We start from the raw sequence: 576,716 nt of genomic DNA on the forward strand, positions 1-576,716 counted from the left end.
GTGGACTGGAGAAAACAATAGGCTTGATTACCTATTTCCTACCAAGGTAAGGGGAAGTGACATAGCTAAGCATAGCAGAGCAGCGTACTATGGTATTAACTCCTTCATGCATCAATTAGACTTAAGCATGTTGGTTATATGAGACTGGTTTTCCCACAGTTTGTACAAGCTGTCCTTAGCGACCAGGGCAAATCTGATTTTCTGATAGCGATACCTGTTAAAACAGTGTCTCTGTTTTGCCTTTTTGGAAGATTTGTGGGGATAGTGGGGATTCTGGGGATAGGAAACTCAGTTATTATGAGTTGCTAGCATTGCTGTTCTTCAGGTTTCAACAGCATTCTATAGGCCTATCATTAAGTTATTAATGCGCTGTGCACGCACACCCAAAAATGTACAGGCACAAACCAAAAACAAGAGAATCAATGTTCCATTGCCATAATTACCTTATTAACAATTGGAGATAATACTGTCACATAGTAAAAGATGCAAGCAAAAGAGAGTTCAAATCAGTGTAGCAGGTTACTGAAGTAATTTTTTCCCCATTTTGTAATAGCAAGAGTAGAGCCAAACAACTTAAGTCAGAGAGCTACAATTGATGAAGTCAACAGACATCAGTGCCATCTTGTGGTTGTTAGTATTGGACTGGATATGGAGAAATCCAGAAAGCAAAAAAGAGGTTGTTGGGTTTTTTACAATATAAAATTGTTGACTTAAACGTGGAGACTGGAAAATTGCTAATTCATCCTAAACTGTTGCCCTATGATCTGTTATGTAATAGGAATGTGATAAGTGATAGATTTTTTTCAGCCTATCCACCCCATCCCACAGACTAAGAGATCTTCAACCCTGTACTGAAAGTGATCCTATTCCAGTTATTCGAATGGTTTCATAAATCAAATAGAAAACCTGCCTCAATACATCCAGTGTTTCAGCATGTCAGTTCTTCTCTGTTCATACATACATACATATATTTCTCATGCTTCGTGGCTATTGTTTTAGTGGATCATTTCAGCTGGGGAAAGTGGATATGAAGCTAGTGAGAGTAGTTGGGTGAGGGAAACAAGAACCCAGATCTTCCAGAAGACTCTGAGCAGCTCCCTGGCTGGAAAGGTCTGAGGAGCACATCTAGGAGCACATTGATCAAGGACTGGAATGATGAGGGAAACCAACTACAATTTGGGTGCATGTATGTGCATGCTGGAGAGCCAGTGTGGTGTAGTGGTCAAGAGCGGTAGACTTGTAATCTGGTGAACCAGGTTCGCATCTCTGCTCCTCCACAGAGTGTTTGTTGTGGGGGAGGAAGGGAAAGGAGATTGTTAGCCGCTTTGAGACTCCTTCGGGTAGTGATAAAGCGGGATATCGAATCCAAATCCAAACTCTTCTACTTCTGCAGCCCCCTCTTACCTACTGCTGAACCATTTGTTTCCCCATCAGGTGTGTGTGGTGTGTGTGTGTGTGAGAGAGAGAGAGGGGGGAGAGAGAAGGGTGCTCATGCCCACTTTTACTTTGGCCACACCCAGTAGTGGTATGGAGCCTTCAGAAAGTTGGCCAACAGGGAATGCTGCCCCCCCAAAAGGATAAACCCACCAATATTTCAAAACCTTCATACTTTGGGTATATTTCAGAGGGTGACTTTTTGATGTTGTCACTCATTTCATTATACATGTTGCTTTCTACAACTGAAACAAATTTGCTCCCCAAAAGTCTCTGAAAACTTTGCTGTCTAATATTCTCCAGATTGCTAGAATACTTGATACCCCATGCTATTTGAGTCTGGTACTGGAAATTTAGCAGCTGATCATTTTAATTTTGTTACTCATTATTCATCAGAATCTGAGAGTTTGCATGCAATGTCCTTTAATATCTGATTGAATTTGATCAACGTGCAACTGCATTTACTCTTTGACCACACACAAAATTTCACATGTGGTTTCACATACTGTCAAGCCCTACTTCAGCACTTGGCGTGTCGTGGGAAAGCTTTACATTCAAAATGCAAAGTCAGCATTTCAAATTCAGAACTTCAAATGCAAAACTGGATGTCTTGGTGAATTTCAGATGGTTGTGAATATTTTGTTCATGTTTGATTATAGTTCTCACACTACAACTGTTACACTCAAGGGAGGGCATTCTGAAACAGCCCTCCTTGTGGACAAAATCCAACATTTTTTATTGTTAGAGTTCTATCCTGCCTTCCAGAATTTGGTGTGCAAGACATCCTGTCTTGTGCCTATAAAGAAAACTTCAGCAGGGAATGGAAATTTTAAAAAAGGAATAGAAAGTTTACTATGTTGCCATTTTAAAGAGGCAGCTAAGAGATGAGGGCATGGAACTCAAATTACACAGATCACAACATTCTGATTTCACAAGCCAGGAAGAGGCAGTCCCACGAGTTTTAATTTGCAGTGTCTCTCGGGAATTTCCCCATTGTTGGGAGAAAATTGGGGGGGGGGGTGAGTTGTTCTACCTTTGCTACAGAAAACCTGCTTTCAACTCCTGGATCCACAAATATGCATCACACCATTCAACTGTCATTCTGTTGACTTAAATGGATTCCTGTCTCTCTAGGAACGTAATGACGGTAGAAGGAATACATGGGCAGGATGCATCTCGGCGTCAATTGTTTTTACAGTTCTCCCAACTACTGCCCAAAGGTGGTTGTCCCACCACCTGGAAGACAAGGCAATGCAATTTAATATGGCCTGAGGTTATTTATCTTGTACTGTTCTCCCCTGAAAGCAAAATAGGTTTGTGCGGAGATGCACCGGGGTGCATGTGACAAAATTTAAGCACATAAAACAGCATATTCCCCGTGGCTTCCCAGAAACTTCTCTCCTTTGCAAAAGCAGGAAAGTAGCTAGAACACCGAAGGTCTTGCTGAGTACATCTCTGATCATAACAATTGCTGTCTATGAATATAAATAATGAAAGATACTGCAAAGGAAAATTGCCAGCTTCCATTTCCCCCCCTGGAACTATATAAAAACCTTGGCAGGAATTAATGCACAGCCAGGTTATAAAATTGCTTGTACATGGAGAGACCGAAATGGAATGGAAAATTACAAGCAAAGCTTCTCAATGCAGCCGTGATTTTCCAATCACATTAACACAAAGCTCTACAAGTGAATAATGGTGATGACGGTGGGTGTTGGGGGTTGGGGAATGAAAATAAACACATGGCAAAGGCACTGTATCATTTCAAGATTGGCGCTGCTGCCCGTAAGTGTCTGCAATGGAATGCTGAGATCCACCAACTGGATATGGGAGCAAAAGACTTGCACTTGGAATTCAAACCATCAGGAATTTGTTTTCAGTACAGGCAACACCCAATTTGTGTGGGGGTTACATTATGGGTCATCGTGTGCAATGGCAGAGCATGCGTAAGCCTACCTCACCCCTAGGAGTTGGCTCCTATGCTGGGCACTAACATGGCAAATGCAGTTCACTGTGTTTACAAAACAACCCCACTTTCACATCTAATGGGGGTGGGTCTGAACAGGCAATGGCTGACCAGGAACGAGACTTTGTGGTCATAATGGACAGCTCCTTAACAATGTTGACTCTGCGTGTGGCAGATGCAGAAAAGGCAAATTACATGTTAGGGATTATTGGGAAGCGGGTTGAAAATAAAACTGCCAGTATAATAATGCCATTATACAAATCTATAGTGAGGCCACAGTTGGAATACTGTGTCCACTTTTGGTCACCCCACCTCCCAAAGGGTTTGGTAGAGCTGGAAGAGGTCCAGTTGCACAGGTGGGAGCGCTGGAATGTGGCTGGTGGTCCTGTTGGTCCACCTGTGCAATCCTGACCTTGCAGCTGCCCATCCCCACCCAGGTAAGCCACAGTGATGGCAGTGCCAGGAGGGTAGCTCTGTGGAGGAGTGAGGGTCCAGAGTGGTTATTCCGTGTTTAGAAATTGCTGGAAATTCAGAATGAAGTTTTCCCAATTTGTCATTAAGTGGATGTGATAAACACAACGATTCTCCATAAATACATGCCTCATTCTAATTGAAAGTTCATTATAATGCTTAATCCATTCTCCTAGAATGCTTTTCATTGCGCACTGGCAAATGTGTAAATTAAAAACCCAGAGGTAATTTTTGTGCTTTATCTGGATGCCAGGAAGATTGCAAAATTATCATCTCTTTCATAGTTAAATAACTTTAACCTGCGCACCGACCTTTTAATATGCAAATGGCTCCGCTTTGTGGGAGGAAATGCATTTGGCTAATTGTTAAAATGGTAAGTGGAGGAAATCTGAAGGAACCAGGAATTTATTTGAAGTAACCCCAGCTGAAAGTTGATGTGATAAGAAACAAGGATACATGCACACAAGCACACAGACACACACACGCATATGGAGGCTCTGCAGAGCAATTGTCTACTGCTGTTCAAATCGGAGGCTATGCAGCTGTAATGAAAACCAGCAGGAGAGTTTCAAACTTACAACACCGGCAGCAAATTTGGAGAATGCATAATGCATGCCCAGAGAGTTGAGGAATTTCAATAGGTCCTTTGGGGATCATTTTTATTCCTTGCTTTTAAGAAGTGTTGAAAGGACTAAATGCTGTGACACACGGAAGACTCTAACTGAATATTCTCTTAAAGTCCAAAACGTAGTTTTCTTTGGAGCAAATAGGACTGTGAATGTAATACATACACAGGAAAAATCAGCTTGCATTCAGAATAGTTCCAGCAAGCATAGCCTACTCATATTGTTGCACGCCACGCCAATCTCCGAGCGGTGCAAGAAGCCAGGGGCTCCAGGCACTTACCCAGGTTTCAGCTATACTTTGAAATGAGGCACATTGGAGACTGTGGTGTCTTTAAGATATATGGTTTATCTGCACATATATAAAGCCTGAGCCTACAATGGAGGGTTTCACAGCATTAACCCCCCAAGAGGACTTTGCTTCTCCTAACTGCAGCCTTGGCTTCAAACAGATCAATCATGCCTCTCTCTGTCTGCTTCCCAGCCCTCAGCTTTTCTTCCAGCTTCTAACTCACATCACTCCCAACTCTCTCCTCTAAACTCTGCCTTTGTCCTTCTAACTGAGGGAAGGTCCCCACCCATTTGCCAACTTGCTCAGAGCCACTTCCTTTGTTCCCCTTAATGGCCAATCACCTCACCAGGAAGCTAACTTGGCTATTCAAGGAATTAGAAGGGGGTTCAGGCTTCATATAGCTATAGCAATATAGCAAGTGTGTGTGTGTGTGTGTGTTTGTGTGTCATATTCAACTGTTCTGGGACATCCCTTTTTCACGTGAGAGCAGAGCACACCAAAACACACGTTTTGGGGCACTGGGATCTCCTGGGATCCTGCTTTTGGGGGAGGCCATGGTCTCACATGGTCAGGGGCCCCAGAAAACATGCATCTCGGTTCTTCACCTCAGCATGTTGGAGGGTATGGTTTGTATCCTGGGCGCTCTCTCTCTCTCTCTCTCATTCTCTCTCGCCCTTGGAACTCTATCCAGACCACCCCTCTCCTTCCTAGGCCACATACCCTACTGAGTCAGTGCTTTTGCCTGACTGGAATATAGATCTGGATAATTCAATAAAAGTTCTGTTCTAAGAAGTGCAAATGTGACCTATGCAAGCTTTGCTGAATCACATCATCCTGTTCTTACATAAGTCGACAAGTTACATAGCTTTAAAGAGATCCATTGGGAATTAATTCCACAATGTAGCCAAACTCCCCGAGCCACTGAAATGTCCCTTATTTGGCTTTTCCATGGTTACATCTTAGATTATTGGCTGCATCAGAAAAGAGAGAGTGTGTGTGCATTACCTCGGTTGTCTCCACCACTCCCTCTGTAAGAGGCACAGTTATGCCCATGCCACAGTTTACATTTCAGTGCTTGAGAGAAAGGGTACATAACTATTTCATGCATTCGGGAGAACATGACCTAAGAGAGCCACATCCACCAATAACATTTGTACTGTGCTCCAGCATTCATGAGGTGAAATTCAGCTTGAACAAAAAACAAACACCAGTTGTGTGGAAACATAAAATATTCATCGGCAAGACTGATTGCAAAATGGTTTTGTTTCGGCTCAATCTTGGAAGGCCAAATCTAGATGGCACCTTTTATTCTGGACAATTATGTGCAGTCATTCACTGAATAAGTCATAGGAAAACATAACAATATTGCAAATGTAGCCACATCATACACCTGTATGTTAAGTTGGATCAAGACTAGAATAGTTGCACTTAGCTTCCGTTGATTAATTATTATTAACCTAAGTGACTGATTTTAATGGGACCTAAGTTCAAATACAGCCCATGTATTATTCCAGCCTACATTCATACAGATTTTTAAGTTTATTTGTACTGCTTCTTTTATATATTGGAATTTATTTTGGGGTGTATGTGGTGTTAGGGGAGGGGTAGTGACTCTGGTGGGGGAGACAGCTTGCTCCCTCTTGGGTAGTTTGTCCACCTTTGGTCCCTGCCCCCTGCACTCAGCTCTCACCTGTGACTCCTAGAAGTTGCCAGGTGAGAGTAGCTGATGGGTCTCAAACCCTTGGTGAGTTAGGGACTTCCCTTGCATGAGAAGACAGGTTCCAGTAAACTGAGCGGACAAGACCAATAGCGGCTCCAACAGTGAAGAAGGCGGTTTCTGAACATGCTGTAGAGGGAAGTGAGGGGCAGGTTGGACTTGTCAACTTGGGAAGGTAGCCTCTCTAGGAGAAGGTAAACTCTGATCCTAAACCTCTGGTGCCTTGTGGGATATCTTCAGGAAAAGAAAAGGCTAAGGAGTAAACTCTACACAGATCCAGAGTGGAGTCCCTTGAGGACTGTCCACCCAACCACTCTTATGCATTCAAGAAGAAGAAGAAGAAGAAGAAGAAGAAGAAGAAGAAGAAGAAGAAGAAGAAGAGTTTGGATTTAATATCCCGCTTTTCACTACCCGAAGGAGTCTCAAAGCGGCTAAAATTCTCCTTTCCCTTCCTCCCCCACAACAAACACTCTGTGAGGTGAGTGGGGCTGAGAGACTTCAGAGAAGTGTGACTAGCCGAAGGTCACCCAGCAGCTGCATGTGGAGGAGCGGAGGCGCAAACCCGGTTCACCAGATTATGAGTCTACCGCTCTTAACCACTACACCACACTGGCTCTGAAGAATTGAGGGGCAGCAGGATCATGCCTGCTAGCTATGCCTCATGCATGCCAGCAACACACCATGGAGTCTTCACATGTGGCATCAGTATGAAGGCGCCTATATACGTGCGCATGCTATAGGGGCTCCTCCAAATGACAGGGAAAGCCTGACATGCACTTCAGTGTTTGGGGTGAATCTACTGCAGCGTGCAATACTGGGGAGTCATGTGGAAGGTGCAACCATAAAAATGCATTGCATTGGGATTTATTCAAGAAGGTTCAGAATTTGAAAAAGGGATTGGGGGGGTCCAATAAAAAAAGCTATTGAATTTACAAAGGAAGCAATGATTAAGTGGGCCATCAACACTGGGTATGACATCTAAAATAAGAAATGTAGACGGTAAACAGACAAGGAGTGAGTGGGAGTATTTGTTGTTGTTCAGTTGTTTAGTCATGTCCGACTCTTCGTGACCCCATGGACCAGAGCACGCCAGGCACTCCTGTCTTCCACTGCCTCCCGCAGTTTGATCAGACTCATGTTGGTAGCTTCGAGAACACTGTCCAACCATCTCGTCCTCTGTGGTCCCCTTCTCCTTGTGCCCTCAATCTTTCCCAACATCAGGGTCTTTTCCAGGGAATCTTCTCTTCTCATGAGGTAGCCAAAGTATTGGAGCCTCAACTTCAGGATCTGTCCTTCCAGTGAGCTGGTTCCTTCAGAATGGATAGGTTTGATCTTCTTGCAGTCCAAGGGACTCTCAAGAGTCTCCTCCAGCACCATAATTCAAAAGCATCAATTCTTCGGTGATCAGCCTTCTTTATGGTCCAGCTCTCACTTCCATACATCACTACTGGAAAAACCATAGCTTTAACTATACAGACCTTTGTCGACAAGGTGATGTCTCTGCTTTTTAAGATGCTGTCTAGGTTTGTCATTGCTTTTCTCTCAAGAAGCAAGCATCTTTTAATTTCGTGACTGCTGTCACCATCTGCAGTGATCATGGATCCCAAGAAAGTAAAATCTCTCACTGCCTCCATTTCTTCCCCTTCTATTTGCCAGGAGGTGATGGGACCAGTGGCCATGATCTTAGTTTTTTTGATGTTGAGCTTCAGACCATATTTTGCGCTCTCCTCTTTCACCTTCATTAAAAGGTTCTTTAATTCCTCCTCACTTTCTGCCATCAAGGTGTCATCTGCATATCTGAGGTTGTTGATATTTCTTCCGGCAATCTTAATTCTGGTTTGGGATTCATCCAGTCCAGCCTTTCGCATGATGAATTCTGCATATAAGTTAAATAAGCAGGGAGACAATATACAGCCATGTCGTACTCCTTTCCCAATTTTGAACCAATCAGTTGTTCCATATCCAGTTCTAACTGTAGCTTCTTGTCCCAAAAAATAATGATGATCTTAAATATAAATTCCAGGTAGGGATTACTTCTTGGCCAGCAGTTGACAATACAAACGATATTGGAAGGTGGAAAATAAGGTGAAGTTATTATTGTATACTGTATGCGGCTAATTAAGATATACAAAGAACTGTCATGGAATGCTAGATGGGAAGTCCAAAAGAACTTAGATCTGCAAATTGCACTATATGCATGTTTTAATTGTTCCTGTTATCATTATAAAATTGAGATAGATGACACTGCAAACATTATGAACTTCAGCAGTGCTTTTAGATTTAAAAAGTGTGTTAATCAAGCAGATGTTAAGTATTGTACATGTGAATATTATTCTCAGCCAAATTTAGTTTTTTTATGTAAAAAAAATATAACACAGCATGTTGAGTGGGCCCTTCTGCTCTGTGCTGGATTTATGTATAGGCTAAGTAGGCTGAAGCCTAGGGCCTCTAAATCTAGGGGGCCTCGCCAGCCTGCCCGCTCCCCTGCAGGCAACCTCCTCTCTCCCAGCTCAGTGTAGGCCTGGGATCAGGCCTGCAGAGGTCAGGGTGGCCAAGGTGGTTTGGGGCACAGAAAATCCAGTTGATGGATGTGGGTACTTCTAATGGCTCCCCACCCACCCCCTCTTCTCAGGGGTGCTTTCGTAGGGCCATTCCCAGGCAAGGGGAGCCGACCACCTGGAAAAGAACATTAGCAGCCCATATGTAATTTGTCATGAAACTGAAGCCTTGTTCAGCCATGGAATTTTTGGTCAATATTTGTTAAAGTTTATTACTTGATAAAGAGGAGAGGTGTTGAGGAGGAGATGGCCATCTGCCATTGTTATAGGATATCATCGCAGGAAAGCACCCGGTTTTATATCATAAACATATGGTGCTGACAGCATTTCTGTTTCTGCGTTATATTTCTCTGGAACTCTCTTCCCGGTTTTTAATAGACTCCCTGCTGGATTAGACTAATACACTTTCTTACCATTCTGTCACATGAGCTGTTGCACATATCTGTCAGTTGGCTTAACAACGGCAAAACTTTGCTTAAACCATAAACGGAGAGCCTCACGAAGCAGCCACAGGAATGCAGTTTCTGCAGTTTATTTGTGTCCTGGTTGGTTTTTTTTTTAATCTCCACAGGCTTTATCTATATTTTCAGTGCAGAAAATAAGTACGGCATCCAAATGTGATATGACTGGAAAGTCGAAATATCAAATAAAGCAAAAATGAATTTGTTCAGTGGTTCAGTATGTCCGTCACTTCCAGATGCCAGCATCAAATGGTGACTTGCAGGTTATGAGATATCATGTTCATATGACCTTACATCCCTTCAAACACAGTAGTCACAAAATTCAGCTGCAAGTCATCATAAGAGCGTTCAGTTGAGCCCCCATCTCATGCAATGCATTTTAATAATAATAATAATAATAATAATAATAATAATAATAATAATAATAATATTTACATGTACAGTACTTAACATCTGGTTGATTAACAAACCTTCTAAAATCTAAAAGCACTGCTGAAGTTCATAATGCTTTGCAGTGTCATCTATCTCAATTTTATAATGATAACAGGAACAATTAAAACATGCATATACCGGTAGTACAATTTGCAAATCTAATGCTGCCGTCCCATTTGCAGTACAGCTTTTGATCTAGCGAAGGCCTCTGCTAATGTAAGAAATGGGGAGACTTTCTATGCCATTCTGAAGGCCCCCCCCCCGCCAACCCTGAAACACATTTGAGGGATGTACATGAGTGGCTGCCGCTGAACTGGTGACTCACCAAATCTCTCTCTCACACACCCTCTCTTACATTAATGGACACCCCCGCTCTTTCAAAAGCTGTTTCAGAAGTCAGTGGAACCATAACATCAGGCTTCACCTGCTGTCCGGACATCTGCTCCCATCAGAAACCAGAAACCTCCTCCATCTGAAGACTCTGAAGACAGGAAGACCCGCTGACAGAAGATGTCTCAGCTCATCACCATGTTATGCTACCCTTCAACAGACCCTTCAACATTTCTCCAATGAAAAGGAGGATGTTCTGGGATTGAATCAGAAACCGGGACGGCTTCTGTAAATCCGGAACTATCCCTTGAAAATAGGGGCACTTGGAGGGTCTGGAAGGGAGCTCCAGTGACCGGGAGGAGAGTGAGAGAAGATGAGTGGATGTTTGTGTGATCAATTGGAGGAGTAGAGCAGGAGCAAACTATCACATGACGTGGGCAGAGGGTGGGGTGGGTCCAGGAGGAGGCATTTGAGAGACAGTTTTTGTGGGGGCACAGGGTGGGTCATGGGGAGTGAGAGCAGGAATCTGCACAGGCCAGCTCCTGTGGAGAGCAGTAGTGGGAGAGTTTGCACAGGCACAGCCTCAGGGTGGGTCGGAGTTTGGCTCTTCTCCCCCCCCCCCCAATAAATTGTTTAAACTTAATTACTTTTCATAAGAAAAGGGCCTTTAAAATTACACATTTGTTCAGTAAGCTTCTTCATATTACATTAAGCAAACAAAACCTTTAAAAGGGCCTCACATACCCTCCAACATTTTTCCAATAATAATAATAATAATAATAATAATAATAATAATAATAATAATAATAATAATACTGTAATAATAATAATATCCCGCCCATCTGACTGAGTTTTCCCCAGCCACTCTGGGCAGCTTCCAATATATATAAAAGCATAATAAGACATTAAGCATTAAAAAAACCTTCCCTATACAGGGATGCCTTCTACAGGTTGTATACTTATCTCCTTGCCTCAGGTGTTGCATAACTCCATACCCTCCGACATTTCTTCGATAAAAATAGGGATGTCCTAAGGAAAAGTGGGACATTCTGGGATCAAATCAGAAACCAGCGTGGCTTCTGTAAATCCAGGACTGTCCCTGGAAAACGGGGACACTTGGAGGGTCTGCTTCAAATAAGCAAGGTTTAATGCATCCCATGGGCATGCCATGTGCTTGATGACCTCTCTGGTTTGTGAAGATAAATCTATAGGTTTATCAGTGCCTTGCATGGCTCTGTGCTCAGTTTACTGGGCCACCATTCTGCAAGCCTAGATTAGGTGCAACTCGTGGACTAAATATTGGAGTTGCAGAATCTTACGCGGATACAAAAAGTACCTCTGTTGCCCAGATATTGCTGTTGGTTACAAAATCCCATAAGGATGGCCATTCAGGTGTAATGTCAGCCTCCCCCTTTAAATAAAATTTTGTTAAACGGTTTCAGAAAATTATTTTTCAGCACATATAAGCTGTGCTCTGACAAGAAACTCATCAAAATTAAGGGGGGCAGATTCAAGCAGCGCAGTTTGATTAATACATTCGTTCCAGAAAGTTTGCCATTTTCCTACCTCCATTTCCATGTTTTGAACTTGTATCTAAGTGTGTGCAACAAGCATGACTTTTTCTTACAAGTACAAAAATATCCAAGGCTTGCACTGGCCACTGTTCCACTGTCAGGTAGCTATGGCAACATCCACAGGTTCTGAGCTGTAGAGTGCAGAGAGCAAAAGAGGCCCACTCTCTAATAGAACTGTAAATATAAAAATTCAGAGTCCCAACAGGGCTGGCACAATGCTCTATGAGGTTCAGCATAATAGTTAATCTGGCCCTGGTTAGATTCCTTAATTGACATTTGTACCTGCTGTACTCTTTCATCATTTAACACAATGTGATCCAAAATAAAATAATATCTGAGAAGAATATACTAAACTCTGTAGGATTCCACCCCCTCCTTGCTATGTCGCAAAGTAAAATGAATTCTATCACAATGAAGTAAATGGAGTCACACTAGCTATTAATTCATATTCCCAGTGTCCAGAAATGTCTTTTTCAGGAGAGTAAAATACTGTTCTGTTAAATAGCATGACGTGATGTTTTGTTTTGTTTGTTTTGTTTTTTGAGGTTTCCTGCATCTTTCTTTGTTCTGTTTTCTTTGTGGAAATGTCTATGCTCAGATAAGATGGTATCAGTGACAGAGGTGAAATAACTTTGCCACTTAAAAACAACAATAGCTCTGAGATTCTCTGAAGAAAGTCTGTGTACATGAATTGATTAAATAGAGCTACAATACTACTAATGGGGACTAGATGACTCAAGTTAAACATGCATGACTCCCTCATGCAGAAATTCCACCTAATATCCCATCTTGAGTTGGTATTTCCAATCAATCCAAGTGTATAATTAAGTACCATATCTTTAAGAATTATGGCGCTTCCAGGTCTTGGTTTCCTGGAACAAACTGTTTTGGCTTTGGTGGGTGACTATCTGGAACATTTATAAGCCAGACATCAGCTGGGTGAGTCCCCATCATGACCACTACTAGGTGAAAGCCTTACAGGCAGGGTCAGTCTATGTGTATGAATGGAGGTGGAATGGGGACACCAGCCGTTTTACAAAACCACCTGCAACTGTTGTTTCAGCCCCCTGTGATGTGGTGTGAACACCCTGGCATGAGCACCAGTTTGGCTGCACCGATGTGTTTGCACTGTGCCAACCTTACTCAACCCTGCCAGCACCAGCCATGTCACTAGTGGGAGGTCATGTAAGTGCCAGGACATTACCCTGCCGACAGTGCTAGCTGCACCACAACATGGAAACCCTATGCATAACCCCACAATATCCCACCTCCTCAGCTAGGTGTGTTAACTATTACTCCAAGGGTGGACTGGAGTGGGGAGGTAGAGGACATCCATACCACACTCATCGATGAGGTGTTTCCTGTATCACTTCTGGGTTTGTAGCTACCATCTCCGAATGAGCTGCAAGTATTCTTGGACTAAGCGTGGGTGACAATGATGGAAGATCAGCTGAGTTGGAGAATCACTCATATTTCAGTACTATGGCTATAGTGACTTGCAAGAAACAGTCTACTGTTAATTAATAAATAACATACTATGGCTAGAGTGGCCTCATTCACATGTAATGCTAGGCCAAACTGTGGCTTAAGTATGAACGAGCCGAGTGTGCTGCTGCACAGTGAGAAAGTCATCCCAAGTTAACATCACTCCTTAATTCAGGTAATTTAGACTAGCATTGCTGGTGTTTTTTGAAGTGAAAAAAGTATGACTCCAAAACCTGGTTGCAATCCACAGTGGTCCATTATGAAATGGAGAGTCCCTCCATTAATATCCATCCAGTCAGTACCCGGGCTGCTGTTTCCCTAGAGCCACAGAGGTCAGAAAAGCTACTTGCAATATCTATTTTTCTTGATTCTTCAGCCCACTGTGAAGATGATTTTTAAAATCCAAAGGAAGACAAAATGTTTTCCAAGCTATTGGCAGTGATGACGATGCTTGGCAAGGAGCCTGAAGGCTCTACGCAGACGGACAATTCATCCAAACTCCACAATGAGAGGTTGATGTTCGAAAGCATAGCTTAATAAAAAGGACTTATATAAGACACAGGGATCATTTTAGGCTATTGCGTCTAAATTGAGGAGGCACTATGGATGGAAGAATGATTGACAGCCAGCTGTGTATTCCCCCACCCCTACCCCCGGTGTAAAGCAATTTTTGGTACAGCAAACCATATTTTTCATTTCAAAAGTACAGGTAATAGGCTCAGATTACTATGTGCATGGCATGGTAAATGTATTGCCTTTGGTGATGGATTATTGCCTTTCATCTGTTAAATAATTTTGTTTTATTATTAATTTATTGCATATTCATTGTAAAGCTGCAAGCCTGTGCACAATAACCTGGGAGTAAACACTGTTGAACAAAGTAGGCCCCACTTCTGAGTAAAAATGCATAGAATTGCACCACAGCAATGTAACTCTACACTTGTCCACTCAGAAATAAGTCCTATTCAGTTTAATGACACATACTTCTAGGTCAGTACTTAGAGGATTGTAGCCAAATGTTGCTTCCAAATGACCTGTTTATTGAGCACTCGCCCTGACTTTTTTTTTTTTTTTTTGCAGGGAGACTAGACAATGCCATCTATTGAGCAATCTATCTGATTTGTTAGTGGAGTGGTTAGATGCAGTTGTGTGAAAAGTTGCACTTACACTTTCCCCATCACTTCTACAAAAAGCTATTCTTCAAATAGTCCACTCTTAGGGGGAAGTTTGTTTGTTGATCAAGACTTGAACGTCAGCTTTAATTATGCAACCTGAATAATATCTTCCTATATTCCAAAAAACTTAAGACCATCATCATGCTGTAGTTCATGTGGCTGCCAATGAACACTGTACCAACTACAGTGTGATGATAGAAATGCAGGCAAGCAAGCAAACAATGTGGGGGTAAGGTGGCCCAAGCAAGCTGCTTAATGGGGGGGACTTCAGAGAACAGTTTGCCGAACTGCTCTCTGACATGTATCTCCCTCCTTTAAACGCAGGTGGGGCTTCAGTTGAGCTGTAAGGGGAGGTGTCTGGGGTAAGCTGTGAGGGGAGGCAGCAGGTTTGGGTGAGCTGTGAGGGAATCTGTGAGGGAATGGGTGAAGTGTAAAAGCAGAAGGGGATGGCCAGTGAAGAAAGGGAGGTTGGCAAAGGGGTTGGTGGGTTGGTGGAGTTGATTGGTGGCAGTATATTTATATATAAATGATAGGTGTTTTGTACAATTTTTAAAAATGGTATAATGTATTTGTGTTTTTAAAAGTGTTGTAAGTAATTTGAAAACCTTTGGGTAACAGGCGACTAACAAGAGCACTAAATAAAGTAATTTTAATTATTTCTATTTGGGTCAAATTAGCTAAGAGATTCAAGAGGGACCTGTGGGCCTCCCAACCAGCGCAGCAGGTGGTCAGGAAGTGGTTGTCCACAATATTGGGAGGGCCACAGGCTCCCCATCTCTTGTGTCTTCTGCTTACTTAGTATGTGGATAGTGTCATTATATAGATTACTCACTAGATGGCAGTGGGCTTAGTTGTACCTGGGCAGAGTCAGGAGTTTCATGAGCATCTTCTGTTCTTACTTAAGAGAACTAAAGTTATGGGCTAGTTCCCTGGCAGCAGGGGTGTAGCAAAGGGGGGGGCGTAGGGGGCAGAAGGCCCCAAGTTCCATAATGGAGGGGGTGACAAATTATCAAGGAACAATTACTGCCCTACTAGGGTGGTTCATAAAAAACTTTAAAAAAAAAAATGCCTGCTCCAAAGGTCTTATCTTACTATACTAGGGATTATATAGCTATATATGAAATTTCATGCATATCGGTTAATATCTTGACCCTCCTCCACCAAAATAGCTGTTCACTTGGCTGTTTTCCTATGTCGCGAAGGCTGACATTTCAGTTCAGTGGAGCACTTACTGTTCCCAACCCTAACCCTGTAGAAAGCCATCTAATTAGACTTTAATTTGATTTTGAGATGTTTTTAGGAGGGTTTAATTATTGTTTGATTTTATACCAATGTTATGTATCTGATGTTAGCTACCCTGAACCCGACTTCGGCCAGGGAGGGTGGGATATAAATAAAAGTTTTTTATTATTATTACTTGTTATTATTCCTTTGTAAGAAAATATGAAATAACATAAAACCATTTTTGCAAGGGGGGGAATCAATGGGGGGGTGACAATAAATTTTCCGCACTGGGTACCACCTGACCTTCCTACGCCTCTGCCTGGCAGGTGCATCCTCTACATTTTTCATGACTGCAAGCCCTTGAACAAGGACTTCTGTAGAAAGTGCTTCGTTGTTCCTGGTGGTGGTGATATCCCCGTTTGGCTCAAAGGCCCCCCAAGTGGTGAACACCATATTAAAGCTAAAATATACACTAAACTACAATAAAAATGACTTCCCCCAGTCTAGCACATCAAAGATGGAAAGGACTAAAACTGCTAAATTAATTTATGAAACATTTTTTTAAAAAAATAAAATAAAATCTCAGGTATAAATTCTCACAGTTTGAGTTCCCAGAATTCCCTGATCATTCAAAAACTCTTTCTTTATAGCTGTTTTGTTAACTTAGTACGGTATGTCAGTAACCTTTGTCAATGTAACTGCATGCTTTTCAAATCCTTGCTTTCCACAGCTTTAGATGTTGCATGTTTAGTTATTGTATGCTTGTTCTTTTTAACCAAGCTGCACAATTACTGCTTTATTTCCCAGTCCACCAAAATATTTGACTACATCAGTTTCCTTTTGATACCCATTTCTACCCTTTTTAACCTCTAGTTCTGTGAGTATTTCAAAGCCATTTGGTCTATTTCAAAGAATCCTTTTGAACTTGAGCGTAGTTATTTTCTTTGTTATCATTTCAAAGGATCCACCTTCCCCCTGAGTTTTTGGAAATATAATTTTATTACTGTCTGGACTTGCTACCTCACAGAGCTTTCCTCTCCGAAAAAACATTTTCTTCACAGCATGTTTTTAGGAAGAATATATATCACAGATAACCAGGATTGCCAACTGACCAGAAAAAAAACCAGGTGAGCCTGCTCTTGTGCCTTTAACTGCAGCTTGATCTACACAAATCAGAAGGTCAAGCTTTTTACAGCATAGAGGCAAAAATTACTACCTTCAAATGAAGATGCTACTGCCACAGCATCTGGTTGAAAGTGGCAAGCCTACAGATAACACACACACCAACATTTAACAAAGAAAGAAATGGCCTCTTCTGTCAAAACGTAATTTGATTTAGTTACTGAAAGTGTTTATTTCAGGGATGAGGAACCTGTGGCCTTCAAATGTTGTTGGATTCCAGCTCCTATTAGCCCCAGCCAGTATGGCCAATGGTCAGTGACAATGGGAGTTGTAATCTAATCAGTAACTATTGGAAAGCAATATATTCTGCACCTGCAGTTTATCTACTTGATGAAATTATTTGGTTTCATATGGAAGCTCATTTGCCTTCAGGCCTCCTCTGAAAGAATCATGGTCTGGCAAAGGTAACAGAGAATTCTCATAATGGAACTACAATTCCTAGAGTTCCCTAAAAAGAGGAAATACTGTTGAGCCAGTTGATATGTATAGTATAGATACCACAGTAGCCACGCAATGTTGTGAGATCTAGGGCTGGTGTCAAGTTGCAACTTGCTTATTGATTCATCAAAAACAATCCCAATTAAAGTGACTTGAACCCAGCTACTCTGGTTTGACTGGATAGTGAGAAAATGTGAAATGGGGTTAATTCTGTGGCGGTATCCACCTCATATCAAATACTGGGGAAATTGCAATAGCTGAAGGGGCCTGTCTGGCGCAACTGGCGAAATGTAAAGATGCTTTCAAAAATCACAAGTTGGCATATTAACAGTATGACATTGAAACAGCTCTTTGATTAAATTGTGACCTCTGGTAGCCCCAGCCTGCCTTTATGACCGCACAAATTCCTATACCAATACCTTGCTTTTTTCTAAGACCACATATTAAACCCGTAACACCTTAGCTGCAGAGAATAACTTGACAGGACTGGGAGCGTAGCTTTCTTTTATGGATGTACTGCACTGTAACACAACCACCTTATAATGTCAAAAATTGCCATAGTAACGGCTCATTTCATGTTGACTAGGGGGATAAAAATTCACACAACATACATACACAGTAACTTTCTGGCATATAGCTACAGGCGAGCCCATGGCACCTTTTACTCATGGCAGCCTCCCCCTCTCCCTCTTCCAATATGTGTGTGGGCTTGTCAAGTGTATTGCCTCCTAATTTTACAATTGAATGGCTGATGAAACAGAAGTCTTCAAGCTGCTTGGTGTATTTATTAATAAATCTTGCCTTTCTGCCCATTGAGTGCTGCTTACTAGGAGGGGCAAGGTGGTGGGGAGGCAGGTGTGGTGCAAATGCACTAACAGGAGTGCGGGATTGGGTCCACTGGGGCATTTGCACCACACCAACCTCCCTACCACCTTGCCCCTTCCAGTAACTTTTCTCAATTAAATATGAGGTGTTTAGGATTTTCCATTGAGTCACAGCATATTTACTTGCACCTGTGGTTCTGTCTATCCATTCTGATGCTGCAGCTTGCAGCATGCATTGTGCCTTCTTTTGTACAAACTATGCTGTAAAAACACAAGTTATCTCTGAACAGATCTGCAGAGACACAGCAGCTAATCTTACAGCAGTGTCAGAAAAAGGCAGCTTGGAAGACAATCACCCCCTTAACTGCAACCTTTCATACATGCTTCCTCCATCAAGACTATTTTTAAGTGAGGCAAAACCAAAGGCTTTATTGATTCTTGTGCTTTCCATTGAAATATTACTTTAAAGCACTCGGCAGAGTGTTATGAAATAGTCCCAAAGGAAAGGTCATGCTGGGTGTGTGCATGCAGGAATACCAAGTATGCATGTTCAAGGAAAATGACAGCTTAATCCCACCTCAATCCCCCCAGTTTTCAAAGTGTTACTTTTAGCAGAAGTTGGTTGTGTAAGGAGTAAAGCACATGCCTCTCAAAGGTTTTAGGATGCCAGTGTGTACAACCAAAGCTGGATATACATACCGAGACATCAGACAAAAATATCCACAACCAAAATTCAATCTTTGATACCCCAACGTTAAAATACTAGAAGCTCCACCCTAAACCAGCCAGCAGGATGCATTCCTTTGTTGACAAAGGCAAAATAACAGGCTCCAAAGATTAATATGGGGCCTTATCAATACAGAGACTCTGTACCACCTGTGAAATGCAGGAGCCTAGCATTACTACTCACATGTGGTGCTTTATGTGACTATAGAGGGCTCTGAGACGTCAGGACACTCCCATATCCTCCAACATTTCTCCAATGAAAATAGGGACATACTATTCTATTATTGTTGTTGTTCCCCACCCATCTCAATGGGTGGCCCCAGCTACACTGGGCGGCTTTTAACATAGATAAAAATATAATAAAACACTGAACATTTTAAAACTTCACTGTACAGGGCTGCCTTCAGATGTCTTCTAAAGGCTGTATAATTACTTAACTTCTTGGCTTAGGGGGTCACATAATTCCATACCCTCCAACATTTATCCGATGAAAATAGGGACATCCTACCAATTGGCCTAATGGACATGGGTGGTGCTGTGGTCTAAACCACAGAGCCTAGGGCTTGCCAATCAGAAGTTCGTGGTTTGAATCCCCATGATGGGGTGATCTCCCGTTGTTTGGTCCCAGCTCCTGCCCATCACCTAGCCGTTCGAGAGCATGTCAAGTGCAAGTAGATAAATAGGTACCGCTCTGGTGGGAAGGTAAATGGCATTTTCGTGTGCTGTTCTGGTTCACCAGAAGCGGCTTAGTCATGCTGGCCACATGACCCGGAAGCTGTCTGCGGACAAACGCCGGCTCCCTCGGCCTATAGAGCAAGATGAGCACGCAACCCCAGAGTTGTCCGTGACTGGACCTAATGGTCAGCGGTACCTTTACCTTACCAGTTGGCCTAGGCCAGTTGGCCCCAGGTCCCAGAGTTCATTTTTGCATTCCAGACCATTTTATGCAGTTTCTCTTGAGTCCTCAGTATTTGATGAACATGAAATCTTTCCATATTCATTTCTGTAGAGCAAATTTACAGTCCAAATTTGTCCTGTGTTTAAACAAACACATTGACTTAAAGGCAATTATTTTATATTTGCACTAGAATGCCCCAAGTCCAGATCTGGCCATGTGTTACTTATTGTGTGGACCTGTCCATGAAATGGGTTAATAATTTGGTTTGTAGGGTAGTAAACAGAAGTATCTGTGCTTTATTCGCAAAAGATCTGTGGGAAAGTGTTAAAAATAATTGCTAAATCTCTTCTGCATACTAGCTCTATGGAATTCTTAACAAACAAACAAAAAAGAGGTAAAAAGCAGACATTATACCATAGTCAAAAAAATTTAAAGGCTTAAGAGCTCTGTCTTTTTTGAGCCAGAAGATAAAATATCAGAAGCAGCCACTTCATTGTGTTCATTCTAGCCCTTTAAAGCCACCTGGGTTCCCCTTGACTCCAAAGTACCAGTATATTGAAAACGAGAATGCCCAAGCATTAACCATCTCATAACCATTGCCTTCATGACTGGGAAGAAACAGCAGCATGGTTTTTCCTGTGTATGTAGGAATCTTAGCAGCATACCTGCATTGTATATACTTAGTCCCTACAGAGTTTAAAACACCTGGTCAAAACTTATTTATTTCAGGAGACCATTGTACCCCGAATGCTTCTTAGATGTTTCACTTTTTTAAAAAAATTAAAAGTCTTGAGGTTTTAAATTATGGGGGTTTAATTTATGTTTTAATTATTGCATATTGTCTACGTTATTGTTGTAAGCCACTGATACCAACATGGTGTTTCAATACACCTTTTCTATTTGAATGTTCAAAGCGTTTTAAACGATCATCTCAGCAAACCTTTGCAATAGTGTTGCTCTTTATTTTTCTAACTTAACATGGAAGCTGGTCTGCTCTTAAACCCCCAATGATTTACTTTTAGGCCCCAAGAAGCACTCAGTGGCTGATCCCCCCCTCCTGGATTTTTTGTAAATGTAAAAATCCAGCAATTACTCTGTATCCAGTCTTTTCTTAAGTGAAAAACATAGGTTCCATGTTAGGTAAAGAGCAGAAGGAATGACAAACACTGCAGCTTTTATATGAGCAAAGCTGGAGATTAATTTTAGGTCGTGTACTAGGTAAAGAAGTCAATACAAGCCAAGTAGGATAGCATTATCTAGTGACTTGTGGAAATGCAACCCTCAAAAGTGCTGTTGTTAATAATTTCAGATACACCACAGAGCTACCTTCCCTCTGAGGTGGCTGACTGGAAGGAAGCAATTCCAGAATCTCACTCAAATGAGCCTAACATGACTCAGCACAAAATTTCAGTACATTTCCGAGCACAATTCAAAGTGTTGGTGCTGACCTTTAAAGCCCTAAACGGCCTCGGTCCAGTATACCTGAAGGAGCGTCTCCACCCCCATCGTTCTGCCTGGACACTGAGGTCCAGTTCCAAGGCCCTTCTGGCGGTTCCCTCGCTACGAGAAGCCAAGTTACAGGGAACCAGGCAGAGGGCCTTCTCGGTAGTGGCACCCGCCCTGTGGAACACCCTCCCACCAGATGTCAAAGAGAAAACCAACTACCAGACTTTTAGGAGACATCTGAAAGCAGCTTTGTTTAGGGAAGCTTTTAATGTTTAATAGATTATTGTATTTTAACATTCTGTTGGAAGCCACCCAGAGTGGCTGGGGAAACCCAACCAGATGGCCGGGGTATAAATAAATTATTATTATTATTAGTAGTAGTAGTAGTAGTAGTAGTAGTAGTATTTCATTTTTTACAACCATCCTGTATAGCAGAGATGGGGAACCCATGACACCAAACCAAAAGCAAACTTAGCTGTGGAAGGGGCTTTGCAAAGAACAATAACCCAGCATGGGTGAAGCGAAACACCACTCTCTTCTATCGGCCGATGGCCCTTTGCCAGCCCCCCTCCCCCACTTCACAATATCTAAACAAATGTGGATTTGGGAGTACCTTGAGCGGGGTGAAATGTCTGTGTTATCTGGACATTTATTTTATTTTTTTCTTTGCAAACATTTGTAAAAAATATATATATATAAAAATATGTAAGCATGCAACCTTTACAACAGTGATTACAGTACTGAATATTCCACCCCACTTCATTCATATAATCCATTTGCTAATTCAACATTTATTTTCAAAGTCTGAGGATATGTGAAAACAACTTTTCACAATTTCATTTGTTGACCAGATCCTGAGGGAAATCCACACAACACTCACAGAGAACCAGATATGCACTAGATACCTTCAACATCTGGCATTTCTATCATCAGTTTTCATGCAGACTGTCCATAAAAAATAATTGGCTCTTACTGATTGCCCAGCAGTTGGAACCATATTGAGAAGGTAAAAGGTATCACAGATTGGTGGTCTCCTAAAATGACCTAATATTGTGAAAAGGACAAGTATCTTTGTATAAAACAACTGCTATAAAATCCTTCAAGAAAGTGAATTTGCTATGGGGTTAAACCAGGCATGATGTTGATGAAACACTGAGCAAGATTTTGGGGGAAATGTCTTGCTTGGCTGTTTCTGAAAGAAAGAACTGCATGCTCTTTTCACATTCCTGCATGGGGTAAACGCCAGCATTATTACCGATCTAGTCAAGAGAGGCATAATACTAAAACAGTTCTTGCATTCATTGACTGTATAATGTTTCCACATCAGATGAGCGGAAGGGATGTGTTATTTCATTCATAAGCACTTGCATGCCGTTGTCACAGTTGAAGTGATTCCCCAAAGAGGTAAATAGGTTCTCTACCATACTATAGGCAAATATTCTGACAGCTCAGTGTCTTTAAGAATCAATAGCTAAGTACTCCAACGCATCACATTTTCTTTAAGTTCTGAAAAACTACCTCTATTTAAATCCCATTAAATAAATATACTGTGGATTTAGTGCCAGTCTACTGAAATCAGTAGGATCGCAACATTTCCATTCAAGCAAGTTTGCTGCTCCAACACTTCCTCTTGCTTCCTAGAATCAAACATTCATCTTGAAGCGGACAGGAAATATATCAGACTGCCTCTGATATGCCAGTCCCCTTTCTATGTAGCCAAGGGAGGAAATGACTGAACATCATGAAAAGGAGATCTGAGCTCACAGGCCGTCAACGGTGACTGATGAAGAATCCTCCAGAGCAATTGAAGGATGCTCCCTTTCATCGGTATCACAGTTGCTGGGTGGAAGGCTGATAGTGTTGGGCTCACATGGGCAACAGCCAACTCCTCCTTTCCGGCTATATGGCCGATTCTGAAGGGAGGCGTGGAAGTCTAATGATAACACCATTAGACGGTATAGTTGTAGCATCACAATTAAGATATTCTTAGCTGTGAAAAACACCAGCATCTGGTTAATGACTTGGAAATAGCCCATCAGTATCAAGCGCACCACGAGGAAAGGGCCGTCTTGTATGAACAAACTGATGCCAATGTTCCATAGGTCTGCACTGTGTCTGCAAAGAAGCAAACTGAAGACCCTCTTTGAGGAGCCTGGGGGACCGCAGCCAACATGTTGCACTACAAACAAGGAAGACCATTGTTATTATTACAGTAACATCAAGTGAAGCATCATATGAAGCTCATGAACATTCACCAGCATTTTCATGCAAATTTTCTGACTAAGCTTGTATGCAATTTTGCTTAAAATACACATTTTTGCAAAGCTAGGTTCCTTATTAAAATGATTTTTTGTGTTTTATTTTTACTAATATATTATTATTATTTTCAAAACTGGAGAACTGATTCGAAAATTCAGAGAAGTGTGAATTTTTAAGGGTGGCAGAGTTTCAGCTACTGTATTGCTGTGGAAGTGTGAATTAGGTTGGTTCACCTTTAAATGAGAACTGAACTGAATTTCTCCTGCATCCAAAGCTTTCAATTCATAGAAGTGAGATTACATCGAGCCAGCAGTTTATGATCTCAGGTGATTTCCTATCTACAGTGTAGAACTGCAGGTATGCTTTCACTCCCATGTTACATTTCACATGTGAATGCCAGTGTAGAGACTACTTCTAGATGCCAGCAACCCAGAACTTATCACGAGACAAGCAGGAAGTTGTTCCCATTGGCTTACTGTATGTTACTTTTAAGGAAGCCAGAGTGGCATAAGCTTCTGGTGGGAGAAGTTAGTCCTTGCTAGGCGCTTTAGTTGCTAATCAAGGTTTCAATGGAGAGGGTTTTTTTCATTATTTGGTGGCATGTAAGATAACCCCCTCCTTAAACTCTTGAGTTAAATCCTTGGATTTTTTTTTTGCTGTCCCTCACCTGCAAGATCCAGGGGGAACTGTAGCATGCTCCAAGTCCATACGGCTAGGATTGCATACACGACAGCACGGTTGGTCCTAAAATAAACAAAAATGAATGACATATATTTAAAAAGCAATCCCTCCAAAGCACATGGAATGCTATCATATTAATATGCAATCAAGTCCAGCTCAAGTGACTGGGAACTTTTTAGGACCCCTCAATAGTGAGAAAATGCATGGAATCCAATCCAGGTATAGAAATAATAAGGATATTTTACAAGACCAAAGACCCAATTTTCCCGGTTATTAACCAAAACATACTAGAAAACAATCCAGCCTGAAAACAAGACATCCAATTAAGGTTTAAAAAAAAAATCCAAGCTTCCATGTGCATTGCAGGACCCATTAGCAAAACTGCAGCTCAAGAGTTTGATTGGCATTTGTGAACTTCTTACGGCATTCTAGCATGGTTACAGTAATGTCTCCCAGACACTTGTGCTCAGAATCTCAAGATGAGGAATGACCAAATAGTATCCTATGGGCAGCATCCAGCTTATGGCCTCTATCCTCCTGCTTAGTGCAAAGTGAATATAGCTCAGAATATAGCTCAGAAACTAATTGGATATGGGGAATTTGTGAGGTGGTGATAAGGCAGTCAGTGGTATGTGCAGGGGACAAAGCATGTTCTATATAGGTCAGGGCCTGGGATTCCTGAACAAAGGTATAATTCCCCTAATGGTCTCTTATAGCAGACTCCTATGCATGTCTGCTCAGAACTACCTGTAAGTTTCGTTGAATTAAATGGGGCTTGGTTCTGAATAGACTTGCATAGGACTGAGCTATCAGCAAGCTCTTGGGAGCTGCTCTGTTTTGCATTTTCCCCTTACACTGGGGCACCTCAGTCCTAGAGGCACATGTAGCATCTGTTGCAATTTATTAAAATATTTGCACCCCTCCCCTTTTACCAAGCAACAAAAATGCAATAAAGTGCAAAACCAAAAGGACAATCAAATAACAAATAAAACAATGGTATAACAGCAATTAAATTAGTTCAGTAGCTATCTTAGATACGATACTAGCAGCAGTTTCAAATACATCGTATCAAATACCCAACCGTGAAATAATGTTTTTAACTAGTTCCCCAAACTCTCCATGTCTCGATTGTGTCCTTGAGCCAGCCTATGCATTAGACGATGATAAAGCAGCTGATTACTGCTTGGAAGTACTATTATGCATGTTACAGTGAATGTTCAAAATCAGGAGAATTACTGCATGCGAATATTGCCAAACCCAAATATGTTTGGTGTATGCCTAAAAATTGATTCCTGCTTTGAGAAATCTGTGAGTGAGTGCTGACAATAGGTGACTATCAACATTCAATATCTATGACAGGTGCACCCCTGAGATTCCTTATCTTTATAACATTTCTCTGGGATTGACAGCATTCACATGCGAATGTTCTCATTTGCATAATTTCAGATATTTGCTAAATCCAGAATGCTGTAAATCATTATAATCCAGCAATTCTGGAATGAGACATTCTGCTAAGAAGCAGTACTGCTGAAAAAGGCAGAAAGACGCTGTGTCTAGGAGCCTTTCATATTTAATCAACAGGAAACAAGTTTGTTCCATTACACTTTGCAGATGTCATTGTTGTGTGCCACAGTATTCCCCAATTCCCACTTCTGCTGTGTGCAGGTACTGATCAGAAGCTAATGACTGAATCTCTATGTAATGCAGATGTTGCATTAGTCTAACATAGGTAAATGGGAAGAGAGATAGTGAAATACACTATCTGTGTTATCACTCCATGCACCTGGTAATGTAGGCATTGCCTCTGAAATCTCACATCGCAATAAATTAGCTACAGCTAAATCCCATTGAAAACAAAGGAACTACCTGAGATTAGCTTTTGTAGCATTGCTGTTCAGTAGAACTCATGAATGCCTAACTTTCTTTTGCGTGTTTAGACCTTTAACCTTCCCCAAAATAAATTCACACATGACTCAGATATTTGGTTTGGTTTTTGGCAGAATTTAGGGCCACAACTTTTATTGATTACAACCAAGTGAGTGGTTGCATAGGTTCTGGTTCGACTATCTCCCTGCACCCTTGCAGGCAGCCCTGTCCCAGAGCCACGTTCGTAGGACAGACAAGGATGAACACCATGGACAGCTGATGGAAGGTTCACCAAACAGCCGTTCTGATGTCCCTGGGACTCGGCCACTGGCTGGACCCCTTTCAGGGACCGACAAACCATTGAGTCCCTGGATTCCTGTACCGGAATATCCTGCATTTCCATAGGCGTGGCCACATCACGTGCCACACCTATCACCTGAACCAGAGCCTATCCGCAACATACAATTTGTGACTAGTTGCTACACAGCAGCCGAAACCCAAATGGCACCAGCCAATCAGCCAAGTGGGGAAAATTCCCTGTCCCAACGACAGACAACACACGACGGCATAGCAAGGTCAACGCAAGCCCTAAATATTGGGAGTGGTGGGTGGGTGTTCCAATGCATTGGGCCCAAAAGAGGAAGCTCAGCAGCCTCGCATGGGCTTAAATAGGTCCCGCATTGCTGCATTTTACGATGCTCCATTGGCCAGATTTCACCCCAGCAACCCGGGACCGACCTATCAGGGGTTGTGGCCTTGATTTCCAATTACCCCCACAACACTGGGTCAGGTTGCAGGTTGCACCACAACACGTGCCCTCCTTTAATGGAGGACCCAATTTATTGTTACAGTCATACCTCGTGTTACGAACACTGCGTGTTGCGTTTGTCATGGGTTACGAACTCACCGAACCCGGAAGTACCAGAATGGGCTACTTCCAGGTTCGGCGGTTCGCGCATGTGCAGACGTGCAAAATGGTGTCATGTGCAGAAGCACCGAATCGCACGGTGAGCATGCGCAGAAGCAGGTGCTTCAGGATGCGGACCTTTCAGGTTACGAACGGGGCTCCGGAACGGATCCCGTTCGTAACCAGAGGTACCACTGTATTTAGCTGGATGCCTTTCATTTGCAAAGTGATACACAACACAGCAGTTCTTAAATTCACAATCCTACTTGGACAAAAATTGCCTCTTCCTATTTATCTGAAGTTCATCTAGAATTTTCAGGTGAAGTTCTTCAGGGACTGACATGACCAAGACCTCCAGAATAATTAGGGTTCTACCAAATTACCTACCTTACATTCTCAATTTCCATGGTCTCACTAGTGAATTCAAGTATGTCTGCTGCAGTACCCACAAACATAAGAAGGAGCTGTGACAACTGGTCCCTGGTGATTTCACCCCCAATGGGAAGAAGCCATCTCCCAATGATAAGCAGCAGTAGAAAGGTCTGGTGGAGACCTAGCATCCAAACTGACTCACACACAGCGGAGATTGTGTTGACAAATTCTATGGCCTGTTGCAAAGAGCCATAAAAACAAGAATCAACATAGGAACTGTGGGAAATATGAACAGATACAGGAGTAGGGATGCGTGATTCCGTCAATTCCTGTCTCTCTCCGTTTCTGATTAGTCCAATCTTAATTACAATTCTCCACATTTCCACATTTTAAATCCTTCCCCAAAATATCAGTATTTTAGTGCGAATACATATTTTTGTATGCAATTTTGCTTAACATATACATTTTTGTAAAGCAATTTCCCCTAATAATGATGCCTTTTATATGTTATTTTTATTAATAGATGCATTTAGATGCACATCTAACCCTGATATCACTGAATGGAACAAGATTTTTAGTTTTAACTCATTTAGAATATTTCTGGTTGTAAATTGTGAATCTGTTTGCCACCTTGGGTGTCTTGGGGAGGATGGACAAATTACTTGGCTCAGGAACTACATTGCAAAATTCAATGAAGTGCAAATTTTGAAGGACAACTGTTTTCATTTCCAATATTGTGCTAATTAGGTAGGTTAGCCTTTAAATGTGAACTGGATCAGATTTCTTCACCATCCCTATACCTGAAGCAGGACAGATAGTTTTCAGCACTTTTATAAAAATCCAATATGTTGGACTCGTCTAAACATTTCAGCAAAAGCTACCCAAAGGAAGCTTGTCGTTGTTCTGCCACTAGAGGCCAATTCACATGACTGTTCAGTGTATTGTAGGTGTGGAAGATGAGGTCAGTTCATGTCGCCCTGGCCTCATGACAATCTGAATGTTAGATGGATTGGCTTTTGACAGTTGCATGAAGTCTGACAGTGCACGAAGGTCCATAGGCCCAGCTACCTCAGTATCATCCGCTCTGACCGAGAATGGCTGCTCAAGGTCTCAGGTTTGGGTCTTTCTCAGTGATGCTGAAATCCCAGGAATAGAACTTGACATTTGCTCCACCACCAAGAGTTGGGGTACCTATGGCCCTCCAGAAAATTGTGGACTACAGCTCCTATCTTCCCATGGACCAGTCTTAGTTATAAAGTAGCTTCCTATATTCCTAATCCTGCTTTTTCGGGGTACCTGATCGTGTGGAGCTCTGCCTACACAGGAAGATACACATCGGAAACATGCTTTTTAGTGTGCAGGGGCAGAATCTGCTCCTAGCCGCTTTTGGCTCATTCACTGCATTTGTGGACATTTGAGGGCTATAAAGGGATATGAATCCTGGCAGCATTTCTTGACTTGGTGCCAGAGGTTTGTGGTTCACAGATCCTTGAAATGACCCAGTTTTCTGGACCAAATGCTTTTGGCGTTAGTCATTCTGTAATATGGCTTGAATGGAAAGAGTGATTTGATTACTTCCACCTCACCATAAAGTAAAGAATTTACTTCTTTATGCCGGGGGGGGGGGGACAAAGAAGCCAGCACCATTTCTAATTACAATCATATTGGCTAAAGAGGGACATAAGGACAGATATAAGACCCAGCCTAGCCAACTTTGATACACACTTTATTCCATTTTATAATACATATTATAGATAGTGCCTTGATAATGCCAATGAAGTAATTTGCTAAACCTAGAAATGGATTAATAATGAGAGGAAGTTGTATTGTTATTGCCACAAATGTTGAAGGGGGAAAACCCTTGACCAGGCATGGCCAAACTTGACCTTCCAGATGTTTTGGGACTACAACTCCCACCACCCCTAGCTAACAGGACCAGTGGTCAGGGATGATGGGAATTGTAGTCCCAAAACATCTGGAGGGCCAAGTTTGGCCATGCCTGCCCTAGACCATTTCCACCCAAGGCACCAAATGCCATGAGCATAACAAACTGTACAGGCATTTGGTATTATAATGGTATAGAGGGCAAAATTCTTGTTCTGTAATTATTGCAGAAGGAACAGACCAAAACAACAAATAGAAGATTTAGCATGGCATTCAGCAATGTTTTACTCAGAGCAGACCCGCTGAAATTAACAAGCAAGATAAAGTTAGGTCCATTCATTTCAATAGGTCTCCTTTTGGTTGAATGCCACCCTTAATCACCAGTTCCCAGGCAGATCTGGGAGAGGCTAGCAGTTGATACATGTGAATTTAGAAACAGATATTACTTGATTGTTGTGCTTACTCTTTTCCCCATGATATATTGGACTGGTTTGGAGTTTAAAACTAAACCAGGGTTGGGAGCTCCTGAGTGGAGCCAATCCTAGCAATGTGTTGCACTTGAAATTAAATCCATTGTTGAATTCAAGCTCCACTTTCAGTAGGGATCAGCTCAACTCAGGAGCTCAGATTGGAAGCACCCAAATGGAATCAGTCCCAAAGATGCTTGCATTTGGTGCAAGATTTAAAAGGCATTGAATGCAAGCCTCACTTTCAAAGGCTAAATCAGGAGCTTTGCAGCTGTGGTTTTACAGAAGGGTGCTTGTAGGGGTAGGGAAGCTTCACAGGCCAATTTAGGACACTTGGGCCATTGGCTGGACATTTCCTGTGTTTGAACTAAACCATAGTTTAGTGTTACGTGAATGAGCCTGGAATCCCCGAGCTTGCTTGTTTCTTCCCTCCCCTCCTTTTCCAGTACAGTCACCAATATGAGTTTAGAGGTTTTCATCTGCTTTTGATGTGCCACAGTTTGCCATCTCATCCATACCTCGACAAACTGGAATGCTCTCCCTAGGGAGGTTCATTATAAAACTTTAGGTGCCTGGCAAAAGCATTCCTCTTTAACCAGGCCTTTGGTTGATTGACGTCCGGTGCCCTTTTAAATTGTGTTGGGGAGTGGTTTATTGGGTTGTTTTTGTTTTTGTTTTGATTATGCATTTTGTGGTTTTATATTCTGATTTTATCCTGTGTACTGCCCCGAGACCTGCATATAGCACAGCATATTATTATTATTATTATTATTATTATTATTATTATTATTATTATCAACAACAACAACAACAACAACAACAACAGTATTATAACAGTAATTAGTGGAAACAAGCATACTTCGCACCATTGGTTTATGAAGCTGGCTTGTTTTCACTAACCAGAGTTAAGATTAACCACAGTTGAATCACTATAAACGGTGATTAATCTAAACAGAAGTGGAGGCGTGGTCTCTTTAGGGCCGTACCAGAGGATGAGCATGTGACTTCAAGGGGAGGTTTGGCCCATTCTTGTAATACTAAACTCTTGAGATACTGCATTTGTGTGACATTATCTGCCACAACTTAAGGACATTCTTTTAAATTTAGGCATCTTAGAAGACCTCACAACTGATAATACAACACAATTTGCAGTACTGTGGTAGAATTCAAGTTAGTTCAGACACCAACATTTCAAGAATTAAGTAGATGCTGTCATTTCATGAGACCCCGCTTACCGTTCCTATTATGGGACCATCTATGGCCTTGCTTTGATAAGCGGGTTCATATTTTGGAGTGAAAGGCCGCATATCCGATTCATTATGGCAAGCCTGCAATAAAAATGCAATTCAGGGGATAAATCAGTCTCTAATTCTGTATAGACATTAATAAAAAACAACCCATATTGCTTAACACTGCACTTAACACTGCTGTAATGTGTGGACCCTCCTACACTGTTCAGGTAACACGAGAAACGCCAGAACATGTGAAAGAGTCCAAATGCCCAGCATTGTCCCAGTTTGGAAATGATCCACACTGGGGTGGGAGGAGCCACAGCTTAGGCGCCTCCCCCCTCCGGGCTTCTCAGATTGCAGGCAGGAAGGAGCTCATTTGGCACACACATGATGTAAGAAGGGGCCCTGTGAACATCTTCAGAACAGCAACTGGCAAACAATATTTTTTCTTGCATAGAGATTGTGAGGGAAGGCAATGGAGGTAAACAGTGAAAATCATTTGAATGTAGGGCAGCAATCCTTCTGTACCCAAAAAAGGATGTGTGGTTGAAAACTGAATTTGACTCTCATTGACTTGTTCGTTATTTAACTGGAGCAGACCATTAAAAACATCTAAAGTGGAAAACTGGATGAGGTTTTTTAAAGAGTGGCTAGAGAAACCCAGCCAGATGGGCGGGGTAGAAATATATTATTATTATTATTATTATTATTATTATTATTATTATTATTACCTATCTTCCTAACAATCTCTCATTTCAGGCCAATAAGAAGCTCATTCTGGAATTTTTGACTGAGTTGCAAGCAACAGAATATTTTGTTCCTCTCACATTTCTTCCAAGGAAGATCAGATGTATGTCTCATATCTCTCTCACCCTTTCACATTTGCATGCAAGTATGCTTAGGAAGTAAGGTAGATGTCAAAAGCTGAGAGACTTAGGCTGCAATCCTATGCACACTTTTCTAGAAGTAAGACCCTTGGAGTATTGGAGGCCTTTGGTTCTGATTAAACCTGCAGAACTTTGGGCTGTTAAGTTGTGACCAAGAAGTTTCCGGTTCAGATCTCCCTTCTGCCATAGATTCATTAGGATAACCTGAAGCAAGCCTCAGTCTCTACTCCTCATCTGCAATAACGGGATAATAAATACTGATCTAATTTACAAGGCAGTTGTAAAGATTAATGATGTAATATATGTACAGCATTATGAACCCTCTGAATGCTGCATACTGAGTTGTTTTATTTCACCAAAGTATCCATTGGCTTTTAGCTGGAAACCTGAAATTTTATTCAGCTACTCATACCACTTTACTAAACACAGATTAGATTGTAAACTGAACACAACAGATGAGTTAAGTTACGGCACTGGGGCCCCCATATTTTGTATATTATTAAAAGACTGTGAATCCTCTCAGACATAGGAGCCAACTGCTAGGGGCTGAGGTCCCTTCAGCCCCACCCCCATAAAATATTTGAGGGGTCCCTCCCCCAAAGTTGATGGACATTGCCATTCAAATGGTGTGCATGTGTCATGTGATTGATTATGCGGGGCAGGGCTTACCTCCCCCCCACACACAATATTTTATTCAAATTGGCACTCCTGATAACAGTCAATGCTTTAAGGGGAGCCAGGGACTAAGACTGGGCAAGCATGCCACCTTGGGTTGAACAAATGTACTCTCCTATCTGCCTGTCTGTCTATCTGTCTCTCTGCCTGCCTGCCTGCCTGCCTCTCTCTCTCTCTCATCTATCTATCTATCTATCTATCTATCTATCTATCTATCTATCTATCATCTATTTATCTCTGAATGAATGTAATTCTGTGATTCTCAAATACTTTGAGACCTGCATCTGCTGATCAGCTTCAAACAGGTTTGTGAAAGTACACCTGACCATGTAGACATTTTGATCTTGCTTCAGGAAGAAGATTATTTGATTCTCTCTCTCTCTCTCTCTCTCTCTCTCTCTCTCTCTCTCTCTCTCTCTGCACTCAGACTTCCTTTTCAAATCAAAACAGGCATTTTGAGGCATGAAGGTCTCTCTCTCCTTGTATCATCAAAAATGTGTCATGGTTAGGTTTTTAACAAAGCAACATTTAATTTAACCTCCCCTTTATTTCCTTATATATTTAGAACTGCTGCCAGCAGACTGAGATTTTCTGCTACGACAGGGTCAAAGGTAAGCTGCAATTTCAGTGCACATTCTCATGTCAAGAGGAAATTACAATACACGTTTTATATTCGCTTTGCTTGTAAACTCCAGAGATAACGAGGGTCAGTTGTGTCGTTGGAAGGAGTCTCCGGTTCTCTGGAACTGCCTTTTGTTTTAACCACACATAAGAAAAGTTGTAGTCACTGTGGACTCAAACTAGTTATGGCATTAAATGTGTCTTTGCATTTAAAGTACATTTTAAAAAAAGGAAACAACTGACAATTAACAGTATCAGAACAAACATGAAGAAAGAAATTAATCAATTCATCTCCTGTTACAGCCCTGAGGAAAATTCTTGCTCTGAAGCTAGTGTTCAACTTGGAAGAAAATTCCCCACTGGTGCGGATTTGCATTCTTAAAAACCTATTGATGCAATCTGCCTGTTTAAAAAAAAACCTGCATCTTACTTGCACACATACACACACATTTAATGCCATGTAGTTCTCCCATAGCTATGCAACGAGACGCTTGGAACGAAGTCAAGACTGCAATTGCTTTACCAGAAACAAAGCAGTCCTATAATTGCTAGTTACCTCTTGGAACATGAGATATATACAGGTGAAACTCGAAAAATTAGAATATCGTGGAAAAGTCCATTTATGTAAGCAATTGTTTTCATTAGCTACTGGAGTTTAATATATGAGATAGACTCATGGCATGCAAAGCGAGATATGTCAGGCCTTTATTTGTTATAATTGTGATGATTTTGGCGTTCAGCGGATGAAAACCCCAAAGTTGAGATTGTTAATTTGGGGTTATCAGCTGTACACCATAATCATCATAATTATAACAAATAAAGGCTTGACCTATCTCGCTTTGCATGTCATGAGTCTATCTCATATATCAGCTTCACCTTTTAAGTTGAATTACTGAAAGAAATGAACCTTTCCATGATATTCTTAATTTTTTGAGTTTCACCTTTATATATATATATATCTCGCAGCTGTGTACATAATGGCCTGGTTTGCACATCACCCTAAGTGAATCTCAGCTTATAGAGAATGTGTAAGCATGTGGGCTCTGGGAGAGGTTTGCAACCACTTTGCTCCTCTCTAGCCTTTTGACTGCTGTGCCGCACTGAGCTAAGCCAATGTTTGCCTTATTGTGTCATCTGACGTTATGGTTAAGCTCTCGCCTTACTAACCATCCTGCTCAGCCCTGCCAACTGCTGCTGAGGAGAGAGCTTAACCACAAGTCCCATTTGGATCACCTGCAAAGCCTGCAAAACCATGGCTTTGCTCAGCGCAACATGGCAGCAAAAAAAAAAAGGACCAGGGAGGAGCAAAGAGGTTGCAGGTTCATCTCTGGGAGTCCACACACTCGCATGTTCATGTTAAACCATGGTTTGGCTTAGCGTGGTGTGCAAACCTGGCTACTGTTAACAAAGGTATGCCTACCTATAGTATGAAAAAGCTAGAATACATCCAAGTTTCCAAAATCATATAATTAGGAATGCAATATTTAAAGTTTGGGAAAAGTATAAAGATTTATTGGAGAAAAAAACCATGGTGGCTGACTCCCATAGAGGCAATATCAAGAAAAAAATTAAATATGGGCATGGAATGGGCTACATATAGAGAGTTGTTAATTGAATTAGAAAACCAATTAAAATTGAAAGAATTTAATGAAATTAGAGACAAAGTAACATTGGCTGCAATATTTTCAGTTAAATGAAATATTTAAGATTGATAAAAAGAAAGGTTTTCAGTATGAAATATCAAATTTTCAGAGAGAAATAATAGAAAATGATAGGAAATTAATATTAAAAATGTATAATCTGTTGCAAGAATGGGAAACGAAAGACGAAGAGGTTAAATCAGTTATGATCAAATGGGCACAAGATGTGGGACACAATATACAGATGGAAGATTGAGGAAAATTGTGGAAGACTGAAATAAAATTTACTGCAAGTGTGGTGATTAAAGAAAATTATATAAAAGATGATGTACAAATGGTACCTAATGCCAGTAAAATTAGCAAAAATGTATAAAAATAAAGAAAGTGTTGGAAATGTAAATCAGCAGAAGGGACATTTTTTCATATGTGGTGGGATTGCAAAATTGTTAAGAAGTACTGGGAAATGATTTATAATGAATTGAAGAAGATGTTTAAAATAATGTTTGTTAAAAAACCAGAAGCTTTCCTACTAGGTATTACAGGAGTGGCTATACCAAGACTGCAAAAAGAATTAAGTATGCAACAACAGCCACACGAATACTATTAGCACAACATTGGAAAGAAGAAGGTGTCCCAACTAAAGAAGATTGGCAAGTGAAATTAATGGAATATGTTGAAATGGCAAAAATGACTTTGAAATTAAGAGGAAGAGATGATAACGAATTTAAAGAAGATTGAAAGGACTTTATTGCATATATACAGAAGCAATGTACACAGGATTGTAAAAATACTTGTAAAGATATTATGACTGGACAATAAGTAACTTTAATGATTATGTAATTTAAAATGGACATGCGATATGATGATAAACAGTGCAACCAGGGAAGGGAATAGGGGGAAGTCAACTCTGTTTCCCCCCCCCCTATGTTTGAATATGTATTGTTGTTTTTATTTTTTGTCATTTTTGGAAAATTAATAACATAATATTTAAAGAAAGCAAAGTGCACTGCCAGATAAAACTGAACTGTATGGCCCTCTTCAGATGTTACTCAGGGAGGAGAATTCTCGTAGAGTGAGGTTGTGTTGCCAAGTTAGCCTGCCCCAGGAAGTTCCTGTGCTGAGTGGGAACATCTGAAGAGAAACCTCTATGTACAAGAATAGTTGTGTGTGAAATGGGGCTAGCTCAAACCTGCAGCCTCACCAGCACAGACCCACTCCAACTTCAACATGGGAGAGCCTTCCATACTTGAAGAGAGCTTAAAGTAGCTGCTTTATTTTATTTTATTGAAATGAGATGCTTATTATTCATCTCTCTTGCTCTCTCCCAGTTATGCAGTAGACTTGATTCATTCATGAGGTTATAAAAATGTGGCCTTTTCTTTTTTATTATTAATAATATGACAGATGAATTTTTAAACGTACAATAAATGAACTTTGCATCCACAATGGAAATATCCCAAACCACAATTTTTAGAATAAACCAAACTCCCCCCTCATCTGCAGTAATGCATGAAAAACCAAACCCTTATCAAAAACAAATGAAGACCATTTTACCTGGGAAAGATTCAGTAATTCTTCCAGCTTTTCTGAATTCAATAAGCTGTAAATTTTTCTATAACTGCCATACCCAACTCTCTGTTTAGCTTATTTCTAATATCTGGCATCACTGGAGACTTTCAGAATCTGGATACACACACACACACACACACACACACACACACGTATGTATTAGCTTCCACTAATATCTAATATGTGTTGTACAGAATTCTGTTTTTGCTTTCCAACAGGTGTAGCATTTTCTGGCCAATTTTGGCCCCTTTACTGTATATATTCCCAGAAGGTTTTGTAGGGGAAAGTACCATGAAAAGTGTCCAAGAATAACAACCATTCAATATTGCATGCTATTGCAATACTGTATTTTTGCCTTGATTTCCAAAGATGTTACTCAATAGATGCTGATGTCTTAGAAGATTCTTGCTCTATTGACTTTGATGACTGGTGACCCATATGTACCAGTACTAAAAGCAGCCCAGTTGCATACCCCTCAACTGTCCTAAATTGAGCAGCACATCCTAGAAATAAAGAAGCCATCCCAGCTTCTGATTGGATCCTGGAATGTCCCATTTTGTAGTCCGGTGCTCTGGCATGAGACAGCTGGCTCGTGACAACTGACGAGAAGATGCTCATCTTTTGGTCTCGTGCTCTCGCACGAGTCAGTTAGCTTCCATGAGACCAAAAAACAAACATCCTTATTTTGATCAGTGGGATCTAGGAGGTTACACAAATGTGAAAGCAGGGCACTAATGTATAGAACAGTGGTGGGTAACTCTTTTCAGGTCAACAGCCGCAATGTCATGGTGGGAAGCTTTCAGGGACCAGCAGACCCATACACAATCATACATCCTTAAGATGCACAGACTCATACACAATCACATACCCATACAAAAACACACAAACAAAGCTATTTCCCATGGAAATAAAGGCACAAGTTTAATTCTTAGTACCTCCACTCAAGTTTCACCTTCCATTTTCTCCAGAAAAAAACAAGTTTGTAAAAAAACTTTTTTTAAAAATCTGCAGCATCCTATGTCTTTATAACATTATAACGTATCAGAGGGGTGTACAGGAAATTAAAATTAAGTATAAGAGATACTGGACAATAATTCAGAATTTCATTCAGAACAGGCTTGGGTAAATTAACCATGCATCTAAAGAGTAGATCGCTGGACCTTGGTGCTCCCCACTGAACAGCTGATCAATGGAGGTTACCCAAAGGGCTGGATGAACTCTAGCTGCAGGCATATCAGGCCTGTCCTCACCCTTCCTCCATAAAGTCCTTATTGTCCTTTTCACGTTATTTGTCAGTTTTGCCAGCTCTGCATAGTTCATTGATTTTTCTTGTCATTGTTCCTTCGTTGGTATTTCCTCTTTCTTCCATCTTTGTGCCAGCAAAACTCTCACCGCAGTCGTAGCATACATAAATAAATTCCTTATTTTCTTTGGTATATCTTGTCCTAATATTCCTAATAGAAAAGCCTCTGGCTTTTTAACATTTTTTCATTTCATTATAGACCATTTCCCAATATTTTTTAACTTCTCTACACTCCCACCACATATGAAAGAACATCCCTTTTTTCTTCTTTACATTTCCAGCATACGTTAGTCTCGGTTTTATACATTTTAGCTATTTGGACTAGTGTAATATACCATCTGTACATCATTTTCAGATAGTTTTCCTTCAACAAAAGACAATCTGTAAATTTCCAATTTACTTTCCATAGTTTTCCCCAGTCCCCAAATTGTATATTGTGACGGACTTTGGTATTTCAAATCTCAGCAGCTCCCTGCGCGAGGCCAAAAGTCGGTGGCTCCCTCTCCCAACTCTTGCCTTCCTTTCTGCTCAATTTATTACGTCCTAGTTGCAACGCCCTGCAGCACCCCCTAGGCCGCACTTCCCTAAATCTGCCTCTGCTGTAGATCTCCTGTGGACAGAGTTGAACAACTCTCTACATGTGTTCTTCGGGTCTCTGGACAAACTGCGATATATAATATATGCTAAAATAGTGATATATAATATATCATTCAGTCATGCATGGCTTATAGCATAACCCAATGGATATTTATACAGAAGTATGGTTGCGTACACACCATACATTTAAAACATGTGACTTCCTCCAGAGAATACTGGGATCTGCAGTTTGTTTAGACTGCTGGGATTTGTAGTTTGCAAAGAGTAAACTACTGTTGTAAGGATTCTTTGGAAGAAGCCATGGGCTTGAAATGTGTTTTAAACACAGTAAACAGTGTGTACACAACCTGGACATAAGTCCCATTGAGTTCTGTAGAGCTTACTCCCCAGGAAGTGTACGTAGGTTTGTTCTGTTAGACTGCAATCCTGTGTACACTTGCCTAGGAATAAGCCTCATTCAACACGGTGGAGCTTATTTCTGAATCAACAGTCATTGGGTTGTGCTTGAATTTTCCTGTTTGTGTGACCTTGATGTACTGGTCCGAACATTGATATAATGCCACGCAACTGTGTATACTGCGATTTACTGAAGTACTGAATGTCAAGTGTAAATGAGCCGTGGCAATGAGCAAGGAAAATAACATTAATATAATCATAGTCGGTCATGTGTAATAAAGCAAGAAAAGGAGAAATGTAAATGGAGCACAAATTGCAATGTTTAATGGGATTCTAAGTAGTGATAGTGCATGAAAATCTCTCAGCGATGTCTAACATACTACCAAGAGACGGACTGTGATTTCAGTGACATCATAACACTTATGCACAGATGTCTTTCTGGGTTGGTAACCCTCTTAATTAATTCCACATGCAGCAGGAGGTTAACTCCTGCAACCAGGGACTGAAGTTGTTTCTTCTCATGCACTGCCTATAACACTAGCCAGCTATTAGAAATATTTCCAATTTCCCCTTTGCTACACATAATCCATCTTATAACTAAGATTGTGTATAATAGATGAAAAATGAAAAGTTCTGTAATCCAGATTCTGTAATAAAACTAATAAAAGATGGCTTTTGTTGCCTGTGTAAGAAATGCAACATGAACCCGTTTGCACAATTTCTCTTATTTGCATCACTTACACAGCAATCCTGTGGATGTCTGCTCAGTCAAAAGTAATCCCTATGCAGATCAATGGGACTTACTTCCAGGTAAATGGGGAACCTGTTGCCCTGCAGATGCAGACTCTGACTTCTGGATTATGGGATCCCCCTCACTGGCATATAGGATTGCTGAGTCTTATTTGGCTGTATTACTGAATCCAAGCTTAATTATTTGCATAATTTATTATGGGGTTTCTTAACGGTGTATCAATAAATTATTTATTTATTCGCTTCACTTATTAATTGCTTCCTACAAGGCTTGTTGAATGAGGAAACTCTTCAAGAGATGCCAAAAAGGACAACAGAGATGGCCTGAGTCTGATATGTGATGGGAGGCAATTCGAAACAACAGGGGGCCACCACAGTAAAGGCCTGATCCCAAAATCATACAGAATGGACTTCCTGGTAAGATGGTATCTGCATGACGCCCTCTCTTGCCGAGCGCAGCTATTGGTTGGGTATATAAATATATAAATACAAGTGTTCTGTGATGAGAGCTGACCTTTCAGTACCTCAGGTAGAAAATCCAAATGACACCCTTTAATGGTGCCCAAAATTAGCTGCCTGAAGCAGCTTGGCTCACCACCCCAGCCTGCACACCCACCCACCACCATCATATGCTGTAGGAAAGAACAATAGGGCCTACCTGACTCCCAAAATGAAGCTCCAGAAGCCACAGTGAAGGCACGATGCTAATCAGGTAGATGAATATTGCTGGGGAAAACCTGGGAAGGAATAAAAAGAAACTGGATTTACCAAGCTTAGCCAGAATTGCACAGTCTATCATTTTCTTCTGTCAAAACAATGAAGAGATAAGTTGGATAAATTTTATGTGACGCCATATGGAAGAAAAAGAAACAGGGGGATTCCGTTCTGTTTTGAACGATACTCAATTATATTACCCCCCCAATAAATATTTGTTGAAACTCCGATTTTCAGGAGGGTTTTGTATGCCGAATACTCCCCTACTTTTTGAAATGGTGGCTGGGGCTGCATCTTCAGACAACAACAGCAACAATTCTGAGGCTCATACAACAACAACAACAACAACAACAACAACAACAACAACTACAACAACTACAACTACAACTACAACAACAACAACAACAACAACAACACATTGTTGCTCTGCTTACCCCCACTTTTCTGAACAATGAGGAGTTCCAGGAATACATAACCTACTTGAGTTTCGTTTTCATTGGAAAGAGATCACTGGTATTGCCACAGAGCAACCCACACTGATCATCTGACACAGAAATATGACAGGAAACCTGTGACAATAATTCTGGTATGCACTTCTGGTTCAATCTTTTCTTGGGATGTGGTTTTATTTTGGGTTTAACTGCTTTGATGTAATCTTTAGCACTGATGGTTTACCCAATGCTTTTCCAAGTTTGATTTACATTTACTATATGAGCTGTCCTGGCCTTAGGCTATGTACTGACTGTACAGTTAAAGCACACGACTCTCCCCCCCCCCCCGGCCCGGACACATGGGGACTGTAGTTTGTTAAGGGTGCTGGAAATTGTTATGGGTAAACTACGGTTCCCAAGATTCTCTGGGGAAGCCATGCAATTTGAATGTTTGGATGTACGCAGTCTTTTAGAAAACAGTTTATGAATGAATGAACTAGCCCTTGCTCCCACAAGTCAGGCAGACCCGCTCTCTGTGATATACTACCTCCATTGTCCATTGTCAATGCCCTCTGTCACCACCCCAGCCCTTGCTAAACCCTTTCAGCCAAATTTTGGAAGCATAATAAATAGTCTTGAATCAGCATGTGCAAAATATCTTCAATTTAGCATACACAAAGGAAAAGTCCCAGTCAAACTGAACTGCCAACACTGTAAGTTCTTTATGCTACTTCTCTACCACTGCTTAGAAACTACAGTAATTCAGCAGTATATAGGTAGCTTAAATAATAAAATACAGTGGTACCTTGGTTTGCATACGTTTTGGATTACAAACATGTCAAACCCGGAAGTGTGTTACAGGTAGGTAGCCGTGTTGGTCTGCCATAGTCAAAACAAAATTGAAAATTGAAAAATCCTTCCAGTAGCACCTTAGAGACCAACTAAGTTTGTTCTTGGTATGAGCTTTCGTGTGCATGCACACTTCTTCAGATACGTGCGTGTCCCGGTTTGCAACCTTTTTTTGGATTACAAACAATTTTTGGGGGGAGGCCCCATTGGCGAAAGCACGCCTTGGTTTACAACCTGTTTTGGTTTACAAACAGACCTCCGGAACGGATTGCGGTTGTAAACCAAGGTCCCACTTTACTATGTTTGCTATCATGATCAAGGCTGCTGGTCTTTTTTTTAAACTTCCAAATTGCTGTAACATTCCTGTTCTTTCTTTCTTTTTGATCACTTATTATATCATTGTTCCTACAAATGGATTTTCTCTCCAGCCTTTCAATATGGAAGCCATGCAACTTGTTTCCATCTGATTGCTGCAATATAAAGCAGGTGTCCAAGCTGAGAAGCAATTGATGCAGGGAACTCACTCTGCACTGGATGACGGCTTCCCCACTAGGATTTCAATGTATGAAAAATTCTTCCAGCTGGCCAGGGACTGATGCTGATCTAATGAAGTTGTCTTCAGCCAACTGACTTTGGCTCAAGCTATCTCTTCAAAAGAAGACATCTTGAGAAAACATTCTTGGCCAGCCGCACTATATTCTTTCCTCCCAGTGTCTGTCATTAAGAACTAAATCATCACCATCTCTTTTCGTTAAGTAATAAGAAAGGCATATATCTTTATTTGCAATTAGCGAAAGGCCAGTCACGATGCTGCGTGCGGAGGTGAAGAGGGGGCCCATATGTCAGGGGGAAGACCCAGAGTAAGGAGGGATACTGCATCCTTTTCGGTTGTAACAGGCTGGTTTTGTTGCTAGCAAAATAGTACCTGCAGTGCAGCATGTTATTTTTCCCCATATGGGTGAATGGTACCCATTCATTTATATGGCAGATTCTTTAAAAGGCATTCTCAGAAAGACCGTTAGATTGGGGGGGTTATACCCATCTGTTGTCTCTGGTTCTCCAGTTTCTTAGACACAGCAGGGTCTTCCTCAAACCTTTCCATTTCAGGATGTTGTAGCTGTGGTGTGCCAGGACTAACAGCCACTGGTTTCCTTCAGGCCAGAACAAGGTGGGCTCTGAGGCAGAGGGAGCAGAGGGAAGTATGCTCTAGGAAGCTAAGGCAGGCAAGAAACCACATCCCAGGTGGGGCTGACTAGCTTGGGGAAGAGGTGAGGGTGACAAGCCTCTTGTTGGCCTAGGCCAGTTGGCCTTACATTTTCCTTTATCTTTACCGTACCATAGACATGCAGACCAACTGGCCTAGGCCAACTGGCTTGAAGAAGGACAGTTTCATGGGCTCCAGTTGGCCTGCATGTCTATGGTATGATAAAGGTAAAGGTAAAATGCATATGGGGTGCTATATGGGGCGCTACAAATAGCAGGGTTTTCGCTACAAAACAATTACAAAACTTTGGCACCAGTTTCAAGGGGATCCCAGATTTTGGGTTTCGTAGGTAATGAAGCCCAAGACTGACTCTGCTGTCTGTCTTTCTTTGTTTGGGAGTCATGTTCTCTTGCCAAATCCTGCCTACCTTAGCCAGGAGCTCAGGCAGCTCCTTGATACCGTCCTGCAGTGCCATTCCAGATTTTTTCTGAGTTGGGTGGTAGGCTGAGATTCTCAAGGCCACCCTTGAATATTTTCAAGATTAAACTGCAGAAAACCTGTAGACTAATGAGCATAAATTATAGCACTTGGAAAGTCTCCTTTTTTCTTTTGTGAGCAAAGAGATTTGTGCCTTCGATATGCATGCTACCCAGATCATAGGAATAGTAACTTGGCATAATAAAAAACCAGTGTCACCACCCGGGCAGGACTTGGGGGCAGATGTCTGGATAAACCAAAAGCCTCCAAACACAGCACGTTTTGTAATAAGTGAAGTAATACATGTTACCATCTAGAGAGGAGGCCCTCTGGAAGTCCAAAATGATCCAACTGCACCAGTGACAAAAACAGTGAATCATCCAGAGATACACAATTAGAAACACATAAAAGGAATATAGCCTCCCTTCCTATCCCTAAAGGGAAATTCTGTTTATTTCTCTGCAGAAACTTCCCCTTCCCCATAGGAGTTTCCTCCTTGGATCCTGCAAAGGGTCTGCAGAAGACCTATGAAGTTCCAAGGTGAAGCCTTCACGGCTGGGACTGCCTCATCACAGGTAGCAGTCCAGCTCCTCACCTATGCTTAAATTCATCACAGGACCATATCGTGCGTGCACAGAGGTGGACAGAGAGATCTGCATGTTCTATCAGACAAACAATTGTCTGTCACGCGGATTTGATAAACCAATACAGGGCTAGTTTCCAAAGATACACCCAAGTAATAGGACACTCTCTTCATTTTTGGGGAGTGAAGTCAGAAAGCCAAAGCATCAGCTAATGACATGACATATGCATCTCTGGCAAGTACTTCTGTACACATTTCACTGTGGCTTGAAGAAGGACAGTTTAATGGGCTCACAAGCCCTAGGTTTTCTCCTTCAGCGTGAATGAGAAAACAAAAAACTTTGCTTAGTAAAAATGCAAACTATGGATTAGGAATCACATAGTCAAAAAAGAAAGTTGCCAAGTAGGGATGGAAGGATCTGTCCATTTTAGTTCTATCCATTTCTCTCTCTTTTTTTACAATCTGAAATTCAGTTCTCCATATTTCTGTATGAAATACAGAAACTATATACTATATTCTATATGATATACAGTACAGAAACTTCAGTACTATATTGCAAATTTCTCCTAATAAAAACACTGTGTTTTAACTAACATGCACATTTTTACAAGCGAATTCTCATAATAATGCATTTTTGTATATTGTGTTCATTAATATGTTCATTTTTAATGCACATTTCCCACGAATAGGCACATTTTGTGAAACATTGTAGAACTGCATCACAAAATACAGATAACTGTGAATTTTTAAGGATGGCTATGTTTCAGTTCTCATCTTCTTTCAGAAAGTACAAATTTGATAGATTTGGCTCTAAATGTGAACCAGATTTCTCTTGCAACCCTACCCAAAGGTAGTATTCTCATATTGGCTTGCCTCAAGAAATCATGCAGATGTTTAACTGATCCACTTCACGTAGTTAGTTGTTGAGAAATCAAGAGATGGAGAAGCTTGTGTGAAATGGGCCCCTCTCCGTCTTTTGCTTATTTGTATGTGTATTTCCTGAAACGAAACAACTGGTGATTGTGTGATTCCCCCCCTTAGGTCAGCGTTAGAGCTTGTTGTGGCTAATGACCTGTTAGATGAAATCCAGTGAAGTCAGAGGAGGGCAAGGATTCAATGCCTTTCACTATGGTGAGAAAGAAGAACCAGCCTTCACAAAGGTAGGCTGCTACACTGTTAGCAGTTTGGCACAAGCTAACTTTAGGTGTGTGGTTTGGCCGAGCCAAGATTTGTTAACAAATCTTACTGCCTTGTTCTCTTTTAACCATGCCATCGTTTGTTAAAGTTCTTGAAAGAATCTGCTACTGGAAGTTGCATTCCACACATGTCGTAATGCATGTAACCGTTTCTCTAGACTACGCGGCATTGCCAAATAATTGGTTCTCTGGAAAGATTGCCTTCCTTGCATTTTCTGAGTTGTGAAATGAACAAAGGATGCTCGGTGAAATTGCACTGGAGCCTCCACAGTGCTCCAACTTAGCAAAAGTGTACACTAAGGCGACTCTTCAATTAATCACTTCATGATTTCCAAAGCAAGGGAAGTGTCTTGTTTGGAAAAGTCTGGAGGTGCACAGAACGCTGGGGAGGCAATCCGTACGTTTCTTTATTTTGCTGACTCTACATTTCCCCGTTGGCTCTCACTTACCTTTGTTGCAACGGGGCACAATGTCTTATAATACATGAGAAATCAACTCCTATGGGAACTGTGGATCAATACCAGTCATAGCAGGAGGAGAGGATCATTTTAGCCACAGTCTGATTTATACCAAATTCTACCAATCCACTGTGTTGCTAAAACTTTGACCCCCATATAAACTTGCCACCTGATAAGCTATTGCTCAAATGAACTCAAGCTTTCTGTTTGCACACACTTTTCCTTTTTTTGCTGGACTTGTTGCTTCTTTTGCAAGGCCCCCCCCCCCCACGCAGCACAGGCATTGGTGTGTCTCCTCTGCCTCACACTTTGTGTCATTCTGACCTGCCACCCTTCTTGCGCTCTGTGGCGAAATGCAAAGAGCTGCAGTGTCCCCTTAGTTGCTTAGTCTTCCCAACCAGCAATAAAGACAACCAAGTGCTTCTGAACCTGAGTCAGAAGGTGCTGCAGCATTTCCGTTGCATTTCCAGGAGAAAGTTTGATTCAGAAAAACCTTGTTCAAAAGAAAAAAGAGTGAGAAAGAGGAAGGAAGGAAGGAAGGAAGGAAGGAAACACTATTGATCTGGAATGGGACAAACTGGAGGACTGGGGATGGAGTTTGGGGGAGGGGGCAATAAACCGTTGCAAAAGACAAAGGCTGTAAGCTCTAATAAGAGCCCGGTTCAAAGATGCTGATAGGAAGCAGATGTAAAGAAACAGGCAGGCGGGCAGAGAGAGACCAGGAGAGAACTGCTTACCATTTGTAGCCTCTGCCTTGCTTAAACTTGAGTGTGAGCACTGTTTCGAAGCAGAGCGGGAGATTGAGCAATGACAGCAGCCAGTATTTGGGCTCCTCCGTCACTTTGGTCACCCTCCAGACTCCAAGCAGGGAGTGCAAGGCAAAAAGCAGCCGAGTCGCCAGGGCATTGAGCAGCACCAGCAGTTCCATCCTGAGCCGAGCTTCCCTCTCTTTCCCCGCCTCCTCCTCCTCTCCTCCAGCCCCAAAAGGGACCTTGGTGCCTGTGAGTAGCAAAAGGGGGAGAGTCACACTGGATGCTCTATGTGACGGGCAGAACTTTCCTCTTGTTCCATCTCCACAAAGGGGCCCATTATAACAAAAAGAAACAGCCTTGTCCCTCCCCCAGACTTCCTGAAAACTCTCTGAGAGAAGGGGGTGGGGGGAATCAAAACCAGACGGCAAGATTTGCAGTGTCAAAAGCAGGACCCGGAGAGACGGACCTCTCAGGAACTGTGGCTGGCTAACTTCACAGGAACCCGGCCACAAATGTGCATTTTTTTTATTTATAAATGTGCTATCTTTTCTGTTGCCTTTATATCAGCACCACATTTTGCCAATTGCTCTTGAGTTCAACAGAGAGAAGAAGCGAGAAAAATTGCCTATCCGTTACCCAGGAGGTCTTATTTTAAAAGACTGGTCCTCTTAATGGATCTTAATAGATCTTAATGGAGGAGCCTACTTGCCAGCCCTACTTGTAGATGCAGGATTTCATTCATTTATTGATAAAAAATGTATCTGATATATTTGCATTCTGCCTCTCCCCCCCCCCCCACACAAGTATCTCAGGGTCATATCCCACTTCAGAGTAAAACCACTGAAGTTAATGGAGACGACTAACTTCAGTCCATTAATTTCAGTGGGTCTTCTCTGAGTAAGATTTAGTTAAACGCAATCCTCAAAGAGGAATTTTATTCTCACAACAAGCCTATGAGATAGATTTTGGGATAAGAGGTAGGGCGTTGTCTTGCGCAATGCAGCCACCTCTACGGCTCACAATTTCCAGAAGGATAACTCTATTACTCTGTATCAGCAAAGAGAACAAAGTATTGGGGCTCCTTAAAGACTGACAAATGATTACGGCATAAACTTTTGTGGACCAGAGAGTCCAATTCATCACCTGCATGGAATATTATCATATGTTTGCCGGTACATATGGGTGTGCAACCAAGACTCTTGTGGCATCTTAGGAGCAGGGGCGTAGTGAGCCGCTTTCCCACATCCCATAGAGATAAACAGAGTAGCTAAATGGACTGGACCAGTTCGCATACTCTCCCTTTGTCTCCTTCCATTCAAAAACTATGTTCGGAACAGGGAAATCCGGCCTAATCTTAAGCAGAGGGACACAGCCACCCCATGTGGCAGGTGCTGGCAGATGGGGAGCAGCTGAGAGGTTACAGACGACAAAGCTGTGTGCAACATGGCCTGCTCTGCCCCTCTGAAGCAAGCCTGCTGCCCTCAGGTGCAGTGGAGGACAGACCCTCCAAGTGCCCCTTTTTTCCAGGGACAGTCTCGGATTTACAGAAGCTGTCCTGGTTTCTGATTTGATCCTGGAGTGTCCCACTTTTCATTGGAGAGCATATAACAACAACAACAACAACAACAACAACAACAACAACAACAACAACAACAACAATTTATTACTTATTCCTGCCCATCTGGCTGGGGCTCCCCAGCCACTATGGGTGGCTTCCAACAGGATATTAAAAACACAATACAACATCAAACATTAAAAACTTCCCTAAACAGGGCTGCCTTAAGATGTCTTCTAAAAGTCAGATAGTTGTTTATTTCCTTGACCTCTGATGGGAGGGCGTTCCCCAGGGCTGGTGCCGCCACCGAGAAGGCCTTCTGCCTGGTTCTCTGTAACCTTGATTCTCGCAGTGAGGGAACTGCCAGAAGGCTCTCGGTACTGGACCCCAGTGTCCTGGCTGAGCGATGGGAGTGGAGATGCTCCTTCAGGTATACTGGGCTGAGGCCGTTTGGGGCTTTAAAGGTCAGCACCAACACTTGAATTGTGCTCGGAAATGTACTGGGAGCCAATGTAGATCTTTCAGGACCTGTGTTATATGGTCTTGGCAGCCACTCCCAGTCACCAGCCTAGCTGCCACATTCAGGATGCTGTTCTGTTGCCACAGCTCCAGTCAGATTCAGCTGCCAGACCGATCAGCTTTTGTGTATGAAATGGTCTGTGCATGGAAAGGGAGTGCCCTTGCCACAAATTATTTGGTGCCTTCCTTGGGAGGGATTCATACAGAAACACAGGATGTGGGCTCCTCTGAGAACAGAGAATCCTTCCTCTTTCAGACCCCAAAGCAAACCTCTCCCGTGTGCCTCTAGATTTAATTTTGGGGTGTGTACCATGGCTGTATAAAGTTTGGGAAACGCTGGCTTAAGTACCCACTGCAGGTGGTGGAGGGGGACATCAGTGTTGGAAGTATTTTCCTGAGGATTAAATTTTAATATCAAATAACTTGTTTGAAGTCCTACCGTTTCTCTGCCATTTGCAGCCGAGTTAATAACATATGTTCCTGGAGGATTACAGTCAATGATTAAGAAAATTAGGTTTTGTTTGAATTTAATTTAGTTATAGAAAGCTGCTACAATAATTTACAGCTTTGATATTTAATATTTAATAAGCTGGTTCTTCAAAGAATCCTCACAGTAATTGTGTCATTACATATTGAAATATTATCCCCATAAGTCATTTATATTTGCTGGTTTGAGAGGCACGTTCATCAACTCGATTGGCTCAACATGAACTATCTGATGAAGGAGCCTCAGCATTATAGGTCGGGGGGCTGTTCCCATTCCCGATGCTCGATATGTCATAAGCCACTTGAGAGGAATTTTGCAGCAAACACTTATTGCAATAAGACGCTGCTGCTCTGTTTCCTTCGACTCTAATCTCCTTTAATTGTGGCCTCGTTTTCCGTGACCGCTAGAACACACTGTTCATTTGTCACTCCGCTAACTTCTTTTTCCTTTTCGCTCTCAGATTTCTTCCCCATAGAATGCAAGTGGAACAGACGTTAACGACTGTCCATATATTTGTTTGGCTTGTTCTGGGCATTTCAACAGTCCTCAGGTGAGTTACTCAGGAGCACCAAGGGTCACCGCTGAGCTTCCAGTTGGCTAGCCCTTTCTCCAGCAGATGCTCACCAGAATCAGAAAGTGCCAAGAGCGGGGATGCTTGAGGAACCAGATCTTTGCAAATTTTTGACACGAGCTGACCCAATCCGCAGATCCCTTGGCTAATGTACAGATAAGAATGCAGCTGTCCTTTGGGTTTCGCGCGGTGTGGTTTGCTCGAAACAAAGCAATACAAAGTACCAAAATGCATATACAGATGTTTATTTAGGATAAAATAAATTATAAGTGGCTAATTTATGGGGGGGAAATGTATTTAGAAATATACATTATGTGAGAAAATACGTTCAGAAATGTGTATTTGGCTGCATATTTAAATACGAATGTTTGTGTTTCTCCCTCATCCCCATGTCCTTAAATCACAGAAATGTGATGGATTTACCAATGAGTTCATGTTAACCTGACTGGGACCTGAACTAGCAGGTGGAACTGGCACGGGCCACCAGAAATAGCATGTGAAACACATATGAAACTTGCATGGTCCATTTCTAGTTAAGACCCTAATTTCCACCAGGGCAGCTACTACAGGATGCCAACACCACATTGCAAAATCCCCACAACTGTGAATCAGGCAACAGTGAAAAGACATCCCCTTATCACTGCCTACTATAAAGCTTCTGGATCTGCTGGACCCCTGTACTCTGGGGAACTCGTCTCTGAGGGCAGCCCTCAAACTATGCCAGATTATCTCTGTGCTTCACAGATGCCTGTCTATCTGTATCTGCCAGCTTGGGCTGGACAGAAAAGTGCCTGATTTAACACTAGATGCATAAACCCCAGTCAAATGGCTCATACCAAGAGCAGTGTGTGTGTGTGTGTGTGTGTGTGTGTGTGTGTGTGTGTGTGTGTGTGTGTTGAAAGTAACTGTTGAATAGCTCTTTGCAAAGATTTGTCAAGATGTGGTGTTAATGCTTAAAATTAGGAGCTTGGATTCAGTTATTTTTTGTGCACCCAGACAGGAGAACTTTGTGGCTCATAGCTACTGCCATGATGTTTTAAAAGGTCAATAGTGGGGGGTTTTTAAGAGTGGGGAGGGGTGCACAGCATGTAACCTGACAGTGCTAAGATGCTTTCTCTCAAAGTGCAACTCACATCAGAATGTGATTGAATTCATAAGCCTACAATACACATGGTTGCAAATACAATTTGAAGAAGAGCCTTTAAACGAGCTTCCCATGAAATCTGGAGAGACACCTCTTGAGGGTGGGTGGAAGTGGCGGCGGCAGCGAGGGGGAGAATCTTGCTGCATGAGCAGACCTCATTCTGCATGTGCAGCAACTCAGTTGAATCCCACCCATAGTATTTTAGAGAAACAAAAGCATTCGTACTAACGCTGCATAGGAAATAGATTCTGAAAGCTTGGAGCAGCTGGAGTCCATGACAGTGGCAGTCGTTCACTGCCAGGCCATGTGGAAATGGGCCAGATAGACAGCAGGACCCAAATCACGACACAGCCTCATCCACGGCACACACTGCCACTTAGGCCTCTCAGTGGCACCTGCAGCCACCAGCCTGCCCCTTGCAGTCTTACATGAAAACCAACAGTGAGCATGACAGCCTGGATAGCTCAGTTGGTTAGAGTGTGGTGCTGATAACGCCAAGGCTGCAGGTTCAATCCCCTTATGGGACAGCTGCATATTCCAGCATTGCAGGGGGTTGGACTCGATGATCCTCAGGGTCCTGTGATTCTAAGAGTCAAGGACAAGCAAATGTAATTGTGGCAAAAGATAAATGCAGCCATTCTGCAGCTTATTGCTGCTCACATTGAGATACAATGTCGAATTGGTTCACTATGAGCTCAGTATGATCAGTACAGATAAGGCCATGTCTCTTATCCATGCTGATCGCAGATGCCACAATTGCTATGGGTCCGTCCAAGACCATTATATATGCCGATTACTTTTGAAATCTCCATTGTGAGCTGTAAATAATCAGTTGCAACACGTACAGCCCACAAATCCTGTATCCTATGCACTTCCTCACACAGACATCTGGGATTCAGGATGCTGCTTGGAACTGACCTTTGGTTCACTTTGCTTCCAGTGACTGAATACAATGGAGATAACTGTGTGCATTTTTTTTATAAAAACAAAAGACAGACCCAACAACCAGCATATTGAAAATATTTTAGCAAATGTATTAATATGGCACACTAGTTTTCCCCTGTTACTGGCAGTTATACAGCACATTAAGGAGAAAAACACCTTTGGATGCTGTACTCTTAAATATCATGGGAGCAAACCAGACAAGGTTAGTCATGATTATGGCCTCATTCATACACACAAAGATACGGTGATAAACCTGTTTCTGGACTGCACCAGGTGGGAATATTATAGGTGAAAGCTCGTCCATACAAGCAATTTTCCCTCAGTGTAGAAAACTACCATATTGGGGAGAAGGATTCCAGTTTAGCCTTTCTGATAACATGCTCGCTCTTTATATGTGGGGAAAGTTTGTGGGTGTTTTTTTAAAAAATTAAATGCAGAAGCATATGACATCACCGCCTCCCACTATCGTAGCATAGGGATGGGTGAATTAGTCAATTTCAGTTTTGCATTGCAAAACTCGAGAGAAGTGCAAATTTTGAATCTTTTCTGTGTTCCAGTTTACATATTGTTTCAGTCTCACTTTCAGCTTTTCCTTTTGAGGGAACGCCAAGTGAAGACTGATGGGACCCTCCTTTGTCCTTCAACAATCCCTAAGCTCCTTGAGGGAAGAGTGGGATCCAAATGTTCTTGTGATGAGCGAATAAATTGTGGTTCCTTGATGGTGGGTAAAAAGAGGCATAAGGTAAAGCAAATCATGAAACAATTAATTATCTAAAGTGATTGCTAATTCTGAGGTAAGGAAAGAGGTGCCTAATTACCATTATTGAATTATGTGTCATTTCAGGAAGCATCCAATTTCCTCTGAGACAGACGAATACTAGAATTTGATGGAATGATAACATCAAAATTACTTCCATGGGTTGTTTTTTTTTACAAAAAACAACAACCCAAAAAACATTTACTACCAGAATATTTGCTTTGTTACCAAGGAGATAAATCAGTTATGGGAAAAGAGAGGAGGAAGAGAGAAATAAATTCATTTTGCTGCATAATTTCCAATTTAGAACTTCAAATTCCTTGAGAGAGGTGTGTCCCTCTAAAAATAATATGATAGGGAGACATAGCATGCATATCAATAAAACTAAATGCTATGTCCCAGTGGGCAAGAGTTTTTCCTCCAATATCAGTCCTGCATATGCATAATGCTGGATATATTAGTTGCCTATTTTTGAGTGCAGAATGAACACTTTAAGGAACTGGATATATAAATCAATGCCATAGAAAGGACTAGGTGTGAAAGAAAGAGAAATGAAACCTGGCATCTAACTTACCCAACAAAACAAATTTGATACTGTGAGAAATATCGGGTACAAAAAAAAACCCCAAAAAACTTTGACATATTGCTACTGCTGTTTTGGTGGATGGTGTCAGGGAAACAGTTTTTGAATCTGATTTGTATCTCTGTAGCTTGTTTGCCCATGTATTTCAATCTTGCCTTGATTCCCTGTAACCTTTCCTCCTGCCTTTATTTGTCTTCTATGTATTTTGCCTGAGATAAAATAGTAATTCGGTAGATGTCATGTACAAAATGAAAGGGCAGAGTATAAAACCTGCCTGCTTCCCAGAATGGCAATGATTAGAGTGAGGGAACTGAAAGAAACTGTATTATAAGCGATTATAACATTTATCTATTATTTATCATTTGTTTATGTTGCTCCATTTATATGTCAGAGTTAAAGATTATGCTGGCATTTCCACAGTTGATGGGCTTTCTGCTTTGCTGGTGGATAGATACACTAAATGAGCACAGATTTTGGAGCGACGTATTAGCACATTTCACAAATGCCTTTCTGTCTGTAAAATTATGCATTAATACTGCATTATGGGGAAGTTTCATTAGCGACAGAGCTATTTGTAAAAAGCACAGTGGTTACAGGCTAGTAAAATCCTTATTAATGGCCTTCCTCTCTTGCGAAAAGGTATGACCAGCCAAAGAAACAGGCATTGCACAGATCTGGGGCAGCAACTAAGAAGGCCCTGTTTCTTGTGGAGCCCACTTTATCCTCTAACGGAATCTGAAATATGGCTTACTTAGCTGCTAGAACTCTGGGGAGGTTTTGTGATTTGTTTTACCCACTGCCCTGGCTTGCGCCCCAGAGAGGTCACTTCAGTGCTGCTAATGCAGAAAAAACAATGTGGGGGGCACCTGTGATTCTCCAGCAGTTTGACTTCACCCCCAGAGGTGATACTCCATTGTCTCTTGAGACAGACACATGCCAACAGAGACAAATTTTGAAATTGTTGCAACCCACCCTGGAACCTTATGGGCAAGGGGGTGTAAGAAATGCTGGGCCTGAGAGCCGGATGAGGCTGGAGGACCTTGTGGCAGTGGGGCTGAGGATCTAATGTTGGGTAGCAGATCTACTGCCTGAGAGGCACACATCTTAGATTTGACTTATATATGTGTACATATAGCACATGTTCCAAAAAACATGACAAGTGCTCCAGTGCTCTCCTTCTTGAAAAGGAAACCAAACCCAGCTCACACTTCCCCTGTTATATCTCCCTGCTCAGGGAAGTGTGGGATGCAAAGCACTATTTTGGGGTACACAGTGTTTTGGATCTGATCTGGCACCACTTCCTAAATGTCGGTGAAAGGGGTACAAATCAAAGAGGCTGGAACGAGGCTATTCAGGATTCGTAGCCAGAAAGGTCATGATAAATAATCCAAACACGACATGCTTAATGTTTGAGCCTTCTTCCTGCAATTGTATACACAATAGCCCTTATCTCCATCCTCTAGGACAGGGAGAAAATAGCTACAGCAATGGCACACGTCTTCAACCAGTGACTCAGTTTAGGTGTCTCTCCTCCCCCCAATTCCACCCTCAAGCCATTACTATTCTTATAACAACAACAATGCTTAGGACTTAGAATATAGCACGTTTTTTAATGTTCCAAGTGCTGGGATCATATTATCTATGAAATTAGCTCAATATTATTATTGTCACATTAGAGATAGAGGCTTCGGGTGACATTTAAACCAGAGGTGTCCTACCTCAAACCTGTGACCCACTATGCTACTGATTTTATATATATATTTTAAGAAAACCTCGCTGTGCCTTTTTGCTAAAAATGTTTAAAAACGAGGTAGCGTGGTGGAGCACAACCCACCCAATGTTGATGACTGGTGGAGGTTCTGATGGTGTTTTGGTGCCCCCAGTGGCAGAGGGAAGCATTGCTGATAAAGGGGACTCCACCACGCCAGAGAGACCCCAACTCCTCCTAGGCAGTAGCAAATGGGAACCCAAAGAAGGTGTTGTTGAGATGGGGTACTGTAGAGTTCAGATCCACTGGTTCCAAAGCCCAGCATATCCTCCGTGGATCTTGATCCTCGGAGTCCTCTGTTGTAACAGCTTATATCTGGCCTAGTGGAAGGGGCTCATAACCCACCTCCTTTTCTGCCCTGGCCAACCAGAGCACAACAGGGCTTGAGATGCTGCAGTAGATTCACCACTCAGCTCCTCTGCAGCCTTCCTTAGGGGTGCTCTGTTGGACCACAATACTTATTAGAGGCCCCATTGAACACGTTGGTCTTCTGAGCATACCTGCAGAGGGCTTTGCCAGTTTCGACTGTTCAAATGAAATACCATCTCTCAATTTTTATTTTTTAGCATGTCCAACTATATGTGGCATTATTTGTGCTTCTTAAAAAGCATGCTTAGCTTGGCTGCTTTTATTCTCAAGAAAAAAAACAGTCTTGGAGCCCTGATCAGAAATACGCTGCCCTTCTCTAACAGGAGCTTGTGCCTGCTTTCTGCTGAAAATAGCCCCCCTCCTGTCTTCCATTTGCCCCCTAAACGTAGAAACACACACCGAGGGCCAAACAGGAGCCAGCAAGGGGCAATCTTCAGCTGAAAACCAGCACAGAGTCCCAACCAGGATTGGGAGCATGTTCTGAATCAGGGGCCCATGGCTGATTCATCTCCAAAATAAAAGTGTCATGTGTAGTTTGTGCCTGTGACACCCACCCACCAGTGTCCACAAAAGTGTCCCCCCACAATAAATAAGAATGCCCTTAGCTCTCATCCTTACTGATTAAAATTGCCTCCCCTTGCAAGAGAACTAAACTAGGCTTAAGTTGATTAATTGAACAAATTAAACCAATGACATTTGGTAGCGCTTCCTTTTAAATGGTTCAGATTCCATAATGTGCATCTTCTTTGCCAGTTCTAATTGGCAGACAAGATTTCTCCATTAGCCTTCTTTCATGACAGGGACTCAGCTTCAGCTAATTTCATGCGCTGCAAAGGATGCATGGAGTGGAGAGGCTCCAGAGACCACAAACTGAGGGAAAGAGCATGAAAATGATGTGTTCTCGTTGATTCAGCCTACAATGTTGATCCTCATCTCTGTACTATTTGGAGAACGTCCTAAAATTAGGCATGAGCTTACTATTTAATTGTAAATGAAAGCTTAATAGTTACAAGAAATAGCTTAAGGAAATACAGTATTAGTGGAATGGGTCTGAGAACCAATGAAGCTTTTATAATTCTTCAAGGCAATAATCTGCATCTGTCGTAGTGATATACCCGGAATCAGTTAACAAGCCATCCATATGAGATGAATACTTTTAATGAGCTAAAATGTGCTTTTAAATGCCATTAAGGGTGGGGACTTCTATGTGCAAAGGATTATCCACTCCTAAACACAAATATTAGATAATGTTACAGCTCAGTGCATGTCTACTCAGAAGTAAGTCCCATTGAGTCCAAATGGGCTCGATCTTTAGGTATGTGTGTCTAGGATTGCAGTCTTAGCCCATTAGAAGAAAGAGGCTTCTAAGTAGGATTGCACTGTCACAGTGCAGTCTTCTACATGTCTACTCAGGAGCAAGTAATTGAGTCCAACAGAACTTCCTGGGAAGTGGTAATATGATTCTCAACCTTAGAGTACCAAATTAGCAGCTTCCTGGCATTCTTCATCTCTAGTTAAAATTCTTAATTAGATCGTGGTCACTGCAGGGGAAAGTAGCTTTTAGAAATAAAATCGAAGCATTATGACTAATGCTTTACAAATTACCATAAAGTAGTGGAGATAGAATGATTTCTAGGACTTTGCAATTAGGAGATGCCCGTGATTAGTGGACTCGTGAAACTTCTGCCAAAGAATCACTATGCCTCAAATAGCCAGAACAAAAATTGAATGTTGTGAATCTGAGAAGAGTGATTTATTAGGAGTGACAAAGAGCTGACTTGCTCCATTATTACCATTACTTTTTAGAAATAAGTGTCTATTATAAGTTTTTATGAATGCATAAATTATACTAATGCACTGGCTGTCAATGGCTATTATACCCTATTCAAGGATTCCTTTCTTCAGACTTCAGTTACGTAGGAAGCCAGACAATGTATGATCATTTTATGAAGAAGTTAAAAAAAACACACACACACACACACAAATCTGCTTATTTGCTTTTGGTATTTGCAGCAGTGCAGGCAGGCTGGCAGTGATGTGCAGTGCGAGCGCTTTGAACCAGCTTAAAAACCAACCACCAGTGGTTCTGGCAATTTATCCCACTGCGAAGCAGTTCGTACTGTCAAGCGGTGCAGATGGAAGGATCGGTCCATTTCCTTTTTTCTCAGTTTCTCGTTTTTCCAATCTCAAATGTGGTTCTCCACATTTCTGCAGCAATCTCAGAGCAGCCAATCTGGAGCCGCTGCCTATGCGCCACCATAGCACCAACCTCTCCCTCATTTACTTGCAAGCAAGCCCTCACCTGAACTAAATGCTCAGCTCTCAAATAAAGATTCACCGGAATAGCAGTGGTTCTTCAAAACGTGGACTCCATCGGGAAGTCAAATTTCTTCAGCAGTTAAATTGCGCAAAGTCTCTCTCTCTCTCTCTCTCTCTCTCTCTCTCTCTCTCTCTCTCTCTCTCTCTCTCGAAACAAACACATATGGAATGACGGCAATCTACCCAAGAAAAATGAATGTTTCTGAGGCAACATAACGAAAGAGGGGGAAGCTTGAAAACTGCAGTGAAAGGCGGAGACAGGAGGCCAGGTGTCTTCGTACTTTCTGGAAAAGTTACCAATGATGTCATTGTTTGGAAAAGTTTTTATATTGAAACTAACATCCCCAGTGTGTTATTGTAAGAACTTTAACATTTGCAATTCCTTTTCGAACCAAGGGAAGTGCTGAATATGTTGTATGCAACATATGTACAATAAATGATACCTTCTGAGGAGGAATGTAGGAAGGCATCCTTTTCTGTTCTGCCCCTTTCTCTTTGCATGCAGCACCGCTTCTATTCCACTACAGTTCATCTTACACCAAAAACTGTGTCATTCGCCTTGTGGTGAAATTATGTATCTTATGCAATTTATGTAATTATTTACGTCAGTTAGGTTGTCATCACAGTATTCCACTCCATTTATTCTGGGGCAAAGAAAACATAATGCAAATATGGAGGGAATAATCAATTATGTTTCATTAGTGGACTGAAAGCAGTGTCAACAGCCAATTCCAACCAAACTCACATGCTTTGCCTTTTGCATTGTCATTGGCCTACCTATATCAAATTCCCCTCCTGCTTAACTCTGTCCCCACACTAAGTTTGAGGGTGTTCCCATTTCGCCCTGGCTAAACTGTGCCAATTTATTTCATTTCATTTTGCTTTCTGCCCTCTCAGAATGTGTGGACGTTTTCACCCCTGTTTCAAACTTACACCCACAAAGGAGGGGGATGATTTTCACAAACTGCTGCTATTTTTTATTTCATTTCATTTGCACAAGGATCCCGGCTTTTAACTTAACCCCATGTGAGCCAAACGAAAGCTTGAACTAAACCTGTTCCCACAGATAACATTATTTCTGTCTAACCTACTTCCTCAGCTCTGTTCTTCTATTATGGTGTGATATAAAAACAGACATGTTATTGCCATCCGTGATGCACTTCAGTGTCTGAAAATACTTCAGAGGGTAGCCACCGTGCTAAAGAGTTTCTTCCCACACACAAACACACGCCCAAAAATAAAATAAAATTGATTCTTCAAATGATTCATTGAGTGCTTATGTAACACTAGCATAAAACACATGGCCCTTTCCATTACAGTACACATGCCTTCAAATTACAACACATAAGACAATTACAAGACGTTTCATTGAAATTATATTATTTCATCAGAAGCTTAGACTGGAGGCAGCTGAACCTCATACAAATGATACATGGACCAGTTAATGCTCAGGACCGGGAGAAGCTCAGCAATCTTTAAAAGAAGAGGTAGCTTGTGTAACACCAAGCAGTGAGAGAGCCATTAATAGCTTCCTCAAGTAACACGTCAAGTACAGAATGTCTGCTTAATGAAATGGAATGTGAATCAGAGGATTTGATAAAGCGAAGAAATGTGTACTTTCAGCAAACCGGGACAGAAATTATTTTATGACTTTCACATTTGCACTTCACCAAGAGGCCTAAAGAGACAGTCCCTGATTCAAACATGAGAGTAATACAAGCTCAACAACTCTGTAAAGCCAGGTTTTTTTTGGGGGGGGGGTTCACCAAGTGCTCTGAACACTGTAAAGTGTTGTACATATAAATGCTAAGCATTAGTACAATTGAAACTTTGGACTGTTCTCTTAGCTGCTTTGTTTGTTGGAGTAGTTTAATGCTCCATCTCCTTAGGGCTGGGCCATAACATTAGGCAAAGTGATGCAGCCACCGCAGGCAGCTGGTTTGGGGGGGGTTATGAAATGGCAGCAAGTTTCTACTAATTTAATGTACTATTATTGCAAGGTTACGGTCTGGAGGGCGGCATGTGGGCCTTTTCCCCTCAAGTTTTTTGTAAGGTCCCCTTGATGGAGCTGGGTATAGAGCTAGGGAAGGGTGGAGCTTGATGTGTTGAGGGCCATTTTCATCCACACAACAAGAAAAAGGGCATCCTTTCATTCATGGTGGTGGCGGACACAGACACTGAGAAACCCAGAAGGCTCACTAAAATAGGGCCTGATGCACTGGACAAATTTGCTTGCTTCAGTCCTCAGCCTTAGGCTAAGCAAGAGCTCGGAACTGAGGTTGTGATGCTCCTCGCAACATGTTTTAGAGACAGAGAGGGATTATGATGCATCTGCAAAGCTGAGCAGATGTTTCTGGATGACTAATGCATATCACTGGCTCCTGACCAGGCTAATGAACTGCTGCATTCTGCAAGCGGCTAACCACTGAAATGCTTGGCTGGTGGCCAGGTATACACAGAGTTCATCTTGATAAGGCGTTTGTGGACATGGGAATGGCATTTGGGGAGTGAACTGGCTCTTGAGATCATATTGTAAAAAGTTTGAACTGTTCTGTTGGCACAAGAAGAGGGGCCCTGGAAAATGGTGTTCTCCGGGATGGTGCAATCGTCTGTGAGAGACTGTTCATGGGGAAAGCTGGTCAGTTTCATGTTTTTAAACTGCCCTGAACATTTCATGAGAGGGTAGCCATTGAATAATGTGGCAGTTTTAGCCTTAGAGACTTTGCCTCACTTCATCATTAAAATATAGTAGCAGCAACAACAACAACAACAAAGTCTATGAACAGTAGCCTAAAAGGTTAGCCTGCAGATTGTATTTGCTTTTTTATGGCTAGTTTCCAATGAGCGCAGTTTAACCAACACTGGCTATACTTTGCCAGGACAAAAGCCACTGTATTTAAGCACACACGGCCACCAAGCCTAGTTGGAATAACTTCAGACACTTGCCAACAGCCTGCAAAGTTATGCAGGTCTAGGACTACGGAAAACAATGGAGATAAGTGTGTCTAAGCCTGCACAGGATTGGGCTGTTGGTGTTCCTCAGGTGTGTAAATACGTCCTGTTAAAAATGATGATGATGATGATGATGATGATGATGATGATGATGACATATCACTCTGGAATGCAAGCATTGCCTATATTTGGCAGGTTCAGGAGATTATAAGGCTGAAATAATAGAAAATGGATTGTTCTACTATTTTCCGCCTATTTACAAATCAATCCAAGGAGCATGTACTTCAGGTTAGTCCTGGAAGTCTGGCAAGAGCAGAGTGCTCTAGGTGGGTCTTCCATGCATGCTCCGATACAAAACAGTGCTTGGCTGTGCATTTAACAATCACCAGAAAATGAAGAGTTACCAGCTTTTGATTCTGAGCATTCTTAGGGCTGGGCCATAACATTAGGCAAAGTGATGCAGCCACCGCAGGCAGCTGGTTTGGGGGGGGTTATGAAATGGCAGCAAGTTTCTACTAATTTAATGTACTATTATTGCAAGGTTACGGTCTGGAGGGCGGCATGTGGGCCTTTTCCCCTCAAGTTTTTTGTAAGGTCCCCTTGATGGAGCTGGGTATAGAGCTAGGGAAGGGTGGAGCTTGATGTGTTGAGGGCCATTTTCATCCACACAACAAGAAAAAGGGCATCCTTTCATTCATGGTGGTGGCGGACACAGACACTGAGAAACCCAGAAGGCTCACTAAAATAGGGCCTGATGCACTGGACAAATTTGCTTGCTTCAGTCCTCAGCCTTAGGCTAAGCAAGAGCTCGGAACTGAGGTTGTGATGCTCCTCGCAACATGTTTTAGAGACAGAGAGGGATTATGATGCATCTGCAAAGCTGAGCAGATGTTTCTGGATGACTAATGCATATCACTGGCTCCTGACCAGGCTAATGAACTGCTGCATTCTGCAAGCGGCTAACCACTGAAATGCTTGGCTGGTGGCCAGGTATACACAGAGTTCATCTTGATAAGGCGTTTGTGGACATGGGAATGGCATTTGGGGAGTGAACTGGCTCTTGAGATCATATTGTAAAAAGTTTGAACTGTTCTGTTGGCACAAGAAGAGGGGCCCTGGAAAATGGTGTTCTCCGGGATGGTGCAATCGTCTGTGAGAGACTGTTCATGGGGAAAGCTGGTCAGTTTCATGTTTTTAAACTGCCCTGAACATTTCATGAGAGGGTAGCCATTGAATAATGTGGCAGTTTTAGCCTTAGAGACTTTGCCTCACTTCATCATTAAAATATAGTAGCAGCAACAACAACAACAACAAAGTCTATGAACAGTAGCCTAAAAGGTTAGCCTGCAGATTGTATTTGCTTTTTTATGGCTAGTTTCCAATGAGCGCAGTTTAACCAACACTGGCTATACTTTGCCAGGACAAAAGCCACTGTATTTAAGCACACACGGCCACCAAGCCTAGTTGGAATAACTTCAGACACTTGCCAACAGCCTGCAAAGTTATGCAGGTCTAGGACTACGGAAAACAATGGAGATAAGTGTGTCTAAGCCTGCACAGGATTGGGCTGTTGGTGTTCCTCAGGTGTGTAAATACGTCCTGTTAAAAATGATGATGATGATGATGATGATGATGATGATGATGACATATCACTCTGGAATGCAAGCATTGCCTATATTTGGCAGGTTCAGGAGATTATAAGGCTGAAATAATAGAAAATGGATTGTTCTACTATTTTCCGCCTATTTACAAATCAATCCAAGGAGCATGTACTTCAGGTTAGTCCTGGAAGTCTGGCAAGAGCAGAGTGCTCTAGGTGGGTCTTCCATGCATGCTCCGATACAAAACAGTGCTTGGCTGTGCATTTAACAATCACCAGAAAATGAAGAGTTACCAGCTTTTGATTCTGAGCATTCTGCTACCTGGACAGAGCCCAGCAGGGCCAAAGTCAGGGGAATAGCAAGGGGGGGTGGGGGCGGGCCGCCCTGTGTTCCATAATGGAGGGGGTGACAAATTATCAAGGAACTCTTTTGGGGGGGGGTTGAATTTTTTTTTTAATGCCTGCTCCGAAGGTCTTACTAGGGATTGTATAGCTATATATGAAATTTCATGCATATTGGTTAATATCTTGACCCCCCTCCACCAAAATAGCTGTTCACTTGGTTGTTTTCCTATGTCATGAAGGCTGAAATTTCAGTTCAGAGAACACTTACTGTTCCCAACCCTAACCCTGTGGAAAGCCATCTAATTAGACTTTAATTTGATTTTGAGATGTTTTAAGGAGTTAATTTAATTATTGATTTTATACCAATGTTATGTATCTGATGTTAACCACCCTGAGCCCGACTTTGGCCGGGGAGGGTGGGATATAAATAAAAGTTTTTTATTGTTATTACTTGTTATTATTCCTTTGTAAGAAAATATGAAATAACGTAAAACCATTTGGGGGGAATCAATGGGGGGGGTTGACAAGAAATTTTCTGCACCGGGTACCACCTTACCTTCCCATGCCTGGGGGGGGGGGGGGTGACAACAATTTTTTTGCCCCCGGGGACCAATTTACCTTGCCACGCCCCTGGCCGAAGCTCTGGGTCAGAATGAAGGAGCTGTGCAGGAAAGCAGCTTGCTCTGCTCCCACCATTTCCTTTTCCTTCTGGAGCTTAGCTACAAACTCTACAGAGCCTGTGTGGCCAAACTACAGAGGAACTACACACTTAGGTGCTGCACTCAGAATATGAAACAGTATACTCAGCACACCCTCATTCCTTAGTACACCGATCTGGCCTCAAACTGGTGGTTTCTCTCTCACACACACAGTTTCTCTCCTACACCGACATCTGCTCGTACTTTCTAATAAGGGTGGGAAACCCTGTGGTCCTCCAAATATGGCTAAACTCCCTCTTCCATCATCCTTGGCAATTGTCCTTGCTGGCTTGGGTTGATGGAAGTTGGAATCCAACAACATCTCGTTTTGAAAGATGCACCAAGTGTCCAAATTTCTAACTTTGGCACAAGCAGTTCTGGCAATTGGTCAAGGGACAGGAGAAATGTTGGAGCATTTTCCTCCCTGGTGTGTCAAGAACAATTGCATATGTGTCCCAGGACCAATTCTCCGAACGCAAAGGAGAGTTTCAAACCGAGTCACCCCACAGGTGTTCCCACATAACTTTATCATATTACTTTCTTTAGTGCAAAACAGCCTTGCTGTATTTGAGCCTTTCATTAAATGTCTGATATAATTCTCTGCCAAATACAAACACCATCCTGTTAACTCAAATAGGGAATGAAGCAGGCCCTTCATTAACAAAATTTACATACATATATATATACACACACACACACACACACACACACACACACATATATATATATATATATATATACACACACACACACACACACACACACACACATATATATAGAAATTGTTTACCTGTCATCTTCGATCCACTTTATCACAGTGCCCAAGGCCTTCCCTCACAGAATGGAACTCTCCATTTTCTGTGAAGCATATTGCACGGTAGCAAATACCTGGAAGCGATGAATTCAATACAATCAAAACCTTTTATATAAAGGAGAGATATGAGGGTGGTGGGTGGTTTTTTTTAAGGGTTTTAATCCATCTTTTCAGACAAATGTTGTTTCCAAAATCTCCCATCAAAGGTTTTTTTTTTCTTCTTCCTTCCTCTCTTTTTAAGAAAGAGAGGGGTCCTGCCCTCAGGCTTACAAGATGCAAAGACCAGACTTACAAGGAGGAAAGGGAGTGCAGAGGAAAGGGAGGGGGGAAGAGGTCAGCTTGACAATGCCACAACAATGGGGTGAATCAGGAGGTGTGCATATCCATTCAGGTCCAGGCTGTTCTTCTGTTGTTGGTTGATTTTCTTTTGCTTCCCTCCTTGCCTGGATAAAGATGCCCCAGCTGCCCCAGCTGCCCTTGCTCTTCCTTGACACTTGAGTCCTAGACGCCTCCTGCACCCATCCTTTGCAGCATTGAAGAGACAGCGTCCTGTGCCTCCCCTACCACAAGTAGGAGTGGTAGTGGGGAAGGCCTCAGAGTTCACCCTAAGTATGTTCTTATCAAGTTTGCTGATCATACGAAATAGCTTAGGGTGGTTATATTGCAAGTATTGTGCAGTTTGAAGCAGCTGAATGCATAAAAACTGAATCCTCTTGGAATAAATATTATCCGAAGTTTACTAATCAGAACTTCTTCAAAACAGGTACAAAATCAAAACAAAAACTCGATACATGCAAATAGTTCCGTAAGACATATGCTTGTCAAAGCATAGGCTCAGCATCTTCTTCTTAGAAATATAAAATAATTCTAAACAGACCTACTGTAGAATCAATTTTCTCTCTCTCCTTGCCGCCTCCGTTATCCTGCATTCCACCCTGTGGTAAGGAATTGGAAAATAAAACTACTGAATTCATAAGGCCAGGACACAAATCTATGATACAACTGCACTTGTACAGTTCTTTGTCACCTCACTTCAGCAAGGTTATTTTACAGCTGGAAAAGCTTCGGAAAACAACAACCGTAAATGATCAGGGGGTGGAGTGACTCCCCTATGAGGACAGGTGAAAACATTTGGGGATTTTTCATTTGAAGAAAAAGAAAGATGAGACGTGGCAGGGGTATATAAAATTAGGCATCGTGTGTATAAGGTTGATAGAGAAACATTATTCTCCCTTTCAATAACACTGGAACTTGGGGATTTCTGCTGAAGCTGAATGTTTGCATGTTTAGAACAAAAGAAAGTATTTATTTTAGAATATACTGTCTGGACCCCATTGTGTTTGTTTAAAAAAGGGCTATCTAAGATATCTAGCTATTGGAGATGCAATAGGGATAATGCTTGTCTAAACATATGTTTTGTCCTATATTGTCCTATATTGAAAGATTTTGACAGAAGGTAACTGAAACCATCAACAGAACTGTACGGAACAAACTTATATTTACAGAGCAAAATATCCTCTTGAATCATAAACCCAGCACATGGAACCTTACAGAAAGGACAATATGAGTGCTGTTACCACAGCAAAAAGATACTGATGAATTGGAAAAATAAAAATGTGGCTCCCTTCTATGATTGGATTGAAGACTTATACAAACTCGCAACGTATGGACAACTTGCGTATAAACGCAGACTTGCCATGGACAAATTCAATGATATTTGGAATTCATTCTTACAAATACTGTAATAGGTTAAGGTCTGGAGAAGTACAATAACAACCTTGTAAAATATACAGTTTGGGGGGTTTTCCCCCTCCCCCCTTTGTTTTCCCTTCTGCACAGGTTGTGTTTCTCTCTCTCTCTCTCTCTCTCTCTTTGCATCTCACCATGTTTGGTATGCATATAGTTATGTGTTGTTCTTTAGTCATTTAGTCATGTCCGACTCTTTGTGACCCAATGGACCAGAGCATGACAGGCACTCCTGTCTTCCACTGCATCCTGCAGTTTTGTCAAACTCATGTTAGTAGCTTCGAGAACACTGTCCAACCATCTCATCCTCTGTTGTCCCCTTCTCCTTGTGCCCTCCATCTTTCCCAACATCAGGGTCTTTTCCAGGGAGTCTTCTCTTCTCATGAGGTGGCCAAAGTATTGGAGCCTCAGCTTCAGGATCGGTCCTTCCAGTGAGCACTCAGGGCTGATTTCTTTAAGAATGGATAGTCTCCTCCAGCACCATAATTCAAAAGCATCAATTATTTGCTGATCAGCCTTCTTTATGGTCCAGCTCTCACTTCCATACATCACTACTGGGAAAACCATAGCTTTAACTATATGGACCTTTGTCAGCAAGGTGATGTCTCTGCTTTTTAAGATGCTGTCTAGGTTTGTCATTGCTTTTCTCCCAAGAAGCAGGCGTCTTTTAATTTCATGACTGCTGTCACCATCTGCAGTGATCATGGAGCCCAAGAAAGTAAAATCTCTCACTTTCTATAGTTATGTACTTTTTACCAAAATGGAAAAGGTGGGGAGCAGAGCTGTCAACCTTCCTTTTTTTTGCATTGGGAAACAGCCATAGCTGTCAACTTTCCCTTTTTTTTGAAACAGCGCTGGAATAAGGGAATTTCCCGCAAAAAAAGGAAAAGTTGACAGCTATGGGAAGTACTTCTTCACACAGCACATAGGTAAGCTATGGTGTTTGCTCGCACAAAAGCAAGTGGTTGCCACCAGCTTGGATAGCTTTTAAAGAGGATTAGGGAAATTAATTGGGGTCGATGCTATCAGAACCTACCATATGACTAGGTTCTACTTCCACTGTCAGAGGCCGTATGTCTTTGAATGTCCAATGCTGGGAATTGCAGGTCAGGAAGAGTGCTTTCCCCACCCCACCCCACCCCAGGTCCTGCTTTCAGGTTCCCTATAGGCATCTGGTTGGCCACTGTGAGAACAGGATGCTGGATTTGATGCCCTCTTGGCCTGATCCAGGAGGCTCTTCCTACTTTCTTAAGATATCACCATTGGCAAGCCTAGGTGCTGCTACAAATATTTAGTTTATCCGCAAAGAGACGATATTTTGAACATCTTGCAGCCATCATCTTAGGCAATCTCCTAGTACCTCCTACCTGGTTGATCTTGCCAGCAGCATATGTTTGTCTCAAATATTAAGTCATGCGTGTCTAAATATACACAAGCATTACAGCGAAACTCCAAATGGCTCATTAAACCAGTTATGATTCCTTTGGCCTTGGTTAATCTGCCCCCCCCCATTTTTTTGTTTGTTTTTTTGCAAATTAATTAATAAGTGGGTGTTTCAGGCCACCAAACTCATCACTAGTGGATTTGCTATGAAACCCTGTTTCATGAGTTGATATTTATTGTGTTAAACTAAGTGTCAGTTATGTGAACCAGAGAAAGGGTGCAGGGGAAGAATTGTTTTTACACAATAAACCATCAACAACAGTAATAACAAAACCAGCTGCGTCTGGTCACCATTCCTCATTTCATAGGGCAAAATTTTAAAAAAAACATGGAGCACTTTTTTAAAAGAGAGAATATCACACAGCCTGCAGCATCGCATAGGTACATTTTTTATCTTTCCTTTTTACAGTGAACTAGCTTGGGACTCTTTCTAACAGGAAAAGGTCTGACCTCTTTTTTCCTATTTTTTCTCTGTGAATATGATTAATTTATCACCCACCAACATAACTGCAGAGCTAGAATATGTGTCCCTGAGCAAGAAAAATCTTTGCTGTTGGTTTTTGCACAATTTCAGTTCATGTCCCCTGTAGAAACATTCCCTCAGATGCAGAATTATCTGTATTGTATCGCATTTTTAAAAATTATATATCAAGTTCTTTCAGAAAGAAAGGAAAAGATGTAGAGAATACAGTGAAACACATACCCTGACTGAAGCATTTCTGCATCTATGACGAACGTCTGAAGGAATTGGATCAAGCAATCCTTTTAAAGTTCAGATGCTGAAACTGATACATTTTCATCAACCTACTAAGCCCAATAATCATTATAATTTCTCTACTTCATATGCCCAACATTATCTAAACAGCACAGAGTACACAGGGCTGGTCTGATTGGTTCTAAAAGAAACAGTGTATAGAAACAGGAAAAGAAAGTGACAAGAACACAATAATGAGAAATTCCAAGGTGACACTGTGCTTATGAGATAATACCATTAGGGTGAAATAGATTTGTAATTTGTCTAGATTTGACAGGAGAGCCAGTGCGATGCACTGGGTAAAATCCTGGAGTCTGAGTAAGGAAACCCAAATTCAGATATTCACTCTGGGCCAATCCACAAGTTACAGCAGCATTATAATTTCACATTGGATCAATAAAAACAGAAGCTAGAATTGAAATGTTTCCATCACTATGAGCGAGGGTCACAGAAGAACAGGATGCTGCGCAGCCCTTTCCCTTTTGCCATCACTCAAATGCGTCACCAACACTTCCATCTGTAAACTTCCTTTCAGGCCAGACTGTGGGCTCTGAGCACTGTTTAGACAAGCCAAAAGAGGAAATTATTCTGTCCATTTCTCACTGGCTACCAGATGAGAGCTGTGGAGAACAATGGGATGATTCTGACTGAGATAGAGCGAGTGAAGAGCAGACATGACGGAATAGATTCAGTGTGGCATCTCAGGATTAAAGAATGAACTTTTGAGCTATGTAGTAGTGAATCATAATCTCAGTTGACAGAGTCTTCCGGAAGTTTACATAAAACCATTAAAGAAAGAAGGGGGGGTGGAGGTGCAGAGGAAACGGGGTTGTATCCAACGATGATTCACTCACAGTGTTAAAATTAATGGATTCAAAATAGTCATGTACATTATTTTCAATCCATCTGCTCTGAGTAGGGCCAGCACTGGATACAACCCAGGTTGTTGTGAAGGCAATGTTGTACAATTGTGCAATTACATATTGTGGCCAGAAGTCACCTCTGTTGCATGTCATCCCAGTCTCTGAGGGTGTGAGAATCCAGGGGTACCAGGTGTGTTTACCACAATCTGTGTTTCCTTTTGGAACAATGAGGCATTTTGGAGACTGTTGTGTCTTTATGATATATGGTTTATTTATGCATAGATACAATCTGTGCCTAGATTGGGAAAGTGCAGAGCATTCACAGCCCAAAAGATCCTTTTCCTTCCACTGCTGCAGCCTCAGATTCCAAGTGACTCCAAACATTGTTTCTGACCCTCTCTGTGACATAAAACAGACTGCCCACCTCATGCTCTGCCCCCTCTTCCAGCAGCATTAGCCACCCCTCCGTGTCACCTTCAAACTGGATGAGTATTCCCTCAATTCCTTCACCCGTGTAAATACACTGAACAACAACGGGCCCAGGACAGAGCCCTGCAGTAGCTCAGTGTAGATTTGCTTTCACTCACATGTTATGTTCATGATGGGGAACCTGTGACTCTCCAGATGTTGCTCCACTACATCTCCCATCATCCCTGACCATTGGCCACACTGCCTGGGGCTGATGGGACTTAGAGTCTGACAACAGCCTAGTATGCTGAGGTTGAGATGTAGAAGGTTCAGATTCAAATTTTGGCTTGGTTCAGCTCAAGAGAACAGCAACTCTTCATCGCAAAAGTTGTTGCAGAAATGAAATGTGGTTATGGTAGACAACCTTCAGTCCCTTGTGGGAAGAAATCAAAACTGGCCAGAAATTAAAATAGTGAAAATAAGTAAAGAATAAAGTGAGGTATAAAGAGAGAGATGCATATCTCTTTAAGGAAAGATAAATGCTCTGATTTGTCTGGGTGCATTCGTGTGTGCCTCTGAACAGAAATGTGGTCCTTAACAAACCAGAAAAGGACTTCCTGTGTTTTATTCTTCTTTGGCAACCTAAGATGGCTACACTGAACAGAATAAAATGATTTTTAAAAAGAGGGGAAAGCAGACCCCCTCATTCCAGAGTGTTTTCGTGCACACACAAAATGGCAATCTGCAGCAGAGCACAGAAGCATATCATGGCCAGCAGAGGACTCCCCAGCCACAGTCACAGTGGGGGAATTCCTCCAGCGAGGAGGGAATGGGTTTACTGCAGCAAAGGAAGAAAAGCAAAGAAAGTAAAGAAAGAAAGTTGGGGAGCTGAGAGGAAGAATGACAAGAATATGGGTGCTGCAGCTGGAACTTGCAACATTCAAGCCAGGACAGAAATTCAGGAAGATTTCCAGTTCTTTTAAAGACAAAACCACACATAGTGGTCCCAGTTCAGAACTGTAGGATGCATTCCTGGCAATTTTTTCCCTTTTTCTTTAATAATATCAGCACATCAGCATCAGGTAAGTAACTATCTGGCTACGTTGACTGTCATCTCCATCACATGTGTGTGTGTGTGTGTGTGTGTGTGTGTGTGTAGGGATAAAGAACCACTATGGACCGAAGTCTCCCCAGCACATGTGGGGCCTGCAGATGATACCCCAAATAAATACTGTAAGCGTAACTCCTCGTGGCCTTCTCCAAAACCCCATCACCAAATTGTATATAAAAATAATTGTTGAAAGTGAATGTGGAGGTTCCCGTCGGGCAAAACCCCTGAGAACTTTCACATGGATCAAGAAGAATATCAAGAAGACTTGTAAAATTTCTCAGGGGTGGGGTTCCCACATAACATTATCCTAAACTGATTGTGTTGGTGTAGAGTAGAACTATGGTAGAATGCACCTGTTCCTCTAATTGTTAATGCTGAGTTGGAATTTGAAAGCCTTCCTGTTCACCTGGGCATTTGATAATGGCTAAAATATATTTCTCCTGGAAACCTTGTAATTACTAAGCTGTGGGTATAGTTGATTTTCTTTAAATGTTTTCAAAGTCCTTGTACTGTTTTCACAGTTTTGCTGATTGCTCCCTTGGTTTTCTTTGGGAAGAAGGGAGATAAAATAGTATAATGGATATACTATAATATAACATAAAGCTTGGCTGCGGCACACAGGCTAAATCTCTGCATGGCACCCATCAGGTCCCGTAATTAGGACCAGCTTTGCACTTGATTCCTAGTCAAAGCAGTGAGGCATTTGCCCCAGGCATCTGATGCTGAGGGGCGGGCTTGGAAGTAGTGGCAAGGGGTTGGAGAACAGAGCTATGTATGCCCATGTGGTCTGCCCTGCCTCCCCTAAGTTCCCCTGCTGCCTTTCATAGAACTGTGGGATTTGGGAGGGACTCTCTGGGGGTCATCTAGTCCAATGCCCTGCAATGCAGGATTCCTGCCCACAGTTGTCCCTGAGTGGGCTCGAAACACCAATCTTCTGGTTAACAGCTAGGCACACTGACCCATCACACCACTTGGGCCTGGTGCAAGATTCTGTCTGTCACCAGCAGTGAGGTAAGCTTCAGCTGCCGGTCTAGTCGGCTTCTGTATATGGGAGTGATGATGCCTTCTTGTCCTGTATCTCAGTCAGGAAAATGCCTTGGGCCTGCACGTGCCCCAGGTGAATGAAGAAGGAAGTGGTAATTGTGATCTCGGTATTCACCCAACCACAACATCGTGAGTCTGGTGTGGATATTACACACAAACACACTCGCCACCCACACACCATTGCCAGGATGGCCTGCAGCTGTTTCTATCTGTTCTCAAATGGACGCATGGCAGGGTTGTTGTTCAGTCATTCAGTCGTGTCCGACTCTTCGTGACCCCATGGACCAGAGCACGCCAGGCACGCCTATCCTTCACTGCCTCCCGCAGTTTGGCCAAACTCATGTTAGTAGCTTCGAGAACACTGTCCAACTATCTCATCCTCTGTCGTCCCCTTCTCCTTGTGCCCTCCATCTTTCCCAGCATCAGGGTCTTTTCTAGGGAGTCTTCTCTTCTCATGAGGTGGCCAAAGTACTGGAGCCTCAACTTCAGGATCTGTCCTTCCAGTGAGCACTCAGGGCTGATTTCTTTGAGAATGGATAGGTTTGATCTTTTTGCAGTTTGCATGGCAGGGTAAGGCAGCTATTTCAAAAATTCAACCAGCTGAAAACGCAGCCCCTGAAACCCCCTCCCCCCCAAATGCACTTGATCTAAATTGGATGTGGACTACACAGAATAAACAAGTCGTCTCTAATGATTCTAGAATCAACGATTCTCCATCAACATGCGCATTGCCAGTAGCTGAAGCATTTCCCAGCATCTGGCATCTTTCATGTTGTCCTTTGCCATTCTTTGAACGCCGTTTGCCATTCCACATACAAATTGAAGTGCCTAATCTTATGATACATTTAAATATTCGTGACGTTTTTTATTTATTTTTTGGTAAACCAATATGTGGATGTGAAAAGACATGGAGTGAATGAATGTCAGCCGAATCGGAATATTTGTCGTGCTGTGCGTTCTCCTCAGAGTTGAGCTGTGTGCTAATGATTTTTAACATCTCAGTTTTCCCTACCATCAATTATTTGCTGAAAGCCATCCAGATTGGCTTGTACATGCCATTGTGTGTGCAGCATGGAAACATGAATTAAAACTGTCAGTCTTTTGATCTGCATGCCAGCTCAACAGTGTAAATGCTTATTGTAAGTACTTATAAAGACCTCTCTGTGTTCTTCAGAGAACCCTTTTTTTTTTTTGCCTCTGTGCCTGTTTTTATCATTTTTCCCTCTAACACTCCTTTTAAAAAATGGCATTTATGTGTCAGTAGGAGAAATAATCTTGTCAGATGTAGTTCTTAATTATAGATTCTGAGCTATGTGTTTTATTCCTCACTTCAGGACACAATCAAACAGCAAAGAAACCATGTGTAATATAAATTAACTATTAGCTTCAGCATCTTTTAAATCCTCTGCAATTACTATTAAATCTCTTTTTCACTTGAGGGTGGTGGTTTGCTAAATTTTATGGCTGTGATTTGTGCTCAGACAACCACTTTTTTAAAAAAATGAGAAAAAGTATTTTATTATCATAATGCATTTGCCCCCACAAAAATGCATTCTGGTCTTGCGTTATTACATTGAATATTCCACTACAGAATAAATGGAAGGCATTTTCCAGCAAGTTTCATGGTTCCCCCTAAGCCATTCCATCACCACACTACATCTGTCACTTTATCCATCTCAGCGATATCTAGAACTGAACTGAACCATCTTCCCCATGATGAGATAATACCATTTCTCACAGCAGCTAAAAGATTTGGCAACAATAATAGCCCTTTGAAAGTCCTTTTTCCAAATAATTCAGAAGGAACACCGCCACATTAGAGGTTAGCCTTATATCTGCTTTTTGAAACATTAGCCCTACAACTTGAGTCCAATAAACATGAACACATCTCACCAAACGAGATTAAAAAAAACAACCCTGCTTGATTGTTACAGCATCTTCAAAGGAACCTATTTACCGGGGTGGCTAACCTGTGGTTCTCTAGCTGTTGCTGAACTACAGTTCCCATAACCTCTGACCATTGTCCACGCTGACTTGGCCTGATGGGAGTTGTAGTTGGCAGCATATGGAGGCCAACAGGTTAGCAACCCCTGTGATGCTCAGCCTGGACAGTTGGGGGCAGCGTGCTTATGAATAGCTGGAACCCACATGTGGCTCCTACAGGCATCTGGTTGGTCACTGTGAGAACAGGATGCTGGACAAGATGGGCCATTGGCCTGATCCATGAGGCTCTTCTTATGTTCTAATACTATAAACTAATAGCAAACTCTGACGTTACTCCCACGTGTAGAATGTTACCTGCAGAATGCCCTTTTCAGGCAGCTCACCTGTTGCCAAGCCTGATCTCTTTTCAGCACTGGGCGAGGACCATTTGACTTGCCCATTTGTATCACCTGAGCTGGGTTTGTTGTTACTGAATATTTCTTTATCACTCTGCTGGTTTTCAAACTTGGGCTGTTTCGTTACTTTGAATCCTGACTCAGATCCTGAAAAGGGCATTAGGGTGCCATCAATGAAAATGAGAAAACATTAATTTGTCGGTGCAATACCGGACATTTTCAGAGATCCATCTTCTGATCCAGAAATGGTTTGCCCATTGCAGAGTTCTGAGGGGTCCCAATGTGCACATGGAACTCTGTTCATTGATGTGTCATGCAATGTCCTAAGTGTGCACCACCATTGTATCTTAAGAGCTTTCCCCAGCTTTGAATGGCATAATGCAGCCTGTATTTGCCTAGAGCTCCCTATTGCACTGAAGTCCTGCATGTCCAAACAGAATCTTTTGAAAAACATCGGCGATTCGTTTTTCAAAACATGCACTTGCCTATTAAGAACTGGCTATTCTGGGATCTTCATGTTAATTTATCTGGTTCCCCCTCCCACATAATATTCCAAGCCAGAACAGCAGATACTAAATAGTTTTCTAAACCCTTGCCTTGGACACTATACTATTTTGCCTTTTATAGGAAAAGTAGAGTGCCCAAAAATGCAGTTCGATTATGAACGCTGTCTCTTGCTCAGTTTATTGCAAGAGAAATGAGGTCTGGTAGTTCTGTTTAGTACAAAATTCTCTTGTTATTCCATCGGCCAACTTCTTTTTATCACAAAGATAACTTGCTCTGGAAAATTTCAGGAGGAGAGAGGAGAATGGCCTTTTTAAAATTCAAAATCTAAACAGGGTGAAAGTATCCCTCAGCAGTTTCTATACTTCTATCACAGTGGGCCATGATTCACTTTAAGATTTCATGTATCCGTGAATCACTCAGGAAACCAGCCTCTTCTGAGTACAGTATATAAAATTGTTTTGATGGTGTAAAGTTTCTTGTCCAAATTTAAACAAAGAGAATACAAGTATTCACCATAAGATCTGGAGTGTATAATTGCATGTCCGATTCATAAACTTTCGAAAGCTTTAATAAACTTGCAAAAATTGGGCTTGTAGCTCAATAATAATAATAATAATAATAATAATAATAATAATAATAATAATTTGTACACCCATCTGACTGGGTTGCCCCAGCCACTCTGGGCAGCTGCCAACATATATAAAAACATAATAAAACAACAAACCTTAAAAAGCTTCCCTATACAGGGCTGCTTTCAGATGCCTTCAATGGATCCAAGGAGCTATTCAAAGGCTTGCAATCTTCCTCTGACCCTTTTGAATGGCAGATCCCTGATGCCATATCGCAAACTGCTTTTGAAGCTTCCCTCATATTTGAAATGCATTTCCATGCAGCTTAGGGGGTCCATTTGCCAAGAGCAAAGTGAAGCAAGGTGCCTACTGGCTTTTGAAGATGCACCTGTTTGCACAGGCATTCCTTTCAATTCTGAACCCAACTCTCCTCTTTTAATTGCTCTTTTAGTTTTATAGGATTCTTTTATTGTGCACTTTAATTATGGATGCTTATAGTTTAATGTTTTAATTGGATTGTGTGTTTGTGTTTTAGTTATGGGTGTTTATATTTCAATGTCTATGTAACAGGTTTTTATACTTTGTAAACCACTTAGAAGCCTGTTTTCTGTCAAGCTGTATATAAATTAATTAATACATAACATTATTATTTTACTACTACCAAAGGGACATTCCTTTTCTCTCTTGACTTGAGTCTCTAAACTGGACTCTAAACAATTGCTGTGCCGTTTTAATGGGATTACTTTATTGTGTGTTGTAATTATGGGTGCTTGCGTTTTAATGGGAAATATGTTGTGTTAATGCTTATATGTCTGCGTAAAACTGGTTTTTATACTTTACAAATTGCCCGGAAGCCTATTTTGGCATTTGCAGTAAACAAATAAACAAACAACACTGTCTCTGGTGTCAGGGGAGGAGCGGGGGCTGGCAGCCGGGAGTAGTACCAGAGTGCCAGGGCTGAGGAGCAAAGCCTTGACACCAAAACACATCAGAAGCAAGAAAAACTTTGTTGTTCAGGCAGACCCACCAAGCCAGACAGGAAGACTTGAAAGCTCCAAGTGACCAGCCTAGGTGGCTGAAAATGCTTCACTGTCCAGGAAAATATGCCAGATGGCAACTGTGGGACTCACCACACAGGGTAGCTGCATACGGAACTGAGGACTCCACGGCTAGATCTACACGGCTATTAAAAATGCTCTGAAAACACTCTGCAAAAAAACACTGTTTGGTGGTGCTCTATAGTGCCATCTGGTGTCACAGTGTTATAACGCATTTCTAACACTGGATTTTGACTAATGTAGCTGAGTCCCAGGCAGAGCTGTCAACCTTCCTTTTTTGCATTGGGAAATGGCCATAGCTGTCAACTTTTTTTGCGATGGGAAACGGCGCTGGAATAAGGGAATTTCCTACAAAAAAAAGGGAAAGTTGACAGCTATGGCCCAGGTTCCTGACCACTTGCACATCTCCTGCCCCACCCCCACCCCCCTACTTTGTGCTATTTTTGTGACATTTTTGGGTCACATTTTCAGCGCGATGCACGTGTATGTGGTTGTCCCAATATCAGACATGTTGCCCGTACTTCCTTCTGTATTTGCCTCCTCGTATAAAGGTCTTGCCCCTTGGTTGGAATCAATAAAATGTACAGCAGATTCTTCTTTGTTGTAGCCCCCATCCTGCAGAACTCCTAACCCTAGGAAATCAAACTGGCTCTCTCCTTTCCTATTCCCTCCCCTTTCGATTCTTCCCAAACCGTGACTCTCCCTAAGTTTCACTGTCCACTAGGATGAATCCTTCAGTGTTTATATGGGAGTTGTCTCTGGGGTACCTCAGTGCTTTACGTTCGAAACAACTCTTGCCACCTTGGGATCTCCCGCCCTGGGGTTCCCACCTACTGCAGCTTGCCTTCCCTTTTTGGCAACTGCGTGGCACCTTTGGCTTCACTGCCCAGTCCTCTGTATGCCAGGAAAATAAGCCACCCGTTCCCTCTATCACAGGAAACCCTTAGTGCTTTTCCCCTCAGCCACACCTCTTGAGGCACTGACGCACTGCCACAGTCAGCGAACGTTTAAGCACTTTTAACTTTATTAGGTAACTTGAAAACATGGATGTCTCGGGTTATTACTGGTACAAATCTTCTCATGTAATTCAACTTTGTTATAACAGCAATGGTAATGACCTTTCTGCCCATTCCCCAAAGCCTAACCTCTCATTTTCTCTCTCTCAACCTCCACCCCCAACTGCCAAACCCCCAACTGCCTTTCAAGGTTGTTCCCCCTCCTTTTAGAATGCCAACTAGCTTCGCCTCCCAGGGAACACCTACCTAACATGGGAGTGATAGGTTAACCCATGATGAACCAGGCCTTATTCCGCCACATAGCCCCCATCCTGCAGAACTCCTAACCCTAGGAAATCAAACTGGCTCTCTCCTTTCCTAGTTTTCAGCCCATCCCAGATTTTTGCTGGCTGTGTTTTACATGGCTTTGAGGTTTGGTTTTAGTCTGAACTTACCGAAGGAGGTTTTTAAAGATTTTGATTATAATATTGCCTATTTTTCTGGAAAGGAGATTTAAACCTTTCAAAATAAATAAATAAAATATATTTGGGCAAAGCTCTTTTTTTAAAAAATGCACACCATATACTTGTTGCTCAGCCTATGCAACATTTTTAAATAGATTTATGCCCTCATAGATAATTCTGGTGTTGGGTGCTGTTGCTTTCCTTCCGTGGCAGTTAATCCTGATGAGAAGGTTCTGGCACAGAAATGAGAGCTTATTACATAGTCTGCCGAGAATTATATTGTATTGAACCTGGTGTCTGACGCAGAATACATTAAAAATCTATAGGAAGCAGGTAATTGGAAGGAAAAATTAATCCTCCATCAGCCTTTGGTTGCTCTTCTCACAGCAAGTGTATTGTTCCCCTTCAGAAGTTTATATGAGCATAAATATTTCACTTTAATGTTTCAGAATTCATTGACTTTTGAATAGCATTTACGATTCAACATGACTGATGTTTTCTTCCTAGCTGGCGTTGTATTTTTTAACCACAACGGCTGCAATCCTGTATAGTCGGGCATACAAAGACCACTGAAATCAATTGCAATTAGGTTTATTAAGTTCCTGTAAAAAATTTAACACGACATGTTTCTTAAGGAGAGAGGTCATTAAATAATAGTTTTAATATGCTGCCTCATTTGTAGGAACAACTCGCCATGAATAAATTCTCTTCCATCTGCGTTTCCACAGTCCCCTTTCTCTTTTTGTTTCAAAAAGCACACTGTGCTAGCAGTTCTGATTTTTAAGCAGATTTGGTCACACGATCTTGGTAAGTAGTTTTGATTCATTTTGTAATGACTCGTATCCTCCTGATTCTGTGGAAATTTATGGAATTTCATGCTTGTGAAACAGTTTTCAACACATGAAACACTTTCTGCCTTTTATCCGTGCAAAGCCCCATGCCGGTACTGTATTTTACAAATGGGGAAATAAGCTGAGAGATCGTGGCAATCCTGCTCTGCTGTTCAAACTTACCCATCAGCTTTGGCATGACTTGGCAACTAAAAATGAATCCTGAACTATGACCTCTATCATCCCTGGCCATTGACCATGCATGTATGTAGAGGCTGATGGGAGCTGTAGTTCAGCAACATTGGGGGTTCCAAAGCTTTCCCATGCCTGCTCTACCTGGACTGGCAGTGGCTCTCCAAAGTTTCACACATGGGTTTATCCCAGCCCTACCTGGAGATACCAGTGACTGAAACCCAAATGCAAAGCAGTTGCTCTACCATTGAGCTATCGCCCATCCCCATAGTATTCCCAGAGAGCTGTCAGGTATATGTTGTTGCTTGGGTGGGAGAGGTCTGATGCTCCTTTAGGCAAAACCAGGCAGAGGGCCTTCCCAGTAGTGGTGCCCGCCCTGTGGAATGCCCTCCCGCCAGATGTCAAGGAAATAAACAACTACCTTCAGAAAACATTTGAAAGCAGCCCTGTATAGGGAAGTTTTTAATGTTTTATGTTTTATCTTGTTTTTAATATTCTGTTGGGAGCTGCCCAGAGTGGCTGGGGAGGCCCGGCCAGATGGGTGGGGCATAAGTAATAAATTATTATTATTATTATTATTATTATTATTATTATTATTATTATTATTATTATTATCTGCAGTGGCTCCCCGTTTGTGGAATGCTCTCCCCAGGAAGTTAGCTTGGTGCCTTCCTTATACACCTTTATGTGCTAAGCAAAAATGTTCCTTTTTAACCAGGCCTTGGGTTGATCTATTTGACATCCTATGCCCTTTTAAAATGTGGCTTGGGGGGGGGGGGTTATTGGGTTGTTGCTTTCATTTTGATTATATAGATTGTGGTTTTTATGTTGATCTTTTCTGTGAACCACCCTGAGGGCCGTATATAAATAATAATAATAATAATAATAATAATAATAATAATAATAACAATAATAAATCTCCAGTATTTTTTATTCACTTAGAAACCAGTTCTTTAGCTGCCCACCACCTCAGACCCTCCAAGTATCTCCTTTCCTATACAGGGCTGCCTTCAGATATCTTCTAAAGGTTGTATAGTTACCGTATATACCCGAGTATAAGCCGACCTGAATATAAACCGAGGCACCTAATTTTCCTACAAAGACCTGGGAAAGCTTATTGACTCGAGTATAAGCCGGTTCACCTTTGCTGCTGTGGAGGAGGAGGAGGAACGAGCAGCCCGAAAGCAACCCTTTGGGCTGCTCCTTCCTCTTCTTCCTTTGCCAACTTTGCATTTATGCGAGCAGTTCAGGAATGGAACAAGCTGCCTGGGGAGAGTAAAGAACCGCCGTTCTTGTACACTTCTTAAGGAATGGTTGACTGGGGAGAGTGAGTGGCGTCACGAGAGGAGAGAAAGGGCTCCTTTCTCGCCACCCCCACCACCCGCCTCACTCGAGTATAAGCCGAGGGCAGCTTTTTCAGCACAAAAAATGTGCTGAAAAACTAGGCTTATACTCAAGTATATATGGTACTTACCTCCTTGTCTTGGGGGGGGGGGGTGTCACACAACTCCACACCCTCCAACATTTCTCTGATGAAAATAGTGACATCCTAAGGAAAAGCAGGACATTCCAGGATCGAATCAGAAACCGGAATGGCTTCTGTAAATCCGGGACTGTCCGTGGAAAATAGGGACACTTGGAGGGTCTGTTATGGCATTAGATTGTGTGGCCTAGAATAAAACACAATATATAAGAAATGAAAGCAGCAATGGAAATACAATTTAAAATCATACAGCATCTAGCACCACTAACAGGCAGGGAAATCACCAGGTGGTCTGCCAAGACCCTCAGCAATTTTCAAGTCATCTGTGGAGAGGAACATTTGGGAACCAGCAGCATAGACAATGTTAGGGAAGATGTGGGCTGGAGTCCTCCTGCTTTCCTCCCTCACATAATTACTACTGTGTGGTTCTAAACAGAGCTAGAAGGGTAATGAGTTCCTGGCAGAGGTGAGATTCAAATCAAAGACTTCCTGACTTCTTAGTCTCTTAGCTGCTACGCTACACTAGTTTAATCAACGGATGAAATACTTCATGTACTCAGTTTAATTGGAATTTCAGGAAATATATTCACCATCTTTCTTGCTGTAGAAGAGTATATGTCTCTTGTATAAAACAGACAGTGCCACCATGGCAACATTAAAGGAGATGCATGGCATGCTTCTTCCTGGATTTGAGAAGCTATGCCATCAAGTGACACCCAAGTTAGGGATGCGTTAGGGATGCTGCAGTCTCACCTTGTACATTTGGAGTGAGATCAGTGAAATCAATGTCCATAATCTGCATGAATGCAAAGGACTTATTAGAATTGGTAAAACCTGTTTGCAGCATAGGCACCAATTCCTAGGGACAGTTTCGGGTGCCCAAAATACATTTTTTGAAGGAGCCAGGCCTCCCCAATATTCAGAAGACAGGACATTGTGTGATGTTGCGTTAAGCCACCCCCAGTTTTTTGAAGAAGCTGGAGCCTCTGGTTTGCAGCGAGTACACAGACATGTGGTTGAAGACTGAGTGATCTACACTGCCTTATCTCATTGCATGGATGCAGAGGCTACCTCTTGTAACATCCGGATTCACATGCAGAATAGTGTTTGGTCATTTGAGATCCTTGTGCAGCGTTCATAATCTATACATCAAGCAGGTGCATTGGAGGATTGCGAGCTGTTCTTTGCTGCCTTTGAAATATCCAGCTTGAATTAGGTTCACGTTCCGCAAAAACGAAAAACGTCATTTCACCGAATGGTTGCAGGTGGGTTACAAAAATATCACAATTAAAACAAGAACAAATGATAAGAACAAAAAATAAATAAATCATAACATAAACCACTAAACTCATCACTAACAAAGTTAACAAAACAAAATGTGGGAATACGTTTTAGGGTTTTCCCGCGCGATAGCCGCTTTGCTAATCCTTCCGCGCAACGCGCAGAAGGAAACAAGATCCGGCCGGAGATTGGAGCCTGGATCCCTCCGCGCCTCCCTGAAAGCGCGCCAGGAAGCCTCCTGGTAACGGTCGCAAGGCTGGTTTCCCGCCCAGAAACACTCGTTATTGCAATGCTGTTATTGGTTGATGCTTATTTGATGACGCTGTATAATTTGCCAATAAATAGCCCTGCCTCTGTTAGCTCGACGACGAGTACGAGCAGAGCGACAGAGAGACGGAGAGCTCGCTCACAAAACTACCGACTGCAGTCTCATTTATTTGGCCTCCTTCTGCTTCTTCGGCCACACCTTTTGCTTTGCTTCTTGCTGCCTATCCTATCCTCTTCAGACCTCCTGCAACTCCTAAAACTCCTCACGACCTTCAAGAACCTTCATAACCAGCGAACCTTCATAACCAGCCAGAGCAGGCTCTCAGACGACTGGTTATCCCAGCAACTGGTTATCCCGTCAACAAAACAGGTGCCATCCTTTGTCTATTAATAGTGGGAACTTGTCTGCATGCATCAACGGGGGCTGAGACATGAAAAATCTATTTTGTCCTGGGACATCAACTCAAGGTTTAGCAAGGTGTTCTGAAAACAGGAAAAGTGAGAAACTAAGGCTGTGTTGCTCCCTGCCCCAAAATCCTTGGAACTGTAGTTTGCACATCACAGAGCTACAATTCCCAGTTTTTCAACTACAATTCCCAGTATACATTGCAGGAGGTGGAGCTTTAAATGTATGTTATGTACATGACTTCAGTTGGCCAAATGCATGAAGTATCTGGATTGTTGCTCCTGTCTAAAATGCAAAAATGTGTGTGTGTGTGAGTGAGAGAGAGAGAGAGAGAGAGAGAGAATATTGACGTGCTACGTTCAGGAGTGCCTACAAAAATATCTGAATAATGTAAAACTTAATATGACTCCTGTACCTATATAGCTAAATTATATTTGCACGTTGAGAAGTGACATCCTTTTCAATATTGTTATTAAAAATCATTGGAATGATGCCACATATATCCCATCTGAATCAACAGGTCTCGCTGTAAAACTAATGATATAATCCATTATGGAAGATAGGCTGTGAAATTCCGTTCCTGAATTATACTCACAAATAGAAGATGAGATAGAAAAAATATTCCTTTAGGAAATATCTCGTCATGACTGAACAGTTTCCTATTTACGTTTGGGGTAAATCATTCTCTGCTGATCTTACATGCATAGAAACCTATGAAAAACAAAGGAGGGTGTCTCATACTCACACTTTTAGAGAAATTTATTTACTTATCCTATCAAGAGATAGGCAGATCCGTATCACACTGCTTAATGGCCTGGAAAGATTAAAATGGCATACAATTTTTACCTCTGGCCACATAATTGTGAGTTATTGTTGGAGAAGCATTTGCTTGACACACAATAATAGTAACCATGCTGCAAACAATTGGCTATCACAGCATTATTTAAACTACATTTTAATCGTACAAGGCAAGCGAGTTCTCTTAATAGCTAGTTAAAAACAGAATAAAGTGTAACCAACAGAGCTATTGTTGAAAGGCTGAAGCTTCAAATGGGTTGCTGTAAGATTGGAATGATGACAAGTCATGTTCCACAAAACTGTTCCATGTTCAGCATCACCAAACTATGTATTACAATAAAATTAGGAACGTGGGAAGCTGGTATAGGTAAGGTAAAGGTAAAGGATTCCTGGATGGTTAAGTCCAGTCAAAGGCGGCTGTGGAGTGTGGTGCTCATCTTGCTTCAGGCCGAGAGAGCCGGCGTTTGTCCACAGACAGCTTTCCAGGTCATGTGGCCAGCATGACTAAACCGCTTCTGGCACAATGGGACACCATGACGGAAGCCAGAGTGCACGGAAACACCGTTTACCTTCCTGGGAAGCTGGTATATACTAAGTCAGACACATTGGCCCATCTAGCTCAGAATTTCCAACACTGACTGGCAGCAACTTTCCAGGGTTTCAGGCAGAAATCTTTCCTAGTCTTACCTGGAGACACCAGGAATTGAACATGGCACCTTTTCTATGTGAAGCAAACAGTGTACCACTGACTATACAGGCCATGATTTGTGTATATTTTAATAATTATTTAATAGTTGTTAAAGAAAAGCTCATAATGGCAGAGAAGCAACGGCATTGATGATGATGCTTACCTGAATCTCTACCCCACCCCATAGGCATGGAAGCCACTTTTGGCAGTTTGTACTCCTTCAGTTTGTCCTCTTCATGCCGACTACCAGAGTTAAAGGACATAAAGGGCTTAAAGAGCATTTGTTAAACTGACACAACTGCTCATGTGAATGTGACTCTAGAATGACACGATTGGTATGCAGTGTAGAAAAAGAACAAGACGTTCACTTTGTGAGAAGGAACGTCAAGGAGCTAGGAGAAAAACTTTTAAGTAATGACTCTGATAATGAAAATGGTTTGTTTTTTTCAGCGATCGACAGTTTACCTCAGAGACACAATACCCTGCATTCAGCAATGTGTGTGTGTGTGTGTGTGTGTGTGTGTCACGGTCTCCTATATACTTCCTTCTATCAAATAAATAACACTAAGGTGACGTTGAAGATATTTACAGCAGCTATGAATTTCTCCATGCAACCCTTTCTGACAAGACTTTCTCTAAGTATTTTTGTCACATACAAGCTTCTACGGCACTGAAATAAGGCATGCTAAGAATAATATCCCTGGAATGTCTCAATTGGCCTCAGCGTTCCTAACCCAGAGATGAATTTGATCCTATGACAGTAAATGTACTACAGTAAATCAGATTCCATACCAAACAGATGACTCTTGGAAGAAGAAAAAAAGTGCACTAATTGACAATGACATCACCCCACTCTGAATCTAAATTATGGCTTCTATATCCACTTTACATTCAGTTTCCTTACCCAGACATCAATATTGCTAATTTATGAAATATCTCCATCGTTTACAAACCACCAAATGAAGTTTCAATAAGACTTTGCTTTTCAGTTTGGCAACTGCTGCACTTTCCCCCCACAGTTGCACCATTTGTAGCTGTGTTTTTTAGTTTACTGTTTAAACATACATTTTAAAGGCATTTGCATAAGCCTCTGCACTTGCGTCCTCAGACTTGTCTCTTTTCAACCAATAAAGTTCTCAGAGGACTCTGGGCTGTATCCTGCTCCGAGAACCTTTAACAGAAGAGTTGGGTGTGGGTTTAGAAGAATCAAGCTGGTTCACAATGAAAGACCACAGCAAGCAATAGCATCCAGCTGTGGCTGCAATTCTACACATTTGTGGGAGTGTCTAATTAATTCAATGAGCAGAAGTGCCCATTTCCAGCTACAGCCAATCAGATGCCTCTTGAGGAGCCACTGGCCTTGGTAACTTTAAAACACACTTGAAAGATATAGAAGCAGCAAAGTGAAAATAAACAATAAAATTATGAAAAAGTTAAAATACAATGATTATATAAAACTTTTCACAAAAGTTTAAAACCCAATTTCCACTAAAATTGAACTGAGCATTTTTGATAGCTTCAGGTCTACTCAGGAGCCAAATGTGTCCCTCCTGCCATAGCAGAAGTCTGGAGCTTCGCAGCAGAATGAGCGGGAGATATTTAAACATAGCTAGACTGGCTTGCCATGTTTTGAAATAAGTGATGTGAGAAAGGGGACTCTGTTGGACCATTAAGTCCAGAGGCTAACATTAGCCAACTGCAAAACTCCGTCCACCTTCTGGCAAGCGGATTAGTGCTGTTATGGGAAACAGCTTCAGCACCGTCTCCTTCGATGTGGCACGGGGATTCTCACCTTACCCTTGTCAAGAGTGGCATTGCAACAGCTGGGATGATGTCAGTGCCAGGCCTAAGGTGTCAAATGCAAACACTGCATACCTGGGAAGTGTTGTCTCTTACATCTGTTAACAACGAGGACGGAGATAAAAACTTGATTCCATATGTGCTTCTTTGAAACTGATGACTATGCACCATGAAGAGCAGATCTGTGTTGCAAAGCAGCCAAATATTGTCAGCATAACGTAATATTGTAAGATATTTTCCATTCCGTTAGCATCACATAGCTGCTTAACACAGAAAGAATCACACACCTTTTACCTTGGGAGTACCATGTGTTACTGGGATGCCTTCTGCCCTTCCAGAGTCATGGGATGGGATGCAGAATATGTTGGTAGAACAGCCCCAGGACCTGTCAACTACCAAGGGCTCATGCCTGCTCCAGATTGGACTTAACCTGCCAACTACTCTTCCAGTTCAGTTTTTACCTAATAGTGAGTACCATTTGAAATTTCCCACAATGCCTTGATGTAGCATCACTCTAGGGAATTGTGGGAAATTTTCAATGGCAGACAGCTCATGGGTGACCGTTGAAGAGGTCATGGGCAGCCTCTAAAGCAGGAGTGGATAACCCCCAGTTTGGGGGCCTGATATTTCCACCAGCACCAAATAATTTTTCTACCACCACCATACAGATTTTGGCAGAAGCAACAAAAAGGGGAAGGGAAGAAATCAAAGTAGAAACAATGTTCTGATTGGTGAAGCCCAGAACCCTGATGTGGATACAAATTGGCTTCTCCCCGGTCATCAGATCAATCATTTGAGTGGAAACAGGACAAAAATCCACTCTCTTCAACTGATCAGTATGGACCTGCGTATGTTTTCTGTGTATACATGCAGTATGAGGTAGTCATATCCAGTTTTGGTCACACCCACCACTGGTATAAGATTCCATAGAGGGTTGGCTAAGGGCAAACAAAGCCAAGGAAAAGGTGAGTCATCCCTACTCTAAAGCAGGTAAACCCACCAGGGGAGGGTGCAGAGCAGGTCCAATGAAAAATGTGGGTTGGGTAGGGGCTCAAGGGATGGATAGGTAGGCCTGGATTTTGCCCCCGGAGGCTGAGTTTTCTTGCATGAAAGGCAATGGGATTGTGTATGGGAATTAAAGAAGCCAGACAGGGGATAAATTATATAAGCGAATGGGTAGCAGCAGAAGAAGGCATTGGGCCAGGAGTGCCAAACAGAGTCAATAAAAGAATGCCTCACACTTCTGGAACAATTCAGCCCTCAGCCATGCAATTTTTAACAAAGAAAGACTAGCTTTTTTTCTTCTTCTCAAAGGTGAGAGTCATCGTCTGCAATTTTGTCTAACAAAAAATATATCCCGCAGTCACACTGGATAGACTTCTCAGGATCTCTGCAACTCCTTCAATAGCTGCCATTGTTTCTGAACAGTGGGCCCCTTTCTGAAGGTTGTCATCAGAGGCTCCATCCTGTGCAAAATGCAAGAACTGTACGCAGAGCCCTCCACCCCCTCAAATCCTTGTCACAACATATGAGCAAAATCCCATTTCCTTACTAGTAAAGGCTGTGATTTAAGGTTTGAGAATCACTCTGTGTGTTATATCATCTCTTCTTTCGCTGCTCCAGAGCTTCTTTGACCTCTCTGCATCCCTAACCACCAATCAGATTTTCCCCAAACTAAGTTTGTCCATTAGAACAGGACACAGGGTACCAGATCCTGCGGTGTTTTGTAGAATTAGTTGTAGCATTTTCGAGAACTGTTTAGACAGTGCAGATGAAACCCCTGTGAATTTTTATATAAATTCCCTGCAATGCTTTTACAGCTGATGCTGGCAAAGCTGCAGTTATTTCCTCTTCTACTAAATACACATATATTATTGTCAATTAAAGTTACTATTTTGAGCTGCAGACGCAGCTAGCTGTAAGGCGGAAGAAGCATGTGAGGAATTAGATGTAACTGTCGGAGGATCTCCCAACATTCTCTGTATCCTTCTGCTGCCAACTATGTAGGAATACTGTACAGTTGAGTATATCTGGGGATGTTTGTAGATTTCAGCAAAATATTCTTGATGTGCATTGTGTGAACTTGAGAGCATATGGTCGAGCTGATTATCAAACAGTCCTGTGGGCATAAACTGTGTGATTACTAGTAAATTTAAATTGTCCTTGAAGAATTTTCTCACCACCCATTCGTACAACCAAGATAGTTAAAGGTAATTTATAACGCAAAGAAATGGTAGTTACTTTACATTAGTTAAAAGTGTGTGGTCATGTACAAAAGATTGATATTACATGATAGAGCAATGGGAGGTGGGTTGGTTAAAGACACCTGGGGGACACATTTAACACGCATGATATAGATAACATACTTTCCTTTCTTGAGCCACCCTCATAGTCACAGAGCAGATGTTTAATAAGTGGTTCATTTTCCTTTTCCTTTCACTCCCATTTTAGCCTTGACCATTACTCTGTGTATGGAACCAAGAGTGATAGTTATTCTGATCAGCAGCAGACTAGTTTTATGTTGCATGACTGGAGCAACCTGATTATCACAGGAAGAAGGCTCTACTCTTCACAATATTGTCTAATTTGGATTTACTTTTCAATAAGGTGGAAGAGCCTGGCAAGGAAGGGCTTGCCAGAAGTACAGCTGTTTCAAAACACAGCCATGCCATCCAAACTAAAACAGAAATCACACCTGTTGCATAAAATTATTTACACCTTAACTACCGTAGCTATCTTTTCTTATTCTCTTTGCCCCGCCTTTTCAATATGCACACTCTGCATAATTGATCACAAAACACGGCACATGCGCATCATTTGAATGACAATACCCAGGACTGCCAACTTGAATAAAATATTGGGGGGCAGGTAAGCCCCACCCCCCACATAACTGATGACATGACCTGGCCTACAGACACCATTTGACTAGGAATTCCCCTCAACTTTAGGAGGTAGCCCCCGGAAATATTTTATTGGGGGAAAGCTGGCGGCAAAGGGACCTGACCCATTAGGAGTTGGCTCCTAATGCCTGGCTCTCGCATCCCCACTCCCAGGGCCGGATTTAGGTTTGATGAGGCTCTAAGCTACTGAAGGTAATGGGGCCCTTTATACTGTATGTGATATTTTAGGGCGCAGGCTAGCAGGCGGGACCCATTACTTACATTATAGGAGCCTACACAACACAAGTTGCTGTATGTAGGTTTTATTTTGTTTTTTAATCTTACATTTTGGAAATGTACATCCAGTTGTTGTTTTTTTCTTTAACTTTTTTGGGGGGCCCCCGAGAGTGGGGCCCTAAGCTATAGCTTGTTTAGCTTATACATAAATCCAGCGCTGCCCGCTGCCCCACCTAGAAACGCGGCTGCCCCTTTATGACAAGGGAGCCGGCCGGCTATAGGATGGGCGCTGCTGTTGCACCTGTGAACGGGAGCGCAAAAACATCCGGAGTTGGGGGAAAGGCAGGTTGAAGCAGCCACGTCTAAACCCACCACCGAGGGGTTGCGCCCCAACTTCGGACCACATTCTTCCCCGGATCGAACTGAAACTGGAGTTCGCTTTCCCCTTCGCGAAGCGGAGGCGTAGCCCCAAGAGGTAAAGGGAAAAGACCAAGTTGGAGGAGGAGGAGGAAGAAGAAGGAGAAGCGTCCCCCTCGCGCCGCGGATCAAGGGCCGCCGCCTCCTCCGGGCAGAAGGGGCTCCGTCGTCCTCGGAACCCGGCGCGCTCCGCTTGGAACGCGGCCGGCCTGGAGGAGGAGGAGGAGGAGGAGGAGGCGGGACGGAGACATGTCGGGCTCGGCCCGCCCCTCGCACCCCAAGGGGCAGTCCGGCTCGTCGCCCAGGCCTCACCATGTCCCCGCCCGGAAGATTTCCACGGGCAGCGCCGACATGCTCAGGGCAGTCGTTATGGCGGCCAAGAAAAACAAGGCGAAGGAAAAAGACAAGGGTAGAAAGGTAGGAAGAGGCGAGCCAGCAAAAAAGAAAAGCCTGCCTCTCCGCCCCAGGGCCCCGGCCTGGCTCCCCTACTCGAGTCCCGCCGCCCGCCCCCAGGCCTCGTCAGCCTTCGCTCAGCCAACCTCCTTGGTTCATTCCTCCTCCCCAGTCTGGCTTTTTTTTCCTTTTTCCACCTAAGGGTGAAATGCTCTGTTTTCCCCATTCCCTAAAACATTCTCTACCCTTCCAGTGTATTGAGGGACTGTGGTAAGGCTCAAATCCTTATATTAATTCTAATGGTCAGCTGTTGTTATTTTATTTTATTTTATTATTATCTCTTATTAATAATAATTTTATTAGTGTTGTTCTGAAGAGTGGTCATATGTTAAATTTTCCTTTTGAAATAATAACAACAACATTTCAAATTATAATATAAAACCTCTCTCTCTCTCTATATATATATAATCAAAATAAAAACAACCCAATGACTACAAAATTGTTTTGTAAGAATATATCATAGAATTGTAGAATTTGAAGGGGTCCCAAGGGTCATCTAGGCCAACCCCCTGCAACGCAGGAAACTCAGATAAAGCACTGGTGGCCATCCAACCTCTGCTTAAAAACCTCCGAGGAAGGAGAGTCACAACCTCCCAAGGGAGCCCATTCCGCTGTTGAACAGCAGTTGCAGTCGGAAAGGTTTCCCCCCCCCCCAAATGTTTAGTCAGAATCTTCTTTCTTGCAACTTGAAGTCATTGGTTTGAGTCCCACCCTCCAGAGCAGGAGAAAACATATCATACACACACATTATAACTGTTATTATTATCACCCTTAAAATTGCACATATCAGGGCACATTAAAAATAAAAGAAGAGCCTGCTGGATCACGCCAGTGACCCACCTATTCCAGCATCTTGTTCTTGTAGTTGTCACACAGGTGTCCGTGGGAGCAGAATCCAAGCACAAGACCACTATCCCCTCCTGTGGCTTCCAGCAATTGGTATTCAAAAGCATTACCACTTCCAACCATGGGGCAAAGCCATCATGGCTAGTAAAGGTAAAGGGACCCCTGACCATTAGGTCCAGTCGTGTCTGACTCTGGGGTTGCGGTGCTCATCTCGCTTTATTGGCCGAGGGAGCCGCCGTACAGCTTCCAGGTCATGTGGCTAGCATGACAATGCCACTTCTGGTGAACCAGAGCAGCGCACAGAAATGCCGTTTACCTTCCCGCTGGAGCGGTACCTATTTATCTACTTGCACTTTGACGTGCTTTCGAACTGCTAGGTGGGCAGGAGCTGGGACTGAGCAACGGGAGATCACCCCGTCGCGGGTATTCAAACTGCTGACCTTCTGATCGGCAAGCCCTAGGCTCCGTGGTTTAACCCACAGCTCCACCTGCGTCTCGCATCATGGCTAGTAGCCATTGATTAAAGCTAAAGGTATTGTTAGACTACAGTCATGCACACTTACCTGGGAGTAAGTCCTGCAGAGCTCAGTGGGACTTCCATCCAGAGCATGTGTAAAAATCCTTGCATCTGTGTCATGTCTCTGTCTGTCTCTTCAGCATCCAACCCACTTCCTTCTGTTTTGCTTACAGTGCAGTCCTATGCATGTCTACTCAGAAGTAAGTCTCACTAAGTTCATTAGGGCTTACTCCCTTGAAAGTGTGCATAGCATTGCAGTCTTAGGTACATATGACATGTAAATGAGCCTTTTTTCATTATGGGATGCTGTGTTCTGTTTTTTTTCGTTATATAAACGAATATTTCCTAAAGCATAAAAGGAATTTTAAAAAACCAGAATGAAAATACAATGATTTCAGCAAAATCTCTCGAACATCAGGGTAAAAATGGCATGATTTGAAACTCCTTCAGATGGCAAAAAACTAAAAGAATAAGAAAGGCCTTTGCCTGTCACTGAAAATATCTTGGAGTAAATAGATGTTATTTCCTACCTGCTTTACCTGAGATGGCAGAGGTACCCAGAAGATGACATGAGTACATGGGCAGGTTGGTGAGGAATAATAATGGTTAGCACTCATGGCCCTTCAGAGTTGTGGCTTGTCCTGCTGCTGCTAAAGAAGCAGGAGCCCTGCTAGTGAAAGAATGGCAAGTAAGATTCAGATGTGATTCACATTGTGACATAGCTGATGACAGTGGCATCAGCTATGTCATAAGGGGATGTAGCTCCTTTATGACATAACTGATGACATAGCTCTCTTTCAGCCTTCCACACTGTTATTTCCTTCACTGTACAATACTACCGTCCCACTCTACACAAACATGATAAAACCTTTTCATTTTTACCAAGATGCCCCTCTCTGGATTCCGGTAGGGAAACCATAAGTTTTGTCAGTATATATATGTTTGCATTAGCACTGGTTTACATAGTGGTTTTTAGATTAAAACAAATTGCCATGCTTTTCTCCCACCTTGTTAATTTCCCTGAACTTCAGAGGCAGTGGAGGAGAGAAAAGGAAATTCGCATCTACAAAATTGCTAATGATTTCCCTATCTCTTTGTTAATTTCATCAGTGGCCAGGGGATGGGAACAGTAAAGAAAATGGCTGTATGGCAGATGTCTTCTGCCATAGTAAAAGAGGAGGAATCGGGGTCCATCCTACACCAGTTAGTTGTGATCAAAGAGATTTACATAGACAAAGACCGTGAAAATGTGACAAAGCCATTCCCAAACATTCCCTCCGGATAGAAAGCATTTGTGTACAGGTGATGCAAAAATGCCAAAAGGTTGAATGTAGTTATAAATGCATATTGCTAGGTGACCATAAAAACTGATGCAAGCACATTTAGTATTGCATCTTTATGTTTTATGCGTGCATACCAAGGATGGGAAAGAAACTCAAAAGCACTTCAAGCAGATCGTGTGAAATGAGTGAAAAGGGCAGCATTAGCAGGGTGGAAGTGTTGGAAGTAAGCTTTAATTGTGAAGAAGAACAACAAAAACAACAAGAAGAGAAGTTGTGGAGTGCCAACCTAGTTGCTAAAAATAGTGTACATGCAATGCCAAAGAGCTTTAGCTAAACATGTGTCAAATGCGGAAGTTCCCAGACTCATACCTTGGGATAACTGTCTGAAAACATTCTTCCAGTCAGCTTAGAGACAATAGCAACCTAGATGGACAGGTGATCTAACTTGGTATAAGGCAACTTCCTATCGTCCTGTAGAATGGTAATTGACATGTTGACCAGCCAGTCACTTTAAGGATCACTGTGTTCTGTATTTAATAGTGTTTATATTTTATAGTATACATAATGTACACCACCCTGCTATTTTATGAGAGGGTGGTATATAAACAAATAAATAAATGACACAAACTTTTTTTAAAAAACAAAACAAAACAAAACCCCAAAACCCTTGATGTCAGTGTTTTGAAGCAAAGTTTTCTGTTTGGGCCATGACTTGAAAATCTAACAGCCTGATCCTATGTATGTTAATATTGGAGTTTGAGACAGTTCAGTAGCGTTTTACTCTTAAGTAAGCATGCATAGCACTGAAGACTGAGTAAAGCTGGCTTGCTTTTTAATATAATTTATTTGGCATTGTACAAAAATCAAGAAAATAGGCAGTGCCCAAAGGCTTACAATCTAAAGTTAGACAGAGCACATTGGGGAGAAAACTAAAAGGGAAGGAAGGTCAGTCAGTAGAAGCCTGCGTGGATCAAGTGTATGAAGGAAGAGCTTTAATTCAGAAAATAGAAGGGCATGAGATGTAAAGGAAATCACTTTTCTGTTGCTGCTGGTAGCTGGGATTAAACCAGAAAGATGTATGTGTGTGAGATAGATTTTAATAGTCTGTGTTTTATCTAGAAGTTCCATTGCACCTCTCACTAATGATTTTTTAAAAAATTAAATTTGTATACCACCCTTTATTTGTAGATCTTGGGGAGGCTCACAACATAAAAATACAATGGAAAATCATTTCATCTAGTGGTACAGATATGACATTTTTATTCTGCCAGGCTTTCGGTTAATTTTAATTCATACCTGCCTGTGGCATGAATTTGTTGGCTTGTTTTAATGCTGTCTGGTTTTATAACTTTTTAAATTGGCACTTTAAATGAGGACCAAAGTGTGGTATAGATTTTTTTAATGAATAAATGGATAAGTACATTTGGGAAAGAGTTCAGAATCTGACTTGTCATGATATCTGAACCTTGGCCTCTGATTTATTATCCCCCAAGAAAAGTAAGCCAAGAACAAACCTTTGTTACTACTTACGGTCTATTGGGAGAGAAATTAATCACAAACTAGGATTTGAACAATAAATCAAAACAAACTGACTTGTTTTCTGGCAGTGTGGCAGGAGCAGAGAAGTAGCAAGGCACCAGCATGCTTCCCATTCACATTAAACCATAGTTTGTTTTTAACTATGGTTTATAATGTTTGAACCAGACCAATGGTTGTGAGATGGTGAAGTGCATTAATTCAGATTGTGTAAGAATTAAAATTGTAATTCATTGGAGTATGGTCAGGTAAAGATTGGGCTTGCATTTTCTTGCTTTCAGATGCTCTCTTTTGTCAAAGATGGGAAAGATCGGACCATTTATTGTTACCTGGGTTTCCATCATTTTGGGAACAGTGTTGTAGAAAAGGGTCAGTTGCATTTACAGGTCAATATCTAGATGTGGCATCCCACTTGTGCAGTGGACTTCCTCTTGCAGGACTTCCCCTTTCTCCTCTCCTTGCAGCTCCCTCCTGTGTACCCCCAAAATCAGCTCTAGGGGGTTTGGGGATCCATTGGAAGCAGGTTGGGGCCATGGATGGGCTGCAAGGGGCAGGAGGAAAAGGACCACTGTGTCTGCTGGTGCAACATTGGATCTCACCCATAATACTAAGACTGGCTCTGTCTATAGACATCTGTACACTTAAAAACTGGGGCAAAATCTTTACCATGTTTTCTTTCCTTTTGAGATGGATTTGCTTTTTTTAATGAAACACAATATTTTTCAAAAGATGGCTGCAGAAAATCACCTCCAAGTAGGAAAGCAGTATTGTGACTGTACCTAAATGACATGTCTATTTTTCCTGGATTTTTTTCCATTCCACAAGATTTGTGATATATGCCCATTATACCCATGTTCTCTCTCAACAGCGTGCAACCCCATGTCTCTATCTTGAATTGTTCTAGTACTAGCCTGTAAGTACCTTTACTCCGTCTCCCTCTCAAAATTGTCCCTTTGTATGGAAGTTCTCTTTGGCCTCTTCAAACATCTGTCACTTCTCTCTCTCCCCTGTATGCTCATTGTCAAGTTTTACCCTATTGCCACTTTGATGACTAGAAATATTTACACCATCATCCCTAAAGGATGAATTGTCCTGAACCCAATGTTCCACAGCTCCTGTCAGCTTTCCCCCAGAAATAGGTTTAAAAGCTGCTCTGCGGCCTTTTTGATGTTAAGCACCAATAGTCTGCTTAACGAGCAGAGTCAAGGAAGCTATAAAAGGCAAGAAGTTTTCATTTAAAAAGTGGGAGTTTTGTTGAAATGGGGGAAATAAAAAAGAGTGCATACTTTGGCAATAAGGCAAGGGAAAAAGAACTTGGGGAGTTTGTTGCTGAAAACATTAAGACAAAATTAAATAGTCTAAATATATCAGAATCCAGAAACCAGCCCTGGAGGTGGTGGAATTGTTAAATTACCTAAGTACAAAAGGATGACTGAAGGACGATTGGTAGGTTTTCATAGAGCACTACCGAGGATACTACTTTGAAAACTAAGTCAAATAAAGGTGACACGTTTAATTATCTGAGGTAATCAACAAATAAAAAATTAATGCATGGCTGGGTCCACATGGGTTAGGAATAAGAATTCTTAAAAGTGAAATTTCTGATACTTTATTTAAAATATATATATATTATTAATACATATATCCTGCTGTATAGTCTCAAAAGGCAATCTAAAGTGACCTACAAAAGATTCAAGCCTCTTACTAGGACAAGAAAGCAAATGGTTAATCCGATTTCAAGCTGTATTCAGTCAATTGCTGAATTTTATGTTTTGATGTTAGCCGCCCTGGGCCCAGTTATGGCTGGGGAGGGCGGAATATAAATAAATTATTATTATTATTATTATTATTATTATTATTATTATTATTATTATTTATGGTTGGCCCTATGGTGCCAGGATTATTCAGGAGGTATTTCCTACCCTCATCCCTAGTTGTTTGTGGTGTTGCACTTCATCTGCTGCCTACTGGGCAGCAGAACCCTCTGAAGTCCTCGCTGGATCTCACTCAGACCATGATGGGGAGAATCTTCCTTTGTTGCCTGTTTGCAGTTGCCAAGCAACAGTTCCTATTGAGATCTTTGAGACAAAGGAATGAGATTGAGGAGCTGGGTCTTGTCCAGGTGATGATGGAGGCAGGCATGATGGAGGCAAGTGTTCCCTTGATAACAGTTGGCAGGCAACAGCTTACAGTAGGCAAGGAAGTAAGTCTAAGCAGCTGGGTCCTGCTCATCTCACAGTAGAGCTAAGTCTTTGTGGGTAGTTGGCACGCAGCAGCTCCCACTGTGTGTTCTGGGACAAGAGAATGGGGATGAGCAGCTCTACTTTACTCAGCCCTTGATGGATATTTGCACTGAAATTGGCCTTCATGTTGGAGGATTTGAATGCTGCTAATCTAATACCAGTTTTTAAGAAGAGGTCTTTTATCCTACTGTCTGTTCCAGGTAAACTGATGGGAAGCAGAATTAAACATATGAAATAACAAACTCTGCTGAGGAAGAATCAATGTGGCTTCTGAAAAAAGAAGTTCTGTCTTACCAACCTCTAGGAGTTCTTTAGAAGTGTCAACAAACACAAAAATATGGGTGTAGGCATTATATATTTGAGTTTCCACAAAGCTTTTGGCAAAGGTCCTCATCAAAGGCTCTTGAGTAAACTTAGCTGTTGTGGATTGGTAACTGGTTAAAGAACAGGAAGCAGAGATTAGGAGTATGCAGACATTTCTCACTATGAAGAGCAGTAAGAAGTGAGGTTCCCCAAAGATTTGGTTTGTTGCTATTGGTTATAAAATGCTGGCTTTTATAGTAACTGTCTTCCCCAGCAGAACCTCACATTGCTTTCCACCAATTTGCTGAGGGATGTTAGCTTAATTGTAATCGCTGCTTCAGAAGTTGCTGCCAGATGATACTAAAACCTCAGAAGTCCAAAATACGGCAGCAATTTCTCCCAATACAGCAGTTGCTTATGAACATACCCCCCCCAATGAGACAATTGGGAATCTCTAGGTAAGGAAGATGCCAGTTCACACATTTCAATGTTGCGGGCAAACCACTGCAGTTGATAAACCAGCAGTAAAACTATGGAACCCTCTGCCACAGGAAGCAACAATGGCCACCAACTTGGATGGCTTTAAAAGAGGATTGGACTAGATGGGCCTTTGGCCTGATCCAACATGCCATTATGGTCTTATGTACAGCTGAAGCAGGGGGGCGGAGGGACTTTTCACTTCTTGTTGGTAATAAGATATGAATTGGTAGATAGCGGTATTTGGTGTTCGGTACAAGTAAAACAGTAAATTTAGGTTGCAGTATGTGTACAAAGAAGACTGATCGCCGAAGAATTGATGCTTTTGAATTATGGTGCTGGAGGAGACTCTTGAGAGTCCCATGGACTGCAAAAAGATCAAACTTATCCATCCTTAAAGTAATCAGCCCTGAGTGCTCACTGGAAGGACAGATCCTGAAGTTGAGACTCCAGTACTTTGGCCACCTCATGAGAAGAGAAGACTCCTTAGAAAAGACCCTGATGTTGGGAAAGATGGAGGGCACAAGGAGAAGGGGACGACAGAGGATGAGATGGTTGGACAGTGTTCTCGAAGCGACTGGCATGAGTTTGGCCAAACTGCGGGAGGCAGTGGAGGATAGGGGTACCTGGCATGCTCTGGTCCATAGGGTCACGAAGAGTCGGACACGACTGAACAACAACAACAAATGTGTACATTTCATAAATTGCTAATAATTCCTATAGGGCTACAGTGTGATTTACAAGCCATGGTTTATTTTCCCTTTCCTTTTTTTAAATTGCTTTTAATTGTAAGCATTGGTGGGGTGGGGGCTCCCTCCTTGCACTGACTTTGGCTTCTAGGACATGACTTGCTTCTATTTTGAGTGGGATTGTAAATCAACGGCTATTTTTGGTGTGCTTCCTTGCTTAAGAAATAGAACAGCTCAAAAATAGATGCTATTGCACTTTACCTGCCTGGTGATAGCATGGATAAATTAAGACTTTCAGAAATTAATGTATACTTAGAAACAGACTATGTCAGTTATGTGCAGGACGAGTTTGGGGGTCTAAAAGACACTGGCTAGCTTCTCTACCTGTGAATGTTATGTAACCCCCCCCCCCCCACAGCCTGATGTGGTATCTGGTGCATAAAGATTGTCCCACTACAGAAGTACTTGCTCTTCCCCAGCCATTGCCTTTCTTTTGAAAGGCAGTCTGCTTCCTCCTTGGGAAGACATTTGCTTGTGCAGTGGAACTTCCTCTTCCTTTCCTCCTCATGCCCCCCCATCTGTTCTGGGGGTTCCCCCTCCTCGAGCAGATTTGGGAGGGCATAGAGAATGGAAGTTCCACCATGGAAGCGGGTGTCTTTGCACTAATAGGGTGATTCCATTGGATACAACCAATTACCGGTATCTTGATCACTGATTTATAATGAATAATATGGCTGTTTTCCTTTACAGCAGGGGTGGAGAAGCTAAGGCCTGGGGGCCAAATGTGGTCATCCAGGCCACTCTATCTACTCCTCAGGACTTTGCCCAAGCCAATTCCCAGGCCACTCCCCCTTATTTTTATTCATTTATTAAATTTATATACCGCCCTTCAACAAAAGATCATTGGTCATGCTCCATACGCTCCTTGAGTGCTTTTATGTGTCAGGGATGTTCTGTTGAACTGTGATAATCTCTCTTGCTTGCCTTCATGGAGGTTGTAGAAATGTGTTTGGGTGCAGAAATGTTTGCATGGTGGGATGTTGGAATTGCATTATGTTGCTCTACCACTCTTACCCTTGCCCAACCAACTTTTTGTTTCTGGCCACACCTACTTCTCTCTGACCCTACCTACCCAGGCACCTGATCTAGGGTTGCCAAAACTCCAGGTCTGGCCTGAAGTCTCCAGGTTTGCTCGGCCTCCTACAGGGGCCAGGTGGAGACCTGCATCTCCAAGTGGGCAAGAGTGCCTTTAATAAATAAAGATTGCAAGCTTCAGCTTGACAGGAGTTCACTGCAAATTATAGCATAGACAGTCGGGGTGGGGAGGGGCTGCCCTCCTCCCCCTCCCCTTTCTCAATTAAGCTCCATCTTCAGGACCTGCCCCCATGACATCATTAGGGGCCGCCCCCTAGGTCTCAGGTTAGGGCCCTGATATCACAAGGTCTGAGGAAAATGCTGGCCTGGGGCTGAAAAGGGTTCCTCCACATTTACTTAATCAATATCTATATAATCAAATTTGGGTGATGCATTTTGAAACTAGGCAAAATATTTCAATGGTTTTTTTTGAAGAAGGAAAAAAAAGAAGCGGGAGGGGGGAAGATAAGAGGAGACACCTTATAGCAATTGGATAGGTCAGGCAGCCCCAACCTGCAGCCCTCCAGATGTTCTGGCCTACAACTCCCATGATCCCTAGCTAACAGGACCAGTGGTCAGGGATGATGGGAATTGTAGTCCGAAACATCTGGAGGGCCGAAGGTTGGGGATGCCCAGGATAAGTTATTATTTCAGTATGTGAAAGAAGCTTCAGGGACATTCAGCAGTTGTTGTCTATTTTCGTTACCATCTTGGTGAAGTCACTGAAAGGGTGGTCTGTGGTGAACCTCTGGTGGTTCTTGGACCATAGTTAAATAACCTCTGGGTTAAATTTCATTCTATTTTAGCTTGTTATCTAGTATGAACTTGAATTTCTGCTTTGCAATGTGGCGTTCTCTGAGAAGTATTTCATTTACAAATGTAAGACAAATTAATTTCCACTTATCTGTCTGTTCCCAAATCAGCTAAGTTTGCATTGGCAGCTGCCATTGTTTCTTTTTATGCTCTGATGAAGAGAGATCCTTGAGATAAAATAAGTTGTGTGTGTGGCTGCTATTGTAATGTACTGTAATGTACTGCAATGTAATGTAATTTGCTTTCTACAGGATGAGGATGCTGTTAAAGAAGAGGAGGCAATGGCTTGGAAATTGCTTTCCCTTACGCAGATTAATATTCTGTTGGAACAAGATATAGCAGGAGTTCAAAAGTAAGTCTGTTGAACTTACCCATGATTGATATTGTTCTTATTATTATCCTCTGTTGAGTTAATGGGTTGAACAGCTTATACCAGTTTTTGCCGGATTCTTTCCAAAGGACAGAGAAATGGAATCCTATACTTATTTAGGATCTTTTGACTAGTAGTCATCCACACACTCATGCCTTCTTGTGTTTGATTGCCATTGTAAGGGAATTTATCTGGTGTTACTCCACTTGTGGGTTTATTTTAAAGTGACTAGATAATCAAAGTGAGTTAATTACATTTATTAATTTATGCCCTGTCTTTCCAAAACTCTGGATAGCTGACAACATGAAAATGTTATCGTAATTAATTAATGCTTATTTGCACTAAATTAGGCCTGAGCTTATGGTACAGTGCTTACAGTGAGGAATCACATGATAATGGTTTTCTATCAGGTCAACAGGATTTACGCAGATTACTAAAGTCTGGTTAACCTGCTCTTTTAAAAGGAGAGTATAGGAAAGCAAGATTGTTGTAGCTACATGTCCTAGCTTGGTCTTCATGCTCCAGTTTTGGATAATCACAATTTTTAATTGCAGGTATCTGGAAATGTTCCTAAATATGAGAGAACCTTTGACATCTTTGAAACAAGCTGCATTACTGGATTATTATGTCTCTGGATTTTGGTGGGCTAAAGCATTAGAGTTCACACCCGTGCAACTTGGAGGACTCCTAACTCTGTTAAATATGCTGATGAATAACATTGAGAGTAAGTTTTGTCATATTTTGCATTTTTGAGTTTTCCATTTGAGCATTTTAATAAATTAATTTACTTTTTGGTAGAAGTAGTTGTTTTCTCAACCCTGTTTTGTTTTTGAGCAAGAATGATATGCAAAAGCATGATTTTTGAGCACCCCAAGTTTCAGCAGGTTGTAAGTTTATTTTTGATACAACTCACTAGCCATTGTTATTTTGCTTAGTAAATTGAAAAGATGCCTGGAAGCCAAAAATTGCAGAGTTAAAGGCAGTGACATACTGTGTAGGCCTGGCCATGGTTTCATGTTGTTTGAAGCCTTCTGCACACCTTCTCACTAATCAAATACTGTTGATTTATTTTGTAATTAATTTCTTTGAAAGGATCTGAAAATAAAATTAATTTATATGCAAACCAGATAACAACCATGATCATCATATTGTAAACTTGTTGTTGTTGTTGTTCTTGTGTGTGTATAGTGACTGCGCCCTTACTCGCTCCACTCACCAACTCCCCTGTCATCCTGTTCACATTAACCCCTGGAGCTTCCCCTTCCCACCCCATGCAACTATTACGTTCACTTTTCACCCTCCCAACCCAGTTTTTGAAGTCGCCTACCCTGCAGCCCTGCTTTGCACACGTTTTCGCTTTCACCTGTGTCCATGTGCTCCCGCTTTTGTGTAATCCACCTTGAGCACAAACCATTCCCATGATGACCTTCTGTATCTTCCTCCTGCCACACAGTGCAACTACCAAGCATCCTTTCCGCGTTCTGCCCAGTTGTGAAGTCACCATCCTCTCCTATTCTTCAGACCCTTTCATGTCCCAGGTTTCAAGCTCAACCCCATTCCCATGCCACCTACTCCATTGGGAACCCCTTTTGCACCCTTATTTGCATCTTTACTCCCCTTTCCTCCACCACTCTTCTTATTTTCCTCAACTCTCCTTTGCACACAGATTATCCCCCATTTCCATACCTTCTCCTTTCATTCTGATTCCCCCTTGCACATACCATGATTACCTTTGCCTCCTTTTCCCTACCGCCTCCTTCATTTTTTTCAACTTTCCCTTGCACACAGAAACCCCCCCCCCCCACCACCACCCAGCATTTCTTTGCTTCCTCCTCTCTCCTTTTCTATAGCCACCTTTGTGCATAAAGACTAATCTTGACATGGGAGTATTTGAAAGCCAAAGCTTTGCAGATCTGTTTGCAATATGAAGCAATTCTCTGAAAAAGAGCTTGACATTCTTTTCAGTAGACTCGATCCAAAGGTACGATCTGCTCTTTTGTGGGAATATTTACCCAGTTGGTTCTTCCTGATGTTCTTCCAGAGATGGCTGCCTCATAATTGTTTTTCTGAATCAACCACCTCGCTTACATTAACAAGGAATTCCATGCTATTTGGGGCTGGCATTATTTATTTATTTTTAAATGCATATGACCTCCATCAAAGACTATGCTCTGAGATATCAGTATTGTTCACTGTCTTTGGTAGTTCGCAGCTAGAGTGCATTCTTACAGGACAATTCACTCATCCCCACTTTAACATCCTGAAGAAAATGGCCATTATCTGATTTTGCCTTGTTTTTTTTTTTTTTGCCCTCTCTTAGTTCAGTATCTGATACATCTCTTGAACACCAATCAAGTGAATTTAGGAGTGATTATGCCTGGAGAATTGCTTGTGCAATTTATTTCTTAATGTGGCAAATACATTGAGCATTGAAAGCCATGAGACCCGGGTGAAATCTAGCTGAATTATCCAGTTTGTATGTAAAAGATTTGTGACATAATTCCTTTCCAGCTAATAACTAGTTGTCAGATCTTATTTTCCACACTTGATTTAAACCTTCAAAGTGTTAAAAAGGAGGGTGGGTTGTGTTTTTTCCCTGGTATGCATTGCAGCTCGGCATATGACACTGGAAGATAACATCCAAGAACTCAGAAATGCAATGGCTGGAATTGGGCGACGTAACTCGGAGAAAAGCGGTGGCTTTGAGTTCTTCACAGTAGACCAAGCCAAAGCCATAATCAATTATTTGAAGATCAGGTATTTATCTTACATGTTCATTGTTAAGAAGCACTCTGTGATGCGCCATACCAAATGTACGCAATGTTCAGGTGTTCTATATGCCTCTTATGAATAAGTATAGCTTCTTATGTATAAGAGAAACAGAGTGGTGTTGGATTAGGACTTGGGAGACCAGGGTTCAAATAGCCGCTCAACCATGTAGTTCAGTGAGCAACCTTGGGCCAGTTAGTCTTGCAGCACAACCTACCTCACAGGGTCGTTGTGGCATAACCTACACCAAAGGATTGTTGTGTTGATAAAATGAGGAGGGGGAAAGCCATCCATGCCACCTTCAGCTCTTTAGAGGAAAGGTGGGATATAAAAGAAATGTAGTAATAATAATAGTAATTTATAATAATAAGCCCTCACACAACCACAGCTAATAAACCATGTTTTGGGTTACTTGTGTGACATACACCTGTATTTTCTGAGGGTCCTGATATGTATCATACAGCTGTTAAAATATAAAACCAAGTTACATGAGAAAAAGAGGTCCCTTTAAAAATAAAAACTAATTTACTTCAAAATACCAAATTCACAATGTGACAAAATATGATATGGGAGCATATAACAGTGGCAAAAAGCACAAAGTCAAGGAGGTCTTGGTGGGAAGAACCTCACACACAATTTCTCTCTGATATTTATATCTTTACTCACATTGATCAGTAGCTGTGAGCTGTCTGAAGCTCAGTTTTGGTGTCTACATTTCAGCATATCCCAGATGTTGAGTTCCCACTACAGTTCAAAACAAAATGCTTGACTTTAGGTCAGGCATGAGTTCCCTGCCTGTGAACCCCAATATAAATGTTTGAAGCTTCAAAAAAAAATTTCCACTCTGTGTTCATCTTGCCACACTAGTAAGCAGTATTAGCAATATTAGTTTGACCAAAGTTCCTTCAAAAAATTTCTTTGCTCCCCTAGGGATAGGAATAAAGCTGGTGAACAAATATCTAACCACACTGGCATATACTGGTTAGAAAATACTGAGCTAAGAGGAAATAACTGCCTGAAGAGGGCAGAGTGGAGAAAGTAAAAAACTAAAAGTTAGCTGTAACAAGATTAATATTACAGTGAATACAAAATGAAAAATGAAAAAAAAAATCCTTCCAGTGGCACCTTAGAGACCAACTAAGTTTGTTCTTGGTATGAGCTTTTGTGTGCATGCACACTTATCTGAACTAGATAAGAGTACTGTGTCTGGTTCTGGGCACCACTAAAAAGGATATTGACAGAGGAGGGCAACCAAGATGATACAGGATCTGGAAACCAAATTTTATGAGGAATGGTTGATGAAATTATGTTCAGCATGGTAAAGAGGAGACTGAGAGGGAGATACGATAGCCATCTTCAAATCTCTAAAGGTTGTCACATGTAGGCTGGAGCGTCCTTGTTTTCTCCTACTCTAAAGGCTAGGATCAAAACCAATGGCTTAAGTTACGAGAATGTAGATTCTGACTAAATATCAGGGTGAACTTTTTGATAGTAAGAGTCGTTCAACAGTGGAACTGACTCCCATGAGAGGTGGTGAACTCTCCTTCCTTGGAGGTTTTTAAGCAGAGGTTGGATGGCTACCTGTCATGTATGCTTTAGTTAAGATTCCTGCATTGCAGGGGGTTGGACTAGATGACCCTTGGGTCCCTTCCAACTCAAACAATTCTGTCATTCTCTGAAAGACAAATGCTCCCAGGAAGGTCACATGCAAAGGCAACAACCCTTCCCAGGTATTTGGAGGTATGCTGCTTTTGAGCACGAAGCTTCCAATCAACTGCCAAATGTTATTTATATATAGGCCACCTTTGCAGTTTCCCTCACACAAAGTGGCTCACAACCTGTTAAAGCACAATTTATGACATATCACAAGCCATAAAATAATGGAAACATAACATAAAACATAATCACACATTGCCACAACAATACTGGCAGAATAAATGTGTTTGATGTAAACGGACATCGAAACTAGCAATTTGAAAAACAAACCAACAGAACATAAATGCCTAACATAAAAATCAGGGTGAAAGCTGTTTGGAGTTGTAAAAGAACAATGAAACGGGGAACTGCGTACAACAGCAGACTTGATAGATGCATTTTTCCAGTCAGGAAAACTGGTCAAGAGCTAATTGCTGAGAGAGAAAAGGGGTGGACCGCTCCCACTGGCTCTCTCACTTTGCATCCTTCCATTTGTTGCTTGTTTGCTGCTTGTTTGCTGGCCAAACTGCAGGAGAATTATCCCATATACAAACAGCAGAATGTATCATTTGATGTAATAAACCAGAAATGGAAGCTGAGGGAAGTCAACAGGGAGGGGGGGAATTGAAAAATGAATGTTTAGTATTGATATTGAAAATTTAGCAAACAAACAAAAAAAAACCTGCAGGAAAATTATCCCAGACCAGCCCCTGAACTGGCTTGGGACTGGATGTCTCTTGAAAGACAGCATGCCTTCCTTCACTAGAAGTTGCATCTGGATCACCAGGGCAGTGGAGTAACACCTGTTCTGGGCCTGACATGGATGCTTTAGTGGAGATTCTTGTACTGCATGGGGTTGGACTAGATGACCCTCTGCCCCATTCCAACCACAATTCTGTGATTCAATGCCACCTCTGCAGCTCTAACAGTAAGGTGGCTACGACCTGTTTTAACCTTCCTGTTTCTTCTCATTGGATATGGGTTCAGGGAGGTTAAAACAGGTCATAGCCACCTTACTGTTAGAGCTGCAGAGGTGGCATAGAATAACAGAATTCCTGGTCTGGGGGCCGTCATTTTAATTTCCTACAGTGGCCTGGCCTGCTGCTGCCTTGGGGTAATAATGCAGTCCCTAATGCTGAACAGAATGTCAGAAACAGAATGAGTTTAAGGTCAACAGTGGGTTCTGCCAGGACACTTAAGTCATCAACAGCTGCCAGGGATGCTGGGTGCAAAGGTTGTACTTCTTCTGTATATATTTTCAGTGATGAAGCTGAGGTATTTTTCCTTCCTCAAAATGATTATTTGGTGTTTCAGCTCTTAAAACCTTTTTTTTTCCTGGAGGAAGCTTTGTTATAAACATCTGAGAACTGTAATAAAAACAAGGAGAAATGCCTGAATATAGAGGCACAATCCACACCGAAGCTCTGGTGATGCCTTCATGTCTGGTAAAAGATGACAGTGTTTTTCTTTTTTCCCTATTTTCATCTTGTCTCCGGAGGCAGGCAAGCAAGCATCAACATATCTCTTGACATTTTCTTTCAGGAAACAGTTAAGCTGGGGAAATATGTTGGCATTAATCACTTTCAGATCCTTGCAAGGTGTCATAAAAAGCCCTACCCTGTAACTTCATTCACATGTGTAATCATTTGTCTTGTCATGCCAGAAGTCTAACCATCAGTAATGGCAGAAAGGAATGCCAAGTGTATTCCATTGTGTCCCTTAAAAAAAGAAAGGAAAGGAAATTTTGTACTGTTTTGGAGGAGAAATATGTATGTTGTCCAAGCTACATAATTTGATAGAAATGTGGCTCAATGAAGCTCATTGAGAACCAGGACAGTAATAATTTGGCATACACATATGCATTCCCCTCCCCTCCCTGAATCCAAAAGGGTGTATTCAGTTACACAAATGAGCATGTCTTTGGTCTGAGAGATATGGCCAAGGTATAAAGTATTTCTGTAGCGGTAATTTAAAAAACAAAAACAAAAAACTAGACCAGGAGTTCATGAGGGGTTTTAATATATATACATAGAAGTTCTTGTTATAATAATAAATAAAACTTAATAAAAATAAAGCAATTCTATCCTACCTTTCCTCCAAGGAGATCAAGGTTGTGTACATGGCTGAACTATGTGTACTGTGTATATATATAATCACAACATTCCTATGAGATAAGTTAATGCTCATAGATGGTGATTGGTGCAATGACACCCAATGAACTTCATGGCTGAGTGGGGATTTGAACTGGAGTCTCCCCAGTCCTAGTCTATCCACTGCATCCCTCTGGCTTTGTGATGTTCACAAAGGGCTTCTGTCTCTTTAGAACTCTGCTGTATGTTCCATTCTCTGACTTAGAGGTACGAGCTATTTCTAACTGCACTGGAGTGTCCCTGATGCCCACTATTGATGCACACTATTGAAAAGTTTGCCCATCACACTTTTCTTTAAGTCATGCTTGAGGGAAAGCATTCACAGGTGGCGTTGTGTTATGTCACCCAGAGAGAGCAGTGATAAGGATTGCAGAAACGCACTGTGACTGCTGCTGGTTGCATTGCTTCCATCAGTACGTCCAAGTGAGTCTTCTGGCCATGCATCTGCTGCAACTATTTTCACACTCTATGATGTCATAATGTTTTCATGTTGCTATGGCCGTGAGTCACCTTTTCTTAGCATTGTGATCTCACCAGAATAAGTCCCCTACCCACAAACAGATGGGCTATAATAGAAAAAGACAATTTGTACCACTTGATCACCGAGAAAAACAGCAGGGACTAAAAAAAATTTAATGTTTGAAAGTGAGGTACCGGTATGTCTCTCAGCATCAGAATTAATTCAAAATAACACTTGTGCTAACATTCCAAAATTTCAGTATATCGGTCCACATTGGAGTATATGACCTCTGATACATTATTTGATCTACTTGTTAGATTTGTATAGAAGAATCTATCTAAATAAAGTTGGAAATATGTCCTATCTTGGGTTCTGATATTCGTTGTTGTTGTTGTTGTTGTTTAGTGTTTTACTTACAGAAGTGACACAGGCCAGTGTACAACACAGCATAAACACTAAAGCCAATTACAAAAACCATAAGAAATCGATTTAAAAAAAAAACCATGCACATCTATACAAATCAAAGACAGAACCTGCCCCACAAATTTTTTGTAAAGCATGAATATGGTGGGACAATGGAAAATTAAGAAGAACCCCCCGATATACTAGCTAGAAGAGTACAGTCTTGATAGGGTAATGTTTTCCTTGTGAATCAAAATGGCCCTAGTTTCCTCCTAAAATATTTTTTCTAAATGGATTCCCCACCCCCCACATAATGAAGTGTCAATGTTCTTGTCTTCCAGCATATTCCAACATTATTCACTATATGAATTTCTTTTCTACACTCCCAGGGAAGAAATTGTGTTGGGAGATGAGGTAAGTAATTTGTATGACTGGAACTGATTAAGTGGAATGTTTTAATGCATGTTCGCTGGCATCTGTTTTCTATAGCTCAAAGCAACTTTGTGTCACAATACCTCAAGTGTTAACAGCATAGAATTGCAGATGAAAGAATAAAAGAGAAATGCAGTAATTCCTGTCTCCTCAGAAATTTGAAATTTAGAAGACTAAATACACCATTGTTTGCTAGACTTCTTGCTGTCTTGTCAATAATATCTTCATTGACATCATTTATAAGGGAGATGTATGGAATTTTAGATAGTTTATGGCTGAGGGCTGGTCCGTAGAGGTTTAAAGCTAATGTGTATGTGACTGTTTTCATTGATAAATCAGCATGTGGAAGGGGGTCAATAATAATAGTGGTTAATTTCTAATTCCTCACTATTCCTGATGTACCACTCTTCCGCTCTTGTCTGTCCATATCCCTTTCAGTTACCCACATCTTTTGTCTGTTCACTTCAGCAGTTTGATCACTGCCTTAATGTGGTTAGTCACGAGACTGACCACAATCCAAATGGGAAAGTAGAAATTGCACAGCCTGCCTTTTCTGCCACAGATGCTCCCACTGCTGAGGAGGCAATCCATTTCTTAAGAGCAGCTAATATATTTGGCAGTGGGAACTGATAAGAGAGAAATTGCAAAGAGAGCTCCAACTGTATACATGGGTCTGTCCTGTTCACATATTGCACCTTTGGACTGCACTGCTATTTTTAAATGATAAAGCTGCATATATTTTAAATATGTGAAACACATGATTGCCCCCCCCCCGAGACTTTTAAAATGATCTCTTCCTAAAAATTATGGCTCAAACTATTTTTTAGCCTATGAGAAGGCAGCTTTAAAGGGAGGGAGCAAATAATAAATGTCACTACTACCCTGCTGAGTGCTAACCATCATAATTCAGTTCGTCTAACGGGGGGGGGGGGACCATTGCAAAAGAAAACTGTCAGACTATGAATGTCAAACTCTTGCGAGAAGGTGTAACTTGGCATTTAGCTAGCAACAGGTAGCATTTGTCCAGTAACAGTCAAGTCTCTCTTTAATGGTTTAGCAGGGAATGCCTTATAGAAATAATTTGCCATTGAAATAAATCCAGTGGGTGGTTTTGTTTTGTTTTTGGGGGGTGGGGGGGAGACTACCCTAAATCCAATCTGGACGGTGTCTCTTATCTGGCTAATTTTACTAGAGAGCAACTAGGGCTTTGAGGGGAACACCTGCCATATCAGGCAGAAAATCCTCCAGAATCCTCAGGAATCCATCAGATTCCATTAACCTCTATGGCAAACCAATTCAGTAGCCTCAACACCCATGGATAAAGTCACTAAAATACTGATCCTCAGCTGGAAATTATCTGAGCTGTACAAGGGAATATAGCCCCCTCTTCAGATTGCCAACATCCTGTACCAATTGAGAAAAGCCAATTCAAGAATGTGTTCTGATACATGTACTCAGCTGGTGGCATGTTATGGTAGTGATAAAGTAATGAGCTCTCACTCCACCCCATAAATAAGGTGGCCTAAACATGAATTTTATAGTCCCCAGAACCAGCATTCTGGGAGTCTACAGCATCAAATCCAAGATGACCTTCATTAGATCAGTCAGGGCAGTGGGGTGGCAGAATTCCCAGTTTCTGTCCCAAGTGCTCAATACAAGGCACAAACACTCGGGATTAGTACAGTGGTACCTCGAAAGATGAACGGAATCCGTTCTGGAAGTCGGTTCAACTTCCAAAACATTCGGAAACCAAGGCTTCTGCAGCTAATCGGAAGCTGCGGAAGTCGCATTGGACGTTCGGGTTCCAAAGAACGTTCCCAAGCCGAAACACTTCTGGGTTTGCGGCGTTCGTGAACCAAAACGGTCAACTCGCACGCTGTTTGGGATCCAAGATATGACTGTACCTTGTTCAACAGGAGACCTGAAGGGGGAGATGGAAGGTCTGTAAAGTAGAGCAACTCCCCTCTCCAAGACTCTCCATACTGATGATGTACTTGTCACCTAGGGAGACAAAACTGGCTGCTTCCACTTCCCTCACCCTGGTCTCAGGGATATAACAACTCAGGTTGTAGTCAACTAACAAATATTCAGATTACACCCATTGAAGTTAGTGAACATGATTAATTTAGGTCCATTTCATTGGGTGTACTCTGAGCAAAAGGTAGTTGAAAGCAACCTTAGATCAACTCCTTTAGGCACAATCAAATTGGGGATGATTTTTAATTTGAACTGTCCTGGCACTAATAGCACCAGAAGGCCAGAGGGCAAGCGTATGGGACAACCAAGAGCTTTCTAGTTGAAGGAATGACCAGGAGAGGGAAGAGGCACCACAAGCCTGATTGCGCTTCTCCTTTACCTGACTAATCCAATGCCAATGACCCACCCACCCCCAGCACTGGGCAATAAGTATCCCTCATCAGAATTTTAGAATTATCCAGATACATAAGAAAAAACCCAGACAGAAAGCATTAAATAATAACAGTTCTAGGAGGCACTGGGAGATGTTCTTAGAAAAATGCAGTCCATCCCCTGATCTCCAGATTGCCCAGGTTCTGCAGTGGTCTTTCTGGCTGCTCCTAACTGTAAAATCTCCCCTTCTGCTATCCTATCCACTGCCGTCCTATTCAGCATATTGGCTGTAAAAGGTCATATTGTGTCACATCAGTCAATCAGGAGCCCCAGGTAGAACAAGTGCTTCTGCAGATTCCTCCTCCCCAAGTGTCCAAAACAAGGGGCAGTTTGAGATAAGTGACATAAGGAATTTTAAATAGTAATATAGTGCCCTGGGCCCTGCTGCAGAATAACAGTAGGAGAGGGCTATTGTGCTCATGGTCTCTTTGTAGGCTTAGCATAGGCATCTGGTTGATCATTATGGAAAATAGAATGTTGGTCTGATCCTGCATTGCTATTCTCTGGACTCCCAGTAAGAAAGCAGAGATTTCTGTTCTGACATGTTTTTATCACACTCAGCACTGTTTCCATTTCAGTTTCCAAACAGAACTATGTTATTTGCCTTGCTGTCTGCTATTTAACTGAAGTTACATAACTTAAGTAATTATGTGACACATGCAACTGACATTCATTTCCAGGCAAATGAAACTTCTAAACAATGTAAAGAAAGTCATTAATGACATTTCATTTACGGACTTCAAACAACAGCAGCAATGTGAATGAACACCAGTCATAGCGATTTGACTGACTTCCATTCTGGACCACAGACAAACACACCAACTGCAGCAGTTTCCACTTCCTTTTCCATTTTCACTGGAATTCTCTGACATCCCTGTCTCCCAGTGCCTTACAGTCTTTTAAGCAGGTGTAATTTAAGAACCCTACTGATATTTTTTGTCTCTGGACCAAATTCTAGTTATTGGTGGGGGGGGGGGACTGACATTTGACAATCTCATAAATTGTTGGGGCAGGTTGACGGCAGGAACAAAATGGTTCATCTTCACATTTTCTGGGACATTTTAAGCATGTAAATACAGAAGACCTCGGGGGATCCAAAGAGCCCATGGATTGTAAATGTAGACCATAGTCCTAATCAGACAGTGGGACTTACTTCTGAGTAAACATGCATAGGATTGCACTGCACATTGAGAATAACTGTTCCGCATCTTCTCCAGGAAATGGTTGCTTCGAGCACCGGCATTCATTTCTGTCTCAGGTACAGAATTTGCTTATTTAATGTAACATTGGCTTAGCCTACTTATTCACAGAGCACAAATGGAGGAATGCTGAATGCAGAAATTCAGCAAAGCAATTTCCATTAACATATGTCAGATCTCATAACAAATGTTTACATTGCTAAGACATTAATTGCATAGAAGCTTTTATTATTTTCTGTTGGGGGGGGCTCAACTAATTTATTTTACTTAGGGTGATGTATTACTGTGTGCCTTGGGGGGAGTTTTGGGAACATTTACAAATGCAGCCTTGATGGTTACATGTTCATGCTGTTCTTGAATGGAACAAGCCTTAAAAAAAAAAAAGTTGGAATGATGTTTGCTTTGAAACGTTTCCTAATAAAAAATAATGTGGTTAGTAAATGTAGTTTTATCCCTTCTTGCTTCAATCAGTGTGATGGGATAATCAACCTTTTATGGCCCAGCTGACTGGATTTTTGAAGGAATTTCATACCTTGGACACAGTCCACAGAAACCTCTGTGCACAAGTTCCAATGATATGAGTTTATTTTCAAACTCTCAAGAGCAAAAAAATGTTTCCAGAGCATTCTGCCCAGGGCTTAGAGATGTCATAGAGTCAGATTGCAAGGGTTGTGTGTAATTTTTTATATATATAATATTACATGTGCTCTGTCATTAAATTTATAGTCACCCAATATCATACGCTGGAGTTACCTTCACAAAAAAACTATTTACATTAACTTATTTCTGTCTTCAGTGTTACCATACTTGGACTCTCTCCAAACCTGATTTTATTTCATTTGGAATATATCACTTGTTCATGTGAATTTGTTACAAGAAAAGTTGTTCTCCCCCCCCACCCCACCCCGTTCCCCAAATTGGCTGATTAGAAAGTGTTACTTAAAAGGAGTTGGTTTGAAAAATTAGAAGCTGAAGCTCGGTTGTTGTGGGTATTATCAGTGTGTTGCTTTCAACAAGTCTTCATTTGGTACCTTTTTCTTGTGCAAGAACTCTTCATTAATTTTTTTAAAATCCCAATGTATGAACAGAGATCTTCTGAACTGGGTTGTTGACTGATGTGCCTAGCATGCAGTTGGAAATATGCATGCTTACATTGTTCGGGCAAACAGAAACAATATGGCTAGGTTGTGTTTAGTTGGGAAGTAAATGAAAGTTGGAGTGTGATGATAAACACCTCCCAGGGAACACCCACGTATTAAGCTACCTGTCCCCAAAATATTCTAAATGTTTCCACACCAGCAAAGACTATGGAAATATAATGGTTCATTTTTAATTAAATGATTATACTGTATGTGCTAAGAGTAAATCCTGATTTAATGTAAAAACAAATACATTTTGACATTTTGATGATGAGATCATCTTCAGGGTGCAAAAAAAAGCTTGTGTGCATGAGCTGTGTTAGTTCTACAATAAAGCCACATCTTGGGATCACCCTAATTTCATCCCCCCCAACAAGAAAACAACTTTCTGATATACACATATTGTTCTGTATTAATATTCACAACATTTATGAAATATTTACTTAAGCATATACATTCAAACTAGAAATTACATTTTCTTTTCTTCATATCTGCATTGTTCTCATAACAAAGTCTCACTTCTAAGCTATATTTACCTACAGCTGTGGGTGATTCCAATGTAAGATAGCTGGTATTGTGCTATCCAATTACATGCAAGTCAATGGGAATTTTCCCATATTAGCTGAAAATTATTGTACCAGCAATGAGTTATATTTAATGTGAAAATAGAGGTCATACCCACTGAATCACTACAGCTGGGAAATGAGTGTGTGTTACTATTTAAATTGCTACCATATGGCTAGCCCTGTAATATACATCTGTATATTTATGAAACTCTACCTAAGGAATTATTTATATTTCAATAAAAAGATAAGATATATACAATGAGAACACAGACTATTAATATGAGCTTGCTCTTTGAAATAAAAGAAATATTCAGAGTTAAATATTTGTGGCTTGTTAATCCGGGTACATTTGGCATAGGGTTTGGACTGACTGAATAATCAAAACATAAGACAATGGAAACATTTAGCAATGCTCAGAGAAGGAGTGGCATGTAGAAACCCATGAGTTTCAAACCCGCTTTGAGCATGCTCTTAAATCTCAGAGCAGAAACTCTCCTCCATGTTTGTCTTCCTTCTAATTAAAGAAATGAATTTTATAGAAAGGTCAGTGAGTTCAGAATTTGAGCTGACTTTTCTTGTGTTTGTAGTTGACACAGTCTGGGAGAGAAACAAGAGACCATGATATTGCCAGTGTCCTAGTTTTGAATTGGAGGCTGCACTGCTTATCCTGAAGCAGGAAGGATGCTAATAACACTGTGCTACCGGTATTTTGTGTCCACCTCTGCTCACCAAGGGCAAGATGGTTTGAGCATATAATGCCAATCCTAGCCCAACTGCACTGACTGTTTCTGGGCCCAATTCAAAGTGCTGGCTTTGACCTATTAAACCTTAAATTGCTCAGGATTGTAACACCTCAAGGACTGCGTCCCCCCATATGAACTGACTCAGACCCTGTGATCAACATCTGAGGCCCTTCTTCATGTACTTCCTCCATGAGAGGTCTGGAGGGTGGCAACATGAGAACAGGCCTTTTCCGAAGTGGCTCCCCATTTGTGGAATTGCTCTCCCCAGGGAGGCTCGCCTGGTGCCTTTGTTGCTTATCTTTAGGTGCCAGGCAAAAACATTCCTTTTCTCCCAGGACTTCAGCTAATTAAACAATCTATGACCTTTTAAATTGGGGGGTATTGTTTTTGTTTGTTGAAGGGTTGTGTAGAAATTGAATAAATAATGATAAGTCGTTATTGAGAGGCGTGTCTGTCAAGGAGAATGGAGCATGTTGTAGTTAATTCAAGTAGTTTGGGGGCACTAGATGTATGGCAGTGGGGAGACATGCAATCAGATGGGTTGGGAGGAACACCTAGAGCTCTCCTTGCTCCCGATTCCTTTCCCAACTTGAATGATGTGGCCTCCACATCTGTCAGCTCCTCTGTCTTGGCCATCTCGGTAGTGGCACCAATGCTGTGGAACACCCTTCCATCAGATGTCAAGGAAATAAGCGGCTATCCTATTTTTAAAAGACACCTGAAGGCAGCCCTGTTTAGGGAAGTTTTAATATTTAATGCTGTATTGTTTTAACACTCAATTGGGAGCCGCCCAGAGTGGCTCGGGAAACTCAGCCAGATTGGCAGGGTACAAATAAATTATTATTATTATTATTATTATTATTATTATTATTATTATTATTATTGCTGCTGGTGAACAAGAGGTTGACCAAAAAAGAAAGACTGCTTTCTTCCATGACTTGATTCTGGAGAAACACACAGACTTGGCCTGCACTACCAAAATGTTGGCCAATACGCAGGCCCATATTGATCAGCTGGGTTTGTCACCCAAAAGCTATCTTGCATAAGTAATTGGGAAGTTGACAGGTGAAATTCTTCTTGGCTTTCTTAGCACATTTGGTACAGTGGACTGTGTTTGAGGAAAGCTGAGCTACGGAACTTCTTGCAATATGGAGAACTCTGTGGCAAAGAATTTAGGAATTTTGAAAGGTGGATGAATTAGTAGAAAGGTGATATATGTAATTGCCAGCTGATTATGCCTCCATCTGCTGTCATTTTGTGCACCACCATTTTGTTACTGGTGGGCTTCTGTAATTTACAGCTCTCTCAGGTGAACTCTGAGTATAAAGGAACCCTAAGGTGGGTAGAATGCTGCTGCTGTGCATTAATTTAAAATAATGAATTTGATGGTGCAAGTATTGCTTTTGCACTTGTACATATTCTTCTGGTCTCCTCCTTTATACAAACGGGGGAAATGCAGGTGAAGAGGTCACTTGTCCAAAGTTCTTCAAATTCCTGTTTAACATTTTCTCGCAGTTTTCCTCACTGCATTATTCATGGTGTCCATTTATCATTGTAATTCTTCAGCGTTATTCATACAGTTCCCTTAATGGTCCTTCATTTGTTCTAATAAAAACCACTTGTTAGCTTTTGAATCTCTACAGGATTTTGGATTCCTATTTCAAGCGTTTACATAGAGGAAAGACCAAATTAACCCATAATGATTGTTCTTCAAAGAGAATATTGAATGGAATTATTCTTTCACCTGCCTCTGTTATTGGAGATCTGTAGGTGTATGTACGTGCTCATTTAAATTTTGAGTACAGTCGAAATTGGTTTAAAAAGTGATATTGCATAAAGATTAAGCTGCTCTTCAGAAATTTCTTACCAGAGGGCACTAGAGTGCCCTCATGTGGGAGTTTCAGAAACATCTTTCGCATTGCTCTCTCTGGAAATGCTTTTCCATCAAAGTGCCTGTCGGATACATGCCTTGAGGATATTGTGTTTTGTTTAGAAATTTACTCTTTGGAAAAAGACAAAGCGTTCATTCCAGAGCGATGGGTCGGGAATCTTACTTTGCTTATAATTCTGTTTCTCTTCTATCTGGGTATTATAATTCCTTCTGAATCAGAAAATCACCCTCCTTTCAGAGATGCTCAGGATGAATTAATTGCACAGGGGAACAATCAAAGGCATGCTTCAGTCTTATATCTGCTTTTCCTAGCTACTATTTAATACGACTCATGGCACTAAAGTGGCAAAAAGGACAGGTTAAATTTGACTTGGCATTCCAAACGAAGAATTTCTGTTGTTTGGGAATAATCCTCATTGGGACAGGTAACTAATAAAGGGAGTAAAGTTTGCATGAATAAAAATAATTTTTCAATAATAAAATGGGCTTGGGATTGTTTTGATTTCATTTATTAGACTTGCAGATCACTTTAATATAGTCTTGAAGACATTTACAGCCTGTATATGTATAATACTGTATGATAAAAGCATATTATACAGTGTATAGTATCTGTACAGAAACTGTTTTAAAACACACACTAAAACCCAGATTGAGGAACTGTAGCAACAATGTAAATAACCCTACCCCACGCTCAACAGTATCAAAAACCAGAAAGTTGTCAATTAATACAAACAGGGACACAGGGACATCCCTGATCCAGGTTATCTCACTACTGAAGCTGGGCATAAAGTCCTGTTGCCATGAATCTAGAAATACTGAAATGTTGATGTTGTGGAGGTGGTAGAAAATGGGTTGATGCTGTCGTCATAGAGATTGTGAGGGAAATGCCAACTAAAGTTGCTTGTGACACTGAAAACAATAGGATTCCAGTCAGTTAGGGCCCACAAGCTTCACTGACTAATAATAATAATAAGCCATTGTTAAATTTTATTAATTTTGGCTTCAGGCAGTTTATATTAAACAAGCTTCTAATCACTAAGGGAATAATCATGTTTGACAAATGCAACTTGATTTTTTAAAAAATATTTTAAATCTGAAGTGCAGTACAATGGAAAATAGTATCATTGCCTGGAGGGATTTATGTTGTCGTGTCTCTCTCTCCCCCCCCCCCCCCGCAACTTGCAAGATGCAAAGCAAAATGCAATGCAGGTAATAAATGCCAAGGGCATTCAATAGAATCGTAGAGTTGGGAGGGACCCTGAGGGTCATCTGGTCCAACCACCAGTCTGGACAGTCCGAGTGGGCCGGGCTTGGGAGAAGACTGCAGTGGAGCAGGCTTCACTCCAGTCCGTCCCTAGCCTATAAAGAGCTGGCTGCACCAAACCTCTGGACACCATTGGCCAAAGAACAACCTGCCCTTCCCATCTTTTTATGCTGTGGTTTTTGTATACTAACCATCTTTCCTTCCTAGTGCATTGTGTTTCTTGGCCTTGCTATAGCTTAACAATGGTTGCCGTTTTCTGAGCTCTCTCCCAGCTTCTGCCAACCTAGCAGTTTAAAAGCATACGAGTGCAAATAGATAAATAGGTACCATTGTGGCGGGAAGGTAAACAGCGTTTCCGTGCACTCTGGCTTCTGTCACAATGTTCCATTCCACCAGAAGCGGTTTAGTGATGCTGGCCACATGAAAGCTGTCTGTGGACAAATACCGGCTCCCTCGGCCTGAAAAGCGAGATGAGTGCCACAACCCCACAGTTGCCTTTGACTGGACTTAACTGTCCAGGGGTCCTTTACCTTTTACCTTTTTTACCCCAGATGCAATGTTACTTTTTTTTCATTGGGAGGCATGATTCATGGAGAATGCAAATTCCATCTAGAAAATCTGCTCCTATGTAAAAGCTGGATAAAAGGGAGGAAGTAATCTGTGATTCAATTTGAGAAGAGAGTAGAATGTTTCCGTCTTAAGTATTTACATTGTTTCGCAGAGTAGAGTCCCTCATGAGGTCAAGAACAGAAGATGGAGCTGAATTGTTTTGGTTTCTAGCTTCTGTCTGATAACTTGAAAAACATTTCTAAAGGCGAAGTGTAGGGATAAAAGTTATTTAGTAGCCTGTTAATGCCTGCTCTGCATATCGGCTGCTTTTCACAGAAAAGCGTATGGGGCATCAGCAATTTCAGTTGTTCAAGTTTAACAAGAAGTTTAATCTCTCACAAAAAAATAATGCTTTGTTAGGCTACATTCATTTGCTACATTTTGGATTCAGTATGAAAATTCTGTTCAGAGGTTATGCTTTTATGTTTTCCCGGTGAATATTCATGAAGCGTACGTGTGAGTATTTTGGATTCTTCAGTAAAGGGATTTCATTTAGAGGAAAGGGCTTCTGATCTTTAGAAACAAAATAAACTTGAGAAGATGTAATATTGGGATGGCAGCTGGGTTTCTCAGTTAACAGTACAATTATACATGTCTGAAATAAGTCTCTTCGATTTCAACAGGACTTACTCCCAGATCAGTGGGTATAGGATTGCAGCCAATATTGTCACTGACTTGCAATTATTACCAAAAATGACTGATTCAACAAAACGAGTGGTAGAATTATGTTGCTTGGGAATTATGTTTTTTGGGGAATTGGTACAAGGGCACAGAATTTGGGGTCATCCATAAAATTATATTATGCATTGATTGATTATTTCCACCTTAATATACTAAAAATATATCTAAGCAGTGTACTGCAGCAACAATAGACAACTTACAGTAGTATAAAAATGCACAGTTACATATAAAAATGTTACATCAATACAAAGTGACTAATATATATAGATCGATATCAATCCATTTGCCTTCTAACACACCCTCCCTCATGTCCTCTGGGTTCTCACCCAGGGTCCAAACTCTCAGCTCACCCACAAAAGTCTTGCAATGAGAAGAGTTCCTGGAAAAAGCATACATCACTCTAGTCTCTCAATCTAGATTTGTGTTTTTTATGGGCAGGCCCAAGGTGGAAGGTACTTCCTCATACTTCCCACAGCTATGTCCCATTCAGCTGCAGTCTCCACTCCTGGTTCCAGGTATAGCAGGTTTGTTGAGTTTCCCATGGGCTCCACAGGATGGGGAAAGGGCCACTGCTCCACTCGCAACTCTTTCTTCACACTCTGTCCTTTTCTCCTCCTCCAGATGCTTAGATGAGGGAGGTATCAGGATTGTGACAAAATATTAGGTATTAGCTAAAACTAAGCATAATATGACAAGGAGTTGGAGGTGCGGTTTAAAAGAGCTTCAGTGTGTGATAACACTTTATGGATGATCTCATTTCACTGTTAGGACCTTGTTTTGAATTTCTCCTATTTCAGTTGATTTCAAGGGGGTGGGGTGGCAGACAGAAGACAGCTTGCTAGCTATGCTAAATGGCTACAGATGCCAAGCAGGGTCATTTTGTGAACAGTTCAACTCCCATAAGCACTAATCTGTGAGCTGTCTGCAAAAATAGGAAACAATAGAATTGGTGAGTTTTAAATAACTTCCTGGTAAGGGATCTGTCCTGGAAATTTTCGTTTTGAGTGTTTCCAAAGCCCCTTTTACAGTTTTGATGTGTTGTACAGGGGAAGATGTGAAAAAGAAGCTTTAAAAGGTTATGTTCGTGTTGGGTGGATTCCAACATTGCCAGCTTTTTCTCCCCCACTCCGCTGTCCTATTTTGCTCGGCATCCGTCCTGAAGAATTGTTCTGGAGAACATGGAAGTTTGCTCACTATTTTGTGACATATTAGTTTGTCCTAATAACGATGTTATCCTACAGTGGCTTTTGGATTTTTCCAAAGAGGAACCTAGGTAGCTGCATTATGGAGCTAGACCATTGGTCCATCTAGCTCAATATTATCTGCATTTACTTGCAGCTGCTCCCCCACGGTTTCAGTTAGGGGACATTCCTAGCCCTACCTACCTGGACCTGTGGATGATTGGACCTTCTGTATGCAGAGCAGATGTTCCCCCACTTTGCAACAGTCCAAATGGATCAAAGCAGTTTCCCGTGTCTCATAATTTTCGCTAAGGAGCTGCAGTGTGTGAGACTCAATTCCCCTCACAGGATGATCTGTGTTGTAGCTCTAGTGGTATATCTGTAAAGGGGCAAGTCTCAGTCTGTATTGCAGTCCTTGGTTAGCAAAATAGAGACAAGAAACAGTAGTTGTGCTCATTACTGTAACTACGGTTAACTTTTTCACAAAGTTCCAGTTTATTCTCACTTTGGCTTTAAGACTGTCCGCGTTTGACCTGTATGAAGGATGTGTGTTTGATCCTGTAGTTTTTACAGTGCAAAAAGTAACATGAGCCTCAGTACTATGGGCCCAGTTTTGTGTAACTTCCTTCAAGTTGAGATCAGGCAGGCCCCCTCTCTGTTGAATGTCTGGCACTTACTGAAGACTTGTTTTTATTCCAGTAGGCAATTTTTAATTGAATTCCGATTTTGAGTTTTAACTCATTTTAGCCTTATTGTTTTGGGTCTTCTGTACACCACTTAGGGATGACTGTGATCAAGTAGTATAGAAACTCATGAAATAAAATTATTAACCGTGGAATGAAAACTAGCAACCATATGGCACAATAGTTCTTTACGCTTTGGTAAAATATATTTCAAATAAGTCGGCAATAAAACTTTAGGCTGTAAGGAAAGGGAACATTTCAAAATATTATATACAATACTTTGCCAGTACTTCTTTGCTTCTGGGCACATCCACCAACAGTGAATGAAGTCTGCCTTCCCCATTCCCCATTTCCATCCTCTTATCATCAATCAAATCTTGGAAACTTGAAAAGGATTAGGTATAATTGGATCCATGATTTTGCAGAATTCTCGCAAAGATACAGAACAAACTGCATAATTGTTCAGATTTGCCCAGATAGAATTCCAAACTTCTTGTGGCAACTTTTCCCTCTACCCCCAACATTTCTTCCCATTCACAAACATCTTCAGCTTGTCTATTTTGCCTCTTATCGCATAGCATTTGATAGATCGTAAGACAGCATAGTTCTCGGTTTTCTCCTATGTTTGTTTAAGTAGCAAAAAGAGAGTAAAACTATTCCTCATACAGCAAGGTTTGCTTTCCGTCACCAGCACCCTTTTGTGGAAGCAGGATAAGATGGTGTAGCTAGCACTGAAACACTAAGAACAAGGACAAAATCACAGCAAGTCTCTTATGGAGCATTCTGCATTCTTACTTCTTTTAAGTTATTTCAACATCACTTATCCTTATTTAGAGAGAATTAAAATTAGCCCAAAGCTACACTTATCCATTATTATTTCTTCCACAAAAAAGGACTCATAATTTATAATAAATTAGCACAATTGCTGTTGGTACACATCAACTCCTATTTTTTTTCCGTTCTCACAGATGAGCATCTCACTGAGCTGTCACATTTTCCATAAAAGCAGCCTTTATGCAGTAGATCTGCTTCTGATTAAATCTGACATTTTGTTGGTGCACTAGTTGAGGTCATACTGCATGTATAACAATTGCAATTACACCAGAGTCCCTTTAGCTGAACTTCTTACAAAGTAGTAAATGTCTTTTTCCAAGTACAACAAAGAATTGGATATGGAAACCCACTCTAATACTTAAAAAAAAAAAAAACAGTAACAGTGAATCATTTTTTTGTAGTAAATCAAAATAAATGTCTTATTTAAAAGATATCGGATTGGTGGGGCTTACTGCATGCGTGAATCATAGAGTTCTCAGAGACATGCATGAGAAAACATTCATTATGTTCAATTTTTTCAGCAGCCACAACATTTCTTTTAAATGATATGTCTACAGTTTACATTGAAGATGGACAGGGAAAACTTCAATTAAATGCTTAACACAGATTACAGAGATAACTTGCTACATGGTCTAGATCAGGGTTTCCCAAAGTTGGGTCTCCAGCTGGTTTTGGACTACAATTCCCATCATGCTGACCACTGGTCCTGCAAGCTAGGGAGAATGGGAGTTATAGTCTGAAAACAGCTGGAGACCTAAGTTTGGGAAACCCTGGTCTAGATTCTTCTTCAGTGCAGAGGTTGTATCTAGGTCATTCCATGCCAAATCACCTGATTTTAATACTCGACCGTGCTCTCACGTCTCAGATTTTGTTCAAAAAAATTTTTTGTGTGTATATTACCTATGAGATAACCTCAGATTGATTTTTAAAGATTTTTTTGGTCCAAAATTGGGCTCAGGAGAATTTTTTTTAAATTTCGATTTTCGCGTGATTTAGGCTAATGCAATTTCTGCGTCAATTTAGAAAAAAACCTCCTGTTCTGCTTATTTTTCAACTAATTGGGGTTATTTTGGTATCAAAATAAAGCTAATTTGGGTCTCTTTCAAATAAGGTATAAAAATGGTATTCTGTGCCACAGAAAAGGGTCACCGACCATTCAAAGTGAATTTTACTCATTTTCTACCTTGTTAGGTTCTATAAGCCATAGCGTGCAAACCACAACTAACAAACTTATCATACTTTTTTTGTAGAATGGGCTAACCATGAACTTGCTATGTTTTAAAAATAAGGATGGTTTTTGTGGTTATAGAATATTTAAAAATTAAGCTTTATTATTTAATAAAAACAAAATACGTCTCGGAACCCTTGTTCATTTTATTGTGTAAAACACTTCTCCTAGACAGCTGTGTAGAGGAAAGGGATGCTAAAGTTCAGTTCATGCATCCTCCTGGATTTTTGGCCAGTTAAGAATGACTACTGCTGGGTGCCCTATGAAAATATAATCAGAGAAGCTCCAGTTCCTTCATCAACTATAAGCAAATTATGCTTCAAGTTGTGTAGAGGTTTCGACACTGGAGCCAGGAACACCCAACCCAGGATTAAAGCAGTGGAGGAAGAGACCCCAACCCAACAGAAACCCCTCATGCCTGATGATTAAAAGGCACATCTACTGAGAGACCCATCCTACTTTATCAGCTGAGCTATTGAAGTGAAGTAACTCCATCCTTGTGGGCTGTCCAAAGTCCATAGCTGTTTTGGAGGAAACACTCTTGGGTGATGAGCTCATCAGTATCTGACTTTTAGGACTCAGCACCTAGGGGCCTTGTGAGTCAGACTTGAGCTCTGAGGCACGTATGCTGTTCCCTGACTACTACAAACATCAAGATTCCTAGGCAGGCCCATTCTTACAAGACAGAATTCCTACATCCAAGTTTGCATATAAACTTCTTGAAAGTAGAGTAGGAGGTCTATAAGGAAAACTTATTGTGACGAGAAGAAAATAAAGACAATCTAGCATGTCACCCCCTTTCATGGATCACTGCCTTGTCGTGGCGAAGGGGCTTGAATTACTCAGGGAAGCTATGGACAGTCAAGATGGACAGGTCATAGTGGAGAGTTTGGACCAAACGTGATCCACCTGGAGGAGGAACTGGCAACCCACTCCAGTATCCCTGCCAAGAAAACTCCATGGACAAAGACAACAGGCATATAATGAGTGCTCACTAGAAGGACAGATCCTGAAGTTGAGGCTCCAGTACTTTGGCCACCTCGTGAGAAGAGAAGACTCCCTGGAAAAGACCCTGATGTTGGGAAAGATGGAGGGCACAAGGAGAAGGGGACGACAGAGGATGAGATGGTTGGATAGTGTTCTCGAAGCTACTAACATGAGTTTGGCCAAACTGCGAGAGGCAGTGAAGGATAGGCGTGCCTGGCGTGCTCTGGTCCATGGGGTCACGAAGAGTCGGACACGACTGAACGACTGAACAACAACAACAAAGCATGTCACTCTTATAGTTGCTTGGTCCTCTGTTTGATACGTCTGAGTGGAACATGACAGAGCCTTGGTGGAAGGAAAAGCATTACACTTTTTTTCATGAAGTTTAAGGTTAAAATGCCTGTGTTTCAACTCAGGAAACATTCCCAATGACCATAGGGATGCATCCTGGTCTCCAGTAACTTGGGGACAAAGTATTCCCCATTCACAGTTTGCTGTGCGTTGTGTTCTAATGTGCTGAAATTGAAATAAATGCATGCTTATGAAATCTGGTTAATACCCTTTACGTTAAAGACTTGGCTCACACTTGCTTAAAGCCATCCTTTTAAAGTCCGTGTCATACGTAAAGTTGTTGTTGTTTTCCTAGAACACATATTTCAGTCAAGATGCTTGAGTTATTTCCCAATAGATATTCCCCAATTATTAGTATTTTTAAATTCCACTCAGCTTTCCTCCTAAATGCGATTGATCACTAGATGGAGACAAAACAATTTACCTTTACACATTAGAAGATTTACAGATGGTCATCAAATCCACCAGCTGCTGCCCACTTTTTTTCTGGGCAATTTGCCAGCTTCACTGGCAGCATGTTGACTTGGAAGCTGATAGTATGACTCAGTTTGATTGAGATCTTATGTGATGGTTTTTATTATAAATTTTGGTTGTAACGTTACTGGGTTGGGTGGGTGTTTTTTGGTTTTTAAAAAATTATAAAGTAGATCCAATATACATATAATGATCAAAGGGTGCTGCTGCTTTCCTGTAGGAAATGTCTAATTTAAAAATAGCAGATTATACATGGAATGTCATCAGCAATGGTTGGAATCCACTCTGACTTGTCCAGTTCTTATCAAGCTGGAATATTGAGGAAAAAATCAGAGTGGGAGAGGAAGGGTTGGGAGAGTCAATGGAAAAAGATTCTTAAAATCAGCAGCTCTGAGTAAATTAGAATATTGGTGGTTGTGTGGCTGTTCATTTTATACATACATGCATTCAAGTAATGTGATGTTCCAGGAGTTAAGGGACAGGATAAGGCGTTACTTTGTTGTCTATAACTCATTTCCATGAGGAAGGAACTCATTTATTATCTTTAAATACAAAGCAGAGCAGGGGTTCTACTGGACATGATCTCAGGCATAGGGAGCTCTGCATCCAGTGTGGTTTACTTTACAACATACCGTACTTTTCTGTCTATAAGATGCCCCCATGTATGATGCCCCCCTATTTGGGCCCCCCCCCTCAAATTTAAGAAAATGAGCTATTTGGTGGGGGGATGCCGAACCAAATATCACTCACCCAACTGGCAAACGCTAACAATTGCAAGCAACGCAAGCCAAATTGCCGAAGCGGCAGCCAGTCCAAAGCAGCCATTGACGCATCCGCTGATAACCCACCCGTTTGACAAAGCGGCAGCCAATCCAAAGCAGCCCTTTCAGCAGACACCATTCACCCACCCAATCGCTGGAACCTGCTTGCGGATGCAAACAACTGCTCGTCCTGCCTCTGCACTACCCATGTATAAGAAGACCCACATTTTTTACTTTATTTTGGAGTAAAAAAAAAACCTGTCTAATACTAATACACGGAAAAGTATGGTAATTTATTGGCGGAGTATACCTATAGGTGTAAATAACACAGAAGATAATACTTGCACAATCAGCTGAGCAAGATTTTTTTTTTCTTTAAGGAAAGCTTTCTGTCAGTTGAAGATTTTTGTTGCTCATTTAGTTCTGCATGAAGCACGTATAACAGTGGGACCCATAAATTTTGCTCCTGTTAGGGAGACGCAGAGCCAAGCTCCTGTTTTATTGTTTGTATGGTGATGATGTGGATGTGGCATGTATTGGGGTTGCATCCAATAAATCAGCCCAATGTAAAGTGGAAATTGCATAGCAGAGTACTTGCCAAGCTGATGTTTTTGCATGTTCTCCTGTTCAGTTCTTCTACCTTCTTTGCTGTCCCTTCCTTGCTGGCTCTTTCTTCCATATTCAGTGTTCCCACTGCTTACAGGTTCACAATTGCCAAAGCAATGCCAGTGGTTAAACTACAGGGTGCAGCACAGACACCAGGAATAGCAAACATGGTACCCTCCAGATGTTGCTGGACTCCAGTTCCCATCATCCCTGACCATTGGCCATGCTGGCTGGGGCTGGTGGGAGCTGTAGCCCAAGAGCGTTTGGAGAGCACCACACTAGCTACCCCTGACGTACACCATCTGAGAATACATCTCCACAGTACCTCCCAATTATGGAATGGTTTAAAATACTCTGCCTTTTGATCAAATGGCCTCCGAAGCAACTTACAACAGATACAAAAAAACTTCACTGGTCTTTACTGCTCCAGCCGGGGCCAGACACCAGAGTGTCCTTTCCAGCAGAAAGTTAGTTCTTTTTTGTGTGTCATGGGGCTGACAAACTGCCTTCATTCTGTTTAGATGACCCTTGCGCCTCAAAGCTAATGGCTGTTATGGGAGGGAGGTGGCCCGTGGATCTAGCAGGTAATCAATGCTTTGCTAGAAAAGGGAGGGTGTTTTGGCTATATAAGAAATGGTTGTATAGCCATTCCTTTAAAAGTCCTCATTGAACTCAGATGAACGTTCTAGGTATCAGCTGGTTGTCAATTTCCCCTTCCTGGGCAAGGTGATTGTGAGAGTGATTGATAGTTGGGCAACTCCAGATGTCCTTGGAGAGCAATGCTTGCCCAGATCCATTTCAGTGCAATTTCAGATCTGTGTTTGACACCCAAACCACTTTAATTTCTTTTGCCTGGCTCACAATTTTTAAATGCACAATCCCTTAGATACAAGTCCCATTGAAGTGTCAGATTATTTCAGTGTAGAAATGATTAGGGTTAGACCCTGTGCTAACTAATTCTTCATCTCACGATGTCTCATTTTCTTCACACTTGTGGCCTTGATGGGTTGGCATACCTGAGCAGTGTAGTTGTAGCTGTAACTAGCCTCATGCGACTTCCTGTTGTTTCACCAAGAGAACACAGTAACTATTTTTGTTGGGCTAGCACATAATACTCTATTCATGATCTTTATCCAGTTCATATAATCCTCAATAGTAGGACTGGTTTCCTGAATTACCTGTTTTTTTGAAGGACAAGTGAGACCTGCAACAAAATGTTAAATGTGTGGAACATCCCTGTTTAGGACTCCAACCAACCAGCCATTCCCTTTTCTTTGGATATTCCATCCCCATCCCATTCACCTGTTGTTGTTGTTGTTTTCTCCCTGCCCTCCTGGTCAGATTTGGCTACTGAGCATGCTTAGTCCTCATTGGATTATGTTTGAAGTTTTTTCTTCCTTAGGATTTTTCCCCAGAGCTGTGTTGTTTTTTCTGGTCCTTCTGAATAACTTAGGGTGCTGTAAAGCCTCCCTCTTCAGCCTGGATGGTACCATTTTGGCTACATAAGAATCAGCAAGCACTTGAAGAATGACCTCTCTTTCATTCAGACATCCATATGAATGTAAAAGCTATTTAAAAAATTAAAATCACAACTCCTGCCTTAATGTCATCCATGGTGTTGGTCAACGTAAATCTTAAATCCTTATCCTATTTGCTATGGAGGTGAAACTTGAAACATTGAGACTCATAACAGGCCTGCAGAGATTAGTCCAAATTACGTGAACATTTGGCTCCAAACAGAATGCCAAACAGAAAAATCTTTCAGCTGATGTTCCCTCTGGAAGATTGGAAAGAGAGCCACAAACCAGAGAAGGTTGAACACAAACATTCAAAGGCTCTATTTCCTCACCCATTCCCAATTGCATCTGAAGCTTCATACTATTTTTCTGCAGCACAGAACCTTTTCTCATGAATCTCAGCTTGAGGTTAAACCCTTCATGATTGTGGGGATCTTGTTTAAACAAATGTCATCTCTCACGCTTTTAAGAAATGGAAATTAAATTACAGATGGCGAGGGATAAGGAGTAAAATGGCTGTGTTATGTAACAATTCACTTCAGGGGGAAACTATTTGGTTGAAGATGGTTATTGTTTCTTCCCACTCTTAGTTAAACACATTTTAAACACCCTGATTTAATAACATGATTTGCTGGCAGTTTTCAAAGCAAGTCACAGTAGAAACTATTTCAAGCCCAACAACGCTGGGAAATAACACTTTCCAATGCTGTCTACGGCCTAATAAAAACAACACTTCTGGCTTCTGAATATATCACAGTTCTCATTTTCCCAGTTTTGCCGTTTCTATGGCTTGCCTGGTCTGGGGAGTTGGTTTGATAAGTTTTTTGTTGCCCTGCCTTGTTTAGCACCTGTTTAACTGAATTTCATCCAACTCACATGTTGGTCTTGTTTGATCTAAAATTGTTTATAATAGAACACACAGCTGGTTTGATTCATGTGTTACATTGGAGGCCTCTAGTTCCTTGAGAAAAGTGGTTCATTTGAGATCTTCAACTGTGATACGGCGCTAAGGCTTTCAAACATTTTGTTAGCGAGCTGGTTGGTTTTTAGAAAGAACCCCCCACCCCGCCCCAGATGAGCTTATATTTCCCTCTGTGTTTTTACAAACACAAGTAACGCATAATTGGTATAACAATGCAATGTGAATTTATGCCATATTGCAGTAATTTTACCCTGGAGTTTATGGTTGCCAGATTCCTCCAGTGCTTTCACATTCATTGATGAATTGGGGTTGAGGCCGTTGTGGTTTCTGCTGCCTGCCTTCCCCTTATCTGCTGTAACGAACAGGATTGCACACAACTTCTGACCAAGAATCCTCAACACCCTTAACAGATTACAGTTCGCAGGATTATTTAGCGGAAGTAATGTGCTTTAAATGGATGGTGTGTATGTAGCTTCTATCTTCCAATGTTGTGTCCCTTGACTATTCATGCTCTTGGTTTGAGGCACATTAAAATCTTCTAAAATATGGGTGAATAAATGGAGAATCCTGCCTGAATGCACAGCTTAGAGTATATTTATTTTACCTTTACTGTATTGATTTTTATTCTTTGGTAGTGGGGATTCCCTTGACCTTTTAACCACGCCACAGAAAATGTTGTACTGTTTTTTAGCCTAGGCCTAGCCATATTTATTCAGAAGTAAGTCCCATTTATTTCATTATCTTAATTCATTGGACCACAGAGATGTTCAGAGCCCTGTCAGCCTTATGATTCTATGATTATGTTTTTTTGAAAAACTAGAGCAAGCGTCATATCAGTTAACAGCTTGTCCTCTGTATTTTCCTTCAAGTGACTAATGAGCAAAATCCCATGTTATATATAAAGGGGATAAGAGACACAACGGGAATAAACATATCAATCATGGGCAGCTTGTTCAGTCCTAAAAGCTACAGTGAGAAATCATTCAAAAGAGAGGAGGACCTTGGTTAACTTTCATATTTTTTTTCTTCCATGGGCTACATCATCCAAGTAGGTTCTAAGCTACTGTTAAAAGGTATGTGGCAATTACAGGTGTCCCAGAGAGGAATTGCCTGTTTGTAAGAAACATGAAAAACTTGCTACCTATGTCCAAGTACCATTATACATTGCAGGAGGGGAGAATTGAACCTGGCATAGGGCTGTACACCGGTAGTTTTGCTATAGTTTTAATTAACCACCAATTTGGGCAGGGAAGGAGCAACTCAGTGCCTCAACAGTCCTGAAATGAATATAGATATTCTAAGCCTCTGTCACGTATTGTTGATGAACTTTAGTTGTGCAACCCTGGGGACCAAAAATAAGTATAAATTTGGAACATGGCTTTTAAAAAACAAACAAACCCCCACCTAGCTCACAACAATGTTGTTGAAGAGGAAAGAAAGGGCAACTGCATACAACTTATGTGCTCCTTGGTTTGGAAAACCTTGGGTCCCCATATGTTAGACTCCTGCCAACATTCCCAGGCAGATTTGTTTAGCCATTTATCAGGGAACCCAGCAGGCACTTGGGGCCCAGAGTTGAAGAACACTGATTCATGTGATAAGAAGCTTCCTTAAAGCTTTTCCCCTCGCCTGATCAATGGAGATGCCAGAGATTGAACCTGGGACCTCCTACATGCAGAGGGCATATCATACCTCTAAGTTATGGTCCCATCCCAGATAGAGCCATGAGTATGCAGGCTGCAGTGGATGCTGCGTGGATACTTCCTGAACACCTCCACCTGGGTGTTTGCTTGAATGGGGAGAAGGCATTGAAATGCAGTGTCTTGAGTGGCAGGAAGGCAGTCACATGGGATGGGGGATATTAGGGCAAATAATTCCTGTCCTGGTCATAACATTGACTTGGCTTCTCCATAGCTTGAGTCACAAAGTGTGTGGATTTAGACCATTTAGAAGGGTGCTGTTTCACTTTCAACATTCCAGAGCAGGGAAAGTGCATTCTAATAACCTAATTTTAACGATGCAGGCATGAAAACTAACAGTCGCTCAAACAATCTCTAGTCAATTTTCTGATAAAGTGAATTTAGTGTTTCCTCCATTTTATGATTAAAGTGAGCTATGGTACGAGTTTATTTTTAAGTAGGTGTTAATTAAAAATATGGAAATAGGTTGGAACACATTGCTTTTCACAGGCAAGGAATAATCACAACCAATTTGTTCACACAATCGTGCCTGTTTGGGAATGTTTTTAAAAACGGCTTGAGTTTCCGCTTGGTTCTCTGTGTGCTTGTTTCCGCAGCGGAATATGATTCCAATAAAATCAGTAATTGAATTTGCAGTCCAAAGAATAAATGGTTATTTTAACAGAAAGTTGCACGCTTTGTGGAAAAGACTTAAGCTCTTTGTATATTGTATCTAATGGCAGAGGACACAACATTACTGCCTTTACGTCTCCTTACAACCCACACATTTAACTAAATGCATAGTATTTATAAAAGAAACTAGTACGTTTTTTTGTATCTTTGAACAACTTTATGTCCTGCTGTTTCTGGATTAAGACAAGTTTATTTTTAAATGCCAGTTACTTTGAACTAAAAAAAAAAGTGGTTCATACATAAGCTGGAAATGAGTTGGGGTTTGGCAGCCTTAGTATATGCCTGCAAGGACTCAAAAGAACTTTGATACACATTCTTCAATAGCCTCCACACTGTTAGCTGTTGTGCAGTATTTTGTCTCTGATGCATTCACTCTGTGACAGCTCTTCCACAAAGAGAGATGAGGTAACTCGAAATGACTTTTGAAACACAGGGCGATAGAGAAAGACATGGGTTTTATAGAGTAGTGTAGGGCAACACTAAGTATTTTTTCACACTGTTAGTCATTTAGGCTACCTCAGCGCTGTACATTGAAAGCAGTATGATACCAATTAAACAGCCATGGGTCCCTGTCCGCCCCCCCCTCACAAAATACCCTTGGTTATAGGTGCCAAGAGTTTTTAGGAGATCCAGCACAGAGCTACAATTCCCAGAGTTCCCTGGGAAGGGGCAGGTGGCCCTGTTTTCAGAAAGTTGGTTCGCCTTTCTATTCTCCCTCAACAAAAATCTATAACTTGTCAGTCTGTCCACCACCACCAACATCCCATCTAACATTGTGGAGGGGGCTGGTTTATCTGGATAGGGGTCCAGTCTGTTTTTTGCTCCTTGGGGAGTGCTTTGTTATACTTGACAGCCAGTCATTGGGCACTCTAATGAACGTACTCGCTTCTCTGTGTTTATTTACCGCACTGTATTATGTTTTTAAAAAAGGAAAAAATACTTGTGGCCTTCATCTTTTTATGGCTACATGTGCATGGTCAGAGCTTTTGCTTTATTCCACATCAGTTGCCAGCGCTGAGATTAGCACGTATGCCTCTTGCAAAGATCCCTGCATGCTCACCTGTGGAACATATGGCTGATGCTGGATTGGGAGACCCTAGAAGGTAGAATATTCTTAAAGGGAAAGTGAGATGAAAAAGTTTTGGAAACGCTAGCATAAGGCAGCCATGGTGTGGATCTACATGGGATGGGGGTTGTGAAATTTAATAAGTCAGGAGGGAACTGGGAACTGACGCATCTCAGTTATTTGGACCTCATTTTATGTTGCGACATGCATTTAAAAAAAAAAAAAAAGGTGTCTTTTATGTAGAGGGGAATTGGTTGTTTTCTGCCAATAGTACTCTGCCTGGTTGTCTAAGTAGACAAATCAGCAGCATTCATTGGTGTAACAAGAAAATTATCTATGTTGACCGGCGGGAGAATGTTTCAAAACCGTTTAATAGCTTGAATCTAAGAGGAAATATTTATGTGTTTTCTGTCAGCAGTTTGTGGATTAAATGTAGAGGAGCTGAAACCATAAAGCATTGTGCTGCTGCTAAACATCACTTAAAAATTCCATGTTGATATTCATTAGTATAGATTACTGCATTTCAGATGAATCTCATGTCCTTGAGGCCAAGTTGCTACTAAAGTGATGCACAGCTTCCTAGATTGTCAGTATAATTCTGCCATTAAAATGTTTTGCTGTCCGATATATGCTTCATACTTGTAAAGTAGTTTTATGCAGATATTTTCATATTTATTAGAAGGCCAGGGAAAGCCAGGGTGCACTATATATAAAACACCATCCCAGGAGGAATAACAGATGGCCTATAGGCCGCACAGCTGGATGACAGGGATGGTGTCTTCCAGATGGGTCCATCAGGTTCCCAAGCACAGCACCAAGATCAGTTTGAGGGACAGGAGGCACAGTAGCTTTTGTCCATAAGGAACGCATCTTCCTGGTCAGGTGTCCCATCCAAGACTCAAACGAGCTCTCAGTGTCTGCATTTGGCACAAGAGACTCAGGGATAAGGATTGTGATGGCGCATCATCCACCCCACTTCTTAACAACTTCCCTGATGAAAGTAGTATGAAGGACTCCAAAACTTTTCACCTTGGCCGACTTCAGTAAACATACCGAGGCCACCTTGTCTGGGGTGGGTCAGGATGCTTTGTTAAACTGCTCCTTTTATCCTTTCTTCATTTCTACTGTTTTCCACATACTACTATACTAATAATCCATACTGTGGTTTGTGAAAATTAATCAAAGCAAATACAGGTTTTTACTTGGGGACACTGTTTTTTTTTTTTTAAGATATTCTCTATACATTTCCCATTCCTTTTGGAATTTTGGGTTAGGTTGTCTCCTAATTGCATCCGTCATTTTTGCCAACTCAAAATATTCAAATAGCTTATCCTGGCATTCCTTTTTTGTTGGTACTATTTCACTTTTGTTGGTACTATTTCCAATTTCTAGCAATTAATATTCTTGCTGCTGTTGTGGCGTATAAGAGTGTTCCCTTTTTTTTGTTTGGGATATCCGAATCTAAAATACCCAAAAGGAAAGCTTCTGGGGTTTTTTTAAAATAAAGGTTTGCTTAAACATTCTTTTCAACTCCTCATATATAATATCCCAAAAATTCTTAATCTTTTTGCAACCCCACCACATGTGAAACAGTGTCCCTTCTGCCTGTTTACACCTCCAGCAAGTGTTAGATCTCATTTTATACATTTTGGATAGTTTGGTCCCATCCTATAGAACATATTTCCACAGGAGAAATGCCTCATTCTCCGTTTTTAAATGGGCCCTAAAGACCTGGATACTTTATTCCATTTTTGATTGAATAATGCTGCCGATCTACATTTTATGAACTGTAGTTTTAACTTTGGCTGATATTTTTTAATATTGAAATAGGAAGGTTTTGTCTTGTTCTTTTAATTAATAGTATTTGATGTTTTTATTATTTTGTGGCTTTTACTTGCAAACTGCCTTATTAAAAGTATTTTTGTACTGCTTTTGCTTTGAAAGGCCCTATAAAAATGTTTTTTTAATCAATACAAGACATGGCTCAGTCATATTTTTTTGTGGCCTCACAAGCTATCACCTAAGTCCTGGAGATCTCATTTCTCCTTTTAACAAGTTTCTAGCTCTCACTGTTTTGAAAGCAGCTTCAAAACATGATGGCGATGTGTTTGGAAGGCTCAAGTTATGCAATTATTTGGATCTCAGCCAAGGAGTACCATCTGGAGTCAATCGATAGGAGGCAAAATTTGGACATGAATCTAAGATACAGTTCAATTCAGGGAATAACATGCTTCCTGTCTACAGAACAAGATCAGATTTTAATATTACATAAACAACTCCTTTGTAACCTATTAGTCATAGCACTTTACTCTTCAGTTAAACAAGCACAGGCACATCTAATGTGTGCTCTTTTTATTCTCCAAACCTGAAATGCACAGCTAAAGATGAGAGTATTGAGCAATCTTTGTAAAAGCCTTCCTTAACTTAGCTAAGTGATTCAGTTTACAAGCTTGCCTGTGTCAGTTCTGAGAAATGAGACATGTTTGGAAATGCCTAAGATATGTTTGTGTCCCATACGTGGTAGAGAATTTTGCAGACATGGCAAGCAAAAAAAAAGAGGAGTAATAGAAATTCAGTGTGATTCCGGTTTGGCCCAGATTCTAAGACAAAGATATAACTCCTAAAATGTGATTAAATATTTGGAGAGGCATGGGTAGATTTTATCACTACGGTTCTAATGTCATCCCTGCTGTTTGAACATTTGATTAATAACGTGTTCACAATATGGATGTAAACATTGGCGGGGGGATTGAGGAGAGAGGGATGAGGGGAGCTTGTGCCGCAAATATCCACTCTTTTTAATGAAAAATTAAGCAGTATTAGATGATAGATTCTAATTTTCTGGAGGCATATTAGTAAAACATTCTGCCCTTGCTCTCGCTCCTCATTTCCAGTTAATGCTCAAGTAGAATAGGTAGCTTTTCCTCCTTCTGCAAAGAAAAATGCTGCTGGGGTTTCCTGCGGTTGGAATTAACTGTCACAAATAAATAGCTGACTTTCATCTCTGTAATATTACATGAGCAGGCATTCTGTGCTGTGGCTAATGCAATGGAGCCATTTCTATTATATTAAATGTTTTTCCACCAATTGGCTCTCCATTTATACTTCCATAACCATAGCATCATGTATAGATAGATATACGGTGCAATAATTTTCATTTTAAGAGAACTTAAGCAGCATAACATCTGGGGGGACGTGGAATTTTATACTGGTAGATTGCACAATGTTAATTTTGTAATAACTACCACATCTGCACAACTCATTCCTTAGGCCTTCTTAGCAACCCCTTTCCATTCGTTCTCCAGAATATTTGTTATTATTTATGCCGTTTTAATGTTGCTGTCTTGCACACTTTTGTAAAAAAAAAAAAAAGGCAAATATGCTGGACGACAACCACAAACAGCATATGGCAAACACATGGTGGGAAGTGGATCTGTTGTACCACTTCCTATTCCCCCCCCCCATGAAAATTGAAAGCATATTTGGAGGCTAACTTTTAGACTGTAAGGCTGCACGCTAAAGAACCCACTTTAGGCAGCAACTCAACTGCTGTTCTGCTTTGAAAGATTCTTAAGACGTTTCCCCAGATTTCAGGGGCGGGTTGACAGGTACATGATGAGGGAAGGCACTTCTAGAAAAGGTGGGTTGCACACACAGCGTTCTTCATGCAGTTTTCATAGCCTACCCAAGGTAACAGGTGGGTAATAAATTGAGATGGTGAAGATGAGAAACACTCTTGTTTGATGGACTTTCATTCAAACCAGCTTCCATCCAGTTAGAAAACAGAAGCCTCAACTAAGCAGAGGTGTGCACATTTCAGGCAGCTGGTGCACATGCGCAGTTAACAGCCTTAGTGAAGTTCAGCATGGGGAAACAAATCATGTTTGGGGTATAGGGTGAAGACATCCCTGCCCCCTCTCTGGTACATATAAAAAATATAAAAAAGTGACTTGGGCTGCATGTTTCAAGCCATTGATATGTATGTAGCCAGAGTGGTTTATAGAGTCCTGGTTCAAAATCCTTTTGCATCGCTGCAGCCAAACTGCTGAGGATCTGACTTTGTAGAATGCCAAATCATTACATAGGTTTGCATCATCACTACTTTATTCTATTTAAACTTTTTTTGTAATTCAAACATGACACATTGCATAGGGAAGTGAAAAACATCCCAAGGAAATGTAAATGTTTTGTAACTTAGAAAAAAATAACAATCCGGTTTTTTAAAAAAATTAAATTCATTTGTGGACCTAATTCCCTTGAAGCCTGTAGAAGCAAAACACCTTTATTCTACATTCTTAAGAAAGCTGTAAAAAATTTCTTGGAAAAATTGCAACTTTAAAAAGAGGATTATAGTGCTGACCTTGTCTCCTCTATTTTTAAATAGATTTTACTGCATAATCATTGGTAATCGTATACATGAGGTTTTGTTTAAAAGAAACACAAAGGCTTAATTGTATTTTTTAAAGGAAAGTATTGCATCAGAAGGATTCATTTAAATACATTTGGCTCTGGGCTCTCTTCACAATTCATTCATTCTGATTTTCCCTTGGACTTGTTAAGAATGCAAAATTTAGGAAGGACTGAGCCAAATAACGCTTTTTAGATCACTACATTCTGGCTTCAAAGCACAGTTCAGCTCAAAAACCTCTGTTACTAAAGAAAATACTTCATTTTAATTCTCTGTTTGCAATTGCATTAAAAAAAGCTATTGACTAAATATTAGGGCTGTTGTGAGTCACAAAAGCAGATAGTTCTGGGATAATGTCAGTATAATTGGCTGTTTGAAAGGGCAGGAGCAGCAGAGAAAATGCAGGGAGAGATTGCTAGAAAATTCTGAATTCAGATCAAGCCACTGTAGGTATAGAGGTCACTGTAAAGACATGTGTATACATGCAAACATCTTAATAGCTAAGGCTTGAATAATTTTGAATGCGTTTGTAGTGCATCGTAAAGGCATTCAGTAATATAGCCTGGGAGTCCCAACCCTTTTGATCCTAGGAACACATCTGAAAACTTAAGAAACTGCCATGGGCACCACAAAATGCCCATTTTGCAAAAGAAAAATTGGGGTTGCTCAGAACCTTGCAAACAGCAGGCAAAACACTGCACATACTCCCCAAACAAAATATAAGACAAAAAAGTAGGCCAGTTGCACAAACACACCACAAATGCAATCCCACCCATCCAACAGTCTCAAACCCCCTAATATAAAAAAGAATTGGGGGGCCAGGAGCCCGAGGGCCCCAAAGCACCACATTGGGGACCCTAGTCTAGCCAGCTTTTTCCAACCCAACAGCAAGTGATTGGAAAGGCTGTTTTTTCACCCTTATAGCCAGTCAGCTTCTCTTTGCTTTACAGGAGGGGATCTTTCAGGTTTTCTTTTTTCCTTTATTTCTTTTTTTTAAAAAAAATCTTCCATGTACAGGAAAAGATTGTCACCCACAAATCACCGGCCTGGCAATGAAAGAGTGACTACCTTGTGCTAAAAGAGCAGCACAGTAGAAAAAAAAAAGTTGTGTTGGTTTCTGTACTGCAGGGCCAGCAGTTTGGGCTTCAGCATCATTCTGCAGACCGGGAATTGAAAACCACGTTTTATAAATTAATAAAACTATGCCCTGATAAGGATAGTCCTTTTCTATAATGTATATATATTAAATGGTAGTAATATCCATAATCACAGGTTCTTCTAATGGTGTAATATCCCATGCTAAGTAATTGAACAGAATTCAGCATCTGCTGACAGATGAATGCTTTTTCAGCTTTGAGGAGGACCCCTGGAAAAAAACATACAACTAGAAATTAAATGCAGATCTGGAAAGGATGACAGGAAACTGCCCAGTTCAAAGTACTTGGGAGACTAACAAAAAGTGTTTTTGGTTAACAGCCTAACGTGTGTTGAAAAACCCATCAGTGTATTGTGAACATTAAATACATCTTTGTTGTATAAGCTTTTTCCTTTTGTTTTCCAAACAGAATGTTGTAGAACTGGTCAAGCCCGCCGATATCCCTTTCCCTGCTCCTTTGGAAGAAGGTTTGGCGTACAATATATATTCCAAATTTATAGTACAGACCCCAGGTGAAGAGGATGCAACTAAGGTAAAGGAGAATTTTCCTATTAAAACTATCTTGGTCAAGGAAATGATATCCTCCTTAATTATCCATCAGGGTGAGGAGTTTGGGAACTGCCGCCATAGAATTTTTGCTGGTCTTGTAACATGGAAGTATAGAATTACAGAATTGGAAAGACCTTGAGAATCATCTAGTCCAACCTCCTGCAGTGCATCAAACCTTATGGGGATCAAACCTGCAACCTTGGTGTTACCAGCACCATATTCTAATCAACTGAGCTATCTAAAAAAATGCAAGGCAAGCTGGTATGTTGCATATATTTTACTTCCTCTGCAGAAGTAGACATAATTAAATGCAATTTATACTTACACCCACTTTAAGATGAGAATTTGTTTCCTCTGTTACAGAGGTCACCAACGTGGTTCCCATGGAAACCCAGCACCCACAGAGTCCCCCCTCCCACTGAAATCAGACTTGGAAGTAGTATTCTGTTTTTGGGTTGTGTTTGTTTTCATTGATGAAATGTTGCGCACTGAGTTTGTTGAGTTTGTGCGCGCCATGATTTTGCAGGATGAGATCAAATGCTTTGCAGGGTCACCAATTTACAAGGACATGGCTAAGATCCTCACCTGGATACACACTACCCAATCCCATAGTGCCAAGGGGCTTGTAAGAGCCCAGCAATCTGTGGAAACAAAACAATAAAACCCTATCTTCCCATACAATCTAATATGCCGTCATTGGTCAAGTTTTACATTGGCTGTAGGAGGAGGAGTTTAGGGTGCAAGATAGGCCTAAGATGTAAAACCAGGAGAACCTGGTTGTGACAAAAAGAGAAAAGTGAAGGAGATCCTGACCAAAAAAGAATAAGGTGTTTTAATAAAGTTTGTGTTTGGAAACCAAACACATTTTACCCTTGCGTAACTACTGTCCCTGGCATTTCCTGTCAAATTTAAGTGCATCTAATGTGTCTAGCTTCACACACCTCAACCACTTTCTCAACAGCACACATTTTTGCAGCTGCACATTTTGTGTCCAACTGCACACTAAAAAGAAAAACAACTTGTAGTTAATAGAAAAGGTGGCGTGTGGTGGTGCTCATCACAATTTCTCTGGTTTGTAAATGCCCATGGGCCCAAAATAGCTGGTGACCTCTGCATCTACTATACCAGCTGGTAGCAAGGCACTTGCTAGCTTTGAGGCTCTGCTCTTCTGCTCAGTTTCTTAAGTAATGTGACAGCTTTCCATCCACTGGCTAGGCCAAAACAACCTCCCAAGTTACCTCTTTTACACCAATACTGTACAGCAATGCTGCTTTTGCATATGGTGCCGAAACGAACACCTTTCATCTAAGATTTCCTTCCACCCTGTTAGGAAGTGGAGGGAGGCGTTCCTCTGGAAGAGGAGGCTGTAGCTGAAACCGTTGTGGATCCTTTGACAGGTTACACCGTTGAGGATGTTCAGATGGTACTGGGCCAGATCACCGGTGAAATGCTCAGCGGTATTCAGGTATTTCCGGAGGGGTGGCAATGGCACTCTGTTGCAGCAAAACACAACAAAGGATCTTGTGACTTTTTAAAAGTTTCTTACTGCACAGAATTTTGTGGACTACAGTCCATTGGTTCGTGAAAACCTTATGCCATAATAAATGTGTTAGTCTTCAGGGTGCCACAAGATTCTTTGTTGCTTTTATTCTATATGCATGATGCGTATAGAAATCTGCACTGATGCAAGATCCTGTACACAGCTCATTATAGACTCAAGTACAAGTGGTAACTTGGTTCTCAAACTTAATCCATTTTGGAAGTCTGTTCCAAAACCAAAGCGTTTTTTGTTCATATTATTTAGTCCCTGCTCATTGACCTTAGAATTATACTGTTTCTGTAATCCAAGCAATGCCTAAATTATCTGGAATTGCTTCTGCACTCAAGCCCTTTTGGGTTGCTGGGACATTTCTTTTCCGTAATTAGCTGGAAGCAGAATTAAAATTGTGGTCCTATAGTATAATCCTTGTATAACGCTTACCCACAAGTTAGCCACATTCATCAGAGGCACTTTCTAGCATTAGTTAAAAGTTTCTGTCTGCAGGATTTGGCCATTTCATTGTTTCGTGCTGATGGCTTCTGGGGATTAGTCTCTTAATTGCTCCAATATCAGTTCCTGTTCATGCCATAGGCAGCGTTTTAGTGACTTGTTGACCTGCATTTTTTGGAAAAAATAATGCCATTTCACCATTAAACATGAAAAGAAAAAATTAACATGAGAAACTCAGTTATTAAAGGCTTCAGATGGAAGGCTTCCATCCTTCTGCATGGAAACAGAAACTGAAAATGGAGCAATTAAAGATAGGCATTTCCCAGGACCATTAAGAGCCTGTTAATCACTCATTCCTAGCTGCAATCAACAGGAAGTGACACAACAGGCAGGTCCTACAAACTTGAAACCTTTAATTAAAGGCACAGGAACTCAGGAAAGCTGGAATAGTGCTTTGTCTATCCCCAGAGGGCAGGCTGGTGCTGCAGTTGCATTTTATTGCTAAAAATGTTTTCAGAAGTTACAAATCATAAAGTATGCCAGAGGACAATACATAACAGTGAGGATCTGGCAATGGTGTCCCCTGGATTCTCTACAAAAAAGTAAGTGAACAAAGAATAGCAATTCCAGAAGAAAGGGCTGGAGTGGAATGCTAGATAATAATGCATAGGGTGAAAAGTGTGTTTCATGCAGCAGCATACAATTTTCCAATATAGAAAATAAACAGGACTAAAGGTCGGTGTGTGGTTTGTTTCAGTCATTAGTTTATTGTTTGGCAGATGCAAGGACAGAAGAACAAGGCAAATCAGGACTACGCAAAGTAGGACCTACAAAGCCATGTGATGTGGCCTACCAAGTACACAACAGCTCACCCACCACTATTTTTTTGTCCTAGCTAGGCAGGAAAAGCAGAAAAGCCTACATATGGAGAAGTGCCCTCCATAGCTAGCAGGCAGCATCCAACATGATACATTGTAAGGCGTGTAGGTCTAGGCTAGATAGTACCATTCTGCGACAGTCTGCATATTCAGGAATAACCATCATATGACTTGCCTTGGTTTGTAAGTATAATGTATCATATAAAGATATTTGCATTCTTGCCCTCTCATGCAACATTAGGAAGCAGTTGAAGGACGGTCAAGCTAACCTCACACGTTTGTCCTCTTTTTCAATAATTGTATAGAAGAAACACCTCTTCAGTGGATTTGCAACCAACAGTTCCCTCTAACGCAAATCAGGGGTACTTAATAAAATCACTATAAACACATGCCTGTCTTTAGGATGGGCCTCTTCTTCCTCCCTTCCTCCCCATCTTCTGCCCCTGGCACTATTGTGAATAGTCAGACAGCCCCCAAAAAGTTACATTTAAAATAAAGCAATGTAAGTATTTTTATTTGCATTTGCATGTCGGCAATTTGCAAAAATGTGTCAGTGGGCAAAATAAGATTTGATTATTTTGATGTGTATATCTAGTGCCTGCCATTACTTGAATATCTTGTGGTTTAATCCCAATACAAGGACACTCTCTCTCTCTCTCTCTCTCTCTCTCTCTCTCTCTCTCTCTCTCCCTCTCTCTCCCCCTCTCCTTGCCCCACCCCCACCCCCACCTTGTTTCTTATGAGGCTTCATATCTTTTTGGAACCAGTTTTAGGCTTAGAATAATTAAGCTGCAATCCTGTTTGCATTTACTGGGGAGTGGTAGCATTGAACTCAGTGGGGCTTAGTCATGCATAGGATTGCAGTATTTTAAAAATGTTAAGTGTAAGACTCTCTGCTTCTATGGCCCAGCTATAGCTCTTTTCTCGTCTCCCCTTCTCCCTGCTCTCTTCATCCTGTATGAGCCATTTGCTTTCTGCCCTGTTTCTGGAGCTGCTGTCTTGCTCAGCATCCCCACATATGATAAGGAGTAGTAGTAGTTCATCCTGTGATCGCTATAAAAGCGAATCTCTGGAAATCCATATGTATTGTTGTCTATAGCCGTGAACCATTTCATTGTAGTGGGTCTTTGTCCGATTGAACAGATAACCCTCCTGTCAAAATCAAGGAGGATACTCATCAAGCCTCTGGGATTTTGGATGTCTTCTTAGGGGCGAATCCAAGGTGCCCTTTTGTGCCACCTGTCTTTATGTTCCACTGTCTAACTCCCCCACTCCCTTTTTTATTCTGGAGGATTTTATTATCTGGGCCACATATGGGGAATGTGACACGATTCTAATCTGCGTTCATTTTATTTAAGATTCATCTTCTGCCACCAAAAAGGGATCCAGAGCATGGTGCAAACATTTTAAATCCATAAAGCCAATGATTAAAACAATTTTACAATCTAGCTGACATCTTTTGTGGAGGTTTGCTATTAACACTGTCTCTGAAACAAATTGTTTCAAATTGGGTTTATAAAAATACTGTGTGGTTTTAACTAGGATCCCTATGGGCCACCAATGGGCGCTTCAAACTTAAATATCAGAAGGGCACCTTGAGGATCTCTTAACACTGAAGGCATAACTAATCTGTGTTAAATTATTCTGTTCTTATGCACTAATGTTCAGAGACATGAGAAATATTTAACAAGGTGAGTACAAGGTCCATTTTCGTCCATCGTTTTTGTCAGAACCTCAGCAACCATTAGACATAAGGCCTTCCACCAGAAATTGGCTAAAATGGGCCACAATCTTTCTGCCTGTGCCATATTTAAAACATTGCCTTCTAGTTCTCTTTCACAAAGTGATTTTTGAACTAAATTCCGTTCCAGTTCACCAAGACTTCAACAACATAATTTTGAATTCAGCAGAGAATTTGGTATTAACTCTTAGATGCATTTAAACTATGTCTAAAATAGCAGAGAGAGAAAACTGTTCTTGAAACCTTCATTTCTGTTGTATTCTGTTGCTTTGGGGGCTGCTTTTGTCAACCATCTTCCCTTCACAAAAACAGGAAATTGCAGAACGGCACAAAAGTATACATTTCCTACAAAAGAGATACATACATCCGCATATTTAAAAGGTTACATAAATTCCAAGGCCACTGATACATTCAGCCAGTATTTGTACAAAGTTGCAGAAACAAAACAAAACGAAAGTTGCAGAAACATACTATCACTGTCAAGGAATATTTGTTGCCATCCTTGTGACATTGTTCTGAATAATGCAACGTAATCCAAGCATTCTGATGCTTGTTTGTATGATGTTCATTTGCAATGAAGCTTTAGTTGAGAGAGACAAGCAACATCTAGTAAAGTAGTTCTGGCTTGTTGTGCACATTGCTTCATTACATTTCCAGTAATGCACTCTTAAGTGCAATAGATCTGTTCTAAAGATTAAACATCTGCTGTGAAGGGAGGGGAGAATGGAAAATAACTCAAATGCCAGAGGATTCTACCTCCTCTCACCAATTTAGATTTATTGGTAAAATTCATCTGAGAAGGCAAGGTTACTGGTGGGGTGGAGTGAGAGATGGTTGTCACTTCCTGTTCATGACAAGCATATATAATGTATTGAACTATGCACACAGTAATGAGATAAAGTATTGTTGGGCAAGTACAGGCTGGGGCATCGTAACATCTGCAAAACAGGAAGATGTCCAAAGAATAATGTCTGCCTTTGCTATAGTGAAACCATGAAGACAATGTGCAGTAGCTGATAGCTTAGTTACATCTACTTCTTCTTTAAAATTGTCTTTACAGACCGAGATTAATGAAAGGCTACAAACACAGCAAGAGGCCTATTCTGCAAGAATAGACAAGCTGAAGAAGGCCTGAAAGAACTGAGCAAGCAGAGGGATGGTGGTGTCTTACACTTGCTATATAAAACACAGGACAGCAAGCCCTGTGATGTGTTTCTATTACCTACAGTCAGCATAATTGGGATGCTGTTTCATCATCCAGAAAGCACTGTTCTTTACCATAGCACTTCTATTTTTATATTATTTGAGTGTTCTGTGAAAAGAGAAATAAAATTAAACTTTAATTTTCCTCTATTGAAGGTTGTGTGTTTGTTTGTTTGAATCTGAGAGTCATCAGGGTTGTGAAATTTTCCCCTATATGTGTGTTGGTGAAAGATATTCAGAACATTCAAGGGCATAAAAATATTGTAACCTTTCGGGGGATCATAAACAAGCAGCCTCTTACCTAGAATAGTTACGTCATCCCTTAGGGATGGATTGATCGGTCTGTTTCAGTCCTGTGTAAGTTTTGCATGTAGCCAGTCATAAATCCATTCTGTCCCATTTCTCATATATCTGTTTTTAAAAGAATGAGAACGTTATTTAAAGCCCATACTTTATGTCTTTGGGTGCATTTCTAAACATTTTTTATTATAAAATATGCCTTTTTAGCATTGTTTTTTGAGACAAGCACCATATCATAAAATTCAGAGAAATCTGAAGGATAGTTAAGTTCCAATGTTTGTACTAGTCTGGGAGGTACAAACAAGGCCAGTTAGGGCAATGAAACAATATTGCGAATGTAGCCATATCCTAGATCTGTGTAATAGTATTATGTTGGCAAGTTTAATTTTCGATCCTTTTCTTAATATTTCTTAGCATTTCTATTACCAGACTCTCCTGAATTAATATTACCAGCTATTCAGACCATTATGCACTATGCTTGAGATCATAATGCAAAGCCTATGTTTGTCTTTTTATGGACTAGGCCTGACTTTGATTTACTTTAGCGAACTCTAAGGATCAACTGATACCCCCTGCCACCTCCCAGGTTTTATGGAGGCCCTGGGAGCTCTATAAAACACTTTGAAGATGAAAAAGTGCTATATAAGTGTGCAACGATGCTGATTTGTTTGACTTCACACATATGCTGGACATCTGTGCACTTAAAAATGGGCTAAATGAAGCCGAAGTCCTGTATGATAAGAGGCCCACTGAAGTGAATAAAATTTAATTGTGTTGATTATATTAAGCACCCTTGGGACTTGATTGGGGTCTTATTTGGAAATGGGAACAAGAGACAAAAAAACCAGCTGGAAAGAAAATGAGAATGCATTATAAATGCACACATAACATGCAGAAGAGAAGGGTACTTTCTGGTTCGTTGATATGTAGGTAGACTTCATTTGACTGCTCTTTCAACGGCTTGCCACAAATGAGACACTTTTGAAAAGTGTTGTGTCAAGGGTGGTTGGTACCTGATGACTCGTTCAGACTTGCCAATCACTCCTTGGTGCTGCAGCTTCATTTGGTAAGTAAATTAGGCATTTGCCATGGTCCCAAAGCTTGTGAGGGACTACCACCCTGAAAGAGCCATCATTTGAAGTTTGTATGGAGCATCCAAGAAAGCCTGAAGCAACATGAGAGAATTATCCATCTGCATGTCCCACCTCTTCCAGGTTAAGGAGGCTGAGGTAAGAGTGGGGAGATCACTGAGGTTGCCCTGCTTGAAGAACACACTACTAGAGCCCAGTGCAGTCACCTTGTGATAAACCTGTCAATATGAACCAGCCCTTGGATAGGGCTAACTTTTCCAAATGATCCAAGACTATTAAGACTGAGCTACAGTGGTCCATTGGTTCTCAAACTTAATCCATTCCGGGAGTCCATTCGACTCCCAAAACTGTTCAAAAACCAAGGTGCGGCTTCCGATTGGCTGCAGGAGCTTCCTGGACTCAATCGGAAGCTGCAGAAGCAACGTCGGACGTTTGGCTTCCGAAAAACATTCACAAACTGGAACACTCACTTCTGGGTTTGCAGCATTTAGGAGCCGATTTGTTCGGAAGCCAAGCCGTTCAACAACCAAGGTACCACTGTACTCTCTGAATTTCCTAACTTACCAGGTTGTTCCGTACCCCCAACCTGCTATGTCAGGTTGATGGGGCAGGGGAATATCAAATATGAGTGTTCCATATGTATTTCTTAATTATGCAGAAGACTGTCCTGTATACAGCTAACAGAAATTTCACGCTTCTTGTGCCACTGTCGTTCCCTTGAAGGCCATACTACTCTTAAAAAGGAACAATTTTTTTTTTAATTTTTTTTAAGGCTTGCAACCATAGTTCATGGTTTGTGAGTGTTTTGATTTGGTCCATTAGTTTGACCCCAAGCCCATGCAGCCTTAATCTGGTCAATGTGAAGGTGGATGGGGCTGAGTCTGCAGGAAGCCTGCCATTTCCATTGCCTTATTATGCTTCCTTGAATGCCTTGCTTTGTGCCCCATATGAGTTCCCCATCCCAACAATAAACATGCTCAGTTGACTCATCTGGAGAGATTTAATCAGGTTTTCTGCATCCACACCAAGAATTGGGGGAGTTGTCCTGACCAAGCTTAAAAACTCCTGCCCACACTTCTGATAGGTTAAGACTATTATTATTATTATTATTATTATTATTAGCAAATTTTCATTATTTGGGGGGAAAGTAACCAGCTAATGTGGAGAACAGAATTTACGACTAGAAAAGAGAAACTAAGAAAAGCAAAAGTTGATGGATTTTTCAATGGCCTGAGCTTTTGTCTAGGTAATAATATTTTGCCCAATTATACTAATTGTTCCAGTTTTGCCCAATTTGAGCTCCATAAACTTATTTAGATAATTTTTATTTTGATCATTTATTAACTGAATGCAGTGAGTTTATAAGCAAAGGTTGCTTTGAGCTCTCTGTGACCTTTCTGGCATGCACAATATTGCAGACTCCAAGGGATGTAAGTGTATAACAATTTTTTACATCCAACCAAATTTACAATCAGTCAGACAAGGCAGCTTCTTTCTACTGCATAAGATACCTGTGTGACTTTGGGTATCAGACACCTCACTTGCTGTTTTTGTTTGTTTTGTTCAGCGTATAATAAAAAATATGTGCACCAAACTAACCAGATTTTCCCTTCTTCTCACTAGTACGTGGTTTCTTTGTTAATACTATATTTTTAATACCTTTTTTCAACGTTAAAAGCAAGACAAAGTTTGCATTCACTTAACTTTAAAATTAAGTGATTGCCAAGAATGCCCCATACAGTAAAGTCTGCTTTCAGGTTACTAGGATATTTTTTAATAGTTTGCTGCACATTGCTGTCTGCACATGGTCAATTCACACATGATGTTTCTTTGCTGTGCACATAAAATTTTGTAAACTATCCCACCCCTCGCAAAAATAAATAAATTATGGTACTTTCATCAGAGAGCCAAGTTTGACTGCTGTTCCCTATCAGCATTTTGAGTTGCAAGCCTACGTTTGCCCTCCATAATGTGTGAATGGGCTTCTAGCAATGGACTTAATTTAAATGAGAGTTTAAATTAAGTTTGGGTGGGGGGAAGAGAAGGCAGGAGCCACTGCTGGATTTCCCAGAAACCAAATTGTCTTTTAACAGCTGGCAACTTTCAGTGTTCCATCATGACTGCCCAATAGTGCCCTCTTGTTGTTACTATTTGCATGCCAAGGCAGGACAGGACAGCTCAAGACTGGGAACTGACACTAGATATTTTTTTTCCCATTCCAGAGAGCTAAAAGCACTATGAAATGTGTACACTTGTGATGCTTCCCTGCCCCGCCCCCGTCCCAATAACATCTTTTCGGCAGATATCAATAATGAGTCCCATTATTTCTAGGGGGCTGGGTACGGTTGCAGAAAGAATAATGCTGGGGAAAAATACCTTAAACCACAGACAGCAGATATGTCATTTCCACCATCTGTACTCTGATGCATCAACACTGTACCACATGAAACTATTACAATACCTTATTTCGTTGTTTGTGAGAGAGGCAGCAAGGTTATGATAATAAGACGGTTGCGAGCATGAAGAGGTGCCGCGTCTGCTGTGTTTCAGCTACCTTTAATTTTCATCTGGATCTTTTACAGCACTTTTTTGGGTCCACAAGGCTGCCCTCCGTACATAAGAATTGTTTTGCTGAATCAGACCAAAGCGCCGTCTAATCTACCGTGCCGTTTCCACTACTAGCTGCCGGCAAGTTGCCTTTGGGCACTTGCAAGCATAGCCTCTCCAGCATGTTGTATTTAAGGGGAAGCCACCCTTTATATGTGGTAATTCTATTTAGAAGTCATGATTGATAGCCATTGGAAGAGCTCCTTGAGATGGGAGAGGCTGTAAAATCAATACCGTCAAAATTGGAATGAAATCTCTGCGGAGCAAGGGTTTTATATTGTGCAACTTGCCATAAAAGATCTATGTATGCAAACATGAGAATTCCGCCTTCTAATCCTCTCCTTTGTACTATCTGGTAGATATCAACTCCAAATGTTCCATTCTGCCTCATGCTCAGATTCATAATCTTCCCCAGAGCATAATATTCAAGAATTATCAAGACTACTCACAGGGAATGATTTTGTCCCTTGATTGAGTTCCAGCAAAATGTTCTCAGTTCTCCCCCTTGCCAAATGCATGGTGTGGATCATACAAGCCATTTTTTCCCAAGCCTTATTGACCCCACCCCCCACCCCAATCCTCGCCATAATAAACGCATTTCTGCTAATGAGGAGGGGGGAGGGATTTGGCAAATGTTTGCAAATGAAGGTCTACCACAAACTTTGTTTCTGCATTGCAAAACATTCCTGTTTCTAGGAAGTGGTTGCTTATTTTTATAATTCAGGGAATGCAGTCAAAATACCATGCACGGCATTCCTTAATATAATACCGAGCAGCATTGTTTGCAGTATCTCCTTGTAACCACTGTAGTTTTGACAGATCAGCTTAAACATACAGCACCAAGTTTGGAAACTGGGCCTTGGCTTTGGAATCATATTGCAGAGCTGGAACAAATCTGCCCAGGGTTTTGGTAGCAGAGCGCTATTCATTTGTGTTGGAAATTAAGCTCTGTGGGTAGTGATAGAATCGCGTCATCCGACAGCAAATGTAGACGCAAGATTGTAAAAGCTGTCATAAGGGGATTCTCACCCGTAATATAAACCTGACTTCCCAACCTGCGTTATTAGCATTCTTTTCAGCTTATTAGTCGCCACATTAGGAGTCTCTAAGCAACTTGCAAAAATTTAAAAACAAAAAGTATAGCATAATTTTTTTGGGGGGGGAGAGCACATTACAATAGAAAACATACCAAAATCCATCAAAGAGACCTAGTGAAACAGCAAAAGAAGTGGTGGATAAGCCACCAGTTCCCCAGACCCCGACTATCAGGGGGACTATTCACCTGATGACAGCTTCCAACGTGATCCTTGCTGTGAAACCATCTCCCCGTTCTGACGCCTCTTAAAATTGCCTTTCTGTTTTCAGGCCTTTCGCAGGCATTTAATTTCAGTGGGTTATTTAATTTCACCTTATTTTAATGCTGCCTGGGCTATCAGCTACAAGTGATGGTTGTACACAGCCTGGAGGCTCAAGTAACAGGCAGAAGAAGAAAAATATTTTGGGACTAGATAAATGCTTCCTCATATTTATGCTCCTTCATCATAATAAGGAGCAGGATTTGCGAACATTTTTAAAAATTGCAAATCTGTGCTGTTGGTGGTAATGTTACAGGCACTAGCCAGTCGGTGCCTTCCACAGCCATTCGCTCCTCCACGCCCCAAAGCATCCCCACCTCATGAATTCACCAGAAGGGCACATATGTATCTGTTCACTCAGTAAACTTCTCAGAGTATCAGGGGTGTTCTTACTCAATCTCCACCACTTTTAACATGTTAAATGTCTTGACATACTCTGCATAAGGTGCTACATTTGGGGGGGGGGGTTATGATGCACATTGCGACAGAATTGAGGAAGGAAATATCTCAGTAGCAGGGCATCTGCATTGCATGTACCATGTCCTCATTTAAGTCCCTGGCATCTCCAGGTAGGTCTGGGAAAGAGCCCTTCCTGAAAACCTGGAAGGCTGCTGCTGCCAGTCAGTGTAGGCAATGCTGAACTAGATGGACCAATATCTGACTCATTATAAATAGGCTTCCTGTGTTCTAATTGCATCCCACTGCATTATGGACAGTAAAAAGGGTAAAGGACCCTGGACAGTTAAGTCCAGTCAAAGGCAACTATGGGGTTGGTTGCGTTGCTCATCTTGCTTTCAGGCCGAGGGAGCCAACGTTTGTCCACAGACAGGGTCATGTGGCCAGCATGACTAAACCGCTTCTGATGCAATGGAAGCCAGAGTGCACGGAAATGCCGTTTACCTTCCCGCCATAGCGGTATCTATTTATCTAGTTGCATTGGTGTGCTTTTGAACTGCTAGGTTGGCAGGAGCTGGGACAGAGCAACAGGAGCTCACCCCGTCGTGGGGATTCGAACCGCCGACCTTCTTATCAGCCAGCCCAAGAGGCTCAGTGGTTCAGACCACAGCACCAGACAGAGCTAAAGCTCAGCCTAAACCTTGCAGTGCATGTCCTGCATCTCCTCCCCTCGCCAAACATCCCTACAATATCCGGGTGCACAAAATAACACCGAGACCCCACACTTTCTTCTAATAACTTGAGCAGCAAGATGTTTGTGTTATTTGAAAAAATATTATGCCTGCTTTCTGGGCGCACAAGATGACATTCAGATACCAAGCGTTGATTGCTCATGGTTTATTCAGTGCCTTTAATAAAGTCTGAAGAGGTTTTCTTCTATGAGAAAATGTCTCTTTTGATTAATCAATTAAACTTGATGTTCCCCCTCTCCTCCCCAACGGTAAACACACTGGAAAAAGTATGCCCTTTGCCACCTGCTGACTAGCAGCACCTTCTTGCAACAGAGCGGAGCAAATTTTCTTCCAAGGGAAAGAGATGCGATTAGAAGTGGTAATAACAGGGCTTCAGGGCTTTAATCGATTTTGTTGGTAGATTAATCAACTAAAGGTTTGGCCTAGTACTGACAAGTACATATAGGTGATGGGCGCTTGCTGTTGTTTAGCTGTGGTATTCTGCTGTAACAGAACCAGAATGCACCTCCTTCAATGTTAACGCAGGGATCCCAACTAAAGCATCTCTGACAGATGGCCATGCAACCTCTGCTCAAAATCCTCCGAGGGGAGGAGAACCCACCACCTTCAGAGGGAGCCAGTTCCACAGTTGAACAGCTATTGCCACCAGGAAGTTCTTCCTGATGTTTAGTTTGAATGAATCTCCTTTCTTGTAACTTCAAGTCGTTAGCCTCCACAGCAGGAGAAACAAGCTTTCTCCATCTTCTATGTGACAGCCTATACCATCCTTTATCAAAAGATTCCACGGCAGTGTACAACATTAATGAAACATTCTGCAGAGCACAATAACAAAAAAACACAATAAAAGGCATAAAAATAGACAGCATAATTATAAAATAATCATAACAACAGTCTCCCACCAACACCCGCCAGCTGATTATTTAACAGCCAAAGGCCTAGGTTAAGAGTCATGTTTTTGCCCAGCACCTGTAGACATGTAATGATGGTGCCAGGCAAGCCTTTCTTAGATCTTCAAAGATGGCTACCACGGAAATAAGGTTAAGTCTATTGGAAATTTAGGCTGCAATCCCAAACCCAGTTTCCTGGGAGTAAGCCCCATAGAACACAATGGGATTTAGCCTTTGATAATAATTTTAATGAGGCTATTATTGGACTGTAATTGAGAACAATGGGGTTTACTTTTGACTAGAAACATATACGATTGTGCCATTAATCATAGGCTTAAATTTATTGCATTTGAATGAATTGGGATTTTAATGCCCCTGTCTTCCATGGGATTGTCCTTTCTGGTTGGAACCCAACATGAAGCAAAGCACTTCTCAAGCCCAACAAAATAAATGGATTGGTGTTGTTCTAGCTCATATATTGGCTCATGGGGACATTAATATTTTCTTTTTTGTCCATATGGGTTCTTTTGTCCATGTGACTTATTATCCAAAGCACTACTGACTCTATTTGGTGATTTAAGCGTGGCTAAGTTCCATTGAGCCCCTATTATGATTTCTTAAATTTTTCTGTAGAAGCTGCCGCTCATTTGTTAACCCCTTGTTATTGTTACAGATCTCATTCACACAAAGGCCTTTCTTCCTTTTGAATGATGAAGTTTTGTAAGGAAGTCATTCCGCTGGAAAGAAGTTTACAAGATCCTCAGACAAACGGTTTTAACAAAGATCAAACTCACCCCCCTTTTTTTAACATTGCCAGTTGAATTGAAAGATGGAATGGCCTAGATATAAGTCATGAATAATTTGAAAAGACTTCTCTCTCTTTTCTCTCTCTCTCTCTTGCTGAAAGCTTCTCTCTCTCCCCCTGCCCTTCTCAAGGCATTGAAAGCTGAGGATTTTAGAAAAAGAGACTGAGGTGAGAAAAGGCAGTTTAATTTTAAAGATGATTATATAGGGTGTGAGTTTCCAACCTGAAGGATTTCATGACATGTTTTTTTATTATTACTATCGCACATACCACAATATTCCTGCAAGGTGCTCGGTGGGACGTAAAGATGGTTTCTAGGTGCCCCCACCCCTTCAAGCAGAGTACAGGATCAGGTTTGATTCAGGAACAGCACTGTTTGGCGATGCTTCTAATTGAGACTTTTCCCTGGGCCAATTGAGAAATATGGGTATGTAGGTCAAAACAAGCGGAGAAAGAAGATTGTGGGTTGTCACTTTTCATACGTGTGATTGCTCTTTTACCATGCACAGTGCTTTTTTCTGGGGGTACGCAGGGGTACGCATACCCCTAAACATTTTGTGAATCTAATTTGGCCTCATTGAGGGGCAGTATTTCAATATGAGTAGGAAAATGGTTTTTTTTGGGGGGGAGCACTGCCTGTGCGTATTAAGGAACAGACACAATAGAAATTTACATGCAACATTGTCCCATCCTGCAGTCTGAAGCAGTACAATCCAGGAACACGCCTGCTCTGCTGTGTAGGCCGGGCCCCTTGATCATAATGGCGGATTATACTACATTGGCTTCTTCTACTGGCACTTCCAATGCAGTGATGCATCACAAATTTGGCAAGGATTCCCTACATCTCTTCATCTGATAAGTCACTGATAGAAAGGTTGTCAAGTACTGGGCCCGGGACAGAGCCTTTCAGCATCCCCACTCAAAGCATCCCCCCCAGTTTGTTGAGGAAACACTGAAGAACACTCTTTGAGTATGTCTCCCCAACAAATTCTGAATTCACCTGATCCATATTTAACCAGTTTGCTAACGCAAATATCACGGGGAACACTGTCAAATGCTTGGCCTGAAAACAAGATCTATTGTGTCCATAGAATTCTTCCCATCCACTAAGCCAATAACAACTTAAGTTATTCAAATGCTACATTTCATTTTATTTATTTTAAACTTGAAAATATGGCAGGATGGTAAAACAAATAGGTAAAGGTAAAGGACCCCTGGATGGTTAAGTCCAGTCAAAGGCGACTATGGGGTGATGCGCTCATCTCGCTTTTCAGGCCAAGGGAGCCAGCATTTGTCCACAGACAGCTTTCCGGGTTATGTGGCCATAACATGCTTCTGGTGCAACGGAACACAATGATGAGTGCCAGAGTGCATGAAAATGCCATTTATTTTCCTGCTGCAGCAGTACCTATTTATCTACCTGCACTGGTGTGCTTTTGAACTGCTAGGTTGGCAGAAGCTTGGACAGAGCAACAGGAGCTCACCCTGTCACATGGATTTGAACAGCCGACCTTCCGATCGGCAAGCCCAAGAGGCTCGGTGGTTTAGACCACAGCGCCACCTGCTCCCCTTGGTAAAGCAAATATCAGGATATTAAAATGTGTGTTTTAGGTAATGAATTAGGGTTTTTTTTAAATTATTTTTTGTATTTGAAAAATAAATACAATTTTTAATAATAGAGACAAGATTAGTCATTAATCTGTCTTGGCAAATCCATGTTGGCCTCTTAATGATCACTGCATATTGATTCGTTTATAATCTGTTTTAGTATTTTTCCAGTTATCAAAGCCAGACTGACTGATCTGCAATTTCCCCAGATGTTCCTCCCGCCCCCCTTTGAAGACTGGAATAACATTTAGCTGCCTTCAATCCTCAAGCAACTTTGTTTTTGTGGAGTGGAAGAGCAAACTTGTCCCCTTGCCTGTACTGGTGGTTTTATTTTATTAAAATATTTTCATCCCGCTTTTCAATTTAAACTGTATCACACAGCTTATGACAAATAAATCACAATAACAAAAAAATGCAAATTAATACAAATAAAGCAGGCAAAAATATGTACACCAGATAAACTAAAAAAGACGTACCGGTACATAATAACGTCACCTGTGCACTCCTAAGTCACCATCTGTTAGCCTTACCTACCTCACAGGGTTGTTGTGAAATGGGGAGGAGGAAAAATAAGGGCACCACCTTGAGCTCCTTGGAAGATAAAGGTGGCCTATAGATGTAATAATAAAATACAAATAAATAAAATCCTAAGCACACTCACCAGTGGTGGCTGTTGCCCATTTGGACTAGTAGCGTGAAAGGCAGGGAGGTCAACAGTAGGTGGCAGCAGAGCCAACTGCTTCTATCCTCCTCGCTGCTACATTCTAGAAGGGCACACCTGAGGCTAAAGAGGAGGAAGCAGACAGCCAGGGCTACCTTCTGGACTAGTTGTAAGAAAGCAAGCAGGTGGACTGCTGTGGGCAGACAGAGGTTGGTGGGCCTTGTTTGCCCTCCACTGTCATCTGTGAGCAAGTCCCAACTGAACACAGTTGGCTTCTCTTCTGAGTAGCCATGTATAGGACTGCACTGTTGCCGTCACCAAGCATGGCGGCCGCGGGGCTTACTTCTCAACATGTGTCAGCATGTTTTGGACTGTGTGGCACGTGCAGCTGCTTGGACGGAGATTCAGACTGTGGTGACATTGCATCTACCACTGGGCTGGGGAAGGAAATGCTTCTACTATCTCCCCCAGGAAGACTAAACCACATGGTGGCTCTTTCTGCAATGCAGTTCTACAGCCACACAGCAGTAATTGCTGCAAGAGAAGGAGAAGGATTTATACTTTTCCTGAGAGGAGACAGAAGTGAGAAGATGACCCACTTTCCAAATGATTATTATTCCGTCTTCAAAGTGTTTGGAGCACTATTTCAAGCAAGTTGAAAGGACAAAGACAAAAGGCTTCCAGGACAGATGCACCTTCATATGTGAGATTGTGTGTGTGTGCGCGCGCACGCACATGCACGCTCACACTGGCACTCACTTCCCAATTTTTACAAGGGATGCTGATTTCATGTTTTGAGCCTAACCAGCCTTCTTCAAACTGGCCTCTCCAGATGTTTTCAACTAACTACAACTCCCATAACCCCCAGTGAACATGCCTGGAGCTGGTGGAAGCTGCAGTCCAAAACATTTGAAGGGCACCAGGTTGAAGAATATTGCTGCAGATGGAAAAAGATGAATGCAAACACATCTATCAACTTCTCTTCCTAGTTTTAAAGCATTGATGCTTTGGCATAGATCTGTAGGACACAAGAAGTAGAGAGCTATATTTTCCACAGTGCATGTGGATGAGATAAAATGCTCTATCTAAGGTGGTTTTATGTAAGTATGCCAGCAGATAAATATGCCATTTTTGTTTTAAATTGGGGGGGGGGGGGCTTTTCAGAATCTACTGCCTTTGTCCTCCCAAACCCAGCTGCAGATTGGACTCCCCTGCCCTCATACGTAATGTGCATGATGAAATGAGCCAGCTAAATATGTGCGCTTTAATTCCCATGATCGTGCTGGTGAAAGGGTTTTGGTTTAACAACGACAAACAACAACAACAAATTACTAATACCCTGCCCATGCGAATGGGTTGCTGCAGCTTCTCCGGGTGACTTCCAACATAATATAAAAACACAGTGAGATGTTAAACATTAAAAACTTCCCGATATAGGGCTGCTTTCTATGGTCTCAAGAAACTGTGTTTGCACATTAGGGCAAAACCGCCAGCTTGTCAATAGCAACACATTAAGCAAAATGAACCCACCAGTGTCACAAAAGCACACAAATCAGTGCGGATGGATTTGCCACAAAATACCATGAAAAACCAAAATACCAAGGGACACGGGTGGTGCTGTGGGTTAAACCACAGAGCTTAGGGCTTGCCGATCAGGAGGTCGGCAGTTCGAATCCCCACTACAGGGCCCTGTCCCTGCTCCTGCCAACCTAGCAGTTTGAAAGCATGTCATAGTGCAAGTAGATACATAGGTACCGCTCTGGCGGGAAGGTAAACGGCATTTTTGTGTGCTGCTCTGGTTCGCCAGAAGCGGCTTAGTCATGATGCCCACATGACCCGGAAGCTGTACACCAGCTCCCTTGGCCAATAAAGTGAGATGAGCACCGCAACCCCAGAGACGTCCGCAACTGGACCTAATGGTCAGGGGTCCCTTTACCTTTAACTTTACCATGAAAAACCATCTAAAGCCAGATTGTGCACATCACCTGTTTGCAAAAACCTGCATTTCCACTGCACTAGGTGCATGGTTTTCACACGCTAGCAAGGTTATGCTTAAAATTCTACAAGGCAGGCTTGAGCAGTATGTGGAACGAGAACTCCCAGAAGTGCAAGCTGAATTTCGAAGGGGCAGAGGAACCAGAGACCAAATTGCAAACATGCGCTGGATTATGGAGAAAGCTAGAGAGTTCCAGAAAAACATCTACTTCTGCTTCATTGACTACGCAAAAGCTTTTGACTGTGTCAACCACAGCAAACTATGGCAAGTTCTTAAAGAAATGGGAGTGCCGGATCACCTCATTTGTCTCCTGAGAAATCTCTATGTGTGACAAGAAGCTACAGTTAGAACTGGATATGGAACAACTGATTGGTTCAAAATTGGGAAAGGAGTACGACAAGGCTGTATATTGTCTCCCTGCTTATTTAACTTATATGCAGAATTCACCATGCGAAAGCCTGGACTGGATGAATCCCAAACCAGAATTAACATTGCCGGAAGAAATATCAACAACCTCAGATATGCTGATGACACAACCTTGATGGCAGAAAGTGAGGAGGAATTAAAGAACCTTTTAATGAGAGTGAAAGAGGAGAGCGCAAAATATGGTCTGAAGCGCAACATCAAAAAAACTAAGATCATGGCCACTGGTCCCATCACCTCCTGGCAAATAGAAGGGGAAGAAATGGAGGCAGTGAGAGATTTTAATTTCTTGGGCTCCATGATCATTGCAGATGGTGACAGCAGTCACAAAATTAAAAGACGGCTGCTTCTTGGGAGGAAAGCAATGACAAACCTAGGCAGCATCTTAAAAAGCAGAGACATCACCTTGCCGACAAAGGTCCGTATAGTTAAAGCTATGGTTTTCCCGGTACTGATGTATGGAAGTGAGAGCTGGACCATAAAGAAGACAGTCAGTACAAAGCCTCAGTACAAAGAAGGCTGATCACAAAAGATTTGATGCTTTTGAATTATGGTGCTGGAGGAGACTCTTGAGAGTCCCATGGACTGCAAAAAGATCAAACTTATCCATCCTTAAAGAAATCAGCCCTCAGTGCTCACTGGAAGGGCAGATCCTGAAGTTGAGGCTCCAGTACTTTGGCCACCTCATGAGAAGAGAAGACTCCCTGGAAAAGACCCTGATGTTGAGAAAGATGGAGGGCACAAGGAGAAGGGGATGACAGAGGATGAGATGGTTGGGCAGTGTTCTTGAAGTGACTGGCATGAGTTTGGCCAAACTGCGGGAGGCAATGAAAGATAGGCATGCCTGGAGTGCTCTGGTCCATGGGGTCACGAAGAGTCGGACGCGGCTGAACGTTTGAACAACAACAACAGGTGCATGCTGTCTAGTACCAAGGAAAGGGAAAGTACACCTTCTGTGAACTGTTGTGGTTTCCAGTGCAATGTGAGATGCTTATCGTTTTCCCAAAACACGATTTTTGGAGTAACAAGTTCGCTAGTTAAGCAGATCCCTGCTTAGAGACATGGTCGCTGTCTATGATCAGAGCCACACATTGAATCCGAAATGAATTAATAGTAATTCTTTATGAAGTTCTTTCTCTGTCTTTACTTTGCTGCCTGATTAAATGAATATTATTTCTCCTTAATTGATTTTACAAGTCATTTATCAGAGATTTATGAGAATCAACCCACTTTAGAAAGTATTAGAGAGCTTTAACGTTTGACATGTCTTCATTTATCATTTACTGCATTCTCCATTTACACCCAACATTCAGTAATCTTCCAAATATTAGGTTTTATTGAAAATACACACCATTCAGAGAAGGGTTTCCCCCGTTTTTATTATAATTTAATGATCTAAGGTGGATGGAAGATTAGGGATACTAATAAAACCCAAAAACTCCCTCCAGAATAGCATCATAAGGCTACAGCATCAAGAACTGCTCTGCATTACAAGGGTATTTTCTAGAGTTACGTCTACATTGCAGATCTTAAACTACCTTGAAACTAGTTTTAAATATGATGGATTGCCCCAAAGAAATCTGTGAACTGTGATTTTGAAGGGTTGCTGTGGGTTAGCGATTGTTTACCTTTCAAATATCTATAGTCCCTGAGAAAATACATTTGAAACGGGATTAAATACACAGTATATAGGCAGCATAGACAACAGAGGAATGCTCAGGTTCTCCAGTATTTTATCGCTATTCCCACTGAGTTGTCCTCAAAATGAAGTACTGTAGCCAAGTTTCACAATGTTGCATTCCTCCCCACTCTCACCCTCATTTCTTAATTGAGAGAATTCTTTTTAAGCACTTGGGGAAACAAGTCAGTTTGTGCAGAGGCAGCATAGAATTATAGAATTGTAGACTTGAAAGGGATGACAAGGATCATCTAGTCCAGTGTTTTTCAACCACTGTTCCGCGGCACACTAGTGTGCCGCGACATGTTGCCTGGTGTGCCGTGGGAAAAATTGAAAAATTACTTTATATATAGTCAATATAGGCACAGAGTTAAAAAAATTTAACATTTTCTAATGGTGGTGTGCCTCGTGATTTTTTTCATGAAACAAGTGTGCCTTTGCCCAAAAAAGGTTGAAAAACACTGATCTAGTCCAACCCTCTGCAATGCAGGAATCTTTCACCTAATGTGGGGCTCGAACCCACGACCCTAAGATTTAGAGTCTCATGTTCAACCAACTGAGCTATCCTGGAAGGGGACAGTGTCATAGCTACTAACAGAATCCCAATGCCGACACTCAGCGTTTGTATGGAGTTGGTCAAGAAGCGGAACCAAATTTTGCTTTTACAACAGATGAATTGTAGTCATTCACCAGCAGCCACCAATGTCTACCTGCAGCCAGGGTGTTGTTGTTTTTTTTCCAGCCGGAACTCAGCCTTTGGTGAGTTCTGGCACTTATTTGGTGTGTTCCTGTAGCACTGCGGCATGTTGGCACAGGGCATGGATGGAGGCTGCGGGCAGCACAGATATCGTTACAGTGGAGGGGGCAGTGTTGCAAGGCTCCGAAACCAGCACTCAACAACTTTGGCTGGGTGTTCCCCACTAAAAAATGGTTGACAAGTTTCGGGACCTCTTTTTCTGGGGGGTGGGAGCCCTGCTTGAGACTAATGTAATTCTAAAGGTATGCAGTGCTGCGGCAAGATAAACTTAGACCCTGGGCTTGTGTCCATGACACTCAGGGAAACTTGCCCCATTTTCTCCTCACAACAACCCTGAGGGAGAGAGAATTCTTTCCATGGTGCTGCCTGTATAAACTGTGTACAACAACCTCTGGGGAAACCCAGCACACCCAAGGAATAAAAATTAGTTCAAAAAATGTGGTGGAAATGTCAGAGCAAGAGTAAGCACATTAGTCTTTCTTAAACATTGCTTTCTGATACAAACAGTGCTTTGATTTTTTTTTAAATGACATATTACAATTACCTAAGTAGAATTACCTTGTTACTTTTGCATCCAACTAAATGATACAATTTTACCCCAAATATTTCCTTTCGATGAAAACATTAGGACGAGAAAACAAGGAGGGGTGGCAACACTTTATGGAAATATTTCTACACAGTGCTAGTTAGAAAGGTAAATATTAAACCCCTGGACATTATCCTCTAAGGGCAAAAAAGGCACCTAAGTATGGATGCAAAACAAAAACAGCAACAGTAATAATAACAACAACTTGACAGAGAATCATTTATTAGCTCTCTGTAAGTGCCAATTTGCATGAAAGGGCTTAATGCATTATTGAAACACTCTCTTTCATCACCTAGCAGGGTAGATCTGCGCAGCGATGGGATCTCTTCCCTCTCTGTGTCAATTTCATCGGGGCAAAAGGCCAATCAGCCGGAATAAAATGGATATGGTGCCCTTCAGGTATTAATGATGACTGAGCTCCTCTTTGTCCCCCACCGCAAACTGGATTAGTTTGGAATAAACTGGGCTGTTTCTCAAGCAGGTGGGAAATACCTTGGCTTATTTCCAAACCAATCTGAATTAGTTCCAAGACCGCCCACGGTCCCCAGCTAGATCTCAAAGCTTCTCCCGCCCACCCATGATCCTCTGAAACCCTCCCTCTTTGCCCTCACCCAAAATCAGAAAGTGTGGAGATCTCTCTTGCCTTCTGACAGGTGCCTTCACAACAGCCAATGGGGGGGTGAGCGGAGAGGAAACGGCAATGTGGTTCTCAGGACAAAGTGGTGGAGTTTCTCCTTGGTGAAATTTTGGAGGTTCTCCAGAACAACTCTCCTTTTTTCCATGCACGCTCTATTGGATCAAGACAAGAATGCTTTAGAAAGCCAATGTCTTTCAATGATTTCACCAGGTCTCTTAACTCCTTATTTATGGCACAGGGAGAACTGGGCAGGAGGTGATTGAAATATACCGGATACACACACACACACACACACACACACACACACACACACACACACTTCTAACTGATAAGGGCTTTGTGGAGAAGAGGAGATATTTAAACAGTAGATTCATAGAGAAAATAATGGCCTTTTCTTTTTAAAGGCTAATTGCTAAAACAGCTGTCTTGTAATGCCACCCCAATATCACACATGAATCAGGAGTGTGCTATTTTTGGCCAGGCGGTACAAATGGAGATTGTAAAATTGCTTTGTCATTGCTATTTATACAGCATCACATGCCTGACTACCCAGAAATTTGCGCGCGCACACACCCCCATCGCCACCAGTAATGCAATAAAGAAACACAGTTGTCGTTTATACTGAACCCTGTTGCAGCAAGAGGTGCAGGTCCCAATCCAGCCTGTGCACATTCAACCCTGGCTCCTGGATCAGGCTCAGAATTGCACACCCATTTTTGCACACATGGGTCCTCATCCAGCTGATGTTTGGGGGGCAGATGTCACCAACTGAGTCCATGAACAGGCACAACAGCCAATCGAAGTATACTGGGAGAGCATGCGTACACACTCACACAGACAGACAGACAGACAGACAGACAGACAGACACACACACACACACACACACACACACACACACATTACCTAGCAGAGACTGCTTGCATTTGGCGAGCATAATTTGGTGGCCGCTCCAAATTTCCTCAGTTGAAGGATTGTAGAAATTCATACATTTATTTATGATATCCTGCTTTCCCTTCCTAGCAGCTCAAGGCAGATTTTCTGGTTCTTCTCCCCAATTTTATCCTCACAACAACTATCCCGTTGGGTAGACTAGACTGAGAGATGGTCAGTGAGCTTGATGGCTGAGTGGGGTTTTGAGTCTAGGTCTCCCCACTCTCCTAGTCTGGCATTCTAACTGCTCCATCACTTCCACACTATCCCACTGTATGGTCCTGGCTGATACTACTAACCCCCCTCCTACTCTCCTTGAGGTTTGTTCCAGCTAGTAAAGAGAAAATTTATAAACACCAGATGCTTTGCATCCTTTTTGGGTTTGCCATGCCATCATCCATAGACAGATAAGATATATTCGATGAACAAATAAATGTTTTAAGGCACTTGCAAACTTGTAGCCAGGAATTGTGCAAAAAAAGTTGTCTCAGACTGCAGTCTATGAAATTAGAGGCGATGATGATGATGATGATGATGATGATTAATACCCCACCCATCTGGCTCAGTTTCTCCAGCCACTCTTGTTGGCTCCCAACAGATTAAAAACAGAATAAAACATCAAACATTAAAAACTTCCCTAAACAGGGCTGCCTTCAGATGTCTTCTAAAGGTCAGATTGTTGTTTATTTCCTTGACATCTGATGGGAGGGAGTTCCACAGGGCAGGTACTACTACCAAGAAGGCCCTTCACTACCATTTCAAATCAAATGCTTCCCCCCCCCTTCAGATTCTCATCCATAATGACAACAAGCAGATGGTCACATCAGTGGTGCAAAGGTGGGGCAGCTCAAACACCATTCAAGACTCATGTCTAAAAACACTCCTTAAAACATAAGCATAGATATAATTCCCTACATTTTTGATGCCCAGAGGTAAGTACCAGTTAGGGGCACTGCCTGAACATTATGCAACTGAAACACAGCTATCCTTAAAAAAAATCACATGTCTCTGAATTTTGCAGTTCTCCAGCCAAACAGTGTGTAAAAAATTGCTTATAATAGGAGAACGTGTGTATTAGAAAAAACCATATACTGGTAAAAAAAAACACATCAAAAACTCATTATTTTAGGAGAAATTGCTGGAGAAAATGTGTACCTTGGGGGGGGGAATTGTATAAGAAAAGGTGTGCATTAAGAGAAATGTACACCGATATGCATATCTATATATATTCAAACTGATGCAGAAATATTGCAAACCGGGCTTAAGCATGGAAAAATAAGAAACACAGAAAGTGACAGATTTCTCCATCTCGTGCCAAAACAGCACTCAATCTCTGCACAGCAGGCTTGGAAGAATCCTAAGGTTTTGCAGAAATACAAAAATATGATAGAAAACCCCCTAAGGAAGATCCCAGAAACAGCTCAGTAAGGATGGAATGTTCTCTGTGGCCATGAAATACTGAATGTATTTTGGGGTGGGGTGGGGACTATCCTGGAAAGCAGCATGGCTCACTGACTAGAACACTACAAAGGAACACTCCGCACTGCAAGATTTTGTTGCAAATCCCACTTGCAGCTATAGATGCTAGTTCCCAAAAATTATACCCTGCTCTCCCAATGCACTGTCACAGACTGAGCATTAATGAGAAACAGAATCCAGAAGGAAGCTATGCAGATAGCGACGGTCTTCTCAATGGCTGACCGTCACGCGGGGCAAAGAATTGATTCAGCTCATACTCCAGGAGTGTCAAATGCAAGTGTTCCCATTTATTTCTTACTTATTTTCTCCTGCATTCATTCCTAGAGAGGAAAAGGCAAAAATGCTGTGCTTGGGGACCCTGCTGTGTTGAAGGTAAAACCTGCCCAACTCCCAGCCTTCACTTGGCAAAGCTCTTTGCGTGGGGCGTCCCTAATTCTGCACATTACTGGTGGCCATTTTGCTAGTACCAGGTAAGTGGCATAGGACATTTCTTGATCTCCAGTATCATTTGGGAAAAGAAAGCGCCTTGTAAGGTAGAACAAAGGTAAGGCAAATGGAAACAAGTCATTATATTTGCAAAACTGGGAATAGCTGGGGGGGAGGGACTGGAGATGAGATGGAGTCAGTTTAGATCAGAGGTCATTTTGCTGCAGTGTTGACCCATCTAGTCGCAGTGCTTATATTGCAATTTGATCATTGTGCAACGCCTTTGTGTTCGGGGCATTCCGTCCATTCAACCTCTTTTTTAACTGAAGCTGGCTGGGCAAAAACCAATCCATTTTTGCTTTTTCAAAATAGAAAGAAAAACAACAAAAAATCAACCCTGTATAAACAGAAATTAATAGAATTAGCAACAGATGCTGAAACAGCAAAAATCTGATGCTGGCTGACTCCCCGCATCCCCACCCGCTCCATTCTGTCTCTATTTCTTTCTCTTCCCCAAGACAATTTAGAAAGCTAATCTGGATGCCAATTGGTATTTCTAGAAACATATGTATACAAGATGTCACTGCCACAATCTGTTCCACTTTGGAGTGATGCTCATATTTTCTTGCAAGTGCCTTTAGCACGTTTTGGTTAGCAGGCATGTTTTATGCCAGGTAAACTATGTGCATACCATCTGGCCAATGCAGAAGAAATGTTGCACCTCTTTTGCTGACTCCTAGCTGCAACTAAAACATGATGCGGCTATAGATTCAGCATGGCTTCAGTTATCTGTACACCTCATTCCTGGAGTTTTTTTGAAACTAGTATAGAACCCATTTATTTGGCTCATACCTCTCCTCCCTTTCGACTGTTGTCCATAGACTGGCCTTCACCAAAGCGAGGTTCAACGTTTTTCCCTCCAATGTCCTGAGACATAGATTCTCAAAGGGCCAAGCCTCCGCCATGTGCGAATGTGATAAGGAGACACTGGAGTCTCTCCAGCACATTATGTTCGCTTGCCCCTTGTTCAACGTGCCACGGGCAAATTTGTTGGGATCAATCATACAGAAACTAGAGGGCACCCCACCAGAATTCCACCTCGCCCAAATCTTGCAGGATAAGGATACTCATACGACCCTGAAAGTAGCAAGGTTCCTGGTCGCTGTCCTTACCCAAAAGCGATGCCAAGGAGCACTACAAGCTAGCTAAGGCTTAGTATGCCATTCTATTTTATTGTATTTTATTGTTACTGTGGTGTTTTAGCGGCTGTTGTTCCCACTTGCACAAGTTGTTATCTATGTGTTTTTTACTTGTATGGGCCTATGGCCGTAAATAAAATTCTATTCTATTCTATTTATTTGGCATGTAGGTGGCAATGGTCTGGGTGTCACTGGCCGTTGAGTCTTGTCAACTAGGTAGCATCTAGAAAGCAGTGTCCGGGAATGCTTTCTAGGTCCTGCTGCAGGTATGTTGTTTATCGTAGAGGCGAATCCAGCCCAGCCCTTTGTTTGAGCACCAGACGCTGCTTGCATCTACCGGCCAATAATATCCAATGTATGCAGAAATAAATAAGGAGCTGGGGGTGTCCACAATAGAGTTTGAACCACCTCAAACACTAAACCCACGCTTTGGATGGAGGGTGTGCCAGCACCCGAGGTTGTACTTGACTGACTGGGCTGCAGCTGCCCAAATGTGTCTTCTTGCCAAAAAAAAAAAAAAAGGCTCACATGGGCCAATATGTGAAAACACCAAAACTGTGCAAACCAGGCATTAAGCTTAGAGATCGGTGAACGCTGGATGGGGTTGTGATAATTTGAGAACATGTAAGACCAGGTGTGCCTGGGAGGAAGTAACTAAGCGTATCTTTTTACTGTTGAAACGTAGAGCTTTCTTGTGAAATTCTATGAACGCTGTTAAAATGTGCTAGCATGGGATGATGATTAGTGATATTTAGAACCAGTATCCATTGAAGCGTACACAGAACATTCCCTTGATGCCTTATTTTATGTTTGTCTTGTAGGACAATGGCCTGGTTTGCACATGTCACGCTAAGCCAAGCCATGGTTTAGCTGTGTGGGCTAAGCCAAGGTTTGGTTAATGGGTCACCTTAACCCAGATTTATGGCTAAATTCTCTCCAGGCTCACCACAAGCAATGCTTGTTGCTGGTTAAAGCTTATGGAGAGGGGGCTTGACCATGAACCCAGGTTCAGGCACCCTGCAAAGCCAAATGTTGGCTTAGCACAGCAGCAAAAAGTAATGTGGCTGCAAGTTCCTCTCTGGGTACCCGCAGTTCTGCTAAGCCACAGTTTTGCTTAGTGTGATGTGTGAACCAGACTCTGGTCCAAGAACAATACAGATCCACTGTTTGAAGAGATCAAAAGGAAAAGAAAGTAAGAAAAAGTAGCAGGAACTTATTATATAATTCTCATTTAAAGAAAGGTTAAAATGTGTCCTTAACCTTTACTAAGTTTAGCAAGTTCTCATTCTTTCCATTGCACAGGCAAGTTTGCTTTTTGACAAAAGCCAAGGCTAACTTTTGACAAAAGTTCACCTGCAAAGCTCTTTGAAGTATTTATTAACAAGCATTTGACATACAGAAAACTTGGCAAGGCAAAACAAGGGGGAGACTGGTTAAATTGTAATTACACCCCCCCAAAAAAACCCCCACCACATGATTTGTATTGCAAATCGCTTTGGGATGCATTGTAGGAAGCAATTCATAAATGAAATGAAATAGATAAATCATGATTGCTGCAGGTCTGTCACTCGCCGCCGCCCCCAACTCCTAAGGAATAGACCTTAGCAGAAATCATATTCAGTATTATTCATCACATATATGCCTGGTTTGCTCAAAACAAGAAAGCAGACCACTCTTTGAGGATGTGGGTTTCTGGAGAGCAGCTGAAGGCCACATCGTTCCACATTGCAGACAATTATGTCCTCACTCCAGACAAAGCACAAGCTGTAGCCAAGGTTTGTTGTATTTCTTATTGCTCATGGAGACAAACCATGAGCCAGGGTGCAGATGACACTGCTTAGCTCACAGCTGTGCTGTAACAGTAAGAGCAGAGGAGGAGCTAAGCAACCACACTCTCCTCTCTGGGAATGTCAAAGAAATAAACTACAGTCGTACCTTGGTTCTTGAATGGAATCAGTTCCGGAAGTCCATTCGACTTCTGAAAACATTCAAAAACCAAGGTGCAGCTTCTGATTGGCTGCAGGAGCTTCCTGCACTCAGTTGGAAGCCACAGAAGTTGTGTCAGAGGCACGATCCTCCACTCGCGGCTGCCTTTTTGTCACCCCCCCCCCTCAGAAATGGCACCCGGGGCAGACCGCCCCTCCTCCCTCCACCAGTGTTCAGGAGTCAAAACATTCGAGTTGCAAGGCGTCCGAGAACCAAGGTATGACTGTATCAGAATTTTAGGAGACATCTGAAGGCAGCCCTGTACAGGCAAGTTTTAAATGTGGGATGCTTTAGTGTAGTTTTATAATTTGCTAGAAGCCGCTCAGAGTGGCTGGGACAACCCTGTCAGAGGGGCGGCATATAAATAACAAATTATTGTTATATTAATTACTTGCACATCTGAGCTAAGCCAGGCATAGGCAAACTCTGGCCCTCCAGATGTTTGGGACTACAATTCCCATCATCCCTAACAGGACCAGTGGTCAGGGATGATAGGAATTGTAGTCCCAAACATCTGGAGGGCCGGAGTTTGCCTATGCCTGAGCTAAGCCATGGTTTGACATAGTGTTACATTGCAAAGTAGGCCATAATGAAAATTCACCCCTTTTGGTGATGTGTCTCAAGGACTGTATGCTCCTTTTTAAGCAGATGAGGGTGCTGCTAGTTTGGACATTTTTAATACCCATTGGGTGGAAGAGGTGGAAATGGAGAGGGGAAAGGGGGAAAACACTCTCCTTTCTCCCAAAATGGATGATCAGCACTGCACATCCTTAGGTGCATAATAATAATAATAATAATAATAATAATAATAATAATAATAATAATAATATCTACCATTTTCACGCAGACAGAAGCCAATCCAGAGGGTGACCATTCTTGTACAGATGGTCTTTGCTAGATCAACACAATTACCCCACCCAGATTAACCATGTTGTACACCCCTGTTTGGACTGTATGTTATCAGACTGCAAGTGAGTGACTGCAGATTTTAAAAACCTCCTGCACTAATCAACCCACTGAGGAGGAATTGCCTAGCCTAGTGCTCTCCCCCATGTGCTACTTTTCTGCAACAGAGTGGGATTACAGAGAGGAACATGCAAAATGCAAACTTCCCACTGGAAATTTTGTGGCACATCCTCAGTGTGGCTGCAACACATGATTATTCTGCAGAGTAACTCTTGCTTGCTGTGTTACACTCTGTTAATTTCTTCTGTAATGATTATAAACATTAACAATTTTTTATCGCAAACAGAGCCACCCAGTCCAGATTAATCTGACCTATATATCTCCAGGGAAATGATAAAGAAAGATTTTGGTATAGAGGTATACAAAAACTCACAGTTGTCTTTGTTTATGCAATAGTCCAGCAACCAAAGAGAATGAGAGTAAGAAACAAAAGTTTGAGGCTACATACTGAATGTCTTCCTGCAAGGGACCTTCCTTAAAGCTTTAGCTCAGCCAAGTGGAGACACCTGCTGTTTGTTGTTGCAACTTCACTAACAATGCATCAAAGGTTCAGAAAGCTGAAATTAACTGCACCTTGCCTCTTAACTGCCAGAAGCCCAAGTATGACACATCAAAGGTTCTGGGAAAATAATCCACTCAGTTTAAGTTCTTTCCTAAATTTAGCCTGCATTTCAGAGAATAGCTGGCTGAGTAATTATTTAAATTGTATTTACTTAAAATAGATAACACACACACAAATGTATGCAGGGCTGTTCGCGGATCAAAAGAGCTCTTCGTTGAGTCATCACCTGCCTTTTAAGTGATTTTTTAAAAATATGAAGTATATATACTACTGAAGCCACAATGTGGGGCATTTTATTGAAAGGTGGTGTGAGATTGCCCCTAGCTGAAACAAAGCCAAATGATGGTTATATTGGGAGAGCCAGGTGCAAATTCTCACTCAGCTATCAAGCTCACTGTGTGATCTTCGGCCCCTCACTTGTCTCTCAGCCTCACCTACCTCACCTGCTGGGGAAATGGAGGAGGAGAACCGTGTATGACAATGAGCTCCTTGGAGGAAAGATGAGGTGGGCATTTAATACATAAATACATAACTCCAGAGCGATTTTTCTAGAAAAAGAGGTGCCAGAACTGACCAAGGACATACCTCACTTGCTCTCTTAGAATGGCAATGGCGCCCACCTGAGAGCAGGGGAGGAGGAAGGGGGTGCGGTAGGTGCGGTCCACCCCGGGTGTCACCACTGAGGGGGGTGACAAAATACCGGGTGGCACTCACCGCGGGGCCTGCAGCACACCTGAGCAATGTGTCTCCCCTTGGGTGCACGTAGGCTCTACGCTGCCCAAACGGTCTGCCTGCTGCTTCCCCCCCCCCCCAGTTGTAGGGCGGCTGAGTGGGAGGAGGCAAGCAGATTCCGGAGGCCCCGCCCCTATGGGCAGCTTGCCTCACCCTTACCCCGCCCCTAGGGGGGCTCGTCCTGCCCCTGGGCATGCTGCCCCAGGCACCTGAGCAGATTCCTCTGCCGCTAGCTGAGAAGTGCTGGAACTCAGTTCCAGTGAGTTCTGGCTGAGAAAAAAGTCCCGAATAACTCTTTAAGGTTGCCATGTACAGTGCTGGCATGAATATGCCAATGTAGAGCCAAAGAAGCAAAAACTCCCATTCATTGTAAGACAGTCTTATCTGTTACAGTTCTGTTTCCTTCCCAATAATATCAACACGCAAGAACCAAAATAGAGTAAAAGAAAAAGAAAAAGAGTACTCTCTGGGATATTTGTAAAGATATTTCTTTTCTCCCCCCCCCCCACTTGTTCACTCACTAATTTAAAACCTCCTTTGCTAACAGAAATTTATGTACAGCAAGGGCTGCGTTTTTAATGAAAAACAAATAGTACAAAAAAGACAACTGTGCCTTTAAATTACAGCACCCAGACAAATTAAGCCAATTCAATGTGCAGCTCTAAGTGGATGGTAAAATGGTAAAAGGAAACATTGCCTCATTTGGTCAAGTGTTAAGAAACAGTGCTAACTTTTGTGTAATAAGACTTTTGTAATACTTAATAAGTAGATTGTATAACGCAGTTATAAAGGGGGGAGGGGAGTTTATATAAGGCTGAAAGAATATTCACTACAGAAGAAAATATTGCCGCTGCCAAGACCTGATTAGTCATAAAATCCACAGCATTATCAAGATCCATCAATGCCTTCCTTTTAATGACTAATCTAATGAGAAAGACATCAAAGATCTGTTTAAAAAAATGAAATAAAAGGTTGAGTAAATATTGTATGCTGAACAATTTGGATAAACCTTATGCACACACAGAAATCGAGTTGTTGAAAATGCACATTTTGTTTTGCTCTAAAGTTCACAGAGTTTAGGGCCACACTCTTATTATATTAACTGCTTGGCTTTTCATGCATTCCTAAATTGCCATGTAATCTAAAACCTTGTTGTCAGCTGCTCAGTATTGGAAAGTCCCTTGAAACAATCAGGCTGATTATAGGCTAGGCTGGAGAACAAAACTTGTTTGTATTATTGCAAAAATATAATTCTAATCTATCATATCTCCTCCTACATCTGCCAAAAAAAGCACTCTTTTTTTAATTTCTTCATCCTCTCCCCCTTTTCACCCCGATCGCCTTCCTTCAGATACTGTTGGACAAAGGATTTCATTGCAGGGCCTTTTAAAAAGTTTAAAAACATGAGAAGCCTTGGTGTAAAATTCTGTTGCTCTCCTTCCTGTAGGGACTTGACTGTAAATTGTTGGGCCAAAGTTATCTCACAGAGATTTCATTGTCGTATCTACTTACATCATCTTAATGCGATTTTATTTTACTTTGTCAAAGTCGTATTAATGGAAATGTGTTCTTGATGTCAAACAGGCCTCCTTTTTTATGCAAAACAGGATTCAGCTGACTCTAATAAAAGCAGCTTGCAAGCAACTACCTAAACTGTAACAGCAATGGGCTGGTATATATATATAACTCGTTTTGTTTTCCCAAGTCAAGACTGTGTCAGGGAGCACTATTAGGAGATTTCTCTTCTTTCTCTCCACAATAATTGCTTGGGCGGGGTTACATTATGATCTCTAAATGAATAGTATCGCTTAGAACAAACACTTCTTGTATCTTTTATCTTCCCCCTGCGTACAGTGCTAAGCTTTTCTTTTGAAAAACGCCAAAGCTACTTTTCCAGATAAGTCATCAAAATGTTTCCAAAGTATTTTAACTGCCAGATTAACTATATCTGGGAAACAAAGAAAGATTGCTTACATTCTTGAAGCAGAAAGCTTGCCAATGTGTAGCAACAAGCAACAAATTAATTTCTTTTGCAACCATGGGGCAGGCAGTGGGGAGTGGGGGCAGGGAGAGAGAGCTCATAAGAAAAGCTGCAATGAGAGCTAAAGGGAAAATAATTTCCTTATTCCAAAGGGGGGGGGGGATCAATTTCTAAGCTACTGGCTTTTCCGACTCTCCTTAGACTCTTATTGGGAGGGGGGGTTCTCAAAAAGAACATTAAGAATGGCAGGCAGGTTTTCCTGAGAGACAGCTTATCCAGGCTTCCTCAACCTTGGCCCTCCAGATGTTTTGAGGCTACAATTCCCATCATCCCTGACCACTGGTCCTCCTAGCTAGGGATCATGGGAGTTGTAGGCCAAAAACATCTGGAGGGCCGAGGCTGAGGAAGCTTGGCTTATGCACTCATTGTCAATCCTCCCCAATAATGTTGGGTTTGGGGGCAGACACAGATCCAGGGAAGTATTGGTAGTGATTTAGGGAGCACTCCCTGTTTACATTGGGGCCACTGCAAGGCCTGCATAGGACCAAATAGCACCTTGGGAGAACCCCAACTCTTTCCCCACAGTCATCTGCAGTCTCCTTGGTTGATCCCAACATGTGTGGGAAAGGATTCCCTGACCTTGGGGAGTTTTCAATAGCACTGCCTTGAGGCATAAAGAGAGGGTTGCGTTTATTCACTTTCGGCTCTGCTAATATAGTCCGTTCACTAAAGGTCACAATGACCTTGTGGTAATTTTTTGAAATATAAGAATCCTAATTATTTTCCCCCACCTCCTTTCTAATCCTATCTTCTCCCCACCCCCTACACCCTCCAAGTCTAATATAATCTGTTTCAGGTCAAAGATTGTTTATGTCAGCAATGTTCAAGCTACATAACTCCAAAGTGCTTTAATAAATTTATCAACTGGAAAATATTGCAAACATTTCATTTCCTTTGATACAGACACAAGTGCCTGCCCCCCCTTTCCGTCTCCCTCCACCCCCTCCCCACCAGACTTCATTGCAAATTCCTGTTCTTATGAATCACTCTTAAGTCATATTTGCTTTAACTTTCCTGTGGTTCTACAAACAGCCTTTATATGGCCGGACTTCAAAGATGATAGAAATAAAAGTGGGAAATGTGATAGGAGTCATCTATTATTAGGCACAAAATGTTAAACCACTTTGCATTATGAGCCTTAAAATACGAATAATCCTTTTTTTCCTTTTTTTTAAAGGAAAGAAAGTCTACTCATAGCATTTTCACTCACTTTGGCATGTATCGCAGAGAACTGTTTAGAAGAAAAATACTTTCCATGAACCACAATTGGCTCTAATTCTCCCCTCTAATATTTAATTTAGAATGAAAAGCTGTAACATTATAACAGGCTTCTCATATGTCAAAACCAAGATACTCTACTTGATGTTTCTCACAATATAAAATTAACATGTTACCAGGATGTTGACTCCAAAAGTAGTTACAGGGTGAGGAAGAGGAGGGGGGCACTAATAATATCTTATTTTTTACTAAGAAGTTGGGGGGGGGCAAGAGGAATGTTGCAGTCCACTACTGACATCAAATGATTTTTTAACAAAAAAAATGAGATGAATGTGTGGTTGAAAGAATTTATTAGCTTCATCCAGAGCTGCATACATGGCAGGAATGTTAATTGTAAAAATCTGCAATGTAGCATTTCTGGTAAGCAAAAGAGCTGCATTTAACAAAAGATCAGTCGTCCCCCTCCCCACCCCCAAGTTTTTTTTTATTATTGCTTGATTCCTTGTGTTTTTAGAGGCCAAGAATATCCTTTCAGAAATCAAATTAGTCCCTGTGCAAGAAGCAGGTCTTTACAGATTTAAGGAACTAGTGTTAAGCTGATGTGTTCCTTTAGAGACGCAATTTAATACATTGGTAACATTTTGTTCTTAGGTTTGTATGCTAATGCAGCAGATCAAGAGTTGGTTGAAAGCATATTTGAGTCAGACCAAAATAAGCAATGTTTCAAAACACTAGGACTTAAAGTTCCTATGAAGCTTGTGGGAGGAGGGAATGGGGGGGGGGGTCGTAAAAGACAGTGTCTGGAAGCAAATTCCAATTGCAATGCTTTCATCTTTGATTAAGTGAATGAAAAATTATATTAGTCAATGATGTCCCCTATTTTTACTCTTTTTGTTTTGTTTTGCTCATGAAAGCCTCCTTTGTTGTTCATTGGGGTTAATTGGTGGCAACGCAGCTCCAAGCACTCTTGGAGAAAACCGATTATCTGGACACTTTCTAATCTGGGTTCAGGCCCGGGTTTGGCCCTGATTTATGACCTTTATCAGGGGATGGGCAGGGGGTGTTCGATCTTACCAGGACATCTTTCTTGATCATCTGTGAGCTGGGGGGGGGCAGTGGTGTGAGGTCATTGAACTAGGGGGACTAGGCTAGTCCCCCAAATGTTCCCCTGGCGCCCCTTCCCAAAGCCCGGGAAGCTTCTGCCCAGCTTAGGGATGCATGATGCTCATGAGCGCAATGCCACGTCCCCACCATCGCCCTCGCTAGCTGGTGCCTCTGGCCCCAACTGGCGCCTCAGGCCCTAATACGCCACTGCTGGGGGGCACCGTATTACAGTGGTTTTACTCCCATCTCCAGGGTCAGTTTTGGAATGGGGCACTTGGTGACTAGACCTTGGCACACTGGCTGTTATGCACAAGCTGGGAGAATAAAAGGCCTTACCCTTGTTTATTACAGCCTAACAATAAGGAGACATTAGTGTTTGTGCCAGGCAGGCCTTTCTGAGGAGGCCATTCCATAAGCAAGGGGCCACTGCTGAAAAGGCCCTTTCTCTTGTATCCACTCACAATCTCAGATCTTTTGAGGGCATTCAGAGTTGGGCCTTCATTACTGGTTATGATTACCATATTTAGCTCCGTTGGTTAGAGTGCGGTGCTGAGAACGCCAAAGTTGCATGTTCGATCCCCGTATGCCACAGCTGCAGATTCCTGCATTGCAGGGGGTTGGACTAAAAGATGAGATGATCCTTCCAACTCTACAATTCTATGATTCAGAGACGTTTTTAGGGTTTGGTGTTGTGTTATGTTTTTGCTATTTTTTGTTGGGAGCTGCCCAGAGTGGCTGGGCCAACCCAGTCAGACGGGTGGCATAATAATAATAATAATAATAATAATAATAATAATAATAATAATAATAATAATAATAATTTGCTGTTACTGTTGCCATTAAATTTATTATTACCTATCATCATTATCTGGTGCTTTCTTACCGTACATCCTCAAAGCACATTAAATAAATTACCTCAGCATTTCCTACAATCAACCTTGTGACATAGGTTAGCATTATTATCCCCATATAAATATACGACAGATAATTCAAAAACATCAAAGACGCAGTGAATGGAGCACAAACAAAAAGGAAACATGTTGTATATTTCTGTCTCCTTCTGAAAAATGGGGAATATTTCTTCAGGTGCCATTATTTACCTCAGTGAAGTGTTCTGGCTACACCCGGCTACTTTGCCCGGAAGTAGCGGGGTGAGTAAGAAGAACAGCCGTTGGCAACCTCTTGACCTTCCTTGCCATTTCTCCTCACCACCCCCACCCCACCCCCACTTATTTCTGGTTTCCAGCCAATCCAGTTTAATAGGTTACTTGTTGCAACCGTGCTGTCAGTTCACAGAGACCATTTTACACTTGGTTTGAAACCTGGGCCCTTACACACGTGCGCACACAAGACGCTTTTACGCCAAGTGGTAACAGCCGCCATCCATGCAAAAAATAGTTTTCACAAGCAGCTTGGAAGGGTGTTAAAACTGACAGGAGTGAAAAGAGAGCACAAAATTGAAATAGTTTATTCTGAAGCATGTTGCACTAAATAAGATGATAGTTTCTGGGCAACGGATACCAGTAACTCATTTGCCAAGCCCAGGGTCTTATATAACCTTAATTCACTCTACAAATTAGGTTAGTCAGAGGAAGTGTAAACATCAAACAACACTCCCGAGTGAGCCATTAAACATTAACTTTTTGCAGGTTTTGTTTTTTTAAAAATCTGGCTTACAATATTGTGCAATAACACGTGAGATGCAAAATAATGTTAGAAAAATTGATGAAACCAGAGAGGGAGAGGAGGAGGAGGAGGAGGAGGAGGAGGAGGAGGAGGAGGAGGAGGAGGAGAAGAAGAAGAAGAAGAAGAAGAAGAAGAAGAAGAAGAAGAAGAAGAAGAAGAAGAAGAAGAAGAAGCATGTGCCAGCCAGACTTTGCTTTTTCACAAAGACTGCTTGGAAATCATAAACATATATTGCATTCTCTGGCACCACTTTGATTCTCAGCCTGTGGGTTAGGTTTTGGCAACAACTTTGCCAATAACTATCTCCATAACATTGCAAGAAGAATTATATTCATAAACTGGCAGTCAGCTGGAAACCCAAAAAAGCAATGGGATGTCATTCCTGAACCTGCTGTCCATAAACGTGTTGTAATATATCCTAGGAGAGCTAAAATTGATACACTGCTACCATTATAAGTGCATTTAGACAATGATTATAATTTTGGTGAGACTTTGGGATGTTTTCCCGATGTTGCACACACAAATCTTTGCTATAAAAATTACTGGCAGTTGTGTTTGGTCAAGGGGCAGATCCAGCAGAATTGGGCAGGTTGGGAATGATCCAGGGAAACCTATCAGTTAAGGAGCGTGGGCTTGGGTCCCTGGTGACAGAAGCCTGCTCAGCCTCTATATAAACACCTCCAGCAATGAAGAACGCACCACTTCCCAAGGCAGTCCATTCCTGAACTTGCTGTCCATCAACGTGAAGCTGATCTTGCATTGTTCAGACAACAGTCTTAGCTAGCTAGTACACTGCTGTTTTACAGAGAAGAAATCTTAGCATATACCGGTACTTCTCCTCAGGAAACAAAGTGCTTCCTTCACATGCATCATCTCAATAGTTCTAGCCCTGCACACTTGTTAAGGTGGTGGTTGTTCAAATAAGACACGGGAATTACTTGCCTAAGGTCACCTAAGGAATTCATGGCTGCAACAAAATTCAAATGCTGAGTTCCTGCTTCACAGCTCAGTCACTACTTTTCATTCGGTTTCTGAAGTATAATATAATGAATGGCTGTGGATACAAGATGTGATTGCTGGTGTAAATCCCCTAATGATTGTTTCTGTTCCTGTGGTGATATGTGACAAGTCTGGTTTTAGGGCATGGTTTAGCATTTACCCCACACTAGGTGGGTAGATCTGGGCCACCATTTAAATTTCCCTCAATGTCTGCCATGTAGTGTCACTGTGGAGCATTGTGGGAAATTTAAATGGTGGCTCAGAACCAAGGGCTGATTGTAGCATTGCCACCACCACTAGGTAAGCCCACTGGGTCTCCTCAGAGAGCACTCTGCCAAGGGAGCCCTCAAACCTGGAGCCAGACCTGGTGTGTGGGATCTGGTGCAATGTTTGTATCCATGCATTAATATCATGTACTTTTGAGCTTGAACCAGAAATGTCAAGTTGGGACCTAACCTTATGTATGCACGATCTGTCTCTATGTGCTAATTACTTTGGGAAACCTATAATGTAATCCATATAATAATGCTTATAATTTGCAATAATTCTTTGTCCTTTTAACAGAACTGGTAAAAAATATACTCTCTTCTTGTCCAGAACAAGACAGGAATTAGAAAGCAGGGTTTTCAGAAAATTCCATCCCTAGCTGTAACACTTCTTCCTTCTTTGAACAACCATGTTCCTCTCTTGTATTCAATTCCCAACAGCAATTAGTAGTGAAATAAATAACGTATCAATGAAGCGGTAGAGAATTATGTCCATACAAACACCAAACTATTGTCTATCAAGCAGCAGCTGTGAGCATTAGTGGGTTTAAAAAAAAATCAATAACATTTCACAATAGAAAAAGGACTGCTTGCCAGAGCTCAGGAGTAATTGCCCCTCCTTTTCATTATAGCTTAGGCTATATGCATTCTGTGCCTTTAAAAGAGTAATTTGGTGTCAAAGTCCCTCAAATGTTGTATTTTGGAGAGCTGAATTCTGTGATTTCTGTCAACTTTGCAAGTCAAACAAATTTGTTCTGCTTTTGCTTGTTATTGGTGCAATCCTTCACAAGTTTATTCAAATGTTAGCCCCAATGAGTTCAGGTAAGTGGGTACAGGATTGCGGCCTAAGCCATCTTGTGTCTGACTATCCACTGTCCAACGGGCAAAATCATAGCAACAGGCTTTCTTATGAGGAAGTCTAGCCTTTTGAAAACATGAATGTGTATATATATATATATATATATATATATATATATATATATATATATATTAAAAAACAACTTTCTGCTGAAGGAGTAGTGCAGGGCTGCAGAAAATGAAAATGGACTAAAAATAAACATGTTTTCCTGATGGAGGAGAATCTCCTCTCTCCCACCCCAATGTTATTTTGAATGTTTGCTTTTAATGTTTATTACTGATGCAGTATTGGTGCACAGCAGCAAGAGTGAAAACCAATTAATTAAAAAAGGCCAAGGACCCCAATTCCCTGGAATATGGTTTTTTTTAATCTTTTTTATTTCACTCTTTGATTTGCTTAAAGGTTGTTCAGAGGAATACAGCTGTTGCTGTTACAGAACAGAGGCAGCCAACCACATTGGTCCTCCTTCATAACCAAGAAAAGCCACAAGGTGGTGGGTGGTATCCAGGGCCAGCCCAAGACATGTTGGTACCTGAGGTGAACCACAAAATGGTACCCCTTCCCCTCGCACCAGGGAAGAAAGGGTGTTCATCGGGAACAAAGAAGGGGGGAGACCAGCAGCACCTCCTATTCACCAAGAGGTTATGGTAGAGGCAGCCAGGGAGGTGGCAGATCCAGCTTCCAAGGAGCACGCCACAACTATTGCTAGCATTGTGGCAGAAGGAGTGGGCAATGTATTCCATGGAGGCCTTGGAGGCTGGATCTGCTGCCCGTGTGGTTTCTGCAACCTGAGGTGGTTGCCTCACCTTGCCTTATGGGTGGGCCATCCCTGGTTGTATCCAACCTGGTTTTGCAGAAATGGAAAGCGCTTCCACAAGCAGAAGTGGTGTGGTGTTTTTTTAATGAAACATTTATTGAAGCTGGGCTGTGTGGTGCTGGTAGTTGATTAATCTTCTGATGTTGGATAACAGAAAGACACAAACACATACACATACACATACACATACACATACACACATAAACTAACAGGTTTATTTCTTTTGAAGATGCCTGACCTCATGTTATGTAAATGCCAGCTATTGGTTCTGGGGTTAATTAGTTTTGCAGAAATAATCCGCAGTCTTGCTGAATAGTTTTTCCGCCCTGATGAATGGTACATACTAAAATTAAGTGAAATGTCTGCCCAGAAAGAAAACAGAGATGTCTAGCAGTATCAAACAAACCTCTTGGCTGGAGAAGTGAACCAGACTTGCAAAAGCTGATGAGAATGTTTGTCACTCTTTTCAATGGCCGTTGCTTCACTCATTCTCCAAATTACGTACAGTACATGTAATGTCTTCCATAACATTCACAACACTGTTGAAACAAAGGGAGCATGATGATACTAATGATAAATAGTTATGGATTAAACTTAAGCAGGTGGGATTGTTTCCTTATATCCAGTCACTGCAGTACAGAAGCACACAGGCTAGAATGTTTGGGCCTGATTCACTATTCACATTCAGGTCCTCTTCATTTGGGACTTGGGCATGCAGACTAACCAGAGAGTCCAAGTTATGGGAAATCTCTTCAGCCATCGTTTGCCTTGGTGTAAATACAAAACTCTACTTAGCTATGACCTTTCCCTCCTATAATGCACAATAACATGAGAGAGGGGGAAGACATAGTTCTCTAATCTCCTTTTCTAGCATCTGACTATAAGGGGAGAAAATCAGCCCAGCATTCCCTGGCTCTGGGGCCCACATAGTTATTATTTTCCATTCATTGCCCATTGCAGGCATGCTCTTCCATTAGTGGACTCGTCCCGCTGCAGCAGAAGCATCAGGGCAACCAATTGGAATTTTTCTGATTGTGCTTGCAAAATTCTATTCATGCAGACATGAAGAGAGCATGTGAGTGAGGAGAGAGTGAGGGTGTGCTAGCTTTGCCTTCCCCATCATCATACCATCCCTGTCCCCTTCCATGACTTTGGGGGACAACTTCTCTAGCATGGAGCCTTTTCCACTCATATAGGGGACCTCCAGGCAATTTGGAGCCCTGGTTTTCCCGGGTTCCAAATTGTGCAGGATGCATCCACATTGTACAGGAGGCTCTCTGCTCCAGACATTTGCCCTCCAATTTGTGCAGGGTGATGGGTGCAGCGATGAGAGGAGCGAGCATGCTTTAAGAGAAATTTAAAACACGTCAGGAGGGCACCAAAGACTGGGTTAAGTCATCTACAGGTTACATGGGGAGGGTGGGGGGGGACCTCACCACAGGGATGCCATTTTGGACAATATGTATATAGACATTCTTGAAAGCTGGTGTTGTGTGGTGGCTGACAGCATAAGCTTTTCATATCTCACCATGGCCTTTAAGCAAGCGAACCACCCCACAGCTGCAATATGGGAATAACAATAATTCTGACCGACTTTAGAGGACTGTTGCTAGGATTACTGAGGCAATGTATGGGAATGGCTTTAAGGTAATTTGATATAGATATAAAATATATAGATATAGATATTCACTCAAATATTCCCGTAACTGGAATCATGCCTGACATACTTTTCCAAGGCCTTGGTTTCCAAGGTAACTACTGTTTTAGGACACTGATCACCCTGAATCTCAAAACCACTTTTGAAACAGGTTACAGTATATGTTTCTATTTTTCCTATCACTTTTCTCCTGCTGCCTTTGTGACCCAATTGAGGTGGTGCAAATCTGGCCTACAGACAACTGAGGTCTTTGACCATTCAGCACGTGCTGAACTGAAAATAATAATAATAATAATAATAATAATAATAATAATAATAATAATAATATTTTATTATTTGTATGTCGCCCATCCGACTGTGTCTCCCCAGCCACTCTGGGCAGCTTCCAGTTAGAGCTTAATAATTATTTCACTATTAATATACTTCTTCTTAATTGTATTCCAGTTCAACAATTACTTTGATAAAATACATATTTTGTTATGTGCAAATGGCTTTAGATACCTATTAGATCCATAAATTACCATATAGCATATATTCAGCACAAAAAACAGTGATAATTTGTTGTTGACAAAGGACAGCTGGACATATAAAGGGCCCCATTACCTTCAGTAGCTTAGGGAGGGCCTCATCAAACCTAAATCATGCCCAGCCCATGTGGGCATCCCTGAGCCAGTCTTCTCATCACCCAGCACTAAATCACCCACTCTTGTGATTTCTTGTAACAGCAGCAGAGAATAAGGAAGTTGTAGGAGAAAGGATCTCCTGATCAGTTCTTGGCTCCTCCTTACCGCTGGCTGTTTTTGGAGGTGTGAGGGAATGAGTAAGCAAGTGCACAGGCAATCCCTATCACAGATGTTTTCAACAAGACAAAAAATGACACTCCCATCTCCCCTTCCCTCCTTTCTTTTCCCCCAACTGCAAGTTGTCCGTGACATTCGTGTCTCATATTGAAGATAAGAGAACTGTGAAAAAGACTATGAATTGAAAGTGAAGATGCTATGTGTGTACTTTTCCTTGTTTATTTATTTTGTAACACAAGAAAATCTACAATAAACTATTTTTTTAAAAAAAAAATCAAGACTGAAAGACAAGAAGAATATTGTATTTAATAATAATTTAAAAAATGAGGTTTGTTTCACAGACATGTGCCCCCAGATTTATATGCCTGTGTTCTGTATTCAGACTAATAAAATAGGAAGGTAAGAATATCCCTACTGAATCAGCCGGTCTTTCTGCAGCCTCCTGGTCTTATGGTGGCCAGCCAGATTTCTATGGGAAGCCTGCAAACAGGACCAGGGCACAACAGCACTCTCTGCCCTCATGATTCCCAGCAACTGGCAGGCAGAGAGATACAGCTCCTGGCAGCAAGGGCAGACCCTCCAACATTTCTCCGATGAAAACAGGGACGTCGCATTCCATAATGATTATTTTACTATTTATACCCCACACATCTAATTGGGTTGTCCCAGGACTCTGGGCAGCTTCCAATGTATATAAAAACATATTAAAACATTAAACATTTTTATTTTATTAAAAACCTCCCCTATAAAGGATTGCCTTCAGACGGCTCGGGGGTTGGATAACTCCATACCCTCCAACATATCTCCGATGGAAATAGGGACATCCTAAGGAAAAGTGGGACATTCCGGGATCAAATCAGAAACTGGGATGGCTTCTCTAAATCAGGGACGTCCCTGGAAAATAGGGACACTTGGAGGGTGCGCAGGGCCTCATCCACATTTTCACTTGACCCATGTTTTGAAGCTGTTGTGTACCAATTACCGTAATTCCCCTGGGTCCAAGTGCCTTTCTTGTTGTTCTGCGGCTGTGCCTTACGAAAAACCCGATCTTACCAGTTGAATTGGATCTTATCAGATGCATGGAAAGATTTTGCTTGGCTAAGCTTCAACTCAACAGAGAATTTATATCTGGAGAGAAGTGTGTCCTGCTGGTTCTCTGCATCCCACCAGGTTCTCGTTATGCCCACTATATGAAGACCACCCTCGGTCTCGGCCGGGGAGGGCAGGATACAAATAAAAGTTTTGATGATGATGATGATGATGCAGCAGATTGAAAGCCCTGCTCAGCCATGAAGCATCCTAGGGCCAGTCACGTGCTCTCTGTCAGGCTGACCTCAAAGGTCATTGTGAGGATGAAATGGGGAAAGAGGGAACTGTGTCTGTTGCCTTGCGCTCCTTGAAGGAAAAGTGGGGTAGAAATGTAATGAATCAGATAAATCTCTCCAAATGTTTCCACATTCAAGACCTGGCATTTTTGTTGTTGTTATAATGGGGGTGCAGGGGGTGGATTTCAGGTTTGCAGGGCTTAGCACTGGGATAGATGGATCAATGCTCTGACCAAGTTGACGTTTCAAATCTCAAATAAAACGAGTTCGAATTCATTTTCACTCCTGCGTTAATAGTGAAAATTTGCGGTTTTCTATTTTTTAATTTCACTCACTGATTTGGAACCCTCGGTCCATTTTGCCTCCTTTTTTTATTAAAACTCAGCTTCCTTGTAACTTAAAACACACACAATTATCATCTTACTATTTACGTCAGCTGGTTTTAAAGCCTGCATACCAGGAATAGCAAGTTGTGTTCCTGGCTGTCTTAAGTACACACCGAATGGCATTCTGGAAATTATATTTACTGCTTCGAGCTGTCTGCATTGAAGGACTCCCCTCCTCCCCCCCAAGCCATCATATTTTTACTAAAAACAGTTTGAGGTAAATTATTCGACATGAGATAAATGTGAAATAGGCTGCACTGCTTATTTCCTGTGTATTATTTGGAAAATAGGATGACCTTTCAAAGCCACTAACTGGCACGCTTCCTTTCTGTGTGCTATGAATAAAAACTTCAGGTTGCCTCTTGTTGTTGTTTCCATAGAACTGATTTTTTGGTTTTGTTTTTAGTCGGTGGTGGTGGATTGTTTTATAAAAATAAAATAAAAGCAACAGTTTTTTCAAGAAAGGAGGTAAACATTTTCTTCACGTTTCTCAGTCTGTGGACACCTAGTCAGATCACTTATTGGGTGCAGCAGCAACAAGAGTTTTGCTTTGAAATAACAGTACAGTGGTACCTCGGGTTACATACGCTTCAGGTTACATACTCCGCTAACCCAGAAATAATGCTTCAGGTTAAGAACTTTGCTTCAGGATGAGAACAGAAATCGTGCTCTGGCGGTGCAGCAGCAGCGGGAGATCCCATTAGCTAAAGTGGTGTTTCAGGTTAAGAACAGTTTCAGGTTAAGAACGGACCTCCGGAACAAATTAAGTACATAGCCAGAGGTACCACTGTACAGCTCTTGATGTCAAAGGGGAGAAAAATACTTGGGTGTCCTTAGTTCTGCTTCTCCTTCCTCAAGTGTACACACGATTATCAAACATAATAGGGCATAATTTTACATAACTAGCAAATGGCGCCCTGAGCTAGTATACAAATCATACCTGATTGAATATCACTGTTCCCGAACTGCTGTTTAATCAGATTTCTTTTCGGGTTACATGAACAAAAAAATAATAATGTTGGTTTTTAATTAAATGAATATACAGGAATGACATTTGAGAAGATAATGCTACTGCTTCTATTACCCTCAGTGGTACTAATAAGACGTGACAGAGCGTTATTTGATACCACTCAAAATCCCACTTGAATTTTTCTCTCTCTCCTCATCAGTCCCTGCTGAGTGATTTGGGGACTTGGTTTTTATGAGCTGTGTCGATGGCGGCGCTTGTTTTTGCCCACCTTTTTGTCACAGTGGATATATATATATATATATATATATATATATATATATATATATATATTCATACATGCACACACACACACACACACACACACAAGTCCAGTCTAACAGTTAACATATATTTATATATTTTAATAGCTGGTCAGGTGGAAACCAAATGCATTTTATTTTAAGTGATCCATCTTCCTAAGCCTTACCAGCAATTAAAAAAAAGTTGTTATCACAGATCTCAGCAAAAGTCATTTTTGCCTCTCTAGTTTGGCAGCTGGGAGTCCTTATGCACCAACATTCTACCAATAAAAACTGGGACATGGGCTTTGCACCTCTTTCCCAAAGCCTTGTACGCTTCTGCCTGGCTTAGGAAAGAAGGGGCGATGCTCTGACAGGATGTGAAAGCCCCCCTGCCCGCTTCCCAAAGCTGGGCAAGCGCTTGGTGACTTACAGAAAGAGGCAGGAGGGCTCCAGGAGTCCATCAGAGCCTCACACCTCCTTCCCAAAGGCCGAGAAGTGCTCCTTCACAATGTCACTCCAGGAGCTGCATCCACGAGCCCAGTCCGCAGCCAGCACAAAATCGGGGTGCCTTCAAAGAAAGCGTAGCTGTCCCAGTTAAAACCTGGAAGGTTTGGGAGTCTAGACCAGGCATACACAAACTCGGTCCTCCAGATGTTTTGGGACTACAACTCCCATCATCCCTGACCACTGTTCCTGTTAGCTAGGGATGATGGGAGTTGTAGTACCAAAGCATCTGGAGGGCTGAGTTTGCCTATGTCTGGTCTAGACACTACCCTTCTTGAGGCCTCTGAGCAAAACCCATTCCCCCATGGCTGACCATATTAGGGGTGGGAGGGAAACCACAACAAATAAAACAGACCACTTATTTCTCTACCCACAACTTTGTATTGTTATCTAAAATCAAATTTTCTGATGTCTCAGGCTGTTCAAAGAGTCAGAAATGAGTCCAGGTAGCAAGGGGAAAGCAGCAACACTTGAGCTGGAAGAAGGGAGGGGAGGGGAGAGGAAATAGATTTGCAGTTGGAATTGGCCCAGATGGTGAAAAAGGGTTCTGGGTTCTGCAAGCATGTGGGAAGGTAGCTACTTGCTCCCCTTTGCTCAATGTGTACATATGTGTTGCTGCTGTTGTTGTTGTTTTTAAAAGAACATACGTATAGCACAAACACTAGAGGCTCCAATAAACTTCTCACACAGAGGCCTCATCCATACCTGCAAAAGGCTGGCTTGAAATTTCCTACTGTTTGCGGAAGGTCCTGATATGAAAGCAATGGGGTGGAGGTGCAACGCAGCTGCCGCGCGAGGTCATGTGTGTGCAGCAATTGTTCAAAACGTTACTCTGAAAAAGAGAAACGGAAGTGCAGCACGTGGTGACTCTTTGCAGTGTAAAAAAACCTTCCTTGGGGAACCACTAGCAGCAGGGTCTGTGGGGAGAGAGGTGGAAGTGCCCCACAAAAGCCACGCCGCTCCCCCCCCCCCACACACACACTCCAAAGGGGGCTTATTCTCCTGCAGGATTACTGTCTTTTGCAACTCTGGAATGGATTAACAGGGTAGAAAAAGATGTGTTTCATTGTAAACCATGAAAATAACTTGACTTAATAAATTAGCACTTTCATTGCCTGGTGGTTGGGAATGGAATACAATTCTGACTTTTCAAAATAGCCCAAACCTGACTAACATGTACTTATTGCAGCCACTGTTGTGTTGTGTCTTGACTGTATCTGATTTCCCTCATGTAATCTGCTACCTACTTTTCTCTTGTTGTCGTTGCTGTGTTTTATGGCTTTGCTTTGCTTTATGGACTTGTTAAACTGCAACAGGTTTTTTTTCCCCCTTTTCTTTTCTTTCCCCCCTCCTCTGAAAATGACTTTTTATTAGAAGCTTAAGGAAAAACCGTGGAATGTTGAAAAAGGAAAGCGCAGAAACATTACAACGTTGTGCAAATTTCTTTTGGCCAGGAAAAGCCAACAAATATTCGCACACAGAAACGCAGCCAGAGCCTGCAGGATAAAATCCAACTTATGATTAAACTGGAATTTAAATTCCTGTGATGTTGTTCTTCCCACGTAGCCTTTGGGAAGCAGGGAATGTTGCACAGATTTATGTTAATTGTTGACAGAGGCATCACACACACACACACACAGCATACATATAATGCCTCTGCCAACAGTCAACATACATTATCTATTCAATAAAATATCAGAACATAAGAAGGGCCTTCTGGATCAGGCCAAATGCCTGTGGAAAGCCTGCAAGCAGGACATGAGGAAAACACGCTGCAATTGGCAATGAGAGGCATTCTGCCCCTGACTGTGGATATAGAACATAGACAGACAGACCTGATACAGAAAGTCATGGATTCAGTTCCTGGCATCTGAAACCCTTGAGGAATCTCTGTCAGTCAGCATAGACCAATAGTCTTCTAGCTTCTCATGCCTGGGAACAACTTTTAAGCCAGACATGCATTTGGGGGCCCATTTCTTAATTCTTACTCTTTTTAACCATGTGAAAAAAGGGCCTTTTCTGCAGTGGCTCCCTGTTTGTGGAATACTCTCCCTGAGGAGGTTCGTCTGGCACCTTTAGGCGCCAGACAAAAACGTTCCTCTTTAACCAGGCCTTGGGCCGAATGACATCCAATGTCCTTTTAAAATGTGTGGGGGGAGGAGGGTTATTGGGTTGATTTTGTTTTTATTACGTATTTTGAATTTTTATATTGTGATTTTATGTTGTAACCGCCCTGAAACATGCAAATATAGGGGAGTATACAATTTATTATTATTATTATTAATTATTATTATTATTATTATTATTATTATATCGGCCTGAATATAAGCCACACCTCCCCCCCCCAAAAAAAATCTGACCGTGAAAAGTTAAAGTGCCGCTTAAATTCGCGACCTTACAAAAATTGGCTTTTACAATATCACTGCTGAAACAGACATATGATAAAGCGGAACGGGTGTGAGTGCCTGGGGAATTTTAAGGGAGCACCTTATATTCGGGTATTGTCTTTTTCTCCCCCCCCCCTCCTTGAATTTTAAAGGTGCAGCTTATATTTGGGTGCGGCTTATATTTAGGCCAATATGGTATTATTATTATTATTATTATTATTATTATTATTATTATTATTTGGTGGTGGGGCTGCCATACATTCAAAATTTCCTGGACATAGCTGGGATTCAGCCATCAGAAACAGTGTCCGGATGGAAATCATTGAAATGTCCGGGAACCCTAGACTGCGGTTACAACCCACCTCAGATTAGGCCATAGCCTGATAACGGTGTAGACAAAACTGAGGTATATGTAGGAGGGATAAGGGATAAATTCCATTCAGTTAAGGCTGAAAGGTGAACCCATCTAATTCTCACTTTCCGAAGCAATACGTAAATCGAAACACAGACATCCTTCGAAATTTTCACTTCTGCAGATTTTGCAGTGCCATTTTCCAGCCAAGTAATATTTACAAGAATGCACATACTGGGGGTAAAGTGTGCATAAAACTACAAACAGCATACACAACTGCATCATATTAGGGAAAACGCTTGGCAAAAAATGTGTATATTAGGTACGTTCACATACAAAAATGTGTATATTAAGAAAAATTCCCCGATCAATTTTCATGAGGACTTTTTTTTTTTTACACATTAAAGGAAACCGGTGTGCAAATGTGGAAAACTGAACTGACGATTCGAAAAATGGGGAACAGAGAGGAACGTATTTGCTTTGCAGGAAAGTATGTTTGCCTTTTGTAAAAACGAGGCCAAACAGAATGACCCACTTGTGCCTAATGCTAAAAAAAAAAAAGGCAAATGTAAAACATTCTATGCCCGACAGTACAAATTGTTCAAAGATAGTTTTATCAGTGTGTGAAAATACAATCCCAATAAATCTGCCAAGGTCAATAAGACAGAGGGGTGAATGGCTGCACGGGTTTGATAAACATGCACACCTTGCTTGCGCCACAAGGAAATGTGTCATATATCTCTAAATAAAGGGTCTTTGGGGGGGGGGGTCGCTGACTCACTCACTGACGGGGCTATCAGTTTGTGAAGGTACTTCTGCAATACATAGAAAGCTGGGATTTGGCATGTGCATCGTGTAACACATCACATTTACTATAAAAGTTATGGGGAAATGACATGTTTTTGAGTTTTCTCCCTGGAAACTCATGACATGATATCTGTATTATACCAGCTGCCAGCATTTGAACATCGCACAGAGCAGGCCAAGGCACAACTGAGATAGACATTTCTAGGTTTGGGTAGTTCTCCTGCACACAACTCAGCTGGGAAGTAAGTCCCATTGGGTTGGATGGAGTTCACTCTCAGGTAAGTGGGTATAATAAGCCTTAGAAAGGTCATTCTGAAAATGGGACAAATGCTAGGCATATTTTAATAGCAGTCAGATGGAGAAGGGAGGCAATTCTAGAAACATGCACTTCCCAAATGCAACTACTGGTGGTCTTTATCCCGCTCCATTCAGATGCAACACCATGGCCTTAGGAAGATGGGAATTCTCCTCTGCAGCAAAATATACATTCAGCCCGATCAATAGAGCCCAGATGAGCCTCTGCTTAGATGTGTATGCATCTCAATGCGCACAGCATTGGCCAAATGCTCCCGTGCTACTTCTCACATGGATCTGTACTGCCAGACCAAAGCAAATGTTTGCATAAACATAGCGGAGGTTGTTTCACTAGACCCTACAAACTTTCTCACGCTCTGGCATGGAATGTTTCATTGGGCCCAACAGAGAACCGTCCTCTACACACTTACACGAGTGTGAACACACTACTGAACTCAGTAGAACTTCAGGAGTAATAGCCACACATGGGACAGGTTTGCATAACTGCCCCTCCTTCCCTGCTCCCAGCATACCTCTTGCATTCTGAACAGGGGGGTGTCTTTTTTTCCAGCATGGGGGCATGTGGATGGGGAATTTCCCTGTGACAGATCCAGATGCTAACTCTGTGCCCAGATCCGCTCTGGCAACACCGAATATTACAGGAGACCAGGATGCACATCCTGCTCATCTTCCAGTCTGATACACAGCAGCTTCTGCCAGCAATGCCCTTCTGCATTTCTTATTCAATCTTTATGCAACATTTAAGAAAGCTCCCAGGACACTCTGTAACTGATCTTAACAATGGCCACTCTCAAAACAAAGGCACTTCAAAGGGAGAGTGAAACCTGAAGCTACTGCATTACAATTCATGAATAGGTCACTTCTATCCCCTTTGTGGAGAGCGCAAAATATGGTCTGAAGCTCAACATAAAAAAACTAAGATCATGGCCACTGGTCCCATCACCTCCTGGCAAATAGAAGGGGAAGAAATGGAGGCAGTGAGAGATTTTACTTTCTTGGGCTCCATGATCACTGCAGATGGTGACAGCAGTCACAAAATTAAAAAAAACGGCTGCTTCTTGGGAGGAAAGCAATGACAAACCTAGACAGCATCTTAAAAAGCAGAGACATCACAAAGGTCCGTATAGTTAAAGCTATGGTTTCCCCAGTAGTAATGTATGGAAGTGAGAGCTGGACCATAAAGAAGACTGATCGCCGAAGAATTGATGCTCTTGAATTATGGTGCTGGAGAAGACTCTTGAGAGTCCCATGGACTGCAAGAAGATCAAACTTATCCATCCTTAAAGAAATCAGCCCTGAGTGCTCACTGGAAGGACAGATCCTGAAGTTGAGTTCCAGTACTTTGGCCACCTCATGAGAAGAGCAGACTCCCTAGAAAAGACCCTGATGTTGAGAAAGATGGAGGGCACAAGGAGACGGGGATGACAGAGGATGAGATGGTTGGACAGTGATCTCGAAGTGACTAGCATGAGTTTGGCCAAACTGCGGGAGGCAGTGAAAGATAGGCGTGCCTGGAGTGCTCTGGTCCATGGGGTCACGAAGAGTCGGACATGACTGAAAAAACAAACATACCCTTTGTGATGAATCAGAATAAAAGTGTATGTTTGTGTCTGTGTGTGTGATTAAATCACTTTACATTTGATTGTACCAATGCCAGGATACCTGTACTATCACCAACTGTTTTGCAAATGGTCACCGTTTATAACATAATTTTCCTTCCCACTGCATCCTGCATTTCATAGTCTTCTGTGCTCACTGTTTACAATGTGCTCTGCAGCTGACCAAGTACAAGACTCCCCACTTACACAGGGGTTATGTTCCTGGGTACCGTGCATATACCTGAAATTGTATATTGTGGGAACGCCATCTGAAAAGCCTGTAAACACCTTCTAAACCTCTGGAAACCCTTATCAGACTAGCATCTGCTCCCCTCCCAAGTGGTGGCATCTATGAGCCAGCATTTTAAAATTCCCACAAGGGCCCGCAATGACACTCCTTCCGTTGCTCCAGAGTATTGTGAGGAATTCAAAATGGCGGCCACTCAGCACTGATGAGCACTGGGGTCACTGAGTCGCAGGTAAGAGCTTGTGAAAGGTGCTAGGCCACAAAGCAGAAAGTGAGGTATTAAGCAAGTGAGGTATTTGAGTGAGGTATTAAGAAGAACCCTGGGTCCACCCTCACCTCTGTCATGAACTTCTAGTTTTATTTTTTATTTTTTTATTTTCATTTATTCCTTCATCCATCTGTACATCCATCTATTGTATTTGCATCCCAGCGTTTCCCTCCAATGAGCTCGGTTGCATACATGGTCCTCCTCCACCTCTCCATTTTATCCTCACAACAACCGTGTGAGATGGGTTAAGCTGAGAGGCAGTGACTGGCCCAAGGGCACCCAATGAGCTTCATGGCTGAATGGGGATTCGAACTCTGGCCTACCAGCAGTGGTAGATCTAGGATGGTGTGGGATATGCCTCCGCACAGGACACTGAGCTGAGGGGGCACAAAATATAACAACAACAACAACAACAACAACAACAACAACAACAACAACAACAACAACACCTGTATTTATATAGTTACCTGACATTCAGAAAATACCTGAAGGCAGCCCTGTTTAGGGAAGTTTTTAATGTGTGACATTTTAATGTAATTTTAATCTTTGTTGGAAGCTGCCTAAAGTGGCTGGGGGGACCCAGCCAGATGGGCGGGGGTACAAATATAATAATAATAATAATAATAATAATAATAATAATAATAATAATAATAATAATAATAATAATAATAATAATAATAATACCTACTGAGAATATCCATTAAAAAGGAATTATTGTGAAAATTAGGAAATAGTTAGCGGGGACACCAAATTTTGTCCTCACTCAGGGCGCCAATTACCAAAGTCCGTCCCTGCTCCCAGATCCTTGTCTGACCACTACACCACACGGGCTCAATACAATCCAATATTTTCCACGTTTTCCCTCACCCTTATACTCTAGGGTAAAATTGTGCCAAGCCTGGATTACAGGGGAGAATGTGAGATCATAGAATCAGAGTTGGAAGGGACTACTAGGGTCATCTAGTCCAACCCCCTGCAATGCAGGAATCTTTTGCCCAAGACCCTGAGATTTAGAGTCTCATGTTTTACTGACTGAGCTAGATTCCCAGCTGCCCATGACATGTTTATTACTTATTATTAACAGCACTTCAAAAATGAGAGACGCTGTGGGATCTACTACAGTGAGAGAAAGAAAGGTAATTTCACTGAGGCCAGTCATTTATTCAAAATGTGTTTAAGGCGCGCGCACGAACGCGCAGGGAACGCAAGCTAAAAACAACAAACCATTTAGCTGGGGAGGAGGAGGGAGGGGGGGGAGGTCGAGACTGCTAAATCCGCTTTGACCGCTAGAGGTCGCGGGGGAAAGCGATGACCTGAGACCCTGAATCAGCAGACTTGTTGCTTGTTTCTGCTATCGCAGCTGGATCTTGGGTTATGTTAATACTGAATGATCGTTACGCACATCCCTCCCCGCGGTGACCATAACAATGAATAAGGGCTGACATTTCAGAAATGTTCTTTAGCATTATTATTATTATTATTATTATTATTATTATTATTATTAGGCCGGCGAAGGGAGGGAAATAGATCTCCAGGAATAATCGAGATGTGACGTTTCCTCCCCCCCCCACCTTCTCCAAAACCTGCTTTTCATTGGGTGGGAAAGGGGCTGGGTGGGGTCCAAATCTTCGTTTTTTTGCTGTTGCAAAACGAGCTTCGTTAATAGACTCCTCGCCTTGGAAACAATGGACAGCGCTTCCTTCTGCACACACAGCAAACAGGCTATTATTGTCACTACATTAAATCTGCAAAACGGCCCTGGATCCCTCGCGCGTCACTCCGCCCACCCCCCCCCCAACCTCCCCTCCTCGCTTTATTCCTCCCGATCGTACACAATGACGTGTCTGACATGTTGATAGAGATCGCAGGCTGCAGACTTCTCTCTTCTGATCTCTTGCAACGGGGGTGGGGGTGGGGTGGGGGGGGTGCCTGAAGCCGTTCCTTATCAAGACAAGAGCTTTTTTTAAAAAAAATGGCTTATTTTAAAAGAAAGGAAGCGATCGCTCCTATCCCCAACCTGCTTGCATTCCCGGCGGTGATCAAGGAATTTACGCCCCAATAAAAAAGGGGGGTATTATTTTTTAAGGGAGACTGCAATTGCAGAGTCGAGCCACTTGCGGTAGTGTGTAGCAATTAGCCGATAAATTTGCTGACTAAAGTACTAGCTAAACCATGGATTATTGAAGTCAGGTCAGGGAAGAAAGGGGGGGGGACAGACGACCCTGCTTCAATTTGCTGATGGAAAAAATAAATAAATTACGGAGAACGAGGGTTGCCGAACCGAGGTAATTGTTACAGGCTACTCTCTTGCACCTGAAGCTTTGCCGCCTAATGAATGGAGTCATTATAGGGTGCGTTAACTCACCTCCATCTCTTCCCCCCGCGCCGCCGCCAATACGAGAGATAAGAAATAAAACCCCAACGGCACTCGTGTGCTGGTTTAATCTCTTGAAAATTATGAAGCGTGTGGGTGTTTGGGGGCTCTCATGCCGCTTAAGGCCTGTTCACACGTGACGAACCCGGATCTGTGCTTGAGGAGGGGAATGAGCAACGTAAGCCTAACGATACCGACTCAGGAGGAAGTCCTATCAAATTCCTGAGACTGAAAGATTCCCAGCCCCCACCCCCCGTGGCCAGACGGTCGTAAATCCTATCAATTTCAGTGGGGGTTTATTCCAGGCGAAATGGGGTTAGGATTGCAACTTCCGTGCTCTTGAGCAAGCCTGCAACTCAGCGAGAGTAGCTTCTCTCTTTGAGCGTCCAGTTCGCTGCTCTAAGATTGCACGTGTTTGCCTTATTCAAACATTACTTAAGGATGCACAAGACCTTCGTAACGTGTGAACCCTCAAATACAAACACAACCCCCCCAAGGTCGTCTGAACGAAGCAGAACACAGACTTTAATCGTCCTGAATGCTGCAAGCCTTCCTTTGCGGCTTCCTCGTGGCCCCAGTTATGAAAATTTATATTAGCAGAGTGAGGCCCTTCACTGGCGGAGTACGAGGCTTCTTTCTCTCTTTTTCTCCTTTCCCCTCCCCTCCCCTCGTTCCCCGTCAGTGTCTGGAGCCTTACATCTGCTGGGTTGATTGATGGAGCCTTGAATGCAACGTTATTACTCTCTCGCAAGCCGAAATCAAACAGGCTATTAACTACATTACTTCAAAGAACACAGTTCTCAATACAATCTACTTATCTTAATTGAAACTTTCTCTGCATGGGTATTTGTAGAGGGAGATAATTTATAGGTGCGGGGCGGCGGCGGCCGCAGGCGTCACGATTGAGGGGGGAGGGAGAGGCCACGCACCCTAAAAGTGGGGGGAGAAGAATGCGTATATATTGGGGGGGGGGGAGAAGAGGACTAGTTTCCTAAACTCGGGGAAGGAAGTGTCCTTGGGGATTTGATTACTGTATTCCTGAGATTGAAAGATTCCCACCCCCCCGTAGTCACTTGTTAACACCAGAGGGCAACTTTTCTCTCTTTTCCCCCCCCCCCCCCCAATTCCTGTTAGATCTTTCTATTTTTCCTATTAAGGATGACGCAAACCTTCGGCTTCTACCTCTAAGAACAGGCCGACAATGATACACACAGGATTTGCAATTAGCCATAGTCACTTTCGGACTGCAACTTGCAATTTAGACTTACAGAATTGTGGAGTTGGGGGGGACCCCCAAGGATCATCTAGTCCAACCTGCTGCAATGCAGGGCTTTTGCCCAAACTGGGATTCGAACCCGCGATCCTGAGATTAAGAGTTTCTTGCTCTACCGACTGGAAGTTGCTTCTTCTGTCGTGCAAAACGTTATTAGGATGAAAAGAAGGGGTAGGGGTGGGGCAGGATGTTTAGTAAGAATAATAGTAATAATAATGATAATAATAAACAATACATGGATACCTCGAGGGCTTGTTCCCTCTTGTACAATTTGAAGTTTCCTGCATATACGTCGCTCCTGCGGCATTGCTTATACAGGAAACTGACTCAGTCAATCTTCAATGCGATCTTGGTGTGTTTTTTTTTTTTTTTTAATATTCTGCAATTCCAGTTCCTTAAAAAACCCCGGCTTAGATGTTTACCAGAACAATGCAGAAGCTGAAGACGACCCATGTATTAATCACAAGGAGGGGGTGGGATTTTGAATGCTCCTGCCCGCAGGGTCACTTCCCTCGCTTACTCTGGAGTAGACCCATTGGATTCAATGGCGCTACTCTCGAGTAATCGGATCGCTCTCTGACTTGGCGGGTTTCGAAAGGGCGGTGGGTGGAGGCGTTATTCAGCGAAACGCAATCTCGAAACGTTTACTCAGAAGTAAGTCCACGGGGTTCAATAGCGCTTACTCCCACGTAACTACTGCTCCTGGAACTGAACGTCTTCTAGGAGACCCATTGAACTCTGCGGGATCTCATGTCCAATAAAACATGCATGGGATCGGGCTACAAACCAGTTCAGGATTGCAGCCTAAGAGCCCGATCCCGTGCAGAGATATGTACGTCCGGCTCAAACCCAAACGCGTGTCCTGTCTAGGAAGAGGCTGTGATAGCGGCTTAAACGCAAGCAATCCGGCTCAACTGCTTTGTGAATCCGGCAATTAACGTAACTGCAGCAAGTTGAGAAAGCGGCGAGGGAGGAGGAGGAAAAGAAATATATAAATATTGCTTTTTTAAAATCGCCTGTATTTGGCGGCGCTGTGCTGGCCCTTTAAATTATTAAAATAGTTTTCGACAGCTCTCCGCTCTTTGGCAAGGGGACTTTTTATTACTTATTGTAATTTGAAGCTCTGCCATGTTCTCTCTCTCTCCCTCTCCTTTATCTCCTCGCCTGTATGGGAACAGGCAAGAGATCTTGTTTTCTATTACTGCCCTTAAAAAGGGGGGGGGGTAGATTAGATAAGGTTAACTACCCTAATTCGGATTGCGATCTGGAATGAGTATGCGAGGGGAAGGGGGCAGGAATCTGCCGTGAACCCCTTAAATCAATGAATATCCATGTCCCACAATCTCGCGAGCCCCCCCCCCCCTCGATCGCCTCGTCTACTGTATTAATTTCATCCACGTGAATATAACATTCATTAAACTAATCCTGTTTCAACCCGGCGCTGTGACTTAGAGGTGAAACGTTGCGAAAGCGTTAAAAATAGCTTGCCAGTCATTTCGACATCCTGTAATTTTATCGCGGATCAGATTACAACTGTCATACTGTACAGACCTTTATTTCCCTGTATAGTACATCATGCTTACTTTCCCCCCCCTCTTTCTCCCCCCCCCCTTTTTGGGAAGATCAACTACGCTAGCTTTGGTGCCAACGGTGTAAAATCTGGAGAGAGAGGAATGCACCATTTTCTATCAACACTGCGATGGGGGGGGGGGGGAGCGACTCCCTTCTATAGGCTGCTGGTGGGAAATCAGAGATTGGTGGTGGTGATGATGTTTTTTTGTTTTTTATTTTTTTGATATTTGATTGCACTCGCTAGCCCGGGTCTCTATCCCGTTTTCCACCCCACCCCACGCACCCTGGGTTTTGTGGCTCCCAAGTTTCTCGGGGGGGTTCCTTTTAGGGACGCTGGTTTGCAGAGCTCCGGAACAATCAAGCAAATAAATACCCCTATTACAAGCAGCTGATTGTCTTATGGATATGTGTGTGTGTGTGTGTGTTCCCTCCCCGAGCCCCGGCTACTAGTTTTAATTTCGGGATACATGGAACGAGTTTCCAAATGGTTGGCCCTTCCTCCTTCTCTCTTCCCCTCCCCTCGAACTATTACAGAGAGAAATCTGCATTCTGTGCCACTTTAAAACTCCGTATTCCCGTATCGCTTGGTTATATAAACACATTAGTATTTGAGCGCGCCCTTGCCGGAGATCTGCATTGTAAACACGTATCTGGTATGCGAGTGTGTGCGTGTACTTCGAAATCGGAAGAATGTACACACGCCGATCAGGCGGAGCCCCGGGCCGAGCGGTCCCCACATATTGATTTATCATGCCGCGTTTATTGTTCTGTCCTCTTAATAAATGCAATCATAGCTAGCTGCCTGCTCAATATTGCTCGCAAGATCCCGTGATCGGGTGTGCTTCTGGGAGCCTTCGCTCACCAATCCTCCTCCTCCCCCCCTTTCAAACCCTCTCTTTTGCAAAAGAGAACAAATGCATTAATATTTATATGTTTATATAATCGATAACCCACTTTCGCCCCCCAGCTCTCGCTCTCTCGCCCCCGTCCCCACGTTAAAATACTAGCACCAGGCATCTATTCTAACACGATCAAGAGTTTCGGGGGGGGGGGGAATATGGCAGTAAGGGAACGTAATCTAACTATCAAACAAATCTACATGTCTAATAAAAGCAAATCTGTTAAAGAGAATTAGAAAGAAGAACAGCGCCTCTGACTCTCTGCAGGAAATGTTCTTTATATTAGACATATACAAGCAGGTCCTGTCAGATGAGCAGCTCAACTAGACCGCCTTTCCGCCCGGAAAAAATGGAACGGCCCTTTTGTCTGGCACTTCGGGGGCTCTGGGGGAATACAATCCTGTTTCTGCAGAGATTCGGGCGCTGCAAGATTTTTAAAAGCGCCCGAGACCCCGAATTTGCCTGGACCCATTGGCTTCTGAGCTGCGGTTGGGTTATGCATTGACCGGTATTACCTGTGCAGATCGGTAGCAGCCGGGCTATAAGCCCCTTGTTTTCTACGTGGTTTGGAAATTGGGGGTCGTGACCATCTCTCGGCGGGTTTTTTGGATATTTTGGGCGAACCGGAGGTGTAAGGTTTGCGTTTTATATTGAGGCTCGGAGCCGGCTGCTGCGAGAGATCGCTTTTCCCTGCCAGGACCTGATGCAATCCATTCAAGCCAACAAGTTTGGAGAGAATGTTGAGTTCAATCAATTCAGAACGTCGAGATGGAGCCCAATTCAGTTCAGGTATTCGGTTCTCCTCTCTTCTTCGCCTCTACACCCCAGATTCCGGCACCCCGGATCCCCTAGACACCCACCTTCACCTCCCCCAAACTTTCCAAGAACTTTTCCCCTGTAATTACCATTCCACCCCCTCTTAAGGGAAAAAAAAAGCCTTTGCTGATCATATAGAGAGAGACAGAGATTATTATAATGGTGACTGTGATCGGATTTTTTGCCCCCTTCGGAGGAAAACCAGCCTGGCTCCTCAACAAATCCCCTCCTCATCTTAGAGGTTGTGATATTATTTCTTAACATGTGTTTGATTTATGGATGTCTTTCTCCAGTATGTTCTGATCAGAACTGGCTGTGTGTGTGTGTGTGTTTTAAATGAATTGATCTGCAATTACTGATTATTATTATTATTATTATTTTCTCTCTCTCCCCCAATCCCCCTCCACCCCTTGTTTATTCCTTCCAGTGGGTCGGATCTCCGTGTGGTTTACACGGACCGTACATTTTCTACAAGGCTTTTCAGTTCCACCTTGAAGGCAGACCAAGAATTTTGTCCCTTGGCGATTTTTTCTTTGTAAGATGTAAGCCAGAGGATCCGATTTGCATAGCGGAGTTACAGCTGCTGTGGGAAGAAAGGAGTTCCAGGCAACTTTTATCCAGCTCCAAACTTTATTTTCTACCAGAAGATACTCCCCAAGGCAGAAACAGTGACCATGGCGAGGTAGTAAACATACGTTTCTCTCTCTCTCTCGGTGTGTGTATGTGTGTATGTGCCTGTGTCATTGTGTGTGTGTCTCTGTGTTCTCTTTTCCGCCTCCCCCTCCCTTGCTTGTAATGTTTATTAAAGGACAGGGTTGAAATGTTCCTTTCTGCCGGCAACGTGAGCTTCTGGGTTTTTTTGTGTGTGTTTTTTTAAGGGCTTGTGCCATTAAGGAAGGGCTGCAGCGGGTGGCTGCTGCCAGACTTTGCCTGTCATCTGTAGAAAGGAGGACTGCGCAGAATGTTCATATTTTAAAGCAAGCAGCCCAATAACTTGGTTGCCTCTGTGTTGAAGGTGATCTTTACTTACATCACCTCCTCCTCCTCTCCCCCCTTCCTCTAACGCTGCTGTCGAAGCGTCCTCGTCACATGCTTGCTGATTCCCCTTCGTTGCTTGTATTTGGGGGGTGTCTACAACTCCCCCCCCGCAAAGTGAATTTAAACATTGTACACCTCGAAAGGGTTTCGTTCCACCTCCTCCCCCCCCCCTTCCTCTTCTTTAGGGTGTGTATGTGCGGGGCTTTTATTTTTTTATTTTTTGGTCTTCAAGTATTTTTGATATGTTGGAAAGAAGGCGGAAATTACGAAATGGAGGCAGCGAGTGAGATCAAAAGCGATTTCGCTGGCAAAGACGTGTTGAATAAAGTGATAAATGACAGGTACTGGAAATAATACATTCAAATAACTTGCAGAGCTGCCTGGGCGGATTTCAAAGCGCTCCGGTGTGCAGTAACCAGCACAAACACGTTAAGCATTAACAGCGAGCCTCCTCGCTTTGCTTTCCCCGGTCATAATTGTTATTATGCCTGTCTCAATGTACTGGCTTAACACAATTACTATAAAAAAGTGGACATTTTCTAGAAAAAGCGTCGCGCGGGGTAAGAGTTACGGTGGTGGTGGTGGTGGGGGGAGTACAGATGTGTGAATGAGGCTTCTCTCGTTAGGCTGAGATCCCCATGCACGTTTCCTTGGAAGCCCCATTGAACACAGTTGAACTTACTTCCGAGTAAACTCGGGCTGCGCTGGACTTGCTCCCAAGCAAACCACGCCGGGATCAGGCACTGTGGTGGTGGGGTTTTGCAGCCCCCTCCCCAGACTAGCTTGGGTGCAAGATCGCGGACTTACTTTCGAGTAAGCAGAGGTGTGGCGTGTGTGCGTTTCGGGGACTGGCTTTGGTTTTGCGCGTGTGGACTACCTTGTCAGGCTGCAGCCAATAAACTTTGAGACCCGAGAAAGTGCCCGGGTGCAGTCCAAAAGGGAAAACGGATAGGCGCGCGGCCGGGGGGGGGGGAGTGGTGGAGACGTTCCGATCGCCTGCGGGAGGCGGATCGAGAGCGCGGCGAGGAGGGGGGGGGAGGAGAAAGGGAGGGAGGCGGCGGCGGCGCGGCGGCGCTGGCTCGCATTCACACTGTATTCTTCCAGATCTGTAATTTCATGTATGCCCGCAATTCCGCTGGCTACTCGAGTCAGCTGACTCTGCGCTGTTTTCCTGAGGAGGAACTATTTTAAGGGCCGGCGAAGAGCGGCGCTGTGTTTATGCGGAGAGAGAGAGAGAGAGAGAGGTGGGAGCATTTGCAAAGGCGCATCATCATCAGAATAATAACAATAGCCAGATGTGAGGCTCCTTGCAGGCGCGGGGGGGGGGGGGGTTGAGGGGCAACAACCGGCCGAGCCGGCCTGCTTGCTTGCAGCCCTTGCCTCACGTCCACGATGCTGCCCCCCCCCAACCCGCCGCCGCCGCCCTCCTTTACAAGCCGAGCTGCCAGTTCCTTCAACAATCGATAGTCTGATGGAGTTAATTGTAGTTCCACTCCCCCCCCCCCCACTTAAGCCTCTCCTCTCTCCCCCATAGCAGCTCCGCTATCGAGACTCCGTTTTGGATTATGCCTTCTTTAATTTCTTGCGTGAATTTCACGTTATGACCATTTAACACCCTCCCCACCCCAGCCTACAGAGTGCTTTAGTCGTGTACTCTAAATGTGCAGTTTTTGATTGATCGGCACCCCCTCGCTCCTCTCCGCGCCCCCCCCCCCGGCCCTTTCTTGAATTGACATTTTGGAACATGGAAAAGTTGTTGGAGGAGCAAGAATGGTTACGACTCCAGAAACCCTGTTCACGTTGACCCCCACTTTGCAGACATCTCATGGCTTCCCCCCCACCCTTCAACTTTCCCCTGCAGCTGTCTCTCCTCCCCCCTCCTCTTTTCACTAGTACTTATTATTTGCTTTTCAAATTTATTACTTCAACATGGTCTGTGATCTGGAAAGGGGAAGGATTAAATATCCTCTCTCTCTCTCTCTCCCTCCCTCCCAGCTTCCCCTTGAAAAGACTACAAGAATAATAGGCCACTAAACCAGACAGGAAACCATTGGAAATGTTATTGAATTGTTTTAAATTTAACACATCTATTGAAAACTTAGAAATATTTATACATAGGCATTTGAGTGCAGGCCTGATTCCGAAGTAAGTGCCACTTGGTTCAGTGAGGAACTGCAGGGCAATCCTGTACATATTCTCAGAAATTAATCCGTCTCGGTTCAGTTGGGCACAAGCACAATTTGGGCTACAGGGCTGTTCTTTATGAGTTGCTGAATAACCCCCTTTTTTCAGTAGGCTGCAGCCCTAACCCCACTTACTTGGGGTTAAGTTCCATTGAATTCAATAGGACTTACTTCTGAGTAAACCATGTTGGGACTTAGTCGTGCTTAGAGTACAATGGGGGTTGTGACTCATGAGAAATTGTGTGTCCCATTGTTTACAGTGAGTCTAAGCCAAACTGAGTCTGGAGTCAACTCAGCAAGACTGTCCTTTTCAACACATAACTTGAGGAATGTAGTCTATACCTGTAACTTTCCAAAGGATGATAGGGACACACTCCTAGGCAGACATACTTAGGAGTAAGCAGTATTGAGAGGTGTAAATGTGTGTATAACAGGGCTGTGTGACTGAAAGGATTAAAAAAAATGTATTTTGAGATCTTGTGCAGTGAATATACGTGAATACACACACACACAGTATATATGGAAGAGTTTGGGAAGAGTGGGGGATGGGCCACAAATCATTTTAATATGCCTTAATGACCATCTCATGTTACTGTGGTATGAACATCAGAGGAAATTAATCCGACCATTACAAGCCGGAGTGTTCTTTTGATTCACGGATTCTCATCTGCATCTGCGTTCCTAATATTATGCATGATTTCAGTTTTTTTTAAAAAAAAATAAAAAAAATAAGTAAATGCAAACTACTAGCAATTAGCTGTATGATTATACTGGGTATATTTCATTAGGGGCCCTTGACTGAGGTGTCTCTGAATTATTCAGCCGTATGAGAAAATCATTTTTTATGGAGATAATAATAACACACCTTGAGATGATGCATGCAAATGCCTCGCATGGAATGCTTACGACTTGTGTGTGAAGCAGGTATAGAAAATTTTCCTGATGTGGTTCAGTTTTACACCCCAGTGATGTAATTTTTCCCTGCTGGCCTCAGTTAGTCATTCATTAGCAGAGTAGCAGCGGCAGCAGAAACAGCAACAGCACACACTGATACTTGTTTGGCAAGGAGCCTATAGAAACGCGCACTTAGAGCCAAGGCCTAGAGAGGGCAACATAACACTCCCATTAAGAACTGTACTTTGTTTTCACTTACTCTATTAACTTGTTTATAGACACCGAAATGATTTTTTTTTTAAATTAAAAAAAAATCATTTATTTTAAATTGTTTTAGATGATAAAATTCCGTTCCTGAATGTTCAGCAGAGACAACTCCGAAAAAGAAAAAGAAAAAAGAAAAAGCTTGCTGATTGGCAGTTTCTTTCTTAAGGGAAACATTTCAGCATTCTTTCTCGGTACAGAGAGCAGTTATTTCAAGTAACTTAACCACAGTAATAATTCTTTTATGTAAATGACATCAACAGCTATTTCTGAAGCTGAGAGATGAGGCCGTTCTTAACAAACTCTCATGTAACCCTTTGTACGTCTGCGTCCTGGACATGGAAGAATTGAGCTTGGTATAATTTAGAGAGAAAGCAACAGACAGGGCTTAGGGAAGGAACTTTGTGGCAAAATATAATTATATGTTAAGCACAGTAGATAAAATGTAGTTGAGCTGTGCCCCCCCCCCCCGCCGCTTTTCATTATGTGGATTGTAAATCTATGATGTCAGCGGTATTTTGTGAGGTCAAAGGTCAACAGAGGCACTTGCTCTGAGCAAAACCAATGTTTAGCAGAGCACTGGATCTTATCACAGGCTGGTGATCAGCTTCTTTGGAGATTGAATGATAGTCGTGTATTGCTTGCCTGATGAGAACTGCAAGTGGTTATTTATAAATTTATCAGAATGGTAATATCCAAGCTGCATCTGTTTCATGGGATGAGGTAGCAAAGTGTGTGTGTATTCGGACTACTTTGTGCTATTCATTTACAGAAAGCAGTTCTGAAGAGAACAGTGCCTGTCAATCTCAAATGTGGGTTGTGAAAGGCACGTGGTTTTTCTGTTCTGCAATGTGTGTGCATGGTGAAATAGATGTGTACTTTTTCTTTTCTTTTTTTACTGTACAGGACAAAACTGCAGTGTGGTTTTTGGGTAGGTTTGGCATGCTGTGTGAACTGCCCCCCTGACAGCCAGGTCACATGCTTGTTTACTGAGAAGTAAATTCTCCTAAGTTCAGTAGGACAGAAATCGTAGTGTGTACTGTACACATAGGCTTGTACCCCGATCCTGTGCATATTTACTCAGATGTAAGTTTCCAGTGTGTACAATGTGGCCTGTTTCCAGGTAATTAGGTGTAGCCTTGTAACCTTAGTACGCTGCTTTTGATGACATGTTTCAATGGACTGCTGTGTGTTTGGTTTGATTTGATCAAGAGTTGGGTGCAAACACCAGCAACTCTTATTGTGCAATCCCTCTCATCTCCTCTGCGTTTATAGGTAACCAATTTAACTTGCGAAGCTAGAAAAGGCTCAGGTCTAGCAAAAATATACTAAACTTTAAGGTATGAGAATGGAAAGGGCCTAGCTACATAATCACATGTGTGATAGTGCCTAGCAGCACTATCCTTTGGATATTTGCTCAAAAGTAAGCCCAATTGCATTCAGCAAAGCTTACTCACAGCTAAGTATGCCAAGGATTGCAGTTTAAGTCTAGACATTTTCATCTCCGTGATCTTGATATCTGACCTGCCCAGCTTCTCAGGAATTGCTTTGAGTTAATATTTGCATTTTGAGACTAACTTTTAAGTATTGCTTCATGCCCAGCTGCTATGTAATGTAATTCCACGAATTCACTTAAGCAAATCAATAAGAAAAGCAACACTATTTCAACTTCACATCAGTAGGACTACAGTTTTACTGGCTTAACAGCACAACCCTACTCCGAAGTAAGCCCCACTGAATTCAGTGGGATTCAGTAAAATGATATGGAATTGCAGCCTTAGTTATGCATCTTATGAATACCAACAACAGATAACAGTAGCTTATTCCTGGAGCTCAACTTTCCCCCCATTTTCTTTTTTACTGATGGACTTCAGATCATAGTCCTCTACCCACTTACTTGGAGTAAGTGCCACTGAACTCAAGGGGATTTGCTTCTGAGTAGACATGTATAGGATTGCACTGAAAGTGGAGTGGATTTGGAAGGGAATTGTACATCTAGTTCACCATGACGGAATAAAATCCATTTCTTGCGGAGGATGAGCTCACCGCAGATGGTATGGTCTGTCGAATGATTTTAGAGTAAAAATGGTGGTCCAACAGCAGAATCCTATTAATGTCTGCTCAGAAGTAATTCCTATTAAGTTCCAATTGGACTTAGTCCCAGTTATATGTAGAATGGCAGCCTCAAATATGTTGTTTACATGTGCATTTTGTTACAGTCTTTGTGTGTGTGTGTGTGTGTGTGTGTGTGTGTGATGACTCATAGGTCATTCAGTTTGTAGAGTGCATACCTTCATCCAAGTCCCAGGTTTAATTTCTGGCATCTCTCAAAGCAGAGCTAGGAATGACATGCAGCTGAGATGTGGGAGGGCAGCTACTGGTCTGGATAGTGAACACTAGGCTAGGTGAGGGCTGGTGTAGGGTTGCAGCTATGAGTAGGAGCTAAAAAAAACACCCCTCTGGGTGTCATCCAGAAATTTCAGCCCTTTTATCCAATCTGCAATTTGAAGTAAGAATTCTGACAAACTTTACAAGCTCGTTGTAAGAATTACTGAGATGATTAGTCTTCTGGGCTGAAATGCTTTGCACTGCCAAAAGCATTCCATAAATAATGCTAAAATGTTACTGGATTTATAGCCAGGCACTGTTATTATGGACTTTCCTTAGACCCAGTTACTTTTTTGCTGTGTTTAGAGGGAAATTCTGCCATTCTCCTCATGTGGGAGTTTTGAGTTTTTAGACTTTTTGCACCCTTGGCTTAATTTGAGGCCCTCCTGTAGACTTCCAAAGGGTGTGTCCTTTCTCATCTGCTTCCATCAGCAATGGCTACACCTTTCAGGCATGCATATTCCACTTATTAAAGCACGATGGGGATGGGCGGGGGATCATTCTAATGCAGCATCTATCTCCCATACGTGCATGCTCGAATTAATTCACATTTACAAATCAGGCAGACCTGTAATTGCAGCATTAGAGATGCACGTTTGACATTTATCGTGAGCTGTTCCTGAAATTGATAATTGCATAATCACTCATTGAAACTTTGCCTCAAGCACATGGGTGGGGAAGCTGTGGCCCTCCAGAGGTTATTGGACTCCAACTCCCATCTTTCCCGACCATTGGTCATCCATGATGGGAGTCGCAATCCAATACCCTCTGGAGAGCCACAGCTTAGTCCTGGGATTGCTTAGTCGGTAGAGCATAGGACTCTGAATCTTAGGGTCATGGGTTCGAACCCTAGGAAGGGCAAAAGTATTGGGGGGTTGGGCTCAATGACCTTCGTGCCCCCTTCCAGCTCTACAATTCTGTGATTCCCCATCTTGCCACAGAGATTTGAAAGGAGTAGCAGCATTATTTGCACCCCTGGTGGGGGCCGATTTCAGCAAGCCCTACATACGCCTCTGACTGCAGCCAGTTGTGGTTTTTTTTGCAGTTGCTGTTCCCAATCTGATCAGTGACGCTAAACATTAAACTCTTGTCTTTAGAGAATAAAAAGCTTTTATATGCTACACCCTCAAGCATATTAAGATACTGAGCAAGATGGGGTTTTTTTCTTTTTCTTTTTTTAAAAAAGTTCTAATTGAGTGTTTTAAATAAGCATAGGGGCGAATTAATTAGGCTATACTTTATTTTTAGTTGCTTAGTTACACAGTAGTATATTCCTAAGCACAAGTGAGATAAATTGGCTGTGTGTGTGTGTGTGTGTGTTTGTTCCTGTGCTACTTTATCCCTTAATCATACTTACTGAATTGCTCAGGAGGCTAAAGCGCGTATAGATTTTGTGATTCCTAATATTAACACATGTACAAAATGCTTAGGAAGGAGAAAGCATATTCTGGTTCGGCCTCTTAGGTATCTTAATTTAGGGTATTTATTCTTCTTAAGGGGAGCAATGGTAAGAGTTTTGGAGGAATCGAACTCTGAAAGTGCTTGTTGGGGCATTAATCAGCATTCAACACAATGCCCAAAACCCTTAGAGCAACCTTAAATGCTTGATTTAAATGCCTTTCTTTGTATCCTGTACAGTGGTACCTCGGGTTAAGAACTTAATTCGTTCTGGAGGTCTGTTCTTAACCTGAAACTGTTCTTAACATGAAGCACCACTTTAGCTAATGGGGCCTCCCGCTGCCGCTGCACTGCCAGAGCACGATTTCTGTTCTTATCCTGAAGCAAAGTCCTTAACCTGAAGCGTTATTTCTGGGTCAGCGGAGTATGTAACCTGAAGCGTATGTAACCTGAAGCATATGTAACCTGAGGTACTGCTGTATATTTGTGTGTCCCCACCCCCCACTAAACCCAATTGGGCTTTACAGAGACTGGTGTATATTTGATTAGTAGCATAAGCAGCATTTCCTATTTTATCATTGCAATGTTGTCAGTAGCTCAAGAGGATGCTGGCAGTGGAGACAGGGCTGTAGCACACAGGTTTTCTGGGAGGGGGCAGTGAAAAGCTGTTCTCTGAAATCCTAGAGCAGCTGTTCTCCAAGAGTGTGTTGTGCCACACTGGTGTGGCAGGAGAGGATCGCAAATGTGGCGCCAAGATTCCAGGACAATCAAAGAAACATTTAAACATTTCAGTGCGTAGTATAGTATAGTATACATATAGATATAGGTACCATATATTGCAAAATATGGATAGATACATTTTTTAAATGAGAGCAAGCGCATCAAGTGATACCGAGGACAATCCTAGTTGTGATCCAGAATTGCTGTTCGAACAGAGTATAGCATTGGCTGTTCTTCTGCATTTCTGCACGACATATTGTGGTGAGCAGGGATTTTTCAACTCTGACAAATGTGAAACGTCAGAAAAGATAAAGGCTTCTTTGTGTTAATGAGGAGATGAGAGTTTGTTACTCTCAAATTAGACCTAATATAAATGAGATTACCCGGCCAAAGCAAGCCCATACCTCTTATTAAGTTTGTTTACGTTCCTAAGGTACATATGTAAGAGGCTCGTTTAGAATTATATTTTGGGAATGATTCATGTTCTTCTGTAGCTGCATTGTTGTATATTTTCATGATCATGTCCCATGATCTTATTATAAAGTAGTTGTGTTCTGTTATAAATCAAGCACTGCTAGGAGTTGTTTCTGTTTGTTTTCCAGTGTGTTTCTTATAAATAAATAAAATTGGGGTGGCATGAGCAATTTTTTATTCTGAAAGTGTAGTCCAGAGGAAAAAGTTTGAGAACCACTACAACTCCCATCATCCCTGACCACTGGTCCTGCTAGCTAAGGATGATGGGAGTTGTAGTCCGAACTACAGCTGAGGACCTAGGGTAGAGAAACACTGCACTAGACCAGTGGTTTCCAGTTGGTGGTCTGTGGGCTGCAGGGGGTCCATGTAACCCACTCAGGGTTCCGCGGCACTATTCACATAATGAAAACTTATCAACATTTTCAAAATCAGGGGTGCCCATAGCTTGGCTTTTGAAAAACAGGGGGCCCACAATACTTAGCTAATTGGGAACCACTGCTCTAGACAATTACAGTGGACGCTCGGGTTGCAAACGCGATCCGTGCGGAAGGCATGTTCGCAACCCGCAGCGTTCACAACCCGCGCTGCTGCGTCTGCACACGCACGTGATGCAATTCGGTGCTTCTGCGCATGCGCAAGGCGCAGTTTTGTGTTTCTGCGCATGTGCGAGCTCCGAAACCTGGAAGTAACCCGTTCCGTTACTCCAGGTTTGGCGCGGTGCGCAACCCTAAATCACACAATTTGAAGCGGCCGTAACCCAAGGTATGACTGTACCCATGAAAAAAAAATTCCCTGCCCCACTGGAGAGGCGATACTGGGGTAGATGGACCAAGGTTGTGATTTGGTATAAGGCATCTTCCTATACAGTATACCTATGAACAGAGCCACCCCCCCCTCATCTCACCTCCCTGTGCTCTGTTGCTTCAGGCAGTTTCCCAGCCAAGCTCGGATGTTGGAAATGAGCCAGACTGTGGAGTAAAGTTCCTGGAGTGATGGGGCATGGGCATGTTAGGCAAAAGAGTGCTCAGATTCCCTGCACCTGTAAGGAGATATAAAAAGGTGTTAATAAGCTGAGAGAAGGGAGTGGGGGAAAAATACACACTTTAAAATTATTTTGGCATCTTAAATAATTGGGATTTCTGAGAGTAATATAAATTCCTCCTTTTTTGTCCTCTCATTTGTAAAGTAATAACTACTTTTTTGGGGGGGAGGGGAAATACGCCAATTAACAAACTGCTGAGTCGACACAGAAAACCCATTAATGCTGGAAGGGCTCTGCTGAATCCTAAGAAAGGGACAGTTGACAGAAAGAGACTTCTCTCTCTTTCCAAAACAACAACAAATAATGCAAAATGAGTAATATGCTCGTAGGAATGCACTCATAAAATACAAACTGTGGAGGTTTGAATCAAGTAGTCCCTTTGATATTGGATCTTTATTCAGATATATCTGCAAGTCTGCAGTAGGCTCAGGTGGCTTTGCACAGGTGCTTGTCACATGTGGAACATGATACAGTTTTTTTGCATTTTGAAAATAGTGACATGCAGGAGTGAGAAAGGAAAACAGAGACCTTTAATAAAGATGGTATTTACCATGGGAAGGTGGCACAAAGGCATGGAGGTGATTAATTACTTGGATTTCTAAAAACACCTTTGTTAACATCCCTACTCCCCAGCACACACAAATGTCCCCCCAAAGGCAAGACTGTCACAATTCCAGAACTTAGTCAGAGTGTAATGACATTGCATCGTGGTCCAATAATATTATCTTGACAGGATTTATGATGTCCTAATTCTGCTCTCGAATGGTTCAGTAACTCATAAAAGGAGGTAACATACAGATTGGCATGTACTTACATCTCTCTACATCACCCATGCATGTCTCTTGTAAAAATTAGAGCACGTTGCCCCGTATTTTATACGTGAAGGCAGTAGAGACAAACAAACGTTGCTGCTGCATTAAGAGACTGAGCTTCCAGCCAGGAAGTTCCTCATTCCGGTGTTATCTCTACCATGAATTCACAAGGTCGCCTTAAGGAAGCTATCACAAATGCAAAAATTGAGATGATAATGCTGACCATAACACATGTAAAGTGGTTTGCTACTATGAAGTGCTACAAAAATGCTAAGTATTATAACTGTTAGGGATTGCCAGTTTTAACCCAGGTTTCTTCAACCTGGTGTCCTCCAGATGTTTTAGACTACAACTCCCATCATCCCTGCCCATTGGCTGAGACTGACGAATGTTTATAGTCCTAAATATCTGGAGGATATTTGGTTGGGGAAGGCTGTCATAGATTAATCAATCAGTTGATTGATTGACTGGGGCAACAGGACAAATTTTAATTACCGGTAGTGGGTCTGAAAGTTCAAGGCATTTTCTTGTCCTCCTTTGGAAGAATATTCTGATGTGTGTGCGCGCGCGCACACACACACACACACACATATTCTTTTACATGCAAAAGCTATAGATTTTCTTTTTTTTAAAGAGTGGGCACTGTTTGCCTTGGGGCTGCTATTGTGACGCTGTGAGCCTTGGATTCTTTCTGCACATTTTAATGTTGGCTGTGAATGATGTACTGATTGATAGAGATATCAAACAATAGAAGATTATGGCAAGAAACCCAGTGTACAGACTCAGTAGATGTATTTGAAAACTGCCCCCATTGTTCTGCTGCACTCAGTAGTGAGTAAATTATTTACAGATATTTGCTAATTAAAGCACATATTGTTTTTCCCAGCACAATGGGGCATAATGCAAACAAAAGCCAAAAAAGAAATCAGCTTGCATAATTTTCATTCGACTAATGCAGTGTATATTACTGCTTGGTAAGAAAAATATGTATGTAATCTGCACAAAAAAGCTTTTCTCAGGGTAACCAGAGAAGGCAAAAAGAGCAATAAATTGCTTGTCAACTTGCCTAAACTTAAATGGTTCCTGGAGTTCAGTAGGCCATCTGATAGGAAAACATTGTGACTGAACCCTATTTTCTCCCTTGGTCACAATTTCTGTCTGCAGTGGCAGATAGAAACTTAATTGAAAACACACACACACACACACACACACACACACACACACATTATATGGGAGTTGCAGCAGAAATTAGAAAGTATAATATTTCGAAACTTGACCCTTATAACCCTGCAAGACTTACTAATAGCCCTGAAAAAATTGCAGCACTGCTTTCTAGTACAACGTAGTAGCTGTGGCTGCAGTGCTTAACACACGTACTGGAGAGTAAGCCCAATTGAACACAGTGGCAATTATTTCTGATGAAAAATGTGTAGGATGGCACTGTAAGAGGCTGAGCTATGAACCTGGCAGCTCCACATTAAAATTGCCCAACTGCTACAAGCAGAAACTGTGATACTTCTGATGTCACAGCTGTGAAGTGGCAACATTAACAAGAAAAGGGTTGTGACAGCGGCGGACATCGGTCTTTCAAATTTCAACTGTACCCTGTGTGAGGCCAAAATTTGGCTCCTCCCCACTTCTTGCCTTCCATTCTGCTAAATTCACTATGTTATAGTTTCGACACCCTGTGGGCAACCCCTAGGCTTGACGCCCAGTGCAGTGGAACCAGTCGCACTGCCCTAAACTCACCTCTGGTTGTGGGACCACAATTTTAGTTCCATCCAAATTGTTGCATGGCTCCTTCCATCCGCCCCATGTCGTAGTACAGTATAGGCTTCTGTAGCAGGGAAGGCTTCCCGATCACCTAAGCACCTTTAGTTGTGAAATGCAAGCATCCCAGCAGCATACAGTCGTACCTCTGGTTACGGTTGCTTCAGGTTGCATTCATCACGGGATATGAATACGCCGAACCCGGAAGTACCAGAATGGGTTACTTCCAGGTTTGGCAATTCGCGCATGTGCAGAAGTGCAAAATGACGTCACGCGCATGTGCAGAAGGCCCGCATCGCACTAAGCAAACCTAGTTCTTCAGCTTAAGCCAAGAAAAACTTTTCTTCATGAATTTGTATATGTATCCAAGTCTTGAGAACCACTGAAGTAGCCCTTAATTTTTCGTGGGAGTGTGCCATCTGCAAGCCCCAATCAAAGGGCCCCATTGGGGGCGAATAACGGCCTCCTAAACTACAGGATTGTCTGGGCGAAACAGGTGAAAAACACTGGCACCCTGTCTCTTCATCTTTATGTACATCTTTATTAACGTCTGTTTGTAATATCAACACCTCACGCTTTTGGAAACCACAGTGAACTTACCTTTGTTGATATCTTCAGGAATTTATTTAAAGGAAATCTAAAGACTGAGTTTAACATCTGGAAGACATACTAGAATTAGATATTTAGATGGTATCAAACATTTGAAAAAAACACGTTGTAATTAGATACCAACAGTCTGTTTTCAGATTTGTCAGGTTATAAGTCCTTGTGGATTTTGTATAAGACTTTATATATTCTTCTCAGAACTTTGATGACTAATATATGATAAAGAATGTATAATTGACTTGGAGATTATTGTGCGCCACCAACGTGTTACATGTTCTAGTACAGGCGTCTGCAGCAGGGAAGGACCTAAGGACGTTTAGTTGTGAAATGCAAGCATCCCACAGTCGTACCTCTGGTTACAGTTGCTTCAGGTTGCGTTCGTCATGGGATACAAATGTGCTGAACCCAGAAGTGTTGTTGTTCAGTCGTTCAGTCGTGTCCGACTCTTCGTGACCCCATGGACCAGAGTACGCCAGGCACGCCTATCCTTCACTGCCTCTCGCAGTTTGGCCAAACTCATGTTAGTAGCTTCAAGAACACTGTCCAACCATCTCATCCTCTGTCGTCCCCTTCTCCTTGTGCCCTCCATCTTTCCCAACATCAGGGTCTTTTCTAGGGATTCTTCTCTTCTCATGAGGTGGCCAAAGTACTGGAGCCTCAACTTCAGGATCTGTCCTTCTAGTGAGTACTCAGGGCTGATTTCTTTGAGAATGGATAGGTTTGATCTTCTTGCAGTCCACGGGACTCTCAAGAGTCTCCTCCAGCACCATAATTCAAAAGCATCAATTCTACGGCGATCAGCCTTCTTTATGGTCCAGCTCTCACTTCCGTACATTACTACTGGGAAAACCATAGCTTTAACTATACGGACTTTGGTCGGCAAGGTGATGTCTTTGCTTTTTAAGATGCTGTCTAGGTTTGTCATTGCTTTTCTCCCAAGAAGCAGGCGTCTTCTGATTTCGTGACTGCTGTCACCATCTGCAGTGATCATGGAACCCAAGAAAGTGAAATCTCTCACTGCCTCCATTTCTTCCCCTTCTATTTGCCAGGAGGTGATGGGACCAGTGGCCATGATCTTAGTTTTTTTGATGTTGAGCTTCAGACCATATTTTGCGCTCTCTTCTTTCACCCTCATTAAAAGGTTCTTCAATTCTTCCTCACTTTCTGCCATCAAGGTAGTATCATCAGCATATCTGAGGTTGTTGATATTTTTTCCGGCAATCTTAATTCCGGTTGGGGATTCATCCAGTCCAGCCTTTCGCATGATGTATTCTGCATATAAGTTAAATAAGCAGGGAGACAATATACAGCCTTGTCGTACTCCTTTCCCAATTTTGAACCAATCAGTTGTTCCATATCCAGTTCTAACTGTAGCTTCTTGTCCCACATAGAGATTTCTCAGGAGGCAAATGAGGTGATCCGGCACTCCCATTTCTTTAAGAACTTGCCATAGTTTGCTGTGGTCGACACAGTCAAATGCTTTTGCATAATCAATGAAGCAGAAGTAGATGTTTTTCTGGAACTCTCTGGCTTTCTCCATAATCCAGCGCATGTTTGCAATTTGGTCTCTGGTTCCTCTACCCCTTCGAAATCCAGCTTGCACTTCTGGGAGTTCTCGGTCCACATACTGCTTAAGCCTGCCTTGTAGAATTTTAAGCATAACCTTGCTAGCGTGTGAAATGAGTGCAATTGTGCGGTAGTTGGAGCATTCTTTGGCACTGCCCTTCTTTGGGATTGGGATGTAGACTGATCTTCTCCAATCCTCTGGCCACTGCTGAGTTTTCCAAACTTGCTGGCATATTGAGTGCAGCACCTTAACAGCATCCTCTTTTAAAATTTTAAATAGTTCAGCTGGAATATCATCACTTCCACTGGCCTTGTTGTTAGCAAGGCTTTCTAAGGCCCATTTGACTTCACTCTCCAGGATGTCTGGCTCAAGGTCAGCAACCACATTTTCTGGGGTGTATGAGACCTCCATATCTTTCTGGTATAATTCCTCTGTGTATTCTTGCCACCTCTTCTTGATGTCTTCTGCTTCTGTTAGGTCCTTTCCACTTTTGTCCTTAATTGTGGTAATCTTTGTACGAAATGTTCCTTTCATATCTCCAATTTTCTTGAATAAATCTCTGGTTTTTCCCATTCTGTTATTTTCCTCTATTTCTTTGCATTGCTCGTTTAGAAAGGCCCTCTTGTCTCTCCTTGCTATTCTTTGGAAATCTGCATTCAATTTCCTGTATCTTTCACGATCTCCTTCACATTTTGCTTGTCTTCTCTCCCCCGCTATTTGTAAGGCCTCATTGGTCAGCCACTTTGCTTTCTTGCATTTCTTTTTCATTGGGATGGTTTTCGTTGCTGTCTCCTGTATAATGTTACGAGCCTCCATCCACAGTTCTTCAGGAGAACCCAGAAGTACCAGAACGGATTACTTCCAGGTTTGGCAATTCGTGCATGTGTGGAAGCGCAAAATGACGTCACATGCATGCGCAGATGCACCAAATCGCGTCACGCACATGCGCAGACGCGGCGCTTCAGGTTGCGGACCTTTCAGGTTGCGAATGGGGCTCCAGAACGGATCCCGTTCACAACCAGAGGTACCACTGTATTCTCAGGACATGGGTGCATGGCATGCTAGTTTTGCCCACATATGCACCTGTTCCATGGTTTAAATATGTCACTGAGCATGTGGAACCTTGTCCCAAAGGGTGCCAAAGTGGTGCACTCCATAGGCTATGGACCAGAACCCACCAGCCAGCATGCTCAATATATATTCTGATATTACAGCTAAGCCAAGTGTATGAAACACTCAGAACGGGTGATATAAATGCTGAGTATTATTATCTGGCATCGCGTAAGTTGCACAGTCATATTCCACAGATGGAAGGCATGTCATATGTCTTCCAGAATGCCATATGCACAGTTTTCTTTGTCAAACTACAAATGACAATTCTTTATGTCTTGGAGATGATTATCAGTTAATTAAACTTACAATTTGCATGTGTTCGGGTTCAGCAATCATAGCATTATTGCTTTTAAAATGCCATGCTTCTCTTGGTTGTCTTCTGGATAGCCCCTGCCGTTTAGCAAAAGCTGCTACTCAGCTGGGATAATTGAAAGGCCCAGGGAGGATTAATTCCAAATATCCAGTCATAACGCAGCCTTCAAATTATACTTACAGTATAGTCTTAGCTTAACAATGGCAGTCTTTGAAAATGGTATAAAGATACGTAGGTTTTGCTTATACTGTTATATGGTACGTAACAGGCAGTTCCTGGGTCCCATCTTTTAGTCACACACTAGTGTGTCCAAGAGATAGAGCCTAGTGTAGGGCGACATGCTGATGAAGGAGTAGATTTCAGCCATTTCTATAGGCAAAGTCAATAGGTGCAGTCTTGAGAGACGGTGAGTTTCTTGCTGAGGTTTGAACTGGGGGTATTGCCTCATACTTGAACAATACACTCTAGTAGCTCCCAGTGATACCAGGCAGATAAAAAGCTTAGAGCTATGTTTCCTATGCTTCCCCCCCCCCCAAAAAAAAAAACCACTACAGCATGACAACACCCATTTATAGACACTGAGTCCTTTGTAGGTTACGGGAATAACTCTTGTGTAAAACAAATTGTCTGCTTCCTTTATCATGCATATTCTGAATAAGGAAGGAGTGTCAGTCACCTTTTAACAGATTAGACTAGATTACATATGGTTCAGGTGATCCTTTCTATTGAACCACCAATGTTGCATAACACACAGCAGCAAGCTTTTGAGCTGCATAGCATTCTTCAGGCAGGAATGGCATCTTGCCTTGCTCAAAGTTAACTCTTCTGCCCTACCAATGCTGTGTGTGCAAAAAAAATAAAATAATGTGCCTCTTTGGAATCATTTTCGTCTGGTTCAGACCTATTTCACTAAGCTAAGGAAGGAAAGGATTACACACACACACACACACACACACACACACAGTGCTTTTTTTCTGGAGGGACTCAGGGGTACGCATACCCCTAAACGTTTTGTAAATCTAAGTTTGGCCTCATTGAGGGGCAGTATTTAAATATGAGTAGGAAAATGAGAGTAGCCTTAAACAAATTTTTTAAAGAAAAAAGGACTGTATATAGATATATGTGTGCATGTGCACACGTGTGTGCGCTCATTTTCGCATCATATAGTGTATATACGTTCTGCCAAAATGGCCTGGCTTGTCACTGTAACAAGTAACGTGCAGGTCTTCCCTTCTAAACATATTTCTGGGAAGCCACCAATGTAATTGCTTAGACTGAAAAGTAGTTTGTTCAAATGCTCTCTAGAAGTCAAGGCACTGAAACCTGAGAGGTGCTGGAGGGATGGCGATTAAAAAGATGTAGAGTTGTGTGTGAGAGAGATTTCATTACATTTGTGAAATGTACATTTTTGAGGCCTAGGCCTCACATGCAGCCAAGTCAAGTGGTAGAACCGCGAGGCCATACATTGGGCTGTACTATCTCAGAGTAGAACATTTTTTAAATGCGCCCTGTGTTAAAAACAGCAACAAAAAGTACCAAACTCAGCCCAACCTATTCTGGTGGACTAGTTTTCTATTTGCAGAGTAGGTTTATTTTATTTTATTTTATTTTTAACATAGGGAACCATTAACAATTCTGATTGCTCCCACTGTAATCTGAAGTGGCCCATTCTAACACCGAAGGACTCTTAGCACTTCTTCTCCACATAATTTTGTGGCAGAAACAGATCAGGCATACTCCTGTCCTTGTTACTTTTGGCCACAAAAAGATACATGTTGGATAGCTTAACAAACAAGCAAGTAACTTACTTAGGACCAGTTTGTTGTGTACTAAAGGGTTTCTGGCAAGGACGTGTTCCCTTGGTGGGCCCTTGTAGTCTTACTGTTGAATCAGATGTTCCAGGGGCTGTGGTGACAATACTAGAGAAAAACTGGGTGTTGTTGTTTTTTAAAAAAAGTTTGTTTATTTTATTTTTAAAGTGAGTACTGATCGCATGAGAATCAGTTGTCATATTCCTTGTCATGTGCTTGATGTACCCACCATGTGAGTTCCAAGTTTCCATTAGTTTAGAGCCCAGTAATTCAGCGTCTACTTTGCCACAGCCTAGCCTTAGGTCCGAATCTGAAACCCAGCGACTTTTTAATATCGCAAAGGTTCTGGTTTGTTTTTGTTCCACTTTTCTTGCGTGGTAACTCCCGAGGACAGCAATAACGCGGTCACGTTGAGGGAGCATCTCAGAACAAACAAAAGCAGATTAAATGCAGCACCGGTGCTCTCTTATTGTGTCAGGAACATGATACAGAATGCTGCGTTCCTCCATTGGGGTATGCCCTCCCTTGAGAGGTGCATTGGCTTCCCCCCCCCCCCACTATTAACTTTAAGGAGGAATTTTAAAACATTCCTCTTTACCAAAGCATTTGCTGGCTGAAAGTTCTGTCCCCTGTCACCCCAAGATTATTGGTTCGAGGGCCAATTCTTGTTTTGCAGAAGGTTCTTTTATACTGCGCTTTAGAAGTTTTAATTGTATTGATGTGTTTGCCCACCCACCGGAAGAAAGTGTGGTATATAAATCCTGTTGTTGTTGTTGTTTATTTTCTCTGTAACGTTAACCTGTAATAAGCTAGGAGCATGATCCAGTGCATGTTTATTCAGAAGTGTGCCCCACTGTGAGAAGCCTGGCACTGCAGTCCTGTGTCCACTTAGGAGCAAATCACATTGATTTTGTGATACATATTTCTGAGTGAACATCTGAATTCATACTGCAGTTATGCTTTTTATTCCTGTGTGGGAACAGGTGTGTTAGCAGCAATGCACTCGATTATAAAAATATGCCACCCTTGCTATCTTGTGTGGCAAAGTTTATCCTGATTACCGCAAAAGAATGGGGGTGGGGGGAAATTGAAGAGACTTGTCTAATGCAAATTATTATACTGTCAGATAAATGGCAGCCAGTATCACCTATCACCTGTTGTCATCAGCCAGAGGTTTTCTGCCATGCCTCTTTAGATATTACTATTATAATTTTAGTAACAATAATTTATTATTTATACCCCACCCATCTGGCTGGGTTTCCCCAGTGGAGCACCAAACCATTGTTCAAATTATTCCCGAGCTCCAAAATTCCTTAAATGACCCTTGGAGGTGTTTGGAAAGAAAACATCCTCAGCATGCACAAATGTTGCCATGTCTCCATTGTTATTCTTTATCACTTCGCTCACTGTTTCTCATATATATTATGTTATTGGCAGCATATAACGTGTTATGGCAAGACACTGTTACAATCTTTCTGTGCAAAGAGACAGGCTTTCCTTCCTAGTGCACAATTCCCCTTTCTTTTAAAATAATAATTAGCTGCTTTTAAAACCCGCTTTAACTACCTGACCCTCCTTTTCTTGGAGACATGCACCCCAGCCATCTGCTGAGTCAGGCAAGCTCAATTTCTTCGCTTTTGGAAGACGGTGCCAGTGGTTGCTTAGACAACAGTGACATAATATTTGCAGCTTAATAATGAATCTCGGGGAGAGCGCTGGCCAGAGATCCTTCATAGAACATCATTTCAACTTCACAGGACAATTTTTATTACCTCTTCTTTTTGTATCCTCCCCCCGCCCCCAAAGCAGCATGACCACAGTCGCTAGATTTCATTAAAATGAGGCCAGTTGGATGCTGCAAATATTATCAGGATTATAATTGCCAGATTATTGGGGGGGGGGTTGGGGGAGAGGGGGGGGGAAGGAAGGTTACCTGTCCTGCTCTTGCAGCTTTACCTGCGGTTTGATCTGTAGGAAACAGCAGGTGAAACTTTTCCCCATATACAGAAGGCTAGAATATTGGCAGGTGGAACTGCTATAAAAGGCAGCAGAGGAGCGAGGTCTGGCAGACAAAGTTGGCAACCCTAGTTGGGCTAGGCTTTTTTCTTCTAGTTAACTGCTTCAAGAGGTACAGTCCAATGCAACCCCCTAAGCCCATGTAACTCAAATTCATCTAGGTAGTGCCCTACATACGCTCTGGGGCATTGCCACAAGGGATTAAAATAGTACTGTATGTTTTGAGTGTTGAAAGCACTTAAGGATTACAGTGGTACCTCGGGTTACAGATGCTTCAGGTTACAGACTCCGCTAACCCAGAAATAGTACCTCGGGTTAAGAACTTTGCTTCAGGATGAGAACAGAAAGCGCGCAACGGCGGCGGAGCGGCAGTGGGAGGCCCCATTAGCTAAAGTGGCACTCTCAGGTTAAGAACAGTTTCAGGTTAAGAATGGACCTCTGGGAGGGCCAGTGTTCTCACCCCTATATTGCAGATTAGGTACAGTCTGGGGCTGAAAGGGCTGAGGCTGACATGAAATACTGGCTTGCCTAAGGTTGACTGATTTGGCTAAAATAGGAAGATCTCAGCTGGGGGCTTCCTTCCTGCCTCTCTGCTCAGTCTCTGAGACATTAGTCTATGGTAGTGCTGATTTGTATTAAAAAAACCCAAAAACAAAAGCAAAAAAACTGAAAGCAAGCAGGTAAATAAATAAATACTTAATCTGCAGTTACTGTTGCTGGGTATTTAAATACATAAAGTAAGCATGCAGCCTGGGTGGTTCTTCACGTCTGTGTAGAGATATAATTACAGGTGACATCAATGCAATACAGCCGATTCCTTTAATCTTCTAAAGATTTGTGTAAGTCATCTGTCACCATATATATATACTAAGTTCCCGCATGTGTGCGTGGTTATTAACATCTCTGTTTTGCTGTCAAATTGTTTAAAGGGAGCAGCAATATAAAGACAGGGTTGCTAAGTTTCAGTTGCTAAAGGTAGATTCACATTGGTCAGGATCCAGGACTGAATGTTGCAGATCAGGGGAAGAACTTGAGTGGACTGCGGTGCGGCAGTGACAGAGCAGTCATGGAGTATGGTAGGTTATGTATGGGCAGAGCTTGGGGAAATGTGGATGTGGTTATCCACAAGGACCTGGTCTTACAGGTTCTATCATCATCATCATCATCAATCTGTACTCAAATATTGGGAGCCGGTTTCATTAACAGATCCTAGTCTTGTGGATGTTTAGAAAGAGCCATTCCCTTTGGAGACCTGCCACTTCACTGTGCCTTATTCATAGAATCATAGAATTGTAGAGTTGGAAGGGACCACGAGGGTCATCTAGTCCCTGAATACAGGGATCTCTTTCAGAAGTGTGCTGTCGCCAAAGCCATTTACCCGTCATAGCTTGCCTTATGATAAAGGCAACTCCTTGCAAAGAGTAATTGGCTGTGCTGAATAATTGCAAACCTAACCCCAGCTGCTGCAAAGGAGCAATCGGTTGTGTTTTATTTTCCATTATACTTTGCTCAAAAAAGTAAGGTTGGAAGATGGTGTTCCACATGCTCTGAACACCCAAAATAAAATAAAATAAAATAAAATAAAATAAAAGTTGGTTTTTCTGATACAGTACACCCGTGAAGATACAGAATATGTTCGGTAATCTCAAAGATGATCTAGGTCAGCAAATCTTCAATCTTCTTGACTGAGAATTGTCTCAGTGATGCAGAATGCACGGAGACCTCTTCTACATTCTATTGAGCACCATTTCCCCATTTGCCTTCACATGGCATATTCAGTACACCTGCCTCGAAAAAGTCTTCATTCAGTGTTGATCACTGATTCTTTAAGAAACATTACCCCCACCCCACCCCACAGTAACCTGTAATTTTGTGGGTGGCTTGAGAGCACATCATTGTCTATTTGGTCCGTAGGCCACAGTTTTAGTACAATTGACGTTTAGTACCACTGTTTGGAAGGTACAATTTTTTTTTAATCAACCTTTTAAAATGTCTTGTCTATTTGGTTCTCTGCCTATTTGGGAGCGGCCTTAAAGCTATATTTGAAACAGGTAGCAAAAGAGATCCATTAATAACAATTGTGTGCCTTACCGTACAATCCTAACCATGTTGACTCAGCTCTATTGAAGTAAATGGGGTCAAGATTCTGGCCTTGATAAATCAGGCTTAGGCCTTAATTTTAATTTTGAATCCTTGCACAACCGTAATTTCTAGGATGGTTCTAGATAGTTCACACTCCTGTTGCTTCAGACTTCTGCACAGGATTGCCTACAGTCTTCACTTCACTCCTCTATGGCTCCTGGCTGCATGATGATTGGAGAAACAAATCACAAGTCTTGGTGTGTCTGTCTCAACACAGGCTCGGAATTTGTTTGCCCCAAACAAACCACAAGCCCAGGTTGGGATAAGATGACAAGTCAAGGCTTGTGGCTTCCCATATGGTATAGCCAGGAGGGAAGTAGGGGACTTTTGAGCAGTTTGCACCAGCATTCTGCCTGTTTGAAGTAAACCATAGTTACAACATTAACAACACTTTAATGTGCTATGTGAACACAGCCCACTGGGAGTTCAGTGGGAGCTGCTGTTGATCTCTATGTATAATCTCCTGTGTTTCTCTATGTAAACACATGCTTGGATTCTGATTTGACGACTGCTCACATGTACAGGGAACAAAAGTTTTGTGATGCAACCCGGATACACACTACAGAGTTCAGTATGCCTTTTAGCATTATATATGGCTATTAATCTCACTGAAACCACGCTGGTGATACTACAGTAGTCAAACTAGTTCTTATGAAATGTATCTGACCAGAATAAATATTTCTGAGCATTCTAATCAAAGCTTTCCATCTGGGATCATTTTGTGCTGGAATGTAAAACCATTAATTAACCAACTGAGACCTGAGTCACTCCTGTAGGCAAGGAGTTGACATGATGAGTAAAAAAAGGGTTCCTAGCCCTTAATGAGAACTGTCTACCTTTACAACACATATTTGAAACAAAATGCTTGCCTTTCTTCATATTGGGTGTTTCTCCCCATCAAGTCGTAAGTGAATTATAAACCTCTGCAAGTGCAAATTTAAGACTGCTTAGACAGAAGCATAAGGGATCCCTTTTTTTAGAGTTGATGGGAAGGAAGGGGGTGAAAGAGATTAAAAGCAACTTTCAAAGCCTGGTACATGATATAATCAAGATTAAATTGCAAAAGAACCAGAATATTTTAATAGCATTTGTTGGCGTTACCCCATAATAGAGAGAAAGGTGATCACCTGTGGTCTATAATAAAAGGGAATGACCGTTCTGTCTCTCCCCGCCCAATAGGCACCCCAGACCAGCATTTACTCTTGAACTGGGACCAGTTAAAGACAGAACTCCATAAGTAGGCCCCTATGAGCCTTGGGATAAAATCTCCCATTGAAAACTGAAAGAGAGTCTTTCCCCTCAAGCTCAAAATTGTGTCCCACTCCCTGCATGAACAGTGGGGGGTGGGATGAAAAACAGGGCCAGTGTTCTCTCCCCCTCAATATGTTTCCAGTCATGTGGAAGATAATGCAGGAAGGGAGTCAAAAATGACTTCCATCATGCTGTAGCTCATGTCTGTGTGTCTTTACCCTTGGTTGTCTATGAACTCATGCATTTAGGTCAGGGCAGTCAGCAGCATATTTAAAGTTTGTGGACTTAATGAATGCATACCCTGCAAGGTTTTCATAGATGATCACTCTCTAGTGTGGTTGTAGCTCTACAGTTGTCTCACTAAGGATTAGCGCTCCAGGAATATTCTGTATTGCTATCTGGGTAGGCATGTTTACATGTGTGTTTTATCTGAAACGGTGGGGTGGCAATGCATTCTGTGGCAGACAACTTACAAAGAGTCAGCTTAGCTCCTCCAAGTTGGGTCTAGTCCCATGAATTTAAAGCAAAGAGGATCGTTTGTCTTCAGGATTTACTGGAAAGATTTAATTGTCCTGTATATGCTCACACATGTAAATTTACATGTTGTGTGCCAGCAGCAGATTTAAGGCAGTGTGGGCAGTTCCCCCACACAGGGCACAAAGTTGAGGGGGTGCAAAAATAATGATAATGTTATATGGGTACCTACTGAGAAGATCCATAAAAAGCAACTACACCAAAAGGAATTATTGTGAAAATAAGATATATTTAGGGAGGGGGGCCTGCCAAAATTTGTCTTCTCCCGGGGAGCCCTGTTTCCAGAGTCTCCCCCGTTTGTGCATTGAATAGTTTCACTTTGAAAGACCCAGGGACAGCATGTTGAAACCCGCCAAGATTGTATATGTCTTGTCCCAATACATTGACAAAATGCTCTTATAAACCACTCCCAAAATCTCCCCAAAAGGCAAAATCGGGACAGTGATATTCAAGGGATGAGTATAAGGAAGTGAGGAACTGGGACTCTCCCTGGGAAAACAGGGGTGCTTGAAATGTATGGGGATGTTTTCCATTTATTTCCATAGGCTTTGAAGCCAAGCCCAAGATGAGTGGAGTTAAGGGAAAAAATAATACTATGTCAAGAGGCGCCATGCCCAAATTACATGGTTGGTGTTTAAGGTGAAGCTCTGCAAAAGGGCTGATTTGTACTTCCTCTCGGCCTTTAGGTGATTATGCAACGCGAGTACAATGTTGATAGCCAGCTTAATGCCTATCTTGTCAAATAATCTACAATAAGAGGCCACTCTTATATCTGCGGCATGTTTTGTCTTGTGCATCAAAGCGAATGCAAGTGATCTGTCATTTGTATTTTGCTCGTGACAGAGTGAAAAGTCCTTTAACTTCAAATGGCAAGATTAGTAGCTGTTCAGTGAGTAAATATGTGCACTTTCCTTTGGCAATTTTTGTTTGAGGGTTGTTGGGTGTCCGTCCGTCCCCCCCTTTTTTGTTTGTTGCATTCAAGGCTTTTTCACCTCCGTGTGGACCCATTGGAGTCGAAAATAAATTGGGCTTAGCTGCCTCTTTATGTTTCCTTTAATGACTCAAGCTGAGTGTTTGTATTTTAGGGAGTCTTAATTGCCTGACATTGAAATGGTCACACACAGGCTTTGAAGTTAACACCCCATTAAGTTAAAAGTGGGAAGTTTGTGCCTCTGATGGAGCCTTGTTGTTGGCCTGTATGGTTGCAAGACTCGAAACAAAACTCCCTGTAACTGCACAGTGGTCCCATTTGTGCTGTGTTGCTGTTGGTAATTGCAGCAGCAGTGGAATATTCATTTTTAAAAAATATTGATCTCTAAAAGCTGAGATTCTCGGTCAGGGTGCTGCCCTGCCCAGGTCTCAAACCTGAGGTCTTCTCTGATGAGGAGCAAGGTGAGCAGGAACCTCCAGCAGATCTCCACATGGCTCCAACATACCCTCCAACATTTATCTGACGAAAATAGGGACATCCTTTTCCATACCCTCCAACATTTAGGAAGCCCTAATAAAAAGTGGGACATTCCAGGATCAAACCAGAAACCAGGACATCTTTTGTAAATCCGGGGCTGTCCCTGGAGAATAGGGACACTTGGAGGGGGACCCCGAGGGACCATTGGACTTGGACAATCCTGCCCCAGAACTGGAGGTCTCCCTATCATCTGCTTCGGTTCCTGGCCAGTTACCTCTCTCACCTACCCACAATCTCCCCTATGACAAGTCAGGCAAGAGGAATAGAAGGCTTTTAACAACACTCAGCACTCTTAACAAACTACAGTTCCCAGGATTCATTGTGTGAGGAAGCCTTGACTGTTTAGATACGATACTACTTTAAATGGATAGTGCAGATGGAGCTTTTGGTAAGTTGCTAGATCATATTTTTTATTTACTGGCATGGAATGCATAGCAGCTGCTTGCCATTTAGTGCCAAAGGTATTAGGTGTGAAATGTGGGAGGAGGTATGTGCAATGGTCATGGGTGACTATTTCTAAGCTTTTACAGACAGTAACGGGAATTTGAAAACTGCATTTATTCTTCTGTAATGATTATTGTATTTTGTTGTTTTAGTTGTTTGTAATCCACCTGAACACCATTCTTCATAGGCATATAAATACTGATCTCTCTCTCTCTCTCTCTCTCTCTCTCTCTCACACACACACACACACACACACACACACTCCCCTGGGGCGAGGGATAGAGAATTGCTTTGCCAAAGAAATGAGGGGAGGGGGCAGAAAAGAAGTTGAAAGTATATCCAGATTATCACTATTTTGTGGGATGGATTTGAGTGCATACTGGAACTTTAGGTTTGCACAATCAAAGTAGATTACAGGGCTGTGTCACCTTGGCACAACAAATTCTATATTTAAAAAAAGAACCAGACTTTTTGCAGTTTGGAAAGTGATGGAGAAATGCATTGAAAAGTGTGGGATGAGCAAATGCCCAACAGGAAGACGTATAAACACCCCACAAGCTAATCAGGATGCATGCAGGACAAATGCTCACTGTCACAAAAGACCTGCAAACAAATCAAAACAAATAGTCAGTAAAGACCAGATGCAGTCTAACTTCTGAGTAAGCTTTGTGCAAGCGGATCAGCATGAATGCTCAATAAACAGGTCATCTGGAGGAACCTTGAGATTCTCAGCATGTTAAATGGCATTTAAATAACTAGAGACTGAACCAAAACAGTTAGCTCACAGTCCCCGAGAATACCTACAGCCCTGATTGTAGTTTCGCCTTTTCACAGCATATTTAGAACAAGAAGAAAACTTGGAACATTATAGTACCAGAGGGATGCTGTATTTCTCATACCTGAAGATAATTAGCAATTTTTAAGCAGCATAATCTTCAGTCTAAATAGGCAATTAGACAAAATAATTATTTGCCTACAAGATGCTTGTAATAACTGTAGTACCTGAAACGCTTTAGCTGCTGCCAATCCTAAATGTTTCTGGTTTTGTATCCTAGCAAGATGGCTAATTTTAAAGATTTTAATTAATTCCCACACTCCGAAGGATTTGATTAAAGCTTACAAAGCCTTTGAAAGGCCTGGTCCTCATCTCTCTTCCCATGTTTTGTAGGTGAGGTCAAGAATGCACCGTTTACCCACAACCTTCTGGTTCACCGTTTACCCACAACCTTCTGGCTCATCATGGCTGAGCAAACCTAGTAATCATACATAATGGGTTGGAACATGAGGTTCATGAGTGGAACTCTATGCAGAAGTTCCCGCTCTTGGCGATTTTCATCAGGTTTCCCCTGCGGAAGCTTGTCTCCCCCCCCCACTTACTTTAGAGCAGTGGTTCCCAATTAGAGCTAATTACTGAGGACCCCCTATTTTTCAAAAGCCAAGCCAAGGACCCCTACTTTTGAAAATTTTGATAACTCTAAGGTAGCTACCTCAGCAAAGCAATTTTTTGAACAAAATGTCGGGTAGCCCCTAAAAAGCAAAGGATTTGAGATATACTAAAAAAAAAACACCCCATAAAATTTGTGATATTACTATGCAAAATTGACAAAAAATTAGTTGGGGAGGCAAGGGATGAGGCTGCGGACCCCATGGGTGCGTTCCACGAACCCTCAAAGGTCCCCGGACCCCTAATTGGGAACCACTGCTTTAGAGGGTGGGTGATTTTCTGCATACCCTCCAACATTGCTCCAATGAAAGTAGGAACATCCTATTTATTATTATTATTATTATTATTATTATTATTAGTTGTTTGTTGTTTTGTTATTTTGTTATTTTGTTATTTATACCCCACCCATCCGTCTGGATTGCCCCAGCCACTCTGGATGGCTTCCAGCATATATAAAAACATAATAAAACATTAAACTTTTTGTTTTTGTTTTTTTAAAAAACACCTTCCCTATAGAGGGCTGTCTTCTAAAGGTTGTATAGTTTCTTATCCTCTTGGCTCAGGGATTGCATAACCCCATACTCTCCAACATTCCTCCAATGAAAATAGGGATGTCCTAAGGACATTCCGGGATCAAATCAGAAACTGGGACGGCTTCTGTAAATCTGGGACTGGACCTGGAAAATAGGGGCACTTCAAGGGTCTGTTTCTGGAATGTTGAAGGAGGTGGCACAGGAAGTTGTAGGGAAAGAGGAAATAGGCAGGCATTGCCTCCCAGCCCTTCGGTGAGTGGGAACTTCCATTCGATCAAAGCCCCCTCTGTGGACAGGAAGGGCCCTTCCATGAATGGAAAGGCGTATTTGTGGGAGGGCTGCGCTGGATCTAGCCCTCTGTATAATCCCTGGGGATGTGCACAAATCACACCAGAATGCTGATGCAGTGTGGCTGACCACAAATCATACACATTCTACACTCATAGTGTTTGCTTTGCCATATTCTGACGTGTAGGGCTTGATTTTGGATTAATAATTAAAAGAAATGTGAAATGTGAAATTCCAGAAGGATGAATTTGAAGGTGAATTTGAAAACCCTAGATTTTGTTACCACTGTTCTTAAAACTACAGCTTTCTAAATAGAAAACACACACGCACACTGGTCTCATGGCTCCTAGTGTGTAGATCATGCTTAAAAAAATAAATAAAAATGATGGGGATTCTAAAATTAACTTCCTGGCAAATAAAAATGCACTACCATTCTTCTAACAAAGTCAACCTTCACTTATTGATTGATGAGCCCATTTGACAAGTCACATTTCAGCAGACCTCATTGTTGCACAGTGTTGCAACAGGGACTTCTAGATTCAGATAGATTAGCACACAGAGACAAATGTTGCAATCTTTTTTTTTTCACCTGGGCAAAGCCTCCCGAAGATTTATATAAAATAATTTATCATAAAATGAGGTTGAGAATGGCAAATCTATCTATATTTTAATTCAGAAGATGGGTTGCACATTTTGACATATTAATTTAGGTTGTTGTTGTTGTTTTAAAAAGTTGTGACACACCTTCAGCCCTCAGATACATGATGGAGGGTCGAAAGAATTAAATAAACAAACAGCATGATATTTGAAAGCTGTGCACAGGACTCCATATTCCACAGTTCTCCCCGAGCAACATCACCTGTCCTTCAAACAAGGGCAGTTGGGTTAATTGAGGACTCTGGCTTTCATTTTGTAGAATCATCATAAATTCCATCTTTTTTTAATGGCAAGTTTCTAGCCTTTCCAGTAATTCTGGAAATGTAGCTCTGTGAGGCAAATAGGGGTCTCATAGCAACTCCCTAGCAACTTGGGTTACGTGGGTGGCGCTGTGGTCTAAACCACTGAGCCTCTTGGGCTTGCTGGTCAGAAGGACGGCAGTTCGAATCCCTGCAACAGGATGAGCTCTCGTTGCTCGGTCCCAGCTCCTGCCAACCTAGCAGTTCGAAAGCACACCCAAAAGTGCAAGTAGATACCGGTAAATAGGTACTGCTCCGGCAGAAAGGTAAAAGGCATTTCCATGCGTTGCTCTGGTTTTGCCAGAAGCGGTTTAGTCATGCTGGCCACATGACCCGGAAAAACTGTCTGCGGACAAAACGCCAGCTCCCTCGGCCTGTAAAGTGAGATGAGCTCCGCAACCCCAGAGTCGTCTGCGAGTGCACTTAACTGTCAGGGGTCCTTTACCTTTACCTTTCAGCAACTCCCAGCATCCATGACAAACTACAGTTCCCAGGGTTCTTTGGGGGAAGCAGTGCCTGTTGAAGTGAGGTACTAGTATTGCTTTAAATGTGTGGTGCGAATGGCTCTGTACTTTTATGTAGCTTCTGATTTTTCAAGGGTTCCCCTTTTTATTAGATTTCTCAACTAAACCATGAATGTATTACGAAATAAATTTGGCAGGGAGTGTGTGTTGAGCTGGTAGGAGAAGGGAAATAGTTATTTTCACGGCAGTACAGAGTTTATAGTCTCTGTGTGTACTTTGTGTGTCTCAGAGTCTATGAGTATAAAGGTTGTATTCTCAATAACAGGATTATTCATTGATGATGTAGTAATGATTGTACTTGTCTTTTGGTTATTAAATTGTTTGCTTTGCTTGCTTTGAATGCCAACCAAAAGTTAGTCATAGCAATTCTTGGAAAGGATGTGAACAAACTGGTAATGGAAGCAATAATAATTTGGTCATAACAGCTACTTTGGAAAAGAGCACTTTAACCAAGGCCACATTTGATCTGGATCTCTGGGTTTTATGAAAAATAGCTGCTTATCATAACCTTTGCATTGCTGAGCATTTTCAAAAAGCTGATACTTAAGGCTCAATTGTGCACAGACAGATGATCTTATGCAGAGGGCTCTTAAAATGCTGTGTGTGTGTGTGTGTGTGTGGCCACTTGGCCCATTAAATTTGCTTCATACATTGCAGAATGAGCATATATAGGACATTAATGTATGCAACAGATGATGGTTCTTTCGGGGGTGGGCAGGGACTGTAGGTAGCAGCACTGGCTATCTTTTCAGACAATGTTTGATCAGTTGACATGGTTAAATATTGATCAAATAATGGTAATTTATAGCAGTAATTTATGAGAACAACGACAAAAGAAGAGAGAGCAAGATGTAGATTCTAATTACCACAAACAAGTTAGTTAATAATTAGCATTTTTAGTGCTTTTTTAAAAAAGTAGTAAAAGCACTTTACACACACTATCTAAAGCAAGAGCGGGGAACCTATATTTTGAACTGCCCTGAGATCTTCGGATGAATGGTGGTATATAAATAACAACAATACTAATAATAATGACGTCGTTGGACTTACGCTCTCACCACTATTCCCAACCAGGGTGACCACAGGTCAGAGATGATGGGAATTGTAGTCCAGCAACATGGGGTCACAGGCCCCCCAACCTGATCTTGTACAATTCTTACAACACCCATTTGAAGTAGGGCCAGTATTGTTATCCCCATAATGTTAGGCAGAAGGGGGTTGAGTCTGAGATCATAGTGGCTGGACTGAGGCTGCTTAGCAAGTCAGTCAGTGTCTGAGGTGAGATATTATCAAGGAATGGACATGCCGGCTCACACATTGTGCTTTTAGATACTATGCTCTACCAGCTCTGTAGGTACCCATTGCAACATACTTTGCAGTGTTGACAAGATTTCTGACATTTAATACAGACAGAACGTTAAGGCACTGTTTCCAAGGTTTAGTTGAAGATCCTAGAAAATGTACTTCTACTGCAACCCATGCCCACAATCTTGCCTTTTATTTTTGACCAAATATTTGATCGATATCTAGCAGGAGATGACTCCTTGTTCAAACATTTTGAGTCACAAAATGGGGGAGGGGTTTTTGTGTTGTTGTTTTTTAAATCTGCTTTCCCTACCCAAAAGCAAAAGAACTGGGGGTAACTTCTCATAATAGCCCTCCCCCAGGTTTTCTTCATTTGGTTGGCCGTTAAGCGATATCTTATTACCAGAGGAATGCATGTGTTAAAACAGATGGGAGCCAGTTAATGCCTTTATCTTTTTGTAATAACAACCGTGTCTCCTTTTTGCCTTGTCTGAGGGCTGATTCACAGTCATGTATCTTCATCACTTGCTGATGTAACATCAGGTGATGATTTGCATGGCTGGATGGGCCACCAGAGATATGACACTGGAGGTAGAACGTTTGTAGCCTCGAAAGCATTGTTTTCCAATGGGGCTGACACAGGGAGGAAGCTAGGGTTTGCACATGCATGAGTGACCATGCATGTGGCAGATGGTGTGGTGGGGCAGAGGTGCTTAACTGACCTGGTGGGGGAAAGGCGAGGTGCTGGGGAGGGCGGCATGGTGCAAACGCATTAGCAGGAGCGCTGGACTGGATTGGACGTTACCTTTGCACCGTGCTGATCTCACCACCATCCTGCCCCTCGTGGTTGGCAGTGGTGACTCACCTGCTGGAAGGTCAGCTGAGTGCCTCTACGTTACCCCACTGTCGGCTGCAGCTCTGCTGTATACAAAGCATTATACAGCATAGTGCAGTATAGTGTAACAGACCCTCCAAGTGTCCCTACTTCCCAGGGAGAGTCCCGGATTTACAAAAGCCGTCCTGGTTTCTGATTTGATCCTGGAATGTCCTGCTTTTCCTTGGGACGTCCCTATTTTCATCGGAGAAATGTTGGAGGTATGCAACCCCTGAGCCAAGGAGATAAGTAACTGTACAACCTTTAGAAGACGTCTGAAGGCAGCCCTGTATAGGGAAGTTTTTAAATGATCAATATTATGTTTTTATATATGTTGGAAGCTGCGGCAGTGTGGCATTCAGAGTGACATCCCAGTCAGATAGAATAGGACGTTGGAGGGTATGATGCAGTGCAGGGTGCTTAACATGGTACCCTCCAGATATTACCGAACTACAGCTTGTATCATCCCTGACCATTGGCCATGCTGGCTGGGGCTGATGGGAGTGGAATCAAGCCATATCTGGAGCGCCACATGTAGTCCATCCCAGGGGTGGTGGACAGAACATTTTTGAGTTTGGCTGCAGAGGCCCAGAGTCAAATCCCCATTCAGTGATGACCCATATTGTTTATCGTTGGGCCAGTCCCATATTTTAGCTGTGAATAGTGTTGGCTGGTCCCCTTCGCAACTGGTAGGGCAGTTGACAGGGAGTCCAAGCAGCAGGTAAGGCCCAGGAGCTATGACAGTCACAGCCACTCCCTGACTGGATGTAAGCAAGATGGCAGACAGATGGTGGTGGGGCAATGCCCCATTTGCCCTAAATGGACTGGCCTGTAATGATTGTGAACCTTCTTTACAAGTCTGTAGTGAGGATAATATGGGGATAACCCCACGGCTGCTACCAGAAGAGTTCCTGGGGGAAAGGGCAAGATAAAAATATGAGGTGGAATTTCGAAGTTGCAACAAAACACATAGGATATAATCATAATAATAATAATAATAATAATAATAATAATAATAATAATAATCTGCATTATTCCGCCTGTTTGGGAGTTCAAAGCACTTCATGTACATTAGTTCAATAATGAATGCAAGGCAGGTTGATTTGAAGTTACAAATCCCCAGTTCATTTATTCTAGAGTTACTGCATAAAAATCACTGACTCCTCAGCACTCCCTGAGTTGCTGCATCCTGATTGTTTCAAGTGTCCGACTTAAATCATGGAATGTTGGTTTTGCTGCTATAGCATTTTGCTCCTTTACTACCTTTGTGAGTTCTGTAAAACACAGTTTTGCTTATTCATCATGGGTGAAACGAGCTGGTATTTTTCCTGGAAGGTTACAGCTCGAAGCGCTTATTTCATGTTTTCTATGTTGTAACACGATCTGTTATGATAATTTTTAAAAGAGAGAGAGGTACTTATTTCATGTGTATTCTCTGCAGGCTCAACTAAATTTAAGCAGCTTTTCTATAAAATATATGTTTAAAGGCAGGAGGGATGCGGGCAGGGGGAGTATTGTTAGTTTCTGATCTCGAAAACATGTGCAGGAAACCTGAGAATGTGCCAGTTTCTTTTGGTAGGAAACTTGTAGAATTTCTGTAGTATTTCTTTTGGGATTACATCACAGTTTCATTTAATTTTTAGGATAAGACTTAAATTCAATATTTGTATATAAGCCAGGGAAACTGTACCATAAACAGAGGAATTTTCTAGTGAGTCAGAGTTCCAGGAATCCCATATTTACTTAAGATCATTTATGTGAGGACTAGCTAGAACCATTAGTCATCTGGCTATGATTTTTTCTTAAAAACCTTTGCAGGTTAATTGCATTTTCGAAAAGTGCGCTTAAGGCAGTGCCCAGAATATCTATCTATCTCCTGATTTCAAATTTCTTTCTAGATATTAGGGGAGGCGCGTCCCATTTTGCCGCTTGAGGTGAATCAGGAAGTGCTGTTTTGCCCTGCTGCTCCTGGCACCATATACCCGCTTTGGTCACTGCCACATGCCCTGGCCCATCTGCTGCTGACAGAGAAGCAGCACCACCACCGGTGCCAAATTTGAGCAAGGGTATGCCGATTTTGGGTGAGCATCTTGAGTGCTCTGCAAGATCTCGCCATCCTTCCTAAAATTGGCACCGATGGCAGCAATGCTTCTCCACCAAATGGCAGAGGCAAAGAAGGGGTTGGTGGGGCACCTATGGGCATGCTGCCTGGCGCCTGAAGCAGACTCATGGTTGGGCCGGCTCTGCCTGATATTCATGGATATACAGTGGTACCTCGAGTTGCAAACGCCTCAGGTTACAAACTCCGCTAACCTGGAAGAGTTACCTCGAGCTGATAACTTTGCCCCAGGATGAGAACAGAAATCGTGTGGCAGCGGCGCAGTGGCAGCAAGAGGCCCCATTAGCGAAAGCACGCCTCTAGTTAAGAACAGTTTCAGGTTAAGAACGGACCTCCGGAACGAATTAAGTTCGTAACTAGAGGTACCAGTGTATATATATTTTTATCATGTAAAAACTTGGCTTAAATAACAGATCCACTAAAAATGAAAATATCCACAGATGTGATGTTGATATATCTATTGATGATGAAAAGCCAGCTTAATCTTTTAAGGCATTTACTATAGACGTATTTGAATGTGGGATCAGATTAAAGCAGAAAACAAACAGATTTGTAGAATAGTGCTTTTGCCAATTTACTCCCTCCCCAATCAAATCGACTTGGCAAAGGAAGAAATAACCAAAGTAAAATGCTGCAATCTTTGAAAAAATCTCTGTAGCAATTGGCTGTAAGAGCTCTTGCTTCAATATATTGAATTAAGACCTTTGTAGCCATGGGCTTAGATGCCAAGATGTCACAGAATGTTTATGAGCATTCCAACCACTCAAAACTTTAAAGCAAAAGTGTCAGCATATTAACCTAGGGACAGATGAGTTTGTGTGGTGTTGGGTGGAAGGAGTAGACAGAAATGGTGTTTATAAACTTCTAGCTTGTGTGTTGTGTAGGGGGCACAAGCAGATGTCAACCTCCCCACCACCTCCTTCGCTCCCTCCATCCTGGTGAGCAACAGTGACCCACCTAACAGGAAACTAGAGTAGCAGCTCCACCCCACCCAGCGAGCCACTTCTGGTAGAGTGGCCTTGTGCCCTGCTTTGCAGAGGACTTTACTACATGAGAAGGACCCTTGGAGGCCAGCCCTCTATTTGAAGGAATCTTCTGCTCCAAGGGCTATCTGGTCCAAGTCTGGTTTGCAGATAGAATAATTGCAGGAAGGGAGAGCCAGAGGCCTTGAGGTTTCCCATCAAGAATGAGCATCTGTCGAGCAGGTCACCTGGTCAGTTACCCCCAGTGTGGTGAGATGCATTGTATTTCCATTTTAATGATAGCTATTGTTTCCAAATTTGCACCTCTACATAGAAAGTAGAATACACAGGTTTTATTAAAATCTGCACCCTCCTTTTGCCCTTTCTTTGTTGTGGCGCATTGCCTCTTTTTGGTATTGCACTGGTGGCCACCCTACTAAATTGTTGTTGGTATGTGAATGCTATTCTGAGCACCGTGTGGGTGTTGTGCATGAGTGTGTCTGAGAAAGTGAAAGAGGAAGAGGTACAGGAAAAGTTATTTCACACAAAAGCATGCACCCACAAATTTACCGATCTCCTCTTGGTTAGGATGATCTGTTTCAGTGGTGGTGAAAATGAACCTGGCAAAAGCTTTATCAAAACAGCTGTAAGCGGACGTCACAGACTCAGAGCAATAACCTTTGTCGTGTATTGCGGAGCCAAATGTGACCCTCTCTTGGTTGTCTCTTGCAGGATGAAGTTGTTGCTGCTTCAGAGAAGGTCACGGTGAAGCTCGAAGACTTGGCCAAATGGGCCCAGGCAGATTTCTCCAAGTGGAAACGTGGACTCCGGGGTGAAGCCATTAGACCTACGGAACTGGGAAAGAATGGGCAGAAGGAAGCACTGAGCAGGTTCAGGCAAACCACACACAACAGCGGCCTCAACTTCAGAGACATTTTGAAGGAAAAGGCTGACCTTGGTAAGTACACAGTTCAGCTCCTATGCGATGGGTGCTGTTGACTCTTGGTTGGACAACTTGTCGGTTGCGCTTGTCTGTTGGATAAAGAGGCATGAGGCTGGGATCTAAAGAATCTTGCAACCATCTCCACTACCACAAGGTCTCTTTGTGATTGTGTACCTCAAATAAACCTCACCCCCCTCTGCACATGCAGTATTATACATCATGCTGCTATATAAGGAGCTTCTGACATCAGTTTGTAATATTGCTCGAGGGGTCAGCAGGGCAAAGATGGGAGGTGGGGAGTCTTAAAATAACCCTACTAGGCATGCCTAAAGTAGCTCCTTCGATGTCATCTTGTCAGAGCCGGTGTAAGACGTCTTACCACCCGAGGCGTCCCATTCCGTGCACGGAACTCGACTAGACTGAAGTTAATGGCTACTTCAACACTGGTGACAGGACGTCATCCTTCACCACCCTCGAGGGAAACAGGCTGCAGGACACATGCAGCTCTGTCCTCCAAGGCACAGGAATGGCCAAATTGCTTTGGAGGATCAGGAGGATGTCACCGCTACCCGCCCCACACGTTCCAGCCACCTGAGGTGGCCACCTTGCTCTGCCTAATATTAGGGCTGGCCCTAGATCCCATGTAACTTGACGGTCACAAACTTTGATTTCAAGGAATGATGGATCCCGTAGAACTATCTGTCTCTCTTTTGCTCTGGGATCTAACATGGCAAAAACCATCTGTAGAAAAAGCTGAACCAAGGTGTTTTTGTGTGGCCCGGGTTCCTTCCCACTGATTAACACGAGGCATAATAAATAGTTATTCCATCTTGTTGTTGTTCAGTCGTTCAGTCGTGTCCGACTCTTCGTGACCCCATGGACCAGAGTACGCCAGGCACGCCTATCCTTCACTGCCTCTCGCAGTTTGGCCAAACTCATGTTAGTAGCTTCAAGAACACTGTCCAACCATCTCATCCTCTGTCGTCCCCTTCTCCATCTTGTACACCATCCCTAATGAACCCGTTGTTGCTGAAAATCTCCTCAGTTCCAGCAGTTTCAGCTGCTGTATCATTGATGCCTGCCATTCCTACAGCAGAAGCCCCCTTCAGTGTGTTGTGGTACCCAGAACCACACCAACACAGTGTCTCTTGACCTACTTGTGCAGTTCTTTGGATGCGCGTCATAGATTTCATCACCCCCCCCTCCTCTCCTGCACATTACAGAAGGGGAAGTGTATTGATTCCACAGTTGAGTTCCAAGAAGCAGTACCTGCCCAGTTGTTTTTGTTTTTGAAAAGGTGATGTTTAAATAGCTCCAAGGGTAAGCCATAAATAGGAGATAAAAAATTAAAAGTGAAAACGCATGCCTTGCCATCCCGGTGAGACAATTGCCTTCGGCGTGTATTGAATACAAGGTTAAGTTGTTACTGGGTATAAATAGATGTAGAGTTGTTGACGGGAAGTTATATATCTATATATATCTATATATATAAATTATACATTCCTTTAGTGGTATTTAGACCAGGTACAGTCTGTGTAGGGTCTTGCAATTTGTCATTAGGCCACCAGTGTGCTCTGCTTAGAATCTGTACATGCACTGTTGCATCAATGGCATTTGAGGAGGCTGTTCTTTGGAAACTCCATTGCAAGCCGACGTGATCTTCATTTCTTGTTCTAATGTGCAGATTAGAACATAGTCATCCCTTGGATTTCATTCTTTGTGATGCAGTTCTCGGCTCAGAAAGAGAGAAATGCATCAACTTGTGTTTAAAATGCATATTTTTAAAATATAAAATAAATTTATAAATGTTGTATTTTGTGAGACGATGCATTCAGAAATATGTGTTTGAATTCTCATTTCAATGTGAATGTCTGTGCAATTTTGTTTAAAATGCCATTTGTTGAGCAGATTTATGAATGAACATTTGCAAAAGTGACATGGGCTAGAAACAGATTGGCCCATCCCTAAGATGAAGTCTGGTGTGAATTTTTTAAAATACCTTGAGACCAGTAAACTGAGGATGTGAGAGTAAATCAAACAGTTCACAGAGTAACCAGAAGACGGGCAAGAAATGTAAAGTAGTTTTGGTCCCTCTCAGCCCTCTTTAAATCTCTGTTGAAACTTACTTTTTCATCCCAATTAAATTCCATTAGACTTTTCCCATTTCAGGATAAGTCTTACTCTTCATGGCTGTTAACATTCAAATAGATAGTGCTTTCCCTTTTGAGAGAATGAATATTGCATCCCTTCTGCCATTTTACAAATCTTTTTGCACATGAAATCAGCACATATGATGCTACCTACTGCTCCCAGATACATGGTTGTTATGCCATCGCTGTGTTTCTGTTGTGATTCTGCAGGAGGATGGAGAAAGCGTGGAATGTGGTGATATTGGGTGCAGAATTCAGTTTCTTGAGAACATCATCTTTTCTTTTTAAAAAAGTTTCTAGTCCTTATGAACATACCTTTAAAACTATGCAGTCAGTGCTTGCTCAAATCTTAACAAGAGGGGTGACAATAATATTTTGAACGAGAGATAGCAGAGTTTTAGCTTTTTTCATAGCTCCTTATGCTCCCCTATGACTAGCAAAAAGCCATAATAAATTATGCAAAATAATGTAATTTAGCCAAATTCACGTAATTTATAGAGGGCACAGAATCCAGATGTTCTTGGTGCAGAATCTTTGCTGCCAGGAAATTTAATGTTAATAGAGTGCGCGCAGCCCTGAGCTGGGTGCACCTTAAGCCCTTCTGGTATTAGCACATGTTAACTGTGCCGTTATGTCCTATTTTAATTCTCAGTTAGGCTTAAGGGTGCTTATCTTTTTCTGGATCGTTCCCGGTGGCTGGGATTGAGAGCTCCCAACTGCATCTGTTAAAGCTGGGAAGCAGTGCAATACTGTGTGTTCTGGCACGCTTACTTAGAAGCAGGTTCTAAGTCCTTGTGGTAGGTGCTTCCAAATATGGCGGCCGTCCTATACACATTGAACTGGGAGTAAGCCCATTGAGTTCCATGGGGTTTACTTGGGGGTAGTCATTGCACCGTAAATGCGTATAGAATCACAGCTCCGTAGCTGCAGAGAGTCTTGATGTTTGTTGAGACTTCACGCAAACTGATGCCACCTCCAACATTCTGAGAATTGTGTGGCTGCTATGCAATCAGTATAAATTCATCTGAGTACCGTATAACTTTTCTTCAGAAGCATGATAGATGTTGCATGCAGTGGTGGACCTTGGGGGTCTCAAGTTTCAGTGGCGCCCCCTGCCTCTTGTGCTTCATTCTAAATAATAGTTGCGGCTTCCCCTGCAGTGCCCTTGAGGAATAAATTGGTTCTGCTAGTGCTGGAGGCCTAAAGAAGAAAGGGATGAGAATCAGGAGATAAAGGCAAGGTGTCAGGGAATTGGGGACAATGAAAGACACCAGATTCTGTTGTTGTGGGTTATTGGGAGACAAGCTGAAGGCATGGGGAGGCAGCAACTTGGGCTAGCTTCTCTTTATTTAACACAAAAATAAACTAAAGCAGGGGTAGCCAATGTGGTGTGTCTCCCCCCAATATTGCATACCGTCTAACATTTTGAGGTGAAAAACCAGGATGCCATCTTGTGGAGCTGTGATTCCACGTGACCCGTGCGAGATTGTGGCCCCCAAAACGGCTGCTGTGCTCTCTGTGTCGTTTGGGTTGGACTACTACTTCTATCCAGCCTTAGCCAGTGTGTCCAATGATCACGCATAATGACAGTTTTATCAGGAGGACAGCACATTGGCTACCTGTGAGATAAAAGGTCTGGCCTAGCCCCTGTCCCCCTCTCTTCCTTTACTTCAGAGAAATCTCATCCAAGGTGCAACTTTGTAGTAAGGGCGTTGTGGATTGGTGTGCATAAATAAAACTATTTTTTTCCATTTGTTTATCAAAATAACAGAAAAGCAACAATACTGTGCAGATAAAAATAGATTTGGTTGTGGAATGTATTATTCATAATGAGCATGGGAACCTGTTTTTCCAGAAGAATTGGTCTGATTAAATCACTCACTTGTAGGGCCTCTAGTTGTGTGGGTTTTTGTTTTGCTTTGTTTTTGTCTTCAAAATCATTGAAAGGATTTTTTTTTTTTAAAAAAGCAAATGAACTTGCATATCCATATTTGGTAAAGCAGAAGAAAATAGCTGACTGATGGGTTATTCATTTTCCAGATTTTTTCGCAACTATGCAGTGCAAACGTGTCTATTAAAGATGGGGAAGTTGATTTTTTGAAAAATACATATGTATCTTCATTGCTTGGTCTGCCGTCTGCAAAGGGGGAAAATCAAATTATTTTATATAACACTGCTTCTTACAGAGTTCCTTTAAGTGAAGTATGAAAGCTGTAGTGTAAGCTTTATAGGCCTATAAATATGTCATTATAGTTGGACTACATTTATATCCTCTGGATTGGTGTTTAAGCCAAGAAAATATGTCTCTGCAGGTTGGGTTTTTTTATTGAAACCCTTTGAGGCATACAACAAAATGTGTTTTAGGATAAGGTTATTAAAACAGCATTTTCATTTTTATTATTTTTTTGCAGTGGGCTCACTGTCAATTACACCACCACAAACTGTCTGTGGATAGGCAGTTATGAATGGCTTCATCGCCAAACGTGCCTTTAGAAAAAGAAATAAGGCAGAGGAGTCAGAACTGAGATGGAAGGAAGAGGTGTAGGGGAATTACCTAATTTAGCTCTCAAAGCCTCAATTTATTGGGGTGCTGTAGTATGGCCAGTTTAACCCCCCTTTGAGCCGTTTGAACTCGTGCTGTGCCAAATATTTGTCTTGTGGTGTCTCTCTCTCTCCCCCCCCCCCCCCACTTTTGAATATTCTCCATGGGTTTACGAGAAGATAAATTGCATTTGAACACTATGCTGGGGGGAAAGAACATTTTGGAGAAATTCACAGGGATGGGGTGTAGCTTACTTTCAAGGTGGCCAAGGGGTGTTTTTGTAAATGACTTTTTCTTTCATTCTGCAAATCTCTGCAGTGGCCTGTACTTCTCCAGCGATTTGTACTGTACTTCGCTTAAAAAGAAAGTCGTTGACTGTACCGGTCTCGTCTCCCCCAAATAAAGGTTGAGGGGAAGACGTTGCAGGGCAACTTCTCCCATTGGGGCTTTTTAAGACCAGGAATTACGGGCAATTGGGAAGGCTGGAGAAACATCTGCTGGAAGCCCTCTGCCATCTCGCAAGAGCAAGAGAAGCCCAGCCTTAGATCCACCATGAGAAAGAGACAGAAAAATCAAAGCCCCTTCCGTAGAGGAGGAAAGCTTTCTAGAAATTTGATGGCTGATTTCGGCATGACACCAGCTTGAACTCACATATTTGTTTGGTTTTCATTTGAATGATTGAAAATTGTTACCTATGTGGGTTCAGACTAAAGTCCATGATATCTCTGGTTCAAAAGTTGAGGATATGTCTGCACCACAGTTTCTCTGGTGTTTCAGCTTTAAAATGGTGTGAATCCTCCTGTGGAAAATGCACATTCCTTCTTCCTGCCCCCCTTTGAGGTACACCCCACACTGGTGTCACAAACTGGGTTTTGTACTTTGTTTTTATCCCGTGATGATTGCTCCATCCGTATATGTAAAAGAGATAGAAAACCAGTTTTCAGCATGTGAGCATATTCTGTATGTTGGTTTGGACATCATGGCATCTGACTCAGCAAAGTGTGGATTGTGCTTGCGCTCCAACGTCACAATTGGAAGTGGGATCCCAGTTCTCATTTGGAGAGCAAGCTCAAACCATAGTTTGCTGGTTTTAATGTTATGGCAAACTATGGGTTGCCTTGGTTAGGAAATTGAGGGGCACAGGCAGAACAAGGCTGATCCAATCACTAAAGTAGGATTCAGCTACCAGCTGTAAACTAACCCAGTATGTAAATTTATAGAGGTTGTCATTGTATCCAGGGCTATCATAGCAACTGCTGTGTGGCTGTGCCTTGGACGTTGCACAGCAACTCATTAGACGTTAGTTTCTCATATATTCATATATTCATATATTGAATGAACATTGGCTTAAATGATTCCTGTCATGCCACAGGTACCTGACACCGAAATGTGTGTGGAAGCAGGTTAACACCTGCCTAAGCTCTGTGAAGTGGAATTGTTAGACCCTGCTCTGACCATGTTTTATAACTTTCTCTTTCTATTATTGACCTCTCTTCAGAGTGATAAGACAGCTAGAATTGCAAAAAAAAAAACCTTCACCCATTATGTAAAATAGATTCCTAATAACTTTAATGAGTAGACTGATGGGTTGTTTCCTTAGCTGCAGATTTAAAAACTGGGTTTTTGAATTGGACAGTCATTGGCAGTCTCACCTGGGTTTTACTGTTGATGGCATTGTTCTCTTGCTCTCAGTAACAAGTTTTAAGTTGATTTTGCAGGCAATGGCTTAGTTAACTGTGAGAAGCTACTGTGTTTATTAAATGCCCTGACAATCATCACTCTATCAATACTAGAACCTTAGGCTCTGTCCTTGAGGAAGGCTAACCCATTTGTTGGGCATTGAACTTTCAAATTCTTGACTCTACTTTTATAGGTTATTGCCCCCAGCATCTGAACCCGTCCATGCCACACTTGTTAGTTTTTAAGGTACCACAAAACTCATTGGGTGTTTTGTCCCTCTGCTGAGATATTGTATATGCTTGTTTGTTTTAATCGCTGTAATTGTTTGTTGTAATTGTTTGATTGGTTTAAAGCGGAGCTGTTAAATTGAACTAATAGTTAACTATTTCCATAGTTTAATGAGCTGACTGCCCTTAGTTTTGCAAATTGAAACTGGCTTCTTTAATTGCTTTTTAATGTTCTCAGAAAGCCATGTTTGCATAAGTATGTTTGTTTACTGCATTTTTTATTCCACCCTTCCTCCAGTGAGCTCATAGTGGCAGTTATGGGTCCTCCCCCCCCCCTCGGCAGACTTGTAAAGTAGATTATTTATGAATGTACTTCAGTTTTTAAAAATTTATTGTCATATCATGCATGCTACTCAGTTCATACATTGTATCTTAAGTCCATTGATTTAAACATGTCTATTATGAGTATTGTCAACAGTTCCGTCTTTTCACCTTTTCTGAGAAAACAATGCACAAATGTCCCACTTCTAGACTTCACTAATAAACATGGTGCTGTATAAAAAGAGCTGCATGAAAGCAGCTGGCAGAAATAAAACAAATATAAAGCAACAGAACCCAACAAGTAGGGAATTAAAAAGCCTAATAAATTTCTAAATAGGCCCTCACCTGGTGCCAAAATGACATCAAGATAGGTGCCCAGCAAGCCTTCTTGGGGACAGCACCCCCCCCCATCAATATACCACCACTCAGTAAGCCTAGGCTGCCAGATAGTGTCTGTCTGACCCAATGCTGAGAGAGCATTTGTGCCTTGGGCCTAGCCCAAGCAACCCCCCAAATTCTCTATGTGGTTTTAACAGTTTCATGTACCGATTTGTCAAGTTGTTTTTTTTAAATGTGCGTGCACTAGTCTCTGATTCGGTGCCGTAGGCATCAACATTTGTCCTCCTTGTTGTTGTCTTTAGGACTTACAATGATTCTTTCATTTCTCCTTTATCACATTCCTTTTTCAATCTAAATCTTGTGGTTTAACTCAACACATTGATTTTCTGCTCAGCTGAATGTCTCCCATGGAGTTTGGTTCTTTCTTTGGGTGATTCACTGGTAAGTCATCCATTTTAAAACAACTTGTTTTTCTCCTCCCATTTAGCTCCCCCACCCCAATGTATTTTACCGGTACTTTCTTTAGATTTTGTTACTCTTATCAAAACCCTCATCGAGTCTTGGTAGATCTGTGATGTCTTTTCACCAACTCTTTTGTAAAGGACGTATACAAATAGAGCTGCTGTAATAATATGGATAGGAGTCACCGGTTTCAATTTACTGGGGGTTTTTTTGGTCTCTTTTGGACTAATGTAGTGTGTTTGTTTTTAAAATATTGCTTCACATTGTATGCTATAGATATGTTTCTTCCACAAGTGGGGAGAATGCTGTTGGCACTTGGGTCTTGCTTTTGGGCTTCCCATAGGAATCTGGCCACTGTGAGAACAGGATGCTGGACTAGGTGCCTGTTTCAGCAATGCTGCTCTTGTTGATATTCCCACGTTCAGAATTTGTTTGGGCTATAAATACCTCAGAGACCACCTTCTCTTTAAACTGCAGGTGCCTGTTTAATTGATTGTACCATCCATGTATCACGCTGAACACGAAATGTACATAAAAAGGCTTCTTGTTAGCTGCTCCACTATTTGTGGAGCTCATAGGCTTGTTTATGCTCCTGTCTTCTACTTGTCAAAGTCTGAGCCTGCATATAGGAGTTGTAAATGTTTCATCTTTGGGTTGGCAGTCAGTGGCTAGGATTAAACAGGTGTGGGGTACCTGAAATGTCACCAGATATTTGTGTGTGTGTGTGTGTGTGTGTGTGTGTGTGTGTAACTGTTGCAACACTTAAGTGTTATGGGGAGATGTCTGTACACAGTAACATAATAGACATGTGCTAGGCATCTGGTCAACTGACTCTCCTTTCTCTCTCCCCCCCCCCCACCTTTCTGCTTCAGTTTTTGTCTCCATTTTTCGCAGGCTATTTTACTTCCTGCCGCTTAACATTTTTTTGCTTATTCCTCATCTCTTCATTCCGTTCAGTGTAACAGTCAGAATTCTATGGCATCAAATTAATGCTATCATTCAATAAATGTGTTTGTAGCAGATAAGTCTGGACCTTGTAGATTAGCCCTGAAATCACAAAATGATAGTAGGACAACTTGGACATCTGTGGAGGCCATAGTTCAGTAGGAGCACACATGCTTGCATGCAGAAGGTCTCACTTCCAATCCCTTGATGCCTTCAGTTAAAGGACCTTGGATAGCACTACTAGGCTATATACAATACAGCATGAACCAAGTCCTTGACCCAATGATAGTGAAACTCCAGAGAAGCATAGTTAACACTTGGTTTTATTATCTCTATACGTTTCAACCAATTAGTATTTTCTGTCTTCTTATGAAGGTTAGTTAACTTTACCCACCCCCAGATTTTTCAGGGCCACAACTGTACCTTTAAACCAAAGTGACTGAAAGGATTTGCCTGTAGTTTATGTTTGGCCATGTGCTCTTTGAATCCCCCTGGACTACTCAGTTGCCTAGTGAGAATTTGGATGATTCAAGTACTGTTGATTTTTAGCTTCTCCAGGGATGCAATATTTCATGAGTTTCAACACCCATGGCAGTGGTAGTATATTTAAACCTGCTGAAAAATTTGCCCTTGACTGGCCCTAGATGGCCTACTTATTGTCTTGTCTGAAGCCCCTTTTCAGTTTGTGATATAAAATCATTGAGGGAGAAAGTTCAGCCTACCATGTTTTGCTCATCAAGCTGAGCTCATCAAATGGATAGAGTCAGTATTTAATCTCCTGTTTTGACATCCTTCCAAACAGTTCCTGTCTGTAAATTACACAAGATACGAATTCTCGGTGTGCTAATATTTTGTTTGCATTATCATTTATCTTGATTTAAAGCTTAACCTATTCCAAAGGCCTGGAGTGGGAACAAAAGTATAAAACCTGCAGCAAAACAGAGTAAAAGCCAAACATGTTAAGATACATTGAAAGTCTCAGACCCTGACCCATAGCCAACACTTTTGTGATGGTGGCAGACTGGAAGAGCATCATAAACAATGCAAAATGGTGCAGCATAAATACAAATGGTGTAATATGTTTAAATTGAAGTGATGAGGAAATCACTATGTAATTAACTGGTCTCTCCAAAATTCCTTAAAAGAGCATCATCAAGTTCTTACCAGTCATCACAGTATCTTTGTACTCATTGGTTGAAAAATGTAAGAAGGTTGGAGCAAGTTTACTTCTTGCTGAGCAACTAGTTAGGTAAAGGTAAAGGGACCCCTGACCATTAGGTCCAGTCGTGTCCGACTCTGGGGTTGCGATGCTCATCTCGCGATACTGACCGAGGGAGCTGGCGTACAGCTTCCAGCATGACAAAGCCGCTTCTGGCGAACCAGAGCAGCACACGGAAATGCCGTTTACCTTCCCGCCGGAGCGGTAGGCCCTACCTATTTATCTACTTGCACTTTGACGTGCTTTCGAACTGCTAGGTGGGCAGGAGCTGGGGCCGAGCAACGGGAGCTCACCCCGTCACGGGGATTCGAACCGCCAACCTTCTGATCAGCAAGCCCTGGGCTCTGTGGTTTAACCCACAGCGCCACCTGCATCTGGTTAGTTTACCACAAATAAAAGGACTAAAAATAAAAATGGAAAATGCAGGGAATGGTTTGGGAATATTGGAGTGGACACCCCTCTGCCCTGCTGCACTTAACTTTACCATCTCTGATTTTTCAAGGAATGTAAGTGCACACCTGAATATATTGTTTTACCTTCTAGCTTGATTTAGATGCAGCTGTCAAGCTCCAATATATTGCTATTGACTTATGCAGGACCTTCATTATATCCAATGTTTGTTTCCTTTCTACCCCTATAATTCAGTTTGTAGTTTCTAGGCTGTATATGTATATTCGTTGCTGGACTAGAAAGAAGGCCATGTTAAGCACTTTAAGCCTCATTGGTTTCAATGGGCCAGCTGGAGCATTTGGTTAGCCTTCTCCTGCTGAAATCAGTGAGATTTTAAAGTACACAGCTTTGTCTGGATCGTGCCCTTAAATGTGAAACTACTTTTTTCTCTGTTGAAATACCTGTAAGAAAACTGGTTTTGCTTAAAGTATACTGGTAGGACAGAGGGTGTAATCCTCGTCATAAACTGAAGTTGATTGAATATTCCTGATTAAACAGGTATGTGAAATTGCCTAGTAGTCTTGTAATACCAGTATTGTACAATTGCGCTTACAAACTTAACAGATGTAACATAAACGACTTTGAGAAATTGCAACCCACATGCATTAGCAGACCCCTGTTTCATAATAAAAATAGGGTGCTCACCCTGTCGCGGGGATTCAAACCGCTGACCTTCCGATTGGCAAGCCTTAGGCTTAGTGGTTTAGACCACAGCGCCACTCCTGGTGTAAGTGTGGAATATTATGGGCTCTTGCTGTGGAAGTATTTATTTATTTAAGACTTGTATATTTATTTAAATGAGTTCTTTGTTACAGGGATAATTATTAATGACTACAGTAAAATGGATGAATAAGAACTGAGATGAAGAGCACAGGCTGACAGGAAAGCTAAACCAAACCTGGATTAGTGGACTTCCTTGCAAGACCAGTGTGTAGTAAATCACTGGTACAATATTATATCATATGAAGTTAAACAATGAGAATGTGTACTTAAAAGAAAAACTGATTTGCTGGCAGGATCTGGTTGGGCAAGTTGTGATTGCGTAAACTTTGTTTACTAAGATCTGCTATTCTAAATGAATTCCTCCCTAATTTAATTTGCACAGCTAAGTTGCCTTTGCAACATGATAAAGAAATGCTTTTCTCACTTGTGGGTAATATAGAGGGGTCATTGAGATGGCAATCCTAGCAAGACTGAGCACAATCATGTTTACTTCTGAGTAGACACCACATAGATTGGACCTCCAAAAGAAGGAAGATACTTCCACAGCTCTTGACATATAACTGCTGGAATTCTTGCATCAATATTTGTGGGGAAGTGAAATTGGGAAAGAGCCTAGTTACCAAAGAATGTGTCCTAACCATTTCTACCACCACCTTAAACTTTTAAATATGTATATCGCACTCTTGTTTTGCGATTACCAGTTTAGTAACTTTGTGGGCACAGCCGGAGTGTGGCTTGAGTAATGTGTCTGGATATGCTTTGTAAGCAGGTATTACTCTGACAGTGTTCCAAAGGCCATCTTCAATTTGTCTGTGCTCAACTTTGTTGCGCTGTGAAAGGCGGAGGGGAGGGGGGTGGAAGAGAAAAAGGTAATTCAGCAGAGCATTGTGCTGTTGGCTAGAGACATCACACTTCAGAATATAAATATTGCTGGGGACAAATGAATCATTAACAGAACAGGAGTATGAAATATCTGATGAATGAACTCCAGGAACCTGCATTGGAATAAATTTAATATCTCTAGGCAGCACCATAATACACAAAGCATCCATGCTATTTCCACATATGTTAGGTTAATATGTATATTTATCTCATGACCTATAATTGTGAATTTATAAGTGCATACAGATACAAGGAGAGGGATTTGATGGCATAATATGCCACGAGATGAGACATTCTTAATTTTACCAGTATCAGGAGATATATTTACAGCTTTATTCAAAGTTATATCTTACGGCTCAGAGAGGAGGCATGAGTGTGGTCATTGTCCTTTATAGGCTTGTGAATCCTATTAGCAAAAAAAGGGGAGGTATTGATGATACGCTAGTAGTACTGCTCCATATTACATAGATTTTATAATAAATTACATACACACACACACAGAGAGAGAGAGAGAGAGAGAGAGAGAGAGAGAGAGAGAGAGAACCGCTTTCCTCTCCTGTGTCTTCTTTTTTACTTTGACTAATGCTGGTGAAAGGAACAGAGGGATAGTTTGACAATGCATCTGCTGATTTTCTCCAGCATTTATAACTCACTGCCTTAGTATCTTTTCACACTTTATTACAGAACAGCAGAACTGGCGAAACTTGAATGTTCTAGTTCTTTCCCTCCAAGTACAGATTAACACATTTAAAACAAAAACATGTTTTTAAATCTCATGGGGAAATCGGTAACCATTAGGATTTTTCTAGCAAGAGTGAGACTTTGCAGAAGTGCTTTTGTCAAACTGAACAGGGCAGTAAATATAGGACAATGTCTGTTGTTATTAACACTGGGAAATTTTGTGTGTGTGTGTGTGGAGGTCTGGAGCATGTGCAAGTTGCAGAAGGCTTGTGCAAGTTTCAACCCACCAAGCCAAACCCACCAGCCTACCAGGGGCTCAGTAGCTATGAAAAGCACTGCTGGATCCGCCCTCTCGCCTAACATCCTTTTCCCCCCACAGTGGCAAACCTATAGGGACCGTATAAACTGGAAATGAAGGCAGTAGCAATCTCCCACTCTCATTCTCCAGCAACCATTATTCATACTATTGATATCCAGTTTTCAATCCTGGAAAAATGAATGGATCCTATGTAATCTTGCGATGGTGCTACGAGGAGCACATATTGTGTGGGATGGGTGGGGTGAGTATATTATCCCTCTATGGGCTCTAGTAATTTGTTTGTTCAAATACAGAAACTAAAAATACCTTTATTCCGCAATGTGAGCATAGTTACATATTTATACTAGCATCTGGCCTGAGGAATTGAATACTCCATTCTTTAAATAGCTTCACTCGAGTGCTCAAATACTTTCAGACTAGAACATTACCCTACAGTCATACACCTTGTTTACATATCCACATTAAAAAGCCAGTAAGAGAAACTTCAAAATGAAAAGCGATGGGATTTTTGTTGTGTTTGTTTTGTTAAAAAAATAATGATAAATAAAACCCTCCTAATGTAGTGTTTAGAAGTTCCTTTTTGTTTATTCCATTTATGACTTTCTGGGTACATAGTTTATTGCGATGAATACCATGTTTCAGACAAGGAGGAAATTCTTTGAGGGAAGTATATGCAATTCCAGATGCTCAACAAATGATACAAATGTGTGCCTGAGCTCAGCCAATGCCTTTGGCCTTCTCATGATATGCCTTTGGGTGGTGGATAACTTTTGTTATCCACCCGGGAGAAATAATGGCTAGACCACATAAAGAAAAGCGTTAATGTAATATCCTAAATGGGTAAACATTATAAACAGGTGGCTAATGATTAGCTGTTTCAGTCCAAAGGGACAAAGTATCTTTTTTTTTTTTAAAGGTCTTATGATCCTTGCCCAGCTTTCTTCCAAAGGAGATATAATTTCCAAGTAGTGTATTAGGAACTTCCAGTGATTTTGGAAACACTGAACTTTGCAGATTTAAAACACAGACCTAGTTAATGTCATGTAGGACCGGGGATCAAGAAGTACAGGCACCCTGTTCACTAGTTGATTTAATGACTAGTTTTAAAAATGTGATTTTAATCAGATCTGTCCTTATAAAAGGGTGTGTGTTGACAGCACAAAGCCTTGGGAGGCTACAGATGCATCTGTAAAGAGGCTGAATCAACATGTTAAGCTCTCTGTGCAAATTAATCCCCAAGGATGGTTTGTTTGCTTGTTTGTTTTCTATGCCACCCTTCACCCAAAGATTGCAGGATGGTTTACAATATAAAAACCACAAAAAATATAGCATAATCACAAACAAAAACAATACCCCAAATGGTTTAAAAGGCCATGTTTAATTAGTCAAAGGCACCAGGCGAGCCTCCCTGGGGAGAGCAGTCCACAAGCAGATGGATGACCAGGAAAATTCAAACGTCCAACTTCAAGAGCAGATTCTTGCAACCATTTTTGACCTATGACGCTCTCAGCTGTGATGCAGTATCCTGCAGCAGACATATTTGGGAACATCCAATGGGCTCACATATTCCTCCTGTGCTTCTTCCAGGGGCATCCTGCCCTTTGATTTCTGGAGATTACCATTGCGTGGACAGGTGGAGCCCCCCAAACCCCAGGCAGCCCCCTAGCGGAATAATGACACAAGACAACGTGCTATGGGATTAAAATTGGCCACAACTTCATTAAAATTCAGATGTAGGGAGACCTTGGCTCAGGCATTGGGCGTTTATCCCTCCCAGCCCCCAGCCGGGGATCTGGGAGACTTCAGGGTTGTCCAGCATGTGTGGGGATTGGGCTGGCTCTGGAGAACAAATGTTCAAGCAGAGAGCCCGCCCCCCATTCGCCGCCACTGGAGGGGGAGAGCAATAACAACCTCTCGGCATATGGACAATGCCTCCCCCCAAGACCCCTTTAAGGAGAACCCTGGCATCGCTGCCGCAACGGGGGGCATGGGTCACCCATTTATGAAGATAGACTAAAGGATCCCGCCCAAGGCCTGAAACTGCCAAAGTTGTGACGTATTGCTATGGGAGAGGCAAAACCTGCCAATGCAGGAAAATTCCTTTCCGACCCTTCAACAGCGGCCTTGACATAGCAGCGCCTGCGTACCTGTGGAGAAGAGCTTAACCTGCAAAATACTGGTAAGCCTTAATTGAGGGAGTGGAGGGTCGGAGAAGCTCTGGAGCCCGACTGCCTCCTCCCAGGTAGCTACACCTTCTATTGTGTGGGCAGGGTGGTCCCTCCCCCCTTACCTGGCATGTCCCCTGGCAACGCCTCCCCAGGCGGGATAGGGCAGTTGGCGGAGGTAGGCGGAGACTTCCAGGTATCCAGCCTGGGGGAGGAAGAGACCAGTCCGAACTACCAGGAGCCGCAATGGGATCAAGGGGGCTGTGTGCAACCATGCAAAAGTCGCCCCCCCCATTTGATGTGGGGAGCGGTCATTACAGCTGCACTGCTGTTTTAACTCATATAGTTGGCACCAAGCTGCAGTAGCTTTGCTTTGCTAACCTGTAGGTGTAGGGATGAGTCTGGTTGAGTTGTTCTTATTTCTTACTACATGCTTTGCCTTCTTCATCCTGTGTCCCCTTTGGTTACCCTTAGACGGAGTCTCCCTCTCAAACAACATGGCTGAACATTATTCCTGATCCACATCTTGTGTTGTCAGTGGAACAAAGAACATGTCATTATTTTAAATTCTCTGAAGCTTTTAAGTTATCAGGATATGAAAGGGGGCGCTTTTCAAATGGAAATGCCAGCGTACAGCTTCTGGGTCATGTGGCCAGCATGACTAAGCTGCTTCTGGCGAACCAGAGCAGCGCATGGAAAAGCCGTTTACCTTCCTGCTGGAGCGGTACCTATTTATCTACTTGCACTTTGAGGAGGAGCAGGGACCGAGCAATGGGAGCTCACCCCGTCGCGGGGACTCGAACTGCCGACCTTCTGATCAGCTCGCCCTACGCTCTGTGGTTTAACCCACAGCGCCACCCACATCCCGTCTTGGAGGGGTATGTGTGTCTAATAATCTTTGACACAGTTGGCAGTACTTCCATCTGTACTCTGAATTCTTGGGGATGAGGGGGGGCATGAATGAAATTGATATATTTGTATAGTCAATAGGTCTACGGTGAGCTTAATACTACCGATAACCAGGCGCAAAGTCTGTAATATCAGAGATAACCAGCAGCATAGACTGTGAACACCTTCCTTTGCAGGAATAGCCAGAGATAGCATGGTACTGGGTGAATTTGGCTGGGTGAATCATTGCCGCCAGTGGTTTGACACTTGCGCAACAGTCTCTGTGGCTATATCCTTGGCTCATAATGAACAGCTTTGGAGTGTGGGTGTGCACAAGTCTGACAGAAGCCAACCTTACCGCTGGTATACTTGTTAGAATCAAAGCCCTTGCCCGGAATGGTTATGATACCAAAGTGGATCAGTAATAGTGTTTGTACTCCTACTCCTAACCGAACAATTATTGTTTAATGTTGCCTTTGGGACATCCAAAGGGCTGGCACAACTGCTGTTTATTGCTTGACGAACTTGAAAGGGGAACTGTTTTTGGGGAGCGGGGAGTACGGTAATAGTGTGTGGGTGTGCTGATTGATTTTTGTAAACAAGTCACTTCTACTTTCTAGGAAAACACAGCAATTAATTCACTTGGGAAAAGAGAGAGATGATTGTAGCAACAGTACTTTTCAGCTGGATTGCCTGACATGCCCAGAGCATGTAAACATGGTGAGTGGGCATGTCAAAGGCTGTTCTGCATACCTGATCTAGCAGGTAATAATAATTCCAAATATTTAGAAATCATCTAGGCGGCAAGGGTTTTGGGGCTGGGCACGTACCAGGGTTTTGCTCCAAGTACTTGACTAGGGAGGAAATGATCTGCGGGAAATTTTCTGTCCTTTCCGTCACTCAGGCTTAGAATATAAGCAGCTTCAAGGTGCCTCCTACCCATGCATGTAATTTCATAAGCACTACCCGGCATTAGACCTATTCCTACAAAGAGCTGACTTCCTCATTTTTGGCAAACAATGCCTAGCTGTTATAGGAAGCTCTATAAAGAACTTTACAGAAGAGAATCAAGATCACACTATTTCACTGTAATGCACAGCCATTTTTATACATCTTACTTCCCTCTATAGCCCTGGCAGATACCGCCTTCTTGACCCTTGGACTCACTATCAGTGATGCATTTACATGTCACAGGTTTAGGCTAAATTGTGGAATTCCCTCCCCACTTTTAGCAATTTCATTGTATAGTTTCTGCCATTTGGTGAAGCTGCACCCCTTACCCAGGCCTTTGACCCCGATATATATGACCCTCCCTATTCCTCATGAGAAGAGAAGACTCCCTGGAAAAGACCCTGATGTTGGGAAAGATTGAGGGCACAAGGAGAAGGGGACAACAGAGGACGAGATGGTTGGACAGTGTTCTCGAAGCTACCAACATGAATCTGACCAAACTGCGGGAGGCAGTGGAAGACAGGAGTGCCTGGCGTGCTCTGGTTCATGGGGTCACGAAGAGCCGGACACGACTAAACAACAAAATTCCTCGTGGTGAATTTTTACATCTGATTTTAATATTGTATTTTTATATCGTTGTAACCTACTCGGGGACCTTGTGGTGAAGGGTCAGTGAGAAATGATTATCACCATCATCATTGCTGGCTCAGACCATCTAGTTGAGTATGGTCTACTCTGAGTGACAGCAGCTACCTGAGTTCTGAGGAACAGGTCTTTCCCAGCCCAACTGCCTGAGAACCTTTTAACTGGAGATTTCAGAGACTGAACCAGGACCACCTTCTACAAAGCAAGGGCTCTACCACTCAGATGTGTTGAAAGGACCCAAATAGATGGTGTAATCAAAAGCAGTATATAGCTTGTCTACAATTTCACTTGCATTTGGGGTAGGAGGTAGCTAGTGATTTTATCTTATCACCTTGTGAGATTGTGCCCACATTTAGTAGTACATCTGGAAAGCTTGTAAACCATTAGCTTTAGCCCTATTGAAGTGACCCAGCTAATTGTGAGAGTCTCAACCACAAAATTGGTCCTTGTGCATGGTGCTGGGTAATTTAAATGATACCCCAGCTACTTGGAGTTGTTCACACAAAATTGACACACAACTAGGACCTCTTCTCCCAAGCCTTGAGCTAATTGAACAATTCAAAACCGTTATGCATGTGGTTATTGCTTCTATTTGTATTATGTCATGTATTGTTGTGTAAATGAAGGGTGGTATAGACATTTAATGTTAAAATCAGTATTTGGATTTCTGTGTAACACTCTGGTGTAATGTCCATGAAAAGCCACAGTCTGTCCTGGAAAAAGACATTTCCAGTCCCAGACCTCTGTCTGGGAGAACAGATGTCACCTACAGATACTGAAGTTGTCTATCCCTGATCTTTCAAGGGAGCTGAATACCCCCCTGAATTTACTGCAAGGTGAATTTAAACTGAGTAACTCACCAAACTTCCCCCCCCTCAAAAAAATGAAAAACACACACAATTGATTTCTGAACCAGACCAATCTAGACAAAGGAAATGTTATTTTAGTGAAGATTAAATTTATGTCTGAGATATAGAAAGATTATTGTGTCTGCTTCAGATGTAATTTCATGCCTGAGAATTTACATTGTAGGAAAACTGGTCTGGATCACATTAGCCAGGGCCCTGTTTTGCTGTCAGTTTAATTAAATGGAAACTGCTGGCAAGGAGACGGCGATAGGTTTATAGAGGCAATGCTATTTTGTACGTTAGAACAGAGGAAGAGAGTGCTCAGGTCTTCCAGTTCAAAAAGGACACAAAAACAGAACTGGTGATTCACCCTTGTTTACAGTGATCTTAGTGATGTTAACGCCAGTTAACACATTTAATACACAGAGTGCTATGCAGTGTGCAACAGCAGAGCACGTCCAAGTTTTGAAAGCCTTGACCTCCAACAAAGAGGCTATTACCTCTTCCTTTCTTCCTTTTAAAAAGTTTTTTTTTTTCCCAGAGAGTCCGCTGATCTTCAAAAGTATATCCTTTTCCTTTTCTGTTTTATGTGAATATAGGTTGACACGATGTGTAAATGGTGTTCTTTTTGCTTGCTGCAACGTTTGTCGCCGAGCCCACAACACATGAACGAAATCCTCTATAATCAGGAACAGCGATTTATCTGTTAACTGTGTTTGGCCTGCTGCCTTTTGGCTTTGATTTTTGGGAGAAGTATATTTGGTTAACTTATAAAGGCAAAAAGCACCAAATTCACTTGTAGGAAAATCGGGGGGGGGGGGGACAGAGAGAAAAACATGTTTTCTTTCTCTCCCCTCCCTTCTCAGTTCTGTTTATTATGACATTTTGTGCTGTACGTCCTGCAGTATTTCTCAAGTACAGGAATCCAGACCTGCTCTTCAAATCTGACTCTGCTCCATATGACTCAGAAGTGTGACTGAAAATGAATGTTTATGTCTGTCGATAGTGGCTCTCTTTCTACGCAGCCCAAAATTACATCAAGCAATTTATGTTCCAGTCCTGTTTATAGAGCTGACTTGTATTTTTGCTGAACTTAAGATTTGTTTTTTAATCTTTGTGGAAAATTTCAACAAAACCCATGAACTCAGAGGTGACCTAAAAACAGGAACATTTGGACTTTTCTCCCAGTTCGTTAAAGTTGTGCAAAGAAAATTTGAAAGAGAAAAAAAAATTATATCCCTCACTGGCCCCTTAACACATTTTAATATTGGTTCATTGCCCTTACCCATACATACCCTCTCTAGTGCAAGTGGTTCATTACACTGACATCTTCCTGTCTGCATAAGTTAGAGAACTGAGGAAATGATGTCATAAAAGTGAAAGTTGAGCAACTAAAAGCGGAATATATATTTTTAGTCATAGCATTTTCTTTCAGTTGTCTTTCTTTCTTTCTTTTTATTTAATGGTAACACGCGTTGAATGTGATCTTACCCCCTCCCCAATTTTTTTTTTACACCCACCCCCCACCCAGTGTTGATACATGAGAGCTACTGGTCAAATATGCATCCAAAGACTGATCCAAAGCCAGCAGATATGACTGGCAAGATGGTCGTACAGTTGTACCTTGGAAGTTGAATGGAATCCGTTCTGGAAGTCCATTCGACTTCCAAAACATTTGGTTGTCGGACGTTTGGCTTCCATAAATCTTTAAAACCCGGAACGCTCACTTCCAGGTTTTGATCGTCTGGGAGCCGATTGGTTCAGGTGCCAAGGCGTTCGAGATCCAAGGTACAACTACCATGAAACATGAGAGAAAGAAGTGGTTTGGGTGTAATGCCAGATTATGGTTTGGCATTATGTAAACAAAGTGTGGTTGAACTTTTCGGCTCCTCGGTCCCTGCTTTCTTGGTTTGATGCAGGCCAGAGTCTCCCATTTTGTCCAAGTAAGCAAACTATGGTTTGTCTCCAACCAAGAAAGCAGAGATGGAATTCTTGTGATGGAGAGGAGGGTGGCATGCAACCAAACCTCACTCACATAACCACGGTTTGATTTGTTGTTCTGTCTAGACTTCATCCTCCTCATTATTCTTTGTAGCTGAGAATATGTGTAAATGTAGGTATTTTGCCTGACAACAGAATACTGTTGACTTCCATTGGAGAGATACCATTGAGAGTGCTTAACTCTCTCACATTGAAATGTGTGCTTGGCATTGGATGAATTGTGCCCAGGGTTTCAATTTAATTTTCACTTTTAAAATTTAAATTAGGGAGAGTTCTTTGTCTTTCATGCCTAGAATGAGGAACTGACCTTCTAAATGAGGAACATTCAAAGGCCTTTGAAATTAGTTTTAGATCAGGTATATCTTAGACCATAAGGTTAAACAGAAGAATTAAAGCTTGTTCTCGCTGTTATGCGACACCAGGTGATTACTTGCAGGTGTGAGAAAGTCATGTTACACCACAGGCAGAGCTTTGGGGTCTCACCTAAAGCATACGCGAGTTCACACACTCAGCCCAAGATTCATTGATTGATGAGGATCAAATGATGTTCATATACATTTGTATTAGCTTTTTCTTGTTACTTTGGGTGGCTGCAATGTAAAGTTGGTTTAGCTAACTGAATAACTATTTTTTTCATTACATTCAGAAAAGTATCCAAACATTTTTTGGATCTCCCATCCTCTCAGAATGATCACTTGACCATGACTTAAGAGACCCGATGTATCTCTTGATCAAAATATGACTTTTACATTTGACTGGAAACCAAGTCCATTAAGAGGTTTTATTATGATTGTGGTTATTTTGCGGTGTTCACGAACCTTGATCCCTTCTTTGCAAGACCAGCCCCACTCAAATATAGATGTACTGTAGTGTGAATAAAGTTATTATGTTCCTCCTTAGCTCAGTTGGTAGAACACGAGATTATTAATCTCAGGGTCATGGATACGAACTCCACACTGGGCAGAATCTTCCTGCATTGCAGGAGTTGGACTAGATGACCCTTGTGGTCCCTTCTAACTCTACAAATTCTATTACTCCCTTTGTTCCTGGGCAACTGATGAATAATGGGAGGAGTGTACGTTTTCAAAAATCTCCTGCACTTCCTGTGTCCCTCTTTGCCATTTCCCACAATGTTTTTGCATTAGGGGATCTGTTTGAGTCAGGGCTTAGCACAGAGAGTCATTGTTAAATCACTGTCTGGAGTATGTGAATTAATAATGAAGCATGACTTACCCTCTGAGCATATGCAGAGTGCATTTTTCTCAGACTATGCAACCGTAGCATGTCCTTGAATATTGTGTGCCTCGGAGCCAGGATTCCAAGAGATGTGGACAGGGTTTAAATGTGTCACTTGCTGTGTGGAGAGGGGTGTGTGAGTTAGTGAGATGAAGAAATGTTCCTTGTCTTTCATGCCTAGACTTTAAAATGAGGAACTGGCTCCTTCTGAATGAGGAACATTCAGAGGCCTTTAAAATTAGTTTTAGATTGGGGATATCCTTGACAGTGAGGTTAAACTTGAGAATTAATTACTGCTCTCACTGTTCTGCTTTTGCCCTACCTACTCTGGAGCATATGCAAATTCCCCCCCCCCAAAAAAGTTGGCTCCATGGCATTGCAATGTACATGTTTTCATGGCAGAAGACATTCTTTCAAACTGTCTCTGCCACATTTTTAATGTTCTGTGTAGCTTTCACCATTTGACTGATTATTTAAAATGGGCTGATTTAAATGGCCTTGACGAAACTTGTATGCCTTGAGAAAGAGCTATCCTCAAAACATGTTGAATTAAAATATGTTGTCTTTGCTTTCTTTTTAACTTACATAGCTAGGGTCTTCCAGCTACATATCCTCAGGCAGTTTTTAATTGCTGACCCTTGCCTTCAAATATCAGATGCTTTACTAAGAAAGGAGAAACGATTTCTTAGTCATAATGGCGCTGAGAATCTCTGCCAATAGAACGATTTAGTCTCTGAACACTGAAGTGTCGTATTTTGTTCAGCTAGTTTGTTTTTTTTAAAAAAAATTGTTTCCCACTTCATGACAGTGTTTCAAATACCAACAGTGATTTACGGAACTTCAAAGCCATGGGACATTAAAACAAAGCATGCTCAGTATATTGTTTCTGGCATTATCCAATTATCCAATTGAATTTAAGCATGTAATAATAGTGTAACTGAAATATCCATCTTTTGGAATTGGATTTAATGAAGACTCTCTTTCTGCCACCATGCTTAAGTCTCCATTTTGGCTCACTTATGTCTACTTTTGCCTTTGTTTTCTTTCCATACAAGGAATGCAAGTAAAATATACCCCTGAAATAGCTGGCAAGGCTGTACAAAAGGACAATTTTGACAGCGGACAGAATACAGTGAAACAGAAGCCAAAGTGCAGCTAACTTTTAGCATGCTTACAGTCCATTAATCTTAGTGGGAGGTGTACATGCTTTACGTGCTGAATTTAGCTGGATCATGTGCAGAGTGATTATCTTCACCAGAAAATGGAAGACTTCTAAAATGTTGCTGCATTCCTACTGCTGTACTCAAGACCTATTGACATCAATACGGTGCAAGTAATGTTGCCATGTGTCCTCTTCCCCCCCAGGACACGTACACCCTCTTTTTCATGGGTAGAGCCATCATAGCGATCCATAGTTAAAAGTAGAAGTCAGAAAATGTGTGTCCTCTTTTGTGCTCTTCAAAATATGGCAACCCTAGACATGCGCCACAAAACTGGTGATCTCAAACGTGACTGTATGTCCCCATACACATCAAATTGCACATTAAGCCAATTCTGTGGGCCCTGCTGTCAGGGAAAGAAACAATACAGCTCAGGAGGCCAGGCCTAGTGAGGCCACAGCAACTCTTCTGAGTAGATCTTGCCCCTATGAGACAGTTGTGAGGACTGAAGGTCCCCGCCTTCCCACAGCTCCCTAAGTCTCCTCCTCCCCTGGTTTCTTCCCAAGCAATCTGAACTCTGATTATTTGTTTTTCTGCTCCACCCATTTCATACCTCTGTGGGTTCTGGGAGACTAGTGGGGAGAGGAGCTGGTTATAGCAGCAGGAGGACAATCCCTGGCTTCTTCAGCAGCCTGACTGATCTCTGCCACTTGGCCCCCCTCCTTGCCAGCTTCTACCTCTGATTCTGGACTGCTCTCTGCCCCAGCCTCTTCCTGCTCACTAAGCTCTGTTACCTCTCCAGCTTCTGACATCATCTCCCCCTGACCACACATCATCGCCTCACCACCAATCCCCTGGCTCTGAGCCTTCATCCCTTGAGGGTTCCCCAGCGGGTGCTCCCACCACTTCCTTGTACGCAGCCAGTCCATGACACTTGGCAAGCATCACCTTATACAAGGTGAGGCAAATTGAGATGCACGTCTGCCTCAACGATGCATGTACAGTAGAAGGCATGAACAGATAGGTCTCTTATTCTGGATTAGGGCAATTAGAATTGTATCCCAAACACTACATTGACATTAAATTCTGATTTATTGATTAAAGGTTACCTATAATTAGAATAGCAGTTTTGGAACAGCAATGAAAATATATAACCTAACAAAGGACATTTCTCGCTCAAAGCGTAGCAGCGTAATTAATCGCCTTTATTATGTTTCTACCCTTTAGAGTTTATCATTTTGTTTGTTTGCTTGTAAATTGGGGCAGCTCCCCCCCCCCCCGGGAATGCTGCAGTTCTGCACAGTCAGTAGGTTTGTGCCTTGAAATGATAAAGATCTTTCTTTTAATTTCATTGCTATCCAGCAGGCGATATATATTCAAACCTTTCTGGAGCATGCTTTGAAAAGAAAGGGAAAAAGTGGACTGGCCTGCTCTCCTCTCAGTTGCAGGCGTTTAGACCTCTGGCAGTCCACAAACCTTGACCTTGTTTGGGAGGAATTGCGTCTTCTTGCTACAACGCACTATGAAACATTTCTTTGTGTGTGTGGTGTGTGCCTGTGTGTATTTTAATTTCATGAGCTAGCCAGCTTAATGTTTCACATAAGCATGATGAGGGAGTGATCTTCTAAAGATAGAAACGCAGACCGCCAGTTGGCTATTGTGATGTTCGTTAACATGTTGTTTGGATAATAGTTTACTTAGGATAAATTTTGAGCAGTCTTCAAGTGCTTTTAAAAAGCTCTTTCTTCCAGCCCCCCCCCCTTTTGCACTCTCCCCCCCTCTCTTTCCCCCCTCCCTTACTTGGCCCAGATTAAAAGTGCAGCTTTAAGATATTTCTCCTAAAATAAATTTCAGGCATCCTCATTTATAGTCAGCATGCCCTGATTACTTGCAGACATACTGGAAATTTACATGCGCGTTTCTCCATTATAAAACACTGATCTGTTCATATCATTAGTTCCCTCATGACTGGAGGTTGGCAGGAAGCCAAGGGCAGTCTAAATCTGTCGCTGTAAATTGTGAGTTGAAATAGCAGAAAGTGGGTTTGTAACTTTGAAAGTGTAAACAGTTTGGAAAATGAAGTAATTTTAGCCTATGATTGATTGCCTTGCGATTCTACTTTAAATTAGCCCAGGGGCTCCGATGAAAATATATGCTTATTATACATTCCCCCCCCCTTCTTTCCATTTTATTTTCTGGGGGAATAATAGCCTTGTTGGGTAGGCTGCTGAACAATGTATGCTTCTCCTAGTGTGACCTTTGGGGGGGAAAGAATAGTTTTATTGTGTGTCCATAACTTTGCCTGAAACAATGTTTTGCAGTTATTAAATAGACTCGTTCTGTGTATATATATATATATAAGGTTGGCAATGCATAGCAGCTGTACTGAATTGCAGCAGATTTGTACTTAAACATTGCTTTTTTGAGATAGTTAACTACGGAATGCATTCTTTCCTGATGCATTAGGAAGCTGCCTTGTTTTAAACTCTGGTTCTGTTCCATTAACTGGGCGGTCCAGATGTTGTTGGACTCCCAACTCCCACCAGTTCCAGCCTGCCTGGTTCATGGTCAGAGAGGATGGAAGCTGCAATCCAACAACATCTGGAGAAACATAAGCAATATAGGAAGCTGCCTTGAACTGAGTAAGACCGTTGTGCATCTCTCTCTGTGATGTCTCCACTGACTGGCAGTGGCTCCCCAGGGTTTCGGACCGAGAAGCCTCTCTTCGTCATCTTCTCTGGAGATGCCGGGGGTTGAACCCGGGACCTTCTGCATGCAAAGCAGATGTTCTGCCACTGAGTGGTGGCCGCGCCCCTATGAGAGCCACAGGTTGTCCAGCGTTGTTGATTTTATTTTACTTATTTTCTTTCCACGTTTTAACTGTTTTTAATAATTAATTTTAATTTGTTGTAAGTAACCCAGCCTGGGACCTGCTCACGAAGGGCAGTAATAAATATGATGATAATGATAAATGATGATGGTAATAATACTAATACTAATATTACTACTAATAATAGTAAAGCCAATGTCCTGCCCTTTTCCAGAAGAAATGCAGGGCTGTGAACATTAGGAATAACATGAAATAATCCACAGTTCATCCAAGTCATAAATAAAAAAGGACCATAAATATCACGACCGCAAGAACAATGACAAAGCCACCACCAGAATTAAAATATCAAAATACGAGAAAGCCAAATATATTCAGCCAGTGGTTCTTTGAAACAGCCATGTCTTCACCAACTGTCTAAAGCGGTATAGGACCTTATGCAGCTCACACGGCAAGGCATTTGGTGTGGCTGGTGCCACTGTAGAAAAGGTCCTGGTTCTGGTTACTGCCAAGCGTTAGGACTGGGCGATGCCTGGTTTTCAACTTCATGATCTATCACCAGCTGAACATCACAATATACTGATACATCACAATGTCTGAAATACAGATGGAGCTATGCAGAGGCATTGGCTGGTTTCACTGTTTTCCCCACATTGTGATACATCGCCCTGCCCTATCCAAGCGTGCATCACTTTGTTGAGGGATCTGGAACAGGACTTCAGATGCTCCCCAGTGTCAGGGCAGTAAGGAAGACTTCACCCTCCACCAAGTTGGTGTTCCCAGCCACAACGCTTTTTCCGCTCATAGGATTGAGTGGCAGCCATTTTCATCGAGAGATAACTGAGATGTGCCTGCCTGCACACAGTTATAGGGGCATGGATTTGTGCTAAACCTATCCCTGGTGACCACAGTTTTCTATGCAGGGGAGCAAACTTGGTACCTGGACAGAATAGATTTATGAATGAACACCTGTAACATCGACATGGACAAGTTTCTGTACATCCCCAATACTGAACATGACAGGTGGTCTATCTACTTTTTGCTGTCCATTCTAACATGAAATATTTTAACTTGAGGTGCCAGAGTCTATCCCTGAGACTTTCTAGATAAAAGACATGGGCTCCACCACTTAGCTCAGCTGCCTCCCCTGCTATATTCTTCTTGAGGACCATAACCTTCAGCCTAAAGTTTTGATCATAACTACTCACTAGTAAGGGAAAAGCACACTGTCTATATCCAGAGCTATATTTTGTTACTTCCCATATTCCAGAGCCATGGCCTGCCATTAAAGTGAAGACCTGATCTATGGCTCACATTTCTCCGTTATTACCCTTAAAACAGCGCTTCAGACTCTTGCAAATGGAATAGATTGCAGTATTACTGTGGGGAAATTGTGTCTGATTTCATAAATACATTAAAATTCATGGGTATGGGTTGTTGTTGTTTTTTAAGCCTAGGAATTTAAAGTGTAAGAGCACCTCTCTTGAAGTAATAATGAGCACCTTTCAAAATAAGCACCTATCCATACTGAACAACAATACGCACAGAAGTAATGATAGTTGCATTCTCACAATAGGCAGAACATTTATATCTTGTCCTAGACTTCGAAGGCTTTGTTTTTCTGTTCGCCACAAACTCCAAAGTTGCTCTGCTTTCTCTGTGTCAGGGACTGGCTGGATGCTGAGGAGTGGTGGGAGGCACCAGCTGGGAACCCCCAGGGAAAGAAGGCTCAGAGCCCAGAGATTGGTGGGGGGACGATGATGCTTGGTCAGAGGGAGCTGACTGGGAGGAAGAGGTGTCGGAAGCTAAAGAGGTCACATTGTTTAGTGGAGGAAGGGGGTGTGGGGTGTGTGGTCCGCTCCAGGTGTCATCACTGAGGGGGGGTGTCAACATGAGGTTTTTTTTTATAAAAGGGCTCACAAAACTTTTTAGGAGTGACATGGTGGCTTAGCCTGAAATAGCAGCGTGGGACTTGCACCTGCTACTGCCTCTCCCTCAGCCACCCTACAGATGAGAGGGAGGTGGCGGAGAGGCTCCAAGCGTTGGAGAGGATCGCCCCACCCCCATGGGACACGCCCATGCACCAGGCACCCGGCACCCGAGCGGCTAGCTACACCACTGGAGTCAAGCTGTCTTTCCCTCCTGCTGCAACTATCCCCTCTGCCCCCTGGTGTCACAGAACCCGCAGAGGGCAGAGCAAAGACAGGCAAGACGATGGAACATCAGATTGCTTGGGAATGAACCTGGGGAGGAGGAGACACCGAGAGCTGTGGGAAAGCGGGGACCTTCAGTCCTCGCAACTGCCTCATAGAGGCAAGTTCTACCAGGAAGAGTTGCTGTGTTTACTAGGTCTGGCCTCCTGAGCTCTCTTGTTTCTTTGAATAAAGGGTTAACTTCGCCGACGCTGTGTGAGTTATTGCTGACCTGCTCCTGTCACTCAGAGAAATAGCATGCTGCAGTCCTCAATAGTACCCATATTTCCCTGTTTTCTCCCCCTGTTGGCAGCCTTGTGTTTGTAGCTCTGCCTATGAAAAAAGCTTGCTCCCCACAGCAGGGGCCTCATTACAGGAGGACAGGAAGTGCCCTCCACAACTCACCTGTGTTTAAAACAGGAAATCAAATAATGTCTTGATTGAGCCACATGGATTACCCATTGGCATCATAAGAACCAACTGTTAACCTTTTGCATAGTGGTTGGTTAATGGGCGGGCCCAATTAGATCTGTACAACCTGTGACTTAGAAAGCAAAATATTCACCACCCAGAGACCACAGAAACAAGGGGTGGCAGTTCTCATGCACTTGGTAAGACACAGCCCATGGAAGATGGGTCACCATTTGTACAGACCTGGTATTAATTAAGGTAGGGAAACTGTTGCAGATGCATATAAGAGTTACAACAATCCCCTGGATTTAATTTATATCCAATTGTTTCTTTAACAGCAGTGCTTTTTAGGTGAACGATTGGAACTAGTTTATCAGTAAAAATGTTTTTAACATAGATTTTCTTTTCCCTCTTGACTTGGGTATTCCCCCCCCCCTATTTCGTTTGTTCTTTGATGGGCTTCCAAAAAAGTTATTAAAATGTTGCAAAACAAATAAGGTAATGCTGGAGCTTATTAAAAATTGCTTCTTTTGTTCCGATCTGGCAGCTGACAAATTGTCTTGTGCTGCGTCTTACCTGTTCCATTGTGAAAGGTTAACAGAGAAAATGGCTGCAAATAAATTGCTATTGAATGTTGCTGAAAATTAAGCAGTTTTTCTCTATTAAAGATCCTTTCCAAAGCTCTCTATTGATGCCGCTCCCTGTGTGTCGTTCTAACACTTGTCTCTTGCATTATGTTTGGCACCCAAGGAAACATTAACTGGAAAAGAAACGCCTGACCATAGTGTTACTAGACTCTATTATCCGGCTGTCACATGCCCACACGAGAGAGGTCTAATTTTGGTTCATATTGACAATGATTTCTGACGCTTCCCCTAACTCTCCTCACGGAGTACTGTAGGGATGGAGTCAGGCTTGAAAGTAACTCCCCCCCCCCATCACTCTAAAAATCCAACTCAAACACAGCAACTTGCTCAGTAAAATGTAATTAGGGCATTCTTACTTCTTTGGATGTCGGAGATATCGGCATTGCGGTTGAAAGAGTGCCAACTCGTTATTTTTTATATGGACTAAGATATGGCTAGTATGCCATTAACTCTAAACAGTGTCAAATACAAGGTTGTTGGGGTTTTGTGTGTGGTGTGTGTGTGTGTGTGTGTGTGTGTGTGTGTGTTTTAACATGTAGGCTATATAAATTATACCTTGCAAGAATTAACAAGGCCGTTATTTCATTAAGGGTTTCAAAGAGGGCATAAATGTCAAGTGTGAAGCTTATGTGTTTAAATCACCAGACTGTTTTCACTCCCCCGCCCCTCATTATGTGGCTTTTGAGAGGAGAAGCCACTGTACCATTTTATATTTTTATTTAAAAGCAGGGGCAAAGTTCCACTGAATTTTTCAGGTTGATAATGAAAAGGCCATTGCATGAAAAACCAAGATAAAGCTTTCGATTCTTACTATTGGGAATGGAAATTGAAGGTATTTCATGCCACGTTTCTGGGAAGTATGTAGCAATAATGGGGTTTTATAATGAATAGTGCTCAAGGTTTCTCTGTGTGTCTTGTTTTGTTGGAGGAGAACATACATAAGAAGAGCCAGCTGCACATGTCCAATTGCCCATTTAGTCCAGCATCCTGTTCTCACACTGGCCAACCACATGCATGTAGGAAGCCTTCAAGCAGGACATGGGTGCAACAACACTCTGCCCACCTGCAATTCCCAGCAGCTGGTATAGCCATTGTGGCTAGACGCCATTGATGGCTCTTCTTGCCCTTCATATATTTGCCTTTTCAAGCCATCCAAGTTGACGGGAGGCAAGGGGAGAATTTCTTGGGATCCCTCTCCAGGGCTTAAAACTATGCTTTAATCCAGTTAAGGAGAAATATTCCTCACCTATTAAAACAGATTGCATGCTAAAATAAAACCCACAGTCACATTTATATTTAGAAGTGGGCATAGAGAAAAGTGTCATTAAGATTACAGGAAATTTGTTTCCTACTTCTTGACCTTTGCTTTGGACCAAGTCATCTCCCCAAAATCATAATTCTGTAAACTCTTCTTCTTGTTGTTGTTGCTGCTGCTGCTGCTTTGCTAGATTATCAGATGGCCTTGAAGTTTCTTATTAGTAGCCTTGGCAACTAGGATAACGAAGGTTCCATAAAAGAGAATGGCAGAAACGCAGGCCTGGTTAATGTGTATTTTACGAAGCATTCCCCACCACCACCTCGTACATCATGGGAAGGGGGCTGCTCTATGTGGTGGCCCATGTGTACATCAGCCTGATTTGTGTGATCTCTCCCCCCAGCACATTTATTTCAGAGGGGAGATTAGCCAGAACGTGTCTCCCAAGTGTACAGTTCCACATTTGGGAGCCCATGTCACACATGACATTTCATGAGTGATGAAGTGGAGGCCATTCTTTCACCATGGGAATCGGCTCACCGGCAGGTAAACATGGGAACTGGACCGTAAGCATGTAGGTGACAAAAGGAGAGGTTTGTTGGGCAAATAAAAGGAAGGACTTCCTCTACGCAATATGTAATTAACATGTGTATCTAACTGCCTTTCAGTCGGGTTTCTGACTCAGTTTCTGAGACCAAATGTATTTGTTGGGCAACTTCCCATGGACCTCTTAGCAGCCTTCAGTACCATCAAGCATGGTATCCCTTCTCTATGGGGACTGGAGGCATTCCACTCCTTTGGTTCCCATTCTGACCTGACAGGGCAGTTCCTGGAGATGGTGCTGGGAGACTGATACTCTACCCTTTGGCAGGTATGCTGTGGGTTTCCCATGCCGTTTTATGTTCAGGTGAAACTACTGGGAAAGGTTGGTATTTGAAGAAAAATGTCGTTGGTATGCTGACGATGCTCAGCCCCTTTTCTCCGTTTCATTGAATTCAGGTCAGGCTGGGGATGCTTCAAACTGGTTGGACAGGACCCAATAGAAAGATGCTCAATTCAGACAAGGCCAAGATTGAGTGGTGATAAAGCTGACCAGGTCTGAAGGATCATGTCTTTTCTATATTACACTGTGGTCCTGCTAAAGCAGGGATGGTTATCCCACAGAAGGTGCTGGACCCCAATACTAATGATGATCATGGATGATGGGAACTTCAGCCAGTGCTTTTTTATTGTTGTTCTGGTACTCATGTTGTTCTGGTACTCATGTGTTGATAAAAGCACGGTAGGTGTCAGCAGAAAATGGCCACCATGGGCAGCAAAAAAAATGAGAGGTGCTGGTACTTGGTGCTGGTTGGCCTTGTCTGTAGTACAGCAACATATGGAAGGCCACAATTTTGCCACTCCTGCCTTATAGGATCAGATTTGTAGCTTGGGAGTGCTAATGAATGCCTTGCTTATGAGTTTTCCTGAGGCAGCTGACTTCCCCTAATGGGACAGTAATAATCTGATCCAGCAACAATGTCCGGTTCATTATTTAACACATCCCTTCATTGTAAAAGTGTAGATTTTGCTGATATACTGATTTGTCCCTTATTTTGCCTTATACATGTGAGTCTGTGTTTACAAACGCATAGCACTTCCCTTGGAATTAGGGGAATACATTTTTACATATTCATTTTTTTATTTTTTTGCATCTGCTGTTGATAAAAACAAAACAAATTCTCTCTGTGTGTATGTCTAACATGTATATGTGACATATATATACAGTATGTCAGTCTCTTGCTTCATATGCTAGAGGAAAGATCTTATGAGAAGCCCAACCTGACCTCAGCTGGTTGTAAATGCCTAACAACTGCTCTGTTTTATTTATTGATTATTTATTTGTGAAATGTGTATGCCACCTTACAAAGCGGCTTACAAACACAATTGAAACATTTTTAAAAGTACATACGTATGAGGCAAGCTAAAAGCAGCATCAGTTTTAAAATCCCTGGCATTTGTCAAATTGATCTCCTTCCACAATCCTTCCCTTGTATGCCTTATCTTTTAAATTGTTTAGTCCTGAGGGCCCGGGGTCTCTGCTGCATTTCGATTTATGTACAACACCTAGTTAATATGGGCGCTCCAGAAATAAATACCCGTGGAAGAAATATGGAACTGTACGTTGTTTTCTAGTTTCTAGAAAGAATTTAATTTCCACAATGAGCAGAATACCTTTATCTCTACTTTACACTGCATTAGAGTACTCTCTTGCGACTTTTTCTTTCTGGTGATCTCTAAATGTATTTTGGCCTTTTAGGGGGAAAGGAATAATATGAATTCTGTGCTATGTTTAAGAAACAGAAATACTTTCCTGCTTGGCTTTTAATGAAAGTGCTGTGCCTTTCTTCTGTGGGAAAAGCTGTGGCTTCCTACTTTTACATATGGATGCAAGCATTTTTAGGTGCCTTTCCAGATAAAATTGCTCAAGGCAACGTAGAAAATATATACATTTACAATCTTAATCCTCTTCCATGTGTAAAACCCAATTTACTAGCCTGGTATCGTCGTCTTGTGGACCCCTTACTCACGATTCTCCCTTATACTCAAAATTTCCTGGAGCCATGAATCTTTTTTTAAAAAAATAAAAAATAAATGGCTAACACCTCCTTATCTTAACTTTGCATCAGCACAGAGCAGATATTGTGCCATTAAATAAACCGTACTTTGTTTATCGCACACTCCTGCTCATGTTCCTGGGAAGTAAGGGTGCTTTCAGAATAAATGTTTATTGTGCATTCCTTCAAGTTGGTTTGTTAGGGGAGTTGGAGGCCGTTGCATCAAAGCAGGTATTGCCCCGCACTTTGCAGTGCGTTTTCCCCTCACTTTCCTTATTGCAAAAAGCCTATTCTTTTGGCAAAGCAGGTTTGTTGCGCAAGACCTTGCAGCCAGCTGTAATAGCACAGCCTGAACCCCGCTCCCAAACAGTGATCGTCTGGAAGTGTCCTTAGTCAATAGAACGTTTTCCCAGGGAAATGTGCAACCTGAACCTCCCCACTCCCCCGAAGAAGCTGTGCCCCCATTCATTTTAGTTGGGGTCTAATTGACACCACCAATGCCATTTTAGCAAAACCCTAGCCTTAAGCACTTTGTTTGGAAAATCGCCCTGCCGTGGGGAGGGTGGCAATTTTGAACTACCACATAATCAATTCCTTTAGTGTAGGTAGGAGAATGCTTGGAGTATGAAGTGACAACAGGTTGGAATGCGAGGAAGGGAAGTTTTACAATTTTCGCACTCTTGTGGGTCTATAGAATCCTGAAACTGAGACCACGCCACTGGTAGATCCTGCCAGACATTGCTAAGTTGTGAGAGAAGATGAACACAAAAATGCTTAATCACAGGGGACATTGCAGCAGTCACCTTGTGGCTGGAACCAGCAAGGTGGCCTCTTTTGGAACCTTTTACAGTATGGAGAATTATTGCATGACGTCCACAGATGATGTGGTCTGCTTGATCTCACTGTAGTTCCCTTACTTGGCTAGATCTATGATAGCAGTTCAGCTGCATCTATAAGTAGAGATGTCACTGAATTCTGACTAAAATAGGAATGGAAGTTGACGGTGTTTGTTTATTTATCCCCTGTCTGGAAGAGAAATCAGTCCAGGGAGTATTCATTGTGGCTGTTGCTTTCAGTCTCCAAACTATATGTAACAGATTACACTCTCTCCCCCCCCCCCAATATAGGGTAGAATAATGCAGTGGCAACTTAATTGGAGTAAATTACGTAATTTTGGTGAAAGATGAACTGCCGCAGAACAGAAACAATGATTCATGCGATAAATACTGAGAAGAATGGAAGATTATTCCTCTTTACATCCCTAGATCCCTGAATGCTGGAGTTAGCTGTTTACAAAAGATAGGCCTGACTTGGTGGAAGCTTCTGAACCTAATACTTCTTTTACGTGGACAAATCCCAGGCAACCCCCGAGCAGAATAATGACACAAGACTATGTGCTATGGGATTAAAATTGGCCACAACTTCATTAAGATTCAGATGTAGGGAGACCTTGGCTCAGGCATTGGGCGTTTATCCTTCCCAGCTCCCAGCCGGGGATCTGGGAGACTTCAGGGTTATCCAGAATATTTGGGGATTGGGCTGGCTCTGGAGAACATATGTTCAAGCAGAGAGACCGCCCCCCGTTCGCCGCCACTGGTGGGGGAGAGCAATGACAACCTCTCGGCGTATGGCCAATGCTTCCCCCTAATACCCCTTTAACGGGAACCCTGGTATCACCACCGCTCTTGGGGCGTGGGGTCACTGCCCCCCCCATTTAGGAAGATGACTAAAGGATTCTGCCCAAGGCCTGAAACCGCCAAAGTTGTTACGTTTTCCTACGGGAAAGCCAAATCCTGCCAATGCAGGGAAATTCCTTTCGAACCCTTCAACAGCAGCCTTGACATAGCAGCGCCTGCGTACCTGTGGAAAAAGAGCTTAACCTGCAAAATTAAGTGTTAATTGAGGGAGTGGAGGGTGGGAGAAGCTCTGGAGCCCAACTGCCGTTTCCCAGGTAAGCTACACCTATTGTGTGGGCTAGGTAGTCCCTCCCCTTACCTGGCCAATCCCCTGGCAACGCCTCCCCCATGCGGGATTGGGCACTGGCTGAGGTAGGCGGAGACCACAGGTATCCAGCCTGGGGAAGGTGAAACCAGCTCCGAGCTAACAGGAGCCACTCTGGGATCCAGGGGGCTGTGTGCGACCACGGAAATGTTGCCCCCCATTTGATGTGTGGAGCGGTCATTCTACATCAAACTTCATCCATCTTTTATTCTTTTCTGCAAAAACTCAATTTACAGTACAATTCGCATTGATTCCTTGAGGTAAATATTATGGAAGATTTCATTATGCAGGTCCGATTCTCGATCAGTGTACAGAATTGTTGACGCTGTCTAGATGGAAGTAGAAAAGATCAGAGTCAAATCACCAGTTATAAAGTAATGTTCCACAGCTAGGAGCGTTAAGTACATATTAGATGGAACAGAGGTTTTTATGTGACTGTATTAGCGTGGGATTGAACAGTAGTTTCAGTCTTTCTGAGATTTGTAAGTATTCCTTTTATTTCACATGCTAAACTTATTTTAAGAACTCTCTGAACTTGATGTTTCTCCAGCACTTTCACAAAATAACGGATGGCAACGCACATGGTAAGTTTTAAGCTAAATACTTTTCTGTTTATGGAAACAGGGTGGGGGGAAAGATATAGGAGATTCAGCAGAACTTTGTAGTCCAGCGAGAGACAGGTTGGCAAAGTGATGAGAGTGCTAGATTAGGGAACTGGGAGACCATGATTCAAATCCCCACTCAGCCTTGGAGCTCACTGGGTGACCTTGGGCCAGGCACACACTTGCAGCCTAAACTACATCACAGGGTTGTTGTGAGGATAAAAATGGGGAAGGGGTAAGTATGCTGCCTGGATCTCCTTGGAGGAAAGATGGGGTAAAAATGTAATAAATAAATAGATTGTATGTGTTGAAAGAATAGGTTGGTACTGTCAGCTCCAATGGTACTAATCATATGTTGTGGGAAAGCTTTTTTGATCTGTGTGTGATTGAAAAAATACTTTGTCAATGGACAAAGCCAGAAGTGAGTCACGGGGTGGAGCCTGTGACTATTAAGCAGTTCTGGGACAGAGCTTCATCGTTTTCAATAAGCACTGGCCTAGCAAATTTTGATGGGGGCCCTGGTAGAACAGAGCTTGGGACCTGGGGTGGTGATTGTGCAAATAACTGAACCAGAGGTGATAATCGGCAGATAGAATCCTGATCACTGACACAACTCCCCACAACCTGCATTGCCACTGCTGCCTATTTTACACCGGCCAAATTAAAGGTCCATATAAAATTAGTTAAATTGGCAGCTTGTTTGAAATAACCATTTACCTCGCCTTTGGTAGCCAGTTTTTGCGTGCAATCTTCGTCTTCGATTATATCAGTTTCAAATAGCCGAGGTGCAGCACGAAACACGGGCAAGTTCAGCGTGGATGGCATCTTCGCTTCAGAAAAGCCCTGTCAACAACGAGGCAAGTCTCCCTGTTGCGTTGCTAATTCACCCAAATTTGTTTCAGCCTCAAAAACAAAGATTTGCAGGTTCGCCTACTGGGGTTAGCTAATTATTTTATTTGCATTTTCTTAATGTGGTGATTCAGCCATTAATATTTTAAAAGTGTTGCAATTAATTAGCTAGCTGATGGATGCCATGGAGCATTGCAAGAGCAAGCAGAGATAAACAGGAGGGGAATTAAGAGCTGTCTCCGGAACACCTCCCTTTCCTGGTTGGGGATCACAGCCCTGGTGTGACCCCCGCCCCTCCACCCACCCCATTAGATAAAGGTCCTCAGCCTGCATGGTACTGATGGAGCAGAATATTTTACAGTTCTAGGTGAGAGGGCAGCAAGGCCAATGATTCTGTACCTCCTATGGCTCTTGCAGTTTGCTGACCACTTGGGGAGGGCTGTGTGCTCCCGTAGCTTTTCTCCCACCCATCATTTCCCCCCCAAATACCGCACAAAGCAGATTTAACTGAGCTGCTGAGAAGCATGCAGAATGTCCAGATAATTAAAAATAAAAAAATTGGGATGCACAGGAGTGCCTTTTACATAAAAATTTTGTAGACGGAGAGCTTGCAGGGGTGACTCACGGCAAATCCATATAAGAGCTTCACATAATGGGAGTTCTACTGCATTTATGTGGTGATAAACGTGCTTTGGCAGTTGTCCAGTTACTCTGGTTTTTTTATTATAATGGTCAAGAAAGGGAAGAGAGGATTCTGCTTGCTACTAGTACTCTTCTCGTGTGTCAATCAGATTTTGATCAATGCAAGCTGCCCTAAGAATCTTCCCTCAATTATTCATATTAAGCTATATGCATTCTCATTCTCTCTCTCTCTCTCTCTCTCTCTCTCTCTCTCTCTCTCTCTCCCCCTCTCCCTCTCCCTCTCCCTCCCCCCCCTCTCTGTGTGTGTTGTATTTAAATAAACAAATAAAATAAGTGTGTCAGGTCAACCTAGTTCTGTACCAGGGAAAGCTCATCTTTAACATTTAAATATTATGCAGATCCAGCATTTTAACATACTTTCCCTTAGTTTGCTCTGATTATTGGTGGGGAGGGACCATGAGTATGCACTGCACTGAAGCAACATCCATTGCTTCTCTCCCTCATCTCAGCTGCTGGAAATCCAATCTGTTTGTTTTGTTTTTACCAAGTGGTATTGTATCTTTTAGCTTAAAGTTTTGGTTAATAGCCCTGCTGTCCTGATGGGTGGTTATTGCTCTCAGAGTCTGCTGATGGGGAAAAGTTTTTATTTTTGTTCTCTGAAAGTGGCCCAGTGATCTTTGGATAAGAAAGCATGGTCTTGCACATTCCTACCTCTGCTCTCCTATCGAGTTCTCCTATCCTCATTCATCACGGTGGAGAGTTATGTCTCCCACAGACTAGCATTAACTGTGATCATATTTAACTTGGGCTACAAAGCCAGTTTCCAATCTCAATCTCAAACTGTGATTCAGCTAAAAGCAGATACTAGCATTGCTATCACTGATACAGCACTTTTAATTAAAGTAAATGAGAGAGTGTCTAAATCAGGGATGGGATACTGTAGTGGGGTGGGAGAGAGGGAAGTAAAGGCAGATTGCCTTAGTGTAGTTTTACAGCTATGGAGTGAAAATGGGAGAAGCAAAGCCTAGGGTGAGTTCACACATGCCTGCTTATCATAACACACGTCTGACACTCTAGCATCAACAGTGATGACTTGCACTTCTGAAACAGCCATCGTAGACCAAACACTTTAGAGCTTTCGTGACACTTGATCTCAACCCCCACATAATAATTCTCAGTGGAGACAGCTCATCTCCATTCATCGGTGCATGAACAAGTGATAAGTCATTTACTGATGGGACACCAGTGTGACGTACACGTCTGTGAAGGAGAGCTTGAAAGGCTGGCGAGATAAAGTAAGGGAGTCGATGAAGGAAACTGTTGAGTCTAGTAAGGCGCTACAGGAGACAACAGAGGCAAAGATTGCAGCAAACCACATCACACTGCACTGAGCATGAGATGACACCTGGCTGAGAAGAGTTGGTGGTGTGCCCAAATGCAATGTGATAAAGGAGGAATCCTTCAGTGAAAGATTGGGCATGGAAAGGGTTCATTACCTAGTAGCATCTTCATCCTCCATTCAGGTCTTTGCCTCTTCATTTGTGACCAGCTGGTCCACCTTGTAAACATCAGTGATAGATTAATTCTTTGTGATTCACCCTTCCACTGAAACCTTGCTGACAAAGCATAATAAAGGAAGACAGACGTGCTAGTCCCTTTGGTGATTATTCAGGAAATTATGTTCTGATGTTCTAAAAGGTTTGTCTCCCTCAGTTATGTGGGTTGTTATATGGGACAGCTCCATTAATTTGCAAGCTCACCTGTCAATGAATCTTCCTATTGCATCTAATTTCTTTTGTGCCGCCAGGGCCAAATGGGCACTATAGGTAGCATACCCACAGCTAGACCTGAATGGTGTACAGCTCAGGATCCCTGCGGTCCCTCAGTCTTCAGTGTGAGCTGTAAACAGTGGAGAAGTCAAAGGCAAAAGGACAGATTCTCAGTATTTATATAAGTCCTGGCCAATCTGGAGGCTTTGTACTGACTGCCAATCACAGGGGGTCAATGTTGCTCACCTTTATTCCTATTTAGAGAGGGGTTTGAGGCCTGACTACACAAGCATATACATGGGCATGCACCCCACCAAAACAATTCACCACCGTAAACGTTGGCACTAGATCCAGAGGCTGCCAGTTCTAGCCCTGTTGTCCCTGACACATGCTTGCATTGCTTAAAGGATCTGTTTTCATATACAGTATGAAAATACATTCTATAAGGCTGGGACGTTTTAAACACTTGGTCTTTCTTTGGTTTAAATTAATGAATAGTGTTATTATACTAAAATAATTGTTCTGTTGTTGTTAAAGCTTTCCTCCATGTGTGTCTATTTTGTTAGCTGTTCAGTGACTGCTTCAGTTGATTGCTGCATCAAAAATTAACATAATGTGAAGGGTGTGGCGTCAGCAGCTGACTTACAGTACAAGACGTTTCTCAAAATAGCCACAGCAGTGCAATAGTGACACACAATTTATGTCACGGGATTTAGCAGTAATAATAACAGCAGCCCTGTTTAGGGAAGTTTTTAATCTGTGATATTTTAATGTATTTTAATATTTGTTGGAAGCCGCCCAGAGTGGCTAGGGAGACCCAGTCAGATGGGTACAAATTAATAATAATAATAATAATAATAATAATAATAATTAATTTACATTTTGGGCAGTCTTCTTCCATTCTCTCTTCTCTCTCTCTGTTTTTCACTTTCCTTCCCAACCCTTTTCCTTCCTTTTAATTACCTTTTGCTTTTTAATTTTTTTTTTGTCTCTTTCTTGGCTTGCTTTCGGTTTAACAGCCAACGAGATGTGCGTGTTTGTTTCTGTGTGTAACTGTACATTTTATCCATCAGTTTAACTGCAAGTGTATTTCTCGCTTTGATGTATAAATTTGTGCTAACTCGACTGCCTTGGGAGAGATTTAGATTTGTGGTAGGATACGTCGTGCAAAGCTGGAACTGGAGGACTGATAAACTTGATGCACAAGTTTGGAATCTTAAACACCGACAGCCAATTCAGTCTCTTTAGATTGAGGCGCTCACACAGTCCCCTTCCACAAACGTCTTTCTGTATAATGTCTCATAATTAGAACAGGAAATCATTGAGTAACTGTGCGATGAATAAGAGTACTTAGGCTGAAAGGAAAATTACCTTCTGAGAAATTATATTCACCATTTCCCCCTCTTCTCTTGGTTCACATTACAATGTTGGCAATGATAGTAACAGATGCAAGTATTCTTATCTGCACAGTATTGTTCATCTGATTTCGCCCTTCCCCCTCAACAAGAAAAAACAGAATATAGGAAACGCCTAATTAGAAAACAGAATTCTGTGTCACAGCAGAATAGCAACAACACAGAAATGTCAATATAATTATCAATATATCTAAAGGCTGGCGCTGTGCCAGGTGCATGAAGTTTTAGTTTTGCCTTGGCTCCGTTGCTAGGAGCACTATTTTTTATTTTATTTTTAAGGAAAGAGCTCAAAGAGAGAAATATCTGATGTAATAAAGTATCAGAATGTACCACTCTGGAAACAGTTTCAATAGTGGCTCCTGTTGATGAGACGGGCTCCTGAACCGGATGCTTTGTAGTCCTACCTGGAGATGCCAGGGACTGAATTTGGGGTGTGCTTCTACCACAATGGCCTTTCCTTACTTTAACACTCTTGGTTCCCGTCCTCTGTATAGACAGGTAATAATGAATATAATCAATAAATAGTTTTCCCATCTATCATCTGGTTAGTTATTGATAGTGTATATTATTTTCTACATAAATACAATGCAAAAGAGAGAGAGATTTGTTACATTTCCAAGTTTGTAGCTGGAAAAGGAAAATATAGGTTGGGAGTTTTTTCTTTTAAAATGTCTAATACGTATTTAGAATCTGTTCAGCCAATAAAGGAGAGATCTTTACATGTTTGTTTCTATTGGCATCGGAATGCATTTGCACTAATACGATTAAAAAAACGAAAGGGCAGAATACTTGGCAGATTTTTGTAGCTGGGGTAATTAGGTGCAGGAAGGAACATGCATATTTTTTTCCATCCAGCTCTATAAAATCCTGGTGTGAAGATTGTTTTGTGTGTATTTTTAAAAAAAATAAAAGGGGGGAGCTGACTGAAGTTAAAAGCAGATTATGGCGGTTAGCAATAATCATTATGGTGTGATGTTTCCGAACACAAACAAAGTGAGCTACTTTTATGTATTTCCTTGTTCAGTCTGTAAGGAGTTTTTGATCTGTGAGCAGTTTTTGATCAGGAATTCATACTGTTGTATGCCCCCCCCCAACTTTTGTGAATTGTTCTGGGCTGCTTTGAAGGTCATCGTGTGGTTTAGTGGAAAAAGTGCTGGACTTTCACCTGAGTTCAGATTCTGCCTCTAGAGAGGGCCAGTTTCAACACTCATTTTAGCTCTAATAGGTCATTCAACTGAATCACGCTTAAGCAACCATGTGACGGGGAGAGTGTTGCCAGGTCCCACCCCCTCTGGGGCATCACCTTCCTCAAGTTCACAGCCCTCTGCAACTTTGGGGGCAATGATCTGAAGTGGAAGGCCTCCTTCACTTGTGCAGGTTCTCCACATGATTTAGAACCCCACACAGTTGAGGTTCTTCATTGCATGTAAACTACTGGAAGGTGATGTGCTGGAGTTGGTGGGGTTTGGCAGCACGCTCTCACTGCCCCAGCACGTTTATACACAATTTAATTTAATGCCCAAATTGGTTTGTAGGCATGGTCAAATCTGTAATGAAATCAGGAGACGTTTACTTGGGCATTCATTGCTTGTTACCTGTCAATTCATCCAGATTGCCAGACAACCCATCACAAAACAATGGCCCATTTTTCAACTGTCCCATCTCATGGACTGTCAGGACTGGGACGGTCGAAGGCACTTTGGTTCCTGAGGGCAGGGAGGGAGAGATCTAAATATCATCCTCTTTTCACTATTTAGCATGGTCAATGCCTGTTCAGTTCGGTGTATGTATTGTATCCCATGGATCAGATCTGTCTGTCATTCTACCACCCTTCATGGCACCCACAATCTACTATCTGAGGCAGCTTCCATGTATCACCTCATGGTAGGGTTGCCTCACTTCTGGACACATAGTGAATCACTGTGGACTATTGCTTCATTCTAAGACCCTCCAAATTACCAGGCCCAGTGGGAGGTTCTACAGGGAATTTGGGGAGGAGAGATAATACTGCCTCTGAATGCTTTCATCCCCAGGGAAGAAGGTTGAGGTGAACAAGACTAAGCGATACTTAGGCAGAGTTGTTTCTGGTTTTATTCTCTTCCTTTTGTGCTGTCCTGCTGAGCCATGGAAGGAGAAAAGGAAATCCAAGCCATGGCGCTGGCCTAGTCCCATGTTGCACTAATTTGCACTAGGCACTTAAATATAGGGATTTTCCCACTTTGAAATGAATGAAAAGCTCAAATTGTAGCAGGATTCTTTTTTGGGGGGAGGGCCTCTTTGCTTGGGTCAAACCCTTGGCTACTTTTATTTGGAATACTCTGTGGGGTATGATTTAGCTGACATGGTGGTGGAGCTTTGTAGGAGAGGCCTTTCCTACTTTTACTCCTGTAATTCAAGCAGAGAATATTTGGCTCAAGAGATGTAGATTGTGCCCAAGGTAATAGTTTGATCTTCACCGTTAGGGAAACATGGTCTCTACAGCTGAAATCAAAATTAAAAATACTACTACTACTACTACTATTAAAATACACTTTCTGTATTATTATTATTATTATTATTATTATTATTATTATTATTATTATTATTATTATATCTCCAGCAGCTCCTTATGCCAAATGGCAGGCTGCTTTGGAAACTGAGGATACTTTCAAAAGTAGTTTATGATATGGCACAGAGGTCTGCTGTCCCAAGGAGCGAGGAAAGTAAAGCATCCTTCCTGGATATGCCTGCAGTTAGCTTTTTCTGGATCCAAACCCTTTTTTTAAAAAAAAGTTCATATTGATTTGAAAATGTCTGCCTTATTGGTGAGACTATTCTGTGCTCTCTCCCTTGACAGTGAACATGAAATTCAACACGAATCTCCACTGCAGTAACTCCTCTCCCCTCTGAATGAAAACTGTATAAATTGATCAGTGCCTCCGTAGCCTCAGTTAAGAATGAGAGTCCTTGCTTTGCAGTTATGCTTGTTGTCTAGAAATCAGTTCTGAAGTTGAGATAAATTGGTAACTGTATATATGTACAAATGAATGAATGACCCTGAAAGAGGTTATTAAAACGAACAGTTACGATGTAAACACAAGATTAGGAGACATTTCAGCCTTAAGTCCTGGAGGTGTTTCCTTCTAGGTGTGTGTCTTGTGTTCTACCGTGTGCAGGTGACGTGGTGGAAGCTGACACGATATTGGACATGCCTCTTCAGCAAGGACTTAATTTTTCAGTCATGCACCTTAACAACAAAGTGATAATCATGATTTAAATTCTAGCTTATACCAGCAGCAAATTATTTCCAATTGTTTCATCTTGACAGAGTGCGCTAATAATATATCACTGCAGTTAGGTGACATTTGGAATATGTTGAAAGATTTCAAATGTCCCCCTCCCTGCCCCTGGATTGTGTATTATTCACACACACACACACACACACACACACTGACACTTGGCAGAAATAGGTCTTTGATTTCTTCTCTCACAGAGGTGTGGCTGAAAGAAAATCATGGTTCCAAGAACCTTTTATTTGCTTTCCTTAAACAAATGGTGCAGTTTACCCCTTTCTTTGTCCTTCCTTAGAATGATTTGTTGAACCTTTTGTGAATAAAGGAAGGAGGGAAAATACCTTACAAAGCATTTATTTGGACACAGTTATTGCCTGGTTAGGCTTGGCATTCAGGGATGGGCCTCCCCCTTCCCCGCCATTTTGTTTCTTACCTCTGAATTGTGTTAAAAGTAACAACAACAACAAAAAGCAACATCGATCAGCCTTGCAAACAAATTTAATTTTACTGACTGCGTTGCTTTAAAATGTCATTAAAATGCCACAAAAATAGCGAGGAGCACTTCATACAGTCACTTTACCATGTGCTTTACTGGAAACTCGTGGTTTGTAGCAAAGGTTCATATGAGACATTTATATGTACCTTGACAAATAACACATAACTGACCACATCCTGGCGCATAAGGAAAGTGCCGTGTCTCATCTCCAGACTGAAGATAGCAGTACCTGTATGAGCAAACTGTGTTGTACGAACCAGGCCTGTAATCTGCACCTCTAGCAGCCCACACTAAAGCTTACATGATCTGAGGAGCAGCCTTGTGCCAGTCATCTAACTCTTCGTGCATTTAGCCTAGGTTTCTGGCAGGCAGTGGTTCTCCAGAATTTGAAACTGTAGTCTTTCCTAGCACTGCTACACAAGATAATTTTAACTAGAGGTTCCAGGGATAGGATGTGGATCTTCTACTTCAAAGCACATGCTTTGCCATTGAGATACGACCAGTGTGGTCTTGCATGCTGGGTGCCCAAGGTTGGTTCCCCTGCTCAACTTTGGGGCTCATTGGGTGGCCTTGGACAGGTTACTCCTTCTCTCTGAGTTAAGTTAAACTCGTGGTAGGGTTGTTTTTGAGGAGCCCATTCCTCAATTTGAACTCGCTTGGGCAAAAGGCAGAATGAAAATTTATACCAGCCCCTTCACTTAAGAGAACAAAGGTGATGAAATTTGATTGCAGGGACTGTCTAGAGTTGTCACGTTTGGCGGGGGCTGGGAGTAAGAGAGAAAGTGCTATGACTACAGTGGTGTAGCCTTGTAGGCTCAAGGAAGTAAACACTAGATTAAATTGTGATCACCAGATTTTGCTTCCCCACAACAAATTCCACAGATTTCACTGTGCCTGCCTTTCAAGCACTCTGTCAAAATATATGACCAGAACTTGCAGATCATGGAATTGTTTTGGTTTCCTCTGTGTGCTCTGTGGGAGGATAAAAGGCACAGTACTTAGAAAAGTGATTTCTTTGCAGAGAATAGGTCTAAAAATGGCATTCTTGCAAGTTGCAATATGTGCGCACCAGGTTGGTTTATGTATGCGACTCAGGTATGGCATTGGAGGTTTGAACGGCATACAGGTTTTGTTCCCCTGTGTCAGATCACACCGATGAATTGCTCATGGCTTGGAGCCCTGTTTTTGTTGCTGGGGTGGCTCTATGGGAATTTGACACAGCCCCCTAGGGATTTTAATGTTATATAGACTTTTGTTAGACGTCTGCGATTCCCAGCTTGTATTTCAAAGAATTGTATTTATTTCAAGCCCGAAATTTTGAAAACATTTTGACAAAAGTGTTAAAGAATAAGAAAGGAGAATAAGAAAACTTGCCATCCCCCCCCCAACTTCTTTTTAGGGCTGATTAGAGATTACTCATATCAGAGGGTTCCAGTTTCAGGCTGAAAATTTTGCAGAAGTGCAATGGGCCTGTCACTTTCTGCTTGGCATTTATCTTGGTATGATAATGGATAGTGATCTCATAATCAGTCATATTTGTTTTATTGTTTAAGACAAAAGGTTGTAGTAATCTAAATACATGTGACTCATATAAATATGTGAGAATCATACTGTAATGACACCACCTGTGTCAAGTGAAGAACAAAACTACGGCCTAGTTCTGGGGGAGGAATTCAGTTTTATCTGCATTTTAATGAGATACTACCTGATTTACACTTCTCGAACCAATATGTGAAGCGAAACACAAATATCTTTCAAAATTCATATTTCCCTGAATTTTGCAATGCAGTTCTCAAACCAATCTGAACTAAATGCATGTATCAGAAGATAGTGTTTATAAAATGCATACACTGGTGAAAATAACATACAAAAATGCTTTACGTTAGTTGAAAATAGCTTGGAAAAAATGTGTATGTTAGTCAACCCTGCAGAAAAATGCATATACTGAGAGAAGTTCGCACTAAACTGCTGGGGAATTTTCATTGATATAGTGCAAATTGCTCCAGGAACATGGGGGACTGAATTTAAGATTGGAAAGTTGAGAAACTGAAATCCAGACACTAAGGGAACACATACTCAGATGCCTGCCAATCAGGGAAAGGGGCGTGGTCTCACACCAGAGTTCCCAAGTGGTATTCCAAGACCATGCACGCGCCAGTGTAGAGTAGCGGTTACAGTGTCAGACATGAACCCGAGAGGCCAGGGTTCCAGTCCACACTTAGCCATGAAGCTCACTGGGTGACCCTGGGCCTCTTGCTGTCTCTCAGCCTAACCAACCTCACAGAATTGTTGTGAGGATATAAAACAGGGAGTGGACACTGCCTTGGGCTCCTTGGAGGAAAGGTGGGATATAACTGTAAAAAAATAAAAGCTAAATTTCATATTTTTACCATGGGATCTAGTCACATGGACTAGAAACTTGTGTTAATGTTAAATGAGGAACTACTTTCTCTGGGTTTTGTGCAATATATTGGATTTTTCATTAGAGACGGCATTCTGTGTTGTATGATTCCAACACTCCCTGATACTTTGCACCCTCCAGACCTGGCTGTGCTGTTTCTAATGGGAGAAATATGTGACTTGATAAATGCTAAAGTCTGCTTTGGCGCATGATTAACAGCCTGATCCTTTAAAAAAAGAAGAGGAAAAAAGTTATTTCAGGACATGGATGCTTATTTCATACGTGCTTCTACTTGTGATAGTAGACTGTTTAACATGTTTGGTTCATGCAGCTGATGTGTGATGAAACCTCCGTAGATGCATCTGTTATATCAATATAAGCATTTAGATTCTTGTAGGAGGCTGATAGGTTGCAAATCAGAGGCAGAGGGAGGGGATTGAATATGAGGAGGTAGCATTGCTCCACATCCTACATCTGTTTCGTCTCCTACATCCCAAGATCAATGCAAAGGGTTTGGAATGGGAATCTGACTTGCCTCCAGATACCTGGTTTATGTCAAAGGTAACATGACATCTGGGGCAATAAGTAACAGTGGTTTCAATATTTTTTCTTGCAGGTGAGGATGACGAAGATTCAAATGTGCTGATCCTCAGTTACCCACAATACTGTCGCTATCGTTCCATGCTGAAGCGCATTCAAGGCAAACCATCCTCCATACTAACAGGCCAGTTTGTATTAGCCCTTGGGGGCATTGCCGTAATCAGCAAAAACCCACAAATCCTCTACTGTCGAGATACCTTTGATCACCCAACTCTTATTGAAAATGACTGCATATGCGATGAGTTTGGTAAGTAGCTTTGCCTCTTGTACCTCTTGCAAGTTAAAACCACTTTGTTGACATTTTGCCGTCATTTTTCCAAGTAAAAGGCAGTAATAATGGATAAACCGCTCAAAAATAACAAAAGATGTGTATACGTTTCTGAATTGCTGAGCACCAGCAATATTCCACCTCCTCTCAGAGACTATTTGTAGTCTTTATATTTTAAGACTGCTGCTTATTACAAGCATTTTGAGAAAACAATATGTTGCTTAGTTTTTCCAATGTGAATTTAAAGAGGTGTTTGGCTAGATGCAATGCAAACCTTCCTTGAAAGTTGTTCCATACTGTTTGTTCTTAAACTTCTTCTGTGTTGAGAGGCCATTGTTCTGATTCACTTGTTCTTTCTGGCCCGCCATATTTTCTTATTCAGAAAGACACTTAAAATTCTTGAATGTGTGTCAATGCATGTGTCCTTTATACACCCTAGATAGCTCTAGCAACTGATGCATTGTAATTTTTATAATTGTTTACCTGTGTTATGAAAAGCAAGATTCATTAGCCATAGTGCTGTGTGGATAAAAACTACAGCTCAGGGCAAACCAGTATAGCTTACAGCATTTTGCAGAGAAAGAACTTTGAGGTATGAAATCCATAAATCTTTGTAATATAGATCATTTTGGGGAGTGGGGTAGTGCGGAGGAAGCCTTTTGCGAATAATGAAATTATTTTCAGGAAATATCTGAGAGGAAAAGATGTGCTCTGTCTTTTGTTTCCTACTGCCCTTCTGCTGGTTTTCATTTATTTGCATTTATTCCATGGTTTTATTTAACAAGATTTATATGTGGCCACCCCTATACGCTCAGGGTGACTGTTGATAAAAATGTCGAATCTCAAAATTCACCCCTTGCACTCTTAACAAGGTCAGAAATGTCCTGAACAATTGTAAAAGCAAGGTTCGGGCAGAGAAATTGGTTTTCTTTAAGAAATCCCAATGATCACACCCCTCACTGGCTCTATTCCATGCCCTCAAGTGCCTTTGCCTTGCTGGAATGTGTCACTGAACTGTGGTAATGCCTTCCCCGGATAGAGGATGGAGAGATGGGGTGTGTGTGTGTGCCCTACTGTACAAAGGTAAGTACAGTTGCCCCACCCACTTGCTGCATGTGGCCCCACCCACCATTAACATGCAGCTCAAGCTACCACCCCCCTGCAGTGAGGCATCTGGGATGGAATATAAAAATCTGGCTTTTACCACCTATCCTGTTTAAGGCAATTAAGTCTGATTGATTGTAGTGAAATTTATTTCTGAGAAACTGTAGCCACAGATCTGTGAGACACGACTATACTTTTGCTATACAGAGTTGCTTGTATGCCTAAATGCTATGTCTGTCTGTCTGTCTGTCTGTCTGTCCATTGATCCATCTCTCTCTCTCTCTCCCTCCCTCTCTCTCTCTCTGCACACATAATACCCATAGTGCATGAGATAGACAAAGATGTTCAGGTAACAACAAAAGGAAAGCAGACCACAGCATATACACACCCAACCAGAATTAATGATCATAATTATCATAAGCTGTACTTATAACAAAGGGATCATGGTCACGGCTCCCACATCTGATTATCGCCATTAATAATATTACTATGTAATGTTATTTGCAAGCTCCTGTAACGTTAATTGCTTTGTTTTGGATAGTGTTACAGCACCCCTGGGTTTTTCCCCAGATGTTTTATAATATGCTAGCAGTGAAAGAAAACAATACAACCAGTGCTATTCCTCCGTCATCACTGGTACTCTATATATGTGCACCAATGGCACTGTGCTTGATTTCTGTAAGCTCAGGTGTGCAGTCCTGGCTGCTACTCAAAATTGATCTGCCTTGTTCTACCCAGGAGTGCTGGCAACTTTTGAAAAGTGAACTTATTTGAGAGAGACCTGTATGTAGCTTGTTGAGGTTTCAGCTGGGCAGCTGATGTGAATGTAACATCGTGTGCCATTGCAGATGAGATAAGGTAACGACCATGAGGCAAAGGATTAGGAGTTTTCTCCTGTCTTGCTGTTGTGAAAATGCCACACTTGTATGGCAATATACCTTGTGGCCTGGTCCACACTTAGAGGGTGTCCCTTCAGGAATGGGTGCAGTAACTGCTGCTGTTTTTGTTGCTGTTGCACTTGTGACTAAGCAATGCATTCTTCTTGTGCCAACCACATGCTGAATGTGCAAGTGAGCACTATGATTTGCATGGGTGCAGCAGTCCTTTTAGAGTTCTCACAAATTCTGCCTCTGTTCAGATATTCTGGTGGACTCTGCATGCTTCCAAGGTGATCCCGTGTGACTCAGCCCACATTTCTCCCTTTAGAGAGATGTATGAACATTCTGTTTTCAGATTTAAGTACCTCAAATGCAACTTTTCGGATTTTATGGTGCAGTCCTAACACAGTTTAATTCAGAGGAATCATCTTTCACATTCATCAAACTATTTCACAAGTGGATTCCCCATGCTACGTTGCGATCAAGGCTCAAATCTTCCTGTTCTGTAATTGTTTGGACTTATCCAGATTAGAAACTATAAGACACCCCAGGTTAAAATTTGATTCAGTTCCATACCCGTGCATGTTTGTTTTTTACCAAAAAGAGCCACTCTTCAGTGTAGGCCTGATTAGGATTAATGAAGGATGAGCAGTAGTTCTGTTTGGTGGATTGCACTCATGATGTACTCGAAGATTGCAAGGTCTACTGAACAAGTTAGTTTTTTGTTTTGTTTTTTGGTGTGTGTGTGTGTGTGTGTGTGTGTGTCTAATCTAGTGCTCCAGTATAATTGGGACCCTGTAATACCAAATGCACTGTGTCAGTTTCATAGCATTGATGGGATGCAGCTGATAAAGTGCTCTTTTATTCTCCCCCCACAGTCAATAAAATGTGCTACACTGGGTTACGCAAACAGTTTACACTGACACCATGTAGATTGATGTCACATGTATAAAGTGGTGGCAGCTTAAATCTAAACACAGGCATGGTACGGTTGATAAATCGATTACTTGAAGGTACTGTTGCTTATCAATCAGATCTGAAAGTGGGGGACTTGATTGCAGGAATGCAAGGGAAATTCTTGCAACATGTAATTGGCTAGATGCCCTTTAATTTGCAGGAGCCGTAGATAATCACAGAGATTAGACATAAAAAAAATCTCAGGAACTGGATGGAGAATATGAGGGAGTAGGAATAACCAACAAGAGTAAAACATATATATTTTATCTTATTTATTTATTTTCCCATTTGTATCCCACCTTTTCTGTAAGGAGTTTGAGGTTGCATACATAGTTCTCCCCTTCTTCATTTTATCCTGTGAGGTAGCTAAGCCTGAGAGAAGGTGACTGGCCCAAGGTCACCCAGCGAGCTTTGTGCCCGAGTCGTGATTTGAACCCAGGCCTCCTAGACTCTAGCCCAACACTCGAACCACTACAGCAGCATTCAAGTCATATCTAAAAGAACACAGAAGTCCATGATGCAGAATATTCTGACAACAAGATTACAGTATGCCAAATACTCAGGCAGGAACCAAAACATTGCTGGAAAATTTATTTATTTACAATATTTACAGGACAGTGCTGGAGTCACTTTGTCGGTTGGAGGACCTGTGACAGATACAGGCTGTTATAAATGAGATAGGCAGACCATTTTGGCAAAAGATTTTCTTCAAAGCATACAAACCGGTATCCTTGCTAGAAAGCTTTAACAGAAATGATTTTTCCATGAAGCTTTTCCCCAGTTGTTTTTTTTTTTTTTAAGTTGTGCATTTTAAATGAGAACATTGTGTTCTTTTATTTCTTTTCTCCTCCCTCTCTGTTCTAAACTGGGGAACATAAAGAGCAGGAACTTAAAGATGAGATAGAAAATTAATGTGTGTCCCCTCCCCCCCCCCCCCCCGCTAAAGAGAAGTAAAGCTATGAGTAGCCCAGAAAGTGATGAGAGAAGGCGAATTAGTTTTGTCAATAGTCCAGCAACACTGTTACCAGACAATAATCTATTGTGGCCAGGTTTTTTTTATAACCACAGCAAATGCATGAATCATCAGTACTACTTACTAGTGCCATTTATAAAGCATTTAAAATTTGCTAAGCACTTGTGCAGAGATTAAAAAATAGGACAATCCTTGGCCACAGGTTTACAATCTGACAGACGTGACAGAAAAGGAAAATGGGATGCACAGGGGAGAGGAAAACATGTAAACTCAGCCGTTGATTTTAAGTAGGCTGAGTTTGTGCGTGGGTACATCATGTGTATAAAGGTAGCAAATATAACTTCATAGAACAAGTAATGTTGGTGAAGTAGGCTTTGTGTGTTGCTTCAAATGAACACCCCATCCATAGTTGCCACTGAAAAGTATTTCCTTATGCTGGCAATCCTTGTGCCGAGAGCTGCGCAGTTGAATTCCTCTGCCCCATGTGCCAGTCTTAACTGCGTGCAAGTGATGTACCACATCAGAGCTGCATCATTACCTTGTAGGAACAGAGAGTAAACCCTAGAATACACCCAACCGTCTCCATATTTGTGCTTCCCAGGAAATCAGAAATGGTAGAGGAAGCCATTGCTGCCTTATTTCACTAAAGAACTTCTGCTAAGTTTCCAAGGATGCGCAAAAACCAACAGACAATCACAGAAATAATAGCCCAATATGAAATACACAAAACCGTGAAAAACTCTGAAATATGAACTATGGAAATATATTATACAAACTAATTGACTGAAAGTAACATAACCTAACATATATCTACAAATGTCTCCTCAAAGGATATAGCCTATAGTGATGAACGTTTGAGTTGCTAGAGCTTTTTAGCCATGGTTAAATTTTGTTATTCTGTATTTCTGTTGATGAAGTCCGTTCCTTTGAAGAAACTGTACCAGTGAAACGGGGGGACCTCCAGCTAGCCACCCGTCAGAGGACAGACGAGGACGTCTGAGGGGCTTTGCTGTATACACCATATCTATGAACATTTATTGTACAATCACTCTACAGCACATAGTATTGCATACTGAACTTTTTGCACTTTAAGAGTCTATTATATCTGAAAGTATGCTATAGGCTATATCCTTTGAGGAGACATTTGTAGATATGTGTTAGGTTAAGTTTCCAAGGATAGCCGAGGTTCCCCAGAATTTACCTTTGAACTTACAACCCAGTGTCTATATCTGCATATTGCTCATAGAGGCCATCTCCGGAAACAATTAACATGGATACAAGATGTTAATACTGTACGGTCTTCCTCTCCCTTCAGTTCTGCGATCATGTTGGTGATCTTACCTCCGCTGTCTTGCTGTACAGATGAATAAATGCAATGAAGATTTGAGAGAGAAGACTTTGCGGCATTAAAATGTTGTGTAAATTTGCAGGTCCGAAAGTGTTCCGCCCCGCTTAATAAGAACCAGCTCTTTCCCAGTTGACGAGAAGGCAGGGCTGTGTTAGTAGCAACTTCACCCCTTTACATGAAAGGCCACAAACAGAAGATCAAAGGGGGTTTGATTTTTCATCATGATCCCACTTTATTTGCATTCACGCATGACTAGACTCCATCCATGCACTCATTTCCTCTCAAACACCCACATCAGCTCGGATAGTAAAGTACCCCTGAAAAGATTGCTCCCCCCCCCCGCCGGTATAAGCTAGTAATTTCTCTTAAAACAGTAATGCATTAGCAAAAAAGTTTTACAAGCTAGTTATGATTCAGCCTTTGGTTAATATTCTTGAGTAAGCTTTTGAAAATGTACGTACTTTACTGCTCAGTAAGGGAAATGAAAAATGTAAGGGTCGTTAATTTCCAGTACATGCTCCATGGGTTAAGCCGTAAGGAGGACTTCTTATGTAGATGCAAATAGAGAGTAGGCAGGCAGGACAGTAAGCTATTATCCAATGTCCCCTGCATGGTGTAGCTAAATTTTACAGGTCCTTGACACAGGCTCAGTTCACACATTCAAGCACATTCCTTTATTTCTCATCACTCTTGATAGTGTCAGGCTAGGACTGGGGGAGACTCAGGCACACATCACTCGGCCTTGAAGCTCACCAGGAGGACCCTGGGCCCGCCATTATTATTCAGCCTAGCCTACCTCACAGGGTTGTTGTAAGAATAACAAAACTGGGCAGGGGAGAAAAATGTACGCCATCTAGAGCTCCTTCGAGGAAAAGTGGGATATAGATGTAATAAACAAACAAACAAACCAAACAAACACGTAGATGAACTGGCTCTGCTTAGAGTGATATATAAGATGATGCAACAAGTTTCCCTCTGTGGTTTTCCTGCGCATAACACACATTATTTGATGCAACTGCAGTCATAAAGTGATTATCGTGCACAGGTGAAGCAGTCGACAGAGGAACAAAGGAAACTACCTCATGCAGAGCCAGACCCATCGGTCCATCTAGCTCCATGTTGTCTTACACCAATCTTTCACAACCTTGGGCCTCCCAGGTGTTGTCGGACTACAACTCCCATCATCCCTGACCACTGGTTCTGCTAGCTAGGGATGATGGGAGTTGTAGTCCAGCAACATCTGGGGACCCGGGGTGGAGAAAGCCCGGTACACCCAACAGGCAGTAGCTCTCCAAGGTTTCAGGCAGTCCCTCCCAGCCCTATATGAAGATGCTGGACTTGAATCTGGGACGTTCTGTGGCTCTTCTTCTCATTGTTTTTGTAAACTGGGTCGCTTTGCACAAGCATGTAACGTGAGAATTCCATTGTACGAATCTTGGTTGCTGGCAATGTAACTCAGAGGGGGGGGGGGTTAAAACCCAGGTTGCTGCTGCTGCTGAACTAGTTTGAAAGTTTTTCCGAAAGGTCATGTGCCTTAGGAGCTCATATGCAGGATAATAATCTCCCCATGTTGGTCCTCAGCAGTTGGTTTTCAGGGGTCCATAGACGTCTGTCTATGGAAGTTCTATACCTATCATATTGTTTTAACCCAAATACGAAAAGTATTTGTACTTATTTGAATTATGTGATCTCTTCAGATGCAGCTTTACAGTGGCATCTTTAGCAGTCTGAAAAATATGCAAATCTCTAGAACTCTTCAAAGCTAAATATTGCAGGTCTTTCACAAAACAGAAAATGGGGCATAGCCACAGTGATGATTAATGAATGGCAACGTTATATGCTGTATGTATGTGTGTACAGGGTATATATATGAAAAGTTCTTTCCCATCATTGTTAGCATAAATCTGAGTGGGTTTTTAAATGAGAAATCTGGAAATGTTTTGAATTCTTGGTCAAGCCTTTTTCTTATTTTGTTAATCCAGCTGTGGAATAAGCTATTAATGATCCCCAGATGTTGTTTGTAACGATTGATTTTAGTTGTGAAATAATACATATAGTTGCTTTAAGCACGCACACACATAGGTCATTGACAGATTCTAGAATGATTTGGAATAATAATTTGAAGACAGAGGAATTTAAATGCCTCGCATAATTGCTTTTGTTAAATGATTTCTTCATTCTTAATGTTTTTCGTTCTAATTGTTTCCCTGCTTCCAATAATCTCAGAATAAATATTTGCACATTTTTACATCCTGTCGTTCATTGTAATGTGTAAAATAGTTGCATTCTCTAAGCGACATCATCAACAACAAAAATGGATAATAGGGTCACAGTGTGCCTCCCTATATTGCAATGCTGCTATAATTTAATCCACTTCGTGTTGTTGTCCTGAACTGTTACCAGTAAGACTGAGTGCAGGGCATGTCCCTGCAATAACATTTCCAGTGCAAATATAAACTTGTAATAACTTGTTTTGCCTTTATATTTTGATACTTTCTTCTTGCTCAAGCAGAGCTCTGGGAACAGCCTGAATTCTATATACTGCATCTGTAACATCCCTCCTGGTTAATTTAGCGCTTTTTGATGTTGATGTTTTAATAGCCTTACCAACTGGTCCAGCCTTACCAACTGGAGGTGAGCAGCGTGTTTAGGTTGTGTGATTCAAGTATATTGAACCATAAGCTGGTAGACCTGAGATCTACCCCCACCTGGATGGCTGAGTTGCAGTGGTCATGCAGAGACCACTGGAAAGGACACAGCATGGTAACATGCCTTGCTCTGGCCGTAACAGGTAGCACCAGCCTCTGTGCTGTTGCTGAGGTTGGCTTGAAGACCTGACTTCCCAGGTCAGTCCTGCTATTTCAAGAGGACTGGGAACCAACATTCAAGTCCTTTCCCCCAATTGTCCCTCTGCAAAAATAACAACTGTGACTTTCCCCCAAAGAGTGTTGCACAGTCGATCATGCATGAGACTGTAAAGCATTCTGCAAGTATATCTGGGAGCTGGGGTGCAATAGAGCCGAAAAATGTGCAGCAACTGCCAATGCACTGCAACCAGTTAGAGTAGTATAGGAGACTGTTGCCCAGCCTATGTATGGGCTATGAAATAGCCTTCCCCAGGTATATCTGGGTTTGGAGAGGAACCTGGGGCACCAAGGGGCCATCAGCATGGTTCAGTACAACAACACATTTGTGGATGTTGACCTCAGAGGACTATATTATTATACAGTATAATAAAATTATTACAAATAATCATCATAATCAATAAGAAACCTAAGGGTTGAGGAGGAGAGCTTGAAAAGGAGGGAAGATGAAACTTTCAAGTTCATACATTTGAAAGTAAGGTAGATCTCAGCAATATGAAATCACTGTTGTGATAATATCATGTTAATAACCTCGTAATTGTAAACCCTGCTTTATTGAATATGTTTTAAACAACCCTCTCCAGAGTGATAGATATTGCATGACCTGCCTTAACTCTGCCCCTTGTGATGCAATTCAGTTATTGCAAGAATGCCGCATAAAGCTCACCATGCCATTTTTTTCTGCCTAAAAATAATACACAGGAAGCATGTAGCAGAGCTGTTAGAAGCCCGGATCTTATTGAGCTCTGTTCTAGTTCCTTAACCACAAGCGCTCGTCTGTTATCTCATATGTAAAACGCTTGCTGTGGTTTCAGAGTTTCCAACTGCACGATATTGGAACAGTTGAAACAGAGCAAAAACAGAGGGAGGTTTCGACAGACCCGGGCTATTAATGTTTCTGCTAGACTAGGACTATCCATGCCTAAATCTGGACCCGGAGGCTGGTCTCCACCATAGCTCAAGATCTTGGAGATTGGTGGCTTGAGACAGAAGGTGGGATACAGCAAAAAAGTATTGCTTTGTTCACCAGGCAAGGGCAGAAGTCCAGGTTTCAAGTATTTACCTGTACGCTAACCTGATGAATCCAGAGACATTATATTGTCTGCTAGTTGCAGCATCTTCAGTGGCACATCCCTATTCATTTCTCCCTCTGAAGAAAGCTCTGAGACCTGAGAATATAGAGTCCACTGTAGATCACCAGGCTGAGTCTTAGCCTCAAACCTTGAGGTTTCTCGTTCAGGTTCCATAGTCCCCGAAACAGTCCATTGATACAAAGTCACTCTTGACAACCAGTTAATCAATATATTTTTTTAAGTTGCATAATATGGAGACTCACCCAGAGCAGTTGGAAGGAAGAGGACCGGTCCCCTTTAGTGTGAAATCTTGGGGAGGAATGGGTTGACAGATCATCCTGTGTGAGGCACATGGAAAAGTCTCTATTTGGAAATTAATACCCCATAGTATTATGGCTTACTGACACAATGGTGGAAGTGTGGCTCCTACAGAGAGATGTTCCATGTGCAGGGCCACCAGTGGTGAGCATGGCAGCAAGATTGTGGCCCTTGATGGTAACCTATTTAGTCCGTGTTGCCTAGCATCATGAAATACAAATCTGGGAAACAGAAACTATTTATTATTTAGTCCTGACATTTATTTATTGCTTACATCCTGAAATAACATTAAAAGGGCACATCCCACCACCATCCAACTAAGAGGTGAACACCAATTAAGAACAAAATGCCTGGGTGAATAAGGAAGACTCCACCTGGCACCAAAAGGGTTGATAGCGATGGTACCCGGAACACCTCTCTGGGGGTGGCTTTCCACAGTTGGGGAGCCATCACTGAGAAGGCTTGATCTTGTATTGCCATCCTACACACCTCCTTCAAAGGGGGCACATGAAGAAGAGCCTCAGATGATGAACACAAGGTCTGGGTAGGTTCTTGTGGGGAAAGGTGGCCCCTAAGCTATTGGGCTTCTCAGCCGCATAATTCTTTGTAGGTCAAAACCAGAGTTTGGAATTGAGTCTGGAAACTAATTGGCAGTCAGCACAATTGGACCACATTTGGGTGTTCTATGATCAAACCTCCTACTTCCAGTCAACAATCTTGACTGGAATGCTTGAATTCCACTACAGCTACAGTTTCAGAACTGTCGTCAAAGGCAGCCCCACGCGTAACACATTGCAGCAATCTAGCCTGGAGATTTCTAGAGCACAGACAACAGAAGCTAGCTATCCCTGTCCATATAAAGGGTTGTAGTCGAAGTTGATAGAAGGCACTCTGTGCCATCAAGGCCACTTGTGCCTCCAGTGACAGTAACGTATCCAGAAGTTTCCCCAAACTGCATACCTGCTCCTTTAGGAGGAGTGCAGCCCCATCCAGAACAGGTTGAACCCCCCACCTATCTGGGCAGAGGAACCACCCACTAACATTGGCTCATGTAGTTTCTCATCACCAAGGCCAGGCACAGATCTAGCATGTCCATTGCCACACCTGCTGACGCAAAAGGGAATATAGGGCCTCCATCAATAGGAACTGTTGTTTCCTGATACAATTTGCTTGTGATTTTCGCTGAGCACCTGAGCCAAATCCCTCCCACAGATGTGGAAGTTATTGTTTTAAGCCATTTGTTAAATGTGCTTTCTGTGGACGACACCTTTGTTTACATGCCGTCCCATTTGTTTTTGCCCCTTTCCTCGGACCACCCTGCACGCCTTTTGTGTCGGAAGCTTCCAAAGGGCCTTGTTGTGTTTTGGGTTAAGAAGAATTTCCAGTCAATCACACTATCACATTTTCATCGTTGCATTCCCCGAGGTGTTCATACTGTGAGACCAGTAATTATTGCGAGCGGTAGAGAATCCTTCTCCTCGCCCCCTTCATCTCGTGTAAGTGCCAACATTCCTAAAGCAAACACAATGGAAAAGAGAAGCGGTTTATGTCAGAATATGGCCGCGTTCTTCAGATTAAACCTACTTAGAAAAAAAAAAAGTGGGGGAGACAACAACGTAACATTTTCCAATGACTGTTTATCATGAATTACGTCAGCTTTCGTTTAAACTGCTATTATTCCTTCTTAATGCTTCTTGGTGCCTGCATAATTTACAGCATTGGCAGCTGTGGTTCTATGAACTAACCATTCACAGCCCTTGTACAATAGTAAAGAACATGGTGTGTTGTCCACCCCCACTTCGTTAATTATTATGGGGCTCCTTTAAGCCCCACCCCCCACCCTTTAAAAAAAAAACCAAAAGTGGAATAAAACATTGTGGATGTATTTATGGCTAAATCTACTTTTACACAGCTCTATTTTGCTTCTGGCTAGTTCTTAACTAAAGCAGTCATTTGTGGTTATTATGCTTTGGGAGATATTATGTCAGGACTGGTTTAAGAGTATTATTATGTATCACATGACACTCAGTACATGTCAGCACTTGAGGCTTTCCTCCAATGGAAACCAGTGTAATTTTAGCTAATGCTCTTTTAGGAATAGGCCTGCTTGTAAGCTTACCTGAATTCACTGGAACTGTGCTTTGTTCATTCCAGAGGACATTTGCTTATTATCAACTGGTGGTGAGCTGCAAGTCTCAGTATTGTTTGTCATTTCTTCTAATGATCTAACCCATCTAAAGTAATGAGGCAAAAGCTTCAGTCCCAAGCATGCATACATCCTAAGGAGCAAGTACTTACTGCACAGTTTTAGGATCAGGTGCAAAACTAAACAGCACACTTGTCGCTGGTTTAATCAGTAGAGGAATGCACTGCAGTGGGTGTTGTGCCTTTAATAAGGATGTGAGCTGTGATGTGCGAAGTAGCCAGTGCAGATTTCACTGCATGAACTCACTGGGTGGCCTTAGGCAACCCTCTCCATCTCTCTGTCCCATCTGCAATATGATGATGATGATGATACGCCTACCTTACTGCAGGGCTGCTGTAAGGATTACTGAGATGCTGCTTGTGCAACACATTGAGTACTTAAAGGAAGAACCATAGAAGAACTGCAGTATTAGAAATATTATTGACCAAATTGTGGGACCGAGAGCTAAACACACATTTATTTTGCTTTCTGATGTTTGCTTGGTTCTCGTGCAATACTGTATATGGGGATTAAACAGAAAACATGGAACGGTGCTAGATAACTTCTCATTCCTGTAAACGGAAGCTTCAGGTCCAATAAACAGAATCTATCTCTCACTTCCTTCAACATCTCAGAAAGATTCCAATCTGGAGGATATGCCAATTTGGTTAAATATTGCTGGTTCAAAAAGTAGATTTTTAAAAACAACAACAACCTGGTTGGCAGCTCTAACAAATAGGCTTTCTGCCTATTTTGACATCCAATGGTCTTGCACTGATATTTTCATTAATTTGTTTACTTGCCAGCAGTGCTAATGATTGCTGTGCTGTCAGCTGAGCTGTTTAACAGTGACCTGTCATTAGCTTGGGGGGAGTGGTTCGGATATTTAGGGTTCTCCCTAAGGAGTCAGGAAAGTTGATGGGGAGTAATACCTGCTTCTTCCTGACCTCTGATATATGTCTGTCTTGGGTCTGTCTGAGAGGTAGAGGAGGAGTAATATTTGTTCCTGGTGCCAGGTTGCAGCCAGAAGAGAAGACCTTGCCCATACAGTGGAACCTTGTGTTACGTACCGTCCTCCTTGTGAATGCTGTGGGTTACGAGCTCCGCTAACCCGGAAGTAGATGCCCCTTGTTGTGAGCTTTGCCCTGGGATGTGAGCGGAAGTCGCACACTGGCAGCAGTGGGAGGCGCCATTAGCGAAAGCACGTTTCAAGTTACGAGCGGTTTCAGCTTAAGAACGGACCTCCGGAATGAATTAAGTTCGTAACCGGAGGTACCACTGTATCTTGAAAAGTCCCAAGCTAGTGGAACAGGATGTAATTGCTGTATTCTGCCTCTCCTGTTTCCCTATCAGCCTCTTTTTGTCCATCGCCACCCACTGCCCCAGTTTGTATGGGTGGGGACATCTCCAAAGGATCCAGACGCTCATTATATCCAGAATGATAAGCAAAATTGGACCTACCAACTTGGGGAGACTAAAAAAATATACCATATATACTTGAGTATAAGCCTAGTTTTTCAGCACATTTTTTGTGCTGAAAAAGCTGCCCTCGGCTTATACTTGAGTGAGGCGAGCGGTGGGAGCGGCGAGAAAGAAGCCCTTTCTCTCCGCTCATGCTGCCACCCGCTCTCCCCAGTCAACCATTCCTTAAGAAGTGTACAAGAACAGCGGTTCTTTGCTCTCCCCAGGCAGCTTGTTCCATTCCTGAACTGCTCGCATAAATGCAAACTTGGCAAAGGAGGAAGAGGAAGGAGCAGCCCAAAGGGCTGCTTTCGGGCTGCTCGTTCCTCCTCCTCCTCCACAGCGGCAAAGGTGAATCGCCTTATACTTGAGTCAATAAGCTTTCCCAGGTTTTTTGTAGGAAAATTAGGTGCCTTGGTTTATATTTGGGTCGGCTTATACTCGGGTATATACGGTATATTCATTGACTTAAAGGTAAAGGGACCCCTGACCATTAGGTCCAGTTGAGTCCGACTCTGGGGTTGCGGTGCTCATCTCACATTACTGGCCGAAGGAGCCGGCGTACAGCTTCCGGGTCATGTGGCCAGCATGACAAAGCCGCTTCTGGCGAACCAGAGCAGCACATGGAAACACCATTTACCTTCCCACTGGAGTGGTACCTATTTATCTACTTGCACTTTGACGTGCTTTCAAACTGCTAGGTTGGCAGGAGCTGGGACCGAGCAACGGGAGCTCACCCCGTCGCAGGGATTCGAACCGCTGACCTTCTGATGAGCAAGCGCTAGGCTCTGTGGTTTATCCACAGCGCCACCCGCGTCCCATATTCATTGACTTAAGGAAGGCTTAATACTGTACAATAGTTCCGGAATCTGTGTTCTAGATGTATCCTCAGTTTGTTCAAGAAGAGGACAACCAAAGGATAAATTCTAGAATGATAGGAAAGAGTGTAGGCCGATTCTGAGATTCTATGATGCTGTATTTTAAATAGGGAAAAGCAGACTTTGCATTTATGTGTCTCTCTCCTTGTTGCTCCAAATGCTAAGCATATTTTCCAGTGCGTATTTCTTTAAAGCAAGAAAGGAAGCACACAGGGTGTGCCAGAAAGTTGAACAAAGAACAAAAAACACATTTAGTGACTCATGCGAACATTGTTTAATTTTTTCTCAACACACAATTAGTTAATTACTCTAAGCCAAAATAATTTGCATGTGTCTTTTTTCATCCTTATCTTTCAGAGCAACATAAAAATGATCAAAGCTTTGATTTGTCTCTTGCAGGGTGACATTAAATACTTGCTGCTCGCGGGTTTAGTGGTGACTAGTTGATGTGAAAGGCTACTCTACTGGGGGGGGGGGAGGAAAAATTGATCTCTGTCCCAACAAGAATGGTGAAAGGAGGAAGATTCCAGTAACGCAAGCCTGATTTTTAAAGTCTCTGTGTGCGCATGTTTCATGTATTATTTAGATCAAATGCAACTAGGAAAAATGTGATTATTATGGAACTTGCATAAATTTACATGGATCTTGTAGGGGGTTTTTTTTTTAAGAGAGACAGCATGCTGGAGTGCCTTGGAAATGAATCTGCAAACCTGATTTAGAATTCTTCCGGGTTTTTTTTTAAATTAAAGGCATTTCACAAGCCACTGCAAGTGAAAAGAAAACCTCACAGAATGTAGCAAAAGTCCCCCCCCCCGGGGTTAATGAGTGAATATTAGCTATTTATAAAGCAGATAAAAGAGGGCGAGGCGGGAGACAGGATCTGAAGTTTTATAGAGTGATTTTAATAAAGATTGTATTTAGTTGTGAAAGGGGTCAAAGTACAATTTTCAAAAGCCCTGTTTTGGCACAGTTTCAAGTCTTGCTTGTATGACTGAGAGCCATACTGGTTGTTATATTGCAGACCTATGGACACTCTCCCAATGTTTTATTTTGTTTTTTAGTGTTTTGTTTTGTTTTTTCATTTTTTAGTGCAAAGATCTTGCCCATGGGCAGAGGAACCACAGTTCAAAATCAAGCTTTCTGAATTGCTTTTCTGCTCTTGGGGAAGACTCTTTTCTCTTCAACCCCCCCCCCCCCAATGAATGTGAAAGCAGCTGGGGAGGGAGCAGTTCTGAACAAACAAATAGCAGGAAGGGAAAGTATTATGCAAAACCCCTTTTTCCACTTCTCTTCTGCTCTGAACTGCAGCCTCCAATGCTGATTTTCAGTATATTAAAAAAAGGTCAGGAGATTGTTCATGCATATCCCATGTTTGTATTGCCTAGTCTGAGATTTTTGTTTTGCAGGGGATGAGGTGCCATATATTGCCAAAAGTGCCATGGGTGCCAGCACAAATGGGTACCAGGGACAGCAGAAAAAGAGGTGTCAGCATTCTGTACCAGTGAGTGCTGTCATTTTTAAAAATAAACCCAACAACCCAGTGTCTAGTTACGTACTTTGATGCATATTATTCAACTGTTTGGGCACTTAGCTGGGAATATGCGTTAAGAATATGGGTTAAGAAGATGGTAGGAACTTTTTAATTCAATGGCCTATACAGTATTGGTTTTGCTATTCAGGACCGTCTTAAATAAATCCGGCGCCCTGGCGCGAAGATCCCTCTGGTGCCCCTCGCGCTCCGCCAGGCAGGGCCAGGCGCAGTGGGCAGCCGGAGGGCGCAGAGGGGCGGGTGGGGATGCTGCCAGCTGTGCTCCGCCTCCGCCTGCTTGGCCGAAGCGGTGGCGCAGCGCTGCCGTCCAGGGAGCCCTGGCTGCAGAGCCGATGGGAGGCTTGCCGACAGCCTCCCCACGTCCGCAGCCGGAGAAGAGGTGGGTGAGAGCGGCGCTGCCGGCGGGGCTGGAGGGCGCAGGTGCCCTCCTCAGGCCATGGCGCCTTGCGCCAGTAGCCTCAATGGCTAAGACGTCCCTGTTGCTATTGGAGGGCCTGAGCAATTAAAATGTGGAGGAAACTTTGATTACCGCTTCATTTGGCTGGAGGCAGCCAATAGATTTTTCACAGAGTTGAAGGCAAGTGTGAAAGAAGGATAAATGCTTATAAGGTTCACTTTCTCCCCCACTTTTGACTCTGGTAAATAGGTTTGGCAGGATTATCTGTCCTTTAAAAAAAACCCTCTTTGACCAGAGTCAGCAAACGAGACAAAAGAAATGTGTGTTGAACACCATGGGAAACAAAGCCCCCTCTTAAAACACTTTCAGCATCCCTCTAAACTCTTGCCTGCCTCAAGCCTTTTTAAGTACTGGAGGTGGGTTGGAAAGCAAACTAGTTTCGAACCACATTGAACACTGTGGATAGTTAAATATAGTTATTCAAAATAGTTTTTCGCTACAGATGTTACGCCATTTTAAAACTTTTAGACTAAATAATGTCAGCTCTTGTTTGCTTTCTTAGTATGTTATTCATTTATTGGGAAATTCAAAATGTAAAACATCTGGGGAAAGGGCTCCGTGCTTGCAAAGTAATCTTTGAAATGTGTACATTTCAGACCTTCTCTTTAATGGCTGTTTAGAAGGAAGGAACAGGCTGGTGTGTTACAGCTTGTAACGCTCTGTAAATGTCCTCAAGCGAGCCTAAGAGGATGGAATATGAAATTGGGGAGGGGGAGGGGGGAGGAAATAGTGATTCAGGAAATCATAGTAAGTTTATTAAAATCTTTACTCAGAAATCCACGTAGCCTCTTGAATTAAAGAAACCGTGACATGACCTTTGGAGTTCTCTTTGTAACCTCTTCATTAAAAACTCTGAAGTAACATTTTATTCCTCTTGCAGTCCCTGAATCATGTTTGCGTCAAAGTGAAAGGGTTAATTTATCTCCAAGCCGCAGCGCATGAGTTAGAGCCATACTACAAACCCAGTCATGTAGAAATAATTGACTTCCATTGGAAGTGCTGGAGTGCTGCCGTTTTAATAGCTCCTCAGTTCTGCTCAACAATTAGTCCATACGTTTTATGGCTGGGCCTTTAAGGAACAGACATACTCAGCAGAAATTGGGGTAATTGGGAGATGATACAACACAATGACAAATGAGGGAAGAACACTGATAACAAACAGTAATTTTAATCCTCCATGTTTTATGTTGAGATAATATTGTCCAAATGGTTTAATTCTTCCTGCCCACCCTTTTTAAGCCTGCAATCTTAAAACCCATGAACTAGAAAATGATTCCCACTGAGTTTATTGGGACTTACTTCAGAATAAACATACAGTATTTAGGATGTGGTAAACATTTATTATGTTTAGTACCGGATGATTGAAAGATGATCTCCTCTGGCTGATATCTGGGTTTCTTTGGACCAGTTGAACACTTTCAGCTCTGTAGGCATTTTAGAGACTTGTAGATTAATTGTGAGGACATGTTCTGCATCTAGATGGTTCCTGACTCAGTTTCCCATTAGAGCACATCTGCTCCAATGTTTCTCCAACACAGTTTGACTCGGGTTCTGGTTTTTTTTTTTTTTTAACCAATATCGGTATGCACACAAGCCTTGCATGAATGCATGCACACAAATATTTGCTGGGTTGTAGCAAAAACGATTGAGGAGGGGGAGGCATATTTCTCTGTGATTGCAAATTATCCTGCATTGTACGATAAAAACAACTCTCCCTCTCTAGCCCTCACAAAAGAAAGGAACGCATTGTCTAGCGATTGCTGAGTAGGTGGGTATGTGTAATGTATGCTTCTTCTTTTTTTTGAAAGAAGTGAAATATGCCCTCCTAGCTAAGAAGAAGGGCAGGGCAGTATAATGCAAAATTATAAAGAAAACAACCAACCACGCAATTCAATGGCCCACAGCAAACATGGACATGGGAACAGGTGTGAGTGTTGGGTGTGCTTGCCCTCGTCACCATGCATGGAACCTGGAGCTTTTGCATGTAAGATAGATGTTGTTATCAAGGCCTATTCTGTAACTGAATATGATCTGTTCATATTCAGTTATAGAACCATAAGAGGTTGTTACAGGCCATTGAGTTAAGAGCATCCATAACAACATAGGAAGAGCTATGTGGATCAGGCCAAAGGCCAGTCTAGTTCAGCATATTGTTCTCATAGTGGCCAACCAGGTGCTCATGGGAAACCTACAAGCAATAGTCCATTCTCTTTGGTGATCTCCAGCAAACATGACATTTAGCTGTCTAGTAGCTAAATGCATCTTCCATGAATTTGTAGATTCATTGTGAGGTGGTGGCAGGGAGGGCATTTGAATCCCAGGCTCACTCCTGCATGTCATCATACGTACCTAGTAGATCCTGCATACAGGGGTTGCGTGTGAACCAGTTTTGATTTCAATCCAGAATTTAGTGGACCAATGAGAGTTGGATGGGACCAAGAGGGTCATCTAGTCCAAACCTCTGCAATGCAAGAATCTTTCGCCCAACATGGGGCTTGAACCCACGACCCTGAGATTAAGAATCTCCTGCTCTACCAGCTGAGCTGTACCGACTAAACCACCAAAGTGTGTTGGTGTAAACCACCTTTAAATAACAGAGTATGTTCATGGCTTAAGAAGGTCAGCCAACATCTTTATACCACACAGAATGTCATAGTGAATAAATTGAATCTGATAAGGTCACAGAGAATATAAGCATTTGACTGAATGATAATTCTGTCCCCCCCCCTCCCCAAGCATAGAATTCTTTTGAAACAGTGATGGAACAGACTTAATTATGAAAAAGTAAATAAATCCCCATGCTCTGTCACAACTGTATCTATAACTAATGAGCAGTTATATTATGAACTCAACAAAGTGAATGGCTTTCACAGAAGAAAAGAAGTGCACTCTCTCTCTCTCTCTCTCTCTTAATAGCCAGTGGTCTATAAAGGTTGGTACTGACTTTTATGAGTGCATGATGCTTTGCAGTGGGCATATAGCTTTTTTCATTATTTTTTAACTGAGATGCAGGTTGTTCATATGGTCGTACCTTGGTTGACGAACGGAATCTGTTCTGGACGTCCATTCAACTTCCGAAAACGTTCGAAAACCAAGGTGCGGCTTCCGATTGGCTGCAGGAGCTTCCTGCACTCAATCGGAAGCCACAAAAGCCACATCGGATGTCCGGGTTCCAAGGAACAAGGCATTCATCAGCCAAGGTACAACTGTACATGCAATTCATTCCTGTACACAGATCTGAATTAGAGCAGTTTATAAATCATGGAATAAATCAACTTTTTGAAATATGGCAGCCGTAAAATAACATGAAGTGATGGCTTGCATGTGTAAATGGGATAGCTCTTATTAACACCATGGACCAAATCTGCACATAATAACCCCTCAAATGCAATGTTTTTCAGTTGAGTCAAAGCACATCTTTAGCTGCCAGTGCGGAGAAATAAAGTGATACAAATGCACGTGTATGCTAACACTGAGGGCTGTATATTAGACCCTCCTGCTATTTGTGTAGAATTCTGACTGAACTGGTGGTTGGTAGAATCCCTGTCCTGATAGCATTTGAATTCTCTATTAGCTGTGCCTGCTGAGGTTAGAGATTTGTCACATATATAGTTAAATGCGTGTGCATGTTCTAATTTATTTTTGGAGGCATTACTTGGCTTTTAACTTCACCAGAATACCTTGTACATTATCCTCATTATAGACAGTGAGAAGCACTCTTATTTTGTTCTTTGGGTTGAGTCAAAGCTGGAAAATGTTACTTGATTATACCATTTTAAAATAAGTTGGCTGAAGTATGTTGACTAATACAAGCTCAAAAAAATCAAGCAGAGATGCAATGTGAGTTTTAAATAGCTCCTTCAGATTACTCCCCCACCTCTCTCTTGATTCACCTGGAATTTTTGTATAATAATCTTAATGACTGCATTAATTAAAAAGTGTGTGTTAGCAACCAATGAGTAAGGGAGGAGGAGGAGAACCTTTTAAAAGGTCAATTTTTAATTCTTAGGAAGTGTAAGAGAAGCTGAAATGAGTGAGTATAGAACCTTGTCAAGGAGGATACTTTTGGGTGGTTTAAGCTGAATGTTTGCCTCATAGTAGATGCTTTAAGATTTATCACTTGGTGGTTCTAATCTTGAGCAGAACCTATCATCTGTGCCTGAGGTCATGTAGTCTCCTGGATCTGAACCAAAGATCTCAGGGGCTGAAACCCCTGTGATTGGCAGGCAGCATGAAGCTTCTGGATTAGTCAGATTTGATAAAAATGTGGACTTCTGCCCTTGCCTGCCCAATTGAGCAAAACCTTATGGACTTCTGCTCAAACAACTAATTCAGAGAACCTCAGCTGAAAATGCAGTTTCTGGGTCTGGATTTTATGGCTACCCATGGCCTTTTACTGGCCGTGATGTAGAGCCCAGGTAATTTGTACCTTTGGTGACTGAAAATCTAGAGGGAGCTGAGTGTGGTAATACTTGGTTTACCATGTTGGTTACAGATGAATAGTTCTCCAGATAGTGAGGACTTCCATGCAACCGCCATGCTTGAAATGTTTGTTAGAATCCAGTTGGTATGTCCATTAGTTAGAGAAGCACATGACTTACAAAATGAGAAAGCTGATTTGACTCAGTGGTTTAAATTTATCCCCCCACCCCACCCCTCTTTCATAGTTTAAAATGCCTTGATATAAATGAATTCATCACGCTTACAACATTGTGGGGTTTTGCCATCGAGAGGCAGCTCCCAGATCACTGAAGTAGCATAAGAGGGTCAGAGATGTAAACCTCCTCCCTTTCTGAGAGATTTCACTAATCTTCTTAAAATTCTTCGTACTTTCCTTAAAATTCCTGAGGATGTCTGCATAAGCAGTAGCCTCCAAACGTCCCTCAAATTTTGCCTTAGTCAAAATTCGCTGGTGGTTCCAGAAAAAGCTTCCTTGGTTTTCTTCCAGCCAATTGCTTGGAATAACAAATTCCTGTATCAGCAACGTACTTATCCTCATTAGGCTGAATCCCACTGATCCTGCAATCATCTGACAGACCTATCAAAAACATTTAGCGGAGGGACTGCATGAGATACAGGCTGTACTTTCGTTAGCTGTATGTGTCTTACGTCTCGTGTTAGCTTTAGTCGTGACAGTGGGAATTTAGTCATTAAAATTATTACCTAGCTTAAGATCCTGCGGTTGTTTATTTGGTAAAGTTTGAGTCAATTTATGGAAGTCTGTGTTGCCTCTGCAGCTTGATCATGACACTGGAATGCTGGGGGGGGGGGCACTGTACAATATAATCTGCACTTACTAGTAAATCAGTGTAGAATATTTGGCATCAGCTGTGAAGCTATGGTGTCCCTTTGAAGTGAAACAAATGAGAATTCTCGCTGATTCCATTATGGGTTGCGGTGATAGATGCTCTAAATGAACTGAAATAATAAGTTACAGATATACCTTCTATTCTATATCCTTTGCTGATATAGAAAATAAAAATAGGGCAAATGTATGTCAGGCAGAAGTATATGAAATGACAAGCAGAATAATGAAAAGCAGTAGATTAAGAAGACATAAAATTCTTTGAATGAGTCATTGCTATAGATGAGGCTACTTACAATTTTGGGATTGATGTCTGAGTAATTTGTGACTCATTTCACCCTTTGACACAAACACACAGCGCACAAACTATGAGAAATGACTGCGATAAAGAACATGTCCAATTTTAGATATGACAGTGTCCTCAGCTTTGAAGAATTTCTCTCTCTCTCTCTCTTTTAAAAAGTGCTCAGACAATTAATGTCTTATGCATGTATTCAACAATAGTTGCCTAGCAACCATCAAGTAGCATGCTGCAGAGCCAAAGAGGCTGAGATGACTGAACAAAAATGTCAGCTGCCACTGCAGGTGAGTCAAGGAAGGCATTAGTATGGCTTCTACAAGTCCTGGACGAAAAGCAAAACAATTACAAATCAAGGGAGTGCATATATGAGGTCAATAAACATATATTATATCATATATATATTCTTTCATTTGCACTTTTAACCCGGTTCAGAGGCAATCCACTCACTGTTTCTCTCACCTATAAATTTAAATGAGTCAGGTTTTTAGTGACCTAGGCCCAGGCCTGAAGGAGAAAGCCAATAGAGTACCGGTATTTGTATTTCAGAGTCAGGGGATCTGATGCACCACCTGCCATGACCTGCTATAGAGTTGCCACCTTTCCCAGGGAAGGCGGCAGGGAGAAAATGCCACAGATCATTTGCAAATGTTAATTAAAATATCCACCGTGGCTAAAATAAACATAACTATCTGAAAAGAGGGGCAGTTTTGAACCAGAAAAGTGCCAAACCTGCCCATTCCGGACTAGCTATTTGGATGGCGAAAATGGTTCAAATGTAAGCATTTAGTTGCGCTACCCTGCCTCCTATGGTGTCTATGAACATGAGGACTTGCTAATATTCTAGTGTGAAATTGGTAAGGCTGAGATGAACACCAGTCTTCTGGGGGGGTGAATCTTCCAAAGTGGATCAGTTCTCTTAAGGGAGCCTAGATTCCTACCTGAAATGCTGAGTGAAGGAAGCATTATAAATTCTGCTTCTTCATCTCCACTCCAAAGTGGTACAGCTCTGACCTTCAAGGTCCCATCTAGCTCTGTCGTTCCATGATTCAAAAACCCGCTTTGTCCAATAATAATAATACATTGAAGTGATTCTGGTTTAGTGCTATAGCATCCACCAAACTGGTGCCCTTCGGATGTTTTGGACTACAACTCCCATCATCCCCTGCCAACATAGCCGTGTGACCTCATGCCGTTGGGCGTTGTAGTCATGACCTTCACCAACCTGCTGCCCTGCAGATGAGCACTCACTGGGAGAAACTGCTGTCGAAATCCAACTTTAGAAGTTGTAACAGGATACAGCGGGGAGACAGCAATCAAGTTGTCTCATAGTCTAATATTGCTTTGTTGGCACCAGTCCATGATTAAATACATCCATTTTACTCAAGTGCTATTGATACTCTGTTCCTGTTTCAGGAGATGGCCCTGAGATAATTCCAAAGACAAAGGGAGAATTTGATGTAACAGTTTTGCATGGGATATTTGCAGGCACCATGATTTCCTGTGATTTTCTTTCTGTTTGCTCTACCTGCTCATCACAAGTTTTGTTGGCATATATTAAGAGGCCCATCAGCGAATCATGTTGCACCGTGCTAATAAAAATATATAAAACTGCAGGTGCGTTTTGACTCTGTTATTTTATCACAAACGGAGTATGATAAATGTTTAGGTTTCCTAGATTGCAGGTTGTTATGAACCCAGCAAGGTGGATAAACATATGCTGAGAGTTGCTTCGGGATATAGTGCACTGAACCAGGGAGACTTGGTCTCAGATCACTATTGTGCCACAAAACTCACCTGGACTATTCACTTTCTCTTGGCATGACCTACCTCTTAGGATTGTTGTGACAGGGGAAATGGGATTACTCCATAGATGCCACCCAGAACTATTCACAGGAAGGTAGAAATTTGGGATTAAAATGTGTTAGTTACTGTTTCCAGGATACTGTGGTGAGCAAAAGTTGTGTGTATGGGGTTCTTCCCTCCCAAAACTTAACTTCTCTGTAATACTGGTACTTGTACAGTCATACCTCGGGTTGCGATCGCTGCGGGTTACGCGTTTTCAGGTTACGGACGTGCCAAACCCGGAAGTACTAGAACGGGTTACTTCCGGGTTTTGGCGCTCGCGCATGCACAGAAACGCCAAATTGCATCATGCACATGCACAGACATGGCGCTGTGGGTTGTGAACGCCGTGGCTTGTGAACGTGCCTCCCGCAAAGATCACGTTCGCAACCCAAGCATCCACTGTGTGCTGCTTCACTCCATAGAAGCTTTAGGGGGAAGTTGGGCTCTGAATATAGGTAATGACCCAGCTTGGCTGTAACACTAAGCCAGACCAGAAACTCCTTTTGGTCAGCGTTCTTGGTCTGTTTGAGGAAGAAGTAGCCCCACGCAGCTCTGAGGGAACTTGATTTGCCTTCTCTTCCATGACTGTAGTGGCAGCACCTTCGTTCCATTCAGGTTTCCAAAGCATAGAGACACTCTTCGTATAACATACTAAATGTAAGCTGCAGCCCTAAGTGTGCTTACCGGAGAATAGGAGCCCACTGAAATCAGTAGGACTGACTTCAGAGCAGACATGCCATAAGATTGCAGTGTAGGAAATCGCTACTGATCGGATTTGTGATTTTATATGTTGAGCATTTCCCCCTGAAGAACATTTAGCCATTGAAATTTGGAAAACCGGTTCGTTAATATGGCTGTCTTGCGCCCCTTGGCTTTGCCTTCTGTTCCATCTGCTGTGTGATGCAACCTGCTTTCTGGTTGGAAGTTGTAGTGAATCTGGATTTTAACAGGTGTGGTAAAACTTGGGATGGGGGAACGTCTTTGGAGCAGTGTGGGAGGGCTTGGTGAGGAGATCAGTAGGCGAGGGTTCAGTAGGCATGATTACTGGTACCGAAGCGGCTGTTTTAAGAAAAATATTTCTAAAAACTCTCACTTGTCCCAGGACACTGCATATTTTAACCCCTCCCCCTTCTCATTCATCAGGCTAAATGTAATTTCAAGATGGTGTCTTTTGCTAGGAAGGTCATGAAGCGAAAATGTCTCCCACAACTTCTTTATTTGCATGACTGCATAACAATTGTGAAACAGTTTATTATTATAAAATTAGTGTGGCATAGCACAGAACAAGCTGGGATTGCAGCCAAATGAAACAGAAAATGAATAGTTGCATAAGGCTTTGAGGCGCATGCAGTTGAACACAAGTGCACTGTATATTCTTCTGAATTGTCCGCTGTTTGTGACTGTTTCCCCTTCAAACACGATTGCACCTCTGTTCAAGAGCCACTGCTGTTATTAGTGTAGTTAAAGGTACATGGGAATGTATTTAGCTCAGGTTTTATAAACTAAGCATGGCTGGCTAATAGACTCAAATGGCACCAAAAGGGGGGGGGGGAGGGGATTAAATACTGTACCACGTATGTGGTTGTTACCTAGCATGGGAAGTGTTTTTCTTCAGTGGTGAAATGGTAGCTATCGTTCATCCTAAAAAGGAAAAAACCAAAACCCAACATTTTAATTCCCGTTGAACAAATCTTTACTTCTGTGCAATCTCTCTCCCTCCCCCCCCCACCTCGTGTTTTCATGGCAGTGTATTATTTTGCAATCAGGATAAAAGCATTATTTATGAAAGTTCTAAAATATTACATTACTGTAAGTTTAAAGCTGCAAATCAATCTCTCTGCTTTATAAAAGCATTTTATTGATTTGGAAGGGCAAATCTTCGCTTGAATTTTTAAGTACCTGCTTTATGGATTGGGACTCGGAGTAATTTTATAAGCAAACATGTTTTTTGAGATGTTTACTTAAGACTTTACGGTGTGTGTTTTTAAAGAATAAATTATGCATATTTATATATGGCTTCGAGTTCACTCATTTACTCATGGGGTATTGAAATGATTAAGGCAAATGTTGTTGTTGTTGTTCAGTCGTTCAGTCGTGTCCGACTCTTCGTGACCCCATGGACCAGAGCACGCCAGGCACGCCTATCTTTCACTGCCTCCCGCAGTTTGGCCAAACTCATGCTAGTCGCTTCAAGAACACTGTCCAACCATCTCATCCTCTGTCATTCCCTTCTCTTTGTGCCCTTCATCTTTCCCAACATAAGGGTGTTTTCTAGGGACTCTTCCCTTCTCATGAGGTGGCCAAAGTATTGGAGCCTCAGCTTCAGGATCTGTCCTTCCAGTAAGCACTCAGGGCTGATTTCTTTAAGGATGGATAAGTTTGATCTTTTTGCAGTCCATGGGACTCTCAAGAGTCTCCTCCAGCACCATAATTCAAAAGCATCTATTCTTCGGTGAAGAATTAAGACAAATAGAGAGTCAAAATTTGGTGCACACCCTGAAAGCAGAACACGGTGCAAGTGAAATATAATGGGTGTGGTGCAGATTTGTTAAGATACTTTTACAATTATCTGATAGGATGTTTCAAGAACCTCGGTAGCTCAGTTGGTTACAGCGTGTTGCTGATAATGCCAAGGTTTCAGGTTTGATTCCCGTATGGGACAGCTGCATATTCCTGCATTGCAACTCTATAATTCCAACTCTGCAGTTCCATTATTCTAGTGGCAGCTTGAAATACTTAATGGTTTATTTATGTATTGAGACCCAGCATGATTTTTTTGTAATTGCCAAAATTTCAGAATGACAGAGGTTTATTAGGCATTCAAACTAATCCTGGCTGACCCACTGCTCTTGTAGTAGGCGCCTATCAGTTAAACTATCAGATGAGTGGTATGATGCAATGAGCTTGTTGCTTTTCTCATTCCACCACCTTTGCAATCTACAATGCCGCTTGCTATGCCATCATAACCTCCTGAATGTGGATGAGACCCTTGCAGTTGTTGAGCATGTGTAACTTAGCATGCTGCAGTGGGACGTGGGTTGGTGTGTTTTTGCTCCTTGACTGAGCCACAGTTATAATCTGATCTTAGGTTGGCTTCAGAATAAAGCAGGGTTACGCTACACGCTTGTGAAACAAAGGTGTCAGTAAGAGAAGATAACCCATTCAAGACGTTGGCAGTTGCGCGTTTGAAGCACGGGCAAAGATGGAATACAGTAAAAGACTAATGTGGTTACAGAGGATAGATCAGAATGGATAAGTATCTCAGAAATGGGGATTGAACCTGAATTCCTTTCTAATTAATGACAGCATTAATATACCAATAGCACTAACGCTGCAGTCAGAACTATGCTCACTTGGAAGTGCCACTGAAATCAATAATTACTGGGGAGTAATTATTATTTTCCTAACTTCTTCCTGTCATTATCTTGCAAGTCATTTAGCAGTTTTAAAATAATCCTTAACTCAAACTTGGGAAAAGGAGAAAGTGGAAATTCCACTCAAGTAATTGGAAAGTAGCATGGCCACTCAGTTGATTTCTACCCAGGGAGAAAATGTTGCTCAGCAATGCCTGAAAATGAGAAGGTTGTGTCAAAGAATTTATATTCACATCCTCTGAGATCAATAATACCGATGTGTGGAATGCAGAATAGTCAGACACCATTTGTAAAATATGTCCATCTGTTCATGCTGCATTTGTGGTCAATGGAAATTATAACTAGACACTGAGGTAATGCTAGCATACTCTTTTGTCTTTTCAGTTTAGAAAATAAAAGTATTTAGTTCAAGAAAAAACTGCTTGGTGATATCTTCATAGAGGCTTCTAGCAGTGATGATTCTGGTGAAGATGAGCACTTATTTTCTTGAGTAAATGTTGTTGCTTGTTTTGCCACAGTCAAAATCTGGCTTTTGGATCAATGCCGCCATGTTTTTTTACAGGTCCACTAGTCTGCATGGAAATCTAAATATTTGGTATTGCAGTTTTTCAGACAACTGCAACTTCTGTAGCAAGAGCTCTTTAAGCTGTTGGCAGGGCTTCCAGAAACCATTGCAAATGTATCAGACTATGTACTTGGAGAACCTGGTAGAGGAGAAGGCCCACCTTGGAGGAGGCCCGAGCTGGATCGTTTTTTTCTTGAGAGGCATGGCAGGTTGCCTTTCAGTTGTTACTACAATCTCCTTTTACAGTAGACCTTCCTTTGTAGCTTGCAACACAATGCCGCTCTGTGTAACCACAATTAGGTGTGCTTGTTGGTGCCAGATCAATGCTTGGCTGCCCAGATCTATCGGAGCCAATTCTCAAGGACCATTCTGTCGGTAGGGAATATTGCTGACCTTGTGAGGTCAGATATTGGCAAAGGTTATGCAAGTCACTGGAAAGAGCAGGTTAAGAAGGTAGCACAAGTATAAAGCGAGGGTTGTGAGGAGTGAGATAAGCTGGAGCCAGAGGAGCTGCCTTGGACTAAAGGAGCCACCCTTACTTGGGCAGTTGTTTTGAAGTTCAGGCCTTACAATATGACTTTCATATTTCTGGTCTGCAGTGGTTTTGTAGGGTTCTGGCCAGAATAAAATGTGTCCCCTGGACACATGCAATGGCCCAATGTCTGGAGGCCAAAACTGTGGAAGACTTCCAATCATTCCTAAACCCCATCCCAAGCTTAGTCCACTTCAGTTGCATTACTGACATGCATTGATGATAAGAATGTAAGGCAAGAGTGCACAAATAATGAAACATTGCTAGATTTGAGGTGTTGACTTTGCCCCATAATTTTAGCATGTATGTTGCAAAACACTCTTCGAACCCATTTGTAATGAGGTACTCTATAAATGTCAGATTATGCAAATCAAAATGATCCACATTTCATTTTCCTGTATATGTGCTTTAGACCGCCACTTGTGGCATTTCAGTGTTATCCAGATTAAAATAAGAAAACCTTATTTTCCAATTATGGTTTCCCACATTCCAAGCACTCTTAACATGTCCTCTTCCAGTAAATTATAGAGATGACTTTTCTATTCTCTCCATAACCACCACCATCCAAAGAATTTGTGTTTTCTTTCTATAAATATTAAGATGATATATCAGTTTCTTCAGAGAAGGAAAAAGTTGGGGAAGAAAAACATTTTGAAGTTGCACAACTGTGGTTGATCTAAACAGAACAAGCAAGCAACGTCATGTATAGTGTTACCAAAGAGCTTACTGTTTAGTTTTATAATAGCAGCATTTCAAGGGTGCTGATGATGCAGTGGGAAGAATGGATTGTTCCTATTGCGAAACTCTTTATTAGTTACTTGTACTTTGAAAGTGAACAAAATGGAAGTATGCAGGCATTCCTCATGCAATGTTAACAATAACAGGACATTTAAAAAAAAAGGCTAACAAAGACTGGCTGTTTGAGAAATAGTGATTTATCAAAGCAACAGTCAAGCAAAATAAATGTTTGGCATCTTTACTAAGGATGGACTGGAAAATGCATTTGTTTTGCTGCTTCCCTCTCCTCCAAATGTACCCATGTACCCTTATAGGTTTCTTTTAATACCACCTCATTTGCATTTTAGAAATGGGTTTGTTGCTCAATAAACTGTTCAAACCTCTCCAACTGTATCTTAAATTGAATTGACTGTTTTGTTTTGTTTTGATTTGTGAAAAATCAATTTAGTAATCTAATATTAAATGTGCAGTTTAAGTCTGTCAACAGCTTCTTCTTTTTTAAGCAAAATAGGTGGAGGGGGCGGAAGAAAGATACACACCTGGTCTGGTTGTGTTTGGTTGTGTCAAATCTCTGCACATGTTACTCATTAGCAGAAACAAACTGTTTCTTCAGGGGGGAAAGCAACTCCATTTCTTTTCCATATTAGGGAATTTTACAGACTCCCATTTACCCTAGAATCCTATAATACTGAGCTGGTGGGCATGTCAGGCTGTTTTAAGTTAGAAATGAAGCTTTACAGAAAGTAATAGATGCTGCGATTTCTCATGATAGGCTTCAACTCTTGTTAAAAGCCTTTGCCCCACATCCTGTACACGTGTAATGGTAAGCACCATCCATGCTTTAAAAGTGGTTAGGCAAGAAGGCTGAAAAGGCATGGCTTATAAACATCCTCTGTTTTGGGCAATGCCATTTCCCATATGAGTCCCTGCAGTTGCTAAGATAGCTTTGCCCTGTGCTCCCCCGTTGCGTGTCGAGGTCCCCAATCACCCCTCAAGTAAAACACACGTCACACCATATATAAGTTTAAGGTTTTTGGCATTAATTTGGCCACAATTGAATACAAAATAAGTGAGTAGTTGCTTAGACATTGGTTAAGACTATCTGTCCCTCTGGGGACAGAACTGACATCCACCCGCCTGTGGAGTCAGTATAGGGGGAAAACGCTTTGGGGAGAGAATGTGCGCCCGTTCTCCCCAAATGCTCCCAGGGGCTCTTGCGTGGGCCCTGTCCCCCGACCGGGGGGAAACGGACAAGCATGGTGAGCCCCTGGATTCCTTTAACGGAATTCCCCTCGCCGCTGCAGCCTTGAAGGGGCAACCACAGCCAACCTGCCCCTTCGCAGCATAGGAGGGGCAACCACAGCCAACTCTGCCCCTCCTAAACCAATTTATAACCAATGCCTAACCGCCAACCTTACAAGTTGTGACTAATTGCTACGCAGTAGGCGAAAACCAAATGGCACCAGCCAATCAGCCAAGTGGAAAAAATTCCTACCAGGCCCCTGCTACAATGCAGACGACCCCATGACAGGCATAGCAAGGTCAACGCAGAGGCCTAATAACAGGGCGGGAGGGAGGGCGATCCGATGCACGAAGCCAGGAGGGCTCCGACGCTGAGTGCAGGGTCATTTATAGGCTCTGGACTGTCCATCAACAAGTTGCAACATAGAAATCTCCCCAACGACAGCCAGAGCCCAATCGCAGTAGTGGCCATCCATACAAACCCGCCCAGCAGCAGAGGGGTGACTTGCTAGCCCCCACCGCAACACGTGCTCTCCATGAAGGAGAACACGCTTTATGGGAAGCGATATATGCAGAGGTGGTGAACAGGGATAAGCTATTAATGCTCATCCTATTACTTTTGGGATGGAAGGAGGGCCAAAACTCAGTGGCAGAACATCTGCTTTGCATGCAGAAGGACCCAATCCCCTTGCATCTCCAGGTAGAGCACAGAGAGGACCCTGTCTGAAACCCTGGAGAGCTTCTGCCGGTCAGTGCAGACAGTGAGTTAGATGCACAATGGTTTGACTCAGTATAAGGCAGTTTTCCATGTTCCAGTTGCGGGTTTAGGGCAATATGTCCTTGCTCAATAGGTCCCCTCAATAGGACTCCCAGAGGAAACTGCCTTCTCTCAAGTCAAGACTCTTGGTCCACCTAGCTCAATATTGCTGCCACTGGCTGGCAGCAACTCCCCAGGGTTTCATAGGAGGGTCTTTCCCCAGCACTTTCCCCCGTCTTTGCAGCTTCTACGCCACCCCTTTCACCTATGAATTGGGCCGTCGTTGTGAACTTCTCTGGTTTTATTTCATTTTTTAAGTGGCATGCCACGGTGCCAAATCCCTTTGTTGTTGTTTTTATTCTGAACGGCTCCATTCTGAGAAAGCACCACAAGCAGGCCGACCCCCGCAGTCCAAAGGATATTACTGTTGGAAGTAACTTCCAGTGACTTCATCGGAGCTGGTTTATAAAGGGCACGTCCTGATAAAGCTTTCCTTGTGGACAGTACCACTTCAAGCTGCAGGTGGAGGAATAACTTCTCGAGAGCTGCTTCATCTAATGATACAACTTGTGCACACAAACCTAGTATGTCAGAGACAAAGGCTGAATTCAGCCTTGTCCCTAGCATGGTATTTTTCACCCTCCCCCTTCCCCAATTTGAAGCATTTAAACATATAACTTACCCCCCCTCCCCCGCAACTTGAAATGGTACAGTCCAGGAAAAAGCTTTAGCAATTGAGTATATAAAACTAGCAAGTTTTGTATAACCTTTAGCTTTGAGAATGTCTCTTCCCATCAGTTGTTAACATTGACTGCACATTGTATTTTGCATGCAGATTTTTCTTCTTACTCTGTGTAGCATCAAGATGACACTAGAGGGCAACTGAGAGTTTTCTTTCAGGGAACAAATCTGCTTGGTTTAATAATGCCAGCTAAGTGTTTAAAACATGATAAAGATTGATTTTCCCTTCTTGCAGTTTACACACACACACACACACACACACACACGTAGCTTCTGGTTCTTTGTTGACAGCGAATAATAAACCAACTAAAGGGCCTGGGAAGGAAGGGAAAATATAGACAGTGGGGGAGAATGGCTGCTTTTGCCCAAATAAGGGATTATTTTTTGGCTTCCTCATATGTTAGATAATGATCAACTGACAATTGGTCATGAGTTAATAATGCTGGATGCTGAAATATGCATACCATGTGGCAGAAAAAACAGCTCTGCCAATAAGTACAATCACTGCTATAGTTACACATCAGGAGGGGGGAAGTCATGGGGAAATGTCTAGAACATTTAATGGCATGTCAACTTAATCTACCCTGTTTCCTTAAAAAACATCAATGCTGACTCCCCCCCCCCCAAAAAAAGATGTTACTTACTTACACACACACACACACACACACACACATTACTGGTAAGCGTGGAATAATTTTATTGCTTATAGGGTTTTTTTTATTCTATAGTGCTGACTCTACTAGACTGCGGTCTTACAAAAGCTTTTGTCCTGAATAGGAGAAGACACTTTTGAGCTAGGGGGAAAGGAAAATTCATTTTTTCAACATTTCCAATGTAGCAACTTTTGTCTTCTCCACTATGCAGCCTGTCCCAGCCACTTTTGAGAGGCCTTGCAGTACACACCTGCTTGTTTGATTATTCATTTATCTACCCAGACAAGCTACATGGCAGCGGGAGAAAATAAAGTGGCATGCTTCATCTTGGCATCCACCTGTTTCAGGATACAATGGAGGAGTGCACCTTTTGGGGTTGGAAGTCAAACTGTTGGAAGCTGCAGCGCTTGCTGTGGCTGTGGAGACCGAGGTGGGAGAGACATGTTCTGTTGCAGCTGGGGCAGGTGAAGGCGTCCGGTTGTGCTAGTGCAGATACAGTGTGGCAGGGATAGTACAGCTCTGTGGCAGGGCTCAGGTTTCACCTGAGTATCCTCATTTCCAGTAAGAGGATACTGGTTAACAGGGCAAGGAAGGGCCTTTCTAACCTTCAACCCACTGATCTGCCGCTACATAATTTGTAGGTTTATCTTTATTTGTATCTATGTTAGGTTGAATACATTTCCCAGGTGTTTCCCCATCCAGGCATCATCCAGGGCCAGGTTATGCCACCTGCCTTCTGGAGAACTACTTGCCACTTGCGGAATTGGTTCTCCTTTCGCCCTCCTCATTGGGAATACTCGGTTTGCGTCTACTAATAGGATCTTCCTTTGAGGGGAGAGAGAGGTTTTCCAGTTCAGAGATCTGCGTACAGTTTGGAACAACAAGTTCAGAGCCCATTGCCAACTGGAAGGTTTCATACCAGGTGCCAACTGGGGATTATGGGTGTGGTGGCTGAAAGCCAATCTAACTTTGCAAGAGAGACATTCTCTAATAAACAAGGATCACATATTCCAGTTAATATCCCAGGTGGCTCCTTCCCTAACCCCCACCCCAAGACACTCACTCCCCCTATTCTCATGGGAACTCTCCTTGGAAATGTTTGTGGAACTTTGTCTCTGATTTAGTCAAGGAGCTTAACCATCTGCTTAACTTTTAAGCATAGGCATATTTGAATGAATGAGGTTATTAATACCATAAGTTTCACATAACCTCTAACAGTTGCTGGATGAAAATAGGTACATTTGTTTGCCGTTACACAAGAGAGCCACTCCACATAGCAGAGTTGAGAGCATGGCGTGTGACCTAACTGCTTTCATGATGGCAGGTGAGTGGCGGGGCCCTGATGGCTGGCAGACGCTTCTACAGAATTTTAGAAACATCACTTTCAAATATATGTTTTCCTATCACTCAGAAAGCACTTACAGTCATACCTTGGTTTTTAAACAGCTTAGTTCCCGAACGTTTTGGCTCCCGAACGCTGCAAACCTGGAAGTGACTGTTCCGGTTTGCAAACTATTTTTGGAAGCTGAACGTCTGATGGGGCTTCCACGGCTTCCGATTGGTTGCAGGAGCTTTCTGCAGCCAATCAGAAGCTGCGCTGTGGTTTCTGAACATTTTGGAAGTCTAACGGACTTCCGGAATGGATTCAATTCGACTTCCAAGGTACGACTGTATTGTATAGCTATGGTCTGAATGTTCATTTCAATAGCTAGTGCCCGTTTTCAAAACTCAGCATATATTAACAAAGATATAACACCTTATCTTTTCCATAGACCTCTGTTTGCACAAAATGGATCCTTCATATCAATGCTTTCCTCCATTCTGCCTTTTTCAGCCCTACTGATGTCAGAGCTCCACTGTTGTTGGTAGGGCAATGCACACAGAAGTTTCCACAGTGGTGGAGAAGGGGTATCTGACATTGGATCTCATTAACATGCATCTATTTAGGCATTTGTTTTTTTTTTTTTAAAAAAGGCAGCTAGCACTGCCTCCTTTTGGAGATGGTTTCAACTACTGTTACTAAGTTATTTTTCTTCTTTATCCATGTTCCGCTCCTTTCCTTCATCTCAGTCCTTTCCTGTGCACTTAAAGGGGGTGGGGAATGCAACAGAGATTTCTATAATTCTGTGAAGCTGGAGGCAAGCGAGGGATAGAGAATGGCTATCACAGTACATTACTGTCATACAAAAATAGTGTCTTTTTAAAATGTTTCTGAGAGGCCCTAATACCTACAGGCCAGAACGGAATAGTCGCATCAGGAAATAAGCATAGCATTTAGAGTAAAAAGCGGCAGGGGAGGATAGGATTTCGATCATTACTTAATACATTTGTTAAGTTTGTGAGACAAAATGAGTGGGAAACGCTGCGGGTTGTGGAAGTTCGCTTACATGATTCCAGAAACTGCCAAAGTATTCCAAGAGTACTTTGTGTTTGGTACACGTCAACAATCTAGGTATTTCAAATGAAGTAATACATTCCATTCTCATTAAATGCCTTTGGCAGCAGCACTGATCTCTTACAATACGCCCAGGTAGCTAGCTGGACTTCAGCTATGTTAATAGCTCCTTTCAACAACCTGTGCTCTGTAACAACACTTCTTAATGTCAATCAAAATAAATGAATTGAAAAAACAAACCCACATTTTGACGAGGACTCATCAAACGTTAGTAAGAAATATTTCATGCTGTAAAACCAGAGTACTGCTACATTCAGGTTCCTCTTGTTGTCTTAGACCATCCATACATATAGAAAATTATTTGTCCATAGCAGAAAACTGTGGCATCTGGGGGGTTGTACTACAATGAATGAATGGGCCATGTCTTTCTGTACTTTTGGTTTGCATGGCAGCTAGAATAGCATCTCTGATCAAGGACTTCTCTGATTCATATCTCACATCTGCCATGAATATGGCAGGCAGCCTTGGGCAAGCTACTCTCTCATAGCCTCACCCAAATCTACTACTTGGAGACAATAATTCAGGGTTATTTTGCAGAGTTGACAGGGCTATTTAAAATAAAGGATGGCGTGAACCACTTTGGTCACCCCGAAGCACTATACAAATTCTGAGTATTTTTATTATTAGCCCTTAAAATCTTTTTGCAATTCAACTGTTTTTGAACTGTGATCATTTTTCTTCATTTTGCATATTTATTCAAATAGATTAAGACCTTCAAATTTGGGAAATGTTAGCTAGCAGTTTTCAATGTCTAATGGCATTCATCTTGGGCACAAAATAATATTGGAAGGGGCAGTAAAAAAAAATGGCTCCTATAGAGCTAATGGGGCCATCCACCTAAGACAAGGATTCCTCACATTTGTTGCATGGATTACTATTGTTGTGGTTTAATGGTTCTTTGTGGGCTACCATATTTTGTTACTTTACGGCCGTCATCTGAGATGCAATGGCTTCTACTATGGTTTCCCTTTATGGCCACTCCAGCAAAACTGTGAATGTGTATATGGGGCAGAACTGTCACTGTTAGGGGCTTTGTTAAATTTCCCACTACAGCCAGTTGTACTGCTGTTTGTTTTTTAAGTTAAATATTAATTTGAATTGAAAAGTGCCTTGTCTCTTCAGCAAGATTATAGAAACCCCCTGCACCTCGCCATTTCCCTTTATTCTTTCCAACATGTCATTTGGGAGTTGAAAGTATACCTACCCCCTGACTACTGATGATTCCTAGGCCAAAGTTCATATCTATTATGCTTGTCTATGTGATTCTTTGATCAGCATATGACAGGGTGGATTATTTTTTAATACTGAGGGCCACATCAGGCATCCCCCGCCCCCACCAAATTTTCAGACTTCACGCGTTATGATTTTCTGCATAGATAATGGATGTCCTTTCAGTGTGAGAAAATATATCTTAATGAGCACACCCCGCCTGATTTGCTGTGTCCAGGTTCAACGGGGTGCATTTGTATTTGAGACTCAGGTATGCATACCTAAGGACAAAAAGTCAAATGGAAATCAGCTCCCAAAGGGAGGCCATTCACGAATTATAGAAGCTGCACTGAAACCAATAAGTTCCAGATGTTGATGGTGACTGGAGATTTAATTGAATTTAGCAGATTTTAATATTCAACCTAGGGCACTGAAATATCCAAGGCACCATCCTTATTTGGCCAAACTGTGTTTTTGTTTCTCATCAGCCTTATGTTAAAAATAAAAAATACCATGAGTTAATTGTATTCTGTTTCCTTTAAACAATGATGGGACGCTGTGGGTTTTTTTTTTTTGTTTTGGTGTGAGTTTTCATACTGCTATCACTTTTTCCAAACGCAGGAAATCTATGTCCCATTCTTCTTCTGAAAAAGCAAGAGTGAGTTTATCTTGGGAATTCAGAGCTATGAATGGTGTTAAGTATTTCTTTCTAAAATGGAAAGAGTTGCTAAGCTCATATTGTCAGCAAGGGCTTGTGTGGTTCTTGATATTTGCAAAATTTCCATGTCACACTGTTTCACCTCACCCAGAATCCCAGAGTTATTTTGACACCAGGAAGTAGCTAGGTGGAAAAGTAATCAATTTTTTTATTGTACCGAGAACAATTTGCTTTGCCAATAATTAGGTGAACTTCCTTTTTGTTGCTATTGCACATATTTCAAAACAGAACTTTCCCCCAATCTTTAGTTCTTGTTTGATTTGTGTCACCATACTATTTCCACAGAAATAGTTAGTGTCACAAAGGTCAGGATTAGGGACAAAACAGGAAGAATGGGAGAGCTATGAAAAAGAAAGAAAATGTGTAAACCAGAGGTTTTCAACCTTTTTGAGTCCACAACTTCTTTGACCAACTACATTCTTTTTGCAGCACCCCTGTGGGGCTCAGGAGCCCAGTTATGTCACCACTTGCCTGCAGAGTTGGCAGCCTCTCACCCTTTTTCAAACATCCTTCCTTGTGGAGTGTTCCCTCAGCCTCCTCTCCCCTCCCCTCTCCTTGGCAGTCCTCCAGGCAGTCTCTGAGGTGCCCCCCCTGCCCCAAAGAGAGGTACCTCCTCACACTGTCCATTCCCAACAGCAAGGGCTGGAGGACTAGTTGGCTGGGCTCCCTCGCTTGTTTGCTTACTCCGAGGCTGCCTCAGCTCCTGGCAACTAGCACCCCCTGACCAGCCCCAGAGGCACCATTCACCTGCAGAACTTGTAGCCAGGGCTGCTGCAACAAGCAGCTTTGCAAGCCTTTGGGAGGCAGAGATGTAAGAGGGCATCAGAGGAGGGAGGGAAGGAAAGAGGGACAGAGTCCAGTGTTGCCCGCAGCACCCCTGACCATCATTCAAGGCACCCCTGGGTAGGGTGCGACAGCACACTGGCTGAAAACCACTGGTGTAAACCATTTGACTTTATTTATCTACACAGTCATGCCAATGGGGTAAATTACAGTGGCTTACAGTAAGGATGACAGGCTGATGTAGCAAGGAGCTCAAGTGGTGGAACAGAACTCCACCACCCCCCATACCACCTTTTATACTGATTTCCCCAGAAGGACCAAAGCCACCTTTGCGTCATATCTTCTAAGCTTAACCCTAACAATAGGTCTGGAAGGATAGCAAAGTTGATAGTATCCAAACCTACTGCGAGGTCCAGGGAAAAACCACATGGTTGCGTTTCACTCCCATCCATTCTGCAGGGTAAGAAATCTCAGAGGTCCATAAGCCCACCTGAGCCCTGGTAGATTTCACAGTAGCCAAGGTGGGCAAGGATCGAGGGAGCACATGGTAGCTCTTAGCCCTCCAAGAAGGTTGTCCACACCCTCAGGTTGCACAAGCCGAAAAGTAGCCCTTGCAGCGTGCTCAGATGGTGTGCCATTCCCATCCATTTCAGCCCCTGTACCAATCATAGCATCCAAGTTGGTATGGGTATGAGTGGTCTTACCTGAAAAATGTATGGGAAACTCATCACAGCAGGCCTCCATGGGTTCTATGTCTTCTCGTCTCCTTATATTAATACAAGGGCCCTTCATGACCTGAGCTAGCTTTGCTCTGTGACATTGAACAGCTGCATTCGTGGTGGAGAAGTAATATTTTGTCACCACCATCTCACCACTGTTTGAATCGGACTCTAGTGTTTCATACTTTCGCTTGGTAGAACAGGTTAACTTTTGTCATAGGCACCTAAACTTGGAATATAGCAAGTTACTACAATTGCCATCCATTTAAACTTGTTTATTTATCATTCATTTTAATTTTAATTTTATTTAAATTAATTACTTGATTAGGTATCTGGTTTAAGTTAAGGTCATTTTACATATTACTACAACATTTTCAATTTAAGGTCTTGTTTGATGACACTGAAAGAAGTAGGTGATAACTTACCAGAATCAAAAGTACTATTCATTATTAGAAAGGCAATTTAAATATTTCCTTCCCTAATAAGTAAATAGCTTCAAAATTAGGCATGTGTTCCCCTAGCTCATAGTGTGACTGAATAAAAACTGTACTAAAGTTTTAAGTTGATTGCACTGTTTCAAATGAGCCACTTTCATTGTTGTTTCTTCATTTCCCCATGTACTTGGTCTGTTTCTTTGCTCTTTCATTCTCTTGTTGGTTGGTTTTTAATTCTGCCTGCTTCACAGACAAGAAGTCATGATATGCACAGTCTGTTATGCACATACTTAATTTATTCATTTTATTACATTTATGGACCACATTTCTTCCATCATGGAACCCAAGATGATGTACATGTTGTTCCCGGGTAATTATCTGGCTGCACTGAGACTTTCTACAAGTACTCATTACATAAACAGGTTTTATGGGAAGTCTTCCCACTATAGGGCCGAACTTTCTACCCCAGGCAACCTACAGTAGTTGTGTTTGCTTTTCCTGTCTAGTTTTCCTCCCCACTCCCCCTTAAGCTTGGTGCTATCTCTGTTGCTCGAGAAGAAAGAAGGAAGGAAGGAAGGAAGGAAGGGGAGGTTGATGTTGCAGGGTACAAAGACCGACCAGGCAGCAAACTCATAGAATCAGTGCAGAAAAAGCCAACCACTCATTCCTCTCCCATGCCAACCATGGGCTACTCTTTCAGCAGGTGGTTCAAGGCACTACATCTGGCAAGTTTATCCATCTGCTGATCAGGATCTACTACTTGCTAAGTAGTTTAAGTTTACGTTACTCTGACACTTTTCTGCAGAGTTTTGGGTGAACTGATTTGAAGTGTGTATGTGGTTTGTTTGTTTGTTTGTTTGTTTGTTTGTTTGTTTAAAAAAGATGGCATGAATTTTTATCTTCTGACATTCTCAGAGAGAAAATACGGGTAGATCTATATGAGAACCCATTTTTATTCAATGGGCATTTTTAACTTCTTAGTTTTTTGTTGATTTTGAAAATCTGTTACTCTATTACTGTTTACTTGTATTGTGCTACAAATGGGTTGCCCACTGCCCTGAAATCCAGACAGGATGAAGTGGAGTGTGTAAACATTTAAAACAAAGAACTAATTCATCCTGTAACAATTCAACATTCTGAATATTCTTGATGACTGATCTCTTTGGTGGGAAGTGGTATTTTTCACCGCATGATCTATCAAATATCTTTTGGGTGATAATGTCAATATGAATAAATAGATCATATACATATTTTGTGATCATATTTTTCAACAGAGGGAAATGTAGCTCACTTAGGAGCAGTAGATACAGTATGTGCATTACGTATGAGGATGTGTTAATATTTTCAGCTGTAATGGAAATATTACTTTTAATGTCAGAGTGCCTCTTGGTATGCAGTGAAATACCACAGTCATCACTGATTCATAGAGATGCTTTCCTTTTAATTATACATCCAATATGAATGAGATTTAAAGTTGCATTATGTTATGCAAGAAGTAATCTTAGAACATTCTGGATGGAGTCATTTCCTGTCCAAATTCTTCAGCAACCGAAGAAATGAGAAATTCTATATTGCTGCCACCACTACCCAGGCATAAGCAAGATTATTATTCCAGGAATTTGCCCTTTTCTGCCATTTGAAGCTTTTCGCTTAATTAATTAAAACCTTAAACCGAGAAATTTGGCAGGGCTTTGCCTGTTTTCCTTTTGTGCAAAACAACACTGCATGCCCCTGAAATTCAGGAATAACCTGTATTTTTCTAAAATTCCCATGCTGGGAACTAGCTGTGCTTTCATTCTGGTTACCATAAAACAAGTAATCCTTACAAAACCCAAGATCCCGAGCCAGAATTAATCCTTGTCATTTGAGCAACTTCAGGTGGTTTTGCCAGACATGAATTTGCCCCATTTACTGTACGGCAGTCGTTAAATTTTAGTGCTCGCATCAGGCTGCAATAAACCGAGAAAGCACTTTGGGCTTTATGCAACCTCTTTTGAAAGGAGATATTATCGACACCTTCCCCCCCCCTCCCCTCTCCTCTCTTTCTGGGCCTTAAATGAGACCCTGGGTTTGTGGAACGCGGCGTGCTCTCCAACTGGTGTCGAGCGAAGAGGTCATGAGCAACAAAACAATTAGGATGAAATCATGAGCTACATTTGTAAACGAGGGAGCAGGCTTCTTGGCAGGGTGTCAGCCGCTAGAGAGCTGGAGTCCGGAGTGCACATCCCACTCTCCTCTGTTCGAGTCACTCATCTGTGTTTATATGAGTAACGGAGCAGCTGAGGGGGAGGGGATTTGTAAGCGCCGAGCAAATACTCTGAGCGCTCATTCTGTGTAAGACTGACATGCACACCGAGTCGAGACTATTTCCAGGGATGTAGTGAGCGCGCAGTCACATGCTGTAGCATTCATGAGTAGAGAGATAAATCAAGCAGATGTTTGTCGACTGGAATGGGTAATAATTTCTTTTACTCTCTCTTGATCCCCTCCTCCCTTTTTCCTTTCCCCCCCCCCCCACCCCCTCTTTTCGCATGCTAGCCTCAGATGCCAAGCCTTGGAGTTGCTTTCTAAAACACTTAGCGGCAGGCAGTGCTGAAGCATGAAACATTGTGGGGGCGAGGGAAGAAGGTTTGGGGTGGGACCTTTGCTTTTAAGCTGAGGGGTGATGCGTTTGTTTTGTTTTCGTTCTCCACTTGAACCACTGCCAGCAGGAAACTGTTTGCCCCCCCCCCCTTCTTCTCCAGAGCATCAGTATCAAATTATAGCAGCCTTGCATCTCAGAGCTAATTAAAATGTAAAATGTCCTGAAACCACTTGTGTGACAAATGTAAGATTAGAAACAATTAGAAGCCACTCGAGAGGCTTGTGGTGTTTAGATTTCTGACATTATTATAATCGTCCCTGGAAGTAATGAAAACAATGGTTACTTTAAAAGGCGGGGGGGGGGGGGGTTGGAGCAAGTTATCTCCACTATAATCACAAGTTAATGATTGTTTATCGTTTTTAATGTTGTTGAAGTCCGGTGACTGAGCACACAAGGGTCACTTTTCTTACAGAACAAAACAACTACTTCACTATTTTCCTCATGGTTTTCTCATAATCAGCATTATATTTTTGGTGTGTATATGCACGTTTAAAAGATGTCTAAATTTGTGTTTTCCTTGTTTGACCTATATATAATATATACTGGTTATCAAAGCAGAACTCAGAATTTTTCTATACTGTGGAATCTCTCAGCTCTGTTAAAAAAGACTTTTGAAGTGTAGCATTAAAGAGACTGATTTGATAAAGTGAGGACTGCATTTCTGTTTGTCTCATGCCTTTAGCGGTTGAACTGTACTGTACAGAAGTACCAATCAATTATTTTGTTCTTTGTGCTATATATGGAAATGGTTGCTTTTTTCAACTTAGAAAATATTTGACGTACATAAACATTGCCTAATCAAATACCTTGTACTATAAAGAAATTGGCCGAAAAAAGGATTCAAGTTAATGCTTACTTTTTATGTAATAAAATGGATGTATAAAAGATGTTCACCCATCTGATCTTTTGTTTTGCAAGAGAACAATTTGTGCTTTCTCAATATTCATTTGGATCCTTGTAATATGTTAATAGCAACAGATTAGCTGGGGTGGCAGGAAATATAATGTAGAAATATGTGACCTAGAAACAGTTCTACTACTGGCAATAACACCCTTATTTATTATAGGGAAACGTAGGCTGCTTCAAGGTGCATGCTTGTTTTTGAAGACTACTCAACTGGTGTTCAGCTGTGTTACCCCTTTGTAAGAAATTGTGCTGAAATTGTTGCCTGTTTGTTTTCAGCGCCAAATCTTAAAGGCAGACCACGCAAAAAGAAGTCATGCCCACAGAGAAGAGATTCACTCAGTGGCTTTAAAGATTCCAATAATAATTGTGAAGGCAAGGCTGTTGCCAAGGTAAGACATTTAGTAATTTTCATCCAACTTCAATTTTTCCCTTTCTTTTCCAGTATAGATTTCAAAGTAGGGGTCGTCCCCACCTCCTTGCCTCTCTTTGAAATGAAAATCAATATGGATTGCAGTTCTTTGAGTGTGGGAGGGCTTCATCCCTCCCCCCTCTTTTACATTTTTTTTGGGGGGGTCTGCATTATCAGGAGCACTTTGGGAAAAAGAACCTTTGTTTAAAACCTCTGTTGAGATTTACTATAATTGCACACGTACATCATGTTATTGGTATGCCACCTTTCCATAGTTAAAACAATACTCAAGGTGGCTCGCAACATGAAAAAAATGTATGCATATTTATAAATGTAGCAAAAGTAGTCAAAAACAATAAATAAAACCTCAGAAGGTACACAACCAAATTAAACCATTTCCACATAAGCATAGTAAGATCTAAAATAAACATACAAAAAAATTAGTATCAAAAACAGCAACAACTCATAAACAATACCCCAACACAGCCTCAGCTTTTGTAGCTGGAGTCAGTCAGGGCCCTGCCCACCCAGGTCAGTTGGGAAAAGGCCTGCAAGGCAGGGAGCAGAAGCCTCCATTTCTGTAGCTGGAGTCAGCACGGCCTATCTATCTTGAACACCATAGTTTCCTTCAGTATTATTTATCTGAAACATTTGTAAGCTGCTTTCACAAGTGACCCAAAGTAACAAAGGGATATATATATAAAAACCCCACTTGACTCATTAATTACTACAGTATCTTGCCTTTTCTCCAAAGAGCTGAAGGGCAGTGTACATGGTTCTCCATTTTATCACCAGCTCTGTGAGGCTAGGGTGGAATTTCTCACCCTAAGTGAATGGTTTTCTCTCATGGCTAAGTGGGAGTTGAACTTGGGTCTCCCCCGTGCTAGTCCAACATTAAAACATCTATACTACGTTGAAAATTAAATTGCTCACAGCCCGTCTCAGTTGCCTCTCAAATATAATTTGAAAATAACCATACATGAAACGGGAACTTCCTTTGAGTAGCAGATTATAGCAAACACACACAAAATGTTACCTAGAATAATGTTGCTGTTCGTGTTTAGAAAAGTTGAAATGGAAATTCAGAGTGCAAGTTAATATTCTGGACAAGGTCTTTTAAACACATTTCCTTGTGCTTGAACTATCTATGGGTCTCAGATTACCATGGGTTGGTTTGCATGCACATGTTAATCACCTGATGAATCATCAAGTGATGACTTGTATGCATGAATGAGCCATCAGAAACCCAACAGATATCACCTCCCATCACTTCAGTTACAATGGCACAACGTGCAGTATAATGACCATGCACACTGCTGGAAATGGGATAACTATTAGGATAACTCACTTGGCTATGTTTGTAATATGAAGCACCAGCCATTACCGGTATGTTATTTTGGGGCTTCTTGTAGAAGAGTTTCCACGTCAGCATTTAATGCCTATCAGAAGGCAGAATTAAGTAGTTTGTGCATGAATTTTCTAATGTGAGCTATCAGTTTGCCTGCCAAAGTCCCAGCCGTCAGAAGGAGAGAAATGAACTGATTTACTTGCATGGTGAACCTAGTCTGGAGTGTATTTCCACCAAGCAATTAATTTGTGCATTCTCCATCCATATCACAGAGAGTTGTGCTGCCCTCTTTTGCAGCCCCTCTGTTGAAATGAATGGATACTACATGACTGGTTGGCTGAATGAATGAATGTATAGCAATTTGAAGACAACATTATTGTGCTCAAATATTTAAATTTCTGAAGTGCTGAAAGCTCTTGCTGCTGATGCTTTCAGTGGGCTATTTCCAGTGATGTACTAGCTACCTTGTCAACCTGCATTTCAAGTGTGTTTGTGCAAATTTAAAGCAGTTTAAACACCAATGGCTACTTCAATCATTTCTTGTTTGTCCTGTCCAAATTGTATGATGAAGCCAGTTTTGTTTTCATATAGGCCTCCTGAGTTTGTAAAAGCTTTGTGGCATACAGAATTACAGCAGATACTCATTTTTCAATCCTTTCTTCTCTGACCTGGGTTGGGGGTCGGGGTGAGAAGTGTTTGGCATTGGAGCCCTGCCAGGAAAAAAAGGTTGGCACCTCTGGATTATGCAGTTTGGACAATACAAATGGCAGTCTGATTGGAAGCATCAGAAAGCATTGCCAAGAAAAGTTCCATGTTCTAGAAAATACTTAATTGACCATAGAAAACTTTCCAAATGTGGCGAATCATTTGGGAAATGCAGGTGACTTTTGTGGAACCAACCTCATGTCTGAGATCTTTTATGGTGCTTCGTTGGGTTTTATATGTGTTGTTCGCATTGGCCTACTCCACATATCACAGTAAGCCAAACCATAAATCTTGGCTATGGCTTGTGGTTAGTAATGAGAGAGCTTAACCAAGAGCCCAGACTCAAATAGCATGCTAACCAAACTTTCCCTTAGCTCAGTGCTGTGTTGGGAGTAAAAAGGTTTGGGGAGAGGCAAAAGCATTTGCAACCTTTTCTCCAGGAGCCCACATATTCACACAGTTTCAGTAAGTCATAGTTTGGCATACTGTGATGTGCAAACCAAGCAATTTAATGTCTTCAGTTAAGCTCATTAATTTAAGACTTTAAGAGGTCAAATGTCTTGATTTATATTTTGTGTCACTTTTCTTGCGATTGATTTATTAGCATTGCCTCCTTGATATTTCACTGATACTGACACAATGGGATGGCACAAACAAAGCTCTAAAGGTAAAACCATGAGGGTTTTGTCATTAATTTTTGCATTGCTCAGTCTTTGGTGTCTTGTGGTGTGGCTAGTACTTAAGTTGTTTGTAATACGATGAGCTGGTATCACATGATACAGAGGTGTTGGTTAAAAAGCTGGTTTTTGATGTTTGACGGCTTTGCGACCTCCATAAAATGTTATGGGACTTTCTCAGGTTTCCATTGTTGTGGAGTGCATAAAAGCTCAAAGATGCTGCTGTGCAGATGCCCTACTTTTGTTGAATTTTGCAAACTTTATCTGCCATATTCAATTTGCCCTTCATGAACTATGGGCATAAACAATTCAACATCTTGTAAGTGGAGTATCTTCTGCACGTGAAACAGTATGCCAGAGGACCACTAAAAACAACCACAAAACTAATACTGTTCTTATGGTATGTGAACTGCACCCCACCCTCTATTAATATGAAGAGATACCTGCTTTCACATAACTCTGCATCTTTTACTGGAAGGCCTTTCTCAATGTGCCACCCACCACTGAGTGTGAAATTGCTTACGTCTTGGAGCTGGTTCTTATTGGTGGAAGTCTCATAATTGTAGAACCTCCCTTTCCTTTTTGAAGACTGCCTAGCTAACGTTTTGTTGTTCTTTCAGGAGGCTTATGGGAACATGTGAGAAACATTGCAATTTACTGGTTTAATTGTGGTTTTCTTACAGATTTGTATTTGTTTTATTCTTATTTAATTGTTGTTTTAAATGTAGTATGTTGTAACCTTCTTTGAGTTCACATAGTAACAGAGAGTTAGGACAGAAACCACATGAATGAATAAATTGCATCATTCATTAGCCTGCTTAAGATTTTTGAACTTGGGCTGATGGCGTCCTTGAATGAACCATGAAGATATATCCAGTTCTGGACCAGTAATGCTGTCATTCTCGGACACATGGCTTATGCATAACACTGAGAGGGGTGATGCTGTAATTCCACAGGGAAGGAGCAGTTTGAATCCCACTCTTCCATGCGGAGAGCCTGTGGTATTAACTGGGCTATATTAACTGAATATCCCCTGTGCCTTTCCTCCCCCTGCCGCAAAAGATGCTCCTGTCCACAGCATTGGCTGACAATACCGAATAGACCCCCAGTTGAGCATATTACTGGAGCCCAGCAGATGAAATGGGAAGCAAATGACAGCAAAGACTTAAAAAGCCATCGCATATGGTCCTTGCTGAATTTTGGCTATGCATCCTGCATATTCCCTGCTCAGATTCTAAATGTCATATTTAAAGCTGTCATGGAGCAAAACACACACACACACACACACACACACACACAAACCCATGAAGCTATTAGGACTCCAGTTTCATTCAGTTTGTTTACCTTTATCTGTGAGCGAATAATTGTGTGAACTTTATTACCTAGCATGCAAAGGCATTTGGTTTGGTTTCAATAGGTCTGAATAAATTTAAGCTGGGGCAGCCTATTAAGTACTGTAACTGAATTACAGAGCTGTATTTTATTCTCCTGCAGCTCAAGTGTAGCGCTTGGGGATCGCAGGCTCTCGTAAGACAAATTTGTTGCACTTACCGATGAGCTTTCCTCCTCCAATGATGTCCTTGGGTTATGCCTTCAGGAATACAATATGGAATAGATTGAGTTAGGGAGAAATCATTTGTGGAAGAGTGAAAGTTCCTGTTTTTATCTCCAAGGGAGAAACTAGATAACTTGTTCACCACAAAGGGCCACGAGGGAAATGGGAGTGTGAAGGCTGTAGGTAATTTACATATTTAATTGTATGGAATTTATTTTACCTATTTTTATCAGGTGATTCGTCAGGTTCCAATTTATCAGGTGGCTCTCAACATTTAAGGATGGCAGTAAACATTAATATACTTACACCTTTCATGATTCTGACAGGCGCATGACTCAAGTTTCAAGAGCATGTTGCCACTGTTTTTACAAATGTCTTTATTCTGAAATTATTCTCCCGAGATGCAGGAGAATCGAGCCACGCTCCACAAGGGGGCAGTCAAACTTGTGCACAGCTCACAGTTAATGCATTCTGCAAAAGGGCTGCAAAGGTCTCAGGCAAAGTTTGCGCAGACTTGTAAAGTTTTATTGCGCAGAGTCATTTATTCAGTCTTATATACGAAGTCAGGCCAATGCTTACCTAGCCAAGTTATTGGTTATTCTGGCTGGCCTCCACCAGTCTCTTTACTAACCCTGGGACCTGAGATTGTGCCAGGGGCTACATGGATGCAAGGCTGATGCTGTGCCAGTGACCTATGCCCTCTCACAACGAGCTATGCCATGGCAAAGGTCTTTTTATGGTCCCCAACCATTTCGCCTTGGAAGTGATTACTGATGATTTCAGTGGGACATCCCAGTAAAAATGTGCTTAGGGTTGCAGCCTTAGATTTCCTAAGCACCCTTGCCAGCCACCCTTCTAAATATCTGTGGAAGAGTACAAAAGACAGTGGGGCATATAGATCTCTACTGCAAAGTGACTGCATAAAGGTTACGCGCACACTCAGTGAACACCATATGTAGTGAAAGATATTAAAGAGGAGATTGAGATCTGGCAGCTATCAGCAAGATACACTGAGCTGAGTGCTGTATAGAAAATGTGGCCAAGAAGAGGCCGTCTTAATTTCCATGGTTTGTGCCTTGGTCCAGTGCTTTGTGCCTTCCAGCTACCACACAACCCAAAAAGCCCAAACCATGCAAATCCCTATTGATGTGATTCCAGGAAGACTGAATAAGAAACTCTGGGAGACATGCTGATCATTGATGGTGTAAACTGTGGATATGTGCAGAACTTTTGCTAGCATAATCTAAGTCAGAACCAATCTCTTTCCCGGCTCCCCAAAATCGACATTATTCATTGGTCACAGTGGCAATTTTCTATTGTATTTCCCACGGTGGTGAATTTCTGCAAATGAGGAAATACAGTAAGAGTCATTTGTCATTTTGTTAAGGAATGGGCTCATCCAAAAATATGCAGCCTGAGTCGATGCATGCTTACTTAGGAGGAAGTCCAGCAGAAGTAAATGGAATTGACTGCCAAGTAATTCACATAAAATGGGTACACTGTAGGAGTCTGTTGGCTATTTGATGTCTTTGGACATATAGTATTGACATCACTGCTATTAAGGAATGAACATGATATTTTCATATATTTTGTTTCAGTTATTACCTCATTTGTCATATAGAACACGTTGCCTTGACATTAATTTTCTTTCATTTAGTTATTTCCCACCTTGATTTACTGGGTATATTTAAGCTGTCCATGTATATTGATGCTTTTATTGAAATGTATGAAAAATAAGACTGTACATAGATGGAGGGAGTTGTACTTTAAGTTTCCTGATCAAGGGACCCAACTCTTTTGTTTTCTGGAGACGGAGCAGTATGTAAATCTTAGTTGCAAAAACTGTATTGGAAATAGGTTTGTTTGGGGGTTTTTTTTGGTCTACAATTAAAAACACATGTGATGGAATATGAACTTCAAATGAGAAATACTTTAACTTCCCAGGTAACGAAAATTGGTAAACCCCACTCTGCATGCTAGAAATCAGTGTGTGTTGTGTGGAGGAGAGTTATTTGATAAGAGATTAGAAGGTGTTTTGTGTTTCATGGGTTACACCACTGATTTTTTTTTTAAATGCCTTTCCCCACAAAACTAGCACATGTAAAATGCTTTTCCTGTTACTGGACCACCTAAAAAGAGTAATAAGGGTATATTTTTAAATACATGAAAGAGAGAGTGTTTAATTACAGCTTTGCACTTCAATCCAACATGTGTATCAAATTATATCACACTGGTTTCAGTTGTACTGACCCCATGTAAACAGGTTTGGGCTGGGATGTTAAACATGAGAGACATATTTCCAAATCCTCACTCTAAAATGAAGGATCATGAGGGCAGCAGACCTCCCTTTTTCAAATGGGAATAACAGTGACCTTCTTCACAGCTTTAATAAGCTCCAAACAGATCGATAAGCTGCTCACTAGAGTTACCAGTTTGAAATCTCATGCTAGAGCTTCACAATTCTCAGGTTTTGGTCAGAGTTTATTCTGGGCTGGGGAGAAAGATTCCCAGTTTGTGTGAATATACATGCATACATATGCGCTTAGATTAAATCATTTACTTACAACAAACTATCTGACAACATTTATATAAACCAATCCTTGAATATCTTTTTCAGTGAGGCTAATTGGGTCCCTCCTGAACTGATGTATGCCCCCCAAAAGAATCTCTCAGTTTCAAAGGCCTTTAGTAGTATCTGCACATACATTTTTTAAGAAAAGTTATTTTTCATAATCATGAGGACTAGAAATTTCCTCTTAAAATAAATCTAAAGACATTATTTTTGCCTTGTGCAACATGAATGCAGTCATGCAGATTTTCTGTTTCCTTTACACTCTGACCTTAATTAATATACCCTGCTCCCTGTCCAATTTTAACAAGAGCAGTTCATGCCTCACCCCAAGACATTGAAACTGAATACTTTGTTTATGGAAACACTGCTCCAGTTCTGAGCATATGAAGGAAGTTTTCCTACTACGTTATGTAGTCATCAAAGGTCTCTTTTACATAGCAACAATTTTAAAAAGTATATCCAAAATAGATCATGCAACTCTATCTTCTCTAACAAGAGTGTTTTATTACATGCAATCACCCCAAATGGTTGAATTACAAAACCATTACAAAGCAGCATGGCTAGCTAATAAATTTATTTTTTTTAAAAAAACTGATATCAGCAATGCATAATGGAGGCTTGATATTCAGTTAGTTTGATTTTTTGGAAGGTTTGTATACAAAAAAACCCCCAGAATTGTGTCACTTGTCTCCCAAATAAATACAGTAGTACCTTGGATTGCGGACACGATCCATTCCAGGGTGCTGTTTGCACCCCAAAAAGTCAGCAACCCGAGCAGCGATATCGTGCATGCGTGGAAGCGCAATATTGAGCTTTTGTGCATGCACGACCTGCGCAGAATGATTCTGTGCGGTCTGTGCACAGACCACACAGAGCACTTCTGCACGTGTGGCGAAACCCTGAAGTAAACATTTCCCGTGGTGCCGCGTTCGTAACACGAAAAAACGCAACCCGCAGTTATTGTAACACGAGGTATGACTGTAAATAAATTAACCTTGCCAGAATTGACGTTCTATTTTATTTCCTTTGCTTGGTAGCCCAGTAAATCTAAATCAGGTCGGGTAAAGAGTGCTTGTCACCGGACATATTGTCACAAATATTCGAAACAGAGTGGCCGGGTTGTTTTGGGGCAGCGTTAGAAACTGAGGTATGAAAGGTAGGAGCTAAACGGCACCTTAAACCTAGGTTATGGGCGCAACAACGGAATGTCTAGGCGCACTTTTTTATAACAAGAATATAAAGCTGAAAATGAATTTGCTGCAGCTAAAATCTTACATTCATTTTCGAGGCCGCCTAGAGCAAAGCGCTACCTTTCCATAAGGCCAGCTGAGAGGCAGAACCTATCAGCTTGCCTGACACTGCAGCGATCTCCTGGAAGTTAATCTGAAATCTTAGGCGCAGTACTGTGCCCAGAACTCAGAAACTCCTGATGTTTATGAAATTCCCTGTCACCCTGTCTGTTCATTGACATTGTCCTTGGTCACGCAAACACATGTATCCCACCCAAACATCTTTCTTAAGATTTTGAGCTGAGTCATGACACGTGCTAACATAGGAGCCAACTCGTAGGGGCCAAGATCCCTTCAGCCGCCCTAAAAAAAATTTGAGAGGGTCAGTCCCCACCCCACCCCTGCAGTTGATAGGCATTGCCATTCAAATGGAGTGTGTGTTCCGAGTATTGTGATCAATTATGTGGGGTGAGGCTTACCTGCCCTCCCCCAAATATTTTATTCAAGTTTGCCCACTATTATTAAGGGGAGGGAACTAGCAATAGAGCACAGACTCCACCCTGGTTGAAAATCAATGGTTTGTAACATTTACTACAAAATATAAAAGTGGTTAATAGGTATCTACCAGTATACATGTAGCAGAGAGGCAGACACCACCTTGTCTGGACTTGACAGCTCACTTGAACAATTCTATGGAGACAGGCGGACGGAATGACTGTGTAAGGGAGGAGTGAGCAGCACTAGGGATCTGGCAGGCTGCAAATGGAGGCCTAGATACAACAGGTCAGACTCAAAAGCAAATGGCATGGGGTTGGCCAGGAAACCACAGAGCAGTAACTTAAAAGAGAGAAACAAAATAAAATAAAAAATTCCTTCCAGTAGCACCTTAGAGACCAACTAAGTTTGTTCTTGGTATGAGCTGTCATGTGCATGTTATCTGAAGAAGTGTGCATGCACACGAAAGCTCATACCAAGAACAAACTTAGTTGGTCTCTAAGGTGCTACTGGAAGGATTTTTTTTGTTTTTTTTTGTTTTGACTATGGCAGACCAACACAGCTACCTACCTGTAACTTAAAAGAGAGAAGGCACGGCTTCATGTTCTCTTTAGGTTCCTGACTTGTCCAAAGAATAAAACAAACACAGGGTGGAGGCAAGAATGAGAGCCAAAAGAAGTAGGGAAATTGAGATGAAACAGTTTGGAAATATTGTACCTAAAACACAGAGAAAGAGCTTTAATGTTGTTATTTTTTTTTATAAAAAAATGCAGCTTGGCCTTCTGAGAAAGAGAGGGCGTGATGGAGCAGAAGGGGGTCATCTCTTAAATGGGAATGAAAGCTGGAGCAGGCAGTTTTCAAGATCTAATCTGGCATCTCCTCTTTTCTTCCAGGTAAAATGTGAGGCTAAATTGCCTTTGCACAAAACCAAAAATAACAACAGCAACTGTAAAAAGGGCTCAAGCGAGGATAAATCAAAGGTTTCTGTAGGTGAAGAATGCAGAGCGGATGAACAGGCATTCCTTGTGGCACTTTATAAATATATGAAAGAAAGAAAAACACCAATTGAACGAATACCCTACCTTGGTTTTAAGCAGAGTAAGTAGAATTTTCATTGCATTTTTGGTTTGACATTTTAGAACAGTTTGGCTTCTGGGGTTGATCGGCTTGATAAGGTGGGACAACTTTGTGGACAGATATGGCCCTCTTTAGTTCTCTCTTGGTCTCTTCTTTTGCATTGTACATTTACTATAAAACTAATTGTCAGGATCCAGAGCTTTATAGGCATTGAGATTTCCCCTCCCGCCCTTTGAGCAGAAACCCCACCACCAATGCCATAAAGCAAACTACTTTTAAACGTCTTCTCAGTTTTCAAAGTGGTTTGCCGTGTGGATTTGGGGGGGGGGGAGGATGCTATTTGAGAAACAGTATCCCAAAGCTCCCATAGGCACAACGAGTGGATCTTTGTATGTCATCCAGTAAAAACCTTAAAAAGGAAAACACATACGTACATACATGCACACTGGGACCTTTGAAACGAGAGTTGTTGTCATTGTGTTTATATCCACCAATACATTTTCCATCCCCTATCTTGCAGTTTCTCTTCGTTTTGGGCAACTGCTGCTGGAAATTTATAGTTTTAAAACACACTGCTTGCGATCAGAACCTGGCATGTTTAAAAAGGTTCCTGCTTTCCCTCTCCTTTTGATAAATACTGCAGCTAATGTCTTCCCTTGAATTAATAATACGACATACTTTTATTGTACCCAGATGTTCCGGGGGGGGGGAGAGTCCCACAGATATAAAAGGAAGGCATCTAAAGGTGGCCAGAAAGTAGGTGAAGGAGGTCACAGAGTATAAAAATAGACAGGATCTGTTTAAAGACATCATAGCACAATGCTAAGGATTGCTTTGGAAAGAGCACTTTTGAGTCACTGCTTATAAAAGCAACAATTGATAGAGAACATGCAACTGTAATTGAATCTTGCATAAACATTCTATAGCATGGAAGAATGAACATCGCAAACGATGAAGGGTGTGCTTTTAATAGCCTATAAGGTATCTAAATTATTATAAAGGGAGGAATGCCTTACATGGAAATATGACTTTCTCAAACCTATCTTCCCAGATTAAATGTGTATGTTATTTTGATGAAGAATGTCAAACCTCTATGTTTTACATAACAATTTACATACCTAATAGCAATTGACACTGATTGCAACAGACCTCTAGCAGTCATTATAAACTTATATAACTCCAAAATGATTACAATGTTTGCCTGAAAAACCGGCTGCTTGAAATAGAAGTAAAATTAATGTACTATGAACAGCTTTGTTGCATTATGCATTTGATTCCGATTAAATCAAGGCCCGAGCAAAGCTCTTGATAGCTCAGGGAGAGTGCAAGGTTCAGTGAAGCTTTTTATTTAGAACATTTTGAGATGGAGAGAGAGAGAGAGAGAGAGAGTTTAATGTTAATCCCCCCTCCTTATTTGTCACTAACAAAGAGGCACATTTTTAAAAGCAGGTATCTATTGGATCTCAATTTCCCAGCGTTGCCATGAGATCATTCTGCAACATGTAGCTGAGATAAACTGGCTTGTTTGATATTCAGCAATGAGCCTCCTCATGTTTCCTCAGAGCAAGATTACTCAGGAGTAACTGAGCTGCTCATATAATGGCCAGGAGTACTCGCTGTGTTTGTCTACCGTGACATGTGTAAACACATGAGTAGGAAGAACCAGTTTAAATAATATAATTCCTCTGTTGCTGAATAAGTACAGTGAATGTTCTTTGCTGTGCTGTGTGGTTCAATAATGAGTACTACTCCCTGGGGAACACCCATAATTTATGTAATATTTTGGAGGCAATTCATACAGCACCATTATCAGAAGCTCTTTGATGGGGTAAAGGAAGCCCCCCACCCAAAAAATGCAGTCAAACCTATTTTACTGCATTCTGTAGTTCTCTCATTACAGAGGATCCTAAAAGTGTTTGGCCCCTTTCCCCTTTTAAACTTAAAGGAAACCTTTATTAAAAGAGACAATTGGATTAAAGTGCAGTTATACAGACAATTTAAAAAATAAGTCATGACAATATAGGGAGGAATAATCACATCAAAATATATTTATTTATTTATGTCTATCTCTCTAGCTGGGACGCGGATGGCATTGTGGGTTAAACCACTGAGCCTAGGGCTTGCCAATCAGAAGGTCGGCAGTTCAAATCCCCACAACAGGGTGAGCTCACATTGTTCGGTCCCAGCTCCTGCCAACCTAGCAGTTCGAAAGCACGTCAAGTACAAGTAGATAAATAGGTACCGCTCCGGTGGGAAGTTAAACAGCATTTCTGTGTGCTGCTCTGGTTCGCCAGAAGCGGCTTAGTCATGCTGGCCACATGACCCAGAAGCTGTCTGCAGACAAACCCCGGCTCCCTCAGCCAGTAAAGCAAGATGAGCGCTGCAACCCCAGAGTCGTCCGCGACTGGACCTAATGGTCAGGGGTCCCTTTACCCCTTTACCTATCTCTCTAGCTAAGCTCTTTGACATGAGTTCAATAACCAAAAAATGGCATCCACTCCATATGGAATGATGGAATTTGCACCCTTCCTTAGCTCAGGTGTTAAAGATACTCATTTTTGCCAGCTCTGTAGTGGACCAAGCTTTAGTTAGGCAGTCTGAAATGTCCACAAGGATCAGCATTTTGGATGCTTGAGGGCGTTTGTTTAGCGCAAACCAAAATTCTGCAAACCATCCCATCTAACGATGTCAGTCAAATTTGATCCATTAGAGACTTAGTTCAGCATCAAGCAACAGCAGGGATGGTTTGAAACTACCAGTACAGAGACAGCTGTGCATTTTATGCTAGTTGCAAAATAGGGATGGTAGCAGGAAACAGGCAAAGCACTCCTGATGGCAGATGGTATGTACAAGACACCCATGCCTGGGATCTGGACCATGGGACTATAAATGTTCCCACCAGTGGAAGTTCCTCATAGGGCTTCTCCTACTTTCAGGAGTTTCATAGACAAGTGCAGGGGCAGTATGACTTTGCAAGGAACACACCTGGCTATTTGGGAGTGGTGACACTTTTGGGAGGTCCGCGTAAGACAGTGCATGATCTGTGAGATGTGCACCAAGACCTCTTGAGATGAATTAGACTCAGAGAAAGCTGGGGTGCAGTTGTATGGGAGGTGCACTCTAGGTGCATCTTGATATTCCTCACCCTGCAGGCTACATGCATGACGAAATGAGCTGCTCCACTTGTAGAAGCTTGTTTCCTCATGCGGAAGAGGATCTCTGGATCCCAGCCAAGGTCTCTTATCTGAGTGGCAGTAAATACTTGTTTAATCAAGGACTGCTTTGTGTATGCACTCCAGTTTACTGCTACATTAACTAAATGACATTTTAAAAATAATGCTCTTTCTAATAACTATGTTAGTTTTATATAGGAACATATAATGCAAGGCTTATTTCATGCGTTTTGTTTTTATGTTTTTATATCCTGGAAGTGAATTTAAGCTCAGGGAAAAAAATCTTTTATATCTGTAACTGTATCTCAGAGAAATGTTTTCCCTTGTGATTTTAAGAAAGGAATGGTATATGTGCAAAGCCAATGTTTACTCTTTGAATTATGTAAATGTCATTTGCAGATTGTTTGTGTTTCTCCCCCCCCTAAAAAAAAAACCTTTTTGTGTGCGTAGATGTGATTGTTATCTTCTTGCTTCACTGTAAAAGAAAAACTGTTTGATTTGCATTTCTTTGAAAAAAGTTGGTTAATGCAATGCTTATCTAAATACTTATTGTCCCTCTAACAGTTAACCTTTGGACTATGTTTCAAGCTGCTCAAAAACTGGGAGGATATGAAACAGTAAGTGTTTAAGTAACTTAAATGGAAAAAAAATGTGTAATGTAGCTTTCCCCTGTTTGGGGCGGTGTTTCTTTTTCTCAAACACACACACACACAGGAAATAACAATGTACACACACACACAGAGGAAATAACAATGTAGTACACACACACACACACACACACACTGGGGTTATTGGGTCCTTTTTTAGAAAAAGCCCCAATTAGTTCCAGGTTTGGCAAAACTGTAAACTTGTCGAAGAAGAAGAAAAAAAACACTTCTTGAGTGGAAAACATGTGTAACTCTTCCCTGTCAAGGAAATTGGTTGGGTCTGTAATTTTTTCCCATGTTGAGAAAGGGCTATTCTTGTACAACAAGCCAAGATTGCATAAAATGAAATTTCACTTGGCATAGTCCCTGACATCTGTTCATGTTGGAATATGGGAAATGTATTAAATGCTTTCAAAAGTAATCAGCGTTGTCCATTAAGGAATAGCTTGGTGCAGTATCTTTCTTTACTGTGAATAGTAAAAGATCTTTATTAGACAAGGGTCAGTGCCACATAAACAGGAAGTTATCCAAAGTATAAAGGCAACCGGGGGGGTGGGGAGCAGAATACTCTGACACTTTTTATCAACTAACCATATCTGACATGGCCACTTTATTTTTAGCTCACAGGGAAATTTGATGGTTGCGGATTTTACAGCATGTATTCCAAACCAATAAAACGTTGGAGCAACAAACTGCGATTAAGATCTTGAAATGAGAAGAAAGAGCTGCTTTAATATGGCATATAAAGATGGCATCTGCAATAAAGCCCATTTGACATAAGACGATCGTCATTGGGAATATTTCCCCAGCCCATAATGCTCAGATTAGGTTGTGCATTTCCTGCCACAGTTGAATGCAAAAAACATATTTAAATAGCTAGCTAGCTAGCTAGATATATTTATTTGTTTGTTTTGCTTTGTTCGCTGAGTATAAATCTGGGCTGCATCTATTCCATAATGAAGTAACAGAGGAACACAAAAGCTGAAATTAATTTAAGCTGAAATGTAATCACTCTGGTATTTGTCCCATAGAACAAAGCCTGTTGTGTCATTTTAATGCCTGTGCAGTTAGCTAACATATTTGTGGTTGTGAAGTAGTAATCACATACAGGTATTGGTAGTTTTAGTTGACTTTCTTTGGTCTGCGTTTGAGTGCCTGATTCTGTGCTTGTTTACTTGGGAGTTAACCCAACTCTAATTTATTTAAATCTATTCAGTACATTGGGTACACCAAATAGCTGTTGTTCTCTGAGCAATGTACAGAAAACATCAAAAACTAAATATACTAAAACAACAATAAAATTAAAGCAGAACTTATTATTGAAGCACTTAGGAAGGCTTTAAAAAAACACCTTGCCAAGCAGTTGATAATACGCGCATTAAAAGTATTCTTTGAGTTTTGCTTTTAAGTAAGGATATCTAGGATTCCAATGTGCTAACCTTTGGAAAGTTCTGCTTCTGTTACAGTTTTTGGTGTTCAAAGGCTTTATTCATGCAGGAACTATTTACAGTAGAGATGAGAGAGAATAGAAGACATAATTTCTCAACAAGTTGGGAGAGAGAAAAATGGCTCAGCTTTTAGGGGTGGCGTTAACTTAGACAGAGCTACAAACAAGTGCTGGCTAGACTGCTAGAAAAGCAGTGCTCTCTTGTGGTTTAAAGTAACATATGCATTAGCTGGAAGCTCACAAGTAGGAAATTTATTTGCTTTTCTCCAACACTTCTGGGTAAATGCTTTTAGAAAGTGAAATTGGGCAAGTCTGTTAAGTTGGAGCCATCAAGTTAATGACATGTCTTAAATCTTGGCCCTTACATTGTTCCAGATTTTATATTCAAATAAGTGTGCAGTTTACACAAAAAAACAGCAGCAAAGTAAGATAAAATATGGACTAGTGACAAAGATAAATCAAGATAGCCTTTAAAGTTATTTCTAACAATCTGATTATTTGGGGTGCCATCTTATGTAATGTGTTCAATGCAACTTTCTCCCTGCTAAGTGGTGATAGGATTTCTGCCTTAGTCTATGAAAATGGCTAAAAATATTTGTATAAACCCTCTTCCCAGATGTTGCCTAACTTGTTAACCTCCATCATGCTTATCCAATGTAAGACTATACTTTTCCCCGTAAATGCCACATTCATTGTATTTTTCATACCATGTTACAACCTTTGAGCCATTCTTCTTTGCAGTACAGTGAAACTTACAAATTGAGATTTCATAATGCACAGGAGTTAGCAGTTCTGATTTAAGCTTTCATCACTTTGACCAAACTAAGCTTAAGGGGATGTCTGCCCAGCCAGCAAGCAGTTTGTGTTCTGATGCTAACAATTCAACTAAAGCAGGCACACGAGAAAGCTTCCCTGATCTGAGCAGGAATGATGAGGCAGAGGATACAGGATGCTAATACTAGCACCACTCCTGCATATACACAGATTGAACAAGATTCTGATGCCCATATTTTCCCTTCTGTTTTGTGGCACTCCTACTGTCAGCAACAGCTTTTTAGTGGGGTAGAAGGGGTTTCTCGTTTGAAAGGGTGCCTCTGAAGACCTAGTGCATGTGCAGCCCATTAGTTTCCAGCAAAATTCAGATTACAAGTGTTGGACACACTTCAGCATGCACCTGATAGAGATCCAAGTGGCAGATTTGCATTGGTACTCATATACTCCTAATTCATACCTCACGTTTGTTTGTTTGTTTGTTTGTTTGTTTGTTTGTTTGTTTGTTTGATGTATACTCCTTTCTGTTTGTTATTTAGGCATAAGAGTCAAAAATCTTTTGGTGTTATTGCTTCTACCGAGGCCTTCTGTATGTTAGAAAATTATTGTGGAGTTCTGAATTCAGAACAACATATGCTGGCTGAGCTGCGTAAGAATTCTAGTTGAATTTAGATAGTGTCCTTTTGGGAATTATAGTTGTGCATGATAACCTAAATGTGTGAAACTGTGATTGCCAAATATCTATAGATGACAGTGGTCCATGATGTCTAATTTATCACCTCAGGCAGTTGTCCAGCTGTGGGAGTCAAGATAGGGGTTGATAAGTCTGGCTCAGGTTGGCTATTGCCAACTAAACATTGGTTATCTCTTAACTTGAACATGTGAGCTCATTTTCCAATGAATGGATGTGTCACAGGCTGGAGACAGATGTAAAATACAAACAATAGAGGAAAATGGTTTTTCCTGATGACTCAGAATAAATGCCTTATTTCCTTCAGAGTTAACATGAAATCAGTGTTTTGGAAGTAATACTGTCACACTGGAGGCATTTCCCCCCAAAACCCTTTACACTAGATTCAGAATCAGACTCCTGGGCATCATTCATCATTTTAAATCAAATGATATCTATACTGACACTATTTCCAACAATATTCTGATTGCCCCCAAGATTCGTTTTTGAATTTGCATTGGCCGTGGAGGTGTTCTCTGTTTCGGAAACCACCCCATTGCACAATCTTAATTTCATACCATTAGCTCGTGTCTGCTTTTTGACTCAACAGATGCTTGCTCATTAGTGGGGTATCAGGCTACACCTGCAGTTCATCAGATTTACTTGTACAGAGTTTTGAGGTGCAGTGTGTACATAAGAATTGCCCTAGCTGATCAAGCCAGGTGTCCATAATGCATTTGGTCATGGACAATCCATTTAGCTATGGATGTCTTGGAGATGCTCTTATGTGGCTACAGCTTTCACTGTCTTGATTAGGCCTATCATTATGGCGTCACCTGATAAGAGTCATGGGTAGTGAGTGGTAAGGAAGTTGACCAGGAACATAATAATAAAAGTAATAAGCTTCAGTGAAGATGTGTTCATTGAAATATTCCCCTACTGTCAAAATGTTTGACTGATCAGAGCTGATCCAGTTCATAGCAAGTTTAAACTGAGAGAGAGATTTTAATGTAGCTGAATTGGACGGTAGCATGTCCATCCCACACCCAAATGGACGTGTGGGGACGCCAAACAGCTCAGTGGTGGCTGACTGTGCTCAGTTGGCATGGAATGCTGATTTGCTTTGGGGAGTGGGGTGGAATGAATCATAGAATCATAGGACTGTAGGGTTGGAAGGGACTATGCAGGTCATCTAGTCCAAACCCCTGAAATGCATGCTCCACCATCTGAGCTATCAATGGAATGGCTGGATCCCTGAAGAGTAAAACTACAGATTGCAGTATTTTGTTGCAGGGCCCCACTTATACCATCTAACTCTCTCTGTCTTTCAGAGCTGCCCCCCTTTCTGTTTTAATCTGCTGCCATTTAAAACCATCCATATAAGTTTCTTCTTAAAGATGAAAGTAGTGGAGCCTCCCTTGCAGAGCAGGGTAGCTCTAATGGGCTATAATGTTTCCTGATTTTAATTAGATCCATCCCAATAAATCTGAGAAAATGCAGAGGTAATAATAATAATAATCCAAAGACATAGACTCAGGTGATTCTTTAACACAGTAAATTCCCACCTGTTTCAAACTTGCCCGGATTGCTCTTTGGAGGAAATTTAAATTATAGTAGGATTTGAAGCCATTCTATTCTGTCATATTCCTTTTTATGTGGAGAGACTGACAGCTCTAAGCAAGTCCCAGCTGTTATGATTGAGAGCTACTGCCTCAGAACAAATGTTTAAATAACAAATAGTAAGAGCTGTTCAGCAGTGGAACAGACTCCCATGAGAGGTGGTGGACTCTCCTTCACTGGAGGTTTTTTTAAAGCAGAGGTTGGATGGCCACCTGTCATGTATGCTTTAGTTAAGATTCCTGCATTGCAGGGGGTTGGACTAGATGACCCTTGGGGTCCCTTCCATCGCTACAGATAACATGTGCAAATATTGTTGCACCTTTAAGCAGAAACAGAGGGACAAACATGAGTTAGAACAGATTGTCTTGAATCAAATATCAAAAATGAACATTACAGTTGGTGTTCTCTTTATAGTCTTTTAAGATCAGGTTCCCAGAAGGCACGCTTTAATGACTTAAATTTCACCATGGGAAGAACATTGATCACCTAGATCACGCATGGCCAAACTTGGCCCTCCAGATGTTTTGGGACTACAACTCCCATCATCCCTAGCTAACAGGACCAGTGGTCAGGGATGATGGGATGATGGGAATTGTAGTCCCAAAACATTGGGTGGGGCCAAGTTTGGCCATGCCTGACCTAGATAAAGTTCACTGTTCTGTGGTGATCGTTGTAGTGGAAACAGGGAAACATTGCAATAACATTGCAACGAATGGGCTAGTGTCTGTATTAATATGGTAAGACAGAATATGAGCTTGGCATTTCCAGGATCTTGCAGCTTCGAGCAAAGATTGCACTGAAGAAGCCTTTTACGATAGAAGGAAAATGACACTTTTATCTAGCAATAAGTTGTCCAAACTTTAAACAACAGTTGGAAGCATACTGCATTTTCCAGTATGAAACTGAAATTTGTATAGAACAGCTGAGCACAACTTGTGGCCCATCAAACCAAATGGAGCTTGTCAAGTATTAGTAGCTTGTCCTGCCAGGTGTTTGAGACAGTCCATGTTTTCGCAATTCCAGACAAGCGGCAAAGCAGTAAGCTCACTGAGCCCCTGGTGTGATGCTCTGCTTGGCTAGTGGGCTGAATTTGACTTGTAGAGTTGCACTGTGTTAGTTTGGAGTGGAATACAGAATAGTCGGACAGCAGCAGGGGGCAGCGGTAGGGATCCAGACGGTATGTCTGCTCCCCCTATCGCACTAGCACAAAGGAAAAATGGGGGGAAGACTTTGACAAAAGGATGCTAACGGAAGGAAAGTCTAGTGTCGATTTGTGAGCGATCGTGCCCTAAATATAATGGTGGCAGGGATTTCTGAACTTTCCAGAAAAAAAAAAGTTTGCTTTGTTCATATCCTTTATGAAGATTATGACATCAGGCTTTAGGCCTTATTTTTAAAAAAATTTAAATAAGGCATGGTGGCGAGACTTCCAGGAACTGGGTCTTTCATCACCACGTCAGCATAACTTAGCATAATCACTATGGTAAATAAGTGGTGCTGGCCTATTGATTTCAGAGCAGGCATGACTGCCAATAGAAACTGAATCTGAATTAGTAAAAAAAGAGAGAGAGAAGTGTTCTATTAAACATTTCCACACCTTAAACTGTAATGCTATCAGATGGGGGAGAGGAGCATCCATTCTGTTAAAAGTGTGCATTTACATTCAGGTTATATTAACTTTTAACTGAGTAAGTGCAGCGAGACCAACCAAGCAGCCATTTTTCACCTTGATCTTCAAAACTAGTCTCACTTGGCACAGAATCCAAGATGGGTTGATACTGACTTCCTTGTCACTTTATTTCTCTGTGCCATAGTGGGCTTGAACGAACACTCTATCATACCTGCTGCAAGAGCAATTTCAACCTCCAGGGATAATCACACAATGTTCTTGTTCTATGCCTGCATCTTGGCTAATCTGCCCTGTTGCGCCACTGTGCCCATCTATCTGTGGTGTGTGCACAAATCGGTCTGTAGATCAGCCATCTTGTGTGCACCTCCCCATATGGGAGTCCTGGATTTGCAGTTGTGCCCCATGCACTCTAGATCTGGTGGGATATTGTGTGCCAGGAGCGCTTGTTTCTTTGCGCACAACATCCCCACAGCATGTGGAGGGAAGATCGTTGGATCCGGGTGTGTGTACATGCCATTTCTACAGTCATGCAGTTTCTCCTTTAAGTTGAAGAAAAAACGCAAAACAGCTTTGCAGATAAGTTGCAACTGAATATTTAATTTGCCCACATAGAAGACAGTTTTATCAAGGTTATTTCATACTACTGATGAACAAATAGGCATTTTTGATTTAATCGGCAGCTAGAAGTAGGCGGTGGTTATGTCTGATGAGAACAAAACAAAGATAAGCTTCAGGGATGTTTCTCTGAAATTATAACATTACCAAATAACAAATGTTTTGCTTTTGAAGCTAGGTTTCTGAAAAGGAAGTGTTTTATCTTTATGCAGAGCAGGAAAAGCATCATTTACCCTATAATATTTAACTGCTCCACTCATCTGCTCTTTTTAAGATTAAAATTACAGGCCCCCAGATTGCAAGTTTTGATATTTGTTTTCTTTTGATTGCTGCCTTTGGCTCCTTAGTGAACTTCATCAGCAGCACTGTGGGCAACCGTAAAGAATTCTGTGGGACTCTGTATTAAGCACCACAGCATTCCACAAAAATGGCAAAATTCACTCAGAATTTATTTTTTAAAAACCTTTTCTAAGCAATTTCCCACAACATGCCCCCACTTTTTAAATTGCATGCAGAAAGAGGTTGACTATTACCATGCTTTGCCTCTCAGGTTCCTGTTTTTCTTCCTGTTAAGACTATAGAAAATAATGAAGTGGAATTCAGAACAATTATTTTGCCAGGTCTTGTATCTATTATTCTTTTGGCCCCATTTTTCTGAGCAACGTTCCCCCCCCCAAAAAAAACATAGCTTGCAAGTTAATACTTTATAAGATGTTTATTTTCTTCCATTTAGCCAAATAACTCAGATATTAACATTGGATAGTGTTTAGATTTCATTACCATTTGAACTATATATTTTACTGACGCAGACGGATGAAAATAAACAGCTTGTAACATATAGAGTTACAGGCTGTGAGTCTATGTGGATTTAGGGGAGCCTGTGATGGATTAAGGGTTTGCAATGGATTCGTTTTCACTAACTCAGTTAAAATAACTATGTAATCATTATTTGTGCTTAGTTTGAGATTCATTTTCATAATTTACCAAGGGATTTGTCTGCATACATTTCGATGCTTAATGGCCCTCAATTGATTGAAGTTCCTTTTCAAGAAATCGTACACAGAAAATAGCAAAATTGCTTGATAATGAGACAGCAGTAAAACCCAATTGTACAAAAAAAGGTTTATGTGAAGCAAATGTGAAAAATGTCTCTCTCTCTTTTGCTTTTAAAAGAGCCATAGATACATATTCAATCCGTTCTGCAGGGGATTTAGCAGTGCTTGTAGTACATGGCGTTCTAAATGTCTCACATATACATTTGTTGCTGTGAATTCAAACGCTGCACACACACAAATATCTGTAAAGATGCAAGATTAAATTTTCCATTGCCACTTTTACAGATAACAGCCCGCCGACAATGGAAACATATTTATGATGAATTAGGTGGTAACCCTGGGAGCACAAGTGCAGCCACGTGTACTCGTAGACATTATGAAAGGTAAGATAACAAATATGAAATGCTTGTTTAATAAAGGAGAAAAATTAATTTGGAGGGCCTTCAAAGCCTTTTGTAAAGAAATGGGGGCAGAGAGGGGAGGAGAGGCAAGAAGGCCTCTTACAAAAGGCACAGTAAATATTCCATCACCAGTTTAGTCCTGTAATATGCTGTAATTTAAACCAGTGTGTGTCTCCGATTGCAAAGCAAATAAATCGGGGATCTGATTCCTTTCTTCTTCATACCTTGTTTTACCAAAGCTTCTATAATATAGAAGCTGTAACTGATGAGCAAAACAGATGATAGTTTGATGATGGACAAAATGATTGTATCTTAACTGCTTTAGCTGGGTTTTTTTGTTGTTTTTTTGTTTTTTTTTAAACCACTCTGCAGATAAATGCAAATAAAGCAACGTATGGCTGTCTTCAGATTAGTGGGGTGTTCCCATTATAAGTCATGGGGGGGGGAACATTTCTTCCATATTCCTTTAATGTTTTCTTCTCTCCTTTCTTCTTGCAGCTGACAACCATTTATCTTTCTAAAGTGCAGCAGAGTTGCTGTTTTATAAACATTGATTTTGTACCCTTTCTGAGTTAATAATAGTTTCCAAAGGTTGGGTATCCAGCGTACATCGGATAACATGATACAGTTGTGATGCATCCTTAAAAGAATTTTGAGAAAATACGGCCATTAATAAAATATGTGTGCTTTCAAGCTCTGAAATGAGCAATATGATCTCATGCTCCAGATCACTAACTAGTTTCCTGTAGGGGCCAAGAGAGTGTTTGTTTATCACCATCTTACAGCATTGCAATGCTTTTTTGACATACGTTGAACATACATGCCTTTTCTAAAGTGTTAACTGCTAGCCAGACTGAAAGAAGCGAGGTGCCAGCCATATTCTGTATAGGACTATTGTTCACTTTAAATTCCAGAGTGAAAATCTGATTAGTCTTACAGGTAGGTAAGTAAATGTCTTCTAGCTTGGATGGAACCGTACAAATTATGGACAATCCACATTAAGAGTTGGCTGTTCTCAGTTGATCCCACTGAATAATATGAGTCAAAGTAAACAGACTCTTTGGATCATAGCCAGTGAGCACAGTTTAGAGAATCTTAGTTTAGGCAAGTCCCATTAAATCCCGTGGAAGTTAGCTGGTTCCTTGTCACCTTGATTTCTGTGGGATTTTGCCTCGCTTGGGAGGCAAAGAACATGGCTTGGGAGAAAAAGAACATAGTGTGGTATCCAACTAAGTCATACTCAAGAGTAGACCCATTGAAATCAATGGACTTGACTAATTTAAGTGCATTAATTAAAATTTGTCTATAACTCAATTGCAAACAAACCGCAACCTCCCTATAAAGGAGAGGCAGTGTTAGCGCCCACATGGAAGGTGACTGCCGTGAGGGACATTTGAGTGAAGTCTCCATTTCAGGATCAAGTGACAAGTTATGTTAAGCACATTTAAAAAAAAAAAAAAAAAGCATGCTTCATTGGCCACCTAGTTTTCTAGAAAAAACAGCTACTTGGAGAGCAACTTCAGAGGCAAATAGTAGCCGGGGGGGGGGTCGATGTCATCCTGATGTTTGGCCCCGTTCCGGATTGTGGCCTTGATTGCTTTTTCTGGAAGAATAAAAGTGGCCATGGAAACACACTTAGTGGTTTTAATGCAATCTTTGATCCTCATTGCAAATCAGTTGCTGGTATAGGGGGTGGAGGAAGCAGGGGCGTAGCAAGGGGGGGTGGGCCGCCCCGGGTTCCATAATGGAGGGGGTGACAAATTATCAAGGAACAATTTTTGGGGGGGGGGGGAACCCACTTTGGTTTTTTTAAAAAAATGCCTGCTCCAAAGGTCTTATCTTACTATACTAGGGATTATATAGCTATATGTGAAATTTCATGCATATTGGTTAATATCTTGACCCTCCTCCACCAAATTGCTGTTCACTTGGCTGTTTCCCTATGTCATGAAGGCTGAAATTTCAGTTCAGAGAACACTTACTGTTCCCAACTCTAACCCTGTGGAAAGCCATCTAATTAGACTTTAATTTGATTTTGAGATGTTTTTAGTAGGTAATTTAATTATTGTTTGATTTTATACCAATGTTATGCATCTGATGTTAGCCACCCTGAGCCCAACTTCGGCTGGGGAGGGTGGGATATAAATAAAAGGGTTTTTTATTACTTGTTATTGTTGCTTTGTAAGAAAATATGAAATAACGTAAAACCATTTTTGCGGGGGGGGGGGGATCAATGGGGGGGGTTGACAAGAAATTTTCTGCACCGGGTACCACCTCACCTTCCCATGCCTGGGGGGGGGGGACATAATTTTTTTTGCCCCCAGGTACCAATTTACCTTGCTACGCCCCTGGGAGGAAGGGTTGATTGGTTCGAATACCCTCTCACCCCCCCAATAGACAATGAGTGGAGCATGAATTTCCCCTTATGCCAAGATGCTTTTGTGGGGCAAAGGATGTCTGGCCACGCCTAGAATTCTTTCTCCCAAACTTTGCCGTTCTGCTCTTGCTACTCATGCTTCTGTTCTCTTGCTGTGTGAGAACTGGGAACAAAGAAGTGGGCTTGTTGGTGCTGCTGCTTCTGTGAATTGGGCCCTACCTTTCTCAGATAGGAATATTAACTATACAGGTGAACATTGTCTGGATTCTTGATAATTCTTGGTTTCTGCTCCTCACCACCATCAACTGAAGTTTGCATTTCAGGCAGGTTTTCCTAAAGTGGTAGCAAAGTAAGCTTCAGTTTTCACACTTCATTTAAGCAGCATAAGGCCTACTTTGTAGATGAGACCGGATTTAAAATGTAATGGGAAATTTGGAAATAAATTTGGAAATTTGGAGGCCTTGCCTAGCAACATTAGATGGCATTTTGCAAAACGTTTTCAATAAATTATTAGAAAGAAAGGCCATTGAATCCATTTGGAGAGCGTCCTGTCTAGGTTGCAGAACCATTCTTTTTCAATGAAAGCAGTTGTAAACAAACAAAATTGGCAGAAGCCGCATCCCAAGTTGACTGGCACCTAAAAACTGTATTGGCAGTTGAGTTGCAGTTGACACAGTTTTCTGCAGGTTTAATTTATCCGTTAGTAACAATTTGGACTAGCTGGGAACAGTACTGTGGCTCAAGCACGCTTTGCACGCCCCATATCTCACATGTAATCCACACTGTTTTTAACAAATGGATAAAAGGATATCTCAGTTGGTAGAGCATGAGACCCTTATCCTCAGGGTTGTGGGTTCGAGCCCCATGCTCAGCGAAAGATTCCTGCATTGCAGGGGGCTGGACTAGATGATCCTCATGATCCCTTCCAACTCTACTATTCAATGATTCTATGATCTCAGGTGTAAGGACTAGGAAGGATCTCTTCCTGAGATGCTGAAGAGCTGCTACTAGTAGAAAATGACAGTGACAGGGAAGATGGTCTGACATGAAAAAGCGCTCTCTGTGGGCTCCCCCTTTCAAAAATTAGTGTGTGCTCCCCCTTTCAAATAAAGAAGGGGCTAAGCATGATTTCAGTGCGTTATTGACATATTTGGCTTTTTTAATTGCAAGTGGCTCACTTCCAGTAAACATTTTCATTTTTAAAACAAAGTGTTGTTGCCAGTGGGTTCACTAAGTGTTATTTTGGATATGCATTCTAAGCGTCCTTTTGCCTTATTAATGAGAGCAATAATGCAAGCGCGGGTTGCTTTGAGCCGAGAATCAATGGATGTTTTTATTTAAAGCATAGCAGGAATCGTATAATGCCCATGAATGCATTATTGTCGCTGTAGGGCTGGCTGGTCTAAACCTGCCTCTCTGATTGGTTTAAATCAAATCAGTCCAAGCACTTCATAAAAATGTCCTTGTCAGCCCAGTTTGGCTTGCAAACCTATTCATCTCTGTCAGTTTTTAATATTAGTACCAGCTCTTGGCAATAGTCCATTAGTACTGTACTTAATTGCTCATGTTACAGATGATTACCAATATAAAAAGCATTAATGTTTTCCCATTGTGGAGCTGTTGCTATGTACGTGACTCGACACATACAAAGTGTACAAGTTGTTATTATTTTGATCAGGAGGCTACAGTTCTTGTAGAATTACAGTGGCTGATCACATAAAGTAAAGACAGTATGGGCTGGCTTTAGTACCACAACAACACAAACCAGGATTTCTGATTTGTGTGCTATCAGAATCCTGCATTTCTATGTTAGGTCATCTGCGATTTAGAAATAATTGAAAATGGTCAGTTTTCTCATAGAACAGTGTTCTTTGCAATGCGTTCTAAGGATATTGATATCAGATCAGATGCAGTTTTCACTCAGCGCCAGTGAAAGTGAGTCAGGGGTTTGTTTGTTTTTCACCCCTGTGCAAAATACGCAGTGGATGATTTTTGTTTCCCTGAGTAAATAGACATGATGCTGTAAATGAGCAGGAAGTTGTGGTTTTTGTTAGGGAACACACACACACACTCTCTCTCTCTCTCTCCATGATGTGTTTGTGACCTCACATTTCCTAAACAAAATGTAATTAAAAAGGACACGGACTACACATTAAGGTTATGTGTTCTTCTATAAATTGTCTGTTCAGGAAGGTCCACACCTCACACCCTTCACTGATTGTGTGTTCCCTTCCAGAGAAGTAAATCTGAAAAGTCGTAAACTCCGCCTGACAGAGAGTATTGAGATTACTACTAGAGATACCAAAGCTCAAGAATGGTTTAAGGAAAGCTAGTAATCAAACACACAAAGAAACACACACACACACCCCTACCCCTGTACAACATAGGCACATCCACATATTAGATTCTCTTTCTTTTCCTATCCTAGGATAGTTAAAATGTATGAAAGGTGAAACTCAAAAACCATTTGAGCCATTTTCCTGGCAGCAGACACCCAATAGCTTGCCACCCCCCAATTTCTGGTTGGAGAAACCCACAGAGTTATCTCCCATTGAGAACAAAAATGTAGTTTAGCCATGCACACTTCTTTCAACTTGGAAGAGCAACTCCCGGAAGAGATCAGGGCTGCAGCATATGGGGTGGTTTAACCCTTTCTCCCTGCACTGTGGTCCCAATGAAAACCCTTCTCCTTAACCCCTAAAAGCTGCTGTTGGTGCAAATGATAGCTTCTTTCCTGGGCCAAATAGCAGCCATGGGGAATTTCATCAGCTTAAACCACTCTCTTCATGCTCTGCAATCTCATTCTTGATCATACACAGAGTTGCCATTTAACACTGAAAAAAGAAGCACACAACACCAAACTACATTGTTTAATGTAACTTGCAATTTGGGCCTTATGATAGCTATATTCTCACTTGAAGCTCCCTGCTCTGATATTTATTTCCTGTCAGTTCCCCACCCACCCTTAAAGGGACAGGCACATCTTCTACAAAATAATTCTGTAGGCTATATATAGGACATTGCAGACTTTGTGTCCCAGTGTCAAACTTTAGTCATAAAAATGTTGTGTTTTAAGACACCTTAGTAATCAGGGTATCTTGGACTACTTGAATTCCAAATGTCTGCTTTCTATCTGTTACTGACCATTTTTTATATTCAGCGACAACAGTGTCAAAATTGTTAGGATACTTCCCAGCAGAACTAAACCTGCTACACATATACTCCATAATGTGGTGACATCGATTGTAGAAAAGCCATGGCATCATCGTACAATAGCCAGCATTTGAGCAGGGAGTAAATCACACACAAGTGATAGGTTGCACATTTGAACTTGCTGAAGTGTGAAATCACAACACTCCATGCATGCAACAGAACCAGAGGGCTGTTAGATCTTTCCCTCCACATGCTTCCACGGTTCCACATATTTTTTGAATTACTTTTATATCCCACCATTTCCTTCAAGGAGCTCAAAGTGGCATACGTGGTTCTCTCCTTCTCCATGTTATCCTCACAATGACCCAATGGAGGTGGGTTAGGTTGTCAGACAGTGATTGGCCCAAGTTGTGTTTACTACTTCATTAATCCAAATATTTAAATGTAATGTATTCAACCCTACCGTGTCAAGTGTGGAATCAGAATGTTTGTGCATATGTGTGTTTTCTTTGTCCCAAACAAATACATTTAAAAACCAGGTAAAGCAACAGGGCACTTATTCACATGTCAAAATGAGATTATTATTATTTTTGCAAATAAGTAAGCCAACAAAAGCTGCAACAAACAGATCTAACACTGTCACAGATGTTACAACTTTAACCTGAGGGCTAAACTATGTGACTCTTCTACCTCCTAGGTAATACAACTGGCGACCGATTTTGAATTATATTGAATTCAGCATCAGGTGGTCTTCCTATATTTAACTGAGCTCTCAAGCTGATACCACGCCACTTGTGGTTGCCCCTCCCTCTGTCCAATATTTAGAGTGTCATGCTAAAGATTTAGTAGTTTTGGTCAAGAATGAATGTCTAATCTGTTGTTTTACTTGGGCTTTCAGTTTTATGTTAATTCTATAACCAAAATTGTCAATAACTGAACAATAACTAAATAACTAAACTGGCTGAATCAATTCAAAATTGTATGTCGCTGATTCAGTAAATTGTGGTGGCAATTGTATAATTTAAGAATAAGCCCCATTGAGAACTCAGAGGGACTTGCCTCTGAGAAAGAATATATAAGACTCTGTGGTGACCATGTGAGTAGGAAGGGAGAAAGAAGAGCTTAGATATACAATGCATGTAGATTGCAGGGGTTGGATGTCAATGGGTGGCATTAGGATTCTTTACTTCCATCATTTGGAATACCTTGCAAGAAGCTTGCTTTCAGTGAAAAATGTTTAGGTGTGTGTATGAATGACGTAACTGAGATGTAAATAAAAATGTAGAACTGAAGCAAATATTTGTAAATATTCACATTTGCCAATTCTGCCATTCTAATTCTGAGAGCATGCGTTTGCCCTTGTAATTTCAGTTTGTATTTTGAATGGTTTCCCCTCAAAACTCGAGTGGTTTCGACTTTGGCATCTCTTGATTTGAGTTGGCAGGCCTCAGAAATGAAATCTGATCAGCAGAAGCTGTCAAATACTGTCAGATGCTAAATACCATTGCATGCCAACTATGAAACAGTGTCAAACACCATTGCATAACAACTGTGAAACACCAATATTAAATACCATTGCATGCCAGTTATCAAATACTAAATACCATTGCATGCCAACTAGCAAAAGCTGTCCAACACCATCTGTCAAATTTGAAAGATTGAAATAAAATATCAGACTCAAGTGTATTATACTGAAATCAAATACCATAGGACATAAAATACAAATATCAAATATTTGATAAGTATTACAATATTCAGAGAACATGCGAGTATAGAGCGGTATACCTATTCTAATAACAATAACAATAGTAATAATAACAACAACAACAATAATAATAATAATAATTTGCAGACCCAAATTCTGAGGAGTGTTTTTTGAAACTTTATTGTTTGTTTGTTTATAGACCACACTTTTCCAAAAAAATACAATTTCAGCTTTTCTTTTCTTTTTTAAGTCAATGTCAGCAAAGGCTATTGAAGTCTTGGTTCTGTCGGTCTGATGTATTTTCTAACCCAAACTCATAATGGAGCCTGGTTAGCCTTGGTATCCCCTATACCTGTAATTTCATAAGAGAGTTTCTTGATTTTCTGCATTCAATTTTCCCACAGTAAAGTTTTAAGATGACATCTGGATGTGTTTGGGTGTCCTTAGCATAGCTGTCAACTTTCCCTTTTTTTGCGGGAAATTCCCTTATTCCAGCGCCGTTTCCCAATGCAAAAAAAGGGAAGGTTGACAGCTATGGTCCTTAGTTGATGGTTAATACATTATCTTATTTGTCTAAATTTAAACAACCTTTCTTTCCTGTTTCTTCACTGTATTGAAATTGCCCAAACTTGGGAAACACAAGCTCTGCTAAGCCTTGTTGTTTGTTTGTTTTCCATCTATAAGGTTGGGGGGGGGGGGGAGAGAGAGAGAGAGAGGGGAAAAAACTGGTACCTTTCAATATTATCTCTTTCCATGTTATCAAAATTCTCTTCCTCTCATCTCCTCTAGTGCTTTGTGAAATTTCTTCCACTTTGGGACAAGCTGGAAGAGTCACTCACATTGGGATGGTTATTTTCCTTTCTTGCATGCTCTAATAAGCAGCAATGTCAGTTAACAATGTTGACATTTAAAATATCATAGGCATCTGGATTAGAGTCTATTGAAATGAATGGGGCACTTGACACCTTAAAGCTATTGTTACAGACTCCCTGCATTCTCAGACAGATGGTCCTTTTTATTGGTTACACTGATTTCTTGGTTTAAAAGGCCTCATTCCACAGCCATAACAGCAAGAGGTTTATTATATTTTAAAATGTAACCTGATACTTTAGAGAACAAGTCAGAGGCCTTTCTGCAGCCTTACGGCTGCTGGCTCTTCATGCTCCTTAAAAACTATGGATCCTGTCTTGGTCTTAAATCAGTCATTGGTAATGTATCTGAACAGTTCAAATGCTTGCTTTTACGGAACCAAAAAAATGTCCAGCTGAAGTGCCAGTAAGATTATTTCATGAGGGGGGAAAACACATCTCATATTCCAATATCCCCATCCTGACAATATGAAAAGCGAAATCTATTTTTACTCACAAAACCAAGTTAGGTCAAAATAAGGCATTGGAAGCAGGTTCCTGAACAAGCTGTAAAGATATATACATATGCTTTGAGGAAATTTCATACAGAAGAGAGTCTAATAGTCCAACCAAAAAGTTGTTTAGAGAGAACTTTGTAGAAGTGTGTACATTTCAGGAGCATCTGTAAGCACTAACATCCTGTCCAGAGGGGCAATAGAAAAACCTATTATACCATCTATCTAAAAAATATTTTAGTTACCTTCACTAAAGGTTGTAATTAATAGGAGGTTTGGGGTTCAGGCTGTTGAAAACATCCCAAGGCAAAAATTAACCAGGTCTTGTTCCGTACTGGAAACTTCACCTAGTTCTTTGTTTAACCAAAAAGAAAGAAAGAAAGCACCAAATAAAAGATTTTTCTTTTGCTAGAGCAATTCTCTTCCCCACTCTCCTGTGTTTCTTCTAGGAAGTAAATTTGCTCAGAAGTAAGCCTTGCCGAGTTTAATAGGACTTATGTCCAAGTAAATGAGAAGACTGCTGCCTAAATTTATTTGTATTGGCCATTGGGAATAACAAAACAGAAGTAAAGTTCATAGACATAAAGCCATTTTTGTAGAACAAAACTGCCACCTGTGGTACATGACGGTCATATATTAAGTAAGAGTGAATAAAGGCATAATATAACAGGAGAAGATGCAACAGTTTTCTTCCCTTACAAGATGGGTTTCTCCCCTGTTTCACAGTCTGCCTGATATACTTGCATACCAGCAAATCAGATGCTAGATCAGCCAGTCTCGCTCCTCTCCACATGCTAGCCTTTTTTATTTTTCAAAGAGCCATATGTATATTTATCCATTTATATATTCATCTGTCCCCTTTTAAACAAACAGAAATATTTAAAAACAGCTTCAAAACTGCTTCAGGGATTTTGGTGTGTGTGTGAGAGAGAGAGAGGGAGGGAGGGAGGGAGAGGAGTAGGTGGACAGTTGATCCTCATTCAAATGCCGCCATATTGAAAACCTATACAAACAGCAGCTCATCTTGCGTCAGAAGACAGTTACCAGTCTGCAAATGAAGGAAACCTCCACCGTTCCCATAGTGGTCCGTTTGTACTGACCCAAATGTAACTTAAAATCTTATTAACTAAAATAATAATTATTGATCACCTCAGTCCTGTAGTAGTACTTGAACTGACTTTTGGCAGCAGGGCCTCTAACTGTCTCTAAGAAAACCTGTGCAATTTGTGAATTTCTTTGTGAGTTTTCCACCAAGCGAGAGTTTGAGAATCAATTATTTGCCTTGGCATTTTTTCCTTCTTTGATAAATAACAAGAGGGTTTCTACTTATATTTCTGTCCTCGGGGCTTTATCATTAAGATTAAATAACTGTACTCTCAAGCATGCCACTGAACAAACATCTTTTCAATTATGTGAGTAATGGACGCTTTAACAAAAGAACTATTGAAAAGTCTGAAAGCATGTTTCTCTCCCCCCACTTCCCCTCCAACTAAAAATATTAAAATTAAAGTATCTAGTGACAGAAGAATGCCATTGTTTGCCCCTTAAAGCAGATTCTTAATTCTCTAGTCAAAATGTCTTATGTGTGTTTCCAATACTTGTTCACAACTTGTTTTGCAGTTTTGGAAACTACCTGAAAGCCATTATCAAGAGATGCACAAAGTGTGTTGTTTTAAAATGGAGGAGCCTTCTGGTGGTTTGTTCTCCCGCCACTTGTGTTTGAAGCCACTTCAGCCACAATGCATAGGTATCCTGTAGCTTATTGAAGAAATACTTTCCCCCTTAAACCAGCTTCCAATTTGAAAACTTAAAGCACAGTTGAACAGAGGTGTGTACTTTGAGAAAGTCATTGCACATGTGCAGATGACAGCTTCGTGGAATACAAGGGTGCCTGCTTCTGGGGGCCGAGGCACTGCAGCTCCCCAATCTTTTTTTTTAAGGGGCCAGGCCCCTTCAAAATGTTCAGAGGGCCCTCCTCAGTCCTCTGCAGAATGTGGCGCCTGTGGTGGAATAGGAATTGCAGGGTTGCGGGCGTGGGGAGACACATCAGGTAATGTGCTTCGGATGAAGACATCCCCACTCGCCCACTGGTTTGTACAGTAAGATAAAACTGTGCTGAAACACTGCTTTTTAAGCCTCTAATGTTTACATAGCTTAAGTCTCAAGAATAAGCTTTCCTCGTTATCTGGGCTTCTTTGTCCAAATATTGTGGGAAAACTGAAAATAGAACTGGACGCAGGCAGGATCTATGGAAGCCCAATGATAGTGTTAGGCGAGGTTCTAGTGACTTTCTTTTCCATAAATGCCGCCTTCTTCCCATTTTTTGGTCATATGTGAGGTACTTGGCAACCTTCCCCACTGGGTTTCAGTACAAGTCCCCGATTAAAGGAATAAAGAGAGCTTTCTGCAAGGAATGAGGTAGCATTGTTTGCGAACAAAGCAAAGCTGTGGTTGGTTTTGCCAGTAATGTACGTGTTTGATTTGAGCTACAGATCAGTACAAGTTCTCCTTGTGAACGAAGAAACTTACTTATATACGCGCACAATCGGGGAATTTAAAACAAATAGCAGCACACCTTCAGAATGTTAAGTTAGGTTGTGCTTTGGGAGCAATATTGGAGTTCTGAGCAGGAAATTTCTGCAAATACAGTCTTCAGTATATGGTATTCAACCTCTTCTCTGCTGCAGCCACAGCAGGAAAGGACGCAGCTGGGTGGGTGGGTGGGGCTTGCCTCAGTTTGCTAACGTAAGCAGCCACAATGCAAGCGTTTTATGTACGAAATTCCTAGTCATGCATACCTTTGATAAACACCCTTCATGTGTGGTAGGGCTGCGGGATCAGGCATGGTGTGCGTACACACACTGGGCCTCTTACCTGCAGCCCAACAAAAGTAAGGCTAATAGCAGATGAGCCAAACTTGAAAAATAACAATTGATCCATGTGCATCAAATTATACGTGTATAGATGCCTCTTAGGCTTCATCTGCACTATACTTTACATGTAAAGCAGTGTTATCCCACTTTAACTAGTCATGTCTTTCCCCAAAGAATTCTGGGCATAGCTGTCAACTTTTCCCTTTTCTTGCAAGGAATCCTATTCGGAATAAGGGAATTTCCCTTTAAAAAAGTAGACAGATATGATTCTGGGAGCTGTAGTCTGTTGTTAAGGGTGTTTAGGAGACCCCTGTTCTCCCCACAGAGCTACAGTTCCCAGCGTTTTTTTTGACACTCAGCCCCCTTTCCCAGGGAACTATGGGAATTGAAGCATTGTGAGGTGCATGGGTGGCCTAACAACCCTCAGAACCCTTAACAAAGTACAGTACCCAGGAGTCTTTGGGGGAAGGCATGGCTGTTTAAAGTGGCATGATACTGCTTTATACGCATAGTGCAGATGGAGGCATACTTTCAGCCGACATACATAGATGAGCCGGAGCAGCTTATCGACACACAATTCCACTGCACCAATGTACACAGAGCCTATGTGGGTTGAAGGTACATGAGAGTAAAACCAAAGTCACACAGATTTCAGTGTGAAAGTTAAGCGCACCAATAAATATTCCCATCAAAATCAAGGGGAGTGAAAAATGCTTCGCTTTGATTGGCGCCCCCCTGTGTTCGAAGCATATTGGGAGAGATATCATGTGCCATCTGTTAGCATGTCCTACTGAACATGAGTAATTCAGTATCCACATTAGTGTGTACCCCCATCAGCCTGCTCCTGGTGTTATGGCTTGCAGTTGCCGTGTGTGCTACTCTGATTCAAGCTGCAAGCTCTAAATAGTAGGTTTACGAATGCATTCTTCTACTTTCCTGATTCAGTATGGAATGGCACTTCCCTTGAGCCCATGTAGTACTGTGAAGATTAAATGTCTTTAAAATAGTGGTATACTTTCAGGTCAGTGGCTGGAACTAATATGAAGCTCTAAAGAAAGGCCAACATCTATTGCTGCAGACCTCCTTTACGAAAAACTGTCCTAGACAGAACATTCACACATATGGAGGTGCCAGTATTATTGATCTGTTCTTAATCATCACCATTCTTCTTTATCATCTTAAGACTCCCCATCTTCACTAACTTGTTTTTAACGTAGAAAGACTCATGAAAAGGCGATGGTTACCAGGCAGGTTTCATTTTCCTTCTTGTACTGCTGTTTTATAGAATCATGCAACTTCAGCTCTGAAAAGGAATTGCCCGCCCCCGCTATTTCGCTCTACACAGCTTGTTTGTAAAAATGGCCTCTTCAAAGTGCTTCAGAGGAAGCTAATGATGGATCAGTGTACCTATATTAGTACCTTTGTCTTATTAACTCTTGTTTTTCCCCAAAAACCTCTGGAATAACTGGCGAGTTCCATATAGGCTGTTGGAAACTTTTGTTTCTTTCTTGCGTTATATTTTCTAGAGACTTGTGATATATATTTTTTCTAATTCAGTAACCCTATGAAGTAGGTTGTTGCTGACCTGGTTCTGCAAGCAAGTAACTTGAGACTGAGATTTAGATTGCTTCCACACACCACTCCAGACCATAACTGACAAACAGAAAGAATAGCAGGGAGTTTCTAAGTAAAGAGGTATTTTCGTTGTCGTGGGAGTTTAGAGTCACTTCGCTGTTACAACGCAAAAGTGGATGTAACCCCTGTAGCTGTCATGCAAGCCCAATTGGGTTAGTTGTAACTAGAATGGATCCTGCCCCACAGCTTGCGGGAGATAAGCCCATTTGTGTGGGCTTTAAGCTCATTTGTGTGGAAATTCCTCTAGAGACCTGACGAAGGAAATCTTGACCAAGGAAACCTAGCAAAGACAGGATTCACCTGGAATTTGAATATTGGTTTGAGAGATTTTGTTGGGCTACATTTCTTACATTGCTATCAATATTCCTTTAATGATAAGATTGTGCTACATCTTGGCTATTCTGCCGCAAGGATTGGTAAGCTATAATTTCTGCCATTTTCCTAGCCCCCCTTTTTATCAATTTAAACTATTGTCACAGTAAGAAAAGGGTGTTGTGACAATTGAATCATTCCCGTGAAAGATGATTATATGTATTCCCTTAGATCTGAATCACTTAAGAAAGACATTCATTGTCAATGGAAAACAAACTGGGTCCTTGAGGCTAATTTTTAAGTCTCTAATGTGTCCATTGGTCTAAGCATGGGCCAGTTGCACATTAAACTTGGAGAGGTATACCCACTGTTTGGATCACGTGCACAGAGAAGAGGTTTCTGGCAGCAATCATAGGCAGTAAAAGAAGGAAGACTTAACTCATAAAATGAGTAGTTTTACCCATGATCCTTGAGCCCAAGCAACCTGAGAGTGAACTTTGCTAAAGTCAATGGAACTACTCCAAGAAACACAGCTGGAGCTATAAGAAAAACAATGCCAATCATCTGATACACAGGTGGGAGCAACGAGCAAAGGTAAAAGGCCCTCCTCAAACCAACAGGGATGGCAGAGTTCACACGAAAGCTGGCTGCAGGCTTTTGGCCTCATGCCTTTGCTGAACCAGGGCCATGACATCTCCCTGATTTTAGGATGAGCCCTAAGTCTTTCCTGCAATATCTCATAATAGCGCAAATGGATAGAGCATGAGACTCTTAATCACAGAGCCCCACGTTGGGCGAAAGATTCCTACACTGCAGGGGGTTGGACTAGATGATCCTTGTGGCCCCTTCCAACTCTATGATTCTATGATAAGAACTTATGATCCCATGCAGTTCCAGTAATGGAAGAATGTAGGAACCATGTAGGAGAGGCAGGGATGGTTGCGGAGTTGGGAGGGATTACAGTGTCAGAGGTTGAAATCGGTGCTATTGCCTTGGCATAGGAAGTTGCCTTTCGCCATGTCAGAGTTGATCACTTGTCCGTTTTGCTCAATATTGGCTGCTCGGATTGACAGCAGTTCTCCCAACATGAGCTTGTTTTTCTATGTGTTTCCTACATTTTTACCTTACCCAGAGAAGCAAGGGGTGAAGCCAGAAGCAAGCGAGAAGAACGCCACTCCCATAGCATAAGAATGAGGTCACAATGAAGAGTTAAATATGGAGCTGGCAGCCTTGACTACAGATTTCCTTTCCTTTCATGCTCCCCCCTCAAGAGTTATTCTTCTAACCCCTTTTATTTTTATTACTATAAATAGATGCAGTCCACTATTTCCTGCGCAATAGAGTTGGACTTAAAAGAGTAGTTGCTTGGCACAAGAATTAATCAGTATATGAAACATTAGTACTTATCACTTTATTTTTTAAAAAACACACACACACATGCATAAGATTTTGAGTTGCATTTTTCCCATGGCACAGGAGAAGAATGTTGGCTAATGAAGGATAAGAGTTGTGTGGTTAATGCCTTTTATGAAATACTAATGATGAAGACATGTTTGACATGCTGTAAAATACATTTTTCTAATGTGAAGTTTCTGCCTTTTGTTGGAGACGAGACAAAATCCCCAGAGGATTTTAGAATTTGTAAATATAAAATTATCTGCCTCCATGGTTCTCCCCCCCCTTTTTTTTTAAAGGCTGGCAGAAAGCCAGATTACTTACATTACTGTAATAGATTTGATGACCTCTGACTTCTGCTGTGGAGAAGTACATTGAATTTTTCATTACATCAGAGGATGCTGAAAGCTAAAAACTCAGAATACTAGGCACTAGTATTTAATTCAACATTTAGCCAAGCAAAATCTTCCTCCTCCCCCCACCCCCGCTAAAAGAGGGGGGAGAGTATCCACAATTAAATGTAATGTATCTCTGATTGTGTTGGGATTAATAAAACACTGATTTGTTCATACAGCTCGTATTGATTTTTAAGTTGCCTTTATTTTTTTTAAAAAAAGGATAATCTTGCTTTTCATAGTCATTGAATTTAATCAGAAGCTCAGTTGATGGCAAAGACTTCCCTACTGTTTCTGCTCTGGGCTGGAAAATGTTATTCTTGTATTATTCCAGTGGAAAAAATAGCCCCGTGCTGTTCAAAAATCTGCTGCCTGCAGAAGGATTGTTCTTTAATACGCTACTGCTTACACATTCTCGTTATGTTAATTACCCTATAAATAATGCATTTTATTAATCTGAATGTAGGCATTGCGTTCATAATAAAGGCATGTTCCACCCCCGCCCTGCAAACCCAAACCCTGGGTTACGTGGAAGTAAATGCCCTCCTCTTGCTGTGTACTCCCCTCCTCTGCATTTCCTCTGTAGTCTTCCTCTTTGTCAAAATTTAGACTGTAATCTCCTCGAGGGCAGAAATTAGCCTGTCTTTTTTTGCTTATGAAACTCCACAAAGCAGAATGCATATTGATGATATTCTTATGCGTATCAACAACAACAACAGTGATGGTTAAACCCATATCCACATTCTTATGCTTTCCGGCAAGATTGCTTGTTACGAATACAGGAACTCTTCTCTCAACATCTGACACTGAAAACTCTTTCGAAGTCTTTTTTGTGTGTGTGTGTACATGAGGGTTTATATGCGTTGTTCGTTTTTCTGTTAATGTTTGTGAAACACCTTCTTTTTATCTTGCACCGAGGTTGATTTAAATCTCCTAAGCGACAGCTATTTAGCACAAAATTGAGCTGCTCATTTCAAGCGTGTTGCATTCTGTGGGGGAAGTTTTAAAGCAGAGAATCATATTCTGCCTGATTTGGAGAATATTGACCTGCAGTTGATGAAATACAGTTGACTGAATACAGTGTGTGTGTGTGTGTGATGTTCTAATAGTATGTTAGCTGAAGGTTTGAATGTTCCACCAGCTTTATTTCCCTTGTACTATAACAGCTTCTAATAATCAAATGATAAGATCACATCCTGAGGGTAATTGTGTTGTACCATGACAGGGCAACTGAAGGCAGGGAAGTGTGGGGGGGACCACAGAGTGAAAATTCCAGCAAATGGAAACCTTTCTGCCAACTTGCAATTGTTCATGGCGTTAGGCTTCATTTTAATCCTCCTAAGCTCTTTGCTTTTTCTTTTTTTTTACTTTGCTTAAAAAAACCAAAACCAACAACCCCGCCTTGTTACTGTAGAGAAATAGCATTGCATTAGAATTTTCTGTCCAGGGTGGGGAGCTGATGCAAGTAGAACAAGCTGTCCTTGTGTTTTGATTAAATTTTTACCTTAGTCATGCCTCTCTCCAGATACAAGAAACATTTAATTCCAAATTTCCTGCTGTTGGCGCTAGGCATTTGACCAGCTATGTGAAATGTATTTTTTGCCACTGTAGCCTCTGCCAACTGCTGAGCTCAGTGAAAAAAACAAAATCACAAAAATGGAAACAGCAGGCCCCTCCTCCTGTAACGTTGAACTCTCATCAGCCATGACTCCTAATTATCCTCTGACCTAATGAGTTCCAGGGATTTATATGGCAACAAAGAGGCAGGATGCTGTTGTCTTTTTGGTGGTCAAATTTAAAACTGACACAAAAGGGTTTCTCAGAAAGAGTGCTAGCTAACAGTGATTAATCTTATCAGGGCTGGCCTTTGTCCCTTTTCTGCTTTAACTGCCAGGATAATCACACAGAATATTTTATTTAAAAGGCCTAGTGGTGGCGGAGTATCATCCTCTAATTTTAAAGCTATGAGCAGCTTTTGAAACATTTACCGAAATATGTAGATTTAAAATGGGCTGCCTGTTCCTATGGCAACCAAACAAAGTCAAACAATCCTTTCTGCAGTGTTAACAACTATTGCCACCAAAAAAAAAGAAAAGAAGGTATTTTGGTTAAATCTGATTCTTTAAATATTTAACACATGGCAGAAAAAGATATAAATATTGCTCTGGATGAAACCCAACCTCGCCTCCTCTTGCTTCAAGTCCCAGGCACGGGAAAAGATGTTCAAGGGTGCCTTGAATATTTTGTGCTTGTTACAAATGAAATTTAGCAGCCTCAAGTATGAACAAGATTGTATTTCTTTTTCTCCCCCCCCTTTTTTATTCTGCCTTGTTATGCTTCTTTTTTATTACATAAACATTAACTGTAATGTTACAGTGGGAAGCAAGTATTTGGCAAAGTCCTTATTATTTTGCTAAGCCTGCATAGAGAGAGCTGTTTTCAGTTTTAGCAGCTGTAACATGTTTAAACTCAGTTTGTAATGGGATCTGAGGACCTGCATTCCCCATGGGCATTGCTTTAGCTTCATTACTGGCCAGCTGCCAAATTCAGGGCTCAAAAGTATTATTCACGCCTCTCTGCACATACCCATGTCAGAGCATGCTCAGTTCATGAATTTTGTTTCTAATATGGCATAAATTAGGTTTACTTTTTAACATAATTTATGTTGTATTTTATTAAAATGTGAAATACTATCATCGCAAGCAAGCTAATCCCAGGCTCTCTTGAAGCTAAACTGTGTTTGAACATCTAAATTAAAACTGGATGGCTTGGAGCTGATTCTGGAATAACAAAAAAAATCTGTGTCTGAACAAAAAGAGTTTTCTATCTTGAACTCTTAGATTAAGCTATAATTAAAGAAGTCTGATATTTGAACAGATTAATGCTGTTTAAAAAGCAAAGTCCATTTTCTTCAACAGATACCTATTTGTTTTTTTTTTAAAAAAGATGTTTGCCATACTAAAGTTCATATTTTTAAAAGTCAGAGTCTTGCATTATTCCTGCTATGAGTCATTCATTAATCATGTTTAATGCATTATAAGAACTTTAATCACTGGAGCTGAAACTCTCGATTGTAAGCCAATCCATTCTTTTTAATAACGTTGCTTATTTACCCTCATTTCAAGAGGCACTCTGTGGATGGGGGGAGGATCAGATTGAAGCATCTCTGTCTCCTCCTCCCCCAAGCATTTTTTCCATGGTTTGAAAGACAAAACTCTGTAATCAAAATTCTCTGATTGTTTCTTAAAATCGTTTTTGTTCCTGCTCACTGTGCCAACTACCACCTGGTCGATACTGCTTGCCCTTTTTTTCCTTTCCCTAGAGAAAGAGGAATCATCTTGCTCACAAAATGGGCCCTTATGACATTCCCCTAGCTTCCTAAAAAAAGAAGAGGAAATCTATTCTAGTACAAGGTTTCTATACCAGTTGGACTACAGTTCCCATCAGCCACAGTCATGCCCAGGGGCCAGGCATGATAGGAGCTGTAGTCCAACAACATATGGAAGGCAAAACAGGCTGGAGAAGACTGCTCCATCTTCTGATGGAACCATATCTTGCCTACAGGATACAAGATGATTCACTCATAGGGTGATGTAGCAGTCCAGAATATGCTGATATGTGGTGGTGGAGGGGCCACATCCCTCCTCCCCAGCTTCTTGGATTATATGTGCAACCCTGCTCAGCTGAGTTTGTCTTCACCCCCTTCCCATTGCACTCTGCTCCTCTAGCTTCTGACTATGCAGGTTGCGCTGAGAATTCAAATAGTTATGGGAAAGCCCTCCAGGGATTGCAGAGGGGAGAAGGCAAGAGACATCTAGAGGCAGTGGTTGTTCACATCACAATCCACCCTGAAGTTCCAGTTTATGTACAGTTGGGATTATTTGCTATTTTCGGTACTTGCAGGGTATATATGGCACTGCTGTCGGGAAGTTCTGTAACTCAAGTCGGTTGCTGTTTAAACAGGCCAAAGAACTAAATACAAAGTATTTCCATTAAAATCAATTTAAAGTAGTGGGGGTGGGGGAGATATGCAGCTCATCTCCAGCAACTCCATTTGGCTTCATAATCTCATTTATATCAATGGATTTAAAAATTAAAAAAATGTTCTGCTTGTTGTCACGTGTTGAACCTGATCCAGCTAAAGTTACTTATGGCTAACACTGCAAACCTATAGGTGTGTACTCAGAAGTAACTTTAATGAGACCGACTTCCAGGAAAGTGTGAATAGGAGTGCAGACTAAATTGAATTTACGTGACTTAATTTAGTATCAGCTAACCTGTAAGTTTCAATAGGACTTGGTCACAAATAAATTGAAGTGGATCAGAACCATCCCATTTTTTTTTGGTTGACGCGTAAAGACACATTGTATACCTAAACATGTAAAGTTTGAATATTACAGATGTTTAGGAGAGTGTGTATCATCTTGAGAGGATGGCAAACTCAGCTTTGTGGTTGCAAAATGTGTGAAAGACAGAGGAAATAATTTGATTCAGCAGCAGTTTGAGAAGAAGAAACAGCTTCCAAATCCTATTGCACACCTTTGACTTCTAGATTTGAGTGGGGGGGGGGTTTCTTTCTTTCAAAAAACAGTTTTTAACAATGAACTTCTTACAGACATTTCTTTTATTTTATTTTGGTCTTTTGGGTGAGAACTTCTAGAACTGATCAATTATTCGTTTTTTAGATTAATCCTGCCATATGAAAGATTTATTAAAGGAGAAGAAGATAAGCCACTACCTCCTGTGAAACCTCGAAAACAAGATAATGTCGCCCAGGAGGGGGAAAGTAAGATAAAATTGTCTGGAACAAAACGCATCAGAAATGAACACCAAAAGAGCAAGAAAGAAAAAGACAATGCACAGAAACCCCAGGATGCACCCGAGGTTAGTTTCCTTTCCCCGCTTTCTTCTTTTCATTAACTTTTTCATTCTGCAGGTGCTGCTTTGATCGCATAATGTCCAGAAATCATCTTTTGAACCAGGGCTCACTCAAACAAATCCTCTTTCGGGGCCAGGCCACATGTCACTTTTTACTGACATGGCGTCTTCAGGGCCTAAAAAGACACAAGAGTGTGTACCTATGTGTTCCAGTGTGCACAGAATCCATCATGTGTCCGTGTAAAAGTCGCATGCTCAGAAGTCCCCTTTCTGCAGAACCTGGGTTGGTATTCCCCAGGTCTCTCGTAATATGCAGCTAAGAATTCTGAAGCTATACGTACATACTTTATTCATTTCAAAAATCTTAACATTAAGAATAATGTAGGGGGAAGGTCCTTAGTTTACTCAGAAGGACTGAAGTATAACTGATGGTGATTTGACATGTGTGATTATGGAGGGCATGTAAGCGATGACAGAGATGCCACCTCTGTAAGCGATGACAGAGATGCCACCTCTGGAAAGGTCGTCAGTACATGGGCAGTTGTGGGGTGTGTGTGCCATGTGGCTGGTAATGTCTTACAGATTCCCATGCCTTCCACACAGAAGAACCAGGAAGTCAAAGTCAAATTCTTTATTGCGTTAGCATTTAGCCATAGCATAAACCCAACAAAGCAAAACAAACAATGCCGAATACAAACAGCAGAGTACAAATGTCAAATTGGACTGCAGACAAACATGGCATAATAAAACTTGAATTACAACAAAACAAAAAGAACTAATATCTAAAACACCCGAGCCGATTATCTAAACTTACTAATCTAACTAGCAAGTAGGAACCTGGGGTAAGGTTAAACTAAGGGGTTAAACTCAGGTTAAACTAAGAACAAAATGAGGACGATGATAATGGTCGTGGTCTAGGTCAGTGTTTTTCAACCACTGTTCCGCAGCACACTAGTGTGCCGCGAGATGTTGCCTGGTGTGCCGTGGGAAAAATGGAAAAATTCAAGAGAATTACTTTATATATAGTCAATATAGGCACAGAGTTAAATTTTTTAACATTTTCTAATGGTGGTGTGCCTCGTGATTTTTTTCATGAAACAAGTGTGCCTTTGCCCAAAAAAGGTTGAAAAACACTGGTCTAGGTCACACTCCCTAACAAAGGAGCCCTGAGTTTCAAAGCCTATTTTTTGTAGAAAAGCCACTTTGGAAGGCCTTTTTGGGCCAAAACACTTTAGCATCTTTAATATTGGTTCTCCTTTTCTGTTATTTCCATGGACTTGACCTCCAAAGCCTGGGTTAGAATATATTTTTTATACAACCACAGTCTTTGCAATAGCGTCTTTGGAGCGTTTCCCTCACCCACCCCTGCTCCTTTAAAAAAAATTTTAATTGTAAACTGAGACATATTTTGAAAAGGCACAATCTGTATTAAAATATACATAAAAGAGGGCATACAGTCTCTGTTTAAGCAACTGCTAGATTGCAACAGAAATTGCCAAAAGCAAGGAAATACAAGTTAAGTCTAGCATTCCATTCCTTGTTCATCCCTTTGTGCCTTGTTATTTATTGCAGGGAGTTTGGATCAGCGAGTTATGTTACATACCATATGTGCTGCAATAGAAGCTAAGCACAACGTAACAAGCCAGCAATGGAGTGTCAATCTAAACTTTGAACTTCCTTGCTTTTGTTGTTTAGTATCTCAAATTTCCTGCGACTTAAACTGCAGTTATTTTTTATGTGAGTCGCAGGTCAAGTTCTCAGATGGAGAGTAGAAAGTGCACAACACAAAATGCAATTATGTGGGCTTCCGGCTGCAAGAACATAGCAGTGTAATTCTTTTCTCCCGTCAGTCAGTAATGTTGGATGTTCTTGATAGCAAATTCTCACAAATGTATGACAGACCTCAGAAGGCTTTTAAGCAAATCATTTTCCATAAGTTTGAAAAATATAATTCCTCTTTCCCTCACATATGAAAGCACCATGTAAAAATTATTCCGCTTTTGTTATGCCTCTTAGGTTGGGGAACTGAATTGAATCATTGCTGTGTTTATATTTGCAGTTTATTTGTAAGCTGTTTAGAGCGACTCCTTTGTGGTGGGGAAAAGCGGGTATAAATCTTTTAAATAAGAAATATTTGTTTATGGGGTGGTGGGGTGCAATATTATTTTGGGATTTGGGGCAGGGGGCTGGTAAGCCGACTAATTTGTAAGCCAGAGAGAGGGGAGTAGTGGCATTTGCAGGTCTTTTGTAGCTAATGTTGGTTGGGGCAATATGGAAAGTTATTAAATAGAGTGGGCACAAAACCCACACAAATTAAGTGCAAGCAATCTCACGGCAATCCATGAGACTTAAGTTAGTCACAATCCACTTATTGCCTTCAGGTGGACTTAGGACTTGCCCACACTGGGGTAAAATGTGGAATCACACCTTTCCCCCCACTTCAAATGCGGGTTTCCCCCCATCTTGGCCATTTGGGACTTTCCGGGGACCGAAAAGCCCTGCATTCAAAGGGAGAAATGTTAGAGGCAACGCTGGGATGGGGAGGACGTCATTTGGTTTCCCTTACATTAATGGGGAGACAGGAAAATCCACATGTTTCTCCGGTGTGGACAAGGCCTTAGTTGCAACTACTTTAACTCTAGGCACACTCTGAAAATCTTCCGCCTCAAAATGCCTATTAATCATACTGACGCTTTGAAACAACTATTGCACTTGCTGGTTCCCACTTCCTTCCCCCTACACACCAACTTTCTCAAGCCTTTCCACCCAAATGATGTGAAGAAAGTTGAAGCACAGGCACCCTGCATCCCTCCCCCCAGTATACATTCCAATATACCAGTGGTCCCAGGCTCTGCTCAAATAAAAGCCAGCCAAGCTACATGGAACCAATGGAGAAGAGGTCTTTTGATTGGATTGCCACCCGTTATTCTGCTGCGTAGCGCTTTATCTCTTATTTTTTGGTTTTCCATTTGATGGCTTCTCTTCCTGAGTGCTGGTTCAGCTGCCGGTATTGCCCAATTGCAGGCCTTCCCATGACAGAGCACCCAAGCATGGCAGTGTTATACTGAAGAATTATGTTGCAGTTGCTACGGGCTGCGCTTATATGAGCCATAGAGTGCTCTTTCAACTCTAGCTTTGTCATCCCAGGAAAATACGTAGCTGATTAAGTACAGTTTCTCCCAACAACCAGTTCCTTAGGCGATCACCTTATTAAAGAAATCTTAATCAACTAGTTGAACGAATTGTCAGCTCGGAAGAAACAATCCCCCCTTCTCACTCATATGGAATGCCTCTTATAAGATAATGCCCTGCTGCATACAAACATGCATGTATCATCTAAGGAGAAGAATAGTATTCTGTTTCTTCAGAAACATAACAAATTCCATTGATTATTAGTGTGATAAAAAACTGCCTTTCTTGATTAGCCAGGGACACATTTTTGGCCACTTCATCTAAGCCAGGGATGTCCAACCAGTAGATCGCAATCTACTGATAGATCCCTGACTGACCCTCGTAGATCATGGGATCCTTATCGTGCACAAAAAGTTACAGGGGAAAAGCTAAAAAAAAACTCTGTGCATTCCTCCCCCCAAAAAGCTCAACAACTCTGGGCAATCCACCCACCCCACGCACGCTCCTCCTCCCTCTAATGACAATGGGTAGATCACTGCCATTTTTCCCCTACTGGGAATAGATCACAGTCTTTTGGGAATTGGACATGCCTGATCTAAGCTATTGGCTGATCATTGCAGTCCTACCATTTGTGTGTGTTTGTGTGAATTTGTGATGCACACATGCAACGTCCTGCAGTTCTGCCTTATCTAACCAGCTTCAGCATACCAGTTTACCAGGAAGCTGGACTACCTGTACGTGGTAATAGCTTTTTGTGTCTTGTGAAAACCTGATTCGCTAAGGCTGTTTTAAAACTTAGCAGATGGCAATCCCGGGCCTGGCACCAGTAACCAACCAGGTTGTGGACTGGCCAAAGGGCCCCTCACGAGCCACACCGCCATGCATCAGCCTACCTGAAACGCCCTCCTCAGATGGTTTTCAGAGGTGGCAAATGTAAGCTGAGCCCCTATCCACAGTGGCCACCAGTCATTTCAAGTAACCCAAAACATCATGCCCCGGCCCATCAATCTATGAAATGGTAACTTACTCATCTTAACTGCCCTAGGTTTTGAAATCAGTTTTCAGTGCTGTGCGTGAAGTTTTTATTAGGCTGAAAACAGTCAAAAGAACCCACTGTGCATGTTGAAATAATAACCATACATCTCTCTTGATTATGATCTGCCTTTGGGCTTCATGTTTCTGCAAATATGTGAATAGTTCCCATTTAAAATAATCCTGTAAAAGTACTCCAAGTGGTAAGATTTTTAAATTGACACATCCTGAGAAATATGCACTTTTAAATATTTTTCAAGAAATGTTTTTCAGTGTGAACAATGAGGGAGAAAGCTATCTTGTAATGACTCATAACTGTTTGTGTGAGCACGCTGTTAATTGGTTACAGTTCAGTTTAGCATTACATTTGACTCTGTTTTGTTATGATGGCTGTAACTGAGTACAAGATGAAATATTATTATTCCTCTCATACATGCTGCTCTAGCACAACTGCAAGCTCCTATCAAAGTGTTGCCCAACCAGGGGGGGGGGAGAGAGAGAGAGAGAGAGAGGGGTCCAGTTATTAGCTATCAGTTTTTCCCCGTCTGCTTTGCTCATCTGTCTGGTATTTCCCTGTAATTGTATAAGCTCTGGAGGCCAATGTTAGAATTTTCGCAAAAAGGGCTAATGATGGTGTTTGGACTGCAAAAGGCATCTTTTACTTTGAGTTTCTTCGCGGAAAAAATTATGGAAGCAGTCACAATGAGTAACGGACACTTTAACTAATAGGAAATAGAAAAACCCAACACACAGGAAAATTTAAAAGCAGCTGCAAAGGCGTAAATCTTGGAGAAGATTGTGATGCATTGGCTGCCTTGCACCCATCTCTCACTGACGCTCTCTAATGCAGCATTTAGATAATAACTTTCCTGATGCCTCCTTTTTACAGCTGAGAAAGAGAGAAGCGGGTGGGGTGGGGGTGTTAACAATAATAATAGAAGAGCTCAGACAACGTCTCTGCTTCATGACTGCCTTCTACTAAGAGGCATGCCGCAAGAGAATGACAGTAATTTTGAAAAGGGTTGTCAGTCAGCTGTATCACAGATGGAGCACTCTAATGACCTTCAAGGTCACAGTTCATTCGTCTACATAATGGAATGAATAGGGAGAATTGAGTGCACAAGCTTTATTAATGAAGGAGCATAAAGAGATGGAGCCTCATTGGCTATAACTCAGGAAAGCTATATCTGAAAGTGGGCAAAAATGCTCTTGCTGCATGTTGACAACTTTATTCTAATCTCTAAATAAAAGAAGCCCGAATGAGCCACAACGCTGATTGTTTCAGAACGCGTCAGCGAAGCTTTGCTTCCCGCCCACCCGCAGACTTCATTTTATATATTTTATAAGGGGGGGTGGGTTCATTTTGGTAAGTGCTGGTTTTAGTAGTGCCAAAAGATCAGGTCTAAAATAAAAGAGATCCACTTGTTATCTCTGTTTTTATGATGTTGTTTTACAGTGTTCGTGTTGGTTTACACTTGGTTTAAATCCTAAGTGGCTTAGAAATACTTTTTAATAAATAATAAATAAAAGTCAAGTCAAGCATGCTTGGGAGTGCGTGTTTTAAACATGGAAAACAATCTTAGATCTTTCTAAATGCCATTGTCAACACAGCGGTGGTCCTCTTAACTGAAAAATGGCCTCAGCATAAACGCTGCCTGGTCAGCATATCAATGGAGCCTATTTTATGCTGCCTCGTAACAAAATAAAACAAAGAATTGCCTATGACTTATTAAGACATTTGTAATTATACTTTCATGTTTACAATACTTCCAGGGTAGATGTCTGTGTTGAAATGTGATAGTGGCTATTAAAGCTTTTGGTGCTCAACATGATGGACAAGTTTGTTTCTGAGAGATGCCACTATGTCTTGGTTGAGAATTTCATGCTTTTCATGCTACAGTGCTTTCTTACACTTCTCCATTAAAATGTTTTATTAGGCATCATCGGAACAAGAGAAAGATCAAGAATGTCCAGAACAGAAAAACTCATCTGAGCTAACAGTCGCAGAGGAGATGAAGGTGCCTGTAGAAGAGTCCCAGGTTTCTCCAATAGATGTAACTGGGGTGCCGTCATTGGAAAAGACAGACTTTGAAGAGGTCAGCTCAAACAGTGAGGAAGTCAAGGAGGAGATGTCATGCAAAGATTCTGTCTCAAGTGCTTTGGTGTCCCCAGAAGAAGATGAGGTCTTGAATTCCACAGTCGGGAAAATCCCCAGTCTGTCAGAGGACCCAGATGAGCCAAAGCAGGAACAAAGAGTTCACTGTCTCACAGACGACCTAGAAAGTAGTGCCCAAGAAATTCCATTTAATAACTTCCCCACTATCCAACTCCCACTTACAAGTCAAAGTGAGATGGAAGACGATAAGCTCCCAGAGATGGCGGACTACATTGCCAACTGCACAGTTAAAGTGGATCAGTTAGGAAATGAGGACATACACAATGCACTGAAACAGAGTCCCAAAGTCCTTGTAGTACAGAATTTTGACATGTTCAAAGAGAAAGAAGTGCCGAGTTCCCTTAATGGTGAGCCTGGTTTCAGCTGCACACCACTGCTCTACTCCAAAGGCAACCCAGGCATCATGTCACCTCTGGCAAAGAAGAAGCTCTTGTCACAAGTCAGTGGGGCAACCCTCTCCTGCAGCTACCCTTACGGATCACCACCACCTTTGATCAGCAAGAAGAAATTAAGCAGCAAAGAGGACCTGTTGTCAAGCATGCCACAGGCTTCCCATGCCTCTGGGATGGATGCTGCAGCACTCAGCAGGCCATCTGTGATCCAACACGTACAGAGTTTCAAACCCAAGAATTCGGACGAGAGGAAGTCTGCTAGTGAAACCTACAGGCATGAACTGCTACTCAAGAAAACTGATTCTGAATGTTGCGATTTCACCAAACAACACCTGAGTGCTTTGGCCGAATCCTATGCACTAAAGTCGGAAATCCAGGACATGAAAGATAGAATGAATGAAAAAAGGGTGTTGCACCACTCCCACATGCCTGCCTTCTTGGCAGACTTTTACTCATCTCCTCACCTGCACAGCCTTTACAGGCACACCGAACACCACCTTAATAATGAACAGATGTCAAAGTACCTCCACCGAGACATGTATAGAGATACGGAAGTCCTTTCCATGTTCCCTCAACACAAGCACCAAGACAAGCGAAGCTTAAGCTATCACCCGCCTCTACATCAGCCGGAGAAAAAGAGCCCCATGGAAGCCTCTTCTGATGATCAGCCGACAGATCTGAGTCTTCCTAAAAGTACTCCCAAACAGACTGCAAAAGTTCTGGGATCATCTTCCCTCTTGCATGCTTCAGTAGAGAGCAAAAGCATATCCCAGTTCCAAGCCTTGAGCGGCCAGCCTCTGAGCATAGACTGCAACCCCAAAGCTTGTCGTGTTTCTCCAATGACGGTGTCAGCCCCCAAGAAGCATGGCGAGCCTCTTCTCAGGACCAACAAACAGCAGACCCCAAGGAAGATGGAGGGCATGGTCCACCCCATCCTAAGCCACAAAACCAATGCTCAAACCATTGGGGCAGCTCGGCCTCTGAAGCGCAGCCTTGAGGATTTGGACAAAGCCATTTCGGAAAAGAAGATCCGAGCCGTCTCACCCCTGCGCTTACCAAAGGAAGCCCCTGCAAAAGACAAGGGTCTTGAGCAAGAAGCCGAGGGCAGCAAATCAGCACACGTCCTCCCTCCCAGTGGCATGTTGGAGGGCCACAAGTTTCCCCTCTCCAGCCCCATCTTCACAGGCTTGTACCCAGGGACATTGTGCAGCAGCCTGAGCAACCGCATCCCAGCTGGGTATTCTCATCCTCTACAATACTTGAAAAATCAGGCAGTGCTTTCTCCGCTAATGCAGCCTTTGGCTCTCCACTCGTTCATGGTGCAAAGACAGTTCCTTACGTCCCCTGGAAACTCACAGCAGCTTTACAGGCACTTAGCTGCAGCCACACCTGTAGGAAGTTCATATGGCGACCTTTTGCACAACAACATTTATCCTTTGGCTGCTATCAATCCTCAGGCTGCTTTCCCGCCTTCTCAGTTGTCTTCTGTACATCCGAGCACAAAACTGTAAATCCTCCCCTGGAAAACAACAACAAACAACTACATTCCTTTTAGCCTGTGATGTCTTTCAAAATTTAAACAAAAAGCCGATTATTTGTGTTAACCAATAAGCAGTTTTGCCCCTCATTGCTGAAGGCTTCAGAGTTGATTGAGGGTCAAGCAAGACAGTCGATTCACCTGGGCTTTGTTTTTTTACTTTGGGCTCCTGCATCTACTCCTCCGTGGTCATTTCACATTGCAAAGAAGGTTCACAAAAGTATCTGTATCATGCGGAAAACAAGTGTCAGGGAAGAGCAGGGGGAACATTAGGCTCCTCCCCCCATCTTGGAGGAGAAAAAAGGTGTTTGTTTGTTTGTTTGTCCCCGTCCCCCCTTTAAAAAGAGTGGGTTTTGGAGCATTTCAAGTAGAAAAAGAGGCAGGTCTGATGAGAGAGAAAGTGGAACAAGCAGATGATCTACGGATATTGCTTCTTTGGGTACCATTTTGTTTTCTGACTTTTCAGATTTAAAATCAATGCAATGTATAGCAGAAACTTCATAGCATTTCATCTTAACACTATCAAAACAGGAAAAGTAAACACTGTCCAATTAGACTTTACATATCTGCTTCAGAAACAAAACAAAAGAATCTCCAGCGTCAAGTTGATTTGTATAATTTATGCAAGTTATTTTCAATTTATCCTGTGCTCTGTTTAATTTAAAAGAACAGTCTTTTTTCATTTGCAACCTCTTTTTGGTAAAAGAAAAAAAGGCGCTGGTTATTGAGGGCTTCTTTTTCTAAATGTGTTTATATTTCCCCCCTTCCTTTCTCCCTTTCTGCTTATGTTTTTAGAGCAGCTTTTTGGGTGGTAATGTCATTGTTTACAAAACAAAAGCATCCATTTTCAATGGACCTTTCCAATGGAGAGAGAAGCATACCATAGATCACACAATTGCAGCTGAGTCCAAACATCAGTTTCTTCTCAAGCAACTAGATCCTTCAAAGGTGCCGAGCGTTCCCCATACCCATCAAAATGGTTCTCTTAATTGTTCATACTTTGCTGTTTTACTGGCTACTGGGATCTGGTTTTCCTGTATCATGGTCTGTGAATTTGTTAAGAATTGTACTTAACCTTATCTAGGCTGTGAAACTGTCCTGCATACCAGAAAGGAAACATGCTTAGGAGACTGTGCTGGCAACAAGTTACTCAATAACATTGGAGTTCTAAAGAACCTTTATTGTGGGTTGTTAAACTATTTCAAGAATTTCAGCCGTTAGGAGAGAAAGAAGGTGAAGCATTTTAGTTAAAGATGGTCTGGATTCTGTGCTGTTGAAGTGAGATGGGTGAGAACAGATAAATGTTCTGAGAAAGATGATAGCAAGAAGCCGGTCCAAATCTGGAAGTCAGTCTTTTGAGCATCACCTTTGGGCTATGAACTGGTTCAACTCTTGCTTGGTGGAGTCCTCCTACAAAGTGCTGAACATCCCACCTTCTTCCAGCAAAGTATTCTGACCATGTGGCTTGGACTCAAAATAAAAATGGCAGCTTAATCTACAAACCACTTAAGCCCGATTTTACTTGACTTTGACTCTCTGGTCCTATTGAACAAAAGTTACGCGCCAGTGGCATTTCTGAAGCCTGAGCCAGAGTACCCTGTTGACTCTCATGAGAGTCTTCCTGCTGAAAGCTAAAAATTGCCTTGAGATATTTTGCTGGAACAGGCTAGGGTGCTCATATCATTGCAGGGTCAGGACTGCAGCACAAAGGGCAGCAGCTGAAGTATAAAAGGGGATATATTTTGATGTGAGGAAAGGCTCGAAGAGCTGGCAGGCATGGCTCCACCCACTGACTTGCTACTGTGCAAGCTTGGAGGCTTTAGAGGAGCACTCATGGGCAAAGGGCCCTTTTAGTGCATGCCCCTTGCAAACCCATGGGAACAGCAAGAGTAAGAGTCCTGCCCTTATAGACTGCAGCTGGCTGCTCACTCTCATTTGCTTTGGCCTTGGCTTGTGCATGAGCACCTGAAGTGCAAAAGGGTAGGTTTTGTTCAGCCTGTATTGCTGTTCCTCTTGGGAGGGAAAGGTGTTCGAAAAGCCCTTTGCTTTGAGTGAGCAGCTGAGGTCTTTTTAGGAGGCCTTTGCTGCAGCTTCCATTGCTGTTCACGCAAGGACAGAACCTTGGTGTAGAAAGCAAGCGCCCAATGTGTGTAATCAGAACACTTGAAAGCCGGTGCTAAGGTAGGAAGCCCCAAGGACCATGTGCTCTGCCCCCATCTCATCCATTTCATATTCCTCTCTGGCACCATGTACCAGCACAAGTGATGTTTCCCACCAGAGCGGGAGGAAATATCAGGTGCTGCCGTGAAGCTGGCTTTGTTCAAATCAAAGAAACAATGCCAGCTTACACTAGTTTTGGTTCCAGTGTCTCTCTCTTTCTCATGGATTTGCTGAGTTTCCACCTCCCATTCAGGAAGCATCAAAGGCAGCCAAATATGTTGAGGCTGCCCCATACCTATTTGGCATCATTGCTGGCCACACAGCATGGCCATGGCAGCCCATTGAGCACTTGGCTCAACAGCGATCAGCTTGAGTTGGTGGTGGGGCAGGTCCTCCCCATGAGGCTAAAATGCAGCCCCACACCCCAGTCACAAGGCATAATTTGAAGAGTGACAAGTCCATAAGTGAAGCTGGTGGGTTTGTTTTTTTCCATGGGGAAAATCAACCTACAAGGATATGGATTTATTTGGAGGAACGTTTCTGTGCTGGGTCTGGAAGTATGGACAGCTACCCAGAGAGGCTGAACTTTTTGAGGCATTTTACAATGTGAAAATCGGTTGTGAGCTGAACCCATCCCAGATTGCAATTCAAATGCAGTAATAATCAAAACTACTGGAAACTAGTGGAAACTACTTAAGCAACATCGTGCATGCATGCCAAACATCCTATATTGAAATTTCCTGTGATATGAAGCCAACTGCAATATATAATGTAACCTATTTAATATACAATGGTGGAAAAAAACAGAATAATAGACATCTACTGTTAAAGATCAATGTTATCTTCAATTTAACGCTTTTATGTTCTTGTGGTAAAATTATATGAATTGATGATGCATAAGCAGGCTAGTAGACTTTAGAAGATAAATGTGCCAATGCCGACTTTTGCTTTTCTTTTTCCTGCTGTGCTCGGAGCATTCGAAAAAACAACAATCACATTCTCAGTCGATCAGATGCCATAGAGGGCATTATTAATATAAAAAAAAATTGCACTAAACCTGACTAATATAATAATCAAGGTGGGGAGGGGGAAGGGAAGTTGGCAGGGTTGTATAAGCCTGCAATGACTGTTAAAATTATGTGCCTGGTTTGGTAATCCAGGATGTAATGCGTCTCTGATTTGTCTGGGATAATCTGCATGTAGGGTTGCCTGATCCCCCTTACAGTAAGGGATGTCCCTTGTTTTAGAAGGATTGTCCCTCATTTTGGAACAGCACATCCTTAGCAAGTCATTTATTGCATGCAGAGGTAGCTCCACACTGCTCACAGTGGTACGCCCCTATCCTACCCCTTTCCCTCCAGTAGAGGGGGTCGCACTGTGCACAAATCCTTTGGCACATACTTAGCTCCCCACCCTCTTGAAAGGAATGGGGCTGCCCTCCTGCACAGGAGCTATGCGTGCATATGAGGGTACTTGACTGTCCATTTATTCCAAATCCCACAACCCTAGGATGACTCATTTTTGAAAGTTTGATTTGATAACCATGCTGTTAAATCTTAACCTCATGTGCTTATTTTGTAAGTCTCCCAATTTCAGTTTTATGCATCATTTTGAAAGTTGTTCGGACTGTTCTAAAAGATCACAGTGCAGGGTTAATTGATTCCCGCTCCCCCCCCTTTTTTTGTTCCTCTTGCTTTTTTCAATAGGAAGACTGGCTTATTTTTAGAAAGCTCATGATACATTGGCCAAGATGAGGGTAAATGAAGAGCATTGAGGACATAGCTCATACCATTGGTGGTGGTGGGTTGCCTAAGAATGCTTTTTAAAAATCCATGATTTCTATTAAGTATTGCATTTTCCACTGGCAGAAGACTACTTTCTGTGACTTAAATGGGGCTTTGTTTGCTTTGTTTGAGTTCAAGGGGCCTTATTGAATGAAATTGCACAAGTTTTTTTTTTTTGTTATTGGTAGATTGGTAAAGAACACAGTTTAATTGGCAACAGTGATAAATCTATTTACCATGAGTTGGTCCCAAGAAATGTTGCAATTCCAACTCACTCTGTTCAGGATTCATTAAAGATTCTGAAGGCTGATGAGATTAAAAACAAAGAAAACCTTTCCCTCCCCTCGATAGAATTGTCTTTTTAGAAGCTATTGACATGGGGAGGGGTTTGTGTTGGGTGAGGCCTTTTGCAACTGGATTCTCTCACTTTAGTAATCAGAAGAGTTTCCCAATTCCATCTGAAGCCCAACATAAAGCTAAGAAGTGTTCCTAGCTTATTGAACCGCTGCTTGAATCCTTAAGCATGCAGGGCACAAGCCAATGAAACCTGTGAGTTGAGCCCTGTTTAATATAGTACCTGGAGTAATGTGGTTGTTATTGTTTCCATGGTTATTCCACTCCAGGTAACTTCTGCATCTTTGCGGTCAATAAAAGCTGCTAGTAATTTTGGCCCCATTTTACACGTTAGCTGGAATGGTGTGATAGCGTAGTTGTTCCTCTGCCACTCAGGGAAATGTCACTCGGGTGATGCCTTTTTGTGCAATTGTGTAAGCAGCCCTAACTGGGGGTGGCATAGGAGCAACTAGAGAGGCAGCAGCCGTGCAAGAGTTAAACAGAGCCGAAGTCACTTCTGTCTCACTGTTTTCTTGACTAGTCCCCATATGTCCAAGCTCTGTCCTATTCTGTTGTGTGGCTCACAGAAGCCAGTAGATGGCCACAGAAATAGGTTGTATGGTGTGTGCCTTTAAAGGGAGAGGTTGGTTTCTACTCACTCATTATTCCATGTGATCCGATTGTACAGCAATGAGCGTAGTCAAACCTGGCCCCATTTCACAATTCGTAATGCTTATAGTGGGAAAATATTTCACTGATAATGAGGTCTGCAGTATTGAAACTATCATTATTGAGCACTTAACCGGTGTTAGCTGTAAATGTATTTGATATTTTACATGTATTCCTCTCCTCCCATAGTTTTAAATATGGTCTAACAAAGGCAGCATAATCTACTAGCTGTTTATACTTTGTTTTGAGCGTTCTTTTGTTGTAAATAGTGTATACATTCTCGTGATTCAAGTTATTGTAGCTTATATGCTCTGTAAGGTGATTATTTGTATATAGAAAAAAATGGCCCAGTAATATTATATAGTTTTCCCATTTTTTAAAAGAATAAAAGGGTTACTGAGTAACCTTTCAAATTAAATAAGTTTAAACACTACCAGAAAGAAAGAAAGAAAAAAAGCTGAGCCAACTATAAACACTCAATTTTTGTATGTTTTCCAAATTGTATGTATTAATGCTTTTGATACTGTATTATGTGCCAATAGTTTCCCAATCACATAGCAAGCAAAGATATTTTGTACTTTTTGATCCACTGTAATATTTAATAAAAAATGTTACTATCTGTTTCCTTTTATGTTTAATACATTTGTAAACAGTTCTTTTATCACCCAAGGGATTGCTGTATCCAACCCTTTTAACCTCTCAGCAGCAGCACTCTGGGGACAGCTCGGTCCCCATGCCGAGAGTCAGATGTAAGAAAGGCAAGGTCACAGTTTATCGGGAGAGAGAATTATCAAGAAGTTTGTTTACATATAGTCATCTTCATAGATGGAGGAATGGGGCTGGAGAGATCAGTGTGCATTGAAAACAAAAGATAAAACCTCTAGCCCAAAGATAGCTTCAATTGTATGACTAGAAAAGTGAAATTCTGCAACCTATAAGCATTCTGCAACACAATTCACACATATTTGCATAATCCATAGATTCCATAGAATTACTTTGCATAACATATTCTGGTGTTGACAGTTGTGGGGAGATACTGTACTTCGTATTTTTTGATGGAGGTCAGCGGATAAGAAGCTGACCTCCATTGATAACTTCAGGTTGAAGAAGAGATTTTCATGCTTTCAGAGGCATTAGAATGGTCCTCCTTTAATAATGGAAGGGGGGGGATCTAATTTGTTTTAAAGCTTAGCTGGCTAAGTTTACAAAGAGCTACATGTAAGCTGTAATGCGGGTCCTTTACTGGGTACGAGGGGATCCTCAGAGCATTCCCAAAGGCAAATGGCAGGATTCCCTGTCTCTGCTATGCAGCACCATGTGAATGTGGAGCTAGTCTTTTAAGAGCCTTCCTTCAAAGGCTCTGAAATAACATGGTAAATCTTACACAAGTATGTACAGGCAGTCAAACTGACACTTGAGTAACCTGGATTTACCAAGGACCAGTAAGACTGAGATAAAAGAGAACATTATCTCACATCATGAGTAAATCAATGCGCTACACACACAAAATATTGACCAACCTGACAGCACGCTGTCGGATAACAACCCCAAATCAAATCTTCATTGTCTCAATCGCAGGGCTTAACAAAAAATAATTGTTAAGCATATTGTTGTTAAAAACAAAGCAAAAAAACTGCCATTACAGTATCAATAACTTATTCTTAAGAAAAAACGCAGTGGAATCTCACCTTGATTGGGCCACAACATGGGTTTCCAGGTATTTGCTACTCTTCAACAGCAAGCCATGCCCAAAACAATATCAGAACATGCATCCTAAAACACATCATTTCAAGGCGATCAGCAAAATTTAAGTAGTTACAGAATGACTATTTTCCTAGGCCTTTCATATTAATAAACTCAGTACTGCAACAAGATTAAACAATCCAATGATTTTGGGCCATGCAGCCGTCACATCAATGGGCCCCCAAATTATTTGTCTTTTTTATTATTCACTACATTTGATGCCCTACCTTTCTGCCAAGGAACATATGGCTCTACTCCCCTTTCCTCCTACACCAATATTATTTTTAATATCTTCAAAACAAGACTATGCTGCAGATTAGGCTGAAAGACCTCACTCGTTGCTGGATTGTGGCTATTCTGGTGCATTAACATCATGTTTTGGTACCTGAAAATAAAAAGTGGAAACATTTGGCCACAAGATGGCATCATGCACGTTTTTTGCCCTGTGACCAACAAAAACACTAGCCAACCAGACAGCTTTTGGAGAAAGGCTTTTACTGCTTCTTTTGTGAAACCTGTAATCCTTTTCAGAATGTTTGATTCCCCAGACATGTTTTAAAATGTAAAGAACGCCTCAATCTGGCGAGGGAAATCCATGCGCACAAGCAGCACATCTGGATGCCACTCCACAGCTGTGGGCACATTCCCCAGCCCATTTCACAATGCTCATTCAGGCCTCATTGATATGACTGGATGCACATCCCTGTACCCAGAGCCACCAGTTGGTGCACATGATTTGTTTCGCTCACATCTGGAGCTGGCCCACAGCCAGCCCTTTTAGAGATTTCTGAATGGGCAAGAGCTGGCCTGTTTAACCATTAAAGACAGAAGAGACGGCATGCGTGTCCTTAAAAAGCAACCGCTGCATTACTGCACACCTACATTTTAAAACATTCATTTGTCCACAAAACATCGTTTTAAAAGCTTTTTAACAAGGGGAGGAGGGGCTGGTACTGTATTTAAAATTTCAAATCATTTCTGTGAAAAGAAACAGGCTGTGTTTGCCGAGTTCTGAGAATTGTAGCTCTGTGAGGAGTAAACAACTGTTTACTCCTCACAGAGCTACAATTCCCATGATTCGGGGGGGGGGGCATTAAATGTAGAGTATGTTTTTGCAGCTCAGGGACAGGCATTCATTATGCTCCAGTGCAGAAGCAAGAGCCTGGCTCCATCCCCATCCCCTTTTGTTTTGTTGCTTACTTTTTAGGAACACAGGAGTAGCTCTGCTGGATCAGACCAAAGGCCAATTCGGAAGGGGGGTGAGAGAGAGAAATGGCTGGTGTCTCTCTCAGTGGCTGCTCTCCTCCTATCCTAGCCAGCCCATTCAGCATGCATCCCCTTCCCCCACCACATGTGCCCTAATTTGAAGATGAGACTCCTGGTCAGGGTTATTTTAGCAGTGCAGTGCCAAATGTGATGAATAAGTGGAAGTCTGTTCAAGGAACAGCAGCTCCTAATGACTGCACAGCAGCCAAATCTCTCTTTCTCTGTTGTCCAGTAATTCCCAAATGGAGAATCAAAACCGTCTATAAACAGAAACTGCTACAATTGCAGTTTTGCTTGAGAGAGAGAGCGAGCTTCCTTTGCTGCACAGATTAGGAACTAATGTAAAAATTTCTGTGCCACATATATATATATATATATATATATATATATATATATATATATATATATATATATATATATATATATATATATATATATATATATATATATATATATATATATATATATATATATATATGAAAACGCCTTGCAGCATTTGCCCTCTGTAGGGATTTCACATTCCAGCAAATGCTTTTGTTGCAGGATTTGGAGATGCTCTCCGACAAGGCCTGGGGCTGATGATTGCCATTAGGAAAAGACACTTTTATTATTCAGAGAAGATATCACAAGATCGAGCTCTTTGTGCACCATGATGTTTATTGATAGAAAATAGAATGTTGGCCAGCGCAGTTATTGACTGACTGCATAAGGGAGATGGTTGGAGCATAAACGCTGAACCAAGGAAGAGCCCAGTCTTTATCCAGCTGCTGTGCCCTATTTCTTTGAGGGAACCAGCCAAAATAAAAAACAAAAACAAAAAATGAACAGCTACAAACCGACAGATAACATTTCAGACTTACTGCTGGACCATAAATCTTAACATTAATTTTTGACAGGCTTTTACTAGCAAATATCAGCTTACATGGGAAGCTCTACTTATACTCAAGGAATCATGTGCTAAAATATTTAAAACTAGCTAACCCTTTAAAAAAAACACCTCTCAAACACAGCTAATAATGGCAGTAGAATATCAGTATCTTTTAAAGAAAAAGTTGCCTGAAATAGACAATGCTTTAACACTGGCATCAAGACCTGCAAAGGAGAAGGAAGTAATTGTGCTGTGCTGTGTGTGTGTGTCTGGAGTCAAGCACCCCAGAAGAGGAGGTTCCCCCCCTCCCCAACAGCTGCTTGGCCTCAGGCCTCACAAAACCAGGAACTGGTACAGACTTCCTAGGTCACACTCTTCACAACTGCACTATACAGCTCAAGCAAAATCTGTCTCCCAATTTATTTATTTTTTGCTTAAGCAATAATAGTGTGCATTTCTTTAAACTATAATGTGCCCCTCAAGACTTCAGTCATATCTCAGGGATGTATAACAAACCTAAATAAAACTAAAGTGACCCCAAAAATGTGAATGATATTGCCAGAAATACAAATATTTTTCACAATAGTCTGTTGTTGTTCAGTCGTTCAGTCGTGTCCGACTCTTCGTGACCCCATGGACCAGAGCACGCCAGGCACGCCTATCCTTCACTGCCTCCCGCAGTTTGGCCAAACTGAGGACTACCCAAAACAGCAGATCTGATATATGGTCCCTAGGAGGAGACCTCACTGAACTCATTCAATGCAGCAATATATGTAGCAATTAAACAATAAGGTAATTTTTATGCTATAATTCCTTAACACGCTTGTATTTATATATATTTTTTCTCAGAACATTGTGATTCCAGTTTAATTATTTCATCCATTTGACAATGTGCGTATTGCAGGGAATGATTATTCCCCAACCCTGCAAAGGCTAATATTGCATTAAGACACAATGAAATTTCAAGTAGATATTTATGTTGCTCAGCCACTGCAATCAATCATGTGAATGCCCCTTAAGTGCTGTGAAGATCTCAATCAAGAAAATGCAGAGGAAAAAGCAAAACTGTTTTGAGACAAACTGTGTCTTAAACAAGCTTGTTCAAAGGGAGTGTCGGTGATTGGCGCAAACCATTCTCTCTTTAGAGCAAGTTTTAACCTTGCATTCATGACAGCCTTATTACCACCATAATAATAAGGACACACACACCTTTAAAAGCACTGCAATACCTCCGAAGGAAATGGGAACGTTTTGCATGTATAACCCCTAGATCAGGGGTCAGCAAACTTTTTCAGCAGAGGGCCGGTCCACTGTCCTTCAAACCTTGTGGGGGGCTGGACTATATTTGGGGGGGGGGATATGAATGAATTCCTATGCCCCACAAATAACCCAGAGATGCATTTTAAATAAATGGACACATTCTACTCATGTAAAAACATGCTGATTCCCGGACGTCTGCGGGCCAGATTTAGAATGCGATTGGGCCAGATCTGGCCCCCGGGCTTTAGTTTGCCTACCCATGCCCTAGATATATTAGCTTCTCCTCTGTACAGATAATTAATCCGAGCCGAGTTTTTTAAAAGTGCAGTAAGAACTTAAAAGAGTTTTCACCCCCATCTAGAAAGCATAGATACACACCTGGAGGTATATACAGAAGAAATCTAGTACTTTCTGTCTTCCCAGTTATGCTAACCATTGGAAGGAGGCTACCTAATAAAAGTTTAGAATGGCCTTCATCCAGGAACATAGCAATTCTGAAAATATGTAACAGCAGTTTAATAAATTGTAGCCCATCACCCCCATACTGTAGATGGGCAGGGCAGACATTGAAAAGTACAGTAACTGGTCCAGCCACACACACACACAAGTGTGCAGCAGAGGAGAGCCTGGCACCTCTTAGTATGCATCTCAGTCTCATATCAATGGCTAGAACAGTTCCCACGAAATGTAAGGAACTGGTCAAGTGATGCTTGGTTGAACAGTGTGTTTTTTGCCCATCTCACAAAGGCAGCTGTATTACTGTCACTCCTCTCGAGGGCTATTCATTTTATGTGCTACACTCAAAACTCAAGGTATGGGTGGAATGTTCAGCATTCATATTCCAGCAAGACAAAGGAAGCATGCAACAAAACAACACAACAAAACCTTTCAAAAAGAATGAAGTACCACCGAAGCTTCAAAAAAAGGGGAGGGTGGACACCATATTGACCACAATATGGCAAAAGGATATTTGATGCAATTGTGATACATTTGGAGTGCAGAGGAGCTCCACCCTGGTGCAGAAGATGACCTAAGCATCCTAGAGTGAAGGTTCACTTTTATTTGCTAGGCTAAATCAAGTGGTTGTAGAACCAGACAGGGGGCAGGGATGTCATCACCTGTTGCACATCGACTGTTTTGTTTCTCTGCACCAAACTTCAGTTAACTGAAGTTGTCATCTGCACTTGCGTATCAGCTGACTGAAATGTATGCACCCCGGTTCAACAATGGCTTTCATTACCAAAGATCAACACAGCCAACCACAAAGGAACAAGCACACCCTATGCCAATCGCGACCTCTCACCGCCAAAGAAACACAAGCGAACAACAGAGAACCAACACAAATGATGCTGACACCAAATCCTACATATACTAAGGAAAATAGAAACATCGCCTCCCCACCCCACCCTCCCCCCATCCCCCCACCTCCTCCCCCCCTTTCTGCCTAATGTCTCAACAACCAAAATTGATCTGTAAAAATGTTAGATGGAAAAATGCGAGAGACATTGTACACACTTTTGTAAACCAAGAAAATCTTTAATAAAAAAAACAAAAAACAATGGCTTTCATTTTCTAACTGGATGGAAGCTCCTTTGAGGGAAAGAAAGCCCATCAAACAGGAAAGTTTCTCCAGAAGCCACAGGATACCTAAGGATTGTGGCTAACGGCATGTGTACCTTGGGTTCAATCACCAGTGGTGGGAGCACAATGGAGCCAGAGCAAGCAGTAATGTGTACACAGGAATCTGTTTAGTAAATAACATGTGATCATTATCCTCCTTTTATCATTGTTGACCTCTTAACAAACTCCATTTTAGTTAGCTACAAGGGCTTTAACCAAGGTTGAAATCATCCAAATTCCTGGGTTACATAGGCAGAACAAAATAGGGTTTGAGAGGGGAAGAAAAGGTTATTTCAAGCCACAACATTTTGTATATTAAACATGGTGTTTTTTCTGCAAATGACAGATTTTTTAAAAACCAAAACAAAGCCATTTGAGAAGGGAGAAGTAACAACAAAAAAGCCCGCAGCTTCCTCTCTCCATTGCACATTACCTCATTTTATCTCCTATTGAAAAATTCATAAGAAATGAGATATCCATAAAGATACCTAAACTGTACCTCTTCTGAGTTAAGTAATGCCTTTGAAAAATGCAAAGCCCATCATTCCAAGCAGCTGAGCAAATGCTTCATATATACAGCATGGAAGTGGAGAAAGGAAAGGAAATCATTGCTGTGATATAAGATGGCGTTGTGGAGCAGGATGAGCACACAAAATAAGGCACAAAACCAGTTCCATGTGCTTAAGTTTTTCCCTCTGAGATCAATGGAACTTGGGCTGGGATCGTATTCACACTCCCCTGGAGAAAGGAAGCCCCATTGACGCCAATGGGGTTCACATCAGATTAGAAATGTATTGGGTTGCACTGCACAAGGCCCTTAACCTTCACTCCAATGCATTACTTAAAGATCAGTGATAGCTTCTCAGATAGAATAGTGGCTTCGTACTTGCTTGCAGTGTATCAAAGCATAGAATCAACAGTAAAACAATTACAAATCAACACTGTAAACCTTATAAACAAAACAATGAAAAGAATAAGCTAAACAGCACAACCACAAGAAAGCCATTTCATAAGATTCACAAAGCATTACAGCACTCATAATCCACAAAGCAATATTGACAACTTTAACAAGCTAACGGAAAACAAAGCACTGTTGAATTCCCACATGCATGCTCCCCACCCCTGTGGCTCATAGTCTTCCACTCCATTCACACATAATGCCCATGGTTGCAGCTCTATTCTGAAGGCTCCTAGGGCTGGTAGAAAAAGCTGTTGCCTGATGGCCATTTCCTGTTCTCTTTGTTTATAGAGTGCCAATTCTTATCCGCTTTGCCTGTAAATAAAACCAATGCATTTGCCCAGAAAATGGTTGCCCGCGTACGTGTACCTGTGGTGTAGAGTTGGACTGGGCCAGGGACTAGGCAAGCAGGGAGTGGGCTATAATTCTGGGTTTCAAAGACCACGAGAAAGAGACTTCAAAAGACCTTCTACTCCAGCAGGCTTCTGCAGACTGTGTCACCTGCAATATTTTCCATATTTATATATTTTCTGGCCCAAATAAGTCCCCCGCTTGACTACTTATAATGGGTCGTATCCTAAAGTAATAAGGACATAAGAATATCCGTGCTGGATCAGGCAAAAAACCATCAAGGCCATCATGTTCTCACATTGACAGCGGCGGCCAGAGATGGTTTGGTACCTTCCCCTCAAGGAAATGCAACCTCACCACTGGGAGATGGCGGAGCAAAGATGCCTGGAACACCAGCTTGGCAAGAGGGAGGCATTCCAGAGAGCTTTGCTGGTGGTCTCCCTCTGCCCCTAGGGGCGCAGAGAAACCAGCAGGACAAAGCTAAGTGGCAGAATCCTGTGCCGCTCTCTACCACCGCCGAAACTTCCCTTACCTGGATTGCTTCTCTGGTGGCAGCGGAAATAGTGGAATGGGCATGGCACCGGTGGAGGTGTTGCCTCTTACATGTCCGCCACCTCATGTGGCTGCTTCACCCAACTTCATGGATGGGTCGGCTCTGCACATTGGCCAACTAGCTGGTTTGGAAAGCCCACAAACAGGTCCTGAATGCAACAGCACGTCTCTCCACATGACTCCCAGCATACTGCCCCTGACAGTGGAGGCAAAACACAGCTATTGTGCCTAGAATTAGTTCATGAATTAGTCCAATTCTCTTTCAAAGCTATCCCACTTGATGTTTGTCACTGCATCTGGCAGGAACTAATTCTATAGTTTAGCTACGAGGAAGTACTTCCTCTTACCTGTCCTGAATCTTCCAACCTTCAGCTGTATTAGATGGTCCTGGGTTCTAGTCTATGAGACAGAGAAAAAAACCTCTCTCCTAGCCATTTTCTCCATAACATGCATAACTAGGGAGAAGAAATTGAGAACAAAGGTGTGGCTTGTCAATTATGCCTATGGGAAAAATAATTGTATTAGGTCCTTGTTAACAGAAGAGGTCCATTACACCTTATTTCGTGCTTTTTTTTTTACTTCCTTTGCAGTGGCAGTGGAGCTATATTATGGCATTACCCCTTTAACAATGTAGGCCTATATGAAAAAAAACCCTATTCAGTTACTGAGCACATTTGAGAACACAAGATCTTTCATATTACTCTTTCTTTTACCATCTTAATTGGTGTGGATTTATTTACATCCATTAGCTTCTCCAGGGTGATCTGTATGCTTTCAATGGTACAGAAATCCAGATAATGAGGTTTTGTCTAAGAATAGCATTCAGCAGCTCCCAGGGATTTTCATTAGCCTGTAAGAAACACAGATGGCCAAGGATGCTGTACAGATACATATCTGAAGACAACGGAACTGGGTTCAAATCCTTCCTCTTAGCATTAACCTGATAAACAGGAGCATGAGCAGCCTACATTTGTGCTGTTGTTAAGGTAGTCAAGGCTTACTGATTTTGTTTTACTCTACGTCATCCCAAGGGCTTGAGAAAAAGTATGGTCACCACAACGTAGAACATGCATCATTTGCATATTCTGTTTGAACCGGACATAACGCACAGACAATGTGCAGATGACAAATAAGGAGGTCACAGTGCTGGGGCAAAATAGCCACAACTTGGTTAGATTTCCAGAGAATTGATCAGAACATTGCCATATAAAAGAGGGCAGTAAAATGGGGTGGGGAGGGAGGGAGATGCTATTGGTATCGTGCTTTACCTGTGGAAGCCGGATTGAGGCTTACCATGTGTGAGGCTGTTTATAAGGTCCCAGAAATGTTGCTTCAAAATCTTGCAAGACCTTTAAATCCTGGGTCTTGCAATATTAGTGCTGCTGAGAGCCATAAGCCCGTGCCATTGCAAACCCTCGTCAGTTTATCTGACCGGGGGACAAGAGCAGCACACAAACCATCTCCCATTGATTGCCCCATGAATTCCCTCCCTTCTGCAGGTGCTACCATGGAATTGGGGTGGCTGGGCTTGCATCTGATCAGCTCCTATAGGACTACGAAGTCCCTTCGTGTAGGAAGAAGCCCACGTGTCCCTCCTCCACCACAACTTCCTGTAATGTACGCTACAAGGGCCTGGCATGCATAGTCTTTCACCATACAAAGGAATTCTGTAGTCCTGGTGATTATATAGACTGGGTAATTACCTTCCGAGTGGTCAGGTCACTGCTAATGATACATGTGAGTCTTTGGTCCAGCTGGTAATATAACATAAACACAGCTTTAAACAATGTTACTGGGCAGTCTTCAATAAATTTCAGTAAATAAAAATAAATAAAACTCATAATTTGATGTGTGTGTGTTTTTAATGAAGGCAGTGAATATGGAAATTTTATTCTATCAAATAGAAACTACGGTCCATTACAGTTATGTAGGTGGAAGCCTCAATGAATTCAATGGAGTTTGCTTCCAAACAGACATGCATGAGATTGGCTCTGAAGTAGGTGGCTCAGGCAGAAACTAAAGCCTTAGAGAATAAATCAAAGCCTGTGATTATGATTTGTTTAAGGTGCTTAATGGCTCCAGCAGAAGGAGGTACACCGTAGAATCTGTGTGTCTGATTTTGCCTGTGTGGTAGCTAGTTGCCTTTCACCACAGGTGCTTCATGAAAAGATACTGTGGGGAGCCAAGCCACAACTGGACACAGTTGCTCACAGCCTGTTTCTCTGGCTTATGTAGTGTGCAGCAATTGTGGGCACATACTTTACTACATCTTGAAGCCTTGTTGCCTTCTACGGTAATGTGTAAAGCAACGGTCTCCATTCAGTTTTCTAGCACACCCCATGCCAAGTAGTCAGGACAGGTAATAACTTTGATCTACCTTAAAACGAGAGTTTCAGAATCTTGCTTTATCATCACCTTTTAGAAGCAGACATGTTGTCCTCATTGGTAGGGTTATTTTTCTTTTGAAGGTATATAAACATTTTGATAGCTGTCTTGATATAAAAAAAAATGTTCAAAGATTATTTTTCATGGAGTAAAAGCAATTTATGGCGATGTTTCGCAGACAGATCTTCACGCGCATATTGCGCATATGGGAGATCTCAATTATGTCCATTTGGTAGTGGTTATATTAAGATATTATCCTATCTTGTTTCAGCATAATCCCTTGAAGCAAACTGCCGCAACTTTGCTTGCAATGTGATTTTCATTAAATCACTCGTCTGCACTGACTTCCAGAGCACTATTTTTAAAAAAAATCAATCCATCATACTTCAGCATTCTTCATAAACTCATAAATCAATCAAGTTTCCCCAAGATTGAAGTATCTGCCAAGCTTCTTGTAACAGTTTATTACAGTTCGTTGATGATAATTGGGCAAAAATATACTATGTCTGTGTTTGGCTTTAAAAGAGCAGAGGCATTTGAAGTATTTCATACAGCAAACAGCAGTTTCTGCTCTTTGAGTCCCAAGAAAATTAACGGGGGGCGGGGATCATAGTTTGCTGTTGACAACTCCCTACCCCTCAAAAAAATGCTCAGGTGCCTATTCTAATTGCCTGGCTCACTGAGCTAGCGCTCACATGTTAGGTGGCAAATATATTTCCTGTGTGTATGCCAGGATTTTCTGCAACAAATATGCAGCGATAACACACACACACACACACACATTTTAAAACATCTATGTATCTGGGAATCCTGATTTGGGGCAACTAAACATGTTATGCAGGAGACACGACTGATGCCTATGCAGTGGTGTTTTCTCAGCAAAAGATTAATTACCCCAAATTATTATAGCTGTTTAACTTTTTCTAAACACAAGAACCATCCAGACCCAAGCCCATCATCTTCAGGGAGATATATATATATATATTCTTCAGGGATACACACACACACACACACACCACTTAATCATTCAATTGTAGCAACTCTAAAAGGCAGGATAAAAATTTAAAACCCTGGCTAAATTATATGAAATGCTTATTTGTTCAATGCCCCTTTGCGTACCTTGGAGAATTTAGAAAACAGCAGAACAGCCAGAGAATATTGTGCTCACTGAAGTATGCTAAAGTGAAATGAATGTCAGTTTACATAATATGTCCAATTACTTTTATGAATATTTCCTTTTTTTAGCACCATAATGGCTTATAGTCAGACTATTAGAAATGTAATTAACATTTACTATTGGATAGCTTTATCTCTTTGCCTTGTTGTTACAGCGAGGCCAACATACAGTACTGTTTACTCTTCAGTTCTAGCCCAGGGGATCTACTCAGCAGATTGTACAGTTTAAGAAATTAGCTAAGCCCCAAATAGTTCTTTTATTTCATAAAAGGTCAGGGAAGCATGATTTATAATTCTATAAACGTACTTGAAAACAAAACAAAACCATAGGTCAGAGTCAAAATGATGTATTTTATTGGGCCAACTGCATTGATTAGGAAAGCTGGGATACTTTAAAAAAATTAAAAGCCTTGTTCCACCAACACAGTTATTCCAAGAAAAGAGCACTATTTTAGATCTCCCTGTTCCCTCTTTCTTGGAGACCAACACAACAGTCAGTCTTATAACAAACACAGAAGTTTATTGTTCATACTCGTTTTATACAATATTTAAGTTTCTACATTTGTTATAATTTTTTTTTTTAAGTCTGACATACCTTGGAATAAAAAACAATACACATTTAGCAGCAAAACCAATATCTACCAGGTTATCCATGGGCATTTAAAGTACAAAACTATCCACTTAGCATTAGTGGAAAATGGAAGCATATTACTCCCAAACCTACTGTAATTAAAACATGTAAACAAATTAAAGAAGTTTTTTAAAAAGCCTCACACAAATAGTAACTCCACCTACATTGTTGAACCTTTAACAGAGTACCCAAGGCATTATTAACAGTTTGCACATGCAATAGTGATGAGACATGATTAACTGCAAGTTCTAGGCAGGGTGAGGTTCCACTTCCACAGCTAATGTTCTTCAAAGTTGATTGCAATTAGAGAGACTTAAGAGATGCACATCCAGCACAAGTGCAACATCAAGCAACAAGTCACAGATCAAACCCTGCAGAGGAAGCCTTCATATAAAATCATCTCAAATATTGTTGTGGCTGGTATCTGCCTGTCTCGAGAGACAACGGAGGAGTGTCCCTTTTTGAAATGGGGGCAGTTCGCATGTTCAGCTGTCATCAAGCAGTAAGCCACTGCGGGGTAAGATTGTGAGTGATGGACATGCATATGTAAAATCATTCCTTAAGGGCTTGATCAAAGAGGACAGGGGGACGAATCAAGGAGCTTTCAATACAGTATGAGAGATTATTAGAAAGCATTGCTATCTATCATTTTTTTTATTCCATTCTCTCTCCAATGATCTTGCAGTTGTGTGTTTGAGGATCATTACTTTTTATTCTCACTACTGCCCTGTGATGATAAGTTTGGAGAGAGTGTCTGGGCTCATGTCACCCATTGAGCTTCATGGGTGAGCACAGATTTGAAGTCAGATTCCCTGCAATCCAAGTGTGTGTGTAAGTGTGTGTGTGTGTACACACGCACGCACACACGCACACACGCACACACGCACACACACACACACACACACACACATACCCCATCCTGGCTCAACTGCACATGGGCAAAATCTTTCTAAACACTAAGCACGATGAGGCTACCCTGGAGCCAATATCAAACCTGTAGGCCTGTTTGGGAAAATAATAAAGTGCGAAGAACTTGGCGGCACTAATTTGCTTCCCTGCCACTTCTTGCTGGACATTGGCTGGTAGACATATAAAGGCATGAAAATAAATCCAGGGCAGCCCTCTTCCAGGCAAAAATGCACCGTTAGTTTTCCATCTGAACATGTCTCATGGTGAATAAGAATTACTAGAATTCCACTACAGAGAAATTTATTGAATTTGATTTCTCATGCTATGAACTAGACTATGCCCAAACACACACATGACTCATACCAGCCTTGCAAATAACATCTGAAACCCTCCCTTCTGTCTTCTACAACCATGCCTGAACTTCAGTCCTTCTCCCACTCTTGATTCTGGGGAAATGACAGTGATGTATCACTCAGTTCCTGGGACGCGCAAAGTACCAGGAAAGGATTTTTTCGCTGCGATCTCACCTGGCGCTTTAAGGACCAACATTCACAACTGCAACTGCATCCACATCCCCTTTGTCCTGAGATGTGAAGGTGGCAGCTGCCTCTTGCCGCCTTAATGGTGCCTATGTGATGTCGTGGAGCTACATCAATCTTTCCCAGGTACAGAAAGGGTACTGTGGCATTCTTTCTGCCTCAAGGAGGCAGCTGGGTGAGAAGTGCAACACCTAAGGGTGTTTATTGCATCTCTAATTGAGGAAGAATAGCTCCGATCCTAGCCATTCTGGGGACTCTGTTCTCTCTTTGCTATTGAAGTCCATGAGCAAGATGCCACTTGCATGAAGCTCTCTGTAGGCCTGTGGAGACTGCTATTTATCAGGCAGAGATCCCAGCATGAGATCTCAAGCACATATGCACCCCATACCTACTGCCTCACCACAGGGAAGGGGTCACATCTGATTCAAACCATGTTGCAAGGGTTTCTTCTTTTCTCTCCCTGCACCCCAAATGCTGCATCCAAATTCCACAATTTTTTTCCAAGGATCGATCCAAGGAGTCACGGAGATCCCAATGGTTAAATAAAGATGTCACAGTCTAGATCAGATGCTACTCTCCCCTTTACGAAATGGTTCGAGGTGGCCGATTCAAGCTTGATACTCCTTACCACTTGAGCTCTTCCCTCAGTAATGTCTGAGGACCAAGCTACACAGGCAGACCTGTGCCTTTAAATGCAAACCTGCCCCATCACCTGTGCCCCAGAAGTCCATAGAGCAATGAGAGCACCAGCACCCTTTGCTTAGATTGTGCCACTGTAACACCACCCCAGATTGTTCCTTTATTATATATATAACTAGCTACTTCAAAAGATCTAAATGTTTATAAATCTTAGGGAAGCTATTGCTTGTTTCAAGATGGTGTACATGTCAAATGGCCAAAGAAGAAGAATGGGAGCCAATTATTTTGCTCCCATTCAGCCATATTTTGACATTCTGAAAATACATCAAGAAGGAACGGTGATTTCCTCCCTAAGAATTTTGTGCAGTTTCTGCATGAGGAGCTGCCCCTCCCCTGATAGGAAGATACAATGGTTTGACAATGTGGATAAAAATTCAATTTAATTAACTTCAGAGGATAAACTCTGTGGCTAAGAGCTGTCTTGCAAGTTCAGTCACAGTCACAAATGCTTTAGAACTGCATTTGCTAATTCAAGGCATTCTCTATGGACATATTTCATGGAGCTTCAATGTGCTAGTGTGGCTTGCTAATCAAATAAAGATGTAGGAATTTTGAATGCTTTGCACATTACTAATCTGTAGTTCAAGGCATGGAATAAAAAGCAAATATCAATAAGCTCAGCATATTCCTGAGAGTCTTAAAATTGAGAAGATTGCTTAATTGGCACTCCCTACTGCTAACAGAAATATGCCAATTAAAAGGATTCTGCTATACTCATTAAGGGATTAGAGAGCATTAATGTCATACTAACCCTCTGCTACATTATCTTTATTCTGTTCCTCTAAGAGTAGCTAGAAAACAAAACAGGTGATCCTGAAATTATAGCTCCTCCAAACTATATAATGTACTTTCTATGTTACACAACTTCACAATACAATGAACTAATACATAGGTTAAAACCGTACCTGATCAGATTTCATTAAGACGTTAACACACAGTAAAATCTTGTAATCTAACATAATTAATACAATCCAGTCTAACTAAAAAAAAAAAGCTGCCATTTCTGCAAATTCAAACACTTGAAGAGGAAAACATTGGGATTTTAAACAGGCCAAGATTTTATATATATATATAAACACCTTTCAAATTTATACACACCATCAGTTTCAGTTTATTGCTCTCGGGAGGGAAAATCAATTTTATTTGAAAATGTCTGTTCATTTCCTCTGCCTAGTTTCTACTTGCAATGCAGAGTCTCTTTTCCTGCAGATTTGAATGTGTGTTGCTTTCTACAATTCAGACACAGATCATAGAATTGTAGGGTTGTTTAGAGGAATATTATCTAAAATACTAAAGACAGAAGTTTCTCTCCCACCCGTCAATGAGGAGTGAATTCTGATACTGTCATTTTAAAATACAACAGAAAACATTAACAGCCCAAACTGGCATTGGGGGGTCTTCAAATGTCTTAAGAACAGTGGACTTGACTACTGTCTCAGCCCAGCACTTACGCATACACAGCTACCTCATATTCAGGATTACTATTGCACAAACAAAGCCAGGAAAATAAAGAGAATATATCTAAGAAATGTAAGTCTAAGAGATACTTGTTCACTGTGCTAATAAAGCAATAAAAGGTGTTTTTTAAAAAAATGAAAGACTAGAAGACTCTGCATATGCTTAAATTACCAGGTAAGCCCAGGTACAGAACCTGGGAAATCCTGACGGACTAGAAATGTAGTACAAAGCCCTGGGGGAATGGGCAAGGGAATGAGTTTCATTACAGGTCGCTCCCACGGGGATTTCAAATCGCATCTGACACTGCACAATTCACCTGACTTTGGAAGCACTATGGGAAACGCCTTACAAACTCTAGCTGTGTGTCACTTGGGAAGGGGTGGGGTTAAAGCTAGAGGAAGGGGGCAAGAACAAAAGAGCTTCACAGGAGGATGGGGTGGTAAACAAGCAGGCCTACAGGTACTTTATTTTATTTTCTTCAAACTCTTTTGTAAGACCATTCATGAAGAGCCAGAGTAAAAAATAAATAAATAAGACATTCCTATTACCGTACTGTGAGGGTCTAGAGACTGGTCCCATAGACTTATATGGACAGAGGCCAACAGCATCTGTGGTTAATCCTGACAACACAAGGAAGAATTTTATTCTCCTCAAGTTAAGTGCCTGCTCAAAAACCTGTCGTAAATTTGAGATTGGATATTTGAAATGCAATCTGGGGGAAATGTATGGGTTGAGGGCGAAAAGAACAATTTAAGTCTATCAGAAGGTTCTTCATCATTTAAAAAAACCAAACCCTGCTGATTTGTGTCTTTGTTGAGGAATCTCTTTACACACTGGCGATGTCAAGCAGAGCACAATTTGGGGATAGGATGGAAGGTGAGGTGTTTCCTTTGCTATAATCTCAATCACCTGCCTGCGTGTTGAAAATAAATAAGTTAACATTTCAGGAACTCTGGCAAAAGACAGACAGTGAACATGGCCAACACTCCCTTTGCCCCTGTAATTCTGAGCAAACCAAGCATCAGTCCTACACCTGCGAATGAAAAAAGATTCTAGGCTCAAGCATCTCTTTGACCAACTTCTGCCTAGGAGCAGGAATGGGTTTTTCACTATTATCAACCTTTGTACCTGAATCGGCAGGATTTTCATTGTCAGCGAAGGTACCTTTCTGCCAAGGAGTTGGTTTGCGGGGAGCTGCAATAGGTTGTTTGAAGTGAGGAACTGAAGATGAGCTGGAATCAGGAGAAGTGTTCTTATGAGAATTATTACAGATGTTTTCCTTGCCCAATTGATCTGACATTGTCTGTGCTCCTGTGGTGTATGGCGGCTTATCAGATGGTGGAAGGGGTGCTCTTCTCTTCTTGCCCTTCCCTTCACTAGGGCTTATGGCCTGTTCTTTTGCTCCTGGAATCAGGCTTTTCTGCACAAGCATGTGGTGAGAACCATCAAACATGGCTGCCCATGAAGGTGGCAAATGTTCCTGTTGGCCAATCAGCAGCTCCCCATTGACTTCCTCAACTTTCTGTTGCACTGTATCAGGGAACGCTTCATGTTTTACTGGGGAATCAATGCCTATCACATTTTAAAAGACAACATAAAATTCTTATTACATTGATACTTAGCTGTGTTGTTGAGCCCAGTGTTTAAACCTTACCACGACAATATAAAAACATGCACACCTTTATGGAAAACAAGACCCTAAAATTGTCCTAGGCAGCAGAATTTCCTGTACTTTTACACATCAACAAAACACACATCATAATATTATGAACGCAGCCAATTATGGCTTTACTGTCCACTGTACAGCAGGCTTCATTAGGTGGAATACTTTACCTTGTAAAATCAGCAGCAGGAGGTTAAACTATTGTGGATCTTCATTAATTTTTACTGAATTCTTAGTACTGTCCAGGGAGCAGGGAGATTATATTGAATGCCAATGCCTACCCTGAACCTCCTTTCATTTTGAAGAGTATAAATGTGGTTTATTACTCGTTTTCTTTAAAAACTAAAATGCAACTCTCATGCTGTACCTCCATATTTGACTCTTGATTTACTTGTGGCCACTTAAAACACTGTTCAAATATTACTCTGCTTCTAGACTGTTTCAATGCACAGCACAGTAATCAATATAACAATTTTTACAGCCTCAAGGGCAGGGGGTCAACAAACTGTTGCTGGGCTGGGGAGCAAACCATTATTTTCTGCTGCTAGTCAGCCGCAAAGTCAATTTTATTCATAACATGTCCTAGAAGAGTAAGGTAATTTTAGACTGATCAGAAAGATGGTTCCAATCCCCTTACCAGCAGAGGCAAATGGGGTGTTCTTATAATATAGCTGGAATAGAAGCATCCAGAAACTATAATAATACTTCACATGTATATAGCAACCCAAATGAGCGGTAAGACAGTGGGAGAGAATGCCTTGCCTACAACACCCCAGTGAGTTGCCAAAACCAAGCTAATGCATTCAAATGATAAGAAAGGAGATTCCAACTAAATATTAGGAAGAACTTTCTGGCATTAAGAGCTGTTCACCAGTAGAACAGTTTACCACAGAAGGTGGTGGATCCTCCTTCACTGGAAGTTTTTAAACAGAGGTTGGATGGCCATCTGTCAGGGATTCTTTACCTGTGATTCCTGCATTGCAGGAGTTTGGACCTGACGGCCCTTGGGATCCCTTCCAACTCTACAACTCTATGATTGTATGAGTGAAGGCGGACATGGAATCCAAACCAAGAACCCCCAATTTATTGCACAGCATCTTAGCCACTCTGCTTCTCAGGTCTGCGCTTGGTCAAGATGGATCTAACCAGTTGCAACATTATACATAGTAAACTAGAGAACAAGAAATTTACCAAACTGCAAATACCATGCAAAATTATCAGTTACTGCCAAACAGTTATTCAGCCTGATTAAGAACAACAGGACTTACTGTCAGTTAATTGTGCACAGGGTTGAACTGAGTGGGGCAGCCCTGTGTGCAGCCACAAAATGGAGAACCCCATGAGAACAGATTTTGGAAACATGTAGAGGGCTCAGTTAGGGGAATAAGATTGGATTCCCCCTTTACTGGGGGGTGGGGGGATGAGAGTTATGCAAGAACAGAAATTGATTCAACCTCCACAGAGATTATAAAACAGAAGCACAATAGGTTGTGTCCAGTGTTGCTTCAAATACCCTGCTATCTCCCACTTACTCATATCTTGGTAAACTGAAGTAGCCTCTTTTGTCAAGAACAATGGTGGTTTCCGTGGTGACATAATCTCAATTTTCATGAATTCTTCACAACAGTGTTTCCACTGGCCTAAAAGGAAATCAGAAAGCAATGAGAGGAAGTCAAAATGCCCCACTTTTAATAATTTTATCTGGTTAATAATGCCCCATATAGGGAACTGATTCATAAACGCTGCATTAACTCTTTTACAATTCCTCCAGATGGCTAGCTGACAAAGATCTGGATGCTTCCAATAATGCCATAATCTCTCAAGAAAGTACTATACCTTTGCAGTGGCAAAGTAAGCTAGGATTTCTTAGGCTTCCAACATGGGAACAAGATAATCAATTTTCACAGCATGACCAACTCCCAATCTTTACAATTTATACCTTAATATTGTTACTGTCAGATATTTCAGCTTGACATAAATATTCATTTATTTTATTGCAAATCACTGTGATGGAAAGGGAAGAAGAGGTGCACTGAAACCTCAGTAGAAGGCTCTGCTCAGCAGTATAAACGGTTATGAGGTGTATTTGGGGGAGGGAGGAACACACAAGAAACATTTATACCACCCCACTAAAACATTTCCCCAATAGATGGTTTCCCAATCGTCTTCTTTCCAAGCATCCAGAATATCAAGGGAATAAAGCAATGAAGGATCAGATTATCAAAGTTAAAAGATTTCCTGCTCTTCCTCTGAAGAACATACTACCTAATGTGCTGGGGAACAGAGAGCTTTTTTATTTTATTCTCCTTGCAAATGACAAGATTGTTATGCAATGTGAGTTCAAAATGTTCAGTGCATTCTTTGAACATACATAGGCACTCCTGTACAAAAGGAGACGGTGCTACTTACTGAAATCATAGAAGTGCTGCCAGAAAGCTTCCATCCAGTTATAAAGGTCTTCCCGGCTTTCAACTGCAAAAATCTGAGTCACAGTTTCACCAGCCTCAGGGTTGATAACAGCAAAGTTATTGGAGTTTATCGGGGTATCTTTATCCACAGCACGAATTCTGGTTTCCTAAATGTTATATAAATACAGAGTGAAACTATAATGTTCTCTCTCTCTTTCTCACACACACACACTACAACTTTAATCAAAAAGAAAAATCATAGGTTACTTGACAGTTGTCAGCTAGGCACTATTTAGTTCCATGACTGCAATTTTCAAGGTGATGCTATATGGACATTAATTCTGCTTAAAGAAGAACTCAAATTTAAAAGGTATGCATTAAAGCAAGCATATTTAGAACATATTTCATAATGGGCAGGAGGAGACATCATTTGGATGGTTCTAAACAGGATTGCTTTTTAGATTGCTCAGATTCAGAAAATTGAGGCATATTTCATATCAGTTAAATTAAGAGAGTAAGAGAAATCATTCGGTATCAATTAAAGTGATATCTGTTGCTGAACTGATTGAATTATCATATTGACAAACTTTCCCCAAGTAACCTGTACAATGTTCCCATCTACTCACTGGCATATCCTTGAACTACTCTGTCTTCATGTCTTGTACTTGTTAAGAACACCAAGACCAGTTTCACCTCCTGAACGGGCTTCAGTGCTATTTTAAACATATATTGCAGCAACAATGGAGAAACTGGAGCTCTTTAAACTGTCCAGTACACCTCCATGTCTAACTGCATTGTTGCAACCAAATTTTCTGTGATTTCCAAAAGTAGGTCTGTCAACCAAGAGATTGCAATCAGTTACATTTTGCAATGACAGATTTATTCAAGAGAAACTGAGTAAATCCAAAGAGGTACATAAACTGAGTAGTATCCAGAGAAGCATGGGGGGTGGGGGCAGTCCATTTGCACAGTTAAGTTTGCTGCTTAATCTATTTCTTCTGCGGTTCATTCCATCACCTGAAAAGCCACTCTTGAGGATGTGAGTGGAGTGGGGACAGCTCTTGCAAAGAGAAGCCCCTTTCTGTTTGCACTCTGGATTTCAGTCACTGTTTAGAGCAGGAGTGGCTGACCTGTGGCCCTCCAGATGCTGCTGAACTACAACTCCTATCATCCCCAACCATTGCCCATGCTAGAGTCCGACAACACTTGGAGGGTCACATGTTGTTTAAAGCTATAAAACATTTTCCCACAGAAGTTACCCTGCCTGCCTGGACACATTTTCCATTACCAGCTCCTTTACAACTGGAACACCATCTGTGATAATGCTCTTTACAATGTACTACAAGAACTGTTTGCTCCCACTTGGACCTGCCCAGGTGTTCTCCAAGGGTTCCATTGTGAGTTCCCCTACTGTTGGAGGCAAGGCAGGTGGGGCCTTTCAGTGATGAGGCCTCCATTGCCTCCATCTTCAGAGTGCCTCTCTTGGCATGTTGCCTGGCAGTTACTATTGCTCTTTCAGTGCCAGGTAAAATATCTTTTTATGTATGCAGGCTTTTTAGATGTTGTTTGAACTAGCAGCTTTTACTTTTACTTGGCTCTGGTTTTGCTATTTTACAATTAGTTAGTGTATTTCTGGTTACAATATTTTTAATCTTTGATCTGTGAGCTGCTCTGGGAATAGCTGTGTGGTGGCACAGATGAAGACTAAAATAGAAATACCCGAATTAAAAAATATGGACCCCAACCCTGGAGTTTACATTGATTTTGTGGTTTGGGCCAACATGATCAGACCTTGCCCATGCAGCTGGGCCATTTAAACATTATCCAAGATTCTCACAGAAAGGCAGTGCTCTCATGCAGCCAGTGTGACCTTCACATTCCGTTAAGAACACACCTTTAAAAGACAACTCCTGCAGCCAAGCTGGTGCCAAATATATTGCTCTGCTTTCCTTTGGACCACATCAGTAAAGCTGAGAGGTGGGTCTTGTCATCTGGACAGGCCAGGACCTCCAAGCACACTGCTCTGGCTTACACCCCAGGGAGGTCATAAATGGTTTCACGTGCCCAATCCCCCTTTGATCGCAATCAAATGTACCACATTGAATTGAACAAGACTGTCACCTAATTATCTCAGCCACATACATTTTTTTGGATAATTCATGTCATCCAACTATCTCACCATTGCAATAACAAAAATAAACCTTCTTCATAAGAAGACAGACATTAAACCCTTCTCTTTATAAAGCCAAGAAACCTACTACTGTAGTTATATAGACAGGAGGACTTCTCTGTTCTTATTTAATCCCATTTCATTTCAAACACACATCTACACATCCCCTTTTCTGTGGTATGTCTGTCAGCTCACACCAGTAAAGATTAAATATGTAACTAGGAAAAGTAAGTCACATATATTGTCATGGGGGTAGAGGTGCGGAATTCCAGGGCTGACAAGTCTTTGAAAAATCTGCAAAATATTATTGATGGGGTATATTTTAAAAAATACTGGAGCTGTATGAAATACAAACACAGCTGTTTGTAGCTTATCTGATGAATTTGCTCATTTAAATTTTTCATTCTAAAAATAGGAGATTAAGTAATTCATCCATAAATGCTGTGTCCTATTAATGCAGGTAACCATAGATACCAGTATAAAATTAAGTCAAATAGATTTACATTTGACAGGTTAGAACTTGAAGCAACCCAGTGACATAAGTTCATTTAGTGTTTGCTATGTATCTTATTCCGCAAATGCATTTATAAAACAAAAGTGATTCTCAAGTAAGAGACATTTTATACTCCATTTGATTATTTAAGTGATGGAAGATGCTAACTTCAGCAGTAATAGGTCGGTATGTTTCTGAAGCGGTAATACATTATGCAACAGATGGGATGTATCCAAGGAACTGCATATTAAGCATGCTATTTAAAGTGCCCACAAACTCTCTCCAGCATAACATGCAGGTCTAAATGTACTGTCAGTCCTTTGACACAGTACTGCCCCCACTTTTGACTATGAAATAGTGAATACACTTGTCTCTCAGAGACTAAACAAACAACTTAAGGTGTGGCAGTGTATGCCAGGTCTTTCAATTAAGTGGAGACTGAGGTTGCAATCCTAAACTCACTTACTGGGGAGTAAGCCCCATTGAACAAAGTGGAAGAAATGTGAATAGGTTTGACCAACCAGTACTCTGCAAAATTTATGGAAGTTATTCGCCCCTTGGATTAAACATCTTGAAAGATGTTGCTCAGTTAGTTATCTGCCGTCACATGGTTCACACAGGCAGGATGTTCTAGCACAGAGGTTTCCAATTATACCATCTCAGTACTGGAAAGTTGCTGTGTTCAGGTCCTACCATTCACACTTACCTAGAAGTGGTATGGGTGCTGCTTCCCTGAAACTTCTTCCTACAGCACTTTAGGACAGGTTGGATATAGAAACCACACGAGTGAACCAACTGCACAGTTCTTTCCCACAATTAATGCAGGAAGGAAGCATATAGTTTGCCCCATTCATGCAATTCCCATCTAAATCATCTCTACGAGATACACATGAATAGATATGTATCATGCCTTCCAGTATTCTGTTGGTTACTGGTGTATGAGAAAAAAGAAAGAAGCCAAAAACTAGGTTTTAAATTCTGTACTTAAGCATATGTGACATGGAAATAGTAGAGAAGCCTCCTCATTTGTCTTTTGCATATATTTATATCAGTGATTCCCAACCTTTTTTTGGCCATGCCCCACCTAAGCATCTCTAAAATCCTGATTCCCCCCCCCCACCTGACGTATAATTCTTATTATTTCAAAAGTGAACTCCTATTCACATGGAGGAAGCCTAAAAGGCCATTTACTGTTAATAACTCATTCTCGAATTGCTGACCTTAAAAATCAAATTGCCCCCCCCCGTGGGGTGTGCACCCTACATTGGGAACCACAGATTTATATAGAATATATGGAGCCTTTATGGCAGAGGGCAATCTCCCCATGGATCAAAAAAGCAAAACTTGTATATGTATATCAATGACCTAAAAAGCATCTTTGCATTAGTAGCAGAAAAAACACAAAAAGAACTGTCAAAAAGAACTGCAATTATTGGTAACCAAGGTTCCAATTAGAGACTCAGAAACTGTGCCCCTGAAGCTTTCGTGCAATGCAACCCTTAGCTCCCACACCTGGCATGGAAGGAACTCCATCACCTGAGACACAAATAGCATTTCCAGTTCAGCTTAACGACATACAAAAGGAGCAATGTAACTTAGCTTGAGTAGCAGATGTTATATTTTACCTTGTTGACAGAAACTGTCAAAGTTGGCTCCACTTTAGCTTCTATTTCTTCTGGTGTACAATAACAAAGGAGTTTGCCACCTCTCAGCACACAATATAGTTTCCTCCATCCAGTCACATTCCCTATCTTTTGCTGTAAGAAAGCAAATATTTTTAGCATAAGTTTTGCTTCCCAACAAACTACATTTTCTTGGGGGAATAATGAATGGTACACAATATGCATTAAGAAGAGACCACGCAGCTGCTCAGATTGCAGAGTTGTCCGTATAATAATTTGAGAAGAATCTTTCACACAAGGGCTAAAGCAAATATCACCAAAGCCTTACCTGGTCATCTCGTGATATTTCGTAATGATCTCAACAGTATCAATTATGCAAATAACTGTTTAGATGCAAATCTACCATTGTTAATGACATGATTTAGCTTTCTCTGGACTCTGCTTGACTGGTAAAGAAAAATTGATTTATATGTGTTGTATATGCAATATAACATTGTGCCACCAGATGGCAATGTGGAGTCCTGTTTTTCTCTACCTGTTTTCCCTGTTTAAATTTACAACACTTTAAACTGAAACACTTCTTTGATGTGTCTAGATGCAGCCTCTTTCTGTAAATAAATTATATATACACATTTCCATTTTATGTTATTTATTTATCAATCCAGTCTGCTCTTCTGCATTGTGTATCTAAGTCCCAACATCCATTCACATTGCATTTTAACAGCTGGAGATTACTCATTAGCTTATGTCTTAATAATTTAGGTAAAACTAGGAATTTTCACAGACAATACTGAATGGCAATAAAGATGCAACATCTTTTATTCCATTAACAGATCTTCAGAAGCAGTAATATCCCCCCCAAAAAAAAGTTAGTATAAAAACATGAGAGAGGGAAGTACAGTAAATACAATGTTACTTGTAGCAACAAGAAGTCATAAAAGGAACAGACACTTCCGTAAATAAGCCCATAAAACATCCATTAATTGGACATATTTAAGATTCCCAAATGATTAAATGCCCTTGCCTACCCAATAATGGTGGGCAGCAAATTGATTCTGGGTGAGAATAGGCCACTGTTTTTACAGTCACAGATATTCCTTCCTCAATTTGCCAGTCACATTTCTGCTCTATTCACTAGAGCTCTGATTATTAAGATCAGAGAATAATCTATCTTCCCCAGCCTCCATGGGCTCCCAAGATTCTTTGCAAAATAATGATGATGATGATGATGATGAAAATAATACATTCAATTGTGCAGGGGGTGAGTACAGCTGCTTCTGGGGCTAACTATATTTTTATGCATTGCCTATAGAAAGGGTAATTCCATAGTGACCACTGTAATGATTGTAAGCTTCTTTACATAGTATTTTGCGTTTTAGTTAGTATTATTTAACTCTCGTTAACATTAAACTATTTGTTAGTTAACTGCCTTGATCTTCCCTACAAAAGTAATCAAGGTGCATGTTACTGCCCTTTAAATGTTTTTTTGTTATTGGATTTCAAAACATGTAACAGTTTTGCAACCTCAAGAATTTATCTGTAACATGGGTAAATGTTTTCTTTAAAAGTATGTATCAAAACATTTTTCCATCTACAGCACATCGATACACATATAGAGCTAACATTTTATGTGCAAGTGTCAAACTTACGGTGATGTTTATTGGAAATGGTGAAGAAAAGGGAAATGACCTGTGTCCAACATAACGTGGCACATGTAGCATGTAACAATTCATTGACATAAACTCACACATAAATTCCTCCAAAGCAAGACCCTGTGCATGTGATACTGGTCAGCATCAAGTCCACATGGGAAGCTGTAATATTCAAGGGAATTTACACTTAGCTATGGCAACACCCTAATGATTTGTTTCTTTTCAACCCAGTGTTTATCTTTGTAGTTATCATGTCACAGAAGTCCCCATTTTTTAAAAAAAAAGGATTTCACATTAATGAATATAATACTGCATCACCTGGCTAACAAATTTTCCTTTCAATCTTCCAGTCTCAACCTCAACAATGACACAATTGCCAACTGACACCAGTATGTCAGGGACCGTTTTTGCTTCTGCGCTTTATTTCAGCATAATCACTTTTCCTATAGGGATATTATTGCCTGTGTTTGTGGTGTTTCTTTTAAATTATGCTAAAATTCATTCACATTTTGTGTTAAAGGCTGCCTTCAACATTTTACAGGGTTGTACTGTTCCCTAGGGCAAGGCAAGAGACCTTTAGCTCTTGAGGTGAATTTTTGTATCTGTGCATGTTCTAACCAATATTTTATTGGGGGGGGGGGGAATGCAGCTTCAACTTAAAAGATTGGTACAATGCATTACAAGTTTGCCTAGCTAAAACTGAACATTACATTTCAATTTTTAACCTTGCGTATGTTTACATCAACCAGTAACATTTATGTATTTATATATATATATATTTATTTATTTATTATACAATTTACCTGTTGACTAAGAAATCCAGTCATCATATCCTTGGTCATGCAGTATGGTTGGGCAATTAGACGACAACACAGGCTGCCATACAATGGAAGCCAAAAAGAAGATTCCTCTAAAAGAAAGTCATGACCATTGCATATTGTTAGATTAGTCATTACTCAATAGGAATTATTTTTTTATCAATAGTTGATTACAAGACATGGAACAAAGACTGGAGCCAGCATTTGAATTTATTACACTACAGGACGAGATCTCCATCGCACAGGACTAGAGAACAAAACAACAGTAGACCGCTTTGGACAACAAAGATTGTCCAAAATAGCAAAGAGAAGGTCAATTGCCTAGTGCATCCAACATGACAAAAACAGCACACCTCAATCCACCCTCAGTTTATCCTCTTGTTTCTTCAACATGATCTTAAGCGATCATCACCTAATCTACATTTCATTTACCAAACAAATTCTCATTCCTTCCACCTCCTCATACAAAAGTCAGCTCGAGAGAGTTGCTGGTCAGCTGCTGAATGTAGAAGCTGCTGAATGTAGAAGTTGACTTAGGCATCCACAATAAAAAAAGAGAAGGGAAAAAGGAAGAATTTTGCGGCTTAATAAGTGTGTTAGATTGGAATGGCACTGTTCTGCTGTACAGGAATTCAGAGTAATTTGTTATGCATGTCCACAATTGTTCTAAGACTGTGAACCAGAACTCACATGGGTGTGTTATATTTTTAGTGGCGCTTTCATCCAGTATACATGACTAGAAATGCCATTTAAAAACACACACACACACACACACACACACCCACACACACACCATGTAAACAAGGAGAATTATATATATAAAAACACGGGGTGTGTGGCATGGGGGGCACTGGCAATTATCCCACCTTTCCTAGTGGTAGCCTCTGTCTGCCCCATACAAATGCTGCTTTTACAACTCGTTCCAGGTTCTGGACCTCATACTCACTTGCCTCCAACTGCAACCCTGTCTACTTAGCAAAGTGGGACTTAGTTTTGAGTGAATGTGCATTGGACAGAGATTTGGGGGAATTACAAGAGGTAGTTCAGGAGGCAGAGGGGACTATCCATCAAAAGTGCTACTTCCTTCCAAACGCTGTTAAGATAGCAGGGAGAAAAGCTACCTTCATACAGTTTGTAAGGTTTGGCAGAACATGAGGCAAGGAAAACAATCGCTACATTTGAGTACTATGAAATCAAGTTGGAATATTCTACTCATACATCATTTATCTTATTGACTCTGAACTTACCATCTCCCACAGCAGTAAGGCTGTGGGTCTTGAAATTGTTGTTGACACTCTCCAACCCCAAAGATGTATGTGCCAGCAAATTGTATTTTGCACCCCTGGTAAAGATAGGTTTATTTCAGTATTGTGCACAAAATGTCAAAGTTCAGTTAATTCAAAGGCAGCTGTATTTTTGATCTTTGCTCCTTATTATATTTAAAGTACATTTTGGAAACTGTGCTCACTAGACTTGGGTGCATACATGCAGTAACATTGCTCCATTGTGTGAACTGGGAGCCCCCTTTCTGGAATGGAGTTTTTTTTTTTTTTTTTAACTTCTGAAGGCCCCTGGGCCCACCACTATTTCAATTAGAAACGTATTTCTTACAACTATAAACACTGATTGCCTTACAAGAAACCTGTTTTTTCCTTTCACTTTGGCTGCTGTTTGAGCCCATTATACACTCCAGCTCTCCCTATATGCTGCTGCAAGGTTTCATCCTACTTTGCTTTGAAGGGGATTCACCTTTTAGGAACACACTAGGCATGGCTTTCAGCACATATATTTGTGTGGCATATCTGTTTTTTGATTAACCAATAGCTGGCTTGTCCAGGGATGGGGGGCAGAGATGGGTGGCAATCAAGGCTGGAACTGTGGTGTAGGGTGGGAATCAAGGGGCCTCACACCTTCTGGTTCACTGAGAGAAAAGCTCCCGGTTACACCCAAAGGAGTCCAGACCCTTCAAGTATCTCTATTTTCCAGGGACATCCCTGATTTAGAGACGCCGTCCAGGTTTCTGATTTGATCCCAGAATGTCCAACTTTTCCTTAGGATGTTCCTATTTTCATTGGAGAAATGTTGGAGGGTATGGAGTTATCCAACCCCCAAGCCATCTGAAGGCAATCCTGTATAGGGAAGTTTTTATGTTTAATTATGACTTTATATATGTTAGAGGCTGCTCAGAGTGCCTGGGACAACCCAGTAAGATGTGTGGGGTATAAACAGTAAAATTATCATTATGGAATGGGATGTCCCTGTTTTCATTGGAGAAATGTTGGAGGGTATGGGAGTTTTCCTTCCATTGTAAATACTGGCCATGGGAAAGATTCTGACCAAGACTGCAGCAGGGCAAGTGTTAAAGCCCTCACCCCAGGAGACAGCCACACACTCACACACACACACACTATTTGTCAAACAAAAAATAACTACACAACACCAACCTATTTAATAAAATAGTTTGACCCTTGGCACCTATACATACTTCACAAATATCAGGTGGCAGCCATAGTTAATGTACAGCTTTTGCAGGTATCTGCAGATAACTAACTATTATTATTTTAAAATATTGTTAATTGAAGTGTACCCCACCCTTCGTCCCAAAGGAGCCCAGGGTGGCAATCACCTTTCTATCATTGTCTAATTTTAGGTAATTATATTTGCTAATTATTTTGACTGTGTCGACCACAGCAAACTATGGCAAGTTCTTGAAGAAATGGGAGTGCCTGATCACATTATCGTCTCCTGGTAAATCTCTATGTGGGACAAGAAGCTACAGCTAGAACTGGATATGGAATAACTGATTGGTTCAAAATTGGGAAAGGAGTACGACAAGGCTGTATATTGTCTCCCTGCTTATTTAACTTATATGCAGAATTCATCAAGGCTGGACTGGATGAATCCCAAACTGGAATTAGGATTGCAGGAAGAAATATCAACAACCTCAGATATGCTGATGACACAACCTTGATGGCAGAAAGTGAGGAGGAATTAAAGTACCTTTTAATGAGGGTGAAAGAGGAGAGCGCAAAATATGGTCTGAAGCTCAACATCAAAAAAACTAAGATCATGGCCACTGGTCCCATCACCTCCTGGCAAATAGAAGGGGAAGAAATGGAGGCAGTGAGAGATTTTACTTTCTTGGGTTCCATGATCACTGCAGATGGTGACAGCAGTCACGAAATTAGAAGATGCCTGCTTCTTGGGAGAAAAGCAATGACAAACCTAGACAGCATCTTAAAAAGCAGAGACATCACCTTGCCGAAAAAGGTCCGTATAGTTAAAGCTATGGTTTTCCCAGTAGTGATGTATGGAAGTGCGAGCTGGACCATAAAGAAGGCTGATCGCCGAAGAATTGATACTTTTGAATTAGGGTGCCGGAGGAGACTCTTGAGAGTCCCATGGACTGCAAGAAGATCAAACCTATCCATTCTTAAGGAAATCAGGCCTGAGTGCTCACTGGATGGACAGATCTTGAAGCTGAGGCTCCAATACTTTGGCCACCTCATGTGAAGAGAAGACTCCCTGGAAAAGACCCTGATGTTGAGAAAGATGGGGGGCACAAGGAGAAGGGGACGACAGAGGACAAGATGGTTGGACAGTGTTCTCGAAGCTACCAACATGAGTCTGACCAAACTGTGGGAGGCAGTGGAAGACAGGAGTGCCTGGCGTACTCTGGTCCATGGGGTCACCAAGAGTCAGACACCACTAAACAACAACAAATATTTGCTAACCCAATGAACATTAAAATTTCATTGCCTCCTCTCATTTGATATCCATACAAAGAGGCTGCTTTAAGTTTTAAAGTGCTTTGTGGTTTGTCTTAGCAACAGTATAATTTGGGTAACAGCTGAAAAAGCTCCACTTCCTCTGAACAGCTCAGTAATCTGTTTTTGCACCTCTAAGGTCTCCCCCTCCCACCCCAAGAGTTGTTGTCATAGGATAATGATTACATTTGTTTCACTCATTACACAGGATAAATACCATTGCAGTACAATTTCCATTAGCACATCAAGGGAAAAAATCTTTGAACAGCTGAAAACAAGGTGCTGGTTATAAATGGATTCCAACCAAAAGATTCTCAATCACTAGGCAAACACATAAAAGCCATCTGTAATTGAACATTTTTGTTCCATTTTAAATAGCTGAGTTTCTTCTTACAGATTAAAATCTTTTTGTGCTGAATGTTCAAGTTAGAGATCCTTACTATTTATAGTACAAGGTTTGCCAAAGAAAACAGACTACTTCACTATTGAAATATGTTTCACAGTAACATTTTTCCGTCTAAAACATGAGATTCTCTCTTTTTTTGGCTAACTTCATTGTCTCATTTCCAAAATTGTTATCAGTTGCCAATTTCTTCATCTTTCAAATTATTATCAGTTTTCAAATTTAACAAGCTAATTAGCACTGCTAGCAATGTTTTGCCTAAATGTTTGAATTATTGCCTTAAATGGAAGTATCTTTGCAGAAACTAGCCAACCACACTTGCTCGCATTAGAATATTTTGTACTTCCAAAGCTCTTTCTACAAGATGTTTTCAAAGCGTTTCGTTATCTATACATTAAAACTTATGATTTTTTCCTGGCTCTGTCTTCAGTAGAATGGCAGCCTGTTCTTATCAGCACATTTGATGCAAAACCTCAACCAGACTTACTAACAATACCATCTGCAGCATATATGTAAGTTGCTCAGTTATTCCTGTTACAAAAAAGTGTGTTCCAGAATATTCCTTTAATGAGATACATCCAAGTCTAATCAGCTGATTCATTTGACCCACTTTTCCTAAATTTGAAAACATTTTGCATATCATTAACGCTACTCATTCAGCATACAAATGCTTTCATTCATTAGGTCATACCCCCCCCCAAAAAAAAATCACATATCATGATCTGATGCTGCAATTGCAACTATTTATTGTTATTGACATCCGTCTGTCTTGAGAGACAATGGCGTGCGCCTCTGGGGGTGAAGTCAAATAACTGTGATAGCAGCACCGAAGTGAGATTTCACAGTACATGTCTGGACAGTGTGTATGGGGGTCCTGGACTGCCCAGATGACAAGACCCTACTCTTGGTCTTGCTGATGTGGTCCAAAGGAAAGCGGAGCAATACATTTGGCACCAGCTTGGCTGCAGGAGGGAGGCATATAAGATGCTATCCAACTGTCTTAGAGACTCCTTCCTGAATTTGTGTAAGGTTTAGTCCTTAGCCTTTTCTTCTCCTAAAAGTATTCCTCAAGGCAACAGAGGTTTAGGATCAGTTTTCCTTCTCCTAGATGGGCTACCTTCCCAGGTTGCTGAGCCCCATCTGCCCCTCACTTCCCTCTACAGCATTTGCAAAAACAGCCTTCTTGACTGTTGGACCCCCTATTGGTCTCATCCACTCAATCTGCTAAAGCCTGTCTTCACATACAGAGGTAGTCCCTAACTCACTGAAGACTTGAGAACTCACTATATTATACAACTATACCAGACATATAGATCAGGATAATAGATGTCTACTAAAAGGCATAACGTTAGTTTATCCTGGTGTAGGAAACACAGGAGACTTCCTTATACCAAGTCAGAAAATGGGTCCCTCTAATTCAGTGTTGTCTACACTGAGTGGCAGTAGCTCTCCAGGGTTTCATAGCTACCTGCCCTATCTGGAGCTGTCAGAGATTGAACCTGGGACATTCTGCATACAAAGGAGACACTATCACTCCACCCCTGATGTAGTAATATTAGCATGAGTATCTGGAATGTCTGAGACTCCCCTGCACTTCCCTTTTACTGCTCTTAGCCTCCTCTGGTGGAGACACAGGGGAACCAGCTGTGAACTATCTCGCCTGGTGAAGAGACCCCGTGTTCTCTGATTTATATTTAAGCCAGGCTGCTGTGGACCTTGAAGTGCTGCAATACCAGCACTAAAAGTGCAGATTACATATATTAAGGGGCAAAAAAGAACAGCTAAAGACCAAAATCAAAGTCTTTGTAACTTTGTAACTTTGCTTGTTGAAGTATTTGTCTTATTTGAAACTTGATGATGTGCTTGGTAACAAACTATTCCCCCCAAAAAAATGTTACATGTAATTGTAAACTAATTTGGGCACAGCTTATGATGGAAACACAGTGTATAAATAATCAAAATTATTCCACGACAATGTTTTTTGCCTCATTAGTCTCTCCTCTTCCATCCTTTGCAGGAGGGAACCATAGCTTAGTGGCAAAGCACACGTTCTGAATGCAGAAACTCCTAGGTTCTGTCCCTGGTATTCCCACTTAAAAGGATCAGGTAGTAGGTAATGTGAAACACTTTCTTTCTAGAGGTCCAAGAGAGCTGCTGCCAGCCAAGAACAGACAATATTGGACTAGATGGTCAGATAATTTGACCTAGCATAAGGTAGTATGTGTTCATCCCTCTCAACCCAACATTCTGATTGAGGTGAGAAAGCAGCTCTGATAAACTGGCAGAAATCAATCCCTTACTCACATCCCAGACAAATATAGGGAAAACGTGTCTTGGCTAATGGAAACAGGCATCCTGTGTGGACAAACCAGCAGCCCCTGGCACTTCCCTCTTTTCTAATTTGGGAAGGTGACTGCAGCTATAGAACTACACATACCACTCCCCCCAGGCTAGAAGAAAGGTCAGACCAAACAATTGCAAAGATCTGATTGAACAATTGCCAAGATGGATCTTCTGCTGCTGAGAGACAGGCAGTCCAGATGCATTATGTGCTGCACTACACTAGAGTAGCCAAATTGCCTTATCCTGTGGCTCAGGGGACAGGCAGGAGCAGAAAAGGAAACTCCCAGGAAATTCAGATTTTTAGGAGCTGTTAAGATGTCAGTCTCTTAGCACTTGGTACAGAGGCATGGAATCTGTTCCCATACACTTTTAAATAAAGACCAACTGCTCCCAACCCCCCCCCCCAATCCTAGGTTTAAATTAAAGAACAATTCACTCACACTATGGCTGCATCAGTAAGCAACAGGGATTCAGGGTTGCTGTCATCCAACACAGGACTGAGTTTTTTCCCAGCAGCTTTCCCAATTGAGGTTTTCAACTTCTTTACTAGCTTCTTAGGAGTGTTTGTTATAGTTGAAGATTCTTCAGTACAGCAGCAACTGTAGACTTCGATCTTCAGCTGGAAGGCTGGGCCAGCTTCCTCACTAGAAACAATTGTTTCACAGCTTTTAGGAGATGTACAATGGTCAAACCAAAATTTAGAATAAAATAAAATTACGGCTATTTATTTATTTATTTATTTTATGTCTCAGCTACTCTCCAGTGCATGCCTCCCATGCCAGAGTGAAATTTAAAACAAAACAATAAATCAAAATACAGGAGGAGGAGCCACAAAACCAGATTCTATAAACTGTTATAAAACACTTCCGGCGGCGACGCCATCGTCGGGTGGTCGAAGGCTGCTTCGGGTCCGAAGCGCCTTGTCCATCCCGGGGGTTAGGAGCCGCGCTACCGCAGCGCGCGGCTCCGGTTGGGGTGCGGGAAGAGCGTCCCGCACCCTGGGCTCCCCGGCTGCGCCCGCGGAGGCTCTGAACCCTTCCCTTGCCCCCCCTGTAAAGGGGGAGTGGGGGTGAAGGGCAAACGGAGCCGGGCTTCGGGGACATGCCCCAACCGGGATGCAAATGCGGCGACAGAGCCCGCGGTGAGCGTCCAAGTTCTACCTGTGAAGAATGGAGCTAAAAGAACCCGGTGGTCGTGAGTAAAGAATTTGATCAGAAATCGTGTTTTTGGAACGATCCGGGGGGAAGGAGAATGGCAGCCTGCCCTCCCTCCCTTCGAGCTCAAGAATCTAACCAATTTGACTGATTGCTGCTACAGAATTGGTTATAATGTATTTAAAATTGACACAGGAGACTGGCAAACTTTTCTTTTGGGAAGTTAACTAGAGGAAAATATCTCCCTTTAAAGTTGCGGTATTTGCACTCCAGTTCAGGAAAATGGCGACGAACAAAGAGGGGAGTAGAAATATGACACCCGTTTCCTCCTCCTCTGCCAGTATGCTGGGTTTCGTCCTTGAACTGGCACTGAACTCTGGACTAACGGACGAACAGAGACTCACTGCCTTGAAGGTGGAACTGCTTTATAGAAAAGTCAAAGTCTTGTGTGGGGGTCTGAAATGGAACCAATTGCCCACAGAGGAGGCTTACAAAACTTTTGATACTTTGGAAGAAAGCCTTGCCAAAGAGCTGAGAGGATGGATGCAAAGATGGAGTGAAATGAATGAGCTACTTCGGAGAAGAAATTCGCTTTTTGGGGGTGGCAGCCCCGAGGCGACGTTAAGATTTCGTATATCCAGTCCCCGAGGTGTGAGCTCGGGGGCCAGGGACAGAGAATTAAGGTATTTACAAGAAGAAAAGGAATGTTACAAAGAACCGAAGAAGCTGAGAGATGATGAGATGGACACCTCTGAACTCGCGGCAAGGAGAGGTTTGGACTGTGCCTGGATCTGTGGACGCTTGGAGAGGGAAGAGATATGGAAGTTCAGTGCTGATGCCATTAGGAGAAGAATAATGGACAGAGGGGGTGTGGGGTGAAGCATTAAGTAAAACTTTAAGCAGCCTGATATGGTAAATTGAAATTGGAGGGTGAATACTGTCAACAACTGTTTGTTATATTTCTTATTTGAACATGAAAGGAGATATTTCAAGTTTTTATGTTACTAGCAGCAACCTTAAGGATAGAAGAGATAGATTAGATGTGAATGATTTGAGAAGATTTATGAGGTGGAGTATAAGCAAAGTGAATTTAAGTGGATTAAGTTTATGGACTTAGAAGATTAAATGGTGAGGTATTATTATGATGATGCATTTTTAGCAACTGTCGAAAATATAACTGAATGTAATTATACAATTGTAGTTAATGTTTTTTTTGTAGGAGAAGTGGTTATAAAATAGACTAAGGATACAAACTCGAAGGTGAAAAGGCAGGGGAAGTCAAAAGTCAAGATAGGGAATTAGAAATTTTTTTTTTTCTCTAGAAAGATGCAATAAGAAAGCTTGACATTGTTTGTATTTGTTTTATTTGTTTTGCATTTGTTTATTGTAGGTGTGGGTGTGGGTATATGTTTGTTATAGAAAAATGCCAATAAATTCTTATAAAAAAAAAAAAAAAAAACATGTTAAAAATGCCCAGGTATATAAAAAAATTAATTGCCTAGCACAGAAAAGGCATAAGCACCGGGGGAAAGCAAGCGTCTCTGGGGAAGAAATCACAACTAGAAAAAGAAACCCTCTTTGGTGACTCTGCGTCTAACCTCAGGTGGCTTTTTCACAATGGGGAAAGGGTTCATGAAGGCTTGTGGGGGGAAAGACAACCCTTCAACCAGCATCAGCAAATAACAAAATCAAGTGGTTTTGAACACATTCAGCAATCTGATGCTCTCCGAAGGAAAAAAAATATTTTGTACAGCTAAAGAGGACAAGAATAGATGTCTAAAAATTAAACCCATTGTGTGTACCCAAGTTTTCAGGCTTCAGTACAAGGTCATTTGCTGAGACAATGGACACTGAATCAGGATTTTTAAACCAATGGAATTAATTAACAGCTAGAGTGACAGTTTCAGTAGGTATCTGCAATGTTTTTTGCCTCCCTGAACAGATGCATCTGAACACCTGTGCATATTCATGTAAACTTGTATATAAGCATATATATACACAGGCTACAAGCTCTAAGCAGCACAGTGGAGAGAGGGGAGAGCACCAGCAGCTCCTCACCAAATGGCAAGTTCAGATCAGGTCAGTTACCCACATTTGATCACCTGAAGGCATAGCATCCAGGACCCTGTCCTGGTTTTGGCCAGTTTTCCATCCTTCTATTTCCTCAAGTCTTCCAGCAATGCACAGAATGTATCATTTTCAAATATTCCAAGCAGCATTCATAATGCAATTTCTTTAAGCCTTTGATTTGACAAGTTGAATATTCTACTTTCCCCATTTTGCCTTCGGTGTAATAGAAGGGTTGTGTAATTGTTTTTGGATTTTTGTCTTCAGAAGAGTCTTTCATTCTTTTTAAACTTGCAACTTGGTGAGGCCCTGCAACTCTACATTGATCCAGAGATACTTACAATATGGTTGCACCTTCAAAACATATATCTGTGATTGCTTTATCCACAATAAGCAACTCTGTATCAAAAACCTGAGTTCCTGCTTTGAGTAAGCAAAATACTGAGTAACGCTGGGTTCCTGAAAAAAGAAAATCCAAAAATACTTTTAAAAGTGTTGCTATATTTATTTATTTTTTAAATTGTTTATTGCAATTAAATAAAGAATTGAAGGTGTTTACAACAATTATAATACAATAAAAATCACACAAAAACTAAAACACTTCAGCAGCTACCATATATTCCGGCGTACAAGACGACTTTTTAATCCCGGAAAATCTTCTCTAAAGTCGGGGGTCATCTTGTACGGTGGGTATAGTTTTTCAGGCGACGCCGACAACATCATGCGACACGGGGTTCCGCCCCGCCACTGGCTGCGTGCGTGCGCCGCCTCAGCCGCCATGGAGCGTGACGGGCTCCTGTGCGGTGAGAGGGGAGGCTCTCCCTGCCACTCCAGCTGCTGCTGCCGCCACCTCAGCCACCATGGAGCCCGGGCTGGGCATGGGCGGCAAGCGCGACGGGCTCCTGTGCGGCCAGAGGGGAGGCTCTCCCCGCTGCTCCAGCCGCCACCGCCACCTCAGCCACCATGGAGCCCGGGCTGGGTGTGGGCGGTGAGCGCAACGGGCTCCTGTGCGGCCAGAGGGGAGGCTCTCCCCGCCGCTCCAGCCACCGCCGCCACCTCAGCCGCCATGGAGCCTGGGCTAGGCGTGGGCAGCGAGTGCGACGGGCTCTTGTGCGGCGAGAGGGGAGGCTCTCCCTGCCGCTCCAGCCGCCACCACCTCAGCTACCATGGAGCCCGGGCTGGGTGAGTATACCCCAGTTGGGGGTCGTCTTATACGCCCAGTCGCCTTGTACGCTGGAATATACGGTAAATATTACAGAAAATGTTTTTCCTTAGTTGTCTGTATATGCCTGGCAGGAATATCGCACAATATCAAATTATTTCTATTAAAAAAAGATAGACCAGTACAAGATGAAAATTTTACGAGGGGGGATTTATTTAATTTTTGCATGCAGCAGAAAGATGCAAAGGAGGGGAAGATTCAACAGGTCACTGAATCTTGTCTTTAGTGTCCATATCTATATATTCAGCAGAACCTTTAAAGGTAAACTTTTAAGAATTTACACAATATAGCAGTTTCTATAACAAAAATATTTATACCTGGACCAACACATTATTTTTGCTTCTTTAAAACTCATGGAAGTTATTTTTTCTGATAAACCTACTTTTTTTAAAAAAAAAAAAAACATACTCGCATTAAAGAATCTTGAAAACACACACTATTACGAATTCACAATGAAGGATAAGAGTATTTTGCCATACTGAGCCTCTCTGACCTTACGGAAATTCAAAGTGAAATCTTTGGAGATGGTGGGGGAAGAGACAGTTTGAAAAGACTCAGGAGTTAATCTCCATGACACAGCAAACTGCATGCCTGCACGAAGCCAAGTCAATAATCCATCCAACAGGAGACAAAGTTTCATTTAGATACATTTCAATGTTTCAACTAGCAGGATTACTTTCTGCATATCTGATATTTTAGCTCTCCTACTACTGAATATGTGATAGCATCATACACTTCTGTCACTCTACACTCTTCCAAGCATTGCATATTTTAAGAACTATAGCTTTCAAGTCAGCCTATTTCAAATAACTATGTTAGGTCTATTGCGAGGTCACATTACATGCCAAGTAAGAAGTAAATGCTGCACAAGGCCCTCTTGCTCAGCCACTAATAAGAGATTGAGCCCTCCTGTTTAGTTGTACAAAACCATTTTACAAAACAAACATACTTACTGTCTCTGCTGCTGAAGTGATCAGAGCCTTTCCACATTAATGGAATTCGGAGATCTAAAAGCAAGCAGGAGAAATTAAACATGGTGACATCATGATGCTATCCCAATACAATCCAAAAATTCAGAATTGTTTCTTTTAATCCTTATCTGCGGCAAAAGTAAAGCACACTGTATCCAGCAGCCTGCCTAATCAATCATCAATTATACTGTTCAATTATCAGAGGCTTCCCTTTGGCAGAATTTCACAAGAACGTCAACTGAAAGGGCATTTTCAGTTAAGAAAATTTTAGAATCTTACCCAAATGTACCTAAAAATACAGTGGTACCTTGGTTCTCGAACTTAATCCATTCTGGGAGTCCGTTCGACTCCCGAAACAGTTTGAAAACCAAGGCATGACTTCCGATTGGCTTCCTGCACTCAATCGGAAGCCGTGGAAACCACGTTGGATGCTCGACCTCCAAAAAACATTCGCAAACTGGAACACTCACTTCTGGGTTTGCGGCATTCAGGAGCCAATTTATTCGGGAGGTACCACTTTACTTGGAAGTTGGGAGCTTTTATTTATTTAAGTTAGTCCATTATTCAGTCAATAGTGCTGATTTAGCTTGGGAATATCTCGGTGACAGATTGTTATTTCACAGTGTGCCAGGTTCTTCTAAAGGATCATGGGCATCAGTGACGCAGAAGAACTTTGCCCGAAAGCTTGGTGAGCTACTGCCACAGAGAGTAAACAGCCCTACTAGGCTAGAAGAACCAGCAGTCTGATTCTGTAAGAACAAGTCCATAAATGCACTTGGCTAGCTCAGCGTAAGAAAGCACTTTTATACAGAATCTCCCACTCCTTCCACCATGTCTCAAGGATGCTTGCAAAACAAGTGAAATCATTCATTGCTTCGGCTAGATTCAGCTCGGTTTTGATAGAGCTCAAGAAGATTCTTCCATTCTTCTCCCAAGTCTCCAAAAAAAGGGGAGTGGGTGGGAATTCCTTTAGCCAGTGTGGTATAGTGTTTAAGAGTGGTGGACTCATAATGTGGTGAACCGGGTTCGATTCCCCGCTCCTCCACATGCAGCTGCTGGGTGAACTTGGGCTAGTCACACTTCTCTGAAGTCTCTCAGCCTCACTCACCTCACAGAGTGTTTGTTGTGGGGGAGGAAGGGAAAGGAGATTGTTAGCCGCTTTGAGATTCCTTTGGGTAGTGATGAAGCGGGATATCAAATCCAAACTCCTCCTTCTCCTCCTCCTCTTCTTCTTCTTCTAGAGAAGCTTGCAAAGCTACAAGAGCCTAGCCACTTTGCAAACATCTCCACAGCTCAGCACTTACAGCTTAAGAGGTGGGGGATTTGGTCAGAGGTTTGCTGCCACAGTTGTGGTGCACTTCAGAGACACAGGAGAAGATCTGAAATCTAACACAGCATCAGCACATGATTAGTGGCAGCCACAAATTTTGATTGGCTACCAAGGCCAAATTATGTGGACCATTGAATATGACAGCTCCTGCTATCTTCAAGGAAGATGCACCACACTATATTTTGAAATCACAGGATAATTTTGTATGGAATATTTTACCTTTGTGTTGCCAACCAATAAGCAAAATGATTTGAACACCACAAGAGGTAGATATTAAGAGACACTGACAAGCTGCATATTTTTCCAACACCTTTGGAAAAAATTAGGATAAACTTGGCTTTAAAAGGAAGAGAAGCATCCAATAATCACAGAAAAAGAGTTGAGATGTAATGTTTTACACTGTTTACTAAAACTAGAATGGCAATTTATTAGAATCACTCATTTCCAGTCATGAGTAAAAATCAAAGTAACTTGGCTTTCAAATGATGCTTCATAAAGAGTTTGGAACATGCAGGGAAATGTGGAATGGCAGAAGTGAACAGCTTCGTGTCAAAGAAGATTACATCTCAATCAATTTCATAAGCAGACATTCTTTGGCCTATGGTGCACATTATCGAAGCCTGCTATTTCAGCAATAAATCCCACTGGCAATGTATTCTCATGAGACTCTGCTTCAAAGCTTTCGTAGCGTTTAATTGGCTATCCATTTCTTGGAGTCACATTAATGTAACAAAATCCAACACTGAGGCAAGAATAAAGTAGAACTTAAACTAAACAGATAAAAAGCTGGCAATAATAGATTTATTTTCAATAAAGGCAGAAGGTTATTTTCTTCAGAGCTTCACCAGAAAAAAATTACTGGTCAGACCAACTAATCACTTCATATAATTATATTCTGGCACACAGGCAAAGGTTTTGTAGTTTAGCCTGGCAAGTTGGAAAATTAGTGCTGCTGCTGCTGCTGCTGCTGCTGCTATTTCTCCCCTACACAATTCACTTTTATGTCCTGGGTCTCCATAATCTGGCCTTTCACTGATTCTCTTCTGATTAGTCTAATAGCTCTTTCAATATTTCCATAGGTGGAAGCTCTTCTTTTGCTTTTCCTCTCTGTTGGGGATCTGTTCTTGGATTCCTCAGGGATCTGTTCCTGGATCCCTGCTTTTCTGCCACTGCACATTATTCCTGAGAAACCTCATCAAATCTGTAATACCATGGCTTTCTGTGCCCCCTGCAGGGAGATAACACCCAGCTCTTTCTTTCTCTCCTCCTGAGCTGTTCTCCCTGCAATCCTATACCCCCAGCCACCTGATATTTCTACTTGCAAGTTATGTTGTTTCAAACTCAGTATGTCCAAGATGGAACTGCTCATCTTTCTCCCCAAGGTCTGAACTCCCTATGTGCTATCTTGAATGCATTGATAATGCTACCATCCACTGTGCTGAACAGGTGCATGGCCTTGGCACAGTCTCATAGTTCCTCCTAAGCTTGAGGCAGAGACCTATCCTTCTGTAATCAGTAAAATGCCATGCACAATGATGGTGTTATGTAAATAACAACAAGGTCCCTGCCCAAATGAGTTAACAATCTAGATTTAGACACTAGGACAGGTGTCTACATCAAAGATGTGGCAAACATAATTGGAACAATCTTTGAAGATGCAAATACATATATTTAGGCTTTGAATTTGGAACTAAGGAGGTAAGCCAAAGGAGTCATGGATGAAGTGAGCCTTGAGGAAGGGCTTCAATGAATAAAGTTGTTTGGGGAGCAAATTCAAGGCATAAGCAGTAGTGAAGGGGAATGGGCAAGTCATTAAAACAGGAGGCCTTCAGATAGGTGAGGATGATCAATTTAAAAGAGAGAACATCACAGACCCCCTCTCCCCACTCACCACCTTGAAAAAACTAAGACTGTGATCCTACTGGCCAGTTAAATGCACCTTGCATTCTGTTTAAATTAATGAGCCTTATTTTTGGAGTATGCCAGTTTAGGACCAAGACATAGAAGTACTATTTAGAATGCAATACTTGTAATTTCACTGCTTATGCCACATCAGAAGTAATTTTCAAAACCTGAGATATACTCCTGCTTGGTTCTTAAGCAGTTATATCCTCCAGTGATGAAGCTGGAAACGTAAAAGCCTATCCTTTGTACAAGACAGTTACACAGTGAGGGTGATAAGGCTTTGAATATTATCTTAAATGCAATGAATGCATTTACTTTCCAAATGGATTTAGTTACAGAGTTACCCAAGGCTAGCCATTTCACACAGAGAGCATGCCTTTCAGTGAAAAGACACTGCATTGCAATTTATATTGCATCAGCAAATTTTCAAGCACACCAACTGAAGGCTTTCAGAACATAATAATACCTGATATGGCAAGTCTGCCTCCACAAGCTTCACGGTCTTTAGCTGCAAAATCTGAACATCTGACAAAACAAAATAAATATTCTAATTAGATAAAGAAATGAATTTCTATCTACTTATTTTCTTTCAAAATAAATTTGTCTGAGGTCAGATTATTGTACATTCAATTATGCTCAAGAGGGATCCACACATCAAAGTATTGTAACTCTAACCAACCCATTAAAAATAAGCCACTTAGGGTTAAAAAATGACACATTTTTTGCATTTTCTAGAACACTGTATCACATTCATAACTGTGCACATTAACACCCCCCATCCAAAATAGCTCTATCATATGAAATCCACTGGAACTTCTAAGTCTGGTTGAAATCAAACAAATCTGGCAAACCACATTTGTGCTCTTCTGCAACTTCCCATCTTTCAATAACATTTGAACATAACTACTGTAATACCTTGTGTCTTGGGCAAATTTCTCTAAGCATCCTTTCTACTCATAACAGGAACTGGTGCAAGATGGACAGAGCAACAAAGTAAAACAATTTACTTCCTCCTTTGCTTCTGTACTGGACACACAGGAAAAGTCTTTGCAGAGGCATGATCACTCTGTCCTTTTGCCATAAACCCACTATGTCTCTTCACTAGACGTGCAAGAGACAATGCCCTGTCCAGCATAAAAACAAAGTAGAATAGTACTAGATTACGCAATTCCTCTGCCATCAGCCTGCTGGGTTTGTATGCTAGACAAGCAGGTGCTTGGTCTGCTGCATGTCTAGCACAAAAACACAACAGGCTGGTGGTAGAAGGAGCAGCTGCTGCCAACCCCTTTGTTTTTATGTGGGATGTTAAATAGGAAACTTCACCTCCTGGATGTCCAGAAAGAAAATGTACAGTGGTACCCCGTGTTACGCACGTGATCCGTTCCGGATCGTGCTATGTAACACAGGCGTGCTTAACACAAATGGCCCGGGGGGGGGGGGAGAAAAAACCTGGAGCTTTGCGAGTTTTGCGCTTCTGTGAGGACTTCCGGGTTGCGGAGGTCCGTAAGTCGAACGTACGCAACACGGAGCGTACACAACTCGAGGTATGACTGTAATAGGCTGCTGGAGGAAAGATGAAGTGCTCTGAGCCATCAGTGGCAACCTCTTTTGGTTTCTGTGCTAGGCAGAGAGGAGGTAGCTGCCTAGCACAGAAACCTAGGCTGTCCCTGCCCCAGCTGCGAAACACCCTTTTCCACACCGAGTATAGAAATTCATTGGTGCCCTGTCCTCCTTTTGGCAGACTACTTCCTTTTTTGTGCTCATCCTTTTAGTGGAATGAATCTGTCCTTTATATATATATTTGTGGATTAGCGTTTTAGATTCTGTTCATGTATTTGGTTTTCATATTTTTTGTTTTTCTAAGTTACTTTTTGACAGTTTTGTGTAAAAAGCAATGAATGAATGAATGAATGAATGAATGAATACATTAAAAATGTAATACAAAAATAAGCAAGTGGCCTTATGACAGTGAAGCATAATAATCATTAAAATCAGTATTTTAAAATTCTAAACCATCTTTTTCTAGTTGGCCTGAGGACAGGTACGGTATTTTATTTCCTTTCTTGGTTGATGTAGTTATCAACATTGACCAGCAGATGGCACCAATTAATCATTTTATTTTATTTTATTGTGGGGGGGGGGAATTACAGTGAAGATATTGTAAATATATGCTCAAGCTTTTCTGTGTCATCTAACATTTGATATGGCATCTTTAGATAAGAAATGTAACTGTAAGGCTCAAAACATTTTAAAGGTCACACCTGCCCTGAGAATACTTTGCTTCTGAGGGTTGCAGAGCTGGTTCCCATTGCTTACAGAAAATTTACACTTTATGACCTGCTCCTTCCTGTGTTTCTTCATTAGAAGCTGATGTAGGGGACCAGGTTATCCTAGCCATGTGGGAGTCACTCCTCCAAACCCAAAGTGGTTCCCACACAGTATGGTGTTTCTTGTCACTAGACCCATCTCAAGATCTCCATGACTCCTGGATCTCTTTCATAAGAATTCTCTGCTCTTTCAACCCTCCAATTTTTCTTCCCACCAAGAGCAGCAGCTGAAACTGTTCTTAGTCCCTGAATGAGACTAAGGCCACACCAATCATCTGCTGCTTGCAGAAGTTGCACCTGTCTTTCAACTTCAGCAGCAGAAACATTTGTTGGCATCTGTTGCATCACAGCAATTAAGTCAGTAATACTTTCATTAAAAACCCAATGTTTGAAGAACATTGGTTGGTGGGTAGTTACCCTATGCTGAAGTACAGGCCATTACTGTAATAATGAGTGATTAATGGGGAATGCTTGCAAGAAAACTCTTGAGATTACTACTGACCGCACTGTGGTTCTCTTCATGGTTGATTCTCCTGTCTGTTTCTGTAATTCTGTCCTGTAGGCAAGGATGCGAGCATTGCAAACCATCAGATTCTTAACTGCATGCAATATTTGGTCCTTTTGTGTGCTCACAGCAAGCAGCTTAAAAATTCCTTCTCGCATTCTCGTTTCAAAGTCAATTTTTTCTTGAATGCTGCCATCCTAAACACCAAAACACAATGGAGTTGTCAGATAAACCTCAAATAACAGACTTATGATTTATTGGAGGGGAATAAAGTTAGCTAGATCAGTAATAACAGATGACAGGAACTACAACCCTCAACAGCCCCCAGCTTCCTTAGCCAATAGTAAAGTATGGTGGGAACTAGTGTAGTTCATCAACATCTGTAGGGTATCAACTTAACTTATCCTTACACTAGGAGGTGTAGATTTTTATTTCATATTCAGTTCTGCGATGGGGTTAAAGACATTTTCAGTCTACGTTCCAAGGATCCTGGAGAAGACAGACCATGAGGGAACATACTTCTCTAAAAGGCAATTTGCCCACTGCCCGTTGGCTGCGTTAAGACTCTCAGCCCAAAAGGCCTGGCTAGAGTCCAAGGGGTGACCAGAGTCCTAAAACTAGAGAGCCAGCATCACACAGGGAGGCTATGCCATGGCTCAAGGGATCCATCGAGGAATAATCGGGTGCAGTAAATTCTGAAGGGCAGGTGCCCTTCCTGACAACCCTTCTAAGACTACACTGTACCCGTGCAAACGAAGGTGGCTTTCTTTTCATCGATGAGAGCTTCAGCACTAAGTAAGGCAGCTTTGCTTAAGCTGCAGCCTGCCTAAGAGTAAAACGATGGAACTGCTCGCTATTGGGTGGCATTCTGGTCGGTCTAAACGGAGGGGGCTTTCCTTTATTTGGCGGACACTGGGCCGGCTGCAGCCCTTCATCCCTTCCCCGTCCCTGCTCCGCTACACCACTGAAAGGTGGCAAAAAGTGTGGGGGGGGGGGGTGCTTGAAGAAAACCCACCCGAAGCCAAAATCCGAGAGAGTCTCCAAAGCCGGGAGTGTTGAACTTTAATACCTCATCCCTAGTCCGTTTCCAAATGTTTAGCTCCTTGGGGCTAAAAGGGCGGTGGGCGCCGGGTCCCTGCCTTCTCCTGGCGCTTTAGCCGGCCGCTGCCAGGAAAGGAGACGAAGGAGGGGAGGGGGCGGGAATCCATGTCGCCTTCTTCTCTCCCCCCCCCCCTGCTTACTATTTACTTGATACAGCATGCAAGGAGGCGGCGGGGACGGGAAGGAGAGAGAAAGAGAGACAGACCTCCGAAACAACAACGCGCCTTTTCTCTCCGCACCCCCCCCCCGGAAAAAGGCGGGGGGAAACGGCACCGGCTGCTCACCTGTCCCTCCTTCACCTGCTGCTCGTCGGCAGCACGGCCTGCCCGGCACCGCCTCATCGCCCTTCCCGCCTCGGCTATGGCCGCCGCCTCCTCCTCAGAGCCGCCGCAGTTCAAACTTCCCGCTCCGCCTCCTTCTCCGCTGCTCCGGCCCAACGGCAGCGCGGGGCCCGCCTTTTCCTCCGCCTCCTCCTCCTCGTCCCGCCTCGGCCTCAGCTCCTCGTCAGAAGGCCGCGCTCGCTCTGTTCAGCTAACGGACCCCGCTTTGCTTTATAGCCAGCATTGACCTCCGTAGACAGGACCCCTGTTCGTTCACATTCAGCTCTCTTGACTGAAATAGGTTGTGGGAAACAAAGAAGAGAGGGCGCCCCGGAGCATGTGCAAAATGTTCTTCCTCCAACCCAAGCACCCCAAACTCGGCCCTCCAGCTGTTTTGGGACTACAACTCCCACCATCCCTAGCTAACAGGACCAGTGGTCAAGGATGATGGAAATTGTAGTTCCAAAATAGCTGGAGGGCCGAATTTGGGGGTGCCTGCTCCAACCAGCACCACAAAGTAGCTGCCGTGCCGGTGCCTGTGCCACTGCTACCTCTAATCATCATAATTTTTATTATGTATTCCTCATACACCTGACTGGGTTGCCCCAGCCACTCTGGGCGGCTTATACAGGGTGAGTCTTAAAAAGAGGCCCCGTGGAACATGTGTACTCTATCCACAGGGCCTCTTTCTGCATAACATATATAAAATCATAATAAAACATCACACATTAAAAAGCTATACAAGGCTGCCTTCAGCTAGGCTAGTACTGCCTGGGACTTCTCTCCAGGAGCACAGCTTCCCAGATCAGAGGGAATGGCACATGCCTCTTTGTCAATTTGAGCATAGTTGCGCTCTGTGGGCGACAACGTATGGGAAAGTGATGGGCTAGGCCTGGGCAGGCCGCGTCGTCCTCTTATATACCTGCTGGGATTGACAAGTCATCTGACCCTCTTACATACCTGCTGGGATTGACAAGTCATCTGACCCTCACCTGAATCTCATAGCTCATTTAACTCTTGGGGGAAATAATTAGCATCACACATCATGTGCCTGGAAGTTGCTAAACCAATTAACCAACCAGAAGGATTACTGTTAATAGCACCAGTTTTCCTATAACTTGATATTGCTGGATAGTTTTGATCAACTGCAAAAGCATTTTTAGTTTATTAGTGCGACTTTGTTTTGTATGATTCCTTGCAAATGAAGGAAAACAACTTTTCTGCTTGTATACGTTGATAATATAATTTTGGTTACTGAGGACAAACAAGATTGTACAAAAACAACATTGGGTGCAGGCCATGCTGTAGTGTAGTGCTTATGCAACTGTGAATAAAAGGTGGCTGGGCTCATTGTCTCAGGGTTTGGGGGGAAGAGGTGACAAAACTGATTTCCAATAAGTGCCCCCTTTATTTCCATAACAAGTCATTGAGTCTGTACTCTCAATGGTGACATCAGGGACCTAGAAGGTGCAGGGCTTGTCAGTCCAACCCCTACACAGTCTCATCAGGGCTGACCTTAAGGCAATTGGAGCAATTGGGCCAACTTGGGCCCCACGGGCCGCTCCTAAGGGGGCCCCTGCACCAAGGCAATCTAGATGGGTTTTATTTATATCTATAAGATTTTGCAGACTTTGGGTGTGAACTGGGGCCCTACAAAAAAAAAATCAAGTTGCGCCCCACTGCTTCAAATTGGGCCCCACTGGGTAGCCCTGAGTCTAATAGTTGCTGGGCCTGAGTTGCCCTGCCCTTGCATGAAGTCTTGGGTTTACAATTTTGGGAGAGGGGAGACTGCGGCACTGGAGAGCGGGCAGGCTGGCGAGGCCCCCTAGATTTAGAGGCCCAAGTTGTCCTGCCCTCACATGAAGTCTTGGGGAGCGGGAGGGCTGGCGAGGCCCCCTAGATTTAGAGGCCCTAGGCTTCAGCCTATTTAGCCTATACATAAATCTGGCACTGATTAAATCCCAACCTGTAGTTTCAAGGAATGGCCGGCAGATGGCGATACAATAAAAAGGAAAGCAAATATTTATTCTTGATCTGCTATTTTTGGACAAATGGATGGATGGATTTCACTCCTCTCTTTCTGCATGTGCCATTCCCAAAAGGTTTTCTCTTACGGGTTAAGGGACCTTTACACCTATAAAGCAGGATGGGGGGGGGGGGAGACACACCATAATTTGCAACAGTCTTCTCACCTCTCTCCTCAGTTAAACAGAGCAGTCAAATATATATATATATATATTTGTAGGGCAACAAATCTATATACGGTACTGTGATGGCAACAATCTTCAATGGCTTTAAGAGGGGATGTCTACTAGTCGTTATGGTGAGGGACCTCGATACACACTGCCCAGGCTTCAGTGCTGGATTTATGTATAGGCTAAGTAGGCTGAAGCCTGAAGCCTAGGGCCTCTAAATCTAGGGGGCCTCGCCAGTCCGCCCGCTCTCATGTGAGGGCAGGGCAACTTGGGCCTGCCAGGCTTGCTCACCCAAGATCTCTGCAGCTACAGCAGGCGCTGTCTCTCAAACGCCAACAAACACCTCTTTCTCTATGATGGGAGGTGTAATGCCTCTGAATAAAAGACATTGGGGAACAATGGCGGGAGAGGGCAGTTGCCCCACGTTCTGCTTGTGCGCTTCCCAGAGGCATCTACCGGTAATTGGCCACTAGAAGAAGCAGGAAGCTGGACTGGATAGGCCTCAGGTCTCATCCTGTAGGACACTTCTGGGTTCTTATGACTGCTCCAGAAAACTAATTTCAGCCTCTTGAGGATTGGACGCAAAAAGACCAGCCCTTTTTTATGGGAAAGATGAAACACGGAGAGAGCAGAAATAGACAAGCATAACTCTGTGGGCGTTATCAAAAATTTGTCAAAAGAGAGTAATAAATCATTACTAAAGAATTTTTTAAATTGTAACGACAGCCATATGTACATGGAAATTTATTTTCTCATTATTAATCCATCAGTACTCAATCAGGCAAACTTTCATTGCTTTGTATTTTCCCCAGGGTACATTTATCTGGAAGCTGTTGAGAAGCTGTCAGAAGATAGGAACAGTATAGTGAAAACCGGTATTAAAATTTACAGCCGTTTATTTTGTTGCTGAAAAACTCCAGGTTTTTTTTGTATTTTGTTTTTGCTTCCTGCTTTATTAAAATGCCACAGGACTGTTCTTTTGCTGCTTCTATAAACTGATGTGTGTTGTGAATGAAGGCATAATACGATGCTTTGCACATTTGTGTAGTGGGAATGCCATAACGAGACAAAATACACCCCCAAAGTGAACATGCAATGCCAGGCCTTCATTAAGCAGACATTCATGGTGCAGTTGTATGCATGTCTACTGAAAAGTACATCTCACTTAGTTCAATGGTGTTTACCATTAAGTGGGGTACATGATTGCAGCCTCACCTGACCTGTGGATAACTCCCATTGAATTCAGTGTGGGTTTACTGATTGCACTGTAAGCCAATAATACTTTAGTCCAAGTAGATGGATTTCTGAATCATAAAAATAACTGGCATTTTTTAAGAATGGCATTTCTGGACATCTTGTTTTCTGCATAATAAAAACACTTGCTGCGATATTGATGCCCAAATGTTAGTCTTATTTACAATCTGTGGTTTGCGTTTACTCATTCTGAACGCAGATACATCACCAGTTACTTTAATGATGTCTCTGTGCTTGCCCTATGGGAGAAGAGTCTCCTGCTCTTCCCTCCAAACTACTGCTTTTAATGCATAATATTTTCCTGCGCTGGAGCTGCTGAAGTAACCAGTGTTCAGGAGCTGGCAACCCCAGTGATCTGCACGCATAAGAGCAAAAACAACAACAACAACAAAACAAAAACATTTGAAAATCCTTGTTCATTCTCCTCACACCTGCCCCAATTGATAATGTATATTTTATAAGTTAGATAATTACTTATTATTTACTGTATAACCTGCATCATGTCAAGGGCCCAGGGTGGATAACAATATTAATTTTTTAAAAGTCCAATTACAAAATATTAAGCATTGTCTCAAGGGCCTAGGGTGGATAACAATATTAATTTTAAAAACTCCAATTACAAAATATTAAGCATTGTCTCAATGGCCCAGGGTGGATAACAATATTAATGTTTAAAAGTCCAATTACAAAATATTAATCCCGCTTGTTGCCTTATTCTTCTACAGATGTGAAAGCCTGGGAAAAAATTGAAAAATAGGTGAGGAAACCACTGCCTTCCCCTTGTTTCTTCCCCACCTATTCGTTCCCCCGCCCATCCACTGAATCTTCCCAATCCCCAGGCGTTCATATCTCTGCTCCTCCCTAATCTCCAGCCACCCAAACCCAATCCGAGCAAAGGTGATTTACACCACTTTTAGTAGATGCCCACATTCTGCTTTTGATGAATCAGAGGAGCAGAACTGTGAAGCCGAGGGGCAATCACCAAAGATAATACCGGTATATTTTCCCTTGTGGTATTGGCTCAGAGCACAGATAGCAGACATGATGAGACAGCATTCTTGATTGATATTGGCAGCAGGAGCGAAACTAGGCTTTATTTCACCCAGGTCAAAGACAAAGTTTGACACCCCTACACCCTTCTACACACATTTGCGTTCACACGCACACAGTCTGAGAGCCTCAATGGCGCCCATCTGGAGGCTTCACCCAGGGCAAAAAAAAAACCTGACTAGTTCCCCCGTAGCTACGGCACTGTTCATGGGTCATATACTGGGAGGCGTAGAGGTTCTAACTACAGATTTAAGCCCACCCCCAACTCTTTATTATGGGCCCAAACCAGCAGAGGCTAGTTTAGTCTAACTAGCTGGTTGTAATCATCCTTTCTGTTCATGATCATCAGAATGGTACTTACAATGAAGTCTCTTTTGTTTCTGAGGCATCTAGCACTTTTTGTATCCCTCATTTTTATAATGGGACGATTTAAAGGGGAGAGAAGTCCACCCCCAGCAGGTACCCTGTATCCCTAAGGATTCTGGCCGAGGTGTGTGACATTGTCCTCCCACCTGTTTCTGGGGAGACAGCCTCTTCTTTCTCCTTCCTTCTATGCTTCTTGATAGAGAGATTCCTCTCTCTCCCAGTGCACACTTATAGAGGGAAGAAGAAGAGACTGGAAATCCAGAAAGGGGGAGGGGGGGAAAGGGCCTGGGGGTTAAATTTCCCTACCCCAGATATTTCTGAGTTTCCACACTACCAGTATAATCAAGCTGGATATGAGCATAATAACGTTTTCCTGTGTGCAAGTGACAGCAGACAGTCCCGCCAAGCAGCAAATTCACTCCCATGCATCAGGTTCCCAGAGCAAGAGTGCTCATCATTTGTTCCCTCTCCACTCCCTGGTTTGAAAAATGGGATTGACACAGTTATTTTGTAGGGTGGAGCTGGCCTCAGTCACCAGGCCCATTGGTAGACCAACTCTGTGTTCCAAAGATGTCTACAAACATGAGATGGAGGCACGCAACATCGTCAACCCCCACGTGTGGGAATCCGTTGCACATGACCACAGTGCCCAGAGACTGCAGGCAGTCAGGTTGTGCAACCAAAGCAGTGACCAGAGGAGGAATGACCGCTGAGAGGAGTGTAGAGAGAAGAAAAGCCATGGTGCATCTACAGCAGCACAGCCAGACGCTTTCACCTGCCCCAGCTGCAACAAAACATGTCTATCCCGCATTGGTCTCCACAGCCACAGCAGGCACGGCAACTTCCAACAGTTTGACTTCACCCCCAAAGGGACAAAACTTCTGTATTTACATTGAACAGGATGCTAAAGTATGCCTGCCAGCTCATGTCACTCTGCCTGTGCCCTGTCAGAATTAGGATTAAATCCCAATGCCTAACTGGTTTGTGGCTGCGGGGGTTAATAATCCATTATGAAGACGCAGCTATGATAGCAAAGCACATTTTGATGCAATCTTTTTGTTTTGTTTTTCTCCCCATTGGTTCTCAAGGGAGCCTAGATTACAGCAAAGGCAACAAGCTTTGAGTTGTAAGGAAATACAGGAGGAAATAGTGCCAAACCAGCAGACCATTGGGTATATAGAGTTCTTAATCTCCCAAGTCTCATGAGTAGCCAGATGTGACTAATCAAATGTGTCTTCCTTTGAATTTCTGTGTCCCCCCATCCACCCACCTTCTCCCCTTTTTTTACCTGGCACACTGCAAAATACACAAAGGCTAGCTGCCCAAACATCTCTGTTTATTGTGGAAATGAATCTGGTGACATACGAACTTGATTGCGGAGCAGAAAATTCTGCGCTCCAGTATCCTCGCTGGAGAGCGAGGGACAGAGAAGAAGCAAAATGACCGTCCCTGATCAGAACAAAGATTTCTTCAGAAATTCCTGTTCAATTAACTGGCTGAAATGTGGAGTTCACTTGAACTCAAGTCAGATTTGTGGAGGGGAGGGGGAATCACCTCCTGCTTTTAGTGTTGTGGGTGTTTTTTAATGGTATTTGAAGTCTTTAATATTTAATTGCATCACTACGCCTTTCTAAGCAGGAATGCATTTCCAGCTCTTTGAACCTTTTTTGGAAAGGAATTTGCTCTGCACATTAAAAGGAGAGATGCCAGTTGACAGCGTCTGCTGATGTTTTCCCAGGACATATTTTCACATGAAACTGTAAGAGTGAATCAGATCAAACGGCAGCAAAGCAGATACCAGAAAAAGGAATGCTAATGAAAACCACCACTCCAGGATGCGTTTGCGTTGCACTGTGAGGGCAAACGCTTGGGTACGTGTATAGTACCTGTACTTGTATATTTTTTCTTCTAAACTTGCATGGTGTTGCTTTCGTATATCGACTGCTTTCAGTGCTATGGATGATTATTTTATTGATTTTCCATTGTAACTGCCTAAAGGGACCCAGTTGATTGCATGCAAATGCCTAAAAGTGTAGAAGCAAAAATATTTGGCACAATTGTTTAGAGGCGTTTTATCAGAAGCCATTCATCAATGGAAGTAAATAAATAAAGAGGAACGAGTGCTGAAAAACTGGTGGTGGCTAACAGTGCAACCTTAAGCCCTTAAAATCCACATTTCTGGAGGGAATTAGGATGAGGCAGAAGTGTCTCTTCATTGGGCAATGTCGGTGGGGTGCTTCTGCCAATAGTTGGCAGCGTATGAACCCAAAATGAGGCCACAGCACCATTGCCCTCACCACTGCGCCAGCTGCGCCCTTGTGGTGGAAGTGTAGCCACAGCTGCAGGTAAGCGTGCAGTTGTGGTGGCAGGGCTGGTGGCAGCAGAGGTGTGACAGCAGGGGCAGGGAGGTGGACACATTGTGAGGACGGGTGGTATCAGAGTTTTTCGCCTACAGTGGCAAAGCATCTCAGGCTGGCTCTGAGGAGGAGGAACAAGGCTGACCATGAATGCACTGGATCCTCTTTTTAAAAAAAATAAAATTATATTAAAGCTTTTTCATACTTGAATGAAATAAAAGAAACTCATCTAAATAAAAATAAAATCAAAGGGATAAAGAGAAACAGTTACATAAAAGAAACTATTCACTCTAAAACGACACTCAACTGATCTACTTTCCATTAGGCAGTATTTCCCCAATCTTCCGACTGAAATGGATTAATTCAGTTTTCTTTTTACAGAAAAAGTCAAAAGGGAGTTTTCTCATTATTATTATTATTATTAATAAATTGTCAGCAATAGTTATCCTCTCATCGAACATATCAGCTTCGTATCCAGTTTCTTCAGGAACCATTGCTCCGCATTAAACCATAATAAGACTTTCCACTAGATCCTGAGTTGATCCTTTTCCTGGTAAGGGGTGAAACCTGGGCTCCTCTGCTGTGCCATCAGAGAGAGAGAGAGAGAGAGAGAGAGAGAGAGAGAGAGAGAACCCTCTGACACCCATCCCAGCCAGCAGGAGCCAGTAAGGCTTCAGATGCTGCACAGAGGGCCGGCTACCCCTGCCTCCCTGGGCCCTCTTTGCATTGCTTTGCCAGGCTGAAATCCTGCACCCACTTAGTCAGGAATAATTCCCACTGATCTGAATGGGGCTTGCTTTTGAGCGGACACATAGAATTTTGGTCTCCAGTTGGTGAGTCCAGACCCACTGGCAGGTAGTGCCTTAGATTTCTTTCACTCACCACATGGTTAAAAAGAGAGAAAATAAACGAGTCCCTCAGTTGCATGCTTGTGTTAATGGTAGATTTTGGTTATGAATATGTTGAAGGCTACTGGTGTAGAGATTGCACTGTAAGAGATCAATCCTGCATGTATTTATCCGCAAGTAACTTCTCACCAACACAGAATTTTGTTGCTTTGTTGAGGTTTTTGGGGTTGCAGTGCTATAAATCTTACACTAGCCATCCTGTTGGAATCAGAGAACTGCCTGAAGACTGCAAGTTTGCGTGCAGGGTGTGTATGGCAGGGGGAGATACAGGAACAGGCTGTCAAAAAGAAATATTGTTCGGTGGGTAATTGGGTGAAATGTATCCCAGTGCAGAGAATCAATGCAAGGCTCACACACCACTTTTTAGATTTTCTTTAAGCTTTTCGGAGGCTTAAGTCAGATATAAGTTGTATGTGTGGACCTCTAATTGACCCCTGCCTAGACAGAAGTAAATTCCACCCTCCTGCCCTTCAGTTGTTTTGATTCTGTCTACCATGATCTTTATGCATATGGTCCTGATTTCACGGGAAAGAATGGAAGTTTTTATTCGCTGCAGAGGAAGCTTCCTGTTCCCTTGGCCTAACTTTTATCCTTGGTTGCATGTACTCTTAATATTGAGCACTAATGCCACTCAGTCTCAGCCAGCTCTGCAGCATTAAAAAGTTGCACCAGCAAAGCAAACAGCAGAGCTGAAGACACAGTTAAGAGCTGTTTGACAGTGCAACGGACTCCCTTGGGAGGTGGAGGACTCTCCTTTCTTGGAGGTTTTTAGGCAGAGGTTGGATGGCCATCTGTCATGGATGCTTTAGTTGAGATTCCTGCATTGCAGGGGGTTGGACTAGATGACCCTCAGGGTCCTTTCCAATTCTATGATTCTATGATGTGTGTGTGTGTGTTTTAGGGTATTGTGTTGGATGTCCATCTCATTGCCCATGATCTGAAAGAGGTCTCAAGTCCCCTCCCCACTGACCTACAACCTAACATAATTACCATAATAAAAAACTTAAATCGAATCAAATTTAAATTGATATGCTTTGATGCAAAACGTATAGCCTTTCATATCAAAAGGCAGGATTTATTATTTTTTATATTTTTTATGGAAATATAAAAAGTACAATATTACAAGTGAACAGAGTAAGGTAAGACACAAAAGAAAAGAAAAGAAAAGAAAAGAAAAGAAAAGAAAAGAAAAGAAAAGAAAAGAAAAGAAAAGAAAAGAAATACTACCCTTGTAGAAAACAAAACAGAACAGCAAAAAGTATGCATTATAAAAATAAAAATGTTATTGTAGTTAACCAGACCTTAACCTAATATTGTATTTATAAAAAGGCAGGACTTCTGAGGAAAGAGACGGGGGGACGGGGGACGGGGACGGGACCTGTGACTTTTCTGGAGCTGATACATAGTAGTCCCTCTGTTCTTCCCACCTGAAAGTAGTTTCTATAATTTCTGGGTGAACTGAACGGTGGAACTTTGTGAAGTTTTTAAAATTTGATTCCATTTTAGTTATAATTTATATATGCATTCAGGAGTTTCATCACACTCAACTCTGTGTTTGATTATGGCCATTGCATTTATCATTACTAGCTATCTGGAAAGTGAAGCTGCTGTTTAAGCTTAAACAATGGTATGGGTCTTAAATTAGACTTACTGGTAAAAGAAATAGGCAAAATCGTAACATGATCAAAGGAAAAAAATAAGATTAATGGATCTGTCAGGCTGTGAGCTTTATCTCTTGGCTGATACAAGGAAAATACAACAAAGGAAAGGTTCTGTGGATAGCCAAGGTTTTACGCAAGCTACAGTGTGGTACAAATAATAATAATACTGGTAAGACTTTTCTGCTTTTTTATTATTGTATGACATGTATAAATTCAGTAGGTGGAGCATTTTGTGGTATGCAGATGCAGCGGTGAAGAAAACTCCCCTGCTGAATTTCCTGCTGTTTTGCAGCCGTTAACAGCACAGGTACCCTTCTAGGGGGGAAAGTTGACAATCCCAACTGCTAGTACTAATGACAACATGCCACATTTATCACAGGATATTAGAACCTCATCTCCAGAATGAGTGCTATGTAAAAAATGAATTCCAAGCAGCCAAATTATTTCTGGACCTAAATTGTCAGAATATATGAAACTTTCGGAGTCAGACCATTGGCCCATCCAGCTCTGTATTGTCTACACTGACTGGCAGCCACTCTCAAGGGTTTCTCCCAGCCCGACCTGGAGATGATGAGCACTGAACCTGTAATCAAATGCAGGATAAAACTGTAACAGTACAACCATATCCATGTCTACTCAGATGTAGTTCCTACTGAGCTCAATGGGACTTAATCTTAGGTAAATGTGTATATGATCACAGGCTAAAGGGCCTGGGTCGTGATTATACCAGGAAACATGGTGGGCTTAGAGGACACAGCAGCCAGGAACCTTAACAAGAACTTTACCATCTTTCTTAAACAAGAACAGAAGAGAAGAAACTGCTGACTCCTCCCTAAGTCCATGGCCACCTCGGGTCCAGCCCATATAATGACAGTATCCAAACAATATCAAATCAAATCAGGCCCTGCACTGAAATGTTATCTCATGGAGGCCAGACTTGCCTCTGTGAGAAGCAGGGCCTTTTCATCATGGCCCCAAGCTTTAAGAAGAGGAGTTTGTTTTCATAGCCAGGTCAAGGCTTTGGCTTTCCAAATGACCTTTGACTAAGAGGTCAACTATTATCAAACATTTGAAGGGCAGTTGCATAGATGATAGACCAATTTTATTTTCTATTGCTCGATAGGATAGGGTGCAAACCACTGAGGTCAAACGACAAGGGGGGGACTGGACATTGAGAAGAGCTAGAACAGATTGTTTGACAGTAACAGATGGGGGTTGCTCTGCGGAGAACAGCCTGGTGCGTTGCCTAGTCAACACCGCCATATTTAGAGGAGACCCACCAAAACCAGCAGGTGCAATTTGTCCTGATGTCCACTGACTTTGATGGGTCTGCTCCCAGTATGACTTCACCAGATACAACTCAGCGACTATGAACTCTTTACAAACACCACACAATATATTGAGCTGCGTGAATCTAGTCAGAAAGACCAGGATGTAGTATGTGGAACCATCTAGTGGAGGAAAATGTTTGTTTGTTTGTTTACACTTGCAGCTCCATTCTCAAGGTTAACCCGAGCAGCTGAGATCTCTCCCGATTCAGCTGGGGGTAGGTGGGTTGAAAATTACTTTTAAATGGTTGAGAATGCAAGTAAAAGGGGAGCATTGAGGGGCGGGTAGCTACTCTGCATCGCCAGTTCTGTTTTGAGGGTGTTCTGTGCTCTTTCCTCAACCACAGCCTCCATCAACCGTAGCAAGCTTTTCTATATCCCAAATCTAGTACTGCTTGGTAAATATGCCAAAGAAGTAACAAAACATTTAAACAAGGTCTTCATAAATGGCTTGTTCTTGGCACCCACCCCCCACCCCATTACTAATTTTGTTGCTGTTGTTAAAAAGGATATTAAATGCCAGTAACAAAGCAGGTTTTCTGTGGCAAACAGTTACCTATGAGAAGTCATTGTTATTCCTAGACGGCAAAGAAAGACTGAATGCTGCTGATGTACTTGAACCGACATAACGCCACTAGATTAATAATGCTCTTTCTGTGTGCTACATTTTTGTTGTCTTGACAACAGAAATAATTCAGAAAAGGCTGCTTCTTCCTCTGTCGCCCCCCCATCCCCATCTCCATTTAGTAAATTGGCTTGAAAATTGCGACATACTGTATGAGCTTTTATAGGTATATAAACAATTAATGCAAATCCACAACATTTCCCTCTCCTTTTATATAAAAAAGGGCCACGTTTAGCCAAACAGCTTTGAATGACAGGATGGATCCGAACACATACAAGTATATTCCCACCTGTAGTTATTCAAGCCGATTCTTGCCTTCATTGGAACTATTTTGAGAGGGAAAGTATAGTGAAAAAAAATGAACGCATCAGAGCAGCAATTTTGAAACTTTTGTTTCCTTCTGGTTGGTTTGCCTGTTGTGGATCATTGCATTTTCTCCTTGTGGCTATCACATGGGAAGGTGATTGAAGGCTTAAAAAAAATTAGACAGCTGCCCCCCCCCCAATTTTCTGCTGTGGGAGAGAACTGTCCATTATGGCAATTTGTGCTGCTGAAAAGTCAAGCTGGTATTCAGTTGAACTTCCAAATGCAAAACTGCCAAGTGGATAGCCTCTTCAGCATGCAGTGGAAACATCAAATAAACTCTCCAGCAATATTCACTATTGTCTTCACCATGGTCTCTGGAATCACCTGAAAGAGCACCAGAAAACCGCTCAGACCATGCTAAGAATGACTGCTAGACATATTCCATGCACAGGAATGTGTGTGTGTGTGTATGTGTGTATCAGCAAGCATCTACTCACACACAATCCAAATTTAACAGATAGAGCTCAGGAAGGTGTTTTAAATTTATACAACCAATTGTATAGATGCAGCAGTTTCTCTCTCTGCTTTCTGACCTCGAACTTTGTGATTCCCAGGGGTGACAAAAAATTTTTTGCCCCCGGGTACCAATTTACCTTGCTATGACCCTGTTCCCAGCTGGTTTTGCCTCCATCTTCGCACAGGCCTGGCCTAGGACATTTGCCTATTGGCAGCAGCTGAATTTAGCCACCACTAGCTTGCTTTCTGTAATTCTGCTTGATTCACATGAAAGCAGCTGGTTAAAAGCACATCCCCCCTCCGTGGGAGATTTGAACCCTGGTTTCTCCCAGGTGCTAATCGGACACTCTAACCACAATACAGCAAACCAGCTATTTTGATCTTATTCTTTTTTTCAGAGATGTGAATAAAGAGTTAATCAGTACCTTATTAGATGTCCAACCTATTATTTATTTCTTTGCCTTATCAGCAGTACACTGAGGTGATTCATCTGAAAGATGGCTCATAGCTCCCTACACTTGAGAGATTAGAATAAGTTCTAAGATGCAGTCCAAACCCCTTCCTTTGATGTGGTTTTCTGGTGAATCATTTAGTGGAGGTAACCTTAATCACATCAAAGGCCCCTTTATCAGCATCTTCCTGTTTTTCAGCCAAGGTATGCAGCCTATATAGGTTACTCACAAGATATATACTACACCACTCTTAAAAAAAACTTTTCAATAGTTCTCTCTCCCATTTTCTGATGTAAGGTAGCATACAGTTTTGGAGCACATACATAAATACATTTTTATATTGCTTAGGTAACTCTAATCCAATTATTCCCAAAACCATAAATACAAAATAGGTAAACAAACAATTGCTACATAATAATACAATGGAGTGTAAAAGAGTTCACAACCAGATATACTTGAGCACTTTTCAGTTACCAGACCGAAATATAAATCAGCTTGTGAATATTGTAATAACACACAGTGGTTTTGAAGGAGAGGGGGAGAAAACTGGCTTTGCAGCCTGTTGACAATAACTACAAAAGTCAGTTACCACAAACACCTTAATGCCAGCTAATACTATTGATTACTTGTTATGGCTGGGTAGTCCACTGAGTGGCACAACTAAAAACCCAAAGTGACTGCTTCAGAACATACCTGGGCACGTTTCTGTCAAAGCACATGTTACTTAAATAATTAAAACTACAAAATTGATTATCTTGCTGATATTGCCCTCTGTGCCAGTTTAGGGAGAAATGCTCTCTGCCTTTCATCTACTTTATTAAACAATAAAAAGCTCCGCTTTAAAAGAAATTTCCTTGAGGATATTTTGCTCTGGTAGAACTACCCCTGGGTCCAAGGATCTTGGACTCTAAATCAGGCTTCCCCAACCTGGAGCCTTCCAAATATTTTAGACTACATCTCTCACCTGCCAAAACATCTGGAAGAGGGCACCAGGTTGAGGAAGACTGCTCTAAAAGCTCCCAGCTTCATGCTGTTTTGGGTCTTGGGGCCCACACCTCGGCAGCTGACAACAGCCACTCGGGTCTGGGACCAGCTTTCCTCTCCTCCGTGTCTGAATCCTGACTGCTGTTAAAGGTAATTTTGACAACAGCATCCACTCTGTTTTATTGGCAAGTTATTTTATTTGCAGAATGCTTTTCCATTAAAAGATCAAGGTGACATCCTAGGAAGTTCAAGAAAGCAATGATTGAAAATGTTTAGAACAATAACAAAATTCTCTTAAAAACAAAAACAAAAAATGAGCAGCAATAAAGCAACAATATAAATAATGGACCTGCATTAAAAGCAGCAAATGAGCTTTCAAGAACTAAAAATACTTTTATTATTATTATTATTATTATCATAGTCTAGTGGAAAGATTCATGTGCTGGTAGACTTCTGCAGTGAGGCAAATCCTTAGGCCAGGTGGTGCCACAGCAGAAAGGTTGTTCCATAGGCTGACACAGAGAATAGCTGAGTCGTATGATCGTGTTAAATATATTCTGTGGCATTTTCAGCGCCCAAAGTTTTATAGACCCTTTCTCTTGCTCACATTAGCACCGATATCTTGCTTTCGGAATTTCATCATACCAGCCATAAGACTGTCAAGAATTACTGTTTTAACACTTAAGTTTACAAAGTGTTTTAAAATTCCTATCTGCTTGATAACCCTGAGCATGTACCCGAGCGGCCACTGAGTGAACTGCACTGGGAGCAGAGCTACAAATGTTCCAGCCCCAGGCCTTAATATGGAAGAGGGCCCAGCTCATCCCTGGGTTTTGGGTTTCAGTGCCAAGGCTCAAACCTTGGGAATTACGAATCCATAAGAGATGAAAGGGCCACTGAGCATGAGCAGAGTGCATTAAGTAATTTAGGCTGCTAATTAAACAATCTAAGGCCTTTTAAACTGTGTGCATGTACACGCACAGAGGGGGGGTCTTGTTTTCTATTTGTTGCCATGTTATGTAATGTTACGTTTTTACATTGTAAACTGCCTTGTGGTCCTCGTATGGCAGGCGATATAGAAATTTAGTAGGATAAAACAAAAAATTAAAATTAAAATGATCCTAAACTCATTACTGAGCACAGCAGGACTTAGAAGTGACATGCATAAGCTTCTCCTGTGATCCTAGTCCCTTTTACTCCACCTTTTGAGGGGGAAATAACCAAGGCAGACGATCTCCTCTCATCAGCGTCCCGTCCCCTCCATTTGCTTTCCTCTCCCTTCCTCCTCCAGTGGGATATTTCAGGATCCCTCCCTCCCTTTCTCCCCGTGGATCTCTGCGCTGCTCTCCAGCCTCTACCCAGGCAGGCCTCTCGCCTCGCCATCCTCCTCGGTGGGTGTGAATGAGTGGGCGAGGGGTGTGACCGCGCCGGCTTCGGCGTGATTTACGGCTTTGCTGAAAACGGCTTTTCCCCGCAGCATCAGCACCGCTGGCAGCCGCCGCCGCCGCCGCCGCCGCCGCCACAGCAACAAGTCAGGTAAGCGCTGCGCTCTGCGCCACAGCCTGGAGCCCGGGGAGAGCCGGGGGCGCACTGGGGGTGGGGAGGAGAGCGCAAGGGGGCCGGGAAGGACCCTGATGCAAGTGGCTCAAGATGCATTGGAGACCTGGGCCAGAGAGAGGCAAGCAGGCGGGCAGGCAGGCAGGTATCCCCGGCCAGGCGCCCTGCCAGGCTGCAAACCCCCCCCCCCCCAAATCGTGCAGGAACCGCGCTGGCTGTGGCTTTCAGCAAACCCGCTTCGCTGCAGACATCTTTCTGCATAGTGGCCAACGCTTCTCCGTCCTCCACAGATGCGGGTCCCCTTCTTCCCACCCGCTCCTCTGTATCAGGCTGCATCTCTGCCGTCCTCTCCCCCCTGTTTCCAATGCCAGCATCCCTTTTGATCTTAACTGTAAAGCACACGCGCGCACATCCGGCTTCCCACATCTCTCTCTCTCTCTCTCTCTCCACCCCCCCCCCCCCCAATCTGCAGATTGCCGGCGCTCAGCTTCCTTTCACCTTGGTGTGTGCTCTGTGCTGTGGTGTGCGGTGTTGATTTGCCAAAGATAAGGAGGAGAAGGAATGGAATATTTTGCTGTCTGTTGCCCAACTTGACTAATATAGAAAGCTTCATCCTTTGACCCAGATATATCAATATCACAATGCTTAAGAAAGGACACATCCAATAGAAAGCAAGCTTGCGAGGAAGATTTGTAAATATAGGATTTTATCTTTTCCCAAAATTCTCCAGCATCCCTTGCAAGCCCTAGTTTTCTAGGTACTCGATAATTATGAGTATTTAATGAACAGGGTTTGTGGTTTTGATGTGGAGGAGGCCTCAAAATGACTTGCAAATCAGATTTTCGATGACTTCGTGCTGCTGGGCTGAAATCTGAAGGTGACCAGTTTAATTTCCCAAACCTATTTTGACACCGAGCTTGATTTGCCTGTCCCACACAAGGCTTGGTTTGTGTTTGCAGAAATGCACGAGCAAGTAAATGGTGCCGTCCAAAGTTAAGCACCTTTCAGTCCCATTTATTTCTATGGGTATGTCAGGATATCGGAAGCTGCCTTATATTGAGTCAATCAGTCCATCTAGCTTGCTGTTGTCTACTCTGACATGGTTTCATAGAGGAGACACCAGGGATCCAACCTGCGACCTTCTGAATCCAAGACAGTTGTTCTGTCCCACTGAGCTAAGGTCCTTCCTCCTCACCTATGACAAATCAGCACAGTACACCAGTAAAGAGCACAGCAAAGTGGAAGCATTAAGCAGATGCTTAACTCTCCCACCAAAATCAATGAGGCTTGAAAAGTGCTTAACTTTAAGTGAGTCATGCCCACATCCCGGAAACACGCCGACAGCTGAAGGTCTATGAATGCACACTGCCATGTGACCAAGTTGCCTAGCATGAAATTGCTGCTGTTATGTTCATCCAAGGCTCTGGGCTGCTATTTCCCTTTTGGAAAAAAAATTAAGGGTACCATGTATTTTAATGGAGAAAGGCTCCAAAATGCAGGAAGGTGCTGCAAGGAATTTCCAGGAGTCTCAGAAGTTTCTTCTCTTGCTCCCTAACATTTCTTGAGCTCCTTCAGGGTGCTTAGCTCTATAAAGAACCTACTCTCTCTTGAGAGCACTTTACACTGAGTTATGCAATTGCAGCTCAAACCTATGCACGTTTACTCAGAAGTAAGTCCCAATGAGCTTGATGAAGCTTACTGTAAGTAAGTGTACATTGAACTGGGCCTGAGTCCATCTGGTTCAATCTTCTCTACTTTGAGCAGCAGATGCCTCTTAGGTGATGCTCCAGTGCTGCTTCCCGAGATGCTTGTAACCAGCAGTTGAGTCTGGGACGTTCTGCGTGCCCAGCAGATGTGCTCCCACTGTGCTGTGCTGATTCCACCACTACCATTGTCTCTTCCTGCACTCCCTTCTCTTTCTCAAGCCTCATTCTAGCCCCCAAATCCTGAAAATTAGCTCAAATCTTAGCGCTGACTTCAGCTAGGGAGAGAAAATAAATGTATGCAAATATCATGGATCTGCATAACTGATTCCTTCTAGCTCAGTTGCAGAGCATGTGCTTTGCATGCAGAAGGAGGCATGCTCAATCCCTGTTTAAATGGAGGGCTGGGAAAGAGGTCTGCCCAAAACTGCTGCCGGATGGCACAGTATAGTCCAGGGGTGGCCAACTCCCAAGAGACTGCAATCTACTCACAGAGTTAAAAACTGGCAGTGATCTACCCCCTTTTGGGGGGTTCAGGTCAAAGTTCTTGAGCTTTTTTTTTAGGAAGGAGCTAAAATGTTGGGCTTTTTAAAAGGGAGCTTCTTTGGGGGGGAGCCAATGATCTACCAGTGATCTACCGCAGATGTCCAGTGATCTACCGGTAGATCACGATCTACCTGTTGGACATGAGTTTATACTGAGCTGGAATGGACCAATGGTAGAAGGCAGCTTCTTCTGTTTTCTCCCCTGAAATGGGAATTTCCTAGACACAGAATTCAGAAATGTTCCATGTAGAGTTCCAAACCCTTTGACTTACAGCTGTATTGGGATGCAGACCTAATAATAAAAATAATATATTTATACCCCACCCATCTGGCTAGGTTCTCCAGCCACTCTGGGTGACTCCCAACAGAATATTAAAAACATGGTAAAGCATCAAACATTAAAAACTTCCTTAAACAGGGCTGGCTTCAGATGTCTTCTAAACATCTGATAGTTCTTTATTTCCTTGACATCTGGTGGGAGGGCGTTCCACAGGGTGGGCACCACTACTAAGAAGGCCCTCTGTCTGGTTCCCTGTAACCTTACTTCTTGCAGTGAAGGAACTGGCAGAAGGCCCTCAGAGCTGGACCTCAGTGTCCGGACTGAACGATGGGAGTGGAGGCTAAGAAACCTGGTACAATGCAGGGGGGTGGACTAGATGATGCTGAGGGTCCCTTCCAGATTCTACGATTCTCTTTCTTTTAGGATCTGGAAAGTAATGCAACAGAACGCTTTTGAAGAAAGCAGATACCCCTGGCAGGAGTCGTTTGAAAATGTCAGCGTCTGCATGCCGTTCCGTTGCCCACGATGTGGGGACCGCACCAGATTCAGAACCCTGTCCTCCTTGAGAGCCCATCTGGAATACAGCCACAGTTACGAAGATCGGAGCCTTCTGACAAAATGCAACCTCTTTTCTTCCCTCAGAGATGCAGACCTGATCTCTTCTTCCGAGCCCCTGACGCCAGGGATGCTTGGCGACGGCACCGGTGTCATGAAACCAAAGACGTCCTATCTCAATTTCTGCGACACGGCCCGGGAGAACACCAAGAACAGGAAGCCGCTGGAGGCGGAAGCGGAAAGGCCTGCGTCTCTGGGGTCAAATTACACGTCAGGGGAATCCGTCGACGAGCCGATTTCTAAGCCAGGGTTGGCGACAAGTGACTCGAAAGCCTCGTTCGAGGCCCACGTGAGAGAGAAGTTCAACCGGATGGTGGAGGCGGTGGACAAAACGATCGAGAAGAGGATCGACAAGCTTACCAAAGAGCTGTCCCAAAAGACGGCCGAGCTCTTGGAGGTTCGGGCAGCTTTTGTGCAGCTTTCTCAGAAGAAGCAGGAAGTCCAGAGGCGGGAGAGGGCCCTCAACAGGCAAGTGGACGTGGCGGTTGAGATGATCGCGGTGCTGAAGCAGCGGCTTACGGAGTCAGAGGAGGAGCTTCACAGGAAGGAAGAGTAAGTGAGAGGATGGGGAGAAGGAGGACAGGGAGGGGGAACCTCAGGCCTAGGAGGTCAAATGCGGCATTTCTAGCCGGCCCACAACACAGTGGGCACCTAGCTTCTTTAGAAAGCATACAATTTCTGCCTTGAAGCATGGACCCATTGATTTTAGATGCAAAGAAGGCATGCATCAGGGCATACTAATTCATGCATCATCCAAGCAATCCAAATTTATTAGATGGATCTTTTAAACAAACCATGCAATAAGGGTAAAGACATTTATGCACTCATGGCATCCGGTAAGATTACTTATACAGGAAGGTGCTACTCTGTGAATAAGGCTATGTGCTTTAGCTTCAGAACGGGAGGTAAAGACATAAATGCCTTGTTTCCAAGTACTCTACCCTCTCCCCTTCCTCAGTTCATTGGAAAGTAAGTGGTGCAAACAGCATTTGATGGGATCGTCTCTTGGAAGGAGTCACAATCTGGTTTCTTGCTGGCTTTCATAGCAGATACCAAAGATATTTTGGCAGTTCCAGCTCATCTAAAAATACTTTCATGTTGCATTCATTAAAAATGTAGTAATTGCCGATACATTATTTATATGTGAACTACTTAAGACTGCAGTCCTCAGATTGCCCACTCTCTGATGTTCCTCATCAACACCAGTAGAAGGAATATGGAGAAAATGGTTGAAAGATTGCGGTCTCGGTTAGCATTCTTAGACACCCTTCAAGCAGTTCAAAATACCTTAATATTTTCAAATTAAATGTACGGTGCTGCTGTTGTTAAAATTAGCTAGGCCTATAGCTCAGACATTTAAAGCAGCATTCCTAAACGTGCCAACTAGTAAGTTAGGCTGCAGTTCTAGGGACGTTCATGGTCTCCAAGATACCTGTGCTATTTTTAAAATCCCAATATACTTCCAAGTCACACTGTGCTCTCTCTGCTTTGATTTATGCTTCATGCTCTGAGCCACTCTATAAAGCGAAGCTGTGTGTGCCCCATTCACTATAATGGGGGGATCTAAAAATGTCCACAAATTCCCCCTCTTTTGGCCAAAGTGGATGGAATTCACAGGTGTCTCTTCAGAGTGGATAAGCCTTCCTTACAAATTGCAGAAAAACAGGTTAGGGAGCTTTTTGCTTGGAAAGTAAAATGATTCGCGTTTCTAATACTTGTTATGCCAACTAAAGCTTAAAAATCTGTATTAGTTTCCTTTTTTTAGGGGGTGTTCTTTATTCATTTTAAAAATTCTTAGCTTGCTCTCCATTAGTACCAATACCAGTGCAGGGTACAACGTAAGATATATTATATAGCATCATGAAAAATTCTTAGAAACAGCTAGCAAACAACCACCCAGAATGAGCTTCCATGCACGCCTAGAGCCAACATGATTTTTTAATCTTATATTGGAGTTCTCCATCTACTTCTCAGTTTGCCTCAATTGAAGATGTGGGTCTTCAGATGTTGCTGGGCTCCAATTCCCATCAGGCCTAGTCAGCATGGCCAACTGTCAGGAATGATGGAAATTGTAGTCCAAGAACGTCAGGAGGGCCATAGGCTCCCCACACTTAACATGTTAAAGAATGGCCTTGTTTTTCATACAAAGTCCTGCAGGGGACAACAGAAGAAGTCGATATGTTTCTCTTCTCAGGGAATGCTGCACACTCATGAAGCTGAGCAAACTGTGTACTATGAAGGTTATTTATTCCCTTTTGGCCTTTGGTTGCCTGCCTTGTGCTTGCCGAGCACCGCGCTGGTGTTTTGGGACTGCCCTCTGTGAGGAAACCCATGGAGAATCCAAAACCCATGCACCTCCGCTTCTAACAGCTTGTTGTATGGATACGGCATCCCAGAATGCATTGCATAAGGCTGGAGCCACGTTCTTCTTTTGTCACAGGCCTTGAAAAGAGCAAGAGGGAGTTGAAACCAACAACCTAAGATAGAGCGCAGCTGAGATAAGAACGAAGAATGGCAACAAATGGGAATGCTAGTGAAGCCCTTTATATTGTGGCAGCAACATATGTGGGCCTTTGGATAGATAAATAATAATAATTATCACTGTTATTGTATTCATATGCCGTTTCCCCACCACTCGCTCAGCCACTCTCAAAGCGGCTTACAGTCAGTAAAATACATTCCCAGTCTTGGGAGAGATTACTGTTCAACACAGGTCAGGAGGGAGAAAGGCAGGAAAAAAGAGTCACACATTCAGTTGTGTATGCATGGCTTGGTTGTTTTTGAACAACTGGCATATTTACTAGGTATTTGCCCAGTGAGGGTACAGAGAAGTCAGTTCTGCCCCAAGCAAATTGGTCTCTTGGGTGTCTGTGCACACCTTCTGGGATTGCTACAGAACAGAAGGTCAGTTTTCACTTTTTCTTCCACATATCGCTGCAAAGATCAGTATTAACACAGAGACAAGCACATCAACCAACCAACCAATCAATCAATCAATCACCAGCCCCCTTTTAAAAAGGAAAACAGTGTTTCAGAGGCATCTCTTCTACCATACTGAGGCCGCATTCCCACATTTAAAGCACTGTGATACCACTTTAAGCAGTCTTCCCCGCAAAGAATTTTGGGAACTGTAGTATGTTAAAGGTACTGAGAGTTGTTAGGAACCCCTGTTCCCTTCCCAGAACTACAGTTTCCAGAGTTCCCTAGGAAGAGGGATTGATTGTTAACAGGGGCGTAGCTAGCTGCTGGGCTGCCGGGGGCGGTAAGCCAAGCGGCACCCATGGGGGCAGGGTGTTGCTCCGTGCACATGACGTCATGACGCATGTGCACGGAGCGACGCCTCCGCCCGGGCCAGCTGGCCCGCCCCTCTCCCGCTGCACTCCGTGAGCGGAGCTGTCCCAGGGAAAGGAGAGGGGTTGGGCCAGTGAGGGGGGTGTCATTCCCCTCGCTGGCCCGCCCCTGTCCTTTCCCTGCGGGTACTGCTCATGGAGCGGAGCGGCGAAAAAAGCCGCTGAAAGGGGGAAAGCCCCCTCTTTCAGCGGCTTTTTTCGCCACTGGCTGGAGCCGGTCCATGCGCTGCTGCTCCCAGATGACGCAGGGAGCGGCGGCGCGTGGGAGTGGTGGGAGGGGCCGCTGCTTGTCACCCCACGTGCCGCCGTTCGTTCCGTTGCCCCGGGAGCAGCAGCACCGCACACACCGTGCGCTGCTGCTCCCGGGGCGACGGAGCGAGCAGCGGCGCATGGGGGTGACAAGCAGCGGCCCCTCCTGCCACTCCCCACGCACCGCCGGTCCCCCCGGGAGCAGCAGCGCTGCACGGACGGGGTGCTCGCTCGGCCGTGCACTGCTGCTCCCGGGGTGACGGAGGGAGTGGTGGCACGTGGGAGTGGGGGGAGGGGCCGCCGCTTGTCATCCCCACCTGTCACTTGTCACCCCCACCCTCCCCTGTCACCCAGGGCGTACCGCCCCCCCAGCGACGCCCCTGATTGTTAAACGACTCATGAGAATTACAACTCTGGGAGGCGAATAGGAGTCTCCTAACAGCTCTCAGTATCTATAACAGCCTACAGCTCCCAGAATACTTTGGGGGAATCCATGAGTGTTTCAAGTGGTATCATAGTGCTTTAAATGTACAGTGCAAAGGTGGCTTGAGTACGTTCTTGGTTATGTTCTTCAAGACATAATGGGGTTTTCGTTCAGTTTTGCATTCTAGTGGGAATGCTTATTAACTTCAGCTAGATTTTGTTGCTGAACCTCCTGCTAATTCTCTAAAAGAGGAATCAAGATATTGCTGAACACTTGGAATGAATTTTGTTGATTAATTGGGTTCTCATTGTTGCACCTCTTATTTGGTTCAGCTGTTGCTAATGATGCTCACACTCCACACAACTGCATAATGTCATCATAAAATCCTTTGAAACCGTCTCTCACTTCAAGAAATAATAATCAAAGGCCCCATTCTAGAGGAATGCCTGCGTCCCAAGGAGACTTTCCGTGCACATTTAAGCATTCAGATTCCACAAAATTCAGCAGGAAAAGCAATTCCCATTCCCATCCCTCTGGAATGGGAAAACTCTCAGTGCCGGCTTAGATGCCTCTCAGGTGCCGGAGGTTGTATTTCCCATTTTCAAACGGGGCAAATTATTGTGGCACAAAATAAATAAGCTTTTTATTGTCTGAAAAGGCCCTTCAATTTATTGTTATTTCTAGAAGCATTAAGGTGATCACTTATTCATCGCCCCCCGCCAAAGGAAATGCTTCTCACACTCAAAAGAACAGATATTTACATATGTCAATATATCTGTATGGGTGCGTATTTAGAAACAATGACTTTAACTGAAATAAAAACATGGTAAGTTTCACCATGTGTAAGACTGAGACCAGATGCACTTGTGTGTCTGCTCGGTCTCTGGCCCAGTTGCTTACTGTTCATGGCAATTTCAAGGCCTTTATCTTTAAACCAGACAGCCCTTCAAACAGAAGGCTGTCCTCTCTAAAGTATGCTCCCCAGCACCAGTGTTGTTTGCTTATTTGGCTATGTGCAAGTGGTTCTGAGAAGGTCAGCAGGGCACCTGGCACTGAATATATTCATAGCACAGGCAAGAGTGTCCCTAAGTTAAAAAGTAGCATCCGTCCGTTCTTTCCTGCTGCTCTCTAGCAATAAGGAGGAAACACCAGTGTTCTTCCAAATTCCAGCAGAGCTGCACTTTTGTCATTTCAGAGAAGTTGTTACGTTTAATCACTTCCTGGAGGAAGCTGCTGAGAAGGAGCTTCGCGGCAAGGCCAGGCTCCAGCGTTTCATTGAGAATCTCCTGCAGCGGGTGGATCTGGCAGAAAAGCAATTGGAGTACTACCAGAATCAGCAGATCGTGGGCAGCTACAGCGATGTCCATGAATACGTGGTAGGCAAAAAATTGGGGGGGGGGGTGTTCTTTCATTAGACTTGAACAGGAAGCGGAACTGATGGGAATTGTAGTCCACAGCATCTAGGGTGCACTGGGGGAGGGGGGGAGGTTGATCCAAGCGCTTGTTCTAGTGGAGCAGGGGTTGCGGTGGCCATTTCTGCTATATTGTTTGTTCAGTTTGGCATCTGTCTCGAGAAACAATGGAGTGTGCTTCCGGGGGTCAAACCGCTGCCCAGATGACAAGACCCCCCCCCTCAGCTTTGCTGATGTGGTCCGAAGGAAAACGAAGCTATACTTTGGGCACCAGCTTGGCTGCAAGAGTTGCTGGAAAGAGGCGTACAAGGCGCCATCTTAGGGACTCCACTGCAGATTTGTGTAGGGTTTACTCCTTAGCCTTTGAAAGTACACCTTTCATCCTTGGGTTGCAATTCAAGATAGAGCTATTGTTGCCTATGTGTATACGTTCATTCTCTCCCCCCCCACCCCCCCATCTCATAAGAAGCATCCTGCTGGATCAGACCAAATGCCTATGTAGCTTAGCATCATGTTTTCCACATTCAGGGCCGGCCCTGCCATTAGGAAAAGTGGTGCCTCAGGCGGCAGATGATGAAGGATTGACAGCAGCAATGAGGTGTGGGTCTGCCCTGAAACCTTAAGCTAAGTCGGGTGTATTCAGGTGCAGTGGAGGATGCTGTCCTGGTGATGAAGTAAGATTAGACCAAAAACAAGGCATTTACCTCTGACAAGCTTTTCATTTGCTATTTTGCGTCTCCTGAACAAATTAGCAGTCACGGCTCATTTGCAGCAGTGTGACTATACCAGCCAATCAGCTTTGGTACATGGAATGCAGGGAGGCACCATCTTGCCTTTCACCTCAGGCGGCAAAATGCCTTGGGCTGCCCTTGCCCACAGTGGCCAACCAGATGCCCCTGGGAAGCCCACAAACAGGACATGAGGGCAATGGCCCTATCCAGTTCATGATCTGCAGCAACTGGTATTCAGAGGCATGTGCTCTGAACCTGAAGGTGGCATATAGCAATCATGACTTGCAGACATTGATAGCTTTATCCTCCATGAATTTGTCCAGCCATCTTAGAAAGCCATCTAAGCTCCAATCATGGTTTCTGGTTAAAAAAAGGTAGTGCTTCAAATATGAGAAAAGTCTGTTTAATCAGAGACAACTGTGGGACTGAAAATGAGCGTGTGTACCTGCAGGCAATGATAACTCTTATCATACCTCCATTGAGTCTCTGAAAAAATGTCAGTTCACAGCTCAAATTTCTTCTTGAGCATCAGACACACACACACCCTTTTTTTTTTAAAAAAAAGGTAGCAATAAACAAGCATAAACAAGGAAACGTGATAATTGAGGGTGCACGTGTCTTCTGCTGGTATAGTCACACTGCTGCAAATGAGCCGTGACTGCTAATTTGTTCAGGAGACGCAAAATAGCAAATGAAAAGCTTGTCAGAGGTAAATGCCCTGAAAGCTGTTATTGAAATAAGAAAAGTGATATCTTTTATTGGACTAGTTGTACAACACATCTTAAAGGCACGCCAGAAAATTAAAATTCATGACCTTGTGGCAGGCAAAGGACTGGATTAAACAGAGACTGTGGGTTAAAACTGTTTGTATCTTCCTTCTGGCCATTTCTCCCCCCCCCCCCCCCCGTTGCAACATATAAGCTTTGAGTACAGTCAGGTTGTGTGTGTTTGTGTGTGAGAGAGAGAGGGGGGGAGGGAGAATTTCTTGGAAGCACAGAAAATAGTCCTCACCATTGTGAGAATCCCAGTTTTAATTAATTAAAAAAAAAGAGTTTCTAGTTCTCATGGGTTCAAATAAACTTTTGGACAAATGTGGGTTATGCCTGCACAGAAGTAGCTGAGAGAGAGTTCCAGAAATCAAGAGTTTTCAGCTTCAGGCCCCATATAACTTTTTGACTCTGCCGCATGAATAGGAAGACCTGGATAGATTATGCAAAATAGGAAACATCACAGGTGCAAAATAACTAATGTTTGCTCTTTTTGTATAGTGTAGGATGAAATGAAGTGCTTTTATTCTTGGAAGCAAGCCCCATTGAACTTCTAAGTAATGATTCAGGTTGCAGGACAAAAGCTGCAGAGTTCAGCCAGTCAGTGCAAATTTTGAATAGCAGAATATAAATTTATTATTATTATTTTAACATAAAACTACACACATTCCTGATTATAGGCCTCTATATGATGATGTGCACAGGTTGGGGGACTGCCAGACTCAGGACCAAAGAGACCTGGGTTGTCTTTGCTGTTAGGAAGATCTTGTTTGTTTTTTGCATTTGTCTATGTATCTAACTTTGATAAGTCAGCAAATAAATGAAGAAAAACAAGCTATTTCCACATGTCACGTCAATCTGAATAACAAGTGTGTATGTTTTAGTTTACAGATATGTCATCAAGCAAGAAACCCAGATGCCTGTATGTATGTTATTTCATACCCTTAATACAAAATATTTTGTACAATGTGTTGCTGTTATAATTGTGCATCTCTTGTTCCTGGGCTCTCTCTCTCTTAAATCTGACGTCTTTTCTTCGCCTCAGCAGCAGCCGAGGAAACCAACACGGTTACTATAACACTCCTGATGTGAAACCTCACTCTCTTCAGAAAGGACGGATGCACTTGAAGAAAGCCAAGGAGGACAAATCCTGCGCCCATCCGGTTAAATTGTTTTATGAACCTGTTGACTGCTCGAGGGACGTTTGGAGACTTCAGAAGAAAGGGGACGCCGTCAGTGCCTCCCGCAAGGTTAACGCGAAATCAAAGATCAGTAAAAAAAGCAAACAGCTCTACTAAGAGCCCATATACGATATAGAGATATATATATATGTATCTAACCTAATCTATTTATAAATGCATAATGCAAGATCTGGCAGCTTTGGGCTAATACAGATAGAGATTAATAGCACAATCATTCGCCTGTCTGCTCAAAATTCAGTCCCCTGAGTTTGACAGGACTTGCTCCCAGGTAAGTGTGCCTAGGATTGCAAACTTAATTCTGTCGAACTTGGCGGGATTTCCTTCTGAATAGACAAGCCTAGGGTTGTGCCGTCGGCCCCACCCATTGCTTAAATCACAATATATTTCCCTATTCATTTGGGCAATGATATATTTAATAGATGATATAAATACGTAAATATAGAATAATTTAACTGCCTCATTTCCAGGACTTTGATTGTAGATGTGGCACTTTATTTTCCCAAGAGCATCTTTTCAATTGAGTCCGGCATTTCACTCATCCTAAGTCTGTTTTGCTTGCTTACCTTTGGAAGAATTCCTTCTGCCTGGCACCTTAATAAATCCCTTTATCTAGTGAGAGTGATGGGAATAGATTTAGAAAACGATTTGTGGAAGCCCTAAATGCACTTAGCCGAGTGTTTTTCCTTTGACACCAGGGCACAAACTGCACCATGCCGCATCTGCAAGGACAAAGCAGCTGGGAGAAATCTGATTGGATAACCACCTCCCTCCCCTGCCTACTACCACCTAGAACAGGAAGTAGGGAGGGGCAATCTGGAGGTCTCTGCGGGTGGCCTAGACGGGCAGCTGTTGTGATTGATCCCTGCACTCACCTTCTGGGAGAAGACAGTGCAGATGCCCTCCAGCTGCAGGGGGGGCAAGGAATGTGAGGTTATCAGCACTGCCTTTTCTGGGTAGCTAAGGCAGGATGGAGGCTCAGGGCTCACCCCTCAACTTCCTTTTCCTTACAGCTGAATGGCTGCTTCAGTGGTGCAGAAAGCACTGCAGCAAAGCACCACAGTGACTTAGTTTTGTGCCTTGAAGGTCAGCACATCTGCAGCCATTTAGCTATATTGTATTTGCACCTCACTTTTCCTTCAAGGAGCTCAGGACAGCGTACGGGAGGGTTGTTCTGTTTTGCCCTCCTGGTTTGGGCTGAGGGAGAGTGGCTCAAGGTCATACCATGAGTTTTACAGATGAGTGAGGGGTTCAAACTCATGTCTGTCTGGTCCAGGTCCCAGGGGAGTAGTGGGGGGCCAGGGAAACCGTGGCCACCGCTAGGCCCAAAACGCTACTAGTGGCTTTTCTTATTGAGCAATAATACAATACAGCAATCGAGCCCCTGCATGACATTTGAGTGGCTTGTTTTCCCGTTCTCGATCCAAGCTCAAATGCTTGCTTGATATAACTTGCTCTTTCCTGAAGCAGCCCTGTGTGTGTTCAAGTTCCCCACCATCTTGCCATCAGGAGAAAAGCCTGAGGCTGCACGATGCCATTATACTGTTAAGGCAAAGCAGTGGGTCTCAGTCTGGACAGTGGCTGGAGCCACAGGTAAGCTGCTCTTAGCTTTCTTAAGGAAGGCCAGGCTATGGAAGGTTGATAATAAGTTGCCATAGTTCTTCCATAGAGGAACAGCCCTCCCTTAACAGTAGCAGCCACAGGACTTCCAAATAAGTGGGGTGGGTTGTGTTTGGCCAAAATAGTTAATTCATCCACTTTGACTTTCTGCAACAGGCGTGGGCAACATAAGAACCACAAGCCAAAAATGGCCCATAATTCTGTTTTGCAGAATCTGACATGAGTTGCAGTCGGCTTAGTGGAAGGCTTAGAGACGCATCAGCCCCTGAAGCTAGACGGGGGTGGGGGGTGGCATTGTAATCTCTCTTCAACAAGAACAGAGCAACAGCAGGAAACTCCTGACTACTAAGTCCACTGCCACCTAGTGACTTAACCATATAATGGCACCATCCACATGTTTGCAACATTTGATGAATCACCCTACTCATTCTGAGTGCTATGGGGCCTCAGGGTCTTCACGACTTTGTGCGTGCCTCAGTGCTCCACACCTATCACCCATTCCCACCACCCTTCTGAGTAATACCCCTCCCCACTCTCTCACTACACTTAAGTGTATCTGAAGAAGTGTGCATGCACACGAAAGCTCATACCAAGAACAAACTTAGTTGGTCTCTAAGGTGCTACTGGAAGGAATTTTTTTTATTTTTTATTTTGTTTTGACTATGGCAGACCAACACGGCTACCTACCTGTCAGTGAACAAAGTTCACTACCAGCAGAATCCAAAGGTGGTAGCAGCCTTTCCCAACTTGGGGAACCTGGCACTTTCCGGATGGGCGTTGCTGTCCAAAACATCTGGAGAGCATCAGCTTGCAGAAGGCTTGGCTACACAGTTTTTAGTGTGGGCAGCTGTGGTCTAGTTCTCCCTGAGGTGGTAGACTTGTGCCTAAGCTGTACCATTTTATAACTGCAGGTAGGAGCTCATGTGATGGAATGGTCCTCTACCAATTAAAGAAAAAAAAAAGAAGATTTCTCACATAGAAAACTACCATGTTGGAGACAAAGCAAGGCTAGAACCCTTCTTCCTGACACCTGCTTTCTATGAGGGGCAGATTTTTGTTTGGGGTAGAATGTAATCAGTCTAAAGTGGCACAGTCCAAGCACAAGTTAACCACCCCATGCCAATGTTTCATTTCTTCCCCTGCGGTATCTGCAGTTGCGGTTGGCTGCTATTCTATAAACTCTCATTAAATGGAATACCAAAACCCAGTAGAGATTTTAAAAAGTTTGTATTTGGCCCTCGTCAGCCACAAACGGTTCCGATTCCTACCCAGAAGAGTTGGCAAAACAGGAAATCCTAGCAAAGCAACCCAGAATACGGTGCTTAAATTTGTAGTTCGAAACCATACTTTTAAATAACAAAACTACAGAAGGAGGCGATCCATAATAAATTGGGCTGTCAACTGATAGAGAATACAATCTGGGGTTGTATCCAAACCAGCTCCAGGAGAGTTCTGCTGGCGCAGGGGCACTTCTATTCCCTCTCCTCTCTGCATGCTGCCCCTGCCCCAGTCTTCTCCAGATTGTCCCCAAACTTCCAGAGCTGATTCTGAGGCTGCACATGGAGGGAGGCCTGCAGAGGAGAGGAAGGAAAAGTTCAGTTCCACAAACACAAGCCTCTGCCTTTTAATCTATTTGTGGATTAAATTTAAATAAATGTGCATATTACCAAAGCTTCGCTATAGGTGTCTTGCTTAGGTATTGAAGGCAGTGAGGAATCATAAACGATGAGGAAAGCTTACAATTTGATAAAAGCCAACGTAACATATTTTGTGCTCCTCGCAATTCCTATGGCAATAGTTAACACACTAGAACCAAAATACCCTAAAAAAAATATTGCCCATAATTATCAGATTAATTAAAAATTGCCCTCTCCTGTTACAGCTGACACCACACACACACCCCGGCTGCCACTACTAAATCAATTTAGGGAACAATCCTAATTCCCTTCTGGGAGTGACGGAGCTGATCAGAGTGGCACAAACCCCACCACATTACAGACCCTGCTGCTCATGTTGGCCAAAGAGGAAGCAGAAGGGTGGTTTCATTCCGTGTTTTGTGACGCCAGCCCCAGCCTGGGATAGCAGAGAGGCCCAGATTAGACCCATCACCACTAGGGAAGTTTAGGAGGGCAGGGGCTTGATGTGGTCTCCGAGCTGCCAGTTCGCCATCCCACAAAGCCCGCAGAGCTCAGTACAGCACACCCAACGGGGATATTATTGGCCAAGGAGGTTAGGCACGATATTCCACTAGGTTCTGCCAAGTAGAAGGATTCTGCTTCCATTGCAATGTTCTTCTCCATCACTTCTTGTGGACATGTTTTGGTGCCGCTAACCTTCACGCCTCATTTGCAGGAATCTTCGCGTCCTAGCGATGTTGAGAGGCAAAACTAGTAGTTTTCTCCAGAGAAAGGAAGAAAATAGCTCAGCCGTGTCTACATGTAATTTATTTCGAAATGCTCCTTATAAGAGATGTACAATGTATTTCCGTGAAGTGGGTTTACAGTAAGTGTGTTAAGACTTGTGGACAATGTTTTGGTTTTTATTTATTTTTAATTTTTTTAAACCACAGTGAATATTTGATTTGAAAAACACACGTATGATTGTGGCAATAAAAACAGGGTTTACAATATATTTAACTGAGGTGAAATACAGGTAAGAATATTTGCTGTTGTATAAATAGCTCCAGATGGAAGTTGGTGATTAATCCATCTGTTATATTATTGTTTTATTTATATAATGTAAATGGAACTGTTTTTTGTATATGTCCAACTTTCCCAATGCTGTTTGAGTTGTTAGTCCTATGCTTCAAGGCTGGTTCATCCAACCTTATTTATTTCAACTGATAAGTGCAACATCAAGTGATGACTTCCATGGGTGGGTAGGTTATCACAGATCTAACACTATGGACCAGAGCTTTCAAATCACCTCACATCTGCTCTGGGCTAATGCTCTTCAGTGAAATAAATTCATACAGATTACAAGGGATGTGGGTCTGCCTCCATAATATGGTGTAGCCAACGTGGCACCCGCAAAATGTATTGGACCGCAATTCCCATCACCCCCAACCAGCATGGCCTACGCTCAGGGATGATGTGCATTGTAGTCCACCATATCTAGAGGGCACCCATTCTCCCCCCCCCAATTATATCCTAGGCTGTTTCTTGACATTATTATAGGATGTGTGTCTCTCACCTTGCACCCCATATCATTAGTTGACTCTGGCAGGAACAGAGGAGTGTTTAGCACAATGATGTCAGGACATGGGGCACATTTACTTGATTGAAATATTTCTTTCCTGCCTGACAACAGGACTCCATGGCAGCACAACCAAGGAAAATGAGGACCACACAACATAGGGGTTGTATCCAACTTAGTCATAATTAGAGTGGCCCCCCTGTAATAGACTTACTTAAGTTTAGTTGCGATTAACTTAAGTCCATTGATTTTGGCATATCTATTTGGTGTATGGCTTGCTATTTTTTTAACTGGATTTCTTACCTGCTCTTCAGCAGAAGGCTCCAAGGCAGGCTGCAATAATAGCTGGATACAGCCCAATGGGTGGCATTCACCTAAGTTTACTCAGAGTAAACCCACAGAAATGAATGAACATAACTAAGGCTACAGAGCATGGCAGTTTATTCTGTTTCCCCAATGGCTAAATTCCACATTATAGTTGAGCTTCCATATGTTGCATAAACCACCTCCAGGAACATAGTGCCTGCTTAGTGCTCATTTCCATGTTCTTTGCTTCTGTTTGCAGATAACATGGGAATGAGCAACCAAACCTGTGCGACGCTCTACTGCATTTCCATTTTATGTCGTGCAAAAGCTCAAATATCAAGTGGAAATCAACAGTTTAGGGGAACGTCAGGGAAACGAAACAGACTGCTGTGTGGGTGCAGCCTAAGCTAGGTCCAGGCACTTCTGTGGGTCTGCTCTAAGTAAAACTTGAATACCGCCCAGTATAAGAACCTAAGTTGAGCCTGCTGGATGAGGCCCATGGCCCATCTAGTCCAGCAACCTGTTACTATGCTGGGTGACCAGATGCCTGTGGGAAGCCTTCAAGCAGACCATGAGCACAATAGTACACTGCTCACCTGTGATTCCCAGCAGCTGGTATTCAGAGGCATGGTGGCAGTGGAACATAGACTTGTTCCACCTTCTTAAAAAAAAAAAATAGAAGGCAGTGGTGACCAATAAGGTGCCTGTGTGCCAACTACTGCTCTTTAAGGGTTCCACAGTGAGCAGATGGGGAAATGCTTTCTGCACACACACCCCAACATGCTTTGGGGCCCTGTGCACTTTCCCTTGCGCAGTTTGCGACTCCTGGCTCTTCCTAGCAGCCGTGGTGACAGGAGCAGGAAGTGATGTCAACTACCCAGTCCCCAGCAGGTGTTCCTGTTTGTTGCTCTAGCTGTGTACACTGCATCTGGGAGGACCTATCACGTGGATCCTTCTTTCGACAGCAGCTCTGTGTTCCCGATAACGCATCCATCTGCCCTCATCCATTTCAGGGGATCCGCACGGGCTATGCACGCGGCTGAGCCAGCCCTCAGTTGCCATTAGATTTTACTATCTGTTTAGGTACCTCATCTTGTACAGGGTGCTTTGCCAGGGCACACGTTGACGAAGAGAGGTGTTTTGATGTTCTTATTTTGTCAGGTGCTGTGTGGCGAGAGATACTTCCTTTGCCATCCTAACAACCTCAAACTCTCGACGAGTGTTTCTTTGGCTTTGTGCATTGCTCGCATTCTTGAAAGGTGTGTGGGAAATTATCACCTGAAGTGGTCAAAGAAAACTGCAATGCCACTACCAGATAAGGAGTGGGGTTTTTTTTGGGGGGGGGGAATATTCTACCATTGACACAATAATAGTGTGTTAGTGGTGCTTTCATGCTGGAATGCCCACATATCGTTCCATGCTTCCTCATTATTTATGGCATTCTTGCTGTCCGGAGGGGTGTTATAGCGCAACAGAAGTGGAACAACCCCCTGCCCCGAAACATTTGTGTCATGTAAAGTTACAGGACTGCAACAGGAAGCGAGGGGACATGTATTTATTGGAAGCAAAGCAGGGTGTCCTCAGACAGAGGAGAAACCTCCATGATAACCATCATGAGCACAAATAATCCTGAATGCACATGAAAAAGGATGTCTGGAGGGGCCCTAAGGGTGTGAGACAGGGATTCTGTAGAAATAGTTCCCCCTTCCCCAATTGTGACTTCTAGATCAACTTGAAGTGTGCCCTGACATCCTTACAGTCTCTTGTTTCTGTGCCCCTGCTTTGCATCACTGGTTGGCAAGGGAGGAAAATATACATCGTAATGACATCAGGACACAGGACGAGTTGAAGCGGATGTTTCAAAAAGTAATTGGGAGCTTGAAAAGGGGCTGCTGACCTGTGCTTTTGGCAACGTGTCGTTGTGCCCTCGGTACAGTGGCCTCTTTCCTGAGCAGCTTTCTCTTTCTTAACTACTTCAGCTACACTTTACTTAATGGCCATTAGTCACCAAGGAGAAGCAGAAAAAGAGAGTTGGCATTATGGATAGGATTCGTTCCCATCTCATTTTAAGTTGTTTTTCATTAAAAAAAATAAAATTTTCAAAAAAAGAAAAGCACTGTAGGCTGCATGTTTTCATTCCCCCCTGATCCTGAATTGGCCAAGTCATCATATGCTGAATCAATCAGTTACAAAGCAGTTGGAATGCACTGTAGCTCCAGAAACAGACATTTTAGTCTACTGTTAAAAAAGAGAAATCTAATAAAGACTATATTTCTGAATCGTTGTATTGGTGAACTATGTAATGGTTGAATGTAGTCTTGTCCTTTTTAAGCAGCATGCCTCGGTGTGTGCTATTTGCTGCCTGATATCCAGCATGGCAGGTACATTTACTGCAATCACAGTGCAATGAGAGAGGCAGATGGGGATGAATCTCTCGGGGGGTTGTCACCCCACTTGCTGCTCGGAGAGGGTGGGCTCCTGCTTCGGCTGCCTCTTGTACCCCAGCCAGCTCCACAAGCAGAATTACAGCTTCATCTAGGGACTCAGCTACATTAGTTAAAAAAAGAAGTTATGAATGTGTTTAACACTGTGACACTAGATGGTGCTGTAGAGCTGAAATCGGAACTCTATGGAATTTCCCATTGTGAGCTTTAACCCCCCCCCCCCAGTGTTGTTGTTTTTTTAATAGCTGTGTAGATGCAGCCTAATGCAATTGGCCTGTGTGGTATAGACATGATCCCCAAGTGTACCCAAAAGGAAGTGACGCCAATGGGTACTGCTAAGCAAGCGAGGGAGGTGAGGAGGAGATGAATAAGCTTCCCTTTCACTTAGTCACCTTCCCTTCCTTGCCAGCTTCCCAGCCTCTATGCACAAACAATCTGCCCCACATGGACAGAGGGGCTGAGGCATGGAAAAGAAGAAACTTTGGGTGAAAGGTATCCATAGCTGACAAATCTCCCTTTTTTGTGGGAAACTCCCTTATTCCAAGCCGTTTCCCGCTGCTATCTCTTATTGTTGATCTCCCTTAAATTTCCCTTATTTCCGGGAAGGAGAGTTGGAGTCCGAGGACTCCTTGGGTCCTTGCCTTTCTCAGCCCTGCCTGCCTGCCTGCCTGCCTCACAGGACTGTTGTGGGGATTAAATGAGGACTAGGACCAGGGAGCTCCTTGGAGAAAAAGGTGGAATATAAATACCTAATAACAAACAGACAGACAGACAGACATATATATAAAGAAGAAGATAAAATAGATGAATGTTTCTTGGCAACAGGTGCTCAGATTAAGCATTGCTGCCCCTAACTGGAGGCAAAGCAGAGCAACCTGGCCAGAAGCCATCAGTGGTCCTCTCCTCCTGCATGAATTTGCCTAATCCTTTTCTAAAGCCATCAAAGTTGGTGGCCATCGCTGCTCCCTGTGGCGGGGAGTTCCAGAGGTTAACCGTGTGCTGCGTGAATAAGTGCTTTCTTTTCTCTGCCCTGATTTCTCTTTCCTGGGAGCTCTTTCCTGGTGTAAATTAATTTGTAGCCTGGGGGGATTACCGCGGTGTGGACTGTCCCTGAGAACCGTAGACTGTCCCCGGAACAGGTGAGGGTGCTGATCCCTTATTTTCAATTCTGAAACTTGACAGCTATGAAGGTATCACAAGTAACTGCATCCAGGTGAGGCCATTGAGCCCACCTGGACATCACACACAAGCTCCAAAGAAGCCCAACCTAAAAATGGTTCCAACAGGATGATGGCCCCGCATTTATTTCAAGGATTATATCAGGATATTTCTCCATACCTTAGGACTGGAAAGTATCCAATGTAACACCAATTTTTCAAAAGGGATTTTGGAAATTGAAGGCTCAAAACTTGCAAAACTGCTGGAAAGTATTGTTAAAGATGAAATAAGCATATAGAACACTGTTTCCCAAACTTGGGTCTCCAGCTGTTTTTGAACTACAATTCACATCCTTCTTGGCCACTGATCCTGCTAGCTAGGGATGATGGGAGTTGTAGTCCAAAAACCGCTAGAGACCCAAGTTTGGGAAACACTGATATAGAAGAATAAATAGAGCCAGCATGCTGAAGATGAGCCAGGATGACTTCTACAAGGGCGAGTCCCGTCTCATGAACCTATTGGAGTTCTTTGAGAGTGTTCACAAGCACAAAGAGAGAAGTGATCCAGTTGACATCATGTACTTGGGCTTTCAAAAAGCTTTCAGCGAGGTACCTCACCAAACACTTCATAGTAAACTTTGCATTCATGGAATAAGAGCAGAATCCTCTTAGGGGTCAGAAATTGGTTAAGTAGCTGGAAGCAGAGAGTAGGAATAAATGGATGGTGCTCCAGACAGAGAGATAGAGAAAGTGAAGTCGTCGCAACAATTAGCATGGGGACCTGTGGGGTTTTTAAAAACTTTTTCACAAATGATCCAGAGTTGGGGGTGAACAGTGAGGTGGCCAAGTTTGCTGACAGTACTAAATTCTTCAGGGCTGTTAAAACAAAAAGAGACTGTGGAGAGCTCCAAAAGGACCTCTCCAAACTGAGTAAATGGGCACTAATAAAATGGCAAATACAATTCAATGTAAGCCCGTGCAGACTGATGTGCCCAAAATATTAATTCCACATATACACCCCTGGGCATGGTCAGCCCACTGGCCCATATACTGTAGAGTCACTCTGCAACTGCTATGTGTGAAATTTGCACTACGGCCTTCGAAATGGAACTTGGGGGAGCATTTTCTTCAGCAAGTTAAAATCCAGGAGGACCAAGCTTTGAACGACTTGTCTTGCCATAAAAGGGAAGCAGCCAGCACTGGTGAGTGTGCAACACATCTGCCTAAGCTGTTTCCTAGTTCTGCTGGATCTCTCAGCGGCCTTTGACACCATCGACCATAACATCCTTCTGGATCGGCTAGAGGGGTTGGGAGCTGGGGGCACTGTTATACAGTTGTTCCGCTCCTTCCTCCTGGGCCGTGTTCAGAAAGTAGTGGTGGGGGGATGAGTGTTCAGACCCCTGGGCTTTCACTTGTGGGGTGCCTCAGGGTTCTGTCCTCTCCCCCATGCTTTTTAATATCTATATGAAGCCGCTAGGAGAGATCATCAGGGGGTTTGGGCTGGGTGTTCATCAGTATGTGAATGATACCCAGCTCTACATCTCTTTCAAATCAGAACCAGTGAAGGCCGTGAAGGTCCTGGAGGTGGTTGGAGGATGGATGGCGGCTAACAGATTGAGGTTGAATTCTGACAAGACAGAAGTACTGTTTTGGGGGGACAGAAGGAGGGCAGGTGTGGAGGACTCCCTGGTCCTAAATGGGGTAACTGTGCCCCTGAAGGACCAGGTGCGCAGCCTGGGAGTCATTTTGGACTCACAGCTGTCCATGGAGGTGCAGGTTAATTCTGCATCCAGGGCAGCTGTCTACCAGCTCCATCTGGTACGCAGGCTGAGACCCTACCTGCCTGCAGACTGTCTCACCAGAGTGGTGCATGCTCTGGTTATCTCTTGCTTGTACTACAGCAATGCGCTCTACGTGGGGCTACCTTTGAAGGTGACCCGGAAACTGCAATTAATCCAGAATGCGGCAGCTAGACTGGTGACTGGGAGTGGCCACTGGGACCACATAACACCGGTCCTGAGAGATCTACATTGGCTCCCAGTACGTTTCCGAGCACAATTCAAAGTGTTGGTGCTGACCTTTAAAGCCCTAAACGGCCTCGGTCCTGTATACCTGAAGGAGCGTCTCCACCCCCATCATTCAGCCCGGACACTGAGATCCAGCACCGAGGGCCTTCTGGCGGTTCCCTCACTGCGAGAAGCGAAGTTACAGGGAACCAGGCAGAGGGCCTTCTCGGTAGTGGCGCCCGCCCTGTGGAACTCCCTCCCTTCAGATGTCAAAGAGATAGACAACTACCAGACATTTAGAGGACATCTGAAGGCAGCCCTGTTTAGGGAAGCTTTTAATGTGTGATATTTTAATGTATATGATTTTTGTTGGAAGCCACCCAGAGTGGCTGGGGAAATCCAGCCAGATGGGCGGGGTACAACTAAAAATTATTATTATTATTATTATTATTATTATTATTATTACTCCTGCCCATTTGTCCAATGCAGGAGTTAGGGTTTCTTTAGGGGCACAATGAAATATGCCAATAACTAAATGTGTGTGTGTGTGAGAGAGAGAGAGCACATTCCACAGGCTTGTTGCCTAGATTGAAAAGCAGCAATTACAAATGCCTTCACGATGACATTCAGAATGATTTGTGGAAGTTCATCTTGCACACAGCAAATTGGAACATTAACGTACAATGTTATGTCAGCAACTAAACCCAGATATTTCAAGTAAAGGAAATGGGTCACAATAAGAGCCCTTACTATCTTCTAACAAACAAATTACCAATTTGGCTGCTATAATCACCCACTTCAGAGCAGTGAACTCCTTGAGTCTACTCAAGCCAGAGCTCTTCTCATTTCTGTCTTTGCATCACCAAATATTGACTGCCATTTGTACTTGCATCAGTCTAACGCTGATTATTTCTGAACTTCCTGTCTCGAGTGCCTGGATTAGTATTTATTTTAGACCGTACATATATGGTAGTAGCAGCAGCTTTAAAAATAAAGATTCAGAAACTACCTTGTATAAAGACAACCAGGCTCTTATTTTACAAGCTGTTATGACACTATGTTCACATTTCATTGCTGATACAACGTCCTCTGTCCCCTACACTCCCAGTTGTCTTAGTTGGTTCCTCCCTTTTAAATAAAGTTATAAGAAATGTGCAGCTATAGAAATATTACATATACTGTATACAAATCACATAGACTATCTTCCTATAGGCATAAAAATGTAAGGCTGTCATCGCACAGATCTCATTAGAGGATTTGTAGTGCCTCATCACAATTTTGGATTTGAACGAAGCAAGGGTGGAATAGAGGAGCGAGTGAAGGCAGGTTGCACAACACCAGTGGCCATGGGAGGAGAAGGGAGGCGCACTGACAGGTGGAAAGTGAAGGTTTAATATACAATGAGGGAAGTGTGAGTAAAGCAGGGATAGAGGGTACAATGAGGGAAAATGTGGCTTTAAACAATAGCAGAAGTAGAGTACCTCCATGCAATGGAATATCTGAGGGCTCTGCATCCTTCTATCTCACACAAGGCAGCTAAGGAATAGAAGAGGGAGATGTTTGAGTATAGTGAAAAGGAAGAGAGACTCAAAGGGGGGAAAGTGGCACTCGAGCAGCAACCAGGTAATATGTATAAAACTGCATATAACAGGGGAACGTGTGTGTAGAAATGCATATATTAGTACAAGTACAAGTAACCTACAAAATGCATTATATAAGGGGACATTGCTTGCAAAAATACATATTAGTAAAAATGGCATTCAAAAATGCAAATGTTAAGAAAAACATTGCCTAAAATGCCAACAGATTCTCAGGAGGAGGAGGAGGAGGAGGAGGAGGAGGAGGAGGAAGAAGAAGAAGAAGAAGAAGAAGAAGAAGAAGAAGAAGAAGAAGAAGAAGAAGAAGAAGAAGAGGCAAACTGATGTGGAGATGAACTTAAGATTGGAAAAAGGAGAAAGGGAAATGGACAGATTTATCCATCCCTAATCCTTTGGGCTTAACTATCACCTGCATGACCTGAGAATGTACCTGACACACTCTCTGAATGTGCGTTGTAAGGGAAGATCAGTAACTGATAAAGTCTAGCCATCTTTCAGTTCCCTCACTGAGGAGCCCTACAATTCACAAGCACAACACAGCTTGAAAACCACTGCGCTCAAAAGTAGTACAACTTAAAAGAGTAATTCAAATAAATTTAATGCATTTGAATTTAGGTTAGAAAGGTAAAGTTCTCCAGTTTTTAGATCAGTTCTGCATCTGTTTTATCCCTATGTCCAGCCTCTGCTTAATGCCTATTTGTAAGAATAGTCAGGATTGGTGAACCAAGTTGTAATGAAAAGCACAAAATGGGTCTCTGAAAGATCATACCAAATCCACATCAAGCTTCACTGATATGAAATGGGAGGTATACCTTTCTCAGATCATTTCTGCTCACAATCAGATGCAAAGCAACTAACTTGAACAGAATCAATATCAAATGACCCTCGGTAACAAACAATAATCCAACACATTATGAACGGTTGTAAAGATTATGTTACTGGAAATTCTGGGATTCCCCCACCCCGTCATACTAATACAAAATTAATTGTAATACAAGGTAGAAGCAGCGTATTTGTTTAGCTCTTTCTCTCTTTCCCCCACTAGGGGATGATAAAACATAATGAACTGTTACAAAATTTAGATCAGCCTTCTGCTTCCTTTTGGTACATTCTCTGGGGGTTTTTCTTGTGACTGTTAACGGCGTGGTTTTATTGAGATCACCTTTAAAATATGTTCCACATCCTCAAGAAAAATTCTGTTTCATATTAATTCAGTTTATATTCAATCAGGGCAATTATTTTAATTTTGCAAATGTGATTGTGGTGGAGGGGAAGAGATCCAGCTTTGTGAGTGATTTTATAATATGATTTTGTTTGCAGATATGAATGCTTTCAAATACTGCTATACCAAAGTTTAGATTCGGCCCCTTGCTTACTTATCCTTCCATCTGCAATATGGGAGACAATATTGTTTTTTAATGTATTACAATTATATTCCATCTTTCCTCCAAAGAGCTCCATACACCATACCTGGTTCTTTTCCCTCCTGCCATTCTACCTTCAAAACAACCCTTTGAGGTAGGTTAGGATGAAGGATATTGACTGAGCCACAGCTACCAAGTGAGCATCATGGCTAGGTTTGGACTAAGGAGTTTCTGCTCCTAGCCTGAGGTTCTAACCACCACATGGTTTATCTACAGACATGATTCTAACTTTCATATTGTACTGACTTTGCTTAGTTTAAATGCTGTGTGTCATGTCAAAACGTTGCTGGAACAAAGGATTGCCAGATTTATGAAAGCAAAGCCCCATTCTCCAGCATTAGAGGAAACAAACATAACCTGAATCCCTTGAACTTGCCAGTTAAGAATCACATTTACAAAATTAGCCCAGCTGCCTGGAGATCGACGTTGATGACAGAAAGGAAGGCTTGGAGTGATGGTTCAAAGAGTGAGGTTTGACATGTACATGAACTCCATATTTTGAGATGTATCTTAAGAGCAAACTATGGACTCGGCTAGACTGGTAAAGAAAAAGGGATTTATATGTGTTATACATGCGATATAACATTACGCCACCAGATGGCGACGTGGAGTCCTGTTTTTCTCTACCTGTTTTCCCTGTTCAAATTTACAATGCTTTAAACTGAAATGCTTTTTTGATTGTCTAGATCCAGCCATTGAGTATAGAATCCACAAGTGCTTGACCTTTCGAAGTCCTTCCTTAAAGGCTATTTTTACAAGCAAGACGGCAACACAATTAATCTACTGTGGAGGCATATTTCAGTCCCTCCTACATTGATGTTCTTGTACTTGACAATCTCTTATCTTGCTCATTCCACTACAACCCTGTGGGATGGGCACTGCTGCCGCTGCTACTACATTTTCTTTCTGGCTGCATTGATTTATTTGGATATTTAGATTCCACTTGTCTCTGATAAAATGAAACGCAAGGTGGCTTGCGATGAAATTATAAATCCCAAGAAAGTCAAGAGCACCCAAGACATCTGTTCCCTGGTCATGGCAAATGAACCATCTGACTCATTTGCCATAAGCCGAGCTTTCGATTGTACATATCACCAAGGTGGGTTTAGCGACTGCTAAGTGGCAGATGAGGCGGCTGATCAACAGCAGTTGGTGCTCATTTGGGCTGGTGAGGTGGACAGCAGGAAGCCCAAAGTGGATGCAGAAGGAAAGCCTATGACAGACAGAGCCAACTAATTCTAATTTTGTCTCCCGTTCTCTTCTCTGTTGAGTTCTTCATGGGTAACACTGAGACAAAGGAAGAGGAGGAAGCTGATACACAGGGCTACCTGAGTGACTAAGATATGACTAAGAAGGCAGGTAAGTGGGGGCTGGCAGACTGAGGTTGGGGGGAAAGTGTCCCATTTGTCCTCCACTACAGCCGATCTCTAAATCACACAACCCAGCTCTTAAAACTGAGCGCTGACATTCCTCAACCGACATTCCATCCACAGAACCATCCACACTTTCTAAAATGCTCCTCAGCTCCATTGCAACATCAGATTAGATCCTACCTATGAACCTAGACAGCATCTTAAAAAGCAGAGATATCACCTTGCCGACAAAGGTCCATATAGTTAAAGCTATGGTTTTCCCAGTAGTGATGTATGGAAGTGAAAGCTGGACCATGAGACTCTTGAGAGTCCCATGGACTACAAGAAGATCAAACCTATCCATTCTAAAGGAAACCAGCCCTGAGTGCTCACTGGAAGGACAGATCCTGAAGCTGAGGCTCCAATACTTTGGCCACCTCATGAGAAGAGAAGACTCCCTGGAAAAGACCCTGATGTTGGGAAAGATGGAGGGCACAAGGAGAAGGGGACGACAGGGGACTAGATGGTTGGACAGTGTTCTCGAAGCTACCAACATGAGTCTGACCAAACTGCGGGAGGCAGTGGAAGAAGGAGTGCCTGGCATGCTCTGGTCCATGGGGTCACGAAGAGTCGGACACGACTAAACGACTGAACAACAACATGAACCATTTTAGTAGTTTGGTGTCAGCTTGGTTGAACAATAGAGGAAGCAGCAATAATTGCAAAACAAGTCACAGCAACGAAAAACATATATGTGTTTAAATAGTTAACTTACAAGGAAAGGTAGATTACTGCAACACATTATATGTTGGGCTGCCCCTGAAGACGGTTTGGAAACTTCAGCTGGTGCAGAGTTTGGCAGCCACGTCACTCACCAGTTTCAAGATGGTTTAAGCATATAATACCAATCCTGGCATGACTGTACTGACTGCCCATTTGTTTTTGGGCCCAATTCAAAGTGCTGGTTTTACCTATAAAATATTAAACGGCCCAAGACCACAATACCTCAAGGACTGTCTCTCCCCATATGTGGAATGCTCGCCTGGTGCCTTCATTACATAACTTTTGGTGTGAGGCAAATACATTCCTCTTCCACCAGGCCTTTGGATGGTTATCATTCTATGTCCTTTTAAATGCATATGTGGAAGGAGGGATTATGGGTTTGTTTCATTCTTGTTTTCATTGAGTATTTTGTATTTTGATGCTGTGAACTGCCCTGAGATTTTCAGAAGAAGGGCAGTATGCAAATTTAACAAACAAACAAACAATAATGTTCAATGCATAAATCTGCCAGTGACTAAAATGTCCCTCATTTTTCCTGTTTAGAAAGCTTTCCTTTAACCACACATTGAAGAAAATGATGTTGGTACTCCACTCTACAGCCAATATGTCAGTGTCTGGAGAACTTTGCTGTGTGTGGAGTGTACTTCTCACTTGGCCGGGGGAATCTTTAAATAGCAAAGAACCACAGCTCAAAGCTTCTTGAAGTACTTCAGCCTTGATTCCCCATGACAACAGCAAGTTTGCTTATGTACCAACAGCATGGGAGAGAACTATTAAAACGGTACATTGAGAATCTGCAGTCAATTCAGAACTGCCAGAAGACTCTTATGAATGCCAGACTGATTAGACTGCTTGCATTTACAAATCCCTGAGGAGCAGGACCCATACCAGATTTATGTTAAGTGGCTGCAACTTGTTTCATAACTTGTGCTTTGCTTCTGGGCTAGCGTGGACTAAGAAACTGGATCAACTGAACGATACATTCCTACATCAGAAAGAAAATGGGGGGGGGGGAGCTGTTTCATGATATAAATATAGTGGATAATTGCTTCTAATCTTTCTCTTAAAAGTATGCCATCCTTCTGTGAATCTGTTTGTCCACCTTCTCCTCCTGAATCCGCCAGTGCAGCTTGCCTTCTGATCAAGACTGAAATGAGAAATGACTAGAAGGATCTCTGAATTTAGGTTCTCTGTTCCTCATTTTACCGGTAGATTTAATTCTTCATATTTCTGCAGCAATTTGTGACTAAAAAGCAAAAAAAAACTCATGAAAATCCTTCAACATCTTAGTGCAATTTTCTTTTAATAAACACACTTCTGTACACAGTTTACACACACACACACACACACACACACACACCAAGCAATTTCTCTTAACATGATGTATTTGCCTTTAAATGAGAATGGAATTGAATTCCTCCCCATCCCCTAAAAATTACATCTCTTGTTTTCCAAAGGTGTGCATGACTAGTTGTGTCAAAATATTGATGGAAATCGAGTTTTCAAAATTGGAAAAGGAGTACGACAAGGCTGTATATTGTCTCCCTGCTTATTTAACTTATATGCAGAATTCATCATGCGAAACGCTGGACTGGATGAATCTCAAGTCGGAATTAAGATTGCAGGAAGAAATATCAACAACCTCAGATACGCTGATGACACAACCTTGATGGCAGAAAGTGAGGAGGAATTAAAGAACCTTTTAATGAGGGTGAAAGAGGAGAGTGCAAAATATCGTCTGAAGCTCAACATCAAAAAAACTAATAACTGGCAAATAGAAGGGGAAGAAATGGAGGCAGTGAGAGATTTTACTTTCTTGGGTTCCATGATCACTGCAGATGGTGACAGCAGTCACGAAATTAGAAGATGCCTGCTTCTTGGGAGAAAAGCAATGACAAACCTAGATGGCATCTTAAAAAGCAGAGACATCACTTTGCCGACAAAGGTCTGTATAGTTAAAGCTATGGTTTTCCCAGTAGTGCTGTATGGAAGTGAGAGCTGGACCATCAAGAAGGCTGATCGCCAAAGAATTGATGCTTCTGAGTTATGGTGCTGGAGGAGACTCTTGAGAGTCCCATGGACTGCAAGAAGATCAAACCTATCAATTCTGAAGGAAACCAGCCCAGAGTGCTCACTGGAAGGACAGATCCTGAAGCTGAGGCTCCAGTACTTTGGCCACCTCATGAGAAGAGAAGACTCCCTAGAAAAGACCCTGATGTTGGGAAAGATTGAGGGCACAAGGAGAAGGGGACGACAGAGAACGAGATGGTTGGACAGTGTTCTCGAAGCTACCAAAATGAGTCTGACCAAACTGCGGGAGGCTGTGGAAGACAGGAGTGCCTGGTGTGCTCTGGTCCATGGGGTCATGAAGAGTCGGACACGACTAAATGACTAAACAACAACAATTGATGGAAATGCAAGTTTTAAACAATGCAGAAAGGCGGTATCCACACTTTTGTGTATATCTGACGTGTGCCCATGTTCCTGATCCAGCAAGATTGCCTTAGCTGGAGCAGGAACTAGGCATGTAAGATTCCCATCCCACTCGTAAATCAAGTGTGAATCTTTAATAGTCAAGTGTTTCCCAGTGTTTTTTCTCGATATATTATGTTGCTATAGGCTTTAGCAGCAAATGAAGACGTGTGCCATGCATTTCCCCAGTGAAAGAGCGAGTACAGATCACCACGATGGGACATCCATGCAGGACTGGTTGGGTTTGTAACAGACACATCAGGGAGGCAGTCTGGTCCACTGGTGAGATGAGAGCTGAAGTCCCTCTCAAAACAATAGTCCTGTGGCATTTAACACAAGTCTTCTACCACATCTACTATACAACTAACATATTGATAAAATATCACCCTGTTTTGCCAAATGCAAAGGTTCTTCTTGGATTTAATGGCCGCAACAACACAAGTGGAGGAGAAGTTCCCTCCTGTTCATGGTTTATATATGGTACTGAATTCTAAACAGCAAATATATATGGTACTGAATTCTAAACAGCAAATATCCACAGTATGAATATTACATACTAGGATTTAAAACGCCATACTAATTAGTTTGTTAATGTTGAATATACCAAATAGTATTAATCTATATTTTGGGCATAATTTTGCAAAGCAAAACAATTTACAGCCTATTAACTGCAGCGATTAGTTATGTATTGCACTCAATTTCCATTGCTTTTTTTTAAGGAAGAAACAAAGCAAAAGGAAAGCAATATTGCAAGTCTAGGCAAAACTAATCAGCTTGGCTAACTTTCAACATGCTTAAAACATGCAATATGCTTAAAATTCTACAAGGCAGGCTTAAGCAGTATGTGGACCGAGAACTCCCAGAAGTGCAAGCTGGATTTCGAAGGGGCAGAGGAACCAGAGACCAAATTGCAAACATGCGCTGGATAATGGAGAAAGCTAGAGAGTTCCAGAAAAACATCTACTTCTGCTTCATTGACTACGCAAAAGCATTTGACTGTGTCGACCACAGCAAACTATGGCAAGTTCTTAAAGAAATGGGAGTGCCGGATCACCTCATTTGTCTCCTGAGAAATCTCTATGTGGGACAAGAAGCTACAGTTAGAACTGGATATGGAACAACTGATTGGTTCAAAATTGAGAAAGGAGTACGACAAGGCTGTATATTGTCCCCCTGCTTATTTAACTTATATGCAGAATTCATCATGCGAAAGGCTGGGCTGGATGAATCCCAAACCGGAATTAAGATTGCCGGAAAAAATATCAACAACCTCAGATATGCTGATGATACTACCTTGATGGCAGAAAGTGAGGAGGAATTAAAGAACCTTTTAATGAGGGTGAAAGAGGAGAGCGCAAAATATGGTCTGAAGCTCAACATCAAAAAAACAAAGATCATGGCCACTGGTCCCATCACCTCCTGGCAAATAGAAGGGGAAGAAATGGAGGCAGTGAGATATTTCACTTTCTTGGGTTCCATGATCACTGCAGATGGTGACAGCAGTCACGAAATTAGAAGACACCTGCTTCTTGGGAGAAAAGCAATGACAAACCTAGACAGCATCTTAAAAAGCAAAGACATCACCTTGCCGACAAAGGTCCGTATAGTTAAAGCTATGGTTTTCCCAGTAGTAATGTATGGAAGTGAGAGCTGGACCATCAAGAAGGCTGATCGCCGAAGAATTGATGCTTTTGAATTATGGTGCTGGAGGAGACTCTTGAGAGTCCCATGGATTGCAAGATCAAACCTATCCATTCTCAAAGAAATCGGCCCTGAGTGCTCACTAGAAGGTCAGATCCTGAAGTTGAGGCTCCAGTACTTTGGCCACCTCATGAGAAGAGAAGACTCCCTAGAAAAGACCCTGATGTTGGGAAAGATGGAGGGCACAAGGAGAAGGGGACGACAGAGGATGAGATGGTTGGACAGTGTTCTCGAAGCTACTAACATGAGTTTGGCCAAACTGCGAGAGGCAGTGAAGGATAGGCGTGCCTGGCGTGCTCTGGTCCATGGGGTCAAACACTTGAGTCAGCTTGGGAGTCAAAAATGGTGTCAGGCCTGCCCTCCCGTGCTGCTTCAGACATGTGGCCTTGTTTGCTTGGCACACTTATGAACATTTATTATATATATATATTCTTAAAATTCTTATTACACAGGTAAGTGTGCATAGGATTGCAGCCTTAATGTATTTCTACCAGCACATGTGCAGCAGTTACTTGACACATTAGTGTGTGCCCAACACACTTTGGGTTATTTAAGGCCTCCAATGCTGGCAATGATTAGTGAGGTTTTATTGGTTGACTTCTAGCTTTCTGAACCTTGTCTGTTTGCTCCCCCTCTCCTTCTATCCTGCTCCCCACCCCACCCCACCTCCGCTATTTCAAGCCCTAAAACCCTTCTGCTATCACGAGCTGAAATAGAGCGTGCCACATTACAGCTGAATCCAGCCACATCAGGATGTCTAAACTCGAATATTGATATGCTATACCAAGTCTCTACATCACAATTCACATCAAATTAATTGAGCCCTTCATGCATCGATATTTAGTGCTTTGTTTATCGCTTCTTTGTTATACAGGGCAATTAACAAATTGGCAATGTGCAGCACTTTAGAAAGCCTGGAAGTCCTCGGGTCAAATGATTAACGAAGAAGTCTGAACAAAGAAAGCTTTCTCTCTCTCGTTAAAGTTTATTTTTAAAGAAAGCTTTGGGAACCAGACGATGAATTTTCTCTGAATTTTCCCTGGATTGTGCCGGCACTCTGGCCGAGAAGCAAGATGCTCGTACCTGTACTATTCTAGTGACATTTTTTTTAAATTGTGGTTGCTCAATAAGTATGTCAATAGGTGCACTCAGAGTGCATGGAGGATCCCACCTCAGGGGAAAGCGCCAGCTACAGGAACTTCATGGCATCTTTCTCCTTCTAGCTAATGATTCTGGGGTATGTAAACATGTACATTTAGAAAATCTCCCAAACCGCTTTAGAATGGGCAGTTTTTACAAGCACCATGCTGTGTCCATCCTGCACTTGGAAAGAACCAATATTTCCGTGTGGCATCACGTCCACTCTGAAGCTCCATCCCCATTAGGTAGACACTTTTAGACATGCCTACTGAGATATGTAAAGCTGACATGCATCTTAATGGGTAATTTTTTGGTTTTATTGGGAAGAGTTTTTAGGTCAGCTTGTTCACTTCAGACTTTTGTTGATCAGTTCAATGTACCATATTTTTCCATGTATAACACCCCCCCTGTATAAGATGACCCCTACTGTTGAGGACTCCAATTGAAGAAAATGGGGGGAGATGGCCCAGAGTTGTTGAGCTTTTTTGTAGGGGAATGCCAAAAATCACTCACCCACCTTACAAACGCTGCCAATTGTAAGTGTCACCAAAGCCATAAAGTGTCTGCCCACTTGTCCCCAGCAGCCGGTAATTGCACGCCCAATTGCCACAGCAACAGCCAATCCAAAGCAGCTCTTGCTGCAGCCACCAATCACCCACCAAATCTCCTGCTCGTGGCTGCAACCAATCACCAGTCCCCCATATGCACTATCTGTGTATAAGGCGACCCCTGATTTTAAATATTATTTTATAGTTAAAAAACCAAACCTCGTCTTATACACGGAAAAGTATGGTATATTTTATGTTTTATGTAAACCACTTAGAGGTTTTGATTATTAAATGCAGTTCACATTTTATTAAATAAAATAATGTTTGAAGATGTGTCCATGCAACAGTCACTGATCTGATCCTCACACCGAAAACTTTTGGCACTCAAGTCAGTGTCTGACTTGCTGGTCAGCCCCTGTGGCTTCCAGCACCCGCATTCAACAATAGAACTCACTGAAGCAGCTTCCTAATTGAAAGTGTGATTTGCATTTCATTAGCATTGCCAACATTTATTTTAATACAATTAAAACCAGAATAGCATTTAATTTGGTTTTAATAAGATAGTTAATGTGTGATAACTGAATGCCAATGGATTGTTCAGGGGAAAATTAGCAATCAATTGAAATCAATACATCAGATATAAATCTTGTTGCCGTGCCATTAATGCAAAATTGCAAAAATAATAAATGTCTAAGCGGATTCCCTGTAATGAAGAGCTGTATGTATTTATTAAGAGTTATTTGGGTGCTTGTCACTTCTAGTAGAGCATTAATAGACTATCATGACCAAATCTGACCAGGCCTCTTCTTCTTAGATGCTCTACTTCTCTAACAAACATAGATCTGGTTCCATGACCTTAAAATACTGAGGACTGGATTCAACTAAGTGCAACAGGACTTCCCTCTCCTCCCCCTCCCACAATACATCTTTGCTTCCCCCCCCCAATACTGGCTCTGGGGGGTTGGGGACCCCCTGAGCAGCATGTAGGGAGAGAGGAGAGATTGTTCTGTTGGGCAAGAAGAAAGGCTTGCTCTGACGGAACATTTGTGTTAGCTCCAAGCTGGGTTCGCCCCTCTGATTTCTCACGCATATGGAGAGGCTGAGTGACATTACTACAAATGGGTGTGAGGGTCAGTAATAAAAATAAATCACCCTGGATTTGCCAGTGTTGGGTTACCCAGCTCTGGAGCTCATAGCTGTCAACCCTCCCTGCTGTTTCCCAATGCTATAATAAGGGAATTTCCCGCAAAAAAGGGGAAAGCTTTACAGCTATGCGAGCTGTGACTAAAAGGTTACTCAAAGGTTTGTTGCTGGAAGATGATCTGCCTTTTGTAGTCATGTCTTAGTGAAGTCACACACAAAAATCTAGTTTCCTTAGAAACTGGACCCTTTTGATGCTTTCAGCCGATAGGCGCCTACCGATTATTTTCTTCTGCTAAGAAAACACACATGTAAATGAGAAATGAAAAGCGCGGTAGGCAATGGAAATGGTTATCACAACGTTATGCTCGCCCCACTTCTTCAAGAGATGAGACTTTCAGGGGTGAAGTCCTTACCCAGCTCTGCATTGCTTTGTAGGCAGCTCCCTGGAGGTTTATCAGTGCTTGCCTCTATTGACCATGAGACCTTCTGTCTGCAAAGCATGTTATCTCCCACCTACCGAGGGGTTCTCATCATAAATAAAGACGTTTTGGAGAGTGTGATTCAACCAATATTAAGTAAATGTGGGTTTCGTGTATGGTGATGGGAGAATCATAGAATAGTAGATATGGAAGGGACCACGATGATAGTCTAATCCAACCCTCTGCAATGCAGGAATCTTTTGCCCGACGTGGGGCTCAAACCCACAACCCTGAGATTAAGAGTCTCATTGTCTACTGAGCTACCCTGTAGGCTGAAACATGCTGCCTAGTGCATTGGATGTTTACTCAGAAGTAAGTCCTGCTGAGTTTCATGTGCTTAACTTTAGCCGGGTTGTGTCCTGGTTGTTTTCAGTCCTGCAAAGTTACTGAAAACAGTAAAGAATTAGGGGGAAAGGTTAACAACTATTACCTGCCCTCAACATTTGTGCATATACACAGCTTCCCCATCTTTATCCAAAATGCTCACGTCTAGAATCTTCTCACATTTCAACTCTTTCTGGGAATTTATAACTGTGCTCCTATTGACATAGTAAATGCAGCTTATCTGGAAATGGGCTGATGTTCCAGTGTGTCTGATAACTATCAGAGGCAATGAGAGTTGGTTTAGACCAGAGTTTCCCAAACTTGGGTCTCCAGCTGTTTTTGGACTACACCTCCCATCATCCCTAGCTAACAGGACCAGGGGTCAGGGATGATGGGAACTGTAGTCCCAAAACAGCTGGAGACCCAAGTTTGGGAAACCCTGTTTTAGGCAGGTAGGTAGCCGAGTTGGTCTGCCATAGTCAAAACAAAATAAAAAATAAAAAAAATTCCTTCCAGTAGCACCTTAGAGACCAACTAAGTTTGTTCTCGGTATGAGCTTTCGTGTGCATGCACACTTCTTCAGATACTGTTTTAGGCAGTAGCTTCATCAGGACATAAATCTCTGTGTTGTGTCCAACGTGTTCAGGAGTTTAAGAGAAATGTCAAATGAGTGACTTTGACGTATTCTAGTGTTCCAACTGGCACAATTTAATAGTTCCCATTGAGGCAATGAATAACCATTTTGTTTCATGAATGAACCCAGCTCAGTGCAAGCATATTTTGCCGAGGTAAAATCCGACATGAATTATTCACTGCAGAATGGGATGAATGGATCCATGCTGGCTAAAGTTGCTTGATGAGATGGGGCCCAGTAGATGCTGACAAAGGACAATGGCTAGTTTGTGAGAGTGGCACAGGGCTCCGCCACCCCAGTTAAGATCCTTATAGAGTGCATGGCACTTTTTGTCATGTACGTCACATTAAGATGGATTCTGGGTATCCAAAGAACGGTGGCGCATATCACCCTCCTTTAAAAGCATTTCCCCGTAGAAACGGGGCGGTGGTGAGGAGAGCCTGTCTTGTTGGTTGAAGCATGGCTCTAAAGAAAATGTATTTAAGATCAGTTCAAGAATAAACGGAGGACTCAAAGCCTACGTATCGCTCAACAGCCTTGTGGAGGATGTGACAGCCAGAAACAACAACATCAGCAAATCCTTAACACAAAAAGATCTGGCAGCCTCTCATGTCACAATGGTAGAATTCAGGCAAGAATCAAGAATCAAAGAGGGAAGAATTAGATGCAACAGAGAATTTATCACAATCCAAATGACTCATTCCACAAGACCAAACATGCACCCAGTTGCATTAAGCACAAAAAACCTATCTAGTCCAGCATCCTGTTCTCACAGTGGCCAACCAGATGCCTACAGGAAGCCTTCAAGCAGAAGCCTTCAAGAGAATGCAACAGCTTTCTCCCAACTTGTGATGTTCGGCAACATACTGCACCACTAGGAGGAGAATATAACCTGGTCCTCTGTGAATTAGTCTATGAATTCTCTTGTTAAAGTCATCCAGGTTGCGGGAGTGAAATCCCAAAGCAGCCTCTCCAGATCCAGGGACCATGAGCCACTAATGGGCTTGTACAAAGTGTCAGACAGAGTGCTGGTCAGTCTATCTCAGGGATTGGTCAGTCTAGCCCAATCTAGCTCAGGGTTGTCTGCAACGATGGCCAGGTTCTCGCACAATATGAAGATCTGGAGATACCAGGCCCCCAGACAGCTTCAAAATACACGGGTTTTTAAAATTCAAAAGGTCTACTGAAAGCGTGAGTGGCAGAGCCAAGCATATGTCCTCAGGAAGGGAGTCCCATGTTGGTAGCACCACATAGAAAATCTAGCAGCCAGTATAGCTGAACAGACAGAGGCATTAATATACTTCTATATTCTGTACCTGCTGTATTCCGCTGGCCAGCTCCTAAATAATGTTCAGCTTAGAGAGCATATTGCATTACTTCATCTGAGGTGATACTGAGGCTTAAATGACAGGGGCAAGAAATACACATGGTATAAATGCAGCAATCCTCTTTCCCGCCTAACTTCCCAATCTGGTCTGTGTCAGGCATTAGCTCCTTCTGGATCATTTCTTTGGGAATAACCCATCAAACATTGTGTCAGTGTGTGTGGAACCTGAGTTATGTTCCAAGCATATCTCAAAAACACGTGGGTTAATGCAAGCCACTTGCAACCTAGCAAGATGCAATTCAGTTTTCTCCGAAATTGATGAATGAGCTACAGAGTTCTCTTGCACATTACTGTGACCTGTTACTCTGCAAATCTCTGAAGTGTGTACTCAATTAGAATGGCTTTTGCAGGGCTGGAAGTGAAAGGAGCATAGCTGTCAACTTTCCCCCCCCCCCCTTTTTAAGGGAAATTCCCTTATTCCGAATAGGATTCCTCGCAAGAAAGGGGAAAAGTTGACAGCTATGGAAAGGAGTGATAGCATGTCTCATTTGTATAGCTTCGAATCCATGCAGAAGAATTGCTGTTTTCAGTCATGACATATTGTAGGGCAAAAATAGCACGGGTGGATGGGAGGGGGACTTGATGAAACTGGAGAAGTATTAAGGGAATATTTGTTTGTTTGCATTTATACTCCCCTATCTCTCTAAGGAGATCGAGGCGGCATACAAGGTTCTTCCCCGACTCATTTAATCCCCACAGCAACCCTGTGAGGTAGGTTAGGCTGAGAGGCAGTGATTGGCCCAACATGAGTTTTATGTTAGAGATTTCAAAGTGCCTACGTGCAGCTAGCCACCTATGTCAATTAACTGTTGGCTGAAAGCCAAGATCTGCTCTCTCTCCAGACCCTTAGCAACGACCTATGATTGGTTCAGGAGTTCCTAAAGAATGAGCTCTGTGTTAGAGCTGTGGTGTGTGGTGTTTGTAGTTCGGTTAATGAAGGTTGAGAGACAGAGAGACAGAAAGGTTTTACTTTTGTTTCTTTTATTTCCAAAGTCTGTACATAGTAACTTATGGATACTAGTTGCTTCAATAAATGCTGTATATAGTTATCCAAGTGAGTTGCTGAGTTCCTGCGTCATGCTGTCCAGTCAATGCTCTACAGCCAGAAGCTTCCAGAAAACCTGCGTTCACTCTGCTGTGTCCAGGACTACGTTATTCCTGACACTAAATCTTAATATTTTATGGCCAAGCGGGGATTTGAACCTGGGTCTCCCAGGTTGTAGTCCAGCACTCTAATCACTACACCAGACTGGATCTTTCTCTAAATCCCCACCACCACCACCACGTTTCATCTGGAGGGGTTTTTGAACCTATGTTTTTCCTCACAGATTAATGTGACCAGTTTAGGATCTGTGCAGAAAGACCTCAGTGATGTGGAATTGCAGAAGTGATAAGGGCATCTATTCGCCTCCTATTAAAGAGACAGTGCCAAATTAATCATGAGCAACGTTTACTTAGGACACGAGCCACATCATTAAAATTGTTTTAATAACAATTTTATTGAAGGTTTTTAACATACTGAGCACTAAAAATCAAACACTATATATACTCATAATCCTTATGAAACACAATTATATAGGATTTTCACCACAGATCAATTCTTCAGTGCAAGATGCATTCTTCAGTACAACTTATGCAGTAGTGTTCATCCACCAACAACATTTTAATATTTATCCTAGTTCACCAAAAATAGCTAATACCAGATATGGTAAAATAACAAGTGTTTAGCTTATTTGTCGCTGGTTCCTTCAAGGTATACTTCTGTTGTTCAGTATTAGTAATACAATTAATTGACAGCCTGTAATTTTGACATAGCCCTAATGCTATGCTAGATTAAGTCTAGGAGTTTGGTTGGAAAGATTTTGAATGGTCAAAGTTGAAGCATGAACCATATGCATTATAAGAAAATAAGGGGACATAGCTGGAGTGGGCAATGGGAGTGAGAGAGCAGACAATGAGGGAGCAGAGGAATAACAATGACAACAGTTAAAAGAAATTAATGGAACGCCCGAGATAATTGCTATTTTGCAAAGATGATGGAAGCGGATGACACATTGATACCAGATGTGCTGAAATGTTTTATGGGCTGTCATTCAAAAGTTGGCTTTAATTTGTGCATTTTTTCATGACTATTCTATATGTAATGGCATAATAAGATGCAATTAGGCATAAAAATAAGAAAGAGCCAGTGGGCGGAAGCTTTTAAGTTAGATAAATACAGACTGGAAAAATAAGGCACATGGCGGTCTTAGCAGAAAGCATGGCTGAGCAATGTGTTTTGGAAGGAAGAGGGGGAGGAGCCACCATTTCAATCCCTCTTCATTGAGATCCTGTGTCAGCATGCAATGGTGTGAAATTTGGGGTGCTGTATTGCTGCATTGGAAGGGTGGGCTAAATGCTATTGAAATTGCATATGCTATTGTGGTATTCCCCTTCATGGATCACTGCCTTGTCGTGGCGAAGGGGCTTGAATTACTCAGGCAAGCTATGGACAGGTCAAGATGGACAGGTCATAGTGGAGAGTTTGGACCAAACGTGATCCACCTGGAGAAGGAACTGGCAAGCCGCTCCAGTATCCCTGCCAAGAAAACTCCATGGACAAAGACAACAGGCATATAAAAGATATGACGCTGGAAGATGAGCCTCTCAGGTCGGAAGGCGTCCAACTTGCTACTGGGGAAGAGCGGAGGACAAGTACAAGTAGATCCAGAGCTGATGAAGCGGCTGGGCCAAAGCCGAAAGGACGCTCAGTTGCGGATATGCCTGAAAGCGAAAGGAAAGTCCAATGCTGTAAAGAAAAGTATTGCATAGGAACCTGGAATGTAAGAACCATGAACCTTGGTAAGCTGGATGTGGTAAAAAATGAGATGGCAAGAATAAACATTGACATCCTAGGCATCAGTGAACTAAAATGGACAGGATTGGGCGAATTCAGTTCGGATGACTATCATATCTACTACTGTGGGCAGGAATCCCGTAAAAGAAATGGAGTGGCCCTCATAGTCAACAAAAGAGTGGCGAAAGCTGTACTGGGATGCAACTTCAAAAATGATAGAATGATCTCGATACGAATCCAAGGCAGTCCTTTTAACATCACAGTAATCCAAGTTTATGCACCAACTACCAGTGCTGAAGAAACCGAAATTGATCAATTCTATGAAGACTTACAACACCTTATAGAAATGACACCAAAGAAGGATGTTCTTCTCATTATAGGGGATTGGAATGCTAAAGTAGGAAGTCAAGAGATAAAAGGAACAACTGGCAAGTTTGGCCTTGGAGATCAAAATGAAGCAGGGCAAAAGCTAATAGAGTTCTGTCAAGAGAACAAGCTGGTCATCACAAACACTCTTTTCCAACAACACAAGAGACGACTCTACACATGGACATCACCAGATGGGCAACATCGAAATCAGATTGATTATATTCTCTGCAGCCAAAGATGGAGAAGCTCTATACACTCAGCAAAAACAAGACCTGGAGCTGACTGTGGCTCAGATCATCAGCTTCTTATAGCAAAATTCCAGCTTAAACTGAAGAAAGTAGGAAAAACCACTGGGCCAGTAAGATTCAATCTAAATCAAATTCCTTATGAATACACAGTTGAAGTGAAGAACAGGTTCAAGGATTTAGATTTGGTGGATAGAGTACCTGAAGAACTGTGGATGGAGGCTCGTAACATTATACAGGAGACAGCAACGAAAACTATCCCAATGAAAAAGAAATGCAAGAAAGCAAAGTGGCTGACCAATGAGGCCTTACAAATAGCGGGGGAGAGAAGACAAGCAAAATGCGAAGGAGATCGTGAAAGATACAGGAAATTGAATGCAGATTTCCAAAGAATAGCAAGGAGAGACAAGAGGGCCTTTCTAAACGAGCAATGCAAAGAAATAGAGGAAAATAACAGAATGGGAAAAACCAGAGATTTATTCAAGAAAATTGGAGATATGAAAGGAACATTTCGTACAAAGATTACCACAATTAAGGACAAAAGTGGAAAGGACCTAACAGAAGCAGAAGACATCAAGAAGAGGTGGCAAGAATACACAGAGGAATTATACCAGAAAGATATGGAGGTCTCATACACCCCAGGAAATGTGGTTGCTGACCTTGAGCCAGACATCCTGGAGAGTGAAGTCAAATGGGCCTTAGAAAGCCTTGCTAACAACAAGGCCAGTGGAAGTGATGATATTCCAGCTGAACTATTTAAAATTTTAAAAGAGGATGCTGTTAAGGTGCTGCACTCAATATGCCAGCAAGTTTGGAAAACTCAGCAGTGGCCAGAGGATTGGAGAAGATCAGTCTACATCCCAATCCCAAAGAAGGGCAGTGCCAAAGAATGCTCCAACTACCGCACAATTGCACTCATTTCACACGCTAGCAAGGTTATGCTTAAAATTCTACAAGGCAGGCTTAAGCAGTATGTGGACCGAGAACTCCCAGAAGTGCAAGCTGGATTTCGAAGAGGCAGAGGAACCAGAGACCAAATTGCAAACATGCGCTGGATTATGGAGAAAGCCAGAGAGTTCCAGAAAAACATCTACTTCTGCTTCATTGATTATGCAAAAGCATTTGACTGTGTCGACCACAGCAAACTATGGCAAGTTCTTAAAGAAATGGGAGTGCCGGATCACCTCATTTGCCTCCTGAGAAATCTCTATGTGGGACAAGAAGCTACAGTTAGAACTGGATATGGAACAACTGATTGGTTCAAAATTGGGAAAGGAGTACGACAAGGCTGTATATTGTCTCCCTGCTTATTTAACTTATATGCAGAATACATCATGCGAAAGGCTGGACTGGATGAATCCCCAACTGGAATTAAGATTGCCGGAAAAAATATCAACAACCTCAGATATGCTGATGATACTACCTTGATGGCAGAAAGTGAGGAAGAATTGAAGAACCTTTTAATGAGGGTGAAAGAAGAGAGCGCAAAATATGGTCTGAAGCTCAACATCAAAAAAACTCAGATCATGGCCACTGGTCCCATCACCTCCTGGCAAATAGAAGGGGAAGAAATGGAGGCAGTGAGAGATTTCACTTTCTTGGGTTCCATGATCACTGCAGATGGTGACAGCAGTCACGAAATCAGAAGACGCCTGCTTCTTGGGAGAAAAGCAATGACAAACCTAGACAGCATCTTAAAAAGCAAAGACATCACCTTGCCGACAAAAGTCCGTATAGTTAAAGCTATGGTTTTCCCAGTAGTAATGTACGGAAGTGAGAGCTGGACCATAAAGAAGGCTGATCGCCGTAGAATTGATGCTTTTGAATTATGGTGCTGGAGGAGACTCTTGAGAGTCCCGTGGACTGCAAGAAGATCAAACCTATCCATTCTCAAAGAAATCAGCCCTGAGTACTCACTAGAAGGACAGATCCTGAAGTTGAGGCTCCAGTACTTTGGCCACCTCATGAGAAGAGAAGAATCCCTAGAAAAGACCCTGATGTTGGGAAAGATGGAGGGCACAAGGAGAAGGGGACGACAGAGGATGAGATGGTTGGACAGTGTTCTTGAAGCTACTAACATGAGTTTGGCCAAACTGCGAGAGGCAGTGAAGGATAGGCGTGCCTGGCGTACTCTAGTCCATGGGGTCACGAAGAGTCGGACACGACTGAACGACTGAACAACAACATTGTGGTATTCTGTGGGTTAAACCACAGAGCCTAGGGCTTGCTGATCGGAAGGTCGGCGGATCGAATCCCTGCAACGGGGTGTGCTCCCGTTGCTTGGTCCCTGCTTCTCCCAGCCTAGCAGTTCGAAAGCACATCAAAGTGCAAGTAGATAAATAGGTACCACTCCGGCGGGAAGGTACGGTAAACAGCATTTCCGTGCGCTGCTCTGGTTCGCCAGAAAGCGGCTTAGTCATGCTGGCCACATGACCTGGAAGTTGTACGCTGGCTCCCTTGGCCAGTAAAGCAATATGTGCACCGCAACCCCAGAGTCATCCGCGACTCGACCTTACAGTCAGGGGTCCTTTACCTTTACCTTATTCTTCACTCAACTCTAGTTTGTTTCAAATGACAATTCTTACATGGCTATATATGGCTTCCTGTTCAATGGTGGGGCTGGAAGGAGGACAAATTTGTTTTGGTTATGATCATAACACGAAACTACCTATTTCACACTTTCCCAAACAATATGCAAACTGTAATGCAGCTTTCTTTCAAAATATCCCCTTTCCTGAATTTTGCGATGCAGTTCACTAACAAAAATCAGTGTACAAAATGCACTTGTTAAGTGTACGTAAAAATGCATATATTCATTAAAACAATGCATAAACATGTGTGACATTGGGGGAGACCACTTGCAGAAATGTGTACTGTGGGGTTAGCCTGCAGATGGGACGGCCGGTAATCCTGGAGCCCCGCTCCCACCGCACCGTGAAAAAGGGTCCGCTGGCTGGAATCTGAAGGTTAAGCTTGTGAGTTCGTGGTGATGGTGCCTCGGAAGTTTCTGGTAGCGTCTGTGAGTTCCAAGAAGTTTCGGAAAAGAAAAAGAACTGAACTAAAGGTTGGCCAAAAACTAGACGGCCAAATAAAAGGTTTTCAAGTAAAAACGAAAATGAAATAAATACAACGGAGACTGCAGTCTGGTGAAGTAGCCTACCGCTACCCTGCGTGGTTGGTTTCAGTTTCTCTTTCTATCTGTGCTTGCCACGCAACAATGATCTTAGTTGGCTTGCCTCGCGCTTTCTCCACACCACAAACAGGGAGCGGCCGCTATTTATTAGAGGTTCAACCAATGTCACAACAAGTATAACAACCAATTACAGTCCTGTTACCGTGCTAAATTTAGGCAGGAAGAAGACTAACGACCGTTACCTTATTTAAAGTTAGAGCCTTTTTTACCCGCGGAGGGATCCATGCAGTGAACTGCCCATCGGATCCCTTTTTTACCCTTCCTTCCATGGCGGAAGGATACTACCAAGTAAATATAAACAAGCATAAATATACATAAATAACCATAGGTGCAAAGGCACCTGTGAAACATATTCCCACAGTGTACATTAGACAAAATCGCACATACAAAAATATATGGGGAGAAATGCTCACGAAAAAAAGCTGGCAAATTTGCCTCAGGACTTTAAAGAAACATTCTCAAGGTTTTGCAGAAATGCAGCAAACTGAACTGAACACTGCCAAGTGAGAAAACGAAACTGACAGATTCACCTGTCCCTAAAGTAGGTATTGACAGGAACTTTATGCATGGTGTGAAACAAGACCCTCTTGGGGTGGTTATGCTGTGAACCCTTCCATCGTAGGCTCAGGTTGTATATATGTGTAAACAGAGCCGTCTCATTCATAGGGGCAGGTGGCGCGGTGCACCAGGGCGCCAGGCCCCCCAGGGGCGCTCCCGCGAGCCCGCCGGCATACCGGGCGCCCCCGCGAGCCCGCCGGCATACCGGGCGCCACCCTCCGGAGCCCCAGCTGGAGCGCTGGGAAGGGCGCGCAAAGCTCCGCGCCGCTCCAGCGCCACGCCCCTCATCCCCCGAGGGGCGGCCAGCGCGGGAGGGAGGTGGGCGAGTGGGGGATGAGGGGCGTGGCGCTGCAAGCCGGCCACCCTCCGGAGCCCCAGCTGGAGTGCTGGGAAGGGCGCGCAAAGCTCCGCGCCGCTCCAGCGCCATGCCCCTCATCCCCCGCTCGCCCACCTCCCTCCCGCGCTGGCCGCCCCTCGGGGGATGATGGACGTGGCGCTGGAGTAGTGCGGGGCTTTGCGCGCCCTTCCCAGCGCTCCAGCTGGGGCTCCGGAGGGTGGCCGGCTTGCAGCGCCACGCCCCCCTCCCCCGCTCGCCCACCCCCCCTCCCGAGGGGCGGCCAGCGCGGGAGGGAGGTGGGCGGAGAGGCGGCCCACCGGGGGCGCCGAGGGATCTTCGCGCCAGGGCGCACGATCCCTTTGAGACGGCCCTGTGTGTAAATAAATCATATATCCTAAAGACTCTGCAGTCTCTGCTGTGCCTCATTCCAAAGGAAGCACAAACCCTAGGTAAGTGCCTGGAACCACTGAACTTTTGCACCGCTCAGAGATAGGGGTGGCATGCAACAACGTGAACTTGAGGTGTGTTCACACTCCTGTTTACTGTGCACTCATTGCAAATCCAGTGCTGGGTTTTTAATCTGTGTTCACATGGCACAACCCAAAATTCCTATGTATCCTGCACGTTGCTATAAAATGCTACTGTTCGAACCAAACAGGGGTGTGATGGGAGGGACCCACGTTAGCATAAACTATATTTGCTGTTGGGGTGCCTTTTCCTTCAGACATTTTTCTGCGTTTCATATCAAATGACAAACATGTCTTTCTTTGTGTTTATAATCACTTCTACAACCTCACATGCGGAAAATGTACAGCATGCATCTTCTCACTCCCTTCGCTTCTATTTTTTTTCTCCCTGGGATTCAGCTGATTTAGCATCAGTGAGCAAAACCCCCCCCCCAGATGCCTCAAATTGTAGTAATTACGTGTAGGAAAGCTCAGCAATCCCGTAGGCTGCTAGATTACTAAAACGCAAAGCAGAAGCACCTCTTGAAATAAGAGCATGGTGAACTATGCCCATCCCTTGCCGCTTCCAACTCCTACCTAGGATTTCAACTATGCTCCTACAAGGTGTACTGCTTGATGAAACATTTTCAGGATGTAAAACAGCTCTCTTGCTCTCTCTCTCTCTCTCTCTTGAGCCCATCTGCTAATGCTTTCTCAACAAGTATCAGCTCTGGCTGAGAATGGAAAGGCATTCACAATTGCTGGTGAACTCTGGCTTACCCAGATTTCTAATTTCTTTGTGAGAGGAAGGCCTAGATTTAACGCTTTGGACCCCATTTTTATCGAGGATATTAATATTTCACATTTGGAAGCAATAGGATGAATAAAAACGGACCCTTCTTGAAATAAAAATGGTCCGGTTCAAAAATATGGTTCAAAAACCTTTGCTCCCAGAACTTGCTCCAAAGCAAACATGAAACAAATAAGGTTACATCCAGATAGTGGCATAGTATCATGTGCTGAGCCCAGCACAGGCAAAATATCCTAGAAATATGGATTTCTTCATCCAGAGCTAAAGGCAAAGCTCCGCCCCTTCTCCATTCCAGCTTGAGGCTGTTCTTCTCCAGGAGAGAAAATCATTAGCACATCCTTTCTCTTTGGTGCTTCAGAATAAAGACAAAATTAAAAAATTTAAAAAAATCCTTCCAGTAGCACCTTAGAGACCAACTAAGTTTGTTCTTGGTATGAGCTTTCGTGTGCATGCACACTTCTTCAGATACACGAAAGCTCATACCAAGAACAAACTTAGTTGGCCTCTAAGGTGCTACTGGAAGGATTTTTTTCTTTTTTCTTTTTTCTTTGTTTTGACTATGGCAGACCAACATGGCTACCTACCTGTACTCAGAATAAAGAGTTACTAACACACCTAAAATGGAGACCTGTAATTTAATATTCCTCATGTGTTCTAAGTTAAACACCTCATGGGAGCCAGCAGAAATGCATTCTCACTAATCATTAACACATTAGACTCTCTGCAACTTTTGTTTACCACAATGGAATTTTCCATACCATGCTATCCTTTTAGCAGGACACCTATAGACACATACAGAATTATTTTCAATTACAATTAAATCTTCCCAATGTCGATCCTGGCCCCCCACCCAGTGCTTGCTGTTTAGAGTTTTCAAAGATTCATTGTACTTCTTCCTTCCATTGTTTGTTAAATACGTTTATTGTTACGATAAGAATAAAAATTGAAAAACATTTGTGAAATTCGATGTGTACTTTGGCCCCTATTCACCCATTCCCTGTTGTAAAAACTGTAGCTTTTAGATCTGCCTTTGAAACATTTTTGTGGTTTACCTCACATTGCAATTCTATACATGTCTACTCAGAAGCAGGCCCCATGGAGTTCCCCACCTCCTTTCTAGACGCACACTCGATCCACTTATCTGCCACCTGTCTGACTGAAAAGTGCCAACCCAAAACCAGAGTACCTATTTTCATATATGTTGTACGTCTGTAAATACTGTCTGTGAGTTACAAATCATATTGCTACTTGCTGGGGGGATGCATTGAAACACAGCTGAAGGATTTCAACCGAGGCCAATGTAACAGCAGATATATAATTAGCTAGGGCTAAGTGTCAGTTATGCGGGCAAGCTAAAAACTAAAATAAACAACACACCCATTCCTTAAATGGTATCTGCATGTATAAGGATTTCTCATGTTTCTTTCCACATGGGCAGAATGCAAAAGAAGACTCCACCATACCAGAGATGAGAAGGAAGCAGCAAGTTCCTTTCTCTGGCAAAGGGTTCTGGGAGCAAGGCCAGGCCTGAGGAAAACTATCTAGCTTAAAAAAAAAAAAATATTTATGATTTTCAGTTTTATACATTTTAATAATTTTACAGTCATTTTGATATTTCAAAACTTGACTTCCTTCTCCCTCTTGCTGCGGTTCCTTAAATTTATTTTTAATATTGTCTGCATATCCAAATTAACTTAATTTGTTCATTTATTCATCTACTTAAAATATATACTCTTATGAAACTGCAGGTTATTACAACAATCCTGCCAATGTTCTTAAATGTTTACAGTTTGTTTGTAAATATTCAATAAACCATTTCCATTATTTTATAAAAAAAGTTTCTTATCTTGATTTCTTATTTTTCCGGTAAGTTTCGCCATTTCTGCATATTCCATAAGTTTTTGTATCCATTCTTCTTTTGCTGGGACTTCTTCTCCTTTCCATTTTTGGGCAGGTAACATTCTTGCCACTGTAGTCCTATACATGAATAAATTTCTATACAGTTTGGGTAGTTTTGTCCCTATAATTCCCAAAAGGAAAGCTTCTGGGTTTTTTTTTTTACAAACATTATTTTAAACATCTTTTCCAATTCATTATATATCATTTCCCAGTAAGCTTTAACCTTACTACAAGACCACCACATATGGTAAAAAGTACCTTCTTTCTCTTTACATTTCCAGCACTTATTTCTCATTACATTTCCAGCACTTATTTGATTTAGATCAGGCTTCCTCAAACTCGGCCCTCCAGATGTTTTTGGCCTACAACTCCCATGATCCCTAGCTAGCAGGAACAGTGGTCAGGGATGATGGGAATTGTAGTCCCAAAACATCTGGAGGGCCGAGTTTGAGGAAGCTTGATTTAGATTTATACATTTTTGCCAATTTACTTGGTGTTAGGTACTATCAATATATCATTTTCATATAATTTTCTCTTAGACCTGCTGTAAATTTTATACAGCGCTACCTTGGTTCTCACACGTAATCCATTCTAGAAGTCCGTTCCAAAACCGAAACATTCCAAAACCAAGGTGCGCTTTCCCATAGAAAGTAATGCAAAATGGATTCATCCGTTCTAGACTTTTAAAAACAACCCCTAAAACAGCAATTTAACATGGATTTTACTGTCTAACAAGACCATTGATCCGTAAAATGAAAGCAATAAACAATGTACTGCAGTCACACAATCAATCAATCAATCAGTAGCTGAACTGGGTTGCACACAGTCACACACAAAAAGAGCCACAAAAACAGAAACGCAAAATAAATAGCAAAAACAGACAGACCTCAGCGTAACACTCAAAACAGAAGTGTGGCACTCAAAGCGGAAGCGTGGCACTCAAAATGGAGCACATTCGGCTTCCAAAAAAGGTTCACAAACTGGAACACTTACTTCTGGGTTTGCAGTGTTTGAGTTCCATGTTGTTTGAGTACCAAGGCGTTTGTTTGAGAACCAAGGTACCACTGTATCCATATTCCACAATCGTTCCCACAGAAGAAAACTATCTAGCTATGACCACTTGCACTGGCTTTAGGCTGTAGGCCACCACAGTCAAAATAAAGCTTCTACATGCAGATTCCCTTGTTAAGAGGGAGACTTGTGAACCAAACTTTAGCTCCACTGAAATCGGTAGCACTAAGCCACACGGTAGCACAAGTGATCTCAAGGGATGGTTGCAGTGGATCAACCTTGCAAAGGATATAATTGACCAAGGATGAGACCCTTTCAAAAGTTAGCCAAGCTAACGTGTATGCGTGGACAACTGGGAGTGGAGCTGCGGTACTGGCACTTCCAGTTAGCGATGCGGGAGAAATTCAATTCCAGTTGCATTTAAAGGCGAGCTTACCGAACCTGCACTTTCTGATACGCAAAGGAGTCGCAAGGTAGGGCTCTATTCTCTCCACTTCTTTTCCTTCCCCAAAGGCAAATATTATTGATCATTTGGTCGTTGCAGCATTTACCACACTTAATCACAGGGTCGTGGATTTGAGCCCCATGTTGGGCAAAAAGATTCCTGCATTTCAGGGGGCTGGACTAGATGACCCTCGTGGTCCCTTCTAATGCTACTATTCTATGATTCTATCATGCCATCCCTTCAGTGGACCCTTCCAGATGACCTGCTTATTGAGCATTTGCTTGCACAAACCCTACGCAAAGTTTACACTGCGCCTTTTCTTTGTTGATTATTCATTCTGATTTGTTTGTGGGGAGGCCATACATGCATTCATCCTTATTTTGTTTGTGTGGTATTTGCCGAGCCCACACTTTTCAGTGTGTCTCCCAATCACTGCGAAAAGTCCATTAAAACTAAAAATAAAAGGCGGATTTGTTGCAGTAGAGTGAAACAGTGCTTTAATCCACTTTAACACCACAAATCTAAATTTCCCAGATGCACCTGAATATCTCCTGCAAAATATTGACAGTCTGGTGATGACCAGCATTAAGAATGATCTTGCTATACCATGCCAAGGATCACATCAGCCCAGCATTTTGTGAACAACAGCAGCCAGATGCTTCTGGGAAGCAGACAAGGAAGGGCAGGATGAAATAGCTGTGCCCTGTTATTTGCTTCTGCCATTGTAAGGTACACTGCCTCTTAACATGGAGGTAACATTCGCTGCTAATAATCAGTTGGCCAACATCACCTGAATATTTCGAATCCACTTTTGAAAGACACTTGCATGTCCCAGATTCGGAACGTGCATTGCCTTGAGATCTTTTTGAACTGAAATGCTTTTGAGAAGATCTTATTTCGAGAAATTGCGGATCTGATTACTTGCAAAAACTATTTCTTATATGCTTAATTTGTCTCTTTATACTGGCGAATTACCATTCAGCTGGATGTAAGGCTGAGTCAGTCTGCTGCACACTGAAAGCTGTAAGGCTAATTTTGATAATTATCAACTTCTCTGTTCTTTAGGCTTTGTTCAAATTACTTGGAAAAATGTCCACTCTTGGACAAGCTTTGCCTGCATATGTCTTATTAACCCCATTTCAGCCAAGTTTTGGCTCACTTCATTGTCAATGTTCCTACCAAGGCAATTTATAGTACTTATGAAACTATAGGTTGTTAAGCATACAATAGACTTCTATTTCATTTGCGATTACTACAAGCCTGGCCAAAACCATTGTGGTTTGACACATCACAGATTAGCAGTACTGTATATGTATCGAGATGCTGAATGGCTTTGACAATAGTTCCATTCACTTAAGTGAAAATTTTAAAATGCACAGAAGCGTCTAGGAGAGCATAACTGATATAGCCATAAAGAGACAGCCAAGATTCTATTAGCCAGGTAATTCAATTTCAGGATCAAGAGCAAATGCGTAAGAAACAGAAACAGCCCTCCTCCAAAAAAACTCATCACTCTGCTTCTCATACAGAGATGGGAACCCTACAAGGTGGATTCCAACTCTCTTGACTACCAAGAGAGTAGTCTATCATCTCTCTCTCTCTCTCTCTCTCTCATCATGCTTCTTCCACCCTCCCAGCAAAATTGTGTGTCCTGGGTTCCTCCATTGTTAAATCTGATTTTCCTTTAGATAATCAGAAACCTCTCTGTTTTAAAATACACCATTTTATATTTTTGAATCTATGTGATTTCTGAGTTGTTCAGCAGAACAGATAACTGATGAGACAGAATGGTAAAAGAAAGAAAGAAAGAACAGAAGACAGAATGGTTTTGGTTTGGTTTGTTTTTAAAAAAAATGAGTTTGTGTACACCATAAATTTAAAACATTGGTTTATCGTCGTACATTAGGCAGCTCCATCCATCATCCCCTTTCTTCCGAAAATAAAATAATTTAATAAGGCTTGCCATGAAAAGCGTGTTTGTATACATTATTTGGTTGGAGAACTTCACTGCAAAATTCAGCAAAGTAAAGATTTCGAAGCGTGGCTGTGTTTCTATTTGCACATTGTTTCGAGAAGTGCAGACTAGGAGGATGTGCCGTTTAAGTAAACTGAATCAAATTTCTTCCCCATCCTTATTAAACGGCTTTAGGATTCAGAAGGCAAAACAGCACCAGGATTATTTTTAGTCCCTTGAAATGAGAAGGTTGGCTGTAAAACCACTGGTATTCTGCTCACTGAAGCCTGGTGTTTTGGCTTCCAGTCTGTTTCTCCCTGTATCCAGCAGCAGGTCAACAGACTTCACCATGACTGAGTATTCTGTCTGGAATTTTTCCTCGCAACAGTAAACCTCAGAGAGCAGGAATAGTCAGAAGGCTGATGCAGAACCCAAGTCCAAGAGGACACTGAAGGTCACCCTAGGCTTCCTCTCTTCTTACCCCTTAGTTCATGCTCTCCCACAAACCTTTGTTTTTCCAAGCTGCCTTGCTTTTAACCGATTAACTAATTAAAATATCAGTGTACAACACAGCATAAGTACTATTTTTGAATACACTTGGTAGTGATAACAGTTTTGGTGGCTGAATGCAGGAACATTGTTTGTTTGTTTGTTTTTTAAAAAGCACAATTGTCTGAATCAAAAGAAACCTGTTTGTTGGATGGTCAAACTACATTCAGAGCTTTTTTTCCCCAGCCGGAACTCGCCGGAACTCAGTTCTGGCACCTCTCAGATGGCCACCATTGCCATCATAAGAGAACAAGGGAGGCATTCATGGTGGGTTTCTGGCACCTTCCTAGAAAAATACCACAGCACATTATACAGAAATGCATGTAATAAAGCCATGGCTTTTAAAAAACAAAAAGCCATTTCAAGGAGCTTCTATTTTGAAGGAAATAATATAGATAAAGATGGTAGTACGTGTGTGCACGCCAAGTTTTTCTGCTCAAAACCCTCCCTAGCCACTTCCCAGGTCAAGAGGCATTGAAAACTGAGTCAAAAGTCAGCTATTATTTACAACAATGGCCATGATCTAAAATCCTTTTTAAAAAATAGTTTAATGCACAAAGCAATTCAAAACGTGATTCTTTGTTCCTCCTCCCTCATCTTCTAAACCAGGACACCTGTGGCCCTTCAGATGTTGTTGCACTACAATTCCCATCATTCCTGACAACTAACCATCCTGCCTGGGGCTGATGGTAACATCTGGAGAGCCCTGGGATCCCCACCCTTGCTTTAAAAGGAAGCTCTCTTGTTACAATTGGACTTTGTCTCCTGATCTAAGCAGCCTCCACTTAGCTCCTCAGCATTGTTTTTCCCCTCAGCTCCAAACGCCTTTTCCAAACCACAAAGCCAACATGCTCAGGGTGTCTTCCAGAACTCAGACTGCCTCCGACTAGTCCGCTGTGTGCAGCATGCCACATCTGTCTTGGCACCCGTGTGAAAAACTTTCTCTTTTGGTTTAGTCTCGCAGCGTAACTTAAACAACCATGTCAGAACTTTTTTTTTTTTTCTTGTCCACCCCCTCCATGGCTTTGAAGGAGACTTTTCTTCAGGAAGCCTGAAGTCAGAGAAACATCCCAAGGTCAGTGTTGAAAAACCAATTCAGACATTAATACAAACAAACACTCTGTGGAAAAACAGACAGGAAGTCAGGAAAGCCCCTTTTGTGACTAGACTATCAGTTTCAGTAGCATCATTCTCTGGATTTGAAGCTCCTTCTTTTGCTAAGGGAAAAATATATAATCAAGGAAAGGCTTGATGCTCAGCAGTTTTCTAAAATCAGCATCCTCCCCTCCTTCTTGAAGTAAGCAAAGGATCTCCAAATGCAAGCTGCTTTCTCTGATTCAAAAATGCACAATACAAACACTGAGTGTGTTTTTTCTGGGGGGACACAGGGTTACGCATACCCCTAAACATTTTGTGAATCTAAGTTTGGCCTCATTGAGGGGCACTATTTCAATATGAGTAGGAAAATGAGAGTAGCCTTAAACATTTTTTTAAAGAAAAAAAAGCACTGCAAACACTTATCAGAGCAAGATAAAAGAAATTGAGTGTTATAAGCTTTCCTGCATTATGGTACTTTGCTTAGTGTGGGGTATGGGTGGTTGCATAGGTGCCAACTCCCTGGGGCCATGAAGGGGTCATGGACCCCCAAATTTTGGTGCCAGTGCCATGCACACTGCATGGCACCCAAGCTGGCACTCCTGGATGGGTGTTTTAAAACCTGGTCAGATGTGATCTCTCAGGTGGGTGTTGTATAATGTGGGAGAACGCAGCCTCCCAATTGGTAAAAATAAATTAATTAAAACAAAAGATTCACAAAATGGCACAGACATTGTGCAACCGTCAGCTTTAATTACCTCATGGATAATTCTGCTACTGGGGCTTCTGGACTGTTGCTGTTTTGGTGTGGGGTTCAGTCACAAATTCAGTTTGTGTTATTAGAGTTGACCCACAGCAAACCCACTTCCCCAGAAGATCGAACATTTTGTGGGCAGACAAGCAGAGAGGCAGGGATGGGGAGCAAGAATAATACAGCCAAGGCTCAGTTCTGGGTTGAAATAAGGCCACAACATTATGGATTACAGAGAGTAGGCCCCTGTTAGCTTGCAGGGGGCTGGCCAATGTTAAGGTCCACCACGGCAGAAACTGCATCAGGTGGTCCCTTTCAGGCAACCTGGTAGAGGGCGCTGTGGCCCATCAGCCCCCGAACTGGGCTTCTGGACAGAAAGAGCTGCCTTCCCTTAAAGGGATTTCCCGTTCAGATAGGGCAGGGGGCTTCCTCCCCCTCCATCCCTTCCAAGAATCCAGCCCAATGCATCTCCTGCCATTACAAGTTGTGACATGAACGGAATAGAGAAGTAGAAAATCAAACATGTGCTATTGCTATGAAGTAGGTGAAACCCCCCACAGAACTATAGCCAATCTCTCTCTGGGTAAAAATTCCTCCCTGGCCCCCCAAAACAGCATTTGACTGACATCCATAGAAATGCGGAAGGTGGCAAACACTAGGAAAAGGGACCCAGCTGATCTGAAGTTCACGAACAAAGGTAGGGAGAACAGGGGTGAGCCTCATTTTATCTCCTAGGAGCAGACCCAACCAAGGAAGTCTGGTCAGATCCGCTCCCAGGTCTCGCCCAGAGACACCAGAGAGGCCGTTCCAGATTGGCTCCCTGATGGCGAGACCCTGTGCCCATGCCTGGCCACAGGACACTATGGGGCTCCAAGGCTGTGCAGGAAAAGGTCTGCTGCCCTCATAGGCAGACCCTCCAACATTTTGAGTCCCCAAACTGGGATTTGCGTCTTCCTGGCCATGCTCCTGTGTGAGTCACATGACCTGCATGAGATCACAGAGCCCCAAAGATGTGCTTTTTTGAGGTCATGCTTGCACGGCACAAAAAAACCCCATGTTTTGGGGTGCCACAAGAGATCACAACCCTGAAAAGGTGTTTTTTTTTTTTCTGGGGGTGAGATTACGGCATGAAGTCACATGAGATCATGGTGCCCCAAATGGCTGCCGTGCTCTTGCGCGAGAAAACAGGAAGTCCCAGTTTTTCCAGGACACTTGCAGGATATGAGTAGGTTGGGTCATCTGGACGTTACACTAAGCAAAGTGAAGGGGTGAATGCACTGGAAAATGTCAGATAACACTTGCTTTGATTCATCATCACCTAACTTTCCCTCAAACCAGTTAGACTGAATGCTCATTAAATAGCCAATGTCATCTAATCTCACGGCAAACAAATCAAGATGGAAGGGAAAAACAATCAGGTCACTGGGAAGCAATCTACAAGCCTGCCACACTGACTCAACAATTTATAATATAATATAATATAATATAATATAATATAATATAATATAATATAATATAATATAATAATAATAATATATCTGATATTTTATATTTGGGCACCTGCCAAGATAAAACAATCAAGAGACGCTGGCAAATGTCACCCAAGTTTCAAATGTTGAAGTAGAATTTCACATCGAAAGTTCATGTTGAAATCTGAAATTTCAAGTGCGGAATCTGAACTCTTGTTGGTGGGGAAATATATATTCAGCTTTAGTACTCAGCACATTGTAACAATTCTTTAAAAAAGAATACTCAGCATATAAGGACAAATTCTCATAACTTAAATCCCATCTTTCGCCACAAGGGAGCATACAAATTAAATGTTTCTCATGTGAAAAGAGATGCAGTAAACTCATCTCAGCAAACACAATGGCATATCTCTCCTGGGTTCACACGAGAATTCAGTGTTGAAACAGACGGTAAATCAAGCCAGCAAGTTCTGTAAATATATTTGTATGTTAAACACAATGTAAAATCACCAGTAGGCATCTCCAGCATCAGAATCTATTTATGTTTTCAGTGCTTTTTTTCTTCTTCCTTGGCCAGACACAATTTTTTTATGTCTTTAAGAAGAACCCAAAATAATTACCAGACACATTCCCTGGATGACTCAGCCAGCTGAACCGAACTCAAAACATGTGCTCGTCATCAGGAAGTGGAGAAACACAGAGCCCACTACTTCAGTAAATCTTGGAATAAGCAACATTCCTTGCTGCATAATATTTTTACTAAAGGAAGGGAGGGAGGAATTATATTGATAGGGAAGGAAAATCGGGGCTTGTATAAATCAGAAGCACTCCCTCTCACTCTCTGGTTGTGTACACAGGATACAATCAGATCACACTTAAATTATATTATTTCCCCCAAAGAATCCTGGGAACTGTAGTTTAACGAGGGTGCTGGGAATTGTAGCTTTTTTAATGAAGTCATGTGCTTTAAATGTATGGTGTGTATGCAGCCTAACACTCTCATAATGATACAACGCTAGTTAAACGTCAGCTTCACAACCCTGAAGTTCACTCAGGTGTTGTTACCCTGCCCTTTTGTGTTGTCCTGGGTTGTTTTAGGGAAGGGGCTGTAAAGCTGATAGCAGCAGCACTGCAATTAATTAAGGGATGGAGGACGTACGTAAAGGGGGCCGGGGGGGGGGAAGAACTGAGAGTTTCAGTAGAAAGTGAAAATGTGTCGTTTGGATGCCACTGATGGACATGAAGAATCAACAGAGGTACAGGCCTGGCCAGGGCCATAGCTAGGGGGTGGTGAGGTGGGCCCCCACCAGGGGCACAGGCAAGGGGGAGGGGTGCAAAATTGGCTAAAAAAATATGTCCATAAATATATCTATAAATAAAAATATGATTATTGCCTCATAAGAAATGGTTTTAAATAGAGGGTGAATTGAATGGGTGGAAGGGGGGTTGGATAAGAGGTGGAAAGAAGAGCTAATTTGTCCATGGCTAGGGGCACAATCTGGGCGGTTCTGCCAGGGGCACAAGATCACCTAGCTGGGCCTGGCAGACAAGTTTCTTGGGGGCCAGGTCTAGGGAGACCTCGCTACTGCTCAGTCGCCAAGGCTACCGGAAGTGGCAGACCTGTTCTCTGATGTAACTTGGATGCCGTTATCTGGAATATTTATTTAGCCACTGTCGTTCCCCCCCCCCCTACACCAGAAAAAATAAAAATCCAGCAGATGTCAATGCCTCCCCGTCCCCTATACTTTTCTGCTCTGAAGAAAAGGCTAGAAATCAGGGTGGAGTGGGGGAAAGAAAAGAAAATCAAGACATTTGCAAACTCCGGATATATCTTTCCTAGGAAGTCGTCTAGCTTAGCCCAGAGTCTAGTCAGTTTGCACACTAATTGCCAGTGCTTACACGGAGAGTGGAAAGAACGAAAACAGCTGCAAATAATTACACATGTGACACCCCCCCCCCCTTCACGGTGAAGTGTGGGAGCCAAGGGTAGGTCAGCTTATGATACTTGGAAGCAGGCATCTCAGTCCTTTGCAAGAGAGACGTCTAACATCAGCTTGTTTTATTGCAGGCAATATGTATTTATGAAGCTGTATTCTTATTTTTAAAAGGTATCTGTCCTTTTAAAGTGTCCCCCAGGGTATATTCTTTCCCCTCAATGCACAATACTAAAACAGGAGGCTCTCTGTAAGAAACCTGGGGTATTTTGGATTATTATTATTATTATTAGTAGTAGTAGTACCACTCTTCTAAATCTGTGCACTCAGACGATTCGCTGGCAAATGTTAAAATGAATCAGAGAAACTGTAATCATAGCTGCCAGCTGCTCTCCCAAATGGGCAATAAATAATGAATAATAATTAATACTACCTTTTCTGGAGATGCCACAAGTCAATTCTAAAGCCAAAATATTTGTTTACTAATAGTACCGTAAATGGAACAACAGATAGGTGGGTTTAAATCCAGAGGCAATTTAGTGAATAAACAAACAAACAAACAAACAATATTTTTATTATTTATAGCTTGCCCATCTTGCTGGGTTTCCCCAGCCAATATGGGCGGCTTACAGAAAATATATAAAATATAAATATATACAGAAATATATGTATACAAAAGAAGAGTGTTAATTTACTACGTCTGTGTGTGTTTGTGCTCCAAAATCTCCTAGTATCTGTAACTGTGCTTAAAACAAACAAACAAATAAATATGAACAATGTTTCTGAGCTTTTTAAAAAAAGAAATTTTATATATATATATATATATATATATATATATATATATATATATATATATATATATACACACAGAAAATATATAAAACATATATATAAAATATATAAAGCATCAAACATTAAAAACTTCCTGATACAGGGCTGCCTTCAAATGTCTTCTAAAAGTTGAATAGGTTTTTTTTTAATCTCCTTGACATCTGAAGGAAGGGTGTTCCACAGGGATGGTGCCACCACCGAGAAGGCCCTCTGCCTCTTTCCTTGTAACGTTGCTTCTTGCAGTGAGGGAACCAGCAGAAGACCCTCGGAGGAGGACCTCAGCAACATCTGAAGGGCCCCAGCTTCCCCACCCCTAAACATCATTATTTGGGAGCAAAACCCACTGGACTTACTGGAGCTAACTTCTGAATTAATATGAAGAGCATTGTGCCATTTATTTGGCAATGCTGGACCCAGGAATATAGGTAACAAATAAGAGGAACTAGCTTTGCTGACTTCAAAACTGGAATTTTGGCACTTTCAGGCAGGTCCTCACAGCGTCCAGGATTATTTTGTCAGCACAAAGTCTGGGGCTTATGAGTAAGTTAAGGGTCAACAACTGGAGAACCTAGGGCCAAACCCACCTCCTGAAACACATCTCACTTCACTCCCCTCCCTCATCTGTGGAATGTGGAAGTGTGGAGGGGAAATGGTGGCTGCAGGATTATTGGCAGCCCACCTTGAGGTCAGTGGGAAGGGACCTGGCCAGCAATTCTTTACCCTCTATTCAACATGAGCCTCTGAAAGACTAGCTACTCATTTTGTGTGTGTAAATGCATTCCCTCATTAAAACGTCTTAATTCCACCGTTTCCTCCAAAAACCTTCTAAGTGGCTAACCATAAAACAACGAAAGCAGCCCTGAAGCAATAATTATAGACAAAAAAAAATCTACCTCAAATACCAAACCACAAGGAAACAGCTATGTGCAGAATTAGTTTACACTCATGGCTAAGCACCTGCTGGTACCACTGGGCCTTCACTGCTGCTCCACCAAAAACCCATGAGCGACGACGACAGGCTGCTCTGTCTCAATAGGGCTTTCCCCCCCACTTTAGGTGCCACAACTGAACGGCCTTTGTCTCTCATGACCACCCGCAACTTCTCAAGATGGTGGCCGTGTATTGAGCAGCAGAGCCTTTGATGATAATATATGGGCAGGTTCATCCAGTAGGAGGGAGTCTATAGACTGGGACTCTGGAATGTCGGTTCAGTTTAAACATTACTCCAATTTCCCGGTGGAGTGAGGAGGGAAACAGACAAATAATAAAAAGTACTGAGGAGCAGTGCTTTTTTTCCTTAAAAAAAATGTTTAGGGGTACTCTCATTTTCCTATTCATATTGAAATACTGCCCCTCAATTAGGCCAAACTTAGATTCACAAAATGTTTAGGGTTATGCGTACCCCTGCGTCCCCCCAGAAAAAAAGCACTGCTGAGAAAACTTAAAGTCAGAAAAGAAATCCTAGAGTATTATTTCTCAGGACAAAGAAATGTGGGGGGGAAATGTTAACAGAATAGGATTTGGGGGAAACTAAACATCCGCCAGGCTTTATCTTTAAGCACAATAGACCTAATAGCATACAAGGCTTAATAACTGTTTATTCATGTTCTGCTTTGTGCAACAAGATTTGCTTCGTGTAAGAATCATAATGAAGCTAACTACCCCCTGACTCAGACTTGAAAAGCAATTGGACAATCTCAGTATTCTTCACCAGAATTTTTTTTTTTTTTTTTGTAACATACACTTTTTAAACATCCCTTGTTATGGTCACTAACTGGGTTGAAGAATATAAATTTGAGCAAAAGATGGAAAGAGAAAATGGAAATAATATTGGGTAATGCAGTTACTCTTATTATGGAACTTAAAAGTTTTGCTCCAGGGGGGTTTAAATAATTGAAAATCCAAATTAGTAGAGAGTGGCATAAAATTACAGTTACTTCTATGAGAATACAGAGTGTACTACCCAGACTAATCTATGAAGGAAGAGTCTCTGCAAAGCCTTTCACATTTACATTTGCTTTTGGCGGCTTCAAAAGAATAATTAAGGCCAAATTAAAGTCATATAGAACTGTGGAAACGTAAAAGAACAAGGATTAAAGCTCAATATTTTAAGGATATAATGCAGGTGAGGAGCATTTTGACTTGCAAATAGACGAAATGAAATTGGATAAAAATAGTTATTCTATATAGTGGTCCCCTTCTGGGAGGAAAACCTCTTAATATCTGCTTGTTAATGGGCAGAGTAAAGAATTATTATGACTTGGCCAGTAATGCTTCTAGAATGTACAGATAAGCAAGCAGACCATTTTGGTGAGATTACAAGGGAATTTGAAGCATGTTTCTCAATTGTCAATTACCACAATATAATCTGAACGATGACATTCGGCACTGAAACACCAACAACAAATTCGAAACACAAAAGCTTGTGAAGCATCTACACATATTAGAACAGAAGCACAGTATTGTATAGCTTCCATCTACTTTATAATGATAATCACAGTATATTAAGACTGACTCTGCAGGGATGGGAGCCTCTAACTCAACAGACATTGTTGGACTCCATATCCCATGAGCCCCAGCCAATGTGGCCAATGGTCAGGGATGATAGGAGTTGTAGTCCAACAACATCTGCAGGGCCACACATTCCCACCCATGGGTTATAGATGCTGAGGTGAAGTAGAGGTGCCTGTCTCACAAAGGAATATTCAGCACTTGAAGACTGCAGTATAGAACAACAGTTTGTAGGCGTCAATTGGCTCTCACAGATGCCACAGCAAATAAGTCTCTTGTTGCTTGATATCACCTCAAGTGATAGCACCTCAGGCTTTTTTCATATCACTTCATATTGGGCTTGGAATGAAGATCACACTGTGTTTATGCAACTTCGCTGGAAATGGCTAAAGTTAAATTAACAACTCTTGCTAGCGGTATAATTGTTCTGAACTACTAGGGATGTGCACAGGTGGACATTTTGGGTCGACTTTAAACAATGGGAGAGGTTGTACCAGAGACTGCAAGTTTGGTCTTCCCCTGGTCCCCAGCTGTCTGGTAGGGATGGATGGGACATTTTGAACTGCCCATTTAAAAACAGCCTTGCATGGGAAAGCAGCCAAAAAGACCTTTCTAACGCAAGACAGGCCAGAGAAAACTTTGCCACTTGACCCTGCTCCATGTGTTAATTCCCAACAGACTGTGCCCCAAATGCCGGCGATATTCGCACAATCTTTCCTGTATCATGTGCAGAGCTTTATGTGGAAGTGCTCCCGTGTCTGAGCGATGCAATGTACCCTATCCACCTTGCAGCTGAACCTCTGCAACCCCTGGTCATCCGACAATCTGACCTAGTCAACTACACAGCAAAGCAGTTTTGCTCCCTGTAAGCTCTTTTCCAGCTGTGTGGGAGGAACACTATTTGCTCTTTTTAAAAAAAGGAAAGAAGAAGAATATGTTTTTTAACTCACAGAACTGTTCCTGTTTAGCGACCTCCCCCTCCCACACCCTTCAGTCCTAGCAGAGGGCTTTTTGTCCTCCGAACTCTGAGTGCTCCTTTCATCAGGTTTTGGACCTGGCCCTGCATTGCTTGAGCATCCAAATCTCCCACTTGAGGCCATAGGAGTTCGCTTTTGTCAGAACACGTGCTCTGATCCATAGCTTTTTGAATTTCGGTCTGTGTCTCAAACCAGCATACATCTGGCTGGTTTCAGCATGTTCAGGGATCCCCACCTGCCCTTTCCTTTGGAACCAACCTTTCGATTCCAGCTCACACCCTGCAATCCAGAAGAACACATGAAATGCTTGTGCAGCGGCTTCTTCCATTACTCCAGGGCCAGGGGAGTCATTGAAACACTGGCTTCCCCAGCCACTCTGGGTGACTCCCAACAGAACATTAAAAACACGATAAAAGATCAAACGTTAAAAACTTCCCTAAACAGGGCTGCCTTCAGATGTCTTCTAAAAGTCGGATAGTTGCTTATTTCCTTGACATCTGATGGGAGGGTGTTCCACAGGACGGGCGCCACTACTGAGAAGGCCCTCTGCCTGGTTCCCTGTAACCTCACTTCTCGCAATCAGGGAACCGCCAGAAGGCCCTTGGAGCTGGACCTCAGTGTCCAGGCTGAACGAGGGTGGTGGAGATGCTCCTTCAGGTTTACTGTGCCGAGGTCTGGTGCAGGCAAACCTCTCCATTCAGTTTTAAAAGCCCACCCAAAATGCTGTTGACAGTGTTTCTTTATCTATGAAAAACACAATTCCGCTTGAAAATGTAACAAATTTGGGGCATTATTTTCATTTTGCTTATATTTATTGTCCAGAACTTCTCAAACAGCTCTGGGAAGCTTATTAAACTTATATAATAATAATAATAATAATAATAATAATAATAATAATAATAATAATAATAATAATAATAATAATAATAATAAATTGATAAGAATCTAAACATTTAACAACAACCTAAAGAAAGGGGACGCGGGTGGCGCTGTGGTCTAAACCACAGAGCCTAGGACTTGCCAATCGGAAGGTCAGCGGTTCGAATCCCCGCTACGGGGTGAGCTCCCGTTGCTTGGTCCCTGCTCCTGCCAACCTAGCAGTTCAAAAGCACATCAAAGTGCAAGTAGATAAATAGGTACCGCTCTGGTGGGAAGGTAAACGGCGTTTCCGTGTGCTGCTCTGGTTCACCAGAAGCGGCTTAGTCATGCTGGCTACATGACCCGGAAGCTGAACGCTGGCTCCCTCGGCCCGTAAAGTGAGATGAGCACCGCAACCCCAGAGTTGTCCATGACTGGACCTAACAGTCAGGGGTCCTTTTACCTTTAAAGAAAGATTGCTTCTAGAAGATAGTGTTTCAAGTGTATATTATTTTCTAGAGTTCCATCTAAGGACACAGCATTCCTGTAGACGTCCAATGGAGGCAGATCGGCACAATCTGCAAGAATCCCCCCAAGGACCGGAAGTCACAGGAGGTAATGGTAGGCGCATGCCAGACGATTAGCCAAACCTGAAATATGCATGGAAGCTCAATGGGATGGTTGGCCGCATGTGCTTAAAAAAAAAAAGCAGTGTGTGTGCGTGTGCGTGTGCGTGCGTGCGTGTCCCATTTCATTCATCACTTTCTTGTGGGAATTCCCAGTCAAAGCACACCACTCAGTAAAATATATCACCTTGTGGGAATTTAGACTGCAGTCCTGCATACAGCTCACTGGGGATATTTCCCATAGAACTTAGTGGAATTCCTTCTGAGTACATGTATATAGGATTGTACAGAGGCCTTAACCTTGATCTATCCAGGCCAGGTGGTTTTTTATATATAATAAATCTAATTTTATATATGTCGGGAGTTGTTGAACTAGCTCCCACCAGCCCTAGACAGCATGGGTCAATGGTGATGGTAGGAGTTGCAGCCCAAAGGGCAGGGGCTATATTCACTACCCTGGCTCATCTTGCAGCTTGCTCCCCTTTCTTTCCTGTTACTTTCTTTACTGCAAACTGAGATTGTTCAAGTCAGTAAGAAGGGAAATGTGGACAAGAATACCATTTAAAGCCTTCCTGGTGTTGGTTCGTCCAAAAGACAAAAATGTGCTTGCTCAGGCACTCTCCAGTGAGATGGTTCCACCCGTGTGTGTGTCAGAAGATCTTGCCAAAGACTGGTGTGAGGGATGCCAGTTTACTTATTTCTATCTTTCTGGGGTGCCGCTCCCCACATTCTCCCCCTCCCCAGTTCCCCAACACTTGCTGAGTTTAAAACTTCTGCCAGGTGATGAGAGCCTCTGCTGCAGTGCTAAGATGTCCCCGCGGCTCAAGTAAGTGATGCTTCCTGAGGGGCACCTGGGACTAATCTGTAAGCAGCGGAAGACTCCATTAAGCCGATGCTCAGGCACTTCAAAGGAGGGAAGAGGAGGAACATTTCCCTTGGGATGCTCACTCGGCGTTACTCATGCAAATTTGAGAAGGCTCATTTCATAGGGTTGCCATATTTCAAAAAGTAAAAACTGGGGTGCCCCCCCTTTTTAGGAAACCCCAAAAAATGTTCAGCTTTTTGTAAAGAAAGTTGTTGAGCTGTGTTTTCTACATTTCACTAAGAGGGGCTTAACATGAGGGGTGGGGAGCTTGGATGCAAATATTGCTGTTCAGCATGCTGGAATGTGGTCTGTACCTGGAAGTAGCAAAGGGAAAGAAAAGAAGAGGGACCGTGCTTTGCTGAGAGAACAGTTTGTTGAGTTGTCTTCTCTGTCCATCCACTGATATCTCACAGCAGCCATTCCATCAGGCTACAGCAGTGGCAGAAGTGGACTGCAGGATCACTCCACCGATTCTGCCAGGAGACCAGCTCCATTTTGTTCCTCCTGTCCCTGAAACATTCATTCAAGCTTCATATTAGAACTTTGTGAACTTGGAGAACTGGTGGCTGAGTTTGCTTGTTTCCCTCTTTCCTCCCCCTCCCCTTTTCCTTTTGTGTCTTGTCTATTTGTTATTTCTTCTACATAAACCACCTTGAAAGCCTTGGGAAAGAGCTTTTTAATTAATTTGTTAATTAAAGCAATGTTTTTTTAATCCTTACTCGGTGATGGAAATGCCTCTTGCAGGCACTTCCTCCTGAAGCTCCTGAATTGGTATGAACACATTGAACTTTCTGCCTAGACGTGAGCCAAATTATAGGGCGGAATTTGATGCCAAATTGTGTGTAATGCACAAATTCAGGTCAGGACTGCCTGGCAGTCATTCTTTCAGTTTGCCAGAAGAGGGTGCTGCTCCCTTAAAATATAAATAGGAGACAGATGAAAGTGATCCAAGTTAAACTACAAGCCAGAGGGCTTGAGAAACATAGACAGATGTGTTCAGAGAATGAAGGTGCAAGAAGCAGTGGTCAAACATTCCTATTTAATACACGGCTTGTCCTAAAGCTAACCCCCTTGTTTGCTTAGGCCTTTTGTAGAAAGCTAGCAACAGAAGCAGGAGAGAAGTGACCCGGGGACCTTCTGCATATTTAAAAATAGATGCCTAGATTTCTCATAGTTTGCGTGCCATTGGCTCACAATGTACAGCGGACTTCTGTGATCTGAAACAATGCTTGAATTGTGAAACCAAATATTTGTGCTCTCTTCCCCAATGCTGCCTGGTCGGAGAAAACCCCTGTTACAAAAGGCAAACTGTTTGGTTTACCCGAGTGGCCGTGGCATCTGTCCCAGCCACTGATAGACTGGCTTCAAGGAGTCCTTGAATGTCCTTGCTTCGAGGAGATGTCAGCTTGTCCGGAGACTTAAAACCTGGGAGGTTGGCTTCCCAAATCTTTTAGAGTCACACAGATTGCAGGGGTGGGGTGGACATTTTCCTGGCGTGGCTCCTGCCTGACATGGCAAGGCAGGCCTACAATCCATGTGGTTTGTGGTCTGGGAAAACAAACAGTGTGCTTAGACAGGGCTGAGAAAATACTAGGCAGATGTGAGAGTGGCTGTTTCGGCTTCAACCCTATGCCCATTTACAAGATAGCAACCCTATAACCTGGGAGTAAACTCCATTTAATCCAGTGGGATTTACTGCTGAGGAGACATGTCTGGAATTGCTCTGTTAGCTATTTAATGCAAGATTGCTTCTAGCATAATAAAGTGTGACTTTTCCATTGAATAAAGAGTTAAAATATATCTGATTAGCTTCATTTAGGGGGGGGAGCCCTGGCCCTGGCAGAATGTCTATGCTGTCCATAGTTCAGGGGGGGAAATAGAATAAAGAATGGCCAAGGAAGGTTAATGTAAGGGAATTGCTTTGCTATTACTGACCTTTGTTTTGCCTGTAAATAACATTAAAACATTCAAGTATCCATCTAAGGCGTGGAAAAGCTTTGGCCCTTGCAATGTTGCTGAACTACAATTCCCAACCCCCCCCCCCACAAGCAATTAGCAAACATGGCCAATGGACAGGTGTAATGGGAGTTATAGTTCAGTAACATCTGAAGGGCCAAAGCTTCCCCACACCTGATCAAAGGTGTGACTTTTGTTTGTTTGACAACCATATGCATAGTATTTAAACTCAGAGAGGCCAACAGCTTCCCATTTTACTCAGGGCAGGTAGAAGTGTGGGCAAGGTTATACTTTCTGATGACTCTCCAGGTATAACCAGGTTTGTAGAGCAGCTTTGCTCTTTATGTAAATGCCAGAATTATTTTTTGTACCTGGGCTGTAAAAAAGGTAAAAGTAAAGGTCCCCTGGACGGTTAAGTCCAGTCAAAGGCGACTATGGGTTTGCGGCACCCATCTTGCTTTCAGGCCGAGTTAGCCAGTGTTTGTCCACAGACAGCTTTCCGGATCATGTGGCCAGCATGACTGAACTGCTTCTGGTGCAACGGAACACCATGACAGAAACCAGAGCACACAGAAATGCCGTTTACCTTCCTGCCACAGCAGTACCTATTTATCTACATGCACTGGTGTGCTTTTGGACTGCTAGGTTGGCAGAAGCTGGGATAAAGCAATGGGAGATCAACCCGTTGCAGGGATTCGAACCGCCGGCCTTCTGATTGGCAAGCCCAAGAGGCTCAGTGGTTCAGACCACAGCGCCACCCGCATCCCATAATGTTTTGGTTTGCCACCAATGTCCCCCCTCCCCCAGTGCATAAATTCCTTATAGAGTTTGTATTTGTCACTCAAAAAAAAAAAAAAAGTCCAATGTAGGGCTCCATCTGGCTAAATGCCCAATAACCACATCCTCCCAAGTCATGGTTATATGACCAATCACACTATGAACTGAAACACCAACATTTGAATATGCACATGGCTTTCTATACACCATGACTAACGTTCTTATGATCCCAGCAAAGTTTTATAAGATGGTCAGCCTGATCCTGTGCAGAAGGAAGTGTGTCTTCCATTTGCGGCAGACGGCACGACCACTTCCACAAGGCAGTTTGTTGTGGACCGAGGAGATGTACATGCCAGTGGTTTAAAACACACCAAGGCCACTTCCCCCTGCTGCAGTTCAAGACACAGTTTTACATTTACTGCACACACCAGAGAAAGGGTAGGGGTGTTTTCACCCAGTGCCCGTTACTTGATTTGTTTCCCTTCACCTGCAATCCCCGCCCTGAGCTGTCATCTATACATGTGCAATGGATGTCTGAAACCGACTGGATGGGCCATTGGTTTCTTCCAGCAGAACTCTTATGATGTTCTCAAATGTCCTGGAGAAGGCTGGGGGTTCTGGGATGGTGCGTGTTTTTAAAAACCCCAAGTACTTCAGACTGCTCTCTTGTTTCTAGGTTCTTGTTTCACAGAATCTTCAGAAGTTCAGTCCCAGATCTGTCTAGCTTCACATCCAGAAACTGAAAGCTTTGCAAAGATATATTTGATCTGAAACTGGCAGAGACAATACTATTGTTATTATTTTTTAAAAAGGTAAGAAATGGTTTCACACAAACACAAAACATGAAAACATATAAAACAGGGCAGGACGTTGATGTTTATAACTTGCATCTAAATAATTGCAGCAGAATGTAGATACACAATTGAATGCACATCACAGCAAAAATAGTGTCGCGTCGACAGACCGGCCTATTTCTGCTAATTGTCAGCTTCGTACAAGTGTGGACAATTTTTGAAAAATAAATAAATAAAAACAATATGAAAAAAAAAATCATAAAGATGACCCCTGTGGCCCCTTCCAACTTTACAGTTCTATGATTCTATGATGTAAACAAGAACCACGCAGAGTACATTCTCACATTCAAGCACAGGACCTGATTTTTCCCGACTCAAAGATGACACAGCTGAGATGCTAAGAACATTTTGCGGTGCGTGATCGATCATCCCTCATCCAACCTGAAAGACAACACTGGGTGTTTCATTCCCAAGTGATAAACTGCATGTGTGGACCAGCCTATGAAGAAGAGAGAGACACAGATTTAGAATTGCAGAGTTGGGAAGTTAGCATTTTAAGAATGGGCTATGGCTGCAGGTTGCTGAAGGCACCTTTACCTGGGAGCAAGGCTTCAGAGTTAGATGTGCACAGGATTGCACCATAAATTTGTGCTAGTTCCACCTCTCGCCCGTCTGGCTGCCTGTTCAACAGTGAATGATTGATGTTGCCCTTTCTTTATAACAAACAGTTCCCAAAGCTTTGGATACAGAGATATGGCGCACAATGAAAGTACTGTGGGGCCGTTTCAACACTGTTCATTCAGTGTGCTGCAGTCGAAACTCTACAATTCAAAGCCTTGTGTCATTTCCTCATTTTCAGAAAGGAAGTTTAGACCTTTGGTTGTTATGATTAAAATATACGACCCCAAAGAAGGAGTTAATGCAGCTGGTTTGTTTTTCCTGTTCTCAGAAGCAGAGTTTTCTTATCCCTGGCGCTGGAAGCTCTCACGGTCATAGGCTCTTCCTCCAAATAGCCCTACTTGAAGGACTCCATCTTCATGTCACTGCTTAGCAAGGCAGGGAGGGGAAGGAGCAAAGGGAACCAGAGGACATTAAAACTGGAATGAAGAAGGCCCAGCTCATTCCCATTGTGATCACCTCTCCTTGATTCCAGTGTTTCATCTTCCCACATACAAATTAACAGTCTTTTCTCATAATACTAAAAAAAAGAGAAAAGGAAGTGGGGCGGGACTTGAATGAATGAAGGCCTGGGAAAACTGAAGTCGGTTTATAAAGCTGATGGTGTGCTGTGCCCTAGTATAAGGTTTGCCATTCCTGGCAAGCATGCATCATAATGCCAAAAAAAGCATTTTGGGACCCCACTATGAAGGCCTGCACAAAGGCTGCCTTGGCTCCTGTCAAGATCTCGCCCTTTGGATGGAAAGCTACCACTGAGGGACCGCGTGTTTGGCAGACATTACCTGCCACCAAATGATGTCCTTCGTAAGAAAGCTCATCTCAGCTTGGGCCGCTCACAATCACCGTGAGATGAGATGAGACCATCCGTCTCAATTGGGATGACACTGTTTGGCCCCCATATTATTCTATCTGTCATGTACTCTTCGGGTTCCAAAAGAAGCCCTGTCTCATACATCATTATTTTCCACAAAGGTTGAAAGCCCCCTCCTGGGAGGGGGGGATTTTTTTTCTCCTTCCCACTCGCTGCCCCACCCTTGATGTCAGAGTACCTTCAGTGACAAGAAGCAACTCCTTTGCGCAAGGCAGAAATCTGCATACGAATTAAAACCTCTCCAAGCAGGAACTGGAAGGGGAAAGCAGGGTGGGACAGAAGGGAAAGAAAAGCTTGAATAAAAAAAAAAAATCTGAGCCAAGTTACATTTAATGCATCTGATTTCCCCCACACCCAGTGAAATGCTTAAAAACAGAGAGAGATCGTGTGGTTGAAAATGTGAAAACAACAGAAGACTGAATGCTAAGAGGAAAGTGGATCAACCTGGGTTTAATGGCAATATGTGCATTTTCTCTTGTTTGTTTGTTTGTTTGTTATGTTCTGCCCACTTAGGCTTCTCTTGAGCCACAAGTTGTCTGAATCAGGCATGCAGAACTGATAGCCAAATGGATGATTCATCCAGCTTGGAGAATTTGTGCTCCCCTCAAAGGACAGCAGTATTTCGATGTTTGGCAAAAGAAACGTACAATGTGGCACCGTCACGTTGAGCATTTCCCTGCCCTGCTTTCCAACACATTAGTGGTTGCTTGCAGGGGACTGTGGGTGGGGAGAGACCTGAATGCCATGACCTCACAGCATGCATTTATTTCCTAGACATTACTGGGGAGTTGCATGAGGTAGGCATGCACTGGCCACACAATCCCACATGACATCAAGGTAGGCCTCTGTAGGAAAAGGGATGTTTTAGATACATTTGAAGATAGAGTTCTGCTGACAGGACTCAATAAATGAATCCCACTCAGAGCAACATGCTCTGGAAGGCAGACTCCTGTCAACTTCTGGCCATAGCATTCTGCACTAGCTGATGTTTCTGAGCGCTTTTCAAAGGCAGCCCCACACTGAGCACATTGCAGCAGTCTAGCTGGAATATGATTCAGGCGTACATGACTGTGGCGACAACTCCCTTTCTCAGGAAAGGACACAACAAGCACACCAGGAGAAGCCATGCATTGACCCATTCAGGAGCAAAGCTGGGTCCTCCTAAAATGCTCCCAAGCTGTGACTCTGACCCTTCATGGCGAATGCTGCCCCATTCCAAACAGGCCTGCATACATCATCTCAGATGCTCATCTTTCCAATGAGCAAAATCACCTCTGTCTTGTCTGGAAGTCTTGTTTTGTTAATCCACATCCAGTCCACTTCTGAGCTGGTTCAAGACCTCCACTGCCTCTTGGAACTGGATGAGAAGAAGAGTCTGAGCTGGTTGGCAACAGCCTACTGGTGGAACTGCACCCCAAATATCCAGTTGACCTCTCCTCCTCACAGCTTCCCCACAGACATGCATTTCTGACTTGCTTTCCAGCTGTAGCTATTAGAAACTAGTTCTGTGTAACAAACACTGGCCCCAGAGATAGGCGTGTATTCCTGTTCCTATGAAAACTTCATGCAGTCAGTTCAATAGGGATTGGATGTGCATTGCAATGGAGATATGCACTCAGAAGCCCATGCAGATATTATTTCAGAATTAACACGTGTAGAAGGCTGCTTATGCACACACACACATCTCTCTTGGTAGACCAGGTTCAATGTTACCAGATGCTCGGGATTACAGTTGCTCAGGCCAATCTCTAAAGAAGTAAATTCTTGTGCATACTCGTTTTCTATAAGTCCCTTTTGGGGCCTATTGACATGATGGATGCCAATGGGGCAAAATGGCGACAAGTCTTCTCTTCAGAAATGTCATGCTTTTCTACACTCAACATTGGGTGAACCTTAGTCCTGGTTGGAGGGGAGGTTGTAGCCTCTACCTGCCCCTCCAAAGGTAAGGGGTATCCCATTAAAGGGATCCGGGAGGAGTTGCTTCTGTCCGGACACCCAGGCAGGGGCTAGGGTCATAACACTCCTCAAGGCGGTGATCCTGTGAGGGCGCTACTATTTGATGTAAGTCATAGGACCTCCTCACTGCTGGATTGACCCAAAAAAGTATACTTCTAGCAGTCCATGGTTGTACCCAATGCTTATGCCAAACCCTTTACATCTGATGTGACCCAAAGTAATTATTGTCTTGTCTGGTTCTTTCCATAAAGTTGGGGCAGTGGGGGGCTGTGGCACCTGGTCATGCAATGGGGCAAAATGGTGACAATCCTTCTCTTCAAAAATGTCACTCACTGCAGCTACCTTTGCTTCCATGGCCCTGTGATTTCATGGCCCTGTCATGTTGCCTTTTAAAAAGTGCAGACCTTAGAAAATCTGTTATCTCTCAAAGTCCTTTCAATCTGCTATATAAATACCTAATTATGGGCTCTTTCAGCTGGGTATAATTTTCTTGGTGGTTTATAACAGCTGCACTGGAGCTATTACGGTTTATCATTTAAACACCAAATTAAGGGTTTCTTAATTAATGGATCCTTCAGTCAAGGGATCCTTGGCAGCCACTGGAAGCTGGTCTATTCCATGTTGGGCTGGAAAACACAAGGGAAACATCACTTAAAGCAGGACCAGGGAACCTTTTTCAGCTCAAGGGCCACTTTCACTTCTAGACAATTTCCCAAGGGGAAAAGGCATCATAAGTGGGTGGAGCAAGAGATGTAATTTCCCTCTCTCTGTGATTGGCTACTTTCCACACCCCCTTTGTCCTCCATCCAAGACAAGCAAGAGGCATTATCAGAGTTGAAGGACACATCTCAGCAAAGCAAAAACTCAGGGTGTGAAGTGTGGGAGATTAAGCAGGCAAACATAACGTGCATAATTGCCAGAAGGAAAGGGGTTAAGGACCACAGAGCTGTGAATTGCTAGAGAAGGCTTGGCTAGGGCACACCCCCACATTTTTGGAGAGGAAGGGAGGGAAGGAGGGTTGTTTCCTGTTCCTTTCTCTGTATCCCTCTTCTGTTTGAACCATATAAGCTGAGCACACTTTTCAGAACCTGTTGCTGCCTCAGTACAGCTGTGCACTTCCATTGCTGGGCTCTGTTGAAAACAGCTTGTCCGTGTGAACCAGGAAGTGACTTCTCTAGACAATGGAATGACTCTTTTTTTCTTATCTCTGTGGCTGTGATCTCCTGGGTGATGTGGATGCCATTAGGCAGTTGAATGCGCATGTGTACTCCATCTGTTTTCCCTCTCTCCTCCACTCCGCATGGTCCCCGGGTGCTGGCAACCCATGCTATGACACTGAAGCTTCTGAATATCAGTTGCTGGAAGCCAGAGGAAGGGAGAGTGCTCTAGCCCTTGGGTCCTGCTTGCAGGCTTCTCATAGGCATCTGGTGGGCCATTGTGCAAACAGAATACGAGACTAGATGGACCATTGGCCTGATCCAGCAAGCTCATGTGTAAAATGTTGGGCTTTTAGATGGATGTCTTGTGAGAAGATTTATGTATCAACATTCTTTCCCATCCACCCCAATATTCTGTGTTCTCTCCCTCTCTCTTGTCTTCTCTCCCCGATCCTCAGCTTCTTTCTTTTGGCCTCAACACTTAAATTGAAACAAGACAGATTCACAAATGGGCCCACAAACAAGATTTTGGCAATTACAAACTGACAATGATATACATGGAAGGGGTCGAATTCATCTGTATATTCAAACTGCAACGTTTGTATTCTAGATTGTAGACTGTAGAAACTGACCCCCCACCTTCTCTTACTGACTGGCAATCCCACAACAAATTCAGGTTTTGGATCGATCCCCTGGTATGTATAGATGGCAAGTGTTGCTGATACTTTTTTTTGGTAGATTTTTCTTGAAAAATAAGTTAACTATGCTTGAGATGATCTGAATTGGGGCCTGTCGGCCCAAATCACATTGCCTTTAAATGATGCAGTGACAATGCCACCAGCTTTTATTTGCTTCCAGATCATATAATTCAGCTATTGGAAATCTGTATCATTAGCACTATTGCTTTCCACTGAGAAATGGCTGCGAGTAATGGATTAGCCTGTCCACCTCATCCTCTCCCTGGAAAACAATATATACTGGGGCTGATCAATACTCTGATCCAAGTTAGTTATGGGAGTGACAGATGTAGATATTTTGTCCTCTCGAGGTTTAGGTATGATACACCTTTGAAATAAGAATATTCTCCAGGGTCTGCGAGGTTCTCCACGTGGAGTTGCTACTAGACTCCTTAAGGAGACACAGGTGGTAGTTAGAGAAGTATGTCTCCCAGCGGATTTCTACATGCCACACCAAACCACATGGTAATGCCTTCTTGTGGGTGCAGGCAAGGCCCGTCCTACATTAGGCAGAATGAGGTGACCTGTCTCGGCTAGCAAATGTGAGGGGCGCAGCAGCAGCCCCTCCAGCTGTTCATCCTGAGTCCCCTGGATATACCCTTGTGCTGGAGAACAGAGAGGTGTGTGCCACATGGCCTGTCTTTCACCCCTTAACTAGCCTGCTGCCTTCAGCTGCACTGGAGGGCACTATCCTGCTGCCTGCATTGACGTCATAGTCAGCTGCCAGGCTAGCTAGTGTATGTGTGTATGTATGTGGAGATATATATATATATATATATATATATATATATATATATACACACACACACACACACATACATACATACATACACACAGTGGTACCTCGCAAGACGAATACCTCGCTAGACGAAAAACTCGCTAGACGAAAGGCATTCACTAACAAAAGGGTGACTCGCAAGACGAATTTCTCTATGGACGCGATTCGCAAGATGAAAAATTTTCGCGCTTTTTTTTTCTCGTCAAACCGCGCTTCCCCCGTCCGTGCTTCGCAAGACGAAATTTTCGCTAGACAACAGCACTCGCAGAACGAATATATATATATATATATATATATAAATATACCACTGTGTACACACACACACAGAGAGAGAGAGAGAGAGAGAGAGAGAAAGGGCCCTTGAGGCAGTCATGGATTGGCCCTGGGTGTAAGAGTGAGCTACAGGCCACTGGGTGGTATCTGTCCCTCAAAACATTTGTTTAGCCCCACCAGGCACCCCAATTTTAATTAAAAAAAACAAGTGCTTCCCTGACTCCCACACTGTGATGTCACAATAATGAAACCAGTTTATTGCACCCCCAAAGTTTTTTAAAAATATTTTATTTTATTAATTTTTTTAATTCTTAGTAACTTAAAAAAAAATTGACCAGGCATCCCCAAACTCAGCCCTCCAGATGTTTTGGGACTACAGCTCCCATCATCCCTGACCACTGGTCCTGTTAGCTAGGGATGATGGGAGTTGTAGTCCCAAAACATCTGGAGGGCCAAGTTTGGGGGTGCCTGGTTTTGACAAACAACCCCTAAATCCCACAGTGTACTACCAAAAGGCATTTTATGACCCCGCAAGCCCTCCCTCATTTCCCCATTTATTTATTTTTTTAAAATGCTAAAAGAAATTACTAGCTGCTCCTGATGGTCCTCTGAGGTGACTCTGTGGTGCCAAATGTTTTTGTGAGACTCTCCCCAGCCACCCCCCCCACCAAAGTTTGTCCCTTATAAAAAAACAAACTGGTGACACCCACTTCTACACCTACTTTGATATAACCTGCCCTCAGGAGGGTTTCCTTCTAAGCTCTCTTCATTTCATCAGTCCAATTTGGAATAAATCAATAAATAAATATGCTGTCCTTGTAAGAGGCCACATGCCTTAGGCAGGGGAGATGGAATCTAGGAGCAGTCATTTGGACTGGGGCATAAGGCCTCAGACAACCTCCAGCTTTTGTTAGAACAAACTTCTCACTTGCTGCAGATGCTGTATTGGCTCTGCCGGCGTGTTTACACAGTGCCAACCTGCCACCACCTTGCCCCTCCTGGTCAGCTGTTGGGAGGTCAAGTGTGGGCCACCGCTTCCCATACTCCCCACTACAGTGAGCCAGATTGCCTAATGTTCAGACTTAATATATAACACACTTCCTGCAGTCTTCAAAAATGTTTTTGTTTACTGCAATCCAAAGCATGTTTACTCTCGGAAGCAAATAAGCTTCACTGAGTTCAGTGGGACTTGCCCTTTTGCAATTTTGCTTGCAATGACACTTTGTGTGAAAACAGTCTGGGTTAAATCTTTAAAGTCACTCGGAAAATAGGCTGTATATGTCAATACCTGAGATTCTGAGTGCATAACCAGACTTTCAAAGAAACCATTTCGAGCGGCAAAAGAGTGTTATGCAAGTCAACCATCACCGCCATGTCATTATCATTGTCACAGCGAACAGTATGTCACTTTCCTAACTAAAATAATGTGCTATTAATAGCCAATTTTATATAACTAGCAGGAATTTCTAGCGGAACTCATTACACAACACCTCCCCTGAGCACATCCCCATAAGCGGCAAGCCAATCCGACTGGCTCAGCTTCCAGAAATGAGCATTTGTCAACCAGCCGACTACTTCTGTGACAGATTAAGGTTTGATTCCACTGCCAGGATTTTTATTATTTTTAAAGGTAGTAAAAGTGCCTTACATGGATCCCTTTACCCGTCAGAATATTAATTTAGCTTCTGAGAACAGATTGGAGAACTGAGTGACTGCAGCAAGGGAAGGGGCGGAAGACAGTGACGGAGATGGCAAGTCACTGCCTGCAAAAGCTCGGTGTCATAGGCAGGGCCACTTCCCATGATCGCATACCCTGCTGGATCTTGTGTGATTTCTCAAAATATCTGAAAGACTGTCTCCCCTCCCTACAGACCCTCCACTGCCCTCAGAAGGTCAGGGTGGTGGTGCTCTGGGAGCCCCTGTGGCAGCCCCATATCTGTGGAGATCCCTCCCTAGAGGTGCGTCTAGCACTTTCATTATGTAAGTTTCATCATATGGTGAACTGGTGCCTCTTTACCCTGACCTCTGACCTCTGGCCTGTCCTATTCTCTGCGCTGTACTTTGTCTTAAATTGTTTTAACCTGCCCTGGGACCTCATAGGGAAGCACAGGTAGGAAGTCTAAATAATGGCAGCAATACTGTTATTGCAGACTGCACAAGCTCTGCCTAAGCCATGGCTTCTCCCTCGAAAAACCACAAAGACTGCTGCTTCACTAGGAGAGATACGGGATCAAACCGAGGGTCTCGCCTAGTTCAGCATTGTATTCCCAACCCTACCCAGCAGGTTCTTCCAGGAAGCGGGTGGTTTTATTTATTTATTAGTTACATTTCTATCCCACCTTTCCTCTAAGGAGCTCAAGGTGGTGTACTTGGTTCTCTGCCCGCACTCCGTTTTATCCTCACAACAACCCTGTGAGGTAGGTTTTTCTACCCACCTATACTCCGTGGATTTGCCTATATTGCCCCTCCTCTACAGGATCGGTCACTGACTTACTCTGCCTTTCTGACACTAATTTTGTCAACTGCTTTGAAGATGTTTTTTTTAAAAAACCCACCTGACAAACAAACAACAAACATTAACTTGAAACTTCCTTTTCCTGTCGTGGCAGCAGATCTTGGTCTGTTCAATGAAGCACAGCACAGCTTCCTGTGTGCATTTCAGACAAACAAGTTTGGCTCTCTCTCTCTCTTTCTCTCATCCTTGACCCTTACTTCAGTCTTCTCTCTCCCCCCCCTCTCTGCCTGCTCTGCCCTCTCTGATTGTTTTCTTGGAACTAACCTCAGATTGGTTTCTCAACGGTACCATCCTCCCAGACTTCAACTCTATGCTCTCCCCTGGCTTCATCACTTCAGGCAGTACTGTGACTGCCCTGTGACTTGATCACCAGAGGCCCTGAGCCTATAGGGAGGTGTGGCAATGAACCTGTTATGAAAGCATGAATTGGCTGCACAGAAAAAAACATCTTCATGAATTGGCAGGAGACATCAAGTGGAAGTTCTGTCTGGTGATTGATTCCTCGGCAATGGTCCATCCATCCATGGTGTTTGTTATCAGATGCCACTGCTGTCAGTGAGCAATGAAAATAATAATAATAATAATAATAATAATAATAATAATAATAATAATGATTTATTTTTTGCCCGCCCATCTGGCTGGGTTTCCCCAGCCACTCTGGGATGTCGGAATACACTTCGTGGATCCGTTAAAGATCCGTGGTTATTTATTTATTTTAATGGTTATTAAGAACTACTTTTCGTATCCTTACACTTAAAAGTGAAAGTGAAAGTAAGAATGAAGAGTCATTTTGCCATTAGGATTATTCCGCCTTTAACTTGTAGTTCCGGTAATGTTTCAAAGTTATCAATGAACGTTTATCCTGCTTCCCGCCTTTTTGGAGGGCAGCAACAGTGGTTTTATTGGTTGAATTATTTGTTGTGATGTCATACCTGTTCCTAAATAAAAGGCTGAGGCTCCCCGCTTAGGCACGTTCTTCTTTAGTTCTTTCAGTTAGGTCAAGTTTAGTTTAAGGGTTTTGGGAGCGGGCTGGATGGGCTGGATGGGTTTCTTTTAGTTAGGTTTAGTTTGCGGAAGATCTTTCGGTGAGGTTTTAGTTAGGCTTTTAGGTTTAGCCTAGGGCTAGATTTGCGGAAGATATTTCGGTTTAGTTTTATTTAGTTAGCATCGCGGAAGAATTGGCGCGCAGGGACTGAGAGCTCAGGGAAACTTAGCTTAGGGCCAGAAGACGAGTCTATGCGGGTTTTGCCAAAGCCACTAAAGATAGATTCGGTGTCTGTCGTCAATTTGGGGAAAAGCGAAAAGGTTTCAGGATTTTTTTAAATTTCTGCCAGAGAAATCTCATGCTACCTTCAGCTACCTTCGGATTGTGAGACTTGGCCGGCGCCCGTGCTCATAAGCACGCGGGACGCTGGCCGCTTTCCCCCCGCAACTGGTACCTCGTGCGTGGGTAGCTTAAGCTCACGCACGGGGAGCTCCAGCACCGAACACCGGCACTGGGAGGCTTCCAAAAGAATGTTAAAATACAATAATACAATATAAATGTTTGAACCAGGACTTAGGCCTTATTCACAAGTTTAGGTAAAAGTAGCATGTGGCATTTAAGTAAGGAAGAACGTGCATGTGAGTCCCACATGCAACATTCCTGTGCGTGCCAACTCTATTTCGGAGTTGTGCGTTTGGTGTGAAGATCCTAATTGCATTCAGGTGAACACACTTAGAAGGTCCCCTTCTACTGGGAACCCTGTAATAGCAGCGGGGGGACGGACGGGGGACCAATTATCTCTTCCCTTATTCTTGCCTATGAATGAACTTCAGAAAAAAGAGTGCAGCGTAGACCACAAAGGAAGGAGAGAGGATGAGCAATCTGCAAAAAAGGAAGAGTAGGAAATGTTGGACATATAGATTTTAGGCTTAAGGCCGTCCCACTTCCAGTTAATATAGTGTGTGTTGGGTGCAGTACCTAGCACAATGTTGGCAGGAGTATGATGTGTGATACTAAGCTCTGAGGTAGCAAAGAGCCATACTCCATCTACAATGACAGGTAGGTAGCCGTGTTGGTCTGCCATAGTCAAAACAAAATAAAAAATTCCTTCCAGTAGCACCTTAGAGACCAACTAAGTTTGTTCTTGGTATGAGCTTTTGTGTGCATGCACACTTCTTCAGATACACTGAAACAGAATGCATTCATTGTGTTCAATTTGTAACAATGAAAATACATCCTGCATATCAGATATTTACATTAAGATTCATAACAGTAGCAAAATTACAGTTATGAAGTAGCAACGAAAATAATTTTATGGTTGGGGGTCACCACAACATAAGGAACTGTATTAAAGGGTCGCAGCATTAGGAAGGTTGAGAACCACCGACCTAGAGGATATCTGTGCGTATAGGCAGGGCCATCTTAAAGGGATTAGCCGCAGTGGCGCGACGATCCCTCGGCGCCCCCGGCGTGCCGCCTCTCCGCCCGCCTCCTTCCTGCTCTGGCCACCCCTCGGGAGGGGGGGTGGGTGAGCAGGGGATGAGGGGCGTGGCGCTGGAGCGGCGCAGGGCTTTGCACGCCCTTCCCAGCGCTCCAGCTGGGGCTCCAGAGGGCGGGCGGCTTGCAGCTCGCCCGCCATCCCGCGAGCGCCCGCCCGCCCGCCCGTGGGGGCAGGGGTGGGTTGGGGAGGGGGCATCCGGTATGCCGACGGGCTCGCGGGGGTGCCCCTGGGGGGCCCTGCGCCCTGGCGTGGCGCGCCACCCAGCCCCTATGACGAGACAGCCCTGCGTATAGGTTAAAAAGTAGTGGGAGAAGGGGGGAAAGTAAACCCACACACCATTTCTCTGCTTTGGAGTGGGGCCTCCTCCTATTATTTTGAGGACATGGGTTCTGAGTCTCCACCAAATGTGTAGTTTGGCCCAAAGCTTTCAACTTTTGGTTCCTGGAGAAGCAAAGTTGAGTTTTTTAAGTGATGGGTCTTATTTCTTAGTGACCAAGGCTGATAGCGTAAGCCATCCTTTCTAATTCCCCGGGCCTTGTAAATAAAGTTCCACCCGAGAAGCCAAGCATGAAAGGATAGGAATGAAAACACTCTGATAGATAAGATATTGCAAGAGACTGTCAGACTCTCGCTCAGAGAATGAAATAACACTCTGGATACTGTCATTGAAAAACAATAATGAAAGAGTACACCATTTTCTTAACTGAAGCACTATCATGTCTGTGTTACTGCCACACAACATATTTTTCCTCCAAAGATGTCAATTTCAAGCTATGACTATTGATCTCTATCTAACACTCAGAATTAACTGCCCCGCGCAGGAAAAGTGGCAGAGAATCACTTCTGAACATCAAACAGCAGCAAGTCAAAAGGGTCAATTCAAAGTCAGAATTTGACGAGTGGTGTGTCGTAAACTTAAACCTTTACATCTAGCGTGACATATAGACTGCTCTTCATGGGACTTTCGTTTAAAACCACAAAGGTATGGCAGGCCTGGGAAAGAATAGATCTGGAAGGAAACTTTTCTACAAAAAAAAATATATTGGGGGAAAACTACGCAGTCCTATTTGCAGCAGACAGTGGAGTACATGCGGCAGAAGGGCCAATGGAGAGTGCTCAGTGCTTTTCAGGAAGCAGAGCACCCCTTTGGCATATGTACATTATTCACAAGTTTCATTATTCACAAGTTTCCACTTGTTTCATTTTCAGTTGGAAGAGATGAAACGATGATCAAACTACACGAAACTCCCAGAATGCATTAACAAAGGTCGTGGCAGTTCAATTAAAACATCATGCTTCATTTCCTAAAACTTGGCATTGGCTTTGGATGAAACCACAGGAAAAGTATGGGAAGTCTCCATGGGGGCCAAAGTTCTCAAGTCGGAGTTGATTTTGAACGTTCTTTTTAAGGCCAACATAGACGCTTTGAATCTGGTTTTTCGGCTGCCACAGGATGTCTGGTGCACCGCCACAAGCAAACTTAAATGTCACAGGAGTGGTCTCCTTGCGGGTGAAGGAGCTGACAGGTGGCAGGGCTGCAAAGGGGATAGGTAGGAGAAGGGGCAACAGTTCCTTTGTCTCCTGCTGTAGTGGGAGATTTGAAGGGCAGCAGCTACCCTAAATATGGCTTTGTAGCAGCATAGTTGTACACCCATACATTGTGGCCTGATGGAACTGTTACATTTCCCTGCACAATTCAAAATGTCAGTTATAACCTTTAAAATGGGAGCTAACCCAAAGCTTATTGGTGGCTCCCAAAGCACACACACACACCCCACACTTGTCAATTGTGAGTTGTTTTATTACCATTAAATTTTCCCAATCAGGGGTAGAAGACATAAATTAAGGGGACAGGCAAGGGATTGGAGGTTTGGCAGGGGTTGGTGAGCAACATGAGCAGAGACCAGCCTCCAGCATTTGTGTATTATTATTCTTAGTTGCCTTCAGCACTTAGTACATACTCTCCAACATTTCTCCAATGAAAATGGGGATGTCATATTCCACGATAATAATGATTTTATTATTTATACTCCTGACTGAGTTGCCCCAGCCACTCTGGGCAGTTTCCAACACATATGAAAACGTAATAAAACATTAAAACAATTTCCTTATACAGAGATAGTCTCAGATTTACAGAAGCCATTCCAGTTTGATTTGATACCAGTATGTCTTGCTATTTCCATTGGATAAATGTTGGAGGATATGGAGTGATGCAACCACCCCAAGCCAAGGAGATGAGTAACTATACAACCTTTAGAACACATCTGAAGGCAGCCCTGTATAGAGAAGTTGTTTTAAATGCTTATTTTTTTATGTTTTTATATATGTTGGAAGCCACCCAGAGAGGCTGGGGCAACCCAATAAGATGTGTGGGGTATAAATAGTAAAATTATCATTATGCAATGGGGTGCCCCTGTTTTCATCAGAGAAATGTTGGAGGGTATAGCCTTCGTGTATGTTATCTATGCACATTTTTCATGCAGACTTTACCCCTCTGTATACTTTTTACTACACCTTGCTGTGCTGGAGAACTGCATTGCAAAATTCAGAGAGGTGCGAATTTCAAAGGATGGCAGTGGCTGAGTTCACATACTGATTCAGAAAGTGCAAGCTTGTATTTGAATGCAAACTTGTATTTGAATGCAAATGAAACTAATTTATCCCTTATCGCTTGTAGGTAGGTAGGTAGGTAGGGTTGCAGGGCTCAACCCTATTTCATAAAATTAAGAAGGGTGGCAGCTGGCATGACCTGAGAAGCTCACCCATCAAAAGAGAGCCTTACAGGGCATAAGACAACACGACGACTTTGTAGGTGTTTGCTTCCCTTTTGTACTGTATATAAACCTGCACAGTAACACACAGAACGGCAGGTCACCGGAGTCCCAAAAAAACCCTTTTTGAGAGACTTGTTCTTGAAGGCCTTGTGTAGCAATGCCTTGGAGACGTAATACTGATTTGACTCGGGGCCATACAATGCCTTTGTTCCACTGAAGATGAACTGAAATAACATACACTTGTTCTTTGATTGTGTGTTCACACCATGTTTAGAATTTTTAGTTAAAAAGCAAATCAACACCTTACCTGATGACTTTGGATACAGGTCATAAAGAAAAGGTTTGTTTTTTTGGAAAAATTACTTGACACAATGGTGATAGGATCAGTGTATGTGTGTACTCAGAAGAGTCTTCCTTTGACCAGGCCAAAGGCCCATCTTGTCTAGTGGCCAACCAGATGCCTGCGGGAATCTCATAGGATCTGTCAGTCAGCAACCACCATGGACTGTTCGAGAAGTCAAGATTGTTTGGGGTTTGTTTGTTTTTTGAGTTTTGTTTTTTTTTTTTTTGTTCCCATCCCTGCTGACAGTCTGGGGCAAACTTTAATCTTCCATTAAAGCTGACCCTATGCCTGTCAACTCACAAGGAAGCCCACCTGAGTTCATTGGGGCTTTCTCCTCAGGAAGTGTGTATAGGTTTGCAGCCTAAAGTGTGAAGTCTAGCTTCGCAGCGTGATGTTAAATGTGGAAAGCTCCAAGTGCATAGATACTTCCTCCCTGATAGTGTTTAGTGTCCTCCCTCCCACATCGATTTCCATATCAAGAAATTTGCTCCTTTCATTCTTACTTAAGTGACAGCCTTATCAGGAAACTGGAGGCTGAGAAGTTAACATGTTCCAAAAAACAGTCTAAAGGTCACTTCAAAAGTTGCAGTTGATGGTTTCAGCAGACACCCACTACTGTTGTTGATCATGGCAGGGTGGGGTGGGGAAATGTTTGTCTATTTATTTAATTACAAGATTTTAAAACCACCCTTCAAAATTTAGATATCACGGCAGTGCACAAAATAAGAACAAAATGACCATAAATACAACCATGAAATAAAAACAATGGTCAAAACAACATTAAGAGGAGGTGGTAAAACCCAGAAAGGCAGACTGCACCACTAAAATGCTCAGACAAACAGAAACATTTTGGCACCAAAATGCTAACAAATTCAGCTAAATTATGTACTACTGTACTGTATAGTTAACACATAAAACATAAATATGAACTCTGATGTAACTTTTGGAGAGATGGCAAAGCTTTGAAAATGCCTTCCCTGTGTTCAGGGCAAACATATCTTTTCTGTCCTAATTTTTTAAAAAAGAAAGTTTCCAGCGTTAATAGTGTGAACTGGGGAAAACCCAACTGCAGAGGAAATGTATTGACCAGTGCCAATGATGTCATGAACACTTCTACCCTCAGCTTCTACAGTAGTCTTACAAGGGTTACATTTCAATTGTTGTGATTTTGATTTCATTTTGCAAGGCAGACATAAATGTAAATCTGCAACATTTTTTTATAAAAAAAATACACGTCAAACAACCTACCTGAAGCATGAAAGGGTCAAGAGAGTAGGAGCTGAGCCAGTGTTCAATTTACTTGATTTTATTTATGTGATATTAGTTGCTAATTCAGGCTCCCAAATAGAACTGCTTTTAAAATGTTTTTGCCCCAGTAAAGAGACACCTCAGGCTGAACTGGATATAATGTGGGAGATCCATGATAAGATGTCGTGGCATATTTTTCCTTGGTTGTGTACACACTGCTTGATAATATTGGATGCAGTGCTGGATGTAGGCATATTTTTGAAGTGCTGTGCAAGCTACACCATCCCTGCAATGCGCTCTACGTGGGGCTACCTTTGAAGGTGACCCGGAAACTACAACTAATCCAGAATGCGGCAGCTAGACTGGTAACTTGGAGCAACCGCCGAGACCACATAACACCGGTCTTGAAAGACCTACATTGGCTCCCAGTACGTTTCTGAGCACAATTCAAAGTGTTGGTGCTAACCTTTAAAGCCCTAAACGGCCTCGGCCCAGTATACCTGAAGGAGCATCTCTACCCCCAACATTCTGCCCGGACACTGAGGTCCAGCTCTGAGGGCCTTCTGGCAGTTCCCTCACTGCGAGAAGGGAGGTTGCAGGGAACCAGGCAGAGAGGGGCTTCTCGGTGGTGGCACCCACCCTGTGGAACACACTCCCATCAGATGTCAAGGAAATAAACTACTATCCGTCTTTTAGAAGACATTTGAAGGCAGCCCTGTTTAGGGAAGTTTTTGGTGTCTGATGTTTTAGCATGTTTTTATTATTCTGTTGGGAGCCACCCAGAGTGGCTGGGGAAGCCCGGCCAGATGGGCGGGGTATAAATAATAAAATGATGATGGTGATGATGATCCCAAGGTCTTCCCTTTCCTACACTATTCATTGATTTGAAACACATTCTGCTGGAATAGTTGTAATTTGTTTTGTGCCATGAACACACATCTCAAGCATCTCCTATCTCTGTGTGGACCCAGAGGGTGCATGGCAGACCTTCTGACAATTGTGGTGCTGTGCTGTGCCACTCCCTCTCATTTCCATGCCCATAGGGTTTTCAAAACGTGAAAATCCGGACAGAAAAGTTTTGCCCAAAGTTGTTTTGCCCAAAAATTGATGTTTTTAAGCTACAGTACTTTTGCGTGGACAGGCGGAGTCCCCCCAACCCCAGGCGACCCCCGAGCGGAATAATGACTCAAAACAACATGCTATGGGATCAAAATTGGCCACAACTTTATTAGGTTTCAGATGTAGGGAGACCTTGGCTCGGGCATTGGGCGTTTATCCTTCCCAGTCCCCAGCCTGGGATCTGGGAGACTTCAGGGTTATCCAGAATGTGCGGGGATTGGGCTGGCTCTGGAGAACATGTGTTCAAGCAGAGAGCCTGCCCCCTGTTTCACCGCCATCGGAAGGGAGAGCAATGACAACCTCTCAGCGTATGGCCAATGCCTCTCATCAAGACCCCTTTAATGGGGAACCCTGGGATCACCGCCGCAAGGGGGGGGTCACTGCTTCATACCCCCCCCCCCATTTAGGAAGATAGACCAAAGGATTCCACCCAAGGCCTGAAACCGCCAAAGTTGTGACGTTTTGCTGTGGGAAAGGCAAAACCTGCCAATGCAGGAAAATTCCTTTCCGGCCTTTCAACAGTGACCATGACATAGCAGCGCCCGCATACCTGTGGAGAAGAGGTTAACCTGCAAAAAAAAAAAAGACTTAACTGAGGGAGGGCAGGGTGGGAGAAGTTCTGGAGCCAACTGACGCTTCGCAGGTAAGATTCACCTTCTGTTGTGTGGGCAGGGCGGTCCCTCCCCTTACTTGGCCAATCCCCTGGCAACCCCTCCCCAGGCGGGATTGGGCGATTGGCTGAGGTAGGTGGAGACCTCCAGGTACCCAGCCTGGGGACGGTGAAGCCAGCCCGAACTACCGGGAGCCGCACTGGGGCTGTGCGCGACCACACAAAAGGCGCCCACATTTGATGTGGGGAGCGGTCATTAAGGGAAATCGGCATACGTTGCCACATGTCCAGATTTTGATGGACATTTGGCCGATTTCCCCCTCCCTTCCATCTGCAGTATTCCATGTATGTTCGGGAATTATGGATGTATGTTAATCCTACATTCACCTGAGAGGTACCATTTCCAGTTCTTTTCCGGTCAAGCTGAGAGTCACTGTTTTTGCAATGGAGGACAGTGGTGCACCGGGAAAGGGAAGAGGCAAAAGAGTGCAGAAACAAAAGCAAATCTTTGAGGCTTGTGTACAAGCACTTTCCTGGTTGGCTCAGTTGGTTAGAGTGTTGTGCTGATAACACCAAGGTTGCTTTCTCGTCATTTGTCCTGGTTGTTGTGGTTGTTGCTGCTGCTGCTGCTGCTGCTGTTACATTGCTTGGGCAGGAGATAATGCCATACAGAAAATTTTAAAATATATAAAAAATTAAAGAATATACTCTTAAAAACAAAAATATATGAGTGATCTAGAGGAAGAAGGTGGAAGAAGATTCAATTCTGGTTATTATTGATTGCTCCCAAGGAAAAAAGATATAAGGCCAGGTCTTGTCTGCATTGTTCTGTTTTTAGATGGTTTGGTTTTTCACACCACAGCTGCTCATCAGCCCTTGAACAGTACAGAAAAGCCTGGACAAATGCACCATGTGAATAGATCCACCCAGCTTTTCATTTTAGCATATTTGCAGTATATCTACCTCAGGACTGTGAAAACGAGTTTCTCTCTCTCATCAGATTTTAGCCAAACACTTATTCTGACATCGTAACCTGAATTGTACACCCCCCCCCCGGCAGTTTAGGCCCTGTTTAGCCTAGCCAAGACTCACAAGCATTTTCATCAAACCTTTTATTGGCATCACATACAAACATCCATAGCAAATCAATACAGAATTACCGCCTTCCCGGTGACACAAAACATTTGTCAAGTGAAAGAAGCAAAACAGTCTAACATTAACATTTCTAGGTCTCCAGGGAGATCAGACGTCTGCAATGTGTTTCGACGACAAAAAACCAAATAAATGTATTTATCCACTATCTTGGTGAGCTCCTGGTTATAACCCAGCAATAGAAAATGTATGACCTCTAGCTCTGGTTTCCATTTGGGGATACAGAGTTGATCTAGGAATTGCTGGCGGAGATCAGCATATAGTTTACATTTAAGAACCATATGTGTAAGAGTTTCCACCTGATGGTCTTCACATGGGCAGATTCTTTCTCCTTCCACTGTTCCCAAGAACCTTCCCCATGGGAGGTTTGAGGGATTTGAATTAAACCTGGCCAGCGAAAACGCCCTTCTTTCTTGAGGATTAAGCAAAAATTCAAGATAATTGTGGTTAATTTCGTGTGCATTTTGAAGTGTTTACATTCAATTCACAAACGTCAGGACGTTTAAAAAGTGGCTGCACTCCACACTTCAAAAATTGGCTACACTCTGTTTTGATAAGAAGATGTTGCTCGAACCTCTGCTTGAGTTGATCAGCAGACCAGAAGTCCTATCCCCCAACAAGGTTGGGTGGTGAGTCTCTCTAAGACTCCCAGCCATGCTGGGGGTGAGGGTGAATTGCAGTGAAGGAATGAAAAGACAAGTCTCCCTCGCCTTGTGCACTGCCTTCCCTGAAAGAACCCCTGATTTAAGAAGAAGAAGAAACCCTATCTGCATGCTATGTAACAGTAAACCACAGTTAGTCAACCTGTGACTGCCCAATTGTTGATGGACTGCAGATCCCATCATCCCTGACAATGGTTGTGCTGCTTGGGGCTGATGGGAGTTGGAGTCCATCAACAACTGGCCAGTCACAGGTGGCCTAGCTGCGGTTTACTGTTATGTCGCATGCAGACAGGTCTCTTGTTGATGGACTCCAACTCCCTTCAGCCCCCTGAAGCATGGCCGATGTCAGGGATGATGGGAGTTGCAGTCCAACAACATCTGCAGGGCCACAGTTCCTATCCTGGTTTAAGCAAATGTTGAATTGGGTCCTCAGTCCATCACCACCTAGAGAAGAAAAAATATCATCACAAAACCCCTATGCTGCCTGAGCCTAACATGGTCTATCCCTGACCAATCAAAGCTGCCCCAGGCTCCACCTATGAAGCACATAAAAAATATATTTGGCAACATTATGTCAGAGTGAGTTTTCGAACCCAGATCCCCCTAGTGCAAGCCCATCACACAATCCATTAGATAGGGCAGAGGCAACAGTCCTATTCTTGACAACAAATGTTTCATCTCACAGTTTTGAGGCCTGACTCATGGTTTCTGAACATCTGGGACCAGCAGGCCCAAGATAGTGTGATCATCTCCACCCAGTTTCCTTTGAGCTCTGGAAGAGAAGAGGCCTCATTCCACATCCTGCCCCAACCGTGAGGCATAGCCACTTAAAAGAGCACCATACTAATCTGTACACTGTCGCAGATCCGGTCTCCCTTGACTTGGGAGTAGATCTCACAGATTCCAGTGGGACTTGCTCCCAAGTAACTGTGCTGCTGTAGTAGCATTAAGCAACGCCCACCTCCCTGACTCCTATTTTGAAATTAATTGCATTAGGCAGTGAAACCATTGACTGCAATGTTTTCCCCCTATTAGAGCGAATCTTCACACCTCTCCCACGCAGCAAAGATGACTCAAGCAAGACTGAGCTAAAATTAAGGGGCTGGTATATTCTGTGTGCTACTCAAACAAGCCCCTCCCAGAATTTGTTAAATGGCAGGTTTTTGTCTCACCTTCTCCTAGCCAGATGCCATTGCCACTAGTACATAATGCATGCTTGTCCTGAGATAGCCACACTCGCTAACATGGATTAGAATCACCACGGCATAATTTTGATCTTTTCGAAGATCATAATCTTGGCAGCCTGAAGACTGTCTGGCCCAACAATGCTGTGTCCTACTACAGCAGGACCCTATACAGTAACCTGCTTTCACATTACTTCAGTCATCCTCACCCAGAATGCATGGGCCAGTAGGTACTATGGCACCCTGTGCAAAACCAAAATTTGGCACCCTCCCTCAGCTCTCACACTGTCTTCCCAAAGGAGGGTAAGGAGGCCCTATGCTTTGGGAAGGAGGCACCAGGCTCCTAGAACTATCCCAAAGCTAGGAAAGTACTGACTAGGCTTTAGGAAGGAGATGGGAGGACTCCAGGACCCTGCCAGATTCTCATGCCTCCTTCCCAAAGCCCAGCACCTCACTTACCAGGCTGAGATGCATCCCGGTGTACCCTTGGCTCAGTGCCCAGTTCATGCACACCACGCACACAGCCCTAAATCCGCCCCTGCATGGCCCAGAGAGCAGTAGCATCGCTGTAACACAATCACAAGCCTTGTTGCTGGCTTGTTTGGCACATGATGGAAAGTGATTCTAATTCTGAGAACTTTCAGACATTTTTGCCAGGCCAACTGGTTGACTGCTACTCAATCACACAGGCATTAGTCATTCGCTATGGGGCGGGAGGAGAAGGAACCGAGGCGATGGTGTGTCGATTCTTGGTGTTGTAAGAGGAATGAGCAACTTTCTCACTCAGGATGACTCAAGAGACAAGGGGGCAACCAAAGGGGACAATGGAGAAAGAAGGAAGCATATGGTTTGGCCTCAGCATTCAGGGAGACCACTATGTGGTCACCAGCTCCCTAATTGGCCAGCCTCTTCCTAGCGCATCAGGGATCTTTACGATACTGGTAAACAAAACAAAACAAAAAAAACCTTCCTGGTTAGGAAAGTTATTGCACTGGCAGACGTTAGCTGATGCTATTTTTCAGAACTCAGGTTATTTTATGATTTATTTTTTGAATTCTTTTATAGTTATATTTCTGTATTTCGCTATGGTTCCCAGGCTGCTACAAGTGCCCTTGTGTGGACTGGGATGGAGGCTGTGGTGCAGTTGCTCATTTTAACCACTCAATGTAAGGGTCTTACAAGGGGAGGGGCAGTTGGGGGCTTTATCGAGGTGGTAAGCTAGCTTTGCTGCCTTTGGAAAGCCCCCTGCTCACTTTTCTGTGGAGGGTCATGGACTTCTGTCTCAAAGTCCTGAGGGCAACGCTGCAGAAAAAGTAAAAATTAATTACATTAATTTTCAAAAAAAGATGCTATTCTAAAGGCATAAAAATACAATTGATCTCTCCCTGAGATCAAAATACCATCAGATTGGACTATGGCAAGGCAAGCCAGCCCAGGTTCAGACAAATGGCTCTAAGGCTTGACCCAGATTGGGGAGGGATAAACTATTTTCTGGAACCTCTAGATGTTGACCCACAGTAGAAATTACCTGATTAGGCACCACCAGCAGAAATTTGACAGTAGTGGTCAGCATCTCACAGGCTTACACAGCTGCAGTGATACAGTCCTCTCAGACCCCGTGTGCACCCCAGCCTCTCTCACACACCTCACCCCACTCTCCACAACCCAGATGTTTTGTGTGGTGTCGTCATCTCATGTTTAGAACTTTGCAAGCATCCTAGTTCTGGTGTGGGCCTTAAATTAGGGGTCACCAGCATGGCACCCACAGGTGCAACGGTGCCCTTGAGATCTTCTACTGGCCCCCACAAAGCCTCTGATCCTCCTTGGTCATGAGAAGAGAGCAGCAGTAGTGGGGGCAAGTTGCCCAGAGGTGAGGGTGGCACGGTGCAAATGCACCAGCGGTGCTCTCGCCACGGCATTTGCACAGCACCCACCTCACTGCCACCTTGCCCTCCCCTGCCCGCCTCCCAGTGAGCTACGGTGACATAGGCGACAGGAGGTCAGCTGAGTGCTGGTGGTGCCCTACTGATTGCTACTGGGGAGCAAGTTTGATCTTCTGCAGCTGGGGGTTACCAGGGAAAGAGAGCAGATTTAGCTCCAAGAAGAAGAAGAAGAGTTTGAATTTGATATCCCGCTTTATCACTACCTGAAGGAGTCTCAAAGCTGCTAACATTCTCCTTTCCCTTCCTCCTCCACAACAAACACTCTGTGAGGTGAGTGGGGCTGAGAGACTTCAAAGAAGTGTGACTAACCCAAGGTCACCCAGCAGCTGCATGTGGAGGAGCGGAGATACGAACCCGGTTCCCCAGATTACAAGTCTACTGCTCTTAACCACTACACCACACTGGCTCCAAGCTAATGGCTTCCCCAAGTACAGTTCCACTCTGGCCCTTTACATTCACCCTTTATGTGAATTGTTGCCCTTCAGTCCTACAAGGAAAATTAAACTGCAGCACTTGGGAACAGTGTTGTGTTCCAATGCTGACGCAATGGCTTGGGGTGTGTAGATCAGGTGTGTGTGTGTGTGTGGGTGTGGGTGTGGGTGTGTGTGGGTGTGTGAGAGAGAGAGCATCCTGCACATTGCACTCCTACAGACCCAAGGGTTCTTGCAGTATAGAAACACTGTTTCCAGACAGGTTCATCCACCCTAGTGACAGGCCTTTTGCTAGTGTATAACATATAATCCATGTTTATTTTGTACCGCTATGGGTTTCCTATCAGGTTTCTGTAAGCAGTATTATCAGTGTGAGTTCACAGAATTACAGGATTGTAGAGTTGGAAGAGATTCTGAGGCCCATCTATGTCAACCCCCTGCAACACAGCAATCTTTTGCCCAACAAGGGGCTTGAACACACAACCCTGAGATGTTCTACCAGCTGAGCTATCCAAACTAAGGCAGAGAGGTGAAACCTTTGAGTCTCCAGGTGTTGGTGGACTACTTACTCCTATCATCCCTGATCAATGGCTGTGCTGTCTTAGGCTGATGACGGTGTGTGTGTGTGTGTGTGTGTGTGTGTGTGTGTGTCCAACAATATATGGAGCCAGCCACAGGCTCTCCATCTCTGCTCTGGGCTTGACAAAAATGTTCAAAGCCCTGCCATGTGTTCCCAAATGAACTGATGGTTAGATAGCTTCCCCCCTGAATGGCTAAGAAATGCTTCAAAAGGGGAAGGAGGAAGACTTTCCTCACTCCCAGCTAAAGAGGATGTCTAAGTACCTGCATGTGAAGAAATATCACAGTTCTGAGTGAGGCAGAGAAACAGAAAACTAAGTTTGGGCTCTTTGGAAGCATGTTGCTGGCTGTCTTTGGCTACCTGTTGGATTGTTTAAGCTGTGTTTCCACCTGTGCTCAAATAATACTCAATTACAAAACAATAAGAAGTCTCCAGTGACTTCATACCAAAGGAAATCAAACTTGGGTACCGGTAAGTGCTGCACGCCTGGAATTTTTTGCCGGTTGGAGAAATGGGGTGAATATCAGAGTTAGTTGAATATGGCTGACTCCCCAACCAGAGCACAAGTAAGAAACTCAAGAAAGGGACAGTCCCCGCATCCCATCGTCATCAAAATAGAAAGAGACAGCTGATTACTCTGTTGGTGTTTTCCAGTCACCCCACCTATTTCAGTAGCACATGCAGAAGACACAATGTAGGTATTTTTCGTTGCTCTTTACTGAATCAGTGATGCCATTTTCCATGACTGCAATTCAGTGTTGACTCTGTATTTCACTATTAAACTCTCTCTGAGGTTTCATCATTTACACATTATAGCGAATGATGATTAACAGACACCTTACAAAACAAGGCAGACATGGCACACTGGGGATGTATTTCAAAGAAGGCCAGATCTGTATCAGAGGGACATGCCTAATTTTGTATTTTGTACAGAATCAAACTTGCATCATTCGGTTTTGAAAATGCACAGTGCTTCTCAGCACCTACTTAAACTGCAGTTTTACAATTGCTGTAGCTTAGCTAAGGTTAACTGTTACTTCTCATTGTGATGTGTTATCACAGAGGTTCCTAAACTTAGTTGGCCTTTTCAGAAAATCCCCCTGGAATTCTACCTTCTCTAAGCGAGCAAACAGAAAGATGCAGTGACAAATTTGTGTCGGCGGACTTGACCACTGATTAGTTTTATTTGGAAAATAAAGTAATCACTATGACTTTAACTCCATGTTACATCGGCAAACGTCATTATACAACAGATGAAATATGTACAAACAGTTTTTCAAAATTTTCTTCTCTTCTCTAATTTCTTTATGCTTCCACTGCCTCCTTATTTTTATTCAGTACCTCTCCAATTTCACCAGAGGCTACTACTACCACCCACCAAATTGTTCCAGCACCTCCCAGAGCACAGTATCACCCAGTGTGGGAAACACTGCTAGCATTTATAGCAGAACAGGATCCGATCACAAGCTGGTGGCATTTCTAGGCATCTTGTGGATTTTTGGAAGATGTACGTGCATCATGATCTAGAAGCATTGGATCTCAACCTGAAGCCTAATGCTGGAACGACATATGGTGGCTGATATGTGACTGCTGCAACCTGTGCCCCCACTTCTATTCTTCTGCTCTCCTTTGTAACATTTAGTAAGCCAAAATGGTGATGTGATCTTATCTCATTGTATGTTCCCTCCCCCCTTCACTGCCTGCCATTTAGGAGGGCAGGGAAATATGCAATGGAACGTCCTTTGCTTCAATCCCTACCCCACATCGGCTGTCAGACTCTAAGATCAGAAATAAGCTTAGGTTGGTATGCGTGTGTGTGTGTATTATATTGAAAGAACTGTAGAGACCTTTCCGAGGAAGAGACAAATTTAGAAGAAAAAAAATCACTCTAGTCCTAGTAACTGTTTCCTTCTCCTTTTTCACTGCTGGAGAGAAGTTCTCTTTTATGTTACTGTTAACAGAACTTTTTTTTTCCATTTCAAGAATGTGATGAACTTCTCCAGCCACAAGACCAACAACCAGCCCACTCAATCACTAACTCACTACTAGGAAATTACAAAGGACTAAAACCCCAACAAATGAAAAAAGAATCAAATGAGTTGGAAGGAAATGTGCACACTTAATTATGAAGCCAGGAAAAAAAGGTACGGAATATGTATTAGTAACAGAATAAAACAGTTGTTTAATGGCACAAGTTGCCATGATCCTTGGGGTCCCTTCCAGCTCTACAGTTCTAGGATTCTAGGTTGTCTGATCTGCCAGTCCTGAGACTTTAGCCTGGTTCTCACATTATTCTAAGCCATGGTTTGCGGTTAACCATGAGTTGTCTAATGGATGATCAACAAACCACAGCTTACTTCTCCAAATTATGATTTGTTTTCCATCTGTTCTTGCCTTTGTAGCTTGGCAAGCATCTGCAGTGGAGTGGCCAAACAAACCAAGGTTAAGGAAGGCTGCTGTGTTCACACATAATGCCAAGCCATAGTTAAAAACTTAAAACAAACCAAGGTTTGTAAGCCATGGATTTGGTGGCAATAAACAAACCAGAGTTACACTAAGTCATGGTTTAAGAAGCAATTGTTTATTAAACCGTGGCTTAGCACGAACAAACTAGGTGATATTGGGTGATACCTAACTGTGTCTGTCTACCAGTGGAACAGACTTCTACTTGCACAACAGGACTTCCCCTTTCTCCCTTCTGTAGTTCTTAATATCTCAGATCTGCTGCACCTGTGGATATTGCTGCCTGAGGCACTCACATCACCTTGCCACATGGGTAGCTTGGCCCTCTTTGGAGAAATTGAGCTCCAGAGTACAGTACTCCACTGAGGTCACAGTGTTACCCTTCAAAGGAGAGATTTGTTTCATTGTTTTTAGAAGAGTGGATCAGTTGTCACTTTCTGCTACTCCCATTTCCTTGCCCATTGCTTCCTCGAAGCTTCCATTTCTTTTCCAGCTGTGCATGTAACTATTCTTGGCACTCTTCAATCAGAGAGGGAGAGAGGGAGAGATAGATTCCTTTGATCACTCAGATTTGCACAAAACAAATTCTCAAAATTCTTCACCACATTTATGAACAGCAAAGGGGGGTGGTCGTATTATTGTCCTAGAATATTCAAAAACATTCAAGAGGTGACTAAGAAAATTCCCAGAAAAGTTAACAGAACATTATTTTCTGAGAAATTGTGGCCCAGATCTATACTGTCTCTTGCTGTGTTTACTCACAACTCCTACTTCCTCATTCCAGATCTAGCTCCCATTACGTTTTCACTTGTGTGCCTCTTAAATCGGCTATGATTTCTGCTTAATAGTTCTCCATTTTTATAGCTGCTGTGTCAATATGCATCACCTATGTCCTGCTTGTCTACTGATATATCTATAATGAAAATGCACTGGCAAGGGGTGCAGCTCTACAATTCTGTTTATATAATTGATGCAATAATAGCACAGTCGTGACTGTCCACACACCATTCCACCGTATTACTGTACTGGCCCAAATATAAGCTGCACCTGAACATAAGCCGCACCTTTAAAATTGGAGGGGGGGAGGAAAAAAAAGAAAAAATACTTGAATATAAGCCGCTCCCTTCCTCGCTGCTCCTGGCTGCATATTGGGTGGGGGGAGCCACACTGCGTTACTGGCAGCCTTTCCCCTTCCTTGCTCTCTCCTTTCCCGGCCTTGGGGGAGAGGACAGGGAATACACATGGGGCAGGCGCCCCTTTGCCGCACTCCTGCCGCTGTTTGCCCCGCGCTCCTGGCTGCATACTGTAAGTGACTATAAACCGCACTTTAACTTTTCATTGTCGGAATTTGGGGGGAAAGTGAGGCCAATATGTTAGTTATGCTTCTCCAGTGTTACTCCATTATTGCCATCTGGAGGTGTACTCCTGCACTATAGTGCAACCAAAGTGGAGGGAAAACCATACCTGGAACATATGTGGTATGGAAAATTACAAGATTTCAGAAGAAAGCTAAGGGACCTCCAATGAGCAGTAAGTCTGCTCTGAAACATTGACAGATGCAAACAGTATAACAGTCTCAATACCATCATGAGCGCAAATTGTAAAGAATGCTATGGGACGGTTTCCATTCATTTAAGTCAGAGCCAGCTCAATAACTTTTACCACCGTAACTAAATGAGGCCAGGGCATCTCTGTGAAATCTGCAAGTGCATTCTGGGACTCTCTTTGATGTCGCTGAGGACTCTGAGCTGCTCTGTTGATTCATGTAGGGTTCATGTAGCACTGCAGGTGTCCTTTTAAGTGTGCTGCCGCCAAGCCGCTGCTGCCTCTTAAGCATGGATAGTGCCGGCCCTAACATTGGTAGATGTCAATTGTACACAGCGAATCTGTTTGCACATTGATACTATTCCCTGTTTTGCATTTCACTGCTGTACGTTATGCAGTTAACCATATCATCAGTGCTATGCCTTTTGGAATGACATTCATTTTGGTCACTAATCAACAGTGAAAATGAACTGCAACCGCTTTATCTGAATCAGAACTAAATACCAGTACTTTTGGAAAACAGAGAGCATCTCTGAATGCACAGAACAAATATTTGCATTACCTATTTATATTAAAATATGCAGAAATTTCCTCAGCGTCGAGCCAACTTATAAATTTTTATAACTTTTTCAAATTCTTCACATTTTTTAACACACAGCATTATTTCAGCTTTGTGCAGAACTCAATAACAATCTTTCTGGCCTGGAGGGGGGGGAGAGAAGAACACACATTAGAATAAAGAATGCAGAATAAATAAAAAACAAAACAGTACAGATTGTACATCTACACATACAAAGACAACTTTCATGGCGAGGTCTGAGCAATTATAACAATACAATGTACCACATGTTGATTGAAAAGAATTTCTCTAGTTATTGAAGTGTTTCCTGGCCAAGTTTCACAAAACATAAATTAGAAAAGGGGAAAAAAGTATGACATTCTCCTAATCTGACTTCTGTGCAATGCCAGTCATGCACATTTTAAACACAGACGAATAATGCGGCCTTTCTTCTAGGAACTGTTAACAGCTGTAGAAACTATTATGGCCTGCTTAAAAAACATGTCTTAGTAGCCAACACCCTCCAGACACTTAGCAATCCTAAAGCTATTCCTCCCAGCTAAATGAGAAGTGCTATTAGAACAACACAATGTTTGACTGATGATAGTTGCTGCGAAAACAATGAATAAACAACGCAGACCTTTCAAACAACCATTTGAGCCCTCAAACCCACTGCGAGGTTAGGAAATGATCCACCAATTTTAGAAAAACTAAGGAGGCAGAAAGGGGAAAAGAAGAGACCGAACAAGAAAAAGGGGTGAGAGAAAAGAAACAAGGGCTGCAGCAGTCAGCGACATCACAAACTGAGGTCTTCTTCCAGGGATGAGGAAGCTATGGACCTTCAGGTGTTATTGGAGACCAGCATATCTGGCAATGGGATGGGTGATGGTCAGGGATGATGAGATATGACTATTAGTTACCGGCAGTTAGTTAGTTAGTTGGTTAGTTAATTTGTTATTAAATTTCTATGCCACCCTTCATCCAAGGATCACAGTGTGGTTTACAACACATTCTTCATCCTTGCTGTATGCTAAGGAAAATCTAGATTCTTCCACCCACTGAGATTTGCTAGAAGCATGCATCTTTCTGTCATGAATTTCCCTGGTTCCCCCCGCCCAAGCACAGGGTAGGATCAACCAAACTTCAGATAGAACTGCTGTCATCCTACAATTGCTGCAAGCAATTTGGATTCCTGAATTACCAAAATGATTTCAGTTTGTGTTTTTCTTTTGTAAATGATAAATGAGTACTGAGAGTCGCCTATTTAATTCTAGTCAATAATCCTTATATGTTGTGGTTTGGTGTAAAAACAATTCTAAAGCACAGCTAACAGTGTGAGACAGTTTTTAAAAAAATAAAAAATATATATTTAATTAAAATTTGTGAACTGTTGCTAGAAGCTAGCAGCTTCTCCAGATAAGGCTTCTTTCGTATCTGGCCCAGTGATTTAAAGATAGATAGATAGATAGATAGATAGATAGATAGATAGATAGATAGATAGATAGATATTTTGGTCTCTGTACATGTGGCCGCATCCTGCTTCTGGCCTGACCTCAGCTTCTCCTCCATGGTCTGAGTCATGCCCACCAATATTTGAAAGGAAAGTAACCACATTTGTTTTAATATCAATTGAACTGCAGATTCATTGTTTGACACTGGGCAAGTCTGACAAATAAACCCCTTACATTTCCAAAAGAATTTTGAGAACCCTAATCTCACAATACACATTGAGTAAAGACCAGATAGCACATGCAGACAATTGTGAAAGCGTGTGTTTTATTTCAGTCCCTCAACCAACCACAATGCTAGCAGTTCAAGACAAGTGGATTTCCCTGACTGGACTGATAGCTTCAGTTCTCCAAACACCACAGCCCACCATCGCCAGCCCTTGGCATTGCTTATTGCTCAGATATGGTTTTCTTTTGTGGCTATAATCACATTGCTCTCTATTTTGCTTCTTCTGCTAGCTTTTACATATACTACATCTGAGCTGAAGAAAGCTTCTGAACTTCACAACCCACTGTTTGCCTGTTGAGAACAGTCCCCCCACTTCAGTGATTTTTGAGGGGGGGTGAGTTGAAAACAGGCATGAAATGGCCATCCATCATAGCCTTGGTAGTGACAGTGTCCATACGCCATGTTATTGATCAGCAACATTATTTTCCTGTGCCTGCACAGCGGTAGAGCGAGGGCAGGAAGCACCACCCTCTCTCTGACTTGGCTTTGTGATGATGACCCCACATAGTAAATAAGATCTGACTAGTCAGAGGTAGCCAAGATGACGCCATCCTGATATTGTTGAACTCCAGCTTCCATCAGCCCCAGCTAGCATGGCCAGCGGTCAACGATGATGGGAGTTGTAGTCCAACAACATGTTGACTATGCCTAGACTACCTGATGTCACAGAGCCAAATTAGAGTAAGAACAATACTTTTCACCATCATTCTAGCACAGCCAAAGACAGAGTGGGGGGGGGAGCTAAAAAGCCACTTAGATTAAGAAGGGGAAATTCTCTTTGAAACTTTTAAGCCACATCTCCAAAACTCCCCCTTTTGCATCAATTTTTTTTGTTTTAGAACAATTCAGCTCAGTCCTAACCTGCACCCACCCACGCAAAAACAGTGGTCTCAGCTACCACCTTGCAGGGAAATGTGTGTGACCTGTGTTCTTTGCCCAGGGATGGGCACATGGCTTTGCAGCACTATAAGAGACTATCTACATATGGATCATCGAAGAAAAATCAGGAAACAAAACAAACAAACAAACCTGCTCCAAACAGGAGCTGAGCTTGTGGCTGTGCCTTCAAGGCTGCAGTTTCCTACAGCAGAGCATCTCAGAAATACCCTAAATTATCCACAGCTTGTTTGAGCTGCTAAGTTGCATGACGACACACAAAGATTCATCTGCCATCTAACTGCATCTTGTTTGGAGATGGTAATGTGGACTGAAGGTCCAGAAGGGGCCAAGTTTGCAATGCAAGTCATGCAACCCTAGATGCTGTAAGAGTACTCCTACAATAGCAAAGTGCAAACCTATCTGTGTACAGTATATAATAAAGGTACATTCATCAGGGATTCACGATGAAATACATATCCCTGTAGAGCACACACTCGGTTACAAATTTGTGCATTCCTCTGTAATGTGTGCTGTCCCCCCCCCCGTCCCACAATACTTCCATTACACCAGGAAAACTCAGGAGGAAGTTACTCAGGAAGTCACTGATCTGACACAAACATTCAAATGGGTTTCTGAAAATCTCTGTCTCTTAGATTGGCAGAATCTCCTACCTAATCTATTTATTTATTTTCTGTTAAACGTTTAGGTTTTCCATATTATTAGCCGATAATACTAAACTATGGTGTTTGTTTCTGAGTAATGGTAACAACCAAAACGGTTATTTCTGAAGTTGGCATTTGGTTTGTAGTCTATTATGGAGGTCACAACCAAAGAAGTGATTCATAAACCTCAAGGAAACAATTCATCATGTTCCTAGTTATGAAGTGATATCACCGTTTCACATCTCCATAAGAACTGCAAAAGGAAGCCATTGTTTTCAGTCATTCGCTAGCAATTATTTCCAAAAGAAAGTTGCATTTACACAGGATGCCATTACAAGCGAAAAGAGAATTTGTTCACAACAATGGTAATTCATCAAGATCTCTTTGTTCTGGGGTAATAGGAGCTGAGAAGCTACAAACCACTTGTTAAATGTTGAGGTGAAAGAACTACAAACACCCTAGATGTATTGTTAGGGTAGGTCACAGTCATGTCCATATTGCCTGGAAGGTGCTTATAAAATATGTGCCTGTCCAATCAGATTCTCTTCAACTTATATTCAACTTTTTCAGCAGCTACACATTCAGAAGTTTTTTGCAGTATTACCTTTGGATGACTGGACCACTTCAGAATGCCGTTCGTGTGTTGAAACCCTTTCTGCTTCCTTTGACATTCCTGTTAAAACCCTTCCACCCTTGCTTTTGCTTAGAACTTAGAAGCAGATATGCAGATAGCTAAAGATTCTGAAAGCATTGCCCTTGCTCTGACTTGGCTTTGCAATAACACCACGCAGTCAATCAAACTCGACAGCATGATGATGTCACAAAGCCAAGTCAGAGTGAGAAAATTCTGGCACAGCCAAAGAGGTAAAAAAAGGTATGTGTTGCATGATCAGATATTCCCATAAGGGTTTTTGTTGTTACTGTTTTAAAACACCTTCTTGCACATAGTACACTAGCATAATAAAGAGAAGGCTATACTTTTTTTTCTGGCAGACTAGCTTTCCCCAGCACCAAGTTTTTGACATGGGTGATTATCCAATAATGCTCCATTACTACAGGTTACCAAATAAACAGGTACTTTATTTCCTCTTGTTGCTCCCTCTCTTCTTCCCAAACTGTTAAATGCTATGCCCAACTAAAAAGAAAAAAAGAAAACCAGCCCACAGCCTTTCCAGCTCATTGTGAGTCATCAGGTTTTCAATAAAGTCTGGCAGTCAATGATCTTCCATAAACTGGAATTCTAATCATAGTTTGTATGCTCTAGGACTTCCCCAGATCTGAAAACTTTAAGAATATGTTTAATCCAACCAGCATGGGAAATGTACAGATTGCTTGAGACTAGAATCCTGCATTTAAAATGAAAAAAATCAAATTTAAAGGAAGCTAAGGGCAGAACTGCCATTTTATAAAGATGAACACAGAGTTCCGGTTTCTGTATTTCTCTTGCAGCACTAATGCAGGAATTGAGAGGTGATATTTCCAGTAGAAAGGGGGTTCTGGGAATGAGTCTTGGGAGAGTGGGTCTAGGACTAATTAAACATGCTAGTTCTTCCCTGCTCTACCACCACTTTTTTTTTTAAAAAAAACTGCCCACCTACCTGCAAGTCAGCCTCTGGGACTGTGAAAACCAATGTTGGAAAGGATTTCCAGGAATTATTCAATATACAAAGGAAGAATGAAGCACTCCCCCCCAAAAAAATCTTCCAATTTTCTCCTTCAAAGGTTGCCCTACCCTACCCAAGTATTCACATTACCTTGGCAAATGCAGGTTTGGGACCATGCGTTATCCAGGTAGCATATTGTCCTCCTGAAGCTTACTGAAAGCTTGAAGCTTATGGTTGGTTTTAATTATCTTTTGAATGCTTTATATATCTGTTTTATGTTGATTCTTTTGTAAACCACTTATTACAATCAAGCAAAAGATGGATGATAGAGATAGATAGAATAGATAGAATAGATAGATAGATAGATAGATAGATAGATAGATAGACAGACAGAGATAGTTTTGAAAATAATGGAGCCTTTGTGCTACATACAGGTCAAGAAAGAGCGAATATGGTCAAGAAGAATTCAAGTGCAACCTGTGTTCATCTGTAGCACAAATGGCTTGGACATAGAGACTTCAGGATTATAGCAGACCTGCCAAAGAACGGTTTGGTGAGAGGAATGGAAATTAACTGTTTTATGTTGATTTTTTTTTGTAAGTCACTTATTACAATCAAACAAAAGATAGATGATAGCTAGATAGAGCGCGTGTCCCCATTTGAGAGAGCAACACCCAGCAACCTGTATTTTTGCATGTCTTTATGGCTGACATTTAGGATAATCATTATTTTGGTAGAACTACAGCCTGTCTTTTAGCCGTGGTGAAATATACTCGGAGTCAAGTGTGAATTTCATGCTCTTTATTCAGCTCATAGTAGTGAGGAATGCAGTTCCCCCAAAATGTTTGCTTTATATACACTATTTACACAATGGGCCCCACGTGATTGGCAAATTCCAGGATACTCCTGTATGCCAATCGGAGTGCGGATTCACTTCCACCTGGAGCTGGATTGGGTGGCTCCTGCGGACCAATCAGACTGCTGCAATCTCAATCCTATTGTTCTGGGACCAATCAGACTGCTGCAATCTCAACCCTATTGTTCTGGGACCAGTCAGACTGCTGCAATCTCAATCCTATTGTTCTAGGACCAATCAGACTGCTGCATTTTGGATCCTATTCAACTCAGTACATAACACGTGGGCACCACCATGAGCCTTCACACTTGCTCTGGGGGATGTCAGCTTGTCACCACCACACTTGGTGCTTAAGTATATCGCTGTTTGGCAGGCCTTGCAGTTACCAACCATCCCAATGAAAAGCAGGCAGTGATGTGCTCACTTCTGAGCTGATGATGACAGGCTGACAATGTCCAGAACAACTGGCCTTTTCTTTCTGTGGAATTCCTTATTGCTTCCTTGGATATCTTTATTTCTTCAGCCACGCATGAAGATGTGTAGAGTTTATTGGGGCAACAGAACAGGGATGCAGAACTTGTAGTTCTCCAGACACTGAGTTGGGGTTGGGGTGCTAAGGTCCCCCAGGCTTGCAACAGGAACTAATCTTTTTAGCAGAACATTTAACATGTATACAATGAATTTCCAAGCACGGTTGACAAGAAACTCCATGTGCCGAGGCAGTATAGCTCTGAATCATAGATGGTGGGGCAAAAGAGAGTTTTGGTGGTTGCTTCTGGGTTTCCTGGGGGCATCTGGGGGCGCTTCCAGACTATCGCTGTTTTGGGGTGGGATTCAAATATATGCCAGCAAATTCAGGTTGTGCAATTAAAACTTGATTTGGATCTCTTGTGCAACAAACCGAACCTGCCCCACCGTCAGATTTCTGGCAAGGAAAGGGCTGAAAAGTGTGGAATAATATTTGCTTGATGCAACATTGTATGGCCTCCCCCAAAACAAATACAATGAATGCTTAGTCCAGGGGTGTCAAACTCAAATTCATTGGGGGCCGCATCAGCAGTTTGGTCACTCTCAAAGGGCCGATTGTATCTGTAGGACTATGTGTCCACTCTTTATTATCATAAATTATTGTCACTGCATTCAATTATTACTGTTTTTTGTAATAATGTAAGTAATAACTAGCACTGAAAGCAGAAACAGTGTCAGAATAATGGCAAGTAGATATTCAAATGTACAATTATTGTACAATTTATTGAAAAATGATTTTATTGAAAAAAAGCTTGCGAAGAAGAGGCGCCACAATCCGTTTCGCGCAAGGCAGGAATCGGATCCAGTTTCTCCCTTTCCTCCCCCCCTTTTTTTTAAAAAAAAGAAGTGCTCCACGAAAGCTTGCATTTCTTTGAAATAAAAACGAGCATGTCGGGGGAGCAGTGTATAAATAACAACAATAAAAGAAACGAAACCCCGAAAGCTTTGCCTCCGAAACAGGCACGAAGATGAGGCCGCGTTGTGTCAATTGGGGGGAGGAGGGGGAGAGAAGGGGGGAAAAACCCAGGAAGAATAGGAAGAAGCGGCCGTGTCGGCAGAGTCTCCTGCGACATGAGCTGCCCGCCCACCGCTCCTCCCGGCCGCGTCTCAGGGCTTCCTTCCTCTCGCCCGCCGAGAGCAGGCCCAGGCTGGGGCGGACCCCTCGGCGCCACTGCATCCCGCCACGGAGAAGGCCCCCATGCCCCTCACGGGTTGCCGCCGCCTTTCTCTCCACCCACAGGTGACCCTCTCTCCCCCACCGGCGCCGCCATTTTACTCACCAACCGAGCTCGCCGCCTCCTCCTCCGCCAGGCCTTCAACACCAGGCCCCGTCACCTGCTCTGCCCCCCTCCTCCCAGCGCCGCTCTCGCTCCCCCCACACCCCCGCCGCCGGCCTCTCGAAGGCCACGCCTCTCGCGAGAGCTCCGCCAAGCCGCCCTCAGCCAATCGCCTCCGAAAGGTCGCGCGGATCATAGAGACGAAGAAGAAAGGGGGTAGGCACTCGGGGGAAAGAGGAAGGGACGGTCTATAGAGAAGGGGAGTCCTAGAACGGCCTAAAAATCGCTACCGGCTGAAGCTGTTTAAAAAAAAAAGCGAGAATAAAAGGTGAAGGCTGGCGGCCGCTACACGGGCCACATGACGAGGTCTGGCGGGCCGGATTAGGCCCACGGGCCTTGTGTTTGACACCCATGGCTTAGTCAATAGCCTACATTGTCTAATCTTCCCCACCAACTATATGCAAACGAACCAGGATGAATGCGCAATAAAGAGGTTGCCTGGAAATTACCCACCTGACCATTGGTGGAGACTGGAGACTGGACTCAAGAGACTCACCACCAGGAGGACGCTTCTTCTGTTCAGAAGTAAGTCCTATTGGATTCAACGGGGCTTACTACCAGTTAAGTGAGGTTACATTTGCAACTTTAGCTATTACACCAGTAGCTTTCGAGAAGCACACCTATCGGCAAAATTCTTCTCAGCTTTGAGTTATCATGAGACATAATTAAGGGAGAGGGCACACTGAGACATTATTGTAAGGAAGGAACAACACTAAGCATCAGCTTATTTGGCTTCAATTGACTAGCTATCTAGCACACTTTCAAATTAATATCCAGCTTTGCAATAGAAAGGCTTCCCCACCTCCTGTCCACTGCCTTCCAACTGACTTTTAAGAACCCAATAAAGCTAGAGCAGCAAACATTTCCTCCTACTCAGTTTTTAGATTTCCAAAATGTACATGTATTTTTTCATTTAACGCTTTATCCCAAAGGGACTTGGTGTATGGTGAAAGCTTTAGTTACCACCATGTTTTTTTGGCAACCCAAATAAGTATCTGGTCCAACTCCGCCTTCTACCTTGGGAATGGAAAAAAGAAAAGTCTACAGATGTGGGATAATAACTCAGTAAAAATGCAATGCTCTAGCACAGATGCATCTGTTCACTTTTCTTTGTTTCTAACATCTGGCTCGAAGGAAAATTGTCTTTTTTGAAAATTCATATTATTGACTGTTGGCCATGCTCGTGGAGGCTGATGGGAATCCAACTCATATTGTAGAAGAATTTCTGTACACATTAAGTGAATTGTGAAGGATGACTGTGTTTTGGTTCACATCTTCTTTCGGAAAATGTGACTTAGTATCTGAAGAAGTGCATGCACACGAAAGCTAAGTTTGCCTTTAAATTTTCACTCATCTCCACACAGAGAAAGCCCTACTGAGTTCAGTGGGTCTTGCTCCCATGTTACTGTGTATAGGATTGCAGCATTGGTTTTCATATAAATCCTCAAAGCAGTCTTGATATTCCCTGGTTTCCCTCGAAGAGTTACTTATTTTTGATTCTTAATTTGCTAAGTTACATATAATATTTACACAAAAGAAACCACTCTGCTGGTAGTACTCAAAGTGTTTCTAAAAGAACCAGCACTCCATTTCTCAAGCAAGAAAGAAATAACTGTAGGCTTACTCACATTTCTAAATTGATTGATCTGGGACAGTTCTTCCTTTCCTGTCTGAGGTAGACTTTTTGGATATGTTATTTTGTTCCCTCAAGGATAATGCAGAATTTGAAGATGGACAGCCCTCCTTATCTAGGGGTCACTCTTGAGCACTGCCCCACCTCAAAGCTGCCTTAAGGGTGGTGCCCTGTTTGATTGTAACCAGGCAGCATTTCCGTGGCAACGTCTGATGCTCCACAGTGTCATCATTGAGAGTCATCTGATTGGTCAGGTTAGCCTTTATGACTCTAGGCTATGTCATGCAGCTGAAGGTCTGAAATAAGTCCAGTAGTGGTGTCAGTTGAGTTATCAGCCCAGCAATAGCAAAAGAAGATTGTGTTTTGCAGTGGGGAATCAGGCAAAAACCAGATCAAAATCACCTATCCAGAACAATAGAGCCTTCAGCTTCATGCAGAACTTCATCAGGGAGTAAAAAAAAAAGATGACTTTCCCAAGGCAGGGTATTCCACAACCTAGGTACAGGCAACAGAGAAATTCCTGCTACATGATCCTGGCAACTGGTAGGAGGACATGTAGCAGGGCCTCCTCAAATGACCTAAACAATTGCGCAGGGTCACGAGAGGAATAGCTTCTCTTCTTTACAGTGTTCCAATATATGCAATCAGTTGGGCAAGAGACTAGTAGTCCTCACTGAACAACTGCAGGAGTGCCAAGAAGGCATGCATAGGAAATCTCAGTCCCAGGGGCCCAAATGTGGCCCTCTCATCTGTTTCTGGGTATTCTCCCAAGGTCACAACCCCTCTTGAGCCAACACTGCTCACCAGCCCTGAGCTACACCATCGCTGAGTGCTTTTACCTTGAAGGAGTCCTTGAACTCTGCCAATACTTCATGCTCGCTGGGAGGATAGAGAGGGATATGTGAGTGTGAAGGAACTAGCTTACCAGACAAAGGTAAGATTCACATTTATTGCTCTGTCCACTTTTGCCTCTGTTCCCTCCCCCCCCCGCCATGTTTCTGATTACTTTTTGTAAATATTTAAGTGGGTCTATATATTAGGTAAACATGGCAGGTATCTGTTTTGTTTTTAAAGGGTGAAGCATTTACAACTGTTATGTGCTGCTAATTAAGGGCTTATTTTATTCTCACTATAAATTTAAAGCACTTTTATACCACTTTAACTGTCAGTGTCCGTCTCCTACCAGAATCCCTTTTTGGCAGTTTAATTTTGAATGTGTCCAAGAACCTTGAACCTTGCTTGCTCACCCCCCCCCATCAAAATCTCTCTCCTCCCTCCCACCCCCTGGTCAATTATTCCTGTTTTAATTTTAATTCAGGAAAGCTTTTAAATTATTAGAGGTGGACATGATTATCTTACAGGGCTTTGAAACTAAAGGCAAAGACAAAGAGTCCAAGATCTCAGGATCACAATGTTCTCCTGTGATTCTCTGTGTCAGCTCACTTTCCTGCTCAGGTTGCCAGAGCAGTACATATTGCGAATGGTTTCAATATAGCCAACTCATTGTGACTTCAGTTTTAAAATCCTCAATGAATGAAGAGGATAACAAAGTGTGGATTGCATGCTTGTGATATACGGGAAGTACTGTATGTCACAAGTAAGATAATAACATGCATGTGTGGGAGTTTCCAAGTTGACTGAGTTATCTTTGAAGTTATGGTATATCTCCCAGATATACTCTTTTAATTTACAGATATTGCACCAAGGATACATTCATCCCTCACAAAATCTCCACACTATGCAGTCTTCTATGATTAACTGACTCTGTATTTGATTTCCCCCCCTATCTCCCCCTTCTTTGTTACTTATTGACAGAGAGGCCAAACAAACCACAGAAAAATACTCTTGTTTCTAGTCTCAATCTAGTAGTGCCAATGGGAGCTCTTTTTAGAAGTCTGATTTCCACATTTGGAGGGGGGGGTGGGAGCTGGTTTTCATCAGGATAGCTGAGCACAGGAAGCGGGGTTAACCCTTCACTTCCCAGCTGCCATCCCCACAAAAACCATCATCCCCCACAAAACACATGACAATTAGGCTTAGGGAGAAATCCTCTAAACATTATTGTTGTGTAAGGCTGGGGAGGGGAGGCAGCATAGAAAAACTGGCAGCAATAATGACAAAGATAAAGGGTCTGGGAGCCAAACATTATGAATAACAGTTGAGGGAATTGGTTGTTTAGCCTGGTAAAGAGGAGATTGAGTGGAGATAGGATAGCCATCTTCAAATATCATGGAGGGTAGAGCAAGCTTGTTTTCTCCTGCTCTGGAGGGTAGGACCAGAAACAGTGGATTCAAGTTACAAAGGGATTCTGACAGGAAGAACTTTCTGATGGTAAGGGCTGTTTGAGAGTGGAAGGGTCTCTCTCAGGAGGTGCTGGACTCTCCTTCCTTGGAGGTTTTAAAGCAGAAGTTGGATAGTCATCTGTCATGTATGATCTGGTTGAGATTCGTGCATTGCCGGGGGTTGGATTAGATGACCCTCACGATCCCTTCCAACTCTACAATTCTGTGATTCGATGTGTGATCTGTGGACCGCAACGTAGAGGCTCTTCATTAATTCAAAGGTGAATTGAGGGAATGAAAATTAGGGTAACACCTGCACCATTTATAGCACATAGCTTCCCCCCCCCAAAGAATACCTGTAATGGAAACTGTAGTTTGCCCCACAGCTACAATTCTCAGCCCACTTAACAAAATACAGTTCCTAGAATTCTTTGAGGGGGAACCATGTACTTTAAATATATGGAGGTGAAAGATGTTAAGTTACTCAAAAGAAACAGAGAGACTGTTGGCACAGAGTGGGCTGCCATAGGTGAAAAATGGAGTGAGAACTGTTGCTAAAGTCACTGAATGTTTTGTTTGTTTTTACCTAGGAATTTTGTTCTATTAGAAATATTAATTTTGTTGCTGTGGTTTTGCTTGTTTACCTTATGACAGCATTGTTAAGCTGTTTATTGGACCTGTTTGTATGATTTTGTAATTTTTGCATATTGTTTATCTGTTTATTTTTATTACTTAGTTCCTCACTCTGGTACTGAAAACATTCAATGAAGAGTGGGCTATAAATACTGTGTTGTATTTTTTCTTATAACAACTGTGAATAAATAAATATATGGCGTGGATGTTATATAAGAGACTGGCTGGGCTTAGAGAGAGAAATAAGGAAGTTGTTGGATGGATGACACAATATCTGAATCTGCAGGAAGGGCAAAGAGTGCTAGCAAAGAAAAAAATATGAGCATATTACAGTTTTGATATGCAGCTTGCAGTCTCAGGAACTTAATTATCTCCTGAAGTAAACTGATGCAAAGTTTGCTATATACAGCATTTCTCTGTCAAGCATTAAAATGAACCAGCAAGTTTTCAATATTTTTATATTTACAACCTAATCCCTACTATTTTTACATTTATTTCAACTGAACATATTGAAGCCTTAATGGTCCACTCACTGCTGCAGCAGTCCTATAGATCTGCACTGATTCTTACTTCTCAGGTTAATACTAGGTATATTGGTTTAACGTCAATGGCAACAGGTGAAACGAAGTTGTGCTCACTGTAAAAATGATCTGTTCTTGCAAACCTGGACTTAGGCTAAACTACACAAGGTGAATAATTAAGTGCGGACAACAAAATATTAAGTGCGGACAACAAAATATTTGTGCCATGAAAATTCAGTGTTGTTAATACATAGAAGCCTACACCTTAAGCAAAAGACATGAGGTAGAATCATAATGCTACTCTCCTATATTGGAAGGGCACAGTACCAATTTTAATTTTAAATGGTTCATTTTTCATTATTAAATGTTGTTTTAAATACATGTGTTCTTTCCGACTTAAGATGTGTGCGTCCTTTATGAAAGAAATATCCTAGAGTGTGGTGATAGGGGCTAACTCTGGAACTGTCTGCCAGAAATCTGCCCCAGATCCTTCAAAATAAGGCTGTGTACATCTTTAAAGCACATTCTTTCCCTCAAAGAATCCTGGGCGCTGTAGTTCACCCTTCACAGAGTTACAATTCCCAGCCAGCAACCCTTAGCAAACTACAGTACCCAGAATTCTTTGAGGAGGGACATAGCGTGCCAGCAACCGCCAGAACGTGGAAACATTCCTAAATAGAAGTTTGCTGGGTGACCGTTTTTTTCAGGAGCTCAAAGACGCCTGCGGCCCAAGCCACAAGGTTATGCCGTTTACCAGCCGCTGACGGAGGCGGCCTGTCACCCCGAAGGAAAACACTCTTAAGACACGTGGCCCCCGCCAGCCTCATGGGAATTGTAGTCTCTCCACAAGAAAGGAAAGGCGGCCAGCAGGTTTTGCCCCATTAAAATCCTCCGTCCCCTTCAGCTTACCTTTTTTTTAAAACAGGGATACCTGTGTAGGGTCGTTTCAAGCAAAACAAAAGAAAAAAAAAACTCCGGAGAGAGAAATAGCCGATTGATGAAGAGAACTACAATCCCCATAATGCCTAGCGGGACCAAAGGGGGGAAAGGGAAGCGGGAGGCGGAAAGCCGACGAGGCGGCGCGTGCGCAGAGCCTCGCACCATCCGCTGTGGGGAGGCAGCGGCAGTGGCGGCGGCGGCACGATGCCCCGCGACAACATGGCCTCCCTGATCCAGCGGGTAGCCCGGCAGGCCCGCCTCACGTTCCGTCCGCCGGGCGGTAACAACAACAGCGGCGGCGGCGACGGGAGCGGGCCTCGCTTCGCGGAGAACCTGCACCGCCTGCAGCAGCTGCTGAACGAGGTCCGGGCCGAGGACCTGCGCCTGTCCCCGCGGGGCCCGTCCGCGGTGCCGGGCCTGGCTCAGCCTCCCGTGAGCTACATGCACATCTGCGAGACGGAGAGCTTCAGCATGGGCGTGTTCGTGCTGCGCGCCGGCGCCTGCATCCCTCTGCACGACCACCCGGGCATGGACGGGCTGCTCAAGGTGCTCTACGGCACGCTGCGCATCGCCTGCTTCGACGCCCCCGACGGGGGAGCCGGAGGAGCCGGAGCGGGAAGCGCCACCTCCGCGGGGTCGTCGTCGGGGCAGCCCCCTCCCCCCCGGCCGGGCTCCCGCCGTCGTGCCCTGCTCCGCTCGCACCAGCTCTACACGCCCGCCTCGGCGCCGTGCCTGCTGTCGCCGCACACCGACAACCTGCACCAGATCGACGCTGTGGGCGGGCCCGCCGCCTTCCTCGACATCCTCGCGCCGCCCTACGACCCGGAGCACGGGCGGGACTGCCACTACTTCCGCCTGCTGGACGGGCAGAGCCTGCCTCCGCCCACTGCAGACCCTCTGGGTCTGCCCAAGGAGGTGTGGCTGCTCGAGACGCCCCAGGCGGCGGATTTCTGGTGCGGCGGAGAGCCCTACCCGGGGCCCCAGGTGTCCCCTTGAAGGACGATCCCCACACCCGCGATGCTGCTTGCCTGATCTGCCCGTCATCCGGTTTAGACGGAGGGAAGATGCGAGTCCTTTTCTCGTCCCCAAGGCCCGCCGTGAAGGGAGTGCCCAGCTGCCCCAGGCCCCTCGACACACTGGCTTCCTGAGGTGCTGATGCTGCAGTTGGGGAGAGCAAAGCCATTGGAGGAGTCCTGTCCATTCCCTGGCCAGAAGCATTTCCCCCTTCTGAACTTGCAGCTTCCTTCCTTCCTGCGGCTGCACCACACAAAATGTCCTACTTCCACGAGGGCATTTATCGGGAGGTGTCTCGATTTGTTTTGGGGAGATAAGTCAGCATCTGCTGCTACTTCTGGTTCAATTATTTCAGAGAGCACGAAGAACTCAACTCCACTGGCTTAAGGTGAAGGGGCAGATCTGCAGGCGACATTAAATGAAGAGTTAAGGAAGGAAAACAGGTCCCGCACCTATTCCAAACCCGCATTTCAAATGGTACACATAAAAGTAGGGTATTTTTTAAGGGTGGATGTTGCCCTCCCCACCTGCAGGCAAATTCCCAGTAGCACAACAGCCAACTCCTACTTGGCATACAAACTGAGAACACTTAAGGTGGGCACTGCCTCTTTTCTGGCCAAGAACGTGGCCTGATCTGCTTTGTTGTGTGTGTGTCTCAGCTGCTTGGAGCGGAGAGGGGAACCATCATCCACTCAGGACACATACTGTATTCCACAGCTCTTCCTGCAAGGAAGCTACTACAAAATCCGGAGCCTTCCTCTCCATTCTGTGCGTGCAAAGCAGTCAGGTGCCATTGTATTTATTCCTACCAGTTGCTGTGAAGATAAGGAAGAATAGGTTTGGTTAAAAACAACAACTACACTACTTGGCTTAATTTAGAAATAAACTTTGGGCTGCGAATTCCCTTTTTTTCCTTTTGCTACAGGTGAAAAAATAAAGGCAATAAGAGTTCTTCCCTGAAGCTTGCTAGTTAACTTTCCCTATGAATGGTCCAGTACTTTTCATTTCCCATGTCAATTCAGACTGATGAGGATATTGTCCTGCTCCTTCTCTCCTGGGTGGATTTGGGAGGGAAAAAAATGTGCTGAAAAGCCAAGAAAGATACTAAATTGGCTGGAGCAGAGACTAGTTTGCTATATAACTGAAATTCAGCTTGCATTCTGTGCAAGGATGCTGCCAGGTTAGAGATTATCCTGTGGGGGAGAAATATTGTATTAAGAAACATGATTTTTAGATATTAAAATCAGAGAATTCCTGATTATCTGTTGTGCAATTCTTTAACATAAGGTGACACCTTTTTTTTTCCTAGTGGATTTTGCTGGAAGATTCATTCCCATGTATCTGGAAGGATAGCATTATGTAACAGAACAACAGATGGTGTTTTTCGCAATTGGTGGTAATAGTCTTAGTTTCTGGCACACGTCTTGTATAGAATAGAATTGGGGGGGGGTGAGTTGCAGGCAGATTCTGGCTTGACCACTCTGCTTTTATGAAAAAAAATAATGATCTATACTGTGGGTAGACATGTAGTGAAGTAATATACTTGCCCCATTTAATATTTCTAGAGTTATTTTACAGAACTTTTATTAAAAGAGGAAGAAACAGATACCCTCCATGGAGTTGGTGTTGTGGCTTTTCCTCCCCATAGCATGAGTGTCATTACAGGGTGGGAGGGGGCTTCTTTTCTGGATGCATACTGTCTATACTTCTGGAAAACTATATAATCCTGTTGAACTTAATATCAATTGTCCAACAAGATCTAGGTTATATTGGTATCTTGAATATCGGTCTATTTCAGTGATTCCCAATGAGCTAATTCCTGAGGACCCCCTATTTTTCAACAGCCAAGCCATGGCCCCTTTTGAAAAAAATGATAAAACTGTGGTAGTTACCTCTGCAAAGCAATTTTTTGAACAAAATGTGGAGTAGCTCCTATTAAGACTAGGGCTGGGCAATATCTGACTTTCAATATTGTGATAGATCAGCAGCTAAACATCACAATATTGCAATATATCACAGTGTCTGAAATTGGAGATCAGGTGTGGGGATGAGGGAAGGAGCAGTCACAGTTATGGTTGAGTGGGAGGGGGTGGAGAAGGGGGGTGCATCAGGCTGCCTTCAGTGGGGCAGCCTGCGGTGGCAGCTAGCCAAAATGCAAAAGATGCATGTCTACTGTGGCCGGTGCTGCTTTCCTGCTGATTGAGAAAAGCCGCTCTGCCTCAGTGCCAGGGGAAGGTAGTGCCACAGTGCATTGATGTGAGGGTGATCAGCAGCCCTGTTCTTCTGTCAGCGTGAGGGAAGACAGCTCAGATCAGCAGCGTTATCGGCTGAGATAATTGTGTGGTATCGGTGGTGCCTTGCAATCGGCTGCCTGTTCTCCCTCGCGCAAGGAGTGATATATTGCTGCGTATTGCCGAGTCAAAATCATTATCACGGTGTGATTTCAAAACCGATTTAGGCCAATATATTGAAAATTGCACAGCGCTAAAACAGACCATAAAATTTGTGATATTACCAAGCAAAAATGACAAAAATTTAGTGGCGAACCACTGGTCTATTTGGTTCATTAAGTGCCATTCAGCCTCTTTTCACGTTTGGGTAATTTGTGGTAGTAGTTTGGGGTTTTTCTTGGTCAATGTGTGTACTACACAAGGATTTCAAGTATAATTTACTAATGCTTATGAGCTTTTATCATAATCTCTACAAAGATCATAAAAGGAAGTGCAATATCAAATATCTTAGAAGCAACCCTTCATGGATGGTGGATTTCCTATTCTTACGGCAATCGCCAAACTCCTGCCTTCATATCAGTATCACCTTTGTGGTGCTTTTCCTCCATCCATTGTGATCAGGTGTTAAATCATTTGAAACAGTGGTGGTCTCTAATGTTGCAGCATAGGGAGCAGCTAAGCTAACTGGCCAAGTTAAACCAAGGCTGATTTGTCCCATGATGTACTAAGAGAAGAGGATGCGCAAAAGTGAGTATTGCTGAAATAATGATGTGCTGGGATGGATGGGAGTTGGAATCTAATCTAGCAACATCTCAAGGGGGCAGGTTCCCCTCTCCTGGCCTAAAGAATTAGCCTTGTGACTGAGCTGCTACTCATCCATAGTGTTCTGCACCTGTATGCCATTTTTTCCTATCTGACTGTAGTCCCTTTTGAGCTGAAAACTGCTCGGGAGGGTCCCCTGACCCCTAGAAGCAGCAGGGGTGAAGTGGGGCAATAGAAGCCCCCTGGGCTAATATTTGTATAGACAGAAGAGAATCTCTCTCTATAAAATCAGCAACGATGCCATGGTTTGTACCTTTGGAGGATTTCTATAGTTCATAGACAAGTACAGGTTGGCAAATTACTGCTGTGAGTTAAACCACAGAGCCTAGGCGGGCTTGCTGATCAGAAGGTTGGCGGTTCAAATCCCTGCGACAAGGTGACCTCCCGTTTGGACCCTGCTCCTGCCAGCCTAGCAGTTCGAAAACACGTCAAAGTGCTTTACGGGAAGGTAAACGGTGTTTCCATGTGCTGCTCTGGTTCGCCAGAAGCAGCTTAGTCATGCTGGCCACATGACCTGGAAGCTGTACGCCAGCTCCCTCGGCCAATAAAGCGAGATGAGACCCCAGAGTCCTTTACCTTTACCTGAAAAAGCTACTGCTGTGTTAAACCAGTGTTGTTACTATTAAAAACTCCATTCTTAACTTGGCCTAACTTTTACATTAACCAGGAAAGTGGACACCACACGTTACCAGCTATGTTTGAGTGAATGTGTTTCATAACAAATGGATTTAACACACATGAAACAGGAAAGCATGTGACAGTTTCTTGCTGCTTGTGGAATCCAAAGTTTTCGCAAGCCAGGGTAGAGGTTTTCAAAAGAAACTGAAGGCGCAATCCACAAGCCACACAACCTGGAGAGTTGTTTAAATAGTAAGGCATACACTATCTATGACAGCAGGTGTGGACTGTTTTGAATGTGGCCCTGCTTTAAAAAAAGTCTCCTTGCAAAGAAGGCTATGCAAACCCTTTTCTTTCTTTCTCTTTCTTTCTTTCTTTCTTTCTTTCTTTCCCACTCCCCTTGTTTCAGCTACCCCCCCTTCCTTCTGCTTCTTATCCCTTATATATCGGGACTGAGTAGATTGCTGTGGTCTGTGGTGGAATATCTCCTGCAACTGCCAAAGATCACAGATGCCCCCTCCACAGTAACTCAGAGCAGGATTTTTAGTGTGTCTGCCCCTGTTCTGTGGAATAGCATTCCTGTCTAGATGCGACAGGTCCCCACTATGTACTTTGTGGGAACAACTGAAGACATACTGCCTCCTTCCCTTTCCTGTGACCAGCTAAATGTTCCCTACATTTGCTAATGTTTCTCGTACCCTGTTCTTTCCCTTCATCTTAGTCCCCTTCATCTTTCTTTTTGCTCTAAGCGCTCTTGGTTAAAAGACCAAAAGGCTGGCTCACACATACATACATAGGAATCACACGATGACTGCAGGATCAAGTGAAAACTTGCCATAGCTGTCAACTTTCCCCTTTTCTTGTGAGGAATCCTATTCGGAATAAGGGAATTTCCCTTAAAAAAGGGGGAAAGTTGACGGCTATGAAACTTGCACTTGCAAAGGAGCCATTGTAGAACCAAGAACACAGAGAGAGCTTCCGTATCTCTGCAATTTGCCTCAAAGGCAGGGCTTTTCAATGCGGTCAGCTCATGTATTTGGGGGCCAGCCATCAAGGGTTGGAGAAGTCAAGTAATATAAATGCCATGTGTTGGCCATTCTCATGTCACTTTGTGTTTTGCAAGGTACCTACGGTTTCCTTGCCGATAAAGCAAAAACACAGTAACAGGACTCAGGGATGGCACCAAAAGTCTGAAATTCCCATGTTCAACTGGCTTACTAATAGCCACTTGCCCTTCTCCCTCTGGCTTGGCCAAAGTTAGTGCTTTTTCTCCTTATACCACATTTGGGATCTTCCCCCTGAGTGTTCTCCCTGGGCCCATCTCCCCTTCAACTGCAGAGGAGCAGCAGAACCAGGGGGTTTCAAGAACTGGCAATATCTCCTTACAGTTGACTGACAACCCCAACCCGATGCTGGCCTAATGCCCCACATACAGTAGATACGATATGTGTGGGCAGGCAGCCAAATGAAAAGGTTAGCATGAAACTAATGTATGTGGATTTATTTCCAAGACAGAGAATGGGTCACAGAGTTATCAGGAGTTTCCACCACGACAAGATTCTTTATAGAGGGATCTGGCAAAAAGGCATTTAAACCTGTGACCTATTTAAAGTGGCATTTTCCTGTGGAGCATGATGCTCTTTAAGATCTCTCTTTGCAAAGCTGCAGACACCTTTCCTTGCCCATCAAAGCAGCTTTCTCCAAGTGGGCCATGCTTGGTCGGTACGGTATTGATTTCCTGAGCTTGCTTAAATTAGCATGCCTCAAATCACGGAACAGTAATGAGTCAAAAATGCATTAACATTTCTATTTATTGCTTTGTGGGGAAGTCCTCAGTACTCAAGTGCTACTCGGCTCGAGGATTTGGTTTACATAGGACAAGGAAGCTTTGCACATGTTGCTGTTTCGTGCACTTCCGGAACCTCAGGTCGAATTTTACACGAGTCAGGAAAGACCTGTTGTGCACACCTAACCTGCAAGATCTGAAATGAACACCCAACTTTCATAGGCTGTGATCCAAAGAACAACATGAGCTTTCACAAAGTGCTTCCAGTGGACCAGATCGTTTTTCTTTGAATGGGCTTGTGCCAAACCTGCTACATCAAAACATTCTCAAGTGACATAGAAGGCTGCATTCTTCTGTGTATTTACTTGAGAGTGAGAGCCATTGAAATCAGTGGGACCTACTTTCAAGCACAGGGATTCCTGCTCTGTAGTCCTAGCCCCTGGAAGCAAGTCCCATTGAATTCAGTGTGACATACTTCTGAGGAGACATGGTTATGTTTGCGCTACAGCCATACTGTGTGGGGTATCAACACTATTTCAAGCCATGTGGATGTTGCTACCAAATAGCTTTGCTGCAAGCAGGCGAGATTGCTAGGAGGCATGCACAGCTGAAAGTGTGAAAGTGCAATGGCACAAACTTGGTTGTGGCACTATTCAGTCTCACAATTTCAAAACAATGCCCTTTCTATCACCACCACCACACCCCTGGTGAAAACTTGCTAGGGGGAACAAGCGCAGAGGAATTGCACAGGCATTGGGAGATTCTTGTATTTGCATATAGTGACTGCACTTACCTGTAAGGCCCACTGGATACAATGAGTAAACATATACAGAATCAGGCCTGCACTTTCCCCACTGAGTCTGATGGGACAAAATGCATCACTTTGGCTGGGCAGTACATTAGGTCTGCTTGATACACAGGAGTTGAAGGAAGCATATTTGAAAACATTAGACACTGCTTTGAAAGGATCCTCCTTCCTTGTAGATATAACAACTCTAATTCCAGACTATCCCATCATTTTGTTTTTTGATCTAGTGATGATATAGCAGGACAAGACAGAAGAATGAAGGAATCCCTTGCCCCATGAAGCACAGTTGGCCACCCTCCCTCACCGTTTGTTTTCACTGGGTTTTAAACATATTTTTATTCCACACAATGTTTTCATGATGCTTTAACTGCTGACCCTGGTGTTTGTTTGTTTTTTTGCAGTTGTCCCACAGTGCTTTTTAGGAATTGCATTGTTAGGCATTGCAAGCAGTCCTGCGTATGTACACTAGAACAATGTGATAACCATTTTTTAACAGGTGGATCGATAAGATTCTGTGGGATCTTGGGTAGCAAACGTAGAACGGGGAATTCAAGATTCCACCCAAAGACAGTGGGAATCCTAGTATCAACATAGCCAGCTTTAAATTCAGGTTAACACGAAGGCAAAGACATTCATGTTTGACGTGTTTGACAGAGAAAATGTAAGCGGAACCAGGAGGTAATGGATAGAAACATTAAAGAACTAAGCTACTTTTCTGGTAGCCGCTTAATTGTTGTCTCTGAAGGGGAATTCTCAAATGTAGGGCTGGAAATCTCTTCCCTGCCTCCATCCCTTCTCCAGTACCCATGACTGTAATATACAGGTAGCTCAATGTGTGGGATACTTCATAGTAGTAACAGGACAGGTTTTTCTTTGCACAAAACATTTATTTACACAACGTCCATGACAAAACCACCTTTCTTGGGGGGGTGGCTCCAGTTAGTGGTTGTGCCTTTTTAAGGCGGATCGCTTCTATTTTACCCATTGTGCAGAAGCCAACAGCTTCTGTCAGCCCTCTAGAAAGATTATGCACATCCTGTGATCCTTCTATTTTTTTTAAAAAAAGCAAACAAATCAACAAACCAACAAACCAAAATATTATTTTCTACAAAAGCAACACTTAATAAGTCACAAAGGAAAACCCAGTGCATACAAAAATAGAGTTTCTATGAAAAAATCCAAATATTAATAGGCAGAAATATACAGCTATACTAAAGCCCAGGGAGCTGATGATAAATCTCTCTCTCTCCCTCCCATCCCACCCCACTGCGCCGTGATTAGTAAGGCAACCGATTCGCCATGCAGCCACTGAACCTTTGCCTACATCCCCAAAACAAGGCACCAAGGACAGTTCAACACAATTGCATGCAGCCAGACACCAGAGAAGGTATGTATGTACAGTCCCCCTTGAAATAAGCAAGTCTCCATTCAGTCCACTCGCTTCTAACCCTCCTCACCCTGGGAGGAGAACAGTGCACATTGCTTTTCAAAAGAATACAGACCACAAAAGGTGGAAATATACAGTGGAGGGGGAGGAAATAGTTATTTAAAATCTGGAAAGTACCTTTCTCTCCCCCCCCCCCAACTATTAAGGCCAGATATTGCCCCCTGCCCTCTGCCTCCTGTCCCCCTGCCCTGTCCCCATTACACTTCTGTTTTATCTAGGGACGCATGGATTTCCATTGGTTTTGCATGCTTTTCCAAGTGAACAGTGCTCGGGGGGCCGCTGCTATATTAGTTGCATTTTGATTGTTAAAACAAAACGAAACAAAAACGGTTTCCATCTTTGACAACGCCGAGGTTGGTGCGTGCGAGAGGGGGTGAGGAGGACAGGGGTTGGGCGGCTTTGGCAAATAACAAGGGATCCTTGCTGCTGGATTCTTGGGGAGCTATAAAGTGCACGTGAGAGTCCTCCCCTCCCCTCCCCGACTCTCCCCACAGGAAAGGTACCGTTCTGTGCTAAGAAGGGGCGCTTCTCAAAGTCCGGCCCGACCCGATCGCTCCCTGCAGTTTGTCCAGCAGCCCGCCCCAGCAAGCATGAGGCGTGGAGAGCGGGCGATCCTTTACCGGTTACCTGCCGGACGCTGCCCACCGACGGCGGGACGGGCAGATCGCAGGAGGCGGCGAGGCCCCCTCACGCGCAACGCGAGTCCGTGGCCAAAAGCGGGCCCAGAGGCTTCAGGATCAGGGCGTCCGGGTCCGAGAGGCACACGAGGTTAGAGTGGCGCCTCCGCCGCCGGAGCACATGGAGCCGGGCGGAGGCGCACCGGGGGCCGAGGCTGAGGCCGATCCCGGGCCGGAGGCCGCGTTGGCGCCTTTGCGCTCCTTCTGGCGCAGGTGGATCTTGGTGTGGCGCTTCCTCTCGTCGCTGCGGGCGAACTTCCTCCCGCAGAAGTCGCAGGCGAAGGGCTTTTCTCCCGTGTGCGTGCGGATGTGCGTGGTGAGGTGGTCGCTGCGGCTGAAGTTGCGCATGCAGATGCGGCACTGGAAGGGCTTGTGGCCCGTGTGGATGCGGATGTGGCGCGTCAGCTCGTCGGAGCGCGAGAAGCGCCGGTCGCAGCCCTCGGCCGGGCACGGGTAAGGCCGCTCGTGCACGGGCGTCTTGCTGGGACGGTTCGGGTACTTGCGCGGGCGCAGGATGGGGCGCAAGGGCAAGTGGGCCGGGCTGCCGTACGCGCCGGGCGCGAAGCGGGCCGCGGGCCCCGACGCCGGGCCGTCGCCCAAGCCGCCAGGGGGCGCGCCCAGGCTGAAGCTGCGGATGGTGGAGAGGGGCGTGAGCGGAGGCGGGACGCGCACCGAGTCCAGCGGGCACGAGAACGGCTTCCGCTCGACGGCGCCGCCGTGGAGGTCGCGCTGGCTGCACGGCGGGGGCGGCGGCGGCGGCGGGAAGAAGCTCGGGTAGTCCTGGATCATGGAGAAGAGGCCGCCGCCGTCGGCCCCGGATGGCGTCCCCGCCTTGGGGGAGTGGTGGTAGGAAGGGGGCGGAGGGTAGGGCCCCGAAGAGGCGGCCAGGAAAGCCGAAGAGCCGTCCGGATGCGCCTGTTGCTGCTGCTGGGAGTGGTGGTGGTGCTGTTGCGGCTGGAAAAGCTCCCCGCAGGCTGAATAGGGCGGCGGAGGCGGCGAGTACATGTGCTCCAAGTCGCCGGCGGTGGGCGCCATGGCGCAGCCCAGCGGGTTGGGAGATCCCGACGAGGCGGCGGACGACGAAGTGACCGAAGACGACGAGGGGGCGGATGAGGATGAGGCGACGGCGGACGACGACGACGAGGGAGCAGCCACCCCCTGCAGGATGCCGGCGCTGACCAAGTTGAGGATGCCGTCGGCCGGATAGCAGCCTGCGCCGGGGTACTGCGCCGGGTCGATGGAGAACTTGCCCATGTAGGTGAAGGGCTGGCCGCGGGAAGGCGGCGCGAAGCCGCTGCAGGGGTACGGCAGCTCCAGGGACCGCTTGTCGCTCATGTCGATCAGGCCATGATCTGGAGGGTGGAGGGGAGAGAAAGGCGAGTCAGCACCGGGGGCTCCGCGGCTCTCCTCGAGGGCCCGCGGGCCAAGCAGCGCCCGGGCAGCGTCTTCTCCCTGCCAGGGCAAGTGAGCATCAGTATCCGTTCCATGCCCACGCAGACACAACATGGGGGCCTCTTGCTCATGGATCGGTGGGGGTGGGTGGTTGAGTGGGGGCGTCCATTTCCCCGAGGGGAGAGCGCCTTTCAAGCGGCGCAGTCTGCGCCACGTTTGAAAGTTCGTCAGCCCTAACTTTGGTGGCTTGGATTGAGCAGAAATTCCCGCGCAAGGGGTAGGAGTGGGGCGGAGGGGGGAGTTTCTATCGACCGAAATCCCAAACAAGACACATTTCACTTTCACACTACATTCACTTTCACTGCGACCCACAAACCCCATTTGCACTTTTTTGGGGGGTGAATTACCCCAAAACACCCAACCTTAATCCCACTGATATGAACGGGAATCCCCAAATCATCCTGTTCGCTCTTAACTTGACAGTAAAGCCGACTCCAGCGCTCTCAGTGGGCGGCTTGTGTAGTTAGTCACACAGTTAGGCTACCCCCGATTAAATACAGTACCGTCGGCCCTATATAAATGTTACTAACTGGGGGCAGTTTATTTAGTGTAGATCATCTCAAGGTTAGGGAATATCTTCCAGTTTCAGGATAAGAGTTCCAATTTAACACACTACCCCCCTCCAAAAAATACCCCGTCCTTTTCCACTCTTTAAAACTCCAGTTAAGTCAGTGGGATTTCTCCAGGGCAAGAGAGGTGGAGGTTTTCAGCTTCCAGCATCACCCTGCCCCTTGACACCTGTTTGCACATGCACAGAGATCCAGTTTTCCTTCCACAGAAACATCAGCCCCCAACTCAATGTGCTGTCCCTCCTTGCCCCCACCCCTCCCACAAAAAAATACTCTTGCCCACCAACAAACGCCCAAGATCCGGATCCAAAAAGGTCGTTTTGGGAAGGGGCTCGCGGGGGGGGGGGTGCCTTACCTCCTGTCACACTGCTCAGCTGGTCAAAGGGTCCTCCCAAGTCACCATTAGGAAAGTTGATCACTGATCCTGGCAAGGTAGTGGCGATGTCCTCCACTGAGTAAATGCTTTCAGGGAGGTGGTGCACAAGCCCACTCAGACTGACTGGGATTTTGTCTACCGTCTTGGCGGTCATCATTTGCTCCACAGACAATGGAAAGTGCCCTGCCTTGCCCGTGGTGTAATTATTGTGCAGGGATAGGGAAAAAGGGTCGATTCTCCTCCAGTAGATAGATGTTGTTTTGTTTTGTTTTGTTTTAATCCTATATCTAAAGAGAGGCTCTTGCTCTGCCTCTCTCTGATAACTGCTCTGTTTCAAAGCCCCGGGAGTTGCTGTAAATGTTGTTGTAACAGTCGGTGTCCCTTGCAGAGCCCGTTTTAATCAATCGCAGCTCTCGGTAGATGGAAAGTCTTGCTCTAAGTATTTATTGGGAGGCCGTGAATGCCCGCTACGTCACTGCCCATATAAGGACTGAGGAACGGGGAAGGGCGGCCGGGGAGGCTCGTCACATGGGAAATTAGCATGGCGCGCCCGGAGTGGCTGCATCCCCGCCCCTGCTTTCTTTCTATACCGTGCAGAAGAAGCGGCAAACTTGGGCATAGCATGGCAAGGGCAGCGGAGCCGCGGCGTGGCTGCCAATTTCGAGCCGGATCTCCGGCGCACGTGGCCATCGGCGTGGGGAAGGGGCTGCGGCGTGGGGGACCACCAGAGATCGCTTTCTGCAACCCCCGGGAGAGGTATATTCCGGTTGCTGAGCCCTATTCCTAAAAAGGCGAGCATCCGGCAACGGCGGGGCTCCTCCCCGACTGCCTTTTTGGGAGTCCTTCCGGAAACTTCAACTTCGGAAAAAAGAAAACACACAAGCACACACACACGGGGACCAGATCAGATAGCCGTCTAAGCGCCCCCTCCCCCCGCGCTCTCTTCTGGGCAGCTCCTAACGGGCCAATCGGAAAAGAGCTGCATTCACCAAGCCGGATTCTATCCCACCCCCTGCACGCACATACACTCCCAACTTAATTTTTTCTGAATTAGTGGCGGAAAGATGCGCCGATAAGAATGAATGAGTTAGGCGGCCGGCGGCTGCTTGGATGGAAAACTTGCGCGCGCGCTCTCCGCCGCGCAAGCGGAAAGTTGCTCCGCCGCGGAGAGTGTGAGTGAGTGGTCTGCAGGAAGGGGGAAATTTGCCAAACGGGACAGAGCGAGCGGCTGCCGGTTTTGTGCCAGCGGTGAGTGCGCGTCTCGACACCGCCGCCGCCACTGTTTATATCCTCTCCGCAACCCACCCGCTGGGAAACTTCATGTGGGCGATTCGGGCTTCGTAAAACGCCGCCCGGGTCCATCTGGAGTCGAGTCAAATCCACACAGAACACCCGCGAAGCAATTCATGGGGTGGGGGTGCATTTTAGATGGCAATGACAGAAGCCATGATGAGTTCAATAAATGGGGGCAGGCCGCCTTGGATTCCGAGGAGAGGCCCCTCTCTTACGCCCCCCCCCACCCTTCTATAAATCCGGTTGGTTTGCAGTATTTCAGATGCTTCCGCCAACTTCTTGTTTGGACTTTGTCCCGCAGCTTCTTCCCGTAGTCTTTTGTGGGCTGTAGGGTCTGGTGGTGGTATTGCCCATGAGTAAGGGGGCAGGCGCTCTGCATATGCTCAGGAGCCATATCATCGCTCTCCCGCGCGCACATGTTGCAGGCTGGACCTTGGCATTCAGTGCACATCCAACAGGCGCTGACTCGCAGCTTAAATCAAGGTCTGCTAATGCAGATTAGTCACCACCTCTTATCTCCCATGGAGCTGCCTCGGATTTCAACCCTCAATCCTCCTCATGGCGAATTTAAAGGAAGTGGAGGCGAACGCCACCCTGTTGCAGCGCTTGAGATTTGAGAACACGTCGTCATAAAACACCGGATCAGAACGCTTCCGTGGCTTCAGTGGCGGGATCACAGCAGATTAAGGCTGCGAGCGATCCTATGCCCTTTGTGTCCTAGGAAGCAAGTCATTTGAGCCCAGTGAGGCCGGCTTCTGAATAGACGCGCGTGGGATTGCGCCACGAGGGGTTTGGATACCGCTCTCAAAATTTCGAGCACTTCTTTTGCAACGTGCCTTTCAAAGCAAACCTACACCACCACCACCCCCCCCCTTTTTATGGCTGATCTCGGCAGCAAAGCTGTAAAAGGGAACAGCTTTCTGTAAAGGCCAAAAGCCACCCAACTGTGTTCTACCCACGGAAGGGCTAGGTAGCCACAAACCGTTTGCGTGATCGCCACGTGGTGCCCCTAGAATTAGCAATAGTCGCCTGCGGGAACACTAAACGAGTGCTTCCAGAATGACAGGTGTTTATGGTGGGCTGGGTGGTCCTCATATCGATGCAAGCGAGCACACGACAACCTTGGCAGGCAAAACGCCACTGTCTATTCCCCCAGCCCCTAGCCCAAAATCTGGTCTTGGGGTTCGTCCTGGTAGCGATATACCAATGGCCCGCTAGCAAACCAAGTACCCATCTGGAAGTACCCCCCCCCCCCCCAAAAGACCCAGGCAAAGTACTACTATACTCTCTAAGTAAACTTTAGAACAATGGAACATGGGGCCTTCCAAATGCTTCCAGACTACAGCTCCCATTCCCACCGTCCATTGATCATGCTGGTCGGGACTGATGGGAGTTAATGGAGGCCAACAAACGATGGAAAGTCACAGCTGCCTAAGTCTCGCCTTTTAGAAAGGAGGCCTGTGGCCCGGCCGTCAATGCGCACGCGCCACGCGGAGACGCGTTTTTCGTTTTCAAAGAGGGAAGGTGGCATTTCTCCGTTTAAAAGCCTTTTATTAAAGGATCGAACTGATAGCAACTCCTTGCAAACCTCTCGCGCGGGTTTTCCTTAGGCCCTAAGGCTCAGGGGTGGGGTAGCCAGTGTGGTGCCGCCTTCTAGATGGTTCTGGGCCTCCCGTCATCGCCCAGCATCATCGCGGACCATTGGCCATGCTGAACGGCGATGAAGGTTGCTGGGCTACCTCTGGCATATGGAGCTGGGGGGGGGGGACACAACCCGGTCGCCTCCATGGCTGACCGCCCTTTTAGTTGGTTCATTTCCATTTACAGCTCATCTGGGCTCTGAAATCTGGACCTTAGAGCATATCACAAGTTACTTTCATTGCAATTGGCTGCATTTTCCCTATTCCGATCTCTTTCTTATAATACTGTACTGTAGAGGTGTCTCAGACGCGATTCTCAAGCAAATAAATACGTAGTAACAATGGTGGTGGTGATATAGCTCATTTGCCTCTTTTGCAACAAACCCAGTGCTGCCTTGACAGTTTTTATTGACTGTATTTGTATTGTATTACTGTATATTGCTTAAGGGAGGGGAGTAATGCGGGTTAAATTTTTATTCCTCCCGGTTAAAAAGAAAAACCCGAAGGGAACATGATCTTTCATCCCTCGTGCAAGTACTGTATTCCGCTTGCATCTAAAACTCCTCCCCGCCCTCGCCTGATCCGCCTGATCACGCGCCATCCTGTGGCAAAAATGTTAATTTCAGGCAGTACAGTTTGCATATTGTTAAAAAAAAGAAACACGTTTCAATTCAGCTAAAAGGCACACATTTTTCCAATAGCAGAAGAAAACGAGATTTATATATTAAACACTATGTATAAATTGTTTCTTGTTGAGAGGGTGTTGTTAGTGCCCTCAGCTGCCTAATACTTTTGAAGGGAGGTAGAGTGAAAAATCTCTGCTAGCTTTTTTAGAAAAATAAATAAATAGGCAATTAGGTATTTTCTGTGAAATCAGGAGAAGTTTGCTTTGGCATTATATTAATGCTTAATACCCGCACAGCACTTTCCCTAAGCCCTCAAAATGCATTGTGTCAATACTTAAAAGGTAGATGTAGATTAAACTTTAGACACCGTTGAGTCTGTTTCTCTGTGCACTTGCAAGTATCCTTTTTATTCTAGAAAGAACGCTGTGTGTGCCACAGTGGTTTTGTTCCAAGTGCACACTTTTAAAAAAATGCATTTGAAAGTAGATTTAATAGTGGATGTTAAATAGGGTGTGTAGTATTAACCAGCATTCTGTTATCTAGTTCTCCAGCTTAACACTCTTCCTATTTAAATTCATTTAAACACTCGTTGCTCTTTCGCTCTTTACAAAGTCGTTCCCCCCCCCCAAAAAAAAGTATTATTAGTAGTAAATAGCTTACCAAGCTGGAGTAGCTTCAGAATGGCAGGTATATAGCAAGAAGCATCAGAGAAGCCTTACTGCTCTCACGAACCCAAGTAGTCAGCACGAATTCTGACAGCAGAATGATGGCCCACACCAGTCCATCCTTGTCAGGAAACCTACAATTATGCAGCTGCCACCCCATAATGATGTTGGGCTCCTCTTGCCGCAACCACACACCACCAGATGACTCCCCAAATTCTATGCGATCGCATTTATCCGTTCCCGCCCACACCCCAGTCTTTGCCTTGTACATTTTGCTGCATCATCTCCCCCCCCCCCTTTCTGGGGTCACTTATAACAATATAGGCACAGGCTAGGAAGGAGGGGCCGAGGAAACAAAACTAAAAGGAGTGAGATTTAGGTGCAAAGAAAAATCCATGGCGGGGGTTGGGAGGGAGTAAGAACGCCAGCAATCTAAATTTCGAAAACGGACAGTGCTCGTAAGGTCAAATGTGTAATTCCCACTGAATAGGGATGGTAATAGCTAAGGGACAAAGCACAACATTTGCTACCTGCTCAGGTCAGAATGCCAATTTACAAAGCCTGAAATTCACCAGCTTTGTGAAAGCTCAGTTTTATTATGAATAAGGCCAAAGCATCAGAATCTCTTTAGTTTTCCTTTAACTAGCCACACATCCTACACATTTTATTTTTTAAAACAAAACTATGACTAAAATAGGTATATATTATGGCCCTAGCCCAAGTCAGTGTTTAGAGCAGGCATCCCCAAACTCGGCCCTCCAGCTGTTTTGGGACTACAGCTCCCATCATCCCTAGCTAACAGGTCCAGTGGTCAGGGATGATGGGAATTGTAGTCCCAAAACATCTGGAGGGCCGAGTTTGGGGATACCTGGGTTAGAGTGTCTTGACTAGAATCTGGGAGACCAGGGTCCAAATTGCCATTCAGCCATGAAGCTCACTCGGTCCATTCAACTCCACTTGGCCTAACCTACCTCACAGGGTTGTTGTGGGGATTAAGTGAGGAGGGGGACAACTGTGTATGCCATTCTTGAGCTTCTTAGAGGAAATATAGGATATAAATGTAGTAAATCGTTAAGCAAAAGCCACTGCCTTTTGACAAGCCCAATCCTCTCATGTCACACCTCTGACATGATAAAAGTTGTGGCCTTGTGCAGCGACACAATTTTTGCGCAACTTTCACAACAGGTGTCCTTGTGATGTGTTGTGCCTTGAGCATCACACTACAAATAAAAATCCATGTTTTGTCCATACAGCAAGGTTTTCTTTTGTGTTGGAGAGTACCAAGTTGGGGAAGATTTGTTCAGGCAATTATAATAGTACACCTCTCAGGCCTCTAACTAACCCAAAAATTAATTACACAGAGGAAAAAGAAGAGAAAACAGACCAAGCTTTTAACAGCTGACTGGTTTTCACTGTTGCCAGTTTTGGCTCTGTGTTCTTTCAGTATGTATGCCTTTAAAATTGAAATAATGCTTATACCAAAATGGCTTGCTTCAGGGGCATCTATCTCAGTGGTACCCCACTGAGTTATTTAAATGTCAAGATCTATATCTCTTTATTTTGTAATTCAGGCTAGAATAGAAATTAAAGAACCTCTTGTGTAATCAAGGTAGAAATGTTTCTGTCTTAAATCTGAACTTGAAATACAAAGAGGCATAATGAGGAAAGCTTCTTGGTAAAATGAAGGAGAGCAGGTAATTAAAGACATCCAATCTAAAAGCTAAGGCTCAGTTCTCACTGAAATAGTTGCACCTCTACCGCTTCAGACTACAGGTGGAAACTCATCTGAACACTCCTCCATCCAACCCCCCAAAAACCATTCAAACCCTATCACTACACATAGGAAACCAGGTTGCAGAAAGAAGAGTTCCTACCCGTATTTGCCATGCTAGTTTTCTATGTGCCGGGAATTTATTAAATAAATAAAATTATTATTTATTACAGCAATTTGTAGCTCACATTTCAGGATATGGATCCTTCCAAAACAGCTTACAGGTAACATTAAAATGCATTTTCAAGAAATAAACACAACAATAAACATATACATTAAAAAAAAACACCAGAATCCTTCCCACAAGGCAGCTGTTGGGTGGAGACTACACACATATAAAGCATTTTTAAAAATACATTGAATTTTCCATAAGGCTCACCATTGCCATCTAGTGTCTCATTCTATTTTGCACTTAAAACACACTTAACTTGTTTTAATTGCAACTGTATAGCTGAGTCTTTGGTAGATGGCCCTGGGGGAAAGGAAAGGGTTACTCCAGTTGGAGCAGGCCATGTCACACATTGAGGAGTATTTTGTGATGCTGGCAAGCCCTTCCCAGCATTCTGAAATACAGGTTTTTCACCCCAGTGATCATTGGGCTCAATACATGAATCAGCACCTAACCTAGTGTGGTTGTGATCTGCGGCAAATCATTACAGCTCTGGCACCATGGCAGCTTTATTTAACCATCACAGAAAGATTATGATTACTCTGAGTAATATATATATATATATATATATATAGAGAGAGAGAGAGAGAGAGAGAGAGTGAGTTTTATTTTACAAAATGGATATGACCCTTGATTGTGAGAAGCACTAATGTGCTTAAGGTGGACATGTGTCTCCTTAAGACGACCAGTGGCAAACAACATCCATGCATCCTCTGACATAATGACACAGAACTCACACTTTGTAGGAGTTCAAGCTGCCACAATGATCTCTTATTGCCTTTCCCAACACTTGAGGACTCTCTTTTTTGCCTTAACCCCCCCCCAAAAAAACCCTACCTTATAGCTCAGTTAAATGCACTCCCATCTTTGGTTTTTAATTTGTTCAGTTGTCTCCCCCTCACTAATCACTTTTCCTTCTATCTAATTATATATTTGGAATAGTATTGGAACAAGCTGTTCCTTTCTTCGACAACACAGCAAGAACAGCCACACTCCCACTTTGTTTCTCCAGCCGATACACACTGAGGAGGAGACTGTTTGCCTGTAACACCAGATGGGAGAATTCACAAAAGAGCTCCGTCTTCACAGCAGCGTCAACTTCTCCCTTTTAGTGCAAGCATTCACAAAACGGATAGACTGAGCCACCTCTTCCAGTAGTATCACTCAGGCGAGGGAGGGAGGAGGCCCTGGTTTTCTATGTGCCACCACAATTTCCTTTCAAGAGGTGTGGCACGATCCTGCCTCATTCCCACCCACTTGAGTCTCATTTGTGATCCTATCAGCGTTGTACTTTGCAAACTTGGGGTTGCATCCAATGTTGGTCATTCTTAGAGTAGACCTATTGAAATGAATTAACATGGTTAACTTAGGTCCATGCATGTCAGCGAGTTCACTTGGAGTAAAATGCAGTTGGATACAACCCATAATGCCTCCATTTCCTAAGCAGATTAGTTGTGGTTCTCAAACTCCCACCCACCCACCAGACCCCTGGGTCCTATTGGACAACAAATGATTTTTCTACCTGTTTGGGGTTATGTGCTGTGCATGCCCTTTCTCTCTTAGCTCCCTCTCCTCTTTTGCTGCTTCCTTCCTTCTCAAGTATTGAATCTCCACCCCTTTCGGGTGCCTTGTCAGCCTCTTTCCCCCACTTCGGACATTCCCCCATCTTGCCTCCACCCATGACTTTATTCCTCTGAGGAAGGCAGAATCTCCTCCCTCCCCTTCACTTCTGCAAACCACCTGAATGAAGCTCATGAACCATTGCCCTGGATTAGTCTCCCAAACCCTTTCATCCCCATTGTCATACAGGTCTCTTCCCCTTCTCTGCTTCTCCTGCTCTCTTTCCCTGTCTTTTCCCTGTTGAGAGCCAGCATGGTGTAGTGGTTAAGAGCGGTAGACTCATAATCTGGTGAACCGGGTTTGTGTCTCCGCTCCTCCACATGCAGCTGCTGGGTGACCTTGGGCTAGTCACACTTCTTTAAAGTCTCTCAGCCCCATTCACCTCACAGAGTGTTTGTTGTGGGGGAGGAAGGGAAAGGAGATTGTTAGCCGCTTTGAGACTCCTTTGGGTAGTAATAAAGTGGGATATCAAATCCAAACTCTCCTCCTCCTCCTCCTCCTCCTCCTCCTCCTCCTCCTCCTCCAGCTCTCAGAATAAACTGTAACCCCAGCCCTCTTCAAAAGAAAGAGGAGTGGTCCCATTTGTACCTCTGTGAATCCTGCCGCGTCCATCTGAAGCTCAAAAGAGGCAGATTCCCAAGACATCACCAAATTAATTTAGGACACAATTCATCATTATTATTTTTAATTATTATTTAAACATGGGTAGCCTGCTTTCTGTTAAAAACAAACAAACTACAAAGTTGCTAATAGAAGAAAAGTGCGGGGAACAGAAAATCAAGATACAATAATAACATAATCAATCACTAAGGCTACAGTGTGCACATTAGCAGCTTAAAACACAGCGAGGTTCCAAGCCACATTTTTTACTTGCTGTACACACCATGGGCTGATTTGTTTCTGTGTGCCTGCATCTCCCCTGAACTCCTTCCTATTCAATGAAGCCAACATCATGGGCAGAGACCACCCAAGGCCTGAAGGTTCCTTGCCGACACCTGCAGTTCAACAGTTCACCACATGGGGGACAACAGGTTTTCCACACCTATCAGCCAATCACCGATTCCCACCACCCTTCTGAGTAATACCCCTCCCCACTCTCTCACTATATATAAGGGTCTGGTGACTTCTTTTTCAGTGTATCTGAAGAAGTGTGCATGCACATGAAAGCTCATACCAAGAACAAACTTAGTTGGTCTCTAAGGTGCTACTGGAAGGAATTTTTTTGTTTTGTTTTGACTGTGGCCGACCAACATGGCTACCTACCTGAAATGGATCCAGCAGTTCACGATGGGCCCTGTGTTCTAAGGGTGTTCTCATACCCCACCCCAAAGCCAGCCATCTGAATTGGTGGGTGAGCAATATTATAGATGGTTTGAGGACCATACCTCTTTTCCTTTTGTTCCATCACTGCTTCTCCTTTGCCCATCTGGCTGCTTTGATATAAAAAGAAGGAAGCAGTTCTCATCTTCTGAATACCAGTTGCTGAGAATCCCAAGTGGGAAGAGTGCTTTCGCACTCAGGTGCTGCTTGCAAGCTTCCCATAGGGCTCTTCACCTGGCCAGTGTGAGACCAGGATGCTGGACTCGATGAGCCTTTGGTCTGATCCAGTTGGGCTTCTCATGTTCTTGTATCAAAGGACCATAGCAACATTTTTTGGAAAGAGTTTTCCAACCAACAGAGAATCTGCTACAACTGAAACACAATTTCCTTGTCTTGTGTGCATCACCTGCTTCTCAGAGTTCTTGTTTCCCATATAAATTGTGATCTGTGGATCACAAGTGGTCCATGGTGCACTTTCTGGTGGTCTGTTGTGTTCAGGGCCGGATTTAGGTTTGGTGAGGCCCTAAGTTACTGAAGGTAATGGGGCCCTTTATATGTCCAGCTGTCCTTTGTCAGCAACAAATTGTCGCTGTTTTTCGTGTTGAATATATGCTATATGGTAATTGATGGACCTAATAGGTATCTAAAGCCATTTGCACATAACAAAATAAGTATTTTATCAAAGTAATTGTTGAACTGTGATATTTTAGAGAGCAGGCTAGCAGACGGGGCCCATTACTTATATCATAGGAGGCTATGTTAGCACTGTTGCTGTATGTAGGTTTTATTTTATTTGTTTTTTATCTTATATTTTGGAAATGTACATCTAGTTTTTTTCCTTTAATTTTTTGGGGGGGCCGCAAGAGAGTGGGGCCCTAAACTATAGCTTATTTAGCTTATACGTAAATCTGGCACTGGTTGCATTCTGACAAAAACCAATACAGGGAAATTCTAAAGTCTTTTTTTTTTTTTTGCCAGAGCAAATAGTGATGATCAGCCCTGCATAGTAGCATCTCAGCTGATAAAAAATATCAGTGACTCACAGTATGTGTAACGTTGCCTACCAAGCAAGACTCCCTCCCACCCACCCACCAACTCCCACAAAACATTCGTCTTTTTGATTCGCAAACACAGCTCCGCTGTATTTTTAACTTAGAAATGCTTCAAGGGAACTTTTCTGCATTGCCTGCTTCTAAGGAGGCTGAACCCACAGAAGCCTTAATCTGGCCTTAATCTGAAGGCGAAAACAGAAGGGATAGATAGGGGCAGTATATGAACATATACAGCCGCTATCTATATATGACTGCTGTCAGCATCCTTCTGTCTCGGGAGACAATGGAGGAGTGTGCCTTTGAGGGTGAAGTCAAACTGTTGGAGAATCACAGCGACTCCTGTGGGTGTAGAGATTGGTGTAGAAGAGACATGTTTTGTTGCAGCTGGGGCAGATGAAGGCATCTGGTTGTGCAGATGCACCATGGTGCTGCTTCTCTCTGCTCCCAGCAGTCATTTCTCCTTTGGTCACTGCTGTGGATAAACGACCTTTCCGTCTGTCTCCAGGCTGATGTTGCCAGCCTCAAATCTTGTTTGCAGATATCTTTGCAACACAGAGTTGGTCTGCCAACAGAACTGGTGCCTGACTGTATATGACGGTATATGTGTAACTGTATATGACTGTGTATGACTGGTCCTTCAGTACCCTGGACAGTTCACTTGTTCCAATGGTATCATAGCTCCAAAAGAGTCCTTATAACCCTCCTAGCCTGACTTACCTCACCCAGGCTCCACCTCCTTCATGAAGAGCAGAGGAAGTAGTGGATAAAAGGATAGTCTTCTGACCTACAGTCTACCATTCCATCATTTCTCCTGCCTGTCTCCCACTTGATGTGTTGCCTATACTGGAGAGCAGATACCAGGGAGCATGAGATACTTGGTATTGAGGGTGCCAGACCTTCAGGGGAATTTGGCTCAAGGATGCTGCCTCTGGATTGAAGCACTCCTGGCTGTTGGGCTTGGTGGTGAGGACTGGGTCAAGCACCACTGCAGCATCTGCCACCTGGTCCTCCTAGCTGGTCTGTTGTGCTATGCCAAGTGTCCTGGCCACTATTTGTGGCTGTGGCATGCAAAGTAGCTGTAATGTTCAAAACTTTGGTAGTTGAGAACAAAGAAGCAAACCCGATCAGTTGTCCCCAGCAAATCAAGGTTTAGGAATCACTGTTAAAAGTTGAGACATTCCACAGAAGCTAGCAATATTAAAGCAGGGAAAAAGTCTGCTAGACCTCCTGCTGGTTATTAGGGATCATTGCAGTTTTCTCAGAAAGTTATACCCATAAACTTGTAGACCTGGAATGCCCTCCCCAGAAAATGCCAGATTCAGAAGCATGCTTTAATGAACATGAGCTTCCAAATGCAACACTAAAGCATGGGCAACCCCTGCCGTAAGAACCTTAACTTAGCAGAAGTATAACTATAGAGGGAGAAAAGAAAAAAGAATAGAGAATAAATATTTCAGTATCTAACAAGTAACCCTCCCTCAACATCTCCAGTTCTAAATCTGGTGATAAGCCATTGTGCTTGTTGACAGATGGAATGAATCAAAATAATAAAGTGAACAGAAAATTATATTGCTGTCAATAATTTAATTTGCACCAAACAGCATTTTGACAAGGTAACTGTTATATATGATGCCACGTTGGGTATAATATTTGGAGAATGTATTATGGAAAGTCAGCGTCTGACTAGTAGAATCAACTTATATAATAATAACTGTCACAGAATCTTTAGTTACATAGTAATTCGACTTTAATTGCCTACTGTAGAGGAATTATTGTTGAAGCTATTTCCAATAGTTAATAATCTCGGCATTTTCATTAGAAAATGCGGTTTCAAAAGCCATTGCGGCTTACGAGGCCCCCTGAAATTCTCAGCCTCCTGCTTTTTGCATCAAAGTCTGCTTTTAGGCATCTTGTTTGAATGGTGATAAATCCTAGAACTGTTTCCACTGAATAGTGGAAAAAATGGCAAAGAGGAAGTAAACTGTTGCCTACCAAGGAGACCCCTTGCTACGGTATATTGCTAGCCTTTCACAGGGATAGGAAAGTTGTGACTCTCCAGATGTTGTCTAAGTCCCATCAAGCCCCAGTCAGGATGCCAGGGATGCTGTGAGATATAGTCCAATAGCATTTGGAGGTCCACAGATTCCCCATCCCATCCTAAGTTCCCAAGACTTAGGAACCTATGAAGCTGCCTTATACTGAGTCAGAACATTGGTCTGTCTAGCTCAGTATTGTCTACACCAGACTTTCCCAAACTAGGGTCTCCAGCTGTTTTTTGGACTACAACTCCCATCATCCCTAGCTAGCAGGACCAGTAGTTGGGGATGGTGGGTATTGTAGTCCAAAGACAGCTGGAGACCCAAGTTTGGGAAACCCAGGTGTACACTGACTGGCAGTGGCTCTCCAGGGTTTCATCAGGGACCTTCTATGTGCAAGGCAGATGCTCTGTACTTCCCCATTTTGCTAAATGATAGGGGGATGTTCCTTGGCATTCAGCTGTGTGAGGTCCTGTACTCACATACCTTGGTGTAAACTTCACCGAAATCGGTGGGATTTCATAGAATCAAAACCATAGAGCTAGAAGGGACCACAAGGGTCATCAAGACCAACCCCCATGTACTGGATTGCACCGTTGGCCTTCCAAATCATCAGATGACCAAGGTGTTCAATGGGCTCATGCTCTATTAACTAAGAGTAGGGCATCAGGGGGAAAGCTCAGTGGTGCTTCATTCAGAAACATACTGAAATTTTTTATAAATTCGGCAATACAAGTGGGACCTGCACAAGAATGCTCCGGGGCCAATGGAGTGCTCCTGCTCAGGGTTCCTTCCAGCCAGCCAAGAGTTGCTGGGAGACTTGTCAGGACCAGAGAGGAGGAATAAGCTGGAGAAATCTCCACTGCACTGGAGAATTTACAGCCATATGTGCAACAGTCATCTCGATTCAGGTCATTTACCAATAATTGGCTACTGTACCTTAAATATGTACTAATGAGATGCAAAATTTGTAATTTTTATAAAGTGGATAAAGAATAAAAAGATTGTAGATGTTTGAGGCCGGTATTTCACTGCCCTCCACACCCCCAGAGAATTCCCCTGTTAAAAAACACTAATACTAATAATAAGGATAGGGTTTGATAAGCGATCGGAAAGCGCTGTTAGAAGCTGCTGTTCATTCACATCGTCCTCCAGGTGCAAGCTAATCTAGAATTGCTCATCTTCATGCTCCGTTTCCCCTGGTTGACTTCCCTGGCCATCCAGGTTGCTCTTCACGATCCCTTCGGGATTCACACCCACTTCGTTCGGAGGCATTCCGATGTATCTGTGATGTCACCAGCTCTTGGGCAACTGCCACCGGCCCACACATTTCCTCTACAAAGGAAGGATGCTAAGATTCTTAGCTGTTGCCTTTCAAGTATACCATGAACAAATCTGCCACAAAGAACTTTGTTCTGCCTCTTTCCCCCCCTCCTCTGTAAAGACTGGAAACAAATGGGAATTCATTCTCACACTTTTTCTTTCTTTCTTTCTTTCTTTCTTTCTTTCTTTCTTTCTTTCTTTCTTTCTTTCTTTCTTCTTATAAAAAAAGTCTCTACTACCAGCAATAAACATGACTGAAGTTTTTGTATGGTAGGCAGCTTCTGCCACATAAAGGGAAATTAACGCTGGTGATGTAATTAGGTCTTAACATCTATGGCCCCGGTCCAGATACATTTTATAAAGATGTGTAGCCCAATCATACTAGCTTGGAAGTAAACCCCTCTGTTTACCAAAGGGGCTTACTTCCCCAGGTAAAGTGTACAGAGTACTATTGCCGCCCCCCGCCATGGATGCAATGTATTCTATAGTGTTAAGAGTGCTTCCAGGTGGGGATGGTTTAATATGCAGGTATCACAAAGGGGGAGGGGGATTGGCAACATGTTTATATTTTAGCCGATCAGATTTTCCATAGAAAGTGTAAATCCTCTGGATTAAATGGGGCAGTGGTGGAGTGAGAAAGACAAGAGCTGTGGATGCTGCAAAATACTTGAATGCACAAGGAGCTCCAGTTCCACAGATTTAAACACACATCTGGAAACAACATGAAGTTCTTCTTACTTTTAGTTAACACTTTAGCCTTGCTATCCTCACTTTTACCCATACTTTCTTGGGAACAAGCCCCATTGAACTTTATGGGTTTACTTCTGAGTAAACAGACAGAAGATTGCACTATGAATGTACAGTGGTACCTCTGGTTAAGAACTTAATTCATTCCGGAAGTCCGTTCTTAACCTGAAACTGTTCTTAACCTGAGGTACCACTTTAGCTAATGGGGCCTCCCGCTGCCACTGCGCAGCCATGGCGTCATTTCTGTTCTCATCCTGAAGCAAAGTTCTTAACCCGAGGTACTATTTCTGGGTTAGCAGGGTCTGTAACCTGAAGCGTCTGTAACCTGAGGTACCACTGTATTCCTTATCACTTGTTCCATTGTTCCATGTTTAAGGAAGTCTCATGTCTAGCTCAGTTTCTAGCAAGGCTCAATTAACACAAACTTGCCAATACCCAGATACAACCACACTTTTATTTCCGTTAAGACTTATAGTCAAGGCAACAGTGCAGTCCTATACATGTCTACTCAGAAGTACGTCTCACTGGGTTAAACGGAACTTTTTACCCAGGTAAGTGTATGCAGCCTAAGTATTATCACTACACATTATTCTCCCTCATGCAAGCAATTCTGCCCAGCTGCTTCTATTCTTGAGTAGTGCCATGTTTTAATTTGCTTTAAATAATATTACTTTGTCTCCCTGACTGCTGCAGTTTTGCAGTTAGCAGAGCGAAACAAGCTTGGCAAGCCAGGGAGGGCCTCTGTTTCTGATTACAAAGCAAGAAAACATGAAGTACACTAGATGGAACAGTGATGGTACCTGATAACATTAGGAGTGGAACGCACCGATCAGCTTCATAGAAATCAAAGGCCATATAGGCAACTTGTTCCTCGGTGGGCTGTAGCATCTGTGCAGGGAACCCTTAGCTGGCACTTCTGTGTTTTGGCAGAGCGCCTTACACCATTAGGCCTTACCTCTCAACCGGATCCTCCTTCGCCTTGCACACACACACACACACACACTTCTAAAGTTTGTCGTGCTGTGCTGCTTTCCTTGTGCACAGGGGGCACTTTCAGACTGCAGGTTCCTTTCAGGTGAGATCCAATTGCAACCTGGGAAATTCAGGTTGCACAGTTAGAGCTGAATGGAAGGCCATGTGCAATGAACCTGCTTCCCCCAAAGATCGAACTTTTCGCAGTAAGGAAAGTGAGGGGGGAAGGCAGTGAGGAAGTGTAAGGTAACACTTGTTTTGATGCCACGTCATCTGAGCTCCCCACGAGTAAATCAGAAGGATTGTTTGTTGAATAGCTTTGTCTAATTTCCCTGCAAACAAATCAGGATGAGTACTCAATATACAAGTCATCTGGAAGTGCCTAAGGACTATTAAATTAGGGTAGGAAAACTTCAGAATTACAAGATCCACAGTATTTTTTAACCAGAATCCAAGATGAGTAGAGATAAACGACTCTACCCTCCAAGTGCCTTGTCACAGCAGGCTTCTGTGTCAACAGACCCCTTCCTACTCAGATGAGCTCAGCCTGACCTTCCTTGTTGCCTTCACTGATACAAAGCACTATAATGTGTTCTAGCATAAATTCAGTCATCTTCACAGTGAGTGTTATGCCATCTGCGTTCCAGCCATCATCCAGTCTGCCTCACGGCCTGGAGCTCCATGGAGAACCATGGAGCAGCCTGGGCTCCATAGTGCTGGAGAAGGTGCTTAGGAGTCATCGCTTCAGTGGCCCAATATGTCTTGCCATTCCACAGTGACACCAAGGCCTCAACCATTTCTGGCTATCAAATCCTCAGAAAATTCAGGAATCCTCGGGGGTGGGGACAGGGGTAGTTGCCCTGGGTGCAAAATTGTTAGGGGCACAAAATTTCAAAACCTGGTACTGCCTCGGTGTAGCTGCGTGCTTCCATGGCTGGATTCCATTGAAAATGACTGCTCCATGCGAACCAGGAAGTGACCTCTCTAGACAATGGACTTCTTTTCTTATCTCTGTGGCTGCGATCTCCTGGGTGATGCAGATGCCATTAGGAAGTTGAATGTGCATGCATACTTGGTCCGTTTCTTCCCCTCGCTCCCACCCACCCCACCTGACGGCCCCAGGCACTGGCAACCCATGCTACACCACTGGTGTAACAGAGCTCTCTCTACTTGTGATTCCCAGCAAGCGACTTTAATTCAGAGGCATCCTGCCTCCAACAGGGAAGTTCTAGTAGTCATTGATAGCCTTTACCCTCCATGAATTTGTCTTGTAAAGTCGCCCAAAGTGATGGCCGCTACTACATCTAGTGGGAGTGAACGCTATAGTTTAATTATATCTCATGTTAAGAAGTGCTTTGGACAGTGGCAGATGGCTAAACTAAAGGCAGAAACTCACAGGGATATGGCAGGAGGACAAGGTGAATTTGTGGTGTCATTGCAAGGACGTTATGACCAATGTGAACACACACACCCTGGGGGGGGACCCTCCAATTGAGGAGCTGGGTGCACAACACATGTATACCTTCTTTAGAGGAAGATCTTCTAAGCTGGCTTTGTAGCAAACAGCTGCCGCTTTGCTCAGTAACAACAAGCAGTTGTTTGATTGCTTTGACAGCCTATTTTACTCCCATGAATAGAACCACAGTCCCTAGAAGATAGCAGATTCCTTTTGATCTGTGGTTTCATAAGGTTTGGCCATTGACAAAAAAAGTTTTCTAGTATTTTTGATCATGTTGGAGTTCAGGCTTGAAGCCAGTATGAAAGCAGTGAGGCTCGTCACTCAGAAGAATAAAGTAAAAACTCTCTCTTTTGCTGGTGAGTGACTGCTAGATAAAATAATGAACCTATTTATCACATGCATAACCCTTTAAAGCAGGAAATCAATTGAAGCAATAGTCATAAAGCTATCTCTAACTATTTCCCCATACTTAGAGGACCATGACCTTACCAGGAAGCTAGGTTGGCTATCTCAGGAATGGAGTCCATCCTGGATTTACTCTTTATGTCAGCGATTGTAAACAGAATTGAGCTGGTAGGTCAGAGCCAAAGCAACAAACACACACCCATCTAGGGGCCATTTTGACAGGTCATTGGAGCCTCTCACTTCTTTATATAGTATTTTACTGTTGCAAACAAGAAAAACATTTTCTGTCAGGTAGATAGTAGTGTCACCTGTTTAAATAAAATGAATGTAGTCAATAATCTGGGGGCTTAGTTTTAATCAATTGATTTATTAAAGCTGCAATCCTGTGCCCACTTCTAGGTAGTAAGTCCCACGAAATTATTGGGACTTACTTCTGAAGTAAGCATGTGGGCAGTGATGTCAGCAGTGAAGAAGAAGTGGGCCCACTCAAAGAAGAGGAGCCCACCATGGACATCTTGTCCGTAGCCCTCAAAATCTGGAGCTGGTTTTTCTCAAATCACATGTTGAGGGGCAGCAATCCTTGTTCTGATTGCTCCCACAGGGATGATGCAGGAGTCGTCATGGCGTGGGGGAAAGGGCTATTGTCATTCATGCCTAAACAATGTCAGTAGTTCAAAGCCCTGCAGAGGGAGGGATCTCTTATACGGCACTTCCTGCTTCAGGGGCAACACTCGTGGGAACAACGTTGGGAAGCGACCTCAAGAAAAAATGAAACAGCCCACATGGTTCCTAAGTAGTGACTGACAGTTTAACCTAGATTTAGAACCTTTCCAAAGAGGAAATGCCTCGATTAATGGCTCTGGGGGGACTGAAGCTTGCCTGTCTGTGAGCGCATGCCACATTTTTTACACTAATAGTCCCAGCCAGAATAAATATTGCATCCATTTGTGTGGCCGGCCTTTGACGAAGCAGCATTGGCTGGGTTGATTAGGAATACGTGTCAGACACAGATAATAGGGGAATCCCTTTCAACAATAAATGGCCAGAACTGCCATAATGAGATCAATTGAATGAGCCTCCTGCTTTACGAGCGATATTAATTGCAGCCTTGTCACAAAAGGCACAGTTCCCCATAAACTAAGTGAAACATAGGGAATTATACTTTGCTCCATCCCTCCCTCTTTCTGCCCCATTGCCCATTTGTTTGCAGGATCATGAATCTGTTTGCTCAAGATCTAAGTGAGAGAGCGCGTGTTTGCAATGCTTGAAGAACCATGGGAGTTGTCGTAATGCAATCTGCACCAAAAGTATTTCAGGCAAGGTTTTATCTCCAACCTTCCAACCTTTCCCCATTTTGATGTGATTGGTTTGTGTCAGGATGGGGGGTTGGTTGTCCAGCTTCTCTAGTCCTTGCCTGAATGCACCACTATGGGCTGAGATCCCTATTAAATGTTTAGTGCTTCTCCATATTCAATCTGAGCAAAAATATCCTCACAAACGATTGGGGGGGGGGGTTGGGAATCCAGAGATAGCTGGTGGTGACATTTAACACCT

The 576,716-nt window shown here is 42.6% G+C and overlaps 7 protein-coding genes and 1 long non-coding RNA gene across 16 annotated transcripts; 4 read left to right on the forward strand and 4 right to left on the reverse strand.

The window, feature by feature from the left end:
• Positions 1 to 21,937: 21,937 nt before the first annotated feature.
• On the reverse strand, positions 21,938 to 46,404 carry TMEM26 (transmembrane protein 26). The gene is made up of 6 exons (XM_033148910.1): positions 46,012 to 46,404; positions 40,021 to 40,099; positions 30,928 to 31,020; positions 27,357 to 27,577; positions 24,183 to 24,259; positions 21,938 to 23,435 (listed from the first exon to the last, which is right to left on the reverse strand). The coding sequence occupies exons 1-6, from the start codon at positions 46,200 to 46,202 to the stop codon at positions 23,017 to 23,019; spliced, it is 1,080 nt and encodes a 359-aa protein (XP_033004801.1). The 5' UTR covers positions 46,203 to 46,404; the 3' UTR covers positions 21,938 to 23,016.
• Positions 46,405 to 88,005: 41,601 nt separating this feature from the next.
• Positions 88,006 to 142,161, forward strand: CABCOCO1 (ciliary associated calcium binding coiled-coil 1). Of its 3 annotated transcripts, none has more exons than XM_033148913.1 (8): positions 88,006 to 88,089; positions 98,577 to 98,677; positions 99,250 to 99,419; positions 101,308 to 101,452; positions 106,513 to 106,585; positions 136,060 to 136,182; positions 137,530 to 137,664; positions 141,869 to 142,161. In XM_033148913.1, exons 2-8 carry the CDS (start codon positions 98,607 to 98,609, stop codon positions 141,941 to 141,943), a joined length of 792 nt encoding a protein of 263 aa, XP_033004804.1. In that variant the 5' UTR covers positions 88,006 to 88,089; positions 98,577 to 98,606; the 3' UTR covers positions 141,944 to 142,161. The 3 variants fall into 3 exon arrangements, with proteins under 3 accessions (XP_033004804.1, XP_033004802.1, XP_033004803.1); XM_033148911.1 differs by lacking the exon at positions 88,006 to 88,089 and adding an exon at positions 88,177 to 88,448; XM_033148912.1 differs by lacking the exon at positions 88,006 to 88,089 and adding an exon at positions 94,657 to 94,815.
• Positions 142,162 to 194,121: 51,960 nt separating this feature from the next.
• ARID5B (AT-rich interaction domain 5B) lies at positions 194,122 to 375,912 on the forward strand. Of its 3 annotated transcripts, none has more exons than XM_033148915.1 (10): positions 194,122 to 194,625; positions 195,080 to 195,334; positions 230,638 to 230,863; positions 277,675 to 277,905; positions 320,169 to 320,281; positions 329,776 to 329,980; positions 333,721 to 333,749; positions 341,873 to 341,970; positions 361,882 to 362,080; positions 368,176 to 375,912. In XM_033148915.1, exons 1-10 carry the CDS (start codon positions 194,605 to 194,607, stop codon positions 370,315 to 370,317), a joined length of 3,519 nt encoding a protein of 1,172 aa, XP_033004806.1. In that variant the 5' UTR covers positions 194,122 to 194,604; the 3' UTR covers positions 370,318 to 375,912. The 3 variants fall into 3 exon arrangements, with proteins under 3 accessions (XP_033004806.1, XP_033004805.1, XP_033004807.1); XM_033148914.1 differs by having other exon boundaries at positions 194,129 to 194,625; positions 333,697 to 333,749; XM_033148916.1 differs by lacking the exons at positions 194,122 to 194,625; positions 195,080 to 195,334; positions 230,638 to 230,863; positions 277,675 to 277,905 and adding an exon at positions 318,471 to 318,797 and having other exon boundaries at positions 333,697 to 333,749.
• Positions 375,913 to 392,546: 16,634 nt separating this feature from the next.
• RTKN2 (rhotekin 2) lies at positions 392,547 to 422,094 on the reverse strand. The gene is made up of 12 exons (XM_033148917.1): positions 421,910 to 422,094; positions 420,522 to 420,721; positions 418,159 to 418,217; positions 414,440 to 414,493; positions 412,606 to 412,723; positions 409,484 to 409,687; positions 403,778 to 403,872; positions 402,516 to 402,622; positions 400,064 to 400,195; positions 395,777 to 395,942; positions 394,900 to 395,007; positions 392,547 to 393,276 (listed from the first exon to the last, which is right to left on the reverse strand). Exons 1-12 carry the CDS (start codon positions 421,964 to 421,966, stop codon positions 392,732 to 392,734), a joined length of 1,845 nt encoding a protein of 614 aa, XP_033004808.1. The 5' UTR covers positions 421,967 to 422,094; the 3' UTR covers positions 392,547 to 392,731.
• A 15,160-nt stretch (positions 422,095 to 437,254) lies between these two features.
• On the forward strand, positions 437,255 to 449,574 carry ZNF365 (zinc finger protein 365). 4 transcript variants are annotated; one of them, XM_033148918.1, is made up of 5 exons: positions 437,255 to 437,483; positions 440,456 to 441,199; positions 445,866 to 446,046; positions 448,465 to 448,502; positions 448,626 to 449,574. In XM_033148918.1, the coding sequence occupies exons 2-5, from the start codon at positions 440,469 to 440,471 to the stop codon at positions 448,876 to 448,878; spliced, it is 1,203 nt and encodes a 400-aa protein (XP_033004809.1). In that variant the 5' UTR covers positions 437,255 to 437,483; positions 440,456 to 440,468; the 3' UTR covers positions 448,879 to 449,574. The 4 variants fall into 4 exon arrangements, with proteins under 4 accessions (XP_033004809.1, XP_033004811.1, XP_033004812.1 ...); XM_033148920.1 differs by having other exon boundaries at positions 437,256 to 437,483; positions 448,629 to 449,573; XM_033148921.1 differs by having other exon boundaries at positions 437,256 to 437,483; positions 448,465 to 448,506; positions 448,626 to 448,773.
• An 80,379-nt stretch (positions 449,575 to 529,953) lies between these two features.
• On the reverse strand, positions 529,954 to 542,016 carry LOC117046686. Its single transcript, XR_004426607.1, has 3 exons — positions 541,885 to 542,016; positions 532,657 to 532,796; positions 529,954 to 530,500 (listed from the first exon to the last, which is right to left on the reverse strand). It is a non-coding gene; the product is annotated as an uncharacterized LOC117046686 (long non-coding RNA).
• A 4,357-nt stretch (positions 542,017 to 546,373) lies between these two features.
• On the forward strand, positions 546,374 to 548,539 carry ADO (2-aminoethanethiol dioxygenase). Its single transcript, XM_033148923.1, has one exon. The coding sequence runs from the start codon at positions 546,469 to 546,471 to the stop codon at positions 547,258 to 547,260; it is 792 nt and encodes a 263-aa protein (XP_033004814.1). The 5' UTR covers positions 546,374 to 546,468; the 3' UTR covers positions 547,261 to 548,539.
• A 6,633-nt stretch (positions 548,540 to 555,172) lies between these two features.
• Positions 555,173 to 562,426, reverse strand: EGR2 (early growth response 2). Of its 2 annotated transcripts, none has more exons than XM_033148925.1 (2): positions 562,284 to 562,426; positions 555,173 to 557,019 (listed from the first exon to the last, which is right to left on the reverse strand). In XM_033148925.1, exon 2 carries the CDS (start codon positions 557,000 to 557,002, stop codon positions 555,728 to 555,730), a length of 1,275 nt encoding a protein of 424 aa, XP_033004816.1. In that variant the 5' UTR covers positions 557,003 to 557,019; positions 562,284 to 562,426; the 3' UTR covers positions 555,173 to 555,727. The 2 variants fall into 2 exon arrangements, with proteins under 2 accessions (XP_033004816.1, XP_033004815.1); XM_033148924.1 differs by lacking the exon at positions 562,284 to 562,426 and adding an exon at positions 558,044 to 559,002.
• Between the last annotated feature and the right edge of the window lie 14,290 nt (positions 562,427 to 576,716).

Source organism: Lacerta agilis, chromosome 5 (genome assembly GCF_009819535.1).
Source record: "Lacerta agilis isolate rLacAgi1 chromosome 5, rLacAgi1.pri, whole genome shotgun sequence".
Classification (NCBI taxonomy): Eukaryota; Metazoa; Chordata; class Lepidosauria; order Squamata; family Lacertidae; genus Lacerta; species Lacerta agilis.

Excerpts from the sequence above, each read along its gene's own strand:
- ADO (XM_033148923.1), top strand. The coding sequence starts at position 546,469 with ATGCCCCGCGACAACATGGCCTCCCTGATCCAGCGGGTAGCCCGGCAG.
- ARID5B (XM_033148914.1), top strand. The coding sequence starts at position 194,605 with ATGGAGCCCAATTCAGTTCAG. Across the intron at positions 230,864-277,674 it reads GAAGGAAAAGGCTGACCTTG|GTGAGGATGACGAAGATTCA; the intron begins GTAAGTACACAG and ends TTTTTCTTGCAG. Across the intron at positions 329,981-333,696 it reads CTACCTTGGTTTTAAGCAGA|TTAACCTTTGGACTATGTTT; the intron begins GTAAGTAGAATT and ends TCCCTCTAACAG.
- EGR2 (XM_033148924.1), bottom strand. The coding sequence starts at position 558,221 with ATGATGACCGCCAAGACGGTAGACAAAATCCCAGTCAGTCTGAGTGGG. Across the intron at positions 557,020-558,043 it reads GCTGAGCAGTGTGACAGGAG|ATCATGGCCTGATCGACATG; the intron begins GTAAGGCACCCC and ends TCCACCCTCCAG.
- CABCOCO1 (XM_033148911.1), top strand. The coding sequence starts at position 88,281 with ATGTCGGGCTCGGCCCGCCCCTCGCACCCCAAGGGGCAGTCCGGCTCG. Across the intron at positions 98,678-99,249 it reads GATATAGCAGGAGTTCAAAA|GTATCTGGAAATGTTCCTAA; the intron begins GTAAGTCTGTTG and ends TTTTAATTGCAG. Across the intron at positions 101,453-106,512 it reads ATCAATTATTTGAAGATCAG|CATATTCCAACATTATTCAC; the intron begins GTATTTATCTTA and ends CTTGTCTTCCAG.
- TMEM26 (XM_033148910.1), bottom strand. The coding sequence starts at position 46,202 with ATGGAACTGCTGGTGCTGCTCAATGCCCTGGCGACTCGGCTGCTTTTT. Across the intron at positions 31,021-40,020 it reads AGCTTCATTTTGGGAGTCAG|GCTTGCCATAATGAATCGGA; the intron begins GTAGGCCCTATT and ends TTTTTATTGCAG. Across the intron at positions 24,260-27,356 it reads ATGGAAATTGAGAATGTAAG|GACCAACCGTGCTGTCGTGT; the intron begins GTAGGTAATTTG and ends TGTTTATTTTAG.
- ZNF365 (XM_033148918.1), top strand. The coding sequence starts at position 440,469 with ATGCAACAGAACGCTTTTGAAGAAAGCAGATACCCCTGGCAGGAGTCG. Across the intron at positions 441,200-445,865 it reads GAGCTTCACAGGAAGGAAGA|AGAAGTTGTTACGTTTAATC; the intron begins GTAAGTGAGAGG and ends TTGTCATTTCAG. Across the intron at positions 448,503-448,625 it reads AGCAAGAAACCCAGATGCCT|CAGCAGCCGAGGAAACCAAC; the intron begins GTATGTATGTTA and ends TCTTCGCCTCAG.
- RTKN2 (XM_033148917.1), bottom strand. The coding sequence starts at position 421,966 with ATGAGGCGGTGCCGGGCAGGCCGTGCTGCCGACGAGCAGCAGGTGAAG. Across the intron at positions 414,494-418,158 it reads AGGCAGACTTGCCATATCAG|ATCTCCGAATTCCATTAATG; the intron begins GTATTATTATGT and ends GCTTGCTTTTAG. Across the intron at positions 412,724-414,439 it reads TCACTTCAGCAGCAGAGACA|GAACCCAGCGTTACTCAGTA; the intron begins GTAAGTATGTTT and ends TTCTTTTTTCAG.